Here is a 443573-nt window from a genome sequence, read left to right on the forward strand (position 1 = left end):
AACTGAGGCCGAGAGCGGGGTGGAACCGGGCGGGGATTAAGGCTGCGGTCGGGCCGGGCTGCACTGACACCGGCTTTGCGTTGCCCGCTGGTGGTTTTATTCCGCGGACCACAACTCCCGAGAGGCCTTGCGGGCGAGCGAGGGCACTGGCCGCGTCTCTCGCGAGGAGGTGGGAGCTTGAGCTCGCGAGACTGAGCGGGGCCGGAAAATGCCGCGTTTCAAAGCGGTAACAGACGGTTGTCCAAGCCAATAGAATTGAAAATACACCCTCCCGACCCGTAGAACGCGGGAGTAGAGGCGGCGGGCAGCCAATGGAAACGCCAGGGGCGGAGCCAAGGCCTCCGGAGCGGAAGTGGGTCGCTGTTGAGGCGGCGCGTCTGGCTGGAGTGCTTCTCCGCTGCAGCTTCCGAAGGTGCTTCTAGCTCGAAGGCGTCGGCCCTCGCCAGACCAAACCAGCCCAAGTAAAGCCAGGCTTCGCGGGGAGGGAGCAGCAAGCCAGGGCCGGGCAGAGACGGGGTTCGGGCGGCTTCGCGGCCTGCAGAAGCCTCAGCGCCGCGGCCCAGGAGCCGCCTCGAAGCCAGGCCGGGCCTCCCCCGGGACCGCGGGCCTCCTCGCCCGCCTCGCCGTCCGCGCGGCTGCACGAGCCCGGGTCGACGCGGGCAACAGACGTGGGGAGGCCTCGCCCTGGGTCTCGGCTGCTCCGGCGGGCGGTGGCCGGCTGCGCTCAGTTAGTAGCATAACCGGGGAAACTGAGGCTGATCGGGGGAGGGACGCTTCGAAGGTCACTCGGAGAGTCGGGCAGGGCGGCCCAGGGTGCGGGGCTGTGGCTGTTCGGGGGAGACCTGGGCAGGGTTTTTGTACCCTGTTGACGCCGCCTCCTTTGTGTGCTCGCGCTGAACCCCCGCAGTTGTGGGCCTGTGGGTCCGCTTGGACCTCGTGGCGGAGCCTCCTCTGGGCTTGGGACGGGCGGGGCCCGGCCCTGGGGGTGCCCATCTGGGACCAGAGCTTCGTAAATACTCAGCTTCCGGTCGTTGGTGGAACCCGTGACTGCTGCGGCGGGGGCCCGCCCCTGGGCTGCCTGTAAACAGGTGCCTGAAGGTTAATCAGGGTCTCACGCCAGGCTCGGGACCCGAGAGCTAGAACTCGGTGAATGCCACCCTCCACCCTGACCCGTCGATGTAGGGGTAGAGCTCAGACCCTGGAGCAGCCTGGAGCTCCCCGTGGCCGTTTTTATGGGGGTTGCGCTTTTGTCTTATCCTTGTCTGTGCCTGTCGACGTTCGCAGTCGTATCTTTGTTCTGCCTCTGCGGCGAGTCCTCGGAGCCAGACTGAGGGTCTCAGCCCTGCAGCCCAGCAAGGCTGCCCAGGGTCGCACGGCCAGCTGGGTGCTAGCAGAGCACGTCCAGGACTTCGCTTTCCTGACGGCAGGACCAGGCCTTCCAGTTCGGTGACCAGGAGTTTGGGGACGCCTGGAAATGAAAGAAGACAGTGAAGGCATTTTTGTTGGTTTGTTTTTTCCGGTTTTGTTTTGTTTTTTAAATGGGTGCGGAGACATGCTGGCTTCTGTTTTATCTACGAGTTTCAGGTGAAATGGGTGCCTTCAAGTAGAAAGATGTGTTGCTGCCTTTTTGTATTGCCTGAACTTGAGCTTCCCACTCTGATTCAAAGATTTTTTTCGCCCCCTTTGAATACTCCTTAATATTAGCACACGTGTGAGGTCTTCTGTGTGCCAGACTTTCTGCTTGAGGGACAGCAGTGAACAAAATAAGCCTTGCACAGGCCCTCGTGGGGCTGAGCGGTGAGGGTGGGGAAAGAGAAGAGTTGCCTGAGGTTGCAGTCCATATTGTTAAGAGATGGGACTGGAAGGGTACTGGGAACCAGGTCACAAAAGGTGTTTGGTGTGCTTCCTCATTAAGGAATTCAGAATGTATCTGAGTTCTAAGCAGGGAAGTAACAGGGTTAGATAAGTCTTCGGAGAGAAAGGTGGTGTAGAGGTGGGCAAGACCAGGGGCCTCGGGACCAGTTAGGGAAGAGAAGAGTAGCTTGGACCAGGCTGCTCTTCACCGAAAGGCTGTTAGCAAAGTCCACATCCAGTGGTTTCTACCCCCACCGATTTCTGGAGAAGATGAAGGTACTGCTACTCAGTGAAAATATGCACAGGTATGCTTATTGGTTTGTGTGCTGGATAAAAATGGCTTGGTGTGTTCTGTGTGTGGTTCCATTATCTTGCTTTGAAATGATCGACTACTTCTTTCGCAGCCCCCGAGTTAGGTATCTATGGAGGATAAGGTGGCTCCTGTAGAACATTACAGGGTTGACGCCTACTGAGATATAATTCATATCTCTGCTCTTCTGACTGTTTTTTCCCATATAGCTTGCTTCCCAGTAGCACTTTGGGAGTTTAAAGCAAGGCATTTGGAAGTATCCTTTCTGAGGAGGAGGGCCCAGGGCCCGGATGCTGAGGTCAGAGTCCAAGTGTGAGGAGACAAGGGGTTGAGATGAGATGGAGGTGAGCTTAATATTTTTATTGAATTTAGAGAGAGAGGAAGGGAGAGAAAGAGAGTAAAGCATTGATTGGCTGCCTCCCACATGCCCCCTTCCAGGGATCAAGCTTGCAACCCGGCCCTGTGCCCTGACCAGGAATCAAACCAGCAACCTTCTGATGTATGGGATGACGCCCAACCAACTGAGCCACACCAGCCAGGGCTGCAAGTGTTTTTTCCAGGTGTGAATGGAACTGCACATTCATAGAATACCATATCATGCAGGGTAGGAAAAGCCTAAAAAGGTTTCAAAAGGAGGAACATTAGTAGCCTGCTGTACAAAAGAGAAATTGTGATGATAGGCTCTCCTGGAGTACTCGTTTTAAACCACATGGTCTCCTGGTATACCCAGCCTCCAGATAGCTGAATAAGTTGGCTGGTATAGATTTATTTGCTATGCACAGATTTAAAGTGGAAGAATGTCTGCTAAAGGACAGGATTAACTGATAACGCCTTTCTGTTTTGCAATCGTGATTGCAGTTCTTTGTGGTAGGAATGTGGCTTGGTTGTGTGGGGTTTACTCTAGGAGGTGATGCAATCGTGTCTACTAGTGAGCAGTCTCTACCACGTCCATCTCTTACAGATCCGGCCTGCCAGGGGGTTGAGAGATCTGTTTACATGTCCTGAAGCATAGGGAGGTCAGTCAGTTGCTCAAGGTCACACAGACCTACGTAGTAGCGTCGGAACTGCAGCCTCCAGCATCGGTCTGCCTTGGGGGGGGGGGGGGGGGGGCACAGGACCAGTGTTTTAGTAGATTCATACGGTAAAAATAAAACCTACGGTGGGGGCTGTGTGTTTCTTTTTCTTTTGAAGTAACATTTACCCAGGAGGGGTCTGAATATAAAAAGTCTCATAAAACTTAATTTTCAGTGATTGCATTGTTTTCCTGAAGACTGTAGTTCATGTTCCTGGGGATCCTCCCTTTTCCGCTCAGCCGGGCCTGTGGTTCTTGGGTCTGGACATTTCTTGTGTGCAGCACCTCACCTCTGTTTTAGCCAAATTGTTGTAGTTCTGCTGCAGAATTAAGATTCTCTTCCCTATAAGTGTCTTTTTTATTTTTATTTTTATTTTTATTTTTTATCCTCACCCGAGAAGATTTTTCCATTTTTGGTTCAGATAGAGTGGGGAGGGAGGGAGAGAGAGAGAGAAACATCAACGTGAAAGGGACACATCGAATGTTTGCCACCCGCACAACCCAACCAGGGTTGGGGACAAACTGCAACCGAGGTACGTGCCCTTAGCGGAAACTGAACCCGGGACTCTCTGGTCCACAGGCCCAAGCTCCAACTGCTGAGCCAAACCGGCCAGGGCTTTCTTTCTTTTTTCACTCCTCTCCTAAGGATATTTTTCCATTTACCTTCAGATGGAGGGGGAGGGGGAGAGAGAGAGAGTGAAACATCCACAGGAGAGAGACACATCTATCCGTCGCCTCCCACACAACCACAACCAGGACCAAGGACAAAACCACAGCCAAGGCACATGCCCTTGACTGGAATTGAACCTGCGACTCTTTGGTTCGAGGCTCTAACCTCTGAGCTGAACCTGCCAGGGTGGTCATTTGTTTTTGAGTCTCTCTTTGCTTCCTGGTGGTGACGTTTTTACTCTACCTCCACCCCCCAGAAACAGTCTGCCATCTCTTGTTTCTGCCATTTTTTTCAAGCATCTAATGAACTTGATGATTTAATTTCAAAGAAAAAAGTCATTATTTATTTCTCCAATATGTTTGTGCTATGGGGCTGCGCTAAGAGGCGGGCTGCTGTGAAAAATATTCGACTTAGACGTTTACAATATCAGGTCAGGACCAGCAGTGAGAGAGGTGCCTCAGTTTTGAGGTGAGTCTTTTTTTTTTTTTTTTTTTTAAACGTTGCTTATTTTTATTTATTTACTTATGTGCCCCGAGCGGGAACCGAACCCGGGACTCTCTGGTCCGCAGGCCGACGCTCCAAACCGCTGAGCCAAACTGGCCAGGGCTTGAGGTGAGTCTTGAAGGACGAGCTGGAGTTCCCCAAAGTGGGAGCCAAGGAGTGGGTGACTTGACATCATGGTACTTGGAGTAAAGTATTGAGTTCCACTTTAAATGCTTGTTTGGACACATGAAGTAGGTCCAGTGGACTGACATGTTAGGGAACCGTTTGAACATGATGGGGATTTGAGTTTTCAGTACCTAATTTCACGTATGGGAAATACTGGTAAACACAAAACATGTAGGCCGCGGACTGTCCACACCTCCAGCACCTATGTTGATTCTGTGCTCTGAGCCATGCCTGTGCACACCTGGTGTTACAGCTTTACCTGGTAAAATGCCATGGTTGTTGTAGTTGTGGACGAAAAGGGGCCACATGCTAACCTGACAAGCTCAGGGAAGGCCTGTGTGGCGGCCTTGCAAACTCAAAGACCTACAGTAACCACAAACGGTGGTCTGAAATTAAAACGTTTTAACCTCAAGCAGTTTATGGCAGATATTCACGTCCTAGGCCGGCATCTTCCCTCGCAAAAGTCACTCTTTACCTTAACTAAGCCTCTATTGTCTTTTGGCATCTACGATAACATATCTTTGGAATGTCAAAGTAATTTTCCTTTTTCCAGATCCCTCAAAGCACAGGCACCACTCTGGAAGCCACAAATCCCCTCATTATTATTGAGTTAATTGTTGACTGTTAACTGTCTGTTCCCACCTATGTAAAAGATGTATGTGTCTATCATTTTACTTTTCATCCAATCCCAGAGGTTTCCCTGATTTGCTTTCTCCCGCCTCCGTAATCTATCACCAGTGGATTTCATGTAACCCACTTACGTCTCCACTTTTGATTGTAATGTATAAAATAAGGTACAAAACTGCCATTCTTCAGAGCATTATTTTAATCCATTGAGATTTTGCTTCCTGGAAATTGTCGACAGTTTTGGCTCAAATAAACTCACAAAAATTCTTCACAGGTTTGAATGTTTCTTGCATTGACATTATGTATATGTGTTTCTTGACCGTTTAACCTGTGTATGTGTCATTGACAATGTTGTTGAGTGTTGTGCCTTTAATTCCATTTTTTCCCATAAGCCCTGTGGTTTTTTGTATTGGTTGGTGATTCTTAAGAACACATATATCTGTAATTGCAAATGAGGCCGGGAAGGTAGGGAGGGGAGGTTGGCTGAATGATATGAAGCCATGGGTAAGATCTTTTGGGGACTTAGTGGGAGTTTTTTTAGCTACTCTCTGAAGCCTTTTAACTTCCTTGGGCCCACTTAAAGTTCTTCCTGCTCTCCCCTGCCTTTTCTGCCTGTGTCAGAGTTACATCACTCCCTTAGTAGGAGCTGCTGGGAACCAAGGACATTGATGTGCTTCACTCCCTGGGCAGACTGTTGAAGAGCGGCAGGATGAGGGCATGGGTTGCTGGCCCAGGTGTGGGCTCCCACTGCTAAGATAGTGCTCTGGACACTTGGGTTGGCCAGCCCTTTCATAGCCTGCGTCTGTTTACCAGCCAGCCCACTGTGCCCTTGCCTGCTAATGGGAGGGAAAGACCAGCCCCCCATGCAAATAAGGGGTTCCCCTTGTGGGGTGCTGCTTTCTCCTGGTAGGTATAAGTCAAAGAATCTAATTTGCAAGCTTCGGACTCCCCCAGCCCTAGGGGGGAGCCTGCACCTTGGCTATTTTTAGAGGTTCTAGATTTCTCACACACATACCCTACCCCACCCCGTCCCAGGTTCATGGTTCAGTAGCTTCCCAGCTGACTCCCTCTGCTGTGGCAGCCTCCCTCCTTTCAGCCCTGTAGCTCCGGTGGCCCTGGCCCTGGGAAGAGGGGAGTTGCTCGTGGCCTCGGCACCTGAGGTTGATGTGCTCTGTTGCCCTCTGGCATCTTTCCAGCCCTGGAGGGACAGGTCCTTGGGTTCCACTGTATTGCCCCGGCTCCTGGCCCCCAGGAATTGCCTTATTTTTGTCATTAGCCCCCCCCCCCCCATCTCAGGCCACCACGACTGAAAGAAAACTAAAAGTTGAGGGTCAGAGAGGTGGAGAAGCCACCCAGCTTGGCTTCTGTGGTGACCCAGAGAAACCCTTCCACAGAGAAGTAGTTGTGGGACCAGGACGAATTTCACTCACTCCCAGCTACGGAGATCCTCCAAATCCGTTACTGGTCTGATCGCGTTGGACCTGGCTGTCAGAGAGTGAAGGTGTCCCCGGGCTGCAGGGGTTTCATTGACAAACGGGTCGGCCTAGCATTGGGGGCTGGGGGTTCTTCAGGCCCACCCGAGAGGCTGTGGAGAAGTTTGTGAGAGCAGCTGTTTTAAGAAGAGCTGGAGCCCGGTTGGCTTGGGCTTTGGCTGTGTTTGAGCCCTGGACTCTCGAGGACACTGGGGGCCGAGGACCCCACTCCAGGCAATGCCTTCCAGATGTCTCTGGGCTGTGCCCACTGCAGAGCGTCTCTGAGTGCTTGGCTGAGCCCGTCCACTTCGAATGTCTAGAAAAGGAGTGTTGGTTTTGTTGTGGTAAAATACAACATCAAAAAGACCATTTGACCCCTTTTAGATGTTCATTGGTGGCATTAAGTAAATCCATATTGTTGGATAACCATCACCACTATTCATCTCCAGGATTTGTTATTGTTAATCCTCACCCGAGGCTATTTTTTCACTGAGTTTTAGACAGAGTGGGGGGTGCGGGGACGACACATTGATGTGAGAGAGAGACATTGGCAGATTGCCCTCCCGCATGACCCCGACTAGGGCCGGGATCGAACCTGCAACACAGAACCATGCTCTTGACCGGGGATCGAACCTGCAACCCTTTGGTCCACAGGCCGACGCTCTAACCATGAAGCCAAACTGGCCAGGGCTCCAGGGCTTTTTTTCATCCTTCCCAGACCCAACTCAGTATTCACTAAACATAATCCCCCAGTCGCTGGCACTCATCACTTTTTTTTTTATCCTCACCCGAGGGCATTTTTCCATTTTTTGTTCAGATAGAGTGGGAGGGAGAGAGAGGAAGAGAGAGAAACATTGACGTGAAAGGGACACATCGAGTGGCTGCCACCCGCACGACCAACCAGGGCCGGGGACAAACCGCAACCGAGGTACGTGCCCTTAGCGGGAACTGAACCCGGGTCTCTCCGGACCGCAGGCCGACGCTCTAACCGCTGAGCCAAACCGGCCAGGGCTCACCACTCTGTTTTCTCTCTGGATTTGATGACTCTTGGTACCTTATGTAAGAGGAATTTTGCAGTATTTGCCCTTTTATGTCTTACTGCACTGAGCTAATGTCTTTAAGGTTTATCCATGTTGCAGCATATATCAGAAATTTCTTTTTAAGGCTGAATACTATTTTCATTTTTATCAGTACTCCTGTTTTGATAGATTTTGTTTGGAAAGCTAAAGTTTGTTCTCATTCTCGACTCTTGCACCTTGAGGCTTGGATTGCGGACAGGAGGGCGTCTCTGTACCCGGGCAGCTGGTCTCTAGTGGAAGCTGGAGGCCCCTGTGGGCCTTGAGGAAAAGGAGGGGTTTCCCGAGCGAGCGGCGAATCACTGAGCAGGGCGAGGCCCTTGGCTCCGGTCCTCCTTTCAGGCCCCTGAGACTGGCTGGTCGGTGCTGGTGGTGTCCTCAGGTCATAAGGTAAACCTGTGAAAGGCCAGCTCCTGTCTCTCCAAGCGCAGTCTCTGCCCTCTGGTTTCGCCTCATTCGTTTGTTTGGTCCCTGCAAACACCCGGGGAGAGCAGGGCGAGGCTGCTGGCCGCCTCTGGGAGTCGGTGCCGGGAGAAGCGCTGGGGCCTCGTTCCTCCTTCCCGGGTTGAGGGTTCCTTGCTCTTACCCTTGTGAGGGGAGCCACGGTTTCTGGTCCTTCTGCACAATACGTGCTCAGTGCTTAATTTACTGTACTGATTGTCTTCCACTTAGAATATATGCTCCATGAGTCTCTGCTAGGTCCGCCCTCTCTTTCTGGAGCGGTGCCTGACCCAGAGAAAGTACCTGCGAATATTCGTTGAGTCCGTCAGTGATGGGGGTGCCTCCAGGGTGCTCAGAATCATACTGAGCCCTTCCATTTAGCATCCCTGTCCCACAGAACAGCTGCAGGGTAAGTGGTGTTTCCCACATTAAGGATGGCAGTGCTGCCCGGCCAGTGTGGCTCAGTGGTTGAGTATCAACCCTGCACCAGGAGGTTGCTGGTTTGATTCCCAGACAGGGCACATGCCAGGTTGTGGGCCAAATCCCCAGTGGGGGGCGTACAGGAGACAGCCAGTCAGTGTTCTCTCTCATCGATGTTTCTGTCTCTGTCTCCCTCCCTTCCTTTCTCTGTAAAATCAATAAAGGAGAAAAAGAAACCTGTATGGTGAAAGATGGCAGAGCCGAGGCTCCAGGCTCAGGCTGCTGGCTGTGTGGCGCTGGCTGTTTGCACCTTTGTAGATCGTGCTCCCGTTTTTCTTGAGTACAGAGGCCTGGTTGTTGATGTGACCATGGCATGAAGTTCCATTTAAGAAACTGGAATAGCCCTGGACAGTTTGGCTCAGCGGTTGGAGCGTTGGCCTGCGGTCCGGAGAGACCCAGGTTCGGTTCCCGCTAAGGGCATGTACCTCGGTTGCAGTTTGTCCCCGGCCCTGGTTGGGTTGTGCGGGTGGCAGCCACTCAATGTGTCCCTTTCACGTCGATGTTTCTCTCTCTCTCTCCCTCTCTTTCCCTCCCACTCTATCTGAACAAAAAAAAAAAAAAAAGGAAAAATGTCCTCCGGTGAAGATAAAAAAAAGAAAGAAACTGAAATAAAAATTACTGTAACTTTAGGTGCTCATGCTGAGTACCCTGGGAGGGCAAGCTGTGCTGGGCATTGGCCCATTGCTAAGGGCACTGGGGCAGTACACAAAACAGTCTTCAGAATATTCTTGCTTTTTGCCCATCCAGTGTGGCTCAGTGATTCAGCGTCATCCCATGGACTGAGAGGTCCCGGTTTGATTCCCAGTGAGGGCACATGCCCAGGGTGTGGGCTCAGTCCTCAGTAGGGGGCATGCAGGAGGCGGGCGATCAATGCTTCTCTCTCACATCGGTGGTTCTATCTCCTTCTTCTCTCTCTAAAAAAAAATAAATAAAACATTTTTTAAAAAAGATTCTTTTCCTTTGTTTTTTTTCTTAATTCTCACTCAAGGATATGTTGTTGTTGTTGTTTTAATTGATTTTTAGAGAAGAGAGACAGACAGAAACATCAATCAGTTGCCTTTCCTACATGCCCTGACTGGGGATCGAACCCACAACCTTTTGGTGTGCAGGATGACGCTCCAACCAACTGAGCCACCCAGCCAGGGCAAAATATTCTTGCTTGTTTTCTTCTTCCTTTTTTTTTTTATTTTCACCTGAGGACATTTTTGCATTTATATTCAGATGGAGCAGGAGGGAGAGAGGGAAGAAGAGAGAGACAGAGACACATCGACTGGCTGCCACCCACACGACCCCAATCGGGGCTGAGGACAAACCGTAACCGAGGTACGTGCCCTTAGCGGGAACCGAACCCAAGATTCTCCGGTCGACAGACCGATGCTCCAACCGCTGAGCCAAACCAGCCAGGGCTCTTTTTTTTTTTTAAATTTTTCTAGGGAGAATTATCGATCACCTGCCTCCTGCACACCCTCTACTGGGGACTGAACCCGCAACCCGGGCATGTGCCCTGACGGGGAATCAAACTGGGACCTCTCAGTCCATGGGATGGTGCTCCATCCACTGAACCACAGTAGCCAGGCAAAATATTCTTGTTTTTTAACACCTGTTCTGTAATCCTACTTTTGAAATTCCATTTATGGAAGTACTTAAAATAACCTGAGAATGATCCTTTGGTTATGGTTTAAAGGGGAGCCATGAGCTAGTCAGTGCCTGATCGGCCGCCCACAAATGGGCGTTTCCCTGAGGAGACTCGGGTTTAGGCTTCTCCCTGCCGTCACCAAGCCAACGTGACAGAGTGGTTCCGACCAGCTCGTCCAACTGCATGGGAGACCGCTCAGCTGCTTCGTAATTGCAGCACCGGGTGAGAGCCCCATGTGTCTGCACACTGTCCCCTGCAGGAGGGTGCACGGGGCCCTCGGAGTCAGGACTGCTGGGCACCTGTGGAGCTTATGGCGGAATTAGCCTTGACTTTCAGGGGTGGTTTATCGGTCTCAGCTGCCCCCGCATGGTGTGAGGGCTCCTTGTGCCTGTGTGGGGTGGGGCCCCCCGATATCGGTGTGAGGTGCCGTGACAGTCCAGCTCCTAACCATATGTACGTGGACCTGCAGGTACAGTCATGTCCGCATGTACATTGCACAGATACGCGAGTGCCAGTGTCATACTGTGCTGTGTCACCCTCACACTGATAGGATGACTGACTGTTACATCAGTAACAACACAGGAAACACCAGCCCCACCCATGCCCTGTGCCAGCGAGTCGATCACCTCTGTCTTTCACACTCTGCCACCACCTCCAAGCCGCACAACCCTGTCCTGCCTGGGCCACTAAGTCTCCTGGCAGGCTGTGTTGTCTTGTTTGGTCCAGCGGCCTTCAGAGTGCACGGGGGGCACGATCTCTGGATGCACGTCTGAACGTGGCCTCTGTGTGAAACCTCCATGGTCCCCTTGGCGTGTGGGTTAGGGGAACCTGTTACCTTGTCGTCCTGGGCTCTCTCACCCACCGCACAGTACGGTACTTGTCTGGAAAATCCTCTGCCCTCTGTGTGCCCCTCCCACCTGCTGTTTCTGGAATAACCCCACACCTTTGGGCGCAGCTTCCGGGTCACTTCCTCCAGGCAGCCTGGCTTGACCCTCAGTACAGTTGGGCCTCTGCCTGCTTGGTCACCAGTAACCAGCTTCCTGGAGCCGCTCGTTGGCCTCATCCGAGCCCAGGCACCACCTGTTTTCTGCTTCTCCGGAGCCCGCTTTTGTCGTGCTGGTGTCTCCAGGTTCTTCAGGCTTCCTTTCTGACGCTCGTTCGTTCGTTGATCCTCGCCCAGGACATTTTTCCGTTAATTTCTAGACAGAGTGGATGGGAGGAAGGAGGAGACAGAAACATCAATGTGAGAAAAGACACATTGGTTGTCTCCAGCACAACCCCAACCAGGGCCCGTGATCAAACCTGCAACCCAGGTACGTTCCCTTGACTGGGAATCAAACCCATGACCCTTTGGTCCGAGTGCTGACGCTCTAACCACTGAGCAAACCTGATCAGGGCTGTTTCTGATGTTTTGTTCTCTTTATGGCTCTTCTCCCTACCTGGCTCCTAGACTTGACACGTTCTGCCATCCCTACCTCCTCCCCGGCTCTCTCTCCTGAGCCTTTCAGCTGCCTTTGGACCTGTCTGCCCTCAACACCTGCTTGTTTTCTCCCTTCTCTGGTCCAGTGTTGTGGGTACATCTGATGGCCCGGTGTATTCTGATGTCAGATGCCCTGGTTTACGTCCAGGCTCTTATGTATACTGGCTGTGGGCTTCAGGCAGGTTCCTCTGCCCTGGTCATCCTGAGCTCCCTTGCATGCGAGGTGGTGGCCGTATGGCACCTGCCTCCTTTTCGGGTGTTAGGAGGATTATGCGAGACGGTGTTTGCAGAGCGTGGCGCCTTGCACACAGTAGAAGTAACCTCTAAGTTTGGCTTGTTAGTTTCATTATTATTCCCATGGCCTCTGTCACCTGCATGACCAGGAGCCTTTGTAGTTGTCAAAGGCTGCCTTTTCCACCACCCCTGGCCTCTCTGCCCACACACTGCCCTTCCTCGTTCCCACACTGGTCTGCTGGGAATGCCCCTTCTCACTACACCTGGTGTGATCCAGCCCCTTGGTAGATTTCTCTAAGGCTAGTTTTCCAACATCTGTGTCCTGTGGCCACTGGCCCTTAACTGTCCCCAAAAGAAAAACAGATTTGGAGTGAAAGAGTGGGTGCTTGTCCAGCTGGTGTGGCTCAGTGGTTGAGCGTCGAACGCACACCAAAAGGTCACTGGTTTGATTCCCCGTCAGGACACATGCCCAGGTTGTGGGCCCGATCCCCAGTGGGGGGCATGCAGGAGGTAGCCAATCGATGTTCTCTCTCATCGATGTTTCTATCTCTCTCTCCCTCTCCCTTCCTCTCTCTAAAAAAAAACCAGTAAAGAGAATTAAAAAGAGTGGATGCCTGGCTGTGGGCCTTGGGCATAGGAGGTTGTGGAAGGGGTACTGTAGAGAGTGAGGAAACTTGTGGGGCCTTGGGCGTGGGAGGTTGTGGAAGAGGGGTACAGTGGAGAGAGGAAACTTGCAGGGAAGCAGTCTTACTGCGTCTGGTGGGTTGCAGGAGGCTGGTTTCAGAGGGCAGGGAGGGCATGCAGGCTGAGGAGTAGGGGCATCTTTGGGACAGTCACAGGACACATCTTTAGCAACCACATTGCAAGCCTAAAAAGTAAACCAGTCTTCCCGATTCTGAGCCACACTGTTGGCATAGATGGCTTTTCCCCAGATGTGGGACACTTCTTGGCTCAGGAACTAATGTGTTAGACTCCAGGAATTGTGGCGGATCTGGGCCTCGTCTTGTGACTCCTTCTGGGCTGTTGGGTGCCTCCCCCTTCTGTGCAGACCAGGTGGACTGTCTTTGTCCTGGCTGGACCTCTGCCCTGAACCCCAGGCCTAGTGGAAGGCTCACCAGGTGAGGTGTTGCTTTGGGAAAAGTTTGTGCTATTGAGAGAGCAAGTGTGGGCCGGCCTGAGGCCTGCCAGTAAGTCTCTGTAGAGAGGGACACAGTGAAGAGCTTACCCATCCAAACACTGAGGGGCAGAGCATGGCTTAGGCTCTGGCTCAAGCTCAGTCCACAGGGCACTAGAGAAGGGCTCAGCTAGCCGGGCAGTCCCTTTACAGGACAGGCCTTCTCCAGCCTCCATGTCCTGCGAATCTCGAACGTAGCTCTCATGCCTCCGTTAGGTCGGGAGCAGGTGGCTGGGTTTATGTTGCTGCATTCTCCAGCAGGAGCCATACTGGCACGTGAGAGGTGGGGGCCTGCAGCCACTCAGTCTGAGCATTACCTTAGGGCTCGAGCAGAGGGCTGGAGCGGTGGGGGTTGCTGGGGAAGGCAGTGGCGGTGTCAGCCCACAGCCTTTGAAACGTGTGTCCTGCTCCCTGTGCTCTCTGTGCTGGCCCTGTCGTGCCCCCAGCGGTGGAGGGGGGTGCTGTCTTGCTTCATGGGCGAGGAAATGGCCCAGAGAAGTTCCGTGCCTTGCCCAAGGTCGCAAGGAGGGGCGTGGAGGCGCCTGCTGCAAAGCCGGCTTGTCTGCATAGGCCATACTTAGGAGTGAGGACTTAATGGGGACCGGGCAAAGGCCGTTGTGGTCAGCTGTGCATTTTCGAGAGAGAGGTTGACTGTAGGTCAGGGCACCTGGGGTGGGAGGCCTGTTGGGGAGGCAGCCTCTGGAGCAGCACCGTCAGCACTGCCGTGGACCTTGTTAGAAGTGCACAGGTGTGAGCCCATCCCAGAGCTGCCGAATCCGAACCGGGTTTACTGAGCCTCTCCTGGTCAGCCTGCTGCCAGCTCAAGTTCGAGAACCACTGTTCTGGTCCTGAGCACTGTCACTAGGGACTGGGTGACTGAGCCTTCTCCTTGCTTTGACTCCATGCTCCAGGCTCATGTTTTTGCTTATTTGCTCCTGTCCACTGCCTCCCTGACATTGAATTGGCTGTGGTTGGCTGCCACCTCCCAGTGAAACCCAGGGCCCCTCCTTCCCCAGTGGCCTCTGCTCCTTTCTCTGCAGTTACCCCATCCACACTCTTGGTTCTTCTCCACTCACCCATTGCCAGCAACAGAAGTCTCAGCTGGGCACACAGGGTGAGTCAGGGTGGGTGGCTATTGTCTCCTCTACTAAATGGCTCCTCCAGAGAAGGACAGTGCCACCAGGGGCTCGGGGCTCAGAGTTGGTGAGGTCCCGTGTGGCAGTTTGATTCTTGTCTTTTCCCAGCAGCTGTCACAAGTGTTCAGCAGCCAGGATGGTGGGCAGGGTCCAGGCTTGGGGATCAGCGGCCTGCGTTCTGCAGGAGTGCGTGCTTCCTGGGTTAGGTGCATGGTGTTCAGCAGAGGCCCCAGCTGGCAGACAGAACCGGTGACCAGGAGCCAAGCTTAGTTGAAGGTGCAGGTGGTGGTGTTTATCAGCTGGATATTTTTGTTTTTCAGGACTTGAAGATACAGGAAGTCTGTGTGGCGGAATGCCTGTCCTAGCCAGAGGATGACTGCGCAGCAGGAATGAGCAGCTGAGAGCGGGTGACATTCCTGCAAACCTTGGTTCAGGTCACTTCCCTCTAGGTTGCAGCCAGAGAGTACCATGAGTACGGTGAGTTTCATCAGCTCAGGAGTTTTATTTATTTATTTATCTGTGTTGTTAATCCTCACCCAAGAATATTTTTCTATTAATTTTTAGATAGAGTGGAAGGGGGTTGGCGGGGAGAGAAACATCAGTGTGAGAGAGAGACATTGACTTACTCTTGCACAACCCCACCCGGGGCTGGGGATTGAATCTGCCACCCGGGTATGTGCCCTTGACTGGGAATTTAACGCGCCACCCTTCAGTCTGTGGGCTAACACTCTAACCACTGGCCAGGGTCAGCTGAGGAGTTCTTTTCAAGGCTAAGCAACCGCCTTACTCCACATGGCATATTAAGTAACCCCAGTTTAGGACCTTCCAGGAGTTAGAGCAGCATGCTTGTCTGAGGGGGGCCAGTGTCTGTGTGGTGCTCTGAAGGCAGGCGAGGGGTAGGGGCCGGGGTGTGGGATTCCCTGCCTCCAGAGCAGCTGTGTCCTGGAGCGGCAGGGCCCTGGTTCCTGTCCTCGCCCACAGCCCAGCTCCCCTTCTCCCCTGGAGCGGCAGGGCCCTGGTTCCTGTCCTCGCCCACAGCCCAGCTCCCCTTCTCCCCTGGAGCGGCAGGGCCCTGGTTCCTGTCCTCGCCCACAGCCCAGCTCCCCTTCTCCCCTGGAGCGGCAGGGCCCTGGTTCCTGTCCTCGCCCACAGCTCCGTTTCCGTTTTCCCCTCAGTGTCTTGTCTCTGTAGTTCTGGGTCCAGTGTGTGCATAGAGGCAAGAATCCTTAGAGCTCTCTGACCTTCAGTGACCAAAGTCGGTATGTCATGTAACTGCTGTAGGAGCTTCATCAGGTGGCAGAGGCAGCTCTGCTGTGGTGTAGCCCAGATGTCACCAGGAGCCCCTTGAACTCCAGGGAAGGTTGCCTAAAGGTCATCCTCCCTCATTTACTCCCTGGACAGCGTTGCTTTAATGATCTAAACTCCAAACAGCTGCTTTCGGAGCCCCACGCTCACTTCAGGTGGCTAGATGTGAAGCAGCCTGCTTTCCTTGCAGGTCCAGAGGGGCGGTGGGGGCGGGGCAGGATGAGGTTGAACAGCAGCTCTGGGTGAGCAGTGATGGAAGCCCTCAGCTTTCACTCACTGCCCTCCCTTCCTCCCAGCCTGTCCCCTGACCACCGCAGGCCCACTGTCGGGGTTCTCATGGAAGGACCTTCGTTTCCCTGGACCTGCCGTCAGAGCGCACATGACCCCCACCTGCCCTCATCTTACGCCGTTGCATCTCGCCCATGGGAAGTGCATGTCCTAAGTCTGGTACCTGCCCTTGGAGCCCATGCTTTGCTCAGGCAGGATCTGGACAGGCAGCACTGTAGCCTTTTATGAGAGTGTGTGAAGTCGGTTCAGATGTCCACAGAATGGGGTGAATAACGTAGGGGTGGTGCTCAGAGGTTCGTTGTTTTTTATCCTCACCCAAGGACATTTTTCCATATTTTGTTCAGATAGAGTGGGAGGGAGAGAGAGAGAGAAACATCGATGTGAAAGGGACACATCGAGTGGTTGCCACCTGCACGACCAACCAGGGCTGGGGACAAACTAACCGAGGTACATGCCCTTAGTGGGAACTGAACCCGGGTCTCTCTGGACCACAGGCCGACGCTCTAACCGCTGAGCAAACCTGCCAGGGCCAGAGGGTCGTTTTTAACTGGGAGCCGTGGACCCCTGAGGGCTCTGCCACCAGGAAGGAGGGAGCCATGAGCGACAGGAGGTCAGAGAAGGGCAAGTGTATGAAGTTTCACCAGATGCTCCACAGTTTCTCTACTGGGCCCTGACCTCACAGCCACCTCCTCCTAACCTGGGGAGTGCAGCTGGAGGAGGTTCCTCGATGGTCAGGCTGGGTGGGGGGGTCTGTCCCCATGATGGATATGACATTTGAGTAGGCTTCTGAAAGCTGCAAGAATTGGCTCTGTGAAGGTGGGGAGGCAGGCTGGGACAAGGCCAGGTCAAAGGCATGGAGGGGCCCAGAGAGCAGCCAGGAAGGGAACTGCTATGGGGGGGGGGGGTTGGGGACACATGACCACAGTGCCCATGACAGGGTGTCAGGCCCAGCACCTGCACTTTGGCCAGGGCTTGTGGTGGCTGCTCCCTCACTCGGTGGGGACCAGAATCCACGTGGGTGGCTGCGATGGGACATGAGGAGTTCTGTTTAGCAGTGTCTACTGAGAAAGATTTGAAGGAGGAAGATATAAGGACGACTTCAGAGAGAAGGGGTGAAAGTAAAGGAGCTCTATGTAATCTGGAGGCTGCTAGGGAAACCCATAAACATGGGCAGCAGCCTCACCGGGGCTGAATGTCGGCCCCTTGGGGCAGGGCCGCCCCTCACTGGAGGCTTGAACTACTGAGGTCTCTTCCTCCAGGCCCCCTGACGATGGTCCCTGCCCCTTGGTCCATGGGAAGTTGCTAAACCCAGCTCCTCAAGCTGCCACGTGACAGAGTAGCTGTCTGGATGCAGAACCAGGCCTCTCTCTTGCCTAGTGAGAGCTGAGCTTTGGGGTGGTGCCTCGGGGTCTTGTAAGGTTCTCTCTGACAGTGAGCAGTCCTTCCACAGCCCCAGGGGCAGGGTGCCCAGCATGGCTTGTGTGGCATTGGGTGTAATGACCTCTTCATCATTACGTCATCGAGCCCCACATCAGCTCCACGAGGCTGCTGCCGGTGAGGGAGTTACCGGCGGTTAGGAGTGGCTGCAAGCCAGCCGTTGGGGGGCATAGCCGGCCGGGCCCCAAGGATCAGGACAGGGCCCAGGGGGTGCAGGGGCCGGGCTGTATAGGGACGGTGAGGTGGCAGGCTCAGTCGGGAGGTTCTGTCACTTTGAGGAAGGCTGCAGGGGACAAAGTGTCGACTTGCCTTTCAGGACTGGCCAGGTTAGAGATGCTGAGGCAGCTCCTGGGCATGGAGGAAGGAAGGCGGGCAGAGTCGGCTGCAGAGGCCTTCCGAGGCAGGGCTCCCAGTAGCCCTGGCAACTCTGGTTCTTTGAGTTGTGGAGGCTGGTGATTATTAGGGGAAAACCATGTGATGGTTGGAGGCCAGATTTCCCGAAGGGAGACCTGCTCTCCACAGTGGTGGAGACGGGGAAACCGAAGGTCTGCGAGCTGAAAACAAACGGCTCTGAGGCCAGGTGCACATTCGAGGAAGGTGGGCCTGTCGCGGGTTAAAGGAAGTGGTTCCCAACCCTGGCTGGGGGGCTCAGTTGGTTGGAGCATCTTCCCGTGCACCAAAAGGTGGTGGGTTTGATCCCCTGGTCGGGGCACACTCCCAGGTTGGAGGTTCAATTCTTGGTTGGGGCACGTGTGTGGGGCACGTGTGGGAGGCAACTGATTGATGTTTCTCTCTCATGTTGATGTTTTCCCTCTCCCCGTTCCTGTCTCGGAAATCGGTTTTTTTAAAAAAAACTTTTATTTTAATTTTTAAAAAAGAAGGGGTTCCCGGCCAAATGCTAGCCTAGACCAGAGGCTTTGGTTGAATGTGTGTCACGTGCCTTGACAGAGTGCCCATCTGGCAGGACTTAGAGTCTTAGAGTCTGTGCTTGCTGTGTTCAGCATGGTCTCTGTAAACGTCCAGTGTCTACAGTCATGCTTTGGAAGGACCCCAGCTTCAGGTCTGCTCCCTGCTTCCTGCTCCTTCCTTTGCGCTGACTTTTTTTGTTCGTCTTGCTGAAATCCCATCAGTCAGGAGCTCCTGTGACTGTTTCTTTCCCCCAATACCTTCAGAGAAAGCGTCGTGGAGGGGCAGTCAATTCTAGACAAGCCCAGAAGCGAACTCGGGAAGCAGCCTCCACCCCTGAGATGGCCTTGGAAACAGAACCCATAGAGCTCGTGGAAAGCGGTAAGATCACCAGGACACTGTGACCACGTGGTGTCGCATGGTACAGCACGGGTGGGTGTGGGTGACCATTCCCGCTGGAGCAGTTGGTGCTCAACACTGCCACCTGCCAGCCACAGGGCCTCAGTTTCCTCACCTGAAACAGGTAATATGGTACCTGCTGCACAGTTGTTGAGGCTGAAATGAGTTGATAAGGTAGAACATACTGGACATGGGCAGGCTTAGACCTTGTCTTTCTGCACCCTGCAGAGTCGCACTCACCTGCATGACAGCGCACTGCCGCGTGTAGCAGGGCTGGCTGCTCCGGGCCGGCCACCTTCGGGACGCGCAGCAGGCCCGGGGACTGCTCCAGGCCCGCGCTCCGAGTTTGGAAGAGCAGTCCCAGCTTGCATGGCCGTGTGAGGAGCTCGGCTTTCCTCCTTGTCATTAAGACAGAAAACTGCCCGAGAAGACGGACGTGTGGCCAGAGCTGCCTGTGCTGGGGCAGCTTGGTATGGGCAGAGGCCAGGCTACATTTCCCTGCTGCCTGCTCAGGGGGTGGCAAGTGGCCTGGGCCGAGTCTCTTGACTCTGCATCTACTAAGATGGTTTTTATAACTCTGATACCCGAAAACTGACTTTAAAGAGAGCACCTAGTCTGAGATACATTCCGTGGGCCCTTTAGCGTAGCGAGGTTCGCAGTACCGGTCTGTGGTTTCAGTGCCACTCTGAACTGAGTCACAAAAAGCCTGGAGCCTGAGACCCTGGCCCACCCAGCCCACTGCCCCAAAGCTGGCGTCCTGGGGTCTGCATCCTGCCCTTCCTCAGGGGAGGCTGGTGCAGGGCTCCTACTCCTGTCTCCTGGAGGGCAGGGCACTTCTTGCCCTACAGGCACTAGTGGCCCATGGGAGTGTCGCCTTCATTTTTGCAAAAGGCAAAATGTATGCACACAGGCCAAAGAATGAATGGTTCTGTCATTTACGGTGCACAAGTACACGGACTGCTCTTCTGAAGAACAGGGTCGTTTTGTGTGCGTCACATTGGACATCTCTGATATAGTTTGGTTTTTATTCCTGTGACACTTAATACAAGAGAAGAAAACAATCTTGAACATGCTAAATAGATTACAGGTCACTTCCTCCAAATATTAAACAAATACTGTTATTTATTTATTTATTTATTTATTTAATCCTCACCCGAGGACATTTTTGCATTTATCTTCAGATAGAGTGGGGGGGAGAAAGGGAGGGAGAGAGAGAAACATCGACATGAGAGAAGACATGAGTGGCTGCCACCCACACGACCCCAACCAGGGCTGGGGACAAATCACAAGTGAGGTACATGCCCTTAGTGGGAACTGAACCCGGGACTCTGGTCTGTGGAGCAACACTTTAACCGCTGAGCCAAATCGGCCAGGGCCAAATACTGTTTTTAAAAATTCTACCCTCATACTATTAAAAATTAATAATAGAAGAAAATGAGTATAAGTCTCTCAGCTTATAGAGCTGGAGCTGTGCTCTGCCCTTCATGTGGGGCAGTGCCAGGGGCCACTGGGCACGCACTCTTTCCTGCCTCGTCCTGTGCTCACGTGGGCACCGCAGCGGCCCTAGGGCTCAGACCAGCTGTGGGCCAGGCCTGACCCACTGGGTGTGTGGGGATCCCCAAGGCCCATTGAAAACACAGCTGATGAAGGTGCAGAACCGAGGATGACTGGAAGTCTGGGGGCCAAGTGGCAGCCGCCAGCTTCCGCTGCTGGGAGGAGCAGGGGTTTCAGGCTCGTCTGTGCCAAAGTGAAGGGCCCTGAGCTGAGCAGTGCTGGTCCCCTCCCCGTAAGTCACTGCCTGTCCCCTGTGAAGGAGTAGGTGAGCGCACAGAGGTCGAGCCGTGTGCAGTGAGGCCACAGAGATGAAGGCCCACATATGTGCAGACATCCCTTCCCCGGCGGTGTGCGTCTCAGCCCTGTGCTGCCACTCGTCAACGTTCTGGAAGGGCACGCCCTGGCCGTCCCCCGAGCAGCGCTGCTCTTTGCCTTCTGTCCGGGGCTGTGCGGGAAGCCTGGGCTCTGTTGTGATCTTACCAATGAAGTGCGAGCGTAGGCCTTTCCTTCCCTCCTAACGTTGTTAAAATGCTCTGTTTTGAAGCTGGAGATGAAATTGTGGACCTCACCTGTGAATCTTTAGAGCCCGTGGTCGTCGACCTGACGCACAACGACTCTGTCGTGGTAAGCCTTGAGCGTGGGAGGTGGCCCCTTTTGACTGGGCCCCTGGCCAGCACCGAGGTCTGAAGGCCTGGGTCACAGTTTAGGTTTGTGCTGAAGAGACTTGTGCATTTGGTGATGAGCCCAACATAGGTGTTTGAAGGAAGTCACTTGTTGCCTGTGGATGAAGACCTGTATGCCCTTGACCTCCCCTCAGTGGGCACAGAATCCCTTTGGGCAAAGTTCGGGAAGCTCTTCTCTCTACACTGCACCAGCTCTGTGGCCCCGAGCAGGTGGCAGCTCATTCACTTTGTAGAGTGGGATGTGCCGTCTGGGATCAGCAGGGTGTTGTGAGGACTAAGAGGTGCTGGCCTTGAGCGCCTGGCCCGGGTGGTGCCCAGTGAATGCCAGTGTGCGCTCCTGGCTGGTGAACGGGAATGCTTGTTCAGCACTGCCAGGTCCCAGAGAAGCTGCCTCGGAGGGTCCAGGTACCTGGCATTACCGCCTGGTGCCTCGATTGTGTTGTGACTCCAGGGTAGGTGGAGCCTGAGAGGCTGCTGGTGTCTCCTTCCTGTGGCACCAGGTCTGGACTCTGACAGGGAGTGTGGCCCTCGATGGGTCGACCTGGGCTGGTCAGGATGTGGGGGTGTCTGGTCAGTCCCCAGGCCCTCTTCCCGGGACACCTCCTCAGCACCTGTGGGTACAGGGTGCAGTTTGCGGAGGCCGCGACATTTGATGGCATTGGGCAGGTAGGCAGCAGGTACTTTTGGGCTGGTGGGGTTGCTCGTAGCTGAGTCTCCCCTTGGGGCCCACTGGTCTTGGGTTATCTTGATGACTTGAGAACTTCGGAGTAGGGTTGTGCCGAGAAGCTGTGAGCCTTCTTTGGAAAGAAAGGGGTGAGGATGGGGCTGTCCTGCAGATCCATAGATCTGCCCTGAGTCCATGTCTGTGTTGTCCTGTCCCCATCCTGTTCCAAAGGAAAGGCAGCACCCTCACCAAGCTGTCCGACTGTCCAGCCGATCAGAGGGCTCAGGCGGCTGGCTCCCAAAGGGGGCAGCAGTTTCCCAGAGATGGGCTGGAGCCTGCTGAGCTGCGTTGGAGTGGGCGTGGCCCATGTCCCAAGGTCTGGTGTCACAGTTCGCCTGCTCATCCCTGTGGTGCCCTGTGGCTGAAGCCTGCAGCCTCCTTGCTGGTTGACACTTAAAATGATGCCAGGTTCTGCCCTGCCAGTGTGGCTCAGTGGTTTGAGCATTGACCTATGAACCAGGAGGTTGCTGGTTCGATTCTTGGTCAGGACACATGCCCAGGTTGTGGGCCAAATCCCCAGGGAAGGGCATGCAGGAGGTGGCCAGTTGGTGTTCTCTCTCATCGATGTTTCTCTCTCTCTCCCTCTCACTCCTGTCCCTCTAAAATCAATAAAGGAAAAAAAATTAATTAAAAAAAAAATGGTGCTGGGTTCTTATTCCATCTAGTGCTCGGTGTGCTGGGGCCCTGGAGGAGAGCCAGGGTTCTGTTCGCAAGACCCCACTCCCTGCCCTTCAGGCGACAGTGACTGGCCCCTGCTGCTGCTGGGCCCACATTGGGCTGTCCTAGGGACTGGCTGTTTGAAGCCTAGCCCCTGCATGCCAGATCCAGGGAGGCTCCGGAAACCCGAAACAGGCTCCCTTTCCACCTCCCAGGGCGTCCACAGCCCACTGGTGAGAGATGGAAAGTGCCCTGATATGCAGTGAGATCGTGCACAGTCTGCTTTGCATTTTCTCAATGCTTTTCTTTAAATCCTCACCCGAGGACATGACTAGAGAGAGGAAGGGGTGGGGGGAAACATTGACCAGTTGCCTTCTGTATGACTGCTGGGTCCCAGGATGTGTGTGTCTTTGATTTTTATGAGATTAAGGCCTGTTTCCCAAAGAGGTTGCACCACTGTGTGCACGCTGGTGTAGAGGTTCTTGTTACCCTAACCTTTGGCTTTGAGCCCATCTGACGGATGCCAAGTGGTGTTCCATGGTGGTTTGTTTTCCTGGTTACTGTTGGGATTGAACACCTTTCGTGTTTATCGGTGGTTCATTTTCCTCTTTGGTGAAATGCCTTTGAATTATATGTAAGGTGTTCTCTTTTACAAATTGTGTATAGAACTTTAAAAATAGCTGAAGAGCCCAGCCGGAGTGGCTCAGTGGATTGGGCATTGTTCCTTGCACTAAGGTCACTGGTTCGATTTCTGGTCAGGGCACATGCCTGGGTTGTGGGGTCAATCCCCAGTCGGGGGCATGCAGGAGGCAGCTGATCGATATTTCTCTCTCATCGATGTTTCTCTCTCTCCCTTCCTCTCTCTGAAATAAATAAAAATGTATTTAAACATTTTTTTATACATAAAATAAAATGGCTAAGGAAATTGAACTAGAATATAGCATCCCTTTTGTCTTTTTATTTAACAGTGAGTTTTTTCCTACTCATTTTTCCACTTGGTTTTCTTCCTTGTTCTTTTTTTTTTTTTTTTTAAGGAATTTTAAAATAAGTTCTAAATATGAGCTTACCATATGTTATATTTTGTACCTTCTACTCAGAGAGAGACTTGTCTTTCCTTTTTTGGCTTATATACAGAGGTTTTTAATTTTAACGTAGTTGGATTTATCTGTGGGTTGTTGGTTTTTTTTTTGTTTTTGGGAAAATCTCATTGTAAAAATATGTTCTAAAAGTTTTACTGTTTTGACTTTCACATTTAGGTTTATAGTCACATGAATTGACTTGTGTATGGTTCTAGATGGGGGTCTTTGAATACCTCTCTTTAAAGTTTGATAATGTTCCCTGTGGTGGTTTTGCAAGTCTTTTTAGATTTATTCCTTTGTACATACTATTTTAGTTTGCTGTTGAAAGTAGTGTTTTCTTGTTTTTATCCGCACCCAAGGACATCCTTACTGATTGTAGAAAGTGGGGAAGGGAGAAAGACATCGATGTAGAAGAGAATATTGATTGGCTGTCTTTGTTTTGTGCCCTGACCTGGAATTGAACCAAAACCTTTCAGTACACGGGACAGTGCTCCAACCAACTGAGCCACACCAACCAGAGCAGAAAACGGTGTTTTAAAGTTCCCTTTTTTTTCGATCTGAATGAAAATGGTGACATTCTTGTCTCCAAATCTGAAAGAATCCTTTCAAAGTCTCACCATTAATAGACCTCGGAGCTGTAGGGTGTCTGTCTGTCTGTTTACACCCTTTATCAGATTGCAGGTTTCATCTAGGGATTCAACGTCTAATGATGATTCCCCTTCATGTATTGAAGTGGAGAATTGAATTGGTTTCTAGTCTCAAGCAAATTTAACATTGACATTATCTTTTCATATATTGCGGGATTCAGTTTGCTAGTATTTTATCTGTTTTATTTTTGCTTTTTTTTTTTAATCCTTACCTGAGAACATTTTTCCATTCCTGCTCAGATAGAGTGGGAGGGAGAGAGAGAGAGTGAGAGAAACATCGACGTGAAAGGGACACATCGAGTGGCCGCCACCCGCATGACCCAACCAGGGCTGGGGCACAAACTGCAACCGAGGTACATGCCCTTAGCGGGAACCGAACCAGGGTCTCTCCGGACCGCAGGCTGACGCTCTAACCACTGAGCCAAACCGGCCAGGGCTTTGCATTTATTTTTATGAATACTATTGGTTGGTCTGTAATTTTTTTTTCATATACGTTGCTTATAGAGTTTTGGTATCAGGATATTGGTATCTATATAAAGTGAGTAGAGTCTCCCTTTTGTCTGTTCTGCAGATGATTTTGCCCTATTGGAATTATTTCTTTCCTGAATGTTTGGTAGGACTCTATAGTGATGGTACCTGACCCAAAGTTTTAATAATTATAGTTTTTTAGGAATTTGTCAATTTCATCTCAAATTTTTACCTTTTTTTAAATCCTCACCCGAGGATATTTTTCCATTGATTTTTTTTAGATGGAGTAGGAAGGAGGGAGAGAGACAGAAACATCGATGTGAGAGACACATCGACTGGCTGCCTGTCGCATGACCCTGACCAGGGCCGGGAATTGAACCTGCAACTGAGGTATGTGCCCTGACCGGAAATAGAACCTGAGACTCTTTGGTCCATGGGCCGATGCTCTCACTGCAAATCAGCCAGGGCTCGAAAAAAAATTTGTTTGAGAGAGAGAGAGAAACATTACTGTGAGAGGGAAACATTGATTGGCTGCCTCCCATGTGTATGCACCCCGCCCCCTTCCCACACTGGGGATCAAGCCTGCAACCCGGGTATGTACCCTGTCAGGAATCAAACTGCGACCTCTTAGTCCATGGGATGACGCTTAATCCACTGAGCCACACTGGCCGGGCTCAAATTTTTACTTTTATTGGCAAAAATTTTATTCATGTCTTATGTTCTATGGGATCTGTAGTGATGTCTCCTTTTTCATTTCTGATACTGGCTATTTTTGTTTTCTGTCTTTTTAGATTAGTATCACCAGAACTTTATTAGATCTTTCAGGAACCAACTTTTAGCTTTATGGACACTTTCTCTTGTAAGTTTGTTTTTATTTATTGATTTTTTTGTTTGTTTGTTTGAGTTTATTTTGCTGTTTTTCTAACTTAATTTTGATGGTTTCTTTTCCAATAAATGCATTTAAGATTATATTTTCTTTAGCTCTATTCTACAAATTTTGTTATTGGTATTTTACATTCAATTCAGTGTATTTATTACGTTTGCATTTTTTAACTCCCAAACATTTAGGGATTCCTTTTTTTTATTTTAATTATTTTTATTACTCATTCTTTATATTATTAGTCAGAAAAGACATTCTGCCTGTCAGTCCTTTGCCATTGGCTGAGGTCACTGGGCACCTGCCTGCAAGGGGTGGCCCGCACCAGGTGACCTGCCCCACGCTCCTGTGGGCTTTGTTTCCCTGTGAGGCTTTCAAAAGTACGCTTTTCTGTGCTTTCTTTTTTTCCCTCCTCATCTAGATTATTGTATTCCCTTTACTTTTGCTCTAATACCTTTTTCTTGATACTTTTTTATTTTAAAATGTCTCGTCTTGTTTGTTGTTTTCGTGGGGAGATGGGTAGGAATGATGGCCTGCACTTATTGGAAACCGTTGTGTGTTTCCCTGCTCCCCGGCGCGTGCAGTGAGCTTATGTCTGGCTGGCTGAGTGGGGCAGTAGTGCGAGGCTGGGAAGACGCTGCTTCCTCTTACGGAACTTGCGTCTTTCACAGGAAGTTATTAAAAATGAAAATGGCATTTGCTTGGACTGTGTTCCCTCTTTGAGTTTCAAAAGATTGTTTATTTAAAGCCAGTTTCGTTTCCCGGAATCTTGATCTGGTCTGTTTCCTATGGGCGTGGATGAACTGTGCTGTTTGTGCTGCCCGCCTGCTGCTCACCGACAGACCATTGAAAGGGTCCCTTCACCGGGGCTCCTGCAGGCAGGGCCAGAGCCTGTGCGTCTCCGTCGGGGAGTGTAACAGGCACAAGGGGCACACAGTGACCGTGAGAGTGAGTGAACCAGCGTGGTCATAGATGCAAGAAGAGCTCGCCCGTGTAGCCGGGCGCCGGGGAAGATGCAGTGCGCAGACGTGGACGTCCTGACTAGTCCTTGCCGGTCTGCTGGTGGTGCCATTGCAGGGGGTGTGACTGCTAGGTTAGAAGAGCAGCCTTCGGTGGGCACGCTCCTTGTTGGGCGTGGCTGTTTCCCAGTGGAACAAGGTCATCTGAAGCAAGTGGCTCTCTGAGCCCTGGGCTGGGGAGCGAGCATCCTTACTGCTGGGGTCAGCTGGTGCAGAGGCCCGCAGTGGTTCCTGCCACTCGGCTCTGTCCTGTCCTTCATCCCAGGATATTGCTGCAGCCCTGCGAGTACCTGGGATGCCGGGCACGTGTCCACTTAGAGAAGGGTGTCAGCACTTGCAGGGGATCTGAGACTCACCTGTGCTTCAGAAGCTCAAAGGGTGACCTGCCTGGGTCCTGCGCCCCGGTGTGAAAGCAGACAGCACCAGGTGCCTACCGCTTGTTTGTTCTCCAGGTGTTTTTGTCGTCCCTGAACTCTGGCCTGTGGTCTAGTCTAGCCGAGGGAGAAGCCAGGCTGCTGATCTGACCCTCTGGCCCAGCTCTGGCTGCTGTTCAGGCCAGGTGCCTGCGAATGGCTGGGGTTCGGGTGTGTGGTGCTTGTTCCCTAAAGGCCTCGGCCAGAGAGGCTCCGCAGCTTGCGCTGTCCCCGTCCATCGGTGTGCTCCTGCAGTCCGCGTTTCTGAAGCCCCGGGCGCTTCCTCGGCCTGTCTCCTGCCAGGCGAGTACTGTGCCCCCTGCCCGGCTGCAGCGGGGGAGGGACAACACAGCGCACTGCAGTGACACCACAGGCATTGTGCGTGATGTGCTTCAGCCGCTGCTGGAGGGGTGAGGGCATGGCAATGAGGCCAGGTTGGGACGCCATTCTTTTCTGCCCTCCTGTCAGCTGTGCTGTTGAAGATGGCACGTCAGCCCTCCCTTTGGGGGAGGCTCTCTGGTGGCTGCGTGCACAGCGCCTGCTGTGTGCCAGGTCTGTGGGGTTGGTGCCTGCGCACCCTTCCCCATGCACCGCCCCTGCTGTGTGCCAGGTCTGTGGGGCCCGTGCCTGCGCACCCTTCCCCATGCACCGCCCCTGCTGTGTGCCAGGTCTGTGGGGCCGGTGCCTGCGCACCCTTCCCCATGCACCGCCCCTGCTGTGTGCCAGGTCTGTGGGGCCCGTGCCTGCGCACCCTTCCCCATGCACCGCCCCTGCTGTGTGCCAGGTCTGTGGGGCCGGTGCCTGCGCACCCTTCCCCATGCACCCGCCCTGGTGTGTGCCAGGTCTGTGGGGCCCGTGCCTGCGCACCCTTCCCCATGCGCCGCCCCTGCTGTGTGCCAGGTCTGTGGGGCCGGTGCCTGCACACCCTTCCCCATGCGCCGCCCCTGCTGTGTGCCAGGTCTGTGGGGCCCGTGCCTGCACACCCTTCCCCATGCGCCCGCCCTGGTGTGTGCCAGGTCTGTGGGGCCGGTGCCTGTGCACCCTTCCCCATGCACCGTCCCTGCTGTGTGCCAGGTCTGTGGGGCCCGTGCCTGCGCACCCTTCCCCATGCGCCCGCCCTGGTGTGTGCCAGGTCTGTGGGGCCCGTGCCTGTGCACCCTTCCCCATGCACCCGCCCTGCGTGTGCTCCATCTGGGCTCTGGAGGCTGGGCCATCCTGTCCACAGCAGACCTCCTGCTCCCCTTCTAGACTTCACGGGGATAGCACCTCTGCCAGCCAGCTTGGCTCCCAGTAAATGTGGCCCCAATGGTGAGGTTGACTATCTCCCAGTTTCGTCATCACTCTGCAGCCTCCTGGGGGCAGGGTGCCTTCAGTAGCCCTTTGTGTGGGCTTCCTGCTGCTGCTCCCTGGGATGGCTGTTTGTGCCCGTCAGGGTTCAGGCTGGCACCCTGAGGCCACTCCAGTTCTGAAGCAGAAGTGGATTTTATTTGTGGGAGCAGGCGTTCCACGTGCAAAGGCTGGAGGAGCAGGTCTCCAGGATCAACTTTGCCATTTCGGCCTTGACCCAGCGTGGGAGCTGTCAGCCAGGGTCGGTGAGGACAGGGCAGCAGGGATGTCCCGAAGGAGGTCACCCGTGACAAGTGGGTGTCTGCTGCGGTCCCGTAGACACGTGGCTGGGAACTCAGCAAGCTGTCCTTGGTGGAACCTGGTGCAGGACGGGTCTGGGTGGAAGTCCTTAGTCACAGGCGGGCTTGTTGAGCTCAGGGTCATGTTTCTGGAGGTGTCCAGTCTGGTCCTGGGGGTGCTGCTCTACCATCCCTGCACGCCTGCTTGCTTTTGTTGCTTAGTTAATTTTTTTTAACAATGTATTAAGCATTACCCACCCTCCTCCCACTGAAGGCCCCATCCTTGGTGTAGGCCACGTGGTGTCAGATTCTTGTTGGCGAGCATGGAGCTGGTCCTGGAGCAGGGCACCCCATCCGTGTCCCTGGTGCCCTGTGGCCGAGGCCTGGTCTCCCTTAGTCCTCACAGCAGCACGGAGAGCAGTGGGCACTGGTTTGGCTCTGTTCTTAGAAAAGGAAATTGGCTCCCAGAGGGCAAAGTGACTTCATTGGGCCTTGTGGCCAGCAGCTCCCACAGATCTTCGGCAGCAGCTTCAGGGAGGCAGAGCCCTACCCACACCATGGGGGGTGGGGAGGCTTTGTATTTGAAATAAATGCTTAACTTTATCATTTATGCATTTGAAAGATACGTGTTTTATGTCAAACTGATTGTGTCTTTCTTTTTCTTTTTTTCTCCTTTGTAAAAGATCGTTGATGGTGAGTGGTTTCCTTTTCTGTTGGGTTTGGGATGGACAGCTAACATGGGGTGGGGTGCCAGAAGGCCAGGCGAAAGGACATCTGAGATGGTGCTGGGCTCAGAATGGCCGGTTGGTCCTGTGCTGGTAGAGGAGACGCACCCTTAGCGCTGGGCTTCTCCTGGCAAGACAGGAGGGTGGCCTCCTCAGGGCTGGACAGGACCTCCCGGGTGTGGCTGGGCGTGGCAGCGATTTCTCTGCAGTCTGGGAATGGCCTGTCCATGGCAAGAAGGAGGGTGGTGGGCTGGAGGCCCTGCTCCTGAGTGCAGGCTCGTGTCTTAGAAAGGAGGCGGCCGAGGAGGAATGCGAGGAGGCAGCGCCAGGACCACAGTGACAGCTGTGTGGTGAGCAGTGATGAGGAGGAGCTGTCCAGGGACAGAGACGTGTACGTGACCACACACACTCCCAGAAACGCCAGGGAAGAGACAGCTCCAGGCCTCAGGTACCTGCACGCCCACCACCTGCTACTGCCGTCCTGGGGACAGGCTGCCTCACCAGGAAGCTCTGGCCGTGCGGGACTCCTCGGCCCTGAAGTGGAGTCCTCTGCCCTCTCCATTTCCCGGGGGAGGGTGGGCAGAGTGTGGGAAACACTAGGCCTCAGCCAGTGCTCTGAGCCCGCGCCCCAGGGAGGGCTTGTCGCAGCATCTGCCTGGTGGCTGTGTGCAGGCGAGGCCGATCCAGGACAGGGCTCAGCTGTCCCCACCGTGACCACGGGGCGCCAGGCACCAGCAGGCTGGGGGTGCAGGTGCAGGTCCCGCCCCACACGGCGGGGCTGAAGGGGCAGAGGCTGGGGTGAGAAGGACACAGTGATGCAGGTGGTCTGTGCCCTCTGGTCTTCCCCTTCGGAGTAGCCGGCCTTCCTGTGAGCCCTGGGTCCTGTGCTAAGGCAGGTGGAGGGGCTCTTGGAGGGGATGGCCGCACAGCTGAAGCCGCTAGCACGAGAGTGGGTGTCTGGGTGAGCCTCGCACTGACACGAGCCCTGTGTTCTAGGCCCTCCGGGACGGTCAGCTGTCCGATCTGCATGGATGGGTACTCAGAGGTAAGCACACCCAGCTGTGACTCCCTTGTTCTGCTTCCACACGGCGTCAGTGAGAGACGAGAGGACCTTCCTTCTGTCCCGCCTGGACTGGCACAGGGCTTGTCGCACATCTGTGTGTGGAGGGACGGTGTGCCGGCTTTGGGGCCTGCAGCCTTCCGCCTTAGCCCCCGTCTTCCTGTGCAACTGAGTCCGCCCTGTGTGCTCCCTGTCCTGCCTAGGCACACGGTCCCCTGCTCTCTGGCTCCGAGCCTGCAGCACTGCCCCACCTGTGCCCACACAGCAGCCCTGTCCGTTCTAGGCTGGCGGGTTCTGGGGCCTGGGTCCCCTTTGAGCAGCCACCGCTGGGATCCTGGCTGTGCAGGTCCTCAGTTCTGCACACCTTTGTCCTGCACCTGACGGGTGGTGTGAGTGGGATCCCGGGCCTGCTGCTTCTCTGGGCAGGCACACGTGAAGGCTGCTCCTTTTTGTCTTCTAGATCGTGCAGAACGGACGTGTCATTGTTTCTACAGAGTGTGGCCACGTCTTCTGCAGCCAGTGCCTCCGAGATTCCCTCAAGAACGCCAACACTTGCCCGACCTGCAGGAAGAAAATGAGCCACAAACGTTACCACCCCATTTACATTTGACGGGTTGAGAGCTGCCCAGGAGAAGGGACGGACAGCAGCAGCGCAGTGGGCTCTTCATGCCGCCTTCTGTGGGTTATCTGCCTCCAGTTTCCTGAGCTCAGAAAGACTTTAAAGCCAAGGCCTGATACGTAAACTGCTCTTTTGTTTCCAGCCCTTCTGAGACCTCTCGTTGCCTCCAGTTCGATGCTGCAGAGCTGGAGCCAGAGCCCTGCGGGCTGGGGTCTGCACCCCGCTCCTCCGGGCCTGGTTCCAGAGCAGGAGAGCTGAGCGCCTTGGAGTTGAGAATCAGGGTTCCAGCCTCTTTCCGGAACCTGCACATTTGCCAAGAAGTTGTCCCCTTTGAAAAGTTTGCCCAGCTTCCTCCTGGCGATGTTGTCTGGAGCTGGCCCTGGTCAGAGCTTGAGCTGGTCCACCCAGCTCTCATGGGCATGTTACCTCGTCCCAAGCCCCTGCCTGCCACAGTGACCAAGCCAGGCACAGCCCCAGAAGGATCACTGGACTCTTCTTCCCGAGAGTCAGAGGTGACTGACCCCACCAACACCTTAGCAGTGACATGCAGGGCTTTCTGCAGATGGGGAGTCAGCAGGGCCATCAGCCCAGGCCCTAAGGATGAAACGTGCAATGAAGCCCGCCTGCCTCCTCGCAGCCCTGCAGATGCAGCGCTGGCCATGCCTGTCAGGCCCTTGCGCCTGTGGCCCCTGCCTGCCCGCCTGCCCTGTCGCCACCTGTCCACAGGGCCTGACCAGGCCCTCGTCCTCCACCTGGCGCGGGCCGCAATAGTGAGCAGGCTAGCCTGTGGTGGGTGCCTGCTCTTCTGATAGCAGTCCACCCTGTGCTCACCACGTGCCCTCCGGTCCTCAGTTCCCGCTGCCCAAGGTCTCCGCAAGCATGGATGCTGGAGGGCGGTGCAGTATTCGTGGCCTTATAGCCCATGTCCGTGCTGTTGCCCAGCCGCAGCCGCAGCCGCAGCCGCCCTGTGTCTCAGCTCGGTCCACCTGGCGGGCTGGGTCCTGCCTTGGCCTTCTCACCCACCCCACCAACCGACATTCGTTTCAGAAGCTGTTCTTTTGGCCATTTGGACTTTGATCCTTTGGGCTTTTGACTGCTCTGTAGATTTTGGTTGGCAAAGTTCCGTGGCCTCTCCTTGCCAATGGGCCCAGATAACACCCTCTGCTCCTCTCTTCAGGCGTGTGAGAGCCTCGGGTCCTCCAGGCGGCTGAGCTTCCCCTGACACACGGCTTGGGGGTGGCCGTGGGGAGGCCCGCGGTGCCAGCCTGCCTCCACCTCCGCACCCCTCCTCACAGGCCTCGAGCCAGACAACAGCCTCTGCGCGTGCAGCATCTTCTCTGGGGAGGGACCTCTGGCTTCGCAGCAATAACTGGCCTTCAGTTCCCTCTGAAGGAGCCGGGACTTGGCACAGTTCACTTTAAATGGGGCTGAAGGAGTGTCCCTCTTCTGTGAAAAGTTTTATTCTTCATTCTGACTTTTTAGCTGTTTGGCTCACCTCCAGTTACTTTGAATGAAAGGAACGCTTTTCTCTTCGGAGTGAGGGCAGGACGTCAGTTTCCATCAGCGGTGTGTGCCATGTGTCCGCCCTCCAGCCGGACGTGGTTGCCGTTACGTTTCTTCTGAGCTTAACGGGAACACGCTTTTGTTACGTTCCCACAGTACCCAGACTCCCGGAGCCAGGATGACCACGCAGCCAGAATCTTTCGTTTTATGTTTAAGGATTAATGATTGATCATGAAAGTTGTATTTCTGCATACTATATTAAATTGGGAGAAAAATGTTTAGTTTCTTCTAGTCAGACATTACAAAATAGGAAAGGTTGATGTGAAAAAACCCTCCTCCTCCTCAATGTACATAGTCCGTATCTTTCTTTGTTACATATCCATGATGTCAGTCTGTTTTGGACCCTCTGCTAGTGTTACAGATGGAAATAAACCCAGTAATTTGAACCAGATACCTTCCTTTGCATCCTTCGCTTCTTGGGATCAGCGCTCCTTCCCAAGGTGTGTGATTTCCATCTCCTCATGTGGCGTGTGCTTCGCGTGTGTGTGCAGGGAGTTGCTTATCTGCTGCCCTCCCAGACACCAGCAGGCACGACGCCATTCCTGAGTGTTCTGGGGTCAGGGCCGCAGTCCAGCCCTGGACTCCCTAAAGCAAGCAGGCACTTCAGCCAAGAAGTGAGGCCGGGGTTTGCTGCTCAGTTCCGCCAGTGGTCTCCACCCTGGCCACCCAGACATAGAACTTGCCCTCCACGTGGGTGTGGTGTCCAGGAGCGCGTGCGTGCTGAGCAGTGCCAGGGTGGCTGAAGACAGCCAGGGCTCCCAGAGTCAGTGACGGCAGAGCTCACCCTTTGCCTCTGCCTACTGAGGGGTCCCCAGAGCTGAAAGGCCAGCCTGCTGGGTTCCTGGGGCCCCTGACAGACGTTCAGGCAAAATGCAGTTTCAATGTCATAAGCATTTGCCACACTCCTGGTACTGGACCTGGCTCTGGCGGGTGTCAAGAAACCCGGCTACATGGTGCCCTGGGTGTGCGTTTCTCATGGGACATAGTCCCCCAGGCCAGAGGAAAGTCAAAACTGGCAAAGGTGAGGCACAGGGGTCCATGAGAACAGAAAGATGCTGAGCCACGCTTGGGGTCCAAAGAGTTGTGTACAGAATGGAGAGGGAAGGTCCTGAAGCTGTGATCGACGACACCTCCTGGGTGGCCATGTAGGCCAGCAGGATCCTGACCCTGGTCCAGCCCCAGGAGCCAGATGAGGCCTCTGTCCCAGGCAAGGCCGTGGGAGGTGAGCCCGAGAGGCAGGGAGCTGTGGGTCCCCAAGCCAGCACCGAGGGGCCCCCAAGGCTGGCTAGGAAGAGAGTTTTCTAGGTTTCCTTTTTGTTTTAACTTACAAATGGTGTCTTTCTTATGTTTTTGTTGTTGCCATAAAGTAGGGTTTTATAGTGTGTGTCCAGTGCCCTTGCCAAATTCTCACACTAGTAAGAATCTAGGTTCTGTTGGCTTCGGTACATTCACAACCATCACCTGCAATGAGCTGGCCTTCCTCTCGAATTCCTACCCTTTCTCTTTCTGAACTCCTGATGCCTCCAAGGCATGATCCCCGGAATGGTGGGCGTCTTTGTGTTTCAGCATTTTCACCAAGAAACTGGTTTAACAGGAGGTTCTTGGATGAGTGTCAGGGAAGGGAGGGTCCTTTTCTAACCAGGAGGTGGCGCTTTGTTTTTCTGCTTGGTCACAGATGGGACTTCTGACCTCAGTTCTTTTTCTACTTCTGTTGAGAGACAGGATTTCCCCTTGAGTCAGTTAATGCAGTGTGCCACAGGTTACTTTTGTCAGTACACATCAGCCTTGCATGTTGGGTGAATCCAACTTGTTCACGGTATTTGTCTGTCTGTCAATTGCTTACTTTGTTTTGCAAATACTTGGTTTAGTTTTCTTTTTTTAAAAAAATACATGTTTATGCCCTGGCTGGCGTGCTCAGTGGTTAGAGTGTCGGCCTGCACACTGAAGGGACACAGGTTTGATACCTGGTCAAGGGCACGTGCCTGGGTTACAGGTTCGATCCCCTGCCCTGGTCAGGGTGAGTGCTAGAAGCAACCAATCAATGTGTCTCTCACATAGATGTTTCTCTCTTTCCCTCTCTCTGTTCCCCTCCCCCATCCCTTCCACTCGCTCTAAAAATCAATGGGAAAAAATATCCTCAGGTGAAGATTAACAACAACAAAAAATACATGTTTATGAGTTATATTGATGTCATTTTCTTACACTGTCAGGGTTTCGATTCAAAGTGTAAGGGCTATTTTCTTATAATGAGACTAAGGAGTGTTCTCTCCATACCCTGGATTAAAATTATTTGTTCCTTAAATGTTTAGTAGAACTTGGCAATAAAATTTCTGAGCTGTTTTCATAAAGGAAAGATTTTAAAATACTGATTTGATTTATTTAAAAAATGAGAACTATTCACAGTTTTTTGTTTTGTTTTGTTTTTTTTCCTCACCCGAGGATATTTTTCCATTTTTTGTACAGATAGAGTGGGAGGGAGAGAGAGGAAGGAGAGAGAGAGAGAAACATCGACGTGAAGGGACACATCGAGTGGCTGCCACCCGCACGACCAACCAGGGCCGGGGACAAACTGCAACCGAATTACATGCCCTTAGCGGGAACTGAACCCGGGTCTCTCCGGACCGCAGGCCGACGCTCTAACCGCTGAGCCTAACTGGCCAGGGCTATTCACAGTTTTCAAAATCAGTTAAGGTACAGGTTTCTGGGAATTCATACATTTCATCTCTTTACAAAATTTTGACATAAATTGTTTCATAAAATACAGTTAATCCCTACAGCATCCTTTTATCACTGGTATATATTTTTGTCTTTTATTTTTAATGTTTTGTTAGAAATTTTCATATTCTGTCCATGTCTGGTCTGGTACCCAAGTCTGTGGCCCTGTTCATCGCCCTGGCCATCATTAATGAGGACAGACTTCTTTGAGTGTTCTGTGACCTTTTTCTCCCTTACTTTGAGTCCAAGTAAGTTGGTACCTCTCTGAAAATTCTTTGAGACCTGGACTGAAGGTGGGTTCCTCCAGAAAGTATCTGCTTTTGTTTTTAGGAGGTGTTTAATGTTACCAACTCAAGGCCAATGGATTTATTTGTATGTGTATATATATATTTTTAAATATTTTTTCTTTATTGATTTTTAGAGAGGAAGGGAGAGAGAGAGAGATAGAAACATCGATGAGAGAGAACATCGATTGGCCGCCTCCTGCATGCCCCCTGCTGGGGATCTGGCCCACAACCTGGGCATGTGCCTAACTGGGAACCGGCGACCTCTTGGTGCCTGGGTTGATGCTCAACCAGTAAGCCACCCTGGCTGGGCAAGACCAATATGTTTACCTGTCTTTTATACTATGAAGTAAAGCGTGCACACATGCAAAAGCACAGCTCACTGACTTTTCTCGAAAGTACAGCTTCATGAATTACCGTGAACGGAGCAGCGTCCATGAGAAAACCAGCTGCAACGATGAACAAGACTGCCAAGGCCTTGGACTGCCTCCTGGCCAGCACGCTCTGCCTTCTCCCCACGGGAACTAACACGACTTCTACCCAAATTACTCCTTTGACTATAATTAGAGTGTCATTATAAGAACACGCAGCCTTGATTACACAATTTAGTTTTGCCTGTTTTTTTAACTTTAAATAGGTGGAATCATATAACTTGTATTTATTGTCTGCTTAGTATTTGTGAGGGTTATTCCTGTTGTGTAGTTTGTTCATCTTTCTTGCTGTGTAGTATTTCATCAGATGAATATGCTTCAGTGTACTCTTTCAGCCAAAAGCGAACATTCTATATGTCTCCTTTGGTGCAGTTTTGCTCTCATGACTGGTGGGCATATACTTAAGTGTGCAATAACTGAGTTTTAGGGTATAAACACTCAGGAAAACTAAAATACAGGCAGAAAACTAAAAAAATTTTTTTTTTGTTTTAATCCTCACCCAAGGACATTTTTGCATTTATTTTTTCAGATAGAGCAGGAGGAAGAGAGAGAGAAACAGTGACATGAGAGAGACACATCGAGTGGTTGCCACCCACGTGACCCCAACCAGGTGGGGGACGAACTGCAACCGAGGTACATGCCCTTAGCAGGAACCAAACCCGGGACTCTCTGGTCCACGGGCCAACGCTCCAACTGCTGAGCCAAACCGGCCAGGGCAACAACTTTTATTTTATTTATTTATTATTATTTTTAATCCTTACCTGAGGATATTTTTCCATTTATCTTCAGACAGAGTGGGAGGGAGGGAGGAAGGGAGGGAGAAAGTAAGAGAGAGAAACATCGATGTGAGAGACACATCGATTTGATTGGTTGCCTCCTACACGACCCCAACCAGGGCCGGGGATGAACCGCAAGTGAGGTACATGCCCTTGACTGGAATTGAACCTATGAGTCTTTGGTCTGTGGGCCGACATTTCTAACTGCTTAGCCAAACTGGCCAGGGTGAAATTAACACTCTTTTAAACAACCAGTGTATCAAAGAACAAATCACAAAGGAAATTAGAAAATACCTTGAGAAGAATGAAAATGAGAACACAACATACCAAAATGTATGGGATATAATGAAATCAGTGCTGGGGGGTATTATAGTTGTAAATGTCTACATGAAAACAGAAGATCAAATCAATTAACTGTGCCTTAAACTATAGAAAATGCCTGGCCTGTGGCTCAGTGGATGGAGCGAGACTGAGAGGTCCCGGTTGGCTTCCCAGTCAGGGCACATGCCAGGGTTGCTGGCTCTATCCCCAGTAGGGAGCGTGCAGGAGGCAGCCAGTCGATGTCTCTCTTCCCTCTCCCTTCCTCTCTCTCTCTTTAAAAATAAAAGAACCATTTTTCCTTAGAAGAAACTGGAAAAGGAAGAGTAAAGAACCCAGAGCTAGCAGAAGGAGGGCAATAATAAAGATTGAAGCAGGATTAAATGAAATTGAGAGTAAAACACTGTGGAGAAAATCAAAGACAACAAAATTTCTTTAAGGTCAACAAAACTGACAAACCTTTAGCTATATTGACTAAGAACAAAAGAGAAGACTCACGTTACTAAAACCCACAATGGAAGAGGACATAACTGAACTTTATAGAAATAAGGAGGGTTAGAAAGACTACTATGAATACCTGTATGTCAACAAGTTGGATAATTTGGTAAAGAGGACAAATTCCTAGGAATACAAACTACCAAAGTGACCCCAGAACAAACAGAAAATGGGTAGACCTATAAGAAGTGATATTCAAGCCAGCTGGTGTGGCTCAGTGGTTGAGCGTCAACTCATACACCAAGAGGTCAGAGGTTCGATTCCCAGTCAGGACACATGCCCAGGTTGCAGGCTTGATCCCCAGTGGGGGATGTGCAGGAGGCAGCCCATCAACATTTCTCTCTCATCCATGTTTCTATCTCTCTTTTCCTCTCCTTTCCTCTCTCTAAAAATCAACAAAGACTTTTTTTTTTTTTTTTTTAATCCTCACCAGAGGACATTTTTGCATTTATCTTCAGATAGAGCGGGAAGGAGAAAGGGAGGAAGAGAGAGAGAGAAACATCGATGTGAGAGAGACATATCAACTGTCTGCCACCCACACGACCCCAACCGGGGCCAGGGAAAAACTGCAACCGAGGTACGTGCCCTTAGCAGGAACCGAACCCAGGACTCTCCAGTCCACTGGCCAACACTCTAACTGCTGAGCCAAACCAGCCAGGGCAAGAACCGAGTTGTCTGGCATCCGAGGAGAGCTGGACAGGCAGCTTTCTCCTGGACAGACATGCTAGCAGCGGCCGTTGTTCCTTTGGTGAGCCCTTCCCCATACCTGGGACTCCAGCAACCTGGCTCACACTGTTTACCCCACCTGGTGATTCCTTGAGGCCCTGTCCCACCCAACTTTAGGGCCCACCCAAGCTGTTTCCAATGCCATTTTTCCATATTTTGTTCAGATAGAGTGGGAGGGAGAGAGAGAGAGAGAAACATCAACGTGAAAGGGACACATCAAGTGGTTGCCACCCGCACAACCCAACCGGGGCCGGGGACCAACTGCAACCGAGGTACGTGCCCTTAGCGGGAACCGAACCAGGGACGCTATGGTCCGCAGGCTGACGTTCTAACCGCTGAACCAAACCGGCCAGGGCAACAAAGACTTTTTTTTAAAAAAAAGAAGTGATATTCAAACAGTATTCAAAGCCCCAACATAAACAGCCGAGGATCAGGTGGCTTCATTAGTAAATTTTACCAAACATGTAAAAAAGAATTAACATTAATCTTTCCCACATTCTTCCAGAAGCTTCCAGATGATAGGAGAACACTTCCTAACTCATTCTGTGAGGTCAGTATTATCTTGATACGAATCCACACAAGGACAACTACAGGGAGCTCTGGCCGGTTTGGCTCAGTGGTTGGAGTGTCAGCCCGTGGACCAGAGAGACCCGGGTTCAGTTCCCGCTAAGAGCATGTACCTCGGTTGCAGTTTGTCTCCGGCCCTGGTTGGGGTCGTGTGGGTGGCAGACAGTCGATGTGTCTCTCTCACATCGATGTTTCTCTCTCTCTTCCTCCCTCTCTCCCTCCCGCTCTATCTAAAGATAAATGCAAAAATGTCCTTGGGTGGGTGATGATTAAAAAAAAAAAAGACAACTACTGAGAAAGAAAACTGCAGAGTCACATCTCTTGTGAACACTGATGCAGGAAACCCTCTACACATGCTAGCACCTTGAATTCAGTAGCACACGAAAAGGGTTACACACCACACCACGAGGGCCTTCCCCCAGGAATGCAAAAGTGGGTCGGCCCCCACATGAATAGCGTGTATAGGGAGAGACACGATCACCACTGATGCAGAAGAGCATCTGACAAAATCCAACACCTTTCATGACAAAAACACTCAACAGACCAAGCAGAAAGAAAATACCTCAACATAATAAAGGCCTTTTATTTTATTTATTTTTTCGGTGGTACGTGCCCCTAGCGGAAACCGAACCCGGGACTCTCTGGTCCTCTGGCCAACGTTCAACCGCTGAGCCAAACTGGCCAGGGCAATAAAGGCCAATTATGAACGCCTATAGCTAACATGCTCAATGGTGAGAGAAGGAAACCTTTTCCCCTAAGATTAAGAACAACACAAGGATGCTCACTTTTTTTGTTTTTGTTTTGTTTTGTTAAACCCAAGGACACGTCCATTAATTTCTAAACAGAGTAGAAGGGAGGGAGGAGGAGAGAGAGAAACATCGATGTGAGAGAGACGCATCGATTGGTTGCCTCCCACATGACCCTGACCGGGGCCAGGGATTGAACCTGCAACCCAGGTACGTGTCCTTGAACAGAATAGAACTGGAAACTTAATGGTCTGCGGGCTGACGCTCTAACTGTTGAGTTAAACCAGCCAGGCAGCAGTGCTTTCTTAAGTATGGTGCTAAAAAGCTAACAAAAGGAAAAGTAAATCCTACTTCATTAAGATGAATAACTTGGGCATCGAAAAACACTATCTGGACAGTCAGAAGACAGCCCACAGAACGGGAGAAAATATTTGCAAGCCATCTATCTGATAAGGGATCAATAATCACAATATATAAAGTGCTTTCAAAGTTCAACAAGAACAAAAAAATCAGATAACTCAGTTTCAAAAGTGGCAAAAGTCTGAAATTGACATTTCACCTGAGAAGATACACAAACGGCCGAAAGGCACCTGAAAGGAGCTCAGATGAGTGACCACAGAGAAATACCACTCACATACATTAGGAAGGCTGTAATAAAGACAGACAATAAGTGAAAAAAGAGAATGAAATTCTGATACAACACGGATGAACCTTGATAGCATTGGAGACAGAAAGTAGAATAAAGGTTACCAGGGGCTGGGGTTATTGTTTAATGGGTACGGATGAATCTTGATAGCATTGGAGATAGAAAGTAGAACAGAGGTTACCAGGGGCTGGGGTTATTGTTCAATGGGTATAGAGTTTCTGTTCGGGGTGAGGAAATGTTCTGGAAATGGGTAGTGGTGATCATTGTACAGTATTGTGAATGTAGCTAATGTCACTTAATTGTACACTTCAAAGGATTAAACCCAGCCAGTGTGGCTTACTGGTTGAGCGTCGACCCATGTACCAAGAGGTTGCCAGTTCAATTCCTGGTCAGGGCACATGCCCAGGTTGTGAGCCCAATCCCCAGTGGGGGGCATGCAGGAGGTGGCTGATCAATGTTCTCTCTCATCGATGTCTCTCTCTCTCTCTCTCTCTCAAATCAATAAAGAAAAAAAGGATTAAGACTGTAAGTTCTGTGTTATAGTTTACCACGATTTTAAATGAAAAAGGATAAAATAATAATGTTATTAATATATCTATACTATATATAAAATGCCGTACAATACATATATTCCATCTACATATACTACATATTTGGTCTTCATCCCTTCTTCATTTCCACCTGGAATAATTTCTCTTCTGCCCAGTGAAGAATTTTAGTGAATTCTGGCTGGCAATAAATTCTCACTATTTTCATTAATCTGAAAATGCCATTATTTTACCTTCTTTTTTTTTTTTTTAATCCTCACCTGAGGATATTTTTTCATTTATCTTCAGATAGAGTGGGAAGGAGGGAGGGAGAGAGAGGAAGAGAGAAACATCGACGTAAGGGGGACACATCGACTGGTTGCCTCCTGCGTGACTCTGATCAAGGCTGGGGACCGAAACACAACTGAGGTACGTGCTCTTGGCTGGAATCGAACCCGTGACTCTTTGGTCTGCGGGCCGATGCTCTAACCGCTGAGCCAAACTGGCCAGGGCTCATTCTTTTTTTTATATATACCCTTACCCAAGGATATGTTTTTGTTGATTTGAGGGAGAGAGAGAGAGACATCGATTGGTTGCCTTCTGTGTATGAACCAACCAAGGATCAAACCCACAACTTGGGTTTGTGCTCGGACCGGAAACCAAACCCACGCCCCTTTGGTGCACAGGATGCTGCTCTAGCTGAGCCACACCGGCCAGGACTTTACCTTCATTCTTATATGATTTTTTTCTGAGCAAAACGTTGTAAGTTGTTGCCCTGGCCAGTTTGTCTCAGCAATTAAGAGTGTTGGCTCACTGACTGAAGGGTTGTGGGTTCAATTCCTGGTCAAGGACACATACCTGGGTTGCAGGTTCGACCCCCAGCTCTGGTCAGGGTTGTGTGGGAAGCAACCAATCAACGTGCCTCTCTCACATTGATGTTTCTCTCCCTTCAGCTCTCTCTAAAAATCAGTGGAAAATATCCTCGGGCGAGGATTAACAGCAACGAAAAAGTTGTAAGTTACTGTCAAATTCGATGGCCACGAGTCATGTGTGGCTCGAACACTTGAAACGTGGTGAATCCCGATGAAGACAATCTGGAGGTGCGATACACACAGAAATCCGAAGATCTAACATGAAAAAAAAAGAGTGTAAGATTAATAATGTTACCCAGAGACACAGAAGTAGGGAATAGACTGACAAACCTCAGAGACGGGACAGGGGGAGGGAAGAGATAAACCGAAGAACTTATAGGTATATATGCCCAACCAACATTACATAGACAACAAGCTGGGAGGGGGGCAGGAGCAGGGAGGAGGGGGGCAGTGGGGGGAAAAGGAGAAACATCTGCAACAAAAATAAATTAATTTTTTTTTTTTTCCATCCTCACCTGAGGACATTTTTCCATTTTTTGTACAGATAGAGTGGGAGGGAGAGAGAGGAAGAGAAAGAGAGAGAGAGAAACATCGATGTGAAAGGGACACATCGAGTGGCTGCCACCCGCACGACCAACCAGGGCCGGGGACAAACTGCAACCGAGGTACATGCCCTTAGCAGGAACCGAACCCGGGTCTCTCCGGACCGCAGGCCGATGCTCTAACCGCTGAGCCAAACCGGCCAGGGCTAAATTAATTAATTAATTATTTTTTTAATCCTCATCCGAGGACATTTTTCCATTTTTTGTACAGACAGAGCGGGAGGGAGAGAGAAGAAGAGAGAGAGACGGAAACATCGATGTGAAAGGGACACATCGAGTGGCTGCCACCCGCACGACCAACCAGGGCCGGGGACAAACTGCAACCGAGGTACATGCCCTTAGCGGGAACCGAACCCGGGTCTCTCCGGACCGCAGGCCGACGCTCCAACCGCTGAGCCAAACCGGCCAGGGCTAAATTAATTTTTTAAAAGCCAAAAAAAAGATTAAGTGTTAATAATATAATTTATATTGATTACATGTTTCAGTCATGATGTATATTAAATAAAGCAGTGAGGTTTTAAAACTTCCCTTGGCAATTTGTTTTTTCAATGACTGTCACTTCATTGTTTCCTAGATCCCTTTTGTCCATACCTTTGAAGATACGTTTTTTCTGGCTGATTTTTGTCTTTGTTTTCAGTTTGATAACGTTGTGCTTAGCTGTGGTTTTGCTTGGCATTTATTCTGCTTGGGGTTCATGGAGATTCTCAAAACGAAGGGTGGATATTTTTAATCAGTTTGGGGGAATTCTGCCTCTGTGGCATCCTGTCTTCACATGCTTTGGACCCCAGTTACACCTGTTAGTCCAACTGTGTCTCATATATGTCTTATTGTCTTCTATCTTATTATTTTTTCTCTGTGCTAGTTGGGATGTTTTATATTGAATTATCTTCCAATTCATTAATCCTCTCTTGTGCTGTATCTAATTGACTGTTAACCTATTGAATTCTTGATTTTAGTTATTTTACTTTTCAGTTCTAATTAATTTTCTTATATATCTCAATTCTCAAGTGAAATTCTCCACCCTTTCATCTCTATTTACACCCTTTTCTCAATTTTCTTCAGCACGTTAATTGTAGTCATTGTACAGTCTTTGCCTACTGGCTCCAATATGTGACTTACCTATGGGTTTGTTTTTGTTGTCTGTTTTGTTTTTGTTTTTAGTCAAACTGCCCTGTGCCCTGACATACCTAAAACAAATTTTTTTTTCCTTATTGATTTTTAGAGAGAGAGGAAAGGGGAGAGAGAGAGAAACACTGATGAGAGAACATCAACTGGCCACCTCCTGCATGCCCCCCACTGGGAATCGGGCTCACAACCTGGGCATGTGCCCTGACTGGGAATTGAACGGTGACCTCTTGGTGCACGGGTCAACACTCAACCACTGAGCCACACCGCCAGCCAGACTATAAACTTTTTTTTTTTTTTTATCCTCACCCGAGGACATTTTTCCATTTTTTGTTCAGGTAGAGTGGGAGAGAGAGGAACAGAGAGAGAGAGAGAAACATCGATGTGAAAGGAACACATCGAGTGGCTGCCACCCGCACAACCGACCAGGGCCGGGGACAAACCGCAACCGAGGTACGTGCCCTTAGCAGGAACCGAACCCGGGTCTCTCAGGACCGCAGGCCGACGCTCTAACCGCTGAGCCAAACCGGCCAGGGCCAGACTATAAACTTTTTAAATTTATTTTGGTACGTGCCCCTAGCGGGAACCGAACCCAGGACTCTCTGGTCCGCAGGCCAACGCTCCAACTGCTGAGCCAAACCGGCCAGGGCCAGACTAGAAACTTTTAACTGAAAGCTGAACTTGTACATAAACGACTGGAGAGGCTACAGGTGACATCCTCCTCTGCGAGGCAAACAGAGCAGTTGCTCACCACCTCCATCTGGCCTCACATTGAGCTGTGGAAGGCTGTGTTGTGGTTTGGTGAGGTTCTGTCTGATGGTGGTTCACTTTCCACTGTTAGGATAGCATGAAGGGCTTCCCACTGAGCAGCAGAGCACCTCCGGGCCAGCCTGGTCTGTAACCCCGGTCTTCTCAGCCACCTTAAGTAACCAAAACCTCTCCTCTGCTTTCCAGGGTCTTTCTGCTGTGTCTCCTAAGGTCCTGCCTACAATGTGAGGGTTTTGCAGTGACTTGAAAAAAGACTGTCAGGCTCAGTGATGTACTCACCCCATCTCACTGGGGTCGTAGCCCGGTCTTGGTCTCTAGCCCCAAGACTGTAGTGCCCTCCACCCAAAGCCTTACTTCCCAGTCCAGTGGCCTGAGAACTGGAAAACACTCTGGAAACTGGACCCCCTAACTCTGTCTGTAGTCGCTCTCCAATTCCTTACACGTTTTTCCATAATTCATATATATAGCTGTTCTGATTAGATCAGCAATCTAGTGTCCATCACGACTACATGTTGTTCCTCTATCAGATCGTGACTGACAGGCTGTCATATCTGCCATTGATCCACCCTTCTATCTCAATTTCAGGTATCAGATAACTTCAAATATCACTTAGTATTTTTCCTCATAGCCTTCTATCACCTTGTTCCAATTTGGGCTGGTTCTTCCTTCAGTTCTTTCTCTTTTTTTAATGTTTTTTTCTCTATTGATTTTAGACAAAGAGGAAGGGAGAGGGAGAGAGAGAGAAAGAGAGAGAAACGTTGATGAGAGAGAACTGGCCGCCTCCTGCATGCCCCCCACTGGGGATCTGGCCCACAACTTGGGCATGTACCCTGACCAGGAATCAAACTGGTGACCTCAACCACTGAGTCACCCTGGCTGGGCAGTTTTTTTTAAAAAACTGATTTTGTTTAGAGTGAAAGAGAAACATAGATCGGTGGCCTCCCACCTGCACCCTAACTGGGGATCAAACCCGCAACCTTTGGTGTATGGGATGAGGCTCCAACCAATGGAGCCACACTGGCCAAGGCTATTATTTTTTAATTAAACAAAAAAAATTTTTTTGGTGTAACTCCTATTAGGAAGTTGTTCAATCTCCTCTATTGAACTTGTCTCTTTTCTCCCCTATTTATGTCTTTTTGTTCTATGGTCTGGATAAGTTCCTTAACTTTGTTTTGCAACACTCCTGTTGGGTTTCTTCTACAATTCTGTCGTCATTTACATGTCCAGGCCCTTCTCCACTGCGCTCAAGGCTGGGTAACCTTTGCAGTGGGGGAAGTACAGCAGCCTCAGCGTATAGGTGGGAAACAGAGCTACGAGGACTTGAGGGTCTTACTATGTTCCCATCTGATTACCTGAAAAATACAATGTGTCCACAGTTGGTCCCCGTCCCCCCTCCAATTCTACATGGATATCATTTCTGTACAGAATTTTGAAAGCCTGCTCCATTACTTAGCATCAAATATTACTCTTAATGTCGGCCTGCGGTCCAGAGAGACCCGGGTTCGGTTCCCGCTAAGGGCACGTACCTCGGTTGCAGTTTGTCCCCGGCCCTGGTCGGTCGTGCGGGTGGCAGCCACTCGATGTGTCCCTTTCACGTCGATGTTTCTCTCTCTCTCTCTCTTCCTCTCTCTCCCTCCCACTCTACCTGAACAAAAAATGGAAAAATATCCTCGGGTGAGGATTAAAAAAAATATATATATATTACTCTTAAGATGTTTAATGAGATCTTTTCTCCTTCCCTTTTTTTAGTTTTGTTTATCTCGGGTTTTCTACAATGAACTCTTATGGGAACGTTGCTGGACCTCCCAGATTGAACTTTTAGGTCTAGTTCCTCTATTTTTGTTGTTGTTGTTCTCCTTTCTGAATAATTTTCTTAAGTTTATCTTGCAACACTTGTATTGAATTTCTTTTATAATTTTGGCTATATTCTTAATTTCTAAGACTCCTTTCTTAAATATCTTTGAAGCTATAAGCAGTCGTAAAATTTTTTTCAGTTCCTTCCACTAACAGTTTGTTGGCTTACCGGCACACTTGTATCTGTGCTGGAACCATTAAACACTTTTTTTAGCCCTGGCCAGTTTGGCTCAGTGGTTAGAGTGTCGGCCTGCGGACCAGAGAGTCCTGGGCTCGGTTCCTGCTATGGGCATGTTCCTCGGCTGCAGTTTGTCCCCATTCTGGTTGAGGTCATGTGGGTGGCAACTCTCTGGTCCACAAGCCTACGCTCTAACCGCTGAGCCAAACCGACCAGGGCCCAACATCCTTTTAGAACAGAGGGCCACACCTCCCTGTGACCCTTGTGCTCCTGCCAGACTGCGCTCTTACTTCTTGGTACTCAACACCCTTTCTGGCCCTTCAGTCCTGTAATTCTCCCTTGTGATGGCTAATTTTGCATCAAGCTGACTTGCTCATAGGGTGCCCAGACAATTGGTCAAACATCCTGGATGTGTCCGTGAGGTGTTCCTGAATGAGATTAACATTTGGATCAGTAGACTGAGTAGAGCAAATGGCCCTGCTCCGTGTGGGTGGGCCTTGTCCAATCAGTTGAAGGCATGCAGAGACCAAAAGTGCCTGAATAGAAAACATGGAACTCCTGCTGCCTCCGAGGTGGACATGGATCATTGTTTTTATTTCCTGCCTTTGGACTCAAACTGAAACATCAGTTCTTCCTGGGTCTCGATTCTGGACTTTTGGACTGGAATCATACCATCGGCTCTCCTGGGTCTCTGGCTTGCCGACTACAGGTCTTGGGGTTAGCCAGGCTCCATCACTGTGTGAATCAATTCTTTGCAACAAATCAATCTCAATCACAACCCCTCTCTCAATATACATATATCCTATAGGTTGTGTTTCTCTGGAGAACACTGACCTCAAGAGGGTTACAATGGACACTTAGGGGGAGAAACAAATCTTAGATATTATAATGGCTTGTGGCCCTCCAAGTTCAACCGTACCAGGCAAAATCTTATTTAGTATTTAGTTTTCATCTTAATTTCGTTAATCTTTCCTTAGGGGGAGACAATGAAAAACAAAGTCTGAGTACCCGTTTTCTTCATTTGCTTCACTTCTGTCTCCTGGGAGCACCCTCTCCACCCCCTACAAGGCTGGCACAGGCATCTTGACTTCCAATCTTGCTCCCCTGACATCCATTCTCGACACAGCAGCCAGAGTTCTCTAAAAGAAATACATCCTGCCCTGGCTGGTTTAGCTCAGTGGTTAGAACATCGGCCTGTGGACCAAGGAGTGGAGGGGTTCCAGTCCCATCAAGGGCATGTACCTCAGTTGTAGTTCAGTCCCTGGCCCAGTAGGGGTCGCGTGGGAGGCAACCAATGGATTTGTCCCTCTCACCTTGATGTTTCTCTCTCTCTTTTTCTCCCCCTCTCTCCCTCCGACTCCATGTGAAAATAAATAGAAAAATATCCTCGGGTGAGGATTAAAAAAAAAAAAAGATATACATCCTACCATGACACTCCCTGCTCAAAACCCTCCATGGTTCCCAGCTGCATTTAGAATAAACCCCACCTTCCTGTGGGGTCCTGTGGCTTCTGCCATTTTCACTTGCTCCCCTGTCACCAGACCCCAGAGGAACTCTCTATTGAATCACATTGGAGCCACACTGGAGCTGGAATCCGGGCCCTGCCTCTGACTATCTGGGTGACTTTGGGCAAATCCCTTGACATATATGAACTTCAGTTTCTCATCCCTAATACAGGCTAATGATGCTATCTCAAGAGTGACTGTGTGGATGAGATGACAGAGGCAGGCAGCCTGGCTGGTGCATAGTGGCTTGACAGACGGTCATTATGTCATTCATTCACCCAGCAAATAAATACCGGATTGGTGTGTACCCAGCCCTGCATGGTAGGAGCTGGGGTTCAGAGGTGCAGGAGGCAGTCACTCCCATGCTCTCCCCTAGTCCTGAAACTTCTCTGGGGATACTGGTGAACACCCAGAATCCCAATCCACTGCCAACGTGCTATGACGAAGGACCACATGGGAGCTGTGGGAGAAGGGAGAGTCAAACCCAGCCTGAGGGAGGGCGGGGGGCAGCCCAAGACGTCGGTCACCCAGGGGACTGCTAGAGCGCCAGCAAGGAGGCGTGAGGGGCCGTCAGCCAGCTGACACGGTGGAGTCTGCAGGGCTTTAAGCAGAGGGCTGATTTGATCGTACATATTACCTCATTCTGGTTGTGGCAGGAAGCATGGGTCAAAGGGTTAGGAGGCTGTGGCTGCAGCAGGGGCAAGGGGCACGGTGAGGCCTTGAGACCGGGGCAGGCCCGGAACTAAAGGCTGTAGGGCTCAGGAAAGGATGCAAGCGGAGGCCCTCCCACCAACGCCCAGTGCCAAGCCCTGCTGCATGCCTGGGGCCCATGACGACTACCCACGGAAGCAAGGAAGGGAAAATGCATCTTTTGTGTCTCGGTGTTTGGATAAGTGGGGCCCTCTAGAGCGCAGGGTCCCTTCTTGCCTGGGTCTAAGGGCAGAGATGTACCTGAGGTCTGTGCTGGTGGGCAAGGCGCCCTTGTAAGGAGGGTCCAGGCAGAGGATGCTGGAGGCCCGAGGGCCTGGCTGGGCGCGCAGGACGGCGGCGGAGCGAGCTGCAGGGATGGCCGAGCTCGGCAGGGCGCCAGGGGTGCTAAGCCCACGGCGGTCTCCGCGCCGGGCCCCTGGGTGCGGCCAGCCGAGCACGGTGGCCGGGGACTCTCGGGCAGCACCTCCGAGCTCGGCCGGGCCGAGCGCCTTCCAGGTGCCCTCCGGAACCCCGCCCAAGCCCGCGAGCCGGGCCACTGTCGTCCCTAAGGAGTCACCTGCACTCAGACTAGGGCCTGGCCCAAGGTCACCGGGCCATTCCCGGCCGGACACAGCCGGGGCCGCCGGCCTGGAGCATCCCAGGGTCCCCGCCGGCCTGCGGCCCCGAGTCGGCCGGGCAGAGGGCGCGGGGAAGTCTCGGTGCCTGTCAGAGGCGGAACTCCTCTTCTCCAGCCCAGTAGTTCTCTCACCGCTGGGGACGCGGCCTCGCGCCGGCCCAGCCCCTCTGCCCAACTACAGCTCCCAGAAGGCCTCGCGGGGCGGGCAGGGCCGCACGGCTCGGAGCGCGGCGGTGACGTTGCCGTCGCTTCCCGCTCCCTCACTCCAGCCCCCCGCGGCGTCGGCGCGCTGGGCCGCGCGCGGCCTGCCGGGAGTAGTGGTCCTCGCGCCGGGCGCCCCCAGCGGCGGCGCGGGCGCGGGGACTCCAACTCCCGGCGTGCCCTGCGCGCTGGCGCACGTTAACGGAGGGAGGGGGCGGGCGAGGCCGAGGGGCAGCGGCGCTCAGGAGGGCGGAGTAAGGCGGGAGGGGGAGGGCGCCCACACCCCTCCCCCTCCCCGCCGCTCCTTCCCCCTCCCCCGTCGTAAACTGGGATCCCTTTCCCCTTGTGTCCGCCATATTGGACTCTAACTCTGGTCAGCGGCGGCGCCGGGCCTGTGGACTCGCCGTTCCTCCCGCCCCGCGGCCTCCCGGCAGCTCCCGCCCGCCCGGCCCTGCCCGCCCGCCCGGACTCGACCCCGCGCAGTGTCCCCCGCCCTTGGCCGGCCGGAGCGCTCCGCCGCCGCCACAGCCTCCCCGCCCTCCCCGCCCGCCGCCCGCCATGAGCCCGGCCGACACCAAGCGCGGGGCCAAGCGCCGGAAGAACAAGCGGGGCGGCGGCGGCGGCGGTTCGGGCGGGGGCCACGGCGGCGCGAGCGGCGGCAAGGCCGGCCCGGCGGCGGCGCTGCGCGGCTCCCAGGCCGCGGGCCTGGCGGCCCCGGGCGGCGCGGCGGCGGCCAACGGGCCCCTCGGCGCGGGCGCGGGCGGCGCCGCCCCCGGAGGCTACTTCGAGGTGAGCGGCGGGGGCGGGGAGGGCGCGGGGCCGCTCCCGCGGGTAACGGGCTGCGGCGCGGGGCCGGGCGGCGGCTCGTGACAGCCTGTCCGTGGACCCGGCATCTTCCGGGCGAGGCGCCGCCGCTCTGCCCACCTGCGCGCGGCTGTCACGGCCCCGGGGGTGGTGCCACCTCGGCGCGCGCGGGGCTCGTCCTGGAAACGGCTCGCGTGCAGTTCCAGAGTCGCGCGAGTCAGGTGACACGCGGGGCTCCCTCCGCGGGCCGGGGCCGGTGCGCGGTGCCCCGGGCCCACCTCCTCCCGGCCCTGCCAAGCGCCCGGGCGGCGGCGCGTCCGCAGGGCGGGCGCCGGGCGCCACCTGACAGCGCGCCGAGGCGGCCCCGGGCCCCCGCCCTGCTTTCCAAGTTTGCAGGGGTCGTCGGTGGTCCGGCGGCGGTGTTTGCGGTCGGGACTCGAGGGATCGAGATGACTCTTCTCTGTCCGGGAAGGTGCGCCGTGCGGGCACCGGCCGACGTGGGTGCTGCCATTTTTGTCCGCTCGTGGTCGCAACCTTCCGCGGGCAGGTTCCGGCGGTGGGCTTGCAGCTGGCGGCGTCATGTCCACCGTTCACTCGGCTCCCGGAACATCACGGACCCCCCCCCCCCCAAAAAAAAGTTGCCAGAACTGTTAAGTATTATTATTATTATTATTTTAAGACATTTGCAATGAAAAGGCGTCACCTATAGTATTTGGGTGCCAAATGGTGGGGCAGAAATTGTTTTATGAAAGATTCAAAACACGGTGCAGGAACGGCGTGTCGTGAGGGCAGACGAGGGGCCGTGGCCTATGGCCCACTGCCTGCGGCTGACACCGCCGCGGGTGCGCGGGCTGGTTTCAGGCCAGAGTATTAGTGTGGTCAGTGCAGTTGTGCGGCTGTTTGTGTAGGACCCTGGGCCAAACCCCTGGACTTCACATTCTCCAGAGGTTGTGCTGGTCCTGTACTCCGGAGAGGAAACCAGGGGTAGTTCTTAGGATCCAGGATGAGGCTCCAGTTGGTGGATCCGCGCCTGCAAGTTAAGAGCAGTGTTTGTTGCTGCTGGGGGACCGGGAGGAGTTCTGCCTGTGTAAATCATTTGCAAAAATGTGGGTACTATTTGCTGTTGCTGGATGTAAGATCTACCCATTTCTATTGATTAAATAAAAAACAGGGTGGTGGTGCAATGGAGTCCTTATACTAGTCTTTCATTCAGTTATCTCAGGGTTTAATGATTCCCTTTTTTAGCTGAAGTAGTCTGCATTTCCCAGAGAGGCTCATGATTTCTGGGGTTCCTGCTCTTCATTCCATACAGAGTCACCGGGGCAGGTTTCCAAGAGGAATGAGACTGGAAGGACTCTTCACTCTCAGAGGGTCTCAGTCCCACTGCCCTGTGTGCTGGGCACAGCGCTGAGTGTTAGACCCAGGACCACCTCCCTCAAGGTGGCTGCTAGGGCAAGGAGGGCGTTTGTGCTTATGGGTGACTTCTACAAAGAAATGAGGGCGATGGCATAAGTAGGGAGACATAACATAGCTTATAGTGTCTTTGGCTCACAGCGGAATCCTGGTACACAGAGTTTGGGGGCATAAACTTGGTAGGCTTCGTGTCCTCAGGCAGGGTGTTGACCGCAGCTGCCTCAGTCTAGGTGATGTGGCACCCAGCTCCTCAGATAATTCTAAGCATTCAACAAGTGAAGGCGGGGAGGATGCTCACATAGTGCCCAGTGGCACCCAGTGCTGGGTGTGTGCGTGATACTGATTGTTCAGGAGGCTTCGAGGGCCTTTATTAGGGGCTCTGCTGCAGGGCCGTTCTGGATGCTGATCAAGCTTTCCCCACCTGCAGAGCGGGGAAACAACACATGGGTTAAAAGCCATGGACGTGGGTCTTGACAAGCCCTTGGATAACGCCTCGTGTGGTGGTCTGCTCGAATAGGACGGAGCGGTGGCCCCAAAATGGGAAGTTGGTAGGTCAAGGATGTCATGAAGATATATATATATATATATATGTGAAAACTGGAAGACCTACTAGACAAATTCAAAAAGAGCTGTAAGCACTTAATGAATATATTTTGCATTTCTACTTTAAAATATGTTTTTATTGATTTTCTAGAGAGAGAGACAGAAACGTCAGTGTGAGAGAGAAACATTGATTGGCTACCTCCTGCACGCCCCTCACTGGAGACAGAGCCTGCAACTGGGGCATGTGCCCTGACCAGGAATCACACTGGGACCTCTCAATCCATGGGACGATGCCTAATCTACTGAGCCACATCGGCCGGGCTACATTTCTATTTTAAAATGTAATTTTTATAGTGTTCATGCTGTATTAAGTGTGGAAAGCAGCTTACAAAATGGAGAAGTTTATGGACTCGTTTTTGTAAAATATCTGTGTGCGTATATTTTTTTTTAAGACTGCATTTTATTTGCTTTCAAGGTTTTTTTTAATCCTCACATTTTTTTACATTTATTTTTTTACATTTATCTTCAGACAGAGTGTGAGAGAGAGAGAAACATCAATGTGAAAGAGACCCATCGACTGGTTGCCACCCACATGACCCCGACTGGAGCTGGAGACAAATCACAACTGAGGCATATGCCCTTGGCCAGAATCGAACCTGGGACTCCCTGGTCAGAAGGCCGACGCTCTAACCGCTGAGCCAAACTGGCCAGGGTGGTGTGTGTGTGTGTGTGTGTGTGTGTGTGTGTGTGTTTATTTATTTTTGCATAGGAAAGTCTGGTAGGGTACATCAAAATGTTTTGTGGTGGAAATTTTGATGGCCTTCTTTCCTTTTTGCACATCACTTAAGATTCGAGCTTTAAGACTTCTTTCTCTACAATGGACATAAAGAGCAAAAAAGTGAATGATGTCTTCACAACCTATTATCAAAAAATTTTTTTTCAAATAACATTAATTTTGATTATTTCTACCTTTTTACAGTTAAACATATAGGTATTATATACCAAATGAAAATATTTAGACCATCGGAATTATTTTCTGAATGGATGTGAAAAATTAAGTCATACACATTAAAAGTCAGAATTTCTCTTATGGAAATTGATTCATTTCACTAGCTTTTGGAATATCAAATTACATAAAATTTAATATATTTTTATTGATTTTTTTTTTTTTTTAGAGAGAGTGGAAGGGAGAGGAAGAGAGAGAGAGAAACATCAGTCCGCTGGATCCTTCTCACCACTGGATATCAAGCCTGCGACGCAGGCGCATGTGCTCTGACTGGGAATCAAACTAGTGACCTCTTGTGCATGGGTTGATGTCCAACCACTGAGCCACACTGGCTGGGCTCAAATTACATATAATTTACACTCATGGAGGGCTCACTAGGAACTTAGGGCATTTTTGTAATGCTGTTAGATTTATAAAAGGAAGCCATTTGGTACATTTTTAAATACCAATATTAAAGTTTTGAAGTCAGCCCGGCCGGTGAGCATCGACCCTGCACCAAGAGGTCCCAGTTTAATTCCCGGTCAGGGCACATGCCCAGGTTGTGGGCTGATCCCCAGTGGGGGGCATGCAGGAGGCGGCCAATCAGTGTTCTCTCTCATCAATGTCTCTATCTCTCTCTCCCTCTCCCTTCCTCTATCTCTAAAATCAATAAAGGAAAAATATTTTAAAAAATAAGTAAATAAAGCTTTGAAGTCAGAGAAACCTAATGTAGTTTAGGGGGTGTTTGTTTTCCATGGCTGAAAAGGTGGCAAGATGGAGATAACGTTGATATGTTTAAAGGCTATCAGACTGTATCCTGTGGTTAGATGATGTGATTATGGATCTTGGGGTACTTTGGGGTACACTTAGAGGTCTTTACTGTGTTGTAGAAATCACTGTCATGACAAAACGAGGTTTAGTCATAACTCTATAGTTCACATTTGCCTTAGTGACCTGAGCAGTAGGTCAGAGAAAGATCTAGAACCTCGTTTGTTTTAACTGTGATTTGCTGCAGCTGTAGAGAGGGCCTCTGTGACTCCATGTCGTATGTATCTGTACAGCCATGTAACCACTATATCAAGATACAGAATATTCCCAGTGCCCCACAGTGCTTCCTTGTTCTCCTTCCATAGTCATCCTCACCATTATTCTCATATTTTTTGCCTGTTTTGTTTTTAAATATGTTTTTATTGATTTTTTAGAGAGAGAAACATCGATATGAAAGACAAACATCTATTGGCTACCTCCTTCACTCTCCCTACTGGGGATCAAGCCTAGGACCTCTCAGTCCATGGGACTGTGCTCAGTCCACTTAGCCACACCCACACTGGCTGGGCCATTTTGCCTGTTTTTAAATTTCATGTAAAAGTACTCTGGCCCTGGCCGGTTTGGCTCAGCGGTTAGAGCATTGGCCTGTGGTCTAGAGAGACCCGGGTTCGGTTCCCGCTAAGGGCATGTACCTCGGTTGCAGTGTGTCCCCGGCCCTGGTTGGGTCGCGTGGGTGGCAGCCACTCTATGTGTCTCTTTCACGTCGATGTTTCTCTCTCTCCCCCTCACACTCCGTCTGAACCAAAAATGGGAACATGTCCTCCGGTGAGGATTAAAAAAAAAAAAAAAAGTACTCTGTGCCAATGCTGTTTGGCTTAACGTTATATCTGAGATATGTCCATGTAGCAATTCACGATTATTTTTCATGGATGCAGTTTTTCGTTGTGTGGATAAGCCACAATTTATACACTCTAATATTTTTTTTATAATCCTCACCCAAGGATATTTTTTCATTTATTATCACACAGAGTGGGAGGGAGGGAGAGAGAGAAAGAGAGAAACATCAATGTGAGAGAGACACATCAATTAAATTGGTTGCCTCCTGCACAACCTTGACCAAAGCCAGGGACGAATGGCAACCGAGGTATGGCCCTTGACAGGAATCGAACCCAAGACTCTTTGGTCCATGGGCCAATGCTATAATCACAGAGCCAAACTGGCCAGGGCTCCATTCTAATTTTGATGGATATTTAGGGTACTTTATTTTAAGGCTGACCCAAATCAAGCTGATATGCACATTCCTGTATACATATTTTGGTGGATATAAGTACTCATTTCAATCAAGATAGAGTTGCTGCCCTGGCTGGTTTGGCTCAGCAGTTAGTGTCTGGTCGGGGTTGTGCAGGAGGCAACCAGTCAATGTGTCTCTCTCACATCGATGTTTCTCTCTTTCTCCCTTTCTCCCTCTCTTTCTCCTTCCCTCCCATTCTATCTAAAGATAAAATGGAAGAGCCCTGGCCAGTTTGGCTCAGCGGTTAGAGCGTCGGCCTGCGGTCTGGAGAGACCCGGGTTCGGTTCCCGCTAAGGGCACGTACCTCGGTTGCAGTTTGACCCCGGCCCTGGTTGGTCGTGCGGGTGGCAGCCACTCGATGTGTCCCTTTCACATCGATGTTTCTCTCTCTCTCTCTGTTCCTCTCTCTCCCTCCCACTCTACCTGAACAAAAAATGGAAAAATGTCCTCGGGTGAGGATAAATAAAAAAAAAAAAAATAATAATAATAAAGATAAAATGGAAGAAAATATCCTTGGGTGGATTGAAAAAAAAAAAAGCAGAGTTGCTAGATATATATTTATTTGATTTTATACTGCCAGACAGTTCTTCTAAATGGTATTATTGTATGTTAATTAAAAATTTACATGGAGTAGCATTGATACTTGACAGTGTATAGTTCTTTGGATTTTAATACATAGATTTATGTATGCACTCTGACAGTCAGGATACAGAGCAGTGTCATTATCCACAAAGGCTCACTCATGCTCACACTCCCCATCCATGAACTCTTGCCAGCTGGTACTTCGTTACTATGATTTGTCTTGGAGAAGTCATAAATGGAACCATATGGTACCTAATTTTTTGAGACTGTTTTATTTCACTTAGCATAGTCACTTTGAGACTAATGTGTTGCAGGTATCAGTGATATGTACTTTTTTTTACTGCTGAGTAGTAGTCCACTGTACAAATGTACCACAATTTATCCATTCTCCTGTTGGTGGTCATTGGGGTTCTTTCAGGGTTTTGGTGATAGTAAACAGAGCTGCTATGAAAGTTTTTGTGTGAAAGTAAATTTTCATTTCTCCATGGTAAATACCAAACAGTGGGAGCTGGGTTGTATAGTAACGTAAGAAATTGCTGAACTTTGTTCCAGAGTTACTGTACCATTTTAACTTCCACCCGCACTTGATATTGGCAGTAGTTTTTATTGTAACCTGTTTGATAAATAGGTGTGTAGTGGCATTGTGGCCTTTTTTTTTTAAATCCTCACCTGAGTACATTCTTCCATTTTTTGTTCAGATAGAATGGGAGGGAGAGAGAGGAAGAGAGAAACATCGACGCGAAAGGGACCCATCGAGTGGCTGCCTCCTGCATGACCCCAACCAGGGCCGGGGACAAACTGCAACCAAGGTACGTGCCCTTAGCAGGATCCAAACCCCGGTCTCTCTGGACCGCAGGTTGACGTTCTAACTACTGAGCCAAACTGGCCAGGGTGGCATTGTGGCTTTAATTTGTATTTCCCTAATGATTACTGATATTGAACCCTTTTCACGTGTTTATTTAATTATTTGACATTCTTTTTTTTTTTTAATCTTCACGCGAGGATATTTTTCCATTGATTTTCAAGTAGAGTTGGGGGGAACATCAATGTGAGAGACTGCCTCCCACACAACCAAGGATTGAATGGCACATGCTCCTGACTGGAATTGAACCCAAGACTCTTTGGATCTGCAGGCTGACGCCCCAACCACTGAGCAAAACCAGCCAGGGCTGCCTGTTTTTGTTTTTAAATCCTTACCCCAGCACATACTTGGAGGGAGGGAGGGAAGAGGGAGAGGTGGAGGAGGGAGGGAGGGAGGGAGGGAGGGAGGGAGGGAGAGGTAGAGAGGGGGAGGGAGAGAGGGGGAGGGAGAGAGAGAACATCAATGTGAGAGATAAACGTCGATCCGTTGCCTTTGCCTTCTGTATGTGCCTCGACCAGGGATGAGAACTGCAACCCAGGATGTGACCTGACCAGGAATCGACCTGGCAATCTCTCTGTGCACAGGATGACGCTCTACCAACTAAGCCACTCCAGCTGGGCCAGACTTTACCTATTTTTAATCAGGTTATTTTCTTTTGAGTTTTGAGAGTTTTTTATAATTCTGGACATGAGTGCTTTGTCAGATATGTGATTTGCAAACATTTCTTCCAGTTTGTAGCTTGTCTTTTTATCCTATTAACTGCTTTTCAAAGAAAAAATAATAATTTTGATAAAGTTCAACTTACCTGTTTTTCTTTTATGAATCACACTTTTTGGTGTCATGTTAAGAACTCTTTGTTTATAAAAACCTTAGGTTGTATATTTTTTTCTAAAAATTTAATAGTTTTACAGTTACATTTGTGATTCATTTTGAATTAATTTTGTGTAAGATCAGATTTAGTTAGGGATCTTTTTTTTTTTTTTTAAATATATGAATGTCATGTTGTTCCAAACCCATTTTTTGAAAGAATATCCTTTACCCATTACATTGGCTTTTCACCTTTGTCAAAACTCAAATAGCCATATTTGTGTGGGTTATTTCTGAACTCTATTCTGTTCCATTGGTTGGTGGGACTGACCTAATGCCTATAGTATACTGTCTTCATTACTGTAAGTCTTCAAGTTGGGCAAGGTGGTTCCTCCAACTTAAAAACATTGTTTTGGCTATTGATTGTTTGGCTTTTTCATACATTTTAGAATCAGCTTGTCTGTATCTCAAAATAATTTTTATGGGATTTAACTGGAATAGCCTTAAATCTGTAGATCAGTTTCGTGGATATGTATTTACTATGTTGACTCTTCCAATCTATGAACATGGTATGTATCTATTAAGTCATCTTCTTCTTCTTTTTTTTTTGCAATTTATTTAACATAGAACACCTCTTTGATTTCTTTCATCAGTGTTTTGTAGTTTTCAGCATACAGATCCTGTCTATGGTTTGTTAGGTTTATACATAAGTATTTCTTTTTTTTTTTCAACTTTTGTAAATGGTGTTTTTTAAAACTTCCATTTATTTATTGCTAGTATACAGAAATGTAATTAGTTGTTGTGTGTTCACTTCCTATCCTTTGATCTTGTTAAAATCATATATTCCAGGGTGATTTTTGTGGATTCATAGGGGGTTTTTTGTGGATTCATTTGGATTTCTTCTAAATTTTTTTTTTTAATCCTCACTCGAGGATATTTTTCTTCAGATAGAGTGGGAGGGAGAGAGAAGGGGAGAAAGGGACATAGAAACATTGACTGGTTGCCTCCACACGACCCCAACCAGGGCCAGGGACAAACCGCAACTGGAGTATGTGCCCTTGACCAGAATCGGACCCGTGACTCATTGGTCCGCGTGCCGACGCTCTACCGCTGAGCCAAATTGGCCAGGTCATTTGGATGTCTGTGTAGATAATCATATTGTCTGTGAATAGTGATTCTTTTTCTTGTTTCTCTATTACACTGACTAGGCTTTAGTACAGTTTTCTTGTTCCTGATTTTAGGGGAATCACTCAGTATTTCATCATGAAATGTGATGTCTGCTGTAGATTTTTTGTAGCTGCCCATCATAAGGTTTTTGCTGAGAATTTTATTAATGGATGTTGGACTTTGTCAAATGCTGCTTTTTTTTTTTTATCCTCACCCGAGGACATTTTTCCATTTTGTTCAGGTAGAGTGGGAGGGAGAGAGGGGAACAGAGAGAGAGAGAAACATCGATGTGAAAGGGACACATCGAGTGGCTGCCACCCACACGACCAACCATGGCCGGGGACAAACTGCAACCGAAGTACATGCCCCTAGCGGGAACCGAACCCAGGTCTCTCCAGACCACAGGCCGACGCTCTAACCGCTGAGCCAAACTGGCCAGGGCTGCTTTTTTTTTTTTTAAATATTGTTAACTTTATTTTATTTTTTGGTACATGCCCCTAGCGGGAACCGAACCCGGGACTCTCTGGTCCACAGGCTGACGCTCCAACCGCTGAGCCAAACCGACCAGGGCATCAAATGCTTTTTAAAAAATGTATTTATTTTTGGGAGGGAGAGAGGGAAGCATATGAGAGAGAAACATTGATTGGCTGCCTCCTGCATGCCCCTCACTGGGGATCGAACCCAAAACCCAGGCAGGTGCCCTGACCAGGAATTGAGCTGGGACCTCTCAGTCCATGGGATGATGCCTAAATCCACCGAGCCAGCTGGATTGTAAAATGCTTTTTGAATTAATTGATATGGTCATGTTGATTTTGTTTTTTTAGACTGTTAATGTGGTAGATCACATTATTGACTTTTGGATATTGAACCAGCTTTGCATTCCTGAAATAAACCCTGCTTGGTCATGGTACATTATTCTTTAAATTGCTGGATTCAGTCTGATGTGGTTCAGTGGTTGAGGGTCGACCCATGCACCAAGAGGTTGTCAGTTTGATTCCTAGCCAGGACACATACCCAGGTTGCAGGCCCGATCCCCAGTGGGGGGCATGTAGGAGGCAGCTGATTGATGTTCTTTTTCTTTTATAACAATATAATACTACTGGCCTCATAAAATAAATTTAGAATTGTTTCTTTTTACAGTTGACCCTCGTTTATTGCAGTTAATCAGTTCCAGACTCTACCGTGATAAATGAATTGCCACGAAGTAGGATTCTTTACTTATTATACAGTCGTCCCTCGCCACTTCACGCTTCGACTTTCATGGCTTCACTCTATTTTGAAGCGTGAAGTGGCGAGGGACGACGCTGCTAAAGTCGAAGTGTGAAGTGGCGAGGGATGACTGCATTTTTATTGGTCTGTGCTTTTCAAATAATTTGCCCATTTCATCTAAGTTTTTGAATTTATGTGTGTAGAGTTGCCTGTGGTGGTCTTTAATTTTTTCATATGTCTCTTGGCCATTTGTATGTTCTTTTTGGAGAAGTGTTTATTCAGGTCCTTTGCATATTTTTTAATTGGATTATTTGTCTTTTATTGAGTTGTATGAGTACTTTATATATTTTGGAAATGAACCTCTTGTTCGATGTATCACTGGCAGATGTATTCTCCCTTACAGTGGTTCCCTTTTCATGGTTTATTTTGCTGTGCAGAAGCCTTTCAGTTGTTTACGTAGTACCATTTGTTTATTTTTTCCAGTTTCTGCTGCCGTAGGTGATGTATCGGTGAAAATTCTGCTATGTGAGATGCCTGAGATATTGCTGCGTGCATTTCCTTCTAAGACTTTTATGGTTTCATGACTTATATTTTCATCAATTTTAATTTTATTCTTGTTTATAATGGTGTAAGTTGGTGATCTAGTTTCATTTATTTTGTATGTGTCCAATGTTCCCAACACCATTTATTGGAGAAATTGTCTTTACTCCATTGTATGCTATTGCCTTCTTTGTCAAATATTAATTGAGCATAATGGCATGGGTCGATTTCTGGGTTCTCTGTTCTTTTCCGTTGATCTATATGTGTCCAGTGTTCCCAACACCATTTATTGGAGAAATAGTCTTTACTCCATTGTATCCTATTGCCTCCTTTGTCAAATATTAATTGAGCATAATGGCATGGGTCAATTTCTGGATTCTCGGTTCTGTTCCATTGATCTATATGTATATAATTTTTGCCAGTACCAGGCTGTTTTGATTACAGTGGATTTGTAGTATAACATAATATCCAGAATTGTGATCCCTCCAACTTTGTTCTTCTTTTTCAAGATTGCTGTGGCTATTTGGGGTCTTTTTTGGTTCCGCATAAACTTTTGGAGTATTTGTTCTAGATCTGTGAAATAGATTTAATAGGGATTGCATTGAATCTATAGATTGCTTTGGGTAATATAGACATTTTAATGATGTTGATTCTTCCAATCCATGAGCATGGTATATCCTTCTACTTTTATCTTCTTCTATTTCTTTTTTCAAAATCCTGTAGTTTTCTGAGAACAAGTCTTTTACCTCCTTGGTTAAGTTTATTCCCAGGTACCTTAATTTTTTTGTTGCAATGGTAAATGGGATTTATTGATTTTTTTTTAGTTTCTCTTTCTGTGTGTTCATTATTAGTGTATAAAAATGCCATTGAACTCAGCCAGTGTGCTCAGTGGATTGAGCATTGTTCCATGGACAGAGGTCCCAGTTTGATTTTTGGTCAGGTCACATGCCCAGGTTGCGGGCTCGATCCCCACTTGGGGGCGTGCAGGAGGCAACCGATCGATGTTCTCTTACATCGATGTTTCTATCTGTCCCTTCCGCTCTCTCTAAAATAGTCAATAAAAACATAAAAAAAAAATGCCATTGATTTCTTGATGTTAATTTTGTATCCTGCTATTTTGCCAAATTCATTTATTAAATATAGATTTTTGGTGCAATCTTCAAGGTTTTCTATGTAGATTTTTGGTGCAATCTTCAAGGTTTTCTATGTACAATATCATGTCATCTGCAAATAATGACAGTTTCACTTCCTTTTTCAATTTGGATATTTTTTTCTTGTCTGATTGCTGTGGCTAGGACTTCTAAGTACTATGTTGAATAAGGGTGGTGAAAAGTGGGCATCCCTTGTTCTTGTTCTTAAGGGAAATGTTTTTAGTTTTATGCTCATTGAGTATGATGTGGCTGTAGGTTTGTCATATATGGCCTTTATTATGCTGAGGTATGATCCCACTGTTCTCACTTTGCTGAGAGTTTTTACCAAAAATGGGTGCTGGGTTTTGTTGAATGCTTTTTTTTTCTGCATGTATTGATATGGTCATATGATTTTTATCTTTCATTTACTTATGTGGTGTGTCACAGTTATTGATTTGCAACTGTTGTACCAGCTTGCATCCTGGAATAAATCCCACTTGGTCATGAAACGTCTGTGTGTGTGTGTGTGTGTGTGTGTGTGTGTGTGTATGTATTTGGTCTGTCACAGTTAATGATTTGCAACTGTTGTACCAGCTTGCATCCTGGGATAAATCCCACTTGGTCATGAAACGTCTGTGTGTGTGTGTGTGTGTATTTGGTCAGGTCACATGCCCAGGTTGTGGGCTTAATCCCCACTTGGGGGCGTGCAGGAGGCAACCGATCACACACACACACACACACACACACGTATTTTAAACTTATCTTTATTGTAGAAAGTATTACAAATGTTCCCCCCTTTATCCCCTATTCATCCCTTCCTCCCTGCTCCTGCCCCCCTTTTGCCTTATCCACAGTATTGTCTGTGTCCATTGTTCATGCATATATGCATATAATTTCTTTGGTTTATCTCTTCCCCCTCCCCACTTCCTTCTCAGGTTCATCACTCTAACAACCAATTTGTACTTCTCAATCCCTTCACCTTTTTCACCCATTCCCCCAACCCCCCTCCCATCTGGCAGCAGTCAAAATGTTCTTTGTATCTTTGAGTCTGTTTCTGTTCTGCTTGTTCATTTGGTTTGTAAATTCAGTTGTTGATAGATATGTATTTATTGCCATTTTATTGTTAATATTTTTTATCTTCAAGAAGACCCTTTAACATTTCATATAGTACTGTTTTGGTGGTGATGAACTCCTTTAGCTTTTTCTCATCTGGGAAGTTCTTTGTATGTATATCAATTATAAATGATAGCTTGCCAATTGGGATAGATTTCTCTTAGTTGTAGGTCCTTGCTTTTCATCACTTTGAATTATATTCACCTTCTGACCTGTAAAGTTTCTTTTGAGAAATCAGCTGACAGTCTTATGGGAGTTCCCTTGTAGGTAACTAACTGCTTTTTGCTTGCTGCTTTTAAGATTGTCTCTTTGTCTTCAATCATTTACATTTTAATTATGATGTGTCTTGGTGTGGACCTCTTTGGGTTCATCTTGTTTGGGACTCTGTGCTTCCTGGACTTGTATGTCTGTTTCCTTCACCAAGTTAGGGAAGTTTTCTGTCATTATTTTTACTTTTAATTTTTTATTTCCTTTATTGATTTTAGAGAGAGAGAAAGTAAGAGGGAGAGATAGAAACATCGATGATGAGAGAACATCGATTGACTGCCTCCTGCATTCCCCCCACTGGGAATTGGCACACAACCCAGGCATGTGTCCTGACCCAGAATCGAACCAGCGACCTCTTGGTGCGTGGGTCGACACTCAACCACTGAGCCACACCGGCCGACTGTCATTATTTTTTCTTTTTTTTTTATCCTCACCCTATTTTTTCAAATAGGTTTTCAATTTCTTGCTCTCTTTCTTCTCCTTCCAGCACCCGTATGATGCGAATGTTGGCACACTTCAAGTTGTCTCAGAGGCTCCTTACATTATCCTCATTTTTTTGGAGTTTTTTTTCATTTTGCTGTTCTGTTTGTATGTTTTTTGCTTTCTTATATTTCAAATCAATGGTTTGATTCTTGGCTTCACCTACTCTACTATCAATTCCCTGTAAATTATTCTTTATTTCACTTAGTTTATTCTTCATTGGTGACTGGTCCTTTTTTATGTTTTTGAGGTCCTCACTAACTTCCTTGAGCGTCCTTATAAGCAGTGTTATGAATTCTGCATCTGTTAGATTGCGTATCTCCATTTCATTTAGTTCTTTTCGTAGGATGGCCTCTTGTAGTAGGTGTCCTGTTGGGTCCAGTGGTACAGCTTCCCTAATCACCCTAGTTGGGTACTCAAGGTATACCCTCTGTGAGGACTATACACCCTTCAGTTGTAATTGGGTCTGGATTGCTGTTGGCATATTAATGGGAGAGATTTACTCAGACTTATTAGCTGCAAGGACTAGTTATGACCACTGCCCATCAACCTCTGACCATCTTGGAGGATCAGCTTTGCAGGGGCCCACCTCACACAGAGCAAGACTTACTTCAGCAGGGCTCTGGTACACGCTGAGTCTGCCCTTTGAGTGTGTCACTTGTGGAGATGGTTGGGTGATGGTCCTTTGACATGGTCTGAAGCTGTCCACACTGTGTGCTGGCTTTGGGGCCTTCTGTGAGCCACAGGTCAAGGTCAGCCACTGCTTGTGTTCTATCCAGGGCCACCAGACATAAGCTACAATGCTATCTGTAGATGGCTGCTGCTTGTGCTGGGCTTAGAGGTGCCCAGGCAAGGTGAAGCTGTGAACAAAGGCCAGCTACTGCTAGTGCCGGTCTGGAGCCACTTAGCAAGAGGTATGGGCTCACTGACGCCAGATGCAGCTTGTTTGAGAGGTAATAGGAAAATCTGAAGTATGAGCCCAGACAGGGCATTCCTAAGGGAAAGCTACCTGAAACAGCTTGGGTGGGCCCAAAAGTTGGGTCTGGCAGGGCCTCAGGGAATCACCAGGGCAGGGCAAACACTGTGAGCCAGGTTGTTGGAGCCCCAGATATGGGGCCTTCTACGGGCCCCTTGGGGGAAGGGCTCACCAACGGAACAGTGGATTCTACCAGCATGTCTGTCCACGTGTCTGTCCAAGAAAGGCCACCCCTCCAGATCTTGCCTTGATGTCAAACAACTCAGTTTTTTCCCATATGTTTCTGATGCCTTTCAAACTGCCTCCCCCAGGCTGGAGCCCAGAGGGAACGAGTCTGAGTAAGTCCATGTGTGGGCCCTTTAAGAGGAACTGTCTGGGACTCCAGCAGCCTCAGCCTCAATTCCTACTCGTTTTAAAGCCAGAAGTTATGGGGGACTTCTCTTCCTGGCATGGAAACCCTGAGCTGGGGGCCTGGTGTAGGACTGGGACCCCTTGCTCCTCAGGGGGAATCTTCTCAACTTCCAAGATATCCCTCCTGATTTTTATCAGCCACATATGGGTGTGGGACCAGCCCTTCTGTGCCTCTGCCACTCCTACCGGTCTTGATGCAGCTTCTTTAATATTCCTTATTGTAGGATTTCCTTTCAGCTGGATTTCAGGCAGTGTAGTTTAGTTGGATTTTGATGTGGTTGTGGGAGGAGGCGAGTACCGTTTTTACCCATGACACCATCTTGATCAGAAGTCCTCTAATTTTTTTCATATATTGCTGGATATGATTTGCTAATATTTTGTTGAGGATTTTGTTGCCTATGTTTATCAGGAATATTGGCTTGTAATTTTCTTTCTTTGTAGTGTCTTTGTCTGGTTTTGGAATTAGGATTATGCTGACCTCATAAAAAGCTTGGAAATCTTTCTTCCTCTTGAGTTTTTTGAAATAGTTTGAGGAGAATGAGTGTTAGTTCTTCTTTGAATGTTTGTAAGACATTCAAAGACATTCTGTGAAGCTGTCTGGACCAGGGTTTTTGTTTGCTGGGAGTTTTTTTATTTCTGCTTCGATTTCATTAGTTGTTATTTGTCTGTTCAGGTTTTCTGATTCTTTCTTGTTGAGTTTTAGAAGATTGTATGATTCGAGGAATTTGTCCATTTTGCCTAGGTTGTCTAATTTTTTAGCATATAATTGTTCGTAGTATTTTCTTTTTTTTTTTTTATATCCTCACCCGAGGACATTTTTTCATTTTTTTGTTCAGATAGAGCAGGAGGAAGAGAGAGGAAGAGAGAAAGAAACATCGACGTAAAAGGTGCACATTGAGTGGCTGCCCCCCCCCTCCCCACAACCCAACCAGGGCTGGGGACAAACCACAACCGAAGTATATGCCCTTAGCGGGAACTGAACCCGGGTCTCTCTGAACCACAGGCCAACGCTCTAACCACTGAGCCAAACCGGTCAGGGCATGTTCGTAGTATTTTTTTTTTGTAATCTTTGTATTTCTGTGATGTCAGTTTTTACTTCACCTTTTTTACTTTTGATTTTATTTATTTGGGTCTTCTCTCTTTGTTCCTTGGTAAGTCTGACAAAAGGTTCATCAATCCTGTTGATCTTTTCAAAGAACCAGCTCTTGTTTTTTTTAACTTTTTTTTTTTCCTCACCCGAGGATATTTTCTGTTTCTCATCAGATAGAGTGGAACGGAGGGAAAGAGAGAGAGAGAAACATTGATGTGATAGAGCCACATTGACTGGTTGCCTCCTGCACAACTGGACCAGGGCCAGGCCAGGGGTGAACTGCAACTGAGGTACGTGCCCTTGACTGGAATCGAACCCTCAATTCATTGGTCTGAGGGCCAACGCTTTTAACTGCTGAGGCAACTGAGGTACGTGCCCTTGACCAGAATCGAACCCTCAACTCATTGGTCTGAGGGCCAACGCTTTTAACTGCTGAGCCAAACCTGCCAGGGCTTTTTTAACTTTTGTATTGTTTTTTAGTCTCTGTCATTTATTGCTAGTCTGATCTTTATTATTTCCTTCCTTCTACTCACTCTGGACTTTTCTTGCCATTCTCTTTCTAATTCTTTAAGTTGTATGGTTAGATAGTTTGTTGGAAATTTTCCTTGTTTCTTGAGGTAGGCCTGCAGTACTATGAAATTCCTTCTTTTCAGGGCTGCTTTCGCTGTGTCCCATAGATTTTGGGTTGTTGTGTGTTTATTTTCGTGTTACTAGGAATTTGTTTATTTCTATATTAATCTCATTGGTAACCCACTCATTGTTTAATAACTTGCTATTTAACCTCCATGTGTAAATGTTTTTGAGTGTTTTTATTGTCATTGATTTTTATTTTCATGCCATTATGATCCAAGAAGATGCTTGATATGATTTCATTCTTCTTGAACTTGTAGAGACTTAGTTTGTGTCCTAACATGTGATCTGTCTTTTAGAATATATGTGCACTTGAGAAGAATGAATGTTCTGCAGCTTTGGGGTGAAACGTTCCGTAAATATCAATTAAATCCATATGATCTGGGTGTGTCATTTAGGGTCTCTGTTTAACCCTTATTGATTTTTTTTTGTCCATTGCTGTCACTGGGGTGTTAAAGTTCCATACTATGATTGTAGTGCTGTTGATCTCTTCCTTAAAAGTCCTCAGAAGTTTTAAAATATATTTTGATGCTCCTCTGTTGGGAGCATATATGTTTACCAGGGTTATATCCTCTTGTTGGATTGTCCCTTGAATATTATGTAGTGACCTTCTTTGTCTCTTGATATGGCCTTTATTTTGAAGTCTATTTTATAAGATATGAGTATTGGTATCCCAGCCTTTTCTTTTTCCATTTGCATTGAAAATTTTTTCCATGCCTTCACTTTCATCCTGTGTAAATCTTTTGTTCTGATGTGGGTCTATTGTAGACAGTATATATGTGGGTCATGTTTTCTTATCCATTCAGTTACCCTATGTCTTTTGATTGGAGCATTTAGTCCATTTACATTTAAGGTTATTATTGATAGGTACTTTTTAATTGCCATTTAAATTTATTATGCCTGTGTTTCTCTCTATCTCTTCTTATTGCAGCAGTCCCTTTAACAGATTTTGCAATGCTGGTTTGGTGGTCATGTACTCCTTTAGTCTTTTTTGTCAGGGAAGCCCTTTATTTTACCTTCTATTTTAAATGATAGCTTTGCTGGATAGTTGGTTACAGATCCTTGCTTTTCATTACCTTGAATACTTTGTGCCATTCCCTTACTCTGTGCCATTCCCTTCTGGCCTGTAGTGTTTCTATTGAGAAATCAGCTGTCAGCCTTATGGGAGCTCCTTTGTAGGTAACATGTTGTTTTTCAATTGCTGCCTTTAATATTCTTTCTTTGTCTTTAATTTTTGGTATTTTAATTATGATGTGTCTTAGCATGGGCTTCTTTTAGTTCTTTTTGCTTGGGACTCTCTGTGCTTTCTGAACTTGTGTGATTTTCCTTCACCAGTTAGGGAAGTTTTTTGCTATTATTTCTTCAAATAGGTTCACTAACCCTTGGTCACTATCTTCTTGTACTCCTATGATGTGGATGTTGTTATGTTTCATGTTGTTCCATAGCTCTCTTTAAATTGGCCTCCTTTTCTTCAATTGTTATTTCTTTTTGGTTCTCTGATTATTTTTCCTACCCTGTCTTCTATTTGCTGATCTGATCCTCTGCTTCCTCTAATGTCAGTTATTCCAGTGTCTTATAACTGAGATGAGAGGAAGCAGAGGATCAGATCAGCAAATAGAAGACACTGGAATACTATTTGCTGATCTGATCCTCTGCTTCTCTCATCTCAGTTATTCCAGTGTATTCTTTTTGTGCTATGTCATTCTTCATTTCTGATTGGTTATTTTTCAGTGTTTTTATATCTTTTCTCATGCTGTTGAGTATCCTTGTAATTATTACTCTGAACTCTACATTGCATAAGTTGCTTATTTTCATTCTATTTCATTTAGCTCTTCTTTTGGAGAATTCTTTTTATCTTTCATTTGGGGTGTGTTTCTTTGTTTCCCCGTGTTGGCTGCCTGTTTGGGTTTGTTTCTGTGTATTAGATATATCTGCTAGAACTCCTAGTCTAGGTAAGGTGGTCTAGTGTAGTAGGTGACCTGTGGTACCTAGTGGCACAGTCTTCTCGATCATCAGACCTAGGTGCTCTAATCACATCCCTCCTGTTGTAATGGAGTCTTGATTGCTATTGGCCTGTTCGTGTGTGGGCTCTACCCTCAGGCTGGCTGACAGTGAAGCTCTGCCCCTAACACAGCGTGCAGTCTGCTGTGCACTTGCTTATCACATGAGGCACAACTCACCGCAGCAGGGTTTAGAGCCTGCCAGAATGTCCCTGTGCATATCAACAATCCACAGTTTGTGGCTTCCTCTACTGGGGCTAGATGTGTTTGGAAAGGACCAAGCAGAACACAAAGGCCTGCTTTTACAAGCCCCAGGCAGCGGAGCAAGACAGGCAAAGACTCAAAGCCTCTAGAGATCTGCCTCTGCCTGCAGACGGACTGTTAGTTTTAGTCAGTCAATGAGCCTTAGGTTATAGTCCTCTGTCAGGCATAAACTCCACCTGGTGGGCGGGCAATTGCTTCCTCCTCACTAAAGCTGCTTTAATGGGGAAACCATGCTTGAGGAAGATGGCTTCTGCGGCATGGGGGAAGGACTCAGCACCAGAATCCAGGCAGCGTCCTTCCTAGCACTCTCCCCAGAGCCATGAACCCCAGAGTCTCCACACACAGCTCTAGTCCACTCTGCTCTCCCTCTGCTGGAGCCCAAGGTGGGTGGCCGCAAATGAAATTTAGGGTGCTGGCCCTTCAGGAGGGTGCCTGTTTCCAGCTGTCTCTCCCTGCTGAACAGAACCTCTGGTGCTTTTCACAGCCAGGTGTTATGTGGGTACCTTTTCCGGTTTTGTTGCTCTGGGCTTGGGAGCCCAGCTTGGGGTTTAGGCCCTAGACCTCTCAGGGAGAACCTCCTGCAGCTGAGATATCTCTCCGGAACTTCAGCTGCTGCCTGTGGGAGCCCAGACAGCCCTCTCGCGCCTCCGCACTCCCTACCAGTTTCCATGTGGGCTCCTCTTGCCATCCTTGGTTACCAGGGTTCTCTCCAGCCTATCTTCAGTTGGTTGTTTAGGATGGTTTTTCTGTATTTTAGTTGTAATTCCAATTTTGGTGTTAGAATAGTGTAGCTTCCATTCAATCTGCTGCCACTGGACTCTCCTATAAGTGAATTCTTGATTATGCTTTACAATATTGTTGTTGTTTTCTGGTTTTAAAAGCATAAAAAACAGTGTCACTTGTTAACTGGCTTAAATTGTAGCTACGAGAACAATACATCAGTAAAATCTCAATTTTAATCAAGAATAATAGGAAGATTGGATCTGTCAACCAGTCTTTAAAATTGAATGTCTCTCCACTGTGAGTTGAACTGTCTTTTGTTTGCACCTTAACAGATGCCCATACCAGCACAGCAGTTCCTCAATAACGTCGTCTTCTTCAGTGTCATTAAGTTACGATGTTGATGAGGAAGAAATGGATTTCTGGCCGTGCCTCTGTCTGTGTGGAGGGTCCGCATGGGTTTCCTCTCACATCCCAACCCTGCGCCCCAAGGTGAATGGTGTGTCCACACTGGCCCCCTGTGAGTGAGGGTGGGCATGGGTGTGAGTGGCTGTGTGATGGAAGGGGGTCCTGTTCAGGGTGGGGTTCCACCTTGTGCCCTGAGCTTCCAGGATAGACCCTAGCTAGCCATGACCCTGAACTGGAATAAGCAGGTTGGGAAATCATATCTTACTTGTTTTTGTCTTTCTTAAATGTATATACAGTTCACATTGGTTTTAATGTTTGATATTAGAAGTGTTTGGGGTGTTTATTTAGAGGCTTGGTGTTTTTATGACCAGGAATATTTTGTGGGAACTTAACTCTTATTTATATCAATTAGCTTAGGTTGAAATTGGTTTCATTATACATTGTGTCACTTATCGTCAATAGGTTCTTGGAAACTGTGACTTTTTTCATTGAGGATTTAGTGTACTCCACTTGGAATTCTGGGATTGGCAAGTTATACACTCATAAAACTTGAGAACTATGGGACAACAACAATACATATGTGTTGCTGAGACAACATTGGCTAGCTGAGGAAACTGAGGCACAAAGAGTTGAGATGGAAAAATTCCTTTAATTGCCCTAGTCCTTGTCTCCTCTTGCCCTTTCAACTCCTGATGACATTTATTACTTTTCAGTACTGGCGCGAGGTAAAAAACCCTCCTGTTAACCTGGTCCTCCTCCTCACCTGGTCTGCACATTTTCTCCAAGCCAGTCTCAGTGCTGTTGTGTCTTCCACCTTTTCTGCACGTTAACTTGACCCCTACCCGAGTGCCTGGGGTTTCACTTTTCTGTGACCCACTCTTCCTGCCGCACCTTGCCCGCCAGGCTCTGGCCAGTGCAGAGGCTCTCATCCTCTGGGCCTGTTCTATGCGGTGCGGCCTGCGCAGCGGGATGAGCTGTGGCTTCTCCTGTGCCTTTGTCAGTGCTTGTCCTCCTGCACAGTGTCTGTCCCTCTGCCCGCTAGCTGTTCTCTCTCTAAGAGGAGGGCGTGTGCTGTCCCTTTGGGAAGTGTGTCCTCACCATCCTTGGCCAGACTGTTGCCTCCTTTCTGGGTCCCCTTGGTGTTTGTCCTCAGCTTGGCTACAGCACTTAAACTGGATTGTAATCCCTAGCTGATTTGAACCTTTTCTTCCAAACTGTACTCTGGGGCTTACTTGGCACACTGCGCTCGCTCTGAGAACGTGTCTCTGGGGCCCAGGCCACTGGATGGGAGCTTCTGCAGTTCTCCCTTTTCTCCTTTTCTCTGAAATCTCTTGTCTACTTTGTTTTCTAGTTTGGAAGAGAGCATTTGTCCTTTTTTCCAAAGTTAATCCTATACTCCTGGGATTCTTAACTGATAGATTTTACTAAGTCTGTTAGCCCATGGAAACTCACTACAAAATTTATGTGAGCACGTTATCTCGAAGTCTCTTCGAAACCGCTCTGCCTTTTCTCTGTGGGCCTCAAATCTTCCCCCTCTATTGAGTTATTTTCCTTAGCCCTAGGATTCTGAGTTTCCCATCTTTCCTTCCCTCTCAGTCCTTCTCTTGACCATGCTTAACTACTTAAGTTACCTTTTTATCTGACTTTTTCCTGCCATTGCCAGCAAATGACTAGAAATTCTGCTTAATAAGACTGGTTAATACTGGTTGCTGCTTCTTCCTTCCCTCTCAGTTCTATTTTACTCCCTCACTCAGCTTTCATCCTTAGTGGTCATCTCCTTAACAAGTCCTGTAGTGATTTTCAGTCCCAATACCTGTGAGCCAGTTGCATATGAACACCTTCTGGAACTCTCTTGCCTTCCTTTCTATGGCACTGTCCTGGTTCTCCTTCTGACTCTGGCTTTGCTTACCCTCGCTCACTTATTCCTACACTTAAACACACCTTCATGCAGGTGATTCTATGTTCATTTCTTCCTCTCAAGTTGAGACTTAGACTTGATATGCCCAGCCTGGGTTGGTGGAGATCGCTGATGGCAGAAGCTGCAGTGGTTGATCAGTAAATCCTAACATGTGTTTGTAGTCACTAAAATGATGGTTAAGGCCTTGTTTCCCCTCATCTGTGGCAACGTAACTCAACTTGTCCATGTTTAGGCTAAACTCTTCTTTCTATATTATGAAACAGTGTTTAGAGATCACTGGTTTGTTTGCTAGCTAATTTATCAAAATAAGTTTCTGTCTGAAGATCACAGGCAGCTGCATGAGGTTGTGCACTGGACAGTCTCATCTGTAGGTAAGAAGATTTTGTTAGGTGACCTTGAAGGTCTTTTCCAGCTTACTGACTCTGATTGTCACGTCTTTGGTCACACACTTTCAGAGACTGTCCATCACCTCTGCAGGGGTCTCTAAGTGTGGTGTAGATGAGATGCTCCCTGGTGCTGCAGAAGGGATATGTTTGTCCTGACATTTTCAAAGAAGACATCACACTTTACAGACGTGCAGTCTGGGGACATGTAGCCAGTCATGAATATTGCAAGACTCCTGAGGTGAGCCTGGGAGTTTGTTCACGTGCAGTGTACTGAGGCCAAGGCAGTTCAGGAGCGCTCAGTAAGTCCATGCGTGAGTCACATTGGCCCTTGCAAAGTGGTCAGGTACTCTTCAAAGAAACCCTGGATTGAAGATGATGCCAGAAATGAAAACATATCGAAGGAGGACCTTGATGGCAGAGCCACTGTGCTGCTTTCTGCGTAAGCTCTTTATTAGCTGTGTAACAGAGTTAAGAAAATGATCTAAGCAGAGCAGAATCTACTCTCAAAGATTACTTGAAATGTGAAGTTATACCCATTTTTATTCATGATGAACCAAGTCCAGAGTTGTTATCTTGCTTTGAGGTGTCAGGGAAGGAAAATATTTAGCCTTTAGAGTATGCCAAGTATTTACAGACCAGGCATCCAGAAGGGAAACAACACCTGAACTTCGCAGTGCTTCAAGTCATGCATTGCTCAGTCTAATTTCACAAAATGTCTTTAAGATTTAAGGATGAACGCTGACCGGTTTGGCTCAGGTGTTACAGCGTTGGCCTGCGGTACAGAGAGACCCGGGTTCGGTTCCCGCTAACGGCACGTACCTCGGTTGCAGTTTGTCCCTGGCCCCAGTTGGGTCGTGCGGGAGGCAACCACTCGATGTGTCCCTTTCATGTTGATCTCTCTCTCTCTCTCTCTTCCTCTCTCTCCTTCCCACTCTATCTGAAGAAAAAAAAAAATGGAAAAATGTCCTCGGGTGAGGATAAAAAATAAAGATTTAAGGATGAATTTCTTCTGAGATTCCTTTTTTCCTTGTTTTTTAAACCTATCTTTATTGTTGTTGTTGTTTTTCCTTTATTGATTTTAGAGAGAGAAGAAGTGAGAGGAAGGGAGAGATAAAAACATCAATGAGAGAGAACATCGATTGGCTGCCTCCTACATGCTCCCCACTGGGGATCGGGCCCACAACCTGGGCATGTGTCCTGACCGGGAATCGAACTGGCGACCTCTTGGTGCAGGGTCGATGCTCAACCACTGAGCCACACCAGCCAGATTCTTTATTGTTCAATGTATTACAGATGTCCTTTTTTTTACCCCCCTTAACCCCCTCCTCCCCAATCCTGTCCACCTGTTGCTTTCCCCACACTATTGTCTGTGTCTGTTGGTTATGCATATATACATATAAGTTCTTTGGTTTCTCGTTTCCCACCCTTCTCTTCCCTTTGAGGTTCATCAGTCTAACAACCAATTTGTACTTCCTAATCCCTTCATCTTTTTGCCCAATTCCCCTCTCATCTGGCAACCAACAAAAAGTTCTCTGTATCTAGGAGTCTGTTTCTGTTCTGCTTACTCTGTTTGTAGATTCAATTGTTGATAGATATGCATTTATTGTCATTTTATTGTTCATATTTTTTTATCTTCTTCAAGAAGACCCGTTAACATTTCATATAATACTGGTTTGGTGGTGATGAACTCCTTTAGCTTTTTCTTGTCTGGGAAACTCTTTATATGGCCATTGATTCTAAATGATAGCTTTGCAGGATAGAGTAATCTTGGTTGTAGGTTTTTGCTTTTCATCACTTTGAATATTTCTTGCCATTTCCTCCTGGCTTGCAAAATGTCTTTTGAGAACTTGCCTGACAGCCTTATGGGAGTTCCATTGTAGGTAGCTAACTGCTTTTCTCTTGCTGCTTTTAAAATTCTCTCTTTGTCTTTAACCTTTTGCATTTTGATGATGTTATGTCTTGGTGTGGACCCCTTTGGGTTCATCTTGTTTGGGACTCTCTATGCTACCTGGATTTGTATGTTTGTTTCCTTCTCCAAGTTAGGGAAGTTTTCTGTCATTATTGTCTGAAATAGGTTTTCAATTTCTTGCTTTCTTCTCCTTCTGGCATTCCCATGATGCAAATGTTGGTACACTTGAAGTTGTCCCATAGGCTCCTTGTATACTATTCTCATTTTTTGGATTCCTTTTTTCTTTTTACTGTTCTGATTGAGTGCTTTGTGCTTCCTTATTCCAAATCGATGGTTTGCTTCTTGGCTTTACCTACTCTACTGTTGATTCCATGTAAACCATTCATTTCAGTTAGTTTATTCTTCATTTCTGACTGGTTCTTCATTATGCTCTTGAAGCCCTTACTAAGTTCACTGAGCATCTTTATAAGCAGTGTTTTGAACTCTGCATCTGTTAGATTGCTTATCTCCATTTCATTTAGTTCTTTTCCTGGAGTTTTGTTTTGTTCTTTCATTTGGGACATGGTTTTTGTCTCCTCATTTTGGCTGCCTCCCTGTGTTTGTTTCTATGTATTAGGTAGAGCTGCTATGTCTCTTAGGCTTCCTAGGGTGGCCTCTTGTAGTAGGTGTCCTGTGGGGTCCAGTGGCACAGCCTCCCTGATCACCCAGCTGTGCCCTTGAGGTACACCCCTTGTGTGGATTTTACACCCTTCTGTTGTAGTTGAGTCTTGATTGCTGTTGGCATGTCAATGGGAGGGTTTTACTCAGGCTGATCTGCTGCAAGGACTAGCTGTGCCCACTGACCCCTGACCTCTGACTACCTTGGATGATCAGCTGTGCAGGGCCCACCACACAGAGCAAGACTTACTTCAGCAGGGCTCTGGTACCCACTGAGCCCATTCCTTGAGTGTGTCACTTGTGGAGGTGGTTGGGTGGTGGTGATTCGACATCGTCTAAAGGTGTCCACTGGGTGTGCTGGCTCTGGAGCCAGGTCAGCCACTGCCGGTGTTCTACCCGGGGCCACCAGGCATAAGCTACAGAGCAGTCTGCTGATGGCTGCTGCTTGTGCTGGGCTTGGAGGTGCCCAGGCAAAGCCAAGCTGTGGACCAAGGCTGGCTGCTTGTAGTACTGGGCCTGGGGCCACTTAGCGGGAGGTATGGGGCTCACTGAGGCCAGATGCTGCTTGTTTGAGAGAATTTAGGAAAATCTGAAACAGGAGCCAAAACAGGCCAATCCAGTGGTAAAGCCACTGGAAAGAGCTTGGGTGGGCCTGTAAGTTGGGTGGGACAGGGCCTCAGAGAATCACAAAGCTGGGGCAAACAGTGTGAGCCAGGTTGCTGGAGCCCCAGGTATGGCAGCCCTCTGCCTGCCCATGGGGGGAAGGGCTCCCCAAAGGAACAAAGGTCTCCGCCAGCATATCTGTCCAGGAGAAAGTTGCCTCTGTAGTCCTCGCCCCAGTGCCAAACACCTAAGTTCTTTCCTGTATGTCTCTGGAGATCAGAGGGAGTGGGTCCCAGTAAGTCTGTGTGTGGGCCCTTTAAGAGGAGCTGCCTGGGGCTCCAGTAGCCTCAGCCTCCCTCAACCTCAGGTCCCGCTGGTTTTGGTTTTTGTTTTTTTTAATCCTCACCCAAGGACATTTTTCCATATTTTGTTCAGATAGAGTGAGAGGGAGAGAGAGAGACAGAGAAACATTGATGTGAAAGGGACACATTGAGTGGTTCCCACCCCCACGACCTAACCAGGGCCGGGGACAAACTGCAAACGAGGTACATGCCCTTAGCGGGAACTGAACCTGGGTCTCCCTGGACCGCAGGCCGACACTCTAACCGCTGAGCCAAACCAGCCAGGGCTCCTGCTGGTTTTTACAGCCAGACGTTATGGGGGCTTCTCTTTCTGGCACTGGAACCCTCAGCTGGGCGCCTTGTGTGAGATGGGGACCCCTCACTCCTCAGGGAGGAACTTCCTAGCCGAGGTATCCTTCCTGATTTTTATCCACCATACATGGGTGTGGGACCAGCCTGTCTTTGCCTCCACCCCTCCTACCAGTCTCCATGTGGCTGCTTCTTTAATTTCTAATTTCTTAGTTGTAGGACTTTTATTCTGCTCAATTCAGGCAGTTCTGAAGGATGTTTGTTCTGTAGTTAGTTGTAATTTTGATGTTGTTATGGGAGGAGGCGAGTACCACATTTAGCTATGCTACCATCTTGACCCGAAGTCTTTCTCTCTCTCTTTTTTTTCTTTATTGATTTTAGAGAAAGAGGAAGGGAGAGAGAGATAGAAACATTGATGAGAGAGGACATTGATTGGCCACCTCCTGCATGGCCCACAACCCGGGCATGTGCCCTGACCAGGAATTGAACCGGCGACCTCTTGGAGCATGAGTCACTCAACCACTGAGCTACACTAGCTGGATTGAGATTTCTCACTTATATTTTTATAAGGTTTGGTTGCAGAAGCAACTCCAGCTGATTTGCACAGACAGACATTTATTATTTTTATCCTCATCCAAGGACATTTTTTCATTTTTTTTGTTCAGATGGGGTGGGGGGAGATAAACATCGACGTGAAAGGGACACATTGAATGGCTGCCTTCCGCATGACCCAACCAGGGCCAGGGCCAAACTGCAACCGAGGTACGTGCCCTTAGCAGGAACCGAACCCGGTCTCTCTGGACTGCAGACCGATGCTCTAACCGCTGAGCCAAACTGGCCAGGGCACAGACAGACATTTAATATGGAGGAGTGGCCCTGGCTGGTTTGGCTCAGCGGTTAGAGCGTCGGCCTGCGGTCCAGAGAGACCCGGGTTCGGTTCCTGCTAAGGGCATGTACCTCGGTTGCAGTTTGTCCCCGGCCTTGGCTGGTCGTGCAGGTGGCAGCCACTCGATGTGTCCCTTTCACATCGATGTTTCTCTCTCTCTCTCTCTCTCTCTTCCTCTCTCTCCCTCCCACTCTATCTGAACAACAACAACAAAAAAGTGGGAAAAAGTCCTTGGGTGAGGATAAAAATAAAAATAAAAAAAATAATATGGAGGAGTGGAGCATAAATATTTTGGAAAGGGCTGGTGGAGCAGGCTCTGCAGGCTGGGTTTCCAAGAATGACTTCCAGAGCAACAGTGCAGCGCTCAGCAGTGGAGTTGGTTGGCCAACCTGTAATACCTGCCACACTTGCCTAATCCTGACAAAGCAGCTGTGAGCCATTGGTGAAAGCCCCCTGGGGGTTAGGAGGAAAGCAGGCAGAAGACTGAAAGCATTCATGGGGAAACGAAGTAGGAAACAAAATAAATACAGTACTCTGTCAGCAAATACTTTTGGAGTATTCATAGAAATATTGCAGACGATTGAGAAATACATTCTTAGAATAAGTCATGGTGTGTGGAGTTTGCTTGTGGATGATGGAAATAGGTGTCTCTCTAAAGAGAGCTCTGCTTTTGCTTTTTGCTAGATTTAGATTAAGTAATTTTTTTGTGTGGGAAAACTAGATATAAGCAGTGATAGCGCAGCCATTAAAAACTTTTTCTTGGGTGGTGTAGGGTTACAGAAAGAATGACAGATGAATTTGTTCACCACGTGATGCAGAGTTCTCACAGCCGTGAATTGAAGCCAGAAACGCAGAGGAGTCAGCCTGAGCCCTTTACAAAGTGATGCGGAGTAACTTGGAACATACTTGGTGACATAGGGAGGTTTGCTGGTTATCTTGTGTCAAAATTAAATGGATTCCTATTCTAAATGGACTGTTTTCCTTTTTATTAAAGACAAGTCATCTAAATATGCTGGCCCTTTCTGTAATAAGTGGCTGTCCATAGAAAGCTACCTAGCCAGTTCAGTATTTTTGAGAAAGGAAACAATCTGCTCCCTCAAGGTAAAGGTGACATTTTAACAATGAGTAGAAAGTTATTATTATTTTATTTTACTGATTTTTAGAGAGAGGAAGGGGGGGAGAGAGAGAGAGAAACATCAGTTTCTTGCGTCCCACATGTACCCCAAATGGGGATCGAATCCACAACCTGGGTATGTGCCCTGACTGGGAATTGAACCTGCCACCTTTTGGGGTAGGAGACGATGCTTCAACCAACTGAGCTACCACCCCGGGCAGAAAATTACTTTTTGAAGGAAACTCTTGTGTAAAGTAGAGAACATTTTGAAAATGGATATTTAGAGGTTTTTTTTATGGTTTTGGGGTTGTGTTTTTTGTTTTGTGATAAGAATAATGTAAACAGTCATCTTCCTGCACATTTAACCTTGGAAATAGCCCTGGCCAGTTTGGCTCAGCGGTTAGAGCGTCGGCCTGCGGTCCAGAGAGACCCGGGTTCGGTTCCCGCTAAGGGCATGTACCTCGGTTGCAGTTTGTCCCCGGCCCTGGTTGGTCGTGCGGGTGGCAGCCACTCGATGTGATCCTTTCGCGTTGACGTTTCTCTCTCTCTCTCTGTTCCTCTCTCTCCCTCCCACTCTACCTGAACGGAAAATGGAAAAATGTCCTCGGGTGAGGATAAAAAAAAACAACAACAACAAAAAAACTTGGAAATAAATTTTTAGTCTGTTTTAAAGCTTCTTGTTGCAGTTCTGGCAGGTGTTAGAGCGTCAGTCCGTGCACCCAAAGGTTGCAGGTTTGATTCCCAGTCAAGGGCACGTACCTGGGTTGCAGGTCCCTGTCCCCGGTTGGGGCACGTGCAGAAGGCAATCAGTCATTTGATTTATCTCTCTCACATCGATGTTTTTCTCTCTCCTTCCCCTCCCTCCTTCCCTTCCACTCTCTAAAAATCAATGGAAAAATATCCTCAGGTGAGGATTAACAACAATAATAAAGCTTCTTGTTGTAACATTTAGCTTTGAACTTATTAAAAATACAAAAATGTCATATCTTGTGATTATTGTTCAAGGAGCTCTGATGAGAAAGATGAAAATTGACTAGGTGAATTTCAACAAAAATCCTTGGGTAATTGATTGATGGCATAGAAATCCATCAGCATGATTTAGTCAGTGCAGAAATGATGTGTTTCTTCCATTTAGCGCTGCATGTCTTTAAAGGCGAAGGGCCCTTTTCAGTAAAGACTGCCAATAAAATCAGCTTTCTAAGGAACTGAATTCATGGTGCTCAAAAAATCTGGTTTTAACACAAAGCATTATACCAAGGTTTAAAGAAATAGAAAAGTACGTTTAATCACACTGGTCTCCTTAAATTAAAAGAGATATATATATTGCCCTTGCCAGCTTGCTCAGTGGTTAGAGCGTTGCCATGCAGACTGGAGAATCCTGGGTTCGGTTCCCTCCAAGGGCACGTACCTCGGTTGCGGTTTGTCCCCGGCCACGGTTAGGGTCGTGTGGGTGGCAGCCACTCAATGTGTGTCTCTCGTGTTGATGTTTCTCTTTCTCTTTCTCCCTTTCTCCCTCCTGCTCTATCTGAAGATAAATGCAAAAATGTCCTCAGGTGCGGATTAAAAAAATATATATTTATTTGAGATTTGAGAGAGAGACATGGATTTGTTGTTCTACTTTTTATGTTTCTTGTATGTGCCCTGACTGGGGATCTAACCGACAACCTTGACGTATCTGGATGACACTCTAACCAATTGAGCTACCTGGCCAGGTCTCCTTAAATTTTTTTTTCATGATTTTTTATTGTGATATAAAAATGTTTTCAATATTGTTAATAAGAAAACAAGTAATGAAAAACTATGATTTCTTTTTTCTTAATCCTCACCAGAGGATTTTTTTTTTTTTTTAGAGAGAGTGGAAGGTGGAGGGGGGAGAAATATCAATGTGAGAGAGACACATTTAGTGATTGATGATTATCTCCTGCATGACCCTGATGGGGCTAGGGATTGAACCTGCAACCCAGGTACATGTCCTTGACCAAGAAGCAATGGCATAACCCTTTAGATCAAGGGCTGACGTTCTAACCACTGAGCAACCAGCAAGGGCTGATTTCATTTTTATCTTCTTGTATGTTTTCATATTTTGTTGTTGTTTTTTTCAATCCTCACCCAAGGGTATTTTTCTGTTTATCTTCAAATAGAGTGGGAGGGGAAAGGGGAAGAGAGAGGGGAAGAGAGAGAGAAACATCAACAGTAGAGGGACACATTGACTGGTTGTCTCCGGCACGACCCAACCAGGGCCAGGGACAAACTGCAACCAAGGTTTGTGCTCTTGACTGGAATTGAACCTGTGATTCATTGGTCCATGGGCCAACGCTCTAACCAGCCAGGACTATTTTGCATATTTTTAACTGTATGTAAATTATATTCATCAGCTGCTTCTGAGCACCTCTGTGGTACTGGAAGGAGGTGCAGGAGGACCTCAAAGCCACGCCCTTGCACCATGCTTGGCAAACAGTCCATTGGGTGGTGCCAGGCAGTTGCACTCAGGTCTTCCTAATGTGCTGGGTCCCTTTTTCTTTCTACCGTTATCCTTTGCTTTCCAACATCTCACATCTGGATCTGGGCTTCCCCACCTTTGCTCCCGCTTCCTCTTCTCCACTCACACCCCTTCCCTCTAGTTTTGCCTCCAAAGAATCTTGTCCTTTGAGGCCTAACTTGATGCTCCTTTTTCATCGAGCTTATCCCTTCTTTTGTCAACTATAACAGTGACCTCTGATGACACTTAACACGTGTATCTACCTGCACATTTGTTGTATTTTACTGGATTGGATGTTTATTGAATGCAGACAGGTTTTTAAGGCATGGGACCTTGTTCAAAGCCAATAAGTTTTTGTTCACCGAGTCAAATAAGATGTAGGATTATGAATTTCTTGTACATTGTATAACAGTTAATTTTATTTTGTTTTCTGTGTTCCTCCCTGAGTAGAGGCCCATGGTGAGTGCAGGGAATCTCCTTTTCACCAATCTAGGCCGTGTCGTGTCCACATGGCCTCGGGATGGGGGCAAGGGCTGCTCTGGGCTGCCTGCCCTGCACCCGCAGCTTCCCCATTGTTCCTTGGATATCCGCCTGGATGGGGATTGGGAGGTGACCACCTCAGTAGCCTAGTGACTGGGGACAAGCCTCCTCTCAGTTCTGGGCCCGTAGAGGCCCAGGACATACTGCCACAGCTGCCTCCTGGACCAGGAGGTCCCAGGAGATGACTGTAGGACTGGTCATAGGAGGACAGGAAGCCACCCCTCTTCAGGCCCTCCCCGACGTGCCCGACTCTCAGTTCCCCAGGGTGCTACAGAGCTTTCCTGGGCAGCCAAAGTTGGGGGCTATGAGTCCAGAGCAGCCATGTTGAACCTTCAGGAAGCCACCACCTTAGCCTCCAGGGTGTCCCACAGTCCGACCCCATCGTGAGGTGGTGGAGAGGAAAGGGCAGCACTGGGGCCAGCTGAGGCTCATTTATTGCCAGGCTGTGGGGATCTGGGGCTGGAGGCTTTGGGTGTGGGTGCTGGGCACCTAGTATTGGGGTAGGAGGTGGGGGTGGAATGGTCAGGGTACCATAGTCTCCAACAGCAGCAGCCACAGTGCCCCAGTCACCAGAGCCAGAACATTCTAGAATATTACCTAGAATCTGGCCCATATGTGGGGCCATCAGGTGGCATCAGGCTGCACAGGGTGTAGGGCTCCAGGCAGTTGGCAAAGGTCATGACGTGCGCCATGAAGTTCTGCTGCTGCGCACTGCACACCTGGTGCACCTGCGGGCTCTGTGCGAGCACTGCCATGTCCTTGCAGCCATGGTCTTGGCTGACGGAGGCGTGGCTACCTGCTGCTGGTACTTGGGTTCCCAGCTCGTGCTCTTGCTGATGTTGGATCAGGAGCCCCTGCTGATTGTGAACCCTAGGCCATTGCCATAGAGGATGGAGGTGTAGACCTTGCCATCTGAGGTCCCCTCTGGAAAATGGAGCTGCCATGCAATAGGTAGCTACCAAAAGTGCAGATGTGAGAGTGGTCAGCGGTGATGAGGGTCAATGTGACCTTTTAGCTTTTGAACTGGCTAGCCCTGTTAATGGTGTCTTTAAAACTTAGTCTTGCTCTGGCAAGTTTGGCTCAGTGGACCAGAGAGTCCCGTTCGGTTCCCGCTAAGGACATGTAACTCTGTTATAGTTTGTCCCCAGCCCCGGTTGGGGTCCTGTGGGTGGTGACCACTTGATGTGTCTCTCTCACATCGATGTTTCTCTCTCTCTCCCCTCCCCACCTCCTGCTCTATCTGAAGATAAATACAAAAAAAAAAAAGTACTTCGGTGAAGATTAAAAAAATAAAAAACTGACAGTCTTGGTCAGCGCCAGGTAAGCTTTGCTCTCATGATGACCATGGTTGATGGGGCACCCCCTCCGTGAATAGGTAGAAGCCTCAGGGGTCCCTGCCCAGCAGGCACAAGGTTGCCTTTGTCATCTCCATCAGGGTTGAATCCTGCTTGGGGTCTCGACGGGCCTCATGTTTCATGTCCCCTGCCTCATGGAGGCCTATGAGGTGTGTTAGAGAGGGGTCCCGGGAGGCCTGAATGACCACCATTTCCTTTTACACACTGGGTCCCCTGGTGCTTGGCCTCCACTCCTGAATCAGGTTCTGCAACAGAATCCATTACAGTTTCTCAACCCCAAACATGGTTTTCTGAACAGCTAGCTAGCTCTTTACAAGAGTCAGATGAGTAAGCCCATGAATGTTTCAATAAGTAGCTAGGACAGTACTGAAACGACTTGTGTTTAGCTTCTGGAGTGACCTAAAGACATGCTGCCATCATTAGTTTCTGTGCACAGGAACGGGAAGCCATCTGAGCAGGACCCGTCTATACCGCAGACTCTGAGTGAAGTAGATCTGGAGTCAGCTTTGTACACTAGCATGATTCGGGCAATTACTTCCTGAGATCTGAGTTCTGATTCTCTAAATGTCCACCCCTCCTCTTTCACAGTAATGTCTTTCTTGTTCTTGTCCTTTTTCATTGTGGTCGCTAGACCTGATAATATACTGAGAATTCTGGTGTTGAACATCCTGAACTATTCTTGAGAGCCGAGGGGAAGATTCAGTCTGGGCATACCTGAGACCTGGCGTCACTAAATTGCTGGTTCGTTTGCCATATATTTAGAGCACCATTCTGTGTCTGGCATGGTTCTTGGCACTGAGGATACATCAGTGAATAAAGCTGGAAGAGGTGGGAAGTTAGGTGGGGTGGCGAGCGATGAAGTCGGCTATGTGGGTATGGTGCTGCCGTGTTAGTGGGGGGCAGGGAAGGCCTTCCTGAGAAGGTGACACTGAGCAGAGACCAGAAGCAGTGAGGGAGCAAAGCGGACATCTGGGTAAGAATGATGTAGACCAAAGGGACGGCAGGTGCCGAGGCTTGTGATTCTGTTTTTATTTTAGCAAATTTCAATAAAATAAAGTAGGGGGACCCCAATATTACCTAGACTGTTACCTAGAATCTGGTCAGAGGCACAACTTTCTGGCAGGCCCTGGGATTCATGTATCATCTTTGGGTGTTAGGACTGGCATGTCATCATGGGGAGCATACTTTGACTCATCTCATTCAGAAGCTCTTGAAAGGAGCCATGCTCCCAGGCTCAGATGCGGGATGATTCACACACACAGGAGGTCTTTCCACCTAAAATGTAAGTAAGAGAAACTTAAAGCATGGCTTCTAGTTCTGTCTGTTGACTGTCTTCTGAAATCGTGACTGAACTGTTCTTGAGGATCAGTGGTTCTGGGCGGTCAGGCAGTAGTGATGAGTCCTGGTTGCCATTGGCTCAGTCTGGGGCCAGTGCGAATCTGCGCCTCCTTGGACAGGGCACCTCACTCTTACTTCCAGCTGCAGGGCTGAGCCTAGGGCTCCGTTCTCCCACTGAGGAGGAAGCAGGGCATTGTGGGAGCCGGCGTGGGTTTGCTCACTTGGGCTTTCCCAGCTCTGTGAGTTCAGAGTCATTCTGAGCTGGAGCAGCAGCTCTGTGAGCCTCCTTAAAGAGCTCTGACGACATGCTCAGAGACATCAAAATAAGCCAGACTTCCTTTTTTTCTTTATACATTTTACACTCGAGTATGCCATGAACTGGGAAGAAAAGAAACACTCTTAGTCACCTTGCCTGGTACTCCTTTCGTGTGTGTCACAGCGGGGAAGGCTTCTCCAGGCTGCTCTTGTGACTGGAGTAATTGAAACCCCCTCCTGGCCGAGTCCCATGGTGACACCTAGACATGAGGCTGTGTGCACTTGGAGAAGGTGTGCAAATAACTCTGTGCGCAGGACGTGGGAAGCCCCTTCCCTCGCAGGACTTGGCTGGGGTGCCCGGGCTCGTGTTCAGCCCTTACTCCGCTTTTGTGCTGCCTGTTAGCAGGGTGTTTCTGGCTCCGTGTCAGGTGGGCCGCATTTGGTTGTGTTTCCTAGGTGGAAATGGAGAGCTCAGGGTGCTGGCCACGTCATTGCCTCTTCCTCTCCTCCTGCCCCCTCACTCCCCACCCCTCCAGGTCTCTGTTCTTTGGATTGAGTCAGGGGTCTTCCTGCTCCCCACTTCTCCTCCGGGTCTCTGTTCTTTATATTGAGTCAGGTCTTTTGGAGTTTAAGAGACAAGAAGGCTGCTCAGTTTGATTACTGAGAAGGACCACACACAGGCGGCTCTGGCTCCCCGCCTGTCCTGCCTCTCCCTCTGGCTGTGCGGCTTCCCTGAGCCTCTCTCCTGGCTGGCCCACCTTAGCCATAGGTCCTGCTCTTTGGTGGTTCTGCTGGCCACATCCCCAGCCCTTCCTCCTGACAGCCTTGAACGATTCCAAGCTGACTGCTTTGTGTTTTGGTTCAGTTTCTCAGAAGTGAACTAGATCATGTTTTATGCTAGGCCTTGTCATGTGATGGCCATGCTGTGCTGGGCTGTCTCCCCATAGGCTGATGGTCCTTTCTGAGGCATGAAGGAGAGGGCAGGGCGGGGTGCAAGCAGGGTCCTGGGCACTCCCTCAGGGAGCTGCCTCACAGGTGAGTTTGGAGACACACATCGTTCGGGACATGCACTTCTGTTTGGTGCTGTGTGAAAAGTGCACGTGTGTGATATAAGGCTGCTAGTGTGGCTTCCAAGGGAGAAACTTACTGTTACTTAAAGATGTCTTGGTGGAAGGCTTCGAAGGACATGGGTGAGTGAGATTCCAGACCAGACCTTTTATTTACCATTCTGAATTTCTGTGAGGAGACCCTAAAACAGAAGGTGAAGACTGAGTTTCAGCTAAAAGTGAAGTCCAAAGTAACATTTCTATCTTTTTTCTAATACCCTTTACCCCTAAATGAGATCCTGTATGGCACCTGATGGAAACCAGGTGTCTGAGGATGTAGCCTCACAGCACTTATGGGACGGGGACCTGAGTGTTTTTCCAGCCTTGCCAGGAATTCACTGTGTGGCCTGGAGAGTCTCTTGCGGTCTGATTTGTAAAATGAGAGATGAGATGAGATTAAGCTTGTGGGCTGGGCCTGGTGGCTTCCTGTAGGTTGAAGCTATAGATCAGGGAGGGTGAAAACCATGTGCTAGGCCCAGCCCTGGTGTGCGGAACTGGAGCTGGAGGAAGAGCAGAGGGAAGTCCGGTCTTAGCACTTGTTGACAATGGAGGGCTTTAAAAAGCAGAGCAGACTCCTGTGGCTGCGGTGAGGAGACTTGCAGAGTCACCGTGGACACAGGAAGAGAGGCAGAAGGCCCCTCCTCCTGCAGGCGAGAGGTGAAGTGATGGAGAGAAGGGTACACATCCAGTGGGAGGGCGAGATGGGTGGGATTCAGTTCTTAGGAGTCTGGCTTCAGGAGTCTGAGAGAGGGGGCAGTACAGAAGGCTGGCTCCAGGAGACAGGGCTTGCCTTTGGGGGTCGTACTTGTTCAGAACCAAGTACTCTGCAGTTCACAGCACACGCCCAACATCAGTAAGCCCCAGATTCCTTTTTCTTCTTCTCCACTTCATGTTATGTTCGTCTCCTCCCCTCCTTCCAAATTCCCCCTCCTCCAATAGGTTTGTGTAGTTGGATATATGTGACTCTGTCTTTTGTTTTTTATCCTCAACCGAGGACATTTTTTGTTCAGATAGAGTGGGAGTGAGAGAGAGAAACATCGACGTGAAAGGGACACATGGAGTGGCTGCCACCGCATGACCAACCAGGGCTGGGGACAAACTGCAACCAAGGTGTACGTACCCTTAGCGGAACCGAACCCAGGTCTCTCTGGACCGCAGGCTGACGCTCTAACCACGGAGCAAAAACAGCCAGGGCTGTGACTCTATGTTTTTTGAAGCCCTTGCATGTGTTAGTGTGTGTAGCACAGGCCCTTCTTCACGCAGCTCCCTCTGGAGTGGTCTGTTGCCCTGTGTATGTCACGTCTGTGTCATCCCACCAGTGTCTGCCGAGTGCCTGCTTGTCAGCCTCTGTCCTGGACAATATGGAGGGCCTCGTCTGTCACTCTACCAACACTGGCTTTTGTCATGTTAAGATGGGAACATGGGAGGATTTTGAGCAGCAGAGTGATAGGCTGTGAGTTAGGTTCTAAAGGAATTACTCCAGATGCTTCCTGGGTGGAAGTGGTGGAGGCTGAAGCAGGAAGGCCAGTGAGAGGCCTGTGTCAGGTGTGGGGCAGGCATTTGATGGGGTCTGCGGTTTGCCCCCTTGGCTCCTGCTAATGGGATATGGAGAATGGGGCGGGGGTGTCTTATCAGGGACCTTTTTCACCTGGGGCAGGCAGGGCATTGTCTGCATGGACCATGCCGGTGCTCCAGTTTACCGCTGCTGTGGGAGGCTGCAGCACATCAGTTTGGCTCTGGACATGATGAGCTCTGAGTGTCTTGAGACATCTCAGGGTAGGTGTGGGTTAGGCAGTTGTGCCACTGACATTTCAGCCTCAAACCCACTTTTGGGAGCTGTGTGTTATCAATAGTAGTGTGTGGGGTGGAGAGCATAGTGTAAGAAAGGCCAAGAGCAGGGCCTCAGGTTCTCTAACCTTCAAGAACTGTAACCTCTTTTTTACAGTATTAATGCTTACATCTGAACCGCCGTAAATAAGTTTGGAGCAGAGGAGTTTTAAGTAAATATTACTTGCACAGCATTTTTATTACATAAGCATTTTGCATTAATTACCAAACATTAAAATCAGAAGCAACATTAATTCATCAGTTAATTCTGGTTACCAAAGAGTTATTTGGGTAGGTAATAGGCCTTAACACCACACCCCTCCCCTGCCCAATATATGTGTTGCTCCTTGGCCTAGGCCCTGGGTTAGAGACAACTCTGACCTGTCCATGGAGGGGATGGGGAGTGAGCAGGGACAGCGTATCTTCATGCGGACAGAGAACCACAGCAGACGAGCTCAGAGCAAGCTTCGGGTAGGTGTGCCCAGGGACAGTTCCCTGAGAGAGAACTCAAGGTGATGCCCAGGAAATTAGTAGAATCTGGTCAGTGGGGGTGTGACTAAAGGTGTGGTGACCAGAGCCAAAACCACCAAGGGGTGTCAGGTGTCAGGAGTTTGCACTTCTAGAAGAAATAGCTTAAAGAATGCAACTGTATTCATTGTGTACATTAGTGAGGTTTTTTTTTGATGTTTTAGGTACATGCTAGATACAGGGATCGTCATGTTGGAAGAGCACCTGTAAATCCTGTCGTGTGTTGCTTGGCATGGTCAGGTTGTAAGGGAGGTCCCGAGGGCGGTTTCTGCTCTCTGGAAACTTATGTTTTAGGAGAATTGGACAGCAGTGAGAGATACAGCAGCAGCTGCCAAGAACTTAAACAAAAGCAAGACCAGAAATTTGTTTATGTGTTAATTTACAGTGTAAGCAATAATTGTTGAATAACTCTGCCAAAAACCAGTTATTAATTTGTGTGAGCATTAGTTGGCAGTTACAGAGCACTTACTGTATGTCAGGCACTGCGTGACCATTTACGCGTGTGTGTTACTCTGTTGGGCACTGTTGTACTGTTCACACGTATGTTCTTTGGTCCTCACAGTAACCTGAGGTGGAGGTGCTCTCATCCCCATTTCATGTTAGCAAACAGGCTGGAACTCTAACAGGTGTAAGGTCCCCCTGGGATGGGGGATGTGCCGATTCTCTGACCCGTCTTGTAATTTAGAAAATAACTTCCATACGTATTCACACAGCATTTTTCAGGATTTAGTGTGGTCACTTGAGTTATTTTAGATGTCTTTGTACAGGTGTAGATCTCAAAGTTACATACGTAAGATTTTTAGTTGGCCTGAAAACTGGAATCCCTCAAAGTTTTGAGGATGTCTCGGAGTGCGTGTTATATTCCAGGCGTCCGACACTTGGGTATGTCGGTGCCACTCTAGTCTCAACTTTGCAAAAGCATGAATTTGAAGGGAGATCTTGAAGTTCCTGGATTGGTTGGAAGTCGATTAGCTGGTGACTGCCCACCCGGCTCATGTCCTCTCGGCTTCATTGTAGTTTTTCTGCCCTTTGACCAGTGATCGTCTCATGAGATGAACACAACAATGTCAAAAAGTACATAGAGGCAGAATTTATTTTAATCTTAAATATTTCTTGAAGGTTCGATGAGGTCATTTAAATGTTTTAGTTGTTTGTTGTAACAGGTATTCTCAAAGGACAGATGTGTCCATGAAAATGCCAGGAGTCTGCTGTACGAAATAAACTAAAGATTTCAGGACATCATGCATAGGGAGCAGTGGAGAAATTAATTTAAAACCACAGCCCCGGGGGCTGTGTGGGTACCTTGAGGCAGATGAGACAGTGATTGTTGTAGCAGGATTCAGTGACCCTTGAATTGTTACCATGTGTCATTTGCGATGCTAAGGCTTTTGGTGTTGGAGCATTTAATCTTGAACCCAGTGAAGTAAGCACGTTGTCAATGCTCGGGATGGTCCTGTTCCTTAAAGGATAAGTCATTACACTTCTATGCCTGGAACTTTTAAAGGAGGTAATTGTCTGCTTTTTTTGCAGTTTCTTCCTGGTTTTTGGTGTAGGTGTAATGTTTCCGTCTGAATAAATTTTCATAATCATTCACCTAATTAAATTTTTTAAAAACTTTATTTACTTTATCTTTCTTTTAATTTTTTTTTTTTTTTTTTTTTTTTTTTTTAATCCTCACCTGAGGACATTTTTCCATTTTTTGTACAGATAGAGTGGGAGGGAGAGAGGGAAACATCGATGTGAAAGGGACACATCGAGTGGCTGCCACCCGCACGACCAACCAGGGCCGGGGACAAACTGCAACCGAGGTACATGCCCTTAGCGGGAACCGAACCCGGGTCTCTCCGGACCGCAGGCTGATGCTCTAACCGCTGAGCCAAACCGGCCAGGGCTTTCTTTTAATTTTTTTAAAATATTTTTTTCTTTATTGATTTTAGAGAAGAAAGGAGAGAGGGAGAGCGAGAGAAACATCGATGAGAGAGAACATTGATTGGCCACCTCCTGCATGCCCCCCATTGAGGATCGGGTCCACAACCTGGGCATGTGCCCGGGAATCAAACTGGTGACCTGTTGATACCACTGAGCCATACTGGCCAGGCTCATTTTATTTATTTGTTTAATCCTCACCCGAGGATATTTTTCCCTTTATCATCAGATAGAGTGGGAATGGAGGGAAAGAGAAACATCCATGAGAGAGACACATCGACTGGTTGCCTCCCGCACTACCTGACCACAACCAAGGTACGTGCCCTTGACCAGAATCAAACCCGCGACTCATTGGTCCTTGGGCTGATGCTCTAACCACTGAGAAAACTAGCCAGGACTGTCTTCCTTTTAAATGCTCCATTGTCCCCGGCCCTGGTCAGGTCTTGCGGGAGACAACCAGTCTATTTCTCTCTCACTTCAATGTTTCTCTCTCTCTCTCTCTCTCTCTCCACCTCTCCCTTCGCCCTTCCACTCTATCTGAAGATAAATAGAAAAATATCCTCGGGTGAGGATAAAAAAAATAATAATAAATACTCCATTGCCTTGAAGTACAAGACTCACTTCTGGACCTGGTGCTTAGATGGTGTCTGTGCTCCTTCCTGTTGGTTTTCTTTTGGTTAATCCTTACCTGAGGATATTTTTTCCATTGATTTTTAGAGAAGAAGGGATTGGGGGTGGGGAGAGACATTGATGTGGGAGAGACACATCAGTTGGTTGCCTCCCTCACAAGCCCCAAATGGGACCAGGGATTGAACCCGAGACCCTTCAGTACACCGGCCAACTCTCTCAACACTGAGCCACATTAGCCAGGACAATTTTTCTTATTTTAAATTTCATTTTTTTATTTTTTTATTTTTTATTTTATTTTTTTTTATCCTCACCTGAGGACATTTTTCCATTTTTTTGTACAGATAGAGTGGGAGGGAGAGAGAGAGAGAGAGAGAAACATCGACGCGAAAGAGACACATCGAGTGGCTGCCACCCGCACAACCAACCAGGGCCGGGGACAAACTGCAACCGAGGCACATGCCCTTAGCGGGAACTGAACCCGGGTCTCTCCAGACCGCAGGCCGATGCTCTAACCGCTGAGCCAAACCGGCCAGGGCTTAAATTTCATTTTTTTAGATTTGCCTTGAAATTTTTATTATTTTAAATTGTGGTAAAAAACTATATATTGTAAAACTTGCCGTTTTAACCATTTGAATGCCTATATTTTAACTACTCCTTATTGTTTAACAGTTTTCTTTTCTAAGTCATTAAATTTTTATATTTATTAATAATTTGTTCCTATTCTGTTTTAGGCCTTTCTGAATTGATTTATAATCTTGAGCTGAATATTTTTTTCTTTCTTCAAAATAATACTAGTGTTTAAATCTATGAACTTAATTTACATTTAAGTATAGCTTTGGTCAGACACCTGTGTTTGATAGATAGTGTTCTCACTTTTGTTGTTTTTCTGAATCTGTTCCTTCAGGAGACATGCATGCCATGTGCTAGTTACTGCAGTTGGGACCGGGAGTTGAATGACTGTTCCTGTCCTCCAGTACTGCCTAATGTCCATGGGACTGGGTTACAGATGTATTACCTCTTTGTTAACATATGTGTCAGAGAGAGCTTTGAGTATCGAAGTGAATTGGATTTTGAAACGTGTTTTCAACTTTTATAATTCTTACATTTATTTGTTTTTTGTTTTTAAGTGAGTATGGTCTATATAACTTGTGCCATTTGAAATGTAGTTTTTTCTTTATATCTTTTTAAAAAAATATACATTTTTTTTTAGTTGCTCCTAGAGAGAGGAAGGAGAGAGAGAGAGAGAGAAAGAGAGAAACATTAAATTGAGAAAGGAAAAAAAAAAACGAATGATTGTCTCCCGTCTGCACTTGGGCTGGGAGTTGAACCTGCTACCTTTTGGTGTATGGGACAACTCCAACAAACTGAGCTACACTGGCCTGGACTCATTGGTTTGTTTTTTGTTTTTGGTAACATATTGTTTGATCAGTTTGAGGTTTCATGGAGCTTAACAAAAGAAATATTTAGTGGAGTTTAAATCTTAACGTACATCAGGCCCTGGCTGGGTAGCTCCGTTGGTGAAGAGCATCATCCCCATACCCAAAGGTTGTGGGTTTGATCCTTGGTCAGAGCACATACGAGAATCAACCAATGAGTGCATAAATAAGTGGAACAACAAATCATTGTTTTTCTTTCTCTCTCAAATCAATCAATAAATAAAAGTGGTTTTTTAAAAAATCTTGACATACATCCAACAGTTAAGCTTTATTTAAATTTTTCATTTATGTTTTTGTCCACTTGATTTGTTATAGATTGATAGGTGCTCTGTTTGACCTTTAGTAAATTCTGTTAATTTTTACCTGGAGACTTGAATGGTTTTTACATTCTATATTTCAACATGGTTGTTTTTATATTGAGTCATGACTTTCATGTCTTCATTAAAATTATACCTCCAATCAACAGATAATCTTTATTGTCAGTATTTTTTTTTTTAATATTGCTACCCATGCATTTATTTTGTTTGCATTTTCCTACTTTATTTTGTTCATTTAAAAAAATGTTGTCATTTTATTTTTTTATTTTTTTTATCCTCATCTGAAGACATTATTGCATTTATCTTCAGATAGAGCGGGAGAGAGAGAGAGAGGACAAGAGAGAGAAACATCAACATGAGAGAGACACATGGAGTGGTCGCCACCCACACGACCCCAACTGGGGCCGGGGACACACTGCAGCCGAGGCAAGTGCCCCCAGCGGGACCCGAACCCAGGACTCTGGTCCGCTGGCTGATGCTCCAACTGCTGAGCCAGACTGGCCAGGGCAAAAATGTTGTCATTTTAATATTAAATAGCTGCCATTTTAATTTAACGATTACCTTGTGGTAGACTAGCACTTTCCTTGTAATATCTCATTTGATTCTGTGGTAACCTTCTGAGTGGATTTTTAAGAAAATTATTTACAAATAAGGAAACTGAGGCTTGGAGGAATTAATAACTTGCTTAAGGGTGATGAGTGAGTAGCTTTCAACTACTGTTGTACTGCATTTTACTTTAAGTATATATTTCCTGAGCAACTTTAGGGTTCATTGTTGCTTTAAAAAGCAAACTTGCCCTGGCCAGTTTGGCTCAGGGGTTAGAGTGTCAGCCTGAGAACCAAAGGTTTGTGTGGCAAGTTCGATTCCCAGTCAAGGGCACATATCTGGGTTGCAGGTTGGTTATCCCTGGCCCTCGTCGGGGTCCTGTGGGAGGCAATCAATTTATGTGTCTCTCTCACATTGATGTTTTTCTCTCCCCTTTCTTCCCTTCCACTCTATCTAAAAATCAATGGAAAAATATTCTCGGGTGAGCATTAACTAAAAATAAAAATAGCCCTAGCCATTTTGGCTCAGCAGTTAGTGTGTTGGCCTGCGGACCAAAGAGTTGTCGCTTTGATTCTGGTCAAGGACATGTACCGGTTCTGTTTGGTCCCTGGCCTTGGTCAGGGTCATGTAGGAGGCAACCAGTGGTGCCTTTCTCTCACATCGATGTTTCTCTCGCTCGCTTGCTCTCTCTCTCCCACTCTATCTGAAGATAAACGGGGAAATAAATGTCCTCAGGTGAGGATTAAAAAAAAAAATGTGTTGCCTGGCCGGTGTGGCTCAGTGGTTGGGCATCAACTCACGCACCTAGAGGTTGCCAGTTCGGTTACCGATCAGGTCACATGCCCAGGTTGTGGGCCCGATTCCCAGTGGGGTGTATGCAGGAGGCGGCCAATCCATGTTCTCTCTCATCAGTATTTTTCTCTCTCTCTCCCTCTCTAAAATCAGTAAACAAAAAATTTTTAAAATATAAAAAAAATGAATATTTTATAAACTTTTTTTTTTTTAACAGCTTACAGATATCTCTATTTGAAGAAGAAAAGTGAGCTCTACAAAGGTTGAGTGACTTGTCAGGTGACACAGCTTGTTAGGAGGTGGAGTGGGGATGCCGTCCAGGGTCCCAGGCTTGTCAGCCCTTGAGGGCACCAGTGATGGAGGTGTTCTGTTAGTTCGCCCCGTTCGTTATTCCTGTTGTTCTCACTATGTTTGCGTATTTCATTTAGCAGTATGTGTATGTGTAAAAACATAATCTCATGGCTGACTAAATTTTGTTTGGGGAGGGACACAAGGTTTTTGGGTATTTTATTAATTTTTCTTCATTCTGTTCTATGAAAAATTCAGATGGTTGGAAAAAATTTATCAGCATTAATGTTGCTGTTCTTGGTAGACTTGTCAACATTTTGGAAGGTAGCTTAGTTTAGAAATACTTATTTTTTTTTAAAGACATACTTTTTATAATTCCAGTATCTGTCTCATGTTCTCTCTAACCTAGATCATCACCATATCTGGTCGTTGTTTTTTGTTCCTTTTTTTAACCTGTTCTCTGTGCTGTATCCTGTGGGACAGCTCTCTAACCCTGAGTCTCCCAAAGGCCTCCCACCATCTCTAGAGCCAGCTGCTCTGAGAGACAGGGTGTGTGGCAGGAAGGTTCCATGGTCACGGGCCCATCACCTCACTTTTGCCATGACATAAACTTCTTGGTCATTGTTGTGTTATAAGAGTGAATAAGGCAGCAGTAAGTTCATAGATGGTTACGTAACATTAGGAAACAGACGTAGTGTATCAGTCTTGGTCCAATCAAGAGACAAAACCATGCCGTAATTTAAACACGGGAAGTTTAGTATATTGAGGAATTATTAAGCTATGATAGGAGAGTAAACATAAACTGGAAGGAGAACTCTAAAGTATATGCTTAGGCTGAGAGAGAGTACCCGAAGAAGGGGACCGCTTCCATAGCTGGGGTTCATGCCCTGTAGGAGCAGATATAGTTGCAGCTGGGTTGCCTGGGCCAGAGCTGGTCCACAGTCATTGGGCAAGAAGGCATGCTGAGGCTGATGAGTGTTGTGCAGAAGCATTCAGGGCACCTTGTAGATTAAAGGCCTGGGGCATGGTGTCTGTGTTGGGAGGGCTGCAGAAAATATACCTCTAGGGCTCAGGCATGCCAGGGTTGGTGGGCAGGTGTGCAGAAGGAGTCAGGGCACCACCGCGGGAGCCAGTTACTGTATCAGTAGCCCCCTTCTAGGGGAAGTCAAGTGTGTGTATGTCACTTGGGCCAGGGTGGCTCAGGGCCACTATGTGAGATTAAGGTGGGTTAGCAAGCTCATTAGACAGCAGTCCTACAAAATCCATGATGTGTGTGGCAGCATAGGGCTGGGAGAGGGCGAAGGGAGCAGTAACCGAGGCTGGGGCACAGGTCTAGGCTCCTTGGGCTCCTGAGTTCAGAGCTGGAGAAAGCACATAGTGCCAAACTACTGGAGAAGCTCTTTCTTCCAGGTGTCTAGCAATGGACAGTCCAGAGCATCCAAGTTCATGGAATTGATGAGCCCACTGAGTAAGTGTGGGGGAAAGAGGCTAAGAGATGTAAGTAGGCAGGTCATCTTGTCTACCATCATTGGGAGCTGCTTCTGTAGCAGATGTCACTGTTGAGTGTTTATGTAGGACACAGGTATCCTTGCACTTCATGCCATCCTCAGATTCCTTCTCTAGATCTCTGCCACCAGTTACCCCTGACTGCTCTTTCCAAATTCCTGACCATCCAGCCAAATATTAACTAGTAGTGAATTGGTGTAGCTCTGCCTCTGCAGCCATTTCTCCTTCCTCACAGAGGGTACAACCAAGGGTGCTCATCGAACTTCTCCCTGGTTGTACCCCCTCCCCACGGGACCATGCCTACTGGTGCCAGCACAGCCCACAGCGCCTTCTGTAAGCAGACTCAGAGTTGTCTTCCTTAGTCAGTGGTCGTTGTTGTACCCCAAGAGGCCACGGGGTGCTTTTGAAGAAATGGCAGTGCAGCAGGTTGACTGTGCAGTACATGTGTGATTTCAGGACCTCCTTGCACAAGGTGCCCTGGTGGGCAGCTAGGTGGCTCCTGTGCCAGGCAGTCAGCCTTGTCCTAGCTGAGGCCATCCCTTTGAGAACCATTGAGTGTGATGGATGATAAGCCCACGGAGACTGGAGGGTCTCCCGCTTGTTCATTCAGTGAATACGGCCTGCCTCTGAGCAGTACTGTGGGAGGGTTAGCAGAGGGAGTGTGATTGGGACGTGTCTCTGGTCTCAGAGTTTGCAGTCAGTTCATTAGGAGAGAAACGAGTGTGCCTGGTGAGAAAGCTGCAGGAAATGCTGTGGAGCAGGAGGTCACTGATGCTGCAACGCAAAGAACGGGCGCAGAGCAAGGCAGCTTTGGTAGGGGAACTCTGTCGAAAGAGGAGGGGCATTTTCCAGGTGGATGATGAGAGGAGGAAGGAAGCCTTCCCTGACCCTACAGGCCAGTTTGTTGGCAGAGAGGCAGTTAATCATACTGTTTGAGTCCTGGTCCTGGATTCAGGGTGCCTGTATTTGAACCCCAGTTTGTGATGTTAGGTGAGCTTACTTACTGGTCTGTTCCTTAGCTTTTACAGCTTAAACATGAGATAATAGTGCCTACCTTTAGAGTCATTGTTAGGGTTACAGGAGGAAATAGATGTCTAGCGTTTAGTACCATGCTTGGCACTTAGCTCTTATCTTTGTAGGCCAAGTCACCTCCTCACCTCCTGGCTTCTGTAGTAACTAGTACCATGCACTTATTTTTGTTTGTTTGTTTTTTATTTTTTTTTATCCTCGCTGGAGGACTTTTTTTCCCCCCATTTATCTTTAGATAGAGTGGGAGGAAGGGAGGGAGGAAGAGAGAGAAAGAGAAACATCCATGTGAGAGAGACACATCGACTGGTCACCACCCACACGACCCCAACCGGGGCTGGGGGACAAACTACAACCGAAGTACACGCCCCCAGCGGGAACCAAACCTGGGACTTTCTGGTCTGCAGGCCAACGCTCTAACCGCTGAGCCACACCTATCAGAGCTGTTTGTGTTTTTAATCCTCACCCAAGGACATTTTTGCATTTATCTTCAGATAGAGCAGGAGGGATGGGTGGGGGAGGAGAGAGAGAAACATCGAAGTGAGAGAGACACATTGATTGGTTGCCACCCACATGACCCCATCCTGGTCCGGGGACACCGCAACCAAGGGTACGTGCCCTTAGTGGGAACTGAACCCGAGATTCTCTCATCTGCAGGCCGATGCTCTAACCACACTGAACCACACCGGCCAGGGCCATGAACATATTTTTATATTAATACTTTTTCATTCTATTGAAACATTCGCTCCCAGACCATTTCCCCAAGATCCAGAGCATACATTTGGTCTTTGGACCCATCTCTAGCACCTTGTATGTCCAGTAAATACTGACTGAACTGCATAGAAGAAGTAGGACTGTAGGAGAAATTCATCATTTTTTAACTGTGAAGTTTATTTCTATCAATATATTTCTGGTAAGGTGTTTTATTTGCGTTTATCTTTTTCCGCACTCTGTGTAGACCAGTGGTTCTCAACCTGTGGGTCGAGACCCCTTGGGGGTTGAACAACTCTTTCACACAGGTCGCCTAAGATGATCGGAAAACACGTATTTCTGATGGCAATTCATAACAGTACCAAAATTACAGTTATGAAGTAGCAACGAAAATGATTTTATGGTTGAGGGTCACCACAACATGAGGAACTGTATTACAGGGTCACAGCATTAGGAAGGTTGAGAACCACTGGCATAGACCATCAGGTGTGAATAGACACTGTTAGCCAGGCAATCAGTTGGCAGCTTGTTTTGCACCTTGACGACTGCTCTTCAGCAGGACCCAGCTCAGAGCTGAGGCATGGGTGTGAGGAGGTACTCTCGGCCCTAGGACCCCACAGCTCCTTTCTGGGGCCCTCTAGGAGAGCCAGCTCCTCTGAGGGGACCTCCAAGGCTTCCGGCTCATGGTCTTCTAGTCTCTTCTCACTTAATTTTAGTCAGTAACTCTAAAACATAGATTCAGTATTGGGAAAAGGAAAATGTTTCTTAACTCAAGAACAGACTGAGCAACCTAAAAAATATATCTTGAAATCCTAAGAACACAGTGCATTGATGGTGTGTTTTGTTGTTGTTGTTAATCCTCACATGAGGATATTTTTTTCATTGATTTTTAGAGAGAGTGGAAAGGAGGGAGGGGGGAGAGAGAGAGAGGAAAAAAAACATCGATATGAGAGAGACACATCAATTGGTTGCCTCCCGAGAACGCCCCAACTGGGGCCAGGGATGGAACCTGCAACCTGGGGTATGCCCTTGACTGGAAATTGAACCCATGACCCTTTGGTGTGCTGGCCAGTACTCAGTTCACTGAGCCATATAGGCCAGGGCAGCCGTGGTATATGTTTTGAAGGACAGTCTTACAGCCTGTAGTCAGATGACATTCATTTCACTAGGTCAGAAGGTGACTTCCCCCTCAAGGAGCAGACATCTGCGATCCTGTGCGAAGCAAGCTACTCTTCATCAGTTGGAATGTGAGCTAACTATGTGCCAGATGGGGCCCTGAATACCTCACAGGTACAACACGAGCTCCTCTGAGTAGGCCTGTGGGGCAGGTGTTTCTAGGTGAGGAAGCTGAGGCATGAGAGGCTAAGCAGGGCTGAAGTTGCCATGCTGTAAACAAAACTAAGTAGTTTGCCTGTCAGCTTGCAGTCTACTTAATTAAACACAGTTTTTTGGATTTTTTTCCATCCTCACCAGAGGACACTCCTGCATTCATCTTCAGATAGAGTGGGAGGGAGAGAGAGAGAAACATCGATGATTGAGAGACACATCGAGTGGCCGCCACTCACACGACCCCAACCAGGGCCGGAGACAAACTGCAGCCAAGATACGTGCCCCTAGTGGGAACCAAACCCAGGACTCTGGTCCGCAGGCCGACGCTCTAACCACTGAGAAAACTGGCCAGGGCCTTAAACACAGTTTTAAAGTAAACATTGAACATTTACCAAAATGGATCATATTTTGGACCTTAAAAAGTGTCTTGATGAGTTTGGAAGAATTAAAATTATACAAAGTATCTTTTTTCCTAAAATTTTTTTTAAATTTATTGATTTTAAAGAGAGGAAGGAAAGGAGAGACACACAGACATTGATTTGTTGTTCCACTTATGCATTCGTTGGTTGCTTCTATTTTTTTTTTTTTTTTGGTACGTTCCCTTAGCAGGAACCGAACCCGGGGCTCTCTGGTCCACAGGCCAGTACTCCAACTGCTGAGCCAAATCGGCCAGAGCTCGTTGGGCCAGAGCTCGTTGGTTACTTCTTGGATGTGCCCTCACTGGGAAGTGGTGTATCTGGATGGTGCTCCAACCAACTGAGCTACCTGACCAGGGCCCAGAGTAACTTTTCTGACTACAATGGAATTATGTTAGAAATTAGTAACAGAAAGATACTTAGAAAAGTACAAATATTAGGAAACTTAACCATACTTTAAACAACCCGTGATTCAAAGGAGAAATCAAGAGGAAAATAAGAAAAACTTTTGAACTGAATGAGAATGAAAACACAATATATCAGAATTTGTAAAATGCAGCCAAAGTACTACTTACAGGGAAATTTATAGCACTAATCACCTCTTTATGTAAGAGAAAGGGCTCGATGACATCTGCTTCCATCTTAAGAAAGTAGATCAAAAAGCCTATTATACATACCCAGCAAAGGGCAATAATAACATAAAAGTAAACATAGGCCCTGGCCTGTTTGGCTCATCAGTTAGAGCATCGGCCCATGGACCAAAGAGTTGCGAGGTTAGATATCACTCAAGGGCTGTACCTGGGTTGTGGATTGGTCCCCAACCCTGGTTGGGGTCGTGCAGGAGGCAATCAATTGATGTGTCTCTCTCTCATTGATGTCATACCTTTTTTTAAAATTTTTTTTCTTTCTTTATTGATTTTAGAGAGAGAGGAAAATATTGATGAGCGAGAATAATGGATTGGCCTCCTCCTACATACCTCTCACCGGGGATCAGGCCCACAACCTGGGCATGTACCGACCGGGAATCGAACTGGCGACCTCTTGGTGCATGGGTGGATGCTCAATCACTGAGCCACACCAGCTGGGCACATCGATGTCTTTCTATCTCTCTCTCTCTCTTTCTGCTTCCCTCCTACTATATGTAAAGATAAATGGAAAAATATCCTTGGGTGAGGATTTAAAGAAAACAATGAATATTAATGAAAAATAATTTTAAATATGGAAAATTTATTAAACCAAAATCTAATTATTTTTAGATTAATAAAATTGATAAACCTGAGCCAGGCCAAAGACATGAATAAATATTGAATAAGCCTTTGAAAGGATATTTAACATGATTAATAGGGAAAACCACAGTGAAACAGTTATCACACAGTCATTTCAATGGCTACAGTTAAAAACAACCCACCACAATTGATAAGGATGTAATTCACTGGAATTCCTCAACAGTGTTCTTTGGGAGAACTTTGGAAATTTCTTAAAAGTTAGACATGCACATCCTAGATTGGTGGCTCAGTTGGTTGGAGCGTCATCCCAATACACCAAGGTTATGGGTTCAATCCCAGGTCAGGGCACGTACAAGAACCAACCAATGAATGCATAAGTAAGTGGAACAACAAATTGATGTTTCTTTCTCTCTTTCCTCCTCTCTCTCTAACGTCAATAAACATATCCTCGGGTGAGAATAAAATTTTTTTTTAAAGTTAGATATGCATCTACCACACACCAAGCGTTGTCCATAAATGTCTGTAGTAGTTCTTCTTTTTTCTTTTATCCTTTCCTGAGGATATGTTATTATTGATTCTAGAGAGGGAGAGAGAGAGAAACATTAATCAGTTGCCTCCAGCACGTGCCCCGACGAGGAATCAAACCCACAACCTTTTTGGTGTACAGGATGATGCTCCAACCAACTGAGCCACCTGGCCAGGGCAGCAGCTGTTCTTTGTAATAGCCCAAACTGGAAACAACCAGAATGTCTCCAAATGGGATAATGCATAAACAAGTTGTAGCTTACCCACAAGGTACAGTATTACTCTATAGTAAACAAGGAACGCGCCCTGACCGGTTTGCTCAGTGGTTAGAGCGTCGGCCCGCGGACCAGAGACTCATGGGTTCAATTCTGGTCAAGGGCACGTACCTCAGTTGCAGTTTGTCCCCGGCCCTGGTTGGGTCGTGCAGGAGGCAACCAGTCAATGTGGCTCTATCACATTGATGTTTGTCTCTCTTTCCCTCTCTCCCTCCCACTCTATCTGATGATGAATGGAAAAATATCCTCGGGTGAGGAATAAAAGAAAGAAAAAGGCCCTGGCCAGTTTGGCTCAGCGGTTAGAGCGTCGGCCTGCGGTCCGGAGAGACCCGGGTTCGGTTCCCGCTAAGGGCACGTACTTCGGTTGCAGTTTGTCCCCGGCCCTGGTTGGTCGTGCGGGTGGCAGCCACTCGATGTGTCCCTTCACGTCGATGTTTCTGTCTGTCTCTCCCTTCCTCTCCCTCCCTCCCACTCTATCTGTACAAAAAATGGAAAAATATCCTCGGATGAGGATTAAAAAAAAAAACACAAAAAAAAAAAAGAAAGAAAAAGGAACACATTTCTGATACATAAATAAATGGTCACCTCCAAAAGATGATGCTCTGCAAAAGAGGCCAAAAGAAGAAAGAGTTGTTGTGTGGTATAGAGTTCTTTATATAGAGTTCTAGAAATTTCAAATTAATCTTTGGAGACAGAATTCAGCCTAGTGGTCATCTGTGACTGAGGTAGGTTTGGAAGAGAAGGGAGTGAGGAGAAACAGGGTACAAAGGGGCACAAGCAAACTTGGGGTGGGCAGTGGTAGTGTCATTATCTTGAGTTATTGTGAAAGTTTCACAGTTGTATACATGTCAATGTTACTGAAATTGCATGCAGATTTTTAGCTTATTGTGCCTCAGTTCTACTTCTGTACTTTGTAAATTGTTTTTAAAAAGATCAGTGGAGGCCTGGTCAGTGTGGCTCAGTTGGTTGAGGATCATCCCATGCACCAGGAGATCACAGGTTTGATTCCTGGTCAGGGCAGGGCACATGCCCGGGCTGTGGGCTCGATCCCCAGTGGGGGGTGTGCAGGAGGCAGCCAATCCATGTTTCTTTCTCATCAATAATTCTCTCTCTCTCTCTCTCTCTCCCATTCTCTCTCTGAAATCAGTAAAAACATATTTTAAAAAATAGAAATTATTTTTTAAAAAGGATCAATGGAATTTATGTTTGTGCCTCAGTTTCCCACAGTCAGAGTAACCATCTGGTGGGGCACTGGTATTTGGTTAACGTGAATTGTAGTCAGGTGTGCTGTGTGCATGTGTGTTTTGTAGAAACTTGTTACTTGCTTTGTCTGAAAAAGGAGTGGATAGTTGAGTTTCGCCTCCTTGGGAGGACGAGCTTTGTACTTGAGCGTGTCGGTCAGGCATAGAGAAGTTTTGACTTGGACTCAGGAGATTGTCTAGCATCTTTCCATGGGTGATAGTGGCTTGCTCTATTGCTTTCCTGACCACATATGCTGATGATTCCAAATTATATATCCAGTTACATCCCATTCCCTGAGTGTCTCACTCGAAAACAACCCCCTGCATTGTTTGGATGTTTAACACCCACGTCATACGTGCACTGCCCAGAGCAAACCCTGGTTCTTGCCACTGCCCCAGCCTGTTCCCCTGTGTCTAGCATCTCTGTTGTCTGCATGTCCAGTACCTGGGCCTGTCTGTCCTCGGCACATCCTGGGGTCCATGGGCAAGTCCTGTGGTTCTTCCTTCAACACCCCCGAGTCTGACTGCTCTGCTCCTCATGCCTCCCACCTGGGCCTGGAACTATCTGGAACAGTCTTTGTACATTGTTACCTCCTCAGAGTTCAGTTTTCACACAACATAGTTTCTTTTTAAGATGAAAATTGGACTGTACCATCCTCCTCTGAGAAACCTCCCGCCTCTGCTTCCATCCTGCCTCTTGACCTTGCCCACATTTGTGTGCTGCTGCTCAGTTCCCAGTGCTGCCCTCCCAGATCTTCACATGCTGCTTTTTTTAAGATTCATTTAAAAAATTTTTTTTTTTTGCCTGGCTAGTGTGGCTCAGTGGTTGAGCATTGACCCTGCACCAAGAGGTTGCCAGTTCGATTCCCAGTCAGGGCGCATGCCCAGGTTGTGGGCCCGATCCCCAGTGGGGGGCATGCAGGAGGCGGCCATTCGATGTTCTCTCGCATTGATGTTTCTGTCTCTGTCTCCCTCTCCCTTCTCTCTCTAAAATCAGTAAAGAAAGAGAAAAAAAAAGCTGAACTTTGCTCTCATTAGAACCATATCCACCTATGGTCCCACTCTATACTCTCGGCAACTGTGTTTTCTTCCTGGAGACATACTGTCCTTGGACATGAGGGGGTCGTGTCTGTGTTTGTGTGTCTGCTGTTTCTCTGGAACCCGCAGGGCCTCCCTCCTATTCACCGGTGCATCCTGTTGCCAGCCCTCTCAGGATGCCCAGCACAGAGTGGATTGCGTGTATCTGTGCGCGAGGGCTCTTGTCTCGGAGCCCTGCCGCACGCTCAGTCCACACTGCGGAGTTGCCTCTGCTTAACATCTGGTTCCTTAGCAGTCTCGCCAGCTCTCTCGTCAGCCACCTCACTCCTAGGGTGCATATGGCTTCTCCCATTTCCTTGCTTTATTCCTTTGTCCCATCTCATCTCTTCACTGCTCACATCCTGTCACCATGTTAGAACAGGAGACCAGGCCACTCCTGGCTCACTGCTCCCTCCCTGCCCGCTGGCCTCCTGCCCCAGGGCCTTTGTGCTTGCTCTCTGGAATGCCCTTCCTGCAGGTGTGTGTGGCTTCCACCAGTTCACACTTCAGGTGTGTCCAGGTGTCTCCTTGAGGAGGCCCTCATTGGCCACCCTCGGTCCCCAGCCCCAGGCATTCTTTTCTGCTGTGTTTCTCCTCAGTTACCACTATCTGGTGTTCTGTATTTTTTACTTACCAGTCTTATTTATTGTCTTTGATTAGGCTTGTTATATATGTATCTTATTTTTGACACTATTACAGATATTCCCCATTTCCCCCCACCTTTTGCCTACCTCCATCCTGCCCCTTTCACCTTTATGTTAGGCCTGTTTTGTAAACTGGGAGCCTGTTTGTTTAAAACCTAAGTTTACTTTCTCTTAGGGTGGTTAATCTTTGGAGAGGATCTGTGGTAATAATCTTGCATCTTCCTCCTACCTTGGAGGCTTCCGCGTCACCCTCATTCTGTAGTTTAAGGTTTGTTTGAAGAAGTGGACATTGAAATTGGGTAGCTGGAGAGGAATTGAGCTTAATCACTGTCGAGCAGGAAGAGAGGCTGGGTCTTGGGTGTGTGGCCGCCGGCAGGCCCCTGGTATTTAGCTTGGAGAGCCCACCTGGGAGGGTTTGAGCCTGCAGGTGTGCTTCTTTGGGCCTGAGCACATGTGCAGACATACCTGGAGTGGTGGCTTTAAACTTGGTTGACGGTAGAGGGTCCTGGTGCTTTCTCAGTCTGACAGTTGGAACTGACGTTTCGCATATGTGGGGAGTTAATGCAGAAGTCTAGGTGAAGGGTTAGCTGGACAGTTTTCTAACTTCTCCTAAGGTGCTCCTTCTGGCATTACTATTTTATGTGAAGGACGATGAGTTTCTAGAATACAAGATACAGTTTTATTCAACAAATTCCCTATTTGATTTTTTTTCCATAAACACACAAGCACATTGTAATTTTAGAACTACATATAATATTTCTTGATGATCTTGTTTTTGTGGATCATGTTTTGAAAACAGAAAATGTTTTTCTATTCCAGACTCCTTTTAACTTTGGCGTGAATCATAGAACTCCACCCTACCCTGCTGGGGATTACTGTCTTCTGTGCAGAAGTGAGCGGAAAGACTCTTCATTCCTAGAGAGTGGCATCAAGACTGCGAGCAAACTGGCCCTTTCCGTGGCTCCCAAGGGCAACAGCGTGCTGCACCTGCCATTGTGGGTGTGCCCGGACTGCCGGCGGACCGTGGAGAAGGAGGAGAGGCACGGTGGTCTGGATCAGCCAGCGGTGAGTGCCCTGCAGAGCTCACACGCTCCGTGGGTTATGGCGCTTACTGGGCATGAGAGCTTTCTGGGAAGAACTGCCTTCTGTGCCATCTTCTGGTCTCTGCTCCACTTTCACCCACTGGGCCTTCTTCCTGGTCTTCCTTATCCCACCTGCAGGAGGTAGTAGGGAACCTGCCCTCCTTGCTCAGACAGCTTGGTCAGCAAGTGTGTGGGGGCTCCAAGGACATGCTTTTTAGTCTGGTCTTAGGATGTCTTTGACAAAGCAGTTTTCTGAGAAGCTAGAAGGCTTTTCATGTGTTTGGTTTTAGACAATTCTGTGTGCTAGTAACACACCTGAAATTCTTTCCCAGATGCAATTCTCAGGTCCGGGTTTCCCCCTTTTGCCTTGGTTTTATGTCTCAGCTGAATGGAGGGCTTTCCTGAGGCCCAGGCTGACATGGTAAGGCCATACCCTTAACCCAATTTTTGGCACAGATTGTGCCTTAGTGGGCCCTGGCTCTGAAAGGGCTTTCACAGATGATCTTTGAGTTCAAGAAGGAGTTGGCTTTAACAGCCATCTGAGACCCCACAGTCCAGGGCTTCTCTGTTCCTTTTACCTCTTCTCAGAAGCAGCTGTCCTTCTCATACCCATCTTCTGACCTGGGATTGCTTTCCGGGTTGGTCCCCAGGACAGCGTGGCGAGTATTTTGCTGCTGCATGGGGTGAGTCTTCCTGGCCTTCCGTGGTCTCATCGGTCTCCTTGCTGTCTGCCACTGAGCCACTGACTTCTGTTTTGGGGTTTCCTTGAGGGCAGCACCCCAGCTTATGTGGCACTTTCTATAGCAGTGCTTGAATAGCTAACCGGCAAAATAGAAATTGATTCTCATCCAGCTCCTCCTGTGTGCCCCTTTTCCTGCTCTGTTACTTTCAGCACTTCTTTCTTTCTTTCTTTCTTTCTTTCTTTCTTTCTTTCTTTCTTCCTTTCTTCCTTTCTTCCTTTCTTCCTTTCTTCCTTTCTTCCTTTCTTTCCTTTCTTTCCTTTCTTTCCTTTCTTTCCTTTCTTTCCTTTCTTTCCTTTCTTTCCTTTCTTTCCTTTCTTTCCTTTCTTTCCTTTCTTTCCTTTCTTTCCTTCTTTCCTTTCTTTCCTTTCTTTCCTTTCTTCCTTTCTTTCCTTTCTTTCCTTTCTTTCCTTTCTTCTTTCTTTCTTCTTTCTTTCTTTTCTTTCTTTCTTCTTCTTTCTTTCTTTTATATCCTCACCCGAGGACATTTTTCCATATTTTGTTCAGGTAGAGTGGGAGGAAGGGAGGGAGAGAGAAACATCGACGTGAAAGGGACACATCGAGTGGTTGCCACCCACACAACCCAACCAGGGCCAGGGACAAACTGCAACTGAGGTACGTGCCCTAGCAGGAACTGAACCCGGGTCTCTCCAGACTGTAGGCTGACGCTCTAACCACTGAGCAAAACCATCCAGGGCACTTCTTTCTAATACTGCTTATTCACTGTGTTTCTTCTCCACTGGAACATACCCTCTGTGAGGGCAGCTACTTTTGTGTAGTATTTCCTTACCAAGAACAGTGCTGAGCCTGGCATATTTTAGGTGCCCAAAGTATTCTAATGAATACATAAATGAATGAACAAAGAAAGGAATAGATGTGGGATCCCTCATTAGGAATTAGAAGGTGGGTAGGCAGTGTTGAGTTTTTCACCCTCAGATCTTTCTGCTTTTATCATTTTGCTTTTGTTTGCTTTCTGTGTGCACTTCAAGTGTTTGTTCTCCCCCGTTGTTAGTAGAAGGCGTTAAGTACCACGGATGCCAATTTGTTCCTAATCACCGTCAGCGGCATTCTGAAGTCTCACCCTAGCTAAGCCCACTTTGCTGCTTAGACTTCGTCGCCGTTTCTTTCAGTTTCCAGTCCCGCTCCTGTTTGAGCCTGACTGTGCCTTTGGGAGGGGTGCTGCTGTTCTTGGTTTAGGAGGCAGATGGAACCACCTGCAATTTCTCATAACTAGTCCTGCCGTACAGGAGTCTCACTTCCAACTCCCAGGTTGCCCTGGAGAATGGACTCTCTAATGAGGCTTTCTCACCTCATCAAAAAAAGTGACCCCAGGCCCTGGCCAGTTTGGCTCAGTGGTTAGAGCGTCGCCTGCCATCCAGAGAGACCTGGGTTTGGTTCACACTAAGGGCACGTACCTCGGTTGCAGTTTATCCCCGGCCCTGGGTGGGTTGTGCGGGAGGCAGCCACTCGATGTGTCCCTTTCACGTCGTGTTTTTCTCTCTCTCTCTCTCTCTCTCTTCCTCTCTCTCCCTCCCACTCTATCTGAACAAATAATGGAAAAATGTCCTCGGGTGAGGACAAAAAAAGTGACCCTGGGACCACAGAAGCGTCTCATTGGCCTACGTTTATAGACTTAGACCTTCTGTACTTTTGTCAAGTTGGCCTATTTGTTTAAGCTGGTTATAATTGCTAGTCTTTAAAAAAAGAGAGAGAGAGAGATAATTTACACGGGGTAAAATTCACCCTTTTAAAGTGAATCTAGTTCAGTGAGCGACAAACCTAAACAGTTGTGTGACCACCACTACTGCACAAGCTCCCTTGTTCCTCTGTAGGCAGCACCCTCCGCTCGCACCCCCAGCCCTGTAACTGCCGACCTGATTCCGTCCCCAGTCTTTCTTTTTCCAAGTGTCACAGACTCCTGCCACTTGGCGTAGTGCTTCGATTGCTGAACACAGCGTAGAGCTGTACATGCTGTTTCTCGTTCGCCACAGATGGACGTGGGGCTGCTTCCAGTCTTGGACTGTGGCTCTGGCTGCGCTACCACACCCTGAAAGGGAGAGAGCATCTCTCTTTTCCCAATCCCCATAATTCTCTGTCCTGCTCAGCTCAGCTGCTCACCTCCGCACTCGGGGAAGCTCAGAGCTGACCCCAGGCCCTTGCTCACCTCTCACCCCCATGGCTGAGGGGCCCTTATCGCTGGGGCTTTCAGGAGCCCGTCCCTTTTCATCCCCTACATTTCCTTCTTTTTTTCTTTAAAGAGAGGCAAGGGTGGAGAAACTGTGGGAGAGACACATCGATTGGTTGCCTCCTGCACATGCCCCAACTGGGCTGGGGATCGAACCTCAATCCAAGTATGTGCCCTTGACCGGGAATCAAACCTGAGACCGTTTGGTGTGCGGGCTGGTGCTCTAACCACTGCTCACACTGGCCAGGGCTATTGTTTTCCTCTTATGCGTCACAGGTCTTGTCTTCCGTCCTAGTTCAGCCTAGGAGAATGCAAATGTTCTGGAATTGTCCACTTTTTATTTACTTATTTATTTATTTATTTATTTTTATCCTCATCCAAGGACATTTTTTCATTTTTTGTTCAGGTAGAGTGGGAGAGAGAGAGACATCAACATGAAAGGGACACATCGAATGGTTGCCACCCACATGACTCAACCAGGGCCGGGGACAAACTGCAACCAGGTACGTGCCCTTAGCGAGAACCGAACCCGGGTCTCTCTGGACCGCAGGCCAACACTCTAACCGCTGAGCCAAACCGGCCAGGGCTGAAATTGTCCACTTTTTGAAGAATCTGTCCTTGCCCTTGCCCTTCTTCAGCTGCAACCATCTCCTGCTTCCTTCAAGCAATTCATGTCTCTAGGTACATTTTAAACTTCTGCCTTCATTTTTTTTTAATTTTTATTTCTTTTCAAGTTAGTTTTGGTAAATTATATTGTCAGAAATGGCCACAGTTATTGGCATGCAGTTGTGTGCAGACAGTCTCTCTAATTCCTGCCATTTCTGCAGAAGCAGTTGTTTGAACTCATAATTTTGCCTTTTCCTGCTTTCTAACAAGTCTGGCTAGAAGTCTGTAGATTGTGTCTTTTCAAAGAAGAGCTTTTTAATTTTTAAAATATCTGTCCTTTCACTTTGTCTGTTTCCTGAGTTACCGCAGTTCTATACGTGTGTGGTATATATTAGATCAGTGGGACACGCGATAAATGTTGGAAGGTACCCATGAGCACAGTGCATCGCTGTCCCTCCCACCTGTCTCCTTGCCGTCCTCCTTGTCTTCCCAGAGCAGTGGTTCTCAACCTGGGGGTTGAACAACCCTTAATTTTATGGTTGGGGGTCACCACAACATGAGGAACTGTATGAAAGGGTCGCAGCATTAGGAATGTTGCGAACCGCTGTCCCAGAGGCATCCACTATTGCCAGACTCTTGTCTGTTCCTCTGGAGATGTTCTGTTCTGTGTGAAGGTGGTAGTGGCAGACACCTGTCAGTAAATGAGACGTGTTCTTCTAGTGTCTTGTTCTGGGAGAGGGGTGTGTATGCCGCTTGTTAGTGGGGGCTGCTCTCCACTTTCTGGCCTTTTCTGAGGGCTGCTGACAGGTGTCTGGGAGCCTTAGCTTGGGTGCCATCTGCTTTGGGAAGGTGAATTCCTAGCTCATCTCACCTGGAGACCTGTGGGAACTTGAGCCTTGCTTAGGCTGCCTACCTGGGAGAAGGAGGAAGAGAGCCCGTCCCACGTACTGACACCAGAAGGCCTGCAGGAGCCACTGGGCCTTCCTCTCAGTCGATCCTGCTGACCGCGACCAGAGATGCAGTTTGTTTCTTCTGTCCCCAGGTTACTCTCCTGCCTTCCTAAGCTGATTTCTTCTCGCCCGTCAGTTTACTCTTCTCAGTGCTAAAACCTTTCCTGGCTGCTCTAGAGTTTGAAATGTTAGTTGTATTGGCTCAGTTTTAAGTATTATCCAATTTTCGATATTTCTGTTTTCAACCATGAATTATTTAGAAGTATATGTAAGTACCTGAACATGTATCTTTTGGATTACCTTTAATCGTACTGACTTTTACTTTAATGCTGTTACAGTTAGAGGTTGTGGTCTGTGGTCAATTATACTAATATGTGGTCAAGCCCTGGCCGGTTTGGCTCAGCGGTTGGAGCGTCGGCCTGCGGTACAGAGAGACCCGGGTTCGGTTCCCACTAAGGGCACGTACCTCAGTTGCAGTTTGTCCCCGGCCCTGATTGGTCGTGCGGGTGGCAGCCACTCGATGTGTCCCTTCACGTCGATGTTTCTCTCTCTCTCTCTCTTCCTCTCTCTCCCTCCCGCTCTATCTGAACAAAACATGGAAAAATGTCCTCGGGTGAGGATAATATGTGGTCAAGTTTTTCTAAATGTCCTTTGTGAGCTTGAAAATGTCTTCTCATGCCCTGCCCAGTTTGGCTCAGCGGTTAGAGCGTTGGCCTGCGGTCCAGAGAGACCGGGTTTGGTTCCCGTTAAGGGCACGTACCTCGGTTGCAGTTTGTCCCAACCCTGGTTGGTCGTGCGGGTGGCAACCACTCGATGTGTCCCTTTCATGTTGCTGTTTCTCTCTCTCTCTCTCCCCCCCCCTCCCACTGTATCTGTCCAAAAAATGGAAAAATGTCCTCGGGTGAGGATTAAAAAAAAAAGAAAGAAAGAAAATGTCCTCTCAGGGTTTAGGTAGAGAACTCTGTGCCCTCCCTTACAAGTTCTGTTCATAAATCCTTCTTTGTTCTTATTAATTCTTTATGTACTTAAATGTTTCCATTTCTGAGTAATATCAGTTAAAATCTCCTACTATGAATATATGTTTGTTCTTATTTTCTTAAAAAAAATTTTTTTCTTTATTGATTTTAGAGCGAGAGGGAGAGAGATAGAAACATCAATGAGAGAGAACACTGACTGGCCACCTCCTGCATGCCCCCCACACTGGGAATTTAGCCCACAACCAGGGTATGTGACCTGACCGGGAATTGAACCAGCGACCTCTTGGTGCAGGGTCGATGCTCAACCACTGAACCGTACTGGCCAAGGCTGTCCTTATTTTCTTATATGTATTTCCATTTTGATTTGCATGTTTTAAGGCTGGATACATGCTAAAGTGATTAAATCTTGGTGCCTTGCTTTTTTTTATTGCATTGAGACAACCTGGGGTTGTCCTGTGGTCCTAAAAGGCTATTTGGTATTTGTGTGGCTAGCTGCATGAACTCTTCCCCTCTCCTCACATCCCCTCATTTTCAGTCCTTGGGTGTAGCCTGTGGTATGTGTTCTTGTGCAGTCCGCAGAGAAGCTTAACTTGGTCTCCTTCTGCAGTCTACTTGTGAACAGTGAAATTGACCCTTGTCACTGGGATTGCTGGTCTGTGTGGGTTTAGTTCTCTGCCACACAGGTCCCCAGTCCAGCATCTCCCTCAGCCACACCCCCTCATGCCCCTGGCAGGCTTCATCACCTTTCTCATAGAGCTCAAACACTCTTGCTCTTGGTTGGGTAGAACAGTCATCCAAGGCTGAAGAAAATATTTTAATAGCTTTTTTAGATAACTGGATTTTCTTCTTTATGAAATAATGACAAGAAAAATTTTTTTAAATTAATATATATATATATTTTTTTTAGAGAAAGAGGAAGGGAGAGAGCAATAGAAACATCTATGTGAGAGAGAAATGTGGATCAGCTGTCTCCTGCATGCCCCCTACTGGGGATCGAGCCCAAAACCAGGGCATGTGCCCTGGATGGGAATCGAACTGGGACTTCTCAGTCCATGGGACAACACTCAATCCACTGAGCCACCCAGCTGGGCAAGAAATAGTTGTGTGTGTGTGTGTGTTTTCTTTTTTGATTTGAGATAGAGAGGAAGGGAGAGGGAGAGAGAGATAGAAACATTAATGAGAGAGAACATCGATTGGCCGCCTCCTCCATGCTCCACACTGGGGATTTGACCTACAACCTGGGCATGTGCCCTGACTGGAAATCGAACTGGTGGCCTCTTGGTGCATGGGTTTACGCTCAACCACTGAGCCACACTGGCTGGGCAAGAAATAGTTTTAATGGTTAGTTACAATCTAGAATCAAATGATATCAATGAATTTTTTTCTCTGATATTAAATTAAAATCTAATGTCTTGCACTGGCCAGTTTGGCTCAGCGGTTAGAGTGTCAGCCTGCAGACCAATGAATCTCAGGTTCGATTTCTGTCAAGAGCACGTACCTCGGTTGTGGTTCATCCCCTGCCCTAGTCAGGGTCATGCGGGAGGCAACCAGTCGATGTGTCCCTCTCACGTAAGTGTTTCTCTCTTTCTCGCTCCCTTCCTCCCATCCTATCTGATGATAGAGGGAAAAATACCCTCAGATGAGAATTAAAAAAAAAAAATTCATTGTCTTGCCCTGGCTGATTTTGCTCAGCAGTTAGAGCATTGGCCTGTGTACTGAAGGGTCTTGGGTTCACCTCCCAATCAAGGGCACTTTCCTGGTTTGGGGTCTGTGGGAGGCAACCAGTCGATCTCTCTCACTCCCCTTGCCAGTTCCCACTCTCCCTTCCACTCTCTTTAAAAAATATCCCTGGATAAGAATTAACAAAATAAATACATAAATAATATATATGTAAATAAAAAATAAAATAATATAAAATAAAATTCAGGACTTCCAGTCAAGATGGTGGCGTAGGTAAACGCGGTATCGTGTCCTCCCACAACCACATCAAAGTTACAACTAAACTACAGAACAACCATCATTCAAAACCGCCTGAAATCAAGCTGAATGGAAGTCCTACAACTACGGAATTAAAGCAGCAGCCACCTCCAGACTGGTAGGAGGGGCGGCGGGCTGGTCCCACACCCACGTGTGGCGGATAAAAATCAGGAGACTACCTCGGCTGGGAAGGTCCTTCCTGAGGACTGAGGGGTCCCCGTCCCACACCAAGCACCCCGCTCAGGGTTCCAGTGCCAGGAAGAGAATCCCCATAACTTCTGGCTGGAAAAACCGGCGGGAACTGAGGCTCAGGGAGGCTGAGGCGGCTGGAGCCCCAGGCAGCTCCCTAAAGGGCCCGCGCACGAACTTATCAGACTCTCTCCCTCTAAGCTTGGAGGGGAGGTAGCTCGAGGCTCACCAGAGTCATACAGGGAAGAACTGAGCTGTTTGGCACTGGAGCGAGGGCTGGAGAGGGGGTTTTCTCTGGGACAAACGTGCTGTAAGAGGCCTTTGTTCCTTTGGTGAGCCCTTCCCTGGGGCGGCAGACAGTCGCCATATCTGGGACTCCAGCAACCTGGCTCACACTGGTAGCCCTGCCCCGCCCCGCCCTGCCCCGCCCCAACCCACCCCAACCCGCCCCGCCCCGCCCCGCCCCGCCCCAACCCAACCAACTTTTAAGCCCACCCAAGCTGTTGCCACTTGCTTAACCATAAGATTGGCCTGTCTTGGATCCTGCTTCAGGTTTTTCCTAAATTCTTTAAAACGAGCAGCATTTGGTCTCAGCGAGCCCCATACCTCTCATTAAGTAATACACTGAAACAAACACAGGGAGGCAGCCAAAATGAGGAGACAAAGAAACAGGTCCCAAATGAAAGAACAGAACAAAACACCAATAAAAGAACTAAACGAAATGGAGATAAGCAACCTAACAGATACTGAGTTCAAAATACTGCTTATAAGGATGCTCAATGAACTTAGTGAGAACCTCAGTGAACTTAGTGAGGGCCTCAAGAGCATAAAAAAGGACCAGTCAGAAATGATGGATACACAGTTAGAATTGAAGGAGGCATTAACTGAAATAAAGAATAATTAACACAGCTTCAATAATAGAGTACGTAAATCCAAGGAGCAAACCATCGGTTTGGAATATAAGGAAGCAAAAAATGCCCAATCAGAACAGCAAAAAGAAAAAAGAATCCAAAAAAATGAGGATAGTGTAAGGAGCCTCTGGGACAACTTCAAGCGTGCCAACATTCGCATCTTGGGGGTGCCAGAAGGAGAAGAGCAAGAACAAGAAATCGAAAACCTGTTTGAAACAATAATGGCAGAAAACTTTCCTAACTTGGTGAAGGAAACAGACATACAAGTCCAGGAAGCACAGAGAGTCCCAAACAAGATGAACCCCAAGAGGCCCACACCAAGACACATCATCATCAAAATGCAAAAGGTTCAAGACAAAGAGACAATCTTAAAAGCAGCAAGAGAAAGGCAGCTAGTTACCTACAAGGGAGATCCCATTAGGCTGTCAGCTGATTTCTCAAAAGAAACTTTGCAGGCCAGAAGGGAGTGGCAAGAAATACTCAGAGTGATAAAAAGCAAGAACCTACAGCCAAGATTACTCTATCCTGCAAAGCTGTCATTTAGAATCGATGGACATATAAAGACTTTCCCAGACAAAAAGTTAAAGGAGTTCATCACCACCAAACCGTTATTATATGAAATGATGAAGAATCTTTTTGAAGAAAAAGATAAAATATATGAACAAACAAAATGGCAATGAATACATATCTATCGACAATGAAATCTACAAACAAAATGAACAGGTAGAACAGAAACATTCTCATAGATACAGAGAACATTTTGTTGGTTGCCAGTTGGGAGGGGGATTGGGGGAATGGGTGAAAAAGGTGAAGGGATTAAGTACAAATTCATTGCTAGACTGACAAACCTCAAAGGGAAAGGGGTTGGGGGGGTGGGAAGAAATAAACCAAAAAACTTATATGCATAACCAATGGACACAGACAATAGTGTGGGAAAAGGTGGGAAGGGGGCGGGAGTGGGGAGGAGGGGGTCAATGGGGGAAAAATGTGGAACATCTGTAATACATTTTTATATCCAACAATAAAGATTTTTAAAAAAATAATAAAAGAAACGTAAAAGTGAACACTAAACAATATTTTATTTACAATATCAACTTTTTAAAAGTAATTGGTTTAATAACTGCTGAAATTTGGACAAAACTAAGATGTCCTTGCCCTGGCCGGTTTGGCTCAGCTGTTAGAGCGTCGGCCTGCGGTCCGGAGAGACCCGGGTTCGGTTCCCGCTAAGGGCACGTACTTCGGTTGCAGTTTGTCCCCGGCCCTGGTTGGTCGTGCGGTGGCAGCCACTCGATGTGTCCCTTTCACATCGATGTTTCTCTCTCTCTGTCTCTTCCTCTCTCTCCCTCCCACTCTATCTGTACAAAAAATGGAAAAATGTCCTCGGGTGAGGATAAAAAAAAAAAAAACTAAGATGTCCTTCAGTAGGTGAATGGATAAACTAACTGGTACATCCATATGATGGAATATTATTCAGCAATAAAAAGATATGAACCAACCCCACAGAATGTACAACACAAAGAGTGAACCTTAAGGTAAACTATGGACTTTGGGTGATGATGATGTGTCAATGTAAGTTCATCTTGGTTAAAAAGAAAGAACCATTCTGGTGAGTGATACCAATAATGGAGGAGACTATGCATGTACAGGGCAGGGAGTGTATGAGAAATATCTATACTTTCCTCTCAGTTTGATTGTAAACCTGAACCTGCTCTAAAAAATAAATTCTATTAATTTTTTAAAAGCAAAAATAAAATAAAATAAAATAAAATTCATTGTCTCTCTTGCACTCTGGATAAATCTCTTGCCCAATGTGATTTTGCAACATCACACGCTGGTCATTTATAAAATAGCGGTTTACCCAGTTAGGCAGATTTAGTGAGACTGACACCTGTCATTATTCAGCATTGAAAACTTGCATTTGTTATCCTCACCTCCAGTCTCATCAGTAAAGGCTTGAATGTAGAGAAGATTTTGAGACCATAGTGATGGAGACTGGTTTGCCAAACTTCTCATCTTTGCTTGAAAACTCAGATTTAATGATTAGTCACAGATCGTGGCAGCTGTTTTCCTTGAAGTGACAGGCTCATTTAATTCATTTTTGAGAAAATGTCTGGCAGTGGCCCCGTCTGACTTACCGCGTTTGGTCTGTGAGGCATTCTTTCACGCGAGTGACGTTTCATGGACGAAGTGGCTCATTCAGCACTTGGTGCTTTTCTTAGGGACACTGCAGAATCACTTCCTGTTCCTCACAGAGAATATTTCAAAGACATGGGCTTAAGGGCTGAGACTGAACACAATTAATGATTTTACTGCATAAGAGACCTTCTTAAGTAGACTGGGCACTGTAAACGGAGTGTGTGGTTAGGAGCGCAGCGGCCACTGCACGCCTGGCTGCGCAGCCTCCACTTCTGCCGAGGGGCCGGCAGTTCCACCACCGCCGTGTTCACACCATTGCCACGGTGGGACAGGGGCGTCTGGGTTTGTGCTAGTGCACCTGCTGAGAGGGTGGGCGGGACTCCCAGGGGTCCTGGACTGCCCTGAGAACCACTGTTCTGTTGGGCCACCTATCTGCCCTGAGAACCACTGTTCTGTTGGGCCACCTATCTTTTCTTACTGATCCGTGGAACCCTTTGCATGCATTTAGTGTGAGACCCTTATTGGTATGTGCACTGCAGACATCACCTGCCCCTATTCCTTTTCCCTTTTCCCATGTTTATAGTGTCTTTTTTTTTTTTTTTTTATCCTCACCCGAGGACATTTTTGCATTCATCTTCAGACAGAGTAGGAGGAAGAGAGGGAGGAAGAGAGAGAGAGAAACATTGATAGGAGAGAGACACATCGAGTGGTTGCCACCCACGCACGGCCTCAACTGTGGCTGGGGACGAACTGCAACCGAGGTACGTGCCCTTAGCAGGAACCGAACCCGGGTCTCTCTGGGCCGCAGGCCGACGCTCTAATCGCTGAGCCAAACTGGCCAGGGCTATAGTGTCTTTTGATGAACACACTCATTCATTTTTAATCTAGTCAAATTTCTCAAAAATCTTTTTAGTAGTTACTGCCTTCTTTAGTTCTGTGTAATTAGTGTTTTTTTTCCTATATGAAATCAGAAATGCTTTGTTTTGTTGTTAATCCTCACCTGAGGATATTTTTCCATTGATTTTTAGATAGACTAGAAGGGAGGGGGAGGGGAGGGGAGAGAGAGAGAAAGAAACATCAATGTTAAAGAGAAATATCAATTAGCTGCTTTCCACAGGACCCCGACTGGGACCCAAGATTGAACCTCAACCTAGGTATGTGCCCTTGACTGGCAATTGAACCTGCGGCACTTCAGTCCGTGGGCCGATGTTCTTTCTAACCACCCAGCCAAATCGGCCAGGGCAAGAAATGCATTTTGGGTATGTATTTTCTTCTGTTAGCACAGTCCAAAGAAATACCTGAATGACAAATGTAGGCCATGAAGGTAATTCAAAATTTTTTAGTAGCCACATATCCAAAACTAAAAAGAAACGGTTGATATTTTATATATATATATATATATTTTTTTTTTATCCTCACCCGAGGACATTTTTGCATATATCTTCAGATAGAGTGGGAGGGAGAAAGGGGGGAAGAGAGAGAGAAACATCGATGTGAGAGAGACACATCGAGTGGCTGCCACCCACACAACCCCAACCAGGCCAGGGACAAACTGCAACCGAGGTATGTGCCCTTAGTGGGGACCGAACCCGGGACTCTACGGTCTGCAGGCCGACGCACTAACCGTTGAGCCAGACCGGCCAGGGTGATATTATATTTTTTACTTCAATGTATCCAAGCTCAATTTAATCTGTACTCAATATAAAAAATATTAACGAGGTATTTTCTGTTTCTGTATGCTCACATTTCAAATGCTCAGTAGCCACCTCAGACAGAGGCTCCTGAGAGCACAGGTTTCTGCTTGTGTTGTTTCCCCTTCCTTGTTTAGACCTCCAGCCCGCCTGGAACTGGGTGGGACGTTTGTGTGGTGTGAAGTTAAGTCAAGTTGAGTGCATTTCCGTGTGAGATCCAGATACCCAGGGCATTCATGGAATGGCTGTTGCCCTTACTCCTCAGTACCACCTTTGTGTTACAGACCTGTGTCTAGATATGTGTTTCTGGGCTCTGCTCTGTTCCATTGGTTCGTCTGTCCTGTGCCAACAGCTCGTTGTCTCGGTGAGTCTAGCTTTGTAGTAGATCTCACCTTCAGCGAGAATGTCCTCTCATCTCCTCCTCTTCAACCAGTGTGCTTATTCTTGGTTTTTTTCATTTCTGTGTAATGAAAATTATCTTGTCAAGTTACCCCTCCCACACACACCAACCCTGCTGAGAGTTGACTGGGGTCACACTGACTAAGTCAGAGGAGAACCAACTTCTTTCCAATACCGAGTCTTCTAACCCATGCGGATGCAATTTGAGTTGTTGATTTGGTAGGAGTCATGCACAGTTTGACCTCTCTCATCTCAAGTGGACCCAAACATTTCTGAAAGGTCACACTTTCAAGGTATAGTCCGTCCGTCTCAGATGCCCTGTGTTGTCTTGGTGGTCCTGCTGTCATTATTACAAGTCTCCACACAGATGACTTATACTCACCTTCTCAGCCTTGGTCACTGGCACCACCCAAAACAAGAGGAAAGAGGTGTGGAGTACTGAGGGGGTGGCCCCTGGCATTAAAATGGAGGTGAATGAGAAACAGACACAACAGGAGTGTGATAACCAGACTGAAGCAAAGTAGTTGTTTGAGGGATGGTGTGGCCAGCAGTTGTTGGTCTGGCATTAAGTTTTTTGGGTTTTTTTAAATTTTAATATATTTTTTTCCTTTATTGATTTTAGAGAGAGGGGAAGTGAAAGGGAGAGAGAGAAACATCGATGAGAGAGAACATCGACTGGCCGCCTCCTGTATGCCCCCACTGGGGATCAGACCCACAACCTGGGCATGTGTCCTGACTGGGAATCGAACCGGCGACCTCTTGGTGCAGGGTCAACGCTCAACCACTGAGCCACACTGGCCGGGCTGGCATTAAGTTTTAACTTGAAAGTAATAAGGTAGCTTTTTAGTATGTCTTGGGTGCTGGCAGAAGGCCCAAGACTCCGGTTAGAGACCAAGGACTTTGTTACTTGTGGTCCAGCAGCCATCAAGAGCATGAGCATGCCCATTTCCCTCGCTCCCACCTCCTTCCCAAACTCCAGGTCAGTGAGGCAGAGAGGACCACCACAGGTGCTATGGGCACAGTGAGTCTGTGCTGCAGCTCAGGAACCTGCCACTTTTTATCGTAAGGCAGTAAGCAAGCCTACTCTGCCTCAAGGTCAGCAGCTGCATAAATACCCTGAGAAGTGGCCTGGTTGGGGGGTCAGAGCCATAGTCTTCTTGGCACATCCAACAAGACAGAGAGGTTGAGAGTCCATGGAAGCCTGGCTCCCAGTAGTTCTAAGGGACATTTCAGAAAGTTAACCAAGCCCTTCCTTCTACGCTCTCTAAAAATCAATGGAAAAATATCCTTGGGTGAATATTAACCAAAAATGTTAACTGAGAAAGGTAGAAAGTGCTGAACATGGCAAAAATGACTTTGTTGTGTGTGTATGTGTTTTTTTTATCCTCACCTGAGGACATTTTTCCATTTTTTGTTCATATAGAGTGGGAAGGAGAGAGAGGAAGAGAGAGAGAGAAACATTGATGTGAAAAGGACACATTGAGTGGCTGCCACCCGCACGACCAACCAGGGCTGGAGACAAATTGCAACTGAGGTACATGCACTTAGCGGGAACCGAACCCAGTTCTCTCTAGACCGCAGGCCGACGCTCTAACCACTGAGCCAATGTGGCCAGGGCTGTTGTGTTTTGTTTTGTTTTTAGGATTGCTCTCTCTCTCTCTTTTTTTTTCTTTATTGATATTAGAGAGAGAGAGGGAGAGAGAGAAATAGAAGCATCAATAAGAAAGAACATCAATTGGCCACCTCCTGCATGCCTCCCACTAGGGATCAGGCCCACAACCTGGGCATGTGCCCTGACCGGGAATCTAACTGGTTCATGGGTTGACGCTCAACCACAGAATCACACCAGCCAAGCACAACAAAGACTTTGTATCTGGCATTTGCTAGATGTGTGTTGGTGGAGGGTGTGAGCAGAAGCCAGACTAAACTGTGTGAAGAGTAACTTAGTGGCAGGGAAGCTGAGAAAGTTCACTGAAGTTTTTTTTGTTTGCTTGGGGTATTTTTGTTAATCCTCACTCAGGGTTATTTTTCCCTTGATTTTTATTTTTATTTATTTATTTATTTATTTTATCCTCACCCGAGGATATTTTTCCATTTTTTATACAGATAGAGTGGGAGGGAAAGAGAGGAAGGAGAGAGAGAGAGAAACATCGACGTGAAGGGACACATCGAGTGGCTGCCACCCGCACGACCAACCAGGGCCGGGGACAAACTGCAACCGAAGTACGTGCCCTTAGCGGGAACCGAACCCAGGTCTCTCCGGACCGCAGGCCAACGCTCTAACCGCTGAGCCAAACTGGCCAGGGCTCCCTTGATTTTTTAGATAGAATAGAAGGGAGGGAAGGGGAGAGAAACACATTGATGTGAGAGAGACAGACCCATTGATTGGTTGCCTTTTGGGCCTGGGGATCGAACCAGAAACCCAGGTACATGCCCTTGACCAGGAATGGAACCTGCAACCCTTCAGTCCACAGGTGACGCTCTAACCACTGAGCAATCCAACCAGGGCTGAAGGTGCTGATTTTTAAGGTGCTTGGCAGTGAGGGGAGGAGAGGACAGATCTGGAAGAGGACCTGAATCTATGGAAGGGACATGGGCTGTTAAATACTGAGGGACAGAGCTGGTCACTGGGGAAAGGTTCCTCCTGCTGGAGTTCTGTTTATACTGTGAAATATTTGAGGTATAGACTTACGTGAATGTGTATACGACATACATGTTATGAAGCTCAGTGAAATGAGTTCCAGGCCATTCCAAATACTGTGCACCCCTCCCTTCCCCATCTTCTTCCCCTCTTCAGGTAAACAGTCTTTGAATTCTGTATTTATCATTCCCCTTTTTACACTTTATCTTAGCAAAAGGCTGAGAAATAATTCATTCCCTCTTAAAAAAAAAAAAAAAAAAACTTTAAAAAAATTGTTGCCTATATGTGTACCTCCGAACAGTAAATCACTTCTCTTTGTCTTCAGTCTTGGTGAAAGTGGTGTGTGCTGTGTTGTCTTCTGTGTCTTGCTTTTCTTTTCTGAGAAGATTCCTCGTGCTATTTGGTTTTATTCATTTCCATGAATATAATGTATTCATAATTCCCAAGATATAATTCACGCATAATTTAACATGTTACACTATAATTTATTCATCAGTCACTTTGTTGAAAGTTATAGAGTTGTTTTTCATTTTTAGCATTTGTAAAAAAAAGTGTGCCCTTGCCAGGTTGCTCAGTTGGTTGGAGTGTTGTCCCGTGCACCAGAAGGCGTTGGGTTATATCCCCGTCGGAGCACATTCCAGAGGCAACCAGTCAGTGTTTCTCTCTTTCTCTCCCCCTTCCTCTCTCTAAAATCAAATTTTAAATATATTTTTCATTGAGTTTTTAGAGAGAGAAGATGGGAGAGAGAGAGTGAGAAACATCAAGACATCGATGTGAGAGAGATACAGTTTTGCATTTATCTTTAGATAGAGCGGGAGGGAGAAAGGGAGGAAGAGAGAGAGAGACATCGACATGAGAGAGACACATCGACTGGCTGCCACCCACACGACCCCAGCCGGGGACAAACTGCAACTGAGGTACGTGCACTTAGTGAGAACTGAACCTGAGTCTTACACTTTTTCTTTCTTTTTCTTTTTTATCCTCACTCGAGGACATTTTTCCATTTTTGTTCTCTCTGGTCTGTGGTCCGACACTCTAACCGCTGAGCCAGACCGGCCAGGTTGTCCTTTTTATTTGTGAATAGTACTCCACTGTATGGCTGGCTCACCATCTGTTTCTCCATCAGCAGTAGAGAGACACCTGTGCTTGCTGGTTTTGCCTGTCAATGAATAAAGCTCCTAGTAACATTTGTGCAAGTCTGTATGTGGACACCTCGGAGTGGATGTCAAGGTCATAGACTGAGCCTATGACTAATGTCATGAGGAACTGTGGAGCTGTTGTCAGAGTGCTCGTACTGTTTCCCAGTCACATGTGCGAGATCCTGTTGGCATCGCCAAGGCTGGATGCTGACAGTCCGTAAGTCTTGCCATTCTAGAGGCTCCTAGTGTTATCGCATAATTTTAATGGCTTGTTGAGCATCTTTTTATGTGCTTATTTTCCACCTGTATCCCTTTGAAGTGGCTGTTCACATCTTTTACCTATTCTTTTTTTTTCAATCCTCACCCAAGGACATTTTTCCATTTTTCACTCAGAGCGGGAAGGAGAGAGAGGAAGAGAGAGAAACATCGATGTGAAAGGGACACATCGAGTGGCCGCCACCCACACGACCCAACCAGGGCCGGGGACAAACTGCAGCCAAGGTACATGCCCTGAGCGGGAATCGAACCCGGGTCTCTGTGGACCGCAGGCTGACGCTCTAACCGCTGAGCCAAACCGGCCAGGGCTTTTACCTGTTCTTAATTGAGTTTTTTGTCTTACTGAGTTGTGAGATATCTTCATATATTCTGAATATAAGCCTTATATCAGATATGTTTCTCAAATTATTTTTTCCCAGTGTGTGGCTAGCCTTTTTTTATTTTTATTTTTTTTTAACTGCTTTTTGAAGAGCAGAAGTTTTACATTTGATTAAAGTTCAATTTATCAACTTTTAAATGATTTGGGCTTTTGTGTTCTATGGAAGAAATCTTTGCTACCCAAGGTTATAAAGACAGTTTGCCCTGTGTTTTTTACTAGACTTTATATGGTTTGAGCTTATACTTTTTCTTTCTTTTTCTTTTTTATCCTCACTCGAGGACATTTTTCTATTTTTGTTCAGATAGAGTGGGAGGGAGAGAGAGGAAGAGAGAGAGAGAAACATCGACGTGAAAGGGACATATTGAGTGGCTGCCACCCACACGACCAACCAGGGCCGGGGACAAACTGCAACCGAGGTACATGCCCTTAGCGGGAACCAAACCTGGGTCTCTCTGGACCGCAGGCCGATGCTCGAACTGCTGAGCCAAACCGGCCAGGGCTACTTTTTATTTTTAATCCTTACCCAACGACATTTTCTCATTTATCTTCAGATAGAGTGGAAGGGAGAGAGAGAGAAACATAGATGTGAGAGACACATTGACTGGTTGCCTCCTCCACGACCCCGACCAGAGTCTGGGACCAAAGCGCAACCTAGGTGGTACATGCCTTTGACCAGAATCAATCCCAAGACTCTCGTTTGCGGGCCAACATTTTAACCGCTGAGCCAAACTGGCCAGGGCTGAACTTATATTTGACCTGTGACCCATTTGGAGTGATCTTTTGTGTCTTCTGTAATATAAGAGTTTTAGTTCATCCTTTTTGTATGTGGATGCTCAATTGTTCCAGACCGTTTGTTAAAAATACTGTTTTTCCTCGTTGAGTTACCTTGGCATCTTAATCGAAAATCAGTTGTTGCCATATGTGTGGGTCTGCCTCTGGACCCTGTGTTCCACTTTGCATGTATGTCTATCCTTTTGCCAGTACCATGCTGTATTGACTCAAGAAGGTTTTTATATAAGTTGCCCTGGCCAGTTTTGCTCAGAGGTTATAATGTCGGCCTGCGGTACAGAGAGACCCAGGTTTGGTTCCTGCTAAGGGCACGTACCTCGGTTGCAGTTTGTCCCCGGCCTTGGTTGGGTTGTGCCAGTGGCAGCCACTCGATGTGTCCCTTTCACGTCGATGTTTCTCTCTCTTTCTCTCTTTCTTCCTCTCTCTCCCTCCCACTCTCTCTGAACAAAAAATGGAAAAATGTCCTCGGGTGAGGATTAAAAATAAAAAAAGCTTTTTATATAAGTCATGAAATTAGGTAGTAGAGGTCTTCCAGCTTTGTTATTTGGCTGTTCTTGGTCCTTTGTGTTTCTATAAAAAGTTTAGAATCATCTTGCTAATTTCTACAGAAAGACCTGCTAAGATTTTAACTGGCACTGTGTAGAGTTATGGACCAGTTTGGGGGGAATTGACATCTTAATATTGAGTCTTCCAATCACTGAATGTGTTATGAATCTTCATTAATTTAGGTCTTTCAAATTGATTCTTAGAATATTTTTGTAGTCTTCAAACTGCAAGTTTTGCACAGTGTATTGAAATATTTCCAAAGTATTTCATATTTTTCTTGCTATTTTAAATGGTGCTTCTAAATTTTTTTATTTATTGCTAGTAAATAGAAATGCAGCTGGCCCTGGCCGGTTTGGCTGAGCGGTTAGAGCATCGGCCTGCAGTCCAGAGAGACCCAGGTTCGGTGCCCGCTAGGGGCACGTACCTCGGTTGCAGTTTGTCCCTGGCCCTGGTTGGGTCGTGTGGGAGGCGGCCACTCGATGTGTCCTTTTCACGTTGATGTTTCCTTTTCACGTCGATGTTTCTCTCTCTCTCTCTCTTCCTCTCTCTCCCACCCCCTCTATCGGAACCAAAAATGAAAAGGTGTCTTTGAATGAAATTGTTCGAAATATTCCTGTATCTTTTAATTTCTGGGGTCTGTCATGATTGCATACTACTCCTGCCCCTTTCATTTCTGGTATTTTGGTTGAGTTTTTTCACTTTATTTTTCCTGATAGAGTGGCTAGAGGTTTATCTTTTTTTAAAAAATATGTTTATATCGATTTTTTTTAGAGAGAGAGAGAGAAAAAAAATTGGCTGCCTCCTGCACGGCCTCTACTGGGGACTGAGCCCACAACCCAGACATGTGCCCTGACCGGGAATCGAACTGGGACCTCTCAGTCCATGGGACGATGCTCCACTCACTGAGCCACAGTAGCCAGGCCTGTGCCCTTTTTTAAAAGGCCCCACCTCCTCCCTTGTCAGGAGGAAACGTCACTCCCCAGGCTCTTGGTTGCTGTTCTGAGTCTTTCCTGTGTGTCCTGCAGCATTGCCGTGCTGGTGCGCAGCAGGGAGCAGGTCAGAAAGGGTCCTGTGCGTGGACCTGATTGTCTGGGGATGAAGGCAGGGAAACGGGAAAACACCAGGATTTCAGTAGGCCATGAGTGATAATAGGAGATTACCTGGAGTGATTAAGGTCAGGAGATGGCCACCACACCCTCATTTGAACAGCGATACTTGGACATAAAAAAGTATCTAGCAACAAGAGGTCAGCTACCCAGAGAGAACAGTTGGGGTGGATCCAGGGAACAGCCACTCGAGAGCATGGGAGGGGACTGCAGGAGTTCACACTGTGAAGATGCCCTCCTTGGAGAGGGTGCAGTTACACCCTGGGCAGCAGAAATGCTGCGGAGGAGCTGCAGGCCCCGGCTGGTGGGCTCGCTGGAGTACCCCTCACATGCCTGGTGACAGGAGCGAGCTGGGAAAAGCCGGGACCAGGAGGGAGACCCTGCCCCCGCTGCCATTCTCCAGCACCCTCTGCTGACAAGGCTGGACGTGGTGCCTCGGCCAAGGAGCAGTTTGCAGGGCTGCCCTCTGTCCCAGAGCAGGGCAGGCAGGGTGGGTTTGGAGAGGCAGAAGTTGATGGCTGGCTCCCCGAGTGGGAGTTGATCTTCTCACTGCGGCATGACAGGTAGAGAGGATCCTGTCATCAGAGGTGGAGAGGACGAGCGCTCCAGGCAGAGGCTGTGGGTGCAGTGAGGTTAGAGCAGAGTCTGTGCTGGGAACCTTGAAGACTGGTCAGGAAGTTAGTTTGTTTCCCAGCGTGGGAGGTTCCATACAGGGAGCTCCAGCTGTCTCACATTTGGGGTCACTCTGCTGCTGCTTGGAGAAGGGATTACAGTGGGTCAGCGTGGAAGAGCCAGCAGAGCCATGACCGCCGGAGCCCAGGCAAGAGGTGGCCATGGTTAGACTGGGCTGGAAGCAGGGGAGAGAGGCAGTGGGATGTGGTTCTGCCTTGTGCTGGAGGCAGGATGGGACAGGAGAACGCACCTCCCCTGAGGTGACCTGAACATCCAGCCCAGGCCCCTCTGGGACAGGCGGACATGAGGGATGCAAGAGGAGGAACCGAACCATGTGTTTCTCTTCATGTGACAGTTCACCTTAGGAGTCTCTCCCGTGACTCTGTCCTCCTAGGCTGTCGCGGTTATGGTTGTGGCGCTGGCTGCCCTGTCAGTGAGCCCAGGGTGAGGATGGGGGTGGCGGCTCATACTTTTCTTCACCATGTGGGGGCCTCCAGCTGTAAGACTGGTAACAGTTTCTCTCTGGTCCTGTCACTGAGGGACAAGGTGCTGGGTGGGTGGGTAGTGTGCTGTGCTATTATGTTCTGAGACAGGAGAAGCGGAGGGAGGGAAGAGGTTTGTGGGCTGGAGCCTAAGGTTGTCTTTGTGTTCTCTGTAGCGGCTATTGGTGACATCTTTTAGGTGCTATTGGATAGCGAGGCGCAAAAGTCGAACTTGTTCCATCAATCCTTCCTAGAGCGTTCTCTTTGCTCAGCAGGTGGCACAGCTTATGGGAATCTGGGCCAGAGGCCTCTGGATGCTGGGCTGGAGTGGACACTAGGTTTCCACTCAGCGCCTTCTCGATGACTGGCCATATCACTTCCTCGAGGTGCCTACAGGGGTGGTCACCGTGTGCTGCTTAGGACACTAGTAGTAAAATTGCTCCTTTTTAAAGACAGAAGGAAGCCATTCATTCAGTATCTTCATGGGATTGTGATATAACTGTCAAAGGTAAACAAGTAATGGGTCCCAAGCAAAATTCTTGAGTGTCAGAGAGAGTTTCCTATGTAATGTTAGTTCAGAAATTTTCAGTGTCTTGGTTTTATGTGTTTTTTTTAAAAGGCATTTTTCTGAAAGTTGTCTGTGAACATTTGAACATGAGTCTATGCTATTCTCTTTCAAGCAGGGCCAGGACTTTCTTCTCCACGCCCCTCTGGGCGGGCCCCCAGCAGAGGCAGGCAACGGGAGGCTGGCTCTGGGCACCCAGCCACTGCCCTCGGACTCGTCGTGTGCTTGTGAGGCCTGCAGCGAGCGCAGGTACCTTGGTGTGCAGGAGAGTGGGTGGGGCCACTGAATGGTACTGGGGCTGGGACAGGACCACCTTCTTCATAAAGGCCTCATGCTCCTGAGAGGGAACCAGTGGCTAGGCAATTGTGAGGGAGACCGGGTGAGTGAGGCTGCTCCCTCCTTCCTGCCCTGAGGACTTATCAGAGGAAGCTAGTCTTTGGGAGGGACAGGAGCCCCAGGGCTCAGTCATCGGAATCCAAGGTCGGTGGAGTGAACCGGGGCGGGTGGGGATGAGAGCTGCATAATTGGCCCTGATTGGCAGAGGTTGGGGAGCTGGGCTGGTTGGCATTCCTGATCCCTGTCGCGGGAAGGGGACTGACATCTCCAGGAGATGAGGTCTCAGGGAGTGGATAGCCGAGGGCACCGTTGTGGGGTGTGCCGGTCAGCTGCAGCGACAGCAGAGCTGGATGGAATGGGGAAGGAACGGGTGTGGACAGGAGGGACTGTGTTGGAGTGGGGATGGCAAGGACTGTGCTGACGACCCTGACCCCTGCCTTTGTGCCGCTTCACAGAGAGATCTCAGCAGAGACAGACCGGGAGCCGCAGCAGCTGCAGAACTACTGGTCTGAAGTGCGCTACATGGTCCGCTGCATTTACCGCCAGGCGGGGACCCCACTGGCAGATGACCAAGACCAGTCCCTGGTGCCCGACAAGGAGGGGGTGAAGGAGCTCGTGGATAGGTACATGTGTCCCCTGTGTCCTGTCCCTCCCTCACCTGTGCCCTGGGAGCCTGGCCTCTGCCCTGGTGGGCTCTGCTCTCAGGGTCTAGGTGTACTGCGGGTGCTCAGTGGACGGGGCAAGAGTGATCCCTCTGTGTCAAGTTTCAGATTCTAGTTTGCCGAAACACTTACTGCCTGTGTATAAGTGAAGTGACACACTTCTGTCATCTCTTAGTGTTGAGACTGTCACTAAGCACTCACTGTGCTGGGATGATGCTGAGTACTTGCTCAGTTCAAGGAGGAAATTTCGGCAGCTGTCCCATCCACAAGGTGAGGACACGGAGGCTCCGTGCTACCAGGCGGCCAGAGAATGTGCACAGACATTTGTGGACAGCCAGCTGTGGCCAGGCCTGCCTGTAGGTGTTTCCTGGGCAGCAGACCCTCGCACTCGTGGCAGTGCAGACCTTGAGGTGGACATGATTTTTCTTATCCTCACCCAAGGACATTTCTGCATTTATCTTCAGATAGAGCAGGAAGGAGCGAGGGAGGAAGAGAGAGAGAGAAACATCTATGTGAGAGAGACACATGGAGTGATTGCCACCCACACGACCCCAACCGGGGCCAGTGCCAAACTACAACCAAGGTACGTGCCCTTAACGGGAACTGAACCAGGGTCTCTCTGGTCCACAGGCCGACACTCCAACCACTGAGCCAAACCGGCCAGGGCGATTTTTTTTTTCTTTATAGTTTTAGCATCTTTTTTTTTTTAAATGTTTGAAATAAAAGTGATAAATTTGAGCTAGATATTTTATGGGTTGATTCTCATACTGGTTTATTTTTCTCATGTTTTGAATACAGCACCTTTGGGGATTTTATAGACTTTGGTTTGCTGTACCATAGTGTGTCGTGGACACGGGAGGCGTGACTGGCTGTGGCTGTGTTAATGGATTCGGCCAGTGTGTTCAGGATTTGACCTGCGAACCTCTGCTGTTCCCTGAGATGGTTCCAGGTGGTATATTACCTTTTTTGAAGTTAGTTTTCTTAGTGAGTATTAGGGAAAAAATATATAACCTGCCCATGAAACCCATGACTTCACAGCTTATGAATGCTTATTTAGGAAGAGGCTAAAGGAAGTAGAAGACAATTGAAAGAAAATAGTCAGCAAATAATAGTGTGGAGGAGGGCTATGTGGCCGAGATGGCAACAGTGATCTGTGAATGGCGAGGTTTCGGACGCAGCGTTACTCTAGAGTTTTAAGAATGTAAAAACTCCACCCCATGGAGGTGTGTGTATCGTATATACTATGTTATTCCTGGTCTTTGTGTCAGAGAACACTTTTTGTTTAAATGCCAACACAGTCAGGAAAGGGGTGTCTGTGAAACCCATGTCCAGGAGTCCGTCCAGCTGGTGGAGGTAACACAGGGTGATCTGCCTCTGTGCCACCTCTTCCTGTTCTCATCCCTTCCATTTCTGCCCTGAGACCTTGGCATTTCCTCCTCTCTGTCTGGAATGTTCTTCTTTTTCAGGGTTTCTCTCTTTTTTTTCTCCCTTTCATCGTTCACATTAGTCTCGAGACATCTTCTCAAAGAGGCCGCCCTACCTAAAATCTGAGGACCTCCTCACATTACCTGCTACCCCTGACTTCATTTCATTACATTGCTGCCCACCGAGACCACTGTTAGCGTGTATGCGGGTGCAGGTGCTAGGCCGGCTGAACCTGGCTTACCTGGCTCACCTGGCTCCTGCACCCCTGGCATGGAGCGGCAGCACCGCCTCCAGCACACAGCGCAGCCTGTGTTGCAAGTACATGTGGATGACAGCACCTTCAGCACAGTCCTGCCTCGTGGTCGTACAGCTTTAATATCTATTTGCAAAAGTACCACACGGGCATTTCATTAAATATATAAGATACAGCAGTAGACAAGAAAATAAGATTAATTGTATGACTAATTTCACCATGCTGAGGAACTAAGAAGGAGGTGTCCAGTCTGCTTATAAGTTTGATTGTTCCTGTGTCATTTGAGTTTTGTGTGGCTTTTAACAGATGAAATACATTCTGTTTCAGAGAATAGCAATGCTGGATTGTTATGCTAAAAAATTAATTTCTCTCTGAAGTGTACTAACCATAGTTGGAATCCCATCAGTTCTTACTGTGTCTCTAGCCACATTTTCTAAAAGGTGTCACATTATCAGTCTTTTGGGGAATTCTGCTTGGCTCTTGTCTTACAGCCCAGGTGGTATGGGAATTTTAAAGTGGAATAAAGTGTGATGGGCCCCTTGGCCTGGTGGCTCAGTAGATTGAGCGTCGTCCTGTGCATCAAAAGTTCACTGGTTTGATTCCCGGTTAGGACACAGGCCTGGGTTGCGGGTTTAATTCCCAGTCGGGGTGCATATGGGAGGCATCCGATTGATGTTTCTCTCCCATATCGATCTTTCTCTCTCTCTTCCTCCCTCCCTGTCTCCCCCTCTCCGTTTCTCTCTAAAAAATCAATTAATACATATTTTAAAAAATAAAGTGGAATAGGCAGTAACTCACCTTCTCTTTTGATCAAATTTGGTGCCCGGTAGGTGAAAAGATTCATTATATGAAATCCAGTAGCTGTAGTTCATTGTGTGTTACAGCTCGTGTCGAACACAGCGGCTCTGGTGGTCCTGGGTTTCCATCTAGAGGGTCCTCAGAGGCTTACAATGAAAGGGATGCCAAATACTGTAGAACAAGTTAGGAAAAAGTTCATGGAAATGATAACTGTTACTGTGGCCTGGTGGGGGTGGGGCATGCATTAATTTTTTTCTTGCTCTTCAGCTTATAAATTTTATTTTATACAGTTTTATTGTTTTTGTGTGTGGGGGGGGGGATAATTGAAAAAAAGATATGGTATCTTGAAGTTTCTCCCGATTATAAAAGTAACATGAGCCCACTTGGCCTGTAGATTGCATTCCTAGAAAGAAGGAAGGGGCCGTCTGTGGCAGTCCCCCCGCCCTGAGACACCTCAGTGGGTCCTTTTTTCACCTGGTCACGTATCAGCAGCCAAACCTATTTGTCTCCAGTTGCCTGTTTTCAGTTCAGTGGTCCAAGGGCTGAGAGGTGCATCTCCAGCCAACCACTGGGGCAGTGGTGTGTCCGCTCTGCCACCTGCTGGCTCTGTGGGTTCCAGCACCTTCCCCAGGCTGTGTGGGCTCAGTGTTCAGTAATGTGAGAGACAGCCGCCCAGGTGAATACCTGGGTTAGTACATGTGAGAGACAGCCCCCCGGGGGGTAAATGAGTGCTGGCACAGAGTAAGGTCTCAGTAAACGTAGGTTTTCTGGCCATTCTGGGGTGTCATGGGGAAGTTCCTGACACTCTGCCTCCCTGTGTTGAGTTGGGCAAATGTACCTCCAGGTCGTGAAAAGATGGTGTCATTTCAGGTGGGCTCCTGGGAAAAGGCTTCAGGAAAGATGCTTGTGAATATAGACCATCCCTCATGGGAAGCAGCGGGGTCTGAGTGAGTGGTGACTCTCCTTCTCTGTGCAGGCTTTGCGAGAGGGACCCCTACCAGCTGTACCAGCGGCTGGAGCAGCAAGCCCGCGAGTATGTGCTGGAGATGAAGGTCCGCCTCCTGCGGCAGCTGTCAGCCGCGGCCCGAGTGAGGGCGCCCTCTGGCCTGCAGGGCCCCCCACAGGCCTACCAGTTCATCTCCCTGCTGCTGGAGGAGTACGGCGCCCTCTGCCAGGCAGCGCGCACCATCAGCACCTTCCTCGGCACTCTGGTGAGAGCGCGCCTTTCCCTGGTGGTGTTGGGTACTGTGGGCTGTGTGGTGGGTAGAGCTGAGGCCTGGTGCTGGTGTTGTATGCGGCCCAGACCCTCCCTGTGATGCTCAGGCAGCAGGAGGAAGCCTGACTGCTCTCCTCAGTCTCTGTCTTCCCTGTCTGATGCTGGACAAGGTCTTGAGTGGATGGACAAGCGGTGACATGTCCTGAAACATGGGGGAGCGTGAGGCCTAAGGAGGGAGGCAGGGGACAGGATGCGGTGAGGACCAGTGTGTGGTCAACAGGGACCAGAAAGAAGTGGCTGCACTGTCAGCTGGTACTGTCATCCCTGTGCACAGAGACCTGTGATGAGATCGATGCAGAGGGCGCCTGCTCACGGCCCTGGGCTTTCAGTCTTCCATCCACTGGCCAGTCCAGTACGGAGGAAGGATGGGTGCCGTCCAGTCAGGTGCCATCCCCAGCCCTGTGGGCACTGTCCGGTCCTAGTGAAGGAGACAGAGAGTTCTCCCTGGGTCTTGTACCGCCCACCTCCAGGAGTGAAATGGGTGGGATGCTGTGGAAACGCCGTCTCTGGAAACAGTGCACTGGGGCACTTGGGCACGGCCTCAGCGCCCTGCTGGTGGGGAGCTGGCTGCGCTCCCCAGAGAGACAGCCCCTCGTCTCTTGACTGTCCCAGAAGCACCTATTTACTAACACCAATCTATCACTTAAATTTTATTAAGTGGTACTTCACTGGGCTGGTATTGAGTGCTTTCTTAGTAGTAAAACTACACTTTGAAACACAGAGTAAGAGGTTCCTAAGATTTTAAGCTTAATGGTCTTTATGTGATTCTAAAGTTGATAGGCCTTCTCACCAGAAAAGTTCACATACACACAATTTTGCAAGTAGTCTCAGGAGTTCAGGGACTTTCTCAAGCATTGCTGTAATAGACATTGCTATTCCTTCAATGACTCCCTAAAACCTCCAGGAAAGCGCTGGTTTTGAGAAGAGGAGCTGGTGAGGGGTGCGGGGCAGTTACCCCTGCATCAGGGTCGGCCTCTGAGAAACGGAGTGCCAGTTATGAGCAGGCTGGACTGGCCTCAGGAGTCTGACCCCTGCCTCTTGTGCCTGCAACAGTCCCTCTCCCATTTCTGCCCCTGAGCATCTCCTGCTGTTCAGAAGTCCAGATCCTGGCCACCTCCTCTGGACAGCACCCTGGGACCCTCAGAAGTCTCCGAGGATGTGAGCCATGGCTCGGAGCATCTCCTGCCTGCACCTCTGCTGTGCCTGCCGTGCTGCCTTGTGCAGGCCTCCAGCTAGTCTGAGGAGAGTGCTGTTGTGTGAAGCTGACAAACTTGGTTTGAGCCACATTTATTGGAGCAAATTCCAAGCAGTTTACACAGAGATACTTTGTTGTGGTTTGAAAATTCATGCAAAATTCAGCTGTTTGGTCAGTGATTCATTTCACCTTATTCATACATAGAGCTGTCCACTTTGGTTTTCAGTGGACAGCAGACAAGGTACCCTGAACACTGCTGTCCTCCAAGGGAGACCACTGAACTGCCGAATAGCAAACTAAAAGAAGATGAACCTGTTAAAGTGCATGCAAGTTGGCATGAAACATGAGAGCCTCAGGGCTGAGAGATTCATGTGCTCAAAACCAGCATATCCCAAGGATTTCTTCTAGTCCTGGGAGATGGCTGCCACCCAAGTCATTGCAGGGTGGGGTCTGCATGCTGTGCTGGGACCGCGAATGATCACACCCTCAGGGTGGGGGTGAAGCAGAGACCCCTGCACTGGAGGGACCGCAGGGACGCTCACGCAGTATGACCTGCGTGGCTGGGGGTACAGCTTCAGCTCTCAGAGAGTTCGTCAGTAAGTTGCTGCACAGAGACATGGTCTAAGCAGATGCTGTTGGTGTCGTGTGGAGTCTTGAGTCTAGGGCGACTGCTGTGATTCCAGGTTGCTAGTCAAGTCAAGCAGCAACGGGTTACTCAGAGGGCTCCACAGACCATTGTCACACCCCAAATCCAGCAGTGGTTTCTTTTTATTACTAACACCCAGTTCATATAAAAATTTCCCAGTTAGCTCAAAAATCTCTTTATGGTTGGGGTGTTCAGATGAGGATCTAAGAAGGTTCACAAACTGATCACAGCATCCTTCCTGGCCCACCCTGTGATCTCCATGGTCAAAAGAGTCTGCAGAGCTTGGTTAAGAGAAACTGAGCCCTGGCCGGTTTGGCTCAGCAGTTAGAGCGTCGGCCTGCGGTCCTGAGAGACCCGGGTTCGGTTGCCGCTAAGGGCATGTACCTCGGTTGCAGTTTGTCCCCGGCCCTGGTCGGTTGTGCGGGTGGCAGCCACTCGATGTGTTCCTTTCACATCGATGTTTCTCTCTCTCTCTCTCTGTTCCTCTCTCTCCCTCCCACTCTACCTGAACAAAAAAAAAAAAAGAGAAACTGAGTCAGGGTCTCAGGGCAGTTTCCCAGTCTGGACTTGAGATCTTTTAAGCTTTAAAACAGAGGACCCCCTCAAGAGCCTTTGTTTATGTGGGTTTTTAAATCAATATTTACTGTATTGAAATTAAAAGTTTTTTTTCTTGCCCTGGCCAGTTTGGCTCAGCGGTTAGGCGTTGGCCTGTGGATTAGAGAAACCCGGGTTTGGTTCCCACTAAGGGCATGTACCTCGGTTGAAGTTTGTCCCTGGCCCTGTTGGGGTTGTGTGGGTGGCAACCAGTTTATGTGTCTCTCTCACATCGGTGTTTCTCTCTCTCTCTTCCTCCCTCTCTTCCTCTCGCTCTATCTGAAGATAAATGCAAAAATGTCCTCAAGTGAAGATTAAACAAAAAATTATTTTTTAATTTATTTTAGAGAGGAAGGAAGAGGGGGAGAGAGATAGAAACATCGATGAGAGAGAACATCGATTGGCCACCTCCTGCATGCCCCCCACTGGGGATCTGGCCCACAACCTGGGCATGTGCCCTGACTGGGAATTGAACCAGCAACCTCTTGGTGCATGGGCCCACACTCAACCACTGAGCCGCACTGGCTGGGCTAAAAATATTTATTTATTAAATTATTTTTAAAATAAGCCCATTACATAGCACAAATGTCATATTTTTAAATGAAAAATAACTTTTTAAAACAATATTTTTTAAATATATTTTTTATTCATTTTAGAGAGAGGAAGGGAAGGGGGAGAGAGAGAGAGAAACACAGTGAGACAGAGCCATCGATTGGCTGCCTCCTATACACCTCCAGCCAGGGATCAAGCCTGAAACCTGGCATGTGCCCCGACTGGGACTCGAACCGGTGACCTCTTAGTGCATGAGATGACGCTCAACTACGGAACCACACCAGTCCAGGGCAAAACATACTTATTTAGAAGAGGGGTATTGTTTAAAATTTTTGCAAATCTCTAATGTCTGGCCTCATGCAGGACCCCTGGGTTCTAGCTCCTCTGCGTGTAGCTTGCTGTCCTAGGTCGTCTTGGCTAGAGCTCCTGAAGGCCTCACAGATGTGTGGGTGGAGGGGGACGTGCCGACAGCCTTTCAGATGTGGCCGCTGCTCTTTGAAAGCACACTAGAGCCGAGCACTTCTCAACACTCCGAAACCAGGTCATGGAGCTGACCGTACTGACAGTGGAACCCACTGGCGTGACTTGCCCTTGGCATGGGCCTGCCCCTCGACGGGCTTCCTAGCAGCACATGGGTCCTTTGGAGACACTGGTTCCCTGAGCGTTGCCCGCAACATCATGGTTCTCAGTGTGGAAACGGCCGGTTCCCATCACAGAGGTCTTCAGCTGTGGGGAGGTTCGTGGCCACAATGCAGATGCAGATCTTCCTGTGGTCTGGTGTTTTCTTGAGAGCTCAGATTTGGTGACTGGCCACACATCGGGGCAGTTGTTTTCCTTGAAGCAGCAAGTTCCCTTGCTGTGTGGACCCAGTGGCTCATTCTCTGCGTTCCCTCAGCTTCTCCAGAACAACACCCTGTTGTCCTGAGTCTGCAGAACCCATGCAGTGCATTTACATGGAGGTATTTCTACAAGCATGACTTTCTGGGGCTCATTGCACACTGCCCCAGGGACCAAACCGGATAATGGGTCACATTTTTTCTACTTATTAAGCATTAAAATAAAATTGCAACTAGACTTAAGTTTTGCCTCCGGTGGTCTAAGAAATTGCCTTATTAGGCTGTAATGATCATGACATCTGAATTTCCATTCACAAGGACACAGATTCTGAATATCCTGCTGTTCCTCAAGGTCTGCTGTAGGACTTGACCTTAAACACCTTTCTCTTCAAGACTCGCAAACCTTTGCCATTTGAACGTGGGAAGTAAGACTGATGAGGATGGAAACCCTAAGATCCACAGGGCTTTTTCTTTCCACCTCTGGCCATGGTTCTGCCATCTTAACACAGCGCATGGCCTTCAGAGCCGGGCCCCACATGCCCAGGGCAGGTAGCTTCAGCCTGTGGCTGTTTCTGGCCCAAGTTCTGGGTTGTTGCTGGTGCGTGAGCAGTGCTGGCCGCAGGAAGCAGGCCGTCAGCACGTGTGGTCCTCCCTGCTGGTTTCAGGTGGGAGAGTGAGCTTGGGGTCTGATTCTCTCACAGGTCTCATCTGGAAGTATAATCGCAGATTTCATAAAAAAGACTAAACATCTTCAGAAATGAATCTGCTCAATTACCTTTAGTTAATGTCAGCCCAAAAGCCACAGCTGTGGTCCCAGGGTTGTAACTTAGTGCCGGGTGCTCACAGGCTGGCAGGCAAGGCCCACTGATTTATGGGGGCAGGGCAGGCAAGATCCCAACTCCTAGGACTCGCCTTGCACCTCTCAGCTGGCCTAGGGCCTGGTCTGCAGCTGCCTTAGCTCCTATGTGTTCTTTGTTGTGGAGATGAGTTGTAATTGGGTCACTGCTTGCTCCTCTGTGCCCTGGGCACTGCTGGAAGGCAGGACCTACTGCATTAGCCGTGTGTCCCTGCACCTGGCACAGCACCTGCACTCAGTAGTCTCTGCTGAAGTCTGTGACATGTGTCCTTTCCACACTGTTGTCTGTGGCCATGTTGCCATTACAAGCACATGGGTAACAGTCTCTCATCCCAGGGGCTGCGTTCTTTACCACTTGCCTGTGTTGCGTACTGGCTCTGAGCGATGCTGGGGGGACGCTGGAGGGAAGGCCGTGAGCAGGTGTGGGCAGCGCTGCGGTTGGGCGTGGCAGCACCGAGGAGAAGGGCACTCTGCAAGTGTTACCGCCCCTCTGAGTCTCCACTCTGGGCGCAGAGCTGATGTGCGTTGTCCACAGGGCTCACGTCCTCTGAGCCCTGTGCCAGCAGCATCGGGGACAAACATGGACTCTGCATGCGTAGATTGTTTGCTGACATTTCCAGGTGTGACCTTCTCAACTCTGGCTAAATTGTAAATGAGCACAGACTAGTGCATGTTGTCATCAGGAACCTGCTTCTGAGGGGTCACAGGGATGTGTAGAATGCTAGGCAGTTTCCCGGGCAGGCAGCTGTTAGGTGAGGAGCCCTCACCCAGGGCCATTGGTGATTCGAGCAGAAGCTGTGTGTGTGTGTGGGGGGGGGGGGTGCTTACAGATGGGAGCGTGGATTCGCACCCACGTGGCTATAGCAAGACCTGTCAAAAGTGAAGGCTGGGTTTAGGGAAGGTCATGGCGCCACCTGCTGGTTAGTTGTGTGGATGTCACTCTGGTGGGCTGCATGACCCGGAAGTTTAGAAGTTGTGGTTGAACTGAGTGGTGAGTTTGCCTACGGTTTATTAGAGAAGCAGAAGACCTGACCTTCTGCACGCATCACTCATGGAGCAGTTTGCCTCTATCAGAAGGGAGACATCTCGAGATAGGCAAGAAAATGACTGCTGTTGGCCATCGAAGGATATGTATGCATTTAAGTTGTGTAAGAGAAGGGTTTTCGATACATTTTGGAATCGTAATTATAAGGAATGACCATCAAGCAAGTGCAGTCATTTCTCTTCTTTCTCTCCCTTCCTCACCTGTGGCTCTCGCCACCCTTTCAGCAGCTCCTCGTAAGCAGGAGGACCGGCCTGTGTAGACTGTAAGCTTCTGGGAACTTTTTGTCTTCATCCACTCACTCAGTACTTCTATTTTTTTTTTTTTAATTAGGAAAACGAGCACTTGAAAAAGTTCCAGGTGACATGGGAACTGCATAATAAGCACCTGTTTGAAAATCTGGTTTTTTCGGAGCCTCTTCTCCAGAGCAACTTACCAGCACTGGTGTCACAAATCAGGTATTTGGTCTTTTTTTTTTTTTAATGTGTTTTTTATTAATATTTTTAGAGAGAGAAGGAGGGAGAGAGAGAAAAACACTGATGTGAGAACCATTGATCGGCTGCCTCCTGCACGCCCCCCCACTGGGGATTGAGCCCAAAATGCAGGCATATGCCCTGACCAGGAATCGAACCGGGACCTCTCTGTCCATTAGACGACGCTCAGTCCACTGAGCCACACTGGCTGGGCGCAGGTGTTTAGTCTTAATCTGCATATGTTCCCATGGTGTGACAGCGTGGTCCTTCTACCTGCCGTGCGGTGTGGATGTTCTTGCTGGAAAAAATCACAGGGCTCTGGGGAAAATACAGTTTAGGCAGATCGCTGAAAACCCAAAACGTAATTGATTAAGCTTTAGAGTCACAGACAAAACCAATGTTGTTGCTATTAAAATTTATTTATTTATTTATTCGTTTATTTTGTTCATCCTCACCCAAGGACATTTTTCCTTTTTTTTTTTTAGAGTGGGAGGGAGAGAGAGAAACATCGATGTGAGAGAAACACATCGATTGGTTGCCTCCTGTACAACCCCGACTAAGGCTGGGGATCGAACCTGCAACCCAGGTATGTGCCCTTGACTGGAATCAAACCCATGACCCTTCGGTCTGAGGGCCAATGCTCTAACCACTGAGCAAAACTGGCAGGGCTAATGCTACTAAATTTAACACTACAAATTCCTCATGAATAAGGAAAAGCACCCACTTAACATGGCTCTGATTTAAAGTCACTTTACTCTTTACTTTTATTATAAAGTTATTAAGTTGTTATTGCAATAAAATTCTGAAAATAATAGAAAATCAGGAGGAAGGTAGGTATTGCACACATGAGTGCTTCTAGAATTTTTTTTTCCCATGTTCACCCCCCATGCACACTTTTAAATGATGCCATAGTCACATCTTAACATAGGTGTATTTCCATGTCAAAACAAATGTGTGTATGTGTACGTGTATGTGGATGACTGGATGTAATGCAGTCTGCAGTGAGTACCTCGTTACCTGGAACCCCTGGTCTGGAGGTGCCGTCACTGTACTATTGGTCTCCGTTGGGCAGTTTCCAGTGTGTCGTGTACACGGCATCATCTGTGCTCTTGGGCAATTATAAATAAATGGTTTTGATTTTCAAATTTTTTTGTCAAGAGGTCTTCATTATAGTTGTTTTTGTTCAGAAGTTGTGTATTTAGATATTACGAAAATGAATGGTTTACAATGAGAAGCCATAGGTCCCCTTGCCGCAATCCCACCGGACAGGTCTCCCTGGCCACTTCTCAGCGCGTGTCTTCTTTCTCAGACATGTACGTGTTTTCTCATTGTTTGCCCATGTGTGTGTCTTTTGTTTCCTGTTCATTTTCTCATTTGCCATCTTACCATGTTTCTTAACAAGATAAAAAACTGAATGAATGAAAGTATAATTACATTTCTTTGCTTGAATTGGATTTTTTTGTTTACTCGATTTGGAAATCAGGTCCAGAACTGTGTTTCTCATCAAATGCTTTGTTTACAGCCCCACATCTAGTAAACTGAATTGCAGGCCTCAGTTGTCTTAGAACAGTGATATCACCACTGATTTTCTTTGAGGAGCTGCCCCTTCTCCACGCTTCTCCTTTATGCAGGCTTCTGGGTGCCTTGCACGAGGCCTTAGTGCTGCCTCACAGCAGCTGGTGTGGCATGGAGAGGTGTCCCCCTCATCATGTTGGGGGCGGGGCCCATGGGAGCAGTCCTCTGGTTGCTGGCTCAGACCCTTTGGACCCTTGTCTCCTGTTGAAAGGCCTCTCTCCACAGGCTGGGGACCACGACGCACGACACGTGCAGCGAGGACGCCTACAGCACCTTGCTGCAGCGGTACCAGCACTCCGAGGAAGAGCTGCGCAGAGTCGCCGCCGAGTGGCTGGAGTGCCAGAAGCGGATTGACGCCTACGTTGATGAGCAGGTGTGTGTGCAAGGAGTGTGTGTTTGTGTGGTGGGGGGCGGGGGCTGCTGAGTCTTGTCACTTCACAATTTACTGAACACTGCCATTCAGAACCAGGGGGTGCACAGACGAGTGTGACCTTCAGAGCCCGTTCTCTCTCTGTCCCTGACTGGCTAAAAAGGGAATCCAGACTTGAACATAGCTAGTCGTTTGGGGGCAGATGGCTTACAGGAGGATGGAGAATGACAGAGACACAGGGCTCCTGGTGGAGGTGGGGCCTGAAGGGCCAGGCGACGGGTCAGCCAGAGTCTCTTAGGTGACAGGAGCAGGGCTTCCAGGTGGCACCCTGCCCACCCGCCTCTGTTAAATTCACTTTTTACACTTGCAGTAGTGTGCTAGCTGCTTGTAAAAGAAAAATGTATTTCCTAAAACCTGCAGGTGTACACAGTGTGACCAGACTTGGCACCTATTTGAAACTTCCCATCCAAGAACATGCTGTGTATTTCTCTGTAAGGTGATTTTTGTATCCTGTGTTGTGGTTTTGTGCTTTCTGCATTTCTTAAGGAATTTATACCTTGGTACTCGATCATTTTGGGGGGACTCTTCCGAGTGGTATCTTAAACGGCGGAGTTAATTTCCTACGCAGCTGTTGCTGGTATGTGTAGGAAAGTGGGTCACTGTCCAGCCCTCTCACCAAACTCGGTTAAGTCTCCAGTAGTTTTGAGTCGATTGCTATGAATTTTCTAGGAGATCATGATGTCTTCTACAGGTAGTAACAGTTTTGTCTTCCCTCCAGCACTGAGCTCTGGCCTGTTTCAGCTTCAAAGCAGTTTGGACATTTGGGATTGTCTGATGCTTGCTTCCAGACTGTTGATATATTTTAGCAAGTTAAAGAAGTTTTGTCGTCGTCCCCACCCCCCCAGTTTATTAAAGTTATTTTTGTGTTAAAAAAAAAAAAAGGAGTAGATATTGAATTTTATTTTTTTCTTCTTTTAGATATTTCCAAAAGAATTAAGAAATTAGGTTTCCTAGTTTTCAGACATCCTTGCATTCCTGGGATTAAACCCTACTAGGTTATGATATATTACTTTTTTTTAATTTTTAGAAAGAGGGAGAGAAAGAAACATTGACGTAAGAGAGAAACTGCAACCAGTTGCTTCCCATACTCGCCTTGACTTAGGATGGAACCCACACCCTGGGTATGTGCCCTCACCAGGAATCGACCTGCATCCCCTCAGTGTGCTGAACGGCGTTCCAGCAAACTGACCACCTGGCCAGGGTGTGATACATTGTTTTCAACCTGTTACCAGATTTAATTACGATGTTTTATTTGGTATTTTTATGTCTGTATTCTGAGGTACTGTAGTGCTCATTTGGGCAGCACATATACTGAAACTGAGGTATTGTGGAGTTTTGTCTTTGATTGAGGTCTTGTCTATTTTGTGTGAAGGTTATTCTAGTCTCAGAAATGGATTGAGAAACTTTCCATGCTTTTCAATTTTTAGGAATAGTTTTTTAAATGTTTTTATTGATTTTTTAGAGAGAAGAAGGGAGAGAGGGAAACATCAATCTGCCGCCTCCTGCATGCCCCCTACTGGGGGTTGAGCCCAAAACCCGGGCATGTGCCCCAATCAGGAATTGAACTGGGATCTCTCAGTTCGTGGAACAACGCTCAGTCGACTGAGCCACACCGGTCGGACCAGTTTCCAGGGATAGTTAAAATTTTCTGTCCCATAAAGGATTTGTTAGACCCCACCCCCGACCCTGAAACTTTGGGCCGGATTTGTTATGCAGGGCAGAAGAACAGGGCTATAGGTCCTGCGCTACCTTTTCCATTTACATTACGTGTATTGGTCTGTTTTGCGTTCTCTACTTCATGAGTGAGTTTTACAAATTCCTATTTGCCTAAGAAGTTATCCCCAGCATTTCAGTGAAGGGTCCTCAGCTTGTCCTCCCAGGGAGACGTGGGAATGGGTGACGTGGCGGCTGCAGTAGAATGCGTGGTCCTCTTGGGCTGCCTCTCACGGCTCACTTCATAGAGAACACTTTCTTCACCAGAGGACAGTGTGCCTGCTGTCCAGCCGTCTCGGCAAGTGCCTGCAGAGCTGCTGAGACGTCAGGAGGTGCCAGAAGTGTGCATGGCTAGGCTTTTTCAGGGCAACTCAAACGTTTTAAAACATTGTGCAGGCCTAAGAAAATAGCCAAAGGCACAATTGGCAGCTCTTCCTTCTAGTGACAAATGTAAATTGTACATATTAAAAGAACCTTCTCTGTGGGGTCTGCCCTCCCATCCCTGCTGTTTCTGTGCTACCCCCTTTGTCTCCTGGTTCAGCCTGGAAGGAGTTTGCAGAACCAGCTTCTGGGTTTACTGGTGGTTGTCATCTTCTTTGTTTTCCCAGTAATTTCTGCTTTTACCTCCAAGTTCTTTACCTTATTAGTTGGTTTATTTTACGTCATTTCGGCTTCTTACATTGATCGCATAGTCTTTCTGTTCTGTTTTGCTCTCAAATGCGTTTAAACCTATACCTTTTCGTCTACATTGTGGGCATAGACCCAATTTGTGGCACTTTCATTGTCATGTATTTCAACATCAGTTTCTTCTCTTAAGAGTTCAAACTGTTCAAAGTTCTTTTCTAATGCATGGATTTTATTCTATAAAACGACTCTTTACTTGTTTTGGAGGGCTTATCGGTAGTACTTTCTTGCCTGTAGGATTGGATATATTTTGGAAGAAGATACATATCTAACTTCTATCCTTTTAGTGGTTGCTGTTAAGTTTTTAATAATCATAAGATTACATTTATATACACATCAAGATGTAATCATTACAGAGCCTCCCCTCCTAAGTAAGAAAGTGCCTTGATCCCATTCTTAACTTTCCATCGGTTTGTTTTTCTTAATTGTGGTAAAATATACATTACATATGATATATCTTCTTACTCATTTCTGAATACAATGTGCTTAGAGAAAAGGGCACCATCTAGTGGCATCAAGTGCATCCACATTGTTGTGAACACCTCCCTGTCATTTCCAGGACGTTTCCATCTTCACAGACTGAGACTGTCCCTGTTAAACAACCCCCACCCCCACCCAGGTCCCCAGCGCCTGGCCACCCTTCAGCTTCCTGTCTCTGACTGGGCTTCCCGGGGCTCGAGTGAGAGGGTCGTGCAGGCTTTGCCCTCTGTGTTGGCCTTACCTCACTCAGCCACTGTCCTCAGGCACCACGTGCCAGCTGCTCGCCAGCCTGAGAGTCGTCTTGCTCTGCACCCCCGCGCATGGTGCCCGCCGTCATCTATGTCCAGCACATACAGGACACGCGATGGACATTCAGTGAACGACAGATGCTCATTTACTGTGTTGACAGATCCGCTCTGATTTCTTAGTTTTTCTTGATAATTTGCACTCAATGTCTGCGGTGGTTTTGAGTCAGTCCGCAGGTAGCTGACATGGAGACAGTGTCAGGTGACGTCATTTCTGCTGCACTTGCCCTTGTCCATGGCGACACTGCCATACGAGTCATTTCAAACCTCCCCGGAGGGAGGCCTGGAGAGGTCCTGCTGGCACTAAGCTTCTTGTTCGGCTGCTTCCCTTGTTAGATGACGACGAAAACCAAGCAGCGCACGCTGACAGAAGACTGGGAGCTTTTCAAACAAAGACGTTTCCTTGAAGAGCAGGTGAGGCCGTGGGTCGAGGGGCTATGGCTCCCTGCATAGCGAGTGGCTCTAAAAGACAAACTGTGAGCATGACAGTCCCTCCTGGCCAGGTGGGCCATGTCCAGCTTACACTTTCTAGTGACACAGGGAGGCTACCAGGTGCACCGACCTCCCCATACACCGGGCTTCTTTCTTCCTCCAGCAGGTTGGCCCCTCCGCCAACCTCTCCGCAGCACTTGCAGGGGCCTCCCTGGGGTGGCCTCAGGATAGTCGGCTTCATGGAAACTTGGCTTCCCTCCACTCCCATCCACAGGCCCGCTGCTGCCCAGCTAGTCTCCCTGGCCTCACCCCACGCCTTTGCCCATACTCTCACTCCTCTAGTCTCCTCTGGGCACCCCAGGTAGGCAGAGGGCACTGTCTCCAGCTTGATCACCCAACTGACCCCTAAGCCTGCCTGCGTGGCCCCCATCCTGCCAAATGGCCCTTCCAGCCGCCCCTGTTCCATCGCCAGGGCTGGTCCCCAGTCCCTTTCCTGAAGGTGCTTGCCTGTTGATTGGGAGTTCAGGTGCCATTTCCGAGGTAGCTCCCAGACCCACCCCTGGTCTGGGCCAGTCTTTGTTCCTGCTGCTGGTCTCCTCTCCAGCCAGCCTTTCTCATGGCTGCATCCATTGCACCTGCCTCTGCCAGCTGTGCGCCAGCCGTCCAGGCACCCGCCGTGCTGCGTGAGTGCCTGTGAACTCATCCACACTGGTGCCGTGCTCTTTGTGCGTGGCCTGCTGTCCGCTAGGCTGCACACTTAAGCCCAGTGTCCATCTCCTGGCCCCTGAGACTCCCTCTGGCAACATTGCCAGCACCACCTCCTTCCGGACCTGGCTCAGGCCCTGTGCCTGCGTGCTCCCCCAGCTGTCTGTAAGCAACCCCCTTTGACCCCGTGGCTTCCCCACCTTCAATTTCTTACTCAGGACCTGGCTCAGGCCCTGCGCCTTCTTGCCCCCAGCTGTCTGCAAGCACCTCCCTTTGACCCCGTGGCTTCCCTACCTTCAGTTTCTTGCCTGTCTACTCTTCCAGATCCTCAGCTCTGGGAGCAGAGGTTTGTCTCTGTGCTACTGCAGGCACCTCACAAGCCCCAGCACACGGCACGTTGGGGGAGGCCAGGCACCTGCTGCGAGGAGTCCGCTGGGGGTTGCTGGTGCTGGACTGTGTGTGACTCCACTTCTCTGGCCCAAGCCCACTTCAGGGAGCTGTGACCCTCCGTTTCTGCATGAACATGACCCATAAGACCACAGTGACCGAAGAACACGGAGCATGTGATAACAGGAGACGTGTCCTGCAGAATTAACCTGTCGCTCTATAATTCCCTCTAGTTAACCAGTAAGAAAGCAGTCGCTGGCGAGAACAACTTCACGGACGCCGTGAGGCACGTGCTGTCGTCGCGGCTGAGCGTGCCCGACTGCCCTAACTGCCACTGCCGGAGGAGGTGAGTCAGCGCGGCCGCGAGGGCTGGCCTGGCCGCCCTGGCAGTCGAGTCACTGTCCCTTGTCCCAACCAGGTGTGCTTGCGACGACTGCAGCCTCTCGCACATCCTCACCTGTGGCATCGTGGACCCCCCTGTCCCTGGCGACGCCCATGTCCACCAGCTGCCGCTGCAGGTGGGCACTGCTGCAGACTGTGTCTCTGAGATGCGCCCACCCAGCGTGTCATCTGCGAGCTCTGGGTCTGGCTCCAGCTCTCCGATCACCATCCAGCAGCGTCCCAGGCTCATCCTCGCGGACAGCGGCTCTGCACCAGCCTTGTGAGTTGTGACTTTGAGATGTGGAAGGTTTCAGAGGTTTAAGCATTGCAGCGGTGGAGGTAGAGGCGGTGTCAGTATTTCCCAGGACAAACACCCTCCGGTTTTTTGTTTTAAATCCTCACCGGAGATGAGAGGGAGGGGGAGAGAAACATCGATGTAAAAGAGACACATCTATTGGTTGCCTCCTGCATGACTGACCAGGGACGGGGTTGAACTGCAACCGAAAGTATGTGCCTTTGAGTGGAGTCGAACCCGTGACTCACTGGTCCTCAGGCCATCGCTCTAACCACTGAGCAAAACCGGCCAGGGCATCACCCTCTGTTTTTTTAAGCAACCTTTGAAACATGAAATCATTAACCCCAAAGTTTGACACTGTTTCATCTTGAAAAGAGATGGAAAACAAATAAACGCCAGTTGAGAACAAACATGCTGGTGTGCAGGAGGCCTCACGTCTCCTGTACTATGTGCCGCCCGAGTCCTGTTCCTTGTCAGGGCGGAGCCCGCCTACTTCATATGTGGCTAAGGACTCGGAGATCCCTGATCACGGGAGCAAGCCCTCCAAAGGTTCAGCTGTCCATGTCCCACATCACCTAGAGGTACCTCTCTGAACCTCAGGTTCCTGACCTGTGAACTGAGGTGATGCTGACACTTCCGGAGTGGGTGTGAGTGGTGACTGAGGCGACATGCTTCATCATCTCCGGTGCCAGGAGCCCCGAGGAGCCGTCACCTGGTGGGTGCCATTTGTGCCTCCTTGGTGCGCTCCAGGTTGTAGAGCTTTGGCGTATGTTGAGGCTTGTTTTCCTCAAAATGGAAAAGATGCCTGCGTTTGGCAGTTCTGGACACGCCCTCCTAAAGCCACAATAGCACCTCCCTCTGGAGGTTGTGTGCGGAGGCTGCAGGCAGACCCGGAGCACGGTGAGTCCAGTCGGGGTCCTGCCTCGGGCCTGGGCACTGCAGGCCATTGCGCCAGCTCTTCCACACACAGAGAGTCACATGGTGTAGAAGCGTCCTCCGTAAGCCATGGCCCTGGTGTCTGCTTACATTTTTTGTAGTAAATTTTCTATTTGCCCATTGCTTAGAAGGCTTGCTGAAGCAGATATTTAATTAAGATCATAATTGACTTGACCAGAGCTGGTCTGGTTAGTAAAATGACTTTTAGTATTTTGTCACATAAACGCCTTTAAAATTTTGTTTGGCTGACTATGTCTGAAATTTTCATGGTTACAAAAACACCCTGCAGCCCTCAGCTGGCCCCTTGCACCCCGTTGATCTTCCCTGAGTGTGAGCCGTGCGTCAGCAGCAGCAGACGGCTGTCAGTCCCATGGAGCCTATGGCTCCTTCCGTTTCTCCTCTAGAGTCTTGTTCTCCAATCCTCCAGATGGAACCTTCTGGGCACTTTGATCTTGTGCTTGAGTTGTTAAGCGACGTTAGGATTATGAATGGTGCTCAGGGTGGCACCTCTGGAAAGAGAAGAGTGTCTGGAGGGGTGATGTCTGTGCCCCGTGAACAGGCTCCCGGTGACCATCTCTGCTTGTCTCAGCTGCAGTGACGATGAAGATGTGGCTCCGCTGTCAGCTAAGTTTGCTGACATCTATCCGTTGAACAGCTACAGTGATGCTGAAGTGGTGGCCAACATGAATGGGATCCACAGTGAAGTGAATGGTGGCGGGGAGAACATGGCGCTGAAGGATGAGGTGCGTCCACAGCGGCTTCGTCATGACCGTACGTGGCACAGGATGGCGGTCATGTGTTGAGTTTATGTTGTTCTGGTTGTTTTTAAAGTCCCCTCAAGTGAGTAGTACCAGCGGCAGTTCTTCAGAAGCTGATGATGAAGAGGCGGACAGCAGGAGTGGTGGGGAGCCCCCTGGAGCACCAAAGGAAGCCGTGGCCCTAGGAAATGGGAGTCCCAGGAAGGAGGACAGTAAAGTGGACAGTCCCCCCCCATCTTACCCCGCTCAGCAGGTGTGATTTCATTTCTTCACACTTTCCGTTTTGCCAAAGGTCTCTTTCTTTGTGTCTATTTTCTCCACATCTGAGCTTTATTAAATATAAAATTAGGTCATTCTGAATAACTTTTGAAGATTAATGCTGGAGAGAATCAAGACGGACTTAGAAAATAAATACCCATGACTCAGAATGCCCATTTTACTTTTTTTTCTTACTTGAATCTGTGATCAGAAATCTTGGTTTTGCAACAACCCAGATATTTCACACAGTTAGATGGCATGGAGGTTTTGTTTGTATAGAAGCGAGGGGACAGTTTGTTTGCTTTTTAATAAAATAAAATAGTGGAATGGTAAAATCAGCAAAGGTTGGTTTGACAAGAGTTTCTCCCCCTGGCAGATACCTGTTTTTCTGTTACCCAAAGGTGAGGGTATTTTATCAGGCTACTGTTTTCTCTTAGGCACCCAGAGTTTTATAATAGATGTTCAGGCAATTTTCAGATGAAAGGAAGAACAAATGAAGGTTAAGGTGCTCAGCTAATTCGTTTACTTAGTAGTTAGTGTAACTCCGTTTCGGACAGTGAAGGCGGCAATGAGGAGTCTTGCTCGCACTGCTTCCCATCTGCTGTCAGGCACCTGCCACCCCAGTCCCTGGTCCCAGCGGTCTCCAGCTCCACTCGCGTGCTGTGCTCTTCACTCACGTGCTGTGTCGATGCAGCACAAGTGTGTGTGCTTCCCTGCTCTTGTGAAGAGGCCCCTCCGAACGCACGCTGCTCTGCCCTTGCTCTGGCTGGGCAGCGCACCTCACTCTGGGCTGCTGGGCGTGGCCTGCCCTGTCCTGTTTTTCTTTAGTCCCCTGCTGATGGGCACTGCATTTGCTCCCCTGGTTTCCTGTCATAACTGTTCATGAGCAACCTTGTGCCTCTCACAGTTTATACACAGGCAGGTATGTTCCTGGGACTGGTCACCAGCCGTGGCTTTCCTGGTTCGGGGGGGTGGCCTCCCTGGCCCCGAGAAGAGGGTGATGTCACAGTTTGCATTTTTGCTAGTGTGATAGATTAATAACCCCTTTAAGTTTCAGTTTTCATTTCCTTTTTATGGACAGAGTTGAGCAACCTTTCATACATTTATTCATTTTTTATCTTATTGAGTTGTTTTATATTAGACAAGTCCTTTATCAAGTATGTGATTTGCAAATAGTTTCTCTCTGTCTGTGGCATGTCTGTTAGGTTTTCTATGGTGTTTTTTGAAAAGTAAAGTTTTTCATTATGATGCATTCCAGTTTATCAGGATTTTCTTTTATGAAACATGCTTCTGATGTCACATCCAAGAAAACTGCCTACTACAAAACTGTTCTCCTAGGAGATTTGTAATTTTAGCTCTTACGTAGTTAGGTCTGTGGTTCATTTGACTCATTGTTTGCTTATGGAAACTCCTCTTTTCGCACATGTGGGTCTCCACTGCCTGGGCACCCTCTGTGGGAGTCACCGGACTGCACATGAAGGTTCTGAACGCTCGTACTTCGTGTTGTGCTCACGATGTCCTTATGCCATAGTGTGCTTGACTATCTCTGCAGTAAGTTTGGAAATCGAGTGGGATCTGTCCTCCAGCTTGGCAGTCCTGTTTTAGAGTTGTGTAGACTGATCAGAGTGCTTTGCATTTTCATTTAAGTTTTTGGATCAACTTGACAACTTCTACAGAAAACCTGCTTGGGTCTTTATAGAGATTGCATTGAATTCATGAATATTCTTGAGTTCTTTGATAGACTTCATCATCAAAATCCTCTGGGCCCAGTCTTTTATTTATGAGATGAGATAGATGAATTTGAGGAAAATACATTCTTAACAAAATGGAGAGACAGTCAGTCTATGAACGTGCTGTATCTTCCCACTTATTTAAACCCTCTTTTCCCTGGCCGGTTTGGCTCAGCGGTTAGAGCGTCGGCTTGCGGTCCGGAGAGACCCGGATTCGGTTCCCGCTAAGGGCATGTACCTCGGTTGCAGTTTGTCCCCAGCCGTGGTTGGTCATGCGGGTGGCAGCCACTCGATGTGTTCCTTTCACATCGATGTTTCTCTCTCTCTCTCTCTCTCTCCCCCTCCTGCTCTATCTGAACAAATAATGAGAACGTGTCCTCGGGTGAGGATAAAAAAATTAATAAATAAAAAATAAACCCTCTTTAACGTCTCTCTGAGCTTTAAAATTTTCTAGTCTGTGGGTCTTGAACATATTTTTAAAGTTTATTCTTAAGTTCAGATGCCTTTTGATTCTATAGTAAATGGCTTTTTTTTTTATCCTTACCTAAGGATATTTATTTATTTATTTATTTATTTTTATCCTCACCCGAAGACATTTTTCCATTTTTTTGTTCAGGTAGAGTGGGAGGGAGAGAGAGAACCATCGACGTGAAGGGGACACATCAAGTAGCTGCCACCCACATGACCAACCAGGGCCGGGGACAAACTGCAACTGAGGTACACTCCCTTAGCGGGAACCGAACCCAGGTCTCTCTGGACCACAGGCCGACGCTCTAACCGCTGAGCCAAACTGGCCAGGGCTCGAGGATATTTTTCTATTTATTTTCAGATAGAGTGGAAGGAAGGGAGAGGGAGAGAGAGAGAAATAACGACATGAGGGAGACACATCGACTGGCTGCCTCCTGCACGACCTGACCAGGGCTAGGAACGAACCGCAGCCAAGGTACGCACCCTTGACCAGAATCAAACCCGAGACTCATTGGTCCATGGGCCAACGCTCTAACTGCTGAGCCAAACCGGCCAGAGCAGTAAATGATATTTTCTAATTTCAATTTTCTATTGGTAATATATAGAAGTACAGTTGGTTTTTATATATTGATTTTGTATTCTTCAGCTTTGCTAAACTCATTAGTTGGGTCTTGCATTTTTATCCTGTCCATCAATTTTACCCTTTTCCTTGGAATGCTTCATTTACATTTAACATAATAATTGGTTATATTTATAACTACCTTTTGCTGTTTCTTTCTGTGTCTCATGATTTTTGTTCCTCTGTTCCCCCTTTACTTCCTTTTCTTGTATTAAACAGATTTTTATTAACCATTTTAATTCTGCTGTTGATTCTGTAGTTGTTTTAGTTTGTTCGGAAGTGTGGACAGAGCCAGGCAAGAGGCAGACTCCTGCAGTGCTCACCGGACGTCCCTGAAGATCTGCAGGAATATGCACTTCTCAGTTTTTCTCTTTTGGCTGATTTCCAGAGCCTTTGACAGTTGTGTTCAGTTTGACACTTTATTCCACCTTAGTGGAAGTCTGTCCCTGGTGCACGTGGAGGGATCGTTCCTTAAGCCATGGGAGCCAGCGGAGCCTAGACCACCAACAGTGGCTTTGTAGTCCCTGTCCAGCTCTCTCTCTCTTCACCAGCACCCTCGCCTCTGCTCAGACAAGCCCATGATGCAGGCACCCCTGGGTAATGGGATGTGCACCCCCTCTGTTCAAGGTTCCTTCAGTACTGGGCCCTGGCCAGTGGGTGTCAGGATGAGACTGCTCCCTGTGGATTGCTGTGTAACTGCTCAGTAGAACACAACTGATTTTGACTCTGTTCTTACCGTCTCGGTCTCTAACTAAGCAGCCCTTTTCCCTTCAGGCTGAACAAGCCGCAAACACTTGCGAATGCCATGTGTGCAAGCAGGAAGCTTCTGGACTGCCGCTGTCAGCGATGACGGCCGGAGCTTTTCCTCCTGGCCACCAGTTCCTGAGCCCAGAGAAGCCCACACACCCTGCTTTGCATCTGTACCCCCACATCCACGGGCACGTGCCCTTGCACACCGTCCCACACCTTCCTCGCCCTCTGATCCACCCCACCTTGTATGCAGCGCCCCCCTTCACACACAGTAAGGTAAGTCGGGGCAGAAAGGGCCTGACAGACAAACCCCGTAGATTGGCAGCTCGTGTAGGACAGCGCCCACTCTGGGCAGGGAATCTGCAGTGTGTCCTTCCACCGTGAGCTCTTGCAGTTTCAGACCTTGACAGTTACAGAATAAACTATGCAAGTCATGGTTTATTCCTTCAGAATTCACCAGAATGGGAAGTTTTTCAGGTGACAGGTTATATTTGGGATAGGCATGGCTTCTAGGGCCTGGCTTTTAACGTGATGGGCAGCGAGAGCCCTTTAACTTAGCTGGGCTGCCCCAGTCTGACCAACTGTGCTCTAAGCACGAAGCTGTAGGACTTGTAGAAACACACAGTGGGAAGGAGAAGCCCTGCGTGCGATGCCCTGGAGAGTCCTGGTACATGTGGGCATCGAGAGGGAGTTGGAGGGCGGAAGGATGGGGCTCTGGGACCCCACTGTGCTGAGACTGCTTAGGGCAGCAGTTGGGTCCAGGCAACATCACATCTGTGTGTTTCTTCTCCGCTTAGACTCTGCAGGGAGGTTTTGGGTTGGCTTCATTTTTTGTGCCTCAGATGGCTTTGCTCTCCAACTCTTGAATTTACCTTTATTAACTCCTGCCACATGTTATAATTTTTATTTTTGTCAGTTATTGTGGTTCAGTGTTAGTTCTAATCAATCAAAAATAGAATTTTTCTCAAACACTCCTGATTTATTTAAACAGTGATTCTCAATAGGGATAGAAAAGGAGGACATGGTGTGAGGGGCTTTTCAAACTGTGCTCGTTTCTCCCCAGGGTGGCACTGGGGTGGGGGGTGGCTGAGCCCAACACTGGAGTTTGCTGTCAGTGTGCTGTGCAAGGGCACAGGCGGGTTAAACCGCTGCTTCAGAATCAAATCAACATCCTTTTATCATGTTCTGTTACCGTGAGTATTTGGGAACTCTACCCAAATTTATGCTTAGATTGAATAGAGTGAATATTTCTCAATTTGAACAGGTAATGATGCTATTATTAATGGAATGGTTTAAATAGCATTTTCAGGTACAGATAGCAGGTCCTCAAATAATGTCATTTAGTTCAACATTGTTTTGTTATAACATTGATGAGATGCTGTAAGAATCTAACTCTTGTTCATATCAATTGTGCTAAAAAAAATTTTTTATATACATCATTTTGCTTAAAGTCACAGAACTTATTGATGATGTTAAGTGAGGCCTTGCTATGTTCAAAGCCAGGCTGTTTTCGTGGCCTGCCCAGCCTTACAGCCTCTCCCACCCTGGGTGCATGTGTGAAGTTGGGGAGCTGTTCACCCCATTCTTAACCGAATAGAGTTCTGTTTTCTATGCTCTGAGAGGAGAGGTGTAGAATGTTCTCTTATATTCTCTTGTTGGTAGAAGCTGTTCACGAGTTAGCTGCTGAAAATCTTTGAGTTCGTTCGCGAGATTGGTTAGTCCCAAAGAATATGGGGGACATACTAGTTCAGCACTGCCTCCCCAGACTGTCGGCCTTTCTTGGGATGTTAAAGGCCATCTGCTGAACGATAAAGGAGAAAAGAACGTTTCGGGAGCCTTATCTGTCTCTAAAATCTATTTCTTTGATCCCTGGTAGACTTTAATCCAGCCGATGGAAGTGAAAGGCTCGCAGGCTAGAAAGGCAGATGCAGAGGACGGGCTGTGCTGCTGCTGTGAAGACTTCGCACCAGCTGGGCCCTTGTGTGGGAGGGGGGCACCTGCACAGCGCTCCTGTGTGCCTGGTGGCGAAGGGCGTCTCTGCACGAGCTGCAGTGGCCCTCGCTGGCCTTGCAGAATGAGTCTGTGTCATCTGAGTCCATTTGTCGTAGTTGGATGCTGGGCAGGCGTCTGTAAGTAAGGTGCTCACAGCCCCACGAGAGTTGTTAGAAGCACCTTCAGGAGAACAGTCGGGCGGCTCTAGAACAGCAGACACTTGTCTTTAGTTCCATCCGAGCAGGTCTCTGGGAGAGGCCAGCATGATCCGTGCGATGTCGGAGTGTCGCTGGGAGGCGGACCGTGGGTGCTGTGTGTGGAGGGCAGTCGTGCATGGAGGCAGCACCTCCGACCTGCTTCCCTTTCTGCTTCGTCAGGGCCTTTGGGAACTTCTGCTCTGGGGACATGGCCGTCGTCGCCTTGGAGACTTGATGGCATTGTCGTTGTAATTCATACTTTGGCATTGTGGGTAAATATTTAGTACCTAAAATGTTCGAGATGAGTATTATGAAAACTTTATTTTCTTGAAATTAGTAAAACTTAGAGCATTTCTATTTTCAGATGTCTCTATACCAAAGATACATTTAATTTATATGTTGAGAGAGAAGTCATTAGAAAGTTAGAAGTAGTTGAAGGAGAAAATACAGTAATGAAATGCTAGAAAATAAATCATAGCTGTGACAGGGTGTTTCCAAATATTGGGGGACTTCCCGGCCCCCTTTCTGTGTTGATTCCTACACTGACTCCATTGTGTTCTGAGAGCAGACACTTGTGTGTGATTTTCAATGTGCTGAGATGTGCTTCACGGCCCAGAGTGTGGTCAGTCTTGGTGACTGTTCCACCTGAGCTTGGGAAGAACGTCGTCTGCTGCTTCGGCTGAAGTGGTCTGTAGGTGTCAGTCATATGCAGTGGTTGACGGTGCCGTTGGGTTCAACTGCACCCTCGCTGACCTTCTGTCATTACGTTGAACAAAATTATATTTTAGATATATTAATAATAAGAAAAGAGGCTTTATTTTACTTTTACTTATTCCTTCTCCATCACTCTCCCTCTCTTTATGTAGATCCTAGTTTCTGACCTATATTATTTTATTTCTGTCTGAAGAAAATCTTTTAACATTTCTTGCAGGGCAGGTCTGCTGGTGATGAGTTCACTCAGTTTTTGTTTCTCTGAGGAAGTCCTTATTTCTCCTTCACTTTTGAAGGATAATTTCGCTGGATACAGAATTCTAGGTTGGTGGGGTTTTTTTCTTTCCACACTTTGACTTCACTCTTCTTGCTTGATGGTGTCTGATGAGATGTCCTCTGTAATTCTGTCCCTTGTTTTATAAGTGCAGGGACTCCTTCCTTCCTCCACCCCCAGACTGCTGTCAAGATTTTCTTTTTGTCTTTGGTTTTCTGCAGTTTGAATATGATGTGCCAAGGAATACATTTTGGGGAATTCTTCTATTTGTTGTTCCCTGAGCTTTCTTAATCTGTGGTTTGATGTCTGTCATTAATTTTGGAAAGGTCTCAGCATTCATTATGGCTTTAAATATTTCTTCCATCTGTTCTCTTTTTTTTCCTCCTGGTGTTTCAGTTACTGTACATTGCATCTTTTGAAATTGTCCCCACAGCTCTTGGATGTTTTGTTCTGTTTTTTTGTTTGGTGGTGGTGGTACGTTTTTATTCGTGTTTCTCCTTGCATTTTTGTTTGAGAATTTTCTGTTGACATATCTTGAAGCTCACTGGTTCTTTCCCTGGCTATGTCCAGTCTACCAATTAGCTCATCAAAAGCAGAATTTGTTTTTCTTAGTGCTTTTTATTTCTAGCACTTCTTTTTTTTATTTCTTAGCGTTTCCATCTCTCTTTTCACATTACTCATTTGTTCTTGCATATTGTCTACTTTCCCCATTATAACCCTTAGCATAATAATTTTTAATTTCCTGTCTGATGGTTTTCAGCCACTTTGTCTTTGTCTTTGTCTTTCCTCTCTATGTTCTGTCATGTGTCTGGGCCCCGGTGAATCTATGCCCAGCCTTCCAGTCCATTCTTCATTCGATGCTCTCTCTCCTGTTTCTCATCTCCTATCTCTCAGTCCATTCTGAGAATCGTTTTGGATCAGTCTCCCAGTTAAGTGATTCTAATCGTACTGTGTCTAACCTACCACTTAAGTTTTGAGTTTTTAATTCCAACTTCTATTCTTGTATCTAATCTTTAGTTTATTTATTTTTCAAATATATCAGTGACTTTTTCTATTCTTTTGTTCCTTGATCACTTTCTCTCTCTTCTTTCTTTAAAGCATTTTACATGTATTCTCTGTTTGATTGAAACCTGGAGGATCTAAGTCTGTTTGCTGTTTCTGCTGCTGGTTTGTTTGTACACAGTCGTCCCTCGCCACCATGCGCTTTGCTCTCACGGCTTCACTGTAACCGCGATAGAGTGAACCCGTGAACGGCAACGCGTGACGTGGCGAGGGACGACTGTATATGGTAAAGATCCTACTTCGCGGAAGAGTCTGGGACTAATTAACTGTGATAAACGAGTGCCGACTGTAATAACTTTTTATTATGAAGTCATGTTTTGTTCATATTACTCTATGAGAAATCCCAAGGCCCTAAATAGGGGAAGGAGGTTTTCCATTTGCTGACATGAGGTACCTAAGGGGCTCTGGCCCACCTGGGGCCCTCCAGCTCCTTTGACAGTCTCCAACTCTCCTGCCTCCTGTGGGACCGCTGGTCTGTCCCCGTGACTGTGACCTGGTGCATGTGTCTTGGGGCAGCCATTTTTCCTCCCACCTCCACCTGGCCCTGTTTTTTCTTGTCCTGTTATCCCTTCTTTGTGAAAGGTTTTCCTTGCTTTATCTGTGGCTCAGCACTTTGTTACAAAGGTGTTGGTGCCATTTATCCCCCTTTGTGGACAGAGCCGCGACAGAGAGGGACGTGTGACCTCACAGACAACGGCAAATGTGACCTGGTGGGCAGTTCCACCCACCATCCCATGTGGCCCAGGAGCAGTCGGTCACAACTACAGGGCCAGACTTTGGACTGTCACCTAGGTTTCCAGCTTCAGATCCTGCCCGGCCAGTGTGGCTCAGTGGATTGAGCATCATCCCATGGACTGAGAGGTCCCCATTCAATTCCCAGTCAGGGCACATGCCCAGGTTGCAGGCTAGATCCCCAATAGGTGGCGTGCAGGAGGCAGCCTGTTGATGTTTCTCCCCTTGATGTTTCTGTCTCTCTCTAAAGATAAAAACATATTTAAATAAATAAATTCTGTATCCTTTCTATCCGGAAAACATATGAAATAATCGCCTCACTAGCAAAGCGTCCAGTGATGAAGGGAGAGTAGGGTCTTGAATTCTGCCCTAGGAGCTTGAGGACTATTTGAAAGTGGTCTCCAGGCCGCCCTCTGAGTTCACTGCATCAAGGGGAGCTACTGACGTGGCTCTGGGCATGCTTGTCTGTCACCCCCTCGCTGGGTCACTTGTACACCCAATGCAGAAGTGTTTGGTAAAGTTGAACATGGCACACGTGTAAGTTTGGGTTGGAATTTGCGGGAGAAGAAAGCTCTGTGGAAAATAGGGAGATGGATGGCTGCACTTTGGGACCCTGTTGTGACCTGTGGTCTGTATTCTGTTTCAGAGGCCGTGTTCAGTCCTGGCCTGAGAAATGGCGAGACAAGCAGAGCTGGTGCTCTTGCCTCCTTACCGCCTCTGGCAGGGGTGTTGAAGAGCCTTAGAAAGAAGAGACACGGACTAGCCGTCATCTTGCCTGTGTGACCCCTCTGTTTGAATGCTCAGTGTGGGCGGTCCCTCCCACGTGTGCGTCAGTGGCTCCCTGTCTTCTGCATCTGCGCCTGTGGCTCTGGCGCTGCGTGGTCATTTGCGTGAACCCTGAGAGCGGGCCTAGTGAGGCGTCTGGTCGTGCGCGTGCGTGCATCGGAGCTCTCCCTTAACACCGAAGGCTTGCTTTCCTGTGAGCCACTGTCTCACAGTGGAGAGCAGTTCAGTTCTTGTGTTCACTGAAGCAGTGTGGATCCCGCAGAGTGGAATCCGTGTCCTACTAAGTCAGTGGCATTCACACGAGAGGAACTTGTTTCTAGCTTGAATCACTGGTGTACTTACTGTGGCATGGCCCAGAAACAGTCTGCTTGACCGGTGCCTGTTTTCTCTGAAGGAAGCCCATAGCTGTTGAGATTACTAGGTGTCTTGTGCAAAGCATTGTATGCAGACACAGCTTATTTGCTACGGTCCTTGCTGCCTTCGGAGTCGACAATTGGATCTCCTGTTCTGAGTTGATTTGCTTCTGACAAGGTGTGTGAATCGAATGCAGATTCATTAGCTTACGTTTCCAACATCATAGCCTCAGGTCTGTGTCCCCTTATTCCTCCAGGCTGAACTCTGCTCAGCATCTGTCAAATGCCCGGCACTGCCAGTGCCTGTGCTCTCACGGGGAGAAGAGGCCAGGTTTTCCTGTCTCTGGATGTCCTGGTTTCAGAATCTCATAGTCGAAAGAGAAGACAAAAACATACTCATGTTTAAAAATCAAAAGACTGTGATGTACCTTAATAGAAACTGTAGACGCACAGTAGAAAAGTAACAGTGATGAGGGAACACTAACTGAGTCCGAGGTGGTTTTGCAAAGGGGTTGATGCTGGGATAGGGTTTTAAAGGATAATCAAGAGCTCTCTGGACCCACCTGGGTGGGCAGTGGGTCCAGGCTGTCAGCCAGGCTTTCTGGGGGTGAAACAAGCTGTCAGGCCAAGTCTTGAGGGTGTTCAGGAAGGACTCGAGATGCTGCAGGGCTCTGAAGGAGCTTCTGCTGTGCAGAGCTCACCAGCTGGGCCGGGAGGCGCCACGCTGCCTCTCAGCATGTACACAGTGCGAGGAAGCTGCTGCTCCCGCTGTCGGGCCTGTCTGCCCCTTAGCAGAGTGTCTTCGAGACTAAGAACCCGTCCAGGTAATCACTTTCCACCAGGTCCCTCTCAGCAAGCAGCTCTTGGTATGTCTCTCGTCTGCAGACATATGGTCTTGTTCTCCTCCATGCCCTGGGTCCCCTGCAGAACTCTCAGCTCAGGCTCCCACTCTGACCCTGGGTCAAAGCCAGTCCAGACCTGTTTCTTCCCATTTTCAAATCCCGAATGATCGTTCCAGCCTCACCCTGCGTCTTGGCCTCCCTGAGCCCAGTCAGGATCCGCAGGTGCACTAAACCGTCCGAGTGGAGTGACTGTCCTCTTCCTCTGCACTGTGAGGGCGGCAGAGCCTGAGCAGGGGGTGGGGTCTGTGTGTAGGAACCAGTCTTACAGAGAGAGAATAGTCCACTGAAGCACTCGAATGGTTACTGTGGGCCAGGCATGTGCTCATCACTTGCCATACATTGTCAGATTCAGTTCCTACCACAGCCCCTGGAGGTAGGTATTTCCAGATTACAGATGAGAAAACTAAAGCACAGAAAGATTGAGGAATTTGCCTGAGGTCACACAGCTAATAAAAGGGAGAGCTGGCATCTGAACCCGTCAGACTGCAGCCTGCAGCCCGAAGCTGAGAAGGGACCAGAGTTCACACCCAGCTGTCACTGGCAGGGCGTGGGGCAGAGGCACAGTCCTGCTCCTCCCAGCACAGTTGCTGTTGTCCACATCTTCATGCCGTCCTCTCCCCTGTGCTCACGCACCACACTGCCCAGACCATCTGCCCTGCTGCTTACCACCCTCTGTGGCTCCCGAGCCCCCTTAGGACAGAAATCATTCCAAGTCATTTCGTTTGGCCCCTGTGCCTTATCCCCATTCCCTTCTCCCCTCCCTTCACCCCAGCCGGTCCCCCAGGGCTCTGCCCAACCATCACTTGCTCTTGGGAATCCTCCCGAACGCCCCCTTCAGGTGTGCAGCTCACTGCTCATCTGTGTGTCCCGGAGGGGGGACTGCCGGGCGTGGTTCCCAGCGCCAGCCCTGCAGCTCCCCTGGGTGGCGGGGCAGTGCCTGGGCCTGGGCCTGCCGGTGCTGGGGAAGCGGTGGGCCTGGCATCAGCGAGGATCCAGGTGCCCTCCTGACGCTTCCAGAACCTGAGGCAAGGCAGACATTGACCAGTGAGTCTTGAGTCATAAGTGTGATAAGTGCTGAGAGGGAGCAGTGTGGCTGTATTGTGTTTGCTGGAGGCCTGTGTCCTGGTTTTGGTATTGGGTGGTGAGGCAGAGTCAGTGGTGGCTTCCCTGAGGAAGGACACCGAGGCCTGAAGGTGAATCTCGGTCAGTGAGATTGCGAGCTGAGTTCAGGGCGTTCTCTTGAGAGCACTGGGCCACCACTGGCCATGTGGAGCAGGGGACGCACCTGCTCTTGTTGACATCCGAGAAGCTCCCTCTGGCTCCTGAGGAATAGGACTGGGTGGGTCGGCCACAGCCGTAACGTGTTGGCGGCCGGGCTGAGCGACGCCCAGCTCCCCCCTTAGACCAGGGCCTGCCCAAAGGGCCCTGGGGGCTTCCGAGCAACACAAAACACACAGCTCTTCAGAGCCCACTGCCTCTGCCCAGTGGGAGGGCACAGTTTAAGAGCTGTGCCTTTTTTATCTGTGATTCCAAAGTTGACTTTTTAGCAGTGATCATCAAAATGTCAGCTGAGAATAAGCCAGATGAACAGATCGAATTCAAATTACCACGTTTACACTGTGACTCGAGAGGAATGTTAGAAGTTATGGAGCTAAGGTTTGTTTAATATATTCCTTGAGGCATCAGTTGCTTTCAAAATCTCCACCTGTCTGACCTGTCATATGCAGCCTCACCACCAGCTCTGTGAGCCGTGTTCAGCCAGGGCACCTGTCACGGCAAGTATGTCCCCCAAAGTTTCCAGTAATGGCATGTCTGTAGCTTAACTACTTAGGTAAGCAGAGTATTAATTTTATATGTGATTAGAACTTTTTTTTTGTAGGCTTTACCGCCAGCACCTGTTCAGAATCACACAAATAAGCATCAGGTATTCAATGCATCTCTTCAAGACCACATTTACCCGAGCTGCTTCGGGACCACTCCCGAGTGGAATAGTTCTAAGTTCATAAGTCTGTGGGGATCGGAAGTGATGAATGATAAGAACTGGAGTCCTGGCACTTTCTTGCCAGATACAGTTTCTGGTAAGGAACTTATTAAAACTTTATTCAAACTTTAAAATGACCAGAGCTGAGTGGATGGCCGTCTGTGGCTATGGTCTCCCACGGAAGCCCCAGGGGGCTCAGGCCCTCGTGCAGCCGTGCCCAGGCTGCTGCGCCCCTGCCCTCGTCTCCAGCGAGCGGCCCCGTGGGCCCGCTGTGCTGCTCCATCCCTCCACGTCTGTCAGGTCACGTCCTTCGGCCTGGGCCCTGGGGGTGCTGCCAGCACCGTGAGCCACACAGGCCCTGCTAACCCCAGGCTCTCTGCTTCCCAGTGCTACTGAGTATCTTATCTCCCGGGTTCGGTGTTCGGCGTTTGGTTCTCGAGCAGTGGTGACACCAGACCTCGACCCAGGGCCCAGGGTGATGCAGTCGTGCCACAGTTGACTTGAATGTTGTCATGTACCTTCCTTTCCTCTTTCTGTACTGGCCCTTCATGGGAATTGTCCCACAGACAAGCTCCACCTCCCAGCCTCTGAGGCACAACTGTTATTGCAGCAGTCAGGCACCTGAGGAGGGGCTGGTGCCTATGCCTCATCTCTGTCCTCCTGTGGTTAGAGCCCTGGTGGCCCCCACCCAGCCCCTGCATGTGCACAGAACAGCAAGGTAGACTGGGCATCTATCTGGTCTGTGCCTGGAAAGGGTTTCTAGCTGTGTGACCTTGGGCAAGTTGCTTAGCCTCTCTGAGCCTCAGTTTCTTCATCTTTAGGATGGGAATGCTACTACCAAGCTCAGAAATCAGTTTTATGACATTAAGTAAAATAACTTTTGGAAAGCACCTAGCACAGACATTGGCACATAGTAGGTGCTCAGTAAATTTTCTTTTCATGCAAACACTAGATGACTAGCATCACCCAGTAGAATCCTCATTGCAGAGCAGCCCCAGTATTAAGAGTTTAATCTGCAGGTACCTTTAGAAATACTATTTCTTTTAGAAGCCTTAATTTTCCCATTCTTCTCTGAAGGGAGTGATATATTAGGGCCAACGTTCTCAGAAACAAGACCCGACACCCTCCCACCTCCGTCGAGCAACGGAACACCTGCAGTTTTGGATTGTAAAGAGAAAAAAAATGCTGCAAAAAAGAAATGTTTGTACAACTTCCAAGATGCTTTTATGGAAGCAAACAAAGTAGTGATGGCTACCTCCTCCGCCACCTCCTCCGTCTCCTGCACGGCCACCACGGTGCAGTCAAGCAACAGCCAGTTTAAAGTGTCGTCCAAGAGGCCTCCTTCCATTGGTAAGGCCCGCTGCCGGCAGGACCCTTGGGCAGGCTCGGCATGCGCTGCATCCCTGTGATCGGCCTCTGCTGGCCTGGCCAGAGGTGTCAGAGCAATTAACTGTTCACAACCAACAGTCCCAGTGTCACACTAACATCCCCTGGGGCTCAGCCACACGGGTCCTGCCTTTCATCCACACCTACTGTTCTGAGCACCACGAGGACTTGTCCGTGATCTAAAAGCAGAACCTTGCAGACAGCGAGCCAGTGGGGCAGTGCTGATGTGCAGGTCATGTGGCTGTCGCTCTCAGCGCAGTGAGGAGAGCCTGGCAGCAGGGAAGCCGTCAGACTGCAGGTGTCAGTGGATGCAGGTGCCGGCTCGGGCTCTTGCTGGAGCTGGACAGTTAGCAGCACAGAGTGAGGGGTGGCTGATGGCACACAGCTGCAGTCAGGAATGCTGGGGCTCGAAGGGGCGGAGGGGGTGTTCCTCCTGACAGGAGGTGAGAAGAAGCTGTCACTGCGTGAGCACTCGCAGTGCGGGCAGGAAGCTGTGCCGAGCCAGCAGGGTGGCAGCCACCCAGCACACACCCTCAGAAGGTGCCGAGAGCCTGGGGTGTCCATGTAGGGAGCACAGCATCCCCACTGCTGGGGAGCAGCGCCCACAGGTGACTGCAGGCCACCACCCCATCCAGATGCAGCTTCACCATGGAAGAGGCGGGCGCTCGGTGTCCTGGGCAGGCAGGCAGACTGCAGCGTGGCCTTGCAGGGTCTGGGCCAGAGCAGCCCGCTCTGTCTGACAGAGCCGCAGCTGCGGGCCCGTGGTAGCTGGCCTTACTCAAAGGGGGGTCAGTGTCACGACAGGAGGAAGAGGTTGGAGGCTGGGCTGAAGCAAGAGCTATGAAGGACCCGTGGGGAAACGGGATGTTGAGTGGAGCTGTCCGTGAACTAGAACATCCTGTCATTTGGGGTGTCTGGTGCCATGTGGTGCTGTGGCCACAGCGACGTGTGGGTACCCTTGGGGGCTCATTCCAAAGCATTTAGGGGCGAGTGTGTGTGTGTAAGAAGTAAAGGTGATAGGACAGAATGTTGACTAGTGAGGAATCCAGGTGAAAGATATTGGGCGTTCTTCTTACTATTCCTTCAAGTTTCCTATAGATTGAACATATTTAGACAGAAGATTTGGTGAAAAGCCTGAATGAAGAGGATCATGCATGTGTGTGTGACTTGCGCTGTTTGCACAACTCTCCGTCTGTGTGCAGGTGAGGTCTTCCACGGCATCAGCAAGGAGGAGCACAGGCACTCGGTGCCAGCCGCCCCGAGGAGTAGCCCCACGGGCCTGGCGCCGCTCCCCACTCTCGCCCCTGCCGCCCTCTCACCAGCCTCCACGCCTCACCTAGCAAATCTCGCAGCCCCCGCCTTCCCCAAAACTGCAGCCACTTCTCCTGGGTTTGTGGATACTCGCAAGAGCTTCTGTCCTGCTTCAGTAACCCCCCAACCCCCCACCACAGATGGCTCCATCAGTGCGCCTCCGAGTGTCTGCAGGTGAGCCCAGGTCCCAGAGGTGAAGGCCAGGGTGCTTTGGAAACTGGGTGCCATGCACCCTCACCTCACTGCTGCAGGAACTCTGTTTCCTGGTGCTGTGCTGCCGAGCCAGCCAGTGAGATGCAGTGGGAAGGGCACCCAGCAGGCCTGTGGGTCGGGGTGGCTCTGGGCTCAGCCTGTAGCTCTGCAGGGCCAGGGTCACACGCATGGGGGGTTGGTTCTGGGTATCTTGTAAGTTGTGTTTGTCACACATCCAGTGAAGTACAGTACAATACACACTGGACAGTTTCAGTCTTCTTGTTTGGTTTTTTGTTTTGTTTTTCTTTATTCATTTTCAGAGAGAGAGATAGAAACATGCATGAGAGAAAACATCGACTGGCCGCCTCCTGCATGCCCCCCACTGGGGGGGTCAGGCCCACAATCTGGGCATGTGCCCTCACTGGAAGTCGAACCGGCGACCTCTTGGTTCATAGGTTGACATTCAACCTCTGAACCACACCAGCTGGGCTTGGGTTTTTTTTAATCCTCACCTGAGAATATGTTAATTTATCTTCAGATAGAGTAGGGAGAAGGGAGAGAGAGAGAAACATTGATGTGAGAGAGACACACCAACTGGTTGCCTCCCACACGACTCCAACCAGGTCCAGGGACAAACTGCAACCGATATACGTGCCCTTGACTGGAATTGAGCCTGTGACTCCTTGATCCACGGACCAATACTCTAACCACTGAGCCAAACCGGCCAGGGCCAGTTTTGTATTTTTTAATATGTTTTTATTGATTTTTTAGAGAGAGGAAGGGAGAGAGAGAGAGAAAGAGAAACATTGATGTGAGAAACATCTATCAATTGCCTTTTGTACACACCCTGAGCAGGATTCAAACCCGTCATCTTTTGGTGCATGGGACCCTTCAACCAATGGAGCCACCCAGCCAGGGCTGGACAGTTATTTTTAAAAAAGCAATATTTGTTCCTTTGAACTTGCAGTTCCTGTTTAAAGCCACCCCTCTCCCCAGAATGAAATGGGGGTGGTGGGGACAGTGAAGAGACTGGGTGCTGAACGAGGCCCTCTAGGTGTGACCGCCTGCCACAGGCACCACCTCGCCCGTCACTACCCTGCCTTCCTGAGTCTGTGGCCACGCGCCCTCTGCACCTGCTCTCCTCTGGTCCTGGGGCGAGGCCCCAAGGGGCGGGCTGCTTGCTGACAGGCCTGTGTGCGGTTTCGCAGTGACCCCGACTGCGAAGGGCACCGCTGCGAGAATGGCGTCTATGACCCGCAGCAGGACGATGGGGACGAGAGTGCAGATGAAGACAGCTGCTCCGAGCACAGCTCCAGCACCTCCACCTCCACCAACCAGAAGGAGGGCAAGTACTGTGACTGCTGCTACTGTGAGTTCTTCGGGCACGGCGGGGTAAGTGCCACGGCAGCCTGCCTGGGCGACAGCAGCCCTCAGCGACGGGAGCGTGTTAGTGTGTGTGTGTCCAGTGACGGCTGCAGAGTATGTGGCTGTGATGCCAGATGGAAATCAGGGTGTGGTGCATCGTGTGTGAACTTTATTTTCAGCACAGCTCAAATCAAGGTCGGTCTCAAACAGCAATTCCACTTCTAGGTTGTCCTTATCCTACGTGTGCAATGAAAAATGTGCCCAAAGATTTAGCTGTGAGGGTTTTATCACGGCATTTTTTTATGTTTGTGAGTTTTAAAATAGTTGATGGGACGGGGGCCGACTGAGTGCCTGGCTGTGGGCAGCTAGGGAGTCCAATCCACAGCAGCAGCACAAGGGACGTCACGTGGTGCGTGTGCAGTGGGTCCCCTCGTTTGAATATGAAGGAAGTGGACACACAGATGTGCTTGTACATCTCCCAGAGCACCATCCATCTTGCGAAGACATGCCAGCCCTGCACCAGGGTGGCCGAGGGGGGAACTGGGGTGCTGTTAGCTCAGCTCTGTCTGTGTCTCCACTGCACACGTTTCGTGGCTGCTCGGGCATTGTGGCCGTGGGACTGAGGGCGGTTCCTTTCTGTTCAGCGCTGAGGAGAAACCTACACATGGACAAAAGGTCCACGGGCAGACACGTTCACTGTCAGGAGAGGACCACACTGGGCGACATGAAAAGTTGACCAGTCGCATGTGGTCATTCACTCTGTGCACAGTTGTCTGGACTTCACATCTCTTCTACGAGCGCAGACGTTCCCTTTCCCTGCGCTCGCTTCTCTTGTCCCTTATCTTTTTACTGAGAGGATGTATTACTTGGGTGATAAGAAACATTTTATTTTTAGAAATAGTCTGAAATTTACATTCAAAGTCATTGAAACTTGAAGCTTAATTTAGTCATGTTTTTGTTTAATTGTCTTAGCCTCCAGCCGCACCAACAAGTAGAAATTATGCAGAAATGAGGGAAAAGCTCCGTTTACGGCTGACCAAGCGGAAGGAAGAGCAGCCAAAGAAAGCGGACCAGCTGTCGGGCCGGGAGGGCGCGGTGGACCACCGCAGGGTGGAGGACCTGCTGCAGTTCATCAACAGCTCCGAAACCAAGCCTGTGAGCAGCACGCGTGCCGCCAAGAGGGCGAGACACAAGCAGAGAAAGGTAACCTGTGCCTGCGCCGCTTGGGGCCATGAGGACCTGGAGGGTGCGGAGCCACTGCACTTGCCCACAGCGTTGCTTTGACAGCCCCTGCCTGTCTCTGGTGGCCCAAGCTGGGAGCAGGTTAGAGGCCCCACATGGTGTTTCCATGGCGCATCATCCCCATTTGTGTCTTAGCTTTGTTCGTGGCCCTGAGCAAGCCTTCAGGCCCTGGCGCTGGCCTCTGTGCCCAGGGAGGGTGAGGAAGTGGGAGGTGGCAGTGGGCTTCTGGAGATGGTGGCTGAACAAGTGACTTTGATCGGAGGCTGGGACAGGGCCCTTGGCACAGTGGTGGCCCGACTCCGTCTCACTCAGGCATACCATCCAGGGGGAAGAGGGCCGGCACGGGACATGGATGCCGAAGGTGGCAGAGTGAGATGGCAGCCGTTGTGGGCAACCCTGGGTAGTTTTCCCACCTCACCATAGGGCTGGGATGTCACAAAAGCAGGTTTGCCCAGTGGTGGGCTGTGACTGACCTTGACCTGTGGTCCAATGAGTGAGTGGAGTGCTCAGGGACTGTGTGCTCGTCACTGAGAGACTGTTCTTTCTTTCACATTAACTCTGAGCGATGGGAACAGCATCTACTCTTGACTCACCTCCCAGTTCTCTTAAAGGGGTTCCCACAGAGCCCTGTGACATAGCGGTTCCCGATGTCTTCCTGGGTGCAGCCACCTCAAGGCGTCAGGTCCAGAGCCAGACCTCAGCAGGCAGAGCGGGGCTGACGGAGGGAACTTGGAAAGCTTGCAAGGGCTCTGACCGTAGGAAGGGTCGCCTCGGGAGCAGGTGCAGTCCCTGCACAGTCAGGCATGATGGGAGAGGACATCCCACAGGGCCTGTAGGGGCTCACACTTAGCATCTGTGATCCTCGGAGAGTTGTCTTGTTCTGTTTGTACAGTCCTGACACGTGTCTGGACTGGCCATCAGGACTGACCAGGAACTGGGGGAAAGCCTGTTCTGCCTTGCAGGAGACCTGGGTCTGCAGAGCCCACAGGAGTGGGGAGAACGAGGTAGTTGTTCTCCATCCAGAGTATCACGGCATCTGGGGGCCCCGGGAGGCCCAGAGCTCTGGAGACATCCTGTGCAGCCCTTAGAAGCCTCTCGATTGGTCCAAGTGCTTCTGAGGGGCTCTTCCCACCCTGGCCTCCTGGCCTCTGTCCTTGCGAGCTGGTCTAGATTCAGACTTGATGCCACAGCCCCTCAGGCTCACTGTCATCATCCTCCGTACCCAGTCACACTGTGTGCTCTCTGTCGAGCACCCCATCATACGGAGTGGGCTCTGCGTTTCACTCCTAGCTGGAATGAAGGCAGCACGTGCGGGCTGTGAGTTCACCATAGATTCTGCCCTGTGGCAAGTTCACCCCACAGACCCTGCCAGCTCGATACCGCAGCCCCTGCAGAGCTGCAGCCCTGGGGCTCCGCAAGCTGCCTGCTGCTGCCGCCTCCTGGCAGCTTCTGTTTTCAGATGCAGCAAGGGCTTCCAGTAACTTTACCGAGATTGTGAAATTCATTTTTTAAAACCTGTCATTAGATTTTTTTTGTTGTTGTTAATTCTCATCCGAGGATATTTTCCCATTAATTTTTAGAGAGACTAGAAGGGAAGGAGGGAGGGGAAGAGGGAGAGAGAGCGCAAGAGAGAGAAACATCAGTTGGTTGCTAGGGATTGAACCTGCAACCCAGGCATGGCCTTGGACCAGAATTGAGCTCAAGACCCTTCACTCTACAAGCCAGTGCTCTGACTGCTGAGCCAAACTGGCCAGGGCTGTTACTAATTTTTAATATAATTTTATATTTAATTTTTTCAAAAAGACAACTAAATTGTATCTTTTTTTATTTTTTAAATCCTCACCCAAGGGTATTTTTCCATTGATTTTTTTTAGATAGAGTGGGAGGGAGAAAGGGTGGAAGAGGGAGAGAAACAGAAACCCCAATGTGAGAGAGACACATCGACTGGCCGCCTCCTGCACAACCCTGATCTGGGTCAGAGACTGTACCTGCAACCAGGGTACGTGCCCTTGACCAGGAACCGAACCTGTGATTCTTCGGTCCGCGGGCCAAACTGCTGAGCCATACTGGCCAGGGCTAAATTACATTTAAAATGAACGCCTCCTGAAATGTTGTGGAAGTGATTTAAACTTGGGAGGTCCTTTCAAGCTCCTGTGCAGATTTCTTTCACCAGAGTCTTACAGTCCTGGGCTGATGAGTTCGTGAGGCTCCCACTCTCCAGGGCCTCCTTGCTTTTTTCTAAACAGTGGGAACAGTTTCATTCATGCTCCTGGGAAAGGTGTCCTTACTGGAGTGGAACCTTCACGTGGATAAAAATTCCTTTCCGGCCACGTTGTGCAGCAGAAGCAGCCTTGCTTTCTGTCTGCCTCAGTGTGCAGTGTTGCAGGGTCCTCGCTCTTGTCACACTGGTGACAGCAGACGGGGCACGTGTATGTGCCGGTGGGGAGCGGGTGTGTGTTTTCAGGTACGCGTTGTTTGCATGTCCTGTCGATGCACAGAAACACCTCAGCCTTCCCCTGGGAAGGTTGCGCTGTGCACCATCCGCCCGCTGTTGCTGTCACCCCGTGTATGGGGCTGGGGGCCGGGCGGCACAGGTGGGGCAGCCGCCTCGGCCTGGCTTGATGTGCCTGGCACTAGGTTGGTGACTAGAAGGAATTTTTTAACTCCCCCAAATGAAGTAAGTATATATGTAAAATAACTTGGTGTCGGTGTGTTTTAATAAGAGCTTTGGCTTATTATAGCTTCTTTCAGGGTTTATATTCTTATTATATGATTCAGTTTTTTAAATTATTATTTCTGCCCTGGCCAGTTTGGCTCAGCTGTTAGCGCATCGACCTGCAGACTCGAGAGTCCTGGGTTCGGTTCCCGCTAAGGGCACGTACCTCAGTTGCATTTTAGGGTCGTGTGGGTGGCAACCAGTCGATGTGTCTCTCTCACATCGGTGTTTCTCTCCCTCTCTCTCTCTTTCCCTCTCTCTCCCTCCTGCTCTATCTGAAGATAAAGGCAAAAATATATCCTTGGGTGACGATTTTTAAAAAAAATTTTATTTTTTCATATGTGTTCATTTTTAGAACATTTACTGTTGTCTTAAACTGGCTTCTCTTGCCTGGCAGCTGGAGGAGAAGGCGCGCCTCGAGGCGGAGGCCAGGGCCCGGGCGCACGCGCACGTCCGCGAGGAGCAGAGGCGGCAGGAGCAGGAGGAGGAGGAGCGGCTCACGGAGGAGTTCCAGCGCCTGCAGGAGCTGCAGAAGCTCCGAGCTGTGAAGAAGAAGAAGAAGGAGAGGCTGAGTAAAGACTGTTCCAAGTTGGACATGCTTGCTGGGACTTTGCCGGCAGCAGCAGAGTCTGTACCTGATTCCGCGCACATGCACAATGGCTCCCTAGAGCAGACTGAAGAACCAGAAACCTCATCACACTCCCCATCCAGGCACATCGACCACACAGAGCCCGGGCTGGGGGCAGACAGGGACTCAGTGGACCCTGGGGACACCAGGGACGCCAAGCTCCTCCTCCCTGAGGGGGTCAGTAGGAAGCAGCAGGAGCCACTGTCCTTTCTCCTGGACATAATGCATCACCACAAGGAGGGGACAGGCAAGCAGAAGCCAAAACAGGCCGGAAAGGCCGGTAGTGAGCCAGGCAGGAGGCCTGCAGAGCCCCCCAGAGCCTCAGAGGGCCAGCCCAGACCCCGGCCCCAGACTGAGCCAAAGGCTAAAGTGCTTGACCTCACTTCCCTGGCAGAGCAGAAGAGGGAGGAGAGAAAAGCCAACAGCAACAACAACAACAAGAAGCAGCTGAACCACGTGAAGGAGGGGAAGGCGAGCCCAGGCCCCTCGGAGCCAGCCTGCCCCAGTGAGCGCCCACAGAGCAGCAAGCCGGGGCCCGCCGACTCCCCTCAGCCCAGGGGCAAGAGCAAGAAGAGCAGGAAGAAGAAGGGAGACAGAGCCAGCAGCTCGCTAGGTGAGTCCAAGCAGGGCGCCTGGCCCATGTCCGAGGCTGTCTGAGGAGATGGGACGGGCTCCCTCCCCTCACAGCCTGTCCCCCCACAGACCCGGTGCTGCCTGATCTGCCCCCGCTTTGGGCTTTTTTTGGCTTTTTACCAAACAAATGGCCATTGTCATATTTTTTAATTTTGAAATAATTTTAGATTTCTAAAAAAAAAAAACTGCGAGTACAGCGAATCCTGCACACTCCAGTTCCCCAAATCAGCACGTTACCATGCCCTCCCTCTTCATTATGTTTCTGAACCCAATGAGAGTGGTTCCCGACTCGATGGCCTTTTGCCCTGAAATACTTAAGTGTGTGTTTCCTCAGAACAAGGAGACTCTCACAAAACCATGACACAGTCGTCAGAATGGAGAAGGTCACACGGTACAGTATCGGCACCTAGTGGTACACCTGTCCCTGCAGTTGTCACTTCCATGTCGTCGAGAGAAAAAGGTTTGTGTTGTTTCTCCTGACGTGATCCAGCCCAGGATCACCTCACCTCTCTTTAACTTCCTTTAGTGGGTCAGTTCCTCCGTTTTTCACGGCCTTGAGGTTTCTAAAGAGTACAGCCCACTTTGTTTTAGAGTGATTTTATTAGGTTGTGTGGCATTTGTTCACAGTCAGGTTCAGAGTGTGTATTTTGGGCACAACATGTGGTGGGTCCTTGTTTGCGAGTGCCGTCGGGAGGGCGCAACACCTGCTGGTGTCGGCACAGACCCTGGCTGAGGTGGCGGCTGCCCGGTCCATCCACTGTCAGAGCAACGCCGACGTGTGGGTGGGGAGAAGCCCCTGTCATTCACCCTCCGGTTATAGCACCACTGCCAGTTCCTGCTCGAGATGGCTGCTCCCAGGTGCCAACTCCCATGTTTTCTGCGTTTCTCACTGAGCTTTCTGTAGGCGGAGCTGGCCTTCCCACCGTGTGTGCTTCCTTCGTGTGACTGCTCGAGGGTGGGATCATGGTTTCTCTGCTATAGATTATGTTCACTTTGTTGACCTGACCAGCCCAGATTCCATCCTTGGCCCCCTCGACGTGGCGCCTCGACCTTGTTCTCAGAGCACTTGCCTACTCTCTGCACGTTTGGTGTCCCCAGCTCCTGTGGTGGTGTCCCCATTCCAGCCCTGAGTCAACCATTTCTATAGGAAGCCCTCGTCCTTTCTAGTGGAGGTGGCACTTAGAAACACAAGCCTGGGTGTGTGTGTGTGTGTGTGTGTGTGTGCGAGTGTGCGAGAGAGAGAGAGAGAGAGAATATCCCGTTTCTGTAGAGAAAACTCCGCTCCCACCCCGGTGTGGGGCTCCTCGCCTCCCACTCACATCTGCGGCTCCCTGCTCAGACCCCGTTGTTCCCAGTGTGTCTGCCCGTGTGTCTGCTGCTGGCTTCAGTGCTGGAATACACGTTGGTCCCTTCAGATGCGCCCTCCCTCCCCGGCGAGACCAGGCAGTGGATGGCACACAGTGACCCGAGGAGCTGGGATCAGCCCTTTCCCAGGGCGGTCAGTTGTCTCGGTGCCCGCAGTGCAGTGACAGCTGCTCGTGGGGACGCAGAGGCTTTCATTCTGTTTGTGTGCATTTGTCCTTTCTCTTCCCCGTCCTGTATTTTCCCATCTCACGCCCACCCACTTTCTGTAGTAACACGGTTTCTTCTTTGCTTTCCCTTTTTACACAAAAGCTAGCATACTAGAGACGTTCCTTTTCCCTTTGCTTTTCTGTCCACTTACTATATTCTGGGAATCCCTGGGTGTCAGCTCACCGAGGTGGGCTCACTGGTTCTCCAGGGTGCAACACTCCGCTGGAAATGGGCCCGTGAACAGGCAGCTGGGTGTTCCCACCGCCTAGAATCCGAGCCGTGCTGTGGGGCACGCGTGCACGGGTTTCCTCCGCGACTTTCTGGGCGAGGCTGTGCTGGGTCAGAAGGTAGTGCGGGCAGTGTTTTCTTAGGGTCCCCCCAGCTGCTCCAAGCCCTCCATTGTGTCCCCCACATCCTAGTTTCACATTAGGCTTGGTAATTGAGTCAGTCTGTTAGGCAAAATCTGTCTACAGTGTAGTTTTCATTTGTGTTTTTCTCTAATTAAGGGTTGTTTCTATATTTTTTTTTAATCCTCACCCGAGGACATTTATTGTTCAGGTACAGTGGGAGGGAGAGAGAGGAAGAGAGAGAGAGAGAAACATCGATGTGAAAGGGACACATCGAGTGGCTGCCACCCGCACGACCAACCAGGGCCGGAGACAAACTGCAACCGAGGTACATGCCCTTAGCGGGAATCGAACCCGGGTCTCTCCAGACCACAGGCCGACGCTCCAACCGCTGAGCCAAACCGGCCAGAGCTGTCTCCACTTTTCTGTGGCAGTCTCTCCCCCTCGTACTGCCTCTGGGCTTTAGTGCTCACCTGCGGTCCTGCTTGAAGAGAGGAAGGGAGCAGACAACATGGATGTGAGAGAGAAACATCGGCCAGGTGCCTCCTATAGGTGCCCCGACTGCAGATCGGACCCACAACCTAGGCATGTACCCTGACCAGGGATCAAACCTGCAGCCTTTCAGTGCACAGGACGACACTCACCCAGCTGAGCCGCACCTGCTGGCCTGCCTGTGGATTTGAAGTAGGTGTGAGAAAGCTTCCCCCTAACACTCAGCTTGAAGAGGCCTGTGCCCAGGTCTCCTCCAGTAGTGGTGTGGCTCCAGTTCTTTCCTTTAACTCCAGGAGCATGTGGAATTTATTGTGTGTCATGTGTGGTGTGGATCCAATTTTATCTTTTCCAAATGGTTAGCCCGTTGTCCCCGCACCAGTTATCAAAAAGTTCATCTTGCCCTGGCCGGTGTGCTCAGTGGTTAGAGCATCGGCCCTTGCACAGAAGGGCTCAATTCCCGGTCAAGGGCACGTACCTGTGTTGCAGATTTCTCTCTGTCCCCTCCCTCTCTCCACTCTCTGTAAAAATCAGTGGAAGAAATATCCTCGGTTGAGGATTAGCCAAGAAAAAAAACGTCCATCTTGCCTTGCTGACGGTACCTGCATCTTTGCGCTGCACACAGTTTCCTGTTCTTTGTCACTGCTTATTCCTCTGCTACAATGGCTCTGAGTTCCTTAGTTTCAGAGCAGCGGTTCTCAACCTGTGGGTCACGACCCCTTTGCGGGTCGAACGGCCCTTTCACAGGGGTCGCCTAAGACATAACAGTAGCACAATTACAGTTATGAAGTAGCAACGAAAATAATTTTGTGGTTAGGGGTCACCACCACACGAGGAGCTGTATTAAAGGGTCGCGGCATCAGGAAGGGTGAGAACCGCTGGTGTAGAGGCTTCGTCTTCATTGTTGGTGTTTTCCTGGCTATTCTTCGTGCTTGTGTGTCCGTGTGAACTTTAGTATCAGTGTGCCGTAAAGAAAGCTTGTTGGTATTTTTATTGGGATTGATTTAAGTTTATAAATTAATTTAGGGAGAGCCGGTGTCTTTGTGGCTTATTTTGAAGTACAAATCTTCCTTGTTTCTACCCTAAATGGAGTGTTCGCTACCTGTGTCTTCTTGCCGCTCCTGGCTGGCAGTGCGGCAGCTGCCATCAGTCCCGTGAGGCCTGCTCACCCTTGAGCAGCTGAGCGTTCTGAGTGTTTTCAGTGTGTTTGACTGGATTATGAAAATCTAGCAGGGAAAAAAAATGTAAAATATCTTTATGTAATTTTTTATACTGATTACATGTTGAGACAATCATTGGGACATATTAAGTAAAATACATGTTACTAAAATTAATTACACCTCCTTCTATTTTTTTTTTTCTTCCTCACCCGAGGATATTTTTCTACTTATTATCAGATAGAGTGGGAGGGAGGGAGAGGGAGAGAGAGAGAAACATCGATGTGATAGAGCCACATCTACTGGCTGCCTCCCGCATGACCCAACCAGGGTTGGGGATGAACCGCAGCCAGGTAGGTATATGCCCTTGACCGGTATCGAACCCGCAACTCATTGGTCTGTGGGTCAACGCTGTAACCGTTGACCCAAACTGGCCAGGGCTCTTCCACTTATTTAATGTGGCTCCTAGAAAATCTTATACCTGCTCTGCTGGCTACTATTCTACCTGGTTATCTGTATAGGAAGCTGTCGGTTCTGCAGGGTTTTGTAGGTGCTCTGTGCTATTCCTGCACGTAGGGAAAGCTGACCTCTGCTCTTCCAGCTTGTGTCCCTCTGAGTGCTTTGTCTCGTCCTGAGCATCATTCTTGGTCTTTAATAGGAGTGTCTGGTATCTCTGCATTAGCATTCTGGCTGTAGGATGCATGCAGTGTATTTGTTTCACCATGTTAAGAAAATATCCAGGGATTCTTTCTTCTCTTGGGTATTTTTATCAGGAGCAGGTGTGAAATTTTTCAAAGCTTTTGTAGCATCTGTGAACATAAATGTGATTTTTCTTCTTAGACATAACATTACTGGATTTTCTAATATTGAACCAACCTTGGATTCCTTGTAAAGTTTTTTTTTTGTTTTTTTTTATCCTCACCTGAGGACATTTTTCCATTTTTTGTTCAAGTAGAGTGGGAGGGAGAGAGAGGAAAAGAGAGAGAAAGAGAAACATTGACATGAAAGGGACACATCGAGTGGCTGCCACCCGCACGACCAACCAGGGCCAGGGACAAACTGCAACTGAGGTACGTGCCCTTAGCGGGAACCGAACCTGGGTCTCTCTGGACCACAGGCCGACGCTCTAACCGCTGAGCCAAACTGGCCAGGGCACCTTGTAAAGTTTTATAGTCTTTTTGTTTTGGATTCTGTTTGCTATGCTATTTATTTAATATTTTCACATTAATATTCTCAAGAAATATAACCGTGTAACTTTTTCTTGCTTCAGTCTACATTTGCTTTGGGCATTATACAGGGTGGGGTAAAAGTAGATTCACAGTTGTTCATATGGAAAATAACACAATAATTATTAAGTAATACAAGAGAAAACTTTCGTGTATTCACCACTGTGACCCTACCTCTTCCCACATTGTGTGATGCTTCATGAAGAATTAGTCGGTTTGCTTTCATTTTCAGTGTTCAGTGTTCTAGAACAATTCACCTGCACTGGGATCTGTGCAGTCGTCTGGGCCTCGTGCATTTTTCGGGGGTAGTTCCTTGGTAATATTTGCTTTTTCTCTATGGAAATTGGTCTGTTTAGTATTTCTGTCTCTAGTGAGGTTAATTTTGGTAAACTGTGTTTCTATAGTAAATTATCCAGCTAGCTAGATTTTCCAATTTATTTACATAGATGTCTAGAAAGTACATATATTTTTTTAAATTTCCTTTTTTCTCTTGTCTTTTTTTATTGTGTAAATTTGTGATCTCCATATTCTGTTTTATTTAATTAATAGATTTTCTCTTTTGTTAATATTTACAAAACCAGTCCCTTGATTTATTAATCAGGTTTATTGTTAGTCTTTCTTCTTTCTCATTAATTTATGCTTTTATCTTTATTTTCTTCCTGTGCTTTCTTTTATTTTGCTTTGTTCACTTTCTGACTTTTTGATTTGGGAATTTGTCCCTTTGTTTTTCTTCCACCGTTCTTACCAATGACAGTGTTGAGATGCTTTGAGTTTCCCTCTGATCATTTCTTTAAATGTATACAATATTCTCTGATAATGTGTCTGTTTTGTGTTTTTAAGAAATTCAGTAATTTCCATGTGTGTGTTTTTTGTTTTTTTATTGACTTTAGAAAGAGAGGAAAGGAGAGGAAGAGACAGAGAGAAACATCGATGAGAGAGAACATCGATTGGCCGCCTCCTGCATGCCCCCCACTGGGGATCGGGCCCACAACCTGGGCATGCGCCCTGACCGGGGATCGAACTGGTGACCTCTTGGTGCAGGGTCGATGCTCAACCACTAAGCCTACCGGCTGGGCCCCATGTGGTTTTTTTCTCTCTCACCCAGTAGCTTAGTAGGTGGCTTTTTTATGTTGATAATTTCTAGGATTTTTTACACTGTGGTTAGAGTGTTGTTTGTAATATTTCTGCTTCATGAAACTTACTGATACTTTGCTTGTGACCAACTCCAAGGACCGCTCCGCGTGCACTTAACGTGTTTCCTCTCTGCTGTGGTCTGAAGCCCCGTGTGTAGCCGTGAGGTCACAATGAAGCCTGCCCAGGTCCAGGTCTTCGGTGCCTGCTCGTCCTCCTGACCTGCCCGCACGGTCACTGGTGAGGGTCCGCCCCTCGCGCCTCTGGCCGCGCTGCTCGTGCAGGCGGTTCCGGCGCTGTCCGGCCGTTCCCACTGGGAGCTGCTCAGTGAATCGCGGCTTTCAGTGTAAAAGAATGTTTCTTATATTGTGTTTCATGCTTTGGGCTTGGATCCACTTTGCCTAAGACGGCGGCTGCTGCCCCTCTCTGTCTCGGTGCGCCTGGTGCCTTTGTCCTCACCTTGCACTTCTGGGCTCTGGGAGGCCCTTGGTGTAGGTCCTTCTCTGTGCGCAGCACAGGCCTGTCTGAGACCTTTTCTGTAGGGGAGGTGAGCCCATCGCCATCTATTGCAGTCACTGAATTATTCTTTGGTCTTCACCTGGACATTGTCTTATAAATTCTCTGTGTTCTACATTTGCAGTTTTTGTTTTCTGTGTGATGTGTTTCCTTTGCTCTCTCACTTCTAAAAATTGTTGGTGTTTGGTGTTCTGTCCTCGTGGGGCCGTTCCCCTGCAGTGCCCACCCTGGTTTCCCGGCTTTGCCTCTCCCGGCCTGCTCCTGTGCGCCCTGATGCCACCTGCCGCGGGGAGACAGTCAGTGAGGGGATCCCCTCGTCCTCCTGTCCTCTCTCTGTCCTCTGCTTCGTCAGAACACGCCCGCGCTCGGGTCCACAGGTCAGTCCCTGCGGGGCTCTCGCCACCCTCTGGTTGGGTGGAGCCCCAGGCACGTGTCCTCAGGTAGGGCTCAGGCCCGGAATTCTCTGCGCTGTGGCCAAGGGCGCAGTTCCCTGTGGCCTCAACCAGGAACAGACCTGGCCGAGCATGAAGTTCTTGGTGGTGCCTTTTTCCATTCTGGTCAGTATCGTGTTGTTGTTCTGAAAAGTGGTTTCCTGACATTAAATCTAGTTATAGTGTTGTCTCATTTTCTTCTCACACCAAGGTTTTAGCACTGGTACTAGTTCTAATTAGAAAAGAAAGGGATGTTGAAGACCACTCTGATGCAGCAGGCTCTGCAGACCTGCCCGCTCTGTGCTTCTGCCGTGGGAGCCGTCCTCTGGGACGGCCTGGAGTCACTGCAGACTGCTTTCTGGGCGCTCTCGCACCCACAGACACTCGCGCCGCCTCGCCTCCCTCCAGCACCAGTGCTCCCTGGTCGGGCCTGTCGGCAGACATCCAGGAGAGACCCCCTTGAGCAGTCTTGGTGGCCGGGGGGAGGGATCGGCCACAGAGACGCGTGGTGCGAGGTGTCCTGAAGGGGAAGCCGTGCAGGCTGGGCGTGGGTGGAAGCCTGGACCAGGAGCCTGGTGGGGGCGGGGGGGGGGGGCAGCACCGAAGCAGTGGGATGGGGTGAAGAACTTGCCAGAACTTGCTTGGCAGGGTGGAAGGGGGGGTGTTTCTAGGTCATTGTCAGGCTGGAAGCAGATCCAGAGGGGTGCAGTTTTGCCCTGTTGGGGGTCACATACTTGAAGGGTGAATGTACAGAGGAGGCAGCTGTGTGGATGGAGCTCAGGAAGGGGTCCAGATGGGGGTGGAGGTCCTGTGGTGTGGTATCCAGGTGTGGTTGAAGCCACAGGGACACGGGAGGGCGGAGGTGCTACGCAGAGGAGGAGACCCAGGTTAGGGGCACTGTCTGCTGGAGTGGCCGTGGTCATGCCACCGTGCAAGTCCTTGGGGAAGCTCTTCAGTGACATTTCTGTGAGCTCACAGGTGTGAAGGCATTGCCTGCCGTTCTGCAGGTAAACCGTGTCTTGATTGTGCTGCTATGGAGATGCCCCAGCGGTAAGAGGGAAGGAGGTTTTTATTCACTAGAGATTCCAGCAGCTGGCCCCATGCTGAGCCTGCAGGGCAGTGGAGCCTTGCCCCAAGCGGCCCCGCCGAGCGCTGAGGCGCCCTGGGCACGCGAGGCACAGACACGGCAGTCCTGAGTCAGTCTCCTGTGGCCTGCCCTGCCCAGAGAGGGCTGTCGGACGGCAGAGTGGAATAGAGCCCTGCTTTCTGATTGGAGCAGCCTGGAAATTTCTTGGTGAGAACTCTGGGTGTTGAACATGTAACTGAGCGCAGCAGAGCCGTCTGTCTGCAGACTGATGTCCGGACCCTGGGCTCTCCTGTCCTCTCACTGCAGGCACCTGGAGCTCTGTCCTCCCTGCGGGGCTGCCTCCCAGCAGCTGCTGTTGACGGCCATGCCCTGCCCCTCCCTCCCTCCAGCAAGGACTGGGAACAGCCTCTGGGATCTCATGCAGCAGGGTTTTAGGAATCTTCTCAGGCCTCTCCCATCATGGAGACCTGTCAGTTGATGACAGATCACTTGGGGAATCTGGTGCCACAGAGTTCTAGAGCGCTGTTAAGATGGCCTGCTCCTATAATGTGACTTGCCTCTTTCCTTTCCTTTCCTTTCACAGATGATGTCTTTCTGCCTAAAGATATCGACCTAGACAGTGTGGATATGGATGAGACGGAGAGGGAAGTGGAATATTTCAAAAGGTAAATGCCAGGATGAGTGTCCGGGAGACGGTGGTCCGTGGCTCCCACAGGGACCCTCCGTGGCTCTGGCAGCAGTTCTGCAGTCAGCCAGAGAGCCCGCTACTTAGCAGCTCTGCTTGTGAGCGCCTGCCACACCCCTCCCGCCCCACGGCAGCACACACTCTGGCCTTGTCACTCGCTCTCACTTGCTCCCTTCACCCTCCCCGTGTGTGCGGAGACTGGTTCATGGCAGTGGTCCTCAGAGTGGTCCTGGACCCGCAGCATAACCTGGGAACTGGGGTGCCTCCCGGACCTGCTGAATCAGACTCTGGGGAGGAGCCCAGTGTGTTCTCACACACTGATGACAGGTGTGCTGAGGCGGCTTGTAAGGAGAAAGGTGACATTTTAGGTGTTTGCTCGTTTTCCTAATCAGACTTTATTAGTACTCTGCTTAATAATATTTTATCTGCTCTGTGAATTATGGCAAAAATTTTATTTTAAAACTCCTTGTTCTGCCCTGGCCAGTGTGACTTGGTAGTTAAGAGCATTGACCCTTGTACCAAAGGGTCTTGGGTCTGATTCCTGGTCAAGGGCACATGCTGGGGTTGCAGGCTCATCCTTGCCACAGTCAGGGCATGTTCAGGAGGCAACCGGTCCATGTGTCTCTCTCACATCCATGTTTCTCTATCTCTCCCCCTCTCCTCTCTTTTCACTCTCTAGAAAATCTCAGGGAAAAGTATCCTCCCGTGAGGATTAACAAACAAAGACACACACACCAAAAAAGTCTATGTTCTGCCCTGGCCAGTTTCACTCAGCAGTTAGTGTCAGCCCTCAGACCAAAGGGTCTTGGGTTTGATTCTGGTCAAGGGCATGTACCTGAGCTAGGGTTCGATCCCCAGCCCCAGTTGGGGCTGTGTGGGTGGCAGCAGCCAGTGTGTGTGTGTGCCCCCTCATCCCCCCGCCGAGAATCAGAGGGGCGCGCCCTGGGCGAGGACTGAGCACAGGTCCTGCCTGCCGGAGCACCCGGCCTTCCGTCACAGCACAGACGGAGCAGCCTGGCTGTTTCAGGACATTGTGTGCATCTGTTATGTAATTTATGTGATGTGCAGATACTTTATCTTACATGCAGGCCAGCATTTGCTACAGCCAAACACCCGTTCGTAATAACAACACCTAGCTAAGATGTGACGGACACATTCTTAACATAACTGATCAATAACATATGTAAATGTCATATGTAATAGTGAAACGTTAAAAGTTATCCCTAAGCCCGACCAGTGTGGCTCAGTGGTTGGGTGTTGACCCTTCACCAGGAAGCTGCTGGTTTGATTCCCAGTCAGGGCACATGCCCAGGTTGTGGGCTGGATCCCCAGTGGGGGACATGCAGGAGGCGGCCAATCAATTTTCTCTCTCATCGATGTTTCTCTCTCTCCTTCTCTCTTCCTCTCTCTCTATAAAAATCAATAAAGAAAAAAAACTTTTAAAAAATCTTAAAAATTTTAATAAATAAAAGAAAATGATCCCTTGAGATTAAAAAAAAGATAAGGATACCCATATCACAACTTCTGTTTGTAAAGGCATAAAAAAGAAATAAAAGGAAGAAATGTTATTATTCTCAGACGGGTACAAATTTGTGCAAAGTACAAAAGAATCTATAGGTAAATTACTTGAATTATTAAGACAGTGGTTGTCCTGGATTCTGGGGAGAAGGTGATGGAATAGGAGTATTTCTTGTTTATGGGCAGAACTTTGGAGTTTAAATCGAGTGGTTGCCACCTGCACGACCCAACCAGGGTCGGGGACAAACAGCAACCGAGGTACATGCCCTTAGCGGGAACCGAGCCTGGGTCTCTCTGGACCGCAGGCTGATGCTCTAACTGCTGAACCAAACCAGCCAGGACCAAAGTGTAGGTTTTTGAAAGACAATGTCCTTTTCTTTATCTAACACATTGTCCATTGTTCCTGGGAAGCAGGTGCACTGTGTGGTCTTTTCCAAGTGCTGCTGAGCGCACGGCTTGTGATCCAGAGCTGGGGGGCAGAGACTGGCCCTTCCTGGGCCCCGAGGCTGGGAGGGGAGGGACAGGTGGAGCCGTTGCAGCTCCCTGGTATAGCACAGCCACCCCGAGGTTCCCCATTCCCAGACAGGCCCATCAGAAATGTCCCTTGAGCAGCTCCCTTCAGAGCAAGCTGGAAAGGATGACACACAGTGTCCAGGGCACCCGCCATTGTCCTGAAGATGGGGACCTGGTGCAGCCAGAGGGCATGTGTGGAGGGTCCCTGCACTGTGCCCCAGGACACCGGCTTGGGTGACTGTTTGGCTTTTTGTCTTCCAGATTCTGCTTGGATTCCGCCAGACAGACCCGACAGAGACTGTCCATCAACTGGTCCAATTTTAGCTTGAAGAAAGCCACCTTTGCTGCCCACTGAACAATCGCTGTAGAGGGAGGCGGGGAGCTCACCCAGGTCCAGGCCGTGCCCATGCCACAGCACCTGGGACCAGACCCTGGGCGTGCTGCCCGGCCGCATTGTTAGCTCGTGTGCGTGTAGTCTGTGAGCCTTTGATCGTAGCTCTGCCATCGGGTTGGACAGTAGCTCCCGCCACCGTGGCCTCGGAGGCCTGGGCCATGGCCCGAGACGAGTTTGCATCATCCACGTGGCTCCGTCGCCTCTGCATCTCGCCCCGTCCTGTCGTCTGTCCCCCGGGCAACACCATCACTCAGCTCCCACCGAGATGGGCAGGCGGGGCAGGCGCGCTCCGACCTCCACAGCCGACTGTCGAGTGTGCACGTCGCGCCGTCTTGTCCGCCCCGACTTGTAGCCAGCTGTGTAGGACCCTGCAGAGTGAGCACGTTCAAACAGAATCCGCCCAGTACTCACCATCCAGTCTGTTAGTGTGCGACTGTATTAACACGGAGGCCTGCCTGGCTACTTTTTAACATATTGTTAAGTAATATTAAAATCATGTCTTTCTTTTTGAAAGATGGAATACATTAGCAGCAGGAGACCTCGTCTGCTTGCTTTCTGCTGGGGTGATGGGGTGTGGCGGGGGTGGGGTATGTGGGTGGCTGTCCCCTCAAGGGGGCCCAGGCCACCACCCCAGGTGGCAGCTCAGGGCTCCTGGTGCCCTCACCGTCCTCTGTGCCTCGTTTCTCCCGGGCCTGAGCCCCAGGACAGCTCGACCAGAAGTGGTAGGTGCTAGAGCAGCGGGGCGGCCCCGGGGGCGCCCAGGAGGGAGACAGCAAGGGAGCAGGGTCTGCAGGCCGGGGCGACACACAGCTGTGGAGGCAGGTACCTATTCAGCTTTGGGGGTTGTGATCTCTAATAAAACAGTAAGAAATTACAAATCCTAAGTTGGGTATAAATCAGGAACATGAATAGTGTTTTTTTCTTTATTTTTCCTTTATTGATTCCAGAGAGGGAGTGAGGGAGAGAGAGAAAGAAACACTGATGAGAGAACATCAACTGGCCGCCTCCTGCACGCCCCTCACTGGGGATCGGGCCCACAACCTGGGCACGTGCCCTGACCGGGAACCAAACAGGCGACCCCCTGGTGCATAGGTCGGCTCCACCACTGAGCCACACTGGCCAGACCATGCGTAGTGTTTAAAATGAAGAAAGGAGTCCCAACTTGGTCCCTTTCCCTTGCGATCTCTCTGGCAAGTTCCGGAAGCTCACGTGGAGCTGCCTCCGGTGCAGCCCAGCTTCCGCTCCTGGAACACTCCAGGGCTCCCAGTGCCCCCAGCCTCCTAGAAACCTGCGCACAGCCGCGGGGCGGGGCGGGGCCTGGTGGGGAGTTGCCGGCCCTGCTTCTGTGTGCAGACGGAGGGGAGTCGCCCACCCCTGGAAGCGCTCTGACGGCCGGTCCCCAGGGCGTCCTGCCAGCCGGGGTGCAGGCAGGAGAACGAGAGGGGACAAGGACGACAGTGCTGCCCGTCCTCGGTGGGGGGTCGAGTGTAGACAGAGGGGTCCAAGTCCCAGGACTGGCGCCAAGGATGGGGAAGGTTGCAGACAGCCCAATGGCTCGGGGCAGGGAGACCGGCCAGGGCAGGGCCACTGGGTGAAGGCCAGGGACTGGCGTTGGGGCTCTGCTGAGGTATCTGGACCAGAACCCGTGGAAGCTGGTTTTCTAGGCATGAGGGTGGGAACCTCGAGGGAGGGGGTGGGGTGGGAGGTAGCCAGAGTGGCCCAAGGCAGCTTGTCATGTTGTTTCTGGGTGGAGCTCAGCTCCTGGGGTGACCCGGCAGAGGGGAGGCAGGCTGGGCCACGAGGGAAGACTGGCCAGAGGTGCCCTCGAGAAGGGCAGTGGCCAGTACAGCCCCTGGTACTCATGCCCAAGCGGGCCTCACCCCTCTGGCTGAAGCAGGGGTCACGATGAGGGCAGGGCCAGGGTTGGCCAGGCACTGGGCCCACTGGGCAGCCCGGGCCTCTGCGCCCCCCGGGAAGCTGCCTGCCCGACCTCCCTGCGGAGTCTGGAGGCTGTGCTGGGGGCCGGCCCCACCTCGCCTGTCCTGTGGGGCCAGTTGGCTGCTGAGAGGAACCGCAGGTCCCGTTGCAGCCGAGAGAGGTGGGGGACCCCATGTGCCCCAGCACTGAGCACCAGTTTCTGCAGTGGTCCCACCTGCCAGCTTTCGCACCCTGCTCCGACCTGCCACCCAGGCAGCTCGTGTCTGAACACTTCCGTTCGCTGTCCTGGAAACCACTGGTCCTGTCCTGCCAGACCCACCCTGATGCTCCTTCGGATCCTCACGGGGGCGGGATGTCACTTCACCGTCCCGGCTGTCAGGGACAGAGAGGAGGCTGGACTTGGTCCAGAGGACTAGAAGAGGGGGACGACTCCTGGGCTCAGCCCGCCCGAGGCTGGGGTGCTCGGGCAGGCCTCACCCCTTGTGGCATTTACAGATGGGGAAACTAAGGCCCAAGGTGTGCCTGTGCGGGGTCCAGCTCCAGTGCCCTTGGGTCTGGTGAGGTCCCTCTCTGGGGGCCTCCCACAGGGCACGCGAGTGTCCTGCCTGTGGGGAGGGGAGGGGAGGCAGCAGCTGGAAAGAAACTTGGACGGTAGCCCTGGCCAGTTTGGCTCAGAGGTTAGAGCGTCGGCCTGCGGTCTGGAGGAGAAACTTGGACGGTACAAATGTCTTACTGAGCTTTGCCTACGCACTCAACATTAAAATTAGATATTCGAAATGAGTGTTATGGTACCAGAAAGGGAGGGTTAGTACTTCTTGATTTCATTACTGTAGTTTTTTGGGGTTTTTTTTTTTTTAGGGAAGAGAGAGAGAAACTGATTTTCTAGGAGAGTGAGAGAGAAGCATCCACCAGCTGCCTCCTGCACGCCCCCTACTGGGCATGGAGCCCGAGCCCGGGCATGTGCCCTGACCAGGAATCGAACTGGGCCCTCTCAGTCCACGGGGCGATGCTCAATCCACTGAGCCACGCTGGCCAAGCTGATTTCATTCCTGTGGTTTTTAAAAGGAGAAAGAACGTACCCCACAGTTCATACACCACGTCACGGTTTTGAACACAACAGCTCCCAGTCATCCCACAGAACGACAGGGTTGAAGTACAGTGACGAGTTGGGGTCTTCGTCGCGACACCCCCAGGCACCACTGTCTGAGCTGACACGTCAGACAAGTAGAGCTGCAGGTGTGCCCTGCTGAGCACTTAGCTGGGAACACCTGGCAGCGCCCAGGGTGTTTTCTGGACTGTGCTGCTGCAGGGCGAGCCGACAGGCCGTGCTCATGACGCCCACAGGGCATGACGCCCCTGCGGGGCCAGTGCTGCGCGAGCTGTCCTGCCAGGCACAGCCATGGAGTTGAGGCATTTTCCGTAACTTTTTTTAAATCTTCACCCCGGGATGTGTTTTATTGCTTTGTGTCTTACTGTTTCATCGGTGTGAGATGAAACATCAGTTGGTTTGCTTCCTGCGTGCTCTGACCCAGGATCGAACCCGCAACCCAGGTATGTGCCCTGACTGGGAAATCGGACCTGAAACCTTTCGGTGAAGAGGATGACCTCCAACCAACGGAGCCGGCTGGCCAGGCCCGAGGACCTACGTAGAGGAGGTTCCCGCTCCGAGCAGAGGCAGCTGGAGCTGAGTGTGCGGGGGGAGGGGGAGCAGGTGAGCTGAGCGCCCGCCTCCTGCCCGCAGGCTGCGCTGGTTCTGTTCCGGTTCTGTTCCGGCTTGCAGCGGCAGCCGGCTCGCTGAGGTTCTGATTCAGAGGCTGGCTCAGCATGTGCACAGGCAGCGCCCTGACAGGCCGTGCTGTGAGGCTGGCTCAGCATGTGGACAGGCAGCGCCCTGACAGGCCGTGCTGTGAGGCTGGCTCAGCATGTGGACAGGCAGCGCCCTGACAGGCCGTGCTGTGAGGAGGCCCGGGGGAGGTCCCTGTTTCTTTGCAGCGAGTCTTATTTTTTAATGTGTTCTTTTTATTTCCCTCCCCTAACGCTCTCCCCTCGGCAACCATTAGTCTGTGCTCTGCCTGTGGTTTTATTTTGTTCTTCAGTTTATTTGTTCATTCGATTTCACTTAGTACCCTCCAGGTCCGTCCACGCTGTTGGAAATGGTAACATTTCATTCCTTATGGCTGAGTGAGACTCCACTGTGGGCATTCCCACATGCCCGTTGTCTGCTGGCGGACGCTGAGGTCTGTCCACATCTGGCTTATGTACATAGCGCTGCAGTGCTCGCGGGGGTGCACATCCTTCTGATTGGTGTGTTTGTTTTCTTCAGAGAAACACCCAGACGTGGAACCGTGGGTCACCGTCAGTTCCTATTTCACACTTTCTGAGGAAGCGACACGGTGGCAGCACCAGCCTGCGTTCCCGCCCGCCGCGCACGAGGGCGCATTTCTCCGTCCTCGCCAGCACTTGTGTGGATTCTTCATGGTGGCCCTTCTGGCAGGCGTGAGGCGGTAGCTCGCTGTGGCTTGATTGCGTCTGATGATCAGTGACCTTGAGCATCTTCTCACATGTCTGACGGCATCTGTCTGTCCTCTGTGGAGAAGTGTCTGTTCAGGTCCTCTGCTGACTTTTCCCTGGATTGTTTTTCGGTGTTAGGTTGTATGAGTTGCTTATACATTTTGGATATTAATCCCTCATTGGAGGTATCATTGGTGAAGTGTTTCTCCCATTTTTAGGATTTTTTGTTTTGTTGATGGTTTCCTTCATTGTGCAAAAACTTTAGTTTGATGAAGTTCCTTTTATCTTTTATGTTTTTTAATTTTTTTTCTTTATCAATTTGAGAGAGAGAGGAAGGGAGAGAGAGGGAGAGAAACATCGATGAGAGAGAACATCGACTGGCCGCCTCCTGCATGCCCCCCACTGGGGATCGGGCCCACAACCTGGGCGTGTGTCCTGACCGGGAATCGAACTGGGACTTCTTGGTGATGGGTCGATGCTCAGCCACTGAGCCACACGGCCGGGGGTGTACTTTTTCTTTTGTGGCCCTTGCCCGAGGAGACAGATCTAAAACGATGGCTCAGAGCAGCGTCAGCTCACTGCCTGCTTTCTCCTGAGTCAGCAACTTCCTACGACCTTGGTCATCTCCTGGCACAAAAAAGTTACTACAGTTCCGGGCACACCAAAAAATATTTTTGCCCATCTGACAAAAAAATAGGTGTAATTTTTATTCATTCACACCCAACAGCTATTGCTGTGTTGGCTGTTGTCACTTTTATTGGACAGTCGAAGGGAAGAGCGGTCCGAGCCCGACCAGTCAGGTGTGGCACGTTTGAACGATGCTTGCAGCCCATCGGTGGAAAACCGCTGCTCTGGGAGTTCCTGGTTTCAAGTGTTACAGCCTAGTCTCTAATCCATTTGAGTTTATTTTTGTATGTGGTGTAAGAAAGTGGTCCCATCTCATCTCGCACGTGTCTGTCCAGTTGTCCATGTACTTAGTCTTTGCCCCGCTGTCCTGCCTCCTGCCACCGTCGCCGAGGAAGTGAGACTGTCCCTGGCTCTCGGCTCCGCCCGACCCGCCTGCACCTTGTGCCGGTGCTGTTCCCTTCTGACTGCAAGCGCCTGGCAGTGCGTTGTTTCCCAAGACTCTCTGGCGACGTGGGGTCTTTGAGGGCCCACAGGGAGGCCATTTCTTCAGCACAGAGCCCGCGGCTGGTGCAGGACGCGAGGCTGGCATTGGGGGAAGCCGAGGAGCTGGGTTTGTGGGGTGGAGCCCCAGGCAGGCGGGGACGCACACAGAGAGCCCGGAGACCGGCAGATGCCCTCGAACCTATTTGCGCGTGCACGAGTGGAGCCAAGCTCTGCGTTTCGGGGGATGCCGGGGAGCAGGAGGGCTGCGACAGCGGTCCAGCAGCCGGGGAGAGGCCATGTCCCACAGCCGGGCATTGTGTTGAGTCCCTGCAACGGTTACATCTCAGCAGTGGGGTTAAGTTAGACCTAAATGAGATCTAAAGCCACAAGCTAAGCAAACTGGTCCTAAGGAGCTTAACCGCCTGCACTAAATGAAGTAAAATCCAGTTGGAACCCAGGCAGAAATCACCAGCCAGGCCAGGAAGGACAACAGAAACCACTGCCAGGAGAAATACCAAACCCACAACAGACACGGATCCCAAAGGACATGACGAACGGCAGCCAGGAACCTTCCAGTGCTGTGGTGTCGTGCAAATACACTCAGGGGTGGAGAGGGAGAGACGAACGAGGTGGAGGAAGAAATGGAAGATAGAAAAAGATCCCAAAGAGCTGAGAAAGCCAGAGTCGCGGGCCCGTGAGCTTGAGGGCCTGGTGGGGAACCACCGGAAGTGCAGGCTGAGAGGACTGGGGAAGTGGCCGTGGGCGCCGGGCGTGTACGTGCCTGTGACTGGAGGCAGAGACGTGGACGGACGCACGGACTTAACCCTGCTGGCCCCACCTGCTGGGCTGTGCAGGGCCCGCGCCTTGTCCGTGTGGCCTCCGGCGCCCTCTGCAGAGCTCACGGCGCTTACTGCAGGCTTTGCACACTCCTGCACCCACTTCTCCGAGGCCCCGTGTAGCCTCGCGCTGTCCAGACGGGCACTTGTTTCCTGGAGCCCGTGTAACAAAGGGCCGCAGGCCGGGGCTGTAGCGACAGGTGTGCTCGCGCGGTCCTGGGGCTGCAGCTCCAAGGTCCCACTGGGCAAGACCGGCTCCTCCTGGGGGCTGTGACGGCGCCGTCCCAGGGCCACCGGCCGCCTTGACGGGAGCCATCGCTCCCATCTCCCGTGCACTTTGCTCTGCCTGTGCCTGCATCTCTGCAGGTGGGCCCCGTTCCAGCGGAACGCCACAGGAGACGTCTACAAAGACCATTTCCAGTGAGCTCACCTTCACAGACTCGGGGATGAGACCTCCACATCTTCATGACGCACACCTGTATACCTAGGGTTTCCTTACCCTCGCTGGAGGGTATGTTTACACTGATCTTAGAGAGGAATGGAGGGGAAAACCGGCTTTTCCAGGTGTTGCAAACACAGGAGTACAGTGTTTCCTATATTGACTGTGTACCTCAAGATTGTGACAACTTACTGATTTTAAACTTTTAAGATCCCCTAGGATTTTATTCATATAATCGTGTCATCAAAAAGGGCATTTTGCTGCTTCTTTCCCAATTTCTGTCCTGTAGGCCTGGTGTCACGCCCTGGGCGGGACCTCCTGAGTGAGGGCGACCTCGGCCTCCTCAGCGTGTGGCGTCCAGCACAGGTGTTCAGACAGACCCGTCATCAGACAAGAAATGCGATTCCTGGCTGGCTGGGTTTGCCATGCGTGGGGATCGAATTTCCCATAGGCCTTTTCTGCTTCTATTGAGATGATTCCATGGTTTTTCTCTTATTCTGTTCATTATGGTGAATTACATTCAGTGAGTTTTTAAATGTCAACCAATCTTGTATTCCTTGAGGTAATATCCTTCCTATATGCTGAATTCAATGTGTTAATATTTTATTCGGGATTTCTGCATCTGTGTTCACGAGAGATGTTACTTTCGTTTTTTTCCTGTCTTTCTCAGGTTTGGTGTCACAGAACGAGGTGGGAGGCATTCCCTCTGTCTCCTGAGCACGTGCAGGATTGGATCCCTTTCTTAACCGTGCGGAAGAACTCAGCAGTAAGTCACCTGGGCCTGGATTGTCCTTGTGAAGGATTTTTAATTACAGTCAATTATTTAGTGGAAATAGAGCTATTCACGTTTTCTGTTTCTTCTTGTGTCGCTTTTGGTAAGTTGTTTTTCAAGAATTTTACCATTTCATCTAACTGTCAAACGTATTATTAGCATAAAGTATTCACAGTGTCTTTGTATCTTTGAGAGGGACAGTGATCTCTTTTCAATCTTGATATTAGCAGCCCGTGTTTTCTCTTTGTTCCTGATCAGTCACGCTAGGGTTTCCTGGTTTTATTACTATTTACAAGAACTCTTGGCAATGTTGATTTTTCTGTGCTATTTCATTGATTTCTGCTCCTTCATTTTTGTCTATTTTGGGGGGTGGGGGTGGTCTGTGGTTCTTTTTCCTAGCTTCTTGAGCTGGGCACTTGGATCACTGAATTCTAACCTTTCTTCATTTCTGACACACGCATCTGGAACTGAAAGCCCTCGCCGCTGTGTCAGTGGTCGCCCGAGAGCTCTTTTATGCTGCCTAGTTCCTTACAGTGCACCTTCCATTAGCAAAAACCGTGTAATTGTATGTTTACTAAGCACAACGCTCCCCTCCTAGAAACTCCGTTGGTCCCGAGCCCGTTTCAGAACCCTCGGGACCCTGCTGCTGTGAGGGGTGGGTGCTCCCTGGCACGCCGCCCACGCTCTTCGCCCCGCGGCAGTCTTCCCCCGGTCACTTCCCTGCGCCTGTCAGCGTCCTCGAGGTCACGTCTAGCGTGCTCGCCTGGTGCCCTCCTCCCCTGCCTTTCCCCGGGTCCAGCAGCTCCACTGCACTGGGACCTGTGGGTGCTGCTGTTCTGCTTGTGTCTGAGGAAAGTTGGGTTTTGTTCCGACAGGCGGGTGGATTGCTGGCTGGCTGCCTGGAACCTGTGCTTTTTCAGGGAAGGCTGTTCGGGTTTGTCCTTGGATGTCAACTATACCCCTAAGGCGCGGCCCTTCTGGGCTTTCCGAGAAAAACCCGAGGTGCTCACGAAGGCCTCCCACCTGGAGGCCCAGGCGCAAACCGTGGGCCTGATGGACAGCGCGAGGTCTGCTCAGCACCTCCGCGTCCCCGTGTGCTTGGCCAGGGTCCTGCAGGCCCACTGTAGGCGTGCGTCGTGTGGGGGTCAGCCAGGGATCTGAGGGTTCCCTTCTGTGGGCTGTCCCATCCCCTGGTTCCAGTCCTCAGGGCAGTGAGACTTCCTGCCATACCGCTGCCCCACCAGACATGGCCCTGTGCCAGGCAGGTTCCAGGAGGGGAGCACGAACCCCGAGGAGGTGGACCTTTACTACGACTTCCCCAAACGCAGTGGGAAGAGGGTCCTCCCAGCCAGAGGGACAGCTGTGCACCCCGCTGCCCGCCGCCCCTGCTCCTGGTCCCGAGGGCCGCAGGGCTGCCTCTCGCCGTGCTCTGAGCCCTGCCCGGCTGGAAGTGCTGCTGGGCCCCCGCCCCGCCCCGCCGTGTCCTCAGAGCGGTCACTGTAGCAGATGCGTTTATTATAAAGTCAGTGGCTGGGAAGTAAGAGTGCTGTAACAGGGCTCGGTGACCAGGGCTGTGGGTGGTGTGCTCCGGTGCAGACGCATGGCCCGCGGTGGCCACGTGACCGGGGTGTGCTCCGGTGCAGACACACGGCCCGCGGTGGCCACGTGACCGGGGTGCGCCACAAACCAGCCTCTTCACGCGAGCTGCAGTGTCCCAGGGGCCAGCTGGGGCGGGGCTGTCACCTCAGCCTGTCAGTCTTCCTGCTCTGGCCTGACAGCTTGGGGACCCAAACTGCACCAGACGCAGAAGGGCCCCCGAAGTCCATCCCTCTCCAGCCTGCTGGACGCGCCCTCGGACCCGGCCCCCAGCTCGAGGGGACGGGCGAAGCCCTGGCCCGGCTCACAGGCAGCACTCGGCCACGTGGCGGAAGAGCTCCTCGCCCTGCTCGTCACTGAAGCACTGCAGGCAGTGGGGGCACTGCAGGTCTCCCTGGCCTCTGCGGGCGGCCCCAGCGTGCCTGTCCTCTGCTGGGGCGGCCAGACACGGGGGCCCAGCCGCAGGCTGCTGGCCACCAGGCGCCAAAAACTCCACAGCCTCAGTCTCTAAGTACTGGGGGGGTTTGCTCCCCGTGTGAATCCGGCAGGAGCCTGGCTCTCGGGGGTCCTGGAAAAAGGCAGAGGTCGGCTTACGTGGGCTGCGCTGGAGGCCGCCAGGCCGGGCCTCAGGCTCATCCGTCCCCGAGTGGGGCTCGCACCCCTCGCCTGCTTCCTGCTCGGCCCGGAGCCAACCCGCTCCCCGCGCTCACAAAGGCGCCGTGGCAGGAGGAAGAGCAGAGGCTAAGGCACCTGGGCGCCACAGGGCTCGTTCCTGGACACCCAGGGCCTCGGTGTCCACAGCTGTGCGACGGGGTAGCCAGGGTCCCCACCTCACGGCAAGGAGAGGACTGGACAGAGGGAGCTCCAGGAGGGAGCTCGGGGCCCAGGACATGCTGACCGGCTGCATCAGAGCGAGCACAGGAGGGCAGCCCTGAGCACAGCCACCTGCTGCCACAAGCCTCCAGACAGGGCCAGAGGGAGGTGTCTCCTGCCACCGTGCCGGGCAGGGGGCTCTGCCTGGACCAGGCAGTCTGGGTCTCAGCAGACACAGGACTTGAATTCACGACCCTACCTGTCTGCGGGACGCCTGGCGCTGCAGGGCGGCCACCTGGTCCTCGAGTTCCTGGATCCTGCTCTGAGCCCGCTCCCGGTCCGCCCTCTCCGACGTGAAGTCGTCCTTGTAGGCGAGAATCTGAAGGGAGCAGGCACCGGTCATCACCTCGCACCGGCCAGCCGGGGGTCGGCGGGCCCTCCTGTCCCCGTCCCACCTGCTGCTCCAGCATCCCTGCCCGCTCCCGCGCCTCCGCCAGCTCCTTCGAGACCCCCGAACACTCGCTGATTCTCTCCTCCAGCTGCCTGTTGAGCCGGGAGATCTCCTTCCTCAGCAGCTCCGCCTCGGGCTCGGGCGCCCGCACGGCCCGCAGCTGGGCCCGCAGCTCCCGCACGTACGCGTCCCTGCTGGCGTCGTAGCGCTGCCACCTGGCGTTGAGGTCCTCCACCTGGGACGGCAGGTGAGGGGTGAGGCCGTGGCCGCTCTCCCGCCACCCTGGGAGCTACTGGTGAGGAGGAGGGAGGGAGCTGCCCCGCAGATGCAAGTTTCCTCTCCTCTTAAACCCCCTGGGGTTTGGTGCTGGTTCCCTGCCTGAGGAGCTGTCTGGGGGGTCAGCCTGCCCCCTCTGCTGCTGGGGGAGTAGCGGGGGTGGCATGGGAGGAGTTCTGTCCTCCTTCCAGGAGGAGGCCCTGCCAGCCAGAGGCCCGAGGGCGGGGCTGCAGCTCCTACCGCGTTCTCCAGTGAACCGCTAGATACTCACATGAGTCACCTTCTGCTTTAACAGCCGGTTTTCTTCCTGCAGCTTCTCAACGGCAGCTTGGACAGAGGCGTCCTTGCCTGCGTGTTCAGGCTGCAGAAGACACGGAGATCACCAGCCCTGTCGGTCACACGCAGCGGGGGCGGGGGGCAGACCCAGAGACCCAGAGACCCAGAGAGGCCCAGTCCCCAGGTGCCGCTGGGGCGGCGCTTCAGCAGATGGAGGAGAAGCACTGACGTCCAGAGGGGCTGAGACAGCTGGCCCCACCCGCCCAGGCCCGGGCAGCCTTCCCACCGCTGTGGGAGTCAGGGCCGGGGCCCAGAGCTGCGAGGGCGGGCCTGGCCGGGGCCTGGCTCCCTCCCTCCAAGCCCACGACCCCGTGGTCTCCACAGGCCATCGGGGTCAGTCCCCCTGCCCTCACACGGGGTCAGGGGCGTCCCACCCAGAAACCACACCCCAAAGCAGCCCTCACAGTGGGGGGAAGACCCCGGCGAGAAGTCTCCCGAAAGGTCCCTCTGGCCCCTCCAGGGTCAATGCATTTACCAGCACCGGGGGCTGGACGCTGGTGACAGTGTTTTGGAGAATTCCCCTCGAACGACAGGAAGTGCGTGTCCTAACCCGGCCACTGGGGAAGCCCCAGGTGACTCAGCCAAATCCAGGCTGGGAAGTGACGCTGACAGAGACTGCACAGCCCCGCCAGGCGGCCCCAGGCCCCACACCCGCCCCCGGCCACCCAGCGACCACCAAGTGTGGCTTTCAGATCCCAGAGGGAAATGCAGTGACTCAGAACCCGATGAGAACACCCTCCTCCCAGAGGCTCATTCCTTTTGGTTTCTGACATTCGCTGGTCTTTCTGAGGTTCCCTGTTGTGGAGTCCACCCAGCCGAGAGGGCAGGTCTCAGGCTGAGGGTCTCAGGCTGAAGGTCTCCCAGCTGCCAGGAGGGGCCGCGGCCACCCTGAGCACGCAAAGCGAGTTTTAGGAGCTGCCTGGGAAGGCCTGAGCGGGAGGCCCTTCGGCAGCCCGGCCCACCCAGCCTTGGCCAGGTGGACACCAAGGCCTTCCTGTCCGCTCCATGTAAACAGCACAGCCCACCGCAGGCCCAGGCGGGGCTGGCAGGAGGCAGGGACATCTGCCTCGGCCCCACCACTCCCTGTGCCTCTGCTCCCAACACCCCCACCAAGGGGCCCCGTGACTCCACCCTTATAGATCCCCACTACAGGCCCCCACACAGCCACAGCCCAGATCCGTCCTGTCGGGGGCCCACCTGCCACCAGCCCTGCCCTGCCCAGCGCCTGGCAGGGGGCCACATCCTCGCTCCCATGACGAGGGTGCTGGAGCCTAAGAACAGCCAGGTCTCTGACCGTGACCGGGTCGCTGCTGTGTGGACCTGCCCAGAGGCCGGCTCAGAGACGGCAGCCGGCTCCACAGGGGCCCCCAGGCCGGCCAGGACACTGCCGCGTGGACCTGCCCAGAGGCCGGCTCAGAGACAGCAGCCAGCTCCACAGGGGCCCCCAGGCAGGCTGGCGGCTCTGCTCAGATGCAAGGGGCCCACAGGGCTGCGCTCGGTCCTCTAGGGCGGCGTTAGGAGGCGCTGCCCCTTGCATTCGGCGTTAGGAGGCGCTGCCCCTCGCATTCTCTGCAGTGTCCTCATCTGCTCAGGGCAGCCTCGGCCCAGCCCTAACTCCTCACCCTCGCTCAGCTGATGGACCAGAGCCGTGCAGCTGGGCACAGGGCCAGCCACAGCCTGGGCGGGGCAGGCTGGCGAGGCCTGGCTTTCCTGTGCACTCTGCATGTTCCGTTGTTCTAGAAGAAACCCCTGGAAGGGTGGGCTCTGCCTCAGCAAAGTGGGCCCTGGCCACCCCGCCTCAGTGGCTGCTGAGGGCCGCTGGGGTCCCCCCCCGCAGCCCCCTCCCACACCCTGCTGACACCAGGCCTACCTCAGGCCTCTGGTCCCCCACGGCCCCCTGTCGTGCATCCAGACACTTGGCCAGATGCTGGCACACGTGGGCCTTGGCGGCCAGAGCTCTCCGCAGCTGGTGGGTCTCACTGGCCAAGGAGCGGCACAGGACGGCGCTGGCGGCCCAGGCCCGTTCCTTCTCTGCCGCCTGCCTCCGCAGCAGGGCGGCCTCCTCCTCACGCTCGTGCCCTGGCTGGCTCGCCAGCTGCTGGGTCTCCCTCTCCTTCTCTTCCAGCTGCTCAGAAAGCCTCTCAATTTCCTGAGATTTAAAAGCAGAGTTTACTTAATAAAAAGCAGTGTCGGCAACAAAAGTCATAAAGTAAAAGAAACGCCAGAGACAAACGCACTTGGAGGTTGGCTTCCAAACTGCGAATTCCCTTTGGGGTTGTCAGCCTGTGATGTCCTCTCGGAAACCTCACCTAAAATACTGTTTTCAAGAGCAAGCTCATGCTGTTAGACTTCACGCCAGCAAATGACTACTGTGGCGATTCCCGAAACTGTTGAAAAGAAAACACCCCACTTTGGTGGGCAGCCCCTAAAAGACACGTCCATGGCCCCACCCTGGTACTTGGGATCTTTACAGAAGTGAACAGTAAGTGAGGCCACACGGCACTAGAAGGGCCCTGATCACAAGAAGAGGGAGATCAGGACACGCCGTGGCGGCCACGTGACAACGGAGGCCCAGATGGACAGGTCTGCAGGCACCAGACAGGCCACCAAGACTGGCACTGCCATGGGGCGGGCAGACCCAGAAGGACCCGCCGGAGCCCGGCCTCAGGAACTGGGAAGGTGACCCCACTGTAGGTCCAGCACCGTCTCAGGGACTCGATCACGGACGCCCAGACCCAGTGACGTCACTGAAGAGGCCTTCAGGTTGCAGCTTTCTACCAGCCTCAATGTTGTGTTTTCCCACTTCCAAGGACGCCTGCAACGGGACAGGGCCTGAGGAAGGCCCAGAGGCAGGATGAGCCCAAACAGCCTCGGCAAGTCCGGGAGCAGCCAAGCTTCCCCGGAGGAAGTGGGAGGGGCGTGCCCTGCGCCCAGACACCAGGAACCTAGAACCGTCTCACCACTTCCCAGTGGGACAGGACACAGGGCCATCAAAACAGCAGGGTTATGCTCTGGCCGGTTTGGCTCAGCGGTTAGAGCGTCGGCCTGCGGACCAGGGAGACCTGGGTTCGGTTCCCGCTAAGGGCGCGTACCTCGGCTGCAATTTGTCCCTGGCCCTGGTTGGGTCGTGAGGGTGGCAGCCAGTTGATGTGTCTCTCTCACATCGATGTTTCTCTCTCTTCCTCCCCTCTCCCTCCCGCTCTATCTGAAGATAAATGCAAAAATGTCCTCGAGTGAGGATAAAAAATCAATAATAAATAATAAAAACTGTCCACTTCTAAGAGAGAGAGAGGAAGGGAGAGAAACGCTGATTTGTTGTTCCACTTATTTCTGCATTCATTGGTTGATTCTTGTCTGTGCCCTGACCAGGGATCGTACCTTGATGTACGGTGATGATGCTTTAACCAAGCTACCTGGCCAGGGTAAAAACTGACATTTTTTAAGCTGGTCAGGACCTGTCCCAGTTCTCACTCTGTGACGGCGTGCAGGAGCCTCCCTCACCGGCCTCATTGCCCTCGGCCACCGCGCTCTATGCTGCTGTCACGGCCCTCTCACCCGGCTAGACACCTTACCCCCGGCAGCGCTCACCGTGCGGCGGAGCCAAGACGGTGCAGAGGAGATCTGCCCTGTGTGCATTTTCATTGAATGTCAACATCATTCAGACAGGAGGCTGTGACCAGCAGCATGACAGAAATGCCCCTGTCCTTGTCCGTCTGGAGCTTACTAAGGCCAGCACAGGCCTGTAATACAACAACACATACACAGATCCACACGACGTGGAACAGGATTCTGTGGCTGACCAGCGAGGGCCACTCTGCCCTGGAATGGCAGAAGAGACAGACCTGAGCCCCTAAATACCCGCAGCGAGAGCACGAGCAGCTAAGGCTTTCTCAGCCCTCCTTCCACCAACCGTGCGGTCACCACACCCCAAGAGCGGCATCTGTCATCGCTCCCATTCTACAGATGGGCCAGCCGAGGCTCGTAGGGCTAGGGTAGCTGCTGGCGTGACCAGGTAAGGAAGCGACAGTAGTGGCCGCCCGGCCTCAAGTCCGTTGCCTGCAGCTCCCTCACATCCTCCTGGGGCTGGAGCACTTGGGCAAGGCCTGATTTCTGTGCATCCTTCCTCCCTGGTTAACGGAAACGGGGAGAGACAACCCTCTCTGTAGACAGCAGCAGCACACCCTAGAGGCGGGTCAAGGGGGACAGTCCACAGAGCACCCCACGGGCACGCGCGCTGTCTCCTCGCCCCAGGCCTAGGGATAAGAGGGAGCGATATAGAGATCAGGACCTGGCCCGCCTTCAACCTGTCACAACACAGCCCACTGCGGTGAGTGTGGTCGTCTCTGAAGGACTTGCCAGCCATATTTTGTTTTGTCTTAAAAATCAGCTTTTGGCCCAGCACAGTGGACTGAGCGTCGTCACATAGACTGAGAGGTCCCGGTTCGATTCCCAGTCAGGGTGCTTACAGGAGGCAGCCGATAGATGTTTCTCCCTCACATCCATGTTTCTATCTCTCTCCCTTCTTCTCTCTAGAGAAAATTTAAAAAATATATATTTTAAAAAAAAATTTAAATCAATAAAAATGTTTTATAATTAGCTCTCATGATGTTTCTCTCTCTCCCTCCCTCCCTTCTTCTCCCTCTCTCTAAAAATCAGTGGGAAAATATACTCAGGTGAGGATTAACAACAAAACAATCAGTTACGGCCCTGGCTGGGTAGCTCACTGGGCAGAGCATCGTCCTGATACGCTGAGGTCGTGGGCTCAATCCGGTCAGACAACATACAAGAATCAGCCAGTGAATGCATAAATCATTGGGACAACAAAAACTGGTGTCTCTCTCTCTCTCTCTCTCTCTTCCTCTCTAAAATCAATGTCTGGAGAAGAAAAGCAGCTGCACACGGGGGCATTAGAAAGGGACCACATGTGGGGCAGGCTCAGAAAAGACCTGAGGAAATCTTAAGTTACCGCTCAGTTGATCCTTGGCACAGAGACAACCTCCAACAATCAAAGAAAAAGAAAAAATTTAACATGTTTTCATTGATTTCTTTTAGAAAGAGAGAAACATCATTGGCTGCCTCCTGCATGCCTCCCAACTGGGGATCGAGCCCGCAACCCGGGCATGTGCCCTGACCGGGAATCAAACCAGGACCCCTCATTCCATGGGACAACGCTCAATCCACTGAGCCACACTGTCCAGGTGAAAAATAAAAAAATTTTTGAAGCAAACCATAGGAAGGAGAATCTGATTTCCGGAGATACCAAATTATTTTAAATCTAAATGTCCACTTTTTTTTTTCTTTATTGATTTTACAGAGGAAGGGAAAGGGAGAGAGAGATAGAAACATGGATAAGCGAGAACATTGACTGGCTGCCTCCTGCATGCCCCCCACTGGGGATTTGGCCCACAACCTCGGCGACCTCTTGGTGCATGGGTTGATGCTCAACCACTGAGCCACACCAGCCAGGCTATACAAAGACTTTAAAACAACCAAGATACTTCAAGAACTAAAATAAAATATAAAAAAAGTTTAAAAAAAAAAAGTTTAAAAAAAAGCAATGTACAAACAAAATAGAAATATGAAGATACAAAACCTAAAAAGAAACTAAAAAAGTACAATAACTTGCCAGGCCAGTGTGGCTCAGTGGTTGAGCATCGACCCATGCACCAAGAGGTCACAGGTTCGGTTCCCAGTCAGGGCACATGCCCAGGTTGTGGGCCAAATCCCCAGTGGGAGGCAGGCAGGAGGCGGCCAACCAAGGTTCTCTCTCATCAATGGTTCTATCTCTTTCTCCCTCTCACGTCCTCTCTCTCTAAAATCAATAAAGACAAAAAAAACTTTTTTCTAAAAAAAAAAAAAAGTACAGTGACTTGACCTGGCTGGTTTGGCTCAGCAGTTAGAGTGCTGGCCACAGATCAGAGTCGCTGGTTTGATTTGGGTGAAGGACACAAACCTCGGTTGCAGTTTGACCCCCGGCACTGGTCAGGGTCCAGTGGGAGGCAACCAACTGGTGTGTGTGTGTGTGTGTGTGTGTGTGTGTGTGTGTCTCTCCCCCCCTCTCTCCCTCCTTTCCACTCTCACTAAAAGTCATGGAAAATATATCCTCTGAGGATTAACAACAAAAAAATTGTTTGTGTGTGTGTGTGTGTATGTGTGTGTGTGTGTGTGTGTGTCTCTCTCTCCCCCCCTCTCTCCCTCCCTTCCATTCTCACTAAAAGTCATGGAAAATATATCCTCTGAGGATTAACAACAACAAAATTGTTAGTCTAAAGGAAGTATTATTGTAACTTTTGTTTGTATCCACACTGTTTCCTACATAATTAAGAGACACATTGTTTCCTATATAATTAGGAAGATTACAAGATTAGTTTGTGTTTGTGAGCATGTGATGTATAAAGATGTAATTTTGTAACATCAGTCACGGAAAGGAGTGGGGATTGAGCTGTAAATTAAGCTGGTATAAATTCACATTTGAGTAGTATAACTTTAGGATGTTAAACATAATTCCCAACATACCTACAAAAAAACTACAGGATATACACTAAAGAAAATAAGAAAAAAATTTAAACATCTGACTACCAAGAAAATCAAACCGATAGTAACACAGACAATAATGCAGGAAATGGCCCTGGCCAGTTTGCTCAGCGGTTAGAGCATCAGCCCACGGACCAGAGAGACCCGTGTTCGGTTCCCACTAGGGGCACGTACCTCAGCTGCAATTTGTCCTGGCCCTGGTTGGGGTCGTGTGGGTGGCAACCACTCGATGTCTCTCTCTCACATCGATGTTTCTCTCTCTCTCTTCCCCCTTCTCTCCTGCTCTATCTGAAGATAAATGCAAAAATGTCCTCTGGTGAGGATAAAAAAATAAATAAATAAAATAATGCAGGAAATGAACAAAAAAGCTATAAGGCAGATAGAAAACAAATAGCAAAATAACAAAAGTAGTCCAACTTTATCAGTAATCACTTTAAATGTAAATAATTAAAATATTCTTAAAGACACAGATCAGCAGAATGGATAGAAACACACGATCCAACACATGCTGTCACATGTTAAACGTGAAAGGATGGAAAAACAGTCCATGCAAATAGTAACAGAGAGCAGAGCAGCCACACTAATGCAGACAAAACAGACTTTAATTCAAAAAGGGTGACAAGGGGCGGGATACTATACATCAGCAAAAGGTTTACTAGAGCAAGAAGACATACCAATTACCAACACTTGTATGTACCTAACAACAGGCCAGCAAAATAACACGAAGCAGACCTGGCTGGATGACAGGGACTACCGGATGGCTCTGCTCGACAGCTGGAGGCTTCGAGATGCCACTCCCAATCACAGATGGAGCCACCAGACTGAGGGAGGAAGGGAGCAGGACTTCACACCATGAACCGATCAGACCTAACCGACATCTAAAGAACATTCCACCCAACAGCAGCATTCTTCTCAAGTCCATAGGGGACATTTCCCAGGACTGAACATATGTTAGGACACATGTTACGTCTCAGTAGATTTTAAAAGACAGATTATCATAAGAATTATTGTCTCCAAAACAGGATGAAGTCAGAAATCAAGAACAGATGTAAAACGAGAAAATGTACAAAATTGTGCAAATTAAACACACTCTTAAACCAATGGACCAAAGAAGAAATCACAAGGAAATTAGAAAATATGTAGAGACAAATGAAAATGAAAACACAACATACCAAAATATATGGGATCCAGAAAAGTATTGTTAAGGAAAAATCTAGAGCTATAAACACTTACATTTAAAAAAAAGAAAGATGTCCAATCATCAACCTAACTTCACCACTTAAGGAACTAGAAAGAGAAGAAAAAACTAAACACAAAGCTAGTAGAAGGACACAATAAAGATCAGAGCAGAGATAAATGACATAGAGAACAGATACATAGAATATCAATGAGCCCAGCCTGTGTGGCTCAGTGCTTGAGCATCAACCCAGGCACCAAGAGGTCGCTGGTTCTATTCCTGGTCAGAGCACATGCCCAGGTTGTGGCCCGATCCCCACTGCGGGGCATGCAGGAGGCAGCCAATCAATGTTCTCTCTCGTCGATGTTTCTGCCTCTCTCTCTCACTCCCTCTCTTTTTCTCTCTCTGTAAAATCAATTTTAAAAAATGTTTTTAATAAAAAAAAATTGAAACCAAAAGTTCATTCTTCAAAAAGATCAACAAAATTGACAAACTTTTAGCTTGAGACTCAAATTAATATAATCAGAAATGAAAGTGGGGACAGTACTACCAAATCTAGAGAAAAAGGAATATAAGAGAATACTATGAACAACTATATAGCAGCAAATTAGATAACCTAAATGAAACGGACAAATTTTTCTAAACACAAAAACATACCAAAACTCAATCACGGAGAAATAGAAAAATTCCCAGAAGTAAGAAGATTGAATCAGTAATCAAAAATCTTCAAAAAGTAGCCCGGCTGGTGTAGCTCAGTGGTTGAGCATCGACCTATTCACCAAGAGGTCACTGGTTTGATTCCCAGTCAGGGCATATGCCCAGGTTGTGGGCCAAATCCCCAGTGGGGAGCATGCAGGAGGTGGCCAGTCGATGTCCTCTCTCATTGATGTTTCTATCTCTCCCTCTCTCTTCCTCTCTCTCTAAAATCAATAAAGAAAAAAAATATCTTCAAAAAGTAAAAAAAGCCCTGGCCAGTAGCTCATTGGTTAGAGCACTGTCCTGATACACAAAGGTTGTGGGTTTGATCCCTGGTCAGGGCATATACAAGAAGCAACCAATGAATGCATAAATAAGTGGAACAACAAAATTGATGTTTCTGTCTCTAAAATCAATATGTTAAAAAAAATGTTTTAATTAGCCCTGGCCGGTTTGGCTCAGCGGTTAGAGCGTCCACCTGCGGTCCGGAGAGACCCGAGTTCGGTTCCCGCTAAGGGCATATACCTCGGTTGCAATTTGTCCCCGGCGCTGGTTGGTCGTGTGGGTGGCAGCCACTCGATGTGTCCCTTTCACATCAATGTTTCCCTCTCTCTCTCTTCCTCTCTCTCCCTCCCACTCTGTCTGTACAAAAAATGGAAAAATGTCCTCGGGTGAGGATAAAAAATTAAAAAAAAAATGTTTTGATTAAAAAGCCCTGGAACCGATGGCTTCACAGATGAATCCTACCAAACTTCTCAAGTTTTCCTAAAAAACTGAAGAGGAGGGAACACTTTCTATTTTTATGATGCCAGTATTGTCAAAGCAAGACAAAGACGCTACATGATACCTACAGCCCAATATACTTTAGGAACTTTGAGCAAAAATTCTCAGCAAAATAACTAGCAGCCCAAATTCAGCAACATATTAAAAGTTTATACAGCATGACCAAGAGGGATTGTTTTTTTTTCCCCTAGAATACAAGGATGGTTAAACATATGAAAATTGACCAATGGATGAACTAGATTTAGTATGCTGAACATTTCACAATATATACAAAGTATCCAATCATTATGTTGTATGCCTGAAACTAACATAATATTATATGTCAATTGTATCTAAAGAAAAAATGCTGCTGATACTATACCAGTGTTCTGGTTTAGAAACTTAAATTGTCTTGGTTCCACACTTACTCTAATTCAGTACTTCCCCACTACACCTCCCTCAACTTGCATCAAGGAGTGATCACTTAAGTTCATGTATGATCCACAATTTGAAGGACAAGAGGTGGATCTTGGTCATCTCTGCATTCCCCTAGCCTAGTGCTCACCAGTGTGCAATTAGCAACTTGCTAAGATAGTAAAGGCCGGCACAATGTACCCCCACTAACTTTACAACCACCTCCTGCGTTGCTCTCCACTCACTCGGCACTCCATTCACACTGGGTGAGCACTTCTGCCCAGCCCGGCGCAGCTCTGACACTCTGCACATGCCTGTGGAACGAATGGACCGTGCTGGGTGTCGGGAGAAAGAAAACACACGCCCATGGTGGTCATACATGGACACATTCTACCCCCATACAGAGGGTTCTCAATAAATGAGGCCCAGCAAACACCTCAGTGGCCATCGTGAATGACATCCACAGTTTCTGGGCACCAACTATGTGCAAGAGATGAAGCTGTGTACTTTCTTTTTAAAAAAATATTTTTAATTGATTTTAGGAAGAGGGAGAGAGAAAGAGAAACACTGACGAGAGGGAAACATCGATGGGCCACCTCCTGTGCACCCCTGTAGGGAATGAGCCTGAAACCTGGGCCTGTGCCCTGAACGGGAATCGAACCAGCGACTTCAGGATGCACACAGCCAACCGAGCCACACCGGCCAGGGCTAAGCTATGTGCTTTATATATGTCAAATCGTGTTCACAACAGAAAACACAATACGCTATACATCAACTCTATATAATATTTTCCACAATACAACAGATTATTTCTACAACATCTGTGTTCTCAATGAGGAGATGAACTTCATCATGACAGAACTCTGCCTTTCTTGACCCTTCCTGCATTTCCAGTGCCTATCACAACATCTGTCAGGGAATTACGCTAAGTTGGAGGAGAAAGACAAATACCATGTATTTCAGTTATATGTGGAATCTAAAGAACAGACTAAGGGACAACCCAGCAGAAGCAGACTCATAGAAACAAACCCCAGGAATGGCTGCGGGGAGGAGAGGGGTGGGGGAGGGACGGGGAAGGACAGGGGATTCCCGTCAATAATGCCGTGGAGCCTGCACAGTGACCATGCTGACCAGACTTCGAGGGACGATCATTTGTAAGGCGACAATGTCATCGCCATAGCACACCCCTAATATAACTGACATAATGTTGCGAACCGACTGTACTTAAATACTTTTTGTAAAAAGAACCAAGAGACACGCATCCCTTACCCACGACGGCCTCACGTCCAAGCCACGCACCCCCCTGCGGACCCACGCGCGCTCACAGCCCCAGCCTGGGGGGGCGCACCTGGCGCAGCGCGGCCTCCACGGCGCCGCCCTCCCGCTGCCGGAGCTGCTCCCGGAGGCGCGCCACCTGCTCCAGCAGCGCGTCCACGAGCGACGGCGCCGCGTCCCCGTCCAGCGCGGCCAGGCGGGCGCGGAGGCGCTCTATGAGGGCGTCCCGGGCGGCCAGCTGCTCCTGCAGGCGCTTCAGCTGCTGCCCGGCCTCGTGGTACAGGCCACAGAGAGCTGCGGCCGCGCGCGGGGTGCCCTCCCCCGCGCCGGACCCCGCGTCCCCCGACGACATGTCTGCGGGCCGGGACGGGAAGGCGCGCGGCCTTGCAGCCACTTCCGCGCCGGGTCTAGGCTGGCCGCCCACTCCCCGGAACTTTAGCCTGCAAGCCCCGCCCCCGCCCACAGCCCGGCCACGCCCACCGCCAAGCGCTTGGTCACGCCCCTCGCGGAGTGCCCGGCCCCGCCTACCGCCTGGTGTCGGCCGCGCCCATCATCCACTGCTCGGCCCCGCCTACCGCCGAGAGCTTGGTCACGCCCTCGCGGAGTGCCCGGCCCCGCCTACCGCCGAGTGTCGGTCACGCCCCTCGCCGAGTGCCCGGCCCCGCCTACCGCCGAGAGCTTGGTCACGCCCTCGCGGAGTGCCCGGCCCCGCCTACCGCCGAGTGTCGGTCACGCCCCTCGCCGAGTGCCCGGCCCCGCCTACCGCCGAGAGCTTGGTCACGCCCCTCGCGGAGTGCCCGGCCCCGCCTACCGCCTGGTGTCGGCCGCGCCCATCATCCACTGCTCGGCCCCGCCTACCGCCGAAAGCTTGGTCACGCCCTCGCGGAGTGCCCGGCCCCGCCTACCGCCGAGTGTCGGTCACGCCCATCATCCACTGCTCGGCCCCGCCTACCGCCGAGAGCTTGGTCACGCCCCTCGCCGAGTGCCCGGCCCCGCCTACCGCCGAGTGTCAGTCACGCCCATCATCCACTGCTCGGCCCCGCCTACCGCCGAGAGCTTGGTCACGCCCCTCGCCGAGTGCCCGGCCTTGCCTCCCGCCGAGTGTCGGTCACGCCCATCACCCACTGCCCGGCCCCGCCCACCGCCGAGTGATAGCCAAGCCCATCACCCACTGCCCGGCCCCGTCCACCGCCGAGTGTCGGCCACGCCCATCATCCCCTGCCCGGCCCCGCCCACCGCAGAAAGCCAGACTTGCGCTCCCATCCAGTCCTGGGACCTGTGGCTTGTCCACTCGCGCGGGTGCCTGGCTTATCCCAGCGGCCCCATCCCCCCGCGTCTGGGTGTTTTCAGAGAATCGTGCCAGGACGTGGAGAGGGGTTGAGCGGCCTCCGATATAGCTACTGATTGGAGGGAAAGAGCGGGGTCAAAAACGACCCCAGGTGTAGGCGCTGAGCGTGGACCCAAATCCCCCAGCAGCTCGCCAGTTGGTCACAAGGAGCACCAGGAAAGAGACGTTCCCGAGCTGAGCCCAGCGAGGCGCCCGACGCACCCAGCGCGTGTCGTGCCTCCCCTGCCCCTCCCTGAGGTCGCAGGAGGCCGCAGGAAGCTGGCCCGTTCCCGCCCTCGCTTTTCAACGTCCCTGTCCTTCTCCCAGCTTCCCAGACAACTCCGAGTGTCTCTCCGTGGCTCTGCGCCTGTTTTCCTTTGCAGGGTCCGGGTTTCGCCCACGACGACGCCGGGGCACACATGCGGTCTTTCCAAGGTCTCCTCCCGCAGAGTCGCTGCTGGCCGCTGCCCTGCGCGGTGCCCCTTCTCGTCCCGTCCCGTGAGGACCGCGTCGCGCTTTTGCCCCTTATGTGTGCGAGGCCAAGGCGGGGCGGGGCCGTGCAGACCCAGACAGGTGTGTCAGCAAAGCCAGCTCGCACTTGCCCCTGTGCAGAGGAGAGGTAAGCCTGTGCCCTCCCTCCCCGCAGGAGCGTGCGGGACAAGGGCGTGCAGGGCACAGTGCCCGCCCCGTCCCGTCGTCCTGAGTGACATTCTGGCGGGCCGGGCCGCTAGCCCGTAGAGCTGGGCTGACCGGTTGCTGCTGCTCTGTGTGTAACCCGGGGCAGGTCACTGTGAAAATTAAGGAAACCTTACCAAAACGAAGTCGCGAGGCCAGCAGGGGGGGCTTTCACACTGAACCGCTTGCTGTCAATCGTGGGGAGATTAGTCAATTATACCCCAAATGAGGAATCCTCACCAACAACAAGAAAGAATGTACAGCTGTCCTCCAATAACATCTTTTCCCTCATTGTAACGTTGGTGAGAAAAAAGTCGTTTCCCAGCTGGGACGCCATCCGCGGCATTTACCGGTTCCCCGTGTGTGTGTTTGGGGGTGGGGGGTTCCTCTCACATCCTAACAATGCGCACAGATGTACACGTGAGATGAATGGCATGTCCAACTATCCCAGTCAGAGCGTGGGCGTGAGTGTGAGTGGCTTTGCGTCCAAAGGGTGTCCTGTTTAGAGTGGGGTCCTATCCTGCCTTTCACCCTGAGCTGTAGGATGGGCCGCCCACCTGTGACCCTGAACAGGAATAAGCAGGTTGGAACATAATGATCTAATTTATTTTCATTCATCTTACTTAATGCATGTATAGCTCACATTTATTTCAGTGCTTAGTATAGAAGTGTTTTTGCATCTTTATTTAGGAGTTTGGTGTTCCTGTGACCAGAAAGAAGCTTAACTCGTTATTATCAAGTAGCCTAGGTTGAGGTTGGTTTCCTTGTATGTCGTTTTGCTTCAAGTCACAGTTTCCACCGTAACACAAAACCAACTAGGTATTCTGTCACCAAAAAGAATCTTTGGGGAAAAAGAAAGTACTCCGATCTGGTATGTGAAGAGTTGGCACCCCTGTGCACACACTGAGCCCAAAATGTTTGGGAGGTCCCTTAGGGAGGGGAGAGGAAGTCAAAGAGAGGGGCTGTCTACCCAGCTGTTGTAAATAGTTTTTCCCATTGGGCTCCAGAGATGACATTCAATGGGAGAGCTCCTCCTACACGCCTTAGCTCCTCCCATGAACTCTTGATTTCTGTGCAGGTTAAGGTCTTTGTCATAAACTTTGTCACAATCCACCACATTAAGCAAGGATTTACTGGATTTGGCATCTTCTACAAGAAATCAGCCACCCCAGCCACTCCGCCAGCAGAAAATAAGAGGCCTTCATTACCTTGAACTCACACTTTCCTCCAGTGGACTTTCCTCCCAAACAACCAACTTGCCTCTTTCTCCTGTTTGTTGGACTTGTCCACGGCTTATTGCTATAGCTGGCTTGTTCCAAATGACAATTCTTTGCTGTTCCTCAATAAACCCATCTTTGCTGGTGAAATAAATGTTGTATTTATTATTATTATTATTATTATCCTCACCCGAGGATATTTTTCCATTTTTTTGTTCAGGTAGAGTGGGAGGGAGAGAGAGGAAGAGAGAGAGAGAGAAACATCGACGTGAAAGGGACACATCGAGTGGCTGCCACCCACACAACCAACCAGGGCCGGGGACAAACTGCAACCAAGGTACGCACCCTAAGCGGGAACCAAACCCAGGTCTCTAGGGACTGCAGGTCGACGCTCTAACCGCTGAGCCAAACCATCCAGGGCTAACTGTCGTATTTTTAAAAATATATTTTAATTATTTTGTTTTGTATTTAGAGAGAGAAAGAGATAGAAACATTGATCAGCTGCCTCCTGCACTCCCCTACTGGGAATCGAACTCGCACCCCAGGCATGTGGCCTGATTGGGAATTGAACCGGAACCTCTCATTCCCTGGGATGACGCTCAATCCACTGAGCCACACTGGCCCAGCAATGTGTATTTTTAAGGTCGATCCTTTGAACCTGGTTCTCAGGTATAAATTGAGCATCCTAGCCTCTCATTCAACACAGGGGGCATGTGTATTTGGAAGTGAGAATCTTTGGATTTTAAGCAGGTACACACAACTGGAGTAGCCAGCCTCCAGAAGGGGTCCCGTCTCCCAGTGTCCGCCCTCCTGACACAGTGCATAGGGCTGACCAGCGTAACCAGGAGGACACTGCACAAGTGATGGCCTGTGAGTCCTGCAGCTTGGTCACAGAAGACATGTGGCTACTGCCTGGCTCTGTCTTGGATCACTGGCTCTAGGGGAAGCCACCGCCACATCATGAGGACAGTCAAGGTGCCCTGTGCAGAGGTCCCCGTGGCGAGGAGCTGAAGCGTCATGCCAACAGCCAGCATCAACTGGCCTGTCAGCGGAAATGAGCTGCCTTGGAAGCGTGTCCTCCAGCCCAGCCAGCATCCTGACTGTGGCCTCATGGGGACCTTGAGCCAGAACCACCCCAGCTAAGCAGCCTCTGAATTCCTGACCCGCAGAAGCTGGGTGAGATCATCAGTGTACACTGTTCCAAGCTACTCGCGTGTGCGATAGTTGTTGTGTGCGACAGTTGTTACAGCAACGGGAAGGGACAAAGAGTCTATCACTCTGTGCACCACACCCCGAGAGCGGTAAAATGTCTGCAAAGACAGGTGGACGCAGGTGCCGAGGTGGTCACAGAACAGACTGTGCTCGCTCAGCCCCCGGAAGAGAGGCCCTGAGCTGCCCAGCCGACCCCTGCCAGGGCCAGCACCTCCCCCATCTCCTCTGTCCCTCCAGACACACTCTCACCTCCCTTCCTGTGGTCCAGCTAGGTCCCAAGGGCTGAGGCCACGGGCAGGCATGGAAGTGCTCAGTCAGGGGGCATGCGGGGAGGGCAGAGCTCCCCACCCCAACTTACCCTTCCATAACCCCTCCGCCTCCAGCCGCTGCCAGCGCTCCCGGCTCAGACCCCATCACTTTTCCTGGCTTTTGTTCAATGAGGTTAGGAGCTGGTGACTGGTGACAAGACTACACCACTAAGCACCCAGCCATGCCCTTGTCTGAGTGCCCCGACTCCGGGGCGGAGAAAAGGGCGTGAAGAAGCAGAGCCCAGGCCTTGATGGGCCCAGCGCCACTGGCTTGCTGCTGCGCCTGCCTCTGATTGACTGGCTGCAGCTGGTGGGGAGGGTTGGCCGTGCTGGACAGAGCGGGGCAGGGTTAGGTAGGACTTTTTTTTTTCTTCATTGATTTTAGAGAAACAGGAAGGAAGAGGAAGAGAGAGATGGAAAATTCCATGAGAGAGAACATCGACTGGCCACCTCCTGCATGCCCCCCTCTGGGGATTTGGTCCACAACCTGGGCATGTGCCCTGGCTGAGAATCAAACCGGCAACCTCTTGGTACATGGGTCGATGTTCAACCACTGAGCACACCAGCCAGGCTCAGCAGGACTTTTTTTAATCCTCATCCGAGGACATTTTTCCATTTTTTTTCAGTTAGAGAGGGAGGAAGAGAGAGAGAAACATCGATGTGAAAGGGACACATCGAGTGGCTGCCACCTGCACGACCAACCAGGGCTGGGGACAAACTGCAACCGAGGTACAGGCCCTTAGCGGGAACCGAAGCCGGGTCTCTCTGGACCACAGGCCGACGCTCTAACCGCTGAGCCAAACTGGCCAGGGCTCAGTAGGACTTTGTACCAAAGCTGCAGTAGGTGAAGGAGGGATGATGCAGACTCCTAGAGGAAGACCTGCAGGCCCAGGGAAGGGCTGTGTCTGCCCGGTTAGAGAACAGCAAGGAGGCTGAGGCCCGGCAGCACAGAGGAAGGGGCCTTGGCAGACCACCATGAGGACTCGGGCTTTTCCTTGGAGTGCACGGGAGCCTCCAGGTTCTGGGGAGAAGGAGCTCCTGCTGATACTGTGGAAGGAAAGAACGGCAGCCTGGCTTAGAGAGGTGGAGATGGTGAGAACCAGCAGGTCCTGGAGAGCTTCTGACGGTGGAGCCAAGGTTTCCTGATAGATCACGGGGTTGCCAGAACAATGACCTCCCAAAGATGTCGCTGTCCTAATCCCCAGAACCTGTGAACATGTCACCTTCCGTGGCAAGGGGGAAGCAAGGCTGCCTGTGAATCTCAGCTGCTGGAGTCTAGCTAAACTGGGGTGGGGGTGGGGGTGTTGGCTGGTAAAGTGGCCGAGGACCGGAAGGGGCGGCAGAGAATAATAGAATAGTAGAGAAGTAACCATGGTGGGGTGCCAGCCAGAGCTGTACGAAACGTTAAACACCCTTGCTCTGTTCATAGTGAGTGCTTTGTTCTGATGAAAGAAAGCCCGTTCTGCCCTGGCTGGGAGCTGCACCCTGGGAGTCACCTTGGGAACGGTGCCCACTCTCCTTACCGGAAAACTGCTCAACACCGGGAAAGACTAACAACCTGGGCGCCCTGGAGGCCGGGTACTGGGGACAACCCTTCTAGCCCCAGCCCAGTTCCCAGCCCGCATTCCTTCCCCAAGCCCCAAATCTAACTTTTACCCACTGTTGTTCCTTGTTTGCCCACCCGCCCTTCCCCACATAGCTACCAGCTACCAGGACCAGCTATCAAGGAGTCAGAGCAGATTTCTCAGGGATGACGATACCAGAGCCAGAGCCTCCCGCGGTCTCTCCCGCAGCTGGGCCTCTGGACGCACCCGCCAGACCGCTAGTCCCGGGCTTCTTCCCTGGAGTGGGCCACGCAGAGGATCTCTGGATTGGGGGACATCAGGTACCCGGAAAGAGGAGGTCGTGGAATGCAGGACACGGGCCCTGCGGCGAGAGGGCCACGAGGAGAACATGGGGTGCTGGTGACGGCAGACCCCAGGGCGAGGGCTGTGCCCCAGCCTGGAGAGCAGTCAATTCGAGCTGACAGAAGACCTGATTCACTGGGCAAGACTGGACATGTGGCAGGATTTGGAGGTGACCTAGTAATGAGAAATCATGTAAAATAAAAAAGATGACATTAACTCCAGAAGACACAAGTTGAGCAAGAAAGGTTTTCATTTTGTTTTTTGTTTTTTTTCTTTTAGAGAGAGAGAAACATCAATCGGCTGCCCCCTGCATACCCCCACTCTGGGGATCCAGGCCAGGCATCGAACCGGCGACCTCTCCGTCCATGGGTCACCACTTGCCACCCAGCCACACAGCTGGGCATGACCCTCAGGCTAAACAAAAGCACCAGGCCTCCTTGGCAGTCAGGGAGCAGCGCGATGTTCGGGGGCAGGAAGGTGAAACCAAAAAGAATGAGCTAAAAGTTGCCGTGGAAAATGAGGAGAGGAGGCTGTTTCGTAGGAGGCCTTGCGAAACTACACACCCTTTCAAACACGGGCACGTCTAACCCTGACAGTGAGCAGGAAGTAAACGCACACTCCAATGTGTTCCTTGCCCAGTGTGACCCTGCTGGGTAACTCGGCAAGACGTGAACTTGGGCCTCAGGACGGACCCGTTTCCGTGCAGCCCAGGAAGAGAGAGAGGCCTCGCGGTGGCCGAGCGGCTGCAGGGGACCAGACCACCGCAGTCTCAGATCCCGGGCGCCTGCGGGAGCTGAACTGCAGTGAGCAGGAGGGTGCCACTGTTCTCTGTAGTTATTCAGTTACCAGTCAGGTAGGACATGTTCCAACTCGGCTTATTGGTCACCTATAGTTCTTCTTTGGTGAATCACTATTTGTGCCCATTTTCAACTCAAGGTAGAAGCTTTAATAACGTGAAATGCGTTTCCCTTCACGGTGCACGCAGTTTGCACGTTGTCCTGCCCTGTGTGCGGTTCCCGCTGTTTGAGGTTTTGGACGTTCGCCGTTTTGGGGTTGCTTTCCTGTTACTATGTCTACGGGCTCTTTCCTTTACACTCAAAAGCTGGGGTGTTGGCTCGGGTGCTGCCCCGGAAAGCCCGCCCCGTCTCGGGGTCTCGGGGGGTCATCTACGCTTCCACAGGGCATGTTCGCAGTTCTCTCTTCATTTGAGTCTTCAGTCTGGGGGAGCCAGGGTCCCGCTCCCCCGAGGACCGGCCAGGCAGTCCAGCACTATTTATGAATGAGCCGAGAGAAGCAGACAACGTTGCCCTTATTATTTTGCAATATGAACAGAAATAACTTAAAAAGGCAATCGTGTTGCTGTGCGCTGTGGCCAGACTTCCCAAGAGCAGAGCCCAGGTCCCCGCATGAGGCCCCCTTCCGGAATCCTGGTTTCTCATCTGAAAGTGAGGCTCCCTGCCATCTCCTGGCGGCTGCAGGGAGAGGGGTAAGGGATGTGAAGGCCCCGGCACAGCAGGTGCTCGGGGAAGACCTGGTGCCCCTCAGTCAGGCAGTGCCAGCCCTGGTCTTCCTGGCCTTCCTCACGTGCTGACCCCAGTGTCCCTGTGACTCGCTCTGTCCCCTCCCCCAGCCCCCAGAGCTCTGTTTCCTCCCACCCTTCAGGGCCAGCTCTGGGCCGGGTACTGCTCAGAAGGTCACTGTGGACAGAACTGTTCACCTTTGCCCTGCCTGCGCCCTGCGGAGTCGGCAGGATGGGAAGTGGGCAGGGGCTCCGAGGCAGCAGGCTGGACCCAGGCCATTCTGAGCTGGTGTGGTGGGCAGGGCTGGGTTCTGAGCCAAGCACAGAGGGGCTCAGCCAGCCTGGGGGGAGCACAGGGGCACTGCGGTGTCTGGGTGAATTCAGGAGTTCGGCTCTTTGGCAGAGGGTGGCACCTTGGGAAGGAAGGTGTACCCAGGGCAGCATCTGGGGGCCTCAGAGCTGCCCACCATGGTTTTTTGTTTTGTTTTTTAATCCTCGCCTGAGGACATTTTTCTGTTCATCTTCAGATAGTAAGAGGTGGGAGGGAGAGAGAGAGAGATGGAGGGCCAGCGAGAGACACATCCAGGATATGAGAAGGACACATGGACTGGCTGCCTCCCACAGGACCCCGACCAGGGCCGGGGACGAACCGCAACTGAGGTGTGTGCCCTTGACCAGAATCGTACCCTCAACTCATTGGTCTGTGGGCCTACATTCCAACTGCTGAGCCAAACCAGCCAGGGCCCCACTATGGTTTTGGGGACCCATGGGAATGGGAATCCAAAGTGCACCCTGGAGGATGGAAGAGTGAAAGGGAAGGGCGTGGTCCCCTGGGGCCCTGGGCTGGGCAGGTACAGGGGAGACCCACTCACTCAGCATCCACAGGGCTGGGGGTTCTGGGCGTCTAGTGAAGCAACTCCCTCATTCGCTCCTGCCAAGGCAGCCAGTCTGCCAGGATCTGGAGGGCAGGCCTGGGAGAGCTTGGTCCCTTCTGGGGTCCCCTCATTGCCCCCACCTCTGGTCCAGGCAGCTTCACAGTCACACAGCCACCTCACACCCTGTCTCTTGCACCTCATCCCTATGCCCAGCACTGGCCAGGGAAGGGGTGGCTACCCCTCTGACCCTGAGCTGGGGTCATGGGTGGGGTCCCTGGGGTTAGTGAAACCTTTTGTCTTGATGGTCACAGCTTCCCCTTCCAGACCCCAGTGCCTTCCCGGAGGTCACATGGGCTCGGGGACTTGGGGGACAGGGGCTGCCAGAGCCCCCCAGGAGGGAGAAAGATGGAGGAAGTCGGGTGTGAAGACACCCACCTTCCACACTGCTGGGCCGGAAGCCCCCAAAATAGAATGGCCCTTTCAAGTCCCAGATTGGGGTGTTTGGATATAAAAATAGAACCGCGAGTGCGTGGGCCCTGAGTTCTCCACCCACGTGTGTGATGTTTGAAAATAGATCTTCCTGGTAGAGGCTGTTACTCTGTGTAGACATTTTACCCAAACAAACCTCTCAGAGGGGAAGGCAGCAGCTGACCCAGGCCTGGGGTGCTGATGGTGGGGGGTGCAGACCACTGGGGAGCGACAGGGCGGCGGGAAGGGCTGGACTGGCCCTCAGAGCCCAGGACTCCTGTACCCTCCAGGGCTTCGCACAAGCTGGGCCCTGCCAGGAGCGCCCTCCAAGTCACCAGGTCTGGGTCCTAGTCCCCAGGAGCCTCCTCTGACTCTGTCACCCTAAGCCCTCTCTTGAGGCAGGATCAGGATCACAGGGTTGGGAGGGGCCACCAGGTCTCCTGGGCAGGGACACACCCAAAGGAAAGATGTTTCGTGTTTGTTCTCTCACCTGCATTTACTGAGCACCTACTGTGTGCCCTGCATGGACAGTGCCTACAGCCAGCACCCGCCTTGTCCCTGGGAGAGGGGATGGGGAAAGGTGGGGGTCCCCACACCTTGAGGTCCCGGCACCCAACCTCGGACCCCCACGACTAGGAGACCCCCGTGAGGAGTCCTTAAAGTCTGGAGCTGGGCGAGACCTGGGAGCCAGGGAGGGCGGGGCCCGGGGCGGGGCCTGAGGCGGGGGCGGGGCTGGCGCGAGGGGCGGGGCCGGGCCAGATGGAGCTGCTGCCTGGGACCCGCGGGCGGGCCGGCCTGGCCACCGAGCTGGGTTCCGCCGCCTGGACGCAGAGCCCGCGGGCCGGGAACAGAACCTCGGCGGGTAAGAACGGCGGGGGGGCGCGGGGGGACGCGGGCGGGCGGCGTGTGATCGCGTCCCCGGGCTCGCCGGGTCCCCAGGCCTGGGGTCGTCGCCGCAGGGCGGGCGGGGGGCGGGCGGCGCGGGGCCTGGTGGCGGCATTGGCTCAGGAAGTACCGTGTTCGGGTTGCGCAGGGCGCGCCCGGGAGACCTAGGTCCCTGGGGCCCCATTACACGACCTGCCCGTGCTGGCCTCCGAAGGCTCAGCCCGGAGGTGGCTCCCCCTCCCCCAGGTGATCCAGACGCCTTCCCGGGCCCGCTCACTGGAGTGGGAGGAAAGCCACCTCTGGGAGCTGATTCACACTGAAGTGTGAGTGACTGATAGTCCCATGGCTCAGGGGAGCCTGCTGCTCTTTTTTTTTTTTTTAATCCTCACCCGAGGACATTTTTTGTACAGATAGAGCGGGAGGGAGGGAGAGGATTAGAGAGAGAAAAAAAAACATCGATGTGAAAGGGACACATCGAGTGGCTGCCACCCGCACAACCCAACCAGGGCCGGGGACAAACTGCAACCGAGGTACTTGCCCTTAGTGGGAACCGAACCCGGGTCTCTCTGGACCGCATGGCACCCTAACCGCCGAGCCAAACCGGCCAGGGCGAGCCTGCCAGTCTTTATTTCTTGTTGTTAATCCTCACCTGAGGACATTTTTCCATTGATTTTTTTTAGAGAGGGGGGAGGGCGGGAGAGAGAAACATCCATGTGACATGTGACATCAGGGCCAGGAATTGAACCTGCAACCCAGATCATGCCCTTGACTGGGAATTGAACCTCGACCCTTCAGTTGGAGGGCTGATGCTCTAACTGCTGAGCCAGACCGGCCAGGGCCACTTTCATTCTTGGGAACGGTGAAAGGTCAGCGAGGATGGCAGAGCGGACAGGAGAGGCCCCTCCCCACAGCCCAGCTCTTTCCTGCTCTGGGCCTAGGCTTCCTTCCCCTGGGCAAGCGGTGCTGACAGTTGGTTCCCTCTGTGGGTGCTGAGAGGCCCTGAGTGCGGCTGCCCCAGAGCTGCTCCCTCCTCCACACTGCCTGCCAGCGCCTCACCGCCTCTCCCTGTGCCCGGGTCGTCTCGATGCTGGCGATGTCTGTGCCGGCTGCCGGGTAGGCATGCTGCCGGGCCCTGGCCACCAGGCTCACACCCAGGTTGACCTGTGATCTTGCTGATGAGATGTAATCTGGCCCCGCACAAAGGGGTCGGAAGACTACCTGCCCTGAGGGTGATGATGGAATGTGTGGAATCTTTGTGTGACATTCTGAGGGCTGAGGGCCATGGCAAGTCCTGGGGTGGGAGCAGGGTTCCAGGTTCAAGTCCAGCCTGACACTCAGTGTGACCCTGGGTCAGTCCCCTGCTTTCTTTGACCCAGACTCTGCAGGGCCAGAAGAGGGGACTGGGCCTCACTGGGCCATTACCCAGGACGTCTGTGCAGGGCCCTGGGAACCAGGCTTCACCCCAGGGGCCAGGGCCAGGGGGGCTCCAAGGAGTGAGGACTCTGTCAGACTCCCCCTCCTCAGTTACTTTGCTCTATGCCTGTGTTGGGGCACACCTTGGGCAGAGGGGACAAGCCAGTCCCTGTCAGCCATCCAGAAAAAGGGGTGCTGACAGAGGGGCTTGCCTTTTGGGGGAGTCCCTCAGGCCTACGGAGTCAGGGAGGGGCCCTCAAGGAGGCTGGTCTGGGAAAGAGAGGGGGGTGGGTGGGCTCCTGATCGACCTTGGCCTTTACTGGTCACAGGGACAGAGAAGAGTGGGGTGCTGAGCCAGCCCCCCGTCCCTTCCCCACATGCACACACGCACACACGCACGCACACATGTGAACACACCTGCAGATGGAAGCCTGAGGGGACGGAGAGACAGAGTGGCCCAGCCGTGGTCAGAGGCCCTGGTTCTGACTCTGGCTGCCACCGTTTACCAGCCAAGTGACCTTGGCCAAGAGGCTCATGCCGCCGGACCCTGCTCTCCTTGTCTGTGCCACGGGGGCAGTGAACCGCTTTCTACCTGCGGTGGTTATGAATGTCCGAGGGGCTGGTAATGGCGCCCACTGGGCTGCTTTCCCCAGCCCTCAGGGCTGGACAGCAGGGACAGCAGGGACACCTCTGCCTGGGGTGGGGTGGGCTGGACCTGGAGAAGCCTGGGACAAAGGGCAGAGTCTATCTGGAGCAGCCAGGTCTGGGGAGCCATCTGGGTCTTTCTGACTGCTATCCATGCTCTGTCGTGAGACATCGAGAGTAAGTGACTGCCCCTCTCGTATGTGCTGGGCGCCCTGTGTGCTAGGACCTGGGCCAGGCATGGACCCCAGGGGTGGACAGGCCCACAGGTAGCAGCTCAGCCTGGCGGGCCCACCCTGCCGCTGTCTCCTTCAGAAGTACTTTAGTAAAAGGCGTAGGTGTTTGTGCTCAGGGCACCTTCCCCGCCACCCCTGAGCTGGGGACCTCCTCTGAGCCCTTCCTGGTCAGCCGTGCTGGGCACCTTCCCCGCCACCCCTGAGCTGGGGACCTCCTCTGAGCCCTTCCTGGTCAGCCGTGCTGGGCACCTTCCCCGCCACCCCTGAGCTGGGGACCTCCTCTGAGCCCTTCCTGGTCAGCCGTGCTTACCGTCCGGCTCCCCCTGCCCAACTGGGAACTCCTGAAGGACAGGGCCGCCTCTGAGTGCCTGGCAGTGCCCATGTGACCTGGGGTGGGCAGGACTGAGGGGAGTGGGGGCTCCCCCAGTGGGAAGTCCCACTGGAGCACCCCGAAGCTTCAGCAGACCCAGCAGGCACGCACACTGGGCAGCAGGCACGCCAGGCAGGCAGGCGGGGCTCTGCAGGCTAGGGCAGGGCTGGGCCAGGCGCTCTTTGAAGTTGGCTTGTTTAACTCTTGCTCAGGGCTCAGCGGCAGAGACAGATGCGCTTGTCACCCTGGAAGGCCCCTGCCTCAGAGTTGGCAGGGTTTCGGGTCAGATAATACTGGGTTGTTTTGCTGCAGCCTTGTTGGAAACTTTGCCAGTTTCCATCACAGCCCTCCGCCCACCTCGGCGCCCTGCCCCCACCGGGGCTCCAGCTGCCGCCACTGCTGGCCAGGCCTCTGTGGCCCCAGGAGCTGTAAAGAAGGGAGACTGAGGCTAGCCAGGTGTCCTCGAGGGCCCACCCCCAGCGAAAGCAGCTCCTTTTCTTTCCCTTTCTGGAGATGTGTGTTGGGGCTAAGACTGGGGTCAGCCTATGCTCCCCTGAGCAGAGCCTCTTGCCACAGGGTGGGTCTGGGATTTGGGTCCCAGGGAGCCAGTTCCTACGTGAGCCAGCCAGGTCAGACCAGCAGCCTTAGGAGGGTGGTGGGGAAGGACCCAGCAAAGCTGGCCTGGAGCCCTGAGTGGTCAGGTGCAGGAGCACAGCCCTGTGGGGACCAGGCGGGAGCTGCACGTAGAAACCGGCACTCCCTGTGCCTCCTGAAGACAGTCCCTTTCTTTTTTTTTTTTTTTTTGGTACATACCCCTAGCAGGAACCGAACCCGGGACTCTGGTCCGCAGGTCAATGCTCCAACTGCTGAGCCACAGCGGCCAGGGCTGAGGAAGGTCCCTTTCTAACCCCAGCTGCTTTTTCTCCTCCTGTGTGAGATCAGAAGGGGCTGGTGCTGACCCTCTGGGCCCGATGGGCAGACCCAGTGCTGGGGCCTGGTCTTGGCAGGAAGTCAGGGCCACTCGGCGGGTTTGACCGTGGTGGGCAGAGAATGGACGGGCTCTGTCTCCGGCCCTCAGCGTGGAGGTGCGACCCCCACCTGGCCTGAAACCCCGAGAGACCATGGTGGCCCAGCCACAAGCTGGAGGCAGCGGGGGACCCTGAGCCCCTCAGTCTGCATCAGGCCACGAGGCCTCCCTGCTGAGCCACCCCGCTCTTGTCTAGATCACAGAGCCTGGCCTCCCACCACTCACCCCGTCTGAGGACCTTGTCCGGCTGAACCCGCCGCTGGCCGACCTTCCCCCACAGTCCTCCTCCCCTCTACCTGTGTCTTCTCTCAGATCCCACCCAGGGGGAGGGGTACCCTGCTGGGGGCCCGGTGCTCGGGCCTTGTCACAGGGGAGGACCTGGGGTGGGAGGAAGGAGGCCCGGGAGTCTGGAATGATTTTCTGGGCGAGGCCTGGTTCAGGGGTGGCAGACCCCGCTCCTTCGGAGGGGAGCTGCCCCTGCCCGCTGCCCACATGCGGTGCCCTGGAGTGAGGGTGGAGCCCACCTCCGACTGACCCAGGCCATCCTGGGTCCCTGGGCACCAGGCAGGGGCACTCTGAAACCCATCTTCCTATTTTTTTGAGGATGTGACCAGGAGGGTGAAGTGCTGTGGTTGGTGGTGGCTGTGCCCTTTCTGGGGGCAGGAAATCACTGGGGAAGGAAGAGGATTGAGAAAGAGGACCCCCACCTCCCGGGGAGGATCTGGGAGGACCTGCCCCACCGCCATGGTTCCTGCCAGCTGGGCACTGAGGGGCAGCTGGTCCGGGCCCCCCTCCAGGCCCCGGCCAGTGGCCTCCACGCAGTTCCACCCACCCCCTCATAGACGTGCACCCCTTCCAGTGGGCAGCGCCCGAGAATGGCGCAGGAGCACGGTGGCTGGAATGTGCTTTCAAAACTCCATCTGGGGTCTGGAGCTGGCCCAGGAGGCTGGGGCAGGACCTGCAGGAGGGCTGGGGGCCAGGGTTCAGCCGGCCAGGGCAGAGTCGGTGACCCCCCCCCCCCCCGGGGCCACGGGTAAGAGCTGAGGTCCCCACTCTGCCCCACCCCACCCCAACCGCAGTCTCCTTTGCTGGCTTCTCTGGCCAACAGTGCTGTGACCCAAGGCTGTCTCCTGGGGAAGGGGGTGTCCCTATCACACCCACTGAACCATGCCTCCTCCCCAGCCCAGTCCAGGCTGCCCCACCCGTGGAGGTCGCTGGCCTGTGGGAGGCCTCTGCCGAGCACCAGAAGCCACCCTGCCCCTGGGGGCCTGTTGGCCAAGGCTAGATGAGAGCACTCCCCTGTCCCCGTGGCCCCATGGTGGCCCCTCCCGCTGAGGGCAGGGCCAGGTGGGAGCTCGCAGGGGAGATCCAGTGATCTAAGGCCGCTGTGCCAGGGGTGGGGTTTCTGGGCCAGGAGCGCTCAGGAGGCCTGGGGCGCACACAGGTTGGAGGCGGTGGTGGCCAGGGGCCTGGCCCGAGCCGTCCACCCTGCGAGGAAGGGCCCAGCCTGAGTCCTGAGGGAGCGTGGGGTGAGCCTCCGCCAGGGCCCTCTCCAGCCTCCGCGTGGGCTCTGATCCCCACACACTGCCTGCGCTCACTGCGGGCCCTCAGTGCGTGTCTTGGGGTGGCCTGAGCTGGGCTGAACACCAGCCAGGAGTGTGTCTGGTGGGACAGTATGAGGTCGGGGAGGGCACTGAGGTGTCCAGCGTGGTGCTTCTCCTGGGCACCGACCACCAGAGGACCTTGAACTTGAGAATGAACACAGTTGCCTGTGATTGTGCTGCGGCTGGGACAGTGGCTCAGAGCAGGGGGGGCTGTGGGGTACAGTATCCCCCTGGACCCCTGGCCTTGGGAAGGGGACTGTGTGCAAGACAGATGGAAACACCCCCCTCCCCCAGCTCTCTCCTATCCCTGCCCAGCCGCCAAGGGCCGGGCACAGACTGTGCTGGGAGGGCAGGGGAGGCTGGAGCTGGGTCCCTTTTCTGGACCCCAGCCCGGGCCCACTGCCAGACCCCTGTCCTCACTGGCCCTTCGAACAATGGGGCAGTGTGAGCGTGCCTGGGCCAGCGAGGTCAGCCAGGCCCCCGTGGGCCGGCGCGAGGGGCACGCACAGGAGCCAGTGGCCGTGAGCCATTCTGGCCAGCGCCCGAGCCCAGCGTACCCAGTCCCGGAGCACACTGCTCCCAGTTCCCCCACCTCGGGGCCGGCCCCTCCTGCCCTCTTCTGCCCTCTGTCCGCCTCTTCCTGCCTCCTCTCTCTGGCTCCCTCCCTGCTAGGCCTGTCTGTCCCCTGCCTGGGAGGAGCTGGTGTCACCTGTCGCCTGAGCGCTGGTCTCCAGGCTGTGACCCCAGAGGTGGCCAGTGAGCAGACAAGACCCAGCCCAGACATGCGACCTCCTGAGCCTAAAATTTACCAAGGACTAAAACGTGGCCCAAAGCAAAACAGTGCGATCAAATAAAAAGCTCAGAGAGTAAATGAGAATCGACAGTGTCAAAGAAGAAAAATGTTTGATCCCAGCTGGCGTGGCTCAGTGTTTGAGCGTCCACCCTGCACCAAGAGGTCGCCGGTTCGGTTCGGTTCCCAGGTGGTGGGCCTGATCCCCAGTGGGGGGCATGCAGGAGGCAGCCAATCGATGTTCTCTCTCATCGATGTTTCTGTCTCTCTCCCTTTCACTTCCTCTCTCTTTAAAATCAATAAAGGAAAAAATATTTTAAAAAAAAAAGAAAGAAAATGTTTGAAAACAGGTTAAAAAACTAACACTTGTGATAAAAGGGTCAAAGGAGGTGGACTAGAACTGAAGAAAGGCCGACCCCTAACACGCAGGAGGAAGTGAAGGAGGAGGGACCCTGTGCAGACCACCCAGCCTGCCAGCTCCAGCCGGGGCAGATGGGCAGCGCCAGGCTCTGGACAGATGATGAGCCTGGTCCTGGGGGAGCCGGCTCAGGGCCAGGCCTCATGCCCCAGGGTCCGGGTGCCCTCTGTCCTGGCCCTGGTAGAGTGCCATAAAGTGCCCAGAAGCTATGTGGTCTGAGGGAGCCACCACAGCAAGAGACAAAGTGATGAGGAACGAAACAGATGGCCACTGGCCGCTGCCAGGGTCAAGGCCGGTGTCCCCGGTGGTTTGCCCCGGATGCCTGGACTGGCACCACGGACAGCAGGTGTCCCTGCAGCGGGCTGGCGTCGCTGATGTCTGCCTCCCCCCTGGGCTCCCGAGAGGAGAAGGGGCTGGGTCTCCAGCTGCCTCCTCTACCCCACCCACTCGCACCTTTGTCATCTCACCCTGGTGCGGGGATCTGGGCTGAGCAGGGTGCCCTTCACCCCCAAAGGTGCTGGGACCAGCACCAGGCCAGGTGCCTGTGGCAGAGTCCCCGTGAGCTGCTGCCTTTGGTCCTCGGAGTGCTGTTACCAACAAACCCCTATGGGAGGGTGAGGAAGTGATGTTCTGGAGAAGGGACTTGTGCCAGGTCCCCAGTGCAAAGGGGAGAAGCTGGGACTGGAGGCCACTCCTGAATGGTGCCCAGGCCTGGGTGCTCAGCCCAGGGCAGGTGTGAGACCCCACCCACACTGAGCTGAGTATGTGGCCATGATAAGCGATTCTGTTAATGGGCCTGCCTCTGTCCCTCCTGTCTGAAGGGGTGTGCCTCCTCTCACCCCGACCCCAGGCCCTTTGCACTGGCTGCTCCTTATCCAAAACCTTTTCATGTGTTCTTCCTGCTTGGCTACTTCATGTGGAAGATTCCTCCCAGAACCCTGGCTGATGTGTCACTGCGCTTGGGCGGAATAGTTGTCACAAGGATGTGAGTCAGAGGTGGCTGCCTCCCCAGCAGATTGGGAGCCCCAGACAGAGGGGAGGCCAGCTTGGACCCTGAGGTGAAGGGTGTGGGTTTTGTAGGCAGGTGGTAGTGCCCCAACTGCCTCCCTCTGCCCCGGTACTAGACACTCAGGGGACAGGGTGATGCCATGTGCAGGAGAGACAGGCCCCATGGCTGCAGCCCAGCCCGGCCCATGAGGGGACAGCACGCTGTTCTGTGTCCTCAGTGTTAGCTGTCCAGCGGGTGTGGCCACGGCTCTGTGGGAGCCTCCATCTGTCAGGGATGCTGTTCTCTGCTTGTCTGCTGTGCTCCTTTGCCTGATTGAGTCTCTGTCCACACAGCCTGGTGCTGTTCCCACAGCTCCTGGGACAGCCTGTTACTGATGGAGACACTGAGGCCTGGGTTTGGCTTCTTTTCCAGAGCTTGTTCGAGGCTGACACCAGACTCCCGCCCCTGAGGGGACCGGCCACTGGGAGCGGGGCTCAGGGTCGGGGCTTGTGGCCGGAGATGAGGTTCAGCAGGCTAACTGCACCCAGAGGACCGGCCTGCACATGGCCCCTCTGCCCGAACCCGTGTCCTCTGGCTGCCTTCCAGGCTGGGGGAGCCAGTGTCCTTCCCGAGAGTGGGCCCGGGGACCCCTGCCCCTCTTCTGCCCCGTAGAGCCAGGCTTGGCAGGAAACAGGCCAGGCACCGGCCCTGGGTCACATGGGCAGTGCTGGCTGGGTGGCCACGGCCACAGCCTGCGCAGCCTCAGCTTCCTCATCGGGGGAGCAGAGGTTCACCCTTGGGGCGTTGGGGACTGAGTGGGCCACGGAGCTGACACATCGGCCCTGGGTCCGCATTCCGAGGGGGTGCTTCCTGCCCCTGCCCTGGCCCGTCAGCCTGGTCCTCCGGTCTCAAGAGGTAACTTAGGCAGGAAGGTGCTCCGGCCTGCTTGATGCCCTGGCCTTGGCCTCAACAGGTGGATACTCTGTCCCCGGAGGGTCCCTCCGGCTGAGGACAGCCTCTGCTCCCGGGGGCCCCAGCCCCTCTGCAGCTCCAGAGCCGCAGTGCAGTCTTCTTGGCCAGCAGGGTAGGGCTTGGTGAATGTGTGCCGAGGCGGCCAAAGTGCGTGCGCGACCCTGTGGTGGCTTGGTGGCTGCTGGGGAGTGGGGATTGGGGAAGTCTCTGTGGGCTCCTGGTCTGGCCAGGGCTAAGCTTGCCTCGGACCTCAGAGGAGATGGTCTGTCCCCTTGCGGGCGTCCTGACCGGTGCGTGGCGGGTTTCCGCCCACCATCCCCCAGCACCTGAGGGACAGCAGCAGCACCTGGCAGCCGGGTCTGCGGGGCACACCATCCGGTGCCCGGGGGGGCGCCTGGTCCGGCTCCTCACCTGCTCTGCTGGCATAGGTGGCTGGCCTGGCTCTGTGAGTAAGGACACTCAGGCTGAGGGGAGGACACTCGGGGGGCAGCCAGAGCCCCCTGGAGACGGAGAAGTGGGGGTTCTTGGGCGTGAGATGAATGGTTTAATTTAGCAAATGAGCCCCGTGAACTGGACCCCACAGAGGAGAGGGCGTCCGGGGGGCATCTGTTCATGTTGCAGGAGGTGCCTGGCGCGTGCTGGGCACACTGGGACGACGGGGGGTGGGCCTGGTGTCGAGGAGGGGCCGGCCGGCTACAGACAGACTGGAAATGCTGGGGGCTTGGTGAGGGGTAGCCCCTCCCAGGAGCTGGGGCACGTGGGCGGGCAGTGAGGACCTGGGCTGGGGAGGCAGAGAGGGTGGTCTCTAGGCTGAGTGAACCAAACCTCCATGACAGGCGACAGGCGAGGGTCACCTCACCTCCGAGTGGAATTCCCAGCGTGGGGGTAACGCGCTCAGAAGGGGGCCCGGAGTGCCGAGGGCGAGATAAGGCTCCTCCTCCCCAAAATAACCGTGAGGATGCTGTGCCAACAGGAAGCCGGTGTCCCTGGAGTGCCCTGCCCGCCAACCATGCAGGTGTCTTTGGGACAGCGCCACATGGGGGCTGTCAGAGGAGGAGTCAGGCAGAGTGGGCCACAAGGTTAGGAGGAAAAGGCGAGCCCGGCCTGTCCCCAAGGAAGCCCTACTCTAACCACGACCCTGTCCTGCCTACCTAGGTCCTGCGGGTGGGGCAGAGTCTCATGGTGGCTGAATGGACTGGGCACCCCTCTCGGGGGTGCTACCCTGTGCCCTGTGCAGGGCCTGGGCCTCAGGTGCCACGCTGGCCACAGTGTGGGGAGGGAGCTTCCTCAGCCAGGCCAGGCCGGGCGGGCGAGGGGGGCGGGCTGCATCTGCGGGCGAGGGGCCAGGAACTGGGGGTGGACGGGCCCACACGTCTGTGCTCCGGAGAGATTTTCTCAAGCAATCAAAGGTGGCAGCTTGTCAGCGTATGATGAACTGAAGTGTGAATCCTGAAACGCCTCTGCTGATTTGTGGTTTGAGGCAGGAGAGGCTCAGGAAAGCACTGCCCGCCCTCGCCAGGGCCTGCCAGGGACCTCGTGCTGGGGACGGGGCCTGGTCCTGCAGCCCCTGCCCAGCGTGTCCCTCCCACCGTGCCGCCCTCCTGGGGAGCCTCGGCCCCAGCTCTGTCCGAGTGCTGCGCTGGCTTCGGCCCGGGAGACGTCACACAGGGTGGGGATGTCCGCTGGAGGCAGAGACACTGGAGAGGAAGGCTCCGGGGTGCTGTGGAGCCGGGGGGCATTGCGAGTCCTCCACAGGCACAGAGCTTCAGCACCGAGGGCCCAGAGAGTAACCCCACCCTCCAGGAGTTTGGCTGGCATCCTCCGAAACCCAGGCCCCCATTTGGGGGGTGGCCTCTTCCCGCACTTCCCTTGGGCCTAGGACACAGGAGAGACCAGATGGCCTCCCCCTCCATCCCCGGCAGCCTCGGGGAGCCCCTGGTGTCCCCTAAAGCACACTGCTGTGCCCCGGGGCCAGGATGACCAGCCCCGAAGACGTCCTGGGTCAGCCATGCTGCAAACCCTCTGGCTGAGGGTTGGTGGGCTGCAAGGCCCATTCTTCACAGTGGCTCTGAGCTGGGCCAGGCCTGTGCTGGCTGTAGGCAGGCACGTCGGGGTTTGGCCATGTGTGTGGACATGACACTGAACCCTCTGTCCACCCACGGGTCTGTCTTGGCACACATGTGGTGACACTCTGTGCCACCGACGGAGATTTCGGGGTGAGGTTCTAGATGGTTCTCTCTCAAAGGATGAGGGTGTGTTCGTTGGGGAGGATTATTTCCCGGTGGAGGAGATGGCACATTCTAGGAATGGGCCACTGTGGTCCTGAAAGGCAGGGCCCTGGGCAGAAAGCCAGAGCCGGACGCTCAGCCAGGGCACCAGCCTGGCCCCTGCCCTGGGGAAATGGCTTGACTGAGCCAGGAAGGGCTGGCAGGGTGTGGACACGGGGCCGGGAAGGGAGCGTGTGGTGGGCTTGGGCCTCAGGGCACTGACCCCGTGCCCAGGAAGGGTGGGCGGTGGCGAGCCAGGCCGGGGGGAGCCGTGACATCCAGGGAGGCCAGGCCAGCTGTGCCCAGACTCAGACCGGCAGAGACTGGGAGCCGCAGTTCGTCCAGGAAAAGGACGGCGCGTCCCTGTGTGTCGGTTTCCCACGGCTGCCGCACCTGGGGCTTAACCACCGACATCCACCTCAGTTCCAGAGGCCGGAGTTCCGAATCCTGGTCCCCAGGGGCTCCCGGGGAGAAGCCTTCCTTCCTGGCCTCGTCCAGCCTCGGTGACCGCAGCGTCCTTGGCTCCCTGGGCTGGTGGCTGCCTCCCTCCGTCCCTGACTCTGCCCTCTCGTCACCCTCTCCTCGACACGTCCTTGTTTCTTCTCGCGAGGATGCTTGTCCCTGGGTTTCGGACCCATCTGGCTAATCTATGATGTGACTCTCAATTTATTTATTTTTTATTAAAAATTTTTTTCTTTATTGATTTTAGAGAGAGAGAAAGGGAGAGAGAGAGAAACATTGATGAGAGGGAACATCGATTGGCTGCCTCCTGCACGCCCCTCACTGGGGATCGGGCCCACAACCTGGGCATGTGTCCTGACCAGCGACCTCATGGTGCATGGGTTGACGCTCAACCACTGAGCCACACCAGCCAGGCGAGACTCTCAGTTTAATACCACATGCAAACTCTGCGCAGGTGTGGATGGGACCAGCGGCACACGGGGCACTGCCTCGCTCCCGAGTGGGCTGGGGACCCGGGACCCAGCATGAAAGCTCTCCCCCCTCTTTCTTTTCAGGCTGACCCTTGGCCCCTGCCCGGCTCTGCTGGCTGGCTGCCACCCAGCCTGGTAAGTGCCCTGCATCTGGCATGGCGGGGCCCCTGGCACTTTGAGACCCCGGCCCTCGGCGCAGGGAGGGGGAGTGGAAGACCAGAGCCGCCATCACTGGCGGTTGGGGTGGTGCGAACATCCTCTGTTTCCAGGAACGTGAGAGGCAGAGGCACTCACGACAGGGGTGCTGCTGCCTCGGGAGACAGGAGGGCACATGGAGAAACAGGCGCAGAGAGGAAGGGTCTGGGAGGCCACGCAGCGGCCCAGGGCTCCTGACCTCTGCTTCCCAGAGGGAAACTAGGTTTGGGGAAAGGGCCCCACAGGTCTGGGCCCCACAGGGACCCCTGTGCCTCTGCTCTGGGCCTTGACTCCCCCTTCAGCATCGCAGGCTGGGTCAGGTCTGGTGGGCATGGCCTCTGCATTTATGTGCTCCGGGCCCTCGGGACAGGGCAGGGGAGGCTGTGGCATCGGCTGGACCTCAGGCCTCCTCATCCATCCTGCCATCTGTCCAGTGAGGGCTGTGATGGCCTCAGGATGGCCGGTGGCTCCTGGTTCTTATCTTGGCAGGTTCTCACCTCCACACCTGCACCCCAGCCTCTTTGGGCCTTGGCTGCCTATCCCCCACGGTTTCCTCCCCACCCTGGGATGCTCTAAGCCTGAGCCTGTGCTCCGCCTTGGTCTCCCCCACCCCCACCCTGTCCCAGCAAACTCCTCCTCTCTGGCCCCTGGCCCCTCCCCTGATGCAGGGCCAGTGGGGCTTGGCACATCCTCTGGATCCCGGCCCCTGAGGCCGCGCCCATCCTGGAAATGCCCCCTGGCTGTCCTGGAGGGTGCTTGGCCCCAGGCCCCTCAGCTGCTGTTTCATCTCCGCCCCCAGCACACATTCCCAGTTGGAGAAACGGAGGCTCTGAGAGGCAAAGTCAGTGGCTTGAGGCCATGCAGTTGGCAAAGCAGGGAAGTGGGCTGGGTGCCCAGCAGTGTCTCACCCGGGGGCCTCTACGCACCCTGCAGGCCGGTAAGGGTAAGGGAAAGAGGCCCACTTAACCCTCCTCTCGCCACCATCTGTCTGCCTTGTGGCCAGCTTTCTGCTAAAGGCAGGGTGTGCCCTTGGCCATCGGAGGGCACTGAGGCTGGCCCAGGCTGGGGGAGACCAGGGTGGTTGTGCCCACCCTGAGGAGCCCTCAAACACAAGAGGCTCAGGATGCCTGTGACCCGAGCTGGCCCCCAGGTGGCACGGGGCTTTGGCAGAGGTCTGGGGCTGCCCTCACACAGGTGAGGGATGCCAGGTGCTGGCACCACCAGCTGTGGGGCTGTGCCCTAGGAAACCTGGTGAACAAGACGAGGCTTTTGCAACTCCCGGGGGTCCTGTGGCCTGTCACCCTCAAATCATGCCAGGAGGGTAGCCCCAGAGGGCCCCTTCCTCTGTCTGGCCCTGCCTCCTGGCAGGGATATGACCTTGAGAGCACCCAGGCGCAGGGACAGGGGTGTGGCCTCTCAGCACCCAGAGGCTTGGACTTCACCGCTCTCTGCCAGACCCTGGCCAGTGGGGCAGGGCTGGCCTGGGAGTCGCTGGCCTGAGTGGCCCTGGGGCAGAGCTGGGAGTGATGGGCTTGCTCTGCCATTCAGGTCACAGGCGCTGGCCCAGTGCTCACAGAGCCAGCAGAGCGGTCCCTGGAGGGCGGCTCCCGGACGGAGGCTGCTTCTGGCATGGGGAGCAGGAGCCGGGGTGGCAGGGTTGGGCCTGGGCCTGGGCCTCGAACTGGTGCCTGGTCCCTTGGTGGTGAGGGCTGAGAGGCGGCTACCTTGATGCCCACAAGGTCCTGGTGCGCGGGACACAGCCCGGGTGCCTCAGAGGCAGAGCTGGGCGCAGCCGTTCACGCTGGTGGGAGGAGCGTGCTGGGGAGGCAGTAAGCTCCCAGGGTGGGCTGTCAGCACTGGCTGATTCCTGGGCAGCGGCCCTCTGGGGCTGGGCCTGGCGTCCCGGGCTATGAGGGGCTTCTGGGGTTTGCTGGGGAGAAGCCAAGTCTGCAGAGGTGGCTGTGGGGGGACCTGTGGGGAGCTTCCTCCCAGGGGACACAGCTGGCCTCACCCAGGGGCCTGGAGAGCTGTGGTCTCGCCCACGGGATGGGGAGGCGGGCAGAGGCAGGGGCCACTGAACCCTCGAGGCTGAGCAGTGCCGATGGGCAGCCCTGGGCCTCAGCTGGGCCTCAGGCCTCACTGGGGAGAAAGCAGGAAGTGCTGGCGGCTCCCGGGGCTGCCCAGGGACCGGCAACAGGAAGTCCCCGGAGTGGGGGGAAGGCCCTGGAGGCCACAGGCCTCAGACGCAGCTGGCGCTGGCAGCAGGAGGAGCCGCCAGTGAAGCCAGCTGGTAGCACTCTGGGCAGCGCCGGGGCAGCAGGCCTCACCAGCGTGGGCATGCAGGCTCTGCTCCATGGCCCCTAAGCCTCATGGCCTCCCCAGGCCGCCGAACACCTGTCCCCAACCCGTCGCCAGGCAGGAGGAGAGCAATGTGTTGGGTCACTGCTGTCAGGTCAGTGGGGCGGCCCTGGGACTGGGCCCTCGGGAGCTGGTGCCAGCCCAGTGCCTGCAGAGCCACCTGGGGAGCCCAAGGAGGAGCCAGGGACCTCCTAAGGGCTGTGTGGGGTGGGGGTGGGGGACCCTGGCCCTGGCCCTGGGCACTCAGCAGGCAGCTGACAGGGAGGTGGGGCGAGCCTGCCCACTGTACACTCTGCCAGGGTGGCCTTTGCGTTTAGGTCCTGTGTGCGCATACACTGTGTGTGAACGACTGTGTGAGAGTGCTGTGAGTGTGTGTGTGAGCGTGAGAGTGTGAGTGAGCGTGAGTGTGAGAGTGTGAGCGTGAGTGTTGTGAGTGTGAGAGTGTGAGTGAGTGTGAGTGTGAGAGTGTGAGCGTGAGTGTTGTGAGTGTGAGAGTGTGAGTGAGCGTGAGTGTGAGAGTGCTGTGAGTGTGTGTGAGCGTGAGAGTGTGAGTGAGCGTGAGTGTGAGAGTGTGAGCGTGAGTGTTGTGAGTGTGAGTGAGTGTGAGTGAGAGTGTGAGCGTGAGTGTTGTGAGTCTGAGTGAGTGTGTGAGTGTGAGTGTGAGAGTGTGAGTGTGAGAGTGTGAGCGTGAGTGTTGTGAGTGTGAGCGTGAGAGAGTTAGCGTGAGTGTTGTGAGTGTGAGCGTGAGAGTGAGTGAGCGTGTTGTGAGTGTGAGCGTGAGAGAGTGAGCGTGAGGGTTGTGAGTGTGCGTGAGTGTGTGAGTGTGCATGCGAGAGTGTGAGTGAGCATGAGTGTTGTGAGTGTGTGTGTGAGTGTGAGTGTTGTGTGAGTGTGCGTGTTGTGTGAGTGTGAAAGTGTGAGTGTGATGGTGAGAGTGTGAGTGCTGAGTGTGAGGCTGTACTGTGAGTGTGTGAGAACCTGAGTGTAATTTTGAGTGTGAGGCAGACCGAGCGTGTGTGAGAGAACCTGTGAGTGTAATTTTGGGCGTGAGGCAGACTGAGTGTGTGTGAGAGAACCTGTGAGTGTAATTTTGGGTGTGAGCCAGACCAAGTGTGTGAGAGAGAACCTGTGAGTGTAATTTTGGGTGTGAGGCAGACCGAGTGTGTGAGAGAGAACCTGTGAGTGTAATTTTGGGCGTGAGGCAGACTGAGCGTGTGTGAGAGAACCTGTGAGTGTAATTTTGGGTGTGAGGCAGACTGTGTGTGAGAGAACCTGTGAGTGTAATTTTGAGTGTGAGGCAGACTGAGTGTGTGAGAGAGAACCTGTGAGTGTAATTTTGGGCGTGAGGCCGACTGAGTGTGTAAACCCCTGCGCCGAGGGTTGGGCAGTGCTGCAGGAGCCCTGTCTGCCTGCCTGGGCAGCGGTGAGCTTGGGGGCCTGGCACCCAGCTGAGGACCAGAGTGCCAGGAACCTGTGGGCGGGGGACTCTCCTCATGACCCTGGCCGGCGCTCTCCCTCTGGCCTGGCTGGTCAGCCGCCTTCACAGGAGGTTTTCGGTTTTGATTCTTCTATGGAGCAGGATTCTAGGAAGAGGAAGGGGAAACTGAAAGGCAGGAACCAACACACGAGCTGGTGTGAGGCGCTGCGCCCCTCCCTGCAGCCGTCATCACTCCGCCCCGCGCCGGGGTGATGTGTGACTTTGGGCAAGTTACTCAGCTTCTCTGGCCCTTGGTGCCTTCATCAGTGCCGTGGGGTGGTGCAGGCTCACACCCGGGGGAGCTGGGATGATGACATGAGCGCCCGTGGCGAGTGTCCAGTGCACCTGGTGTGAGTCGTGAGCCTGTCCTGGCCTCAGTGGCCTGGTCTGTACAATGGGAGAAAGGCACTGAGGTTGTGGGTTTAATGAGCTGACCCTGTAACTGGGCATTGCAGGGCCGCGGTGGTGGTGATTCTGATTGGGCCTGTGCTCCGGCCCAGGGCACTGGGGGTCACCCACGAAAGCTTATGTCGGCCCCTGGAGGCTGTGGGTGTGCACATGGGAGCCAGTGAGCGGGTGTGCATTCGGAGGAGTGCAAGTGGGCATGAGAATGAGTGTGTAAGAATGCATATGAGTGTGTGCATACATATCTGAATGCGGTGCGCATATGTATGTGTGAGCGTGAGTGGATAGGTACACATACATGCGTGCGAGTGTTATGTGCACATGTGTATGTGTGAGTGGGTATCATTGAGAATGCGTGTGAGCGTGATTGTGTAAGCATGTGTGTGCCTGGGTGTGTGTGACTGAGTGTGCTGGGGGACCTGGTCTCTCCCAGCCCCTCCCCACCCTGTGCGTGTGCCCACAAACTGACCAGCCTGGTCCGCCCTGCCAGGAACTCCCTGACACTGTGGTCACACGAGGCCCAGCTCCCTCACCATGTCCAGGGTCATGTTTGCAGGTGTCCCGCAGGAGCCCAGCCCTCCAGGAACCTTCGCGTGGCTCACACACAGGCGCACACCCCTGCACACCCAGGCACACACGCTGATGCAGACACATAGAACCTCCCGTGCTAGCCAAGCAGCTCTTGCATGTCCTGTGGCCCTGTCTGTGCACTGGCCGGCGGTGTGGACCACAGCTCGCATGTGCGCCTATGCAGCCAATGAGCCCTCCCCTCTCTGGCCACACAGCCGCCACAGAGCCTGTGCTTCCCGGAACTCGAGGGGCTGTCTCTGTAGGAAGGGACAGTTTCCACCCGCCTGATGTCCCCACCCCTCCAGCGTGGCCTCAGGTCACCTAGACTAATCTCAACTTTGAGAGAGGGTGGGGGTGAACCCGGGAGCAGAGACGGAGAGGGAGTCCAAGGTATTCGAGGCCCCTTTCCTAGTGCACACGCCCAGAAGGGCTCCTGCAGCCCCGCAGCTACCACACCATCCACCGGACACCGACCTGTGTGTCCGGAACTCTGCCCCAGGCAGCCCCCCCGAGTGCAGGGAACCACAGGGAACAGCCGTGGCAGCACAGCAAGCCTGGGAGGCTGCAGGCTCACTGAGGGCTCCGTCCCAGAGGGGATGGACTTGTCACTGTGCGGCTAGGTGTCAGTGCCCTGCGGGTGTCCGCTCCTTGGCTCCTTTGCACTGGAGGACGCAGAGGCTCAGGGGAGGACAGGTCTGGTGGGACTTGAACCAGCTCTGCAGCACGGTCCCCGACAGCTCCCAGCCAGGGTGGCTCAGGAGGCTCAGCTTGGGGAGGGCACCCGGGGTGTCTACCCCTAGAGAAGGGGACTAAGGCTTCCTGTGGTGAGCTGGCAGGAAGGCCTGTGGGGGCCCCTGAGGTGAATGGAGTGTAACCATCAGGTCACTGGAGCTGGGTGATGCCGTGAGCACTGAGGGAGACAGCAGGGAGGCGAGGTCGGCCAGGACGGTGGTGCCCCTTGAGGACTCCCCTCAACTTTCTTGGGCGTTGATGGAGCTGGAGTCGTGTTTTTCATTTTATTTTATTTATTTATTTATTTAACTTATCTTTATTGTTGAATGTATTACAAATGTTCCTCCTTTTTCCCCTATTGACCCCCTCCTCCCGGCGCCCACCCCCCACCTTCCCCACACTGTTGTCTGTGTTCACTGGTGATGCATATATACATGTAAGTTCTTTGGTTTATTTCTTCCCTCCCTTCCCTTTGAGGTTTGTCAGTCTAACAACCAAACTACTTCTTTTTTTTTTTTTAATCCTCACCTGAGGATATTTTTGCATTTATCTTCAGATAGAGCAGGAGGGAGAGAGGGGAAGGGGGAGAGAGAGAGAGAGAGAGAGAGAGAGAGAGAGAGAGAGAGAGAGACATTGATGTGAGAGAGACACATTGACTGGTTCCCACCCACACAACCTCAACCAGGTCCGAGGACAAACCACAACCGAGGTACGTGCCCTTAGTGGGAACCGAACCCGGGTCTCTCTGCTCTGCGGGCCGACACTCTAACCGCTGAGCAAAACCTACCAGGGCCGAATTGTGCTTCTTAACCCCTTCACCTTTTCCACACATTCCGCCAACCCCCCTCCCATCTGGCAAGCAACAAAATGTTTTCTGTATCTATGAGTCTGTTTCTGTTCTGCTTGTTCATTTTGTTTGTAGATTCCATTGTCGATAGATATGTATCCATTGCCATTTTGTTTGTTCATATTTTTGATCTTCTTGTTCTTCAAAACGACTCATTAACATTTCATATAATACTGGTTTGGTGGTGATGAACTCCTTTAGCTTTTTCTTGTCTGCAAAACTCTTTTTTTTTTTTATTTTTTATCCTCACCCGAGGATATTTTTCCATTTTTTGTACAAGTAGAGTGGGAGGGAGAGAGAGGAAGGGAGAGAGAGAAACATCGACGTGAAGGGACACATCGAGTGGCTGCCACCCGCACGACCAACCAGGGCCGGGGACAAACTGCAACCGAAGTACGTGCCCTTAGCGGGAACCGAACCTGGGTCTCTCCGGACTGCAGGCCGACACTCTAACCGCTGAGCCAAACTGGCCAGGGCTGCAAAACTCTTTATACGGCCATCAATTCTAAAGGATAGCTTTGCAGGATAGCGTAATCTTGGTTGTAGGTTCTTGACTATTTCTTGCCACTCCCTCCTGGCCTGCAAAGTTTCTTTTGAGAAATCAGCTGACAGTTTTATGGAAGCTCTCTTGTAGGTAACTAACTGCTTTTCTCTTGCTGCTTTTAAGATTCTCTTTGTCTTGCCCTGGCCGGTTTGGCTCAGCGGTTAGAGTGTTGGCCTGCAGTCCGGAGAGACCCGGGTTGGTTGTGCGGGTGGCAGCCACTCGATGTGTCCCTTTCACATCAATGTTTCTCTCTCTTCTCTCTCTCCCTCCCACTCTATCTGAACAAAAAATGGTAAAAATGTCCTCGGGTGAGGATAAAAAAAAAAATTAAAAAAAAGATTCTCTTTGTCTTGAACCATTTGCATTTTTTAAAAAAACATGTTCTGTTGATTCTTTTAGAGAGAGAGGAAGGAAGAGAGAAATAGAAACATCAATGTGAGAGAGATACATCTATTGGCCGCCTCCTGCATGGCCCCTACTGGGGATTGAGCCCACTTCCTGGGCATGTGCCCTGACCAGGAATCAAACCAGGACCTCTCAGTCCATAGGACAACTCTCAATCGATTGAGCCACACCTGCCGGGCAACTTTTGCCATGTATTTTTAAATATATTAGAGCTTCTCAGGCTGGTGATGGTGGTAGTGATTTAATTCTTATTCTATACCTACTGTGTAGGTTGGGGAAGATGATTTTTTTTTTAATTTTTAATTTTTTTAATTCATTTATTTTTGTTAGAGATGTTTCTCCTTTTTCTCCCATTGACACTTTCCTCCCTATTCCCTCCCACCCACACCCTGTCCCCAGCATTGTTGTCTATGTCCATGGTTACGCATACATACATATAAGTTCTGTGGTTTATCTCTTCCCTCCCCCCGACCTCCTCTTCTAAGGTTTGTCAGTCTGTACCCTACTTCTATGACTCTGGGTCTATTTTGTTCATCAGTTTGTTTTATTCATTATATGCCACAAATAAGTGAGATCATGTGATATTTGACTTTCTCTGTTTGGCTTGTTTCGCTTAGGATAATACTCTCCAGGTCCCTCCATGTTGTCTCAAAGGATAAGAGATCTTTCTTACAGCTGCATAGTACTCCATAGTGTGTATGTACCACAGCTTTTTTATCCACTCATCTGTTGATGGACACTTGGGCTGTTTCCAGATCTTAGCTATTGTAAATAGTGCTGCTATGAACATAGGGGTACATATCTTCTTTCTGATTGGTGTTTCAGGCTTCTTAGGGTATATTCCTAGAAGTGGGATCATGGGTCAAATGGCAGTTCAATTTTTAACTTTTTGAGGTAACACCATAGTGTTTTCCACAGTGGCTGCACCAGTCTGCATTCCCACCAGCAGTGTACTAGAGTCCCCTTTTCTGCACACCCTCGCCAACACTTGTTGTTTGATGATTTGTTGATGGCAGCCATTCTGACAGGTGTGAGGTGATTCCTCACTGTTGTTTTAATTTGCATCTCTGATCATTAGTGATACTGAGCATTTTTTTCATATGTTTCTTGGCCATTTTCATATGTCCTGTTTGGAGAGGTGTCTCTTTAGGTCCTCTGCTCATTTTTTAATTGGGTTACTTTGTCTTCCTTTTGTTGAGTTATATGAGCACTCTATATATTTTGGAAATTAATCCCTTATCTGATGTATCGTTGGCAATTATGCTCTCCCAAATAGCAGGTTCCGTTTCCATTTTGATGGTTGTTTCTTATGCTTCTTATGCTGTGCAGATGCTTTCTATTTTTTTTATTTATTTTTTATCCTCACCCGAGGACATTTTTCCATTTTTTGTTCAGGTAGAGTGGTAGGGAGAGAGAGAGAGAGAAACATTGATGTGAAAGGAACACATCGAGTGGCTGCCACCTGCACAACCGACCAGGGCCGGGGACAAACTGCAACTGAGGTACATGCCCTTAGCGGGAATCGAACCCGGGTCTCTCTGGACCGCAGGCCGTCGCTCTAACCGCCGAGCAAAACCGGCCAGGGCTGTGCAGATGCTTTTTAATGTGGGTTTTTTTTTTTTATCTTCATCCAAGGACATTTTTCCATTTCTTGTTCAGACTGACGCTCTAACCACTGAGCCAAACTGGCCAGGGCCAGATGCATTTTAGTTTGACGTAGTCCCATGTGTTCATTTTTTTCTTTGTTTCTCTTGCCTTAGGCATTGTATCAGTGAAAATTGTGCTGTGTGTGATGTCTAAAATTTTGCTGCCTACATTTTCTTCTAGGATGTTTATGGATTCACAAGTCACATTTAAGTCTTTTATCCATTTTGAGTTTATTCTTGTGTATGGTGTAATTTGGTGGTCTAGCTTCATTTTTTCACATGTAGCTGTCCAATTTTCCCAACACCATTTATTGAAGAGGCTGTCTTGACTCCACTGTATGCTCTTGCCACCTTTGTCAAATATTAATTGAGCATAATGATTTGGGTCAATTTCTGCATTCTCTGTTCTGTTCCATTTATCTATATGTCTGTTCTTGTGCCAGTACCAGGCTGTTTTGATTTCTAAGGCTTTGAGTATAACCTGGTATCCAGTATTGTGATCCCTCCTACTTTGTTCTTCTTTTTCAAGATTGCTGTGACTATTCGGGGTCTTTTGTGGTTCCATATAAACTTTTGGAGTATTTATTCTAGTTCTGTGAAATATGTAGTTGGTATTTTGATGGGGATTGCATTGAATCTATAGATTGCTTTGGGTAGTATGGACATTTTAATGAAGTTAAGTCTTCCAATCCATGAACAAGGTATATTCTTTCACTTTTTTATATCTTCCTCTATTTATTTTTTCAATGACCTGTAGTTGTCTGCAAAGAGGTCCTTTACTTCTTTGATTAAGTTTATTCCTAAGTATCTTAATTTTTTTTGCCGCAATGTTAAATGGGATTGTTTTTTTAGTTTCTCTTTCTGTGAGTTCATTGTTGGTGTATAAGAATGCTGTTGAGCCCTGGCTCAGCCCTGGTTTGGCTCAGCGGTTAGAGCGCCCGCCTGCGGTCCGGAGAGACCCGGGTTCGGTTCCCGCTAAGGGCATGTACCTTGATTGCAGTTTGTCCCCGGCCCTGGTTGGTCATGCAGGTGGCAGCCACTCGATGTGTCCCTTTCACATCGATGTTTCTCACTCTCTCTCTTCCTCTCTCTCCCTCCCACTCTGTCTGGAAAATGGAAAAATGTCCTCGGGTGAGGATAAAAAAAAAAAAAAAGAATGCCGTTGAGCCCTGTATTGCTACACCAGGTCTTTTTTCATTTCCATTTGCTTGGAAAATTTTTTTCCATCTCTTCACTTTCATCCTGTGTGAGTCTTTTGTGGTGAGGTGGGTCATGTTTTCTTATCCAGTCAGCTACCCTATGTGTTTTTTGTTGTTGTTGTTGTTGTTTTTTATTCTCACCGGAGGACATTTTTCCATTCTTTGTTCAGATAGAATGGGAGGGAAAGAGAGGAAGAGAGAGAGAGAGAGACATCGATGTGAAAGGGACACATCGAGTGACTGCCTCCCGCACGACCCAACCAGGGCCGGGGACAAACCGCAACCGTGGTACATGCCCTTAGCGGGAACTGAACCCGGGTCCCTTCGGACCACACGCCAACACTCTAACCGCTGAACCAAACCGGCTAGGGCTACCCTATGTGTTTTGATTGGAGCATTTAAGTCATTTATATTTAAGGTTATTATTGATAGATACTTATTAGTTGCCATTTTTATTGTATGCTTGTGTTCCTCTCTCTCTTACTCTGTTTCTTTTCTTTTTACAACAGTCCCTGCAGCATTTCTTGCAGTGCTGGTTTGGTGGTGGTACATTCCTTTAGCTTTTTTTTAATTTTTCTTTTCTTGTCTGTGAAGCTCTTTATCATCCTTCAATTTTGAATGATAGCCTTGCTGGATAGAGTAGTCTTGGATTCAGACCCTTACCTTTCATTACTGTGTATACTTCATGCCACTCCCTTCTGGCCTGCAGTGTTTCTGTTGAGAAATCAGCTGACAGTCTAATGGGAGCTCCCTTGTAGGTAACTTTCTGTCTCTCTCTTGCTTCCTTTAAGATTCTTTCTTTATCTCTAATGTTTGCCATTTTAATTATGATGTGTCTAGCTGTGGGTTTTTTTGGGTTCATCTTGCTTGGAACTCTCTGTTTCCTGGATTTGGGTGACTTTTTCCTTCACCAATTTAGGGAAGTTTTATGTCATTATTTCTTCAAACAAGTTCCCTATTCTTTTCACTGATTCTTCTCCTTCCGGTACCCCTGTGATGCAAATGTTACATTTTGTATTGTTCCAAAGCTCCCTTAAACTCTCCTCCTGCTTTTTAATTTTTTCCCCCCATTTGCTGCTCTATTTGGGTATATTTTTTTACCTTGTCTTCTTAACTCACTGATTTAGTCTTCAGCTTCTTCTAATATACTATTCAATCCTTCTAAGGTGTTTTTTATAACAACTATGTCATTCTTTAAAGAAATTTTTTTCTTTATTGATTTTAGAGAGAGAGGAAGGGAGAGGGAGAGAGAGACAGAAACATCAATGAGAGAGAACATCGATTGGCTGCCTCCTGCATGCCCCTCCCCCCACTGGGAATTTGGCCCACAACCTGGGCATGTGGCCTGACTGGGAATCAAACCAGCGACCTCTTGGTGCAGGGTCGATGCTCAACCAGTAAGCCACACCAGCCGGGCACAACTATGTCATTCTTTATTTCCTCTTGATTTTTATTCATGGCTTCTACCTCTTTTTTTTTTAATCCTCATCTGAGGACATTTTTCCATTTTTGTTCAGATAGAGTGGGAGGGAGAGGAAGAGAGAGAGAGAGAAACATCGATGTGAAAGGGACACATCGAGTGGGTGCCTCCCGCATAACCCAACCAGGGCCGGGAACAAACTGCAACCGAGGTACGTGCCCTTAGTGGGAACCGAACCCGGGTCTCTCTGGACCGTAGGCCGATGCTCTAACCGCTGAGCCAAACCGGCCAGGGCTCTACCTCTTTTTTTTTTTTTAAGTTGATATAGTTCCCACTGAGCTCTTCATAATTCTTATTAAGTTGCTTGTAGTTCTCACTAAATTGTTTGAGCACCCTTAAAATCATTGCTTTGGCCCTGGCCGGTTTGGCTCAGTAATTAGAGCATCGGCCTGCGGTCCTGAGAGACCCAGGTTCGGTTCCCACTAAGGGCGCGTACCTCGGTTGCAGTTTGTCCCCGGCCCTGGTTGGGCCCTGTGGGAGGCAGCCACTTGATGTGTCCCTTTCACATCGATGTTTCTCTCTCTCCCTCCCACTCTATCTGAATAAAAAATGGAAAAATGTCCTCGGGTGAGGATAAAAAAAAAAAATCATTGCTTTATCTGACATGTTGCTTTCTTCCATTTCGTGTAGTTCCTTTTCTGGTGGTTCCTCCTTTTCTTTCATTTGGGTGTTGTTTCTTTGTCTCACCATTTTAGCAGTCTGGTAGTTCTAGGCCTGGTGAGGGATGTTGGAGTGTGTAGGCAGGTTGGTGTGTATCAAATAAGGCTGCTGTGCTTCCCAGGCTGTTTTTGGGTGTGGCACCTCTTGCCTGCTGTGGGTCCTGGAGGACTGACAACTGGCAGCTGGTATTGGTCTGTCGTGTTAAGTCTCTTGTGCAGGTCTTGGGTGCCTGAGTCTTGCTGCTGCTTAGCCTGGGGCACCACTCCTGATCAGCCTCTGCTGATGCCGCTGATGCAGCTGCTGATCTGTGCTGCTGCTGCCTGGGGATGGGAACTTGTGCGTTTTTATTATGATGTGTCTTGGTGTGGGCTTCTTGGGGTTCATCTTTTTGGGACTCTCTGTGCTTCCTGGACTTGTATGTCTGTTTGCTTCACCAAGTTAGGGAACTTTTTTGTCATTATTGTTTCAAATAGGTTTTCAATTTCTTGTTCTCTCTCTTCTCCTTCTGGCACCCCCATGATGTGAATGTTGGCACGCTTGAAGTTGTCCCAGAGGCTCCTTACACTATCCTCATTTTTTTGGATTCTTTTTTCTTTTTTGCAGTTCTGATGGTATGTTTTTTGTTTCCTTATATTCCAAATCAATAGTTTCTTCTTGGCTTTACCTACTTTACTATTGGATCTCTGTAAATTATTCTTTTTTTTTTTATCCTCACCCAAGGACATTTTTTGTTCAGACAGAGTGGGAGGGAGAGAGAAGAAGAGAGAGAGAGAAACATTGACATGAAAGGGACACATCGAGTGGCTGCCTCCCACATGACCCAAGCAGGGCCGGGGACAAACTGCAACCAAGGCACGTGCCCCTAGCGGGAACCAAACCCAGGCCTCTCTGGCCTGCAGGCCGACGCTCCAACCGCTAAGCCAAACTGGCAGGGCTGTAAATTATTCTTTATTTCAGTTAGTGCATTCTTTATTTCTTTATGGTGCTTTTTATTATTATCATTTTTTATCCTCACCGAAGGACATTTTTGCATTTATCTTCAGATAGAGCTAGAGGGAGAGAGGGACAAAGAGAGAGAGGGATGAAGAGAGAGAGAGAAAAGCATTGATGTGAGAGAGACACATCGAGTGGTTGCCACCCACACAACCCCAACCGGGGTTGGGAACAAACTGCAACCGAGGTATGTGCCCTTAGCAGAACCGAACCCAGGACTCTGTGGTCTGTGGGCTGATGCTCTAACCACTGAGCAAAACTGGCCAGAGCCTGGCTGGTCCTTTTTTATGCTCCTCAGGCCCTCACTAAGTTCATCCACGTTCTCACTAAGTTCATTGAGCATCCTTATAAACAGCGTTTTGAACTCTGCATCTGATTGATTGCTTATCTCTATTTTGTTTAGTTCTTTTCCTGGAGTTTTGTTCTGTTCTTTCATTTGGGACATGCTTCTTTGTCTCCTTATTCTGGCTGCCTCCCTGTGTTTGTTTCTATGTGTTAGGTGGAGTTGCTATGTCTTCTGGGCTTCCTAGAGTAACCTATTATAGTAGGTGTCCTGTAGGGTCCAGTGGCACAGCCTCCCTGGTCTCCCAGCTGGGTCCATGAGGTGTACTCCTCATGTGGACTTTATACCCTTCTGTTGTCATTGAGTCTTGATTGCTGCTGGCACATCAATGAGAGGGTTTTACTCAGGCTGAACAGCTGCAAGGACTGGCTGTGCCCACTATTCACCAACTTCTGACTCCCTTGGAGGATCAGCTGTGCAGGGCCCACCACACAGAGCAAGACTTACTTCAGCAGGGCTCTGGTACCCACTGAGTCCATTTCTTGAGTGTGTCACTTGTGGAGGTGGTTGGGTGGTGGTGATTCCACATGGTCTGAAGGTGTCCACTGAGTGTGCTGGCTTTGGGGCCAGGTCAGCCACTGCCGGTGTTCTACCCGGGGCCACCAGGCATAAGCTACAGAGCTGTCTGCTGATGGCTGCTGCTTGTGCTGGGCTTGGAGGTGCCCAGGCAAAGCCAAGCTGTGGACCAAGGCTGGCTGCTTGTAGTGCTGGGTCTGGGGCCACTTAGCGAGAGGTATGGGGCTCACTGAGGCCAGATGCTGCTTGTTTGAGAGAATTTAGGAAAATCTGAAGCAGGATCCAAGACAGGCCATTCCTACAGTAAAGCCACTAGGAGCAGTTTGGGTGGGCCTGAAATTTGGATGGGGCAGGGTCTCAGGGAATCACCAGGGTGGGGCAAACAGTGTGAGCCAGGTTGCTGGAGTCCCAGATATGGCTGCTGGCCAGTGGGCAAAGGGCTCACCAAAGGAAGAAAGGCCTCTGACAGCACATCTGTCCAGGAGAAAGCTGCCTCTCCAGCCCTCGCCCCAATGCCAAGCAACTCAGTTCTTCCCCTTGTGTCTCTGGTGCCTTTTGAGCTGCCTCACCCACACTGGAGCCTGGAGGGAGCAAGTCTGAGTAAGTCCGTGCGTGGGCCCCTTAAGAGGAGCTGCCTGGGGCTTCAGCAGCCTCAGCCTCCCTCAGCCTCAGTTCCTGCTGGTTTTACAGCCAGAAGTGATGGGAATTCTCTTCCTGGCACTGCAACCCTGAGCTGGTGGCCTAGTGTGGGATGGGGACCCCCCTCACTCCCCAGGGAGGACCTTCCCAGCCAAGGTGTCCTCCTGATTTTTATCCGCCACACGTGGGTGTGGGACCAGCCTGTCGTGCCTCCGCCCCTCCTACCAGTCTCGATGTGGCCTCTTCTTTAATTTCGTAGTTGTAGGACTTCTATTCAGCTTGATTTCAGGTGGTTTTGAATGATGGCTGTTCTGTAGTTTAGTTGCAACTTTGATGTGGTTGTGGGAGGAGGCGATACTGAGTGTACCTTCCCTGCCATCTTGACTGGAAGTCCGGAGCTGGAGTCTTTAAGCTGGGCTGAAAGTCCCCCAAAGCTCTGTGGTCACTGTGGCCACCTATTCCCCCTTCCGGCTCTCGCCTGGCCTAGCACTGGGTTTCCGGTCAGGTGTCAGCCAACCCAGCTCATGCACTGGTACAGGGCCGGGTGGGGGGTCGTCAGAGGAGGTGGGTGTCAGGATTGCCTGGCTTCCCTTTGGACAGTCCATCCTTTGGAGAGGGGCTCCATCTGTCCCTGAAGGGAGGACGTTCCGGGGAGGTGAAGGGGGAGCACCTCCTGGTCCTGTCACGACCCGCCCTCCCCACCCAAGGTCAGCCAGTCGCCACCTGGAGCCCTCACCGTGCCCATGGAGGGATGGCCAGGTGAGAATGAGGACTTGCACAAACCTGCACTTGCCTGGCCACCAAGCTGAACTGGAATGGGGCTGTGTGCCACCCCCGCTGCCCCCCAACTTCACCCAGGTGTGAGGCCAGGAGCATGGGCTCCATCTGTCCTCACAGCAGCTGCCCCCACCCCCACACTCGTGCCAGGTCTTTTTACAGATTGGGGAGGATGCCATTCACTGGGGTGGGGGCTCTGTTTCGGCTTCCCGTGCCTTCCACACAACTGCAGCCCCCACAACCCACCAGGGTGAACGTTCTACGTCTCCTTTAGGGCTCCCTGGGTGCCCCCTCTGTGCTGGGCTTGATTTGGTGAGGATGGGGTGGACAGTGACAACCCGTTGTGGTCAGTGTTCGGAGGGGCCGTGCTAGCCCCATGGAGGGACACAGGACCCCCTAGAGGTCAGGGAAGAGTGCCTGACAAAGGGAACACTTGTGCTAAACCTTATTTCATTTTTGGACGGTTCCCTGCTACTATATAGAAATATGACTGATTTTCGTGTATTGATCTTGTATCCTGCCACCTAGCTGAGCTCATTTATTAGTTCTCATCATTTTTAGTGGGTTCTTCAGAATTGTCTATAGACATGATCATCCAGTCTGTGAAGTTTAACTTTTCCCTTTCCAATCTGGATATTTTAAAAATGTTCTTGCCTAACTGAACTGGCTGGCAGATCCTATACCATGTTGAATAGCAGTGATGAGGCAGAGTCCTTGGCTTGTCCCCGATCTTCGGGCAAAGCTGTCAGCCTGTCACCACTGAGTGTGGGGTGAGCGCTGGGTGTTCCCCAGCTGCCCTTTGTCAGGGTGAGCGAGTCTTCTCCTGCTCCTAGTTTGTTGAGTGTTCTTATCGTGAAGGAATGTCGGATTTTGTCAAATGCTTTTTTGTTTTCTCTCTGAGAAGTTCCAGTGGTTTCGGTCCTCTGATATAGTGTATTACAAACTCGTTGAATTTTTCACAGGAAACCAGCCAGCATCCCTGCGATGAATCCCACTTGGCATGGTGTAGAACCAGCTAGCTAGTATTTGGTGAGGATTTTCATGTCCACATTCATGAGGAAAACTGGTCTGTATTTTTCTTTCCTGGTGATGCCTTTGGTCTGGGTATCAGGGTAATGCTGGCCTCATAAATGAGTTCCTACCTCTTCTGTTTTGGCAAGAGTTTGTGAAGAATCGGTGCTCAGTTGAGCCAGCGCTTGGGGCTGACTTCGTTCGCTTGCAGCTGTAGGTGTGGGAACGTGGAAGTCGGCCTGGAGGAGGGAGCCTGGCGGTCTGGGAAACGGGCCGCGGGTCTGCCAGGCGCGGGGACACTCAAGGTGCAGAGCCGGCGGGGAGCCGTGAAAAAGGCCCCGGGGAGGGTCCGGCAGGGCCGGGAGGGCTTAGACCCGGGACAGAGCCGCGAGGGGACGGGGCGAGTCCGCGCAGGGAAGGGGCGGGGCGAGGGGCGGGGCCACTCACCTGCCCGCGGGGCGGGGCGGGGCGGGGCGGGGCGAGGGGCGGAGCTCCCCACCTGCCCGCGAGCTCCCTGCAGCCGCGGGGAGGAGCCGGCGGTCCGGGGAGGGGGCGCGGCTGAATGGCGGGTGCGGGGCCCCGGGCGCGGGGCTGGGGTCCGCGCGGGCCAGGCGGCGGGGCCGAGGCGGCGGGGGCGCCCGGCCCGGGGCCGTGTCGGTGCGCGCAGGGCCGGCGGGCCGCCGCCCGGAAGCCCGCCATGCCCGCCGCGTGGACGCCGTGAGTACCGAGCCGGACCCGGGCCGTGGCTTCCTGCGGGAACAAAGGCGGGCGGGGGCCGGCCGGGGGCCGGCGGTGGGCGGGCGCGGCCGGGGGCTGCAGGAGGGGCGCGGGCACTCCCCCAGCCCCCGCGGGGCTCCGTCCCGGGCCGGGGGCGCGGGGTGCTGGCCTCGCCTTTGTTCGCAGCCCGGCGGTTGGGTCCCCGGCTGGAGGGCTGGCCTTTGATGGAGCCGCAGGGGCGGCCGGAGTGACCGAGGCTGGGCCCGGGCCGGCGAGCAGCCCCGGCGGAGGCGGTGACCCTCCGGTGGAGGGTCCTGCTTTTCCTGGGCGGACGGTTTTCCTCGTGTTTGCGGGACGGGGCTGGGTGGCAGGAGGGCGGCGGGCCTGCGCCTCTGGCTTTGTCGTTAGCTGCTCCGCCGCTGACCACACACCTCCTCCAACTCCGCTGGGGTCCCGGAAGGGAGCGGGACCCGGGTGGGGTGGGGGATGCTGTTCAGAGGAACCAGGCGTGGGGATAGAGTCCAAATGTGACTGGGCATTGAGGTGTCTCACAGGAGAGGGGACTCTGAACCTGGGTCTTGAAGAGTGAGTAGGAGTTCACGTGAGGAGGGGTAGCGATGAGGCCAGGCGTGTGAAAGCAGCCTGGCAGGTTTTGGGGAGAGCAGCTGGAGCATGAGTAGGAGGCAGGAAGAGGTGCAGGCCTGACTTGGGACCTGGGTTAACCCCTGTACAGTCACCCTGTCCCTGGTGACGGTGTACTTGTGGTCTGGCTGGGGTGATGCCCAGGCCCATGGAGAGAACATGGGTATCATCCAACCCGCCCAGTGTCTCAGGGCCACTGCTAAATGAGGGTGTGCTGTGGGCCAAGCTACATCTGTGTGGTCTCATTTCACAGCCCCAGCAACTGAGGCTTAGGGGACCCCTGAGGCCAAGCTAGGACAGGAACCTGGGTTGTCCCCCCTCCCCTTCCCCCCGCAGCTGGGGCCTCTTGGCTACCTGCTTTTCTGCTACCTGGTCTCAGGCCCTAAGGAAAGGATGGACAGTCCCTGGCTGGGTAGCTCAGTTAATGAGAGCATTGTCCTGATATGACAAGGTTGCAGATTCAATCCCTGGTCAGGGCACATTCTATAAGAATCAACCAATGCCCTGGCCGATTTGGCTCAGCGGTTAGAGCATCTGCCTGCGGTCCAGAGAGATCCGGGTTCGGTTCCTGCTAAGGGCACGTATCTCGGTTGCAGTTTGTCCCCGGCCCTGGTTGGGTCGTGCGGGTGGCAGCCACTTGATGTGTCCCTTTCATGTCGATGTTTGTCTCTCTTCCTCTCTCTCTCTCCCACTTTATCTGAACCAAAAATGAAAAAATGTCCTCGGGTGAGGATTAAAAAAGAAAAAAAGAATCAACCAATGGCCCAGGCAGTGTTGCTCAGTGGATTGAGCATCGTCCCATGGACTGAGAGGTCCTGGTTCGATTCCTGGTCAAGTCACATGCCTAGCTTGCGGGCTCGATCCCCAGTGGAGGGCATGCAGGAGGCAGCCAATCCTCACAGAGATGTTTCTCTCTCTGTCTCTTCCTCTCCCTCTAAAAATATCAATAAAAACATTAAAAAATAAAAAAGTATCAACCAGCGAATATAAAAATAAGTAGAAAAACTCAGTAGTCCTCTCCACCCCTTTCCACTTTCTAAAATCAATTAAAAATTGTTTTTAAAAATAGAAAGAAAGGCCTGGCCGGTGTGGCTCAGTGGTTGAGTGTGGACCCATGCACCAAGGGGTCACCAGTTTGATTCCCTGTCAGGGCACATGTCCAGGTTGTGGGCCAAATCCCCAGTGGGGACCATGCAGGAGGTGGCCAATCAATGTTCTCTCTTTTGTTTTGTTTTTCAACTTATCTTTGTTGTTGAATGTATTACAGATGTCCCTCCTTTTTCCCCTATTTAACCTCTCCCCCTCCTCCCACCCTACTGCTGCCTTTACCCACACTATTGTCTGTGTCCATTGGTCATGCATATACTTTTTTTTTTTTTTTTTTATCCTCACCCGAGGACATTTTTCCATTTTTTGCACAGATAGAGTGGGAGGGAGAGAGAGGAAGAGACAGAGAGAGAGAAACATCGATGTGAAAGGGACACATCGAGTGGCTGCCACCGCACGACCAACCAGGGCCGGGGACAGACTGCAACCGAAGTACGTGCCCTTAGCGGGAACCGAACCCGGGTCTCTCCGAACCGCAGGCCGATGCTCTAACCGCTGAGCCAAACTGGCCAGGGCATGCATATATTTTTTAAAAAAACTTATCTTTATTGTTGAAGGCATTACAGATGTCCTCACTTTTATTTCCCATTGACCCCCCTTCCCCAATCCTGCCCCTCTCCTGCCTTCCCCACACTATTGTCAGTATCCGTGGGTCATGCATATATGCATAGAAGGTCTTTGGTTTACCTCATCCCACCCTCCCTCTCCACTTCCCTTTGAGGTTCATCAGTCTAACAGCCAATTGTACTTCTTAATTCCTTCATCTTTTTCACCAGTCCCCCAGCCCCCACCCATTTGGCAAGCAACAAAAAGTTCTCTGTATCTAGGAGTCTGTTTCTGTTCTGCTTGCTCATTTTGTTTGTCGATTCAATTTTTGATAGATATGTATTAATTGCCATTTCATTGTTCATATTTTTGTTCTTCTTCAAGAAGACTCTTGAACATTTCATATAATACTGGTTTGGTGGTAATGAACGCTTTTAGCTTTTCCTTATCTGGGAAACTCTTAATATGTCCATCGATTCTAAATGATAGCTTTGCCGGATAGAGTAATCCTGGTTGTAGGTCATTGCTTTTCATCACCTTGAATATCTCTTGCCACTTCTTTCTGGCCTGCAAAATTTCTTTTGAGAAATCAGCTGACAGTCTTATGGGAGCTCCTTTGTAGGTAATGAACTGCTTTTCTCTTGCTGCTTTTAAGATTCTCTCTTAGTCTTGATCCTTTTGCATTTTGATGACGATGTGTCTTGGTGTGGACCTCTTTGGGTTCATCTTGTTTGGGACTCTCCATGCTTCCTGGACTTGTATGTCTGTTTCCTTCACCAAGTTAGGGAAGTTTTCTGTCATTGTTTCAAATAAGTTTTTAATTTCTTGCTCTCGCTCTCTTCTCCTTCTGGCACCTCTACGATGTGAATGTTGGCACGCTTGAAGTTGTTCCACAGGTTCCTTACATTATCCTCATTATTTTGGATTCCTTTTTCTTTTTGCTGTTCTGATTGAGTGCTTTGTGCTTCCTTATATTCCAAGTCAATGGTTTGCTTCTTGGCTTTACCTACTCTATTATTGATTCCCTGTAAATTATTCTTTATTTCAGTTAGTGCCTCCTTCATTTCTGACTGGTTCTTTTTTATGTTGTTGATCTTCTCACTAAGTTCTTTGGAGGTCTCACTAAGTTCCTTGGAGGTCTCACTAAGTCCCTTGAGCATCCTTATAACCAGTGTTTTGAACTCTGCACTTATCTCCATTTTGTTTAATTCTTTTCCTAGAGTTTTGTTCTTTTCTTTCATTTGGGACATGTTTCTTTTCCTCCTCATTTTGGCTGCTTCCCTGTGATTGTTTCTATGTATTAGGTAGAGGTGATATGTCTCCTAGGCTTTGTAGATTGTTCTGTTGTTTTAGGTGTCCTGTAGGGTCCAGTGGCACAGCCTCCCTGATCACCCCAGCTGGGCCCTCGAGGTACCCCCCTTGTATGAACTGTACACCCTTCTGTTGTAATTGAGTCTTGATTACTTGTTGGCATGTCAGTGGGGGGAATTTACTCAGGCTAATCAGCTGCAAGGATTGGCTGTACTCACTGACCTCTATCTTGGAGGGTCACCTGTGCAGGGCTCTGGTACCCACTGAGTCCGCACATTGAGTGTGTCACTTGTGGAGGTGGTTGGGTGGTGGTGATTCGACATCGTCTGAAGGTGTCCACTGGGTGTGCTGGCTCTGGGGCCAGGTCAGCCACTCTGGTGTTCTACCCGGGGCTACCAGGCATAAGCTACAGAGCAGTCTGCTGATGGCTGCTGCTTGTGCTGGGCTTGGAGGTGCCCAGGCGAAGCCAAGCTGTGGACCAAGGCTGGCTGCTTGTAGTGCTGGGCCTGGGGCCACTTAGCGGGAGGTATGGGGCTCGCTGAGGCCTGATGTTGCTTTTTTTTTTTTTTTATCCTCACCTGAGGATATTTTTTCCATTTTTTTGTTCAGATAGAGTGGGAGGGAGAGAGAGAAACATTGACGTGAAAGGGACACATCAAGTGGCTGCCACCCTCACAATCCAACCAGGGCCGAGGACAAACTGCAACCGAGGTACGCGCCCCTAGCGAGAACCGAGCCCAGCTCTCTCTGGACTACAGGCCGACACTCTAATCGCTGAGCCAAACCGGCCAGGGCCTGATGCTACTTTTTTGAGAAAATTTGGGAAAATCTGAAACAGCCAAAACAGGCCATTCCTATGATAAAGCCATTGGAAACAGCTTGGGTGGGCCCTAAAGTTGGGTGGGACAGGGCCTCAAGGAATCACCAGGTGGGGTAAACAGTGTGAGCCAGGTTGCTGGAGTCCCAGGTATGGGGAAGGGCTCACCAAAGGAACAACGGCCTCTGATAGCATGTCTGTCCAGGAGAAAGCTGCCTGTCCAGCTCTCCTCGGATGCCAGACAGCTCGGTTCTTGCCCTGGCTGGTTTGGCTCAGCAGTTAGAGTGTTGGCCAGTGGACCGGAGAGTCCTGGGTTTGGTTCCCGCTAAGGGCACGTACCACGATTGCAGTTTGTCCCTGGTCCTGGTTAGGGTCGTGTGGGTGGCAGCTAGTCGATGTGTCTCTCTCACATCGATGTTTCCCTCTCTCCCTCCCGCTCTATCTGAAGATAAATGTCCTCAGGTGAGGATAAACAAAAACAACAACAACAACAACAACTCAGTTCTTTCCCATATATCTCTGGTGCCTTTTAAGCTGCCTCCCCCACGCTGGAGCCTGGAGGGAGTGAGTCCGAGTAAGTCCCTGCGCAGGTCCTTTAAGAGGAACTGGGGCTCCAGCGACCTCAACCTCCTTCTGTTTCAGTTCCCGCTGGTTTTTACAGCCAGAAGTTAGGGGGACTTGGCCTCCTGGCACTGAACCCTTAGCTGGGGGCCTGGTGTGCGACAGGGACCCCTCACTCCTCAGAGAGGACCTTCCCCACCGAGGTGTCCTGATTTTTATCCATCACATGTGGGTGTGGGACCAGCCTGTCCTCGCCTCTGTCTCTCCTACCAGTGTCGATGTGGCTTCTTCGTAGTTGGAGGACTTCCATTACGTTCGATGTCTGGCGGTTCTGAATGATGGTTGTTCTGTAGTTTAGTTGTAATTTTGATTTCTCTCTCATTGATGTTTCTGGCTCTCCCTCTCTCTTCCTGTCTCTCTAAAATCAATAAAGAAAAAAAAATAAAATTTAAAAAAGAAAGAAAGAAAGGGCCCTGGCTGGTTTGGTTCAGCAGTTAGACTATCAGCTTGCAGACCAGAGTCGCGTGTTCGATTCTGGTCAGGGGCACGTACCCCGGTTGCAGTTTGGTCCCTGGCTCTGGTCAGGATGATGTGGGTGGCAACCAATCAATGTGTCTCTCTCACATAGGTGTTTCTCTCTCTCCCCCTCCCATTCTGTCTGAAACTAAATAGAAAAAATATCCTTGGGTGAGGATTTAAAAAGAAAAAAGAGAAAGAGCCAGCCTGTGTGGCTCAGTGGATTGAGTGTCGTCCCATGGACTGGAAGGTCCCAGTTGGATTCCTGGTCAGGGCACATGCCTGAGTTGCAGGCTCGATCCCCAGTAGGGGGCGTGCAGGGAACAGCTGATGGATGTTTCTGTCTCTCCCTTCCTCTCTAAAAAAGCAATAAAAACATATTTAAAACAGGAAGGAAGGAAGGGAGGGAGGGCTAGAAGCCAGATCAGGGCAGGTAGGAGTGGAGGGTGGGCTCTCTAGGGACCATGTCCCTCCCTGCTGAAGGTCAGAGTTGGTGAAGAGGGTTCCCAGGTCCTGCCCCAGCTCCTGTGCCTCTTAGACTCCCTCCTTCAGATGGTGAATCATCACCTCCTCCTGGAAGCCCTCCCTGAATTTCCTATCTAGGGCAGGCCCCAGTGTAGGCTCACCTGGCACTTGGACTTAGGGAGGTTATGGCTAAGGTTGACTTACCTGGGCCAGTGGTTTCCTGAGTTCATTCACCGCTACACCCCAGTCTCCATGGGGCCCTGAGCTCAGTAGGTGTGTGCTCAGTGAACCAGTGACAGTGAAGGAGCACACCTGGCTCCTAGGGTCCTGGCTGTCAGGTATGTAGCCAAATGGACCAGGGGCTGAGCAAGTGGACCAGGTGGCCCTGTCTCCCTGGGATCCCCCAGGAAGCCTGAGGTCTTCAGGAGGGAGCTGTCTCACCTTCCTGGTGTCTTCAGGATCTTGGCAGTGTCCCCAGCTTAGCCACCTTCTGTCCCCCACGCCTGACTGAGACATTTCCCCTTTTATTGCAGCTTCATGGCAGCCGAGGAGATGCACTGGCCTGTCCCCATGAAGGCCATCGGTGCCCAGAACCTGCTAACCATGCCCGGCGGAGTGACCAAAGCTGGCTACCTGCACAAGAAGGGCGGCACCCAGCTGCAGCTGCTCAAATGTGAGTCTCCTGCCGGGAGCACGACGGGGAGACGTGGGGACGGAGCTGATCACACAGCGGGCCCTGCCGAGTGTCCCTTCCTCCCTGGCCACCGCACCCCCGGGGGGCCGCCTCAGCTCGCAGGACTGAGAGGGTCCGGGGTAGTGCAGAGATACGCCGGGCATTTATTTGGGGCACAGTGCTGAGCAGCTGGTCGGGCTGAGCCCTTGTCTTATCCGGTGGGTGTTCAGTGAGTGGGCTGGTCACTGTGGTTCAGAATGACCCCACATGCCAAGCAGAGACCTCTAGAGCTGCTTGAGACCAGGGCGGTGGTCTAGGACAGCAGGATGGGGGAGGGAGGGAGCCCCCAGCCCCGGGAGATACCCACATGTCAAGACACTGAAGGTCAGAGAGCTTTAGACCTTGCCCACCCCTCTCAGCAGCCTCAGGCGGCCATGCCTTTGCTGGATGCGGCCTGGTCGAGGGGCCCCAGGCTGGGCACTCGGTTTCTTTGTGGGCACCGACTAGTCTGCTGTCTTTGGACGGTGTGCCTCCAAGGATGGGCTATCACTGACCTGCCCCCAGGCCTGGGTGGGGCTCTTGTTGGCACACTCTCTGGGCTCTGTGTCCCCTCCCTCCCTGTGCCAGCATGAGGTGCAGGGAACCTCCAGCAGCCCCGCAGTTCACTGCCCCTGTCCCTGGGGGTCGTGGTAGCTCTGCACAGCCCAGCCCCCCAAGTCTACCCCTGCCTGCGGCCAGCCATCATGCCCACGAACGTGTGTCCACGTTTGACCCCATGCTAGACTCCTGGGGAAGAGCCAGCCCAGCTCTCTGCCCGTCCGTTCAGTGAGGGTTCAAAGCCTGGTGCAGTCGCCCAGGGCCCCTGGGGAGGGTCCCCAGAGAGGGGTCTGCCCAGCGGTGCCCCCAGCTCACCCTCACCCTCACCTCACCGCCCACAGGGCCCCTGCGCTTTGTCATCATTCACAAGCGGTGTATCTACTACTTCAAGACCAGCACGTCTGCCTCCCCACAGGGCGCCTTCTCGCTGAGCGGCTACAACCGGTGAGTGCCCTGCCGTCCACCCTGCCTCCCGGCCAGCTGCTCCCACCCCTGTGTCTGCCCAGACTGCCGAGATGGCTTAGGTCCCCAACCCGTGACGCCACACCCACCTCCTCTCGGCCTCCTTGGGGTCTCACTCCCCCACAGGCTAGCCTCTGGCCTTTGCCCAGGGCCTGGGGAGGAGGCTGGGGGCTTCCTGCTGCCTTATCAGCAAGCCTCGGGTTGGGACAGCCTGCTTTCCAGAGTCCCCATTCAGCCTACTGCCCGGTGACCTTTGCATCCTTCCTCCCACCCTCTTACCCTCCAGCCTTCCCTCCAAGGGGCCAAGCCCAGCACCCCCCAGGCCCTGTTCAGGCCACCCCCGCTCCAGGGGCCTCCCAGGCTGGGTCAGCACCCTGCTTCCCGTGTGCATGGGTCGGGTCGGTCCAATGAGGGGCCACGAGCCTGCCCTCGAGGGGCTCCCAGGCTGATGGGGGGCAGGCACCAGGCCCGAGCTCTCTGGGTGGGATGTGGCAGCAGCCACTGGCATCGTCTGGATCCACCCCATGGCTTTGGGGGCCTGCACAGCAGGGTGCAGTGGGCACCAGGGCCCTGCCCCTATGGCATTAGTTCGTGCCAGCCTCCTCCAAGGTCCCGTGGTCTCACTGGTGCGACTGGGACCCTCAGGGAGTGACTCTAGGCCAGCGCTTCTCAACCTGTGGGTCGCGACCCCTCTAGGGGTCAAGTGACCCTTTCACAGGGGTCGCCTAAGACATAACAGTAGCAAAGTTACAGTTATGAAGTAGCAACAAAAATAATTTTGTGGTTGGGGTCACCACCGCAAGAGGAACTGTATTACAGAGTCGCAGCATCAGGAAGGTTGAGAACCGCTGCTCTAGGCCTTAGCTCACACCCCAGCCACAAGCTGAGTGGGGAGACTTGCCCAGGCACCGCCCAGTGACAGGCTGGCAGAGCACCACGGCCGCTCTGGGGTCACTGGGGGAGGGGCGTTTCCTTCCTTGGACTCCCCCTCTTGGCCTGGTGGAGGTGCAGCTTTGCCCCAGGGGGTGATCCAGGCCCTTTGATGGGCCAGATGGGCACACCTGCCCCCGGTGCAGCCCCCCCATGGTTTCTCTATGCACACCCTGCGTCATGGCTGGGGGACCACTACAGGGCGTCATTTCCTTAAAATGCTCTCAGGACAGCAGGGCAGGCAGGGTCTGAGGTGGGAGTGTGGTGTCCATGTGTGGGCACTGAAGGTGACATGTCCTTGGAGGCCACAGGCGGCTGCTCCCAGGACATCCTCCTGGACCTCAGACTCCCCTGTCCACCCCCTGCCCACCCTTGCACCCACACTTTCCTCTGCCTGAAGCCTTAGGCCTTCCAGATCCGCCCATGTCTCTCAGAGCCAGGTGCTGGGTGCCCAGACCTGTCTCAGGGCGGGGCAGTCCCTGCGGGTGTGGACAGGGGGTGACCCCGGCCCTGTGCCCTTAGGGTGATGCGGGCAGCCGAGGAGACGACGTCCAGCAATGTCTTCCCCTTCAAGATCGTCCACATCAGCAAGAAGCACCGCACGTGGTTCTTCTCAGCCTCCTCCGAGGACGAGCGCAAGGTGCCTGGGGGGTCCTGCGGGGACGTGGTTAGTGCATGGGCAGCTGGGCAGGTGCTGCCCCTTGGTGCCCTGACCTCACACCCAGGTACCAGCACCACACGCTCAGAATATGCCCTCAGGAGGAGCCTTGAATGGGCTGAGGGGGCCACCGCCAGGTGGTGTCCCCGGACTTTCGTGTGCACTGCAAAGCAGCAGTGCAGTGAAGGGACGAGGGGAGGGTGGGGCTGTGCCCTGGGCAGTACCATGCCCACCTTGACCCTGGTTGACCCACAGAGCTGGATGGCCTTGCTGCGCAGGGAGATCGGCCACTTCCATGAGAAGAAGGAGCTGCCTCTGGACACCAGGTGAGCCTATGACTGTGCTGGGGAGACAGGTGTTTCCAGGGGTCCTGGGCTTCACACATGCACCCCGCCTCCCAGCATCCTCTCCTTGGAGGTTCTGGAGGTGTCGAGTGGGCCGCATGTGTCCCAGGTGTGCACCAGCATGTGTGTCCCCATGCACCTGTGTGTTCATGCACCTGAGTGTGTAAGCATGTGTGTGTGTACTGAGTGTGTGTGTTTGTGTGTGCCCCCGTTGGTAGTGCCTACTTAGGGGTCACATGCTTTTACCTGCTCACCCAAGAGGCCCAGCATTTGCAGCTGCCCAGAGCTTTGGGTACCCCCACCATGTCCACCCTGGCTGGCTCAGGAGTGAGACCAGAGTGAGTCCCCACGACACAAGCTCAGTCCATCTGGGTCTCGGCGACCTCACTTAGGTGGCCCAGCCAGCAGCAGGAGCTCTCTGGGCAGAATAGAAGCCATCCTGTCCTTTCATAGATGAGGCAGCTCAAGCCAGAGATGGCCTGCCACACCCGAGGCCATCTTGCAGGTCCCTGCTTGCTACTGGAGTCCTGGCCTTCAGTCCCAGCCAGTGTCCTTCAGCTTGGCCTAGAGATGACGAAGCCCCCGTGGCAGGAGCAGGGGGACGGGGGCCCTGAGGCCTGGGAGCAGCTGGCTAGTCACGCGGCCACACTTGTGGCAAGAACCACGGCGGGGGAGGGCAGGGAGGCACCACAGCCTCCAGCTGCTGTGTTAGTCCTGGTGCCCCTGCATGGAGCATGTCTGTGTGTCTGTGTCTGCATGCCTGTCTGTCCTCATTCTGTGTATATCTATTTCTAGGTCTGTGTATCCTTGTGTCTCTGAGGGTCCTTGTGTCTGTCTGTGTATACGTCCACGTGAGCGTGTTTGAGTGTGTGCACATGCCTGTGTTTGTCTGTGTCTGTGCGTGCTCACGTGTGCAGGTGTGTCCGTACTTGTGAGCACAAAGGGAGCCCTGCCCTGTGCTCACTGCCCGGCCTCCGCCCGCCCTCCCCGAACCTCAGTGACTCCAGCTCGGACACGGACAGTTTCTACGGTGCAGTCGAGCGGCCTGTGGACATCAGCCTCTCTCCGTACCCCACGGACAACGAAGGTGAGGCCCCCTGGCGCGCTCCGCCCCCTGGCGCGCTCCGCCCCCTGGCGCGCTCCGCCCCCTGGCGCGCTCCGCCCCCTGGCGCGCTCCGCCCCCTGGCGCGCTCCGCCCCCTGGCGCGCTCCGCCCCCTGGCGCGCTCCGCCCCCTGGCGCGCTCCGCCCCCTGGCGCGCTCCGCCCCCTGGCGCGCTCCGCCCCCTGGCGCGCTCCGCCCCCGGCGCGCTCCGCCCTGGCGCGCTCCGCCCCCTGGCGCGCTCCGCCCCTGGCGCGCTCCGCCCCCTGGCGCGCTCCGCCCCCTGGCGCGCTCCGCCCCCTGGCGCGCTCCGCCCCCTGGCGCTCCCGCAGTGACAGGACCATCCTCCAGGTCGCTGCCTGGGACAGGAGGCTGCCTTGGCTCTCCTGCCTCTGGTTCCCTGTGGCTCCCCAGCGGCCAGCCTGCTTTGTCCTCATCCCCGCCCCAGGCCTCCCTGACAGTAGTGCTCCGAGGCCCCCCCACTGGCACAGCTAGACGGGTCTGCTTTGTTCTGACTCCCTACCTCCCCACCTCCCCGCAGACTATGAGCGTGATGACGAGGACGACTCGTACCTGGAGCCGGACTCCCCTGAGCCCGGGAAGCCCGAGGGTAGGTGGCTAGCTGTGAGCCTGGTGCTCTGGCGCAGAGAGCCGGGACTAGGGTTGCCTGCTCCACTCCCCGCCTTAGTTTCCCTGTTTGGCCCTAGTGTCAGAAAGGACAGAGCAGAAGAGGTGCGCATGCTGGCTGCTCTGCCCCCTGCTTCTCAGGTCGGGGCACACTGGGGTGCTGAGCCAGCTGGTTCAGGGTGAGCGGGCCCAGAGCAGGAGCCACTCCCCATGCTGACAGCTCTCTGTGGAGCTCTGTAGGCAAGACAGCCACTCAGCAGCCCACGCCCCACCCCCGCCTCCTGAAGCACATGCCTCAGCAAGGGACACTGCATGTACCAGACATTGCATGTGTGTGTCCCCTGGAGGCACAGGGCGGGTGGGCAGGACTGTGCTTCTGTCTTGCTGTCTGTCTTTCTGCCTGTCCCCATCTGTCTTCCCTTCTACCCTTCCTCAGACCCTGGGCTCCTCTCATTCTGTTGATTCCATTATCCCTGAGGACTTGGGACAGTCCTCCCAGCCCCTGGCCGCCTTCTTGCTTGGCCTCCTCTCCCATGTCCTATCCTCTGCCCACTGCAGTCCTCACTCCTGTGTCCTTTCAGCTCCGCCTTCTCACGCACACCCAGGTCCGGCCCTTCCCCTCCTCCGGGCTCCCCCCAGTGGGCCTCAGCTCCCACTGGCCTTCAACCCACCAGCACCTTTGAGCCATGGCCTCTCCTCACCCAGTGCAGAGCCCCTTCCTCACAGGCGCCACCTCTCCTCTGGCCTGTGACCCAGCCTGGTCCATCCTACCCGTGAACTGTGAACCGCAGCCTGGGGTGCTGGCGATGAGCGCAGGGATGCAGGACCCTCAATCCCGCCATCTGCTCACCCGGGCTTGCTCCCTCCCCCCGGGGAGAGTGCCACCGCTCCAGTCAGGCGGTCCCCTCCTTTCCCCGAAACCTCTCCTACCAGGGTCCCAGGGCCTCCTGCTCCCAAAGCAGCACTCAGCACCCATGAGTCGCGCAGGCCCGGTGCCTGCCCTGCTCTCGCCTATGACTCAGCACCAGGAGCTTTTGTTCTGGGGCCAGCCCCCCAGTCCCTGTCCCCACAACTGAGGGCCACCCAGGGCGCGGGCCTGGAGTACTCTCTCCTGCCACACCTGGGCCACAGCAGTGTCATTAGTGGGCCGTCAACTCCGCTGACTTCTGCAGCCCAGACTCCTCCTCCAGTGTCCCGTCTGTGCCCCGACAGCCCAGCTGATGTCCCCTGGCCGGCTCCAGCACCCTAAACCTGTCAGGAGCAAACGCTACCCTCATCTTCTTCCAGCCTTCTCCCGCCACCCTCCTCCCCTTGCTGGTGGGAATCCGGCCCCCAGCTGAGGCCAGGCCTTGTGCCCTCCTTGTCTCTCTCACTCCCCCTCTGGGACCCGATGGCTCCTGGAGTGAGTGACAGCTAGGCTTCTGGAAGCCTGCTCGGGCTGCGTGTGGTGTGGGTTGGTCGGGACCCCAGGAGGAAGGGCCTAGAAATACTGAGCGTGGGGATTTCAAGGAGCAGTGCATCCTCTTGGCCCAGCTGTCTGCTCCCTGCGGAGGTAGCGTGGGTCCCACCTCCAGCAGGTGACACTTAGCTCACCAACTGGGTCTCTTTGCTCTGCAGATACCCTGACGCACCCACCGGCCTACCCCCCGCCTCCCGTGCCCACGCCCAGGAAGCCAGCCTTCTCTGATGTGCCCCGTGCCCACTCCTTTATCTCCAAGGGCCCGAGCCCCCTGCTGCCACCCCCGCCCCCTAGGCGTGGCCTCCCCAATCCTAGCCCGCCTCCTGAGGACTCCAAGAGGGACTTGCTGGGCCTGAGATGGCCTGAGCCTGGCCTCAGGGTGCCTGCTACCTCCCGGAGGATGAGTGACCCCCCGATGGGCAGCCTGCTCAACACGCCCAACCTCCGGAAATCCCCTTGCTTCTCTGAGAGCACCAGCCCCAGCCCAGAGCTCCGGGTCCCCAGCCACGGAGTCAGCTCTGCCAGCGTGGCCACGGCCACCTCCAGGAGCTGTGATAAACTCAAGTCCTTCCACCTGTCCCCCCGTGGGCCACCCACGCCTGAGCCCCCACCCGTGCCAGCCAACAAGCCCACGTTCCTGAAGATGGCTGAAGAGGCCCCCCTGAGGGAGACAGCCAAGCCTGGACTCTTTGTGCCCCCTGTGGCCCCCAGGCCTCCTGCACTGAAGCTGCCCATGCCAGAGGCCACAGCCCGGTCTGCAGTCCTGCCCAGGCCAGAGAAGCCAGCCCTCCCTCACCTCCAGTGAGTCTGCTGGCGCTGTTGCCACTGGGACCCCTCCCAATCTGGCCATTTCTCCCATGGCACCCCAACCTCCCTACCCCTGGCACTCCACCCACAGTGGGTGACACTGCCCTGCACAGGACAGCAAGGCTCTGCCTAGGCCGAGTGGCCGCCTCTGCACCTGACCCAGGGGTCCAGAGGATGTCCAACCTTGCCCTCGAAGGATGTCCATTCCAGGGTGTGGAGGACCTGGAGCGCATGGCTGCCTGGGAGCAGTGGGCCAGGGGGCTTTGGGGACACGAGGCCCCAGAACTTCTGCTGTGCCGGGGAGGCCGTTGGGGTCTGAGAGAGGCTTGCAGAGCTGGCTGCCAGCCCTGGCAGAGACCGAGTGGGGACAGGAGCGCGGCTGTGTGCCTCTCGGACCCTGCCTGGGGCTCTGGGTGTGTTCTGGGAGCCAACAAGCCTGCCTTTGTGCCCTTCCCGACTGGGAACTTGCTGGAATGTGCAGCCTGGCTGTGACTCACTCTGTCTCTGGGCAGTGCCAGGAGACCAGAGCGTGCCCACTTCCAGTGTCAACAGCCTGTGGTCAGATATGTCTGGGGCCCACAGCAGTGAGGGTCCTGGGAGCCACAGGTGGGCACTAAACCAGGGCTCCCACGACACCCTTGACCATGGCACCCTTCTCCCCGCGGCTCTTTTTTTCATCCTCACTTGATGATATGTTTACTGATTTTTAGAGAAAGAGAGAAACATTGACATGAAAGCAAAACCTTGATCTTTTACCTCTGTGTGTGCCCTGACTGGGGATCGAACCCATGCCCTTTTGGTGCATGGGACGATGCTCCAACCAACCGAGCCGCTGGCCAGGGCTCCTCAGGACTCTCGTCAGCCCTGCTGCCTGTGGGCGGTGCCTGGGGGGACCCCTTGCCATGCTCACCTGTTTCACGAGGCCACAGTGATGCAGACTGTCATTTTGCCGAGCCGGGGACCTGGGCCTGGGTGCCAGGGTCGATCGTCTACAGCAGTCTCACCTGCAGTCCAGCAGCCCGTCCTGTGTGGCCCTTAATTCTCCCTAGGGCCACCTGGCCTCTTGTGGGGGGCATGTCCCTTAGGCTCCACCTGTTCGTATCCATCCACACTGGCTCTGGAGGGGTGTGACTTGGCCGAGGTCACAAAGCGGGTCAGTGGCAGAGTGGGCCTTCTCCTGCAGCATCCAGAGCACTTGTCCGCAGTGTGACTGTCAGTCCTGACCTCAGCTCCGGCTTCCAGGTCCAGGTCTCTCCTGCCACCTCGGAGGGGTCAGCACGGCCTCTCAGGGCTCTGTGGGCCTTTCTCAGCCGCGGCTGTAGCAGCCAGCCCCGTGGGTTCCAGGGCTGAGCTTGGCGCGGACACTCACAGGGTGCACAGGGCTGGTGTGTGGAGGGGAGCAGAGGGGCATGACCTGTGTGACAGGCATGACTTGCTACTTGCTCCCCTCCCAGGCGATCACCCCCCGATGGGCAGAGTTTCAGGAACTTCTCCTTTGAAAAACCCCACGTACCCTCGCATTCCGACGCCCTGCAGGCTGACGCTGGTGGGAAGGACTCTGACGAGGACTATGAGAAGGCAAGGCAGCATGGAGAGCCCAGATCCCGGCCGTGGGTGGGCGGCGCAGGAGCTGCAGGCTGGGGGCCCCGCACTGGCCATCTCCGGCCAAGAGCCCCCAGGACCCTGGAGTGAAGGGGACAGGATGCAGTGCCAAGCCTGGGACCTCAGCACAGGCTGGCAGCCAGCGGGGGGGAGGGGAGGTGCTGGCCACAAGCACCATTCAGACCTTGCTGCTGACGACTGTTGACCTCTCTCCAGGTGCCACTGCCCAGCTCCGTCTTCGTTAACACCACGGAATCCTACGAGGTGGAGAGGTCAGTGGGGAGCCCTGCTTTCTCCAAAGTCTTATTTTTGTAGACATGAGGTTCCCTGTCTTTCTGCTTTCTGCTTCCCCCACTCACCTTGGTGCTGGGTCATTACTGGCACAAGGGTGGCCGAGGGTAGCTGGGAACCTGGCGGAACAACAGATGCCGGCAGCTCAGCCCCACTGTTGGCTGTCACCCTGGGCATGGTCCGGAGCTTGCATGGGCGGCTCCTCTCAGCACCCACTGCTCACGGTGCCCCCTGCCCACGGAGCCCCTGCCTGCGGCGCCCCCTGCCCGCGGCACCTGAGCTTCAGGATAGTGAGAGGACAGAAGCCACACGGGCCTGGGGCTGGAGGGTCCCCGAACATCTGAGGATGGTTCACCTGCTGACTTAATTTTCAGGCTATTTAAAGCCACAAGCCCCCGGGGAGAGCCCCAGGACGGACTCTACTGCATCCGCAACTCCTCCACCAAGTCTGGGAAGGTAGGTGCCACGGAGGATACCAAGCAAGGGCCCTGGGCATGGCTGCATCGTGCTGGGGCCTGCTGGCCCACATGGGGCTTTACAGGGTGTAGATCCCTTTCCTGTGCAGCTCTTACTTGCCATCTCAACCGAGTGCCATTCGTGGGGTCTCTTCTTGGCAGTCACCCCTCCCTATTTATTCTCGGGAACTGCATACCATCTGTACACTGGGGAAGGTGGTAGCCGCCCCCCAGCACTGCCACGAGACAGGAAGGAGGGGCTGGGCCCCAGACTGATGCCGTGGGAGTTTTGCGTTCTGAAGAGGGAGGCTGCTTGGGGCACTGGGAATGGCCGGTTATGTGCCAACTTTGCCTCTGCTCCTCCAAGGGTGACTTGTTTGTAACCTCACTGAGCCTCAGTTTCCCCATGTGGATCAGACGTGGTCCTAGGGTGGACCAGGCACCTGCAAGTCTCATCAGAGACCATTGAGGGCAGGAGCCCCGAGGCGAAGGGCTGCCCTTTCCCACGCTGCGGTCCCATGTGCAGGGCGGCCCTCCCCACGTCACCGCCGAGGGCCACGGGACCCAGCCTTGATGCTGCTCACCCTCTGGGTCCCTGACGCCCAACTTTCCCCAGGTCAGAGCTGTTCTCAGCCTGCCCTCAGCTGTCGCCCGCTTTTCTCCCCGCAGGTTTTGGTTGTGTGGGATGAGACCTCCAACAAAGTGAGGAACTACCGCATCTTTGAGAAGGTAATCAGGCCGGCTCCCCCGAAGGCCCTGAGTGGGAAGGGACCCTGGCCTGGGGCGTGGCTGGGGGCAGGACAGTCTCCCCCTAGAGTATAGGCTGGCACCTCCAGGCACCATCTCTCCCCGACTGCCCCAGCCTCCCCTCTTCCCTTGCCTAGCTGTATCCTCAGCTGACCTGAGGGCATGGGGTGATCAGCTCTTGATCCTGGACTGATCTGCAGACCTGGCCTGCATCCCCTGGGGAGCAAGGCGGGAGCTTGGAGGCAGGCGCGGAGGGAGTGTGGGCCAGCAGGGGCAGGCCTGTCATGATTGCTGACCCCCCATTTTGCATGAAGGCAAGGCTCGCCAGCCCCCATGACCTTGCCCTCCTTGCTCCCCAGGACTCTAAACTCTACCTGGAGGGCGAGGTCCTGTTTGTGAGTGTGGGCAGCCTGGTGGAGCACTACCACACCCACCTCCTGCCCGGCCACCAGAGCCTGCTGCTGCAGCAACCCTACGGCTATGCTGGGCCCAGGTGACGCCTGCACACAGCTGCTGGGCAGAGGCGACTGGGGCCACCACCTCAGGCCATGCAGATGAGACTGGCCTGCCCGGGAGGAAGAGCTCTGAACTGCGGCCTCCCCAACAGACATCGGCCGAATCTGCCAGGCTGGGCTCCAGCCAGCGGGCTGGGTCCTCGGAGCTAGGCGAGCCCCCAGGCTCCAAAGGGCTGGGGGCCCTCAGATCCCACCTCCCTGCCCAGTCACACCTCCCAGGAGCCCAGGGTCCCAAGACCAAGTCCTGACTGAGCTTCATGGACATGAATTCTGGTCCCCAGCACACCCACCCTGCACTGGGCTGGAGCCGGGCAGGGCGCGGGCATTTGGGGTTGGGGCAGGGAGTGGCCCAGGACCCCCAAGGAACGCTAAGACTCAGGCCCCAGTGGGGCCTCTGCTGCACAATAAAGCACTGGTGACCTTTGCCTTGGTGGCCGGGCTTCGTTGGGAAGGAGGGGTGACCAGCTTTCTTGAGTACCCACACCAACATTCAAGTGATCTCCCCGTCTTCCTGGGCACAGGTTGCTAAATGACTTGCCCCAGGACACAGCTGGTAATATTGGCACAGGACCCAAATGTGAGCCATCCGGGCTCAGAGCCTGCAGTCCGAAGTGCCAGGTTCTGCTGCTACAAGTCATGGCCGGGACAGTGGGCTGCAGAGCCTGAGGGCCCACATCTACAGCTGGGTCACTTGCTAGATTAACAAGTGGTTCTTGGGAGACAGCTGGGCAGGGGGTGCTCACAGTGCACGCTGTCTGGAGCGGAGGGGTGTGCAGGGGCTTGGAGCTTGAAATCTAGCTGGGGTTCCAGGAAGACTTCTTAGAGGAAGTGCCTGCTATAGACAGGGGCAGGAAGAGTAAGGGCTGAGTAGGCCAAGGGTAGGTGGGGATGGTGGCACCCAGATGGCTGAGTCCACTGGGCCACATGTGGCTCAGGTCCATCCCTCATTTCCTGCCACGGAATTCCAGCAGGCCACTTTCCCTGACACGGCCATCTGGGCTGGATATATGTATGTATTATTATTACTTTTTTATCCTCACCCGAGGACATTTTTCCATTTTTGTTCAGTTAGGTGGGAGGGAGAAAGAGGGAGAGAGAGAGAGAGAGAAACATTGATGTGAAAGGGACACAGAGTGGCTGCCTTCCACACAACCCCAACGGGCTGGGGATAAACTACAACCGAGGTACGTGCCCTTAGTGGGAACCGAACCTGGGTCTCTCTGGAACACAGGCCGACGCTCTAACTGCTGAGCCAAACTGGCCAGGGCTGGATATATACTTTTTATGTGTGTGTTAAACAGCCTCAGCTCGGGGTCAGGGCTGGCAGGGACCCAGGATCATCTAATCCTCGCTCTTCCTGGGCACAGGTTGCTAAATGACTTGCCCCAGTCATTCCTTTTCCTTGGGAAAAGGAATTTGCTGTGTGTAACCCAAACCTAGGCCGGCACTTGTGCCCACTGTCCCCTGGAGAAGGCCCTTTGGACTTCTCTCCCCAACCTGGTTATGTCCTGTGGTGGGGTGGTTTGCTGGAGAAGGAGATGAAATGAAGCTGGTCAGCTGATGTGAGGCCATGCCTCTGGGGTGCAGTGGGGACAATGGCCATCTGCTTCCAGGAACCAAGTGTCCCCACTGTCTGCAGACATTTCCTCTAATGCCTGCCTGGGGCGAGGCTTGGTGCATCACGTTGAGTCTGGGGCACAGGGAACTCCGGTGTCTTGCACCAGCTGGAAAACCAGTAACCCTTTGCCTGCAGTTGAAGTTCTCTGGCCTCTGCCCTGCACTCACTTGGGGAACACAGCGAGGCGCAGGGTTCCCCACTGTGGCTGCAGCTTCCCTTCCTGTAAACATACTGCATATTCCTCACCTTGGTACACGCTTAGAGGAAAGGAGAGAGAGAGACACGTCAATGCACACTCTGGCCGGGTCCTGTAAAATTTTTATTTTTTAATATGTTTTTATTGATTTTTAGAGAGGAAGGAAGGGAGAGGGACAGAGAAATATCTATTGGCTGCCTCCTGCATGCCCCCTGCTGGGGATTGAGCCCACAACCTGAGTGCACGTGTCCTGATCTGGAATCAAACCAGCAACCTCTTGGTACCTGGGTTGATGCTCAACCACTGAGCCACACTGGCTGGACACACTTTTATTTTATTTTTTTTTATCCTCATCCGAGGACTTTTTTGTTCAGACAGCAGGAGGAAGAGAGAGAGAGAGAGAAAAACATCGACGTGAAGGGACACATCGAGTGGCCGCCACCCGCACGACCAACCAGGGCCGGGGACAAACTGCAACCGAGGTACGTGCCCTTAGCGGGAACCGAACCTGGGTCTCTCTGTACCGCAGGCTGACGCTCCAACCGCTGAGCCAAACCGGCCAGGGCTGGACACACTTTTAAATGGGACTTGGATCAGAGAACATTTTCCAGCTGGGGCCTGGGATCCTCTGCACTGGTGATTCAAGTCGGGATGCAGGACACTATGGCTTTTAGCTAACTTGTGGCCACTTTGGAGACAACTCGGTTGGTGAAATATATTTGAAGACCCCTGAGCTGGAAGGTTGAGAGGTTCTGGGGCCCAGAGTCACATGATAGGTATTTCTAGCTGCCTGGACAGGAGAGGCCTGTGGCTGTGCAAGCCCCACTTCAGGCTCTGGCCTGGCCGCCCTCCCTCCAGGTCCTGGGCCTGCTTCTTTGCGAACTGCCCCTGGGCCCAGGACCTCAGTTGCAAATGTCTGTGTTAGGGGGTGGCAGACGGGGGTCCCATGCATGGCCCTCTAGCATGAAGCTGGGCCAGGAGAACTCACTCCCTCCTGAGACCTGCTAAGAATGTTCTGCTCCTCGCCTTGGCCGGTTTGGCTCAGCAGTTGGAGCATTGGCCTGCAGACCAGAGAGTCCTGGGTTCGGTTCCCGCTAGGGGCACGTACCAAAAAAAAAGAATGTTATGCTCCTTATTTAGGGTGGGAGAGTGCCGTCTCTTGGCCTGCCGGGATCAGTGCAATGCAATGAAACTACAAGCACACGCGGCTTGGAGTGAGGGGGAGCTTTGCAAGGTAGCAAATGCTCCAGATTTCTGGATGCAGTCCCATTATTTGCAGATTGGTACCCCCAGGTCACAAGTAGATTTAAGTAAATTATTTTCTTGAGATGGCATTACTGCAGTCACCCTAGCTTTGTCTCTTGCTTTTTCCGGAAGAGACCTTGAAGCCAAAAGATTAACAAACCTTTATTCACATGTAAATGAAGCACCCAATACACCTGGGCGGGTCAGGTCCTTAACGCAGGGTTTAAACACCCCCCAATCCCACAGAGGGTGTGTGCCACCTAGTGAGCACTTCTCGTGCTCAAGGTGCTGAGCTGGGTACTTGACATAGTTTGCTTGGAGAAGTAGTTGCTATTAGCTCCATTTTACAGGTGAGAAACTGGGGCTAAGGCCTGGATTCAAGCCCTAGTGCTGCCACTTACTGCCATGTGATCTTCCTCCTCTGAGCCCAGACCCTAGCCCCTGCCTAGCTCCCCACCACCCCTCGCAGCCTCTAATAGTTATTATGGGGTGCCCAGAGTCCATTCCTGGGCTGGGGAAAAAAGCCCCAGACACTTTGGGAAGCTTCTCCAAGCCAAGAACTGACCTAGTTTTACTTTTCCTGCAGTTGATCATAAAGTGCAGTGAACCTCTGTATCTTGTTATTAGAGACTTTTATAAAAAGATATATATATATATATATATATATATATATATATATATATATAATCCTCACCCACCCAAGGACATTTTTCATAGATTGGGAGGGAGAGAGAGAGAGAGAGAGAGAGAGAGAAACATCTATGTGAAAGGGACACATCGAGTGGTTGCCACCCGCACAACTCAACCAGGGCGGGGGGCAAACTGCAACTGAGGTACATGCCCTTAGTGGGAACCGAATCCTGGTCTCTCTGGACCACAGGCTGACGATCTAACCACTGAGCCAAACCGGCCAGGGCATAAAAAGATGTTTTTAGAACCAGAAGACATCTCACAAAACAAGTCCCCAGTTGCTCCAAATTCCCACCCCTACTCTGGGTCGCATTGTGTGGACGCCCCCTGCTGGTCCAAGGAGGCGCTTCCTGCCCTCCAGGTGGGATGGACGGCTTGACCGGGCCCCAGGGAAGAAGAGGCCTGGTGCCTGGGGCCAAGGGGCTTCTTGCCCAGTGCCCACTGGATCTGGTCTCTGGAGGGGAGACCCAGAGGATACAAGGCCACACAGGGAGTATGGGGCAGGTCCAGCACTTGAACCAAATCTGTGTCTCTAGAGGAGGGCCAGTGAGGGGAGGGCCCCAGCCTCTGTCTCCAGCTGTGGCTGTGGCCCAGCAGCATGGGCAACTCACACACATATCCAGCTCTGTCTCTGTCCCAGCAGGTCTTGTCCCTTCGCACAGAAAAGACTGCCTGATGGGGGTGCAGGGAATCCCGGTGTTACAGGAAATCCTGAGACCATAGATACTGACAGATATTAGTGTGATAGTGGTAGGAGACATGGGGCTGGACCACCTACCTCGGTACCTTCCATTGATCTTCACAGAGAGAGTGGAGGAGGGGGAGGGAGGGAAAGAGAGAGTAAAAAACATTAATGCGAGAGAGACACATTGGTTGTCTCCTGCACGCACCCCATCCAGGGCCAGGGATCGAATCTGCAACTCAGCTACACTACGGGCCTCTGACCAGAACTGAACCCGAAATCCTTTGGTGTGGGTGCTGATGCCCAACCACTGAGCCACACCGGCCAGGGTTGGCCTCAGTCACTTTTGATGTCCCATAGAAACATTCCATTTGTACCAGATGCAAGCCACAGTTACTTTTTGAGTTACTTGGATCTGTGGGTTCGTATTTTTCAACAAATTTGAAAAAAAAACTTCAGCCATTTTATATCTTCAAATAGTGTATCCATCCTTCTCCCAACCATATCTCCCTGGTCAGGGAGTCTGATTACACACATAGTAGGCCTCTTGAAGTCCTACAACTCATTGGAGCTCTAGTCATTCTTTTTGTTTGTTTGTTTTTAATCCTCACTTGAGGATATTTTTCTATTTATCTTCAGGTAGAGTGGGAAGGAGTAAGAGAGAAACATCAGTGTTGAGAGAAACAAATCCGACTGGTTACCTTGCACTACCCAGCTAGGGCCAGAGACGAACTGCAGCCGAGGTGCGGTAGGTGCCCTTGACCAGACTCAAACTCACGACTCATTGGTCCACAGGCCGAGGCTTTAACTGCTAAGCCAAACCGGCCAGGGCTAGATAACTTTTGAAATCTGACACCACACATGGGTACATAGTTATTACAATGTTATGGACTGTATCCCCTAGGCTGTATTTCACATCTCCGTGATGTTTTGGTCACTTTTGTATCTTCTGTCTTTATTTAACACGCTCAGTTGTCTTCCACGTGCGTCCCTCCCTCCCTTCTTTGCTTCGGCAAGTCCACGGACATCCCTGGTGGGCCATGATACAGCAGTGTGGAGTTGTGTCCAGACCTGCGCACATCAGAGCCACAGCCTATTACCCATGTAGAGTACCCCTGACTCTGCTGTGGATACAGCCAGCGGTCCCTGCGGGAGGGGAGGCCTGGGCTCCTCACTGCCCTTGCACTGCCCAGCTCTGGGCCCCAGCTTTCCATGGGTATAAAGGGAACCAGAGGCTCTGCCTGCCTGACTCCCGGGCCTTTCTGGGGCTCAGGTGAGACGACAGGAAGGACAGGGTGGACAAGGTGCTGGTCTGGTCTCTAGGCCTGCCTCCAGGCCCAGGGCAGGTGAGCTGGCCTCCCCATCCCCTGGCTGAGAAGCTGACAGTGCACCCAGCACGGGCGGGCCAGGCCCCAGGCCCCCGGCCCCCGCCCAGTCCGTGGAGCCTTATCAGGGGCCGCAGGCCCGCTGTGCGCACCCCACCCTGGCTGCCAGCCGCCCAGTCTGCGCGGACGCCCCGCCGCGGGGCGGCGCACGCAGGTGCGTCTGGGGAGTGGGGAGGCGGGCTGGGAGAGGGGCTCGGACAGCGCCTGGGGCTGACGGGGCCGTTCAGAAGGCGCCGCCGCGCACCCGGTGACCCTGGCCCCAGGCCTCCACCTAAGTCTGACCCGCGGCAGTGGCTCCAGGTGAGCCGACGGCGCAGGCCCAGCCGATGCGGCCCCCTCGTGCGCGGAGGCCCGTGGGCCGCGGCCCCCGCCCCCACGCCGCGCACAGCCAGCCTGGGGGGCGGGACCCTCGGCGGTCCGCGGGTGGGCAGGGCCGCGCCGAGGCCCGCCTTCTGGATCCGCGGAGGCGGCCCCGCCCCTCGCCGCCCAAGCCCCGCCCCGCCCCGCGCTGCCGTGATAGCCAATCGCAGCGCGCGTTGCTGGGCTGTGCGGCGCGGGCTGAGCCTACGGGGTGGCGCGTTGTTGGGCTGCAGCGCCGCAGGCCGCACCCAGCTCCAGCGGCCTGGGCCTCGCGGAGTGCTGAGGGGGCGGAGAGGCCGGCCGGACGGGCGGGAGGGAGCTGCGAGCCGGGTGCACGCAGCGGACAGGGGGCGGAGCCCGAGCCCCGCCGGAGCTGGAGGCGACGGGCGGCGGCCGCACTTGGACTTGGGATCCTGCGCGCTGCCCGCGTTTCAAACCTGAGGTGAGGCCCGGGGTTCCAGGCCGGGCCGCGGGGCCTGCAGCCTGCGGTGCGGGCGGAGGGCGGGGCCGCGGGGCCGCCCTGGGAAGGGTCCCGCCCGTCGGCCTTGACCGGTGCCGGAGCGACGCTTCGCCAGCCCTTGTGCACAGGAGCGGCTGTGGGGGCGCCCGGGGCCGGTTCCCGGGGCCGGGGAGGGGGCGGCTCCGGGCCGCGCGGGGCCGGGCCCGCCCTCGTGCACCGACAGCGGCGGCCGCGCGCACCGCAGCCCCGGTCGGACCCGGTCTCCGCGAAGGGGAAGGCGGCCGTGCGCGGACGGTGGGGGCCGTCCTGGAAGTCCGGCCGTCGTCGCCGTCCTCGCGGGCCGCGTCGTCCGGTGTGGGAGGTGCCGGGGCCGCGGCGCTGCGCCCCGGTTCCTGCTCCGGGGCGCGGGGCCTGGCGTGGGGCTTCGTGCTCCCTGCCCTCCGCTGGGCGCGTTGGTGGAGCCGCCGCTGCTGGCGGTGGGGCCGCCGACCGGGCGCCCGACCGGCTGAGCCCGTGGGCCGGTCCGCGGGGACCGAGCAGCTGGCGGCCGCGCTCGGAGCCGGCAGGTGGCTCAGGAAGGTGTTTTCGCGTGTGGCAGGGGCCTGAGATCTTCGCGGGGTCGGAAGTGGGCTGCGGACAGCCCCCCGCGTCCGTGGCCTCGGCGAGTGGTCGGCGGAGTGGGGTCGCGGCCGCACGGAAACGGGGCGCGGGCTGGGCCGGCGGCGTCTGTGCCCTGTCGCGGTCCTCGCGCGTGTGGCTTGTTTTCCGGAGACTGTTTCGACACCTTGAGTCTTAACCTGGCCCTTTGGCCCCGACTGGGAAGAACGAGGAGAGTCGAGTTGTTTTTGAAGGAAGCGCCGGGCTTGGCCGTGGGCCCCGCGCGTGTTCCCGCGCCGCGCGCGCAGCTCCGCGAGGGGAGCCCGACCGGCGTGAGCCCGACCGGGGCGCTCACCTTTCCGGCGGCGCCTGTCGGGGGCCGCCCCCTGGAGCTCCGGCCTCGTCCGCTGCTGACCCGGCCCTGCCGCCAGGGCTGCTGCTCTAGACGGTCTAGTCTCAGTGATTTCAGGGAGGGTTCTGTTGAGTCAGAAACACCGGACTGGTGTTAGTTTTTTTTTTTTTTATTGTCTCAATGTTTTAATAGTTTGACAGTTAATTTTTGTTGTTAATCCTCGCCCGAGGGTATTTTTTCCCATTGATTTCTATAGAAAGGGGGCGTGAGGGAGGGAGGGGGAGAGAGAGACGCCGGGATAGGTTGCCTCCCTGCACCTGGGGTAGAACCCGCTCCCAGGTCCGTGCCCTTGACCTGGGGTCCAACCGGCCTTTGCTGTGCAAGCTGACACTCTACCCAGTGAGCCAAACCGGTCAGGGCCCCACCGTGTTTTTAAAAAGTTTGTATTGTAAAATACACATAATAACCACTTTGAAGAGTACAGTTCAGCGGTATTAAATACGTTCCCATGGTTGGGCAGCCATCACCCCCATAACGCAGCCATCCACTTAACGCTTCTTTTTCATCCTCCCCCGAGGATATTTTTACATTTATCTTCCAACAGCATGGGAGGGAGGGAGAGAAACAGAAACATCCATGTGAGAGAGACATGGATGGCCCCCCGAACAATCCCAGCCTGGGCCGGGGATGAACCACAACCGAGGTATGTGCCCTTGGCCGAACCGAACCTGGGACTCCCTAGTCTGAAGACCCTCGCTCAGACAAACCAAACGGCCAGGGCTTAACTCTTTTCTTGTAAAACTGAAACACTGTAGCCATTAAGTAGTAATTCTCCAATCTTCCCTCCTCTCAGCCCCTGGCAACCACAGTTCTGTCTCTGATTCTAAGGACCTCAGATGAGTGGAATCATAATGCATATGTCCTTTTGTGACTGGTTTATTTCACTTGGCACAGTGTCCTCAAAGTTCATCCATGTTTAAAATTTTGGGTAACTGCCATACTGTTTTCCTCAGTGACTGTGCCATTTTACAGTTCCACCGTGAGAACACAAGGGTTCCAATTTCTTCACATTCTCACTAACATTTGTTGTTTTTGAGAGGATCCATCCTAATGGGTGTGAGGTAGCATCTCATTGTAATTTTGATTTGCATATCACTAACCCCACCATGTCTTTTTCATTAATGTTTGCTTCCATGCCATGTATAATATAGACATACTTCTCCTCCTTTCTTTTTTTTTTTTTTTTGTACGTGGCCCTAGTGGGAACTGAACCCGGAACTTTCTGGTCCGCAGGCCGACGCTCCAACCGCTGAGCCAAACCGGCCAGGGCTGTCTCCTATTTTTTCCCATTGTGTTGTACTTTATTCAGGAAGAAAGGATTTTTTTTTTAATGCTTCTTTTCTTTTTTATTTATTTTTTTGCATGTATCATCAGATAGAGTGGAAGGGAGAGAGGAAGAGAGAGAGAGAAACATCGATGTGAGAGACACACGGAGAGTTAGTGCTCTGACCGCTGAACCAAACCGGCCAGGGCAGGATTTATTTTTAATGAGCACTCAACATAAAAATCTTGTCCATTAATGGCACTTTAAAATAAATTCTAGCCCTGGTCAGTTTGGCTTTAATTTTACAACGGCCATTCAGCCCCTCAACTGCTGTATACAGTTTTGAGTTGGTTTCAGAAATGCCATTTCTGAGATAAAATAATCTAATTCATATTGACACAGTAAGTTTGTTATTATTTTAAATTTTTATTTATTTATTTGAGAGAGAGGAAGGGAGAGAGAAAAACATCAGTTTGTTGTTCCACTTATTTATGCATTCATTAGTTGCTTCCTGTATGTGCCCTGACTGGGGATCAAATCCACAACCTTGCATATTGGGATGATGCTCTAACCAACTGAGCTACCAGATCAAGGCAGTAAGTTTGTTATTATTAATCAAATTGTTAACATGTATGTATATATATATTTTTTAAATCCTAACCTGAGGGTATTTTTCTGTTTATCTTCAGATAGAGTGGAGGGAGGGAAAGAAAGAGACACATTGATTGGATGCCTCCCACATGACCCTGACCAGAACCAGAGACTGAAACCAAGGTACATGCCCTTGACCGAATCGAACCTATGACTCATTGGTCCACAGGCGGACACTCCAACTGAACCAAACCAACCAGGACACTAACATTATATTAACAAAAAAAGTTTTAAAGCCTTGGCTAGTTTTGTTCAGTGGTTAGAGCATTGGCCTGCGGACCAAAGAGTTGAAGGTTCAATTCTGGTAAAGGGCACATACCTCGGTTGCGGTTTGTTCCCAGCCCTGGTCAGGGTTGTGTGGGAGGCAACCAGTCAATGTGTCTCTCTCACCTTGATGTTTCTCTCCCTCCCACTCGATCTGAAGATATACAGAAAAATATCCTCAGGTGAGGATTTAAAAACATTTTTTAAAAAATATTTTTATTGATTTTTTTGGAGATTGAAACATCGATGTGAAAGAGACACATTCATTGGCCACCTCCTGCACACCCCTCACTGGGGACTGAGCCTGCACTTCAGGCATGTGCCCTGACTGGGAATGGAATCAGGACCTCTCAGTCCATGGGATGACACTCATCCACTGAGCCACACTGGCCAGTCTAGTAATCTTTTTTTCTGTTATTGTTCATTGTTCTCTCACTTATTATATACATATTCACTCAACTCTGAGTATTTAAGCTTTAAAATTTAAAATATTAGACCTATAGTCTGGCAGGTGTGGCTCAGTGGTTAAGCGTCGACCCATGCACCAAGAGGTCACTGGTTCAATTCCTGGTCAGGGCACATACCCAGGTTGTGGGCCAAATCCCCAGTGCGGAGCATGCAGGAGGCAGCCAGTTGATGTTCTCTCTCATCGATGTTTCTCTCTCCTTCTCACTTCTCTCTCTAAAATCAATAAAGGAAAAAAAAATAAAATAAAATATTAGGACTATAGATTCTAAGTGTGTGAAAAACAGTGCCTATAGCTATTGTCATTAATGCTGTCTTGCTAACTTTAGTTTTGTCAATTCTACCTTCAGAAGACATCCTGAAATCAGTCCTAATAGTCCATTGTCCCAGAAGGGTCCCAGCAGCTATCATATCTCCCTTGGACTATTACAGCAGTGTCCAGCTGTTCTCCGAGTCCTTTTTTCCTACTTATTCTCCACCTGCCAGCCAAAGTGATTTACATAAAATATAAACTAGGCCATGTTCTGCCTTGCGAAAACCCTTGAAAGACTGATAAAGTTGTTGCCTGTAGGGAACTGTGTGGCTGTTGGGCAGGGGTGGGAGGAGATTCACTTTTCACTGTATAACCTTATATATCTTTCAAATTTTGATTCATGTAACTGGATTGTGTACTCAGAATAAAATAAGTAATTTTACAAACAAAAATCCCAGTGACTTCCCATTATACTTCGAACAAAATTCAAACTTTTTACCTTGATTTTTAAGCACACTTTCTGTCATTCTTCGACTTGCTCTTTTGTGCTGCATTTACAGTGCACTTCCTGGAATCTGCCTAGCTCTTTTCCGATTTAGGGACTTGCATGTTAATTCCTCTGCCTAGAATGAGTACTTTTACTCTGCGCTGCGTGGCCAGTTCTTTCTCTTTTAGGCCCTTACTCAAATGTCCCTTAAAGAGAGGCATTTCTAATTGCCCTCTTACAGGTTTACTCTATTATTTCCTAACTCAGATACTTCTTCTGTCCCTCAATTTTAATTATTTATCTGTTTACTCTTTTTTTTTTTTGGTATGTGACCCTAGTGGGAATCGAACCCAGGACACCCTGGTCTACAGGCCCGACACTCCAACCACTGAGCCAAACCGGCCAGGGCTATCTGTTTACTCTTGTTCTCTCTTCCACAAGAATGATACTGTACAAAGTCAGAAACTGTATCCGCTGTTTAAGCTGGCACCTCTGCTTTCTTGCTAGAATGAGTGCCATGACTGGATCATGTCACTTCCCTGTGGAAAACTTTACAGTGATTCTCCATAGCACATAAATCCTGAGCTCTCTTGAACCAGGCTTTCAAGCTTTGGCCTCTTCCCGTATCTCCAGTTTTCTCTCTCTCTTTTTTTTGTTAATCCTCACCTGAGGATATTTTTCCATTGACTGTTTTTTTAGATAGAGTAGAAGCGGGGTGGGAATGGGGTCGGAGGATAGAGACAGAAACATCCTTGAGAGAGACAACATCAGCCCGTTGCATGACTGGGCTGGGGATGGAAACTGCAACCCAGGTATATGCCCTTTACTGGGAATTGAACCCATGACCCTTTGGTCCGTGGGCAGATGCTCTAACGTCTGAGCCAGACCAGCCAGGGTTCCAATTTTATCTAACATCTTGGGATTGCTTCCCACTGTGTTCTCAGCACACAAACAAGCACACAGTAAGTGCCGAATAAATATTTGTGGAATAATTGAATGACTTAAAAGGAGTCATTTTTAAGTCTTTGAAATTGTAGCTAAACACATAAAGTTACAAACTTTTCAGGGAAGGCTACATAAGGTAGAATTTAAACTTATGATTGAAAGCTGGGTACAGAGGATAAAGAGAAAAATTGTATTTCGTGAAGGAGAAATGAGTGTTTTTTTATACTAAAAATTTTTTGCAGTCATGTTTTATGGCAGTGGCTTAAACACACACATAGAGGGGTCCTACCTAGACCTGCTAAACCGAAACCTTGGGCCAGGTGATTAAGAACCACTGTTTTATGGCTTTGCTCTTAGAACAACAGTCCTCCATTTAACCAGTGTGCAGTGGTCCCAGCACCATTGGTGATTTGGCTCACAACCTGGGCATGTGCCCTGACCGGGAATCAAACCGGCTATCTCTTGGTGCATGGGTCCAACGCTCAACCACTGAGCCACACCAGCTGGGCTCATGGAACATTATTAAAGGTGGTGTGGCCCATCTGTTCTCCAGTGGGAGTTGGCAAATTTCTGTAAAGGGCCAGGTAATAAATATTTTAGGCTTTGAGGGCTATATGATCTGCGTTGTAATTCTCAGTTCTGCTGTGGTTACATGGAAGCAGCCATAGACGATCTGTAAATAAATGAGCATGACTGTTCCGATAAAATGTTAACTATGGACTCTGAAGTTTGAGTTGATTTTCATGTCTATCATATATTATTATTAGTGTTTGATATACTCTTTTTTATTTTTAATCTTTAAAAATCAACCTTAGCCCTGGCCGGTTTGGCTCAGCGGTTGGAGCATCGGCCTGTGGACCAGAGAGTCCCGGGTTCGGTTCCTGCTAGGGGCACATACCAAAAAAAAAATAATAATAAATCTTAGCTTGTGGCCGTTGTAAAAAGAGGTAGTGGATTTGGTTTGCGGAGGCCATCATTTGTTGATTTCTGCCCAGAGTCTGCATTTTATCATTAGATCAAATTAGATATTTGCCTTCTGGACTGAATTGTTTTGTCTGTCAGCAGACTTTCTTTGGTTACATCATGTTATAGTCTACATTAAGGAACTATGTAGGAGAAATACTGTTCTGAAACATTACATTGTATTGGTTTTAGAGCGATTGTTGGTGGTCTTGTTCATTATAAAAAATAAAATAAAGACTTTTTTTAATTCAGAAATTTTCTTTGAGTAGAATGAATTTTTATGTTTTCCATTAGTTTAATGTATTTTAGTTGTGGTTTAATAGAAAGAGCTACTTGGAGTTAGAAAGATCAGGTACACTAACTGAAAGTTTCTTTGCCAAATTAACCTTGTTTAGCAATATACCTTTTCCTGCTTTCAAACCCCACTACTTCCTCCACCTCACATCCTTGGGCAAATCACTTCCTTTTTTTTTTTTTTTTTTTAATTCTCATCGGAGGACATTTTTACGTTTTTTTTTGTTCCGATAGAGTGGAAGGGAAAGAGGGGAAGAGAGAGAGAAACATCAATGTGAAAGGGACACATCAAGTGGCTGCCACCCGCACGACCCAACCAGGGCCTGGGACAAACTGCAACTGAGGTACGTGCCCTTAGCGGGAACTGAACCCGGGTCTCTCGGGACTGCAGGCTGACGCTCTAACCACTGACCCAAACCAGCCAGGGCTCACTGTTTTGTGAGCTTCATCTTCCTCAGTGTGCAGTGGGTGTGATAATACCTTACTCATCTACTTCAGAGACTCTGTATGAAGATTAAATGAAAAAGTACTTTGTATGGGATAGATGCTACCCAAGTGTGTGATTTATTATCACATATTTAGAATATACTTGAGGGCAAAAAATGAGAGAGGAACCATTATTAATAGTGTATTAACTTCTTGAATGCATCCCCAGAAATTATTTATCTCATAGTTTTTGGGTGTAAAACATGGTCTTAAAAAAGCAGATGCTAAATATATGATGTCTAATCTAGCCAGATGAGATGATGCTGTTTGAGACAGTGTAATGCTCACAATTCAGAGGTGCCATTGCCATAGAGGGTAGCTACACAAAATTAGATATGTGCCAAAAGATTTTGAACTCAAAACCTTGGGGCTAAAATTTTTAGTTTTTACTTAAAGATGTTGCTTCACTATCTTTTTTTTTTTTTTTTTTAATTTTTTTTTCCTTTATTGATTTTTTAGAGAGGAAAGGAGAGGGAAAGAGAGTGAGAGAAACATCGATGAGAGAGCATATTGATTGACCTCCTCCTGCATGCCCCCCTTGGGGATCGGGCCCACAGCCTGTGCCCTGACATGGAATTGAACTGGAGACCTCTTGGTGCGTGGGTCGACGCTCAACCACTGAGCCACACCAGCCGGGCTTCACTATCTTCTTGTTGCATCATTTCCTACAAGAAATCTGCTGTCTTCTTTATCTTTGTTTCTCTACATAACATGTCATTGTTTTCAGGTTGCTTTTAAGATTTCCCCTATTACAGATTTTAAACAATTTTATTTTGATGTGCCTTTGTGTACAGTAGTTTTTTTCATGTTTCTTGTGCTCGGGGTTCATGGAGTACCTTTTTTGAATCCGTTGATGTATAGTGTTCATCAAATTTGGGAAAATTTTGGCCATTAATTAATTTATTTTATTTTTAATCCTCACCCAAGGACATCTTTCCATTTTTTGTTCAGATAGAGTAGGGAAGAGAGAGAGAAACATCAATGTGAAAGGGACACATCGAGTGGCCGCCATCCACACAACCCAATCAGGGCCGGGGACAAACTGCAACTGAGAGGTACGTGCCCTTAGTGGGAACTGAACCCAGGTCTCTCTGGACCGCAGGCTGATGCTCCAATCTCTGAGCCAAACCAGCCAGGGCTTGGCCATTAATTTTTTTTTTTTTTTTGGTATGTGCCCCTAGCAGGAACCGAACCCGGGACTCTGGTCCGCAGGCCGATGTTCCAACTGCTGAGCCAAACCGGCCAGGGCTTGGCCATTAATTTTTACATAATTGTTTCTGTTCCTTTTCCATGTCCTCTTCTTTGAGGACTTCAATTCCATGTATGTTAGACTGTTTAAAATTGCCCTACAGCCCTGGCCGGTTTGGCTCAGTGGTTAGAGCGTCGGCCTGTGGTCCAGAGAGACCCGGGTTCGGTTCCCGCTAAGGGCATGTACTTCGGTTGCAGTTTGTCCCCAGCCCTGGTTGGGTTGTGCGGGTGGCAGCCACTCGATGTGTCCCTTTCACGTTGATGTTTCTCTCTCTCTCTCTCCCTCCCGCTCTGTCTGAATAAAAAATGGAAAAATGTCCTCGGGTGAGGATTAAAAAAAATAAATAATAAAAAATAATAAGAAGAATAAAAAGAAAATAAAACATATTCTAAAATTGCCCTACAGCACACTGATGCTGTTTGTCTTTTCTCAGTATGTTTTGTTTGGATAGTTTTTATTGCTGTACAAATCTAATCTTCTGCAGTGTATAATCTGCCATTCATCTTGGTCAGTGTAATTTTTTGTTTTACATCTTATAGCTTTTATCTTTAGATATTCAGTTTCTATCTTTTTAATATCTTCATCTCTCTACTTATGATTTTGAACATATGGAATGCAGTTGTACCAACTATTTTAGTGACCTTATCCACTAATTTTAACTTGTCTTTTCAGGTCTGGATTGGTTTTGATTAACATCTTTTGAATATTGGTCATATTTTCCTGCTTCTTTGCTTGTTGGGTAATATTTTATTGGCTGCCAGACACTGTTAATTTTAATTTTTAAAATTCATTCTCACCTGAAGATATGTTTATTGACTTTTTTCTTAGGAAGGGAGAGGGAGAGAGAGAGAAACATCATTGTGAGAGAGAAACATCATTCGGTTGCCTCCCATATGCACCCCGACTTGGATCGAACCTGCAATCCTTTGGTGTATGGGATGACTCCCCAACTGAGCCACCCAGCCAGGGCGACACTGTCAATTTTACATTGTTAGATCTGAATTGTTATTTATTTCTTTAAATATTTTTGAGCTTTGTTTTATTACATTAGCAACAAGACTTTAAAATTTTTTATGTTTTAGAGATGGCGAATGATTGTTTCTTTTCTTTTTTTTTTTTATCCTCACCCGAGGACATTTTTCCATTTTTTGTTCAGGTGGAGTGGGAGGGAGAGAGAGGAACAGAGAGAGAGAGAGAAACATCGATGTGAAAGGAACACATCAAGTGGCTGCCACCCACACAACCGACCAGGGCCGGGGACAAACTGCAACCGAGGTACGCACCCTTAGCGGGAACCGAACCCGGGTCTCTCAGGACCGCAGGCCGAAGCTCTAACCGCTGAGCCAAACCTGCCAGGGCTGATTGTTTCTTTTTTTTATCCTCACCCGAGGACATTTTTTTTTTGCATTTATTGTCAGATAGAGCTGGCGGGAGAGAGGGAGGAAGAGAGAGAGAGAAACATTGATGGGGCAGAGACACATCAACTGGTTGCCACCCACACAATCCCAACCAGGCCAGGGAGAAATTGCAGCCGAGGTACGTGGTCTTAGTAGGAACTGAACTCAGGACTCTCTGGCCGATGCTCTAACCGCTGAGCCAAACCGGCCAGGGCACTTTTTCTTTTTTTTTTACATAAACATCTGGTCTCCTTGAAGAGTCAAAGTCACTAAAAAACACCACACTTACCTGTGAGTCCTGTATATTATTTACTTTCATTTCCCTCATGCTTTGGCAGGTTATTATTTTTATTATTATTTTTATATTTTTTAATCTTCACCCAAGGATATTTTTCTATTTATCTTCATATTGCGTGGGAGGGAGAGGGAGCAAGAAACATAGACTTGAGAGGAATACATAGACTGGTTGCCTCCCGCACAACCCCAGGCCTGGGATGAACCGAGGTATGTGCCCTTGGCCAGAATCAATCCCGAGCTCATTTGTCCGCGGGTTGACGATCTACCGCTGAACCAAACTGGCCAGGGCTTGGAAGATTATTTTGTCAAGTAGAAGGGATGTCCTTTTTGAATTCCCTATCTTCTAAGGTTTTAAAAACTGAATCTAAGATTTGGTTCATAAAAGTTAAATATACTAAAATACCTCCTTAGATTGTGTATTGCCTATTAGCTATCACATGAGTCCTTAAAATAGTTAAGAATCTTAACATAGCATAATATTAAACTTTAACAAAACTGTTTAATAGTTAATGCTTGTTCTGACCTTCTACCTGCAGGAAATGAGTTGGAAGGAATGAAAGGGAGCAAGTTTAATTCAGTTTGCCTTTGAGCTTTATTCCAGAAGAACTTTTTAAAACAATTGTTAGGGCCAATATTTAACATTGTTTTTTATACCTGTTAGTTTAAAGGTGTTGTGCATATTATGAAAAGGCTTTGCGCTGGCCGGTTTGGCTCAGTGGTTGGAGCTTCGGCCTGCGGTACAGAGAGACCCGGGTTCGGTTCCCGCTAAGGGCACGTACCTCGGTTGCAGTTTGTCCCCGGACCTGGTTGGTTGTGCGTGTGGCAGCCACTCCATGTGTCCCTTCACATTGATATTTCTCTCTCTCTCTCTCTTCCTCTCTCTCCCTCCCGCTCTATCTGAACAAAAAATGGAAAAATGTCCTCAGGTGAGGATAAAAAAAAAAAAAGAAAAGGCTTTATGTGAGTTTATGCTACATAGGAAAAAATGGCATTTTAAATACAGGAGTACTAGAGCTCTGGCCGATTTCGCTCAGTGGTTAGAGTGTTGGCCTGCACCCCAAAGAATTTCGGGTTTGATTCTGGTCAAGAGTACATACCTCGGTTGCAGTTTGGACCCTGGCCCTGGTCAGGGTCATGCAGGCGGCAACCACTCAATGTCTCTCAAACATCGATGTTTCTCTCTCCCCCCTCCCCCTCCCTCTACCCCCCCCTCCCATTCTCCCTCCCACTCTATGTGAAGATGAGTGAAAAAAAATATCCTCGGGTGAGGATTAAAAAATAAATAAATAAAATTAAATATAGTAGTACTAGAGTCCATAAGACACATTTTTTTGCAAGAATAACTTTATTAACTGCTAAAGAAACTTTTTTCGGGTCTTCTGACAAGATTTTTCTTTACTTGTAAAATACTTTCTCTTCAGTGAAGCCATCTTTGGAGTTAGTCTTCACTCTCACCTTATCTGTCATCTTGACTCCAACCTAATATTCTTCTTTTGGTCCATACCTTCAGATTTTAAAAGTAGTTTCAAGTTGAGGAAAGGTCATTTTTCCACAGTATAGTTCTCTGAAAAACTTCCGTCTCCCACTGAAAGTCATAGTTTAGGAGTGAATCAGTCATCTGCTAGAACTTCAGGGCCAATTATAAGTAATTATGAACATGTGCATCGGTCAACCTTATTTATCATAAGCCTGAAAATGTAGTCCTGAAAAAAGGTGGCTGCATTGTACACACATGTAATATTTCAAAAGGAGAGGGCAATGAAGGGGACTGAGGTTTGATCACCAGAAATTAGCACAATAACCCAGCTGGTGTGGCTCAGTGGATTGAGCATGGTCCCACAATACCTGGGCACATGCCTGGGTTGTGGGCTCATTCCCCAGTAGGGGGTGTGCAGGAGGCAGCCGATCTATGTTTCTCACATCATTGTTTCTATATTTCTCTCCCCCTCTACAGAATCAATAAAATAATATTTTTAAAAATCAGCACAATGAAAACAAACAATAATGAATAATGGGCACTAGAATTCAAATTACCAGATGTTTTAAAGAGATAGGGGTTCAGTTTTCACTTCCGGTTTGTATACCACGTTACAAAAGAACTATTTTTTTTTTAAATTCTCACCTCACCCAAGGATATTTTTCTATTTATCTTCAGATAGAGTGGGAGGGAGGGAGAGAGAGGAAGAGAGAGAGGAACATCGATGTGATGTGAGAGGGACACATCAACTGGTTGTATCCCGCACAACCCTGACCAGGGCTGGGGATGATCCAAAACCGAGGTACGTGCCCTTGATTGGAATCGAACCTGCGACTCATTGGTCCGTGGGGTGACACTCTAACCACTGAGCAAACTGGCCAGGGCAAAAGAACTATTTTTAAAAATAAAAAATCATTGCCCTGGCCGGTTTGGCTCAGCGGTTAGAGCGTCGGCCTGCAGTCCAGAGAGACCTGGGTTCAGTTTCCGCTAAGGGCGCATACCTCGGTTGCAGTTTGTCCCCGGCCCTGGTTGGTCGTGCGGGTGGCAGCTACTCGGATGTGTCCCTTTCACGTTGATGTTTCTCTCTCTCTTCCTCTCTCTCCCTCCCACTCTATCTGAGCAAAAAATGGAAAAATGTCCTCGGGTGAGGATAAAAAAAAAAAAAAATAATAAATAAGGATTGAGGGTAAAACTCAGTGGTTGAGCATCGATCTATGCACCAAGAGGTCACTGGTTCAATTCCCAGTCAGGGCATATGGCCACGTAGTGGGCCTGATCCCCAGTGAGGGTCATGTAGGAGGTGGCCAATTGATATTCTCTCTCATTGATGTTTCTCTCTCTCTATTCCTCTCCCTTCCTATCTCTCTCATATCAATAAAGAAAAAAAACAAAGGATCGAGGGGAAAAAAAAGAAAAGAAAAAGAATATGTAAACTGTTGAATGATCCTGTTTGTTCCTGATAAACTTCAATCACATCATCTTCCTCCATTCCCAGTTCTTTTTTTTTTTTTTTTTTATCCTCACCCGAGGGTATTTTTCCATTTTTTGTACAGATAGAGTGGGAGGGAGAGAGAGGAAGGGGGAGAGAGAGAGAAACATCGACATGAAGGGACACATCGAGTGGCTGCCACCCGCACGACCAACCAGGGCCGGGGACAAACTGCAACTGAAGTACATGCCCTTAGTGGGGAACAGAACCCGGGTCTCTGTGGACCTCAGGCTGACGCTCTAAACAGCTGAGCCAAACCGGGCAGGGCATGAAATTTATTTTTTGTGTGGAGCCCATCTAATGACAAAATTATTGTTAGTAGTAGTAGTATCATAATTAAATATTAAATTACAGTAATAGCCTAAGGTAGTTTTCATTGAGCACTTTATGGGCAGTATTGTTGTCTTCCCATTTTGCAGACGAGGAAGCTGTGAGACGTGAAGAGCACACAGCCAGAATGGTGGTGGCACATACACCTCCCTTAAAAAGTAAAGGGTTAGCCCTGGCCACTTTGGCTCAGCGGTTGAGCGTCGACCTGCGGACCAGAGAGTCCTGGGTTCGGTTCCTGCTAGGGGCACATACCACAAAAAAAAAAGTAAAAAGGGTTCTGTATTTCCCCCTAATGCATCTTGGAGACACTCGCTACCAGCACACATAAATCTATTTATTCTAACAGCCTCAGGTGTTTCATTTTACGGATACACTATAACTTAACCACTGCTGTATTAATGAATATTTGTTTACAGGTTTTCTCTGTTGTAATTGTTTTGGATAATGTATGTCCAGGTTTGGGCTCTATGAAGTTATGTCTATAGATATATTCCCAGCAGTGCAGTTGCCTGCTCCTAAAGATATTTGTATCAGTTTTCATATCTGTGTTCGGCTACCCTTCTAAGAAGTTATACCAATTTATATTCCCGCTAACTGTATGTTAAAAAGTGTTTACATGTAACACAGGAGTAATAATAGTAACTCTCTTCATGGTTATGGTGAGAATTAAACAAATTAACTATATAACTATATAAAAGGTACCTAATAAGCTGTCAGTAAATGGCTGTTATATATTCCTAATGTAATCATTAACCATATTCCAGAATTTTATTACCAGAAATACAAGCCTAAGAACTGTTTCAGGAGGTTGGGAAATTGACCAAGTTGACAGTGGACCATAGCAATACATGGCCCTGCAATACTGTCAAATATATAAGAACATGTTCGCTCTGCATTGAGGCCCCAGGAGCTCCGGGAGCCTGGGAGCATGGGAGCATGGGGCTGATGTTAAGGGATTGAGCCCAAAGGAACCTGCAGACTTCTGCTAGGACTGGGCTGCCCTCAGGGACAGGACGCAGTAGGCATTGGCTCCTTCTGTGTCTCCACAGCACCCTGGACTAGTAGCTTTCAATATTTCCACAGGGAGGAGGGAGGCCATCACTTGGGAGGGACCTTCAGAGTATTCCAACCTGAACACCTTATTCTCCTGTTCTCTTACTCTGAAAGGCTTCATTTAAATTTGCCTTATGGATTGACTTCTTGTTTTTTGTTTTTGTTTTTGTTTTTATCCTCGTCTGAGGACATTTTTCCATATTTTGTTCAGATAGAGTGGGAGGGGGAGAGAGAGAGAGAGAGAAACATCGATGTGAAAGGGACACATCGAGTGGCTGCCACCCGTACAACCCAACCAGGGCCGGGGACAAACTGCAACTGGGGTACGTGCCCTTAGCGGAAACCGAACCCGGGTCTCTCTGGACCACAGGCCGATGCTCTAACCCCTGAGCCAAACCGGCTAGGGCTGGATTGACTTCTTGAGAATAATTTAGGGAGCTTGTTACCTTAAAAATGGTTTTTCTCATCTGCATGCTATTGCTTGAAAACCCTCCCAGAGGAGGTAAAGCAGTGTGGTGTCAGGGAGTGAACAGGTTATCCAGCAATGGGTGATAAAGTCACTTCACTGCTCCCAGCTTCAGTTTTCTCCATCACAAAATGAAGCAGTTGTAAGATGCAAAGGAGAAAATATTGTGTGAACACTTTGAAAATGTAAATGCTGCCCTGACTGGTTTGGCTCAGGGGTTAGAGCGTTGGCCCATGGACCGCAGAGTCCCGGGTTCGGTTCCTGCTAAGGGCATGTACCTTGGTTGCAGTTTGTCCCTGGTTGGGGTCGTGTGGGTGGCAACCACTCCTTGTGTCTCTCTCACATCAGTGTTTCTCTCTTCCTCTTTCTCTCCCTCCTGCTCTGTCTGAGGATAAATGCAAAAATGTCCTCGGGTAAGGATAAAAAAAAAATGTAAATGCTGAAGGAAAAGATATGTTCACACAAAAACTTGTACACAAAAACTTGCTTTTTATCGCTGAAAAGTGAAAACAACCCAGATGTCCATCGACTGAAGAATGGATCAACAAAATGTATAGTGTATCCATACAATGAATCATTATTTGGCAATAATAAAGAATGAAGTATTGATACATGCTACATACACATGGATGAACTTGGAAAATGTGAATGAGTAAGAGGCTGGAGGTGTGGGGGAGGAGGGAGAGTGGGAATGTATTTGGGGTTTCTTCTTGAGTGTTGAAAATGTTATAAAATTGGATTGTGATAATGGTTGCATATCTCTCTGAATATACTAAAGACCACTGAATTATATACTTTAAATGGGTTAATTTTTTGATATGTAAATATGCATTAATAAAACTAAAACTGCAAATGCATTAGGAATTTTCTTCTCACTGAACTGAGTCAGGTGTCAATTGTTGATGTAGCACTGGGTGTTTGGGATATCATCTCAAGATGCAAGTCTGATTTGCTGCTCAAAATATGTGGTCCTGGATTAAGTTGGTGAAATTCTCTGAACTCCTTTTTCTCATCTGTTGAAACAGCAATAGTAATAACAATCTTGTCTAACTGCACGTGGTGGTGTGGGGACACGGTGAGAAAACTTTTGAACACTTAGATTACACAGGTTTGTTCTGTGTGTATTTTCCTTCCCTCCTTTTCCAGTGTATAGACGAGGGAGATGCAGACATTAAGGGAAGGGCACAGAAAGACCATAGGGAACCCTGTTTACCAGCTACTCCCACTGTCTTTTTTACTTTTATTTATTTTTAAATATTTTTTTCTTTATTGATTTTAGAGAGAAACATCAATGAGAGAACATCCATTGGCTGCCTCCTGTATGTCTCCCACTGGGGGTTTGGCCCACTACCCGGGCATATGCCCTGACTGGGAATAGAACCTGCGACCTCTTGGTGCATGGGTCAATGCACAACCACTGAGCTGCTCTGGCCTGGCCAGAGGTTAACTTTTGTAATTAAGTTCCCTCTGCTGGGGATTCCCTTGGGGAACTGTGAATTTTATAACTTCCTAGTAAGTCAGGCTTAATGTCCAACTCAGTTCCCTAGTTTATTAAGCTTAATGTCTGATTTCATTTGCTTCTTTCCTTTATTAACACTAGTTATCTCCACTAACAACTTGACATAAATTAACTAATTTAATCTTAAATCAAGGAAGTAGATGATGATAATCCCATTTTACAAATGAAGAAACTGTAGCATAGAGAAACTAATGGAATTTTGATAAAGACTCAAGCCAGATTGTTTCTGTACCAGTGTTACCAGACAGATTTTGGAGCTATAAACAGGATAGGGTGCATTAAAGTTCACTTCAGTTAAACAGATGGTTGGTTGGCTTATCTTTACTTGCCTCACCCAAGAGTTGTTTTCAAAACCACACCCAAGTCTGTTTTCATAGCTACACTAGAGTATTAGTTTAGAGATTGAATTAAAATGAGAAATCTCACTAATTAGTGTTGCATGTATGAATACAGATAGAACCCAGAAGCTTTACTTAAAATATGAAAAGGTAAAACAAGATGAGTTTATAATCAAATGTTATTTTTATTAATTTATTTCAGTCCTCACTGGAGGATACTTTTCCATTTATCTTCAGATAGAGTGGGAGGGGGATAGAGAGAGAGAAAAAGAGAAACATTGATTGGCTGCCTCCTGCAGGACCCGGACCAGGGCCAGTGACTGAACTGCAACCGAGGTATGTGCCCTTCACAGGAATTGAACCCACCCATGACTCTTTGGTCCTCTGGCCGAGGCTCTAACTGCTGAGCCAGACCAGCCAGGGCTAAAATAATAAATTTTAACTCTTAGTTGGTTAAACTTAATATTTTTGAAGGTTTTGAAATTAGTGTAGTGTGTTACTCTGTGTTTTCATCAAATATTAAATATGTAAAATACTTATTTACAGGTAATCTGTTATGTGCCAGATATTGTGCTAGATATTTTACATTTATTATTTCTAATTGCCTCTACAACCTTGGAACATATGATTTGAACGTATTTTATTACAAGTGAGGAAGCAAACTGAGGTACAAAAGATGATCACCTTCCACGGTCAGCCAGTAGATTATGAGGCAGTAGTGGGATGCTGTTAGTACAAATTTGAGACATCCTGGTGGGAAGTAAAGAAACAATGCCTCTATGGCTCTGGGGTGAAATGACTGGAAAAATTATCAAAATAAATTCCAGATGGATTAAGGAGAAATATTTAAAATTATGGAGATTGCGGAGAAATAGCAAAGTAAAATGTTTATTAGAGATAATGTTAAAACTTTCTTGCTACATTTTATTAGATATGTGCTTGTGAAGGAATTACAATGTTTTCTTTGAGAGCAGAACTCAAAGGAAAAGGTTTGCAGACCTAAATATGCAAAATGTTAAAATATTTGTTCATTAAAAATGAAATTACAGCCTGGCCGGTGTGGCTTACTGGTTGAGCATCAACCCATGTACCAAGAGGTCACCATTTCAATTCCCATTCAGGGCATATGCCCAGGTTGTGGGCCCGATCCCCAGTGGGGTGCATGCAGGAGGTGGCCAATTGATGTTCTCTCTTATCGATGTGTCTATATCTCTCTCTCCTCACTTCCTCTCTCTCTAAAATCACTAAAGAAAAAATAAATTAAATAAAATTATAGAATATTAAATATAACAAAAGGTCAATACATATACTTTTTTTTTCTTCAAATTTTTAGGAATAAATACATCAAGATTTCAAAAAAGAGGTAGGCGGACAAAGAAATTAATGGACTCTATGGGAGATTTCAGATGTAAATAAACATACGAAAAACATTGATCCTCACTAATCAGAAATGCCAGATAAAGCAGCCACATCTGACCCACCAAATTGGGGTAATTTTAGTGATATCTCTACTTCCTTTTCAGAGTATGTGAGCCAAAAAAGAAATGAAACTTTATATTAATCATAACCCACTTTGGGGTTCCCTTTATTGTACACTTTCCACTGTGAGGTTCACTCTTCAGATGGTTATTTAAAGATGTCATATTCTGCTATTTCTTCCTCCCTTCCTTCCTTCCTCCCTCCCTTCCTCCCTCCCTCCCTCCCTCCCTTCCTCCCTCCCTTCCTCCCTCCCTCCCTTCCTTCCTTTTTTCCTTCCTTCCATGTCATTATGCAGCAACTTCTCTTTTAGCTCTCACCCTACGCAAGGCCCTACACCTAGGACTTTTTAAAGGGGTCACATTTTCTGGGGTGTTTATTTTATATGTGGTGTTACAATTATTTGAGAGTGCTTTGCATTTTTATTGGCTTGTTAAAATATGCTGTTGTTTTTCAGAAGTGTTCTGAACTTTTTTGTGGAAATTATTGGAAGTATGTCATACTCTTGGGACCTGGTTAGAATTGCCTCCCCTAAGTAAATGAGGTGTTAATATTCATTTGAGGCTTGGGTTAAACACTTGACTAACCGGATCATCTCTAAAACCCTGAGGTCAGGCTGCAAGCCCAGGTCTCCAAGATTTTCTAGACACATAGTATAACATACTTTGGAAAGAATGAATTATTCACTCATTTCAAAGCCGGGTTAAGTTCAGGTTAAAAGTGCTAGTGTTATTTAGCTAAGTATTAAATGACATGAAAGGATAGGCTTTGTCTTTGCTCCTTTGAAAGGAGTGATCAGCCTCCTTTGGGCTTTAGACTTTCTCCTTTGTGGGCATCCTGCTTAATGTTCCATTCTGTGTGGAGGGATTTCTTCCATAGTTCCAGTGACAAAAATCACTCCTTAGTATGTCTGGGTAAAGTCAGCTGTTTACAGAATGTGCATCTTTTCTACTGTCTTCCAAGTTGTCTTTTCACTAAATTGAAAATGTTTTACTTAAAAAACCTTAATCTATAGCTTCATAATTTTAAGTTTTTTAAAGCACCTATGCATATACAGATGGTTAGACAGTTATTTTTAGCCATTTTGTTTTCACTTTTAAACAAAAGGGATATGCAAAAATTATAGGGTTTCCCTCAGTCCCCAAAAGTTTAGTACTTTCTAACAAATGGGGTTTATTTATTTATTTACTTTTGTTAATCTTCACCCAAGGATATTTTTCCATTGATTTTTTTAGATAGAGTAGAAGGGAGGGAGTGGGAGAGAGACACACATTAATTGGTGCTTCCCACAGGAGTCCGACTGGGACCGGGGATCGAACCTGCAACCTAGGTACATGCCCTTGCCGGGGAATCAAATCATCGACCCTTCGGTCTATGGCTGGTCCTAAGGCGACGCTCTAACTGCTGAGCCAAACTGGCCAGGGCATACAAATGAGGTTTATATTTGAGAGTTATTGACATTCATTTAGGTAAGTAAAATAATTCTAGGGAATTTTAACAAAGATTAATTTGCTCAGTGTTGATTAGTGTTAAGTATGCTTTATTATACTCCAGGTTTTTGAATGCCAAGGGAATGAGTTTCAGGCCAGCTGTCAAGCTTATGCTAGTCAGTGAACAGGGCTTTATGTTGAGCCATCATGCCCACTCCTCAGCAGTCTTGTACAATAGGTGTTATTATTGTCCCCCTTCTACCAATGAAAATACCAGGCTACAAATAATGAGCTTGCCAAGGCTACATTCCTAGTAAGTATCTGGAGTGGGGTTGGAAACCTGATGACCCCAAAGCCTTCCTCCTTCCCTCTCATTATCACTGCTTTTCAGCTGTTGTAGGGTCTGAGGATCATCCACTCATGTACTTATTTACCACCTACTGGCCTTCCATGGGAGATTGGTTTCTGGCAGATGATAGGTGGAGAACAGAGCAATCGCAACCACTCAGAAATAGCCAAGCAAACAGCCTGTTCTTATTCAGCTAGCAGAGCGAAGGAGAGCTTGACAGAAGCCCTTATCTAGCCATGTTGGCCTCTGTCTCTCCTTGTTACGTGGCTGCAACCAGTTCTGCCTATGCTATTTTAACAACTTGAAGTATGGGCTACATATTATTCATGAGATCATTTATACGACTAAATGCTTTCCATCCTACTATTTCATAACTGTTAAAACTGTGCCCCGATATTAATCCATATATTTTTCAGGGAGACACTCTCATCTTAGTCTAGTGTTGTTAAATAGTCCCCCTAATGTGTTTACTGGAGTGCAGAGTGGTTTTTCCCTTATCAGATCTACCTGGGCCCAGTGGCGTGGCTCAGTGGTTGATCGTCAACCCATGCACAAAGAGGTCGCCGGTTCGATTCCCAGTCAGGGCACATGCTTAGGTTGTGGGCTAAATCCCCAGTTGGCGGGGGGGGGGGCATGCAGGAGGCAGCCAGTCGATGTTCTCTCTCATTAATGTTTCTGTCTTCTTCCTCTCTTTCTAAAAGCAATAAAAAAATATTTTTAAAAACCTGTTTGGAATTACTTATATGTACATGTGTCTGGTCAACCTGTGCTTTCTGACTTACTCAGTTGGCTCTTCCTGCAGTCTCTGTGGGCCTCACTGTAAGTACCAGCACAGTTGGTGAGGTCCAGAATTCTCCTTTCCTTGCTTTTCTTATTTTCCCCACCTTTGGGAATTGTACTAGCCTGAGTCTCCAAGTGTAGCCCGTTAGAGACAGATAAACCTACTTTTGCTTTGTATACCAACTTTGGGAATTGACGTAATTCTGAGAAACATAAAACCCAATTTGATTCACAGATTGTCCATTTGCAGTCTGGAACTTCAGATTTGGAGTTTGTTTAGTTAGCTGCTCTATCCCCAGAGCCTCTTCAGTCATACGTCAGTTGTGATTGAATGAAGCAAAGGTGACAGCTTTTCTTACAGTCAAATGCCTCTGGCATCCAAATGTAGCATTGCCAGTCCAGAATGTTAGACCTGGATTGGGTTTGTACCTCAGTATATGTTTATTGAGGGCTTGTTAAGTGTTAGCCCTGTGAATACAGTAGTGAATGAGGCAGACAAATCTGCCCTCTTGGTGGTTATATTCTAATAGGGAAGACCTGCAGTGCATTTCTGACAGTAATCCCAGTAACATACTGGAGTGCTTTCTGTGTGTCAGACACTGGTCTGAGCACATGGCATGCATTCCCTCTGTGAGCTGGTACTGTTATTAGCTTGTTATTTTGGATGTGGTGAGAGCAGAGACCAGAGAAGTTAGGACCATTCCCCAAGCTTACAGTCTGGCTCCAGAGTCAGTTTTTCATCGTGGTGATAAATGCCCTGCAGGGAAAGGAAACTCGCAACACCCCAGGTAATTTGAGAGAGCTTAGAGTGGGGGTACTCTGAATTGGGTAGTCAGGAAAACCACACTCAAAATTTGGGGGTGAATCTGGCTGAGGAGTGAGGTGCTCAGAGTAGCTGGGACTGTATTCTGGTAGAGAAGAGCAGTCTGAAGACTGAGGCAGAGAGGCTCTGGGTGCTTGTGGACACAGTGGGGCTCATGTGTCTGGGACAACACCCCAGAAAGATGGCTGTGGGGCCACCCTGGGGAGGTTCCTGCTGGTGGTGGAATTTCAGATTTATTCTAGGGCTTGTGGGAAGCCATTGATATGCATCAAGCAAGAGTGGGACATGATTACATTATTGTGGAGAACAAGTTATAAGTGTTTAACAGTAGAAACGGAGACAAGACCCTATTGTTCTGTTTTGGACTCCTTAGGTTTGAGATTGGACCTCTTTGTATTTTTGTTTGCTTATTTACCAAAGTACAGTTGAAAAATAAATATCTCAGTGCTTAAAGAAAATGATGATAAACCGACTACTTTTATCCTCTCCTACGTCTGAACGAAATCCAGTCTTCACTTCCGCCTTAGCTCTAGCTGTCTGCCTGGCGTGCCCAACACTGCGATGTCATCTTCTTCTCAGCCCTAACTGCTTAATGTTGTCACTTGCCTCCTCACCTTCCTGTTCTCTAGTCTCTTACCCATAGTACTTAGTGCTTTCTAACATACTGTGTGATTGACTTCCTGTCTTGTGTACTGCCAAGTCCCCTCTGCTGGAATAGAAATTCCCTGAAGGCAGAAATCGGTTTTGTGTCTTGATGTCTCCCAAGCATCCTTATGGAAGAATAATGCCTAGCCCCTGTTAGCCACATTGTAGGTGCTTAGTACATATTTGATGGATAATGAATAGGGAGTCAGTGAAAATGATAGTTATCCTTTGGCTTCTGCTTCAGCTGCATTTGGAAGTTGCATGGGGTCTGCCACTGCTCTCCATGCTCGAGTGCAGAGCCTCTAGAGTTTGCATTCTCCCCTCTCCCTCAGTGGTGTCCTGTCTTTTGAAATGGCACCATTTTGGTAAAGTAAAACTAATAAATACATGTAATTTTTTTGTTGTTGTTGTTCAGATAGAGCGGGAGGGAGAGAGAGGAAGAGAGAGAGAGAGAAACATCGATGTGAAAGGAACACATCGAGTGGCTGCCACCCTCACGACCAACCAGGGCCGGGGACAAACTGCAACCGAAGTACGTGCCCTTAGCGGGAACCGAACCCGGGTCTCTCTGTACCGCAGGCCGACGCTCCAACCGCTGAGCCAAACCGGCCAGGGCTAAATACATGTAATTTAAGGCATAATTTTTCTTTGTCTAAATTTGTTTTTGGCCTTTTTTTTTTTTCCATTTCTGATTATCAAGACACTCATAATTTTCCCCTTCGATTATCAGTTGGAATTTTTAAAGACTTTAGAAGTTATTTGGATATTAACATAGGAAAGTGGTAGTGATAATAAAAAATTATATGAGAAACTTTTTATCATATTTTAAATTTGTAGTTGTGACAAATATAAGAAAATTTCAGTTCTTTGTCTCAATAACAATGTGAGCAAGAAGTAATTGGGTGCTGTGGAATGTGCACAGGCCTGGCCAGGACACTGTAACACTGAGTGAGAAAGGCTCTAAGGTCCACTAGCCCTCAGTGAAACGCACTGTTACCGAGCACCTCCTGTGTGAGACAGCAGTGTGAGATGCTGCCTGACTACAGAAATGGATAAAACCTGGTTTGTCTCTTCCAGTGGGCACGGGAGCCTGTGCTCCCCTAATAGCTGTAGGCTCTGGGGCGTGTGGCAAGTGCCCTCTTGGTCAGCGGTAAACCTTGTCCGTCGTTCCCTGACACTAGAGGAAGGTGCATATACCTGCTTGATTCCTTATGGGACGAGCCCCTTACTCGACTACCCTACTGTGCAGAGGCAGGTAGTCCAGTGCTTTGTGGGAGTGGTAACTGTGAAGTGGAGCCAGCATGCTTAGAGAAAGGCTCCATTGTCAGTGGTGCTGGGGGGGAGCACAGTTATGTTGCAGGAGAGATGGGGGGCTCATACAACCCTGTGCATTCCCAGTTCAACTCTAGAGTTGGTTAACTACTGTGTCCACCTCAGACTAAGCCTTTTAGAACTACATTTTTTTTTCTTTATTGATTTTAGAGAGAGAGGAAGTGAGAGGAAGAGAGAGAGATAGAAACATTGATGAGAGAGAACATCGATTGGCTGCCTACTGCATGCCCCCCGCTGGGGATCCGGCCCACAACCTGGGCATGTGTCCTGACTGGGAATCGAACTGGTGACCTCTTGGTGCAGGGTCAGCGCTCAACCACTGAGCCACACCTGCCAGACAGAACTACATTTTATTGCCTGTAAAGTCAGCATAGGGTCACCCTACGAAAACACTTAAGATATATTCAACCCGTGGAGCAAAGAGTCGAGGGTTTGATTCTGGCCAAAGGCATGTACCTCGGTTGGAGTTCGTCTCCTGCCCTGGTTGGGGTTGTGCAGGAGGCAGACAGTTGATGTGTCTCTCGCTCTCATTAATGTTTCTTTCTCTCTCTCTTCCCCTCCCCCTCCCATGATAAATGGAAAAAAAGATATGTTCATCTTTAAAACTTCAAACAAATGGCCCTGGCCGGTTTGGCTCAGCGGTTGGAGCGTCAGCCTGTGGTCCAGATAGACCTGGGTTCGGTTCCCGCTAAGGGCACGTACCTCAGTTGCAGTTTGTCCCTGGCCCTGGTTGGGTTGTGCAGGTGGCAGCCACTCCGTGTGTCCCTTTCACGTCGATGTTTCTCTCTCTCTCTCTCCCTCCCTCCCGCTCTAGCTGAACAAAAAATGAAAAAATGTCCTCGGGTGAGGATAAAAAAAAACAAAACTTCAAACAAATGTTTGATATCATCATGCTACTGGAAATGCAATGTACTGTGTACTTTGTTCATTTGGTACCTTCAGTAAGGCTTATTTTATTTATGTTCTTAATGGTCTTTTATTTTTAAAAAATTTTGTTTTGTAAATCAGGTGTGTGTGGGCAAAAGTAGGTTTACATAATACAAATAAATACTATTACAAGAGCCCTGGCCGGTTTAGCTCAGCAGTTCGAGCATCAGCCCATGGACTGAAGGGTGATGGGTTCGATTCCCAGTCAAGGGAATGTACCTGGGTTGCAGGTTTGATCCCCAGCCCCAGTAGTGTGGGAGGCAGCCAATTGATGTGTCTCTCTCACGTCAATATGTTTCTCTCTCTCTCTCTCTTTCTCCCTTCCCCTCCCTCCCTTCCCTTCTACTCTGTCTAAAAAAAAAACCCAAAAAACCTCAATGAAAAAATATCCTCAGGTCAGGATTAACAGCAACAACAACATAATAATAAAAGAATAAACTTAAGGTACTCACAATTATAAACCTTTTGCTCACCCCTGTGTGTGTATGTATATGAACAATAAAGACTTCCTAGCCATCTCCGTCCTCCATCCACCCAGATCCCCCTCATTCCTTACATAAATCGCCTTTTTAAGTTTCTTACGTAGTTTCCTACATTACTTTATGCAAATGTAAGCAAATATGAATATTTTTCTTATTCCTCCTCTTCCCCCTAAAAGGTACCATACATACATTGTTCTCTACATATTTGTTTTTATTTTATTTATTTTTTTATCCTCGAGGACATTTTTCTATTTTTTGTTTAGATAGAGTGGGAGGGAGAGAGAGAAACATCGACGTGAAAGGGACACATCCAGTGGTTGCCACCCACACAACCCAACCAGGGCGGGGACAAACTTCAACCGAGATACGTGCCCATAGTGGGAACCTAACCTGGGTCTCTCTGGACCGTAGGCCAAAGCTCTAACCACTGAGCCAAACCAGCCAGGGCTGCATATTTATTTTTAAAAAATATGTATTGATTTTTTAAAAAATCTTTATTGTTGAATGTATTACAGATGTTCTTCTTTTTTCCCCCATTGACACCCTCCTCCCCACTCCCGCCCCCCTCCCGCCTTTCCCCACACTATTGTCTGTGTCTATTGGTTATGCATATGTGCATATAAATTCTTTGGTTTATTTCTTTCCACCCCCAACCTCCCTTCCCTTTGAGGTTTGTCAGTCTCGCAACCAATTTGTACTTCTTAATTCCTTCACCTTTTTCACCCTTTTCCCCAAACCCCCGCCCATCTGGCAACCAACAAAATGTTCTCTGTATCTATGAGAATGTTTCTGTTCTGCTTGTTCATTTTGTTTGTAGATTCAATTGTCGATAGATATGTATTCATTGCTATTTTGTTTGTTCATATTTTTTTATCTTTTTCTACAAGAAGACCCTTCAACATTTCATATAATAATGGCTTGGTGGTGATGAACTTCTTTAGCTTTTCCTTGTCTGGGAAACTTTTTATATGGCCATCGATTCTAAATGACAGCTTTTCAGGATAGAGTAATCTTGGTTGTAGGTTCTTGCTTTTCATCACTCTGAATATTTCTTGCCACTCCCTTCTGGCTTGCAAAGTTTCTTTTGAGAAATCAGCTGACAGCCTTATGGGAAGTCCCTTATAGGTAACTAACTGCTTTTCTCTTGCTGCTTTTAAGATTCTCTGTCTTGAACCTTTTGCATTTTGATGATGATGTGTCTTGGTATGGGCCTCTTGGGGTTCATCTTGTTTGGGACTCTCTGTGCTTTCTGGACTTGTATGTCTGTTTTCTTCACTAAGTTAAGGAAGTTTTCTGCCACTATATTGTTTCAAATAGATTTTTGATATCTTGTTCTCTCCTCCTCCTTCTGGCACCCCCAAGATGCGAATGTTGGCACGTTTGAAGTTGTCCCAGAGGCTCCTTACACTATCCTCACATTTTTGGATTCTTTTTTCTTTTTGCTGTTCTGACTGGGTGTTTTTTGCTTCCTTATATTCCAAATCGATGGTTTGCTTCTTGGCTTTACCTACTCTACTAATGAATCTGTGTAAATTATTCTTTATTTCAGTTAGTGCCTCCTTCATTCCTGACTGTGCATCCTTCATTTCTGGCTGGTCCTTTTTTATGCTCTTGAGGCCCTCACTAAGTTCGCTGAGGTTCTCACTAAGCTCACTGAGCATCTTTATAAGCAGTATTTTGAATTCAGCATCTGTTAGGTTGCTTGTCTCCATTTTGCTGAGTTCCTTTCCTGGGGTTTTGTTCTGTTCTTTCAATTGGGACCTGCTTCTTTGTCTCCTCATTTTGGCTGCCTCCCTGTGTTTGTTTTTATGTATTACTTAACAAGAGGTATGGGGCTAGCTGAGACCAGATGTTGCTTGTTTGAAAGAATTTAGGAAAACCTGAAGCAGGATCCGAGACAGGCCAATCCTATGGTTAAGCAACTGGCAACAGCTTGGGTGGGCTTGAAAGTTGGGTGGGCTTGAAAGTTGGGTGGGGTGGGGCCTCAGGGAATCACCAGGGTGGGGCAACCAGTATGAGCCAGGATGCTGGAGTCACAGATATGGCGGCTGTCTGCGGCCCCAGGGAAGGGCTCACCAAAGGAACAAAGGCCTCTGACAGCACATTTGTCTGGTAGAAAGCCCACCTCTCCAGCCCTTGCTCCAATGCCAAACAGCTCAGTTCTTTTCTGTTTGTCTCTAGCGCCCCTCAAGCTGCCTCCCCTCCAAGCTGAGAGGGAGAGGGTCCGATAAGTCCATGCGTGGGTCCTTTAAGAGGAGCTGCCTGGGGCCTCAGTTTCCACTGGTTTTTCCCGCCAGAAGTGATGGGGACTTCTCTTCCTGGCACTGGAACCCTGAGCGGGGCACCTGGTGTGGGACGGAGACCCCCTCAGTTCTCAGGGAGGACCTTCCCAGCCGAGGTGTCCTCCTGATTTTTATCCGCCACACGTGGGTGTGGGACCAGCCCGTCCTCCTCTGCCCCTCCTATCAGTCTCGATGTGGCTGCTTTAATTCCGTAGTTTTCGGACTTCCATTCAGCTTGATTTCAGGTGGTTTTGAATGATGGTTGTTCTGTAGTTTAGTTGTAACTTTGATGTGGCTGTGGGAGGATGCGATACCGCATGTACCTACGCTGCCAATTTGACCGGAAGTCATCTGTAGTGATTTTTTAGAGGGAGAGAGAGGTAGAAATATCAATGAGAGAGAAACATTGATCGACTCCTTCCCACAACCTCTCCCCACCACTGGGAATCAAGCCTGCAACCTCAGCTTATGCCCTGACCCGGAATCAATCCAGTGATCTCTTGGTGCATGGGACAGTGCTCAACTGAGTGACACAGGCTGGGCTCTACATTTTTTTTTCACTTGACACTACATTCTTCTTTTTTTTAATCCTCACCGAAGGACATTTTTTCATATTTTGTTCAGATAGAGTGGGAGGGAGAGAGAGAAACATCGACATGAAAGAGACACATCCAGTGGTTGCCACCTGCCCAACCCAACCAGGGCGGGGACAAACTGCAACCGAACCCGGGTCTCTCTGGACCACAGGCGGACGATCTAACTGCTGAGCCAAACCAGCCAGAGCTACATTCTTATTTTTGTGAAAACTAGGCCATTTAAAAATTTGTGTGTTCATAATTACTTGATACTGCTCACAGGCTTTTCTGTGTCCTTAGCTGGCATAATTACGTTTCAGAGACTCTACTTACTTTTGGCAGAATTTTACTTAGGGTTATTCTTGTGATTTTAAGTACCTACTTCCTAGCTCTATAGAGGAAAACCTGATGCCGTTTTCAGAAGTCTCAGAGTTAATAAGGTAGCTCACATTTCAGTCTTTGTGTATACAGAATATTTGTTTCTTAGCACACTCAGCAATGGTGTTGTTTCCGTTCCTTTTATCATTTGTATTCCTTGATAACCAATTACTTCATAAATAGGACATTTAGTTACTGACCATTTAATTTTGAGGAAACTGCCTGTGTTTGTGGTCAGTACTTTAATCATCCTTATTTATAACCCTTTCAAACCTCCCTATCTTCCCCTTCACCCCAGAACAAGAAATAAAAATCCAACTCAGATTTTTACTTTGTAAGTCACCCTCATGGAATGGAATTCAGGAAAAGTTTTGTTTCAGTAAAAGTAAGTTCTGAAAGTATTCATTACTTTAGCAAAAATACAGTTAAATCAATATAGTGTGGTAATCGGAAGGCGGTAAATAGTATCATGAAGGAGCAGAAGTAGAGAAAGTGGTCACCACTGTGAGGGGCGAGATCACTTGTGCCATTTCTACTTGGTTCAGGGCCTGTGGCTCAGAAGAATAAGTCAGTGTGGTAACCACAGTGGAGCCCCACCTGTGCTGTGACAGTTCTCTGTTCAGTTGTGAGACACCTTAGATAAGAGGCCTTCTCCCAGATTCTCCTTCTGAAATATGAATTGCTGTTTCCTTGTGGAATTTCTTCTTGAAAGCACTTATTTAAGAGTAAACTGAGTGGTACTTGCTCACGTGCCATCTGAAGGTGCTGATTGTCACTTGCTCAGTTAGACAGAAGAGCGCCTTCCTGCTCCTGGTTTCCTGTGCAGCTGCATGAGCGTTTGGAATGAGTGGTCTTGGGTTCAGGTTCTGACTTGGCCCTTTGTTGTGAGGCCTCGGAACTTGAACAGAGTCAGTTCTACGAATGGGGGACAGAGTGAGCTAATCTGTGGAAACATGGCACTCTGCACTGTCCTTACAGCATACAGGCACTGGTCCCTCTTCTGGATCCCTGCATTTTCAAGTTGCATTCTCCTTCCCATGTGTTTGGGAAGAAGTCAGTGTGGAATTTGGGAGTCATAGAGATGAGGATTGTGCCTTTCCTCCTTTTTCCCAAGGTGCTGACCAGCTACATTGTCTCTTTGGATCACTAGGTTAGGGAGGTATTTTTACTTCATAGATGAGGACTTCAGACATGCTGCAGTTATCCAGTGGAATGAGCAGGACTAACCCGTGATCCCTAGCTGAGTGGCCTGTCCACTGCCCACTACTGCCTCTTGGACTAGAGAGGCCTCTCGTCAGCACAAGAAAACTGTTTCAGGAGAAGTGCTTTAGAGCGCAGTCTTCACTTCACATTTTTCGCCACTTGTGGCCATGCAACCTTAAGCAAGTAACTGGGATCTCTAATAATACACCAAGGGGTTGATTACATGCCACAGGTCAAAGAAATACAGCAGCAGGTTTATAACTGTATGTAAAAACTCAATAAAACGTGAACGATTAGGCTGGGAAACCTCTTAACTAACCATTCGTCATGAACGAGAGAGGAAGCAAGAGGACCCACCAGATAATCAAGTCCTAATTAAAAGCTTGCATGTGGGCCCTGGCCAGTTTGGCTCAGTGGTAGAGCGTTAGTTCGTGGACCAATGAGTCGCAGATTCGATTCTGGTCAAGGGCATGTACCTCGGTTTCGGTTTATCCCTGACCCTGGTTGGGGTTGTACGGGAGGCAGCCAGTCAATGTGTACCTCTCACGTGGATGTTTCTCTCGCCCTTTCTCTCCCTGTCCCTCCCACTCTATCTGAAGTTAAATAGAAAAGTATCCTTAGGTGAGGAGTAAAAAAACAAAATAAAATCTTGAGTGTGGGTGACAGTTCTGGAAGCACAGCTATGATTCAACTTTACTTTTTACTTTTGCTCTCTTTTCTTTCCTTTAAAATTAAAAAAATTATTGGTTGATTTTTAGAGATAGAGGAAGGAAGAGAAAGAGAAACATCAATTTGTTGTTCCACTTATTTATGCATTCATCTGTTTATTCTTGTATGTGCACTGACTGGGGATCGAACCTGCAACTGTGGCGTATCAGGATGACGCTCTAACCAATCAATCAAGCTGGCCGGCCAGGGCTTGCTCTCTTTTCTAAATTGAGCTTGCTGGGGAGGTGTGATGGCAGAGGTGTAATGTAGTGGAATGAAAGGCAGGCGCTCTGGAGTTCGGGCAGCTTGAGTTTAGACCCTAGCAGCCCCCCTTCTGGCTACTGAAGTGCTTTGAGCCTCAGTTTTCTTATCTGCAGGAAAAAAATGAGTTCATACACTTAAAAATGAGTTTCTAATCAGTATTTACCACATAGTAAACTGATTATTTTAGAGGGACTTTTGTGCAGTTTCATCTTAAGAGAACATTTGGAGAGTCAGGAATAGAATTAAGCGGATCAGAGGAATTAAAGGCTTTCTCTGAGCTCTGGTCCCAGCAGGGCATGCTCCATCAGCCTGAGGCTTTGTGGAAGAACCCTAAACATTGAGGAGTGTTTATCCTGCAGGAGAAGTAGGGAGCTGGCTCAGAATATGTGAAGTGAGGGTTCTGACTTGTGGTGGTGGGTTCCCTTTTATTTGGGAGGGGGCTTCAACGTTGGATTCCTCCCTCTTGCCTGTGGAAAAGAGGATCCCCTTTCATTGAATGGCACAGCACCCCTTCCAGAATTGTAGGTTTCTGAGAGTTTGTCATGAATTTCTGGCTTGGGCATCTGAGTCTCTTCTGCTTTTCCACTCGAGGCGCCAGACAGGGTGTAGACTGTCTCTGCAGTGCTGTTCCCAGCCCTTTACCAGAGCTTAGCCCTAAGTATCAGCTCCTCCAAGCTTGTGTAAAGTCTTGTCACCCTTGCCCTGGCCAGTTTGGCTCAGTGGTTGAGTGTCGGCCTGTGGACCAGAGAGTCCCGGGTTCGGTTCCCTCTAGGGGCATGTACCACCAAAAAAAAATAAGTAAAGTCTTGTCACCTTTCAGAGAAAGACAAATACCATATGATTTCCCTCATATGTGGAATCTAAAAAACAAAATAAATGAATAAACAAAACAAAAACTCATAGATACAGAGTACTGACACTTGCCAGGGTGGAGGGGTGGGGGCAGGGTACTGACAGTTGCCAGGGTGGAGGGGTGGGGGGCAGGGTCGGAAAAAGTGAAGGGATTGAGAAGTACAAAACAGTCACTGGATGTAAAGTACAACCTAGGGGATATAGTCAGTAATATTGCAATAACTGTGTATAATGCCAGGTGGGTACTAGACTTATGGGTGATCACTTCTAAAGGTATATAAATGTCTATTCACTATGTTTTATGCCAAGTACCAAGCTCAGGGCCTTGGGAAAGCTTTGCAAACAGGAACTGTTTGAGTTGGATCTTGAGAATGAGTGAGGCTGAAAGGTTTGGAAGATAGACTAGTTCAGTCAGGTCATTAAAATGGCTCCTTGAGCCCTGGCTAGGAGCTCAGTTGGTTAGAGCATCGTCCTGACACACCATGATTGTGGGTTTGATCCAGTCGTGGCACATACAAGAATCAACTAATGAATACATAAATAAGTGGAACCAAAAAAAAGCAATGTTTCTCTCTCTCTCTGCCTTCCTCTCTGTCTTTAAAATCAGTAATCCGCTCTAAAAATAAATAAGTTTAAAAATGGCTCCTTGAGCTGGTGGTGCCAGACCCCATATGTGAAAAGGGACGTGGACTGCTCACTCACTACGCTGCTTCTTTTGTGTTGCTGACTGTAAAGTTCAGTAGGTGTTCATTCACCAGGTGACTGCCACCTGCCTCAAGCCACCTGGAAGGACCTGCTTAGCTCTAAAAGCATTTATTGCCCTGGCCAGTCTGGTTCAGTTGGTTGAGCGTGGTCCTGGGCACCGAAAGGTCGCTGGTTCAGGGCAAATACCCAGGTTGTGGGTCCAATTCCTGGTCAGGGTGTGTATTGGAGGCAACATTGATATTTCTCTCTCCCTCCCGCTCCCTCGCCCTCTCTCTCTCTCTCTAAAATAAATAAAAATGTGTTTAAAAACAAACAAACATAAATAAAAGCACCTCTCCTGTGGAGCTTTTGCTATGTTAGTGTCCTGGGACTGCATAAATAGCAAACTGGTCTGTCAGCTCTGGAAACACTTTAGCAGTGCAAGATCAAGATGTCGCAGGGTCGGTTCCTTCTGAAGCTGAGGGAGAGTCTGTTCTAGGTCTTTCCCCCGGCTGCTGGTGATTGGCTGTCTCTGTCCGAATTTCCTATTTGTAATGCCTTAACTAATTAATCTACAAAGACCCTATTGCCAAATAAGGTCACATTCTGTGGTATTGGGCTTTCGGGCTTCACTTTTTGGGGACACAGTTCATCCCATAACACCCTCTGTCTGCTCTTTCCGTTTCTACCATTGGGTGCGTGCTCCCTGCTGGTGTGTGAGTAGTTTCTGTCCCGGCTCCAAGAGTCTTTGCATACATTTGTTTGTGTAGTGTCTTCTGGCAGTTTTGTAACTTTTTTTATCTTCACCCTAGGACATTTTTCCATTTTTGTTCAAATAGAGTGGGAGGGAGGGAGGGAGAGAGAGAGAGAGAGAGAGAGAGAGAGAGAGAGAGAGAAACATCAACGTGAAAGGGACACATTGAGTGGCTGCCACCCGCACGACCAACCAGGGCTGGGGACAAACTACAACCCAGGTACGTGCCCTTAGCGGGAACTTAACTCGGGTCCCTCTGGACCGCAGGTGGATGCTCTAACCACTGAGCCAATCCAGCCAGGGCCTTATCTCTGGTGCCTTGCATATAGTGTGGAAAGTAGCTCTATGTAGATGTAGTGAGCACCTGGAGTTACTAGACATGGAGGAAGATACTGCAGAGGCCTCCTTTCCTGTTCTTCTATTGACAATGCCACGGGCTGTCTGGAGTTGGGTGTCAGGTGGCCTAGGACACCAGCAGAGGCCACCACTTTTGTTAAGCATATGTAATGCTTCCTGGTTCATTTTCCACAGAGCAATAATTCATTATCTCCTAGCAGTAATCATTCTTTCTGAGATATATTTTAAGAGCATTTAACAACTGACAAGATCCTCTGGGTTTTCTAGCAGAGGCCTTCTTGTTTCAGCCTGTGGTTTGAGTGTTCTGCCTTTAGAGATTCAAAAATGAATTATGTGAATGGTGGGAATAGTTAGCTGTTAGCAAAATGTCTGTGCCAGAAGGGAAATGCTAAGAAATAGTGGAATTTGCCCAAAAGCTTTAGAATAAGCCCATTAGATATCTTAGAGAAGCAAAAAAATTGTCTGATGTCTGATTTGAGGTTTAGTTACACATTAGTGAGGATGGATGGATTCTCTCAGAGCTAAGAAAGAATATTCCTCGGTACCCTTTGTTGTTTCCAGGTCAATAAATGACAAACGTGGCAGAGTGGTGTCTTCTGGGACATTAGAAAAGAGGGGATATTAATCTTAAAATAGTTTTTCATCCCAGTATTAGTAATATCTGTCCAAAAGAACACGCTGAAATGTGTTTGCCTGAAGACAGACAGAGACTAGTGTGCGTAAGGTCTGGAAGTACTTCGTTCTAAGAGCATTTCAGATACATACAAAATACAGTGGTATATAGTGCACCCTGCTTTATCCTTCATCCAGCGTCAGTGCCTACAGCCAGTCTTGTTTCTCTTGTGCACCCTTACTCGGCCTCCACACCATACAGTGTCTTGTCATTTCATCCAGAAATATTTCTGTATCTAATATGACTGTAATGATATCATACCTTAAAAATTTTTTTTTAAATCCTCACCCCAGGATATTTTTTCATTTATCTTCAGATAGAGTGGGAAGGAGGGAGAAGGGGGAGAGAGAGGGAGAGAAAAACATCAACGTGAGAGAGACACATCGACTGGTTGCCTCCTACACGACCCCGACCAGGGGCGAGGACTGAGCCATAACAGAGGCACATGCTCTTGACTGGAATCGAACCCAAGACTCTGGTCTGCAGGCTGACGCTCTAACTGCTGAGCCACACCGGCCATGGCCACACCTAAAAATTTTAATAGTCATTTCTTGATACCATCCTAGTCTAATTAGTGTTTAAATTTCTAATTGTCCCATGTGACACATTTATTTATTGTTATTTATTTTTTATCCTCACCCAAGGACATTTTGCATTTATCTTCAGTTAGAGTTGGGGGAGGGGAGGGGAGAGGGAAGAAGAGAGAGAGAAATATCGATCTGAAAGAGAAACATCGAGTGGCTGCCACCCACATGACCCCAACCAGGGCCAGGCACAAACTGCAACCAAGGTACATGCCCTTAGTGGGAACCCAACCTGGGACTCTCTGGTCTGCGAGCTGATGTGCTAACTGCTGAGCCAAACTGGCCGGGGCTATTTATTTATTTATTTTTAATTTTTTTTTCTTTATTTTTAGAGAGAGAGGAAGGGAGAGGGAGAGAGAGAAACATCCATGAGAGAGAACATCTATTAGCTGCCTCCTGCATGCCCCCCACTGGGGATTGAGCCCACAATCTGGGCATGTGCCCTGACCAACCAGGAATCGAACCAGTGAACTCTTGGTGCATGAGTCGACGCTCAACCACTGAGCCATTTTTTAAAAACCCTCACTGGAGGGCATGCTCACTGATTTTAGAGAGAGAGAGGAGGGGAGGGAGAGATAGAAAGAAACATCGATTGGCTGCCTCCTGCACACACCCCAACTGTGGGCTGAACCTGCAGCCTAGGCATACACCCCAACCAGAATTGAACCCATAACCTTTTGGTGCATGGGATGACGTTCCAACCAACTGAACCACACCAGCCAGGGCCCAGGTGTAATTTTAGATTTTTATTTTACAGTTTGTTTGAATTGAGATCTAACTAAAATCTTTTTATTAGCTGTCAGGTATTAAGCAGGGAGTGAGTTACATGATTTTGAACTGCCTGTGGAGAACGGATTGGTGTGGGCGTTGTTCGGAGACTGGAGGTGAAGAAACTGTTAGGAGGCTGTTTCATATCCAGTAGGTGGGTGGTCCTTCTCTAGATGAGAGTGGTGTGATCAGGTGGAGACAGGTAGCTAAATGTGAGATGTCATATGGGTAGGCCAGGTTTGTTTACTGTGGTTCATCCAGACTTTGGGTTCATTGGGTGTGTATGTTTGAAAGTATTGTTCCCAGAGATTTCATTGATTTAGGTATTAACATGTTAAGATTTGTGAAATCTTAAAAAATTTTACACAGGTAAATTTATAGCAATTCATAGATATTGAGATAGAGAAATATTAATCTGTGCTTCTTGGGTCAGTTTATTCCACTTTAATACAGCTTATTTGCCATGATACTGTTTTGTCTGTGTGGTGTGATTATAATTATAATACTGATAAGGTTATAGGAGATTTATCTTCAGAGTGGGAGGGAAAGGAAGAGAGAGAGAGAGAAACATCGATGTGAGAGAGACACATCGATTGGTTGCTTCCCAGATGACCCCGACCAATGCTGGGAACCGAACTGCAACTGTGGTATGTGCCCTTGACTGGAATCGAACTCACGACTCTATGGTTCATGGGCCAATGCTCTAACCACTGAGCAAAATCGGCTAGGGCTACAGTTTACATTTAATATTATTCTGTATTATTTTCAGGTATACTGCATAGTGTTTAGACAGCCATGTACTTTATAAAGTAGTCCTCCCAATATTTCAAGTACTTGCCTGGCCCCATATGTAGAGAATTGTTTTTACATTTGTATTTTTCCATTAAAATTGGATTAAGTAATACCGTTTTAGTAGAGATCTTCCTAGGAAAAATTTATTGTCTTAACACACTCTTTTGTTGTTGTTGTTGTGGTTAATCCTCATCCGAGGATATTTTTCCATTGAGTTTTAGACAATGGAATTGGGGGGGGGGGCATCAATGTGGGAGAGACACATCCATTGGTTACCTCCTGCACAACCCCGACTGGGGAGCAATCCTGCAACTTGTTGGGGAACAAGCCTTGTTGGGTAATCAAACCTATGATCCATCATTCTGAGGGCCAATGCTCTAACGATGCTCTAACCGCTGAGCCAAACCATCCAGGGCCCTCTTTTTTTTTTTAATCCTCACCCAAGGATATGTTGTGTATTTTTTAAATTGATGAGAGAGCCCTGGCCGGTTTGGTTCAGCGGTTAGAGCGTCGGCCTGCGGTGCTGAGAGACCTGGGTTCGGTTCCCGCTAAGTTGCGCATGCCTCGGTTGCAGTTTGTCCCCGGCCCTGGTCGGTTGTGCGGGTGGCAGCCACTCGATGTGTTCCTTTCACATCGATGTTTCTCTCTCTCTCTGTTCCTCTCTCTCCCTCCCACTCTACCTGAACAAAAAATGGAAAAATGTCCTCGGGTAAGGATAAAATAAATAAATAAATAAATTGATGAGAGAGAGAGAGAGAGAAAGAGAGAACGAGAAAGAGAAACATCAGTATGAGAGAGAAACATCGATTGGTTGCCTCCCGTATGCACCCAGCCCAGGCTGGGGACTGAACTCACAACCTAGGTATGTACCCTGACTGGGAATCGAACCCACAGCCTTTTGATGTACGGGACAATACTCCAACCGCTGGAGCCACCCAGCCAGGGCATGTTTATCTTTAATTATTGAGCTCAGAATATGTATACTTTGACTTTGATTTAAGTTTATAGACTTCCTTATTGAAGGAATAGAACACACATATGTCTGGTGTGTAGTCTTTATCTTTTCCCATTCACATGGCAATTTGTAACAAAAAGGGAGCTGTCTCTGCCTTATCTTTAACATGTTGGTTTTACAAAGCTTCTTTTCTTCCAGTCAGCTCTGGGAACCAGGAAGCAGCTGTAGTTGCCTCTTAAATGTTCCCTTGTCCCTGTTTACTGACAAAATGGCTTAAAATTGGAACTCATTTAGTAATAGAGAAATCATTATTTGTATACTGTATATACTTTTTTGTCTTTTTTTGGTGAAATAGAACATTTTATCATTGGCTCAGAATGTTAGGCTTCACTTAAATTTACTGAAGTGTTAGACAACCATTATTGTTTTGTTCTTTGGGTCATACTTTTAGAGCACACTAGGTTAAAGTAAACAGATTAAACTAAAATTCTAAAGGAAACAATAAGAGAACAGTAGTTTAAAGACTATGTTTAGGTTGTTGGTTCATTTATTCTGTGCTGACTTTTAGTCCCCTGTTGTTTCATGCTTTGTCTTTCAGTCCTCAGCATACTGCCATTTTATGTGTGCTGTTAACTCTATTTATCTTTAGGTTTCAGAAGGGCAATATCCAAATTGATTTTTTTCTTTAAAAAAAGTTTTCTTAACTGATTCTTTGGTTCTCGGTACCACAAAATATTTTTTGTATGAACTATTCTTCACAGCCTTGTGTTCCTAGTTCAGTGGCATTGGTATCACATGGGAGCTGGTGAGACATGCAGAATCTCAGGCCCCACCCAGTCCTACTGAATCTGAATTTGTATCTTAACAAGATTCTCAGATGACTCACAGGGAAGGGCAAAAGTAAGTTTACAGTTGTTTGTATGGAAAATAATACAGTAATAAATAATAATACAAGAATAAACTCTGTTTTGCGGACTCACAACTGTAAACCTATTTTTGCCAAACCCTGTATGTGCACATTAAAAAGGTTGACAGTGCCAGCCCTGGCTGGGTGGCTCAGTTTGTTGGAGCATCATCCTGTACACCAAAAAGGTTGCGGGTTCAATTCTAGGTCAGGGTGTGTATGGGAGAAAACTCACCAATGTTTCTCTCTCACGTCGATGTTTCTCTCTCTCTCTCTCATCAATAAACATTAATCAGGATTTAAAAAAAAAAAAAAGCTAACAGTGCCAACCCTGGATTCTCTGGGCCTCCTGATCAAGGCCAGTCTTTGTACCTGTGTCCCTGATTTCATCCTTTCCCATACTTTGGGGATACTCCCCCACTTCTGATGCCACTCACAGTCATCATCACTCATAATGTGGCTTGGAGGTAAGAAGACAGTCTTTGCAGCCAGATGGGCTTTCTTGGCATCCCAACTCTGCTTCCTACTCCAGTCAACACCTCTGCCTGTCTCAGCGAGTCCAGCTTCCCCAAAGTGAGGGCCATGTCTGATTAATTTTTGTGGCCAGCACAGTGACTGGACATAATAGATGCTCAGTAAATACTGCATGTATATTGTTAAAACTATCATTCAGTGCTGTATAGAAACAATAGTAATTGAACCACTCATGTGATGATTAGTAAAGGTGCTGTTTAGAGATTTAGTAAAGATGAACATAATTTAGTGTTTGAACATCATTTGAAATAAAAGACTGGGATTAAAAAGAATGTAAAGTAAGTGGCCATATTAGCAGACTTTTAGATTTGTGCCCTTTGGGCATTTTTTAGGTTATTCATAAGGTAGGTCATGTTGACATTATGGTACCTACTGTTGAGCCAAAAAGGTGGTGTTGAAGAGGGTCATTTCTTTTTATCCTCACCCGAGGACATTTTTCCATTTTTTGTTCAGGTAGAGCGGGAGGGAGAGAGAGGAACAGAGAGAGAGAGAAACATCGATGTGAAAGGAACACATCGAGTGGCTGCCACCCGCACAACCAACCAGGGCCGGGGACAAACTGCAACCGAGGTACGTGCCCTTAGCGGGAACCGAACCCGGGCCTCTCAGGACCGCAGGCCGACGCTCCAACCGCTGAGCCAAACCGGCCAGGGCTCTTTTTTTTTTTTTTTAATATGTTTTTAGCTAGGCTGGTGTGGCTCAGTGGTTGAGCATCGACCCATGCATCAGGAGGTTGCCAGTTCAATTCCTGGTCAGGGCATATGCCTAGGTTATGGGCCTGATCCCTGGGGGGGCGCATGCAGTAGGCGGCCATTCGATGTTCTCTCTCATTGATGTTTCTATCTCTTTCCTTCTCCCTTCCTCTCTCTAAAATCAATAAAGAAAAAAAGTTTGTTTGTTTTTTTTAATCCTCACCCGAGGACATTTTTTGATATTTTGTTCAGATAGAGTGGGAGACCCTGGCCGTTTTGGCTCAGCGGTTGGAGCGTCGGCCTGCGGTACAGAGAGACCCGGGTTCGGTTCCCGCTAAGGGCACGTACCTCGGTTGCAGTTGGTCCCCGGCCCTGGTTGGTCGTGCGGGTGGCAGCCACTCGATGTGTTCCTTTCACATCGATGTTTCTCTCTCTCTCCCTTCCTTGCTCTCCCTCCCGCTCTATCTGAACAAAAAATGGAAAAATGTCCTCAGGTGAGGATTAAAAAACAAACAAACAGATAGAGTGGGAGAGAGAGAAACATTAATGTGAAAGGGACACATCGAGTGGCTGCCACCCACACAACCCAACCAGGGCCGGGGACAAACTGCAACCGAGGTACGTGCCCTTAGCGGGAACCGAATCTGGGTCTTTCCAGACCACAGGCCGACACTAACCGCTGAGCCAAACCGGCCAGGGCAAGAAAAAAACGTTTTAAAAAAATCTTTAAGTGTGTTTTTATTGATTTTTTTTTTAGAGAGGAGGGGAGAGAAACATCGATGTGAGAGAGAAACATTAATTGGCTGCCTCCTACACGCCCCCCATTGGGATTTAAGCCCAAAACCCAGGCCTATGCCCTGACCAGGAATCCAACCAGGATTTCTCAGTCCAGGGCAAGACGCTCAATCCACTGAGCCACACCAGCCAGGCGAAGAGGGGGTCATTTCTTATTTGTATGGATAGATTGTGAGCAGCAAGCCTTTGCAAAATCACTGCTGATGCTTTCTTGGGAAAATACTGTAAGTCAAATTTATCCAGAAATGAATGATGTGTGACAATGTTCTGACTTGAAACTATCTTGTCAAATTTTTACTGTCTAGTTCTTCTGGTTGTCAGAGGACATGCTAGCTTTGTTAGGTTGTTCTCCTGTTGTCTGCTGAAGAACCATGGTAAGGACAAGAAATGCCATTGGCTGGTGGGAGATGGCTGATCAGCTGTGTGCCCCGAGGCCACAAAGAAGCCTCACACGTTAAGGCTCGGGACTGGTCAGGCAACGAGAGCACCCAGATGCTGAAGATTTATTTATCAGGCTGACGTGCTCACTATGAAATCCTGTTGCACATTGATTAAAAAACAATACTTTCTTTCATTGTGATTCTGTAGGAACCTAGAAAAATTGTGCAATGAATGGTGATACTCAAGCCGCAGTGGTGACCTCACCACCCCCGACCACAGCCCCTCACAAAGAGAGGTACTTCGACAGGGTGGATGAAAACAATCCTGAATACCTTCGAGAGAGGAACATGGCACCAGATCTTCGCCAGGACTTCAACATGATGGAGCAAAAAAAGAGGGTGTCCATGATACTGCAGAGCCCCGTAAGAGCAGCTTCTATTTGAAGTATCTTCTGACTTCTCCAGTGCTTGAGCTCTGGCACTCTGTTCTGTGTGTCATAGTCAGGCTGTCTTAGCACAGGAAGTCAGGGCCTTGTATACATGTATCGCTGTCGAAAGAGTTCAGCTTAGTTAAACTTATCAGACACAATAGGGAAAAATCTTCAGTGTCGTAAAGGATAGCAGATGTTTCTTTCTCGTTTTTATTCTTCTGCTTCTCAGAGAGTCCCTATTCATTGATACCTTTTAAAGATTACTGTTTTTTGCACAATACGTACTTTGGTGCTGGGCACATGGTAGGCTCAGCAGTGCTTGATTTACTGATTGATCATGATTGATCAGCATTTGAATGACAGTCACACCCAACAAAGTGTCTTCTGTTTGCATGTTTAGGTGAAGGAGCGCAGTCTCTAGGTTTCCTCATGTAGATGCAGCTGCCCTGTGTACCCCATTCTGCTGATCTTTTTTACTTCATTCCTTAATATTTAGGGATGTCATTGTCAGATAGTCATAGAGTTTTTTATTAATGCTTATTATCGCTTATGTGCTGTTCAAGGAACTGGCCTCTAACTCCTGGTTGGTTTGTTTGGTTGTTATTACTATTCACATATTACTTACAGGAAAGTACACAGATATTTTTTGGTTTGTTTGTTTTGTTTTGTTTGTTTTTGTACGTGCCCCTAGCGGGAACCGAACCCGGGACTCTCTGGTCCGCGGGCCAACACTCCAACCGCTGAGCCGAACTGGCCAGGGCCTTTTTATTTATTTTTTTAATCCTCACCCAAGGATATTTTCTCATTTTTTGTTCACATAGAGTGGGAGGGAGAGAGAGGAAGAGAGAGAGAGAGAATCATTGACGTGAAAGGGACACAGCGAGTGGCTGCCACCCACACAACCAACCAGGGCCGGGGACAAACCGCAACCGAGGTACATGCCCCTAGCGGGAACCGAACCCAGGTCTCTCTGGATCGCAGGCCGATGCTCTAACCGCGGAGCCAAACTGGCCAGGGCCACAAGATTTATTTTTTTATTGGATATGTGGAAAATTATTTTAATATAGCTTGGGAAAACTATAAATTATGTGTATTGATTTAGTAGTGACTTCATGTTAAAATCATCATCAACTCAACCTTACTGCCTAATTTAGAATTATTTTATAAAGGATGAATGTTTTAGGGGTTCCTTTTCAATTTTAAAGTCATTTTTAAAAGTGTATGATGAGCCCTGGCCGGTTTGGCTTAGCGGTTAGAGCATCGGCCTGCGGTCCAGAGAGACCCGGGTTCGGTTCTCGCTAAGAGCATGTATTTCGGTTGCAGTTGGTCCCCTGCCCTGGTTGGGTCATGCGGGTGGCAGCCACTCGATGTGCCCCTTTCATGTTGATGTTTCTCTCTCTTCCTCTCCCTCCCTCTGAACAAAAAATGAAAAAAATGTCCTCAGGTGAGGATAAAAAAGAAATAAAAGTGTATGATGAGGAAAATATTGAGAAGCCCCAACTAGAACATGAAAATTACTAGTAATTCTGTCACAGAATTACAATGAACATTTTTTTTGTGAGTATGTGTTCTTAGTGGGAGCCGAACCCGGGTCTCTCTGGACTGCACGCTCTGACCGCTGAGCCAAACCGGCCAGGGTTGTTTTGTCTTTTGTCAGTACTGCTGGGATGAGCATCCTGCTGATAAATCTGGAGCACATCTTTGGTTATTTTTTTAGAAAGGATTCCTAGGACTAGGAAGCTTGCTCAGATTTTTAAGCTTTTATATTGTTAAGTTACTTTCTAGAAAGAATGTTCCAATTTGTACTTTAAGTAGCTGTGTATGGGAGTGTCCATTAACCTTCCTAGGGTTGGAGGAAAGCAAAACAGAAACTCAGTCTACGTGAAAGTTACCCTTGCCTTCTCCAGGAACACCAAGGAAGTGATGTCTCACTGTTTGAATTTACCTTTTTCAGGCTTTCTGCGAAGAGTTGGAATCAATGATACAGGAACAATTTAAGAAGGGGAAGAACCCCACCGGCCTGCTGGCATTGCAGCAGATTGCAGATTTTATGACCACAAATGCTCCAAATGTCTACCCAGCAGCCCCCCAAGGAGGGATGGCTGCCTTGAACATGAGTGAGTACTTCCTGACTCTGCTCGTGCTGTCATTCCCAGGAACAATTTCCTAGCAAAATATATGTGAATCACAGAATGGAGTGTTTTGAAGGAGTGTTGCCTGGCTGGTGTGGCCCAGTGGTTGAGCGTCAACCCTGCACCTAGAGGTTGCTGATTTGATTCCTGGTCAGTGTACATGCTCAAGTTGTGGGCCCGATCCCGGTAGGGGGCATGCAGGAGATGGCTAATCGATGTTCTCTCATTGATGTTTCTCTCTCTCTATCTCTAAAATCAATAAAGAAAAAAATTAATGTGTTTTAGTTATAATAAAAAATAGACTGTAAGCCTGAAAATGTCTTAAGTGTAGAGGGCTTTTTTTTTTTTTTTTGCATTTATTTTCAGATAGGGAGAGAACCATCGATGTAAGAGAGACACATCGAGTAGTCGCCACCCACACAACCCCAACCGGGGCCAGGGACAAACTGCAACCGAGGTACTGTACATGCCCTAAGTGGGAACCGAACCTGGGATCCTTCGGTGTGTGGGCTGACGCTCTAACCGCTGAACCAAAGTGACCAGGACTGGCTCCTTTTTATGAGCCAGTGAGACTTTTATTTCTAAGTCACATGACTTTTTGTGTAGCTTCTCAAATCCTGTGTACATTAAACTAAGCAGAAATAGCCCTGGCTGGTTTGGCTCAGCGGTTAGAGCGTCGGCCTGCGGTCCGGAGACACCCAGGTTCAGTTCCCGCTAAGGGCACATACCTCGGTTGCAGTTTGTCCCCGGCCCTGGTTGGGTTGTGCGGGTGGCAGCCACTCGATGTGTCCCTTTCACGTCGATGTTTCTCTCTCTCTCTCTTCCTCTCTCTCCCTCCCACTCTGTCTGAACAAAATATCAAAAAATGTCCTTGGGTGAGGATTAAAAAATAAATAAACTAAACAGAAATAGTGCTTGTGGAATAGAACATTGATTCTGCCTGAACTCATTTCAGCCAGGCCAACATTTCTTTTTTTTTTTTTATTCTCACCCGAGGACATTTTTTTTTGATATTTTGTTCAGATAGAGTGGGAGGGAGAGAGAGAGAGAGAAATATTGACGTGAAAGCGACACATTGAGTGGTTGCCACCCACACGACCCAACCAGGGCCGGGGACAAACTGCAACCAAGGTACGTGTCCTTAGCGGGAACCAAACCCGGGTCTCTCCGGACCGCAGGCCGACGCTCTAACCGCTGAGCCAAACCGGCCAGGGCAAGGCCAACATTTCTTACCCACCAACCCTCACTGCTGCTTGCAAATGAGTGAGAAACAGAAATTCCAAAAGAAAGCCAGAGGGAAAATGTTGGATGGGTGAATATGAGAAAGTGAGCAAAGAGGGATTAGCTGTGCAAAGGTGGAATCCAGCATAACTGGGACATCAGTTAATGTGACCTCCTGTGTACCCAAGCCCTGGATCAAGCTCTGTTGTACTAGCTGGATAGTCAGCTTCTGAGTAACCAGCATCAGCTGTTGGTTTTCGTTAGATCACCTGGCATTTTCTGTTTACCTGTCTGTTCCATGGTACTCTTAGACTGACATTCAGCAGAGTCATATTTCACTAATGTCTCGAGACTTTTAATTTACTAGCTTAAACCTCCCCCCTGAAGTCATAGTGTAGTCATTAAGGTTTTCATAGGGATTCTTAATGGAACCCAGTGACATTTCATATCAATTAGATAATAAAAGAATAGTGTAATATATTTACTTCCTTATTGTCTTCTAATCAGAGGTAAAGGAAATATTATTTCAATAATGCCATACTGAAAAAAGGAAGACAGAAATCTAGTTAGTTTTAATTATATCAATAGTTTGTTTCTTAAAAATAAAAACTTAAAAACAAATTTTAACCTTTTTTCTGTAGAGTATAACATATATAGCCCTGGCTGGTTTGGCTTAGCGGATAGAGTGTCAGCCCTCAGTCTGAAGGGTCTTGGGTTTGATTCCCGGTCAAGGGCACTTACCTGGGTTGCAGGTTTGATCCCTGACCCTGTTTGGATCATGTGGGAGGCAGCCAGTTGATGTGTCTGTGTCACATTGATGTTTTTTTCTCTCTCCCTCCCTCCCTCCTCCCTCCCTCCCTCCCTCCCTCCCTCCCTCCCTCCTCTCTATCTAAAAGTCAATGGAGCCCTGGCCGGTTTGGCTCAGCGGTTAGAGCATCCACCTGCGGACCAGTGAGTCTTGGGTTTGATTCCAGTCAAGGGCACGTACCTTGGTTGCGGTTCATCCTTGGCCCTGGTCTGGCTCGTGTGGGAGGCAACCAGTCGATGTGTCTCTCTCACATCGATGTTTCTCTCTCTCTCTCTCTCTTTCTCCCCTTCTCTCTCCTTTCCACTCTATCTGAAGATAAATAGAAAAATATCCTTGGGTGAGGATTAAAAAAATAAAAGTCAGTGGAGCCCAACTGGTGTGGCTCAGTAGTTGAGTATCAACCCATGTATCCAGAGGTTCCAGTTTGATTCCTGGTCAGGGCACATGCCCAGGTTGTGGGCCAAATCCCCAATGGGGGGTATGCAGGAGGCAGCCAATCGATGTTCTCTCTCATTGAGTTTCTATCTCTTTCTCTCTCCCTTTCCCTTCGTCTCTCTCTAAAAGTCAATAAAGAAAAAACAAATAGAAGGCAATGGAAAAGTATCCTTGAGTGACGATCTACAACAACAAAACATTTATAGATAGCATAGAACAAATATATAACTCACACATGATTTTAAGGTGACCACCTTTATAATCCCCACCTGCCTGAGGAACAAAGATTTATCAGTCGCTCACCCCATTCACTATCACCCTCTTTTTTTTTTTTTATCCTCACCCGAGGACATTTTTGCATTTATCTTCTGATAGAGCGTGAGGTAGAGAGGAAGAGAGAGAGAGAGAAACATCAATGTGAGAGAGACACATGGACTGGGTGCCATCCACACGACCTCACCCGGGGCTGGAGACAAACTGCAAACGAGGTAAGTGCCCTTAGCAGGAATCGAACCTGGGTCTCTCTGGTCCGCAGACCGATGCTCTAACCACTGAGAAAACCGGCCAGGGCATTCCTTCATTTCTTCTTCCATATAGTTAGGATATTTCTGTACAGAGGAACTTCCCTATGATATGGGGTGTGGCTGGAAAGGTGACTACTCTCTCCCCTGTCACTCAGTGCACATCTGGGGGGAACCTAGTGCTAAACCATTTCATACGCAGCAGAGCAGCTTCCTCATTGCAGTCTATGGAAAGTCAGCCCTCGACACACACACATAAAAGCAGACTTTCCCTCAACTCTTCTTGGTTACCCAGTGGTACAGTTTCTACAGGAAAAGGGGAGTTTTCAAAATAAAAATGTGGTTTTCTGTCATCCGTCTAAGGTGACCAACTATTATTATTTTGAGCTCAGAATTAAATGTATTTCATGTGTTTCAAAATATTGCAATTATCTTTCTTAATGCTCAGATTTTCCCATTTTTGACCAGTGGGAATCTCTCCAGGTCGACTCCTGAGCCTCCTAGTCTGACAACTTCCAAACTGTCACAATAAGAATGCTGGTTCTCAAGGACTCCAGGTCTAACGAAACTAGAATATTGCACGATTAGTCGACTTTCTCCCATGTATCAAACACATTACCAATTACATACCACCAGTATGTTCTCTCTTCGTGTTCTAAATAGTTATGCTCTGTGTTGTCAGCATATAATCGCTACAGATGTTCATTTAGTGTTATAATTAACTCGATTCTTTAATCACTGTGTACTTAAAGCTTACCACCGGTCCTTGTACCAGTGTCCCCATCATTTTGGTTTTCTGAAGTTTCTTCCACAATAGACTTCTCAGAAAACACTTGTGGAGATAATACCCTTGGGTTGTCACACAAGGGTGTGACCTTTCTATATCAATGTTAATTTAATTTGATTAGTTTGGGTGTGAAATCTGTGACTCACACTTTTCCTATTTTCTGTACCTTAAATACATGATTCATTTTCTTCTGGCCCAAAGCATTACTATTAAAAGTTGAAGACAGCTTTTCCACCAAAGTGTCTCAGGCTGTGCAAACTGTTTTTCTTAGGGTCCAGCAAGTTTATTAGAATATATCTTAGTGTTGGTTGTTTTGGGTTAATTTTCCCAGATGATGTGCCCTTCCAAATAGTTTTTATTTTTATTTTCTTGAATTGGTGTGTAGTATTTAATCTGTTGCCTTGCTTTTGCTTTCTTCTTCAGGGGTTCCTGTCATGTACATCTTGGATTTTCTTAGGGTATCTTCTTTTAACTGCTGTTCCTCAAATCTTTTTTATCGCTTTCTTTATTTCTTTATGATTTAAACATGTTTTCTTTTTAATTCTCCAGCTTTCATTTAATACTTATGGCCCTGGTCGGTTTGGCTCAGCAGTTAGAGCGTCGGCCTGTGGTCCAGAGAGACCTGGGTTCGGTTCCCGCTAAAGGTACTTACCTCGGTTACAGTTTGTCCCCGGCCCTGGTTGGGTCGTGCGGACTGCAACCACTCGATGTGTCCTTTTCACGTTGATGTTTCTCTCTCTCTCTCCCCCTCCCACTCTATCTGAACAAAATATCGAAAATTGTCCTCGAGTGAGGATAATATTTATGTTTTAAAATCATTTAAAAAATTTAGACTTCCGGTCAAGACGGCGGCGTAGGTAAACGCGGTATGGCATCCTCCATCAAAGTTACAACTAAACTACAGAACAACCATCATTCAAAACCACCTGAAATCAAGCTGAATGGAAGTCTGAAAACTATGGAATTAAAGAAGCAGCCACATGGAGACTGGTAGGAGGGGCGGAGGTGGACAGGCTGGTCCCACACCCACGTGTGGCGGATAAAAATCAGGAGGACACCTCGGCTGGGAAGGTCCTCCCTGAGGACTGAGGGGTCCTAGTCCCACACCAGGTGCCCCGCTCAGGGTTCCAGTGCCAGGAAGAGAATCCCCATCACTTCTGGCTGGAAAAACCAGCGGGAACTGAGGCTCAGGAAGGCTGAGGCGTCTGGAGCCCCAGGCAGCTCCTCTTAAAGAGCCCCCGCATGGACTTATTGGACCCTCTCCCTCTCAACTTGGAGGGGAGGCAGCTTGAGGGGCGCTAGAGACAAACAGAAAAGAACTGAGCTGTTTGGCATTGGAGCAAGGGCTGGAGAGGTGGGCTTTCTACCAGACAAATGTGCTGTCAGAGGCCTTTGTTCCTTTGGTGAGCCCTTCCCTGGGGCCGCAGACAGCCGCCATATCTGTGACTCCAGCATCCTGGCTCATACTGGTTGCCCCACCCTGGTGATTCCCTGAGGCCCCACCCCACCCAACTTTCAAGCCCACCCAAGCTGTTGCCAGTTGCTTAACCATAGGATTGGCCTGTCTCGGATCCTGCTTCAGGTTTTCCTAAATTCTCTCAAACAAGCAGCATCTGGCCTCAGCTAGCCCCATACCTCTTGTTAAGTAATACATAGAAACAAACACAGGGAGGCAGCCAAAATGAGGAGACAAAGAAGCAGGTCCCAATTGAAAGAACAGAACAAAACCCCAGGAAAGGAACTCAGCAAAATGGAGACAAGCAACCTAACAGATGCTGAATTCAAAATACTGCTTATAAAGATGCTCAGTGAGCTTAGTGAGAACCTCAGCGAACTTAGTGAGGGCCTCAAGAGCATAAAAAAGGACCAGCCAGAAATGAAGGATGCACAGTCAGGAATGAAGGACGCACTAACTGAAATAAAGAATAATTTACACAGATTCATTAGTAGAGTTGGTAAAGCCAAGAAGCAAACCATCGATTTGGAATATAAGGAAGCAAAAAACACCCAATCAGAATAGCAAAAAGAAAAAAGAATCCAAAAATGTGAGGATAGTGTAAGGAGCCTCTGGGACAACTTCAAACGTGCCAACATTCGCATCTTGGGGGTGCCAGAAGGAGGAGAGAACAAGATATCAAAAATCTATTTGAAACAATATAGTGGCAGAAAACTTTCCTAACTTCGTGAAGGAAACAGACATACAAGTCCAGGAAGCACAGAGAGTCCCAAACAAGATGAACCCCAAGAGGCCCACACAAAGACACGTCATCATCAAAATGAAAAGGTTCAAGACAGAGAATCTCTTTTTTTTTAATCCTCACCCGAGGACACTTTTTCATTCTTTGTTCAGATAGAGCAGGAGGGAGAGAGAGAGAGAGAAACATCGATGTGAAAGGGACACATCGAGTGGCTGCCACCCGCACGACCAACCAGGGCCGGGGACAAACTGCAACCGAGGTACATGCCCTTAGCGGGAACTGAACTCGGGTCTCTCCGGACCGCAGGCCGATGCTCTAACCGCTGAGCCAAACCGGCCAGGGCAAGACAGAGAATCTTAAAAGCAGCAAGAGAAAAGCAGTTAGTTACCTACAGGGGAGTTTCCATACGGCTGTCAACTGATTTCTTAAAAGAAACTTTGCAGGCCAGAAGGGAGTGGCAAGAAATATTCAGAGTGATGAAAAGCTAGAACCTACAACCAAGATTACTCTGTCCTCCAAAGCTGTCATTTAGAATCGATGGCCATATAAAGTCTCCTAGCCCTGGCCGATTTGGCTCAGCGGTGAGAGCGTCGGCCTGCGGTCCTGACAGACCCGGGTTCGGTTCCCGCTAAGGGCACGTACCTAAGTTGCAGTTTGTCCCCGGCCCTGGTTGGGTTGTGTGGGTAGCAACTACTCGATGTATCCCTTTCACATCAGTGTTTCTCTCTTTCCCTCCCACTCTATCTGAACAAAATATCCAAAAATGTCCTCAGGTGAGGATAAAAATAAAAGAGTTTCCCAGACAAGAAAAAGTTAAAGGAGTTCATCAGCACCAAGCTGTTATTATATGAAATGTGGAAGGGTCTTTTTGAAGAAAAAGATAAAATATATGAACAAACAAAATGGAAATGAATACATATCTATCGACAATGGAATCGACAAACAAAATGAACAAGCAGAACAGAAACATTCTTATGGATACAGAGAACATTTTATTGGTTGCCAGATGGGAGGGTGTTTGGGGAATGGGTAAAAAAGGTGAAGGGATTAAGAACAAGTTGGTTGCTAGACTGACAAACCTCAAAGAGAAGGGGGTTGAGGGGTGGGAAGAAATAAACCAAAAAACTTATATGCATAACCAATGGACACAGACAACAGTGTGGGAAAAGGCAGGAAGGGGGAGGAGGGGTTCAATGGAGGAAAAATGTGGAACATCTGTAATACATTCAACAATGAAGATAAAAAAAAAATTTATGCCGAATTTCTTTTATGCTGTAACTCTCATTTTTGAATTTTCCTGATTATATTAAAGGTTTTTTTCACTTTCATTATTAAGGCCTTTCTCTTCTTTGTTATTAAATAATAGATTATTTTCATTTGTTTTTGGACATGTCTTCTTGTGTGGTTTTTTTTTTTTTGTTTTTTTTGTTTTGTTTTGTTTTTTAATTTATTTTATCTTCACCCAAGGACATTTTTCCATTTTTTGTTCAGATAGAGTGGGAGGGGGAGAGAGAGAGAGAGAAACATCGACGTGAAAGGGACACATCGAGTGACTGCCACCTGCACTACCCATCCAGAGCCGGGGACAAACTGCAACCGAGGTACGCGCCCTTAGCAGGAGCTGAACCCGGGTCTCTCTGGACCACGTAGCCAAACCGGCCAGTGGTCTTCTGTGTTTTTGTTGTCTGTCCTTTTTTCTTATAATAATTTTTGTATGGTCTGGGCACAATATTTTTCTGTTTGTTTCTGCATGAGGTTAGTTTTCTTGAAGGATCCTGGTTCAGGAAAGTTTTTCCAAAGTCATGGCTCTGGAGGTCCCTCTTCTGTTGTGTTTGTGAAGTGCTGAAAAGATGGGCGGCTGATTTAATGAAATCAGGTCTGTTCCCCTCCTGTGCTTTCATCTTGACCATTGTTTCCCTTTCTTCTCTTTTCTTTATAGTCTGTGTACTCAGTATGGGTTCTGATTTCTACAAATTTTTCTTTCTTTTTTTTTTCGTGTTAATACTCACCTGAGGATATTTTTTCATTGATTTTTAGAGAGAGTGGGGGAGAGGGAGAGAGAGCAAGAAACATCAGTGTGAGAGAGAGAGACATAGATTGGTTGCCTCTTGCAGGACCCCAACTGGGGCCAGGGATTGAACCTGCAACCCAGGTATATGCACTTGACTGGGAATCAAGCCCAAGACCCTTCTGTCCCTAGGCTGACACGCTTAACTGCTGAGCAAAATGGCCAGGGCTCTACTAATTTCTTAGTGTGAGACTTTGTCCTAAAAAACAGTTGTAGATGGTTAGTTTGGATTGAAGTGTGCTGAACTCCTCTTGGTTTCAGCTGCCCTTCTGAAATAGGCCCTCAACTTCCTAGTGAGTTCTTGTTGGTTCTTCTGGGGAGTCTCGAGTTTGGCAGATGGTCCATGCTGATATCATGCACTCTGTGACAACCCTGCCCCTTGTATCTTCAGTTTCATGGGCTTACCTTGTTACCTAGTGTGTTGTAGAGATCATCCTAGGGTTATCTCTTAGTTTTTTTGAGTGGGTTTGGGATGGGATTTAAGAAGATTAAAAAACTATACTGCCACTACCACCATGTTTTGAAAAACCTTCTAAAAACAGTTTTAAATAATTAAAGACCTAAAATAGAAGATTGACGTATGTTGGTCAGGACAATAGATATGTGGTTCTTTGTATTGTTCCTCTATACTTTTCTGTATGCTTACAAATAAAAAGACCAGGACCAAATCTAGTAATGTAGGATGAGAATAATTTTGTCATAACCAAGAAGGGTCAAGCAGTCATATACTTTTTTGTTTGTTTCTTTTTTTAATCCTCCCCTGAAGATATTTTTCCAGATTTTCAGATAGAGTGGGAAGGAGGGAGGGAGGGAGAGATACATCGATGTGAGAGAGACACATTGATTAGTTGCCTCCTGCACGACCCCTACTGGGGATCAAACCTACAACTGGTACACACCCTTGACCCGGAATCAAACTTGCCACTCTGGTCCACGGGCTGATGCTCTAACCACTGAGCACACGGACCAGGGCTTTAGTTCTAATGTGTATGTTTTGATGTCCCTCCTCCCCTTTCTTGCTTCACTGCACTGGTTAGAATCCCTGATACAGTATTTAGTAAGAATGCAAGAGTATACGTCCTTGTATTCCGCCTTTCATCTTATGTTTGATGTTAGTGGTAAGTTTTGTAGATGTCCCTTGTCAAGTTGAGGGTGTTCCCTTCTATTTCTAATTTGCTGAGAGCTTTTATCCTGAACAGATGTTAACTTTTATGAAATGCTTGTTATGTATCTATTAAAATGATTCCATTTTATGGTTTTTCTTCTTTAGTTTAATGTGGTGAATTATATTGATTGTTTTCTGAACTAACCTTGCATTCCTGAGATAAACCTTCCTAGTCATGATGTGTTCTTTTCATGCATTGATGGATTATTTGCTAAACTTTTGTTAAGTCATTTTTAGTTTGTGTTCATCAGAGATTTTGGTGTGTTTTTTCTTGTAATGTTGTGTAATGCAATGTCTTTGTGTGGTTTTTGTGTCAAAGTAATGCTGGGCCTGGTAGAATCTGTTGGAAAGTGTTCTGGAAGAGTTTGTATGGAATTGGTATTATTTCTTCCTTAAATGTGTGATGGAATTCACAGTGAAATCATCTAGGCCTGGTAATAGGACTACTCAGGAATCTTTTTTTTTTTTAAATCCTCACCAGAGGACATTTTTGACATTTATGTTCAGATAGAGCGGGAGGGAGATGGGGGGAAGAAAGAGAGAGAGAGAAACATCGATGTGAGAGAGACTCATCGATGGGTTGCCACCCACACGACCCCAACCGGTGCTGGGGACAAACTGCAACCGAGGTACGTGCCCTTAGCAGGAACCAAACCCGGGACTCTCTGGTCCATGGGCTGACACTCTAACTGCTGAGCCAAACCGGCCAGGGCAGGATATCTACTTTTTATGGAGTGAGCTTTGGTAGCTTGTGTCTTAAGGAATTTGTCCATTTTATCTAAGTAAAAAAAATTTGCTGGCATAGTTGTTCATGTCATTCCTATATTATCCTTTAAAAAAAAATATATATATATATATATACACACACACACACACATATATATATATATATATATATATAGATTTTTAGAGAGAGAGGACGGGAGAGGGAGAGAAAGAGAGAAACATTGATTGGCTGCCTCCTGCATGCCCCCTCCCAGGGATCGAGCTTACAACTCAGGCATGTACCTTGACCAGTACTCAGACCTGTAACTGTTTGGTGTATGGGACGATGCCCAACCAACTGAGCCACACTAACCAGGGCCTTTTATTATCCTTTTAACATTTGAAAGATAGGTGGTTATGTCCCCTCTCCACTTGTTCATACTGGTAATATATATCATGGCTGTGTTTTGTTGATGAGTCTAGAGATTTATTTCATTTTGTTTGGTTTTCATGATTTTATTTCATTTTTTATCTCAAGACTAAATGTTTTTCTCTATTATTTTTCTGCTCAATTGATATCTGCTTTTATTGTGTTTTTTTTTTTTTAATTTTGGATTTAATTTTCTGTTTCTAGTTTTATAAGGTAGAAACCTAGATCTTTTAAAAAAAATAATTTTTTCTTTTTAAATAAATATTTAATTCTGTAACTTTCCTTCTAAGCTTTGCTTTTTATAGCATCCTACAAATTTTGCTACCTTTTGGATACTAATTTCAGCTTAATCGTATTAATGTTGGGGAATATGGCCTATATGAAATAGGCTTTGAGCTTTTGAGACTGACTTTATGATGTAAGATGGAAGAGTCATATCTCAGTCATATCTGTTATAATTTTATTTACATTTGGTAATAAATATTAAATCTTTGAGTTTTGTATTTCTTTATTTCAGGTCTTGGTATGGTAACTCCTGTTAATGACCTTAGAGGATCTGATTCGATTGCCTATGACAAAGGGGAGAAGTTATTACGGTGTAAATTGGCAGCATTTTACAGACTGGCAGATCTTTTTGGGTGGTCTCAGCTTATCTACAATCATATCACAGTGAGTATTGGGTGGGATAGTAACTGAATGATAAGGAGTGGTGTCTGGTCCCATCTCTTCTTCTTTTTTAATCCTCACCTGAGGATAGTTTTTTATTTATCTTCAGATAGAGTGGGAGGGAGAGAGGGGGAGAAAAAGGGAGAGAGAGAAACATCAAAGTGAGAGGGACACATTGACTGGTTGCCTCCTGCATGACCCGACCAGGGCCAGGACCAACTGCAACTGAGCTACGTGCCCTTGACCAGAATCTAACCCATGACTCATTGGTCCGCAGGCGACGTTCCACCACTGAGCCAAAGTGGCCAGAGCTGGTTCCACCTCTTCTGTTTAGGAGAAGGGGGAGCCACTGAGCCAAATCGGCAGGGTGAGAACAGTAGTTCTTTAAACACCTTTCTTGCATGCTAACTTAATAAATTAGTGTATACCAAACATAGGCAGTTTTTAAAATCTTTTTTATGCCTAAAAACTTAAGAATGAAGCTGTTTTCTTTCCTTCTAGCTCTTATTTTACTTCTTTAGTTACTCCAATTTTTAGCCATTTTTCAACATTATCAGGACCTCTTTTTTTTTAAAGTTCATTCTTAAATAGATGTTTACTGGGTGTCTGCTGTAAATACTTATTATTCTGTACCAAACATTGTTCAAACTCTGAATGAAACATGCCCTGCCTCTGTGGATCTTCCCTTTTATCCAGTCCATCAGCCCCTAATCACTCCCTGTGTTGTCCAGCTGGAATTCATGGTCCGTTGTCTCAGGAATACTTTACCAGCACCAGCCTTCCCTCTCTGGACCTGAGCAGCCAGATCCCCTTGCAGAGCCAACGGCAGAGCCATTGGCCTTCTGCATAGATCTGCAGCCCTGGTCTCCAGAGGACCCACCACACTGCCTGGCAGCTGTAGGACATGTCTCAAAAGCTCACTCAGACTTCCTGTTTTTTCTACTCCTTAAATTCCTACTCTCCTTCACCCAGTAAGTGACCATGTTGTGTCACAGAGAAAATGAGAACAACTTACTGGTGTAAGTCGATCTGAACCCTTCTACACTCCCGATCACCTGTCACAGTGTCCGTGCTAATGGCCAACCCTGCTCTAGAATTCCATCCCCTTCTGCCTTCTTCAAGTCCTAATTCATCATCAGGTTTCGGGGGATTTTTTGCTCTTTTGGAAATAGCCTCATTGAATTGCTTTCTTCCTTTGACTTTTAAACGTGTTCCAATATTTGTTTTTTCATTTAATTTCTTTTATTGGGCTGTTTTATTTATTTATTTATTTATTTTTTATCCTCACCCGAGGATATTTTTCCGTTTTTTGTACAGATAGAATGGGAGGGAGAGAGAGGAAGGGAGAGAGAGAGAAACATCGACGTGAAGGGACACATCGAGTGGCTGCCACCCACACGACCAACCAGGGCCGGGGACAAACTGCAACCGAGGTATGTGCCCTTAGCGGGAACCGAACCCGGGTCTCTCTGGACCGCAGGCCGACGCTCTAACCGCTGAGCCAAACTGGCCAGGGCTATTGGAATGTTTTAAATTATTAATATAGTTCCTGCTTATAGTAACAAGTGTCCCTTGCACAGTTGTCTGAAGAAGAGTTGTAACCCTGCCAATACTCTCCTCTCCCCTGAGGCAACCAGTATTAGCAGCCATTTAGATGGTCTTACCCTTTTCTCCATACTATGCACACACACACACACACACACACACACACACGTGCTTTTTACATGTGGATTCAACCCAGTTCTTAGTTCAGCTCCTTTCTGGACTCTAAGGAATGCTAAACCTCTGAGGTGGTCTGGAGCCCACCTTTGTGACCAGTACACTGTGCTTCTGGGATAGGATGTGTATCTTTGGCAGAGATACTGATTTTCAGTGAGTGACCTTAAGATGTGTGACATTAGAGTTAGTTCCTTGTACACAGAGAAGAGATATTAGTCGTGTGGGAAGACATGCGGGAAAGCTGGTACTAACTAGTCCATCGGGGACTAGAAAACTGAAATGTCCTTCTCTCATTTATCACTTTACATCTGTATTTAGCCCTTTTTCTTTGCTTCAGACTCAGAAAATCATGTATTTTAAACTTTTCCCACTAAAATATGTAGCTCTGTTAAACACACTCTTAGAAATAATGTTAAGAAGAAAGAAGAAGCGAACGAAGAAAACGTGATATATATATTTATTATAGCCTTATCGAATAGTGAAAAATTTTTAGAGTCTAAATATCCAACAGTAGATGGACATAGCTCAGTTATTCAACATCAGTCTGAGGGAATGTTATACACCAAAGACCATGTGAAAACATGGAAACAAAAGAATGATTATTATAAAAGAGAAAATACACAATATATAGTTTATAGTTGTGTGAATTATATATATATGTATATATATGTACACACACATATATACACACACACAAAGGATAAAGAAGTGAATAAAAATGGCTGTGTGGTATTTTTTATTTTATTATTTTTTAAAATATGTTTTTATAGAGTTTTAGAGAGAGGAAGGGAGAGGGAGGGAGAGAGAAACATCGATGAGAGAGAAACATTGATCGGCAGCCTCCTGCACGCCCCACAATAGGGATCGAACCCATAACCCGGGCATGTGCCCTGACTGAGAATCGAACCAGTGACCTTTTTGGTGCATGGGACGATGCTCAACCACTGAGCCACACCAACTGGGCTGCAGAGTATTTTTTATTCTTTTTTTTTTTTTTAATCGTCACCCAAGGATATTTTTTTCCATTTATCTTCAGATAGAGTGGGAGGGAGGGAGGGAGAGAGAGAGAGATAGCAAGACAGAGAAACATTGATGTGAGAGAGACACATCGACCAGTTGCCTCCTGCATGACCCTGACCAGTGCCAGGGACAAACAGCAACCGTGGTACGTGCCCTTGACCAGAATTGAACCCTCAACTCTTTGGTCCATGGGCCGACGGCTCTAACCACTGAGAAAACTGGCCAGGGCCGTAGTATTTTTTAAATGTGAGACCTGATAGTATGCTTTTAAAATTTATATGGAAGATAAAAGACCAAGAATAGCTATGACACTCCTGAAGAGCTAGGTAAGGAGATTTTTTCCCCTACCAAATGTCAAACTTACAGTGATGCTAATTAAAATAGTCTGCACTGGGCAAAAGAAGAGACAAATAGACCAGTGGAACAAAACAGAAAGCCCAGAACCAGATCTAGGAGAGTCAGCACTGCAGGTCAGTGGGGGAGGGTGGACTCGCCAATAGTGGATGCTGGCACAGTTGGATTGAAAACAGAATTGGACAGCTGTGCTGGAGCCCTACCTTACACTATATATTCTCACAAAGCAATTCCAGTGAATTAAATGTGAAAGGATTAAATGTGCAAAGTAATACGTGAAGAATTTTAGGGTCTATATAGGTGAAAATCATTGACCTTTTTAAACCTCTGACTTAAGGAAAGATGTCTTAAGACATAAAAGCACCTGTCAGGAAAGATGGATGAATTTGACTACATTAAAATGAACAAATTTTTTTATCATTAAAAGACACCACAAAGAAAGTGAAAATAAAGCTAAAACTTGCACGATTTTACTTCATAGGTATCCAACAAAAAATTAGATCTAGAACAGATGAAGAACTGTCAAGAAAAAAAAAAGACAGCCTGGTATAATATGGAACAAAAGACAAGAAAGGAATTTCACAGGAGAAATAAGAATGGCTTGCTCTGGCTGGTTTGGCTCAGCGGTTAGAGCGTCACCCCGCGGACCAGAGAGTCCCGGGTTGGGTACTCTAAGGGCATGTACCTCGGTCACAGTTTGACCCTGCCCCAGTTGGGGCCATGTGGGTGGCAGCCAGTCGGTTGATGTTTCTCTCTCTCTCTCTTCCTCTCTCTTTCTCTCCCACTCTGACTGAAGATAAGTGTAAAAATGTCCTTGGGCAAGGATAAAAAAAAGAAAGAATGAAAGAAAGAAGAATGGCTCATAGAAATATGAAAATTTGCTCAATTTATTTGTAACCAGGAAATTGTACATTAAAATCACAATGGAATACCATTTCCCAGACATTCGGTTTTAATTTTTGAAAAAGATGGTTGCAGAACCACAGAACTATCATGTTCTACTGGTAGGAGTGTACTTTTTGTTGTTGTTGTTGTTAATCCTCACCCGAGGACATTTTTTCATTTTTAGTTTAGATAGAGTGGGAGGGAGAGAGAGGAAGAGACAGAGAGAAACATCGACGTAAAAGAGACACATTGACTGGTTGCCACCCACACAACCCAACCAGGGCCAGAAACAAACTGCAACCGAGGCACATGCTCTTAGTGGGAACCAAACCCGGGTCTCTCCAGACTGCAGGCCAATGCTCTAACCGCTGAGCCAAACCAGCCAGGGCAGGAGTGTACATTTAATTAGGTCCTTTGGAAAATAATTTAGTATCACCTCCTACTTTATTTCATGGAGGAACTTGCACATGAACACGAGTTCCTAACATTGTTTTTTTTTTTAATCCTCACCTGAGGACATTTCTCCATTTTTTGTTCAGATAGAGTGGGGCGGGGGGGGGAGGGGGGCATCGATGTGAAAGGGACATCACCCGCCACCCGCACGACCCAGCCAGGGCTGGGGACGAACTACAACCGAGGTACATGCCCTTAGCGGGAACCGAACCTGGGTCTCTCTGGACCATAGGCCGACGCTCCAACCGCTGAGCCAAACCGGCCAGGGCCTAACATTGTTTTTGATAGCAGAATGGAAACCGTGTCCATTGACGGGAGAATGGCTACATAAATTGTATGTTCATCCATGTATACTATACACATGAAAATGAGTGACAGCTACGAACATTGTAGTCGGGAGGAGCCTTACAAATTATGTTGACAGCTCAATAGAAAACAATCCGATCAAAAAATGTGCAGAGGACACGAAAAGACCTTTCTTTTTTTTTTTTTAATTCTCACCCGAGGACATTTTTTCATTTTTTGTTCAGATAGAGTGGGAGGGAGAGAGACGAAGCGAGAGAGAGAGAAAAACATCGACGTGAAAGGGACACATTGAGTGGTTGCCACCCGCACGACCCAACTAGGGCTGGGGACAAACTGCAACTGAGGTACATGCCCTTAGTGTGAACCAAACCCAGGTCTCTCTGGACCGCAGGCTGACGCTCTAACTGCTGAGCCAAACCAGCCAGGGCAGAAAGACCTTTCTTTAAAGAGATTGCACAGATGCCAATAGACATATGAAAAGGTGCTCAACATCACTTATCTTCAGAGAGATGCAAATCAGACCACAGCGAGATTCTCCTCACCTGTCAGAATGGCCACCATCAATAAATCCACAAGTGTTGTCAAGGTTGTGGGGAAAAGGGAACTTTCTGGTGCCTTTCGATGGAAATGCAGACTGGTGCAGCCACTGTGGAAAGCAGTATGTAGGTTTCTCAAAGAATTAAAGATAAAACTACTATAACAATACAACAATTTTACTTCTGGGTATTTATCCAAAGAAAACTAAAACATTAATTTGAAAAGATATATGCACCCCTATGTTTATTGCAGCTTTATTTACAATAGCCAAGACGTGCAAGCAACCTAGGTGTCCGAAGAATTGGTGTGTATATACAATGGAATATGACTCAACCATAAAAAGAATGCAATCTTGCCCTGCCGGTTTGGCTCAGCGGATAGAGCGTCAGCCTGCAGTCCAGGGAGACCTGGGTTCGGTTCCTGCTAAGGGCATGTACCTCGGTTGCAGTTTGTTCCTGGCCCTGGTTGGGCCCTGCAGGAGGCAGCCACTCGATGTGTCCCTTTCGCATTGATGTTTCTCTCTTCTCTCTCTTCCTCCCACTCTATTTGAACAAAAAATGGAAAAATGTCCTCGGGTGAGGATTAAAAAAAAAAAAAAATGAAATCTTGCCATTTGCAACAACATGGATGGACCTAGAGGTTATTATGCTCAGTAGAATCAGACAGAAAAGACAAATACTTTATGGTTTTAATTACATGTGGAATCTAGAAGAAAATAATTTAGAAAATAAAACAAAAGCAGATTCATAAAAACAGAGATCAAAGTGATGGTTACCAAGAGGGGAGGGATTGGAAGGATGGATGGAGAAGGTGAGGGAATTATGGTGAAAAATACTGTGATGAGTTTGCACAGTGACAGATGATGACTAGACTTAGTGGGATGATCACATTGTAAGGCATGAAAATGTCATCACTTATATTGTATACCTGAAACTAATATAACTAATATATTGTATATCAAATATACTTAAATAAAATGTTGGAAAAAAGTTGACTGCAAATTACATAGAGTATGATTCCAGTTATATGAAGTTCATAAAAATAAAAATTAGACTATATAGCTTAGGGATGAATAGATATAAAGAAAAGAAAAGAAAGTGCTTAATACAATTCAGGAATGTGGTTACTTCCAGGCTGTGGGGGGAGAGAAGTGGAGCTTCAGAGACACTAGACCTATTTCTGAAGCTGGTTGAAAGGTCCATGGGAGTGTGATTTCTTTCCTTTTTTTTTTTTTTTGTACAGACAGAGTGGGAGGGAGAGAGAGAGGGAAACATCGATGTGAAAGGGACACATCGAATGGCTGCCACCCGCACGACCAACCAGGGCCGGGGACAAACTGCAACCGAGGTACATGCCCTTAGCGGGAACCGAACCCGGGTCTCTCCGGACCGCAGGTGGACGCTCTAACCGCTGAGCCAAACTGGCCAGGGCTCTTTCCTTTTTTTAATCTTCACCTTAGTGCAGACATGGTTAGAGAGAGGAAGGGGAAGAGAGAGAGATGTGGGAGAGAAACATCGGTTGGTTGCCTTTTGTACATACGCCAACCGGGGATTGAACCTACAACCCAGGTATGTACCCTGACCAGGAATCGAACTGGCAACCTTTTGGTGCATAGGACGATGCTCAACCACTGAGCCACTCCAGATGGGTGGGTGTGTGCTTTCTTACACTTAAATTGTACACCCATCCTCTAATGCTCTATATGTATGTTTCAGAATAAAAACTTAAAGTAAGCAAAAACATCTGACATTTAATTTTTTCTTATTTTCAACCTTATTTTTTTTTCATTCCAACTAATACACAAAACAATTCCTTGTTTTATGTTTTGTTTTGACCTAACTTGGGAATTGGGGCAATTGTGTGGCTTTATTTTATATAATTAAAAAGATCAGCCTGTTTTTTTAAATAAAGGAGCAGACTAGAAATGAAAAGCCTGGCTAACTCTGCATTAGTGGGAAGGTTTTAGGAAAGGTGGTACCGTGTGTACATATTGAGACAACTGGAAGAGAACCCAGAGTTAGGCAGTAGGTGTTTACAAGGAGCAGGTTCATTGTTGGTGCTGGCTCTCTATTGGTGCTCCTACACTATCCGTGACAGTATGAGCGAGGCTATGCTGTTCATTGAGCTCTTCAGCGGGAGTGCAAGCCGGTCGCCCCCACATGTGGGTCAGGAGCCCAGGGTGCCCAAAGAAGCAGAGCCCGTCTTGGTGGAGCTAGGGTTTCTTTTGTTTTTTTTTTTATCCTCACCCGAGGACATTTTTGCATTTATCTTCAGACAGAGTGGGAGGGAGAGAGGGAGGAAGAGAGAGAGAGAAACATCCACATGAGACACATCAACTGGTTGCCACCCACATGGCCCCAATTGGGTCCTGGGACAAACTGCGACCGAGGTATGTGCCCTTAGCAGGAACTGAACCCTGGACTCTCTGGTCCGTGGGCTGATGCTCTAACTGCTGAGCCAAACTGGCCAGGGCTAGGATTTTTTTTTTATATCCTCACCTGAGGACATTTTTTCTTTTCTTTTTTTTTTTCTTGTTCAGATAGAGTGGGAGGCCCTGGCCAGTTTGGCTCAGCGGTTGAGCATCGGCCTGAGGACCAGAGAGTCCCGGGTTCGGTCCCCGCTAAGGGCATGTACCACCAAAAAAAAACCCAAAAAACAAAAAACAAACAACAGATAGAGTGGGAGGAAGAGAGAGAGAGGGAGAGAGAAATGTCGATGTGAAAGGGACACATTGAGCCAAACCAGCCACTCAAGGATATCTTTTTACTGATTTTAGAGAGAGAGAAATATTGGTTGATTGCTCCCTGTATGTGCCCCAACAGGGGATCGAACCCAAAACCTAGGTATGTGCCATGACTGGGAATGAAGTCCGCAACCTTCTGGTGCATGAATGACACTCCACCCCACTGAGCCAACCATCCAGGGCATGAAGTTAGGATTTTGACTAAAGCCTTCTATGACTGGTGCCCAGTAAAGGCTGCTGAGAGAACCAAGCAAGTTCAGCAGGAAGGCACCAGCAGTGGGACAGTCTCAGCTGAGAATTAAATGGTAGATAGAACTGGTTCTATATTGTGTGCTAGAAACTGTGGGAAGGCAGGAGAGAACTGTTAGTGATTGGGTCTCCAGCTTGCATGCTGTACCCCAGCCTGAGGATGCTGGAGGTGCTCAGGGACTGCTAAATGAAGAATTGAGGATGTGGTGTGCATCCCTATTACTACAGCTGCCAGACACACCCTATGTGTTTTCTGCTCCACCACAGGAAGCTGACTGAATGCCTCAAGGCCTTTTCAGCAAACAGCAAGCTCCACCTGCCTGACCCTAGACACAATTCTTTTTTTTTTTTTTAAATCCTCGCCTGAGGACATTTTTTTTTTCCATTTTTTGTTCAGATAGAGTGGGAGAGAGAGAAGGGAAGAGAGAGAGAGACATCTACGTGAAAGGGGCACATCTAGTGGTTGCCACCCGCACGACCAACCGAGGTACGTGCCCTTAGTGGGAACCCAACCTGGGTCTCTCTGGACCGCAGGCCGGCGCTCTAACCCCTGAGCCAAACCGGCCAGGGCAAGACACAATTCTTAGCCCAAAGGCATTATAAAAATGAAACCGAATTTCTTGGAGGGCAGGGCTCTCCTTTTTCCTGCTTTATTACTAACGTGTGTATGTTACAGAGTACGTGCCTACTCTGTTTGGGAGGAGTGGAGGAAAGGAAACTGCTGGAGCACACAAGCCACAGAGACTCTGAAAGTGGTCAGGCAGCAAGGAGTTGTGCATTCTCCTACAGGTTTTGAGTACTAAAAACAAGCTGTTTGACTTTTAAAAAGTAACTTGGGTTTTCATTGTCACATACCTGAGGAGGAACACATCTTTGCATGGGCCACTGTCTTGGTTGCCACCCGGTTTTTCTCTATAAAGGTAGTTATGAATGTGACCAAGGTGTACTTTATGCATCTGATAAATTACTACAATAAATGCTGTATTTTGTATATATGTTCAACAAACCCGAGTTTGTGGCCTGAAAGAGAGGTAAATAATTTCAATTGGATATCACACTAACTCGTCCTGTCCCCACAGACTAGAGTGAGCTCCGAGCAGGAACACTTCCTCATTGTACCGTTTGGGCTTCTCTACAGTGAAGTGACTGCATCCAGTTTGGTAAGAATGTCCTTTTCCTCTTGAGTGTCATGAATGTGTAGGTCACACTACTTAAATAAACCCTTCTAATCCTGTCAGGCATAGAAAACCCAAGAAAGACGAGAAACTCGGTGTTTTGTGTAATTAACTCAAAAACCTCTAAAATTAGTTATAAACACTTTAAAATGCGATTTAAATAATTTTTAGTTAGGGTAATTTGAAGTCCTTTTGACGTTGGAATTTTTTGGTTTCTTATTTTCAGGTGAAAGTCAATTTCCAAGGAGACATTGTAGACCGCGGAAGCACTAATCTAGGAGTGAATCAGGCTGGCTTCACGCTACACTCTGCTATCTACGCTGCAAGGCCGGACGTGAAGTGTGTGGTCCACATCCACACGCCGGCAGGGGCTGCGGTGAGTGTGGCTGCAGCTCACTGCAGTGTGAGCGCTGTCTGGTGAGGCCTGCAGGTTTCCCTGGATGTGCCTCTCATTTGCAGTAAGTCTGTACCCTAACTTTATTGGGTTAGAAAAGTGTTTTGCTCACTAAATTCAACTTTCTTAAGAGAAAGGGGTTTATATACTGCAAAACCCAAGAGACTGAAAATGCCCATTAGATTTGCAAATCAGGAAATTAGAGCCTGTTGACTGAGGAGGTCAGATCTGAGCGTGATCAACATGGTGGGGAGTGCAGAATGACAGCAGTGACTCCAGAGCCCTTTTGGAGAGGAGGGAAGGCAGGTGGGTGGGTAAGGGTGCTGTGGGCTCAGGGGAGGGTCAGTGGTCTAAAGGAACTGGAGTGTGCTGAGGTGCTATGGGGACAGAGCCAGTGGAACCCAGGCTGGATTGTGCCTCAGGGAATCAGAAGAAGGCGCAGGAGGGCACAGTAGTGCAGGATGTGGAGAGCTGGCCTCCAAGTCTAAGTCTACAGCCCCCCAGGGGCCTCCCCTAGCCCATCATCCTGCTGTGATCTGCTGGTGCGCACAACCCCTGATAGTGAGCCCTCTCAGTGTGGAAACACATGTTCGGGTTGCTGGTACAGCTGTGTGAAAGCGGAACACTCTAGAATTATCTGGAGTTGGCTTCTTATCACCATTTTAATGACTTTATGGGATTGTTTGTACAACAGGTGACCTTACTGATTCAGTAATACCGAATTTTAACCTTTTGATGTTTTGATTTGTTTGGATGAGGGATAGCTCTAGTCTATTTTACTTTGAAGATAATGGTTCTTGGTGTTATCATCAGTTTTTTGATGTTGTTACTCCTCACCTTGGGATTTTAGATAGAGTGGAAAGGAGGGAGGGGGAGAGAGAGAGAAACATCAATGTGAGAGAGACACATTGATTGGTTGCCTCCCACACAACCCCAACCGGGGCTTGGGATCGAACTTGCATCCCAAGCACATGCCCTTGACTAAGAATTGAACCCAATACCCTTCAGTCTGCTGGCCGACACTCTAACCACTGAGCAAAACTGGCCAGGGCTCAACATCAGTTTTATTAGATATAGTATTCTCTGAAGGATGTGATTTTTTTCGTAAAACCCAAGAGCTATTAGAGGTATCTAACAGCAACAATGTAATTTGTTTTTAAAATTATCACAACTTTTTTTTTTTTTATCCTCACCAGAGGACATTTTTCCATTTTCTGTTCAGGTAGAGTGGGAGGGAAAGAGAGGAACAGAGAGAGAGAGAGAGAGAGAGAAACATCGATGCGAAAGGAACACATCGAGTGGCTGCCACCCGCACAACCGACCAGGGCCGGGGACAAACTGCAACCGAGGTACGCGCCCTTAGCGGGAACCGAATCCGGGTCTCTCAGGACCGCAGGTCAACGCTCTAACCGCTGAGCCAAACGGACCAGGGCTAAAATTATCACAACTTTATAAGGAAATTTTTTAAAGTTGATACTGTGAAAGGCATGAAATATAGCATTGTCTTTTTTTGTTTTGTTTTTTTAATCCTCACTCGAGGATATTTTTCCATTTATTTTCAGACACAGTGGAAGGGAGGGAGGGAGAGAAACATCGATGTGAAAGAGACACATCGATTGTTTGCCTCCTGCACAGCCCCGACCAGGGCCGGGAACCAAACTGCAACCCAAGGGACGTGCCCTTGACCGGAATTGAACCTGCAACTCTCTGGTCCACAGGCTGATGCTCTAACTGTTGAGCCTAACTGACCAGGGCGGTATTGTCTTTTTATTTTTATTTATTTATTTTAGCAGAAACATTTAAAAAAAATTTTTTTTTATTTATTTTAGAGAGAGAGAAAGGGAGAGGGAGAGAGAGGTAGAAACATGGATGAGAGAGAACATTGATTGGCCGCCTCCTTCATGCCCCCAACTGGGGATTGGGCCCTTAACCTGGGCATGTGCCCTGACCGGGAATTGAACTGGCGACCTCTTGGTGCGTGGGTCAATGCTCAACCACTGAGCCACACACTGGCCAGGTGGTATTGTCTTTTCAGATTAACTTTTCTGCATGGAATTGTTACACCTACAGACAGATATTTGATTCTTTGGAGCCTATTAATCTGGATTTTAGATATAGGACCTTAAAAATTAGCATATTCTAAAGTCAGTTTGGGAAATTTAAGGAAACTTAAGGACTGTATGAACAGTTAGATTTTTTTTTTTCTTAAATAAATGTAAAGAAATTATAGAGTATAATTATCCTAAACTTTTGCAAATTTGCCTTCATCTGACTTTCAGGTGTTTTGATCCCATCTGCAACCTAAGAGGAGAAGCACATCAACCCTTAGAGCACTTCACGTCCCGTTCTTGGCAAGGCCGTGGTGCATTCAGAGGGAGCTGCTGTCTGTCCTGCATTGATCGGGCTCCCCTTAGCTTTATGTCTGAGCTTATGCGGCATTTATTGGCACTGTGGGAGAAATCCAGATGTGGAATTTCTCTTGGTGCTCTCCCAGCTTAGTGATAGCTTGCGTTTTTAATTGTACATTGGTAGTAAGCCCCAGAAGTCAGAAGTAACAGTTTTGTAAAGCTCATGGGTTCATCTATTTCTGAGAAGAGAACAAGATTAACTCTGTTCTTTTTTATTTCTTTGAGGAAGCATCAGTCAGCATGCGCCCTACTCAGTGGACTGCTTGTTTTCTAGGTCTCCGCCATGAAGTGCGGCCTCTTGCCCATCTCCCCTGAGGCACTTTCCCTTGGAGAAGTGGCTTATCATGATTATCATGGGATTTTGGTTGATGAAGAAGAAAAGGTTTTAATTCAGAAAAATTTGGGGCCTAAAAGCAAGGTCAGTAGCCATGTGATCTGATATTTAAATTATGAAGGGAAAAAGGAGCAAGGGAAGTATCAGTGTTCTTGACTAGCTCCATGGAACTTTCATGTTTCCTGCTCAGGTTCTCATTCTCCGGAACCATGGGCTGGTGTCCGTCGGAGAGAGCGTTGAGGAGGCCTTCTATTACATCCACAACCTTGTGGTTGCATGTGAGATCCAGGTAAGTGGTGCCATTCCATCTGCAGTTTATTTAGATGTTTTCAGGGTTCCCATTATCTTCTGATACTGGTTTTGTAGAGTTGAGTCTTTGAGCAATCTCTTTGCCACATCTGAGCTCATGGGTGTGGAACTCGACCAGGGCAAATGCCATTTCACCGATTTAGGTTGGCCGACGGTAATTTTTTATTTTTCAAAAACGCAAGTCACTACCAGTTATGGAGTCCTGGTGTTCCAGCCCCGGTATCAGGTGCTTTACATGTACTATTACATGGTATTCGTTTGCTATTTCATGGCACTCTTTTTGAAAAAAACAGGTGCAGAGAGCTAGAGACTTGCCCATAGTCTCATGGCTATAAGTGCCTCTTGCACCAGCTCTGCTCAGCCCCAGGCTGGTCCTGTCTGTTGCTCTGACTTGTGTCTTCACAGTGGTGCTTTCCCCACTCTGCACTGGATGCTTGTGGAAGGAGCTTTGTTTCCACTGCTCCTCCAAGTGAGCGTGCCCAGTATTGTTGTTGGGCTAAAGAAAAACTTCTGAAATAACTGTATTATAAAATTTATCATGTAGGTGTTTATTCATTTACTTTAAACATTTATTGATTTTTAGAGAGAGGAAAGTTGGGGGAGAAAGAGAGAAAAAGAAACAGAAACATTGATTTGTTTTTTTATTTTATTTATTTAATTTTATTTTTGTTACAGATATTTCTCCTTTTTTACCCCATTGACACCCTCCTCCCCATCTCCCTCCCTGCCCCGTCCCTGGCTTTGTTGTCCATGTCCATTGGTTATGCATACGTGCATATAAGTTCTGTGTTATCTCTTCCCACCCCCCAACCCCCCTCTTCTGAGGGTTGTCAGTCTGTACCCTACTTCCGTGTTTCTGGGTCTACCCTATTCCTCAGACTGTTATATTCATTATATTCCATATATAAGTGAGATCATGTGGTATTTGTCTTTTTCTGCTTGGCAGAAACATTGATTTGTTACTCCACATATTTATGCATTCATTGGTTGATCTTTTTTGGTGGGGGTATGTGCTCCTAGCAGAACCAGACCCAGGACTCTCTGGTCCGCAGGCTGACGCCCCAACTGCTGAGCCAAACCGGCCAGGGCCATTGGTTGATTCTTGTATGTGCCCTGAGTGGGAGTAGAACCCACAACCTTGATGTATCAAAGCGATGCTCTAACCAACTGAGCTACCCAGCCAAGGCTGAAAAGAACCCTGTAATTAGTCTGTCATTGTCCATCCTACAGTATTCATTCTTAGACTCAGTGATTTGATTTCTTCTGAAACCCTCATTTCTGTTTACATGATTTCTCAGTCATCCAAGTCCTGTGCTCTCAGTAAAGGAGCTCAACTGTAATGTTTGTTTGTTTTAAAAAGGTTCGAACTCTGGCCAGTGCAGGAGGGCCAGACAACCTAGTCTTCCTGGATCCTGGGAAGTACAAAGCCAAATCCCGTTCCCCGGGGCCCCCAGCAGGGGAGGCCACTGGATCGCCTCCCAAGTGGCTGATCGGTGAGCAGGAGTTTGAAGCCCTTATGCGGATGCTTGATAACCTGGTAAGAACATTGCTACCACTTGATGAGAAGGTTTTGTTCTAAAGCGTAGTTGTTGTTGTTTTTAGGGCGAGTGAGTGAGGTGGTGGTGTGGAGTCACTGTCCTCGGGCACTATCTGAGTACTTACTCCTAAAAAAACACCAAGTGGCACCAGTTTAACTTCTAAGCTAAATTGTGATAAAGGACAGAGTGAGGACTTCTTGTCTCACTTTGCTTTTATTTATTATTTTATTTAATACTATTTTTCTTTATTGATTTTAGAGAGAGAGGAAAAGAGAGGGAGAGACAGACAGAAACACCGATGAAAGAGAACATCGATTGGCCACCTCCCGCATGTCCCCTACGGGGGATTTGGCCCACAACCTGGGCATGTGCCCTGACTGGAATAGAACTGGCGACCTCTTGGTGCAGGGTCGACGCTCAACCACTGAGCCACACCAGCCAGGCGTCTCACTTTGCTTTTAAAGATGGGACAGAAGCAAGGACCCAGCTGGCTCTGCCTCAGGCTGCTGGGTAACTGACTCTTGGAGTGAAGGGTGGTTCAGCGCCCTTCGTCCCACACTCGTGCTTTCCAGAGGGCTTTCTGAAGCAGCTGGCGAGTGTTGTTTGTTGTTTGTGTTAACAGTGACTTCTAGCGATCTGGAGCCAATTACTGTGTTCCATAGATATTTGCTACTGATTTACTGTGTGGGAGACCCTCATCCTGACTGCAGGGATCCCGAGCCAAGCCCAGTACAGACGCTGTGTGGTGACACTCTGGCATGGTAGGGATTTTGTGTATACGGGGCAGGATGTGGTCTGTGTTGAAGGTTTCAGTGAGGGACTTCATCCTTTTGCATAGATCAGAGAGAAAACCTTAGGTAGAAGATGTCACTTGGAGATGACCTCAAGGAGAAGTAGAAACGCCATAGGCTGAGTTAGGGGAAGGAGGGCAGTCATGGAAGAGGCCACAGCAGCACTGAAGACACAGTGGTGGGGACAGGAACATGCCTTTCAGGTCCGTCTCTGACTCTGCCAGGGTCTTTACTTATTCAGAACAAGGCCCATATGGGCAGAGCCACCACACTATAAGACAGACAGCTCTGTAATGGGGCCCTTTTGTGCTGCGCGATCACCTCATAGATGGGCTTTGGGAGAGTTCTTGGTGCACGTGAGGGCCTGCCTTGGCAGTGTGGGGCAAGGGAGCCCTACGAAGGGCTGCAGTCGTCGTGTGGCTGTGCTGGTGCTCTAGAGGGCAGCCCTAGCCCCAGGGGGTCACAGTCCAGCCTCACATAAGACCTGACTTTTGGGACAGGTCATAGATGGGATGGTTAGCTGCAGGAGGTTTAACTTTCCTGAAGATTTTAGAACCCAAAGAATTCATGGATCTGATTCAGGGTGTTCCCAGGGGCTAAGTGTCCACAGGAGCGGATTTGGTCAGTGAAGGAGCAGTGGGCAGAGTCTTCCATAACTTCTGAATTCATTTGCTCAGTAAAGATGGGTCACATTAACTGGCCATCTGCTCCTGAGCCTATAGCCATGAACAGGTTACAATTCTTGCCCTAGTCAGGGAAACAAACAATTCGCAGATGCAGCCCAGCACCAGTGATCTGTGGCCCTGACAAAGCGCGATGAGAGCTGCGTGGGCCAGGACTGGTTAGGGACGCAGGGAGAGGCACAGAGCTCACCAGGAAGATGGAAGGAGCAGTTGGAGTAAGGTGGCAGACCACGGTAGTGTAACCTCAGGAAAGACACACCTGGAGAAGGTTTGAGAGGGGCAGCAGTGGCCCAGGCAGTGTCACTGGGAGTTAGACACCTTCGGGACCCCGCACTGTGATTAGTGCTGAGGTGGCCCAGTCCAACAAACCCTTCTTCTCTTTTCCTGGCAAAACTTTGACGCTTCACTCTCCTGCACCTGAAAGTCCATGGGGAGCAGGAGAGAGCACAATCGTCAAGAACAGCAGCCACCCCAGCTTGTGCACTCAGTGTAAAGGGAGAGGCGAATCACTGGGCAGCAGCTCTGGTTTGATAGTGGAGGAAGCTAGAGGGTGAAAGACTCATCTGCGCAACACTCATCCCAACAAGGCTGTTTTAGTGTGTCCTTCAGATGCACAGGTTATGTTACTGTTTCTGTGGAAGCAGGCCATATGGTTTATGAGAAATAAACTGGACAGCGACCACTGATCACAGGCCAGGAATCAATGAGCATTCTGATCAGTTATATGTTTGCTAATCATCAAGTAGATTAGAGAGTAGCTAACCTCCACTCTCAGTTAGCACTGTGATTAGTCGTAAGTTTGCTAACTGTTGAGTAGCTTAGAGAACAGCTGAAGATCCTCACTCTGTAAGTTCATTTCAATATACACACAAGAAATGCTAAATTGTTTCCCACAAAATCAAGATAAAATTTTAGTTTCTCAAGGAAGGGGTGAATCCATATTTTTACCTAAGCCATATAGTAGGTCTGAGTCTGCGTATTGCCTCTAATTTTGGTTTGACAGTATTTAAAGGGAAGAATAAAGATGAAACCCACACCATGTGAGGGTAAGATCTGTGGAGTCCTGGGTGGTTTATCCTGAGTCATGGAGATTACTTGAAGTCCTGGCTGACTAAGCAAGAAGAAACTTGAATTAATAAGTCGTGTATTTTTCTGAAGGTAGTCTTTTTATAGCTGAGTTGTTATCTTTTATTAGTCCTCAACAGAGCATGGGCAAGCTCATAAATGGAAAAATGGCCAATACAGACATCTGCCTATCTTCCTGAGGACAGTTACGTAAACGGCCACCAACAACTCCATTTGGGGATTATTATCATTAAAAAATGTATTAAAGGAATGGTAGGTAATGAATGTAGCTCTGCAAAGAAAAGCATCCAGAGGGGAAAGGGGATCCCTGGACTGAGAGGAATGGGAATGTTTCTGAAATAGCGGCAAGCAGAGCGCAAGCCATGGCTCATGTAACCAACCCCCCGTAAGCCCTTCAGAATCGGCGCTCTGGCTCTCCTCTCGACGCTGCTGTGGATGACTTGATCCAGACACGAAGCTGTGGGTCGGCAGTGCAGGGACAGCTGAGCCACAGGCTGAGCCCAGGTGGCTGGCCTGGGTTTACAAAAGGCTCATCTGGGGAAGGCCCCACTTCCAGGCTCTCAGGCAGTGGGCAGGAGGTGGGGACCATGAGTGAGCCACCCTGAAGTCTGTCTGCCTCACCACCAAGTGCTAAGCATAGGGTAGAGGGGTGGTACCCCACCCTGGCCTTGAGGATACTGCCTGTGGGGGTGAGCAGGCAGGCTGGTGCATACAGTGGTCCAGTAGGGGATGCTTCACAGCAAAGTAAATGGCTACAAGGCAGAGTAGAGGGTTTACCTTGAATGTCTAAGTTAGAATTAAGGGTAAAGTTATTTTACCTAGAATCAGTTGTCATGAGGTGGACTTATTTGGTCTTTCCTAGAGTTTATCATGATATCTAAACTGTGACTTTAGAGGTAAAAATATTAAGTAGGTTGATTAGTATAACCTGTACTTTAGCCAGCATCAATTAAGGCCTATTTTAAAAAATGTTAAAACTTTTATTGAAATACAATAAACAGGAGAGTGTACCTATTTGAGTATTCAATTTATTAGTTTTTAAAAACTGAACACACTGTGTACTCAGCACCCAGATAAAAAGCCAGCACCAGCATCTCAGAAGCCCCACCCCCAGGGTGACCCAGTCCTGTTCCATGTAAATGAGATGAGACAGCACATCCTTTTCCATTTGGTTCAATTGACAGCAGTCTCAGGTTGCACCCGGTGTTGGGATTTATTCTCATTGCCATTTCCTAGTCCATGGTGAGTGCACCCCGTGCCACTCTCGACGGGCTTCTGGGCTGGTTCCAGTCTGGGCTGTCAGGAACGGGGCCGCTGTGAGCACAGAGTGCCTTTGTCTTGGTGACGTATTCGAATTTCTGTTGGGCACGTACCTGCCAGTGGAATTGCTAAATTGTAGGGCGTGTGTGTGTGTTCAGCTTTTGTAGGTATTTCCACACAATTTTCCATAGTGAAACTCTGTTTTGAGACGAATATTGACTGTCTTTCATTCTCTTTGGACTCCAGGGTTACAGAACTGGCTACCCTTACCGATACCCGGCTCTGAGAGAAAAATCTAAAAAATACAGCGATGTGGAGGTTCCTGCTAGTGTCACAGGTTACTCCTTTGCTAGTGACAGTGATCCGGGCACTGGCTCTCCTCTCAGACACAGTTTTCAGAAGCAGCAACGAGAGAAGACAAGATGGCTGAGCTCTGGCCGGGGCGGCGATGCCTCTGAGGAAGGGCAGAATGGAAGCAGCCCCAAGTCGAAGACTAAGGTGTGGACGAACATTGCACACGATCACGTGAAACCCTTGCTGCAGTCTCTCTCGTCCGGTGTCTGCGTGCCAAGCTGTATTACCAACTGCTTGGTCTGTGCCTACCTTACTGTTCATAGTTAGATGATGTAGAGCAAGTTGGGTAGCTGGGGCTTCGGAGGCTTTGGGAACCAGCCCTGCTGACCCAGATTTAAGGCGAACCTTCCCATTAACCTTCTACAGCCAAACCCACATCCACTTTTTGCATCAGCCATAATACAAGTAATACTGTCTGCTTGAAACTGCTTAAGATGCATTGTCCCTCTCCAGTGATTGCAGCTTTACCTAACTGCATACATAGCAAAAGTACCAACTGACGTGTGTATTAACCTAAACCTAGGAGCTGCCATTTAACTCAAATTGTACTTGAGGAATCTTAATAGTTCATGCACCAGAAGGTAGTTCAGTCATAACCTGTTTGTTCAATGCTCTGAACTCCAGTGGTTCGTAAGTCACTAAGCTGTTCTTTAACATCCAGTGTTTTCTTAAGCAGTTTCCCCTCTGGGCTCACGGTGTTTTCTCGGCTGCCCAGGTCCTCTCTTGTTAGCTTCCCCCTGCTTCTGTCCCAAAGCCTCCGAACGCTCTCAGCAGCTGCCTCCTGCATGGACTGTTGCATGTGAGTAGACGGCCATCGCGGAGAGTCTTCTGACTCCTGCTGGGTGTGGCATGACCCAAGTGCAGCGCAGGCCACCGCAGGCACCAGCGCTGGTTGCCGCCAGCGTGCTTCCCGCCTGTAGTCACCCGGCCCCGAGCCATCCTCGAAGTCTGGCACTCAGACGCCTCTATGAAGACGGTCTTCATGGCCCCCAGCCTGGCCTGTGACAGTCCCCCTGCTCCTGCAGTGGAGCCCTGTGAGCACATGGAGGCAGGGACAGACCCACCTCTGCATGACTAGTTCGGTAGCGCGGATGAAAGGAGGTCAGGCACAATGGGCACCCAGTAAGAAAATGGGGCTTCCTAGCCCCTCATAACAGTCTCTTACTTTATAGATGTATTGAAAAGAAAGTCCTGTCCTCTCAAGTGGTTCTGGTGTTTTCCTGAGGCACGGTTGGTGAGAGCCTCTATGCCCCTAAGCAGACATGCCACCCATATGGGCAGAAGCTCAGCATCTGAGCCTGTCCCTCCTTCCTGCCTCCTGCCCTCCTGCCTTTTTTCCCTCTGTCCCTCTCCCTTTTTCCTTTTTCCGTGTTATTTGTTTTGTTTTCACTGATTGTACTTGTTAAAGGGAGTGGGCCTGAACGACTCTGCGGCTGCTATCAGCATGTGGTGCCGTGGACTGTGCTGAGTTTTTCCGAAGTGTGTGTGTAGCAGCAGCTTTGAGCTACATGTACTATTAGTGTGAAAAAGTGTGATGTTCTTCGGGTGTTTTAGTCAGTGCTGGCATGGAGGGAGACCTTGGTCAGCACTGGAACGGGTTCCTTGTTCCGGAGTAACACGCCTCGTGCGTGCTCCCAGGTTGGTCCACTCACTCAGTAATTGTTTCAAGTTTGCAAATGCGGTCAAACTCCTGAGGTTGCTGTTTTCATTTTTTGACTGAAAATTGTCTTTAATGAAAGGCTGGAGTTGTTTAATCGGAAGATGACGTCAGTGAGTACCTCCCAGCTCCATGCCCATCGCACTCCGTCCCGGTGGCTGAGCATCTGCCGCTCCTGTTGCTTCAAGTCTTACGGTTTATGGCTCTCTTAGTGCCTCTTGAAAATACTCTGAAAAGCATAACATTGCTCTCCAACGTGGGCTTGTTTTAATGCTCAGTGCCTACTCATGCCTGAGTTACAATGTGATTCAAAAGGGCCTATTTAATTGGAGATCCAAAATAAAACAGGTGACAGGCACAGGTGCTGACAGTATGCACTGATACCTAAGACAGCCTTCTAGTAAGGATCACAGCGCTTCAAGTTCGTTTGGGATATTTTTGTAACTCTCAAAGTTCAAAGTTATATAAAATATTCGACATCAGCAAATCTTCCAGGTGCGTCAGCCATCATTCAGCACTCTTCTTGGGTTGAAAGAGCTGTGCCGACAGCGCATTCCGATGCTGTAGTTCATTTTAATGTGAGCTCTGGTGATGCCCACTCTTGCTTTCTAGTCCCCAGTCTTCCGTCCCTCTGGGCAGCACCTCACATCGCTTTCCATGACCCTGTCATCTCATGCTTCCAGCTGGCTTTGGTGTTGACGATGCTCAGAGCGGTGAACCAATGTGCTCTGAAGGGTCCCCACTGGCTAGTACACGGGAGTTATGGGAACAGCTCCTTCGTCAGCCTGTGTCAGACCTTAGATTTTAGCTGGGCTTTCTAAATGGCCCTGGCTGGTCAGTCATGACTCTGGCTTTCACCATTCCTGGTTTCCGTCTGGATGTGCCCCCTGCCCCATTCGACTGCTGTGGTGGCACAGTGTGGTCATTGGTTCATTCTCTGTGATGTTCAGTGCATGACCAGATATGAGATAAGTTGGACAGATTGGATGTTATGGTGTCACTTATTGCTGATCCAATTCTAACCTCCCGACTCTGCTTGATATTACAGTGGACTAAAGAGGATGGACATAGAACTTCCACCTCTGCTGTCCCTAACCTGTTTGTTCCACTGAACACAAACCCGAAAGAGGTCCAGGAGATGAGGAACAAGGTGCGTGCTCTTTTGTGGGAGGGCGGAGGCTGCCGTGGGTGGGCAGGACAGGGTGCACTTGCTGTGGTCCAGGGCTTCTGCTGCCACCATTATGCAGCTGAGGCCACCTCTGCACTGCTTCTGCTGTTGTGTTAACAGGCGTGTGAGCAGCAGGCGGCTTGGGGCCCGTGGTTCTTGCACTGCGATGACACAGCAGGGCAGAACTAGTCTGCACAGCCTGTCCCTAGCAAGCAGAGCCTTTGTCCTGACTTCCAGGGTTCAGTAGAGAGCTGTGAATGTGTAATTTATCAGAACATGAGACCTCCCGTGTTCACCGTGTCCCGATAAGATGGACACATAGGGAGTATTCCCCTCGAGTGAGTGCTTCCTCAAGTGACCCAGAGGGGCAGAATATAGGAATGGGTCCTCCCGCACCTCAGACCCACGCATTACTGTGTGGCAGGACCAGCCCCATCCAGCAGTCAGGGTGGTCACGCAGGACCAGTGGGGCCAGGGGCAGGTGGGAGGTGTGGCTGGCACGTGGCGGTGGGGTATGAGGTGTCTCTGTGCCATTGATGTGTTTTCCTTCTTGCCATCCTCAGATCCGAGAGCAGAACTTACAGGACATTAAGACAGCCGGCCCCCAGTCCCAGGTTTTGTGTGGCGTGTCATCGATGGACAGGAGCCGCCTCGTCCAGGTGAGAGCTCAGAAATTATTTTTGTAAGTTGAGAGAGAATGAGTATGAGGTACGTGTTCTAGGCAACCAGTCTTTGTTGAAGACCATCATGGTCAGATATACTAGCTGCTGCCCCTGAGCTGTAGGCCGAGCACAGGCGAGCCGGCGAGTCCCTCCCACACGCTCCTTGCGGTGCCTGCCTGTGTGGGGCTGGCTCCGTGCTTGGGGACTGGCTCGCCCAGTTGCAGTGCTGTGCACCATATAAAATGCTAGATGAGGGGGCTTGGGGGACTTGTATCTGCAGCGGAGCGCTGCTTGGGGAAGGTGGCCACAGAAGGTACTTGTCACTGTGGTCCACAGTGACCCACATTTCTATAAAGGGACAGTGCCTTCGGGTCCATTGAAGGTACTGGTGTAAGTAGTTGCACTGAAGCCTTGCACATGACTACAGGGTAAGAAATTGTCCTCCCTCTTCTGACTGGCCAGACGTGGTCCTGGTCCTGTGGTCTGTGCTTGCACGTGGCAGCGCCACCCCACTGCCTTCCTCGTGATGGCTGTCTGTGCTGCATGCTCTCAGAGCACCGTCCTGTGCACCCGGCTGGTACTTTAAGCTGGGCCTGGGGCTCTGCTGACTCAGTTTACTGTTGCAGGACGCACCCCTGTCTGACTGCACGGAGACAATCGAAGGGCTCGAGCTCACAGAGCAGACCTTTAGTCCAGCTAAATCTCTCTCTTTTAGAAAGGTACTCACTGCCTGCCCTCCACCGCCTGTCAGCACGCGCTGCCTTCTGCGCCTGTCCCTCACCTGCCTGCTCCCGCTGCAGTGTCCTGGTTACCGCGCGGCTGCACACGGCCTCTGAAGCACCTGTGCGATGGTGCAGGCCCCGCCTGCCTGCCCGGCTGTTATTGAACATGTGTCTGAGGTTGTCTTTACAACTTCCAGCATTCTGATTGTTGCTGAGAAGTGGCAGTCCTAGCGATGGGGTGCTTTTCTGAGGTTCTGCATGGGACTTTGGTTAGTGCTGGCGGTGCTCCCGTGTGACCTGCTCCCTTCGCCTGCTCAGCTGTGGCTGTGGATGTGATGAGCGTGCCATCGGAGGTGGTACGATCAAAAGATTGATTTTAGAGAAGCGGGAAGCCCTTGTTGATGAAATGTGTTTAATTTGACCTTTAAAGTAAAACCTAGATACTTTTTTTAATGTTGCAAGGGAGAAAAAGACTTGTGAAAATTCAAAACCCAAAATTATTATTCTCCAACTACACCCATACCTAAAGTGTTCAGTAGGTGGGAAATCCACCTGGTATAACGTGCCCAGGTAGGAGACCTGCCTGCTCTGAGCTCTGAGGCTGCCGGTGTGCAAGACCCGGAGCCAAGGGCAGAGGGCGGCTCCAAGGGTAGGTCTCAGTTGTTTACCCTATGTCCAGAGGGTGTGCTCAGGGTCTCTCTCTCAGTTAACACTCCTCCAGTGACAGGCAAGTATCATTTATCCATGTTCCAGTTGCCAGAGAAGCAGATTTGCTCCAAATAGTCTGTATTCCTGTGTGGAATCCTCACAAATAACATTATTTTGCTTATTTATGTATTATTTCTATGGGTCCTGTTTTCTCGTCTTTAAAATGTACTTCTAGTGACCATTCTTTTTTTTTTTTTTTTTTTAATCCTCACCCGAGGACATTTTTCCATTTTTTGTACAGATAGAGTGGGAGGGAGAGAGAGGAAGGGAGAGAGAGAGAAACATCGATGCGAAAGGGACACATCGAGTGGCTGCCACCCGCACGACCAACCAGGGCCTGGGACAAACTGCAACCGAGGTACGTGCCCCTAGCGGGAACCGAACCCGGGTCTCTCTGGACCGCAGGCGGATGCTCTAACCGCTGAGCCAAACCGGCCAGGGCTAGTGACCATTCTTAGAGAAGCTTCACAGTGCATGGAAGGGAGACGGCCTCCTGCTCCTGTCAGCTTGTTTTCATGCTTCCAACCTGTGTGATCTTGTTAGCGTCGCATTCTTCTCTGTCAGGTGTGTTGAGTCCGTGAGTCATGGGGCTCACTGAGTGGAGTTGCCCTCCAGCTTTGTGGGTAGAGCCGATTCGGACAGGCTCTTTGGCATTAGATTGCTTTTGGTGGTTTCTGTTTGTTTGTTTTTTAATTTTTTATTTATTAATTTGTTTTTGTTACAGATATTTCTCATTTTTTCCCCATTGACACCCCCCCCCCCCCGTCCCATCCCCAGCTTTGTTGTCTGTGTTCATTGGTCATGCATACATGCATGTAAGTTCTGTGGTTCATCTCTTCCTCCCCAAACCCCCCCTCCTCTGAGGCTTTCTGTTTGTATCTTTAGGGCTGCCTACCTAGAAGCAGACTGGTCAGCTGTATTAAAGGCTGCTGTTCTGGCCAGTTCCTCATCCAGTCACAGTGCTGGTTTGCTCTGTCCAGCAGTGCTCAGGCTTGAGTGTGCGTCAGGCACCTGTGAGAATGTGTCATGGAGTGTAGACGTAGGCCCCTCCCCAGCTGGCGGTAGGAGTGGGATTCCTGGCCAGTCCCATGTCCTTCACAAGTCGGAACACCAGACTAGACCCTGTGAGTGCCGTGTCCAAGCGAGATCAGCAGAGGAAGCCACTTGGCACTGAGCCCAGCTGAGGAGGTCCCTGTGCATAAGTTCCTATTCCAGCTTGTGTTTTCCCCACCACCCTATTCACGGGTGCTCACAGTTGCACCCTTGGTCTTTTACCCACGATAAAACATATTTCATTTTGGTGGTGAGAATGTACTTTGATTCCTCTCATGTCCTTGACTAGGGTTGTCTCTGTGTCTTTGTGTGTGGACCACAAAGCACGGATCCCGGAGCTCCTTCTGGAAGGTGCACTGCTTGCTGGCAAGTTGAACTTCTTGAGCAGGTGCAAAGGACTGTGCTTGTTAATGTACTGAAAATGCCTTCTGCCAGGTGAAGCAAGTGTGCAGAGACTTGCTCTCCCGATTGAGTACCTGAGGAACGGGTGTCTGGGACTAAGGAAGTTGGTGCTTTCCTGGAAGGACTTTCCTTTGCTTCCATCTGTCCCTTGGCTTCTAACAGTAGAAGGGGCAGCGGGTTGCCAGCCATATTCCCTACTCCAGTGTCCAAGGGAACAGGAAGTCCAGACGAAGTTCTCTTGACTCAGCATTGTGCATGCCAGTACGTGGCTGGAAGTCGTTTTGGCCGCCTTCTGGATTTGATTCCAGTGAAGTGAGTCGTTAGAGAAGGGTGTGAAGATTCACACTGAGAGCTGTCTAGCACAGGGAAAACTCTGCCGTCCAGTGTGTGCAGTCCAGACGTCCAGTTCTGCCGCACCTATGTGCACTTGGTGTTGAGCACCTGGTATGCACATGGCCCAGCCCTGAGAATGTAAATTTGAATCTGTTTAGATTCTACAGGTGAAAACCTGATGCTCGGAGAGGTCAGGTCACCAGACCAGGTTTGCCCAGCTTCAGCAATGGGGCTGTCATTGCATGCAGAGGAGTGGCTGGGATCTCCTGTGCTTGGAGCCCATGACAGGGGCCTAGACATGAAGGACGCAGCAACAGCATCCACGTGGGCTGCTGGAGGGAGCAGCCACTTCACAGCCTGATTTTTCAGCCTGGGCTGCTCCCCACAGGGCTTGGCGTTGCTCTCTTTCCTAACAATAGCTTGGCCCTTGCTGAGGAAGGAGCCCCTGCCTTGGTGGAGGGAACCAGCCGTATGGCACAGGAAGGGCCTTGATGTCCAAGGGGCATCTCTGTGGCAGTTCTTGCTATTTTATTTCCTTTATTAATTTTGAACTTTTTACTTAAATGAATGTAAGCATTTCTCTCAAACCTCATAGCACCTTTCTTCACTGGCCGTGGCGCAGGACGCGCAGGCAGCCTGCGAGGTGCTGGGACTCACGGTGTCTGCTCCAGGGCCCTTCGACGTGCCAGCCCCGCAGGCCGGGGGCGGGGAAGGGCTTGTCTCAGGCCACAGGGCTGCTGAGTAGCAGAGGGTTCGAGTCCCTGTCTTCGTAAGGCAGCGCGGCTTCTGAATGAAAAGCCAGTAGACGTGGGTCAGGCCTGGTCAGAAAGAGGGCTGACTGACCCACCCAGGTCACGTTGATCTCACGTCTCTCCAAACACAGGGTGCCGATTCCATGGGCTCTTTCCTTCTGTCCCCTGGGATCTGTGTCACTGTCACGAATCCGTCAAGGAGTGCTCCAGACTCTATCCAGCCCATGGGACAGGGCCACTCAGTCCAGGTTCCCTGGCCTCCTTCTGGCTCTGTCTCCAGGGCACATTGCTGGGGCGCTGTCTCCCTCTGACGTTTACCATTCACTGAGGAGAGTGCTGATGGACCTGGCCTGGCATCAAAATGATTTTGGATTTTCCTCTTCTCAGTTGTTTTTGGAAGCTCTCATTAAGTAATGGGCATGTGCGTGAGTGCCAGCTAACTTTCTCAGAGGTGGACATCTGAGCCCTCGGGGGCTGGTCAGGCTGAGTGTGGGGCACAGCGCTGTGTGGTGCAGGGGAATGTGCAGGGGCCTTCACGCCTCAGGGCTGCCTGCCTCCCTCCCTCCCTCCCTCCCTCCCGGACCTGCCCCGCCTCCTCCTGGCATACTGGGCATGGTCTGTGAGCCATCTTGGTGCTGCACAATGCTTCGCTTTTATTTCTCTTCTTCAAATTCTGTTTTCTAAATTCCTCAGACAGATATTGGCATTTTGGGATATTTTGTTCTCTCAGTGTCAAAAGAACAGAATTTATCTGTGCTCTTTGAATGGAAACAGATCTCTCAGCATGCTTACCTGAGTGTTGCAGTCTGTGACATTCTCTCAGTGTAAGGAGGGTGCTTGCCTTAAAGAGCCCCTCTTGTCTGTCAGTGAGGACATGAGGTTGTCCTGGAGGCGCTGTCTGCTGTCCACCTGCCTTTGCTGCCTTCACTTCTGAGACCTGAGGACTTGCCTAGGATTCTTTTCTTCTGTTGCATTTATTTTGTTGCATCAAAATCGTGTTTCTGTGTCTTCTACCACTGAAGACTGTAGCTCAGCCTGACCCTCGCGGATGTCTGTATGCCCCTGAAAGCTGACCCACTCCCCCACCTGGCCAGGGAGGAGGGAGAGTCATGGTGGGCAGAGCTCCTGCAAACCCGGCATTCCTTTTTGTCCACAGGGGGAGCTGGTGACAGCCTCCAAAGCCATCATTGAGAAGGAGTACCAGCCCCGTGTCATTGTGAGCACCAAGGATCCCAACCCCTTCAACACGCTCACTGACCAGGATCTGGAGGAGTACCGCAGGGAGGTGGAGCTCAAGCACAAGGGGCCTGCAGGTGAGCGCCCGAGGGGAGGGCCAGGCGCCAGGCAGGTCCGCAGGCAGGTCTGCAGGTGAGCGCCCGTGGGGAGGGCCAGGCGCCAGGCAGGTCCGCAGGCAGGTCTGCAGGTGAGCGCCCGTGGGGAGGGCCAGGTCTGCAGGCAGGTCTGCAGGCAGGTCTGCAGGTGAGCGCTTCTGTACTGGAGGGGTTTGGGTACGGGCGGAGTTCCTCAGTACACACTGCTTCCCTCTTCACTCAGGTAGTCCCAGAGGGAACGGAAGGTCAGACGCTCCTGTGAGTGCTCTGGTTGGGCCCACAGTACTTGTGTGACCACTACCGACTCCTTTGTGCTGCCACACACATGGTGGACGGGAGATTGGGCCTGGAGGTGCCCTGGTATCAGAAGCCTCCATGAAATGTGGAGGAAGCAGGGAGAAGGGAGGGGACACAGGGCCTCCGTGGCCTCAGCAGCACCATGGTATACTGCCACCGGGGAGGCCAGGATGTGGCGGGCTGTGCTGGTCCTTCCAGCTGGATTGCTGTCCACGCGAAGCGATAAGGGTTCCTCTGGGACAGTCAGCAACTGTGTGGGGCACAGCCTGGCCCCAGGCCACAGTCCTGTCTGCGCCAGCGCTCAGCTTTCTCTCCCAGTGGGCCTGCGCTGGTCTCACTGCGGTCTGCGGGGAGTGCCCTCGTCTCCGTGCACCCTGATGGTCCCCTGGCGGCCACTACCTCGAGGCCACGTTTCTGTTAAGTGGTACGGACTCTTACAGCGAGAGAAAATAAATGGCTCTAGGAGCCAGAACCTCATGGAGCAGATAGTTTCAAACTTCACATTTGGAAAACTTGGTCCAGATACTTTGAGAACCAACAAGAGGAGCAGTCTCCCCTGCCTCTATTATGAAGGCTCTAGTGGGCCCGAGTCCCTTTCTCTGAGCGCCCGTGACTGGTACCAGGAATGGATGTCCTCCCACCAGGAGGTGCACACTACTATCTGCAGGGCCTGACCCTCAACCCTGGTCTTTGCCCTGAGGCCTCAGGTGTCAAGTGTGGCCCCCACGCCTCCCTCAGTGCGCCCTCTGGGAATGGCCCTCCTGGAGTGAAGTCCCACAGGGCGTGGTGCTGGCGACCCTCTCCTGGGCCAGTGGGGTTACCCTGGGGCTCTGCACTGCTCCCCAGACAGCCTCTGCCTTGCCCCCATTTAGCTTGTTTTAGACCAACTAGTGCATTATGTTGCTGCTATTGACATTTGAGTTGTGCAAAATACTATGGCTGAATTGTTTCTAGAATGTGTGACACTGTTACTGCCTGTCACTTTCCATTAGATGTGCATTAAAGTTAAGACTGCCCATCGGCTCAGCCACTCTGATTGCGGTCGTTTCCCTTGCATGGCGCACATGGCCCTCGGAGAGCTGTCTCAGCCACAGTATTGCCTGCCTGCCATAGTCTAGGAACTAGGGGTGGTGTGTGGGCCTGAGCTGTTGGTCCTGCGCCCTGTCCCAGTTCCTGTGCACGGGTATGTGTGTCTGCCCTTTGGACCCTTCCAGAGACCCCCTCTCGGCACTGGTGCTGGCCCTTGGGATGGGGCCAGGTTGTGTGCCGCAGGTAAAACACAGACTGTCAAGGTCAGCACCTCTGAGAGGAAGGAAGAGAGACTTGGGTCTCAGGGAGGAGATGTGAAGGCCTTTGTTGGTGGGCACTTGGCTACAGGAAGGGAGATGTAGGAAGGTAGGTGGGCATCTCTGAGGTCACAGGCCCTGCTGATTATAGCTGCTTGTTTAAAATAAGGAACCTAGGGATCCTGAGCTATTACTGCAGAAGCTGACCTGAGAGAAGGAGAGTTAAGGAGCTAGGATAACATTGGGGTGTATTAGGATGTGTTTTTCCCTGATAAGAGGCAGACTTGGGACTTGCTATATCCTGGGTCCTAGTTTCTGCAGTGTTTCCCCTGGTCCTTACCAGCATGCTGTACTTTAGAAAAGGAAAATGTGTGTGACAATCGCCAAGTTTCCATTATTGGTAGAAAATGTACCACAAAAATTAAAACCAAAGTAATGTTCAGGTAGCATTTTTGGAGGGAGTGTGAGGGTGCTTAGGACCCTGGGCTGCTCAGCAATGGGGGCAGCTGGATGGTGAGGACATGGTGGGAGGTGCTCTTCCCTGGAAGACAGGAGGGTACAGGTCAGTGGTCACCAGTCACAGTGTGTCACAGAGGCAGCTATGGCAGATTCTTTTGGGAATAAGAATAGAAATTACTTTTATATCCAAAGTTAGTTAAAATTTTCTGAAATTCAGATCCACACCCCAGTAATAATTTATTTCCTACATTCTCTTTTGGGGAGGAAAATGGAAAAAGATGAAGAGGGCCATGGCCGCGGGCCCTTCCTGGTCTCTGGGACGTGCCCTCGGAAACACATCCTCCCCGAGACAGCAGAGGGCCTGCTGCCCTTGATGGGGGTGCAGGCTCACGGTGGCGTCTTACCACTCCCGTCTCACCTTCTGCTCACCTGCAGAGTGTCTGGACGAGACCACAGAGCAGAAAGATGGCAGTCCTCCAGAGCACCCTGCTGCCCCCACCACCCCCGTCAAGCTGGAGGAAGGTGAGCTCTGGGCTGGGGGCCAGCGAAGCTCCCCGGATGCGGGAGGGCGCATGGCTCGGTGTGGACGGATGTCCATGGCGGCGGATGGGAGAGTGGACTGTGTGTTCTGTCCAGTGGAGGGGTGGCAGCTGACACGGGCAAGGTCGCGTGCCTTAGCGTGGGAATAAGCCCAGCTGGTGGTCCTGGGCCCCAGGCCCCTCTGCTCCTTTTCCACTCTGTCCTGGGTCACACGAGGCCAAACAGGTTTGTGATGAGATGTCACATGGTGGGAGGGCAGACTTCAGGGGTTGGGACCCACCTTCATTGTGATGCCAGTTCTGCCCACTTTCAACTTTCCCTAAGCCTTCCTGTGCTTGGGTCACACCTCTGGAAACGTCCTCTGTGCTGTCTGGGCTGCAGGGTGTCATTTGACTTGCCGTGTTAGCAGTCCATGGAGTGCGCTGGCCTCCGCTGGCCTCTCAGACCACCCACTGCATGTCTGTGGTGTGTGGCCTGCGTGTCTGTCCCTTGGTCTTATCCATCATGCTTCCCATGTCTGTCGGGAGCTTGGGGCTCACCTTCCACCCCATCTGTGTCCACAAGAATGGCTTGGCCATTCTCCTTCTGTGACCTGGTGGCTGTGACTGGATGTGTAGATTCTCTACCTGTGCTTTTCTCTTCTTGTGGCTGCGTTGCAAGCGGGAGGATGTGCTAAAGAGCACCTGTTACCATAGTAAGTACACCCGCCAGCCGGGCTCCCTGTGCTTTGCCTCATTCTGCCTCTGTGTTGCTTCTTACATTTTATTTTCTGTTTGTTCAAAATAAAAACATTGTCTTGCGACCCCCAACCCCTTTGGTACCCAGTCCTCCCTGGAACGGGCTCAGGTACCTGGAGCTGTGGTGGGCAGCCTGCTCCTAGGCCCCCATGGACCACAGCAGCAGTGCAAGCACTCTGGGTTTCAGGAGCCCGTAGGGCGTGTCCTGTCCAGTCTTCGAGACTCATGATTGCTGAGAGGAAAGACACAGTCTGGACAGGCTCAGACGGGGCGGGGTTGCCACCTGCTGCATGGCAGTCGCATGTGTTTGGACCTTTTCTTAAGCTCAGTGCTTAAGCTTAATGTGGAGCAGCATTTGGAGCTATTTTTTTTCTTTATTGATTTTAGAGAGAGAGGAAGGGAGAGGGAGAGAGAGATAGAAACATCGATGAGAGAACACCGATTGGCCGTCTCCTGCACGCCCCCCTACTGGGGATCGGGCCCACAACCTGGCCATGTGTCCTGACTGGGAATCGAACTAGCGACCTCTTGGTGCAGGGTCGACGTTCAACCACTGAGCCACACCAGCTGGATGGAGTTTTTTTGTTTGGTTTTTTTTGGTAAGTGCCCCTAGCAGGAACCGAACCCGGGACTCTCTGGTCCGCAGGCTGATGCTCCAACCCCTGAACCAAACCGGCCAAGGCCGGAGCTTTTTTTTAATGTGACATTTGGCTCAGTGATAAAGGCTCCCAGAGTACTCACAGGCCACCACTGCATGCTTCATGCTTGCAGAGTGACTCCTAACTTCCTCCTGCTCCGGTTCCGTGAGGGAGGCGCTCAGCTCTCCTGGGCATCGCCAGTCTCCGAGGGGCAAGTGCTCAGTGTTTGGGGCCCAATCCTCCTGTGGCCACTTGTCACCTGCTTTTAGCTCTCCTGAGGTTTGGCCTTTTTTGTTGAAGTACTAAACTGTTTGGTGTTCCTAACCTGCCAGTTGCTTATAACTTACAGGCTTTAAAAAAAAACTCTGCAAACCTGGTCTCCCCTCACCCCATCCTGGTGATGGGAAGTTTCACTACAAACCAGCCTTCCAGCTGCTGCTTGAAGACAAATGACATTCTGTTCTTTATGTTTCCCGTTCAGATTGTTAAATAGCTTGATTTTTGCCCTTTTCTCCTACCTGGTGGTTCATCTCTTCCTTTAACCCATCCTTCGGCCCCACATGGCTGTTGGTTTGATGCTGGTGTTGCACATGGTCTGGGAGTTAACTCGTGTGTCCACTTTTCCGTGGCTTTCCCCTTAGGGGAGACCAGGTGTTGTGGATCCAAATTTAGGCTTAATTTCATGGCTACTGATGTGCCCTTAGGTTGTCTAGAGCCAACCTTGTTTCAGGGGTTTTACACAGCACACTGCGTACTGAAAATATCCCCAGCTTTCCTTGACCTCCCTGACTGGGGACTGAGGCCCTGTGCCTGAGCCTGGTTTTGTTGGCATGCTTCCCTGAGAAGGAGCTGGAGACCACCCTGATATGGAGTCTGTGTTGGGGACGATTGGCTCCATCTAGCCTCGAAGTAGTGACATGCCTTCAGGTTTCTTACTTTTGTCTTAATAACATGCTCTGGAGCCATTCCAGTGGCAGTGCTGTGCAGGGTGCTGCCTACCTTGAGGTCCTCTTGAGGGCTAGGCAGTCGCCCTTGAACCCTGTTTCCCTCCCCCGCCCACTAGACCTGCTGCGGGATTCTGTTTTCGGAGACGACAGCGATGCCGCCACCTTTAAGCCCACTCTCCCCGACCTGTCCCCTGATGAGCCTTCAGAAGCGCTTGGCTTCCCAACACTGGACAAGGAGGAGGGAGAGGGGCTTGGCGAAGCCCATGGCCCTCCAAGCCCTGCCAGGTCCTCCACGGTGGCCAGCCCTGAGCCGGCCCCAGCCCAGGTGGCTGAAGAAGCCTCCTCCCCAGCCGCTGAGGAGGGGGCTGCCGCAGACCCAGGCAGCGATGGGTCTCCAGGCAAGTCCCCTTCCAAAAAGAAGAAGAAGTTCCGCACCCCCTCCTTCCTGAAGAAGAGCAAGAAGAGGAGCGACTGCTGAAGGCCCGTCCTGTACAAACCGACTGTGTCTTGTGTTGTCTTCCTGTGTAATGGGATGCAAAGCCCACCCCCATGTAGCTAGAGCTCCCCTCCCGCCTGACCGAACCCCATGTGGACCGGTGCTAACCTCCTGTGCTTGCAGTGGCCTCCCCCGACACCTGGACCTCAGTCTCAGGTCCAGGGAGGTTTGGTCCCCGTGTCCACCTCTGTGCCCGTCTGTCTGCTCCTCAGAGATGTGCTCCCTGGGGGCATTCAGTCATGGTTCTGGCTGCACAGGCAGAGGCCCTGCTGGCTCTGGCCTTGACCTCTTGCTCTCCTGTTGTGAAGTAACTCCCACTCTGTCCTTGCTAGGCTCCCCTTCACCCTAAGGTCCCAGGGGACTGAATCAGACTCATAGCTTCCTGCTGGCGTATCTGCTCCGTGATCTCACTTTGTTCATATACATGAAGGTGTGGTCCTATGAAAACATTCCTGTGCCTGCCAGCGGCCCAGGGCCCCGTGGTGACTTGGACTTGAGCTGGAGGCCAGTGCACGCCCAACGCAACCTGTGCATGGTCCACTCTGAGTACCCCGTGGCCAGAACCAGACTCAGGGCTCAGTGTCCTACTCGCTGGGGCCTCAAGTGCTGTCGTAGGGAGGGTCTACCAGGAGGGGAGAATCTTTCAGCAGATTTGCAGTTCATCCTACATTGCTAACTGTGAACGTGAGCAGCAACTTTTTGCTTTAGTTTCTCTCCAGGGCCTGCCGCAGAGCACCGTTCACCTATTTTGGGGCAGGTTTCAGAGCAGAGAGGGTCTGCTCTTACCTTATTCCGGCCTGAGAGATGCCTGGTTCTGACCAGTAGTAGCTCAAGGCAGGAGTCGGCCCTGGCGGTCCCTGCCAGTCTCTGTGCCCGGCACACGTGGAGCCCTGCCTTGCACCCAACTCCACCCCCTGGAGAACAGTGTGAAGCTGCTTGGTGGGAGCTAGCAGGTGGCCACATGGACTCCTCCAGGGGCCTGTTTCAGGAGCTGCTCCAAGCCAGCCTGCCCCGCCCCAGACAGGCCCCCTGAGGGGTGGGAGGGGCCCTTGGGGGTCTGGTGCCAGACGCAGGCTCAGGTCCCACAACCTCGACACCCAGGCAGGACCTCGGCCGCTGCATGGCCTGACTGCCGCTTCGCGCTAACTGGTGGGCGCGCTGCTTCTCCGTGTGTCACGTTGCCGTGTCCGGCTCCCCACCGTCCCTGTCCTTGCGTTGGCCACGGACTCTTCCTTTGACCCTTCCTTGATCCCACATATGCAATGACTTTCACCTCACTTTGTAGTTTATTTTAACTCTTTGTATCACACCATGTAGTCACCTACATGGACACAGGCTTGGGAGGGCAGGCCGTGTCCTTTCTTCACTGTTACACGTTTTACTCACAAATAAAGTTCTTTAAGCAGTATCCTGTCGAGACCTGGGAAGCAGTTTCACGTTTTAATCCCTTTCATTTCTTTAAAATAGGACTTCAGGAGTTTGTCTCATGTTCCCAAAAAAGACACCCCCCCCCCAAGTATTTCTTTTTTTTTTTTTTTTTTATCCTCACCTGAGGACATTTTTTTTGTTGTTCAGGTAGAGTGGGAGGGAGAGAGAGAGAAACATAGATGTGAAAGGGACACATCGAGTGGCTGCCACCCGCACGACCGACCAGGGCCGGGGACAAACTGCAACCGAGGTACATGCCCTTAGCGGGAACCGAACCCGGGTCTCTCAGGACCGCAGGCTGATGCTCTAACCGCTGAGCCAAACCGGCCAGGGCCCCAACTATTTCTTGACACACCATCTGTCACTTCGGGGAGGACCTTCTAACCCAGAGCTGCCTGCTTGTCCCTCCCTGGGGCTGGCGGTGGTGGCACTCGGGCAGCTGGGCAGGGCCCTCAGCACCGGAGAGCCAGAGCTGTCCTGACTGCTGTGTCCTCTACAGACTGAGCGCCCCCTGGAGTCAGCGTGGCCTGGGCTGAGCAGACGGGTGGAGTCTGGGATCTGTGATGAGGACAGCCCAGCAGAAGGGTCCTCCTCACCAGGCACACCCCCGGTGTCACCTTGCCAGTGCTGACCGTCTCAGAGGGCTCTGCACCTGACTCTACCCTCACCACGTGCAGAAGGGAAACAGCCTTGGGGTCAGGGGAGCTGTGATGCATTAAGCCCCAGCTGCTGCTGCGCCTGGGTCTCCCAGGGTGTGTGGTATGTTGAGGGACGCCGGGTACTGGACACAGGCACTTGGTATAAAATAGCTGCTTTATTTGTCATTCAGATGCCTGGCTGATAGCCTGTTCTCCTCGGAGCACAAAACAAGCAGACCGGAAGCCTGGAAAGTTTTGGAGTCCCTGACCCTGCTCTGCGTGCAGCAGGCGGGGCTGCTCTCTCGTCCAGTGGGGAGGAGGGCGTCCGAGGGCCCTCTGGGGCTGCAGACGTTGGACTTCCTGGGCTGGGCCTCAGGAGGAAGGGAAGGGTCAGGCCAGCAGTGGAGAGTGGTCCTGGCCAGCCTCTGACTTCCTGCCTCAGCTCCCCCAGCTTGGGTTGGGCTGGCTCTGTTACTCGGTCTTAAGTGTCTGTGTTGGAGGCCTCAGGGTCCGCAGGAGGAGGAAGGGGAGCAGGAAGAGCCCCGAGCACATGGTGAAGCAGGCTGGGGCCCCCACCAGCCAGTATACTACGGAGAAAGCCAGGCAGTGACGTGGGTCCACCTCGCCCACCCTGCCCCCACCCGCCCCTCAGCCCCACGATGGCAGGACTGAGCTGTGGGGTAAAGTGGCTGGAACGGAGGAGGCTGGAGCAGATGCAGGCAGCTGAGAGAGGCCCCCATCAGGGATCAGCAGCCCCCCAGGCCTGGCTGGCTCCCCAGGTCACAGCATGCCCAAGTGCTGTCCCACAGCCCTCACCTGAGGCGGCCATGATGGGCCCCATTGCCCTGGCCAGGGCACCCAGGCTCCGAAGTGTGCCCATGACCGTGCCTTTCTGCGCGGGCGAGCCTGTGGGGGAGAGAGGAGGGCCATCAGGTGCCCGCCGGCCTCGTCTCACCTGGGCAGCCTTGGTCAGGAAGGGCCTCTCACCATAGCCGGCGACCACGGAGGACAGGCAGGGCACCACAACAGCGGCAGCTGACGGGGGACATGAGTGAGGTACACGTCATCCCAGAGAAGAGACAGCTCATGACCTGGAGGCATTTCTGACCACCAGTCCCCCACCATACCCCCCGGCCCTGGCAGGGACCCTCACCAAAGGAGTAGAACAGCAGCCCCAGGCCCAGCATAGGCAGCGTGTGCCCCCAGCCGATGAGGAGGAAGGCGGGAACCAGCAGCAGGATGGCCTGCAGGGGGACACAGTGGCCCTCAGGACCCACTCCTGCTGCTTCCAGCAGAGCTCAGGAGACCACGTGCCCCCCACTTCCGGGGGGGCCCCCATACCCGTTTCACAGTTGTAATTTCCCTGCCGGGGCTGATCCGCCGGGCGTAGGTGCCCTGGATGGTGGCCATGGTGAGGCCGATGAAGAAAAACATCTTTCCCTGCTGCAGGCTGGGAGGGCGGGGATCTTAGCGCCCCAGCCCTGCTGGCTGGCTGCCTAGCGCTGCTCTGCCGAGCCAAGCAGGGAACCGCTGACAGCCACTGCCCGCCCCACGTTCCTGGGTTGGGCCCCGGGACATGGGGAAATGGCAGGGTACCCCACGCGGGGTCCTTGGAAGGCTTGACTCCCACCTGCTGAACTGGAAGCGCTGGTGTACAAGGAAGCTGAGCGTGTACTCCAGGCCGGAGAACAAAAAGAGGTAGAGCAAGTAGACCAGGCCCAGGCGGCGCAGCTGGCTGAGCCCTGGGGGCAGTGGAGCAAGGGCATGAGGGGTCCACAGCCTGACAGCAGCTGGGGTAGCCCCGCCCTCGTGAGGGGCAGCTCCTTACTGTCTCCACTAGGCGGGTCCTGGCCATGGGCCACAGCGGAGAAGCGGAGCAGGGCTGCAGGGCTGAGTAGGTCAGCAGCAGCTCGGAACCCCAGGGTGATGGAGGGCGCCTGGCAGGGGGCAGAACTGGAGAGGCCTGCTGGGAGCCTGGGGGGTCCCTAAGCCAGGCAGCCTGGGGAGGGGCATGACCCAAACCTGCTTGGACCCAGCAGCCTGGCCTCCAACCCCACCTGCCAGACTTCAGAGGCAGGGGACCTGGGAAGCACAGGGACCCCAGGAGGCAGTGTGTCTCCAAGAGCCTCTGGACACCGGGAGAGGACAACCTGGCCTCCCCTGGCACCCAAGACTGGCACACACGACAAGACTCCCTTCAGGCCCATGGAACCGAGTCCCCAGCCCTGGGACCTGTCAGTAGCTTCTGGGTCCCACCATACCCGCTTCTCTGGGGGCAGCGTCTCCGGCAGGAAACAGAAGAGAAACAGCAGGTCAGAGACTGTGAAGAGCAAGGCGAGCCAGGGTGCGGCCTGCACAGGTAGGAAGGCACCCAGCATAGGGCCCAGCGTGAAGCCCAGCGAGAAGGCCACCCCGATGATCGCCTGGAGAGAAGACCACCTGAGCCAGGAGGGAACCCCAGGCCCTGGAGCCCCTGGCCCCTTGCCCCCCAGGTGTACACTCACCATGCCTCTGCTGCGGGCAGGTGGAGAGCCCAGATCAGCAACGATGGCCGTGGAGAGACTGACATTCCCCTTGCTGATGCCGCCAATCACCCTGGAGGCCAGGAAGGCTGCGAAGCTCTCTGAGGCAGCCCACACAGCATACGAGGTGGCCAGACCTGCCTGCCTCAGGGCAGGGACCAAGGGGCAGGCATGGTCACTTGAAACCAGGAGGAGCCCAGAGTGGGGCCAGCAAACCTAACAGCACCCCTGGGCCCCAGCCCTGTTCTGCAGCACCCAAGGGCCACTTGTGTCCCCGATGTCCCATGGGTGGCAGAAGCAGTTCTGGGACAGACTGGCTTAGACAGGAGCTGCCTGCCCCTCAAGCACACCCCAGGGGCACCCATACCAGGGACAGCAGCATCACTGGGCGCCTCCCCAGGCAGTCAGAGATGGCCCCTGTGAGCGGCGCTGAGAGGAACTGCAGGACTGAGAAGACCGAGCCAATCAGACCTGAAGGAGACAGAGTCACGGTCACTACATCTCAGTCCCATTCCCCAAGGATCTGGTCACACTGGCCCAGGACTCCCAGGCCATGGACCTCCAGCCGAGGTGGCCCTGACAACGCGGACACTCAGAGAGGGAGCAGATTGTGTCTCGGAGTAAGAAGGGGTGGATAAAGACCTTGGATTGGCAGGAGCCCAGGGAGTGAAGAGGGGAGGGTCTGGGAACACGATGGGACTCTAGTGGCTCCAAGCATGGGGCTCAGGGCCATACCTCCGAACAGGACATTGTTGTATCTCTTCTCCGCTGGCATCCCTATGGCCGCAGCAAACCAGTCCACCCCTCGCTGCCATGAGCCATAGAGAGGGTCCTGGGGGACGAGGAAGCGTGAGGGGCTGGGGGAGTCGCTGCCGGGCTGGGAGCAGTGGGCAGTGCCCATGGGGGTCAGGCATCGGAACAAGGCGGGGGGCTCACATGTGCACGGCCATGGCTCTCCAGCAACCCGGGGAGCAGGGGCAGCAGCAGAGTGAAGGCCAGGAGGTCCAGCAGGAGGCCGAGGAAAACCACAGTGACCACCCGGGTCTCGGACGCAGGCTGCTGGCGGATGGGTGGACGTGGGGTGCAGCTCCCACCAGCTCCCCAGCCCATGATGGGGGCGCTCCGATCCAGCCGGGGTAGGGATGTGGCGGGTCTGCACAAGGGCACCCCCGGTTATCGCAGCCCCAGGCGCCCACCCCACCACGCGGGAAACTGTGTCTCCCTGCCCCGTCATGCCCCAACCCGCTAACAGTCAGTGAGCACCCTAAAGGGGGTGACTGCCCTGGGGCGCCCGTCGCCCAGCAGGGTGTCCCTTGGCGCACCCTCCCCAGAACCCCGGGCAGCAGGAAACTCAGGCTGCGGGTGTTGCGCAAGGAAACCGCAGCCACCGAGGCCAACCGTCCCAAGGAGCCGGGGCGGGGGCGTCGCGGCCCCGGGCGGCACCATATCCCACGCAGCTGCCCCACGTCCTCGTGTGGAGCGGGAAGGGAAACTGAGGCCCGGAGGAGGGCGGGACCTCTGCGACTCCGGGCGGCCGCGGCCGGGGGTGAGCCCTGCGCCCCGGAAAACCCGGCCCCCGCCCGTCCCGGGTTCCCCCGGGCTCGCCTCCTGGGACGCCGGGGACCCCATCGCACCTGCCGCGGCCGCGCGCTCGGGACGCACGGACGAAACCACGGACAGATGGACAGAGAGATGCGGAAAGAAGCGCCAGGCACGCTGCCGGGGGCGGGGCGGCGCGCAGGCCCCGCCCCCGCCTCGCCCCGCCCCGGAAGTGGCCGCTTTTCCTGTTCCTGCCGGCAGGGTCCGGCCCGCGGACTGTCGGGGGCTCTGAGCTGCCTCCGCTGCCTGCCCCCCGCGGCCCGGGCTGCTGGGTGTTGGGGCGCGCTCGGCAACCCCGGACCCCGCCGGCTCCCGGGCCTCCAGGCTCCAGGCCACGCCCGGGCGCAGGGCCTCTTCCCGCAGGGCCCACGCTGGTCGCGTCCCGGGACCCCTTGCCGGGACCCCTTGAAGCCTGGCGGGGACCGGCTCCCAGCCGCATGCGCTGACAAGCCAGGGTCCCATTTGCCCCCACCCCTGCCCGAGGGGTGCCCCTCCCTCTGGTCTAAGGGCCTGGCGCTGCGGGCCCTCTCCCTGCAGGGCCGCAGGGGCGACCAGTTTGGTGCCTTAGGAGAGAGGCGACGCCATCAGCAGCCCGGCCTGGGGCGGCAGCCCGGCGGTGTGCACGGCCCGTGGCTTTGACCACACGCGTCTCGTTGGACAGTTTTTTCTGCATCCGGCGCTGAGCCTTAAGCCCCAGGAGACAGGTGAGGGGAAGGCCCTGAGGCCAGGACAGCAGGCCGCTGAAGGCCACAGGGTCCAGCCGGCAGCACGCCTGCCCCTCGGACCAGGGAGGAGCAGCTGGTGGCTCACCGGGCCTTGCGCCTGAGGGAGACCCCAGGGCAGTTGGAAAAGCTCTGGACACCAGTTCCTGGCCTGCGCTGCCTCCTGCCGCCCCTGCTGCTTCTGTTCACACCTGTGGCCAACCCGAACTGCAGACAAATGGGGAAGAGGGTTCTAGAACACGAAGTCGACCTTCCGCGATGACACGGGGAGCACCAGTCCACCCCTTGCCAATCACACACCTCTTTATACTACGTATCCCAGTAACAATAGCAGTTACACTTGTGTAATGTAGACAATCATCCCACCTGCAATCTGAATGGACACGGTAGCTCTCTCCAAAGAAGGCTCAACCTCCCCTTGTCCACGTTTGGCTGCTGCTGTCCCGAGCCATGCTCCCCCTTTTGCATCATGTAACTCACACTTAGGATGGGCCGACTGCCCCAACACTTCTTACATCAGGTGTGGGGAAGCGGCAGAGGAAGGAAAGTGTTGGATAAAAAGAACAAATGGCCCTGGCGTTTGGCTCAGCGGTTAGAGCGTTGGCCTGCGGTCCTGAGAGACCCGGGTTTGGTTCCCACTGAGGGCATGCGCCTCGGTTATGGTTGCAGTTTGTCCCCGGCCCTGTTTGGTCGTGCGGGTGGCAGCCACTCGTGTCCCTTTCACGTCGATGTTTCCCCCCCTCCCCTCCCACTCTTTCTGAACAAAATATGGAAAAATATCCTCGGGTGAGGATTAAAAAAAAAAAAAAAGTGTTCATATCAACATGCTAAACACAGTCCCTAAACAGTCCCCATTCTAGGGACCTTGGAGGCTGTCACTTCCAGCAGCCCACAGCCCCTCGACCGTCTTGCACTCTTAAGAAGCTTCTTGGTGTGGAGGATGGAAAGTCAGCCTTTAATTTACAAGCTTTCGACCTTAACCACAACCTCCGCATCTTAACTGATTCTGACCCAAAACCTAGGCCTCCCAGGTCAGGGCCAGTGTGGCTCAGCGTCCCCTCCCCCGCCACAGCCGCCCAGTGCGCAGAAGCAAGACTGGGCAATGGCTCTGAAGCAGCCGATAGACTGAATTAGGGCAGTGCCGGTCATGCCTGTTAAGGGGTTGGGGTATGGGTGACTGTTTTATTCTTTGATATCTGATTGCGAACGTGTTTATTTTATAATTGAAAATGTAATTTACAATGTGAAATAACACTGCATTCTATACATGAAGGCAAGTGTCCTTGGTTGACTAAAATTAAGACTGTCCAGAATCCTCGGTCCCAAACCCTATGACTGACTGGTGTTTGTCTGCATTTGATGGACCAAGTCATTTAGTTTATCAGCACTTGGCCCTTGGAGAGAACTGTTCCCAATTCCAAGTCATTTCATCAGGGAGGTGGAATGGGAGCTGAATGCAAGAAAAAACCAGACATCACAGCACCTTTACTTTCACTAGTACGGCGCCTCCTTGCCTGAATAAAAAGTTTATTTTTTGAACTTTTTCCTCTTCAGAGCCTTCCATTCACCTTCCTGCTCAGCCAGGCTGTTAAAAAGCTGCTTTACTTTGCGCTTTCTTTCCGCGTCCCTAAGACAGGAAAAAGCCCGTTTCTGGGTGAGTCTCTGGAGGACGGCCGGCACCAGGGCCATGCCCGGCACGTGCCCCCCGCCCCCCGCGCCGCGCCTCACCGTTCCCTGATCTCCGACAGCTGCATCCGGGCCAGGAACTGGTTGTCCTTGCGGATCTCCCGCACGGCGCCCTTGAACTCTCGCCTGTGCTTGTGCACCAGCCTCTTCCGCTCCTGCTCCTCCTTGCTGCTTCCCTGCTTCCTCCCGAACTCGAGCCTGAAAGCAGGCAGCACCCGGGAGGAGTTGGCTCCAGGACTGCAGGCGGGCCCACACCCAGACCCCTGGGCCCTCCACGGTGAGACCCTGCCCGGAGCCACACTCACACTCTGACCAGCCGGGGGGTGAACAGCTTCAGCGGCACCGGCTTGCTCTTCTCGCTGACCAGGGGATGGTAGCGCCTCTCCTGGGTCTCGATGGCAGTCAAGGTGCTTCGACACAGCTCCTGCAACAGAGGAAGGGCGCTGCTGAGATGGCCCAAGGCGGCCGGCCCTCTGCAGCCTCTGTGGGGGGCGGCGCGGGACCTGGCCTTCTTCACTCTCCCAGGTGGTCACAGGCCCGCGACCTTGCTGGCGGGGAGGGGTGTGCATGAAGGCCGCCCCTCTCCCTCCGGCACAGCCCTCCACGCAGGCAGGGCCGCAGGGCCGAGGACGGCAAGGACATCTGATCAGCAGTAAGGCCGCCTGTGCTCCCAGCACCGGGCAGTGGGGCTGTTCTTCCCCAGAGAAACCTGGCAGCACCTACTGGGCACGCAGGGAGCCAGGCAGCACCTGCTGGGCACGCAGGGAGCCAGGCAGCGCCTGCTGGGCACGCAGGGAGCCAGGCAGCACCTGCTGGGCACGCAGGGAGCCAGGCAGCGCCGGGCCATGTGGCAGGCCGAGCAGGACTGTGTTACGATCTGACCTCACTCCCACCCCAACAGAAAGTACCTGCAGTTAAGGCGCTCTCGTCACAGCCGGCTCCCAGGGGAGCTGGCTGAAACGTGAGGAACTTTCTAGAAACCAGCCTGCTGATGTTGGTTCCTTGCTTTTCTCCTCACACAGGTGTGTCCCGGAACTCAGGCTTCCTGCACCACAGGCCCTGCACCCTGACCTGTCTGGAGGTTCACCCCTGAGGGCCAAGTGCCCCAGCTCCGTGGGGACTACAGGCAAGGCACGAGCAGCTCAGCTCACCCCGAGCCACGAACCGGCCGTCTGCCCTTAGGAGTGAGGGACAGGCCACAGACACGTCTGCAGGTGGGCAGGTGCTGACACCTCTGCACCTTCCACCAATGACAGGACGTCCTCACAGGCCCACGTCCTGGGGGACAGAGATGTGACGGCACGTGCTGGGGCCCCGCCACGGGCAGGGCAGCGGCCGGATGGAGGGAGGACCTCGGAGGACCCAGGTGAGACGGGTGGTGGCACAAGGTGCGTGGGCGCAGGAGCAGGGTGACTGGGCGGCAGCAAGGTGCCTGCGGCCACGCGGAGCCTCCAGGTCAGAGAGGCCCACACGGCGTGTGGCCTGTGCCGGGCGGTGAGACTGTTCTCAGGAAACCCATGTGCTGGGAGGGGCTGTTGCCCAGACTCGGTGGACAGTGGGCAGACGGAAAGGGACGTGTGACACTGTGACAGTCCTCAGATCAACCCATGCCCAGACTCGCAAGAACAGAGCCCCCCTCGCAGAAAGGCTGGACCAGGGCCACGCACCCCGGCAGGGAGCCTCACCTGCAGCTCCTGGGGATGGTTGCTGGCAGCCAGGTGCTGTGTCAGGAGAGTTCTGAAGGGCCTCATGATGTCCTGGAAGGCGGGCAGTGTCCCATACATGAGCACACAGCGCTGCGCCAGGGCCAGACACACGGCCAGGCAGGACAGCCTGCAGGGCGACAGGCAAGAACGTTGGCAAGAATGAAAAGTCAGCACTCGACTGAAGACGACAGTGTGGGCCGTGGCAGGCGGAGGTCACACTGGCCACAGGGCCAGGCGTGGAGGACGGCCTTGTCCGGAACAGCGGTGCCGTGGGACAGTGCAGGACAGGGCTCTTGTTTTAGTTTTAAATTAGTTTGTAAAGTTAGGCAGATATGTTTTGAAAATAACATAGATACTCTGGGAAAGTTGTCTTTTCCATGGAAATAATGGCTGTCAGGACTTGAACAGACATTTTTCCAAAGAGGACACACGGATGGCCGACAGGTACGTGACAGGGGCTCAGCTCACTCAGCAGGGAACACAGGTCAGACCACGTGAGACACCTGCACACCTCTCAGAAACCAAAAAACAAAACAAGTGCTGGCAGGGACGTGGAGGGATGGGACCCGCGTGCGCGGCTGGTGGGAATGCAGAGGCGCAGCCGCCTGGAAGCAGCATGGAGGCTCCTCAGATCCTTAGAGATAGAGCTGCCATGTGACCAGTTGTTCCATTCTGGGTACATCCCCCAAAGAAAGGCAGGCGGGGACTGGGCAGACTTACACACCACTGCCCACAACAGCGAAAACAGCAGCAACCCAAGTGTCCACCACAGACAGAAGAGCAAGTCGCAGTCCATCCACACAGAGGACTGCTACTCAGCTTAAAATGGAAGGAATTCTGACACCTGCTCCAGCACGGAGGGACCTGGGACACGATGAGCAGCGAAGCAAGCCAGTCACAAGGACAAATGCCATCTGATTCCACTTCCGTGAGGCCCACACCGGTGTCAAATCAGAGACAAGTCAGAGCGATGGAGCCAGGGGCGGGGGAGGGAGCTGTAGTTCAGTGGGGACAGTGTGTCAGTTTGGGAAGATGAGCAAGTCCTGGAGAGGATGACGGTGAGGCCACTGAACTGTACACGGATAAATAGGAAGGTAAACTTTATGCGTATATAACCACAGAAAAATTTTTTTCAAGAATAGAATTTCAAGCAATCTCTAACTTAAAGATCAGAGCCCGGCCCGGCCAGTGCGGCTCAGCGGGGACGTCCGTCTGCATCAGAGCCCGGCCCGGCCAGTGCGGCTCAGCGGGGACGTCTATCTGCACACTGAAAGGTCACCAGTCTGGTTCCTGGTCAGGGCACATGTCTAGGTCTAGGTTCGATCTCCAGTTGGGGCGTGTATGGGAGGCAACTGATCGATGTTTTCCTCCCATCAATGTTTCTCTCTCTCTCCCTTCCTCTCTCTAAAAATCAATAAAAGCATCTCAATCGAGGATTTAAAAAAGTAATTAAAAAAATACTTTAGCCCTGGCTGGTTTGGCTCAGCGGTTAGAGCATCAGCCTGCGGTCCAGAGACCCAGGTTCGGTTCCCGCTAAGGGCACGTACCTCGGTTGCACTTTGTCCCCGGCCCTGGTTGGTCGTCCAGGAGGCAGCCACTCGATGTGTCCCTTTCACGTCGATGTTTCTCCCTCTCTCTTCCTGTCTCTCCCTCCCACTCTGTCTGAACAAAAAAGCAGAAAAATGTCCTCAGGTGAGAAAAAAAAAAACTTGAAAACCGGAAACTGAAGGACTCACAGCACACGCCCGCTCTGCCCTCCCACCAGAGGGACGTGGTCACGGGCGGCTGCTGCGGGAGCCGGGCCCACACGTGTGCCCTTGGGCGACTCCTCCAGGTCCCAGGCCACCGTGGGATGTCCCCACTCACTGCCCCTCTGGTTTCTTCCAGCAGTTCTGTCGTTTCAGCATGCAAGCCCCCCTCCTTTGTTAATTCCTGAGACTCTTCTTCTTCCTCACCCTACTGTCATGGAACTGTTTGTCATTTCCTTTCCAGACTGTTGACTGTTAGCGTACAGAAATGCAACTGCTTTCTGCACACAGACTCCATATCCTGTACTTTGTTAAATCCAATTATTATATCTAATAGCTTTGCTGGGGAGTTTCTAGGGTTTTCTACTCATAGGTAACCCTCCAAACAGATGACACGGGGCAGCCTCGGGCCCAGGGCCTGGGGTGTCCGGGCTCTCTGAGGCCTGGCCCGTGGGGCCCACACCTACCGGGTGTGGTTGGCCTCCGTCTCGGTCTGGGCTTTCGATGCACTTGCCCAGTGGAGGGACAGGCTTCGCCTCTGCCACGTGGCCGCGTCCTCGTCGTTAGACACCAGGAGCAGCTCCGAGTTCTTCCCCCGAGGTCTGAAAGGGTGCACCAGAGTGTGACCTGAATTCCAAGGGGACAGGGACAGAGAGGCCTCTGAGCGTCACTGGATTCGTGGGGCAGTGGCCTGGGGTGCCGCCGCCATCCATGTCTGTGCCCTTGAGGGCAGGCAGCCGTAGAGAACATCCATGAAACAAGTGACCTTGATGGGAAATCAGAAATGAGCAGTGATGACAAAGCAGGGGGAGGCGTCAGCTGTGAGTGCTGCTGGGGGACCGAGTTCACCGAGTCAGTCTATCCCGCAGGGCGAAGGCTGGCAAAGGACCAGGGATGTGCAGGACTTGGCCCTGGCACGGCCCGGCAGGGCGGGTGAGGCCGAGGGAGCAGCCTGCAGGGAGAGCAGAGGGGAGCAGAGGAGCTGGGCAAAGCAGCTGCCCACCCGCTGCCGCCCCACGTCCAGTGCCTTCTACACTTGGCCTGACTGCAGCCACCTTCTGACGGTGCCCGGGCTGTGCTCTGCCACGGCGGCCAGGGAGCTCGCAGCGGGGCGGCAGGACCACGGCGCCACCACTGAGTCGCGGGGGAGCCCAGGACCGGCGGCACTGAGCGCACCAACACGACCCAGCCAGGGACAGGCCAGCAGGCCTCCCCGCTCCAGGGGGCACAGGACTGAGGGGCCAGGGCAGTGGGTGAGCGCGCAGCGCTGGCGCTTGCTCCTCAGGAGTCTCTCCTCCGGAACCAAGGCCGAGGCAGCACCCAGCGCAGCGCTGCCCACGGTGGGAGCCCGGGAGCACGCCACGCATGCTTGTCGCACATACAAACGTAAGGTTCATCTTACGTATTTTACTTAATCCAAAATTTAAGAAAATTATTACTTCAACACAGAAAGCTGGGACAGCCCTGGCTGGTGAGGCTCAGCGGCTGGAGTGTCGGACTGCAGCCCAGAGCGCGCAGGTTCAATTCCTGGTCAAGGGCATGTATCTGGGTGGCAGGTTCAATCCACAGCCCCAGTTGGGGTCATGCAGGAGGCAACCACTTGATGCATCTCTCTCCCATCGATGTTTCTCTCTCCATGTCACGATAAACATCCTCAGGTGAAGATTAACAGCAACACACAAAGCAAGCGGAGACTGTTTTAGGCAGCTCTCTGGGGCCCCTGACAGCGCCCGCGTGCGGCTCTAGCCCGATGCCTTCGGAGTGCGAAGTGTCCTCATCCGCACGAGGGAAGGGGCACACTCCAGTGAGGGGACGCAGACGTTTGTCTTCTCCCCACTCTCCCACCTCCCAACCTCTCCACCAGGATGAGTCCCTTTCAGAAGTCCTCCAGAAAAGTCTCAAGTACAATACATTCGAAAAGCTCCCTCCGATCAGCTCACCTTGGCTTTGCTTGTTGGGGGTTGCTATGTACAGGATCCCCAGAAGAAAGTTAATCAGCTCGGGTATGAACCTCTGGGACAGAGACACGTAGTCCAGGGACACGCAGCACACGAACAGGCCCTTCACCGCGTCTTGCAGAGAGAGGACAGGGCACTGCAAAGGAAGAGCTCGGTGACTGGTGGGACCAGGTCTGGACACCGCGCCCGGCAGACCACCTGCTCCCACGTGAGGTGGGTGCCGGAGCTCCGCCCAGAGGGTGGGGCCCAGGGAGAGCGCGGGGCTGTGCAGCACCTGCGTGAGGGGCCCAGCCCACACCATCACGGAAGAGGGATCACCGGGGCTTTAAGCAGAAAGGACTAGAACCCCCATCAGACTCCACGCTTTCTCCACTACGATGATTGTTTTCTGGGGTAACACCCTCTATTACCTCCAGTTGCTAAATCAGACCCCGACCCCATCTGGGCTGCTGAAGCTGGGGTGCTGTGGGGGAACTGGGGCTTTCTGATCTCGGAGCTCCCAACTCGTGCCCATGACCCTTTGGGACAAGCTGCTCCTCTGCCGGCCCCAACATCAGTGTCCAGGGCCCTCATGCAGCCCCGCCGCCCTGACAGAGCGGGGCCCATGCGGACACGCACCTTGGTGAGCAGCTGGCTCAGGCACACCAGGGCGGGGGTCACCACAGGGTGCCAGAAGTCCGAGGCCGGGAACAGCAGCCCAGCGATCCTCAAGTAGACGAGCTGGAAGGAAAGCGTGCCGTGAAGGTGGAAGGAGGGAGACAGGGTTTAAACACTGCCTACCAGGGCTCCAAAGCAAAAGTGGCTTGAGATCTGGTGAGACACAGCGTCGCCCCGTGACGTGCTGTGTGGCCTTGTGGCCAGGCAGGGGCTCCCTCCAGAGCTGTTACTCACACCACACCCAGACAGGCTCTTTGGAATGTGGGGGTTCTCTGGTGGTCGGTGAGTGGGTGCAGCATGAGGCTGTACTGCCCCAGGAGCCTGGCCAGCTCGGGTGCAGGCCCCAGCTGACCGTTCTGGAGCGTCAAGCCCACGGCTGGTGCAGGGGTCACTGCAGACTACACACCCACTGCCCTTTTTGCCTTGGGGAGCAGTCAGAGGCCGTGGGCCCCACACCCTCGCCCTGCTCTGAGCCTGGAGCTCAGAGGGAAGATGGCTTCTCTGTGGCAGCCTCACCAAGCACACTGGACAGATGACAAGCCCGCTCGTCCACCCTGCAGGCACCGTGCTGCGGTGAGGGCGTGGAGGGCCGCGGGCAGTGGGGCTGGGAGCCGGAGGGGCTGTTCTCTGCACAACCCCCCCCCCCCGCCGTGCTGTCTGCTGTCCCCATCTGCTCATCACAAGGAATGGGCCACAAAGCTCCAGGCCGTGGTGCTGACAACAGCCGACTGCTAACAGCAGTATTACTTGCAAGCTCCCTGGTCTAATTTCACATGGGACACAATGACCAGTGCAGGTGCAGTGAGTGGAGACATGTCAGAGCAGGTGGAAGTGGGCGGGCGGCGTGGGTCTGGACGGGGGCGGCAGGGTGGTCTGGACCGGGGCACCGGGGCGGCAGGGTGGTCTGGACCGGGGCACTGGGGCGGCAGGGTGGGAGCAGGGGCACTGCCCAGCCCGCCACACCCCCAGGAAGTGGGGAGCCGGTGCCACCTCCACCACGTGAAGCTGCCTCGACTACATTCTAAGATGACACCTGAAAACACAAAGTAGCCCTGGCCAGTTTGGCTTAGTGGTTGAGTGTCAGCCCCCGGATAAGAGTTGCGGGTTTAATTCCGGTCAAGGGCACGTACCTCGGATGCAGTTTGGTCCCCGGTCCTGGTCAGGGTCGAGTGGGAGGCAACCAATCGATGTGTCTCTCACATTGATGGTTCTCTCTCTCTCTCTCTCGCCCCCCCCTTCCTTTGCCCCTTCCCACTTCATCTGAAGATAAATGCAAAAATATCCTCAAGTGAGGATTTAAAAAAAAATTAAAAATACAAATGTGGCTGTTTTGTCTTAGGTGATGATGACAGCAACCTATTACTTCTACGTAGACGGCCAAGGTCCAGGGATAGCCACAGGCAACACCAACACGAGGCACCAAAAAGGCAGGTATTGCAGCCTTCACCCCCTTACATACAAGGGCAGAGCCAGGACCCACAGCTCAGACAGAGAGACTGGGCTGAAGGCCAGGCAGCCCGCCTGGGCCCCGCTGTTTGGCCCCCACAATACTGCTGGGCAGAAGCAGGCCCGAGGAGAGGGGCTGAGACCAGGTCTCCCCGGCCAGGGCTGCAGGCACCGCCCCTCATGGGTACTGCGGAGAGGATGCTGGGACAGGCCCACAGAGGAACCGAAGTCACCGGCAAAGGCCTGGACACTAGCTCAGATCCTGTTTGGGGGAGTCTATTAAAACCATGAACACAAATCTTGCACTTTGAGTTCCCGCTAGTGATTGTTCGTTCACTTAAACACAAAGGCTAGGAAGTGGAGTAGCTGAGTAAAGGTCACTGAGGCCAACACTACCGCCATGGCTGTCACAAACTGCCCCGAATGTCTCAGTGAAGGAACCACCCCGTGGGCTTGGGTCCCCCAGGAAATCTGCTCCTTCTTTTGGCCTTAAAACCTCTTTGCCATGAAGACAAAACATGGTCCCTTCATATGCAACCAAACCACAACTTTTTTTATGAACACATTTCAGTTCACCAGTGACAGAGAAGCACCCCTGCAGATCACCCTTGGGGACGCTGGCCTCTCGGGGCCATGCAGCCACCTGCGTGACACTGGACGGCACTGGGCTCCTGGCAGCTGAGGCCGGTGACTCGTCAGGCGAAGCGCAGCTTACCACGTCCAGCCCCGGAAACGAGGCTCGGCCCTTGGCCTCGATCCTCTCTTCCATCTCGTGCATGGCATCTCGGAGGACAAACCTGACGGACTCGCTCGCAGATTCAGGAAACATCTGGCAAAGGTTGTACAGTTGCCTGTTGATCAAACACAAGTCAGCGGAACAGGCTCCAGAGAAAACAAGACCCCGCCCTCTCTGTGGCCAACCCTGCTCTGGAGCCGAAGCCACACGGGACCGGCACCGACACTGCCGGCTGCAGGGTGGGCCAAGTGGCCCTGCACATGTGCTCGGTGACATGTGTGTGGCCTACGCTCAGCTCGCGGCATGGGGCACGTGTACCCGGCCTGGCCGTGTGTCTGGCGCTTCACCACGAGCTCGAGGCTCCGCAGCAGCCCGCCCGAAGAGGCGGCCGTCGCGAGGCCCCGCGCCCACTACCCTCCCCACACGGAAGCCGCGCCAGGCCTGCCCCGGCCACCGCAGGGCCAGGAGCCACCACACGGGGCTCTGCTGTCACCAGGAGCCAAAACCAGCTGTCATCCCTGCGCAGGGACAGCTGGGCAAGAGGGACGGGCTCCCCCACCAGCGCCCCAGGTCGCACGAGCCTGCTGGGTGCCACTGAAGTAGACTCGAGGTGACATCGGGACATGCCCAGAACCACGTGTTCCAATCACCCCTCAGACACCCCAGCAGAGCTTGACGTCATTGGAGAATGAAAGCGAGTCACCCTCAGATAGTATAAACAGATCTGAAGGGGTTCGGCCATCAGAGTCCTGTCTGTAGCTAAAGACATGCCCCATCCCCAGGGGGCAGAAGCAGGCTGACTGGTCAGTGACCTGTCACGGCTGAAGTCACAGCCGCTGCCGCGCCTGCAAGGCCCATGTACAAGGTCCCCTTACAAACCCTGAGGTGTATCCTCACCACTCGACGAGAATGAGATAGTTCAGCTCAGTCCCATACCCACCATGTCTACTTACACAACCAGCTTATCAATCACTTCGAGGTCTGGTGGATCATCTGTGGCCAAATCTCCAACATATTCCAAAAGGAAGCCGAACAGTTTCTGGGAGAACAGACGGGAAGAGCTCAGTGCTGAGCCGGGAATGAACCCAGGCAGATGCGGGAGGGAGGGCTCAGGCTGGAGCACGAGGGTGGCATGCACAGCGCCCCCGCCTCAGCAGGAGGCCAGGGTTCAGGTGATGCGGCGCCAGTGCAGGCCTCCCGGGCTGCCAAGGCCCAGAGCACTGCATGTCCAGGCTCTCCGCCCACTGCAGCCCCGGCCCCGCCAGCACCGTGCAGGGGTCAGGGCACGCGGCGACAGCAGCTCCCTGTGCCCGGGCACCACACAGCCCAGGGACAGAGGCCTACGCTCCCAACACTGAACCCTTCACCCCGCATACTTCTAATTTTGCCTTGTTTCCCACGGCGAGACTGGGATGGTGGCACTTCTGAATTCTCTCTACCACCAGCAGCTGCTCCTCCGCGGACTTCCCTGACAGCAGAGACTTCAGTTCCTCCGAGGACTCCGGAGCTGTGGAAACACACGCTGCACACTCACTGTTCAGCACGAGAACGACCCCTGTGCCGGGCGCAGTGTGAGGGTATTATTTCCTTTGCACAGCGAGAGACCTTTGGACTTCTGTCTACAGAAACACGAGTTTCCCGAGCCTCCCCGCGTGCTGCAGCGTCACACCTGTGTGCCGTGGGCGGGGAGGCTAAGCCTGCGGTGAGCAGCCCCTCGGAAGAGGCACCGTAAGGAAGGGTCTGAGCCTGTGCTCTGGAGGAACCTGCCTGAATACCCAATACGCTGTGAGTGCAAGGGACAGGGCGGGCCAGGAGCCCCGTGAGCAGAGCAGTGGCGTCCCCTGAGACCCCACCAGCTGGGGCCACGCCCATGGAAGCCAGCCTCGCCTGTGAGTGTGCCGTCTTGAAATAACCTGCAATCACAGGAAGGGACTGCTGGCCGGAGCTGGACCCCTTTCCTGTGTCCTGGAGAGAACACAGCGGCCTGAGCACAGGGCGCTGATACCCAGGCCTGGCCCAGGTCTCTGCAGCCGCATGCCCACGCAAGAGGCCGACACTTCCACAGGAAGGTGTGTGTCTGCCCTCTTCCCGCCTGTGTTCACTCACAAAGGCCACCAGTGTGCCAGGCCCCACAGCAACACTGGACAGACATGGAGGAGGACCACACCTGTCCACCAGCCGAGGCTTCAGCTGGACGTGTCCACGTGTCACCACAGCCCCACTCCACAGGAGCCCCAGGGGGCTGACTGATCGCCAGGCTGGACGCCATCCCCAGACCAAGGAAACCCCCCAATTTGTTACCTGCAAATGTATAGGGCAGCTCGGCTCCAGCAGCTTCTCGGGCTTCCTGACACCCAGTCTCCGGCCTTTCCCTGGGCGCCCGCCGCCGCACCCGCTCCGGCCCCACACTCTCGTCCTCGCTCTCCGCATCGCAGTCCAGGTCCAAGTGGCTGTCCGAGCCCCCGCTGCCCTCTGCGTCCTCCTCGCTCTCGTCCTCGCTCTCGTCCTCGCCCTCTTCCTCTGCGTTCCCACCGGCACTGGCTTCCCCGCTTTGCTCTTCCTGGACCTTCATCTTTCCGTCCTGGGAACACGACGGGACACCACAGGCATGTGGCCCAGGAAGACCGCGGGCGGAGCACCGGGACTGCACCCAGCGCTGCACACACCCACGTGCTTTCTCTCGCTCGCCAGCAGGGAACACAAACCTCCACTGGATCTGGGCCTCAGTGCCCACCTGCAGCTCAAACCCGACCACGGGGGAGAGGCCAGGAGCCAACCCCACACCTGCCGCCAGGATGCCGGGCCCCAGCAGCTGTGAGGTCTGCAGCAGCCAGCCAGTGGCTCTGGGGACAGCTGGTTCCGCAGGGGCTTCTTGGGATTTGGGATGCACTGGGGTGGCAGCACCCAAGGGTGACCTGTGTCCCCCAATGTGTTGTGAGCACCCAAACCCTGCCTCGGGTTCCTCTCTGCTCAGGACACCTGCCTGCCCTGCACCCTGATGGACTCACTTCGAGGGGGGGACGCGTTTGAGTCTTAGCAGTTCACGAACACTGCAGCCTCAGAAACGTCGTATTTCACCGCAGCGTTCAGAGCGCTGGCCTTGAGCGCGCTCCCGCCACGTGAACGCTGAGTTCACGCAGACAACGGGTCACTCGTTAACAGACGAGTAAGCGCGAAAGGAGCCCCAAGAGGGCAGAGTTCATGCTGCCACCTGCCCGTCTCGGGCCTGGGCCCATAAACACCAGGTGCAGGGCTGCAGGGACACACTCCGGAGGAGTCAGTTTCCACCTGAGACAAGCCTATTCAGCGAGACACCCCAAAACGTGTTTAACGTAGAAAAGGCAAACGTCTTACTTCGTAGGAGAGCAGACGCCTGTCATCCTTGTCCAGCACGAAACCATCGTTCAAGTCGTCTGCTGACACGTGTGTGGGCTTCTTCCTGTCCCCCTCCTCCTTCCCGAGCATCCTCCGGACTCTGTCCACCTGAGTAGGAGAGAGAAGTCACGTGTGGTGCTCCTCGCGGACGGGCCAGGAAGGACATTACCTGTACTTTTTTGTGTGTGATCAGAATAAAGATACTTACAAAAGAAAAAAGATACTTACAGTAAAATACACATAGTTTCAATAGCCTGAAAAGACCCCACTGACTAAAGCAGAGAGTGTCTCCCCCCCCCACTCCCCCAGCGGCCAGGTGCCTGACGCTCCGGCATCGGACCCGCACCTCGAGGCGCCGGAGCCGCTCCTGCTCCTCCTTTGCCAGCTCCTGCTCCGTTTTCATCCTGTTGCAGGGCTGTGCCTTCATCTCAAAGCCCAGCTCGCGGACCATCCTGTCGTAGGCGTCAGGCTAGGGCAGAAAGAAGGGGTGTTTCATTTTCAGTACGTGTCTTTTCTTTACACCTGCCAGGCGGTTCCCTCACGCAGCCAGGGCTGGCACCATCACGGGGACACAGAGCCACGGCAGTGTTGTTCTTGAGAGGACGCTGTTCTCATCAGTCCTGACAACACTTTCAGGTCACACAGGACTTTTCGCTCCTAGAAAGTTCTCAAAATACATCTGCTTTAATAAAACTGATCACTGCTCATCAGGCACTAAGCCCCCAGAGGTCGGGTGAAGGTAACAGCAGCAGCAAAGGTGACTCAGACGTCCTGACGCCAGGCGACCAGGCGACGACCTCCCTATTTCCTGGAGACCAGCTACTCAAACACATGCAACTGTGTCAACAGCTTAGACTAAAAGAATGTGGTAGGAACCGAACATTGTGTGGAGGGAAAAGTAAACGTGTAAATTCAAACACCGCCGGACGGTCTCCCCACTGAAGTATTTTTCATACTGAGAATTATCTTTTCTTCAATTTTTTTTGAGTAGATATTGAAATAATTGTTAGTCTGTTTCCACCCCAAAGGAACAGACAACCTGAGAAAACATCAACAGAAACTCAGGTCCTAACAGAAACGGAGACCAGGAACCTGGCCACCGCCTCCCTGCGGAGAAAGTCGACGGCAGACGCGAGCTCTGCATTGGCTTCTGCTGCTGAGTCCCACCTGCGGCTGCTCCTTTCGGTCCCTGTGCTGGGCCCGGGGCGCCTTGGGTGCCAGGAGGCTGTGGATCTCTCTCCAGTCTCGGTCCAGCCTCTCCGTGAGCTCCAGGGCGTCTTCACGCTGAGCCTGTCTCTCCCGCTGAAAAGAAGAGCCGACAGCCACAGCGTTACTGCTGGACTCGGACAGACAGCCTGCCACCGTGCCCAGGCCACTCCTGGTGACGAGCAGCCGCGCTCGCATCAACAGGACGCTGGCCACAGGTAATCAAGACCTTCTGTGCAAAGCTGCAGAGTCTCACCCGACAGCACTCGTCTCCTGCTGCACGTCAAACACCGAAACCAGCCCCGCCAGTGTGGTGTAGTGGTTAGAGCGCTGGCCCACACACCGAAGGGTAGCGGGTTCGATTCCCCGTTAAGGGCATGTACCTGGGTTGCAGGTTCAATCCCTGGCCCTGGTTGGGGCATGTGTGGGACGCAGCCCATCGATGTGTCTCTCACATCGATGTGTTTTTCTCTCTCCTCCTCCTCTCTCCCTCACTTGCACTCTAAAAACAAAATTCAATGGAAAAATATCCTCAGGTGAGGATTAACAACGACAAAAAAACCTGAAACCAACCAGCCAACCAACAAAAACCCCCCAAACCACAACAAACCAGAGTATGTGTTCAGTGGAACTAAAACCCTGAATGCTTTTACTAAAGTCAAAGACAGCAGGGGCCCCAGCCGTGGGCCGCAGGGAAGAGAGCTGCAGGGTCTCTCTGAGCGTGTTGTGGCAGCCGCTCCAGACCCAGAATGTGACCAGCGCACCTTTTCTTGTTTCGACTTCAAAATGAGCTCCTCAATCAGTTCTTTTCGGGATCTGGGTCTCTCCCCCTCCTGGCCTGGCTGATTTGAGGTCTTCTTATGAAGGAGCCCCCCGCCTCCGAAATGGGCCGCCGTTAGCTCGGCTGCGGACAGAGCAGGGGAACGGGGCTGTGAAGCCCAGGCACCGGCACAGCTCCACGCACAGCACTGGGAACCAGCCCCATGGCCAAGGAAGAACCCTCGAATCCAGTGGCGGCCTGAGACCCCAGGCACAGTGCACTTCAACACCCAAATGAGCCACCCCAGAAAACCACCCCCTGGCCCTGACCCAAGTGACTGGAAACACCACCAAAAATGGACCTTTGTTTAATTGCATTCAAATCTCGTGAAAGAGAGGCGAATGCAGGAAAACCAGCTGGGATCTGAGCCGCAGGGGGAAGGGCCAATGCTCAGGCCACCGAGACCCTCCCGGTTCCTCACACCTCTTCTGAGGCCAACGAGACCTACTGCTCTTCGTCCAGCCCAGGCACCGGGCGGAGGACAGAAATAAACACCGTGGATGTCATCGAATCGGAGTGGAAAGAAACCTTTAAAAACCCCATTTCTTGCCCTGGCCAGTTTGGCTCAGAGGTTAGAGCGTCGGCCTGCGGTCCGGAGAGACCCGGGTTCGGTTCCCGCTAAGGGCACGTACTTCGGTTGCAGTTTGTCCCTGGCCCTGGTCGGTCGTGCGGATGGCAGCCACTCGATGTGTCTCTTTCACGTTGATGTTTCTCTCTCTCTCCCCCTTCCTCTCTCTCCCTCCCACTCTATCTGTACAAAAAATGGAAAAATATCCTCGGGTGAGGATAAAAAAAAACAAAAAACAAACCCATTTCTTTATGGAATGAGAAAATGGGTTTGATGTTAAGTGATTTGCCTCAGATCTCATAGCAATAACAGAAACAGAATGTTCTAGGCTGATGTCCAGCTCTGCCGGCCCCTAGGCCAAGCAGGGTTCTAGCCCACAGCTGCCCAGCTGAAGCTGCCACCTGGTTACTGAATCAGACCACACTGCTCCCCGCCACACTCGTGCAGGCAGACGAGGCGGAGGAAGGAGACGGCCGTCACACTGGTGTTCTCCAGGCTGCCCTCACCAGAGGCTCACACTCCAGGACTCATGGCTGGATGGTTCACCAGGCCCTCTGAGCTCCTGGCTAAAATGAACTAGTGACATTCACGTAAGACAGGGTACTGACGTGCTTCCTCAGCCCACAAAAGCCTCTGTCTGGTCTGTCTCCATCTGCATCTGTTGTACACCTTCCTGAAGTTCTACAATTAAAACACAGGAAAACCGCACGGCAAGTGTGGCTCAGTGGTTGAGCGTGACCCTGCACCAAGAGTTTGCTGGTCTGATTCCCAGTCAGGGCACATGCCCAGGTTGTGGGCCCGATCCCCAGGGGGGGGCATGCGGGAGGCGGCCAATCGGTGTTCTCTCTCATTGATGTTTCCATCTCTCTCTCTCCCTTCCTCTCTCTAAAATCAATAAAGGTAAATAAATAAAACAGGAAAACCCTGCTATGTGCAGGATTTCTCGAGCAGTTCAGGATCAGTGATGCTTACCCAGTAGTACTCGTCAAGGTCCCCAGGAAGGGAGGCAGAGAGTCCCCTGGTGAGCAGACCCTGTCCCGCCCCCGCCCTCACCGGACAGCGCGCCTCGCTCCTCAGTGTCACTGTCACTGTCGACAATGTCATTATGCTTCTCGATGTCTGCCAAAGACTGGCCGTAATGAGTTAATTCTTCATCTTCGTTTAGGTTGTAGATGTTCCTTTTTTCATGTTGTCGCTGACAAGAGAAAAATAAGGTCAGTTTTCTAAAATCTCCACATCCGTTTAGCAGTAACACTCAATTACTTTTCTACTGTCTGTGCAACATGACAGCGTAGCCTCAGCCGCGTCACGGTCGCTCTGGGCCACCCGACAAGCAGGACTGCGGAAGGTGCGTCAGTTCTTGGGTCAGCCTGGCCCCCGGAAACGACCCACTGGCCACTTACTGTCCACCCACCGAGCTGAAGGCAGCGCTCTAGTCCGAACCCGAGGACACGCAACTGCCGTGCGCTCTGGGAAGGCACCCCCACCAGCGGCATCTGCGGAAGGCTGCTTCTCCTTCGGCCTCACCAGAGCAGGTACAGAACTCGAGACCCCCCCTCGTCCCCAGTGGGCAAGTGCACAGGGACATAAATGAACGAGCCCGACTTCTGCGTACAGAAGACCTCCGCCCACTGTCCCCACACCTGCTGCTCCAGAGCGAACCTCCGCGTCATCTTCTCCTCCGCGCTGATGTTGCTGTTGTATTCTCCAAAGCGCTTATCGAGAAACACATTGGACTTATCCCGCTCCTTGTATTCCTTCAGCAAAGTCTGGGTACGCTGGAAAACAGATCAGGAAACAAGCTTGGTGAGCTTGGTCCCCGAAGGGGAAATGCTTCCACAGGGCACCACGGTGGCTCTAGTGCAGTGTGAGATGACACTGCCACCAGCCACTTCCTGTTCCTTAGGCCACTGAGACCAACAGTCCAATGAAAGGGCCAATCTACTGGCTGGAAAGAGCGATCTCAATCCCCAAGGAAACGGCTGCTGCCGCATAAGGGAGACAAAGGGGCCTAGTCTGACCCCAGGGGAAACTGCAGTGCACACCCAATACTGAGAGTCAAAGAGAAATGCAGCCACCAAGGGGAACACAGAACTGAGCCTCAGAGATCACCGCGTCAGGTACAAAGCTGGAGGAGCTGAGGTCCCGGCTGAGAGGAAGGAGATTCACAACAGGAGCTGACAAGGAAGCCCTATGTCAAGTCTGACGCCATAATCAATGACGGGCACAGACTGTGGCAGCACATTTTCTTGTTGCTTGTGACATACACACATTTATTTGTATATAAGTTAATCCTTGTCATTCGCGTGTCCATATCTGCAAATGTGCCTACTCGCTGAAGTTTATTTGCAACCTCAAGCCAATCCTTGCAGCAGTTTTGTGGTCACTCATTTTGCAGGCCTCACGTGCATGAGGCGTAGGATGTGCAGCCAAGAGCGTGGACACCAAATCCCACCAGCTCCCCCACCTGGGGGACACCAACTTCTCTGCCCCCTGTGGCCTCACCTGTCAGAGGGAGATAACGGTAGTCCTGCCTCGGGCTGTCATTGGGAAACTGTAGTGTCAAGCACTTGAGTCTAGGCTGGGTCCCAGCCATAAAACTGCTCCCGGTCTCAGCTCCCTCAGGTATAAGAGGGGGTAACCACCGCAGACTGAGTGCAGACCTCCTCGCACGTCCATCCACTGCAGACTGAGTGCAGACCTCCTCGCAAGCCCATCCCACCGCAGACTGAGTGCAGACCTCCTCGCACGCCCATCCACCGCAGACTGAGTGCAGACCTCCTCGCACACCCATCCCACCGCAGACTGAGTGCAGACCTCCTCGCACACCCATCCCACCGCAGACTGAGTGCAGACCTCCTCGCACACCCATCCCACCGCAGACTGAGTGCAGACCTCCTCGCACACCCATCCCACCGCAGACTGAGTGCAGACCTCCTCGCACACCCATCCCACCGCAGACTGAGTGCAGACCTCCTCGCACGCCCATCCCACCGCAGACTGAGTGCAGACCTCCTCGCACACCCATCCCACCGCAGACTGAGTGCAGACCTCCTCGCACGCCCATCCCACCGCAGACTGAGTGCAGACCTCCTCGCATGCCCATCCACCGCAGACTGAGTGCAGACCTCCTCGCACACCCATCCCACCGCAGACTGAGTGCAGACCTCCTCGCACGCCCCTCCACCGCAGACTGAGTCCAGACCCCCTCGCACGCCCCTCCACTGCAGACTGAGTGCAGACCCCCTCGCACGCCCATCCACTGCACAGAACCAACAGAGATGCATTACCTTCTGCTACTTTACAGATTATGTTGGAAACGAGGACTGTTGTAAAGTGATGGCAGGGACGGACACCTGGTCTCTCACTCCAAAGCCTGTTCTCACTCTACATTCAAGTGCCCGTTCACTTGCCAGGGACCGTCATGAACGCAAAGACTCCTGCCTACCTTGCCAGCCCTGTTTGCCCCTCTGCACAAATCATGATCTAACTCAGCTGGAGGACCCGTGTCCATCCAGACAGCTCTGAGCTCTTGGACCTCATGCTTCAGAACATTGTCCACTGCACAGGACGACTGTGAGCCCTCAAAGCACTAAGTTTTGGCTCCTTCAGTTACTTGAGGTTTTTGTTTTTGTTTTCCTTTATTGATTTTAGAGAGAAGAAGGAACAGGGAAAGAGAGATAGAAACATTGATGATAGAGAACATCAACTGGCCACCTCCTGCATGCCTCCCACTGGGGATAAGGCTCACAACCTGGGCATGTGTCCTGACCAGAAATCGAACCTCTTGGTGCAGGGTCTACGCTCAACCGCTGAGTCACACCAGACCAATTACTTGAGTTTGTACTGTGGGCCAAGTATGGAGGGTTCAGAGGCAGCAACAGCATGCCCTCCTCCTGGCCATTCGCCCCCAGACCTTTAGCACAGAAAGAGGTGGGCGTGTCAGACACTAGAGGCATGGGCACCCCATCCTATTTGGGTTATGGTGCTTGGGCAAGTATCAGAGTGGTGGCTTGGGCTGGCCTTTAGAAGATTTAGGGGCTGAAACAGGTCTTTTTGGACAAAATTGAGTTGCAAAAGGCAAAACGAGGACAATAGCTAGGGGCCAAATTGTGAAGTAGTCTGAGAATAACAAGCTGAGAAGTTTAAGAATAATAGCTAGTATTTAGGAAGCACTTACTATGTGCTAAGTACACATTTTCCTTAATTCTTATAACCACCACAAGAGTGAGGCTGTTATTATTCCACTTTAGAGGCGTAAGGGAACACAAACGTGTCTATGTCAGAGGCGCCTGCCCTGGGTGTGTGTGGGAGACCTGCTGAAGTCCGTTGGAAGTTTGTCTTGTGTCCTGTTCATACTGCCCGCCCCTTGTAGTAGGATGACATCTGATCAAAACCCAAGATGCACTGGGATCGCACACTGTGTGACGGAATATAGATTATGTGCGCTTGAAGGCAGAAGCCAAGTCTTAATTCATCTTTATCTCCCCAGCAGACAAAACAGAACTTAAATGTAAGTGCTCCGTGGAGCATAAAGGCGCCACAGACATTTAAACGGGGAGGGAGCCCCAGCCCCGACCAGTTGTGTGATGTTAGTAAATTCACTTGTCCTTCTGGGCCTTCACTTTTTCATCAACCAACTAACGTATCTTCTCCAGCGGAACAATAAATATTGTTCAACAAATCAATGAACAGGTCCCGGGACCCACACAGAATGCCACCTGAATCTGAAAGGCCCGGTACACTCTAGGACCACAGACGGAAGCTGTGACACTTTCCACAGAAGGCAACTGAAATGATGTTACCCAGCAAGGGACAAGGTCATGTGTTTCAAAGGAGAGACACTCTCATCAAACACCTACTGAGCACCCTGTGTGATCCCCTATCCTGTGAAGAACCAGACCCGTGGTCCCAAGAGCGCCAAGTCTAGAGGAGGAAAGGGGGTACAGGTCTGTACAGATGCATAGCAGCAGCAGGAGTGCGCGAAGAGTCACACCTGTGTGCTGGGCCTGGGGGGGGGGCAGTTTTCCAGGGGAGGTCATGCCAGCCCCTGCAGAAGCAGAGGCTGAAGACAGGCACAGTCTGACACAGGACGTATAGCTGGTGACACAGCTGTGCCCGGCGCGGTCCCAAGGATGTTCAAGGAACACATCTGATGCTCCCAACAGCCCAGGATGTAGGCATTATCACCATTTCCACTTTACAGCGGGGAAAATGAGGCACAGAGAAAAAGCCAATGGGTGTCTCAAGTCCCGGGGGTCCAGCTCCCGAGTCTGCGGCGCGGTCAGAACGTCAAGAAACACGCCGAGGAGGGTGGTGGGCCGGGCCGGGCCAGGGGCCGGGCCGGGTGCCGCGCTGCCCAACGGACCCGCAAGGCCAGGCGCCGGCCCAGCTGGCACGCGCGGCGCCGGCAGGGACGGCCACCGGGGAGGGGCGCCCCCTTACCTTCTGGATGGCCCGTGCGCGCGACACTCCGGGCAGCCCCACGTCGTGGCGCGTCTTCCTGCCCAGAACCTGGAACTTCTGCCTGTTGACTTTCACCTCGAACGGGTTGGGGTTGGGCCTGGCCCGGCCGCCCCGCGCTCCCGCCGGGGCCCTGGGGGCCTTGGCGCGCGCCGCGGCCGCCCTGGCCTTCCCCATGACCTAGTCTGGCCGCACCCCGAGGCGCCCGACTCCGCACGGCCTGGGAGACCCGGGGGAGGCCAGCTGACGGCCCACGACAGCCGGCGCCGAGCGGGTCCCTTCGGGAAACACGTGCGGGGCCCCGGGCGTCGACCCCGCCCTCGTGTCGCGATAACTGAGCCGGCGACGAGCACACCCATCCGGCTCGGCCCACTCGCCGGTGGGCTGAGCGACTACAACTCCCGGCAGGCCAGGCGGCCCGCTTCCGCCCCGCGCGGGGCCTTCTGGGAGCGGCAGTGCGCGCGGGGCCTTCTGGGAGCGGCAGTGCCCCGCGCGGCGCCGCAGCCGCCTCAGGTGGGGGCGAGGGGGCGCCGGAGCGCCGTCCTCTGGAAGCCGTTAGCGGGGAGCCGGCCGCGCTGCGAGAAGGCGGCGGCGGCGGCGGCGGCGGCGGCAGTAGCCGTCGCCGCCGGGGGCGGCGGCCCTGCCGGCGAGCCTTGCCCGGGCGTCGGGCTCCGCGGAGACTGCAGGCCCGGAGGAGAGTTAGGCGCGCGCGGCGAGGCTGATGGGGCCGCGAGCGCGGGCGGAGGCGCGGCGGTGGTAGCCCCGGAGAAGCACGGCGGCGGGCCTGCGGGCGCCGCTCGCCCCGGAGCCCCGAACCGGCGGCAGCCTGCGCGGCGGCGGCGGCGCGGCCGGCGGGCCCGCGGCCGGCGGCGCTCGTGGCGCCTGTGGCCGTGGTCGTGGCCCCAGGGGCGGTGCCAGGTCGACTCCTACGGGCGGTGTGTGCGGCGCGGCCGGCCGGCGGCGCCCGCGGGCCCTCGGACCCGCGCACCCTGGCTGTGGCAGCGGCGGTCCATGGAGCCGGAGAACCTCGCGGCCAACTCGCTCCTGCTGAAAGCGCGCCTGGGTGGGTGCCCGCGGCCCGAGCGCGCAGGTGTCCGCCGAGCGGGGGCGGGCGGAGGTCGGTCAGCCCGCCCGCCGGGCGTCGGCAGCGCGGGGAGAGCCGGGACGCAGCGGTGGGGTCGCCCTCTCCGGCCGTGCGGACCCCGAGCCCGAAACGCCGGGCGGGGGGCCCGGGGGCGCGCTGGGGTTCATTTGTAGCCGCTCTCATGCTGAGGGGCACACGGAGGCCCCCCTCTGCGTGTGCGCCTGGGTAGGAGAGCCGGGGTGGGGGGGAGCCCCGGGCGTGGGGGGCTCCTCGGGGCGCGGGCAGGTCCGCTGCGGCTCCACCCGTGCCCTTCCCACCCTGCCGCCCTCGGGCTGTCGCGCCAGCTGTAGAGGTGGGGCAAGGGGGTGGGTGGAATGCCCCACACGTGGTGAGTAACACCGCCCAGCATTTTCTGCCGGAAAGCCTAGGACCAAAGTCATCTTTCCAGATTTTTAATTTTTCTTCCTTAAAGTGTTATGAACACTGTTGGCTGGGGGCCGACCTCTTAGGAGTGTTCAGCTCTGTGTTCAGAAGACTCAGTGGGGTTGATGCTTAGAGAGGTTGACTATGAAATACCAGCAAGAGGTACATGGGTTCTGAGTGTTCGTTATAATTTAGGGCTGTTTTCCCAAGTTGAAAACTACTTAATTTGCTTTAGAGGCTTAGGGAGTATTTTCCAGGAAGTGTCTTCTTGGCCACATGTCTGTTCACGGCCAGCTCCTCCTCTAGTTTTTTCTGGCTCGGGTATGAGAACACTGACTTTTGAAGATAGCACGATAGTTGTATGTTGGGCCTGGGAATTGCATTGTCGATTTAATGTTATCAGTGAGCCCAGTGATTTTCTAAATTTATGTAAAATAAAACCAGTCCCTCTCTGGTCTCAAACAGAACATTTGTGAGAGGCTTTCCTCCTTTCAGGGATGTTGCTACTAGCCAGTATCAGGAGGATCACTTTGTAAAGTCTATAAATGCTGCACATCTGAAACTAGCATGATGCAGGGTGGGGCAAAAGTAGGCTTACAACTGTAAGTATGTGAAATGTAGAGTTTAATCGTGTATTGTTAATTATTAATTATTGTATTATTTTCCATGCAAACAACTGCAAACCTATTTTTTCCCTACCCTGTATTGAATGTCAACTGTAATTGGGAAAAAATTGCTAATTTTGGCACAGATGATGTTGCATTGAAAAAGTTGTTTGTGTGTCATATGCTAGGCACACTCTAGGCAAGTGTGAAATAATCACATTGTTAATAAAATAAAACACAACAGCCACTGCTATTAAAAAATAGATTACAAAAATTTTTTTTCTTTATTGATTTTAAAGAGAGAGGAAGGGAGAGAGAGATAGAAACATCGATTGGCCACCGCCTGTGTGCCCTCCATTGGAGATCATCAGGCCCACAACCTGGGCATGTGCCAGACCAGGAATTGAACCAGCGACCTCTTGGTGCATGGGTTGATGCTCAACCACTGAGCCACACTGGCCAGGCGAAAAATAGGTATTTTTGTGTATGAAACATTTGTTAAGCAATTTATGACCTTTAATTGCTTTAATGATACTTTTTTTTTCCTTTAAATGTTTTTTTACTGATTTTTTAGAGAGAGAGAGGAAGGGGAAAAAAGAAACATTGATTAGTTGCCTCCTGTACACACCCCAACTGGGGACCAAACCCCCAACTTGGGCATGTGCCCTGACTGGAAATCGAACTGGTGCCTTTTTGGTGAATGTGACAACGCTCAACCAACCGAGCCACACTGGCCAGGGCTAAGTGATAATAAATTGTTTCACGTACTTCTCAGGAGACTTTAACCCCATTTTATCTCTTGGAAAAATTGACAGCATAGATGTAGAGGTTAGAATATATGACATGTACACCTAATCAGGTTTTGTCCTGTATATAGCAATTTCAATCTGATTGTAGGCTGTAGGGTTACTTAGCAGTTTGTTTAGCACCTGAAGCATAATTAATACACCTGTCATTGTTAATGTTCTCTCTTGCTGAGGCTTCTTCCCCAGGATTTGTGGTTGCACAGGGTTTCTAAAAGTAGCTTATAAACCCTTTGATTCCAGAGGTGTATATATAGTAGCGAACATTTTTGTTTCCCTCATTGCGCTAAATTTGTTCCCACGCCTAGAGCTACTTCATGCATTCTTGTGGAAATGAACAACTTTGTTCATTCAGACACATTCTAGTTTGCTTTCTATTCCAACCTCTGTGCAGTGGGCCCTTCTTGCTTGTTTAGTTTTTTCTATCCTTCAGGGTCCAGTTTACCTTCATCATCGTCTTTTTCTTTTTCTTTTTGGTTAATCCTCACCGGAGGATATTTTTCCATTGATTTTTGATAGAGTAGAAGGGAGGGAGGGAGAGAGAAAGAGAGAGAATCATCAATGTGAGAGAGACACATCAATTGGTTGCCTCCTGCACAACCCCCACCAGGGCCAGGCTCGAACCTGCAACCCAGGTACATGTGCTTGACCAGGAATCAAACCCTTGACCTTTCTGTCCGCAGGCTGACGCTCTAACCACTGAGCAAAACTGGCCAGGGTGTCATCCTCTTCTTTGTAGCTTTCTTCTAGCCTGGAGATACTCTGCCCTTTGGGAATTGGGAATTTGTGTTTCTTAACACAGTACAGTCAAATGATTTTTTTCTCAGGCTAAATTGAAATCTGTAAGGTCAGGGCATAGCTTTTTATCTTTATATTGTATCTCAGTGTTAACCATTTAATTGGTACTTAGTAAAGAATTGGAGATTAACGGGTGAGTTGTTATTTTGTTAAATTCAAGAAAAAGAAGGTAAAATATGTACCTCCAAGTACAGTCCCCTTATTGCATCATGGCCCCATTTTTCCAGTGTCATTACTTGGGTTCAAATCCCAGTTTCCCTGTTTACTGGCTATAACTGCTTTGGAGAAATATTACATATTTGTGTCTTAGTTTTCTCACCTGTAAAATTAGAATTATAACAAGAACATAGCAACAGTATATCTCATTGAATTGATGGAGGATTTAGTGAGTGTAGACTTCTGAAACTCAGAAAAGTATCTGGCTTATAGTAAAAGCCATTAGTGGGAGTAGTTTTTAATAATTGGATATTTCTGACCATTTAAAAAATGCCTCTTTTCCCCCCAAAATTTAGGAGGATATGGCAAAAAAAGTAGTCGTAGTAAAAAATGGAGGGAGATGCTGAAGCTGCCCCCTGTTAGCCAGTGCAGTCATCTCAGACATTCTATCGGTGAGTAAAGAACCCGCTGTGTCTGGAGGCTCATCTGACACTGTACCATTCGTTAGACGTTTTTCTTGAGCTCCTTACTTGTTTCAAAAGTTGTATAGTCGGTTCCATTTATATCTTCTTGATTCTTCCCAAGAAAAAATACCCTGTTGGTTTTCTAATCTTAGTTATAAAGTGTATGGCTACATAAGTGAACACTGTTAACTGTTTCTCAGTCTCTTTCCACACAGTTCTCTATGCATATGGACAAGAATGATTGATAATAACTTCAGGAAAGGATTAGTCAGATAAAATATGATACACCAGTGTAATGGAACACTGGCTGGAAAGAATGAGAGTTAGCTATAGGTCCTGTTATGAGCACAAGAGGTCACATGTAGAACCATGTCTGAAGGGCGGTCATAATTGTATTTTTTAAAAGATATGATATAGTTCAAAGGGTATGTACATTGAGAATTTTAATGTTGCCAAATTACTCTCCGAAGAGGGAAGTATCAATTTACTTTCCTGCAAACCATGTATGATAAGTTTTCTTTGTCTGTGACCTTGTTAATGTATTATTAATGCTGTTATCAATATATTTAATAAAGATAAATAAACTATGACAAAAAATGCCTCGTTTTAATTATGAATGGGGTTGAGCATTTTCATCGTTTTAAAAATATTTGCCTTTTTAAGCTTCTGCACAGCAAAAGAAACAACCATCAAAATGGAAAGGCAACCCACTGTATGGGAGAACATCATTGCCAATGATACATTAGATAAGAGGTTAATTTCCAAAATATATGGAGTACTCATACAACTCAACAAAAGGAAGACAACCCAATTAAAAAATGGGCAGAGGAACTAGACACCTCTTCAAACAGGACATACAAATGGCTAAGAGACATATGAAGAAATGTTCAACATCACTAATCATCAGAGAGATGCAAAGTAAAACAACAATGAGGTATCACCTCACACCTGTCAGAATGGCCGCCATCAACAAATAACAAGTGTTGGTGAGGGTGTGGAGAAAAGGGGAGTCTAGTACACTGCTGGTGGGAATGCAGACTGATGCAGCTACTATGGGAAACAATATGATGTTACCTCAAAAAATTAAAAATTGAACTTCCATTTGACCCAGTGTTCCCACTTCTAGGAATATACCCTAAGAAGCCTGAAACATCAATCAGAAAGAATATATGTATCACCATGTTCATAGCAGCACTATTTACAATCGCTCAGATCTGGAAACAGCCCAAGTGTTCATCAGTAGACGAATGGATAAAAAAGCTGTAGTACATATACACAGTGGAGTACTATGCAGCTGTAAGAAAGATCTCTTATCCTTTGAGACAAAATGGAGGGACCTGAAGTATTATCCTAAGTGAAACAAGCCAAGCAGAAAAAGACAAATACTGCCCTGGCCGGTTTGGCTCAGCGGTTAGAGCGTCGGCCTGCGGTACAGAGAAAAAGACAAATACCACATGATCTCACTTATTTGTGGAATATAATGAACACAACAGTCTGAGGAATAGGGTAGACCCAGAAACATGGAAGTAGGGTACAGACTGACAACCCTCAGAAGAGGGGGTGGTGAGGGGAGGGTAGAGATAAACCACAGAACTTAAATGCATGTACGCATAACCAATGGACATGGACAGCAAAGCCAGGGAACGGGGGGGGGGGGGGGGGGGGGTGTCAATGGGGTAAAAAACATCTGTAACAACAACAAAAAAATTCTACCCTGGCTAATTTGGCTCAGCAGTTAGGGCGTCGGCCTGCAGTTCAGAAAGACCCAGGTTCAGTTCTCGCTAAGGGCATGTACCTTGATTGCAGTTTGTCCCCGGCCCTGGTTGGGTTGTGCAGGGGGCAGCCACTCGATGTGTTCCTTTCACGTCGATGTCTCTCTCTCTCTCCCTCCCACTCTATCTGAACAAAAAAAATGGAAAAAATGTCCTAAGGTGAGGATAAAAAAAACAAAAACAAACCCCAAAGAGGAAAAAAAAAAGTTTGCCTTTTAAAACTAATTTTTAAAAGCTCTTTATATATGAAAGGAATCTACAGAGGCTTTAATATTTTATGTAGACAAATATATCAGTCTTCAGGACTGAGGGGTCCCCAACCCACACCAGGCACCCCGCTCAGGGTTCCAGTGCCAGGAAGAGAATCCCCATAACTTCTGGCTGGAAAAACCAGCAGGAACTGAGGCTCAAGGAGGCTGAGGCAGCTGGAGCCCCAGGCAGCTCCTCTTAAAGGGCCCACGCATGGACTTATCGGATTCTCTCCCTCTAAGCTGGGAGGGGAGGCAGTTGGAGGGACACCAGAGACAAACAGGAAAGAACTGAGCTGTTTAGCATTGGAGCAAGGGCTGGAGAGGGGGCTTTCTCCGGGACAGACATGCAGTCAGAGGCCTTTGTTCCTTTGGTGAGCCCTTCCCTGGGGCGGCAGACAGCCGCCATATCTGGGACTCCAACAACTTGGCTCACACTAGTTGCCCCGCCCTGGTGATTCCCTGAGGTCCCGCCCACCCAACTTTCAGGCCCACCCAAGCTGTTGCCAGTTGGTTAACCGTAGGATTGGACTGTCTTGGATCCTGCTTCAGGTTTTCCTAAGTTCTTTCAAACAAGCAACATCTGGTCTCAGCTAGCCCCATACCTCTTGTTAAGTAATACATAGAAACAAATACAGGAAGGCAGCCAAAATAAGGAGACAAAGAAACAGATCCCAAATGAAAGAACAGAACAAAACCCCAGGAAAGGAATCAGCAAAATGGAGATAAACAGCCTAACAGATGCTGAATTCAAAATACTGCTTATAAGGATGTTCAATGAACTTAGTGAGAACCTCAGCGAACTTAGTGAGGGCCTCAAGAGCATAAAAAAGGACCAGCCAGAAATGAAGAAGGCACTAACTGAAATAAAGAATAATTTACACAGATTTGCCCTGGCCAGTTTGGCTCAGCAGTTAGAGCGTCAGCCTGCGGTCCGGAGAGACCCGGGTTCGGTTCCCGCTAAGGGCACGTACTTCGGTTGCAGTTTGTCCCCGGCCCTGGTTGGTCGTGCGGGTGGCAGCCACTCGATGTGTCCTTTCACGTCGATGTTTCTCACTCTCTCTCCCTCCCACTCTATCTGTACAAAAAATGGAAAAAATATCCTCGGGTGAGGATAAGAAGAAAAAAAAAAAGAAAGAATAATTTACACAGATTCAATAGTAGAGTAGGTAAAGCCAAGAAGCAAACCATCGATTTGGAATATAAGGAAGCAAAAAACACCCAATCAGAACAGCAAAAAGAAAAAAGAATCCAAAAAAAGTGAGGGTAGTGTAAGGAGCCTCTGGGACAACTTCAAGCGTGCCAACATTCACATCTTGGGGATGCCAGGAGAAGAGCGAGAACAAGAAAACCTGTTTGAAACAATAATGGCAGAAAACTTCCCTAACTTGGTGAAGAAAACAGACATACATATCCAGGAAGCACAGAGCGTTTCAAACAAGATGAACCCCAAGAAGCCCACATCAAGACACATCATCATCAAAATGCAAAAGGTTCAAGACAGACAATCTTAAAAGTAGCAAGAGAAAAGCAGTTAGTTACCTATAAGGGAGTTCCCATAAGGGAGTTCCCATAAGACTGTCAGCTGATTTCTCAAAAGAAACTTTGCAGGCCAGAAGGGAGTGGCAAGAAATATTCAGAGTGATGAAAAGCAAGAACCTACAACCAAGATTACTCTATCCTGCAAAGCTATCCTTTAGAATCGATGGCCATATAGAGTTTCCCAGACAAGGAAAAGCTAAAGGAGTTCATCACCACCAAACCATTATTATATGAAATGATGAAGGGTCTTTTTGAAGAAAAAGATAAAATATATAAACAAACAAAATTACGATGAATACATAGCTATCAACAATTGAATCTACAAACAAAAAGAACAAGCAGAACAAACATTCTCATAGATATAGAGAATATTTTGTTGGTTGCCAGATGGGAGGGGGGATGGGAGAATGGGTGAAAAAGGTGAAGGGATTAAGAAGTACAAATTGGTTGCTAGAATGACAAACCTCAAAGGGAAGGGGGGTTGGAGGTGGGAAGAAATAAACCAAAGAACTTATATGCATATATGCATAACCAATGGACACAGACAACAGTGTGGGGAAAGGCAGGAGGGGGGCGGGAGTGGGGAGGAGGGGGTCAATGGGGGGAAAAAGAAGAACATCTGTAATACATTAAACAATAAAAATATAATTAAATATATATATATATATATATCAGTTTTCTTCTTAGTTTCTGAACTTAGTGATGTGCTTAGGGAGGAAACCTAAGATTATTTTTTCTAAATGCCACCCGCACCACCAACCAGGGCCGGGGACAAACTGCAACCAAGGTACGCGCCCTTAGCGGAAACCGAACCCGGGTCTCTCAGGACCGCAGGCTGAAATATTTTAACTATCACAATTAATTTCAGACAGTATAAAGTGGAGGTAGTTTCCCCCTACCAAAGACCTATCTAGTTGTTTCAATCTCATTATGTATTTAAAGCTTAATTTTTTAAAATATATTTTTGATATATTTTTATTGATTTTTTAGAGAGAGAGAGAAATATCAGTGTGAGAGAAACATCAGTTGGTTGCCTTCTGCACCTTCCCCCCTTGTGGCGACTGATCCCATAACCCGGGCATGTGCCCTAACCAGGAATCAAACCAGGACCTCTTAGTCCATGGGATGACAATCCACTGAGCCACATGGGCAGGGCGGCCTTTATTTATTTTTTTAAGTTTATTTTTTTATTGTTGACAATATACAGATGTCCCCTATTTCCTCCCACATCCTCCCTCCACCCAGCCCCAGCCTCATCCCAGGCCTTCACCACACTATTGTCTGTGTCTATGGGCTGTGCATATAAGTGTGTAAGTTCTTTGGTTATCACTTCTCACCATCCCCCACACCCTGAGATGTGTCAGTCTATTCCATGCTTTCATGCCTCAGGACCTGTTTTGTTCGTTCAATTTATTTTGTTCATTGGATTCCACATGTAAGTGATATTTGTCTTTCTCTGACTGACTTATTTCATTAGCATAATACTCTCCAGGTCCCTTCATGCCGTCTCAAAGGGTACGAGGTCTTTCTTACAGCTGCATAGTATTCCATTGTGTAAATGTACCACAGCTTTTTTATCCACTCACCTACTGATGGGCACTTGGACTATTTCCAGATCTTGGCTATTGTAAATAACGAGGCTCTGAACATAAGTGTGCATATATTCTTTCTGGTTGGTGTTTTGGCAAAATAACAGCCTTATTGAGATATAGTTAACATGCCATACAGTTTACCTATTTAAAATGTACAATTCAGTGGTTTTTAATATAGTCATGGAATTGTACAAGCATTACTACAATCAGTTTTACATCTTCATCACCTCAAAAATAAGTCACGTATCCTTTGGCAGTCCCTCCCCATTCTCTCTCCTGTGCTTCAGCCCTAGGCAACCACTAATCTGCTCTCTCTTTGGATTTGCCTTTTCTGGATCTTGCAAGTTACTTAATTCACTTTTGTTGGCAAATGATAGTCCATTGCAAGGATATAGTGCATTTTGCTTAGTCATCAGACATTTAATTTGATAGACATTTAATTCTTTTATTTGTCTATTATGACTAATACTGCTATGAACATTCATGCACAAGTTTTTTATTGTGGTAAATATACATAAAATTTACCATTTTTTAAGTGTAAAATTCAGTGGCATTAATTGTATGTTAATTTGAAATTTGTTCATTCATCTGTTGGACCTCTGGGTTCCACCTTTGGGCTGTGGTGAGCAATGTGCTGGGAACATTGGTGGACAAGTATGTGTAGGAGTCCCTGCTTCCCATTTCTCTCTTGTATATGCCCAGAAGTAGAACTGCTGAATAATACGGTGGTTCTGTGTTTGACTTTTGAGGAAGTGCCAAAATGTTTTCCAAAGTGGTTATACCAGTTTCCATTCCCACCAGTGGTGCATGAGGATTCCAATTTCCTGACATCCTTACCAACATTTTTTATTTTCCTTTTTGTTGTTACTATGGCCGTCCTAGTGGATGTGAAGTGGTATCTCATTGTGTTTTGTTTGTTTTTTTCTGAATTGATTTTAGAGAGAGAGAAAGTGAGAGGGAGAGAGAGATAGAAACATTGATGAGAGAGAACATCAATTGGCCGCCTCCTGCATGCCTCCCCCTGGGGATTTGGCCCACAACCTGGGCATGTGCCTTGACTGAGTATCGAACTGGCAACCTCTTGGTGCATGGGCTGATGCTCAGCCACTGAGCCACACTGGCCGGGCTCTCACTGTGTTTTGTTTTGTTATTTCCCAAGACTAATGATGTTGAGCATCTTTTCATGTACTTACTGGCCATTTGTGTAATATTTTCTCGGAGAAGTATCTGTTCAAATTCTTTGCCCATTTTTTAAGTTGGATTGTTTTTCTTTTCATTGTTGAAATGTAAGCATTCTTTATGTTTTCTGGTTACTAGACCCTTATCAGATATTTGATTTCCAAATATTGTTTTCCCATTCTTTGTTTTTCTTTCACTTTCTCAATGATGTCCTTTGAGGAACACAAGTTTTTATTTTGAAGAAGTCCAGCTGGGTAGGCACAAGGGCCCCAAAGTGGGAGGGAGCATGGCAATTTCCAGGGACTTAAGAAATGCCAGCATTCCTAGAGTGCAGACAAAGGACAAGAGTGACACTGGGGAGGTGACGGGAGAGGGGCCGGAGTTTGTGGGCCTGGTGAAGGTTTTTGTCTTATTGGTTATGAAGGTTGACATTGTCAGATTTTCAGCAGAGGAATGATGTAATCAGATTTACGTTTTCCATGGGTCTCCAGGCTTCAGTATGAAGATTATGATTGAGGGTTAAGAGTGGGGACAGGGCCTTGGCCAGTGGCTTAATTGGTTGGAGCGTCACCCTGTACACCAAAAGGTTGCAGGTTCAATCCCCTGTCACGGTGCATGTGGCAGACAACCTGTCAATGTTTCTCTCACATTGATGTTTCTCTCTCTTTCTCCCCTTCCTTTCTCTCAAAAAAAATCAATTATAACATATCCTCTGGTGAGGATTAAAAGAAAAAAAGAGTGGGAACAGGAAGGCCATATTGGAGACTTGCCATTGTGCAGGCAAGAGATGATGGTAGTTCGGTGGGTGGGTAGGGGTGATGGAATTGAATGTTGAGAGATATTTAACAAGTAGAATTCAGTTGATTTATGTGTGGAAGGAAGAAAGGGGGAGGTACTAAGGATGACTTCCAGGTCTTGTTCATTTGGAGAGGGGGCTCACAGTGTGAGGAGCCTGTTTGGATGGAACATGTACATTCAGAGCTCAGAAAAGTCTGGGCTGTAGATTGGAATCTGGGACATATCTGTCGATGGCCTCTAGAAGTCCCCAGACTGGCAGTGGGTAAGATCTCCCTGGAGACAGGAGAACGGAAGAGTGGTCTGCCACCCCACCAGTTCAACTCTGCAGCTCCTTCCTCTGCTCACGGGAGCCCCTTCTGTCCTGTCAGTTCCCCAGTGGTGCCTGCCCAAGCTGGGACTGTGCCAGTCCCCTCTCCTCTCCATGGATGGCGTTGCCTTTGACCTGCTGACCCACCAGCCGCAGAGCTGCCTCTTTGCTCACTGATCTCTCCGCAAGGTACAGGTCCCGAGAGGGGAGCTCCTGGAGCTCCTGGGAGCTCCTTACCACCAAGGAGGGGCAGAACTTGAATGAGTTGCCTCCCATGTTCATTTGTCACCAGAGCTGGCCTCTTCCTTTCCACTCTGCCATGCTAGTTCTGGCTTCAGCTGCTCTCCCTGCTGGCAGGTCCCCGCCCAGCCTCTGCCCCACCGCCGCGGTGCAGGATGCAGGTGGCTTCAGGGTCGAGCAGCTCCCAAAGGTCCCTGCCTTCCTCAGAGCCAGACTCATAAGTACTGTCATGAAGATAACATGAAATGATACACAGAAAGGACTTAAAATAGTATTGGCACCCAGTGAGAGGCAGAGGACTGCTGCCTCTAGTCTCTGTCATCTCTTCCTTCGAGGGCAGAGAAACTCTTCTGCAAGGCACCAGGCATTGTGAAAATCTGACCCCAGCTTTGAAAAAAAAGTTAAAGGTTCATTTGCCTCTACATTTGCTTCCCTCTGCGTCCCCCTCTTCAGCCTCTGAACTGTTTGTTGGGTCAGTCCCTCACATCCTATTATCTTGGTCCATAAGTTATTCTAAGAATTAAAGTCTGAGAGAGGAGTAAATACTATAATTATGTGTATTTCGGGTGCTCGAGCAGCAAGTAAGTGGATGGAGCTGTGAACAGGAAGTATTCTGCACTGTTCACACTTTGCCAAGGGTGGTCTTCCAGACATCTTGGTGGGCTACTTATTCCTTCCTAGTTTTCTCTGCTTCCTCCAGCTGATACCCACTGTTCATCTCTTGGTTTCCATCTTGTCCCTGATTTCTTATTATTATAGCTTCTCAAGTAATTCATATTTTATATAGGGTGAATGGAAGGTAAATTTTCTGAGTTCTTAAATTTTAGACGATGTCTCTCTTTCTCTCTCTTTTTTGTGCATTCTTGTTTAGTAGTGATGTAACTGAATACGATTTTCAGTTCATTCCCGTTTATGCTGAGGGCTGCGTTTGTTCATTCAGTGGCCGGGATGGCTTTCCTCTGCGGGGGTAGAGCTGTGTGTCCCTGGGCTTCCTCTCCTTGAATGGGGTTCTGGTTGGTGCTGTGCCAGTGGTATTCCAGCAGACTTACTTGACTTTGCCAGCAGGGCATTTTACTTCCCTCCGCCTGGCTCTGCCTCTCCTTCTGGAGTCCCAGAATCTCTCATGGCTGACACCTACTTTCTGTAAAGCCCATTGGCCAGCCATCCTGAGCAGGCCTGGAAAGGGCTCCTGTGATCTAGATTTATGGGAACCACAGCGTATCTCTGGGGTCACAGCTGATGTTCCTTGAACTCTATTCTAGTAGCTTTTTTCCTTCCAGGTAATCCTCACATTTCTGACTCCTAAGGGGGCCTTGTGTTCTTTTCCATGTTAAGATTTCATTCTTTTTGTTGTGGTTCTGTTTTTGTATTACTATTTGGTATTTTCAGTATGGATCTGGGAGAGAGGGTAAACAGACCTGTGTGCTCTATCTGCTATCCTGGCCTGGAAACTAGGAATATTTCTAAACTTTGAATTTGGAAAGAAAGTACTAAAAATTTGCAACATTTAAGAAACCTCACCTTTTTTTAAACTACTTTGTATCTTTTTTAAATATAGTTAGTAAGTATCTCTAAAGTAAAATGTAGCAAAATTGGACACAGTGCATCCGAGAACTAGTCCAACATGGTTGCTGATGATTGTAGAAACAGCAGTTGTGCCCTAGGCCCCAGGTGTTTACCCCATGCCTGTACACCCGTGTGCCAGCTCAGTGGTCGGGAACAGAGGGGTTAGCTTCTTGTGTTACCTGGCGCCGGTCACCCTGCCGCTCAGGGACTCGGTGTGGCTTGCTTCTTTGTGAATGTTCTCTCATGGCTCCGTTTACAGCCATTGCAAGGGTATCGAGCATAGTTGTTTTCATTTCAAGTTCAAAGTCACTGCTAAAAGGGCAACTGATTTTCTGGCTCAAGTTTTAACCTGTTTTGAACATATTTGTTTATATCCCTCTTGACACTTTGACCAAATGTTAGTGCCTTGTTCTCAAAACAGTGTCAGTGTTTGGGGTAAGGGGTATACAACATATTAGTCCACGGAAAATAAAAGGAAAAAAACAAGAGCAGTAAAAAAGCACTAAACATTACCAACATTTGTAACTTGTGAATGTATAGAAAGGTAGCAAAATGGAAAAGAGTTTTTAAAAATCTAATTGAGCACATTCTTGTGGCATATTTCACAACCTCGCAGCTCATCCCCAACCCCCCCCCCCCCCCCCCAGTTGCTGTGAGCATGAGGGCCCGGCTCCCTCAGGACTTTTCCAGGCCAGCCTCACACACCTGTTCACCAATTCTTCCAGCTACCTTTGGCTCTGCTTAGGTATTGTGAACATTATTCATGATAGGCCAGTCTAAATTAGTAAACAAAACAGTCGTCTAAGAAAAAATAATACTGCAGATACTATTTTTGACCTTTAGTATATCAGTGAAAACAGTAAGGTTCACAAAAAGCACTATCTGAATTGTAACAGCTGTATTACCCCCTTTCTTCACCCAGAAAAAGACTATAGCAGTCTTTGTGACAAGCAGCCGATAGGAAGACTCCTATTCCGTCAGTTCTGTGACACCAGACAGGACCTGAAGAGGTGCATTGAGTTCCTGGATGCAGTGGTGAGCGGTTTATCTCAGAGTTGACCCAGCGCATCTGGTACTCAGGCAAGATCTGAGTTAGACGTGGGCCGTGAGGGGAGAGTGGGTAGACTGGTCTTGATGCCACGTCACCTCTGTGCGGACTCCCCTGCAGCGTGAAGTGGCCGCTCGCGCAGGACTGCATCGCAGGGCTGGAGAATCACGTGTGCTTCCTGAATAACTCCGAGACAGCTGCTTTAATCAGTGGGAAGGTCGAACAGCTAACGGAGACTACATGCTATTGGCAGCCACCTGAGAAGTAGTAGCCTTCCTGCTTTCATGCAGCAGATAACTGTCTACATCAGACACTGACCCAGAAGCAGATGGGAGGGACAAAGTTAGTGTAAGAAGGACGATCACGTTCAATGGAATTTACTATGACTTCTAAAATGTTCCGCCCTGGCTAGTAGCTCAGTGATTAAAGTGCTGGCCCATGGACCAAAGTGTTGTGGGTTTGATTTTTGGTTAAGGGCACATACATGGGTTGCAGGTTTGCTCCCTTGCCCTGGTCGGGGTGCGTGCAGGAGGCAACCAATCAATGTGTCTCTCTCACATTGACATTTCTCACTCTCTCCCTTTCCTCCTCCTTCTACTCTCTGAAAATCAGTGGAAAAAATATCCTTGGGGGAGGATTAAAAAATATATATTCCAACATTCTCATGCATCCTGTTTGATATTTACTGTGATCTCCTTATAGGCAAAGAAATTCTGTTTCTAAATCTTTAGCGATAGTTCTGGCAAATGTAGAAGTTTTGAAACTCAGATTCAGAAACAACGATAGAAAATTAATAGACTCTCCCAGCCAGTGTGGCTCAGTGGTTGAGTGTCGACCCTGCACCAAGAAGTCGCCGGTTTGACTCCTGGTCAGGGCACATGCCCAGGTTGTGGGCCCGATCCCCAGTGGGGGGCATGCAGGAGGCAGCCAGTCGATTTTCTCTCTCATCGATGTTTCTCTCTCCCTTCCTCTCTTTCTTTTTTTTTTTTAATCCTCATCCGAGGACATTTTTCCATTTTTTGTACAGGCAGAGTGGGAGGGAGAGAGAGGAAGAGAGAGAGAGGGAAACATCGATGTGAAAGGGACAGACACATCGAGTGGCTGCCACCCGCACGACCAACCAGGGCCGGGGACAAACTGCAACCGAGGTACGTGCCCTTAGCGGGAACCGAACCCGGGCCTCTCCGGACCGCAGGTGGACGCTCTAACCGCTGAGCCAAACCAGCCAGGGCCCTTCCTCTCTTTCTAAAAATCAATAAAGAAAAACAATTTTTTAAAAAACCTTAAAAAAAAGAAAATTGGTAGGCTGTAACAGAAAACCTCTCTTACCAAGCTCATGGCACTTCCTCTGCCCACCTGTCCTGTCCTGAGTGGACTAGCAAATGTGGATCGGCCACTCTTTATATGCATAGTGCTCTCTTTTACCACCAGAGGATTTATTCACTCTTTCTCTGACATAGCTTTTTATTTATTTATTTATTTATCCTCACCCGAGGACATTTTCTCATTTATCTTCAGATAGAGCGGGAGGGAGAGAGGGAGGGAGACAGAGAGAGAAACATTGATGTGAGAGAGACACATCAAGTGGTTGCCACCCACATGACCCCAACAGGGGCCGGGGACAAACTGCAACCAAGGTGCGTGCCCTTAGCAGGAACCGAACCCTGGACTCTCTGGTCCGCGGGCCGATGCTCTAACTGCTGAGCCAAACCAGCCAGGGCTGACTTAACTTTTTAAAAACAAAGGTTAATAATGTATTCTTTCAGAAAACCATTTAAGGTTCTTGCCTATTTTGTTGTTTGCTCTCTGCTCCCTGGGGCTCCCCCGCCCTTTTCTTCCTGGCACCTGTACTGGAATTAGACAAGGCTTGGAAGGGAGGCGGCTTCCTTCCTTCCTTCCTCTCTTTTTCTTTATTGATTTTAGAGAGAGGAAGGGAGAGTGGGAAAGAGATAGAAACAGTAATGAGAGAAAACATTGATTGGCCACCTCCTGCATGACCTTCCATGGGGATTGGGCCCACAACCTGGGCATGTGCCCTGACTGGGAATCAAACTGGCGACCTCTCAGTGCAGGGTCAACACTCAGCCACTGAGCCACACCAGCAGGGCAGAGGCAGCTATTTTTAAAGATAGAACTCTGATGGAGTGTGACATGCCAACTCAGTTTCGGGTGGATGTGATGTGTCTAATGCATTGGGTTGTACGTGCCAAGCTGCTGTGTTTTAAGAATTTAGGGACCTATGACATCTGTGTCAGTCAGGGGTCAATGAAAGGAACACAATCATTAGGAGGTAGATATTAAGAGTTTACTAAAAGGAATTGGCTTACATGGCTGTGAGGTCTGGCTAGGACGGTATGAAGTCTGTAAGACAGGCTGTCAGGAAGGTCAGGGTGGCACTTTCCAGGAATGGGGTGAAGTTGCTGTTCTTAGGCAGAAATTTCTTTGAGGAAGACTTTGCTCTGCTTTTAAGGCCTTTCAGTGGACTGAGTCAGGCCCGCTCGGGTTTTCTGGGACAGTCTCCCTTGTTGAAGTCGGCTGATGTACACTTGAATCGCATCTGTGCTCACTATCACAGCGACAGCTGCGTCTGTGTTTGAATAGCTGGGCAGCTGCCTGCCAGGTGGCCCATCAGAAATCTGGCACAAAATTGCAGCACTTACTTCTCCAGTAATTGGTGCCATATGGCAAGTATCCAGAACTCCCAGGACTTAAGTTCAAAAGTTCTTTAGGAAAACAGTGTGCTAGTTACTAGTCATGGTGAGCGTAGTGCCTTGAGCACAGAACTTGAAGTTGGCTCTGACCAGGTCGTCAGCCTGGTGGCCATGGCCATGGCCCCTATGAAGGGGACAGAAAGAAGTATGAGGTTGGATTCCCCTACAAGGACTTTCACTTTGCGCACTTTTTTTTTTTTTATTCTCACCCGAGGATATTTTTCCATTTTTTGTACAGATAGAGTGGGAGGGAGAGAGAGGAAGGGAGAAAGAGAGAGAAACATCGACGGGAAGGGACACATCGAGTGGCTGCCACCCGCACGACCAACCAGGGCCGGGGACAAACTGCAACCGAAGTACGTGCCCTTAGCGGGAACCGAACCCAGGTCTCTCCGGACCGCAGGCCGACACTTTAACCACTGAGCCAAACTGGCCAGGGCACTTTGCGCACTTTTAATGTGTTCAGTAGATCAGCTTCCTTTGGTGTTCAGTTTCTCTCTTCCCTCTTCAACTCCAGCTGGCGTTAGCTTCAGTACCTTTCTAAGGTCCCCTGCCTGCAGAACCCAGAGCTTCCTCGAGCCCTCCTCGTGCCTATCTCCGTGTCTGTTGACGTTATTGAGTAGCCTCTTCTAGAAATTCCCTTATCTAGGCTTTTGTGGTCTCTTTCCTGGTTTTCTTTTTCTCTCCCTATTTGCCTATCCTTTATAGATGTTTAGGTATCGATCAGGTTCTGCTTTTGTTCTGGTCTGTGTATTGCTGTCCACTCTGTGGTCTCTCACCTGACACCTGTGTGTGGATGACTCTGATTCCCTGGGAATGCTGCACTCAGGTTTCTAAGTGTCTAGAACAGCCTGATTGCTTATTTTATTTGGCCACATTTAATGGCTGAAAATATAAGACAAAGCATCATGGAATGTGTTGCTGTGCTACATTATTAACCCTTAAAACCAGAGTTCAGTCCTGGCTGGTTTGACTCAGTGGTTAGAACGTTGGCCTGTGGCCAGTTTGGCTCAGCGGTTGAGCGTTAGCCTGCAGACCAGAGAGTCCCGGGTTCGGTTCCTGCTAGGAGCATGTACCACACACACACACAAAAAAGAATCCAATAACTTCCTGTGGCCTTTTTGCCCTGGTCGGTTTGGCTCAGTGGTTAGAGCGTAGGCCTGCGGTCCAGAGAACGTTGGCCTGCGGATTGAAGGGTCTTAGGTTTGATTCTGGTCAAGGGCATATACCTCGGTTGCGATTCGTCCCTGGCCCTGGTGGGTTGTGCAGGAAGCAGCCAGTTGATGTGTCTCTCTCACATAGATGACTCCCTCTCTCTCCCTCCCTTCTATTCTATCTGATGATAAATAGAAAAATATCCTTGAGTGAGGATTTTAAAAAATTTAAAAATAGCCCGGCCAGTGTGGCTCAGTGGTTGAGCATTGACCCTTGCACTAAGAGGTTGCCGATTCAGTTCCCAGTCAGGGCACATGCCCAGGTTGTGGGCCCAATCCCCGGGGGGGGCATGCAGGAAGCAGGCAATCAATGTTCTCTCTCATCGATGTTTCTATCCCTCCCTTCTTCTGTCTACAAAAAAATTAAAAATAAAAACCAGACTTCCCCCTCTTAGTTATCAGGGGAGACACTGAAACAGTAGAGTTGCTCTCAGGTTCTTCCATAAGTCAGAGAATTTGAAACATCATGAAGTCAGTGAAGTAGTTAACTAACATTTTTTTTTTCTGTCGTTTCTACAATCAGGAAAAATATGAAGTCGCTGTCGATGAGGACCGAAGAGAGAGTGGAATATTAATCTTAGACACATTCTTCATTAAGGAGGTGCGTTTTGTTTTTCAGATATAAAGATTTGTAAATAACTTACTTAAATAATTAGAATGCAGGGCCATTTTTATTTAATTGGATAAATGTAGCAACTACGTTAAAATCTTTCATTTCTAATAAATGTTTCTCTCCCTACTTCAGAGCTGGCACCTTCTCGCTGTGTCCTCACATGTGAAAGAGATGGGGGAGGTCTCTAGAGCCTCTTCTATTCAGGCACTAGTCCCATTCGTGAGGACTCCCTCTTCTTGATCTAAGCACCTCCCAAAGGCCCTACATCCTAATATTGTCACTTTAGGGGTAGGATTTCAACCTGTGAATTTTGAGGGGACACATGCAGACCATAGCACTTGTATGTAGAAAACCCTAAGGTGTCCACACATACATCAGGAGGGAAAACGACTAGAGCTGATAAATGAGTCCATCAGAGTTACAGGGTACCAGATCACCACGCACACTTTAATTGTATTTCTGTACACTAGCAATTAAAATCCCAAGATGAAATTGAGAAAGCAGTTCCATTTACAGTAGCATCAAGAAGAATAAAATAGGAGTGAGTGTAACAAGAGAAGTGCAAGACTTTTATACACTGAAAAACTTGAAAACATCATCGAAAGAAATTAAAGAACTTAAATAGAAAGACATTCCATGTTCATGGATTAGAAGACTTGATATTGTTAAGATGATAATAATACCCAAATTGATCTCTAGATTCATTATAATCCTGAGCAAAATCTTAGCTCCCCTTTCTGTAGAAACGAATAATTTATCTTAGAAACCATATGGTCCTGGCATAAGGACAGTTGTATAGGTCAGTGGGATGGAACCGAGAGTGCAGAAACCAACGTCTACATTTGCAGCCAGCTGCCTTACAGCCAGGTACCAGGACAGCGGGGAAAGCATCACCTTTCAGTGAACGGTGCTGGGACAACTGGACATCTACATGCAGAAAGATGGAGTTGGGCCCTTACCTCACACTATATACAAAACATAATTCCAGATGGATCGAACACTTAAATGTAAGCGAGAGCTACACCCGTGACTCTCAAAGGAGATCTGTAAGGTGTAAATGTTAGGTGTAAAATTCTTAGGTATAGATCTTTATGACCTTGGTTTAGACAGTGGTTTCTTAGGACATCAAAAGTACAGCAGCCTACATACATACATACATAAACTGGACTTAATCAAAATTAAAAACTTTGTGCTTCTAAGAGCACTGTAAGGAAAGTGAAAAGATAGCCTATAGAATGGGAAAAAGTATCTACAAAGCCAGTCTCTACTTAGGGTCTGGTGTCCAGACTACAGAAAGGACTCTTTTTTTTTTTTATCCTCACCCGAGGACATTTCTGCATTTTTTGTTCAGACAGAGCGGGAGGGAGAGAGAGGAACAGGGAGAGAGAGAGAAACATCGATGTGAAGGGACACATCGAGTGGTTGCTACCCGCACAACCAACCAGGGCCGGGGACAAACTGCAACCGAGGTACGCGCCCTTAGCGGGAACCGAACCCCGGTCTCTCTGTACTGCAGGCCGACGCTCTAACCGCTGAGCCAAACCGGCCAGGGCAGAAAGGACTCTTAAATTCAACAATTAAGACAGCCCCGTATTATTTCATTTTTTAGTTAATCCTCACCTGAGGATATTTTTCCATTGATTTTTAGATAGAATGGAAGGAAGGGAGCGAGGGAGGAAGAGAGAGAGAAAGAGACAGGGAGAAGGAGAGAGGGAGGGAGGGAAAGGGAGAAATACATCGATTGATTGTCTTCTGCACGATCCCAACCAGGGCTGGGGATCAAACCTACAACCCAGGTACATGCCCTTGACCAGGAATCGAACCCTCAACCCTGCAGTCTGAGGGCTGGCACTCTAACCACTGAACCAAACCAGCCAGGCTCCCTTCCATTTTAAGGCTGAATAATAATCCTTTGAATGAATGGACCACATTTTGTTTATCCATCCATGTGTTGATGGACACTTGGGTTGTGCCCACTTTTGAATGCTGTGAACACGGGGTACACTGTGACCCTGCTCCCACTCTTTTTTTTAATCCTCACCCAAAGATATTTTTCCATTTCTCTTCAGATAGAGTGGGAGGGAGAAAGAGGGAGAGAAAGGGAGAGAAATGGAGAGAGAGAGAAACATCAATGTGAGAGGGACACATTGACCGGTTGCCTCCTGCACAACCCCAACCAGGGCCGGGGAAAAACCGAAACCCAGATACATGCCCTTGGCCGGTATTGAACCCGTAACTCATTGGTTCTCAGATCAACACTCTACTACTGAGCCAAACCGACCAGGGCAGCTCCCACTCTATTTTGATATACTGGGGAAAGGTAACACTCTGAACCCTGGGATGAGACTGTGGCAGATTAAAGGTGGCACTTTGACTTGTTATCTCATGTACTTTGTGTTTTCATTTTTTACAATAACTGTTAGTTATAGCTCACAATTGCTAAGTTGTGAAATCACTAATTGTCATATCTTTGGTTTGTGCTGTAAAGGCCTCAGCAGCCCCTTTGCCACAGATACCTCCCAATGTTGTGAAAAGGTGCAGGTTGCAACAGAAGAACCACCCCTCCAAAGAAGCCTTCCAGGAATGTACCAGGTAATGGGGTCATGCCCACCCTGCCCATCGTCTGTGGCTCACTCTGAGATGGGGCCTGCAGGAGGTTTCAAAGAGACAAGTTCTTTTTTTTTAATCTTCACCCAAGGATATTTATCTTCACCCAAGGATATTTATCTTCAAATAGAGTGGGAGGGAGGGAGGGAGAAAGAGAGAGAGAGGCGGGGGAGGGCATCGATGTGAGAGGGACACATTGACTGGTTACCTCCCCCATGACCCTGACCAGGGCTGGGGATGAACTGCAACAGGGGTACATACCCTTGACTGTAATCAAACCCACAATTCATTGGTCCATGGGCCAACGCTCTAACCAATGTGCAACAGGCCAGGGCATGAGACAAGTTCTTATTGGAATTCTTTTCCGGTTAAAACGGCCACGTGTACTAGGAAGAGGCAGAAGAAGAACTGTTACATATGCACAGGTGACACACTGAGGCAGGTCACATTAGAGAACCAGGCTACTAGCTTTGCTTTGCTGTCACCTGGCCCTCTGTGCTCAGCCTTCCAGAATGCTTGTGTCTAGGATGAAAAGATTTTTGTAAAATGTGTGGGGTTTTTAAAATCAATTTTAGAGAGAGAGGAAGGGAGAGAGGGAAAGAAACATTGATCGGTCGTGTCCCACATGCTCCCTAACTGGGAATTGAACCTTCTACTTTTCTGTGTATGAGATGACACTCCAAGCAACTAAGTTGCACTAATCAGGGCCCATAAAATGTTTCTTGTTTTTTTTTTTAGACTTAGGCACTTGCTGAAAATATCTTTTCTCCAGACCTTTGCAATATGGACAGGAAAATTCTAAGTCAGAGCATTTTCCTTAAGTACATAGGAAGAAAGAATGGTTTCTGAAGTGATCTGGCCCAACCAGGTAGTCTTTTGTATATTTATGCAGGATATTGGGGTGACACTCCCTCATTCCACGGATGATTGTTGAGAGCCTGCTCTGTCAGGAACAGTGTTGGTTTCCTAGGGAACAAAGCACAGCAAACCAGGGGATGGAAAACACCAGAAATGTATGGTCCCCCAGTTCTGCAAGCTGTATGTCTAACGTCAATGAGTCATCAGGGTCATGTTCTCTTGAAACTCTGGAGAGGGTCCTTCCTGCCTCTCACAACTCCTGGTGCTGGCTGGGGGTCCACAGCGTTCCTGGCTTGCAGCTGCAGCATCAGTCTGCCTCTGTGGTCACATGGCCATCTTCTGTGTGCCTCAACTCTGTGTTCCTCCTCTATAGGGACGCCAGTCCTATTGGAGCAGGGCCCATATGACCTCATCTTAACTAACTGGCTCTCTTTCCACGTATGTTCCATTTACAGGTCAGGGTTATGACAGATCTCTTTGGGAAATGCATTTCAACCATTATAGCTTCCTTCTGTGGGTCGAGGTTATAGCAGAGAACCAAACAAAATAAAACCTGCTGGGTTGAGGTTCCATTCTTCTGTACCTTAAGAAAATATAATTTCAAAAGCCTTGGCCTATTATTTACTCATTTTGCAAAACATTAAGCACCTACTATGTGCCTGTCATTGAGCTAGGTTCTGGGAATAAAATAAGCAACAGTGACTTGGCCCATTACCCTTAGGGAGCTTATAACCAAGTGGAATGACAGAGAAATCTGTATTACAACACACATGTATTCTCTTACAGTTCTGGAGGTGAGAAGTCTGAAGGCCATGTCCCTGGGCAGATACCAAGTGTCAGAAGGGCCGTGCCCCTCTTGAAGGTCTAGGGGAGAATCCATTTCCTGGCTGTTTCTAGTTTCAAGAGCCACATTCCTTAGCTCCTGTCCCTCCCTCCACCTTCAGAGCCAGCAGTGTAGAAACTGCAGTCTATCCACATGTAACCTTCAGTCTTTTTAGTTCTGCGTGTCCAGACTGCCCTCTGCCTCTTTCATAAGGACATGTGTGATGACACTTAGGGTCCAGCTGGACAGTCCACCTCCCATCTCAGGATTCTGAATTCAGTCACCTGCAGAGTCCCAGGTGCCAAGTAGGGTGACATTCCAGGTTCCAGGTTTGCACGCACCTTTTGCAAAGATCCCAGTTTTAAAACTAATCACTTTTCTGTTCTATTTTCATTTTGCAGAAAGTACTAGAAAAAAAATCAGAAAATTATTTTTTAATTTGTTACTTTAGATGTGTTTTCCATTTCTCTAACTTTTATGTTCACTTGTGGGCACAAGTCAGAGCACTCAACCCTGTCAGATCCTAGTGGTGGTGTCTCGTGGGGTCGGTGTGATGACCACGTCCACGTGCGCGCTTAGGCCTGCGTGACACTGGAGTCTAGGCTCAGCCTTTCTCTCCCTTTCCATGGTGGGTGTTTGCGCCTTGAAGAACAGTGGCACATACTGGACAGTCACTTTGTGTAGCCTAAAGCATTCCTTTGTGATTTGGAATTTCAGAGGAACTAAATGTTGTTACTGGCTAAGATTGTGGTTCTGGCCCTGGCCAGTTTGGCTCAGCCTGCGGACCAGAGAGTCCCGGGTTCGGTTCCCACTAAGGACATGTACCTCAGTTGCAGTTTGTCCCTGGCCCCGGTTGGGGTCGTGTAGGTGGCAACCACTCACTGTGTCTCTCTCACATCAATGTTTCTCCCTCTGTCTTCCTCCCTTTTTCCCTCCCACTCTATCTGAAGATAAATGCAAAAATGTCCTTGGGTGAGGATTAAAAAAAAAAGATTGTGGTTCTGTGGTGCACAGATCAGCATTTGTGGAGAAGCTGTTCCCAGGCTTGAGACAGCATGTGCCGCCAACAGGCCTGTCCCTGCTATGCTGAGAAGTCTGCCTGACGGCATGTCCAGCAGCTGGGCTGCTGCTTCCTGTGCAGCAGCACTGCACCATCCATGTTTCCGGGGGTGACAAGGGACAGGACGTGGCCACCGTGATGATATCCTGGACGGAAGGTCTGGTCCACCTACAGAAGAGACCGTAGAGACAGAAGAGGAGCGCAGGCTTCACACACAGCCTGGCCAAATGATGTCACAGGGACAGGCAGGGATAGCCACGGCCCACAGGAACTCTGGGACCACTTCACCTTGGGCAAGCCAGGCTGTCTCATTGGCTTTTCATGGACACTCCTGGAAGCACAATGTCTTCGTCCATTTGGGCTGCAAAGTGCCACAGACTGACCTTCATTTCTCACAGTTCTGGAGGCTAGATGCCCAAGGTCAGGCGGGCCTGGTTGGGTTCTGGTGGTGACCACCTTCTCGGTGTGTCCCCACTTGGTGGGAAGAGAGTGAACTAGCCCTCTGGCCTCTTCATTTTTTTAAATCCTCACCTGAGGATATTTGTCCATTGATTTTCAGATAGAGTGGAAGGAGGGAGAGAAAGGGAGAGAGAGAGAAAAACATTGATGTAAGAGAGACACACTGATTGGTTGCCTCCCACACGACCCCAACCAGGGCTGAGGATCAAACCTGCAACCGAGGTACATGCCCTTGACTGGAATCAAACCTGCCGTTCTTTGGTCCATGGGCTGTCACTCTAAACACTGAGTCAAGCCCTGGCCGGTTTTGCTCAGCGGTTAGAGCGTCAGCCTGTGGACCGGAGAATCCCGCATTCGGTTCCTGCTAAGGGCACGTACCTCGGTTGCAGTTTGGCCCCGGCCCCAGTTGGGGTTGCGTGGGTGGCAACCACTTGGTGTATCTCTCTCACATTGATGTTTCTCGCTCTCTCTCTTCTCCACTGTCTGCCTCCTGCTCTATCTGAAGATAAATGCAAAAATGTCCTCAGGTGAGGATAAAAAAATAAATAAATAAATAAACACTGAGTCAAACCTGCCAGGGCTGATCTCATAAGTGCACTCATCCCATCACTGGGGGTTCACCCTCTTGATCTGATCGCCTCCCAGAGGCCCCACCTCCTATCTCCACCACCTTGGGGATTAGATTCTAACATAGGACTTTGTAGGGACACAGACATTCAGTCCATAACATACATCATCACTAGTTTCTTTTTCAAAAAGCAAGAACAAATATGGCAGGAATACCAAAGTCTCCATCCTTAAACTGGGGAGAAAGTGCACACGGAATAAAAGAGACAGAGCTGAGCACGCTCACACAGCCATGAGGAACAGACCCGTCCCTCTTTGCTCCTGAGGGTCTTTTCCTGCAGGTGGGTCTGTGCCTCTTGTCACCGGGTTCTAGTTGACTTTGTTGTTTGGGATTCAGATTTTTAGCAGTTGATGTTATTTAACTTACCTAGTAATTACATTTATCTTTTCATGATTTGTTTTTTCAGCTCTAAGAGAGCATCTTTTCTTTTTTTACAATTACTGTTTGCACACCTGTTGTAGCCTTAGGATTCTTCATTGATATATCTTGTTCACTAGATGCTTTTTTCCCCCAAATAAGTTAATTTTTTTTCATTAGTAAAGTAACATCTTCATTTAAGAAAATTTGGAAAATAGCCCTGGCCGGTTAGAGCGTTGGCCTGCGGACCGGGAACACTCGGGTTCAATTCCCACTAAGGGTACATACGTATCTCTGTTGCAGTTTGTCCTCAGCCCCAGTTGGGGTTGTGTGGGTAGCAACCAATCGATGTGTCTCTTTCATGTCCATGTTTCTCTCTCTCTCTCTTCCTCCCTCTCTCCCTCCCGCTTTATCTGAAGATAAATGCAAAAATGGCCTTGGGTGAGGATTAAAAAAAAAAAGAAGGAAAAAAAAGAAAATTTGGAAAAAAAATGTAGAAAGAAGAATTACTTTTAGATAATCATCTTCCAAATATGTTAGACATGATTATCACCATGCCTATTTAAATCCTATTGCACTCTTCTCATTTTTATCTTACAATATAGAAAAAAATTAATCTATTTTAAAACATTTGCAGACATCAGTTGTAAAGACGGTATTTTATCATGTTATAATTTACATAATCAGTGCCCCTTTTGTCATTTTTCAGTAGCGTAAGTAACTCTGTGGTGAATTTCTTCATGCACAAAGGCTCCTTCCCCCGGTTTTAAGAAGAAACCAATAAAACTTGAATGGACATATTGGTATTTTTGTTATAGCAGCCCAAACAAGCTAAGACATTCATCAGCCAATTTGATTTAAGAGACATCTATTGTTCACTAGATTTGTTTGCATTTTTAACTCTTATTAAGCAAAGGTTTTTGACTTCTGCCCTGTTGTTGGAAAATATGGGCTGATGTACATGCCTCTATCAGACTGATCAACAATTCTGCCCCCCCCGTGCACCTTTTAAGACAGGAACCTAAAGCTGCTAATCTTTAAATAAGTTTTGATACTTGGCTCTCTGTTTTGATTAGTTCATTCAACTGATGACTGAAATTTACTCTCTAGACACTTACTGTCTGTCATTTGTTGTCGATTTAGCAACTAGTAGTTGCAACGTTTTCTATTACTTTGTCTCATTTCTGCACTGTTAACAGCCTTTACCCCCCAACCTTGGTTTCTCATTTGGATCCTAGAATACTGATGCTGCAGCGTGTACACGAGGGACCCCTTGATGCCCCCTGCTGCTTTCCACAGGCAGCTGTGGTGGCAGTCGGCATGCATGGGGTGGGGGTGGGCGGGACCACCTTGGGGGCTGTATGGAAAGCCTGTGCTGAAATGGTGCAATTTTTTATGTCCTGTTTTGTTTTTGTTTTTGTTTTTAATCCTCACCTAAGGATACTTTTTTCCATTTATCTTCAGATAGAGTAAGAAGGGGGGAGAGAAAGAGAGAGAGAGAGAGAGAGAGAGAGAGAAACATTGACATGAGAGAGACACATAGATTGGTTGCCTCCCGTACAACTCAACCAGGGCCGGGGACAAACCACAACCAATGTACGTGCCCTTGACTGAAATTGAACCCACAACTCATTGGTCTGTGGGCCGATGCTGTAACTGCTGAGCCAAACCAGCCAGGGCAAATGTCCTGGTTTTTGAAATGTGTGCAGTAGGGTTATTTCCCACCCGGAGCAGTGCAGAAGTCTGTTGTTTTGAGGTAAGGAGTAGGAGGAGGTGAAATTGAGATCCACTGGTAGGTCTGTGGTGGCCATTGATTTATAGACTGAAATACACAAATAAAATGCAGTGTGTGGCAGAAGTAGGTTTACAGTTGTGAGTGTGAAACAGCTTATTCTTTTTTTTTTTTTTTTTTTTTTATCCTCACCCGAGGACATTTTTTGTTCAGATAGAGTGGGAGGGAGAGAGAGGAAGAGAGAGAGAGAGAAACATCGACGTGAAGGGACACATCGAGTGGCTGCCACCCGCACGACCAACCAGGGCCAGGGACAAACTGCAACCGAGGTACGTGCCCTTAGCGGGAACCGAACCCGGGTCTCTCCGGACCGCAGGCTGACGCTCTAACCGCTGAGCCAAACCGGCCAGAGCCGTTGTTGATTTTTTAAAATTAATTTATTTTTGTTACAATGTTTCTCCTTTTCCCCCATTGACACCTTCCTCCCCATCCGCTCCCACCACCGCCATCCCCAGGTTTGTTGTCTATGTCCATGGTTACACATACATGCATATAAGTTCTGTGGTTTATCCCTTCCCTTCCCCCCACCCCCTCTTCTGAGAATTGTCAGTCTGTACCCTACTTCTGTGACTCTGGGTCTATTTTGTTCATCAGTTTGTTTTGTTCATTATATTCCACAAATAAGTGAGATCATGTGATATTTGTCTTTCTCTGCTTGGCTTGTTTCACTTAGCATAATACTCTCCAGGTCCCTCTATGTCATCTCAAAGGATAAGAGATCTTTCTTTCTTACAGCTGCATAGTATTCCATTGCATAAATGTACCACAGCTTTTTTTTTTTTATCCTCACCCGAGGACATTTTTCCATTTTTTGTTCAGGTAGAGTGGGAGGGAGAGAGAGGAAGAGAGAGAGAGAGAAACATCGATGTGAAAGGAACACATCGAGTGGCTGCCACCCACACAACTGACCAGGGCCGGGGACAAACTGCAGCCGAGGTACGCGCTCTTAGCGGGAACCGAACCTAGGTCTCTCAGGACCGCAGGCCGACGCTCTAACCGCTGAGCCAAACCGGCCAGGGCTACCACAGCTTTTTTTATCCACTCATCTATTGATGAACACTTGGGCTGTTTCCAGATCTTAGCTATTGTAAATAGTGCTGCTATGAACATAGGGGTACATATCTTCTTTCTGATTGGTGTTTCAGGCTTCTTAGGGTATATTCCTAGAAGTGGGAACACTGGGTGACTGGGTCATTTGGCAGTTCAATTTTTAACTTATTGAGATAACATCATACTGTTTTCCATAGTGGCTTCTCCAGTCTGCATTCCCACCAGCAGTGTACTAGAGTCCCCTTTTCTCCACACCCTCTCCAGCACTTGTTGTTTGATGATTTGTTGATGGCGGCCATTCTGACAGGTGTGAGGTGATACCTCACATCTCTCTGATGATTAGTGATGTTGAGCATTTTTTTATATGTCTCTTGGCCATTTGTATGTCCTGTTTGGAGAAGTGTCTCTTTAGGTCCTCTGCCCATTTTTCAATTGGGTTCTTTGTCTTCCTTTTGTTGAGTCATATGAGTACTCCATATATTTTGGAAATTAACTCCTTATCTGATACATCATTGGCAATTATGCTCTCCCGTACAGTGGGTTCCCTTTCCATTTTGATTGTTGTTTCTTTTGCTGTGTAGTGTGTTACAGTTTTTAAAATGTTTTATTGATTTTATTTATTTATTTTTTTATCCTTACCCGAGGACATTTTTTGTTCAGATAGAGTGGGAAGGAAAGAGAGGAAGAGAGAGAGAGAGAGAAATATCGATGTGAAAGAGACACATCGAGTGGCTGCCACCTGCACGACCAACCAGGGCTGGGGTCAAATTGCAGCTGAGGTACGCACCCTTAGCAGGAACTGAACCTGGGTCTCTCTGGATTGCAGGTCTATGCTCTAACCACTGAGCAACTGGAGAGAGCTGTTTCATTGATTTCAGAGAGAGAGGAAGGGAGAGAAAGAGACAGAAACATCAATGAGAGAGAAACACCAATCGGCCACCTCCTGCATGCCCCCTACTGGGGATTAAGCCCACAACCTGGGCATGTGCCCTGACCAGGAATCAAACCAGGACCTCTCAGTCCATGGAATGATGCCCAACCAACTAAGCCACACTAGCCAGGATGTGTTTTCTTTTTTTCTTTTTTTAATTCCTCATCTGAGGATATTAATGGATTGTTAGAGAGAGAGGAAGGGAGAGATAGAAACATCGATGAGAGAGAACATTGATTCGCTGCTTCCTGCATGCCCCCCACTGGGGATCAGGCCCACCACCTGGGCATGTGCCCTGCTGTGAATCAAACTGGTGACCTCTTGGTGCAGGGTCGACACTCAACCACTGAGCCACACCAGCCAGGCCTGAGTAGTGTTATAAATACAGTTTTGTCATCGAACACGCCGAAAGGATCTCGGAACTGGTAGGGCCTTCAGAACATGTGCTTCCGCCAGCACCTGGCACATGCTTGCAGACTACTCAGTAGATGCTTAATAACAAATGAGCTGTTCCAGAGGACAGCTACATCTGTCCTTTATCTACTCCACAGTAAGAACTTTACTACTTCTGTAATCAAGTCACAAGTAAGACCTAAGAGGCAATTTGAAATGTGTAACATAAAATAATTTATTGAATGCTTTATTTTCAGTGGTAAAAAAGAGTTGTATCACATACTAACATTTTCTGCCTGGTGACTGTTATCAGTTTGACACTCACTCCATTTTATTTACAAAATGTTTACATTCCCTGAAATATACATGTGTGTGCACATGTGTGCACACATACACACATACACTTTGTATATATTTTAAACTATTGTCTTTTTACCAGTAAATTGTTTTTATCAAATATTTATTTCTGTGATGTCGATATACATAAAAAGAACCTCTGACTTTGGGAGGGTAAGCTGATTTAATTTCTTTTGAGTTTTGGCCTTTGTATTTTTACTGATAGCATTAGAAGCTGGTGGCATCCAATACAGTGAATAGCGTGGGGTGGTTCCCTTTCCCACGTCCAGGGCTCCCCAGTGCACCAGCACAGTGGTTTTCATCCCGTGGTGAACACAGGCGTGTAACTGCATGTACTCTTTTTCTAGAGCTGTCCATTCCTATTTAACTGGAAAGCCATTTGAAGAATATCAAGAAAGCACATATTTTTCTCGATTTTTACAGTGGAAATGGCTGGAAAGGTATGTTCTAATTTAAGATTCAATGAAAACAACAGTAACTTCTGATAGTGCACCCTGATTGGTGTATTCTTTTTCATCTGTGAAAATACTATTGAAAATCTTGCCTTGTATGCGGTATTTTTGTACAAAAATTATTAACGTGTTATTAGTTCCTTCTCATTCAGTTGACTTTGTTCTGACTTTTTTTTTTTTTAATCTTTTTTTTTTATCCTCACCTGAGGACATTTTTTGATATTTTGTTCAGATAGAGTGGGAGGGAGAGAGAGAGAGAAACATCGACGTGAAAGGGACACATACAACCCAACCAGGGCCAGGGACAAACTACAACCGAGGTACGTGTCCTTAGCGGGAACCGAACCCAGGTCTCTCGGGACCACAGGCTGATGCTCTAACCGCTGAGCCAAACCGGCCAGGGCCTGACTCTTTTTTTTTTTTTTTAATTTTTTTATCCTCACCCGAAGACATTTTTCCATTTTTTGTTCAGATAGAGTGGGAGGGAGAGAGAGGAAGAGAGAGAGAAAAAAACATCGACGTGAAAGGGACGTATCGAGTGGCTGCCACCCGCACGACCAACCAGGGCCGGGGACAAAGTGCAAACGTATGCGCCCTTAGTGGAAACCGAACCCGGGTCTCTCTGGATCGCAGGCTGACGCTCTAACTGCTGAGCCAAACCAGCCAGGGCTGTTTGACTTTTTAAAGGGTAGTTAACCATGTTGGTGCAGTTGTTAGAAAATGAAACATGTCTTAGGGTCACAGAAATACAATTTGTAGGTCTCGGGCTGTGCTCAGCCTCCCGCAGCTGTGTGGCCTCAGGCAGTGACAGTCCTTCTAAGTGTCAGGTCCTTGCTCTGTAGACAGAGGCACTGAGGGTCCACCCCACTGGACTGCCGGTGGCCTGAGAAAATGTGAACTGCTTAGCATTCCTAGCCCTGTGCACAGAGTGTGCTCACGGGTGTTAGCTGCTGCCGGTGGCGGTGTGATCACAGGTGTTACTGATTGACCACATCCCCAGTTCTAGTTCACGCGTGTGGATTGAGATGTCCAGTTTTTGAAAGAACAGCATTCTGTAGACACGTCCTTTTCCTCAGCCCAAAGCGGGTGCTGAGAAGACAAACACTTCACAGTGCAGGCTGGTTGCAGAATTGTCTTTCGTTAGTAACGATAACGGGACCCTTCTGCATCTGCCATCAGTTCTCAGTAAATCTGAAATGTTCTGTGTGCTTGTTGCCGAGTGCGGTTGAGAGCTGTCCCCCTGGAAGGAGCCACAGTCCCTGTACACGGGCTCTCTGTCCTGGGCACTCCCTTTGACCAGTGTGGTTCCATAGGTAAGCCTAGAACAAGAGCTGGGGAGGATGCTCTGTTTTATTTTTTTTTTATTTTTAATTTTTTAAGGGAAAAAAAGTTTTGTTTGAAAGATAGACAGCCCCCCCCCCACCTCCACATCGAGGAAGGGACAGGTTGTCCTAGGCTTCTGTTTTAAAAACAATGTGATGTGAGACCTGAAACTTTTTTTTCTATTATTTAGGCAACCAGTAACAAAGAAAACATTTAGACATTACAGAGTTCTAGGAAAAGGTGGATTTGGAGAGGTAAGTAATATGGGGGCGGACGTGAGCAGTACTGGACAGGGGGTGATTGGCAGACTTGATCTTCAGGGAATGCACCCACCTAACCAGTACACTGATTTCCTTACTGTGTATTTGGGGAATCATTTTAGCCAACCATGAGAATTAAGTTTGAACTTTGAGCAAAAGGTACTTTGCTAAAAGCTTTTTTAAAAATTAGAAAATATAAGGGGGAAATCATTATTTTTTGTTTTTCCTTTCACTTCATAAAGAAATTGTTTTTTCCCATGTCCAATGTTTAAGCTCAGTTTGTCCTGATTGAAAAGATTGTTCTGTTTCCTTTTTTTCTTATCCTTGAAGACATTTTTCCGTTTTTTTGTTCAGATAGAGTGGGAAGGAGAGAAGAGGAGAGAGAGAGAGAGAGAGAGAGAGAGAGAGAGAAACATCGATGTGAGAGGGACACATCAAGTGGCTGCCTCCTGCACGACCCAGCCAGGGCTGGGGACAAACTGCAACCGAGGTACATGCCCTTAGTGGGAACTGAACCCGGGTTCTCTGGACCATGGGCCAATGCTCTAACCGCTGAGCCAAACTGGCCAGGGCTGTTTCTTGTTTCTTTTTTAATGTATTGATTTTAGAGAGAGAGAAAAGGGAGAGAGAGATAAACATCGACTTGTTGTTCCACTTATTGATGTTCTCACTGGTTGATTCTTGCATGTGCCCTGACCGGGGATCGAACCTGCAACCTTGGTGTATTGGGACAGTGCCCATCCAACTGAGCTACTCTGGCCAGGGCAGTTCTCGAGAACTTTTATAATATTTTACATAAACCAATCGAGTACTTGTTGTTAGCCCTTCACAGTAGATATTTCTGTGGGAGATCCCTCCTCTGTTTGAACACCTCCCAGAGCAGCGAAGTTATTTTCTCTTCACTTCCTGTTATTCTTCCTTTCGTGATCTCCAACTACGAAACTCAGATTTTTGTCAAAGAACAAAGGAAAAGAAGTTTCAAACACATGGGTCTTGTGTTCACAAAAGAATGAAGTTTTTGTTATAATAGTCACATGTAAGTTTTAAAAGTGGATTCAGTAGGACCTGTTAGAATGTTAAATGTGGTGGAAGGTTCGGTGTCTATGCTGTATAACCCATTTCCGTGTGTTTCTATACAAGGGGTGGAGTGGGCACTGTGGCTTTGACAGGCCTGTGCTGGCCCTGCTGTGCACAGTGGCAGCCCAGGGTGTGAACAGGACTTTCAGGTCCACATCCCCTAGGACATGTCCTTTTCCCTCATGCCAACACCTCTACCAGCAGCTTTGAAAGGGCACACATCTTGTTAGCAGTAATGCTTCCCTCTCTGCTGAGTCCTTCAACATGAACTAGTGGGTCCTGTGGCCAGCACGGCGCAAAGGGCACACTGGGAGGTATCTCTGCTGGCAGGGTTCAGGGGCAGCACAGTGTAGCCGAAAGAGCTCACACGAGGAGTAGGGCGGGGAGGTCAAGTTCCTCTTCTACCACTTGCAGGTGTGAGACCTCTGCTTCCCTGGGTGGTTGAGGAGCAAAGGAGTAGTGGCATCTGGCTCTGGTGCAATGGCTGGTGCCACCCTCCCTGCCCTGCCCATTCGTCATGGCAGCTCCACTTACGTTCATGGTGAAGATTTTACCGGCAGAGATCTTTGTGCAACTTAATGGTGGGGAAATAATGGACTATGTTTTGGCATAGTCACATATTTGGGGGACATTTAATGATGAGAAAATAGACACACTGTACGATGGGAAGGAGGATTAGAAGACAAAAGTCCAGTCTTCCCCTAGAACCAGGGTGGGCGGGAGCAAGTATATGTTCTTGCATTTATGTGTGCAGAGGGGGACTAGAAGCTAGCCAACAGAATATATATATATATATATATATATATCCTCACCTGAGGACATTTATCCATTTTTTGTTCAGACAGAGTGGGAGGGAGGGAGAGAGAGAGAAACATCAACGTGAAAGGGAGACATCGAGTGGCTGCCACCTGCATGACCAACCAGGGCCGGGGACAAACTGCAACCGAGGTACGCGCCCTTAGCTGGAACCAAACCCAGGTCTCTCTGGTCCGCAGGCCCATGCTCTAACTGCTGAGCCAAACCGGCCAGGGAGCCAACAGAATATTAATCATAGTTATCTTGGAATTTCAGGTGAGTTGTCAATCGTCCTTATGAATACTTTAAGTATTTTTCACAATAAGCTTTATATTTTATTATAAGGATTATTTTATTGATGGGTAAAATTATCTCATGTTTTATATTTGCTTTTAAAGTAATCCTTGTGTGTTTGTGTATGTGTGTGTGGTGTGTGCCTGTGTGTGGTTGTGCAGTAAGTGTGTATGGGATGTGGGGGTTGTGTGTGGTGTGTGCCTGTGTGTGGTTGTGCAGTAGGTGTGTATGGGATGTGGGGGCTTGTGTGTGTGTGGTGTGTGCCTGTGTGTGGTTGTGCAGTAGGTGTGTATGGGATGTGGGGCTTGTGTGTGTGTGGTGTGTGCCTGTGTGTGGTTGTGCAGTAGGTGTGTATGGGATGTGGGGGTTGTGTGTGTGTGGTGTGTGCCTGTGTGTGGTTGTGCAGTAGGTGTGTATGGGATGCGGGGGCTTGTGTGTGTGTGTGGTGTGTGCCTGAGTGTGGTTGTGCAGTAGGTGTGTATGGGATGTGGGGGTGGCGTGTCTGAGTGAGTGAGATGTGGGTGGACTATATGCTGACAGTCCAGAGCCTGGGGACTAGTACCTGGAGACTTAGTACACAGTTTCCTATTCTCTTTATTTTTGTATGTTTGAAAACGTTTAAAATATAAAGTTACGTAATATATAAATATGATTTTAAAACTAAGTAGAATAGCCCTGGCCGGTTTGGCTCAGCGGTTAGAGCATCGGCCTGCGGTCCAGAGAGACCCGGGTTCGGTTCCCGCTAAGGGCACGTACCTCGGTTGCAGTTTGTCCCCGGCCCTGGTTGGTCGTGCGGGTGGCAGCCACTCGATGTGTCCCTTTCACGTCGATCTTTCTCTCTTTCTCTCTCTTCCTCTCTCCCTCCCACTCTACCTGAACAAAAAATGGAAAAAATGTCCTCGGGCGAGGATAAAAAAATAAAAAAATAAAAAAAAATAAAAATAAGTAGAATAAATTATGGAAGTCTATGACTTCTGTGAAATAAAGTTTCTTATATTTTTGAACTTTTTAAAAAAATCAAGAATCTGTTTAGTTTCTAAAATGTTTGCTTTTGTACAAGAAGGAGGAAGACACATTAAATTAAAGTCGCATCCATGCCCTGGCAGGTTTGGCTCAGTGCTTAGTGTGTCAGCCTGCAGACCAAAGTGTCGCAGGTTCGATTCTGGTCAAGGGCATGTACCTTGGTTGTGGTTTGGTCCCTGGCCCTGGTCAGTGTTGTGCGGGAGGCAACCAGTCGATGTTTCCCTCTCACATTGATGTTTCTCTCTCTCTCTCTGTCTCTCTCTCTCACCTTCACCCTCTTGCTCTATGTGAAGATAAACAGAAAAATATCCTCAGGTGAGGATTTAAAAAACAACAACAGTCACACCACGATCACATATGAACAAGTCCCGTGTGCCCACTGCCTTGGTTCACTGAGCACCTCTATTCACTTGCTGGGCCCGGCTCCCTTCTGTAGAGGAGAAGACTGGGCGGGAGAGAGCCAGCCCAGAAACTGTGTCTCCACGGTGCCAGTGGTCGTGGCTCCTCAAGCTCTGTGGCTGCTCTTCACAGGGCCGGCATCACGGAGCACAGTTTTCTCTAAAGCCTAGGAAATGCTGGGTATATTAAATGTTTTCTTCTCTTTTTTAAATTAGGTTTGTGCCTGTCAAGTGAGAGCTACAGGGAAAATGTACGCCTGCAAAAAACTAGAGAAAAAAAGAATAAAGAAGAGGAGAGGTGAAGCCATGGCACTGAATGAGAAGAGACTCCTAGAGAAAGTGCAAAGTAGATTTGTAGTAAGTACCTCCTCTCGTCCCGTGGGCCCTGAGGAAGGTGCCCAGGAGACTGGTAGTAGGTGCCTCCTCTCGTCCCGCGGGCCCTGCGGAAGGTGCCCAGGAGACTGGTAGTAGGTGCCTCCTGTCGTCCCGTGGGCCCTGCGGAAGGTGCCCAGGAGACTGGTAGTAGGTGCCTCCTGTCGTCCCGTGGGCCCTGCGGAAGGTGCCCAGGAGACTGGTAGTAGGTGCCTCCTGTCGTCCCGTGGGCCCTGCGGAAGGTGCCCAGGAGACTGGTAGTAGGTGCCTCCTGTCGTCCCCTGGGCCCTGCGGAAGGTGCCCAGGAGACTGGTAGTAGGTGCCTCCTCTCGTCCCGCGGGCCCTGCGGAAGGTGCCCAGGAGACTGGTAGTAGGTGCCTCCTGTCGTCCCGTGGGCCCTGCGGAAGGTGCCCAGGAGACTGGTAGTAGGTGCCTCCTCTCGTCCCCTGGGCCCTGCGGAAGGTGCCCAGGAGACTGGTAGTAGGTGCCTCCTGTCGTCCCCTGGGCCCTGCGGAAGGTGCCCAGGAGACTGGTAGTAGGTGCCTCCTCTCGTCCCCTGGGCCCTGCGGAAGGTGCCCAGGAGACTGGTAGTAGGTGCCTCCTGTCGTCCCGTGGGCCCTGCGGAAGGTGCCCAGGAGACTGGTAGTAGGTGCCTCCTGTCGTCCCGTGGGCCCTGCGGAAGGTGCCCAGGAGACTGGTAGTAGGTGCCTCCTGTCGTCCCGTGGGCCCTGCGGAAGGTGCCCAGGAGACTGGTAGTAGGTGCCTCCTGTCGTCCCGCGGGCCCTGCGGAAGGTGCCCAGGAGACTGGTAGTAGGTGCCTCCTGTCGTCCCGCGGGCCCTGCGGAAGGTGCCCAGGAGACTGGTAGTAGGTGCCTCCTGTCGTCCCGCGGGCCCTGCGGAAGGTGCCCAGGAGACTGGTCGTAGGTGCCTCCTGTCGTCCCGCGGGCCCTGCGGAAGGTGCCCAGGAGACTGGTAGTAGGTGCCTCCTGTCGTCCCGCGGGCCCTGCGGAAGGTGCCCAGGAGACTGGTAGTAGGTGCCTCCTGTCGTCCCGTGGGCCCTGCGGAAGGTGCCCACTGGATTGGTAGTAGGTGCCTCCTCTCGGCCCGTGGGCCCTGCGGAAGGTGCCCAGGAGACTGGTAGTAGGTACCTCCTCTCGGCCCGTGGGCCCTGCGGAAGGTGCCCAGGAGACTGGTAGTAGGTACCTCCTCTCGGCCCGTGGGCCCTGCGGAAGGTGCCCAGGAGACTGGTAGTAGGTGCCTCCTGTCGTCCCGTGGGCCCTGCGGAAGGTGCCCAGGGGATTGGTAGTAGGTGCCTCCTGTCGTCCCGTGGGCCCTGCGGAAGGTGCCCAGTGGATTGGTAGTAGGTGCCTCCTGTCGTCCCGTGGGCCCTGAGGAAGGTGCCCAGTGGATTGGTAGTAGGTGCCTCCTCTCGTCCCGCGGGCCCTGCGGAAGGTGCCCAGGAGACTGGTAGTAGGTGCCTCCTGTCGTCCCGCGGGCCCTGCGGAAGGTGCCCAGTGGATTGGTAGTAGGTGCCTCCTGTCGTCCCGCGGGCCCTGCGGAAGGTGCCCAGAGACTGGTAGTAAGTATGTCGTCCCATCCTCACTGTGGATCTTGGTAAGTAGCACTTTGCTCAGTGACCTCCCTCCGAGCTCCCCTTCCTTCCGCCATGGGAATTGCTTGGTGTGTTTCTTGGTTGCAGTGTGTGCAGTTTTGCCATCTTGTGCTGTTAACAGGCACAGGTGCTAGGAGCAGCTTTGTTTCAGTCACAGCCTCTTTTTCTATTCACTTCTCACTGGACACAACATAGACAGTGGTGGTCCTGCTTCAAACTTAAGATCTGTTACAGATTCCTCACCTCCTCCATCACCTGTCTGGCAGTTACTCTTCATACCTGCAAGCTTGTCTTGTTGGCCAGGTGCCCTTCCCCCTCCTGCTGGCAGCCAGCAGGTCCTGGCTCCTGACTGACATGCCTGCAGACCCTTCTCTAGCTGTCTCCTGACTTCTTAGCCTGTCTCCATCTCTGTCTTTTTTCTGACACCTGGATCATTTACTGCGTGGCCCTCAGCGAGCACGTCCCAGTTGTATGGAGCCTTAAAGTCCACCTTGCCAGGGGTCCGGACTGAGTTCAGGACCCGTTCCAGGCCCAGGCTGAGCAGTGAGTGGTGTGGTTTCATCTCTCACCTGGTTTCTCGTCACCTGATTGCATAGTCCTGTAGCATCTACTGCAGTGCACAGGTCTGGTTGAAGGAAAAGAGTGCCAGGTAATTTGCAAAATGATGTGTAGTGTTGGGGTCACTTTCTCCAAGTCACTGATGTCTCAGTGCAAGGGCAGCTGCTGTGAGCTGGGGACAGCTTTTCCAGCAGTGGATGGCTGCCGTGTAAATTTAATAGCAAGACTTGATGTGTCTGATATCTCAGTCTGACCTGTGTTCCATGAAAATCTTTAATAAATGGGCTCATCTTGGAGTTACTTTAAACTTATTTGTGTAACTATCTTGAATATAGAAATCCACACTAATGAAAGGGACATAAAAAGTAGTTACTGTTTATGCACTGGCTGGTGTGGCCCAGTGGTTAGAGTGTTGGCCTGTGGACCAAAGGGTCCCGGGTTAGATTCTGCTCAAGAGCAGGTACCTGGATTGCAAGTTTGATCCCCAGCCCCAGTCAGGGATGTGCGGGAGGCAACCAATTAGTGTGTTTTTCTTTTATCGACGTTTCTCTCCCCCTCTGCCCTCTCTCTCTCCCTTCCTTCCTCCCTCTCTCCCTTCCAGCCATTATAAAATTAATGGAAAAAATATTCTGAGGTTACAGTTAACAACAACAACAAAAAGTAGTTGTGGTTTATTCTATTTATTTTATTATTTTATCCTCACCCAAGGACATTTTAGCATTTGTCTTCAGATAGAGCGGGAGGGAGAGAGGGAGGAAGAGAGAGAGAGAAACATCAATGTGAGACAGACACATTGAGTGGTTGCCACTCACAGGACCCCAACCGGGGCTGGGGACAAACTGCAACCAAGGTACATGCCCTTAGGAGGAACTGAACCCGGGACTTTCTGATCTACGGGCTGACGCTCTAACCGCTGAGCCAAACCAGCCAGGTCTATTCTATTTAAATAAAATGTTTTGGTTTCCACCTTCTTGGCCAACTTCCAAGGAACCTAGAAATATTCTTCATCCTTGATTCTGCATACGGCTGATGAGTGGGTCAGCCCTGTCCCTGTCATGTTCATCTCCTCATTCCCACCACCGCCCTGGCCACAGCGTGACTGTGTGTAGACAGTCCAAGACTTTCTGAGTAACTGATTAGGAAGTTAGTCAAGTTATTAAATGTGATACTAACTAACAGAAAAGGAAAATTTTTAATTGATACCATTTATGATAGCATCAAAAAACAGAAATCTAGGCAAATATTGAAAATGTATAAGGCTTCTCTACTGAGACCTATAAAATGCTAGTGCAAGAAATTATAGACGTTGTGGCTGGGTAGCTCAGTTAGTGGAGTGTTCTCCTGATATTCCAAGGTTGTGGGTTCGATCCCCAGTCAAGGCACATGAAACAACCAATGAATGTGGAAAACAAATCAATGTTTCTCTTTCCATCTCCCCCTCTCTCTTTCCCTCTGTCTCAAAAGTAAATTAAAAAGAAAAGGTTCAACATTGTCATGTTGAGAAAATACTTTAAAAAGAAATAATAGCCCGGCTGGTGTGGCTCAGTGGATTGAGTGTCATCCCATGGACTGAGAGGTCCTGGTTTAACTCCCAGTCAGGACACATGCCTGGGTTGCGGGCTCAATCCCCAGGAAGGGGCGTGCAGGAGGCAGCCGAAAGATGTTTCTCTCTCTCTTAAAAATCAATAAAACATATTTTAAAAAAGAAATAACAGAAGACCTAAGTAAGCCGAGGGACACCATGTGCATGGTCTGGGAGACTCACTGCATGAAGATGTCAGTGTCCCCCAGTCGATGCATAGAAGAATCAAGTGCGGTCCAGTCGCAGCCACGGTAGGGGTGTGTGTGTGAATTGACATACAGACCAATAGAAAAGTAGGCAAAAACCTTGAATAGGGAAAAGAGGTCCCAGTGGGTACTCAGTCTATGAAAAGTCTGTGAGCATCCCCTGCTCGCACATCCAGAGACATGCAGAGTAGCCCGCAGGAAGAGAGGCCCGCGCCACCACTCAGCCACCACGCAGGCTGACCTGACAAGCGCTGGAAGGACGCAGCAGCAAGAGCTCCTTGCACTGCTGGGGGTGGGTGAGTGACCCGGAGGCTGAGTGGGTGTCCCGCAGGCATGCAGTGCCAGTGCTGCAGGGTGAGAGTGGCTTTGGGATCAGGATCCCAGTGTCTTTGTGAAGTTTTGCCACCTACCCACTTGGACGTGGCAAGTTCTCTCCCTCAGTACAGAACTGCCATCGGGTTCTCAGCAGGAAAACGTCCCAGGAGCTGCCGCCGGGCACACATTGCCCTGAAGCGGAGTGCGGGGTGTCCTCGTAACCCTGATGTGCCTTATTTCAGTACTGTCAGCAAGCAGAGTGACTCGCCTGTGAGTGAGCAGGTCTCTGTGCTTTGTTTCTGTGGCGCTGTGGTCTCCAGGTTAGTCTGTGCTACACTTACGAGACCAGAGAGTTCCTGTGCTTGGTGCTCACCATTATGAACGGAGGGGACTTGAAGTTCCACATCTACACGCTGGGCAGCCCTGGCTTTGATGAGCGGAGAGCCATTTTCTATGCTGCGGAGCTGTGCTGCGGCCTGGAGGACCTGCAGAAGGAAAGGATTGTGTACAGGTAGGGACGCACTGCTCCCTGGCCTGGAAGCCTGGCTCTGGAGCTTGATCTGGGAGCCCCTGGGCAGTGCTTCCTAGCGGCCGGTCACTCACACCATGGCCAGTCAGAGGGGGACTTTGGCTTTCCTTTCAGTTCTCTTTGACTTCTAGTAAATAGTTTTTATTTGCAAGGTTGGTCAATTCTGGGCAGTGCCACTCATGTAGCATGAGAAGAACCTGTTTCTGACATTCTTAGACATTTTAATAGCTCTGCTAAGGGCTGCGGACTCAGTTCTAACAAACAGCACAACAATTAAATGTCTTAAAATTATCTTTAATATTTTTGCATCTGAGAATTTAGCAAAGAAGATTAATAGTTAGAATCAGCTTAGTGGCAACAATGCATCTGGTTTGGGGGAAAGCGGCCCCGCCCATCCTGCAGGTGCTGGAGCCCGTGGGCCTTGGCGTTCTCACCACTCCCTGGCGGCTTCACTCGTGCGTGTCCGTGTTCACGGCCGGTGCCTGCGATCGCCCTTGTCGGCACTGCCAGCCTTGCCCTGTCCCCTAACAGCCCAAGGGGTCTGCATATCCCTTGAGCTCATCCTCCCCATCCATTTGGCCACCAAACCACTCCTGAATATTGCCCTAGTCACTATTTTCTAGTGTCACTGCTTGGTTCATGCCTTCCTTAGGTCTCCTTGCTCTCTCCAGCTCTCCCATGACCCTTCTTGCATTGCTCACGGAGATGTCTGGTTATTTCTGCAGGCTGCCAATGGGTCCTGGTGGTGACTCCTAAATAATGAGCTTTTTGTTGTCATTTCTTCCTTTGCAGAGACTTAAAGCCTGAGAATATTCTCCTCGATGATCATGGTAAGTTAGCCTTTCCCGTCCTAAAGCATAGACTTTGTTAAGAGGGACTGGATACAGAAAGTCAGTGCAGACTCAGGCAGTTAATGCAGAATAGAAACAGCAACAGAAAGAGGCTGGTGCCTGTTCTTTTAAATGTACAATAAGGAGCCCAGCTGGTGTGGCTCCGTGGATGAGCATCAACCTATGCACCAAGAGGTTGCCGGTTCGATTCCTGGTCAGGGCACATGCCCAGTGGGGGGCATGCAGGAGGTGGTCAATCGATGCTCTCTCTCATCGATGTTTCTGTCTCTCTCCCTCTCCCTCTCCCTTCTTTCTCTAAAATTGATAAAGAACAATAAATAAATATATATATATATAAAGAAACCAATCGAGTTCTAGGATTATATGAAGGTAGATTCAAAGTGAGAGCACTTTTCTTTCTCCTCTGTCTTGCTGTTGACCCACCTCTTGCTTTAGTCCTGAGATGTGCGCTTCCGTGCTCTCCTAACACTGGCCTGCTGCTGCTGCCCACTTTACAGAGCACGTTTCATGGGCTGGAGCCAAATGGCCTTGTGGGCTCTCTTACACTGGCAGTGGGACCCTGGGAGAGTGGACAGAAATGGCCCTGTGGGCTGGCTCTCGGTCAGCAGCGTGGTTCCCACTCAGGCTGGGCTCTGGGTGACACACCAGGGAATGCGAGACCTGTGGCCAGACCTCTCACTGAAGTATTAGCAAGTAATCACCTGACTCCTTTAGGAGGGCCTTCCAGGGTGATTTGGCTGTCTGAGAAGTCTTACAGTCCAGTGGACAGCATGAGACGAGGTCCGCAGGATGCCGCCAGGAGAGGGCAGGTGGGAGGCAGGAGCCCTGAAGGCAGGCGTGGGCACTTGCAGTGTGTCCCCAGTGCTGTCCTGCTCACCCAGCTTACGCACAGGCAGCCCCTGGGAGGAAGTCACGAGTTCCCATTTTAGGGACGGTGATAGATACAAGATTTGGAAGTATCTTGCCAAGGTGGTGTCCATAGCTTCTGGCTCCTGTGTTCATTCTTTTTGTTGTTCTTTTTATCCCAATCCCAACCCCTGCGGCTCAGTCTTTGTGCTGTGCTGCTGCACAGTGAGGATTCAAATAGCTTTAAGCTCTTTCCACTGATCAGATACCTTTTTTAAAAAATATTTTTTTCTTTATTGATTTTAGAGAGAGAGGGAGGGAGAGAGATAGAAACATCCATTAGAGAGAACATCAATGAGAACATCGATCGGCTGCCTCCTACATGTCCCCCACTGGGGATTGGGCCCTCAACCCAGGCATGTGACCTGTAATCCGTCTGCAGTTGATTTTTATGTATGATGTGAAGTAGTGACTAAGATACTTTTTGTTGTTATTGTTAATCCTCACCCGAAGATATTTTTCCATTGATTTTTAGATAGAGTAGAAGGGCAGAAGGGGAAAAGAGAGAGAGAAACATCGATGTGAGGGAGACATCGATTGGTTGCCTCCTGTACAACCTCAACTGGGACCAGGGATTGAACCTGTAACCCAGGTACGCACCCTTGACTAGGAATCAAACCCGAGACCCTTCAGTCCAAGGGCCGATGCTTGAACTGTGAGCTGGACTGGCCAGGGCCTAAGCTACGTTTTCTGCATATAGACCAGTTGACCCGTCACCTTCTCTCTGAAGTGCCAGCTGTGTCATGGATCGCGTGTCTGTGTGGTCTGTTTCTGGCTTTGTTCTTTCTCCTTGGTCATTGTGCTTATTCTCAGACTCCTCTGGTTGTGGTCAGAAGTAGCACAGTCTCCATGATCTTCTCCATCCTGTCCCGAGGCAGGAGCCCAGCAGCATTGCTGGGTCATTGCTGCCTGACTGTCTTCTGCACACCATGACCTGCTCGTCTTCCAGTTAATAGAAAAGAATGACACCACTTTGTTTGCTTTTCTTGATTTAAGGAGGCTTTTAATCTTTTATTTGTTTTCTCACTGTTTTAATTTTTAAAAAGGTAATCCTAGCTATAATTTAGCTTCTAGACTTAACAAGTGCAGTTGATTTGGGGTTTTTTGCTGCCGTACCGTTGGATTCCTAAGAACTCCTTTCCCCCGTAAGCCAGGGGACATCGAGTGACGTGGTCCTCTGTAAATACTTCGTTTTCCCTCTAGACAACTTGTTGGGTTGTGTTGTTATTTGTGAAGCAGAAGTTAACATTGTGGGTGAGAAAACGGGTCATTGCTGTAGGTGCGAGGTGCTCACCTGTGACCCTGCTAAATGTGTCACTCTTGTTTGCAAGCTTGTCAATTAAGGGGCCTGGCTATGACATTGAGCTCGTGGTTGAGATAAGAAAAACGGTATCATGCTGGTATTTTCTATAGAAGAGGCCTCAGTGTTATGAAAGAGATATTCCTAAGAAGTGGCATAAATAGTGAATTTTTATAAAAAAAAACACAGTACTGTTATATGGACAATGATTTAAAAATTTTTTTTTCTTTAATGATTTTAGAGAGGAAGGGAGAGGGAGAGAAAAATGGAAACATAGATGAGAGAGAACATCGATTGGCCGCCTCCTGCATGTCCCCTATTGGGGATGTGGCCCACAACCTGGGCATGTGCCCTGACCAGGAATCGAACCAGTGACCTCCTGGTGCATGGGTCAGCGCTCAACCATTGAGCCATACTAGCTGGGTGACGATGATTTTTTTTTTAATCCTCACCTGAGGACATTTTTTTATTTTTTGTTCAGATAGAGCGGGAGGGAGAGAGAGAGAGAGAGAGAGAGAGAGAGAGAGAGAGAGAGAGAGAGAGAAAGAGAAACATCGACGTGAAAGGAACACAGCAAGTGGCTGCCACTCATACGACCCAACCAGGGCCGGGAACAAACTGCAACCGAGGTATGCGCCCTTAGTGGGAACTGAACCGGGGTCTCTTGGGACCACAGGCCGACACTTAACCACTGAGCCAAACCGGCCAGGGCAACAATGATTTTTAAAGAAAATCCCATACATCTTATTCTTCTTTATATATACATTTATCAAAAGAAGGATACTGTTTCTTAACATAAACACAGTACTGTTATTACATCCAAAAGTATTTAATGGTTCCTTAATATCACCTAATATCCCATAGGCTTAAAATCGAACTCTATGATAAATGTTGAGTTGCATATTGAATATTCAATGAACTCCACATTACATTTGGTTGATATCTTGTTGAGTCTTTTTTAACTTTCATAGGCTCCTCCTCTCTGCTTCTTTTTATTATTTGTTGTTTGTGAAACCAGGTATTATGGCAGAATTGTATCCCTCCAAAATTTGTGTGGTAAAGCCCTAGCCCCCAGCACCTCAGAATGTGACTTATATTTGGAGATTGGGCCTTTATAGATATTATTAAGGTAAAAGGTGGTCACTGGGGTGGGCCCTGATCCAATCTGACTGGTGTCGTATAAGACACAGACACACACAGAAGGAAGATGATGTGAGGACACAGGCAGAGGGTTGTCATCTACATGCCAAGGAGAGAGGCCAACTGCCAACACCTTGATCTTGTCTCCAGCGCTGCAAGGAAGTGACGCTCTGCTGTTTAGGCCCTGTCTGGGTCTGTGTCATGGCGACCGTGGCAGGCCCTACACAGACATTTGTGCGGTAGAATTTTCATGTTGTGGATTCAGCAGGATGTGACGTGTTCCCTGTCCCCTGCTTTTCCTGAAGCCAGTAGTTAGGCCGAGCAGTTAGGTCAGGTTTGATTGTGGGTAAGCAGTTTTTGTGTGTACTTCCTACTGTGTTACGTCCAGAGGCAGGTGGTGGCTGAGTGTCTGTTTTTATGGTGTTCAGACTGATCAGTGGCTTCGGTGGTGTTAGCCTGCTCTGTTATTCATTCTCGTCAGCCTTTCCCTTAATGGCTTAGGTCCGTATTGAGACTCTCTCACTGGGACTGCACAGCAATGACATTCTGATTCTCTTGTTCCTTTGCATGTATTTATGGGGATTTGTCTATAAAAATAACTTTGCTTCATTAACATGTATTTACCTGTTTGTTCAGGAAAATCAGGTGAAATACTTGGCCGTGCCTTCCCCTTTTCACATTTCAGAATATTGTGTTCTTTATCATTCTCCAAGATGGCCAAGAGGTGTTTTTTTCTGTTTTGCTATCATTATAACCCAGTGGATTTTAAAACTTTGATATGTGCCCAGCCCATGTGGCTCCGTGGTTGAGCATCGACCCATGCACCAGGAGGTCGCCAGTTCGATTCCCGGTCAGGGCACATGGCCATGTTGTGGGCCTGATCCCCAGTGCAGGGCGTGCAGGAGGCAGCCAATCGTTGTTCTCTCTCATCAATATTTCTCTCTCTCTCCCTTTTCCTTCCTCTCTCTCTAAAATCAATAAAGGGAGAACTTTTTTTAAATTAAAACTTTGCTATGTTTCAGTCCATTGGAGTCATTATTTGTTGTGATATTTAGACTGTTCCACGTGACCAGCAGGTGTCCAGTAGACTTTAACACCTGCCTTGTTTTCTGTTATGATAACATTCCAGGATTACCTTGCGTGTGTGCTGAGACCTGGAGTTAACCATTTCTCCAGGGCCCATCTTCTCTGTGGAGTGGCATCGTGAGACCTGTGTGGGTCGTTTTTCCTAGGCCTTCTCAGTGGACAGAGAAAATGTGGGTTTTTTTTCTTTTTATTATTATTTTTTTAACCCTCACCGGAGGATATTTTTCTATTTATCTTCAGACAGAGTGGGAGGGGAAGAGAGGGAGAGAGAGAGAGAAACTGAGAGGGACGTGAGAGGGACACATTGACTGGTTGCCTCAGGCACGACCCCAACCAGGGCCAGGGATGCACCACAACCGAGGTACGTGCCCTGGGCTGGAATTGAACCCATGACTCATTGGTCTGTGGGACGACACTCTACCACTGAGCTAATATGTTTTTATTGATTTTTTTTTCAAAGGAAATATTCACCATGGATTCATATAGATGTTCCCACTTATTCAACTTCTTCAATTAGCATTTGATTTTCTCCCAATGCTGAAAATATTAGTTCCTAACGATATTAACATACTTACAATATTTTACTTCACTTTGCTTTTTTAATATGTAGCAGAGATTTCTCTCCAGTACTCAGTGGAGATTTCCCGGAACCCTTCGTCTGCTGGTAGAGAGTGGGCTGTCCTGCCTCTGCTGCCCACTCTGCGCAGCGCACGCCTGGGCACGGGCCCTCGTTCTCTAGTGCGTCCTGGGGCAGGCCCGTGGGAGTGGGGTGGTCCACTCTGCGCAGCGCAGGGCCTGGGCACGGGCACTCGTTCCTCTAGTGCGTCCTGGGGCAGGCCCGTGGGAGTGGGGTGGTCCACTCTGCGCAGCGCACGCCTGGGCACGGGCCCTCGTTCTCTAGTGCGTCCTGGGGCAGGCCCGTGGGAGTGGGGTGGCCCACTCTGCGCAGCGCACGGCCTGGGCACGGGCACTCGTTCCTCTAGTGCGTCCTGGGGCAGGCCCGTGGGAGTGGGGTGGTCCACTCTGCGCAGCGCACGCCTGGGCACGGGCACTCGTTCCTCTAGTGCGTCCTGGGGCAGGCCCGTGGGAGTGGGGTGGTCCACTCTGCGCAGCGCACGGCCTGGGCACGGGCACTCGTTCCTCTAGTGCGTCCTGGGGCAGGCCCGTGGGAGTGGGGTGGTCCACTCTGCGCAGCGCACGCCTGGGCACGGGCACTCGTTCCTCTAGTGCGTCCTGGGGCAGGCCCGTGGGAGTGGGGTGGTCCACTCTGCGCAGCGCACGCCTGGGCACGGGCCCTCGTTCTCTAGTGCGTCCTGGGGCAGGCCCGTGGAAGTGGGGTGGTCCACTCTGCGCAGCGCAGGGCCTGGGCACGGGCACTCGTTCCTCTAGTGCGTCCTGGGGCAGGCCCGTGGGAGTGGGGTGGTCCACTCTGCGCAGCGCACGCCTGGGCACGGGCACTCGTTCCTCTAGTGCGTCCTGGGGCAGGCCCGTGGGAGTGGGGTGGTCCACTCTGCGCAGCGCACGCCTGGGCACGGGCACTCGTTCCTCTAGTGCGCCCTGGGGCAGGCCCGTGGGAGTGGGGTGCTGGCTGAAGGACAGGTTCACTGCAGTTCTGCCAAGTTCTGCCCAATGCTGTTGTGTTGGTTTTTTTGTTTGTTTGTTTTTTAATATGTTTTTTTATTGATTTTAGAGAGAGAGGAAGGGAGAGGTAAAGAGAAACATTGATGAGAGAGAAACATTTTTTGGCTGCCTCCTGCATGCCCCTTACTGGGGATCAAGCCCGCAACCTGGGCATGTGCACTGACAGGAAATTGAACTGGGACCTCTCCATGTACGGGTCAGTGCCCAGCAACTGAGCCACGTGGGCCAAGGCTGTTGTACTCCTTTGCACGCCACCAGCAGGTTGCATGAGCCTGCTTCCTACACGCGGCCCGCAGACCGTGTTCTCAAACTACCATACTTGTCAGCTCGTCAAAATGTTGACTGTTCACCTCTCAGTTTACAAAATAAATTTTTAGCCCTGGCTGGTTTGGCTCAGCAGTTAGAGTGTCAACCCGCGGATCAGAGAGGCCTGGGTTCGGTTCCTGCTTAGGGCGCGTCCCCTTGTGGTTTGTCCCCGCCCCTGGTTGGGGTCATGTGGGTGGCAGCCAGTCGATGTGTCTCTCTCACATCGATGTTTCTCTCTCTCTTCCTCCCTCTCTCCCTCCCACTCTATCTGAAGATAAATGCAAAAATGTCCTTGGGTGAGGATAAAAAAATAAAATAAAATAAAAATTTAAAAGAATAATGAGACAGGGGAACTTAAAATTTCACAACATATGTGTGCACTACTTAAACATAAAGTACATAAAACTGCATTGTTGAAGGACTCTTTCTGTGTGGGAGGAGAAAGCCGAGGCGCACGAACATGTGGCAGAGCTGGGGCTCGGACTCCGCCTGGTGGCTCCCGCATCCTCTGACCCTCTGCTCTCCTGTCCCGGGGGGCACTTGCCCAGGGCATGCCGGTACGGCCTACGTCCAAGGTCCATGTTCCCTCTCGAGCATTATGCAGACTGATTAGGCACAATCTCAGTGCTTGGAGGGCTCATGAGCTGGTTGTCTTTGGTTACAGGGCTTCCGATCTATAGCCATGCATAAATTTCATTTCCTGCTGTGAGTGGAACAGATGCACTGTGTGGTGTTTCAGCAAGTGTAGAAAAGCTCAGTATAATTTTAGCTTTCAGGATTTTCGAGTATGGATTGCTGTAATTTCCACCCATGTTTTTAGGTGTTTTTCCCATTTTGCACTGCTGTTAAAGTGCCAGCACGTCCCCCTGTGACTTGTGTATGTGTTTGAACACACGCAGGACATATCCGGATTTCAGATCTTGGTCTAGCCATGGAGATCCCACAAGGGCAGACGATTCGAGGAAGAGTTGGGACCGTCGGCTACATGGGTGCGTAGAGGACCCCCAGTGACCCTTGCACTCTGTCTCAGTGCCCGAGTCCTCAGGACCCAGAGAGATTCAGTGCAAGCCCGCCTGGAGGCCGTCTGCCTGAGGCAGGGGCCCCATGGGAGTGTGGGGAGGCCTCCCATCAGCTCCTTTCCTACGTGGCCAGAGCCTCTTGGGCTCCTGAAGGCAGGTTTGAACCAGGCACCCATCTTGCTCTGCCACCGCTGCCACCCTCGGTGCACACTGGCCTTGTAGGCCCCGTGAGCTGTGTGCCCTCGTTCTTCTGAAGCCTAGGTGAGCAGGGGCCCACCTTGGGCCGGCTCTCGGGGAGTCACCTCTCACGTGAGGGAGGGGCCCTGAGGCCTCTGCAGAGTCCCATAGGAATCCTCACAGTTCACTGTTCCTGCGGTCACCTGGCTCTGGGGGACACACCGACGTTGGGAATGGATGGCCACTGCCCAGGGCGCCTGTGGCCATGGCTCTGTGTGTTTGGAAGGAGCGCCCTTCCTGGCAGGTACTCTCTGTGGACCGTCTCGGCTTCCAGGGACAGCTGTGTGGAAATGCAGTTCCCTGCAAGCCCAGCGACCTGAGGTGTGCAGCTCGTGGCTCTCAGCACTCAGCGCCGCGCGTCCTCCACCGCCGGCCAGCTTCAGAGCGGTTCCGTGCCCCCACAAGGAACCCCTGTGCCTGTCAGCAGCTGCCCCCGTCTGCCGCCTCCCACCTGGCCCTGCAGCACTCACCACGTGTGTCCCCGTGCACGTGGTCTCCTGTTTCACAGGCTGCCACACACCAGTCAGCCTCCTGTTTCTGGTTCTTCACGTAGCATGTTTCCAGGCTCGTCCGTGTTGTGACCGTTACTTTAGCATGTGTTGTTTGGAATTGATTACAAGAAAATGTAAAACTAAAATTTAATTTAAATTTCCTGTATTTGTTATATAGCTCCTGAAGTGATCGATAATGAGAACTATGCATTTAGTCCTGACTGGTGGGGACTTGGCTGTCTGATATATGAGATGATTCAGGGACACTGTCCCTTCAGAAAGTCCAAAGAGAAAATCCAGCGGGAGGACCTGGAGCGGCGAGTAAAGGAGGATGCGGAGGAGTACTCCAGGAAGTTTTCGGAGGACGCCAAGTCCATCTGCAGGATGGTGGGTCGGGCTCCAGAGCCGCTCACCCTGTCCTCTTCACTGGCGGGGAAGCCCCAGCAGACTTTGTTCGTGTGCAGTGGCTGCAAGGCCCTCGGGCTCGGGAGAGGCCGCCGGAGGTCCTCCTGGGGTCTCCTGGTGCGAAGGCCGGTGGGGCTTCCTCTCAAGTCTGGGCCGTGGGGAGCGTTCCAGACATCACCCAGGGGAATGGCAGAGCTGGGCTTCCGACGAAGCAGAGCAAAGCAGGGCAGGGTTCTCAGAGGTACCGGCGAGGGGAGCGCGTGCCGCGGTCAGCCTTCTCTTCCCAGAGCACCCGTCTCCTGTCGCCGGCCGGTTCCACATGAACTAAACATAGGGCAGATTCTTCAGCATTCTTGGAAACAGTGAGGTTTTCTCTCACCCGTGTCTCTTTCCCTTTGGCTAGCTGCCAGGGCGTGGTCCTGTCGACACCCGGACTCCACCGGACTCCACCTGCCGTGTGTCTGCCTCCTCCCTGCTGTGTGGGGCCCTGCAAGGCTGTGTCACAGCAGGGGGACAGCCTGCCGAGGTGCAGTCAGGTTGCTCCCTGTGCTCTCGGGCTGGACAGCTGCCCCTTTCATTCACTTGGTGTCGTGGCTTCCGGACACTGAGGGGGTGAAAGGACTCTCATCACTGACATAAGCCAGTATCTAGATGTTCTGAGCACAATTCTTCATTCATTTTCACCTGGAGGATGTATGAGCATCTTCTATGGGAGTGTCCTAGGCACTGGGGACCCAGCAGTGAGTAAAACAGACAAGGGCCCCGTCCCCTGGGCTCATCCTACTGCAGGGGTGGTGGGAATGGACAGGAAGCTGTGTGGACTGTCAGACGGTTGGGGGAGGGAGGTGTCCACTGACCTTGGGAAGCCCTCCCGGGGTTCCGAGGGGAGTAACATGCTGGGAAGAGACTGCAAGGAGGTTCAGAGGGAGGCAGCCAGGGCTTTGCAGAAGTTCCCGTGGGGGTGGCAGCTCAGACTGGGTGGTAGCAGAGCAGGTGACAAAGCGGTCAGATTCTAGCTGGACAGGGAAGTGGCACCTGCGGGTTTGATGTGGGGAAGTCCAAGCCCTGCAGGGAGAGGAGAAGGGCTGGGACACAGCCCTGGCTGCACCCAGGGGAGATGGGCAGGAGAGGCGGAGCGGGGAGAGGCGGTGCACAGGAGTCGTGCCGTGGCCGGGCCGTGGGTGTGCAGTGGGCCCTGTGAACCTCCTGTGGCTCTGGTCTCTGAGGTCCTCAGCCGCTCGCTCGGGGCCGAAGGGAGCTGTCAGAGGTGTGAGCGGAGGAGGCGTGGTGTCTGGAGGAGAGGAGATGGAGGGAGGCGAGGGCGATTCTGGCGGCATCAGAGGTCCATGTGGGTTTGAACTAGGGGGTCAGAAGCCCCACGGTGTGCCTTCGCCTGTCGCAGGAGCCCCAGCCTGTTGGAGTCATGGTTCCTCCTTGCCAGAGTTAGAGAGACAGGAACAAACAGAGGAGGCTGCTTGAAATGCTGCTGAGGAAGGCTTGCTGGTCATGCCGTCGGGGTGTGCCCAGGGCAGGGCGGGGTTGGAGGGCTGCTTACTGGGGCATGTTGACATCCCAGCAGGCACGCCTCTTACTGAACCATGCGTGCCTCCTGGGGGCTGACAGTGGCTGGACAGCAGTTACGCTGGTTCCCTCTCCTTTCATTCCACATATGAGTGCTGTGCTCGTGGCCTGTCACTGAGCAGTGGGGTCAGGGCCCCTTCTTCCAGCTCCTCCATCTTTTTTTTTTTTAATAGTTGTCATTTTATTTTATTTATTTTTAATTCTCACTCAAGGACATTTTTTCCATTTATCTTTAGCTAGGCTGGAGGGGAGGGAGAGAGATATCGACGTGAGAGAGACACATGACTGGTTGCCTCCTACACGACCCTGACCGGGCCGGGGACGAACCACAACTGAGGTACGTGCCCTGGGCCGGAATTGAACCTGAGACCCTTTGGTCCATAAGCCGACCCTCTAACCACTGAGCCAAATTGGCCAAGGCTCCTCTGTCTTTAATAACATTCTGGCTGAGCTGCTGTTTATGTTCAGCTGACAGATTTTGACTGAGTGCTAGCTGCACCCTGATAGGGCTGCAGGAATGTAAAAGCATGAATTAGAAATAGAGCCTGCCTGAGGCTCATAGGCTCATGGCAGGCCCAAATGAACATAAAAAATAACTCTAGTAAAAAGCAGGTAAGCTGGAACCAGAATGTGCTCTGGCCTTTGCCTGGGACTTCAATTTATATTCAGAAAAGGGTGGGTGGTGGCTGTGAGTCTTGCCAGGGGTCAGCAGACTTTTCTGGGAGGGCCAGAGGGTCAATATTATTTAGGCTGCGCAGGTCTCTGTCACAGCTGTTCGGCCACCTCTCGTGCAGAAGCAGCAGACACAGCTGAACCGCGGGGCCTGTGTTCCTGGCAGACCTGTGCATAGCGGGCAGGCTGGGTGCGACTGGCTGCAGCTCCCCAGCCGTCTGTGCTATGGGTTTGAGCTCCAGGTCTTTCCTGGGTGGCTTTGAGCACAGCCAAACCGTTTTGATTGATTATAACTGCGGAGGAAGGTCTTTTTGAATTTGTGACAATTATAAAGATATAAATAGGGAATACCTTTGATTTTTTTTCCCCCCTTCAGATAGAGCGGGAGGGAGAGAGGGAGGAAGAGAGAGAGAGAAACATCGACGTGAGAGAGAGACATTGAGTGGTTGCCACCCACATGACTCCAACCGGGGCTGGGGACAAACTGCAACCGAGGTACATGCCCTTAGCGGGAACTGAACCCGGGACTCTCTGGTCCATGGTCCAATGCTCTAACCGCTGAGCAAAACCAGCCAGGGCTAAATAGGGAATACCTTTGAAAGACATACTTTCTTTTTTTATTTTTAAGATTTGTTTTAATAATTTTTTTCTTTATTGATTTTTAGAGAGAGGAAGGGAGAAGGAGACAGAGATAGAAACATAGATGAGAACATGGATTGGCCGCCTCCTGCACGCCCCCCATTGGGGATCTGGCCCACAACCATGTGTCCTGACAGGGAATAGAACTGGCGACCTCCTGGTGCAGGGTTGATGCTCAACTACTGAGCCTTACCGGCCAGGCCGAAAGAGATACTTTCTATTAATTTTAAGAATATATCATTTCTACTTAAAGAACTAGAGAGCAAACAAAAAGAAAATCCCAGAGCAAGTAGAAGGAAGGAAATAGTAAAGATCAGAACAGAAATAAACGACATAGAGACCAAAAAAACAATTCAAAGGATCAATGAAACAAAGAGCTGGTTTTTTGAAAAGATAAACAAGATTGATGGACCCTTAGCTAGACTCACCAAGAAACCAAGAGAGAGAACCCAAATATACAAAATCAGAAATGAAAGAAGAGAAGTAACAACTGACACCACAGAAATACAAAAGATCGTTAACAACTACTATGAAAAATTATATGGCAACAAATTCGACAATCTAAGCGAAATGGACAAATTTCTAGAAACACACAGTCTCCCAAAACTGGACCAGGAAGAGATAGAAAACTTGAACAGACCAATAACAACTAAGGAAATTGAAGATGTAATCAAGACTCTCCCAGCAAACAAAAGCCCAGGCCGGGATGGCTTCATGGGGGAGTTTTACCAAACATTCAAAGAACTAACATCCATTCTCCTCAAACTATTTCAAAAAATTCAAGAAGAAGGAAGACTTCCAAACTCGTTTTATGAAGCCAGCATAATTCTAATTCCAAAACCAGAAAAAGACACTACAAAGAAAGAAAACTACAGGCCAACATCCCTGATGAACATAGACGTCAAAATCCTGAACAAAATACTAGCAAATCGGATCCAGCAATACATCAAAAAAATTATTCACCATGACCAAGTGGGATTCATCCCAGGGATGCAAGGCTGGTACAATATTCGCAAATCAATAAATGTGATACACCACATAAATAAAATGAAGAATAAAAAACACATGATCATATCAATAGATGCCGAAAAAGCCTTCGACAAAATCCAGCATCCATTTCTGATAAAAACGCTCAGCAATGTGGGAATAGAGGGATCATATCTAGACATAATAAAGGCCATATATGAAAGACCTACAGCCAACATCATACTCAATGGGCAAAAACTAAAAGCATTTCCCTTAAGAACAGGAACAAGGCAAGGATGCCCACTTTTGCCACTCTTATTTAACATAGTACTGGAAGTCTTAGCCACAGCAATCAGACAGGAAGAAAAAATAAAAGTTATCCAAATTGGAAAGGAGTAAGTGAAACTGTCATTATTTGCAGATGACATGATACTATACGTAGAAAACCCCAAAGAGTCCATCAAAAATTTATTAGACTTAATAAATGAATTTGGAAAAGTAGCAGGATACAAAATTAACATCAAGAAATCGATGGCATTCTTATACACCAGTGATGAACTCACAGAAAGAGAAACTAAGAAAACAATCCCATTTACCATTGCCCCATTTACCATTGCGGCAAAAATATTAAGATACCTAGGAATAAACTTAACCAAAGAAATAAAGGACCTATTCGCAGAAAACTATAGGTCGTTGAAAAAAGAAATAGAGGAAGATATAAAAAAAGTTGGAGGCACACACCCTGTTCATGGATTGGAAGAATTAACATCATTAAAATGTCCATATTACCCAAAGCAATCTATAGATTCAATGCATTCCCCATCAAAATACCAATGGCATACTTCACAATTAAACCAAGTACTTCAAAAGTTCATATGGAACCAAAATAGACCTCGAATAGCCACAGCAATCTTGAAAAAGAAGAACAAAGTTGGAGGGATCACATTACCAGACTTCAGGTTATACTACAAAGCCACTGTAATCAAAACAGCTTGGTACTGGCACAAGAACAGGCATATAGACCAGTGGAACAGAACAGAGAACCCAGAAATGGACCCAAGGCAATATGCTCAATATTTGACAAAGGTGGCAAGAGCATACAGTGGAGTAAGGACAGCCTCTTTAATAAAAGGTGCTGGGAAAATTATACACCTACATGCAGAAAAATGAAACTAGACTATCAACTTACACCCTACACAAGAATAAACTCAAAATGGATAAAAGACTTAAATGTGACTCATGAATCCATAAAAATCCTAGAAGAAACTGTAGGCAACAAAATTTCAGACATCATACGCAACAGAATTTTCACTCATACATCACCTAAGGCAATAGAAGCAAAGGAGAAAATGAACACATGGGACTACATCAAACTCAAAAGCTTCTGCACAGAGAAATATACAATCATCAAAATGGAAAGGCTACCCACTGTATGGGAGAGCATAATTGCCAATGATATATCAGATAAGGGGTTAATTTCCAATATATATAGAGTGCTCATACAACTCAACAAAAGGAAGACAAAGAACCCAATTAAAAAATGGGCAGAGGAACTAAATAGACACCTCTCTAAACAGGACATACAAATGGCTAAGAGACATATGAAGAAATGCTCAACATCACTAATCATCAGAGAGATGCAAAGTAAAACAACAATGAGGTATCACCTCACACCTGTCAGAATGGCCGCTATCAACAAATCATCAAACAACAAGTGTTGGTGAGGGTGTGGAGAAAAGGGGACTCTAGTACACTGCTGGTGGGAATGCAGACTGGTGCAGCCACTATGGAAAACAATATGGTGTTACCTCAAAAAATTAAAAAGTGAACTTCCATTTGACCCAGTGATCCCACTTCTAGGAATATACCCTAAGAATCCTGAAATACCAATCAGAAGGAATATATGTACCCCCATGTTCGTAGCAGCACTATTTACAATAGCTAAGATCTGGAAACAGCCCAAGTGTCCATCAGCAGACGAATGGATAAAAAAGCAGTGGTACATGTAGACAATGGAGTACTATACAGCTGTAAGAAAGAAAGATCTCTTATCCTTTGAGACTACATGGAGGGACCTGGAAAGTATCATCCTAAGCGAAATAAGACAAACAGAGAAAGACAAGTATCATATGATCTCACTTATTTGTGGAATATAATGAACATAACAGTCTGAGGAATGGGGTAGTCCCAGAGACATGGAAGTGGGGTATAGACTGACAATCCCCAGAAGAGGGGGTGGTGGGGGAGAGATAAACCACAGAACTTATATGCATGTGTGCATGAACAGTGGACATGGACAACAAACTGGGGACAGGGCAGGGAGGGAGTGGGAGGGATCAGTGGGGGAAAAAGGAGAAACATCTGTAACCAAAATTAATTAATAAAAATAAATTTAAAAAAAGAATATATCATTTCTAGAACTCGGTTTGCTAAGTTTTTGCCTGAGATCCTAGTGATCTACTTAATAGATTAAGTATAAATGGTTTCTAAGTATAAATGTAACGTAGCATTAAATTAGTATCTCTGAGTACTCAACAGTTTCTACTTTTTTTTTTAGTTTCATTTTTCATGGCTAATTTTTTTTTCTTAAGGATTTACTTAGCCAACTCTTAATTTATTGATAGCATAAAAGGAAAGTTTAGTTTTAGCTTATTTTTGAAGCATCACATGTTCTAAATTAATGAAATCTGAATTAGTGAAGTTTGGTGGATACTCTGAATTCAAGTGATTGTAGGTGCTCTTTGCCACCCAAGTCTTTGGTTATTGTAGGGAGATTTGAGTCTTTTTTTTTTTTTTTACGCCAGGAGCTTTCTGACTCCATTTCTGCTTCCTGCACAGTTACTCACCAAGAATCCCAAAAATCGCCTGGGCTGCAAGGGTGACGGAGCAGCTGGTGTGAAAAAGCACCCTGTGTTCAAGGACATTAACTTCAGGAGGCTGGAAGCACATATGTTAGAGCCCCCCTTCCGCCCTGACGTAAGTACTGCCCCTCACACCCGACAGGGCTCCAGGCCTGTCCTCACAGGCCCTCCCCGTGGCTCTGGCTTCCGGCCCGGTGGCCTGCAGTCAGCTGTGGGCCCTCATTGGCTGGAGCTGCCCCGCGTCACGGCCTTGTCAGAAGCCCAGCAGCACTGCATGGCCTCCTGGGCAGTGTCCCTCCTGATGTCAGCCCCGTGTGCGCTCCCCCGCTGTCTCAGAGGTCCTGCCGGGCCTGAGCGTCCTCGGGAGCCCGGATGGGTGCTCAGCCTGGCCTGGCCAGTGTCAGTGCTGGTGGAGCACGGGCATGAATGACCGAACAACTGTCTGGGCTCGGCCTCCGCAGACAGGAGGCGGCCCTGCAGGGTGTCATGGACGTGACACGTGCAGTTCAGATGTTCGTGGCCACACAGTTCGGGACTTAGGCGCCATCCACACATCTTGCACGAGTACACCCTCCCTCGAATTAGTTCCCCGTTACATGGTGATGGCACTGGGGCCGGCACAGGGAGAATGATGCAGCCAGGTCTCCCCGCAGCGGAGCCGCTCCAGCCTGCGCAGGTCGGCAGTGAGAGTCACAGGAAGAGCAGGGCACCAGGAGGGACTTCAGATGGGCCGCCCATCTCGAATGCCTTCTTCCACCAGGCCCTGGGGCTGCCTGGGGCCCGGGAGGAAAGGCGGGGTGACAGTGGCACGGGGCCAAGGCTCCGGGCAGTTCTGGGGGTTCTTCTGAGTTTAACCAGGGGACCATGGGGGCCAGGTCACAGCAGAGTTGATGGTGATGTGTCAGGCACTTTAATTTGAGTGGGTGGCAGTACAGGTCTGGGCCTTGGGTGGGGGCCACTCCTTGCCAGCCCTCCCCCACTTTGTGGTGACAGCTGCTTTCAGAGAGATTCAACCAACGACATCAGGAACATGACTTTGTGGGTCTCCACACTCACTGCGGTGCACGTTCTCAGAGCTGCAGGGTGCCCTGGCAGCAGCTGGGCCAGGCCGGGGCAGCTGTGCTCTCGCCCTCAGTCCCAGCCGCGGCAGCCGCACTGACAGCCTGCCTGCTTCCTGAGGCCGGCACCTGGGCACACAGGGCCGGCTCCGTCCTGAGGAAGGCCTGCGGGCAGCCTCCCTTGGCTGCAGACCTCAGAGGAGCTCTGAACGGGACCATGGAGCAGGGAGTGGGGCCTGCCACTGTTCACTTAGACTAGGTAGGCGCTCAAGGAGAAGGAAGCTGAGGGTCAGAGGCAGGGGTGAGGGTCCAGGGCGGAGGGCCTAACCTCCTCCGTGTACCCGCAAGAGTACCCGGCCACCCTCTTTACTGTGGCCTGTCTGTAATCCATTGTCCACTGAAGAAAAGGGACACATGGGGTCTCAAGAGGTGTGTGTGAGAGAGGTGGCTGGACAGTGTCCCTAGGTCTGTGACACTGACCTTGTCTGGGGGAGGAGTTGGAAGTGCTTCAGATGAGGGGCTTGGCCAGAACCAGGACTGGACTCCACGTGCACTGTGTTCTTAGTGGTTAAGGAAACCCGGTAGCCTGGCTGGTGTGGCTCAGTGGTTGAGCATTGACCCTGCACCAAGAGGTCGCCGGTTCGATTCCCAGTCAGGGCACATGCCCAGGTTGTGGGCCTGATCCCCAGTGGGGGGCGTGCAGGAGGTGGCCAGTCAATGTTCTCTCTCATCGATGTTTCTCTCTCTCTCTCTCTCCCTTCTTCTGTCTCTAAAATCAATAAAGAAAAAGAAAAAAATAAAAAAAAATAAGAGGACACCCGGTGGTCTAGTGACCTCAAGACTGACCCCCCTGTTCTCCTTGTGCAGCCACATGCCATTTACTGTAAGGATGTCCTGGACATCGAGCAGTTCTCCATGGTGAAAGGCATCCAGCTGGACCCCACGGACACCGTCTTCTACAAGCAGTTCGCCACGGGCTGTGTCTCCATCCCCTGGCAGAATGAGGTACCGCCCTCGTGGCACGCACGGTTACCTCAGGGGCCGGAAGGAAGGGGTGTGTGTGCACCTGTGTCAGTTTCCTCTACGGTTCCTTAGCTATTTTACACACACACAGCATGTGTGTTGGTGTGCTGAGAGGTAAGGTCATTCACAGGTGGTGCACAGTAAGTGGCCACTTGGAGCTGATAGGGACTTCCAGCTGACCCTGCTTCCTGGACAGGGCTTGCTGTGCACGGGGGAGGGGAGGCCACAGTGCTCACCCAGGGAGAGCAGAAGGCAGCCCAGCAGGAATGGAGGGCGGGCTGGCCTGGTGCCCAGGGCTGATAGACCGTGGGTGTCTCTCCACTTCTTTTTTTTTTTATCATCCCCTCCCCAGAGAATACTTTTCATCTATCCTCAGAGCAGGAGAGAGAGAGAGGGAGGAAGAGAAAGGGAGAAACATCCATGTGAGAGAGACACATCGAATGGTTGCCATCCACATGACTCCAACTGGGGCTGGGGACAAACTGCAACCAAGGTACGTGCCCTTAGCAGGAACCGAACACAGGACTCTGGTCCGCGGGCTGACGCTTCAACTGCTGAGCCAAGCTGGCCAGGGCGTCTCCCCACTTTTTTTCCTGCCTTTCTGTGGACGCAGATGATTGAGTCTGGATGTTTCAAGGACATCAACGAGTGTGAAAACAGGAAAGCTGAGAAATCGAACCAAGAGAGCAACACCTGTGAGCCTGTTCCAAAGCCCAAGCGAAAGAGAAACTTCTTCCATAACTTCTTCAGGAGATGGGTGAGGGTAGAATGTTTTGTTACTGTGGTTTGGGGCTTTTCAATGTGATGTGTTAACAAATATCTCACCAAGTTAAAACTTGCATTTCTGTTTCTAATGCCTCTTGAATAAGACATTTCACATAGTTGGAGAGCCAGCTCTCAGGTGCTATTTGAGCTCAGCCAGAAGAAAAAGCCTCACATGCTGTTTGCTGTGGTGCAAAGACTGCCCTGATCCCGAGGGGAGACTGGCCCCGCGGCACAACCCCTCTGCCAGTGCAGAGCCTTGTGAGCGGGGCCCAGAACCCAGCGTCCCCCAGAACACCCACCACGCATAGCGCCTACGCCTCTGCTTGCATGCACTGTTCTCATCTGCCCGCATCCACAGGAAAAGCCCTTTCTCCTTTGAAACCGGAAGAGTGGTCTGGAGGGACTTTCTGTGGAAGCGCTGTTTAGCATTTTTTACCAAGTGAAGTTTTCTCCTTGGACTAGTGTATTGTCCTGCTTTGTACCCTGTCTGTTCTCAATGGCTTCACTCAGAGGTTGTCTACTAACGTTCCGCTTGAAAAACAAGCCTTGGGCAGACAAATCTCTGCACTGACCATGACCACGTTCCCTCTGAGGACTGGGCTGGGCACGGGCTGCCCCGGTGCGGTCTGGGAGAGCCCATCTCAGTGTGGTCAGTCCTGCAGGGGAACCTCCTCACTGAGCTCCATGGGAAGCCGCAGCTAATGGGGGTGCCCGCAGGATGAGGCAGCCCCCCCAGCACAAGCCTGGGGAGGTGGGCGTGCCTGCAACAGGAAGTGCGAGGCAGGGTGATCCCAGGTGGTCTCTGGTGTGCGTGGAATATGCTGTGCGTCTGAAGTAGAGAACGTGTGAGCGTTCTGCCTGCCTGACAGTTAGTGCCCAGAGTTCGCCCACTGTCCTTCAGCCTAAGGGAAGTGAAGCTGGCTTGCGTCTGAAAAGTACTGACCCCTGAGCCATGTGTTGCAGGGCTGCCTTCGTTAACCCCGAGCCATTGAGGAGGAGGAGCTGCCCGCGGATCGCGATGCTCACTGCGCAGAGCCCGACCCCACGCCCAGGAGCTGGCTCAGTGCTCATCCTTTCTGTGAATTGCAATAAACAGACGTGACGCATTTCACAACATGCCGAGTGTGCAGATTTCTCTACATTAATAGCTGCATTGTGTTTGCACTAAAGCTGGACTGAAGAAAAAGCCACTCAAGGACCGCTGTGATGGCCCAGAACCCCTAGGTGTGGACACCTCGTGCCGGAGCTCGAGCTTCACGTGTCCACGGAGCGGGGAGGAGAGTGGGCTTGGGCGTCTGCCCAACAGTGTGCGGCTCTGTGGCTGTTTGCGGACACTCCTACCCACCCGGTGGGAGAGGGCGTTTCCAGGGCCCTGAGGTCAGGATTTGGCTGTCAGTGGCTACTCACCCGCCCTGGGTTGTGTCAAGGGTTTCTGTGACAGCGGCCTGAGTCTGTCACTGCACAGCCTCCCAGAATAGGAGCCAGCTGACTGAGCTGGAGGTTCATGACTGGGTCCAGAGGCCAAGGCTTGGGCTGGCTGCACAGAGAGCGAGCGAACCGCCCTGGGATGAGGCCGAGAACAGTGACCACACAGAGCTGGGCATGAACTGTCCATCAGGTCTCACTGCGCTCCTGCTGCGTGGAGAGACAGCGCCCGGCCTGTGGAGGCGCGTGCTGGTGGGGACCCAGGTGCTCCAGGAGAGGCGGCCGAGGCGCAGAGCAGCTCTGTGCCCTGGGGTGGGGGAGGCTGTCATGCCGTGTACTGTCATTTCAAAATGTGACTCAGGTCTTCTCTGTCGTTACAAGTGTTGCTTTCAAAGATGTTGAGGACAGGGGTAAAGACAGAGCTCCAGAGCCTCCCCCAGAGCAGCCCCCCAACACTGCCATCCAGTGGGGCCTTCTTAGGTGCAGCTGCTCCATCACTCATCAACTCCCAACTCCCCGGGTACAGTCCTCCTGTTTTTGATTGACACTGTCCAAATGCATTACGGAAAGAAACCCCATTGCAGTAAGGGAGGTATGTATCTGTAGTCATATATAAAATAACTGATCACTTTCTTGCTCCCTGGCTATTTTGGTGGCTGCTCTTGGTTGGGGACCATGTCCACCTAAGGCAGGAAGATGGTGGCTGCAAAGAAGATGAAAAGCTCACTGAAGCCCCTCAACGCCAGGTACCTACTGGCTATGAAAAGTGGAATGTACATGCTGGGGTGCCAGCGGACTCAGAAGACAAGCAGACAAGCAAAGGGAAACTGGTCATCTCACCAGCACCTGTCCAGCCTCGAGAAACCGGAACGGAGTACTACGCCATGTTGGCCAGACTGGCGTCCATCACTGCAGTGGCAGCAATACCAAATTGAGCACAGCGTGTGGACGACCCTAGAGCATGCACACTGGTTAGCAATGATCCAGGTGATTCTGAAATCATTAGCAGCAAGCCAGAACAGAGGGTGAAAAGTAAATCACGCCAACTCTTTCTTTAGTGAAACTGGCTAGAGCTTTTTTTTTTTTTTAATCATACAATATATGTAAATGGTCTTAACTCACCAATTAAAGGGAAAGATTTCAGATTGGGTCACAAGGCAAACCCAACCCGGCTGTCTGCAAGGGGCGCCTCTGAAAGCGAGTGAGAAAGGTCAGAAGTTAACCACTGCATGTGCATACAGGAAAAGACAGGCAAAGCAGCGGCCACAACCTGAATCTCGGACAAGATCGAATCCGGGCCCAAAAGCAGTAAGCCCGAGAGAAAGGGCACGTTGCAATGCTGAAGGTGCACTTCTCCAACAACCTAAAATGGTCAGAAACACTGTCCACCAAGTAACAGCTGCAGCTTTCATAAAGCAGAGCTGAGACGCTGACCCAACCTCAGTCCCAGACAGGACAGACCTAAGGCGACTGGTACAGTGCATCTTGTGAATGTGTGAATGTGTGAATGTGTGTGTGATGTGAAGGTACATACTGAACACAGAGAATGTACCTTCTTTTCAAATACCGATAGAATGTGTGAGAAAAGTGACCATCTATTACGTCACAAAGAAAGTCCTAATAAAAAATTTGAAAAGAAATATAGTGAAGAGCATCTGATTACAAATGCAATAAACCTGGCACCTGGAATGTGCTCGCCTCTGCTACAATTCTCTTGGGTCAGAGAGGATATATAATCCAAACCTGCAGAACTTCGAGAAAAGGGCAATTCCTATACACCTGGACATATAGGACACCGCTAGAATAGTGCTCAAGGAGAACATTTATAGCTTCTAATTATACCCACAAAAACAAGCACCTGAGAGTAAACGAACTGCGCCTGTAACTACAAGGATAGGAAAAACACAGGAAAGCAGAGGAAGAAATTAATAAAAGCAGACGTTAATGGCTATAGTAGAGAAAAACTGACAAATGATAAGTTCTTTAAAAAAATCAAAATAAGTCAACATGTAATCAAGAAAAATAACGGGAGAAAACACGAATGCACAAAAGAAATTACAAAGGGAGAAATCACATGAAGAGGTAATTAGAGATAAAGAATACTTTGCATAGCTTTATGAAAATAAACTTAAAACTTGGATGAAATGTATTTCTAGGAAAACAATTTACCAAAAGTAGTCATAGGTAAAATTGGAAATCTAAACAGACTAATTTCAAGAGAAGAAACACTTCACAGAACTACCCTTCAAGAGAGCACAGGGCTCAGGTGATTTGACAGGGAATTTAGCAAACTCTGAAGAACAGAACATTCCAATGGGATTTAAATGGTCCAGGGCTTAGACAAAGAAAGCTTCCCACTCTTTTATCAAGCAAATATAAATTGATAGCGAGATCTAATAAATACCTTAAATAAAAACTGGGGGGAAAATGAGAAACATCTGTAACAAAAACAAATTAATAAAAAAATAGCCCTGGCTGGTTTGGCTCAGCGGTTGGAGTGTTGGCCTGCGGTCCAGAGAGTCCCGGGTTCGGTTCCCGCTAAGGGCATGTACCTTGGTTGCGGTTTGTCCCTGGCCCTGGTTGGGTTGTGCGGGTGGTGGCCACTCGATGTGTCCCTTTCATGTCAATGTTTCTCCCTCTCCCTCTCTCCCTCCCACTCTATCTGAACAAAAAATGGTGAAATGTCCTCGGGTGAGGATAAAAAATAATAATAAATAAATAAAGACTTTATACCAACCTCTTTTATGAACATTAATGCAAAGCCTTTAATAAAATACTACTAAACAGAACCCAATAGCACATTAAAAATATGACATCACAATCTAGTGGGTTGATTTTAATAATGCATGGGTGGTTCAATATTAAGAAATTCAGTAACATAAGTCATGTTAACAATCACAAAGGAAAAATAAAAGATCATTTTCATAGATGCTCTGAAGGCATTTGACCAAATTCAACCCATTTTTATACAGTCAATAAAACAAATACTGGAGCATGATAAAATACACGTAGCCCAGAAGGCAGCATCTTACCTGATGAGGGTATACCCTGGAGGCATTCCTGTTCAAGCAG

General features: G+C 50.3%; 8 protein-coding genes and 1 pseudogene across 23 annotated transcripts; 5 read left to right on the forward strand and 4 right to left on the reverse strand.

Annotated features, from left to right (window-relative positions):
* Window positions 1-334: 334 nt before the first annotated feature.
* Window positions 335-32852, forward strand: RNF4 (ring finger protein 4). 6 transcript variants are annotated; one of them, XM_036260842.1, is made up of 9 exons: window positions 335-461; window positions 14652-14808; window positions 15933-16217; window positions 18534-18648; window positions 20765-20844; window positions 29096-29105; window positions 29426-29585; window positions 30134-30182; window positions 30658-32852. In XM_036260842.1, exons 4-9 carry the CDS (start codon window positions 18609-18611, stop codon window positions 30805-30807), a joined length of 489 nt encoding a protein of 162 aa, XP_036116735.1. In that variant the 5' UTR covers window positions 335-461; window positions 14652-14808; window positions 15933-16217; window positions 18534-18608; the 3' UTR covers window positions 30808-32852. The 6 variants fall into 6 exon arrangements, with proteins under 6 accessions (XP_036116735.1, XP_036116743.1, XP_036116706.1 ...); XM_036260850.1 differs by lacking the exon at window positions 15933-16217 and adding an exon at window positions 16419-16534; XM_036260813.1 differs by lacking the exon at window positions 15933-16217 and having other exon boundaries at window positions 339-461; window positions 30658-32838.
* A 19003-nt stretch (window positions 32853-51855) lies between these two features.
* LOC118622077 lies at window positions 51856-51900 on the reverse strand (annotated as a pseudogene).
* A 17464-nt stretch (window positions 51901-69364) lies between these two features.
* On the forward strand, window positions 69365-179253 carry FAM193A (family with sequence similarity 193 member A). Its single transcript, XM_036247815.1, has 23 exons — window positions 69365-69586; window positions 103784-104029; window positions 125521-125651; window positions 126194-126361; window positions 129853-130087; window positions 136207-136331; window positions 138147-138294; window positions 141870-141947; window positions 143291-143403; window positions 143476-143718; window positions 145259-145412; window positions 145501-145680; window positions 149277-149528; window positions 158141-158339; window positions 159320-159592; window positions 160831-161113; window positions 162340-162523; window positions 163469-163699; window positions 166852-167026; window positions 167477-167695; window positions 168050-168175; window positions 176255-176336; window positions 178649-179253. The coding sequence occupies exons 1-23, from the start codon at window positions 69509-69511 to the stop codon at window positions 178740-178742; spliced, it is 4017 nt and encodes a 1338-aa protein (XP_036103708.1). The 5' UTR covers window positions 69365-69508; the 3' UTR covers window positions 178743-179253.
* Window positions 179254-187887: 8634 nt separating this feature from the next.
* TNIP2 (TNFAIP3 interacting protein 2) lies at window positions 187888-201079 on the reverse strand. Of its 2 annotated transcripts, XM_036275112.1 has the most exons (6): window positions 200791-201079; window positions 191730-192008; window positions 189795-189884; window positions 189252-189482; window positions 189056-189175; window positions 187888-188551 (listed from the first exon to the last, which is right to left on the reverse strand). In XM_036275112.1, exons 1-6 carry the CDS (start codon window positions 201067-201069, stop codon window positions 188288-188290), a joined length of 1263 nt encoding a protein of 420 aa, XP_036131005.1. In that variant the 5' UTR covers window positions 201070-201079; the 3' UTR covers window positions 187888-188287. The 2 variants fall into 2 exon arrangements, with proteins under 2 accessions (XP_036131005.1, XP_036131010.1); XM_036275117.1 differs by lacking the exon at window positions 189252-189482.
* A 9933-nt stretch (window positions 201080-211012) lies between these two features.
* On the forward strand, window positions 211013-258500 carry SH3BP2 (SH3 domain binding protein 2). 3 transcript variants are annotated; one of them, XM_036275074.1, is made up of 13 exons: window positions 225183-225416; window positions 246782-246921; window positions 247860-247962; window positions 249433-249550; window positions 249824-249894; window positions 250911-250999; window positions 251553-251621; window positions 253256-253898; window positions 255359-255482; window positions 255723-255778; window positions 256172-256253; window positions 256922-256981; window positions 257359-258500. In XM_036275074.1, exons 1-13 carry the CDS (start codon window positions 225334-225336, stop codon window positions 257494-257496), a joined length of 1776 nt encoding a protein of 591 aa, XP_036130967.1. In that variant the 5' UTR covers window positions 225183-225333; the 3' UTR covers window positions 257497-258500. The 3 variants fall into 3 exon arrangements, with proteins under 3 accessions (XP_036130972.1, XP_036130977.1, XP_036130967.1); XM_036275079.1 differs by lacking the exons at window positions 225183-225416; window positions 256922-256981; window positions 257359-258500 and adding exons at window positions 211013-211087; window positions 222854-222904 and having other exon boundaries at window positions 256172-256891; XM_036275084.1 differs by lacking the exons at window positions 225183-225416; window positions 256922-256981; window positions 257359-258500 and adding an exon at window positions 211013-211087 and having other exon boundaries at window positions 256172-256891.
* Window positions 258501-263608: 5108 nt separating this feature from the next.
* ADD1 (adducin 1) lies at window positions 263609-352011 on the forward strand. 8 transcript variants are annotated; one of them, XM_036275013.1, is made up of 16 exons: window positions 282216-282336; window positions 299201-299326; window positions 304433-304647; window positions 306610-306772; window positions 317643-317794; window positions 327137-327217; window positions 327459-327608; window positions 330309-330452; window positions 330559-330657; window positions 332038-332214; window positions 336282-336626; window positions 339095-339196; window positions 339778-339873; window positions 345003-345159; window positions 347655-347741; window positions 350198-352000. In XM_036275013.1, the coding sequence occupies exons 3-16, from the start codon at window positions 304453-304455 to the stop codon at window positions 350557-350559; spliced, it is 2310 nt and encodes a 769-aa protein (XP_036130906.1). In that variant the 5' UTR covers window positions 282216-282336; window positions 299201-299326; window positions 304433-304452; the 3' UTR covers window positions 350560-352000. The 8 variants fall into 8 exon arrangements, with proteins under 8 accessions (XP_036130942.1, XP_036130912.1, XP_036130934.1 ...); XM_036275056.1 differs by having other exon boundaries at window positions 336282-336533; XM_036275033.1 differs by lacking the exon at window positions 299201-299326 and adding an exon at window positions 292624-292710 and having other exon boundaries at window positions 282226-282336; window positions 350198-352001.
* Window positions 352012-352820: 809 nt separating this feature from the next.
* Window positions 352821-356881, reverse strand: MFSD10 (major facilitator superfamily domain containing 10). Its single transcript, XM_036275100.1, has 13 exons — window positions 356800-356881; window positions 356102-356318; window positions 355901-355997; window positions 355533-355636; window positions 355148-355306; window positions 354905-355066; window positions 354472-354580; window positions 354274-354385; window positions 353985-354093; window positions 353797-353887; window positions 353631-353678; window positions 353460-353549; window positions 352821-353230 (listed from the first exon to the last, which is right to left on the reverse strand). Exons 2-13 carry the CDS (start codon window positions 356273-356275, stop codon window positions 353115-353117), a joined length of 1371 nt encoding a protein of 456 aa, XP_036130993.1. The 5' UTR covers window positions 356276-356318; window positions 356800-356881; the 3' UTR covers window positions 352821-353114.
* A 1821-nt stretch (window positions 356882-358702) lies between these two features.
* NOP14 (NOP14 nucleolar protein) lies at window positions 358703-379032 on the reverse strand. Its single transcript, XM_036275003.1, has 18 exons — window positions 378838-379032; window positions 375036-375170; window positions 374446-374587; window positions 372769-372908; window positions 371966-372100; window positions 371145-371267; window positions 370778-370906; window positions 369725-370004; window positions 368800-368930; window positions 368377-368462; window positions 367403-367538; window positions 365203-365304; window positions 364567-364720; window positions 363094-363253; window positions 360858-361005; window positions 359478-359596; window positions 359215-359370; window positions 358703-359113 (listed from the first exon to the last, which is right to left on the reverse strand). Exons 1-18 carry the CDS (start codon window positions 379030-379032, stop codon window positions 359014-359016), a joined length of 2571 nt encoding a protein of 856 aa, XP_036130896.1. The 3' UTR covers window positions 358703-359013.
* A 3748-nt stretch (window positions 379033-382780) lies between these two features.
* Window positions 382781-440145, forward strand: GRK4 (G protein-coupled receptor kinase 4). Its single transcript, XM_036275092.1, has 16 exons — window positions 382781-383176; window positions 393355-393467; window positions 397929-398006; window positions 398867-399025; window positions 400507-400610; window positions 409681-409773; window positions 411299-411362; window positions 415172-415312; window positions 419921-420111; window positions 420922-420959; window positions 428259-428348; window positions 429285-429493; window positions 436208-436345; window positions 438156-438293; window positions 438925-439068; window positions 440040-440145. The coding sequence occupies exons 1-16, from the start codon at window positions 383125-383127 to the stop codon at window positions 440052-440054; spliced, it is 1767 nt and encodes a 588-aa protein (XP_036130985.1). The 5' UTR covers window positions 382781-383124; the 3' UTR covers window positions 440055-440145.
* The last annotated feature ends 3428 nt before the right edge of the window (window positions 440146-443573 follow it).

This window comes from Molossus molossus, unplaced genomic scaffold, assembly GCF_014108415.1.
Source record: "Molossus molossus isolate mMolMol1 unplaced genomic scaffold, mMolMol1.p scaffold_m16_p_1, whole genome shotgun sequence".
NCBI lineage: Eukaryota > Metazoa > Chordata > Mammalia > Chiroptera > Molossidae > Molossus > Molossus molossus.

What these genes read in the sequence shown, in the direction of transcription:
- RNF4 (XM_036260813.1), top strand. An exon ending in GAGACAGCTCCAGGCCTCAG is followed by an intron (nt 29,586 to 30,133) that starts GTACCTGCACGC and finishes CCTGTGTTCTAG; the next exon opens with GCCCTCCGGGACGGTCAGCT. An exon ending in GCATGGATGGGTACTCAGAG is followed by an intron (nt 30,183 to 30,657) that starts GTAAGCACACCC and finishes TTTGTCTTCTAG; the next exon opens with ATCGTGCAGAACGGACGTGT.
- NOP14 (XM_036275003.1), bottom strand. Translation starts at nt 379,032, where the DNA reads ATGGGGAAGGCCAGGGCGGCCGCGGCGCGCGCCAAGGCCCCCAGGGCC. An exon ending in GTGATTGATAAGCTGGTTGT is followed by an intron (nt 367,539 to 368,376) that starts GTAAGTAGACAT and finishes TTTGATCAACAG; the next exon opens with GCAACTGTACAACCTTTGCC. An exon ending in TGAGCCAGCTGCTCACCAAG is followed by an intron (nt 364,721 to 365,202) that starts GTGCGTGTCCGC and finishes CTTCCTTTGCAG; the next exon opens with TGCCCTGTCCTCTCTCTGCA.
- SH3BP2 (XM_036275074.1), top strand. Translation starts at nt 225,334, where the DNA reads ATGGCCTCCCCAGGCCGCCGAACACCTGTCCCCAACCCGTCGCCAGGC. An exon ending in CCAGCTGCAGCTGCTCAAAT is followed by an intron (nt 246,922 to 247,859) that starts GTGAGTCTCCTG and finishes CACCGCCCACAG; the next exon opens with GGCCCCTGCGCTTTGTCATC. An exon ending in GTACCCCACGGACAACGAAG is followed by an intron (nt 251,000 to 251,552) that starts GTGAGGCCCCCT and finishes ACCTCCCCGCAG; the next exon opens with ACTATGAGCGTGATGACGAG.
- FAM193A (XM_036247815.1), top strand. Translation starts at nt 69,509, where the DNA reads ATGGATTTCTGGCCGTGCCTCTGTCTGTGTGGAGGGTCCGCATGGGTT. An exon ending in AGTTCTTCGGGCACGGCGGG is followed by an intron (nt 162,524 to 163,468) that starts GTAAGTGCCACG and finishes TAATTGTCTTAG; the next exon opens with CCTCCAGCCGCACCAACAAG. An exon ending in GAAGTGGAATATTTCAAAAG is followed by an intron (nt 176,337 to 178,648) that starts GTAAATGCCAGG and finishes TTTGTCTTCCAG; the next exon opens with ATTCTGCTTGGATTCCGCCA.
- MFSD10 (XM_036275100.1), bottom strand. Translation starts at nt 356,275, where the DNA reads ATGGGCTGGGGAGCTGGTGGGAGCTGCACCCCACGTCCACCCATCCGC. An exon ending in CAGCGCTTCCAGTTCAGCAG is followed by an intron (nt 354,094 to 354,273) that starts GTGGGAGTCAAG and finishes CCGCCCTCCCAG; the next exon opens with CCTGCAGCAGGGAAAGATGT. An exon ending in GCCCATCATGGCCGCCTCAG is followed by an intron (nt 353,231 to 353,459) that starts GTGAGGGCTGTG and finishes CTTTCTCCGTAG; the next exon opens with TATACTGGCTGGTGGGGGCC.
- TNIP2 (XM_036275112.1), bottom strand. Translation starts at nt 201,069, where the DNA reads ATGTCGTCGGGGGACGCGGGGTCCGGCGCGGGGGAGGGCACCCCGCGC. An exon ending in TGGAGGCCGCGCTGCGCCAG is followed by an intron (nt 192,009 to 200,790) that starts GTGCGCCCCCCC and finishes TTTAAATCTCAG; the next exon opens with GAAATTGAGAGGCTTTCTGA. An exon ending in GCCAGGCGTCCCGCAGACAG is followed by an intron (nt 188,552 to 189,055) that starts GTAGGGTCGTGA and finishes GCCTTTTTCCAG; the next exon opens with GACCCCCGAGAGCCAGGCTC.
- ADD1 (XM_036275049.1), top strand. Translation starts at nt 304,453, where the DNA reads ATGAATGGTGATACTCAAGCCGCAGTGGTGACCTCACCACCCCCGACC. An exon ending in ACACGCCGGCAGGGGCTGCG is followed by an intron (nt 327,609 to 330,308) that starts GTGAGTGTGGCT and finishes CTTGTTTTCTAG; the next exon opens with GTCTCCGCCATGAAGTGCGG. An exon ending in CAAGCACAAGGGGCCTGCAG is followed by an intron (nt 345,160 to 347,654) that starts GTGAGCGCCCGA and finishes GCTCACCTGCAG; the next exon opens with AGTGTCTGGACGAGACCACA.
- GRK4 (XM_036275092.1), top strand. Translation starts at nt 383,125, where the DNA reads ATGCTGAAGCTGCCCCCTGTTAGCCAGTGCAGTCATCTCAGACATTCT. An exon ending in TCATCTCAGACATTCTATCG is followed by an intron (nt 383,177 to 393,354) that starts GTGAGTAAAGAA and finishes TTCTTCACCCAG; the next exon opens with AAAAAGACTATAGCAGTCTT. An exon ending in GCCTTCCAGGAATGTACCAG is followed by an intron (nt 400,611 to 409,680) that starts GTAATGGGGTCA and finishes CTCTTTTTCTAG; the next exon opens with AGCTGTCCATTCCTATTTAA.